At 45.2% G+C, this 576,716-nt stretch overlaps 1 protein-coding gene across 1 annotated transcript; it reads right to left on the bottom strand.

The window, feature by feature from the left end:
- Window positions 1-262,720: 262,720 nt before the first annotated feature.
- LOC144828383 (E3 ubiquitin-protein ligase TRIM39-like) lies at window positions 262,721-561,557 on the bottom strand. The gene is made up of 6 exons (XM_078686497.1): window positions 561,141-561,557; window positions 466,430-466,525; window positions 348,098-348,328; window positions 346,947-346,969; window positions 326,580-326,686; window positions 262,721-263,688 (listed from the first exon to the last, which is right to left on the bottom strand). Exons 1-6 carry the CDS (start codon window positions 561,555-561,557, stop codon window positions 263,168-263,170), a joined length of 1,395 nt encoding a protein of 464 aa, XP_078542623.1. The 3' UTR covers window positions 262,721-263,167.
- Window positions 561,558-576,716: the final 15,159 nt, after the last annotated feature.

The following is a 576,716-nucleotide window of genomic DNA, read 5'->3' as shown; positions in this document are numbered from 1 at the left end:
CAGTGGACTTGGAACCTTCTATCCGCAAGGAACGAACACAGCCACTGATAACTATCAGAAGCAACTTTTCCCTCCTGAGGCGGAAGCCGGGAGGTCTCTCTCTTTACTTTGGCACATTTGAATTATTCCTTGTAAATTTTACTCGTGTGTTGATCGCGCTTGATTAAGTAGCGTTTTAATTATTTTCTATGCAATTTTACTTGTGTGTTTGACTGCGCTTGATTAAGAAGCGCTAGAGATTAGAGTCTCCCTTAGCGCTCCTAAGCGCTTTGTGCTCCTTACCCCCTCCCCTACCTCTGGACCGCCCTCGGCCGAGCATTGACGCCGAGGGCTGGGATCTCGACCTTGGCAGCCATATTGGGTGTGGGTCAGGCGGATCGCGCGCTCTAGCAGCGCTATAAAAGGGAAAGAGGGAACTTTCCAGGGATAACTATCAGAAGCAACTTTTCCCTCCTGAGGCGGAAGCCGGGAGGTCTCTCTCTTTACTTTGGCACATTTGAATTATTCCTTGTAAATTTTACTTGTGTGTTGATCGCGCTTGATTAAGAAGCGTTTTAATTATTTTCTATGCAATTTTACTTGTGTGTTTGACTGCGCTTGATTAAGAAGCGCTAGAGATTAGAGTCTCCCTTAGCGCTCCTAAGTGCTTTCTGCTCCTTCCCCCCTCCCCTACCTCTGGACCGCCCTCGGCCGAGCATTGACGCCGAGGGCTGGGATCTCGACCTTGGCGGCCATATTGGGTGTGGGTCAGGCGGATCGCGCGCTCTAGCAGCGCTATAAAAAGAAGTCTGCGCCCGACCGCGACAGGACGGGGCAAGGGGCCAGGCATCCTGGCCGACGACAGGTCTTTACATCTAAGGACTTGCATGACATGGATACGGGCAGGCATCTTTTGGATCCCATTATTGTGACTAGACTACATGAGCTAAATATTCTCCTACCGGACAAGAGTCCATCTGAATCAGTTCCACCCCCTCGGAAATTAACCTGTCTAAATACTAGGTCCCTTCAGATACACCACCTGGAGGTTTTTACCCTTCTCCAAGATGATGTCATTGACATTTTAACACTCACGGAGACTTGGCTGGGGGAAAACTCCCTGCCAGATATCATAGCTGCTCTTCCTAGTAACTATGACGCGGTGTGGCACAATCGCACCGAAAATGCTCGAGGCGGGGGAGTAGCAATTTTGTTTAAGAAAAACTTAAAAGCTGTCAAAATAATTGCTGAAACTATAGAACTAGCTGATATATTGGGAGTAAAGATCATGCTGAATAATGCATGTTTAGTGATCTTAACCGTGTATCGTCCCCCAAGTTCTACGCTAGTCTTTAATGATTTGTTTGCCCCAATTATGCCTGATTTAGGCACTAGATATCAAAAAATTGTGGTGACAGGGGATTTTAACCTGCACTGGGATAAAGTGGATAAAGACCCACTATCCAGACATCTAGAAACCACCACGTCCTCTCTGGGGATCAGACAGTTGGTGGATGCCCCTACTCATATTAAGGGGCATACGCTAGACCTCATCTGGACATCAGACCCAAGGGTAAGCCTTGTGGACATTACTCCCTGTATTTGGTCAGACCATTATCTTGTGAACTGTGAGATTCCAGTTGAAAGTTACGGTTCTCAAAAACCCCCAAAATCAAAAAAAGTCAGACAGTGGTCAAAAGTTGACTTACAAGCTTTGACCGGTAGGCTTCCAGACTGCATCCACACACTAGCTTTAAAAGGAGACCTGGAGCAGGACTATAAAGATCTTATGCAGAATCTGAATCAAGTGATTGACCAGATAGCTCCGGAGAAACTACAAAAGGTAAAAGGTTTAGGAAAAGGTGCCCCATGGTTTACCCCGCTCTTGAGGGACCATAAAAAGAAACTCCGGTGCTCAGAAAGAACATGGAGGAGAACTAAGGATGGGATTGATAGGGAGCACTATAGAATTGCACTTAAGCTATATAAGAAATTGATCATCACAGCTAAAGCAGATTTCTACGAAAACCGTATAAGTCAAGCAGACAATGTACAGAAGGAAACTTTTAAAATCCTAACTGAGTTAAGTAAAAAATCAGACGCATCGGAAACAACAATATCGGCCGATAGCTTTCAAAGTTTCTTTCTTGAGAAGGTGGATACCATCCTTTCTGAAATCAAGAGCAGTACTCTGAAGGGCCTTTGCCCTTCACAGGAGGCTCAATCCTCCCCTGAAGTATATATTTTTAAATTTCCTGTACTGGATCCGCTAAGTCTTGAACAGATTATGAATAACATTAAATCAGGTTCTCCAGCAGATCCATGCCCCCCCAAGGTATTTCGTTTAGCACGCCCTATGCTGGAAAAACACATTATCTCCATTCTTAACAACTCAATGGAGACTGGCCAACTACCATCAAGCCTCAAGGAGGCACGGGTGAGGCCCCTGTTAAAGAAACCTGGAGCTGATCCGGCCAATTTAAAGAACTATAGGCCGATTTCCCAACTGCCCTTTCTGTCCAAAATATTAGAGCAACATGTGCTGAAAACCCTTTCCTCTTTCCTGGAGTCCCACCATCTTCTCCAGGAGCGGCAGGCGGGTTTTCGGGCACATCACAGCACCGAGTTGGTGATGCTCTCGGTGCTGGATGAACTAAGAGGAATGGCTGACAGGAAGAAACTGAGCGCCCTGATACTTCTAGATCTGTCAGCGGCGTCCGATACTGTCAGCCACTCCCTGCTATTGGACAGATTGGCTGCATTTGGGATAGGGGGTCAAGCCCATCAATGGCTCCAATCCTTCTTGACGGGTAGGACCCAGAGAATGCAATTGGGGGAGGCTACATCCAGAGGGGGCTTTTTGGAGTGCGGAGTCCCGCATGGCTCTGCACTATCCCCACTCCTTTTTAACTTGTACCTTCAGCCATTGATTGACTCGTTGGTTAAAATGGGTTGCCGTGTATTTAACTATGCAGACAATACCCAGCTATTACTGAGTATTGATAATACAAGCGTTGCACAAACTAGCGCCCAGAACATACTCAGACATACGGTTGGCTGGATGACGGCCAATCTGCTAAAAATAATCCCAGAAAAAACTGAGGTACTAGTGATCTCTACTTTAGTTTCGCCGTGGAGCGACCTCTATTGGCCCCAGGAACTAGGCCCCTTACCGATACCAAGTAACAATGTAAAAAGTCTTGGAATCAAGATTGACAACGAATTGTCTATGATCAGTCAGATTTTATCAGTGGTAGGGACGTGTACTGGCTTGATCCGACAGCTGCAGAAGCTGGCCCCTCTGCTTTCCTTTTCTGCACTCCGTATGGTAGTCTCGGCCACTATTGTGTCGAGACTAGACTACGGGAATGCTTTGTACCTTGGCCTACCTAAATTTCTGATTAATCGATTACAGGTGGTCCTGAATGACGCGGCCCGTTTGATCTTCAAGCTACCTAGAAGATCTCATGCCTCTGCCCTACTACTCAAATTACATTGGCTTCCCATTGAGCAGAGAGTGGAGTTCAAGAGCTTGTGTACTGCCCATAAGGCCATCTATGGGCAAGCTCCGGCGTACATCAAAGAACGCTTGGAGTTATACACTCCCAAACGAGCTCTATGGTCCGCAGAATCCCAACTTTTGGTATGCCCCCGCTATAAGTTAAAAACTAAAGGCGGCAGATCCTTTTCGGTTCTGGTTCCACAGATTTGGAACAATCTCCCAGAGTCACTTCGGAAAGAAGCAAATCTTTTGAGGTTCAGGAAGCAGCTAAAAACTCTGTTATTTAGGAAAGCACTAGATCTAGTTGAATACATTTCAGTATTATAATTTTGTGGATCATCTTAGTGTCACGTATTTGTTGCTCTGTTTGTTTAAAGCGCCTAGAGACCTGGTGGTGAGTTGGCGCTATAAAAGACTAAGTTAACAATAACAATAACAATGAGCCGGCCCTACAATCCCCGCCTTCCTAAGGCGGGCAAGTAGTAGAGGGTGCGAGAATGGTATCAAATGCCGCACTAAGATCTAGCAGCAGCAGAGCGGCCGTCCGCCCTTCATCTACTTTCCTCCGAAGCAGTTCTGTGGAAAAAAGTAGAGCCGATTCCGTGGAGTGGTTGGCTCTAAAGCCAGACTGTGAGGGGTGGAGAAGTTGGCATTCCTCCATGAATTTACCTATCTGGGCATTAACAATTTTCTCCACCACTTTAGCACAGAAAGGTAAGAGCGGAATGGGGCGAAAAATGTCCAGATGGGACAGGTTGAGATTGGCCTTTTTTTTAAACGGGATTACCTGAGCTGTTTTCCAATCAGGGGGCACATAGTTTGCCTGAAACGATAGCTCTGCCAAACGTCCTATATGAGTTATAAGGAGCTCCAACTGGTCCCTAACGATCTTAGGTTGAGCCGCATCCGTTGGGGAGCCTGACTAGATACTCAGAGCTAACTTCATCAGTTCCGGTTGGTCGGGGACTACAAACTGGTTACGGCCCTTATCTCCCCTTAGCCTCGTTTCTCCAGTTCGTACAGTATGTATCTCATCAGCTCCCGTTGGGAAGGACCGATATATGGTCTCGACCTTCTGCACAAAGTAGTCCGCGAGCGCCTCGCAGACCTCCTTGGAATACGTATCCGGAGCAAGAGGTCTCTTAAGTGAGGTAAGCTCCTTGTATATGGAGAAGAGTACCTTGGAGGAATTCTCTGCTAGCTAAATTTTTTTATTTAGGAATTCTCCTTTAGTTCTCCTTATCCGGCCGTGGTACTCTTTCAGGCTTTTCTTATATTCCAGCTTGGCCGTCCCATCATAGTTTTTGCACCAACCGCGTTCTAAACCTTTGCATATGGACATTGCTGCTCTTAAATCAGCATTAAACCACAGCATCGTCTTAGTACGTCTCACCGGGGCACTGTTCGTCCACGGCGCGACCCTATCTAGGGCCCTGGTCAACCAGTCCTCATATTCCTTCCAAAGCTTCATCTAGGTTCTCTCTCAGTGGGGGACAATTTTGCCTCTAGGCAAGCTCCAAGGCTGCCTGATTGAGTTTCCGCCAATGCCAACGTTTGTGCACCACTGATCTAACTTGCGCTGGACTTTTAGGCAAGCCTGGTATGGAGAGCTGAATCAGGTAGTGATCTGACCATGGTACCCTAATCAGGGGCTAAACCTTCACATCATCCCAATTAGCAAAAATAGGATCGAGAAGGTGGCCCGCCTGGTGGGTAGGCCTTAAGCTAGTGAAAAACGCATTTTAGAATTTTTTCTCTACCAGGACATGTAAAATGTAAAAAAAATCTAATGCAACCTCCCCTATGGGCCTATAGGGCTCATTTTAGAGGTGACAAATGTATTAAAAAAAGGTTTAGGCCTCACAAAAGAATTATTTTGCTTGGCCAACAATGCAGTTTAAAACTGCATTTCAGGCTGCAGTTGCAGAACTGAGGCATGTTTTAATGGGCTACTTTAGTGGTTGGCACATTAAGTACTACAGGCTTACTAGTAGCATTTAATTCTCAGGCCTCAGCTACATATAGTACCATTCTACTAGAGACGTACAATTAAATTAAACCCATCAATCAGGATAAAAAGGTACCATGTTTGAGGGAAAGAGCACAAGCACTTTGCAGTGGTGAAGTGCACTGAGTCTTAAAAGGCAACAAAACAGATTCAGCAAAGGAAGGGTGGGAAGGCAAACATTTTGGGCGACCCTGCAGAGAGGGCCAGTGCCAACAGGGGACAACTAGGATATGAATGAAAAGGCCAGAATCAACCTTCAGGAGAAGAAAGCTTTATTTAAGCTCCCAGCAACGTGCGGGCAGATGGGTTTTGCAGATGCACGCAATAATACGCGACACATTTTCTTGAAGAGGAATAAATTAATAATTTACTCTAATTTAACATAGTTTACATTTCTAAATAGGAACAAAATACTAATTTTGAGTAAACTTATGTGCATTTATTCATATTGTATTTTAGTAATATCATTAGAAAGTAAAGCAGCAATGCATCTTTCAAGACATACCAGCACACTTAGCTTTTCCTACAAGCCTCCGTTTAGCATTTGCAGACCCACTCATGACTTTTCAGAAGGGAACAAGCAACACAAAAAACGAATAAACTCTTCAGTTAACAACCCACACATCTCTAAAGCTACACATGCACACACACAGTATTATACCTACATAATCCTAAGCGAAAGCTAAGCATATCAAAATGCGCACACACACAAACATTATAGAATCAATATACAGCAGCACACAAATGGTTTCACAGAGCCACCCTATCTCCGCAATGAAATGGGACCAGCCCCATTATGATATACTGAGAAAACACTGCCTAACTACACGCTACAATATAACATAGAGTCTTATGTAATAAAGATAATAGCTTGTTCTAACATCCCAGACACATGCCTAAGGGTCCTAGTTTGACAGATTTGGCTTCCTGAGGCCATGTTCCTGAAAGGTGTGTGCGGCTCCATTTAGTCCTACCACTAATACCTGGAATGGTGCTCTATTGCAGTGGACCTCGAAGATATGGGATACGTTCTCATTCATTTAAATGATATCACATGCAACAGCACAGAAGTCCTCTAGCTTGAGGTTTCTATGTTTAATTAGCTCTGCAGTTGCCTGCAAGTCTTTTTGATTTTTGTGGGGGAACTCTTTAATAGCTTACTGAGAATGTTGATGTTAAAAAAAGTCAAGTCGCCTGGTTTTTCCACACAGTCAACAGCAATGCAGCAGTTCCGATGTGGTGGTTCTTGAGGCGAAGTGCAGGTTCCAAGTTGATGCGCTGGGCTTGTTTCCACAATAATAGCAATGTATTGATTCTGCTTCCCACAGCAGAGGATACTTCGGTTCCACTGGAGCACGCACCTGCAGCCCCTTTCATTTGACCAGACATGGGAGCAGGAGGTGAGACTTTGATCCCCCTGATTCTCAGTACAGGAGGCAAGCCAGCTTGCTGATGGAGATCACTCTGGGATCAAGCAAGAGTCCAGTTCTTTCTCAGCAGGGGCAGAGGGTAGAAAACAGCATGGCAGCACAGCAGAAAAGTAGTTCTTCCAGAGTGACTGTCCTTATAGCAGCATAGCATGCTTTTTTCTGGCAGAGTTTATTGACAAGCCCAGAAGTGTCTGATTTGGTGGGGTCAGAGATGCAGTACTTGTATCTTGTTTTGCCTTTGAAGTGGAGGTGACTTCAAAGAGCGGCTTTGAAGTGCACAGAGGTCCTTCCTTCACAGCTCTGTCAGATCTAAAACTGCACAAAAAGAGAGAATTTACAAATACGAGCCCTGAAAGTAGGAGCAGAGGGCCTAGATGTTTGGAGATGTTTGACATGGGCATGTACTCCTCTTTGATGGTTACAAGGAGGCTAGACTGGACAGGCTGCACAAGGGGGGTACCGAACACTTAGTGCATGATCAGAGATTAAAATATATCCTGGCAAAATTCTATTACTACTCAGAGAAAAAGTATTAAAAACTGTCAGGTGAGCAAGTGTGTTGTACCACTACTGCTCAGCCTGAGTGTCTGGGAGAGAGAATGTGACTGAATGGAATGTTCGTGTGTGTGTCAGTTGGAGATAGGCTAAGCAGCAGCGAGGCTGCTCCCGGTGGGACTCTTCCCTATGTCGCTCCTTACCTTAGTAAACCCACATGGAAAACTACCCGGATTGGACTTGCTTCATTTTACTACAAAGTGGGATCTCCTTGCATGAATACTTGGATTCGCTCTTACAGGAAATTTCCACAGCAACACTTCATAGGAGACGCTTGATAAAACCCATTACAGACATGTGTAGAACGAATGAGGTCAAATATAGATTGAGAATTTCCACAGGGAACACTTTGGAGAAGGATGATCAAACCAGGTTCTTCTTAGATCTAGTAGCTGTTGTGCAGTACCTGAACATCCTGAACACCCAACTGTTGGTTCATGGTGAACTGAAGGGAAATTACAAGATGGAAACATGTCACATACCATTCTCAAATGGACTAGAGCAAGCAGATGGGAGGAACCTAGACCACATAGGAGAAGAGTAGCGGGGAAGGAATTGAGAGACTTGACACCCTCTCAGTTGGTTTATCTTGTAGATAATCAGGAGCATTCTGATAGCAATTTCTGCAATGCATAACTGACGTTGTTGGCAATATGACAGTTTACTTTTTCTTTTGATTAACTATTGTAGTACAGTGTTTCGATGAACTGTGTGTGGAGGGTTCTGCTCTCCTTCTTTTTACATAGCTTTACTCTGTTTACTATGGGAGCATGTGGGTGGCATGGTGCTCACATTAAAGTTGATTACCAAGTAAAGTTCAATATGCTATAGGAGGTTTTTATTTTCATAGGGCAGTTTTTAATCTGCTGCTTATGTTTTTTTTTGCTCTGGAGTAACACACATGCTTTGAGGCTCCCAGTCCTTATAGAGATGCTTTCCAAAGATGTTGGGGGTTTCTGTTTCACTGTGCTGTATAACTGAATGTGAAAGAGCCTAATATACCTGCAAAGTGGATATGGATATGGAAATATTTAATATGGAAATGCCCAAAGTGTATATTTTATTGACACCTTTTTCTAGGGAGATCAGATATGGATGATATATCAGCTATCGCATATGAGCTATTGCCCCACATGATGTGCAACCGATAATGTGATAGCAAGTTTCTTACATTGAGAGTTACACTTTCCAGTGCTTGACTTAAAAATAGATAAACACAAGAAGGCCCTTATGATTTGAGAAACTCTAAACCTTACCATTGACCAAGGTCGAATCCCCTATCTCAGGGTAGAACTCTTTTTTTGCTTGACTTTCTCTCAGAACGATCAGATTTGAGGAAATATACTTCGATGAGGGGACTTTCATTCGGTATGGTATGGAGCTGGAGATTAGGGTAATGCAGAAGGACAGCTAATGCATTTTCTAAGGAACTAGAAAAATAACTTGGGTTTAAGAGACATTTGGAGAGACATAGCCTGGGTGAAAGGGTGTATATCTACAAGTGATGCAAATACAATTCATTCTCATGAAAATGCTATATCCTGTGTAGTATTAACTTGTATCCTCTAGCTCACACAGCTGATAATATTTCAGATAATTTTCCTCTAGACCCTGATACACATCACAGAAAAATAGTGAAGTGGAACCTTCATCCACCACAGAGAAAGGGAATACAAACCCATATTGCTGAGTAATTGAACCTCAACAATAACTAAGAGACCTCAATCCTGAGGATATTTGATGCCTTTAAGGGTGTTGTGGGAGGAAAGCTGATTTACTCCATAGCGATATTACTTGTCAATAGAAGATGAGAAACTTACAGATTTTAGAAGGAACTTAAAGATGCAGAACAGAGTTATAGTGAGTTCCCTCACTCATACAACCCTTACAAACAATAGGTCTTAGAGGCCAGATGGAAGTGATGTTTACAAATATAGTGAAAATGACACTGCTCCTTTGTAAAAGATTTGTCTAGGAGACCAACATTAAGCTGAGGACATGGTTTGCAAGCAAGCTATGTGACAAAGGCAAACAATCAATACATTAATGAACTCCTATCAGATGGGTGTACCCTTGTAGTAGTGGAGATAGAGAAGTTGGAGAATGTAGGTACTTTAGGAGACCTTGTATGCAGCTTTATTCTATCTGGAGATGGTATGGAGAAAATATAGTGCTTTAGCTGGACTGCAAAGGATACCTAAGCCCACTTTGAAGTACTAGAATCTCCAGTAACAGACAGGGAGGTCGATAGATTAAGAAATCCAAGGTGCGTGCTCCAAATGGTTACTTGGGCAGCTTTTACAAATTGGTTTTGCTCCCAACCAGTCATCAAACAGATTAAGAATTTTAACTTTTTACTCAGCACTGGGAAATTTGTCCATTTCATAAATGAAGTGGATACCTCAGTTACTCTCAAACTGAGAAGAACCCTAAAATATGCTTCTCATATGGGGCAATAGCTGCTCTCAATATTGAAATTATAATGCAAATGTTCTGGCTTCCAGAGCAGAACTGCTCTTGTCAGTGTTTGTCCACCCAGACCAGTCTGTATTAACTCATGGCAGGCAAGCACACAAGAAGATATGGTTTGTGAGCCATCTATTGATAAATGTGTGTAATAAATCATATATAAGTCCCTGCTGTGGTAGTCTCCCTCTGCTTCTTGTTTAGGCTGGGTCTGGAGTGGGTAGAGTCTGGCCTGTAATATAACACAATGATTATGTTCAAATAGGAGACTGCAGGGAATGCATTGTCCATTCTGACCCCTATTTTGACCCCTTTGTAGTCTAAACCTTTCAGAGGAGAACCCGAACCAGACCCGGTTTCCTCTATTGTTTGCCTCAGCATACTCCTGGCATGCATTTAAGACAATAGGGAGATAATATATAATTTGAATCAAAGAAACCTAAAAGTATGTCTTTATTCATAATGCCTTTCTCATTTTACGCACATGGACAGCTTGTGTCCTGGCACCGGTACATCATTTGTGAGAAACTGGAGGGTGATTAAATAAGTATGAGCTTGACCTTGCATCTAGAAGAGGAAATGTAATTGAAATCCCAGTTGCAGTTCAGATAGGCAATGGCATATATTAAATATTTGACATAAAGAAATACACTGCAATTTGACCTCTTTAAAGCCAATCACCCTCCCTCATTTGCTGATAAGAGCAGTCATTTAATACTTAGAAAGTATACTACTAATAGTCTTGTATATCTTTGGGGCCCTTCTGATTACTGTTGACACAGGCATCTTTAAGGCTCTGAAGCATTACAATAGCTATGTGGTGTGTATATAATATAGTCTCCCAGTACAGTTTGATTGGTCTTTGATGGAAACTTACACATGTTGGGTCCACATGGTGACAGGAAGGTCTGCTCGTGATATAGCATGGCATAGGCAACCAGCTAACCTGTACCTCTGTACCCTGCAACCTACATGTTTGAAATGATGTGCTTCACAGGGTGATTAACTACCTTCACATATCCATATACGAATATCGAGGCTGAAAATATCGACAGACAAAATATCGACGTTGGAATATCGAAGGCAAGTATATCGACACCCTATCTACAAAATGGTAAGTACAAAAATATCGAAACAAAAATATCGATGTTAAAAATATCATAATTAAAAATATCGTTTTTTAAAACAAAGGTAAAATTAAGTAAATAGTACTTATATATATTTTAAACTTATGTTAAAATGTGTTATAATGTTTAAAATGAATAAATAATACATATTTACTATTAAACATTTAATTAAAATTAATAATTAAATATATAATATATACTTAAATAATTATAATATATACATTATTTTTTAAATAATTATAAAATATTAACAAATACTACAATTTAAAAATACATCAACACTCATAAAATAATAACGTAAATAATAATAAATAATTATATTTAATAAATAACAACAATTAAATATACTTTCAATATTTTTAAAATTAATTAAATACAACATTATGTAACATCTTAAATACATAAATAAATATAAATAATATTGAATAGCATAACGGTAAAAATTACTATTCAAACTCCAGAGGGTGCAACAGTAGATAAAGCGTTGGATAGCGTAAGTGTAAAAATTACTATTCCAACTCCAGTGAGTTCAACAGTAGGGAAAGCATTGGATCGCGGGTATGTAAAAATGACTATTCCCACTCCAATGAGTACAACATTAGTGAGAGCGTTGGATAGCGTAAGAGTAAAAATTACTATTCCCACTCTAGAGAGTGCAACAGTAGGGAAAGCATTGGATAGCGGGTGGGTAAAAATTACTATTCCAACTCCAGTGAGTGGAACAGTAGAGAAAGCATTGGATAGCGGGTATGTAAAAATGACTAATCCCACTCCAATGAGTGCAACATTAGGGAAAGCGTTGGATAGCGTAAGAGTAAAAATTACTATTCCCACTCCAGAGAGTGCAACAGTAGGGAAAACGTTGGATAGCGGGTGGGTAAAAATTACTATTCCAACTCCAGTGAGTGGAACAGTAGGGAAAGCGTTGGATAGCGGGTATGTACAAATGACTATTCCCACTCCAAGGAGTGCAACATTAGGGAAAACTTTGGATAGCGTAAGAGTAAAAATTACTATGCCAAATCCAAAGGGTGCAACAGTATGGAAAGCGTTGGATAGCGTAGATTGGCTAATTACTATTCCAACTCCAGAGGGTGCAACAGTAGGGAAAACGTTGGATAGCGTAGGGGGAAAATGACTATCCCCACTCCAATGAGTGCAACATTAGGGAAAGTGTTGGATAGCGTAAGGGTAAAAATTACTATTCCAACTCCAGTGAGTGGAAAAGTAGGGAAAGCATTGGATAGCATATGGGTAAAAAATAATATTCCAACTCCAAAGGGTGCAACAGTATTGAAAGCGTTTGATAGCGTAGGTGGGAAAATTACTATTCCAACTCCAGAGGGTGCAACAGTAGGGAAAACATTAGATAGCGTAGGGGGAAAAATTACTATTCCCACTCCAGAGAGTGCAACATTAGGGAAAGCATTGGATAGCGTAAAAGTAAAAATTACTATTCCCACTCCAGAGAGTGCAACAGTAGAGAAAACATTGGATAGCGGGTGGGTAAAAATTACTATTCCAACCTCAGTGAGTGGAACAGTAGGGAAAGCGTTGGATAGCGTATGGGTAAAAATTACTATTCCAACTCCAGAGGGTGCACCAGTAGGGAAAGCGTTGGATAGCGTAGGGAGAAAAATTACTATTCCAACTCCAAAGGGTTCAACAGTAGGGAATGCCAATTAATAAATATTTACAAAATATATTACACATAAAAAATTGTAATTATTTACAATTAATTTACTTCACACCCTATTCCCCGATAAACCCACAACCCACTCTGGTACTAAAACATAACATTTAATAATAATTAACATTAATTACCAATTAAATAAATAATGTATCAATTAAAATAATTAATTGCCAATTAATAATTAAATAAAAAATTAATTATTTACAATTAAATTACTTCCCACCCTATTCCCCTATAAACCCACAACCCGCTCTGGTACTAAAACATAACATTTAATAAAAATTAACATTAATTACCAATTAAATAATTAATTTATCAATTACAATAATTAAATACCAATTAATGATTACAATTAAATTACTTCCCACCCTATTCCCCTATAAACCCACAACCCGCTCCGGTACTAAAAGATATAATTCACTTAAAAATAAATGTATTAATATATAAAAATAATACACATGTAATATAAATTAATTTAAATACTTTACAAAAACATATAACACATACATAATACAAATCTAAAAAATAATACAAATATCAATATTAATAACATCGAAATTAGTTACATCGATATATATGCTATCGATATTACTAACTTCGATATTACTTACATCGATATAAATGAATTCGATATTACTTACCTCAGGGTCGATATTCTGTCCTACGATATTCTTGACATCGATATTCTGTACCTTCAAAATTTTAAACACGATATTTTGGTAGGTCGAAATTTTCAACTCGATATTTTGACTGTATACCCCATATACACCAATCCATTTTAATCCAGATTTAACACTTGGAGGAAAGGTCGGACTTTATGAGAAAATGCATGAAGTGGGATGTAGGACCAGAGTGAACATGTTCCATGGGGACTCTCTGCAAATGGGAATTTAATTTGGAGGTGGAGAAAAGATTAGTTTATACATCAGGGACACTTCTTTTGAGCTTCAGTCAAGAAGAGGAAATTCAGTTGTTTCCTAACTTTACTACTCCTAAATGCACTTTGTGAGTACCAAAAGTCGTAAAGTTAGGATTATGTCCAGATTACTTTTGTGAATCGGGCCTGTATATCTTCAGAAACCTTTGGTAGATGTTGGTCATTGAGGTGTCTATTTAAAAATAAAATCCAACCTATCTTTAGGTCTGCTGTTAGCCAAGACTTTTTGATTTTTCGGCAATTATATGTATGATATACTTTCTTAAAGGGGATTTCAGCCACCTCCTTTTCATTGATTGGCCTGCTGTTGTGTCTTTCATATTTTGTGTTCAAGGTGTACAACATAAAGCATGGGGCAATGGGTTAGCCTAGTTCAGCCACTGGCTAACTTTACTTTGAGTAACGGCATTTATCTTTTACACAAGTAGAACATCCACACATAAGGTGGTTCCCTTCAGTATCAGTGTATTTGTTTTTACATTCATATTACTTTAGTCGTGCCTTTGTTTGCAGCATTGAATATGATAGCAGGATCTTTCCACGAGATAACAGCACAGGGTCCATCAACACTTCATCAGGTCCAGTCTCATATCAATGCTATTTTAAATTCCTTTTGAAGTCTCTTGTTTCATAGCATAACAGATTGCATCCTTTTGAACCTGTTCTGCATTAAGGTATTCTATTTTGATTGTGTAGGCACTACGTCAACCAAAAGCTACAAGATAATACTTGAAAATTTGAGAGCAGACAATTATTTGTAACATGTTTGTTCTGAACTAATTTCATCAATAGTTCCTTAATACATTTTGGCCAGGAAGAAAAGCACCATTTATCATATTTAATTTGACGCACTTGTAACCCTTTTTTGAATTCCCTTCTTATTTTTTTGTTTTTTTGTTTCCCTCTCACCATCTTTGTGTCTTTATTTCTTTCTTTTCATTATGTCGCCTTTCTTTCTCCATTTCTTTTTTCTTTTATCTTTTTTTCCTACTTTCCTGGTTTCTTTACTCTGTTCTTTCCATCCTTTTTGTTTTCTTTCCTTCTTGCCTTCTTCCTTCTTTTCTTTTTCCTTCTTTGTTTTCCTACTTCCTTTCTTTCTTTCCTTCTTTCTTTGTACTTTCCTACTCTGTTCTTTCCCTCTTTTTTCTCAATATTTTTCTTTTCTTTTCTTTCTTTTTTCTTTTCTTTTTTTCTTTCCTTGCCTATTTCTTTCCAGCTGTCCTCCCTTCTCTCCATTTTCCCTTTTCTTCTTTCCTTCCTGCATTCTTGCTTACCTATGGATGCCCCCGTCCTCCACAACTTCTAATGATCTACTTATTAGCAGTGTATCCCCAACCTCCACACTATCCCCTGACCCTGCGCTCTCATCTCATCTCACCCAAGAGCCATTACCCCCATCCAACCCTCTTCATCTTCACCTTTCCTATCTGACCCTACCCAACCCACAATGCCCACATCCCCCTTAATTTCTCTCTCCTCTCCTTCGCTCCCTACTGTTTCAACACCTCCTATTAGCACTCCATCCCAAACCATATCACTATCCCTGAACACGGTCTCCGCACACCTTCTACCGCGTGATTCATCACCCACCTTACCAACCACGCCCCTCTTCCCTCTTCTCCTCGACACTCCTCAACTCCTTCCACCCCTATCTACCCCCACCGCTCCCCTCTTCTCATCTCATCTTCCCAATTCGGTATGCTCTATTACTCAACCATCTCCTTCCAACCTCCCCCCTATCATCCCCCCTCCCTACAACATCTCTGACATCCAAACAACAGTACTCCCCACATCACACCCATCCTCTACCCTCACCTCTCCCCCATCACCTTTTCCTCTGTCACCCTGCTCCGCTACACACACCTCTTCCTTCAACCTCACCACCAACATCTCCCCTCCTCTTAACACTTCCTACATCCAAACAACTCAACCCCCCTACCCCACATCCCCCTCGTCTCCTACCCTCACATCTCCCCCCCCAAACACGGTCCCCCCACACTCATCAACTCACACTCTAGCCTCCCCATACATTTAACCTGCCCTTGGGTCCCTCATCGTAGAACTCTCCTCCCTTAGAAGCGACATCACACTCCTCTCAAAAACTATCTCCTCACTCTATAATATCCTCCTCAACACACCTACACAATGCCAGCCTAACTCTATCATCGGCAATAACACCGCTCACTCCTACAACGATTTAACCTACACACTACCCTCTCAACCCTCTCAAATCGTGTCTCCACTCAAATCCTCTCATCCACAACCTAGTACTCTACCTAACAACTCAGAAGCTAAAACTTCCTCTAATCTAACTATTTCTCATCCCCCATCCACTAATGCTCACACTCCCTCGGTTTTACCTATCTCCCCTACGCCACCGTCGTACTTTTTACCCCTCAGTCATAAATCCTCTATCCCGGTTCTCATAGGAAACAGAAGTCTCCCCCCTCCTCCTTCCTCACCCAGACCTCCTCAACAACTTAAAGCTATCCCCCTTGCCCCCCCTCCCAAGCATCTGAGCCCACTACCCAATGTTACTTGATGAGGAACTGCCGATCCACGTCCTACCCGACACATATATCGTCTATTCCAATTCTCTTAGGAACAAGCAATCCCCCCCTTCTCCCTCCTCCCCCAGACCTCCCCAACTACTGATACAGATCCCCATCTGTCCCCCCTCTCCTCCACCAATCACCACCCCCATTTGCTGCATGTTGATAAATTGTAGATCTGCCTCCTGTCACGCCACGGAGATTGCTGAAACTATCCTCTGTGAAGACATTGACATTGCTATCCTAACTGAAACATGGCTCACACCCCACTCCAACGCCATTCTTGACTTGCTTATCCCCCCTGGCTATGACATCATCAGAAAAGACCGAATCGAACAAACAGGCGGTGGACTCGCTTTAATTTTCAAAGCCGATCTTAACATCTCACTAGGCAATCCTCAAGACCCCTCATCCTTTGAATACCTCTGCGCTGATCTCATCATACCTGACTCCCCCACTACCCGGTTACACGTCATCTACCACCCCCCAGGTAACAACATCCCCTTTACGGAAGAATTGAATGATCTTATCATTCAATCGTCACTCTCCCATTCTAATAACCTCTTCCTTGGTGATTATAACATCCATTGGAACAACAATGCTGATCCTGCTGTCATCCAACTTAATAATACAATGGACATCACCAATATGTCCCATCTCTGCCTCTCTCCCACTCATAGCAAAGGTGCCACCCTTGATGCCATTATAACGACCAATGATCTAGCCTCCCTCACAAATATTCTTCCGGTTGACTGGTCTGACCACTACCTCATCCTTTTCACCTTGATAAAAAATACCTCTCGACCAGCACCCACCAACATACTATCCAAAAAATTCTCAGGCAACCTTCGACGTATTCCTCCCGGTGAACTCAAAATAACAATTAAGGCTCACTTAGACCTACCACCTCTCTCTGACAGCACAAATGACCTAACCAACCATTATAATAACGCTATTCGTGAAGCCTTAGACAAAATTGCTCCTATCAAACTTAAACAACAAAAGAATATACCCCCTAAGACCTGGTTCAATTCTGAACTTAATAATGAAAGGCGGTCACTCAGACATTGTGAACGGGTCTGGAGATGTCACCCTACTGTGGAGAATCTCTCTATTCTTAGGACTGCTCTTGCCCAATACAAAAAACACATATTTAAAGATAAAGCCTCCTTTCTACGATCTCAGCTTGATCGAGCCAGAAACCGCCCTAGAGAACTGTTCAATATTGTAAAAAAACAAACATCCACTGGCCCTCCTAAAATTTTAGCCTCCACAGACAAATGCGAAGAAATAGCTAGCTTCTTCACAAACAAAATCAACATGATTGAACTATCCTTCTCTTCCCTCCCTCTCGCACCCCAACCTACCACTACCCTACACACTCCTCCATACACTCATAAGTCGACGTCGATCTCTTCTTTCACTTCGCCTGATACCTCGGATTCCCTACCTGATCTACTCCTGCATAATACCCTTCATACAACAAACCCTCCCGCTAAAAACAACGCCTCCTGGAATGATTTTAGCCCAGTACCTGAATCTTTGATCACTAAAATCATGGTCAAACTTAAACCTTCTGCACACTCCAAAGATCCTCTCCCCGCCACATTAGCCCAAAAATTCAAATCCACCATTGCCCCTATTTGGTCTAAAATTATCAACTCCTCTCTCTCCACAGGCTGTGTCCCTGCATCCCTCCAACTTGGCCAAATTACGCCCATTCCCAAAAACTCCACTGCGGACCCCAATGATCCAAACAACCTTCGTCCCATCTCTAACCTTCCTTTCCTCTCCAAAGCCCTCGAAAAATGTGTCTTAATGCAACTAGAGAAACACATTATCTCATTCAACCTCCTTGATGTCTTCCAGTCCGGCTTCAGAAAGGGTTGCAGCACTGAAACTGCTATGCTAAATGTCATGGATGATATTCACCGTTCCCTTGACAAAGGTGAATCCTCTATACTTATCCTTCTTGACCTCTCAGCTGCATTTGATACCGTTCACCACCCTACCCTTCTCAACACCCTCAAAGATTGATTCGGCTTTGAAGGCACGGTACTCAAATGGTTCTCCTCATTCCTCCAAAACAGATCCCAACAAATCAAACTTAGCCATTTCCTCTCCAAACCTCAACCTGTTACACTTGGAGTACCCCAAGGTTCCATCCTCTCCCCTACCCTATTCAATCTGTTCATGGAACCACTCACCCTCATCCTCAAACACGCTAATATCAGTTACCATCTCTATGCTGATGACCCGCAACTATACTACAAGATCAAATCTCACAAAGACATCCTTCACCTAAATGAGACACTGACTAAAATTCAAACCTGGTTCCATCTGAACCATCTCAAATTAAACCCCAAAAAACTGAAATCATTATCTTCTCCCCCAAAAACAATCCTCTTCCCATCCAACTCTGGGTAAAGGACATCAATGCTCTAAACTGCACTCTCTCCACCTCTAATACTGTTAAGTCCCTTGGCATCAGTATTGACCAAAATCTCAAACTCATCCCCCACATCAAAAATGCCTCCAAAAGCGCTCTTCTAACTCTTCTCCACCTCAAAAAACTCAAACCTTTCATTCCAGCAGAAGACTTCAAACTTGTCACTGGTCCTCTCCAGGATCGACTATGGCAACGCCACTTTGGCCGGCACTCCTAAAATCCATCTTGCCCCAATTAAATCTGTCCTCCACCTTGCAGCTAGACTCATCTCCGACTGCAGAAAATTTGATCACATCTCCCCCATCCTCAAAAATCTCAAGTGGCTTCCAATAGAAGGAAGATCCACATACAAAATTGCCTGCATCACTCACAAAGCTCTTCACCAAAACTCCCCTTCCTACCTTGCAATTAAACTTCAGAAAGCAGGTTGTTCCAGATCCCTGAGAAGCACTAACTCACTTATCCTGATCCCACCCAGACTTAAACTTCAGAAGACCCAATCTTGTGCGTTCTCTGGTAACGCTCCCACAATCTGGAACTCCCTCCCAAAGGATATCCGATGCAACCCTTCCTACCATCTCTTCAAAAAAGAACTTAAAATACTGCTTCTCAACAAATACTGGGGTATCTAATGTCACGGACACTTTGCATGCCCAATGTATCGTAATACTTGTAGTATGACACCATCCCTGTTAACTCCTCTCTCTCATACCATGCTCTCCCCTCCCTCCTCCGCTTTACCCTTGCCCTCTCTATCTCTCCCTCGCTTAACTTCCATCTCTCTCCTCCCTTCTTTATTTTTTATACTTTTCAATTTTGTATGTCCATACTCCTCTGACACACTTGACTTGTTTGATCTCACTGTTCAATGTTTGCTTTTACCTTCCTTGTAAAGCGCTCTGATACTCTCGGGTCCAGCAGCGCTATATAAAACCTTTGAAATAAATAAAGAAATAAATAAATAAATAAATACTTTTGCTTACTTGCATCGTTCTTCCTTTTTTATTCTATCTTTGCTTTTCTTCTTGCCTATATCTTTACTTCTTGCTTTCTTTCGTTACTTATTGCTTTCTTACTTGCAGTCTTTTTTGCTTTTTTGCTTTATTCCCTTCTTGTAATTTATTCTTTCTTGCATTCTTTCCTGCTTTTTTTCTTCCTGTCTTTCTTGCTTTCTCAAAGGTGGGAGGCTGGCTGCCATTGGCCGCACAATTGGCTTTTTTGTTAGCCAAGTCCATTTGATTTTAATAAAATTATGCGCCTGATATAGTTACTTATCAGGGTTTTCAGCAACACTTAATCCAATTGTCTGTGGTCATTCCAAACATCATGAAAAAACATGAATTGGCAAAAGGCTGGTGTATAATGCCAGACCTATTGACTTTGCCAATGCTTGCTACAAATTGGTTTTATAGTGTTGTGTTTTCTACTTTTTCAACTGTTTTGGTATTTCTAAATGGTTTCCACAAGTCTGACAGCTCTGAGCCACAACTACCCAGGACTGAGCTCAGGTTTTACAATCGCACCTGACTGGACCTGATATCGTATTGCGACATTACACGGGGAGGTCGCCCAACCACACCATATAATGATCCACTCACCTCACACATTTCTATAGACTAGAGGAATTTTCTGACTGCTTTGTTCTGCAAACTTCAAACCAAACAGGTTTGTTTTTGGTAGTATTTTGTAGATTAGTTTGCAGTAGTATCAATGCATCTTCACTAAGGCACCCATCAGTTTAGCCAAAAGGTCAGTTTGAAGGAGCAGTTCCCTTCCTGACATTGGTTGCTCTAGATGACTCGCTCAGCCTCAGAGTTATCTTGCAAACCTAAGATTTGCAGGAAATGTTACTCTCATGTTTTTAGGCTTCTGGGTGGGATGTGGGCTGTAGATTTCCCCCAAATTTATTGACATGCTAAATGGAGTTACTTGGAAGCTGCAGCCCAGTCTTCACACTGTTTTGGTCCTTGCTGTTTCCGCGGCCTGAACTTAATATTCATCAAATGCATCAAGAGAAGGTCACTGGCATTGTTTTTTATTAACTCTGGGAGCAGAATAGGGGTTCAAAACATTATTGCCTATTCAAAGTATTACAATTCATAGAAAAATAGCAATGACTTACATTGGGTTGTCACCATCTGGAGAGTCTCCAACACGAACATGAGCCAACAACAGGCGTTCTTTGCAACAGTCACTTCTGGTAAATACCCTGATTGCGGCTATCTTGTAGGATTTTTTCAGATCCAGCCTCCACCAGGGAGCTTTCTGTTTTTCGGTGTGACTACAAGAAGCGCTGCGGAAATTCATAGATGTAATTCCATCAATGGCAAGAGAAGCAGTAGACCATGATATTGCTTCATATTGGGAACTCTGATTGGCAATTCCTTGCCGTGCTATGTTAATTTCTGAAAGAATGAAGAACAATAAGAGATGTGACTCAACAAGAATAGAGGAGGCTGCATAATCCTAAAACCCCTGTGCAAGTTACATCTAAAAGTACTTGCCACATTTTATTAAATATACCAACACAGATAGACTGAAGGCTAAACAAAAGCAACCACGAGAGAGAGGGGAGGTCTGGGAGCAGTCTTGGGTATACATATTTTTTAATTAGTCCTTTGCTCATGTACCACAACAGGCTTCCAAATTTCTCAGACATCTGAAGTTGGAGCCTAAAAAGGAACTATGGGCTAGATGTACGAAAGTTAGGAATATTGATTTTCTAATTGAAATATTTTTTGTAAATTGAAATTAGGAACTCGCTATTCCTAATGTATGAAACTCTTTTGAGTTTCAATAGCAATTCATAGTGGTTCACAAATAGACCTAACTCATGAATATTAATGAGGTATGTCTCAATCTGTGACCCACTACGATTTGCTGCCATCACAGTGATGGTGTCCTGCTGGTGTCAACAGACCCCCTATGTATGTGATTACTTTTAAGTAAAACAATCTTCTTTTATATACAACACATTTTACGTTCAGGAAAATGGGATGCATTTAAAAAGAAAACACTTAGGGCCAGGTGTAGGTAATTCTATTTTACCCACTCATAAATACCGAATTTTACCGATTCGATATTTATGAATCGGTAAAATAGAAGGTGGGAGATGTAGGTAAAATCGGTATTTGAAATACCGATTCTGTAAAAATCGGTATTTACCGATTCTGTAATTACAGAATCGGTATTTCCCATTGATTCCTATGGGCTGTGAAGCCCATAGGAATCAATGGGAAATACCGATTCTGTAATTACAGAATCGGTAAATACCGAATCCTGCAAGGGTGCAGGGGGTGTCACTTTGAAACCCTCTAGCACCCCAAATACAGGCATGTGTGCCATGTGGCACACAGACATGCCCTAAGGGCATGTCTGTCTGTCACATGGCATAGGTGTGCATGCACACATGTGCATGCACACCTGAATTCGGTATTTTACCACACAATAGGATTGTGTGGTAAAATACAGATTTCTGAAAGCCTGTAGCACTGTACACAGTGCTACCTACATCTTGGTTTTACCGAATCGGTAACATTACCGATTCGGTATTTTACAGATTCGGTAAATTTACCGATTCGGTAAATTTACCGAATCTGTAAAATAATGCCCCTACATCCCAAATACCCATTTAACGGTCGGAAACGGCCAAAATCGTCCGTTACCGGTCGGTAAATGGCCTCCTACATCTGGCCCATTATCATTTAAGTTTTATTTTTTAAGAATAGGCAATGGTCCGTTGGACCGCTGCCTACTCTTAAATTTATTTTTCGAGTATTCCCTAAGGGGTAGGGATCTCTACCCCTTCCCATTTGCAAATGGGGTACCACCAACTTTGAGTTGGCGGTAAATTGCAAACATTTGTGCTTACCAATGCAAATCGGTATTTGGAAGGGACGCCCTTAGGATGCTCCTTCCAAACACTGAATCTTAAACCCAAATTTCAATTTGGTAACAAGTTACAGAATTGCAATTTGTGCTGTGTACATTTGAACATGCTTTTCTCATTGAAAAATGGCCCAATTCTGTGAATTAGGCCATCTGCCACCTCAAAAGGACTGAAAGACTTCGTACATCTAGGTAGGCAGACAAAATATTGATTTTTAAATATCGACATACAATAATGTCGATGTTTAAATATCGAAGGGACAGAATATAGAAGGTAAGTAATATCGATATTTTTAATATCGATGGGACAGAATTTCAAAGGTAAGGAATATTGATTTTGTTAATATCTATGTTAGTAATATCGATGTTACTAATATCAATGTTAGTAATATCGATGTTACTAATATCGATATTTATATGATTTTTATGTATATTATTATGTATTTAATATGTATTTTTCTTTTTTTAATGTAATTTCATAAAATTTTGTATTTTAGTACCGTAGCGGGTTGTGGGTTTATAGGGGAATATAGTGGGAAGTAATTTAATTATACTGAATTAATTATTATTTTTTATGGATTATACATTAATTTTAATTAATTGGTAATTAATTTTAGTTAATTGGTAATTAATTTACATTAATTGATTAATTGATAATTATGTTCTGTAGCGGCTTATGGGTTTATAGGGGAATAGGGTGGGAAGTAATTTAAATGTAATTAAGTAATCATTTATTTTAATAAATTGTTTTTGTTGATTATATTATTGTTAATTAATTATTAATTGGTAATTAATTTTTATTAATTGATTAATTGATAATTATGTTCTGTAGTGGGTTATGAGTTTATAGGGCAGTAGGGTGGGATGTAATTTAAATGTAATTAAGTAATAATTTATTTTAATTGATTGTTTCTGTTAATTATATTATTTGTGATTAATTATTAATTGGTAATTCATTATTATTAATTAGTATTTATTATTAATGTATTTATACTTATTTATTCATTGGTAGTTATGGTTTTAATAATATTGTATTGGTATTTGTAAATAGTGTAGATTTATTTAATAATAATTTTTTTTAATATGTTAAAATATTAATTTATATATAAGTATGTTATTTTTAACTTCCACGTTATCCAACACTGTCCCTACTGTTGCACTCACTGGAGTTGGAATAGTAATTTTTACCCCTATGCTATCCAACACTTTCCCTACTGTTGCACTCTCTCGAGTGGGAATAGTAATTTTTACCCTTACGCTATCCAACACTTTCTCTACTGTTCCACTCTCTGGAGTGGGAATAGTAATTTTAACCCCTGTGCTATCCAACACTTTCCCTAGTGTTGCACTCTCTGGAGTTGGAATAGTAATTTTTACCCCTATGCTATCCAACACTTTCCCTATTGTTGCACACTCTGGAGTTGGAATAGTAATTTTTACTCCTACGCTATCCAACACTTTCCCTACTGTTGCACTCTCTGGATTAGGATTAGTAATTTTTACCTCTACCCTATCCAACATTTTACTTACTGTTGTTTTTTTGGGAGTTATATTAGTATTTTATTCCCTCTGTTATTTTATATGTTTTGTATAGTTTTAGCTAACGTAGTACATAATTAATTTTAAAATTATTAAAAGTAAATGTAATGTTTTAAATTTGTTTTGCATAATTATTAAATTTGTATTTATGTTAATATTTTATGTGTATAGATGAATTTGTAATTTATAATGTTTTTAATTATTTATAATTTATTAAAATAATTATTAAAACTGATTATTAAGTAAGTATATATTATATGTATATATTTAATTACATTTTTTATTAAATTATGTATTATGTATTAATTTGAATTATTATAAAATATTTTAACTGTGTATTATATTTGTAAGTATTATTTATTTTATTTTACAACTTTCTTTATAATTTAAAAATCGATATTTTTTTAAAATTATATTTTTGACATCACTATTTTTTCTCAATATTTTTGTACTTAGCTTGTTGTAGATAGGATGTCGATATTGTTGACATCAATACTAATGCTCCGATATTTTTGTACCTCAATATTTTGTCTTTCTATATTTTGTCAGACATTCGTACATCTAGCCCTATTGCCCTACAGTATTTAATTACTTCACCCACTCTGTGTCTATGGTGAAATGTTTTGGTACACAAGGTCCTATTTGTGTTATGCAGAAAATATTTCTTAAGCAGAGGAACATAAATGTGAGTCATAGCTACTCATAAATTTACAAATAGAGTTGTTAACAGATGCCCATCTCATACTCAGCATCTTGTATGAAGAACCAAATACACCACACAGTTAAAGGCGACAACCTCACCTTTCGATCATTGGAATACCTTAGTTACTATATAGGATCTACATTCCTAAAATAATATGAAAACATTGGAATCTTCATGATACCGAGGTGGGTGACTTATAAGCACCACGTTGTGCATTCAATACGTGCAAGCTAGCTTGCTACAAAATTGACCAAAGCTGCATTCATTTCTCAGTTCAATTATGAGATATACCTCCCATCACTGGTCACTATTCCCGTGGGAACAGCAACATAGGTATTCTGGCCCAGCAGACAAACAAGACCTTTAGAAATACTTTCATTTGTAAACACACTGATGTGAATGTTAGAATTCGTTTTTTTGATTATCAGGGGTATGTACCTTGTCCAAGCAGGAACAACAATCCTACTCTGAGTAAATCAGCTTGGCACAGAGCAGTAAGGCTAAACTTAACTTAAAAGCAATTTGTAAAGTATATATACAACACTTCAAACAGTTAAACAGTGGAAACAGCACACAACGATGCCACACCTGGTTAGAACATTAGAGCTTAATTTCAATAACAACACAAGATCAAAATGGCAAAAATCCAATAAATATGACCAGAGTTAGGAATTTTTAAAGAATACAGTGAAATATTGCTTAAAAGCATAAAGTGCCAACCGGGACTATCTGCTTGCTCAAGACCCAGTTATATACAAAGGTTCAGGATGACAGCATTGGTGCGTGGGTTGGATACAGAGACAAGCCTTGGCCCGCTGTAAACTACTGTAGTTACATCATCAACAGAGAGAAGATGTGCAAAGCAAAGAAACTGTGTTGTTAATGACCCACAGGTGGAGGCGATGGGTCTTCTCTGAGCCATGCAAAGTCAAGGATGCATCAAGAATGGAGGCAAAGTGTTGCAATGTCCTTGATACTCACGGCAGCAGTGATGCCTCATTGTTGATGGAGATATGCTTGTTCTGATGTGCGCAACAGCGTTGATGCATAGATTTCTGCTGGAGCAGCACATTATACTCAATTCCAAGGACCCTGGACTGTGTGGGCACCACTTAGCAGGGCAAAACTCAGAAATGGCAGAGACCAGGTGCTGTAGCAGGTTGATGTTGAAGTCATTGATGTCCCCAAGACTTGAAAACAGAAGGCAAGTCTGCAAGACTTTTGAGTCACTCCGGGTTCAAGTGGTGCACCATCCAGTTCAACTCACCCAGGCATTACATCAGGCACGTCAGCACAACAGCAGAATGGGGAACAACCATCACAACGCAACTTTTACGACGCAGTACCATCATAACGCAACTTTTACAACGCAGGTGCCATTACAACACATGCCATTACAACGCATGACATTACAACGCAGGTGCTATTACAACGCATGCCATTACAACGTAAGTATAGGTATGTATTTAATTTTATTAATATTAATGTAATTTTAATGTCTTTTAATTAAAAAAATTATATATATATATATTTTAAATATTTTTAATTTTAATTACATTTTTTAAATTAATGTATTTAAAATACTTATAAAATTGTAATTACAAAATTATATTTTTTTTAATATATTTTAATTTATTTATTTATTTTTAATTTTTTTAATTACATTTATTTTAGAATAGTAATTGTTACCCTTTACCCCTACACTATCCAACACTTACCCTACTATTACCCCCCCCTGGAGTTAGAATAGTAAATGTAACCCCTACACTATCCAACACTTACCCTACTATTACACCCCTCTGGAGTTAGAATAGTAAATTTAACCCCTACACTATCCAACACTTACCCTACTATTACACCCCCCTGGAGTTAGACTACTATATTTATTTATTTTTAAAGAAATTACAAATTAATTAAAATAATTTAATAAACAATTTTAGTAATTTAATTAAAATTAAAATGTATTAATAAAATTAAATACTTACCTATACTTACGTTGTAATGGCATGCGTTGTAATAGCACCTGCGTTGTAATGCCATGCGTTGTAATGCCATGCGTTGTAATGGCATCTGCGTTGTAATAGTTGCGTTGTGATGGCATGCGTTGTGAATGCATGCGTTGTAACGATATACATCCCAGTAAAACAGTTGATCCAGAGCAGCAGTCCAGCAGAGTGGCAGTCCTTCAGTGGCATTGCAGTCCTTCATGGCAGATTATCCACAGATACAGAAGTGTACTGAGTTCATGATGTCATAGTTCAATACTTAAACCCAGTTGTGCTTTTGAAGTGGGAGAGACTTCAAAGTGGGTATTTGAAGTGCACATAGGTCTTCCTCTCCTGCCCTGGCTCTAGACTCATCACAGGGGTCTGAATTTGTGTGGGTAGAGGACACAGCTTATTCAGGAGTAAGTGTGGGATTGTGCTCAGCGCTTCCCTCCAATCCTGCCTAGGATGGTCATCAGGATGTGGGTGAGCCATCAGTAACGCCTGAGCTCTCTTTGTTTGCGGCTACATAGAGGGAATGCGCAAGACCCAGCTGTCACCCGCCCCAGACGTTTATTGGAGATAGGGATCTGGCACAATAAGCTAAGCAGATAAAAATGCCATCTTTCTAAAAGTAAAAAGAATAATTGATGGACTGAATGCAGAACAATGTACTACATTCACCTCAGTACAGAGATCTGAGCTTTAATCCATCATTTTTCTGCTCACAATGTCATTCAAGTTTAAATCCAGCTATATGCAAATTACCTTTCATCAGCCAAGATAGCTTGACACTAGTGGAATGGAGAGCACAGGACCTAAGTCTTGGCATAACACTCCCACTCGAGGTGACAAATAAATAAAGAACAATTGATGGACAGAATGCAGAACAATGTCATTCATTCACCCCAGTACAGAGATCTGGGCCTAAATCCATAGTTTTCTTTGCTCACCATGCCAATCTAGTTCGAACACAGCCATATGCAAATCAGTCCAGCCCGAACTACCAGGCTATGTCCTCCCTGGACTGGAAGTAAGAATCCTAGGACCGTTTCACCCCTCATCAGCCAGGATACTTTGACTCCAGTGGCCTAGGGAGCACGGGACCCATGTCTGGGCATACCTATCCCACTCGGGGTTACAAATACAAAAAGAACAATTAATGAACAGAATGCAGAACAATGTCAAACGTTCACGCCAGTACAGCGATCTGGGCCATTGTTTTTTTGATGGCCATTCTAGTTGGAACCAGCCATATGCAAATCAGTTTTTACCCGGTGCTTCATGGGAACAGTCCAGCCCGAACTGCCGAGCCAGGTCCTCCCTGGACTGGAAGCAAGGATCCTAGGACAGGTTTCGGAGTTTCACCCCTCATCAGCCAGGATAGTTTGACTCCAGTGGTATGGAGAGCACGGGACCCACGTCTGGGCATACCCCTCCCACTCGGGGTGACAAATGCAAAAAGAATAATTGATGGACAGGTTGCAGAACAATGTCTATACATTCACCCAGTACAGAGATCTGGAGCTAAATCCATAATTTGTTTGTTCACTATGCCATTCCAGTCTGAATTCAGCCATATAGGAAAGGATAGGATAGGATAGTATTATAGAGCGTTCTAAAACCAAAAGGTGTCAAGGCGCTAGGCAAGCAGAAAACAAAAAAAACTAGCAACAGTCAGCTAGGTGGCAACAAGCCAGGTCTTCAGAAGTTTCCTGTAGACCGTAAGCGAGTCAGCTGCGGTGATAGAAAGGGGCAGAGAGTTACAAAGTTTAGCGGCCGCCACAGAGAATGAGCGGCCACCCCATTTGGACCTGCAAAATCTGGGAGAGACAAGTTTTTTAAGAGTGGAAGATCTCAAGGCTCTCCCTGGAGTGTACCACTGAATCACGGTTTTAAGGTGTGGTGAGCCTTTGCTATGCTTAGCTTTGTACACCAAGTTCAGAACCTTGAAGGAGATGCGCTTCCTGAAGGAAAGCCAGGACAAGGCATGGATTCCTTCCCTGGCAGACTGGTGTTTTGGGAATCAGCCTTGCCACAGCGTTTTTCACCACCTGGAGCTTGTTCATTGAACCCGTGCTGATATTAAGGTACAGAGCATTGCAGTAGTCTAACAGGGAGTTGACTAGTGCAATGATGGTGGGCCGATATAGCTCCGAAGCGATATACGGCGAAACTTTCTTCAAAATTTTGAGGATGTAAAAGCAGATACTGACTGTTTGGTTCACCTGGACATCAAAAGACAGGCCCTCGTCAAGAGGACCCCCAGATTTTTAGCCAGTCTGACCAGAACAGGAAGGAAGGCAGCAGACCAAATTGGGGTCTGAGGGGTCTGAGGGCCAAAGATCAGAGGCTCGGTTATGTCTGTATTGATTTTTATTGAGTTGTCCTTCCTCCAGCACCTGAAAACCGACTGATCTTACCAATGTGGCCAGGGGGTCACATAAAGATTAAAGAGTGAGGCTGAGCAAGGAGCCCTGGGGGACCCCACACAGAAGTCCAAAGGCCTTTGCTTTGAAACTGCCACAGCTGATGACATTGGTTCTCCTGTTCATAAATGAGTGAAGGAGCTGCAGGACCCTCCCGGTGAACCCTGCTTCCTACAGTCGCTGAATCATGCGAGCTGGGGAGATGGTATTGAATGCGGCCAAGAGGTCGAGCAGAATCAACACTGCAGATCCACCATGGTCAACCTGCATGCGGATACAGTCAGAGGCTTCTACCAAGACAGATTCTGTGATATGACCTACCCGCAAACCATTCTGAGAGCTGTCAAAGACGTTGTGAGATTCAATATGTTTCATAAGCTGACATTAATTAATTTTTGCAGAATCTTGGCAGGGGCAGGGAGAAGGGAGATAGGCCAAACGTTCTTCAACTCTGAGGGATAGGCGTTGGGTTTCTTAAATAGCGGTGAGACAATTGCTTCCTTCCAGATGATCGGATATTTCCCAGACAAAAGTATGTTATGGAAGACCTTGCACAGGAAGTTAGCTATTGGGTCAGCAGCAAGTCTGAGCATGGCCAGAATGCAGGGATCAGTTGGAGCTCCAGACTTTACAGCCTAGTAAGAGTTCCTTGACATAAGGAACTGTGATAGGAGGAAAGGATGACAGAGCAAGCATCTCAAAAGCCTTAGGGAGGGCTGCTTTTTCCCCTTCAGCTGCCTCTCTGACGGGAACTGTGGAAAAGTAAATTTTGCCATGTTCTGTGTCCCTACGTGTTCCCCATCCTATGTTATGTGTGCATGATTAATATGCATATGTATTCCCCATGTTTGATTAAAGACGCAATTACAGTTGTGTCCATCTCTAGTATGCCAGTTTCCAGTTCTCGTGAATACTACGAATATCAGGCCTATGTAAAGTTACGTTGCCATGTTTCTCAGTGTGCACGTTATTTCATTGAAAAGTCCCCGTTTCTAGGCCTCAAAAGGGCCCGGACACCAGATTCAGCTCCTGTCTCCTGAGCCCTCGCTGAGGAGCGATACAGCCCCCACCTGTATCCTCGACCCTTCACTTACTTCCTGCCTCACAGTGCCCGGCCCAGCCTGGCTCTGCCTACGAGTCTGCCAAGAGTATGTTATGATTCTAGTTATCAGTCCAGCCCTCCTTCTCTGCATTCCTAAGCTACTGAATCGCATCAATAGTTTCCGTCATCATCTAGCCTTTACGTCTCCATGTAAGAGAAATACTGTATTTATGGTCATTTAATATTCTTCATCACGCACTACATGTAGAATAATGCATGCTCCAGTCTTAGAGTCTGTTAGCCTTTACCCCGATAACTTTTAGTTTATATCAACATGTTCTCTAAACATCAGATACTAGATAGTGTTAGGTACATGTCGCCCTGACTCTCCAGACTTCAGTCTCTGCTCCTAGTACAGAAGTCATAGCCCCCAGCTTCTCCTAGTAACACGTCATTGTCAGTTTGCGCGCACCATTTAGGTTAGAGGTCCCGGCTCCTTAGGTAGCCCCCTCCATGTTTCCGCCCCATTTATGACATATTCTGTTACATTTACATCACATGTCTATGTATACGCCTCCTGTTACACCCACTTTCACCCTTATCTTTCGCGACTGCTATTGACCACACCCACTGCTCCGCCTACTGTATTCACTGTAATGCAACTGTTTTAGTATATATGCTTGTGCATTGTTATTAAAAGTTATCCTTATCCTTTTCCTTGATCCTGCCCCCGGCAGCGCTGCCATCCTGTTCCCGTGCAGGTTGTCCTGTTCCTGTCCTTTATGCTGTATTAAACCTGCAAACTCCTACTACCTCGAATCTTGACTCTTATTTATTGAGCTATCTGTTATTGCTATGTCCAGTCAAACCTAGATCCGGTATTATTTATTTATATACCACATAATGGCGCCCGAACAGGGACTTGCCCTTTCCCCACGCGCCGGTGAAGCCACGCAAGCCCCCTGATCCTCTGCAGCCGTGACGGAACCATACCGTGCACGTGCAGATATTTCTGCTTCAAGTATCCCTCAGGCCCACGGAGGAGACGGAGGTTGCGGTCCAGCATCCAGACGAGGCGGTGGAGGAACGCGGCGAGTCCCGACCAGAGCCCAAGCCGAGAGTCCAAGGTCCGAGGTATCCGGAGGCCCACCCGTAACTGAAGTCCGAAGTTCGTCCGTCCGGCGTCGAAGCAGTCCAGTCCAGTCCGAGGCCTTCCGTTCTTGCTGCCCGGTGAGTACCGTTGCTGGGGTAGTATCTAGACAGAGTCAATCTCATTGTCTCTGGTCTGTGGGTTTTGGTGGTACACAGACCCAAAACGAAGTGTCCACTTCGGTGGATGCGGGTCCTGACGTGTCTCTTTATGAGACCGGTAAGTTTCGTACTGTTTCAGCAGTGCATCTAGTCTCTGTTCTAGTCAGTTCTGTTCTCGAGAAATTCATGTATTCTGTTTTCAGTATTCCAGGTAGTATTCTGTTCGAACTGTTATTTTAAATGTTCTTCATGTATTTTAATGTCGTGGTATGAGAGTGGTGTAATTATCGTGTTCATTGTGTATTGTAATTGTGTCCAGATTACAGTTCAGTCATGCCGTTATTTTCCAGACTACGTCAGTTAAGAACTAGAAAAGGTCTGTTAGAAGCAGCAGTTCCTGTCCCGCCTAGGGACAGTCCAGGTCATTTTATGTATCAGAAGCATGGCATAAGTGCCATATTATATCTAGATTTATGGGTAGAGTATACCAAACAGTTAGAAGAAAAGTATAGATGGCCCGTATCGGGTACATGGGATGCCGAGTGCATCATGCGAGTAGAAGAAGCATTATGGAAAAAGAAAGCCAGACAGTCACAGAAAGATGCCATCGAGTTATGGCGCAAAGAATCTCATAAAAGAACCGAAAAAGAAATCAGAAAGTCAGAATTAAGTAGAGAATCCTTAGAACGAGCCCAAGAAAGGGAACTAATCGAGATAGGTGAACGAGTTAAAACCGAACAGTCAGACAGACAGAGGAATGCCCTTATTAAGGGTATGTATCCTCTTCTTGCCGAGGGCTTGCCAAAAGCGACCCCGGAGGCATCCAGTAATTTTCCGCCACCATTAGTTCCGACCAAGCTACGTCACAAACCGACCGCAGCTGATATTTTCATCTCGTCCTACTTGGACGACACAGTCCCAGAATATGCAAATCCTGTTCCGCCAGCTCCTGTAAATAATGTAAATCCTGCTCCTCCAGACACCGGAGTACCTGCTACGGTACCCCCGGTCCAGCCTACATTACAACTTCCCGCCACTCTGCCAGCACGAAGAGTATCAGTCGACGATTCCAGTTTAGGGGCCGCAGGAGGAGGTCCTCCTGGTACCCCGCCACCACACCAACGAGTACCGTTAGTCGAGTTACATGAAAGTGCGTTACAGCGTACGCCCAAATATAAGTCTGTTGCAGATATCCGACGAGCCCTTACTGAATGCCGCTATGATCCAGTTGCGGGAGATGATAGTACAGTTATATATTCCATCCGTGTAAGACGGGTGACCGGGTATTTGGATACCCTACCGAATATGAAAGAAGATCTAGACAGAATATATCGTTTCATCCGTACAGGGGATGATCCAGAAAGTATTGGTGAAGCCATGTCTCAAAGGAAAGCTGAGATCCAGCTCATGTTATTAAAGTTTCTGATTAATTGTTTAATAAGGGAACAAGATTATCCGACCAAAGATCCGGCCGAAATGAGAATCCTGACAAGGTGGAGTGATAATATAGCCGAGGGTAAACACAGAACTATCAGTAGTATAGAGAGTATGTACAAGAGAATTCGTAAGGAAATAATAAAGTTACACGAACAACGTAAAGCAGCACAAGTAAGCGAGAAAGAAAATGACTCTTCTACTGAAGAGGTAGAGGACGAGAATCCCGCCAGAATAGCGTATGTAGGAAAATCTAGATTTCCAGACCGCCATTTACGCCTAGAACACAAGTCAGTTTTTCATCACCCAGCACCAGAACAAGGTTCTCTAGAACAAGTATTTCAAGCTACCGATCAAATTCTGAAATCACGAATCGGTTATAGTAAGTTGAGTACTATGCATGAACAAGAACTAGCCCGATCAGCAGTCCGATGGATTACTGATTCTACCACTTTTCCAGACGAAATAGTGGCACAAATGTTTCTGAAACTGCCCCCAGCCGAGCAACGACTGGTGGGTATGTATATGATCCAGCACCTCATCACATTGTATGAGGGTCAACATTCTGATCCAGGTCCGTTACACGATGTCCTGAATGAGTTACTCCAGTATAGATGGAAAGGTTTAGGTACCGATTTAATTAGTGTCATTCTAGAACAGCGCCATAAATATAGTATGTTTTTGAACCCGCATTTTGTTCATGTCTCACCCCCAGAAAGTAAACCGTTTTACATAGATAGACAGAACCCGCTACGAGAAGTACACCCAGTCAGGACAGCAGATGGTGAAATGCAACGAGTGTTTGTTTACACTCCGATTACAAAGATGGAACTCTTAGAGATGAAGAAACTAATTCCCTGTCATGACAAAGATCCAGCAGGGTTCCACCGAGAATTAAAAGACATGCTCCGTATGGGAGAATACACGTATCCAGATATAATTAAAATGTTAAAAGTCCTATTGCCCGCAGGGGTATACGAGAAACTCAAGGAAAAAGAATGGGAGGTGGGAGAGAAAAAGATCGATTGGGCAGTTCTAGAAGCCGAAGATAAGATACGAGTACCAGGTACCGGTCTTGGAGAGAAATGTAAAGAATTACCAGAACTATTAATACAAGTTTTGCCCAGATTATTAGCAACTAAAAAGGAAGACTGGGATGCAATCTCAGCCTGTAAACAGAAACAAGACGAAGACACTAGTGATTTTTATTCTAGATTTGAGAAATGTTTCATTATAAACAGTGGCCTCAAGACAAGTAGTGAGTCATACCCTCATCTTTTTGTTACTAAATTAGTCGAGAATTCAAGTCCACAAGTTAAGAATCGAGTTTTGAAAGTCGAAAGTACATGGCAAGCTAGTACCCCGTCCCAGATGTTACAGATGCTCCAGTACCACCAGAATAGAATCAGAGAAGAGCAAGATCATGAAAGAAAACGTATGAAAGACACGAAAATGAAAGTACTAGTTGCACAATCTGTTCCTCAAGACAGTCAGAAGAGGGGTACGAATCAAGCCAGTCATCCTACAGTTCCCGTTAAAGGGACCTGCAATTATTGTAAACAGCCAGGTCATTTCATAAACGAGTGTGCAGTTCTGAAACATAATATAGCCACTGGTAAGACTAAAGAAAGACCACGTCCGCCTAGACAAGAACAAGTTTCACAGACTTCTCAGCCACAGAATGCACAACAGACAGTTCCAGCACCGCAGCCTATTGCTGCAACACAGCATGTTACACAGCAGATGTACAAGTATGCACAGTCCGAGTATCCAGAGTATCAACAGTACTCATGAAACAGCCTAGAGAGGGAGGTAGGCTTGCCTCTCATCGAGATACCTGTAGATCAAGAGGGTCCCTATGTTCATAGTCAAGTACTAGGGAAAGACAGAAAGTTTTTGATTGATACAGGGGCAAGTAGGACCACCATCAGTCACGCCGAAGTTCCAGGGGCTCCGCTCTCAGGCTCTAGAAATGTTTCCCTTGGATTTTCAGGAAAGCCTATTGTAAACGAGATATCTAAGCCAGTTACTCTAGAAGTAGGTCCATTGTCCCGCACTACTGATCTGTTACTTACGAAGTCATGTCCAGAAAATCTGTTAGGCATTAAAACACTGAAAGAATTAGGTGCAGTTATTTGCTGTTCCCCAGAGGGAATACGCCTGTTTCTACGTGACTTCAAGGGTCACTATGTATTACGAGATTTTGATCCGAGATTGTCTAATGTTCCGCAGCATCTATGGGCGCAAGGTCCAACTGATGTAGGTTATATGCAAATCACACCCCATCGTGTGACTCTCAAGCCAGGTGTAGTGTTACCACGAATCAGACAGTACAGATTGCCACCTGAGGCTGTAGCAGCCTTATCCAAAATTATTGACGAGCTCATGGCTCAAGGAGTAGTTGTAGAAACTGACTCCAATGTATGTAATTCTCCGATCATTCCAGTCATGAAACGTACTGATCCAAATGCACCCCCAGTATATCGATTAGTGAATGACCTTCGAGAACTCAATAAATGTATTATTCCCCAGTACCCAGTTGTCCCAGATATCTCTTCCCTATTGACAGCCATTGATTCCGAAGCCTCATTTTTTACAGTCATAGACCTCAAGAACGCGTTTTTCAGTGTCCCCATTCATCCAGACAGCCAGTTTCTTTTCGGATTTTGTTTAAATGGAAGAAGCTATATGTTCACACGAGCTCCTCAAGGTTTCACAGAAAGTCCTAGTATTTACAGTCAAGCACTTAAGAGACAACTAGACAATATTCACATGCCAACTGACACTGCCCTGCTCCAGTATGTCGATGATCTACTGATCACAGCCCGTTCTGAACGTGCTTGCGAGCGAGCATCCCTTACAGTCCTGTACTTCCTAGCCGAGATGGGGCACAAGGTGTCCCCTTCGAAGCTTCAATTCTGTGTCCAGCAAGTGATCTACTTAGGCCACTTGCTGTCCAAGTGGGGTAGGCAGTTGACACCAGACCGTATCCAGTTAATAGCGAGTCTTCCTCAGCCCAAGACCCAGAAGGAGGTACGTGCTTTTATCGGCCTTACTTCTTATTGCAGACAATGGATTCCTCAGTATGCATTTCTAGCTAAACCACTGATACAGTTAACGACACAGGAGGCAGCCGTATCGACTGTCCTCCCTTGGACATCTGAACATACACTTAGTTTTAATGAGTTAAAGAAAGCTTTATGTCAGGCTCCTGTTCTAGCTACACCGAACTACAGTAAGCCTTTTACACTTTTCGTCACAGAACGCGAAGGTACAGCATTATCTGTTCTTACACAAGATCAAGCAGGACAATACAAGCCCTGTGCTTATTTTTCGAGCACACTAGATCCTGTAGCCCAGGCTCTGCCTGCGTGCCTCAAGTCAGTTGCAGCCACAGCACTAGCTATCAGACAAAGTGATTCCATAGTATTAGGACATTCCTTGACAGTACAAGTTCCACACTCCGTGGAAGTTCTTTTAAATCGTACACAGACTCAACACTTGACAATTGCACGTTTAACAGGTTATGAATTGACACTGTTCCAGCCACACATAGAAATCAGACGCTGCAACGTTCTAAATCCTGCTACACTGTTACCGTCAGTTAATTCGAATCCTGCCACACACGACTGTGTGGAAGTAGTTAACACTATGACTAAGCCAAGACAAGATCTGACAGATATCCCATTACCAGATCCCGACCTGACACTTTATGTGGATGGTTCATGTATGAGAACAAGTACAGGAGAACTAGTAGCCGCGTATGCAGTGACTACTGACACTGAAGTTATAGAAACACACCGTATTGACACCCTGTCTGCTCAAGCAGCAGAGCTAGTTGCTCTGACACAAGCCTGCATACACGCCAAGAACCTGAAAGTTAATATTTATACAGATTCACGCTACGCATTCGGAGTCGTACACGATTTTGGAGTACTCTGGCAGGAGAGAGGTTTCATGACCTCTCATGGAACCAAGATTCAGCATGGTCTCCTTATTCAAGCTCTGTTAGATGCCATACACTTACCGACATCTATTGCTATCATGAAATGCAAAGCACATACGAAAGTTACTGACATTATTTCTCAAGGTAATGATCTAGCAGATCGCACAGCCAAGCTTACAGCACAGACTCCAGACATTTCAGTTAATCCAACACAGACACATACTCCAGATCCGACTATATGCATGACAGTTAAGGACCCTACTCAAGATGTCATAGATATCCAGTTACATGCTACTCCCGATGAAATCAAGAAATGGTCCGAACAAGGAGGGGTCCAGACAGATCAGGGATGGGTAACGAAGGGTAGAGCCACATGGTTTCTCCCCGACTCTATGGTTCAAGTCATTATCAATACCGCACATAGTCCAGCACATTTAGGAGAAAAAGCTATGTTAGACAGTATCCAGAACATTTGGTTCAACAAGCATTTACGAGCTGCAGCCAAGCAGAAAGTCCGTACCTGTATGATATGTTGTCAGTTTAATCCAGGTAAAAGTGTCCCGGTGGAACAAGGTGGATTCCAACCTCCTGACCACCCTTTTGAAGTCCTCCAGATGGATTATATTCAGATGGAGCGATGTCGAGGTTTCAAGTATGTCCTTGTAGTTGTATGCGCTTTGTCCAGGTGGACAGAGGCATATCCAGTCCCAGATTACACAGCCGCGACCACTGCCAAGCAGTTGGTTCGTGAATTCTTCCCCCGTTATGGACTCCCTAGGGTCGTATATTCTGACAACGGCCAGCCATTCTCATCTGAACTCATGAAACATGTTTCCCTTTTGTTAGGGTACCAGTGGAAGTTCCATTGTGTACGCCATCCTGAAGCAGCCGGTCTCGTAGAGAGACATAATCAGACCCTGAAAATCCGCATTGCTAAAATATGTAAAGAGAAAGGTGTGGACTGGCTAGTAGCTCTGCCAGTCGCTTTGTTTTATATGCGCATGGTCGCACATTCCAGATCAGGTCTGTCCCCGTATGAGGTCGTATTCGGCCGCCCCCCTAATATGTGGGGTACACCTAGACCCCGAAGTATTACCGATGTTTCAAGTAATATGCTGACAGATTACCTAGCTTCCTTGATGTCTGCCCTACAATCTTGTCGTTCACAGGTTGCCGCCGCATTTCCAGACAATACCGAGGTGGCACCGCATGAAATCGTTCCCGGATGCATGGTTCTTGTCCGGAATTTTGATCGTTCAAGTCCGCTGGAGCCCCGCTGGAAGGAGCCCAAGCAGGTCCTCCTGGCCACCCGTACTGCCGTCAAGCTGGAAGGCAGGAAGGGCTGGGTCCACCTGTCACATGTGAAAAAGTTTTATGGATTAAAGACTGTTTTAAAGAACATTTCTCAGGATTTGAAAGACTGCCAAAGTACTATTCTTAAGGACTGTCCCGCAAAAGACAATGATACTAAACCCTCCCTGTTAGAGAAAACTCCGCAGCAGGAGTACAAGCTAAAATTAAGGTCTAGTAAAATAAGTCAGCCAGTTTGATTGTCTAAGTCCTCCCCTAGGTGAAACGGTTAGACCGGTTTCTGACATGTATAAAATAGACCCCCATAGTGAGAGAGTTAGTCAAAACTCAATCCGATGTATCGTTTTTCTAAGTTTCATATTGTTTTTCAGCCTTATGACTACCTGCACAAGTTATGCTTTTTATTTATGTTTTCCAGTTTCTCATGTAAATAAGTCTGCTAATGCTACGGTAGAGCACACGTTTAGTGATCTGCCTTCTCATGAACTATCTTATCGTCTTGCTATGCGTAATAATTCCTTTATCCGCATGTTACATTACTCACACCAGACCAGCAATGCCACTAATTGTTGGGTGTGTGGTCGACTCCCCCCTTTCCAGACACCGAAGGGAGTTCTGCCACTCATTCCTTATCCATTTTCACATAACGGTTCGTGTGGAGCATGGTCCACGTTAACGTCATCCTCAACAGATATGTCTTTTCTTAACAGTACATGTTTCCCAGACAAGCAAGGTCTTCCCCACAGAACAGGGTTAGATCTAGAAAATGAAGTTTATAATCTAGGTAAATATTCTTCGAATTTCATGGTCCTGAATGTTCAGTCTGATACTACTCCAGACTTACCTGCTATGTCAGTATTACCAGTCAAAGGTGAATTATGTGTCAGAAAGAATGGTTCCGTACATGTAGGCCATAGTCATTGTACTACTATTGTCAAGTATAGTGACAGTAGGAAATCTATTTTTAAAGCTTCACGTCATTCTTATTTTGTTTGTGGTCAGACCGCATATGTTCGTCTGCCCCTCGATTGGGAGGGAACCTGTTACATTGCCTTCCTACTGCCACCAGTTTTTCTAGCCCCACCTGACTATCATAGGAATTCCCACCTAGTACATATCAGACACAAGAGAGACCTCCCGATTGTCGATTATACTGAAACTGCTCTAGAACAATATATAGATATCAATAAAGGTGTCTTTCCCTATTTAGGTACTGTCGTGAATAGTAAACTGATACGTAGATTAACGAGAACCCTTGAAGCAGTAGTGATTGAGACTACCTCTGCTCTAGGTAACTTGACCTAAGAGCAATCCTTTATGAGAATTGTCGTGCTCCAGAATCGTCTCGTCCTTGACGTCATACTGGCCGATAGGGGCGGGGCTTGTAGAGTCATCGGATCTAGTTGCTGCATTTTCATTCCTAATAACGCGCCGTCTGTTTATTCAGCTATTACCAGACTCCATAATATTGCCCATATGTTACACCAAGATCCAGGCACCTGGACATGGTCCGGTTGGTTCTGGAATATAATTTCCGCCTGGGGATGGAAAGTATTGTCCTTTCTAGGTATTACAGTAGCAATCATATTCAGTTGCTGCCTCTGTATACAATGTGGCCCTGCGATTTGTGGCATTTGTGCTACCTCTTGTATTCCTAGTCCCAAGTCCCGTTCTAAATCCCGTTCCAAGAAAATTCGAGACGAACAAATGATACTGTATGAATTGATAGATGGTATCATGAATATTGATGTTTCCTGATGGAAACGTAGTGACAAGGAGGGAATGTGGAAAAGTAAATTTTGCCATGTTCTGTGTCCCTACGTGTTCCCCATCCTATGTTATGTGTGCATGATTAATATGCATATGTATTCCCCATGTTTGATTAAAGACGCAATTACAGTTGTGTCCATCTCTAGTATGCCAGTTTCCAGTTCTCGTGAATACTACGAATATCAGGCCTATGTAAAGTTACGTTGCCATGTTTCTCAGTGTGCACGTTATTTCATTGAAAAGTCCCCGTTTCTAGGCCTCAAAAGGGCCCGGACACCAGATTCAGCTCCTGTCTCCTGAGCCCTCGCTGAGGAGCGATACAGCCCCCACCTGTATCCTCGACCCTTCACTTACTTCCTGCCTCACAGTGCCCGGCCCAGCCTGGCTCTGCCTACGAGTCTGCCAAGAGTATGTTATGATTCTAGTTATCAGTCCAGCCCTCCTTCTCTGCATTCCTAAGCTACTGAATCGCATCAATAGTTTCCGTCATCATCTAGCCTTTACGTCTCCATGTAAGAGAAATACTGTATTTATGGTCATTTAATATTCTTCATCACGCACTACATGTAGAATAATGCATGCTCCAGTCTTAGAGTCTGTTAGCCTTTACCCCGATAACTTTTAGTTTATATCAACATGTTCTCTAAACATCAGATACTAGATAGTGTTAGGTACATGTCGCCCTGACTCTCCAGACTTCAGTCTCTGCTCCTAGTACAGAAGTCATAGCCCCCAGCTTCTCCTAGTAACACGTCATTGTCAGTTTGCGCGCACCATTTAGGTTAGAGGTCCCGGCTCCTTAGGTAGCCCCCTCCATGTTTCCGCCCCATTTATGACATATTCTGTTACGTTTACATCACATGTCTATGTATACGCCTCCTGTTACACCCACTTTCACCCTTATCTTTCGCGACTGCTATTGACCACACCCACTGCTCCGCCTACTGTATTCACTGTAATGCAACTGTTTTAGTATATATGCTTGTGCATTGTTATTAAAAGTTATCCTTATCCTTTTCCTTGATCCTGCCCCCGGCAGCGCTGCCATCCTGTTCCCGTGCAGGTTGTCCTGTTCCTGTCCTTTATGCTGTATTAAACCTGCAAACTCCTACTACCTCGAATCTTGACTCTTATTTATTGAGCTATCTGTTATTGCTATGTCCAGTCAAACCTAGATCCGGTATTATTTATTTATATACCACAGAACAACTTCCCCCATCGAGGAGAACTCCTGAAAGATTTTAAAGACTTTCTCCTGGAATTAGAGTGCTATTTCATCACAGAAGTCTTGGGAGGGGTCCAGGAGCTTTGATCCCGGGGACTCAGCAATCTCCTTGATGATTTTGAAGAACATGCTGGAGGAATTGTCAGCAGACACTATCTTATCAGTGAAATACTAAGATTTGGCCTGGCTATAAACTAGATGGCTAGTTTATAGTTCCGCAAGAGAGATTTCTGCTTGGCTCCTGAAAGCAAGGATTTGCACGCCATCTCCATTCTTGCCTGCAGCATAGGCGTCTGAGTGCCATGATCTCTTCTGAGAACCATGAAGCTTAGGGTTTGGCTCTTTTAATGGCACAACTTTTGACTGGAACTACTATGTCCAGGGCCTTGGTAATCCAGTTGCAGAAGCCCTCTGCCATGGGGGGTGAGTGGTGTGGTTACCAGCGGAGACTGAGACCAAGGCAGCCTTCCAGTTCATGACAGTGACCTTGTTCAGTCTTCAACATTGCATTTTTTTGAGGGGGAGACCTGTGTTCATTTTTATGGGGGGAGGGAGAGTGATATTAAACTCGCCCCGCCAGTGGTCAACCCAGCTGAGAGCTTGAACTGCCTCAATCTTAAGACTCTTATGGTTAGCAAAGATGCCGTTCAGGGTATGATCAGCCCTATGGGTGGAATATTGAACAAGTTGTTCAAGTCCCATGGAGGTCATAAGGTCAAGTAGGTGAACAGAGTCATAGTCCTGTTTGCATTCAAGATGGAAATTAAAATCCTCAAGGACTGTGTAGTGTGCCGTGGTGACAAAGTGTTTAAGAGTCTGGCCCCATGTCTCAAGAAATCTGGCCCTGGCAGACAGTATACCAAAAGGCCAGAGAACTTACGTTTTTCAGCTAACTTAATTCCAAATGTGGCTGCTTCCAGAAGAGGGCCGGGGGCACCTTTCAAAGGGGTAAGGGTGCAGTTGAGGGAGTCCCTAGCCACCAGGGTGAGGCTGCGTCCTATTCTACCAGGGAGGTCAAATCTAAGAATAGTATATTATGGGGGGACAGCGTCTATCAAGTCAGGACCAAGTGCTCCTTCGCCCAGGTCTTTGTAATAAAAAGGCAGTCCAAATTAAGAGTGTTGATGGTAAGTACGATTTCAGACTTGTGCTTGATCATAGAGCGGGCGTTAATTAATGCTCCCTTAAAGGGGGGGGGGGTGTTCGCAGACACCCAGGAATCTGTATTTGTACGTCTTTCCTTCTCCTGGCCCCTGGAGCCCTGCCATGGGACCCAAGATACTGAATACCCCCTGTACAGAAATCTGGTATGCAGCTCGAGAAGGTGCGACCTAGAGTAAGCTATGTTCTGGGGCTTGTTGTTGTCGGAGACAGAACGGGGAGCATACCTGACCCCTGGCGCTGCCCAGGCATGGACGGGTGCAGACTCTCTTGCTTTTGGTGTGCCAGCAGCACACCCACTGTGCACGCCTGCTGTGCATGCCCACTGTGCGCACAGGATGCATCTGCTTAATATGCCCGCATGTCAGAACCGGAAGTGCAAACCGAAAGAGTGAAAATGAGCTGGACAGCTAACCGCAGTAATGGTGGCCGGCTCATAGGACAGGAGAGAGTGGAAATAAAGAACTCTTTCCATTAAAATGGGGGAGCCCCGCGGCAGACCGAAGCGTCCAAGAGAAGAGATGAGGAGAAGCTGAGAGTGCTCACCGGAACACTCTCAGAAGGTAAAAAAAAATAAAACTGCTGAAAGGGTAGAATAAAAAGTTAAAACCAGGCTAGGTTTAAAGCAGGCGTTACGAATAAACAAGCTAACATATACAGGCTAACAAAACGTGAATGTGGGCGTCTTACTTCTTAGAGTGCCCCATTACAAATCAGTCTTGACCCTGTGCCTCATGGGAACAGTCCAGCCCGAACTACCAGAACCAAGCATCCTAGGACTCCTTTTGGGGTTTCACCCCTCATCAGCCAGGATAGCGTGACTCCAGTGGCATGGAGAGCACGGGACCCACGTCTGGGCATACCCGTTCCACGAGGAGTGACAAATGCAAAAACAACAATTGATGGACAGAATGCAGAACAATGTCAGAGATCTGGGCCTAAATCCATAGTTTTTTTGCTCACCATGCCATTACAGTTTGAACCCAGCCATATGCAAATTAGTCTTGACCCTGTGCCTCATTGTCCATCCATCAATTGCTTCCTTTGCATATGATTACCTAAGTGGGAAGGGTATGCCTAGACATGGGTCCCATGCTCACTACACCACTGGATTCAAGCTAGCCTGGATGATGAAGAGTGATGCCCTGAAACCGGTCCCAGGATGCTTGTTTCCAGTCCAGGGAGGACCCGGCTTGGCAGTTCGGGCTGGTCTGTTCCCACAAGGAACAGGTTCAATACTAATTTTCATATTGCTGGGTCCAAACTGGGGTGGTGTGGCGAGCAAAAGAATGATCCTTGTGACTGGAGGTGAAGGCTTGCTTTGTCCAGCATTTCGTCCATCAATTGTTCTTTTGCATCTTTCTTAAAGTGACATTTTTTAAATTGTAATGACAAATTCAACTTTACCAGTAAACAGGATTTTACACTGCAATTCCAGAGGTACTAAACATGAATGAATGAATGAACGAACATGTTTGTTTGCATAAGTTAATTAAAACCATTGCAATACAGATTGTCTTATAGAATAAAAGAGTTGATAAAATACTGTGCTTAAGTGCCAGCAATTGTCTCAGATCTTGTGTTCAAATTTTGATTTCACTGAAGCACTGTGGTCCCACCTAAGGGAGATTATCGCCACCCAGAATGTTCGGTGCTCCACGGCTGTTTTTAATGCCAAACCTCTCGCTTTTAAGTATTTCTCGTATATAGTCCTAATACATTGCTAATTCATGACCTCGTAAGAGCCAACTAGGGATGCAGCCCCATGGAGGCGTAGGTTCGATTGACCGAAAAGTGCTGCCAGTAAGGTGCGGCGGAGATTTAGACTCAATTGCTGCTTCCTGGGCGTGGTCAATTTTCTTTTGAGGACCTTTGTTTGAAGTAATCCGGGATCAAAATTTGGACTGTTCAGTTGTAGAGTGGGGGTATAAGGCTTGCCTAATTGTTTGTGCAAATCTTCCACACAGGGCCAGAATGTTGTGAGAAGCATATGGCAGAGGCCTTGAGGCAAGTCTTTTCTTTTCCACTTAGGCATAATTGTCTTAGGAGGATCCTCCTTTCGGTTGTTAGCGCCGGGCAGCAGCACAATAGGTGTACCCAAGACGCTCGCTTGTAGTTGCACAGATGGCATGCCACTCCTGTGCTTTGGTATGACCAAGCTTGGCTAAAGTCCATGATTGGCAATGCCAGCAGCCGCATGTACATGATCTCTCTTCTAACTTTGAGGTTCATCGCGGCTGCCAGGTAAGCCTGCGGTTTGTTTACTGTATATGAGTCATTCAAGGGGGTGAGGAAAGCTGAAGTCTTCAGTGTTGCCCGGACTTGCTGAAATTAGACTAGTTGGACTTGTTTGTTTATTCGTGTTTTCCATGAGGCCTATGAGATATGCGTCATTTATTTCTATGGAAGGCAGGGCTTTCCTGAGTTGAGTGTTCCATGGCGAGGCAGATTTTTCGAATGTATCTCTGAGGATGCTCTTTAAAGATCCCCCCTGCGTTTTTAAGATTCGAATATAGTATTTCAAATAATCAGCCTCAAGGGTAAGTGACAGTTTAACTATCCCAAGCTCCAACCTAAGTCTTGCCCTGGAGATGTGTTTTGGCAGTTGAAAGATTTTTTTGTTGGCCACACGTTGGATCCGCTCCAGGGATTCCAAGCAAGCACCCGGAAATGCTTGATGCCCATACGCAAGTGCTGGAAGAAGCACAGCTTGGTTAACTTACCTGATGGTCTCTGCTGAGGGACTTGTGAGCTTGTTGTCCAGTTTTATTAAGACGCACGTAATAGCCGCCAATTTTTTGGTCAGATCTCTTTTGTGGGCAGATGGACTTGCAGTTTCTGTGAACCAAACCCCCAAGTACTTGTATTTCTTTCACATTTAATTTTCTTAGATCCAATAGTGCATGTAATGTGTTTTTTATGCTTATGCCGACCTACTACTATGATCTTTGGTGTGGTTCATGATGACAATGTCATCCTCGTACTACCTAATGTCTAGAGGTCGGTTACTTAGTCGGGGACCAGTCAGGTTGCTGTTAGCTAGCGAGTTTCCCAGGTCCGCTGTGTACAGATGACAGAGGGGGTGGGCAAGCACACACCCTTGTTTCAAACCTCTGGGCAGCTCAAAATTCGCAGACAGAGAAGTTGGACCTGTTTTTATCCGTACCCAGGTTTCTGAATGGAGTGATATTATGGCTATTAGAAGTGAGGGTGGATTGCCCCAGTTTGCAAGTTTCTTCCAAAGTAAGGGTCTTTCAACCTTGTTGAAGGCTGCAGTTAGGTCAACAAAGCATCACCAAAGAGGAGGCTGTAGCGGCTTAGTGGCTTGATCACAGAGGGCGGATAGAGTGCTTTGTTATCCGTTGTGGTGGCTCGTCCAAGAAAGCCAGTTTGAAAGAAGCGGAGCAACTTGTTTTCTTTGCCTCAGGTTTCCAGCTTTTCAAGAAGGATTTGGGCTTATGCTTTAGCTTCCAAGTCTAATGATGCTATTAAGAGATAGCTGCTAGGGTTTAGACAATCTCCCTTTTTGTAAATCGGCATAATATTAAACCCCGCCATCGGTCCAGTGTAATTCCGAGGGTATAGGTGGTGTCGAATAGCAGGGTCAGAATCACTGCCCATGCACCTGGGGCAGATTGAAAGATCCTGGTAGGTAGACCGTTTTGTCCTGGCGCCCACTTGGGTTCATAAATGTTATTAATCTTGTATGTTCCCATGGTTGGAATGGTGTTTGTAAATATTCTGTGTCCAATGAAACTAAAGCCATGATCACTGTTTGTTGGTAGGCCGAAAACTGGCTTCGCACATAGTTCTCCCATGCTGCTGCTGGAACTGCATTAGATCTCGGAGGACCAAGGGATTTTAAGGAGTTCACATATTGCCAGAACCTTGCTAGGGATCCTTCTTTGAGGATGAAAAAGATATTGTTCCATTCCTTCTCTTGTTGGGCTTGTTTTAAGTCCCAAACGTTTTTTTGAGAGCATTTCTCGCTTCTTTTACTGCAAGAAGGTTTCCAGATGTTGCGTTTCGTTTGAGCTGGCTGTTTTCTTCCTCAGATTCCTTCACATGAGTGTAATGCACCATGGAGCAAGCGGTTTGTTTGGAAAATTTGTTAGGTGTAGAATCACCTTTATAGGGCCACTTTGATCCTGTTGTGGCAGTCCATCCTCTCTGGTCTATGGAGGGAGGCACCCAACTCTCTGGTCAGCTGGTCCTAGTTTGTTAAAAGGAAGTACCCGCGTTGTCCTGAAGATGGCTGAGGTCATCTTCAGGACTTGGCTGAGGCTTCTCAGGTCATATAGCCAATTGGCGACCTATGGCGAGTGAAACGGGTGCCATTTGATTCTTTTCACCAGGGACATGAGTTTGTCTCCCGTCAAATGGCCAGGGTCTTGGCGTGGATCTGATATCTAATGATTTAAATTCAAGTCTGCAATCAGAGGGTTGTGATCATTATCTGGTCAATTTATGATGTTGAAGCTCTGCATATTGTTAATTAAGCCACTTGACCTAAAAATATTATCAATGGTCGAGATAGATATTCTTAGATGTAGAGCGAGCGACCAATGGAGTCCGGTGTGCTGATTTTAGATCGTATATAGTAAGTAAGTTGTAGAAATGCATTTGTTTGTTATTCCTTTGTGCGGGTTGTGACGAAGGCCCAAGTGTTTGGTGTTGAAGTCCCCTACCAGCACAATTTCATGTGAGGGATAGGTTTCAATATTTGCCTTGATGTGAGCACAGGGCCTCTATAGCACAGGCTTTTGATATTTTGCGTGGAAATAAATAGCAGTTAATAAGAATCAAGGAGAAAGACTTCTGGCCATTTTTCAGGCCTTCGATGGATAGCGCTTGTACGTTCTTCTTAACCTGCGTGGGTAAAGAGATCGTTACTTTAACTATTTGTTTCAGAAAGATAGAGAGGCCCCTGAGGCCCGCCCAAATAGACTTGTTTGCATTGCCGGTTGGAAGACTTCCTAGAACCCATAGATTATCACGGGCGTCAGTGCCCATGTCTCCTTCAGGCAGACAATGATGTGCCTGTTTAGAAATTCATGCCCCTGAGTGGAGCGAAGTGTTGCAGCCAGCCCGGCCACGTTCCAGAAGAGGATGGAGAGACGATCTTTCGAAGCCAGATTCCCTGACTGGGTGGGTAAGGTGATTGGCCTGGCTGGGGTTTCCCGTGGACTACGGGTCCGTCCCGTGGACTACGGTGACCGTCCTGTCCTCGGCAGAAGCGGTCGCTCCCCTCACCTCCTCCTCATTTGGTATCGTGGCGTAGCGCTTCTGATTCTGCCAAATATCTTTCCAAGTGCTAGCCTCATTTGCGCACTGCTAGGCTCGATATTGCTTTACTGATTAGCGATTGCTGAGAGCATTTCTTGTTTTGCATTCCGTGTTCGCTTGCGCACTGCTGGGCTTTGTGTTACTTCACTGATTATTGACTGCTTAGTGCCTTTTACGTTTTGCATTTCGAGTTCTTTTGCGCAGTGCTGGGCTTTGTATTGCTTTGCTGGTTGCTAATTGTTGAGTGATTTTTGCCTCGCCTGCCTGTCTGTACAATTTCATTGCTGTGTGCATTTTACTTAAACTGCTGCCAAATTTCATAGCGCTTTTAACGCTACCATTGCGCTTTGAACCGCTAGCATTTGCTGCACTAATTCTCCCCATAGCGCTCCTTTTTGCCCAATCTCGCCCTGCCTCGCAGCATTTGTTGTTATTGTTGCTGCCATTTTGTTTTGTTGTGCCTTCCCACACGTCACTCCACCTCGCTCCCGCCTCCCAGCTGCCCCTCCCACCCACTGAACTCACACGCCATCCGAGTCCACACGGAGAGCTGTGACCATCCTGTCCTCGGCAGAAGCGGTCGCTCCCCTCACCTCCTCCTCATTTGGTATCGTGGCGTAGCGCTTCTGATTCTGCCAAATATCTTTCCAAGCGCTAGCCTCTGTCTATTCATTTGCGCACTGCTAGGCTCGATATTGCTTTACTGATTAGCGATTGCTGAGAGCATTTCTCGTTTTGCATTCCGAGTTCGCTTGCGCACTGCTGGGCTTTGTGTTACTTCACTGATTATTGACTGCTGAGTGCATTTTACGTTTTGCATTTCGAGTTCTTTTGCGCACTGCTGGGCTTTGTATTGCTTTGCTGGTTGCTAATTGTTGAGTGATTTTGCCTCCCCTGCCTGTCTGTACAATTTCATTGCTGTGTGCATTTTACTTAAACTGCTGCCAAATTTCATAGCGCTTTTAACGCTACCATTGCGATTTGAACCGCTAGCATTTGCTGCACTAATTCTCCCCCATAGCGCTCCTTTCTGCCCAATCTCGCCCTGCCTCGCAGCATTTGTTGTTATTGTTGCTGCCATTTTGTTTTGTTGTGCCTTCCCACACCGTCACTCCACCTCGCTCCCGCCTCCCAGCTGCCCCTCCCACGCTCCACCCCCCCTCCACTACCCATTATAGACAGATGGACCTACGCGCAACGTCCACGCGCTGCGGCCGCGCCGAAGGTGCGCCAAAGGTAAGCCCGTCTATGCCCGTCCGCGCCAGGACCGCGCCCAACGCCAGACCCCCTGGTTCCCGCACCCCCCCTCCTCCCGCATCACGTACGACGCCTCTACCCTCTCAGCCCTTAACCCCGGCCGACCACCAACCTGTTACCAAGCTGCACCCGGCCTCACCCATGGACCTTTCACCTGCAATTCCTGCAAGTTTGCCTGCATTAGGACCCTCACCAAACCCACCAACATCAAACAGAATGCCGACACCAACCATCTGAAATGCATCCTACTCAACACCCGCTCAGTTCACAGTCACGCCGTCCAACTTTGGGATCTACTCAACTCTACATCACCGGACGTCGCTTTCCTCACAGAAACCTGGATGAACTCCTCTTCAACACCCGACATCGCCATAGCCATCCCTGACGGCTACAAGATTATCCGTAAGGACCGAACCAACCAAATAGGAGGAGGCATTGCCATTGTTCATAAAAACACCCTTCGCATCTCGACCAGTTCCGATGACATCCTCACAACTGCCGAATACCTCCACTTCCAGATCCACATCAACCCCAAGACCACACTCAGAGGTACCCTCATCTGCAGATCACCCGGACCCCGCACACAATTCAGCGAAGACATCACTGACTTCATCAGCCCATACGCCCTCCCCTCCGAGGACTACATCCTACTAGGTGACCTCAACTTCCACCTAGATAAGAACAACGACAGAAACGCCATCATCCTATTAGATAACCTCGCTAATCTTGGACTCAAACAACTTGTTAACACCCCCACCCACTGTGCCGGACACACACTCGATCCAATCTTTACATCCAGCAAATAAGTCTCCTTCAACCACACCACAGCTCTCCATTGGACAGACCACAGCTGCGTGCACTTCAACTACAAAAAGACTACGTCCCAAAACCAGCTTCAACAAATTCCCCACAGGAACTGGAACAAAATCACCACTGAGCAACTTTTCACATCGCTCCACCAATACCCTCCTACCTATTCATCAGACCCAAACCAAACAGCTACCAACCTTGCACAATGGATCACCCCCAGCGCTGACGAGTTAGCACCTCTGAAAAACAACCCTACCAAGTTAAACCTCAAGAAAGCCCCCTGGTTCAATGATGAGCTTAAGAAATCCAAGAAGACATGCCGCATCCTCGAGAAAGCCTGGAAAAGAAACCCATCCACCGAAAACCTAGCCACTTTCAAGAACGCCACCCGTAAACACCATCAACTAATACGCTCCACTAAGAAATCAGCACTCAAAGATCGACTCGACAACAACGCCCACAGCAGTAAGGAACTGTTCAACATAGTAAAAGAATTCACCAACCCATCAGCCGGCACCAATGACATCACTCCCTCCCAGCACCTCTGCGACTCCCTAGCTTCATTCTTCCACAACAAAATCGCCGACATACACAACAGCTTCACAAAACAACCGGATGACCAATCCACCCGACTCACCTCAGAACCTAATCTCCCCCCTAACAACCTTTGTACCTGGAAACCAGTCACCACTGAAGACACCATCCGCCTGATGAACTCCATCCACTCAGGATCGCCAACCGACCCTTGTCCCAACCACATCTTCAACAAAGCAGACTCCATCATCGCTCCCCACCTTCGCGACATCATCAATAGTTCCTTCAACTCCGCCACTTTCCCGGAAAGCTGGAAACACGCCGAACTCAGCGCCCTCCTGAAGAAACCCACAGCAGACCCCAATGAACTTAAAAACTACCGCCCTATCTCGCTCCTCCCATTCCCAGCCAAAGTCATCGAGAAAGCTGTCAACAGTCAACTCGCCGCCTTCCTCGAATCCAACAAATCCCTCGACATATCACAATCCGGATTCCGAGCCAAACACAGCACCGAGACCGCCCTCTTCGCAGCAACAGACGACATCCGTAAACTATTGGACAATGGTGAAACAGCTGCCCTCATCCTACTTGACCTCTCCGCAGCCTTCGACACAGTCTGTCATAATACCCTCATACACCGCCTCAGAAACATCGGAATTCAAGGAAAAGCACTGGACTGGATCATCTCATTCCTCGCAGGAAGAACCCAGAGAGTCTGCCTCCCCCCTTTTAGATCAGAAGCCACCGAAGTCATCTGCGGCGTACCACAAGGATCTTCACTCAGTCCCACACTCTTCAACGTATACATGAGCCCCCTCGCATCCATCGTTCGTAAACACAACCTCAACATCATCTCCTACGCAGACGACACCCAGCTGATCCTCCCCCTCACCAAAGACTCAAACACCGCCAAAATCAATCTACACGAAGGGATGAAAGAAGTGGCCGAATGGATGGAGACCAGTCGCCTTAAACTGAACTCGGACAAAACGGAAGTCCTCATATTAGGATCATCCCCCTCCGCTTGGGATGACTCATGGTGGCCACCGGCTCTGGGAAACGCCCCCAAACCTACGGACCACGCACGTAATCTGGGCTTCATCCTAGACTCATCCCTATCGATGACCAGACAAGTCAACGCAGTCTCCTCCTCATGCTTCAACATCCTGCGCATGCTCAGAAAAATCTTCCGATGGATCCCCATCGAAACAAGAAAAACAGTAACCCACGCACTGGTCACTAGCAGACTAGACTACGGAAACACCCTTTATGCCGGAACCACAGCCAAACTACAGAAAAAACTCCAACGTATCCAAAATGCATCTGCCAGAATCATTCTAGACGTCCCCCGCAGAGCTCACATCTCCAGTCATCTGAAAGACCTCCACTGGCTCCCCATCAACAAAAGAATTACGTTCCGTCTCCTCACCCACACACACAAAGCACTATACGATCTAGGACCCGAATCCCTCAACACACGCCTTTCCTTCTACACCCCCACCCGCAAACTCCGTTCTTCCAACCAAGCACTAGCCGCTATACCACGCATCCACAGGTCCACCATGGGGGGGAAGATCTTTCTCCTACCTTGCGGCCAAAACCTGGAACTCCCTCCCCACCCATCTCTGCCTTACTCAAAACAACCTCTTCTTCAGAAAACAACTCAAAACCTGGATATTTGATACATAACCCCCCACCTCCCTCAAGCGCCTTGAGACCTCTGGGTGAGTAGTGCGCTATATAAATGCCAAACTTGAACTTGAACTTTAACGGGTCATACTGGGGCTTTTTTCCCCTAGAAATTAAATGCAGGAGTATCCCCCTTGTGGTTCACAGCTACTGCTTGCCATCTGATAATCCGATCCTTTTCACCACAGCGGACCGTTAAGGGGTTAGTAGTCAGCGCTGAGCTTAATAACCAGTCGTGGGTTGCACCCCAAGCTCCCTTCACTGTGCATCGTCTGGGGGGGATCTATGCCCCTCAATTAAGACGTGTGGATACTTCTGTGGGCGTGTGGCTGCTAGTTCTATGCCCCATTCATCAAAGGTTGAGGCCTCTTCCAGTATGGCATCCGTTGTTGCTGCTGAGTCCCATTGTGAAATAGTAGATTTGAGGGCCTTTGTACCAGGGATGGAGGCAAATGTTACCAAGTGTATTTCCCCTGTGTTTAGGTGAGACAGCGACTGGATGTGGTGAAGTAGTTTTAGTACCTCCCTCTGTTCAGAATGTCCGCGGGGCCCTGGAAGGTTAATGAGGAATAAATATTAGGCCACCCTTGTTGTTTCTGCCCTGCTTTTTTTTGCAAATTCCTGTTGGGACGGGGGTGAGAGAATTCTCTGGATTGCAGTTTTTGAAGTACACAGGTTTCAAGTTCTGGCGGGCCGGCTGGAATTTCGGGTGAGCTCCTGGGGTGGTTGTCGTAGTTGATGGAGTCGGCCATGGCAAGCATTTGAGTACCCCGGGGCAGTTCGATCTGCTATTTACCGACAAATGCGGGAGGCTGAGCAGGGATTGTGGCGGCCCCATTTGAACCGTCGGCTCTAGAGAGGTGGCCAGAGATTGTTATTAGGCCTGTGCTTTGCTCCCAACTTGAGAGGAAGCCTATGTGCTCATTTAATGAGAGATTTCCTGAGCCTGCCCGGGATAACGGCAAATATTCTACCATGCCTCCAACACGGCTGTTGCTTGGGTTGAAGACGAAGTTAATTCACGTGGCATGTGTGAGCTAGGTTGTTGTTGTTTGGTGATCTTTGCTAGCTCTGAGTGACTCCTGGAGTGGGAGGCGGTACATTGCTCTGGTTGCTAGCCATTGTTTCCTTTTCATCTGAGTTGATTAGATTAGATCTGATGCCCGGTTTGAATCTCTTGTTAAAGATTGGAAAGTGCCTCTGAATACCAATTTTGTTCTCACTGGACTTTCTATAGTGTATTTTGTTTTAGGACACTATATAGAAAGCAAGCATCAAACAATAAGTTAAATTAATATTCTTTCTAAACTAGTAATGAGTGATACTGTTTCTAACATATGTGATCTGAGTGGGTGTGTGACTATGTGTCAGTGTGGGAGTGGGTGCATGAGTGCTCTGTGTGTGAGTAGGTATGTGAGTGTATTTTTAGGTGAATAATGTGTGAGTAGCTGTATGGGTGTGTGAAGGACTTTGTGAGTGGTTGTATGGATGATCTAGTATGATTGACTGTATGGGTGAAAGAGTTTCAGCCTTAGTGGCTATATGGGTAGAGAAGAGTGTGAGTGGTTGTTTTGGTGACTGAGTGGCTGTGTGAGTGACTCTATGGATAATGTGAGGGGTGTGTTAGTGGTTGTATGGGTAGGTCAGTGACTGAATGGATGTATGAATAAGGTTACATGTGTAAATGGCTGTTTGCACTGTAAATATCTGTGAGTCTGGCTGTATAGTTGAGTGAGTGGGTGTGTGACTGCCTTTGTGGATGTGTGGATGGGTATGTAAGTGAATAACTGGATCAGCTGTATGGGTAAGTGAAAGTCAGGGCTAGTATGAGTGAGTGGCTCTGTGAGTGACTTTATGGTGTGAGAGAATGCTAGTTTTAGTGGTGATATGGGTGAGTGAGTGGGTGTATGAGTGGCTGTATGGGTGGGTTGTTTGGCTGTGTTGCTGTATGAGCAAATACATTGGTATGTGTAAGTCATTCAATGGGTTGGTGAATGGGTTTGTGAGTGGTTGTGTGGGTGTGTGAGTGGACATAGGAGAGGTTGAATGTGGTGTAAGTGGGACTGCAGAGGATGCCATCAGTGATGTCATTTGAGATGGCATCAGTGATGTCACTGACCATGTGATAAGTGATGTAATATGAGAGGTCATAAGCAGTGCATTGTAGAGACATAAGTTATAGTTAGCTCAGATAACTATAACTGCAGCATTTCATGGTTTTGTACAAGTGAAATCTGAGCCAAACTATAATGTCTGTGTAACCTTTGGTTTTTCCAGTGAATTTTTAAAAATGTTTCAATTCTGTTTCCTAACTATAATATCCCTGTTTCCTTTTTTTTCTATATGTTTTTAAACTTTCTAATCCTAACTGTAATCATGCACCTTTTAGAGTGGGTGTGTGAGCTGCTGTGTGGGTCTGTGAGTGAGTATGTAAGTGCCTGTGTGGGAAGACATGGCTTGGCAGTTCTGGCTGGACAGTTCCCATGAGGCACAGGGTCAGACTGATTTGCATATGGCCATGTCTGAACTGGGGTGGCAGAGTGGGCTAAAGAACGGTGATGGATTAAACCCAGATCTTTTGACTGGGTGTGAGTGTTTGATTGATTCAGATGCTCCGTCCATCAGCACCCCCTTTTGTACCGCTGTGTGGGTGTGTTAGCATCTGTGTGGGTCTGTGAGTAGGTGTGTGAGTGCCTGTATATGTATATGAGTGGTAGTGTCAGAGGTACTATGGATTTGGGCATTTGCATACTTAGGGTATGAATGAGGGACTCAGCTCCAACCAGGAGACAACATAAAAGAAACCACTCATCACAGTCAAGTCAAGTCAAGTCAATACAAGCTTTATTCGATTAATTAAAATCATAAAAGCAATTCCAGCATAAATATACACATGACAATTCATATGTTAAAAACAATTCATATTAACAATTTAGCTTAAACAGGAACATTTAAGAGAACAATTTCACATAATTACATGGGATAGTACAATTCATTGGAACAGCTAATGGTCAGTTAATATGAGTGCATATCATGGAACGTTTAACTTCAATTGTTTAGACTTAATACGCGTAGCTGCAACCAGAAAACTTGCGACCCCGAATATTACTTTAGTGCTACTTAGAAGCTGTAGGTAGCGGAGAGCGGGATGAACTTGTATAAACCCTGCTTCTCTCAGAATAGGTAGTAAAAACTGTTTCCTACATTCCTCGTAGTAGCCGCAAAACATAATAAAGTGCATCAGGGTTTGTTCAGAGAAATTATCGCAGCTACAGGGGATAGATGGATCTGACTTACCCCATACTGGGTAATTCCCCAGGGAATATTGAATGATATTAAGTCTGAATCTCACAAGGAGATTACGATGGAAGGGCCGAGATACAATAGTCAAGTAGGGTTCCAATTTCGGGGTAGTCTGCAGTATGTAATTAGCTCTTACTCCCGGTTTTTGGAGCTCTACTTCTTCCCGTTCCATCTCCCTACGTTCCAGAAAATTATTCTTAATCCATAGCACATCACCTCTCTTGATGGTATTTAGGGCGAAATATAGTTCAGGCCTACCCAATTTGTAAAACATATTTTTAATGCAGACCAACCATGGGATTTTGTTCACTTTATCCAGTGCCAAACAGTCTGTTAAAATAGAGTGATTTAAACTAATTTCTGGGTTCAGCCAGGTCTTGGCCCAACAGATCAGAGGTGCTAGCTGTAATTGATCACTGATGAAGCCAAGACCCAACTCAGTATGAACTGAAAGTACTGGAGTTGATTGGGGGACCACTAACAGGGATCTGAGAAACTTATTTTCTACCACCTGTAGTTTGTCTTCCGGTAGATAGCGATTGAAAGGCTTTTCGACTTGTAAACTGTCAGTAGTGCTTCTACTGGGTGTGAACCTAGCCGTTTCGCAAAGCCCAGTAGAGCGGAAGTGGATCTAGTGACAGCTAGGCCTTTAGCATTTAGTTGTGGCTTCCAGGTGCCCTTTTCGTCGAACAGGACCCCCAAATAGGTAAAGACCGGAACCATGGTGATTTCTTCACCGTATACTTTCAACAAAAGAGAGCCATATATTGTGAATTTCTATCAGACAAAATTGCCTAGGTGAACGAACAAACACAGTGGATAGACCGAAACTATGGTCGAAAAGACTAATGGTCAAAAAACTAATGGTCAAAAGAACTAAACAGAACGGAACAAAGGAAAGAAACTATCTTGTAAAAGAACCCTGACTCACCCTAGTGGTGATATGCTTCATCATAGGGTTCGTCACAGGAGGGGAAATATCCCTCCTGTGTGCTTCAACGCCTGCAATTGCAGCGGAGCTGGTGAGATGGTTGTGTGATAAGTGATCAGTGAGTAGTGAATTAAAAGATCCCAACTGTACCCCAAACAAACTTTATTAAGGGCCAGTTGTTCACGTTAAAAAGGTGAAAAAAAAATCACTTAATGGCTTAAATTTATAACCATGGTGACTTTTTGTGAGTGGTCAACATGTTTCTGCTGTATATGCTGTCTCAGCTCAGCTTTCTTCAGGACCAATTAAAGAATCAAAAAACCTTCCTCCGGGGGTCCACACACACTAAGGTGCGCCCACACCGTGAGGAAAAAAGTAAGGAAATCAAAATTCTTGATACTCTCCTTCAAAAAAACTCACGGTTTTACCCGCAGTCAATCCTCCAGCAAATTGCCCGGATACAATCTGTAAATAAACAATTGTGTAAATGTAACTCTGTCCATTATTTGACCATTATATGTCAGCAGTTACTATATTATGCTGTATATTACTTGTTAGAATTTCCTCTAATCATAACAAATGAGCAGAAGTTCTGCTGTTTAATCTGCCCTTCTAATCAAAGGCGAATATCTTCAAGAGTTAAATCTGTCATATCAAAACACCATTCGTCAGCTCTTGAAATTATTGTCCTCGGACCTCTTAACCAAGGGTCTTACGGACCAACCCCACAGACCAGTTTAGAGCTAAAGAAAGAGGGGAACTATGTTTATGACACTTACTTCATCTGAAAAAGCGACGTGCCACATGGACACTCAGTGTGGCAACTTCTTCACGTTGCGTTTTTGCTACAGAATACAAACACAAAAAGGGGCGAATTATCTGGCGTTAGCCTTCCATGCAGTTAGAGTTATTATTACTGCAAAGACGACTCTCGGAGTTCATCCTGATATAAAAAATGTGAAAGAAAAGAGCCCTTACTTTCAAACGGACGACTCGCCGCCTGGAACCTAGTGTAACTTTCACTGGTGTCCAGATCATACTTGCAATGGCGCCGTGATCGTATTGAAGACCGCCTTGCGTGTACGTGACTACGTCACAGATCACATGTCCGGAAACTGATTTTCCCTGTTGGAAAACGACATTCTTACGAGCGCGATTCCTGATGGTTACCCAAATAAATATTCTCATTGATTTTAACCATTTGGAACGAATAGCGCGAATATTTAAAATTCTTTTAGATGTCAATACGTAATGGTGAAAGACCGTGGGTAGTTCCTTCATTACGTTAACGATGTCAGTGATAAACCCCACTTCCGGTAAGAGCTACATGAGAAACTAGAACGCTGACCTTGTTTGTAGACAGATATTTTCTCAGCTCAAAAATGCGTATTGGAATTCATCTAATCCAAACTGTTTAGATTGATGTTCATCAAAAAAGCCACACTTCTTCAATAATATATGCATAACGAATGATATCACTCATATATTATCACCCTACAGGATATCTAATTGTTAGGCATACATGTTCTTTTAGAGCTTGTGTGGTTATGTGATGGGCATCATCTCATTACGCTGCCCCAAGGGATGTCATCGTTGAGTCCCTTTTGATGGGACGACAAACAGTATATCCATCTTTGCTCCTGCTCAAATAATTTTTGTTCATTGCCATTCTGCACATGTTCAATCGCTGTCCAGTGAATGTCACTAGGAGAATGCTGATGTTCTAAAAAATGCGTGGTCATCTTCGTGTTGCTTTTGCCACATCTAATACTGCTCCTATGCTCGCATATGCGCAGCTTGACCATCCTTTTGGTCAATCCCACATATTTTAGACCACAGGGGCAGGTTATCAGATAGACAACGTTGGTAGTGTTGCAGTTGGTGTGGCATCTCTGTTCCCAGATCTTATTGGGTTCTAGTTGTAAAGTTTTAGAACTAGTTGTAAAAGGACTTCTTCACCGTCACATAGAAACTTTTTTACCTTTTTTACCTTTACACTTTTCAAACGTTTCCCTGCAACCATTACATGTGATTTTTTATTGTTAATCTGTAGATCCAGGGAGGACATAAAAACCCCAAAATCATCCAAGAGTTTCTGTAGCCCCATCCCGGTACGGGCTAACAATACTGCGTCGTCCGCGTATAGGAGCACCGGAACTGTGTACTCCCCCACGCGGGGGACATCAGATGTGGACCCCTTCAGGGCAGATTCGAGGGAGTTTATGTATAAGGTAAATAGGAGGGGTGCCAAAATGCACCCCTGCCTTACTCCCCGTTTTGATCTAAAAAAAAACTAGTGGAACCTCCCTCTCTATTAGTTCTGATAGAGGCACGGAGATCTTGGTGCAGTGTCGCAAGGTAATTCACCAAAGGCGAGTCTATCCCTATATTAATTAAAATCGCCCAACGTTTGGATCGATTGACCAAGTCGAAAGCCGACGATAAATCCATGAATGCCATATATAATTGACCCTCATTAGCCAAGGTATATTTACTGATTAGCAGGTGGAGGTTTAGGCATTGATCTAAGGTGCCCCTTCCAGCCCTAAACCCATATTGTAGATCAGAAAGGACCCTCCTCTCTTCCAGATGGTCACCGAGTCTCTGCCCAAGATTTTAACAGCAGAGTCAATCAGAGAGATCGGCATGTAACAGGCAGGGTCATTTCTTGAGCCTTTTTTAAAGACGGGTATTATAGATGAAGTGGCCCAGGATAAGGGGAACCCCGAGATGACTGTGGAGTTGAATACGTTTGTGAGTGTTTTAGTCCAAAACTCCACAGGGGACCAATAAAGGTCTGCGGGCACACCATCTGGGCCCGGGGCCTTGTTTTTTGTCATCTCTGTGATTGCCCTAAGTACCTCCATTTCCTTGAAACATAAAGGAGGGGCTGCTCCAATTTCTATGGGATTAACTATTAAAGTATACTCCTAAGCACTATCGTATATTTTACTGAAGTGCGCAACCCATGTCTCATCAGAGATCACGGAATCCAACACCGTGTTATTTGTATCAGTAAAGTAAGGGTGGTTAATTACAGCCCAAAATTTTGAGCTGTCTCTAAGTACATCAATTGAGATGAGGTCTTCCCAAGTCTCCTTTTTAATGCATTTTTTGCGGTTATCCGTGGCTAATTTATAGTTTTTCCTAAGTGCAGCCACCAGCTCCCGGTATCTTGGAATTTGTTTTAGTGCATAAATAAGTTCTTTGTGGGCTTTTGAGCACATCTCATCAAACCACCTTGGTTGGTCGGGACCATCCCCCTTCTTCTTACATTTCAGTTGGAGCACAGATGTTGGAAAAAGAATTTAAGACCACATTACCATCCGCCTGATTATCTAGGCATATTGCCATATCTTCCTTTACTTTGTTCTCTAGTTCCATCATAAAAGAGTCTGGGACCACCTTGGCCCAATTCAATCTCCTCCCCTGGTCTTTAGGAATGAGTTTATCAAAATTACTTTCCTCAATGTCCCTTTGATTGTCTGTCTCCCACCCCTTATGTAGGGACATAATCAATGGATTATGGTCACTAAAAACTGAGGTTGCAACCTCAATAGAGGAACACACATAGACTATGCCAGGGGAAATGAAAATATAATCGATTACAGTCTCTACCTCTCTACCTACGAAGGTCGGAGCCCTTTCCTCCCCTCCGCTACCTTCCACTTCATATAAATTGGTATTTGCAAGGTGTTCTTCCAACAACTCGCCCTAGGGCGTGTGTTTGAAGTGAGTAGAGATTGAGCCAGGTGGACCTGTATTTAGTTTAGCCAAGCAATCCCAGGCACAGGGGTGTATGTTAAAATCTCCCATTAGGATTAGATCGAATAAAGCATTTTGTGTTGATTTATAATGTTCTAAAAAGGAGGCCAGTGCATTCAGGTGTGTATGTTGTGTGTCCTTCTCTGGCACATTATAAAAATTCAAAAGTAGAATCTTTGGGTGCTTGGGACGACTCCATTCTAGTCCTTGTAGGTTAGATGAGAGCGGTCCCAAATCGGTAAATGAACCTGGGAGTCTGAGTGAAGTTAAAATATATAGACCACCTTTAGGTCTCCCGCCCAGTCCAGGGGTAGCCTTGACTTGATAGCTACAGTAACCATCTAGATAAAAGAGATCACTCGTGACCCAGGTCTCTTGTAGGGCTATGATCTCATGTCGTTTCACGTATTGTAGCCAACTGTCATCCTTGACTTTCTTACCTAACCCAGCCACGTTTCAACTAATTATTTTGAGCAGGGAAGTGGATTTCGGTTGAGTGATCTGGGCATTACTGGACATGTTCACATTACCATTGGGTAGTTGTCAATCATTTGTATCTAAACTAGACAGAGCGAAAAATCTATTAGATAGTGTTATATCTGAATTGACTCCTGTGCCACTTATGTCGACCGTGCCTGTTTCTGCTACCCTTAAGGATGCCTGATGTGATTGATACGAATGGCTTTTGATTTTGTTGTCATTCAGTGTAGTACCACGTGTCGGGGGAGCTGTGTATCGACCTGCTGTGGGTTGTGGGAGGGGAGGTGGATGAAAATAACCCAAAGGGTGTGGCCTGATGCCTAGTCCATCAAGCTCAGAGCCATCCCACAGCAAAGTGTCCCCAATGTTTGGTCTACTGAAATTTACAACCACACAATCTCCTGGGATGGACTTTTTCCGTTTCCCCACCCACTCAACCCTTCTGGCCGCAATGATACTCGAGGAAATGTCAGCGCTCCCACTACTGAACTGAGAGCACCACCTTTTGGTTCTGTGTAAAAGATCTTTCTCGTTTTCCTCAGTACCATTTTTTAAGGGAGGGATACCAGACAAAACCACCACTAGAGGGGCAGCTTGTGGGGGAAGGTGTAATTTGGGTAATTTTACGGTGTGTCGATCTTTGGCTAGAGTCTTTACCTGCGTAACCTCATTCGGTAAGGGATGGCGTTGAACCCCCAGGGTAGAATCTGGCGTCTTTACTTGTTTGTTAAGACTTCCTATATTATTTTGCAAGTCCTCTCCCGAGGGAATATCATTATCTATATCCTGTCTGGGCACCCTAGCTTGTTCTACACATGAGGCATTACCATGATTGAGACCTATCAAGTTGGCCCTTAAGTCCTTCAGGAAATTGTCTATATTTTCACATTTCTTGACAATATTTGCGACACAAAGGTTCAGGGAGTCCACAATGTCCTTGCCAATGTTCACAAGCACAGGCTCTAAATGAGATTCAATCAATTCCTCCATCAACTCCAAAACATTATTTGGTAGCCCAAGGTCCAGGTTATTAGCCACTCCCCCTTTAGTCTGTTTTGGCGGTTTGTTCCTTTTGGTATATTTCTTAGTAGTTTTAATGCTTTCATCACATGGCCTTTTCAACCCCGAACTAGCTGTTTCGGAAGTGTCCACAGCGACCGGGTTATCTTGTGCACCCTGGAGCGTATTGACTACGATGATGTCTGGCTCTAGAGGAGTGGAGGGTGCGGTGCTTGGCGACAGTTCTGCATTCAGAGTGGGCACAGCATTTGTAAGTACATCTAGTCCCAGTTCCTTCTCAACATTTGCTATTTGGTCATTTAAAGCCCCTACTGCAGAAGTTAAGTAAGAAATGATCGACTCCGATTTTCGGGGCACCTTGGCCTTCTTACCTTCCTCTTGTCTGGTGTTTAGTTTTCGCTTGCCCATCCTGAAGCCAAGGGGGGGTGGCCCGACCCGACCACTGCTGACCCCTGACGGCCACAGACGGCCCGCCCTCTGCCCAGGCTCAGCCCGGCGTCGCCCACGCGCGTCCCGCAGCGCGGGAGGAGCGCCGCATCTAAATGAGCCTCCGGGCGCGGGAAAGTGGCGCTGCTGTGGGCGTCCGGTCGTCCCAGCAAGGGACGCTGGGAAATGTAGTCCTTTGCTCGCTCCCCCCTCTCGGTGGCCGCGATGACAACTGCGGCGGCGGGGGAGAGCGGTAGGGTGATGGCGCGGTGTCCGATACTCAGCAAAGCTGCCTGGTGGGGTGAGTTTTAGTCAATGCCCCCAGGTGAATGAGTCCCCCGCTCCTCTGCTGGAGCGCCGCGTCTAAATGCGCCTCCGGGCGCGGGAAAGTGGCGCTGCTGTGGGCGTCCCGTCGTCCCAGCAAGGTACGCTGGGAAATGTAGTCCTTTGCTCGCTCCCCCCTCTCGACGGCCGTGATGACAACTGCGGCTGCGGGGGAGAGCGGTAGGGTGATGGCGCGGTGTCCGATACTCAGCAAAGCTGCCTGGTGGGGTGAGTTTCAGTCAGTGCCACCAGGTGAATGAGTCCCCCGCTCCTCTGCTGGAGCGCCGCGTCTAAATGCGCCTCCGGGCGCGGGAAAGTGGCGCTGCTGTGGGCGTCCCGTAGTCCCAGCAAGGGACGCTGGGAAATGTAGTCCTTTGCTCGCTCCCCCCTCTCGGCGGCCGCGATGACAACTGCGGCGGCGGGGGAGAGCGGTAGGGTGATGGCGCGGTGTCCGATACTCAGCAAAGCTGCCTGGTGGGGTGAGTTTCAGTCAGTGCCCCCAGGTGAATGAGTCCCAGTCACTATACCTCCCATTGTGCTCCAATAGCCCAATGATGAAGTTCATCTCCATTAAGGAGTTCATATCGCTTTTCAACCTAGAATACAAGAGGAAAAACTCTTGCTTTGCCTTTGCTAAGACCAAGAAGTTAGGATTATGGGTGGGTGCTGAACTCCGCTCTGCCGGCGGAGTTTGCTGAGTTTTTGGTACTCCACTTTGAGCACAGACTTGTCAAAAAAACTTCACCAACCGCCGTGTGGTGGAGGTTACTGGTGCCCTTATTCAGCTTCCAAGCCATGTGTTGTGTCAATGAGGACACCACAGCTCTTGGAAGAGTTGCTAATACTGCAGCAACACTGCCATCTAGTGGAAGACATTTATGTTTAACTTAATCACATTCACCTACACTGCGGGAACTGGAAGGGAAGCTGAAGTAGTGAAGATAGGAAGGAGGAGAAAGAGGCATGAAACAGAATTCAGCCTTAGTATTTTAATTGCAACAGGCCGTGATTTAGTGGTTGACTCCCTAGAATTATAGGATTTGCATTTTAAGTTTTCCAAACTAAGCACTGTTCAAAGCTAAATCAAATGACTACTTTCGCTTGCAGACGCTGACGTCCTGAGCTGAGCTGCACACCTGAGCTGAAGGTTGCAGTATCCCAGCTCCCATTTCTTGCTGCTCACAGTCGCCAACTTGCCACTCATCCTTTGCGCAGTACATGCAGCAATTGCATGGGACCGTAGAGTACTTCTCACAGCAGGAGAAAGGGATTGAGAGGCACTGCGGTTGGAAGCCAGAGCATCTTAACGAGGCAGGGTAAAAAGAGAGAGAGAAACACAGGGATTCATTGTCATCCTCGCAGTGCTCCAGACATTCTTTAAAGAGCTCTATTGCTGAAGCTAACCAGAAATCTGCTGGATGGATCCCAAGCTTAAACATTACTTTTCTTCCTGGCCTATGATACGCGGCCCAGTCACTGCCATTGTACTTCTCTGTTGGGTCCTAGCCCAGATTAAAAAGAAAAGGATACAATTTGGTGGGTACTATGTACCAGGCTATATTCCGTGTTCCTACATGGGCTGCTGTGCCGCACTGCCCCCTCCATCCTCTCAGCCTGTATTTTTGGGGCCTGACAAAACATTGACCCCTTTGTTCAAAGAAGGAACTGGAATTCCTTTGGCTCAGGGTGGAGCGGGAAGGTGCTCTCATGTTTTTTGTTCCCTATTCTCACACATTAGCCCGAGAAATGGTTCAGCAGCGCCACCTACTGACGCTTTGAACAAAACTTTGTGTTTTTAATGTTAGCGACAATGTGAGCCCTGGGCCTAATCACTCGGTTTTTTAGGTCTCTCCTAGAGTTGTGGCGCGAATGCGCTGCCATCGCTTTGCGAGGCATGCAGTATACACTATATTGTGGAAGCTTCGTGGAAGCTCTTCCCACTCTCTGGCCCATCTTATTCATTGGCTTAGGTTATAAATGCTGACTTCTGATTGGTTTTAAACTTGTAAGTCCCTCCGCATGACAGCCATGTCAGTCATTTGTATCCTTCCATGGCTACTGGCCCCTTGACTGCACAGACTACTTTCTTCCCGTCCCGTCCCGTTCCTTCCTACCCCCTCCCGCAGTCTGTGACTTCTTGGGGACCCCCGGCCCCCTCCCAGTCATTCTCGTGCCTTCTCGCGTCCACGCGCACTCCCGTTTCCAATGCAATAGGTCTCGTGTAAATGGGGGTCCTATTGCATTGCAAATTCAAGGCCACATCTCTTTGAGAGACAATAGCGTTATGAATATCTCTGCTCCGCTCAGACTACCTTCCTCCTTTTCCCCCGCCACGTGATCTGGGAGTCATGGTTCGGTCACACCCCCGGTGTCTACAGCCGGAAAGTGAAACAGTGAGAGTTAAGACGGGGTCTCGTAGATGAGAAAGGGTTCAATCTTAAGTGTGAATCGGCAGCAGGTAAACAGTTTGCTTACTAATCTTGTTTACGTGGATGCACATGTGGAATGTATGCAGTTATGCACACTCCTCAAGCTAACGATACCCGAGACAGTAAAGCACTTCATGCTTGGGTTGGCCTGTCGCAGATGCCGGAACCTGTAATCTCGCGGATACTAATTTGCATACAGGAAGCAGGGCTTCTTTCCAGGAGTTGCTGTGAGCACGGTTCAGCTGCGAGGCTGCCAGTGTTTTTAATAGATTGCTTATTTGTTCTTTAGCTTGCCTGCTCAAGAATGTTACCTATGGTCAGTCAGACAGTGTGGAGAAATGTTGTGATTGTTGTGCAAGTACGCATCCACATGGAGCACTGTTTCTGCTTTCTACTCTCGCGCCGAGTGCATAGTAATGGATGCTATCTAGTATTGCCTGTGATTTAGTTCTTCTGTCCTCTTCTGCAAGTTTGATTTTGCTTATTCCTGTTTTGTTCTGCTCCAGTGTGCTCATATCAGAATCCTAATGTCACTTTTTCCTGTGCACCCTGCAAATTGTAGAGCTGCTATTAAGACTCTGCTTGCAGATAAGCCTGTGTGCTGAGCCGATCTGGTAGCAGCGGGGAGACCTAATTAATGTCATAGTTTGTCAAGCCCCAAGAGGTCCATGCTCAGAAAAATCTCGTTTTGAGATAATACCATCTGAAAATTGCTTCTCCCACATCCAGTAGAATTATAATAACAGTTTAAGGCGATTGTTTATTCATGTTGAGGTAAATTTACTAAATTGTCACACAGGCTTGACACCTAATTCGACTGTCCACTTCACTTCTATAACATCTAGCGACAAGGTGATGAGATTCCTGAGTGCGATCTGAAAAAGACACAGCTAGTAATCTCAATTTGCTTTTGAGTGATAGTGACCCAGAGGGAGAATTAAATTGTGCACCAAGAGCACACAGAGTGTCAAGCAGTGAGCTGTAACTTGACCTTTGTGCCAAACACATATTCATGTGAAATACATTATAGGGGTTGTTAGGCTCAGCAAGATGCATTCTGACTGGGCCAGCTAGATGCTGCAGCTACTGCAAAGTGTTTCTCGGGGATGTTTATAGGATGCAGTTAATGCAGGGCACAGAAGCATGTTTCTTGAGCAAATAACTCTTATCTGGAGTTAGTGAAAACATATGAATATGTTTTTGTGCAGCCCAAAAATAGGCTCATGAAGGGCATTTAAAGGGGACAAAGAGGACCGAAATCCCTTGTGGCTTATGAACCTCATCCTCCAGTGTTGGTTAGATGACCAGGTTGGAGCCCAACTAGTACCCGACAACTTGGGCTGGGTTGCAGCAAACCTTGCCCAAAAGTAAAATACCAGATTCACTTGAGCATTCTCTGAGTTCTAGTCAATAGACATTGTCTTCCACGAGCACCCGTAGACAATAATATTTTTATCAAATCTTGTATTTTTAGTGATATGACCACGAAGGCCCTGGTTTTATATTAAAAACAAAGCTTTGGACTTTACAATTTCCTGCTGAAAGGCAATATTTCTCTGCATGTGTTCCCATGCCTGGCGTGTCACGCAGTTTGGTGCTTTCTTTTCCTCCATATTAAAGAACAGTAGATGTTTCAGCACCCAGGTTAATGTGCTGCATAGATAAATACATATAAGGTCCCAAAGGCGAGACCGAATGCATTGTAAAAGCTTGTTATTGTGGGTTAGTACCAGTCAGCAGAGGAATAGGCAGAGCACAGGGAGCATCTGGGTATCCATTGAGGACTTGTAGGTAAGCAGCATCATAGCTCCCGAGTTGTGGGTCAGCACATCCAAAGTGATGATTGATCTCGGCGTTATCCGATGCTGCCATTTGGCATAGTTCCAAGAGGTAACAACAATATAGAAGGTCTGTAATGTTGTAAGCCTTAAATTGAACAATGGTCTAATTTAATCTGCTGTACAATTACACTAATTAATGCCAAATTATGGGCCATGAAGCTCATTCTGCAGAAAACTCAGCTCTTGCACAGGGTTTTGGCTTCAGGTGCTAAAGGGATACGAGCTCTGGCTGGTGAGACAAATTAGTACACTAGCACAGCGATTCGACACACCAGTGATTGGTGGAGAATGGATGCTGAGCTCTCAGAAGGTCGGTGCCATGAGAACCTGGATAGATTGCTGGCCCAGCATTCTTTACCTAAGTTAATTAATTGAAGGAAGGAGGGGGCACCCAAGGAACAGGCAACCATGATGGGTAACTCACGACAGAATGGACCCACAAGTGTCCAGGGGGCATTTCCTTCCCGAGCCGCGCCAGGCACCATATCTAAGTGGCATGTGCTCTTGCCTATGGTCTCCAAGCACATCTTCAAAAACAAAAGTGTCAATTCTGCGAGGGAAGGCAACACAGCAACTCAAGTCAAGTTTAGAGAGTATGACTGTCCTACTCTGCCTGCTCACAGAACTCTGTGGAATTTGACAAGTTTTTCAGTAACTCCATGGAATTCTATAGAGTGAAACTCTGTGAGCTCTGCCCAGGCCTGGTTAGGATCCATTGCGCACTCGAGAAAAGGAAGGAAGCACACACCTTCATCACGGATTACAGATAGAGATGGGTATACCTCCCAAACCAGCAGCCAAAGTCAAGAATTTGGGTGTATGGATTGACAATAAATTAACACTCTGTCAGCAGACCAATACCATTGTCTCTGCCTCATATTTTCTTATACTGAAAATAAGGAAGATACTTCCATACATCCCGGCGGATACCAGAAAAACTGCAGTAACATCTCTCATTCAGTCCATATTAGACTACTGCAATGAGCTATATCTGAATGTTCAGAAGCAGTGTTTAAAGAAGCTTCAGATGGTCCAAAACTCAGCTGCACATCTATTACTCAACGTTCCCAGGCATAAAGCGGTATCTAAAGAAATCTGCAATTTGCACTGGTTCCCTGTTCCACAGCATATTAAATTCAAGGCACTGTGTCTCATCTATAAAGCTTTGAATCACACAGGCCCCTCTTTTCTCCAGAATCTTTTTGTTTGGTATCAACTGACCAGACACCTACGTTCTGCAGGGGCCAGACTTCTCAGAGTCCCCAGAATCCGTACTGTGCACTGGGGTGGCACAAGTTTTCACTTCGGCACCTCTAAACTTTGGCACTCCCTTCCTATGGAACTCAGGTACGCTATCTCCCTACTGAGTTTTAGGAGAAAGTTATAAACCTGGCTGTTTCAGGACTAGACGCTAAGCATGCTTACTGTTGTCTCCAGCGCCAAGACACCTTGTGCACTTTTACAAATTCCATTAACATTAACTTTAACTTTAACATAATTTTTAACATAGGGAAATGCAGAGAAAACACACTTGGATGAATTGTACTTTCCCAGAAGTAAGTGCTTCTATGTTTGGTGGAGATGCAATCGTATTCCTAGGCATCAAGTCCCTATCTCCAAAATCGTCAGAAAACGTGCTCCGAGGGCCTAATTTTTTAAAAGGGGCCCTACCTTTGACCTGTTTGGAGTGAGAATAGAAAATGTATCCCCTCTGAAAGTCTATGCTTTCCCTACTGTTGAATAAACTGGGGTGGGAACAGCATATTAATTATTCCCTGACTCCAATACTTTTCCTAATATTGGTTAAATATATGTTTCAATATTATTTGCTTATTTTGTTTTAGAAATGTAGTTGTTTCAATATAAACACACACACACACGCACATATTGTAGCACATGATTTAGATTTGTTTTTTGTCAGCCCTAGATTCGACATGAATTCCGCAATAAGATCCAGTAATGTTTGGTGTCCTCTTCCTGTCTGAGCCATAAGTACACAATCATCTGTGTACATTAGGACCAGTAGCTTGCGAGTACCTATCCTAGGAAGATCAGTATCCACAGATAACAGATCCTTTTCCAACTCACTAATATAAAAACTAAAATGAAAAGGGACCAGCACACAAACTTGGCTGGCCCCTTTTTTGTTCTTAATAATAGGGATACATTCCCTGTGTTGACCTAACTTAATCCTAGCTTCCACGTCAGAATGGAGTTGAGAAAGGTGATACCCAATTTTTGGATTAGCCCCCTTGGTCTATAGCATGGACCACAGCTTCCTCCTCAAACTTTGTCGAATGCTGAGCTTAAGTCCCAACCACTTAAAAATGTTCATTATCATTAAACAATTTACTAGTTAATAATCAATGAAATTACATTTTTATTTATTTATTTCTTCATTAACTTTGCTCACTATCCCCTCAACACCTAGCAGCCCACACTTAACAAATAATCAAAATAAATATAACCCAATTTACATGATTGATAATCAATTACCTAACTAATTAACAATCAATGATTATGTGTTACCTAATGAATGCCACACCCTATACCCCCACAAAACTAGCAACTTATAACTAAACTATAACTAAAATAAATCAGTATTGCATAATGTACATAAATAATTATCAATTAAATATTTAATAATAAATACATTAAGAATTTTTCATTAATTATTACTTAACTTCCCACCCTCTATCCCTCCAAACCTAACCTAACCTATCCCTCCACACCTAAAATATACCTTAAATATAAAGCTACTACACAATTTAGATAATTATTAGTAAATTAAATATTTAGTAATAAATCAATATAATTTAGTTAACTTTCCACCCTATACCCCTAAAAAACCAACAGTCGGCAACTAAATTATCACAAAAATTTTAATTATTACATAATTTACATAATTGTAGACCAATTAATCCCTTGGGTGCCAGGCATTTAATGTGCTACTCCCTTCTTTGGCTATTTGGGGTAATTCGCGCTGAGGACCCCATACATTTTTGTCCACATAAGATATCTATGCCAAATATGTGTATACTTTTATTACAACATCCTGAGGATTCTAAAGGAATTCAGGGTTTGTGCATTCCCCTGGAGGGGACTAAGAATTTTGGAGTGAATTGGGAAAAAAGTGTTGCAGAAGAAAGTGTCTGTTTTATTCCCTGCAAATAGTATCAACAAAGGGTTTGTGGTTCTAAAATCACAATCCTCCCAGCTTTCAGGAATAGGCAGATGTGTGTCAGAAAACCAACATTTTCTACACAATTTCGGCATTTTACTGGGACTTAGCCAAATGTTCCTTTTTTTTATCTTTATCCGGCTTTCAGTTAGTGGTAGAAATGAGATGGAAATAAGGGAGCCTGGAAGGCTTTACATTTCTGAAAAGAAGACAAAATTCTGAATTCATCAAGGGGTCATTTGTGTACATCCTTCATGGTTTTCCTATAGAAAGTAACAGTTTAAATGATAACATATTGATATTGAATTGAAAAACACCCTGCTATTTCTGTCTACATTTTTACCTTTAACTTGTTCTAACTTTGGTAGATTATTTAAAGCAATATACCATTGAGTCCGCTGGACCCTTATAGTTGCGGGTATATTTAGGAATTTTAGGTTTACCAAAACCCTGATGTACCCAGGGCCAATAACTGAGCTGCACCTTGCAATGGTTTCTCATTTCTCGGGTATACAGCAATTCATTTGGTAAAATATAAATAGTAAAAAATAGGTATCAAGGAATCCTATGAATTTCCGAAATGGGAACAAAATATGGAGTTTAGAAGCAGTGGTTATTTGCACATCTCTGAATTTGTGGGTATCCATACTAGCATTTAAATTAGAGGGCAGTTTTCAAAATGTCTTCTTTTCTACATACTGTCTTACATTTGGAAGGCAGAAATGTGTAGAAGTACAAATGGTAATAACACTTGTTCTACTATTCTGTATTCCTCTAAGTCTCCCGAATGGTACTTCACTGGTGGGGGTAGGCCTAACTGTGGAACTTGGGCCCTATCTTAGCCCTCACCTAGGGAATCCTAGAAAAGCTGTATATTTTTTAAAAGTAGACACCCAGGGGAATCCAGGATGGAGTGACTTGTGTGGCTCTCAACAGGCTCTGTTACACAGAATCCCTTGCAAACCTCAAACTTTGTCAAAAGAAACACATTTTCCTCACATTTCTGTGATGGAAGGTTCCACCCAACTAGCATTCCCTTAAGTCTCCCAATAAAAATGGTACCTCACTTGTGTGGGTAGGCCTAGTGCCCACGATATGAAACTGGCCAAAATGCAACGTGGACACATCACAGTTTTCCATAGAAAACGGACCCTTTTTTTTGCAATTTGCTTAGCTGTGAATTTTGAGCTCTAGTTCAGCCAGCACCTAGGTAAAAGTAACAAATGTGTACATTTTAGGCCTTTAGGATTTTTCCAGTGAAATCCCTAGCAGTGAATGTTGGCCTTTAGCTCAACCAGCACATTGGAAAACCTAGCAAACCTGTAAATGTTTTTAAACTAGACACCCGGGGGAATCCAGGATGGGGTGACTTGTGTGGTTTTCACCGGGTTCTGTTACCCAGTATCTCTTGCAAACCTCAATCTTTGCAAAAACAAACACATTTTCCTCAGATTTCTGTGATGGAAAGGTCTGAAATCTGTGGGCAACCACAAACTTCCACCCACCAAGCATTCCCTCAAGTCTCCCGATAAAAATAGTACCTGACTGTGGGTAGACTTAGTGCCCGCAACAGAAAATGTATTGTGGAGATATCAAAATTATCAATCACACTTAGACCTAGTTTTGCAAGGGAGTCACCTGCGTTTTTGGTCCTGGGCTCCACGGACATCCAGGAAAACTGAACAAACCCAGAAATTTCTGAAAACTAGACACCTGGCGGAGTCTAGGGAGGTGTGAATCCTCCAACATTTTCCTAACACGCATCTCCTGCAAACCTCAAATTTAGCTAAAAAAAATCTAATTCTCCTCACATATCTTTGGGAGAAAGTTGTAGAATCACCGGGCTGACTCAAATTTTCTTCCACCCAGCCTTCCACCAGGTCTCCTGATAAAAATGATACTTCACTTGTGTGAGTGGGCCAAGTACCCCCAAAAGGGAGGGGCCCAATATGCATTGGGGAGACATCAAAATTATCTATCACAAAATGTCCTGGTTTTGAAAGGGTGGCACCTGTGTTTTTGTTTCTGGGCTAAGAAAGCTATCCAGGAAACCTACCAAACCCAGACATTTCTGAAAACAAGACATCCGGGAGAGTCCAAAGAGTGTGACTTGGGTGGATCCCCAACGTTTTTCTACCCAGAATCTCCTGCAAACCTCAAATTTAGCTAAAAAGAATAATATTTTTCTCACATTTCTGTTTGGGATCACCATGACAGCACAAATCTCCTACCACCCAGCAAATATTTTTGCCCTATCTTGCCCCTTGGTTGCAGAAAGACTATGGGGCATAATATTAACAGATTGCGATAATTATCGCAAAGCGCGCTTAGCGCGTTTTTTTATTTTTTCCGGCTATCGCTGGATTGGTAGTGCGGAATTACCAACGCTTTGCTCGAAGGCGATATGAAATCCAGAACATACTTTATGGTGAGAAAACAAGCGATAATTGTCCTGCGATACTGAAAACCTTGCTAATAGGTAGGTTTGGACTTAGCCTTGCAATTCACCTCCCGTATAAAAGATGGCTAAGCCATATTTTTAGCAGGAGCTAAAAAGCTGCGATAAAGGGGGCTTGGCGCAACTTTCATTCTCGCATCACGGGTCCGGTGCAGCCTTGTTAATATCCCGCAGCTATCTTAGCGAGTGTTTGTAATGGAGTTGTGTGAACGAACGGCCACTTTGCATGTCATTAGCGATAAATATCGCTGACATGCAAAGTGACAAAAAGTGGCTGCTAACTCAAGATAACAAGCGCTAATGCTTGTTAGCGAGTCCTTGTTAATAGAGCGATAGAAAAATTGCCGCTTTTTCGGCGATATGTGCCGAACAAGCGGCGATACTTGATAATATGCCTTTATGGCTATTTATTTGGGTGGAGAAGGGCTTTACCATGCAAACCAAAAAGTCTCTGGTGCCTAGTGGGCTTTATGCCATCCTGAGGGGTGCAGATTGGGAGTGTTAGCCCCCATATCCCCCACCAGGGGCAGAAAGTCTGTGTCCATTGTTTTTGAGTGGGTTGGGGACATTGGCATGCCCATTCTGGGCAGCCTCCAACCCTATTCTGACAAAAAGAAATGCTCCCTGATGCCTAATGGGCTTTCTGCACCTCTGGGGGGCAGAGGGCAGACCGGGGCAATTTCATCATCTGCCCAGCAAGGAGGCTAAAAGACTGTGGCTATTTTATGGGAGGGAGAGGGTCTTTGGAATGCCCATTCTCGGCAGTTCTCATCCCTAACATACAAACAAAAAAGTCCTTGGTGCTTACTGGGCTTTCTGCCCTCTTGAGGTGCAAATCTGGGGAATTGCCCCCATATGCTCCCTGGGGGGCAGAAAACTGTGCCCATTTTGTTTTGAGCAGGTTGGGGGCCCCCATTCTGGTCAGTCCCTACCCCTACTCTGGTGAAAAAAATACTCCCTGGTGCTTAGTGGGCTTTCTGCCCACCTGGGGAGGCAGTTTGGGGGGTGATTGCCCCTATCTGAAAGACAGTGGCTTCTTTTTTGAGGGTGGTGGTATTGGCTTACCCATTCAGGGCGGCCCCACCCCTCAGTTACTAAAAAACATAGTCCCTGGCTTCCTAGTGGCCATTTTTTTTAGTGTGAGTGGGGGCATTCCCATGCCCATTCTGGGTAGCCTCTACCCCGACTCTCTGTAAAATAAATACTCCCTGGTGGTTAGTGAGGCTTTTTGCCCTCCCCCACGGGGGAATCAGGGGCACTTGTCCCATCTGCCTCCCCCCAGAAGGCAGAAAGGCTGGCTATTTTTTGGGGATGGGGTAAGGGCATTGGCATGCTCATTCCGGGCAGCCCTCACCCTTGCTCTACTTAAAAACAAATAGTCACTAGCTTCTAGTGGGCTTTCTGCCCGCCCCCCTCCGGAGGGGACAGATAGGGGACGTTTGCCCCATCTGCCTCCCAGGGAGGAAGAAAGACTGATGTTTGCCAAAATTGTTGGGGGGGGGGGGCAAAAGCCCTTGCCCTAGGTGCCGCTCCCTCTCCTGGTGTACCGTGGTGGATCCCTGCTTGGGGAGCACCCTTCTGCAGCAAGAAGTGATCCACTACGGAAGGACTCCATTGGAAAGGTGGGATTCTCCCCAGTCCAAATATACCTCTCCTGTTTTTGTACGTGCTCGGTGGGCTGAGATAGCCCCAGGAGCCTGTAGGCAGTGAAAGTGGAATGAGCCAATCAGCTCATTTCTCTTACAGTGTAATGATATCAGCACTCCTTGCACACCGTTCATCCTTACACTGAAAAAAATGCCTCAGGCAGCTGGGGAAGCTTTTCTCCAGCTCTCAAGACAAAACAAGCATTGGCATAGCCTATAGGTCTCGGCTTTGTGACCTTATAATTATTTAGCCCTGCAGCACATTATCCTGGATGCTACAACATTTACGGATGCAGTATTTATTCATTCCAGTTTGATTTAGTCCCATTAATATCGGATCCTGCAGAGAATGCTAGAGGGTGTGTTTAGGTTGACCAGAATGTTAAAGCCAAAACCCGGGACATTTCAAGAAAATAGAAGAAGGACTCCTGTTTTATTTCAAGCGAGTGCACAGAATGATAGCGCTCCTCAGCTGAGAATTACAGTAGAGGCTGCTAAAATATACATAAAATGCTATTTTTAAACCCAGAAGGTTACCTGTTAATGAGATTGCTTTCTTGAAACAACTGCTAACTATCCCTGCTCTGTAAAACATGAAAAAGCACCTCCCACGCTTTTCAGTCGCCCCTCGCTAAAAACCGGGACAGAAGCTATATTTACTGAAGTTTGCCCGGTCAGCAGGTGAAAAACAGGGACCGTCCGAGCAAATCCGGGATGCCTGGTCACCCTATGTCTGCTCTTAGAAGGCAGGATACAAGTCCTAAAAAAAGCAATGGGGGGACGCTGTCACCGGAAGTGACGTCACAACAGGAAGTGACGTCATAGAAGGTGGCTTGCATCATCGCGCTCATTGCCTCCCCTCCGCAAAGATAATGGTGTCCTCAGAACGGGCGCCGAGATCCGGGGGAGACGGTGCGCAAAATTAGCATTCGCCCCTCGCAGTTAATCACAGAGAGGCCAAAGAGTGAAGTTCAGCTGTTTGGCAGGGGGAACGGGGTCCACCCGGTAAAGTAAGTGGGGGGACGCCGTCCACCCACGTGGTACCCCGACTCGAGCCCTGTTTGCACAAGGAGAGGACATGACATAGGCATGCCTTCACAAACCGGAACAAAGGAAATGAGTGATGCAGAAGCAAACCAATGAAAACGTGTGGACGGGCTGTAAGCCCTCTGTCTATAAACAAAATTCCTTGATGTGACCTAAAAAGGGTTCTGCCAGACTAAGCAGCACCGACAACTCTGTTGAGGTGCATGTTATGACGTGTTGTCATGTTCATTCCCTTCCATGTTCAGGATGTGAAGTTCTATAATGTTGACGTATCCCTGGGAGGCTGGAGTGGAGGTAAGTTTACAAATAGAAGGCCGAGCAGTGAGGTTATCTTTGTGCACTCAATGTTACATGCTCCCTTTTGGCCACCCCCGCATAGGGGAGGCACTGTACCTGCCACATTTCTATGCACGTTTGTCCATCATGGACTTTATAATAGACACATGTGGCTCTGTTGGAAGAAGCTTCTGGTCCAGCTCCAATGGGATCATTCCGGCTTGGACTGCCATGCTACATTCCGCAGCACCTCGAGATCCTCACGGGTAATTGGCAGCGCTTTATAAATATCTTTTTTTTTCTCGTTTTTTTTTGTTTTCCTCATATAGCATTGTGAAATTCTGGAAGGGAAACATGGGCAGCTCAAATGAGTTGGTCAACCTTGTCTGGCCCGGATGTTAAAGACCATACTCAGGAGAAGCAATGCCTGATCCCTCAAGCTGCCACTGCTTTCCCAATCCACTCCTGTTCGCGCCGTATCTGACACCCTGCGTTACTAAGAAGATAAGAGAACCAGCAGGGCCCAGGATAAATCATAGTAAGACCAAATTACCTTTTACCTTTCACCTATCCTGCCAGGCCACTAATGGCGCCCAGATTTTTTCCAAACTTGAGGGGTCACATGCCGGATTTGCTGGTAAAAATAACATGTTTGAGACAGTTTGAAAAGGTGGGGGGTATTGGGTCTTTCCATGGTCTACAGATTTCGCGCCTAGCAAGAAGCATGACGTAAAAAATAAACCTTGTGTGGGGGTCGTTGACATTGTAGGCAGGGCTCAACCCGAAAAGAATAGTGCTGATGGTAATTTCCAACGGTAGTTGGAGAACCTCTTCCAGAAAACCCTGGACCATACCCTAGTAGTTTCTTATCTCAGGGCAGTCAGCGAGCATGTGTACATCATCTGCAGCCAAATGTCTACACCTGGGGCAATGATATTCTAGGTTGAAAAATGTCATTAATTTTTTGGGAGTTATATATGCCCTATACATAGTGAAGAGATGATTCCGCTTCAGTGTTGCAGGCTTTACCACAGCCTGTAAGGTTGTAAAGGAATCGGTCCACATGCCCACAGAGATTTCACTCTCAAGATTTAATACGTTATCCAACAGTTTATGTAACTCCAGTTCTGCAATATTCTCAGCTTCTAACATAGCTGCGTACCAATAGGAAATTTGGTTTTTCCACCTGCCAGTCCTGAATATAAGATCGAATTTGGGATTAGGTTTATTGAGATTCCAAGGTCTGGATAACCACCATCTAGACAGCTGGAGATATTTAAATCTGGTGAGAGTTCCCCCAGTCAGACTTGATAAAACCTCCCAATTTAACAGCTGTGAGTCTTCCTGGAGATCACCCCAATTTTCGATCCCAATGTCCTGAGAGGCCGGGATAGTTGGTCTTCAAGGCAAGCCGGCGTACCAGGAGATTCCCAGATCGGGGACTGCACTGCGTAATAGGGAATATCCAGCCTATGCCTAACAAAAATCCAATTTCTTAGAGCTGTCCCCAGAATCTTAAGTCTCATTTTTTTTTAAAAACTTCGGGTCTCCATACTTAAACAAAAAGTGTGCCTGACCCTGTGGTACATCCTGCAGCAGCGCTTTAAATAATAAACCTAGGGACGATGTGTCAGTTTTATCCGCCAGTAACCTAAAGTTTTTAAAATGGAAAGCGTGGCAGTAGACCAGTAGGTCTGGGAAAGCCAGTCCTCCTGTTTTTAGGGATCTCCTAAGCTTTTTCCAAGATATTCTTGGTGATTTTGAATTCCAGATAAAGGAGCCAAGCTTCCCTTGTAACTTTTTAATAGATGGTGTGTGGAATGATAAGGGGTTAGAATTAAATAGAAATGTGAGCTTAGGGAGGATGATCATCTTAATCAAGTTTACTCTCCCAAAGATGTTTAAAGGGAGAGATGACCATCTTTGCAAAAGGGCACAAACATCCTGTGAGACCCTGTCTAGATTGATTTTAGTTATATCTTCAATTTTATGGGCCAGAAGAACCCCGAGGTACCTCATCTTAGACTTTGCTCCCGCAGTCCCAGGATCTTGGTTCCACTCTATGATTTCTGTTTTATTCTTATTAATGGAGTAGCCAGAGACCTCTCCAAACTCTTCGGCTAGATCTACTAATCTGGGCAGGGCGTCCCCAGGAATTGGAGAAAACATAAGCAGGTCGTCTGCATATAACGCAAATTTGAACTCAAAATCAAAAATCTTGAAGGGTTTAAAAACCAAATCAGATCTAAGCAAACAAACAAAAGGCTCTATATACAAATCAAACAACAAGGGTGACAATGGACAGCCCTGTCTAGTCCCGCGGGCAATAGGAACCCAGTTGGTTAGGGAACCATTGACTAAGATCTTTGCACGCGGTGAGCTGTATAGGGATCTTATAGCCATTATGAAGTTGTTTGGAAAACCAAAACCCGCCAGAGCCTTCCATAAATACAGCCAATCTACTTGATCGAACGCTTTGGCGGCGTCAACCGCCGCAAAGGTTAAGGGGAGCTTCTTATTGACTGCAACATCTATGGCTGCGATGGTTTGAAATGTCAATTAGTTGAGATGTCTATCCGGGATGAAGCCCCTCTGATCTTGATGGATAATTGTTTTAACTATTTTGGACAATCTAGCTGCTAGTACTCCAGCGAAAACTTTATAGTCTGTATTTAACAATCAAATCGGTCTATAGGATTCGATTTTGGAAGGCTCATTATTTGGCTTCAAGATCAGGGTCACAGTGGCCTCTGCCCATGAGTCTGGGCCCTCTCCCCCTCTTTAAAAATGTTATTGAACAGAGTTGTGAGAACAGGTATTATTTGATCCAGGACTATCCTATAAACTTCCACAGGAAGTCTGTCAGGCCCAGCTGCCTTCCCTTTAGTCATTTTCATAAGCTGGGTTCTTATCTCGCCTTCTCTAATGTCTGAGGAGAGATAGATGTTATCATCTTCGGACAGACAAGGAAGCTGTATTTTACTAAGCAAGCTTTCTACAGCCTGAGGTGAAAAATGTGCTTTAGCAGTATATAGCGTTTGTAAAAAGGATTCGGCCTCCTCCCTAATTTGCTCATCCTCATGTGAAATTATACCTGTGCTTCGCAGGAGTAGTCTATTAATCTGGTTTCTAGTTCTATCCATACGTGATTTCCATGCGAGGAGGCGGCCGCATTTCTCCCCATATGAGAAATTTTGGAGCTTGCTGGCATCCCATCTGCTTTTAAGAACCTTATCAAGACCTGCTTGATAATCTGCCCGCTAGACGTCTAGCTCTTTTTGCAACTTAGCTTTGATGTTTGTCTGGTTTGTCTGGTTAACTGAGGCTGCCTGAAGTGCCTGTTCTTTTGATTTAAGTTTAAGAAGATCCTCTTCCTTCTTCTTTTATGCAACTTATTCCTTCTGATCGACCCAGTAGTCAGCAAGCCTCTCAGGAAAGCTTTGAAGGTTTCCCAGATCACCTGCTGGGTAGTTGAGCCATTATTGTTTTTAAAGAAGTCCTCGGTCAGAGTTATCAGTTCTAGCCTCATCCCTTCTTCTAATAGTAAGGCTCTATCTAGAGTCCACCTCCTCTGCAATTCTTTTTGTTTAAAACTGATTACTAGCTCCACTGTCGAATGGTCTGACAGGATAGCAGGGATATAAGAGATAGTGTCAACAGAGGCAAATAACGACTGATCTAGGAAGAAGTCGTCAATCCTGGAGTGGTGACCATGCCTCCGACTGTAGAAGGAAAAATCCCTTTTTGTGCTGTTTTTGGCTCCCCAAACATTCATGAGGCAATAATCTTTAAATAGATTCTTAAACTCCATCCGAGATCTCAGTGGGGGTGCAAATGTAACTCTGGATGTGTGATCCAACTTTTCATCGAAGATCAAGTTGAAATCGCCCCCCAGGATTTTAAGCTTCAAGAGTGCCCCTGGCGCATCTTGGTTAGGGCCATAGTATAATGGAGTACTCTGGTATTGTAGGGACGCCACCAACCACCTCCCTGACTGATCTGTTTCAAACTTAACAACTCTGATCCCTGCATTGGCTCCGATCAGTATTGCCACACCTCTCATACTACCACTCTGGTCTAAACATAGAGTATCTTGGACCCACCCTCGCTTTCCCAGACCAGACTCACACTCCTGTCTTTCTAAAGGAGTCTCCTCTAGCAGACACACGTGCGCCCCAGACATGTATAAATATTCGTTAACCCTGGCCAGTTTCCTCCTGTCTCTCAGGCCATTGACATTCCAGCTAATAAACTTAATTTTATTAGTCAGGTTAACCATGCCAACAGGTTCTAGGATAAGTTGCCCTGCTCCCTTCCATACCCGCTATACTCGTTCACATGTACATGAGGAATATTATTTTTTCCCTTTTTTTCCCCCTACCATCCCCCTAGCCATCCCCCACCCATGAGGAACCCCTCCCATACCTACATTGGCGATCTTGTCGCCTATTGGGTGCTCCCCGGATCCGGTTGGGACCCCTCCCGCCATTTAAAAGAAAATCAGGCACCTACGTGTAGAGCTATGTGTAAAACCTAAGTCTCCCTTCTTTTCCAAGGAGCTATCTCCCATGACCCATCAAGTGATAAAAAGAAAGTTTTATTTTCAAATAAATGAAAGTGTGTGTTTTTTTGTTGTTGTTTTTTTTTCCTTTTTCCTCTCTTCTCCCCCGTCTCCTATCCTGGTGCTTATGACAGACTTGCTCTCATTGTCTCCCAGCTCTCCCGACTCCTTTTCCTCACTCATTATCTTTCATTTGATTACGTTAAGAGATTCTACTGAGGGTTCTCTTTCATTAGAGTAATGAATGAGTCAACTTCATGGGGTGATAGGAAATTATGGGGTTTGTTCCTCCAGACTACTTTCAGAAATGCCGGGAATTTCATTTAGACCTGAGCTCCAAGACTTCTCAGATCGGGCATTCTGTTCCCTAGCTCCCACTGTCTTTGCGCGGTGGCCTTCCCTACGTCGTACCGAATTAAATATTTGGTGGAATCTACCTGAAGAGTTGTATCAGAGAGCGCTCTACCCAGAATTAGCTCCTTTACTGTATAAGTAAGAAAGTTCACCAAGATCTTCCTGGGCGCTTTCCTTTCTTTGTGTAGCCTGAAGGGGTCCCTATGGGCTCTTTGAATTTCAGCCTCCAGATCTATGTCCGGTCTGTCCTTTAGAACCCCCTCTCTAAGAAGTTTACAGATGAACGATTTGACATCACCATTCTCAGCTCCCTCCCGAATCTTTAGGAATTTCAAATTATTCCTTCTGGAATGTATCTTGAGTCTCTCGATATCCATTTGGAGGTTTTTGTTTTGGGTTCTGAGGGCCTCTAAGTCTCGTTCGTGACGTAAGGAAGCCCCTGTGAGGAGGGACACCTCTTCTTCCAGAGCGACGGTCCGCTTTGATACATCGTCCAGTTTAGCCTCCAAGTTTGCGCATTGTTCATGTATGCTTTTCTGGTTAGCCTCAGAAATGTCAAACTTGGATAGTAACTTGGATAGTAAATCCTCCCTCATAGCATGTAAAAGGGACTCTAATTGGGAAAGCCCGGGCCCAGCAGAGCCGTCCAATATGGCATGCGGGGCCTCCTCGTCTGCATGGTGCACCTCTTCTGTTCCCAGATCGCGACCCAAGACAGTGTATGTATTTTTTAGGGGTATTGGCCGCAAGGCTGTAGCTGGAGCCGGGGTTTGCATGACAGGAGAGGGACCCTTCGATGATGGGGCCGGTGTTTTAGGGTCAGATATAGGGCCCTTGGATGATATAGGGGGGGGGGGGAGTGGGCGATTTACCTCCCTTGGAGTCCATAGCCTGCTCCAGGATTTTAAAGTAGGATTTCAGCGAGGGGGTCGGTTTACCCTGGAGGGGCAGATTCTTTTGCAATCTGCGCTTAGGCTCCCCAGTCCCAGTCTTCAGATTCCTCTTCTTCTCCCTCCTTCGCCCCTTGGTTGAAGACGCGACAACCCCGGGTTCCTCTAGGGTGCTAGCCGCCAGGAGGCCTGACTTATGCAGCTCCGAGTTGGACCTAAGCTGTTATCTATTTCTAGTGGTCCCTAGTGTGGGGGCTGCGGGGGCTGAGGGCGCAGTTGTTGCTATCTTGCTGCTTTTCACTGATGGAGGAGGAGGAGCACCCGACACTCTGGGGAGAACCGGAGGTAGTGTACTGGTGGATAGGAGACTGTCATAGCTCATTACCCTCTGTAGTTCTAGTTGCAGGGGAGTAGGGGCAATTACAGCGAGGGGGGCTCTGGTAGCAACTCCACCTAAGCAAAACCCCAAATCAAAATAACCTGGAGGAATAACATTGTCATATACACCGCCTCCTGGGGTCACAAGCACGCCACCTCCTCCCACCTTAACTGACCTTATCGCGTGATATCCTCCAGGGGCACGGTGACTAATCCTGGCAAGCACCAACCTTACTCTATGCCCGAGTTTTGCGCGATCATGCGACCAGTTTGCTTGTTCCCGCTCCTGATCTTGCGTTTGTGCCCTGATTGTAATGCCGCTGCAGCCGCTGTCGATGCTGTTGCAGCTGCCGCGTTCCGACGCTCTCACAGCCGGTTCCGCGGGTTCTCTGACGGCAGCTGCTAACATCAAGGTTCTCCTCCACTTGGTCCTAATGCCGGTCGCTCGGATCTGCTCTCGCAGGAAGGCAAGCCGGCGGGCGGGGCTCACCTCGCGTCGCAGCAGTGCAGAAGAAAAGTGAGGGGGGCAAAGGAGCAGCGATGGAAAATAGAGGAAAAAATTAAAAATATTTTCAAAAAGTAGGTCACACACTGCGGAGGGAGGTCTCAAGCATCAGCTCACCGTAAGAATGCCTTCAATAGCTGCATTGCGCGGAGTAGTCACTCTGCCGGATCGGAGCTCCCACGGACGGCGTCAGCCCTCCGCCATGTTCCTCCTCCATCGCTTTATAAATATCTGATTGATTGATCCCTTCAATCTGGGAACACAAGCAACCCCAGACCAGTTGTAGTCTAGTGGGGACTCGTCAGCGAGGTGCAGCTTGGACCTTGTGGCTGCATTACAGAAATGTAGCACTGGTGGAAAAGTAATACAAAACTACAGCAAATGGTGCACCATTTTTTCGCTTGTTCAATAGGTAATAAAACAGCCAGCCATAAGTAGCAACATCATGGTAAAAGACGTGCATGTTATGTAATCACTGTAATCACACAATCCTAAATTGAAAACACATCCTTTCTCCACCTTTAAAAATGTGAAAGATGGGACTATGTGTGAAACCAAATAATATTTCCCAGTACATAAAATGTGCAAGACCAGCTCTGTTACTTTTTTCCAGAGTGTAAACTGATGAAGATGTATTTGTTAAACTAGTGCTATATTGTAATTGTATATATATTGAGCCTACCACTCCTGACTAGGCATTGAAGCGCTTTATGGCTAGCAGCACGCTACTCCGGAACCCAAAGGATTAGTGGTGGATTAGTATGGGGGAATTTCAGTTGTTAATTTGAAGGTGGACCTGCAAGTCTGTTAGTTTGATTGAATAGGATAACGGAGAGATAGAGGAAGGAAGAGTCTAGAAAGTGTTATTTGGGAGATCATATCAGTCGGATGAGGTTTGGGAGGAGTCATATATAAACAAAATGGGTGCATTCACAACTCGCATCCTTCAGTTTTTTTCAGTTTGTAAATCTATGTCTAGTATGGACTGAAGTAAATATTGCTAACTCCGTTCCATATTACCAGTCTGTGCAGAGGCGTCTGAACTAATTCAGTGTGCGATACGAATAACCCGGTATTTGTAAAGTGCGAACTAATCACCTTTAAGGGTCCCAAGGCGCTAGGGGTCATTGGGGAGATTATGTGGGCTACTGACCAGAGTCACATGATGCGGATCTGCCGCCACTGCTGGGGATCGGACAGTTAGCCCCGCACGCCGGAGTCAGAAGCCCTGGCCGCTGCACCACACCTCTACCTTTTATGGTTGAGTCTGCGGCATGCTGTATTTGAGTATGGAATAGAAGCCCGCCCACTCTCCATACATATTTGTGGTTTGCTTGTGTCATTGTCCTTCGTAAAGTCTGGCTTCTGATTCGTTATCAGGCTTGTTAGTCCCTCCTTCGTACCGCCTTGGCTTCATTTATAACCTCCCATGAGGACTGGCGCTTTTACTTTTGTTGTTACACAGTACCTCTTTTTTAGTATGTAAGCACTATTTTATTTAATGAGCTTCTCCTACTGCAGCACAACATGGTTTCCTCCAATATTCAGCACGCCATGTGCGCTTTCACTTTCCAAGCAGCCGAGGACAATGGCGGCCGCTACTTTGAAATGAAATAGGTCTCGCATTTACAAGAGTTTGAGCTATTGGCATTGGAAATGACAATGCCTTTTATTTATGTGTTAATGAGCAAAACAGGTAAATAAAAGGCATTGCCATTTAGAGTGCCAATAGCTTAAACTCTCGCAAATGCAATATCTATTGCATTGCAAATGATTATTTTACTATATGGTGATGTCATGCATGTGACCAGCACACAATGACACTCAGGTATTTAGTAACATTAATAAGTGTCTATTGTAACCCAGCGCAAACCATTGTATCACATTTATAATAACGAAATGTTGAGTTCATTCCTACAGGTATCCAGACGTTTACCTTACAGGTATACAGGTGTAGGTGGTGCATAAGACAAGGTGCCATTTTATCATGATTGAGCCACACGCCCACCGCTACGCATGCAGCTACAAATAGAGAATTTGTAACAAATGTCTCAACAAACTCACAAGTGGAAATCTTGGGATTCATTTTATGGGCAATGCTCTGCAGTGAGGACATTCAACCACTAAGCTGCTTTACACTGATTGTGGAAAGTGACCTGAGTTTACACAGAGTGAGCTGCTGCCCGTGCACCGATATACTGGTGACCCGGTGACTTCCTGGATACACATAGATCACGACAGTAGGGGATTTTAAGGGATCTGAAAATGAATGCTGTTTACAAGGACAACGTCACTATACTTCATCTTATTTGGGAGTCGAGTGCCTCAAATCAACGCCTTTCTGTGGCAAACCCTGGGTCACACGCACACTTTTCACTCTTCTCCGAGGGGGGGGGGGGTTCCATAACTGGAGACTGGAGGGAGGGAGAGTCTGGCCCAGGCCTTGAGGCAAGGGGGAAAGCCCCAGCCAGGAGCCCCTGCAGAGCTCCTCTGTTGCAAGAAGCGCCTTGAAATTCTAGTGCCACTCATCACGCGCCACAGTGCTCCATAGCTGTGCATGTGATTGGTGTCTCTCTGCCTCATGCACCGCCTCTCTCCCTCCTTTATTTATTTATTTATTTATTTATGCATCTTTATATAGCGCGGACTTTACCCGAAGGCGTCAGAGCGCTTAGGAACAGAAATGATACATGAGGAGAACATTACACGTAAAACAGATTACAAAAGCAGACGTTAAGTTACATAAGGTAAAGTGACAATTGTGAGCAAACAAAATACATGAGGTAGCAAAAAGCGCACAGGAGGAAAAAGTGACAAGTGTGCAGGTTACAAGAGAAAACAAAGTACAATTAGAGGTATAATACTGCAATATATGCTAGACACTCAGGCACAAGAACAAACGTGAAGTAGGCAATGGTGGCACTTGTGCAAGTATCAAAGGCAAACAAAATGTGAGAGGTAGCAAACCATGAGTTACAAGGGACAAGTGGTCTGTGCATGTTACAAAAGCGTACCAAACACAAGTACAAGGATAATACTGCAATAAATGGCAAACACTCCAACCACAAGAACACACTGGGAAGGCACTTCCATAGTCATGGAGAGTAGAATTTTCAGTAATGGGAGAACTTTGAGGTCCCTTTTGAAGGCCTGGAAGGAGGCGGTGGTCCGGAACTGAGGCGGAAAGGAGTTCCAGATTCTCACCGCGTTGCCTGAAAAGGATTGGGCCATCGTTCTTTCCTTCTTGAAAGTGGGAGGTTCAAGCAGTAGATTTTCCACATTACGTGATGGCCTAGAGCCTCCAGAGAGTTTCAGTTTATTCGCCAGGTAGCGAGGAGAGGAGGAGTGCAAGGCTTTGTGGGTGATACAAGCAGTCTTGTAGATAGCTCTAGCCTCGATGGGAAGCGAGCGGAGGGTGGATAACATCGGTGTGATGTGGCCGCTTCTTTTGGCCCCAAAAATGAAATGAGCTGCTGAATGGAAAACAGATTTAAGGGGGGACAAGTGGGATTTGGGGAGGCCAGTAAGAAGAGAATTGCAGTAGTCTAGTCTGGAGAGGACCAGCGATTGCACCAGGGTTATAAGGTCCTGCTCCGGGAAGAAGCGACGGATTCCCCAAAGAAGGCGCAGTTGGTATCGAGCAGACTTTGCAATGGAATTGATGTGGGAGATTAGATTGAGTTTTTTGTCAAGTATGACACCAAGGGATTTTGCGCTGTCGACAATGATGGGTTTATTGTTAAGTATATTCATCTGATCCATCCATGATTGCACCAGGGGAGGAGAGAATGAGGAGGAGAAGAGGAGGAATTCAGTTTTGGAGGGATTCAGAATCAGTTGATGAGTTGACATCCAGTTTTGAATGGAGTCGAGAGTAGAGCTTAGGATAGAGAGATCGTGAGTGGAGGCAACCTTGAGGTAGATTTGAGTGTCGTCTGCATAGAGATGATGGTGGATCCCGGATTTACTTAGGAGATTTCCCAGTGGTTCTAAATAGAGATTGAACAATGTGAGTGCAAGTATAGAGCCTTGAGGAACACCTTGACCTACCGCCACAGGAGATGAAAGACTGTTCGCTATTTTGATCATTTGGGATCTATCAGAGAGGAAGGAAGCAAACCATTTAAGCACAGTGCCCTCCATGCCCATTCTCTGTTGAAGAATGTTGAGGAGGGTGTTGTGATTGACAGTGTCAAAGGCTGCAGAAAGGTCAAGGAGAATTAGAAGACAGGACCCCCCCGAGTCGAGTATCCTCAGCGCGTCATCAATCACTTGCAGCAGGGCTGTTTCAGTGCTGCAGTTTTGAATGAAGCCTGACTGGAAATTGTCAAAAGATCATTGTCCTTGATATGATGAGAGAGTTGTTTCGCTGCACATCTTTCTGTGATCTTCGCAAGAAAGGGTAAGTTAGTGATGGGGCGGAAGTTGTTAAGGTCAGTCGCATCAGCAGTTGGTTTTTTAAGCAGGTGGGTGACCTGCCAGTTTTGAAGGAGACAGGAAGGGATCCTTGATAGAGGGAGAGGTTAACCAGAGTGGTCCGACATCAATATTTTTTGCATCACGGAACCAGGAGATAGCCCTCTGGGGTTGGCCAAGAGTTATAGAGTGTGAAAGTTGAAGAGAGAATGGGATGAGGAGGTGGTCAGACCAATCTACATGAATAGGGGTAGTAATAGAAAGCATGCCTGCTTTAGAAATAACGAGGTCCAAGATTGAGCCCTTAGAGTGTGTTGATTCTGTGCAGTGTTGGATAAGATCGTTTGCAGAGAGGAAGGAGGCCAGTGAGTTTGCAGAAGAGTCTAGGGGTAGGCCCCAGTGGAGATTGAAGTCACCCACGAAAGTCTGATTGTCACTTTGCGAGTATTGGTCACTGATGAAGTCAGTGAGTTCCTCCAAGAACGAAGGGCTACTACGAGGCGGGCGGTAAATGACATGGAATCTGAGGGGTGAACGGTGGTGCAATTGTAGCTCAAGAGAAAGGCATTCAAAGGTGTGGGAGGAGCTGATAGGAGAAGCCTTAAGTTGAAGGGAGTTTCTAAAGATGACTGCAACACCTCCCCCCGTGCTGTCAGTTCCATCATTCCTAAATATAGAATAGCCTGTGGGTACTAGGAGATCAAACATAAAGTGAGAGGTATCTTTGAACCAGGTCTCTGTGAGGAAGAGCATGTCAATATTGTGATAGGTGATGGTATCGGCGATTTCAAGTTTGTGTTTTACTGCAGATCTGCAGTTGTGGAGCAGACAGCGCAGCCCTGTCAAGACTGTTTTGGTGACGGGGGCACTTGGGCTCTGAAGGGTGATCGGGATGTAGTACTTATGCAGGGGTGCTCGGGAGGGTTTAGGTGGATGCTTGGTTCTGACAGAGAGGATGGTCGGAATAGTGTAGATAGTAGGGTTGCTAGGGTATGAAGGTTGAAGAAGGGCAGCGTTCAAGGGCTTGTGTGAGTTAACGAAGTTTGCAGAAGACAGGTTGAGCTATGCTATATTGGGGTGAGGGGGCGAGGTGCATCTCGTGGGAAGTTGGGAAGGAGTAGAGGAGCAAGGAAAGGTGGAAATCATAGAGCTTAAAAGTGAAATGGCAGCTGAAAGCTGGGAGATGGAGGTGATAAGAGAACCTAGCTTATTTTCCAGAGAGAGTAAGGCAGAGCACGGAGGGTTGGGTGGCTCGATGGAAACAGGGGGGGGGCGGAATTGGTGGTGGAAGGCAGGGAGAGGTGGGGGACAGGAGGTGAGTTGGGGTGTAGGGTTCACAAGTGGGGAAAGGTGGAGGTTGAGAGCGGGAGTTAGTGAATCGGATGTTAAGGGAGAGTTGTCTTTGTTGGTGTTGCAAGAAGGAGAGTAATTAAGGACAAATTTAGGGGGATAAGGGTGCTCAACACGGCGGTAGGGTAGAAGGAGAGGGGAGGATTGTGTGGTGTCATGGGAATGTAGGAGGTTTGGGAGGAAAAGAGGTGAGGTGGTTGTGGAGGGCATGTCAGCTAGGAGAGGTGACTTTGAGGGAACAGGCATCTGGCAGAGTGGGGGGGGTTGAGAGAAAGGGAAGTTGGGGAAAGGAAGTGGTACTGCTAGACCCGAAGGAGGGAAATGGAAAGGGTTACCAAGGGGGGGAAGGGAGTGGCACAGCATTGCTGGAGGAGTGGGAGGGAGAAGAGAGAGGCAGTGGGATTGTGGAGAAATTCGGGTGAATAACGAGGGGAGGAGGGGGTGGAAAGGAGGGATGGAAGAGGGGATAAGGGGAGCGTAGGGAAAGTTCACTGGGGGAGAAGGTTGGAGGAGAGGTGGGCTAAAAAGGGGGGTGACTGGAAGGAAAATGGAGGAGGAGAAGAGATTGGAGTACCGGGATGGTGCAGATTCCCACTCCATTTCCTCCCTCTCTTCCTCATCCCCTCTAGATCTCAGTCTCTTTAAGGCCCCAGGCCCTTACTGGCTTGCGCTGCACATGGATAACTGACTACATCGTCAGTCACACTTTCCCTGCACAAGGTGCTGTACGTGGATCACACCTTCTGTACTGAGCCTGCAGTGTGCTCGGCTCTGCAGACGGCGCTTCTCTCCCCCCCCCCCTACACAGCAGTGTTGCCTGCGACCACCGGGGCCAGCAGCAGGAGGATGCAGAGGGGGTGCACAGGGTGCTTTGTGCGTGCTGGACCCTTGGTTCCTTGGTGCAGACGCAGTCCGGTGCTTGCGCGTTTTGTTCACAACTGTCTTGAACTATCAATGACCTGATGCAGCAGCTGGGCGTGTGTACAAAGAGCAGAGCGTGATGAGGGTGGAGTCTAAAGCAGCCAAGCGGGAGCGGCTTGGCAGCCAGCGCTCCCTCCCCCCGAACACACCCCTCATGCAGTGGCATCGCTGGGGGGGTTCCCCCTGACATCGGTGATTTCATTACGCCTGTGAGACCCCATCACCTAGGTGATCGGATCAAATCTCCTGGATTACGACTCCTTTTTCAACAAGTATTCGCAAAGCAATAGGACTCACATTTACGTGTTGAGAGAAGGCACGAACAACGGGAGTGGGGGGTGGAAGAGAAGGCGCGGACAGCGAGGGGCACGGAAAAAATTAGTACTCATGAAACACAAAGCAAAGGGGCCAGTAGCCATGGAAGGATACAAATACCGACATGGCCGTCATAAAGAGGGGCTAGCAGCCTATAAACCAATCGGAAGGCAGTATTTAGAAAGGACAAAGACACAAGCCAAGGGAAAACTGGTGGAGGAGTGGGCAGGGCTTCCCTCATGTAGTCAACTACCACAGATTAACCCCAGAGTAGGGCTTGCGTGCTGGCTCAGGTCTCAACCTAAAAATGAAAAAGATAATCCCTCTGCTGTTTACAGCAGGGGGATTTCTCAGTGGTGTGCAGAGGACATAACAGTTACGTCCTTGACACACCATCGCCCCAGCCGAGCACATAACTATGATGTCCTTGGCACCCAAAGTGTTAAATTATTAATCAAGTAATAATTAATTGTCAATTAATAATTATTTAGTAAACTCTCCACCCTATACCCCTATAAACCTAGGGGCAGATTTATGAAGGCCTTGCGCCGCCGGTGCGTCATTTTTAACATGGGAAAAAGTGACGCACCGGCGGCGCAAGGCCTTCATAAATCTGCCCCCTAGTAACCAACTATGGCACTATGAATTACTATTAGTAAATACATAACAAATGAATAATCACTAAATATTACACTCCATATTTAAAATTATTATTAACAATCATACAAACAATAATAAAACCTAAAATTAAGAAAATTTAAAAAACTATTTTTGGTTACAACTACATTATTGAAAACAATACTAACACCAATGCTATTCTTAACAACATACTACTCACCTGAAAAAAGATATTCTTAACAGCAATATTTTTGTATCACAATATTTCTTTCTAGTAGTTCTATCTTCTGATATTTACAACTCCGGGGCTTATTTGTGAAAGGCTTGCACTGCCATACCATCACTTTTTGTTGACGCTCCAGCATCGCAAGCCTCTCAATCATATCTATAAGGCCATGCTAAGCCACTTTGCATGGACTCGTAGCTATGGAGTAAGATTATGCAGAACATGTTACTGTGTTGCTTTACCCTTCCCCAGAAAGGCATTTCTTGGGTGTTGCGATGGGTTTTCCCGTACAAACTCCCTAGATTTTTATGTTGCCCCTGATTTACTTAATCACATAAACTGGGGTACCACAAAAACCTTACACCTCCACAGAGCAGGCATAATGAGGAGAAATATTTTTACATCTCCTTATTTTTTCCTCTGTCCATGTGTGTTGCATTCTGCAGCACACATAGAAAGAGGAAAAAGCATCTCTGAATTGTTTTTGTGCAGGAAGGTGCCTCTTCCTGCACAAAAACAATCCTACATGTAAGGCAGACATCTTTGCACCATGGTTCATGGGTGTCTGCATTAGTGGTAGGCAGCAAATAGATCTCCAGTGCAGGGGAAAGGACAGGAATGCACAATATTTCATAAATTTGATGCATTGCTGCCCTTTCACATTGATGTAGGGCAGCTACGGGAGTGATTCATACTGGAAATCTGTTAACATTGAACATTCATAAGTAACTTACCTTCAGTCAAAAATGACAGTTATTAAAGATACATATCTAAATATGTAGGCAGATAGATAGACATCAAAACAACTTTACGGTGTGGTGCACGTAGTGTTCCTGTATATGGACAACGTGCTATTATATCTTTGGGATGCGTATACTAATTTGGCCCCCATTTCGGCGTTGTTTCAAAATGTTGAGCAAGTAGAGGGGCTTTGGGTGAATTGAGGGAAATCATGTGTTGTTCCACTTAACCGCAAAGCCCCACCCAGGGTTATTCGACGGAAGGAGAGTCATTTACCTGGGCGATAGCAGCAATCCAGTATCTTGGGGTCTGCCCTAATTACTCTCAGTAGGATGTATCTGACACCAATCTACAGTGGAAGTTTACAGTCCTCAAGTCTCAAATACAGTCTTGGCAGTGGTTGCTGCTCGTCCTGGCATGTAGAGTCACTCTCTCCAAGGTGAATGTCCTTCCTGGCTACTATCCTACTTTATTAATGTCCCAGTATTTCCTAAGTGGCGTCTTTTCTTGACTTGGACCAGGGAAATTAAGTTACATGATGGGATCCAACCTCACACCATTTACTAGCAGACACTCAGAATATTCTGTAGCCCCCCCTTGTCAATTGCAACCCCGCCTCCTCATCTGCCGATCCATGTTATGCATTTGTGCATTCCACTTTGCTTCCCTCCTCCATTTTGGAGTTTCCTATCTCTACCAACCTACTCTTGTTCCATGATGGAGGCCCTGAATTTTCTGTTGTATCTAATCATATTTGGATCACACAACCTTGCTGATACAGTACCATAGCTGGAAAACTGTGAACCTGGCTCATAGGGGCAGATTTACAAGCCCCTGAATATACTTTTGTGCTGCCGTTGCATCACTTTTTGTGATGCAGCGTCTACGTAAACAATGTGCCATATTGTGCCCCATTTAGAACATGACACATCTAGGGGGATGTGTCAGTTTGTTAAGCCCAGCGTCACATTATACCTGTGTCAGGTATAATGTATGCAGGGTGGGTGTTCCTTCGCAGGAAAGCCTCATAGAAATGACGCAGTGAAATCTACAAGATTTCACTGCGCCATTTCTAGGACACCACTGCGTCAAAACCCTACACCTACTTGGAGCAGGTGTAAGCAGTGATGCAGTGTATTCGGAATAGGCTGCCCCATGCGTTGCTGGAGTTGCCTCTAGCTTGCGACACAACTCCAGCAATGCGTGACTTTTGCGCCGACAGATGTATCAGAATTTCTGACACATCTGTCAATCCTTGCGCCATGGTGGACCATATTGTAACTATGGCGCATCCATGGCAAGGAGGCGCAGGGAAACTGATGGATGTATACAGATGCGCCATTTTCTTGTAGATAAGCCTCATAGTTCTAGGTGACAAGAGGCTCTCTCCACCTTGGAAACAAAGCATAACGTGTAATTGTAAAGCGCATATTTACCAAAGGGTATGTTGTTGCTAAATAACAGATGTTCATTGTTACCAAACTCAATGGTTCTCATTTTATTGACTTCAGAAGGATGAGATCCCGAGTGGAACCAACAGAATTTTAACCTGTGACCATGTGGTTGAAAACAGGCCCCTAGAGAGGACATATTCATTCACTAAGCCACCAGACCTGCTTCAAGCACAAGCTCAAGAGATAACAAGAGAATGCAACTATGTTTATAAACCTCTTCACCTGTTGATGTCAATTGCCAATTATATACTAAGGCCCTTATTTATGAGGCCTTGCAACACTAATGCACCGCTGGTGCGTAATTGTTTTGTGATGCACCGGCGGCGTAAAAAATGCACCTTGTTGCACCCTGTTTACAAAGTGACACATCTAGGCATATGGTCACTTTGTAAATCCCTGCTTCCGGTATTATATATGTAGGGTGTGCGTTCCACCTCAAAAAGCCTTGCAGAAGTGTCACATTGAGATCTATGATATTCCAGTGAGCCACTTCTAGGTCGCCATTGCATCAATATCTTACGCCTGCCTCATAGCAGGCGTAAGACTGACGCAGTACTATAATCATAGCACTCCCGCTGCATTGCTGGAGTTGCATCATGCTTCAGACACAACTCCAGCAATGTGTCAGTTGTGCGCCGACAGATACGGTCATTCCTTGTGATATGATGCGTCATACAGTAAATAAGACTCATCAATCATGTCGCTAGATGGGCTCAGTGAAAACTGTTGCATCGCTTTTTTAAATGCAACAATTTTCATAAATGAGGCTCTAAATGCCTTGTAATGACACTGTAACAAATTGATCTCTCCTAACGTATAGAGTAAAATAATGATTACATACAGTTTTGCTTGTCAAAATGTATTACCGAGTTAAGTAGCATTGAACAACCTGAGATCAAAACAGTGTTACTTCATCTGTCTACACATGTTGTAGGAGGGATGTTGACCATAATACAACCCTGTTTGGGCATTTTGCCGCTAACCACACTTTTCTCCACAGAGAAGCTCCTCTCTAACCCTGGGCATAGTACTATGCTACGCTCACGTAGCAAAGTGCAAAAATGCATAGCAGGCATTAATTTCTTGCTCGCGGTCCTCAAAGTCAAGTTGGCGACCGCGATCGAGCAAAATCAACATCACGGTGAGAGTTTTTCCTCATTCGCGATCAACAACATAAATTTGCTGATCGCAATCGTGGGAAATAATCCTTCTGGCGAGACTCAATGCGGTGAGGTCAGGTTTCTCATTCTGAGTGGCTGCGTATGCTCTCGACTGCTCGCGATAAGAAACTACCAGTCCGGGTTGAGAAAGCTGCCTTTCAAATACAAATCTACTTGAGCGGCAGAAAACAACTGCTTGCACTGTGCAAGATGCCGTTTGCATTGATTGTACAGTGTGGACAAGCATCCGGCACTGTGCAATCAGTGCGAACAGCATTTTCCCTACCGCACTACGCAGTTAGCGTAGCTATGCGTAGCGTGCGTAGTGCGAAGTGCACTTCGCGTAGCTACGTGTAGTGCTACTATGCAAACTACGCCCAGCGTTACTCCTCTCCACCCCAGTATGTTCATTCAGAACACAGATACACAGCACCTCCATTTCTACATTTTTGGGGATAAAACTAAAATACCGTGCCGAAAGCATTTGTGTGCCATGTCAAACTCCAACAGAGGCAAGCACTTTACAAGCTATTTTACATTGCAATGATTTCTTTACAGAGATATGAAGCAGACTTTCTGCAGACAGATATCTGGTGTAATTGTAACCTCTCCTACCTGAAGCTGGTGGATTACAATTTTGGATTCTTTCACTTTTTACCCAGCCCAAAAGCAGGAGACACAGAATAATTTTCATCCTGTGGGATAAAGGAAATTATTAGACAAACTTTGGAAGTCTTTACAATGCATAGAAACTGATAAAACATAAGGAATTACATTAAGGAATTAGTTTAGACCCAGTCATATGCACATCAGTCTTAACCCTGTGCCCAGGGAAGACCTGGCTTGGCAGCTGAGGCTGGATAATTCCCATGAGGCACAGGGTCAAGGCTGATTTGCATATGGCTGTGTCTCAGCGCTCCATCCATCATCTCCTTGTGTTTGCTTTGTTCGCCCTAAGTTGGCAGGGTATGCCCAGATGTGGGTCCCTTGCTCACTTTGCCACTGGATTCAAGCTAGCCTGGGTGATGAGGGCTGTTACTCAAAAAGTGTGTTTTCTGCACTTTAGGAAACTTTTGAAAACACACTTGTTTCCGGTGTAGGACTGAGCGAGAGCCTTTCTTTTCTGTGTTCACAGCGCCGGGATGCCCCTGGGTAACTGTGCGCGTTATAAATTTTATATAATAATAATAATTATATAATAATAATAATAAAACCGGTCCCAGGATGCTTGTTTACAGTACAGGGAAGACCTGGCTTGGCAGTTCAGGTTGGACTGTTCCCATGAGGCACAGGGTCAAGACTGATTTGCATATGGCCATGTCTGAACTGGGGGGCGAAGTGAGCTTAAGAACAATGATGCATTCAACCAAGATCTGTGACTGTGGGTGAGTGTTTGAAAAGTTTCAGGGCTCCGCCCATCATCTCCTTGTGTTTGCTCCATAGCACAAAAAGTTTCCACAGCAGGTGACATTTTTGTCCCCAAAGGTCGCATAGCTTCCGGTGTGACTGCAGCAGAGCATGTTGTTTGACAGGGCCCTTTTTGGTTTCCAGGGTAACCTGCTCCTATGGTGAAAATGCAAAGCAATGATAGGACATTGGGCCGATTACGAGGTCTCCATTAATCCCAGTGGGGCTGGTAACGGAAGCTACAACATCCCTGGGATCCAGCTGACTCGCCCCATGGGTGTCATGCAGGTGATTAGCAGCAAAGGGCCGATGGCAGGACACACCTGGGTTACAACTGGGGCTCTCTGGCATACTCTTCCTGAACTCCCCGGGCACTCTCTTGTGCAGGGCTGGCTTTAGTGCTGGTGGCACCTGCTGCAACAGTCATCCTTGGCACATTCCTGCCTCCATTACCTCCTCTTCGGATTCCTTCACTGCTTCTGGGCAAACGTGTTCCTCATCTCTCCGTAGCCCTACTCTCACATACTTGTTTTAATGTGCTAGCAAAGGCTGGCTTCAATAATCCACTCTGCTAACGACATAGAACCCAGATCAGTTCTTTGCAGCAGGTGTATTAACCCTCTGCGCTACTTTATGGCGAGTCAAAACTGCCACTAGACAAAACTCGAATGTCTCTCTTCCAGCAGGAACATTCATCACAAGCGATTGCTTCACGTTTTTATTGCTGCCTCAAAGATGGAGCACAAGGAACTCTGCTGCAGGTGCCATTAAATCGTAAGTTATTGCTAAATGCAGCACCCCTGAAGGGCAGTGCCCCAAACCACCCCCCAAACCAGGGCAGCGCCGGTCGCACCGCCATAAAGCCGGCCCTGCTCCCGTGCCAGGCTACCAAAACAAAGACACACGAGGAGGTAATGCCGCCTTCATGGCCACAGGAGAGGTGGCAGAGGTTCAGAAACATTGGAACAGGTTTTTTAATTATTGTTATATAGTAAAGATGGAAGCTATACCCATTGGAGATTGGAGCTCCTATCGTACAGACCGTGACGAGGAAGATTGGATTTGGCGTAATAAAGGGTATCGGCGAGTAATCCCAACCGTAATCAAAGCTCGAACCACTCTATAAACAATGGAAGGGACCAGCTCAGGACAGGAGAGTAGTTGCCCTGCTTGAGAAATAAAACATCCAGGGGCACCACCAGTCTGTTCTCCATCTCAGAACATCTTTCCTGTTCCCGAGCTGTGGTCTATGCCGATACCACAGCGCCTAGAAGCTGGACCCCTTGCAGCTGTTATGCATTACAAATAAATAAGCAGCTGTCAGGATCTGGCACTGGCCTGCAGCTTCATGTAAATGGACACAGTGATACATGCAAATATACAATTTTAAATTACGTTTAAATTCTCTCAGGTACTAAGACTAGCTGAATCCATTTCAGTTAATAATGGACTCGTAGTGAAGGGCGCGGTTGGGAGGCATCAACACAGGAAATGCATTTTTAAAATGTGACACGGCGGCACTTGGTGTGTACAGAGAATGACTTGGTGAGTGAGGAGACCTGGGGCCCCAGGCCAACAATAAACTGATTAGTACTGATAACAGCCATCAGTGCAGACCCTGGGCCCCGGTGCCGCTGCACCTGTCGCACTATTGCCATCCACACCCTTTGTTACAGAATGGAACGTTGACTTTCCATGCAGGTTTACAGAAGCATTGGCCTCTGGTAAGCCTCAGCCTGGGGAAGAGGTCTGCTACAGAGGCAAAGTGACATGTTATGCAAAATCGATCATGAAATTTTGCACTGGTGGGAGCGTGGCAGGAGTTACGGCCGTCAGCCTCAAGGTGGGCTTCACACAGAGTGGCTGTTTGACCTGGTGCCATTGGCGTGGGTCTCCCTTCCATTTTCGCTGTTGCCACATATGTTTTTCTGGTGTTAGATTCTTTGGGCACTGTGCCACTGCTGTCCAGTGCCACAGTGCATGTGCCCCCTACTGTAAATTGATGTATTGATTAGTGGTTCCATGATTGGATATTTGGTTTACTTGTCAGACCCTAGTACAGTGCACTGATTGTGCCCAGGGCGTGTAAATCCAAATGCTGCTAGTGGGCTTGCAGCACGGGTTGTGCCACCCACAGAAAAATGTGTCTAAGGTCTGCCATTGCAGAGCCTGCGTGCAGTCTCGTACTATCATGTTGACTGGGCAAGTGCCACCACCAGCCAGTCCCTAAACCTTCCCTTTACTATTGCAAGGCTACCTGTTCTCCATAGGCTAGAATGGGCTAGTGGGTTGCTACATGTTTATGATCCCAGCAGACCTAGAGAACATAGTAGACATTTGAGTTTGGACTCAGAATAATAAAATACATCTTTTAGTAAAGTTTATTTTAATATTCTGTGTTTGCAAATACCACTTTTAGAAAGTAGGTATTTGCTTGCCTAACCATAGGTTGTGTATTCCTTGTCTGGGTTTGTGTGTGACAGGACTGGGGAATTACCGGAGACAGGCTGGGGCTGCCCAGTGGTGAATAGGGAGATCTGCATCTAAGATGGGAGGGAGGAGTTGCACCTGGGACCTGAATAGGGCTGGGCCTTCCCTATACAATGCTGGCTCCACCCCCTGTGGTGTGTCTGATGTCTCTGCCCTGCACACTGAACGAAGAGAAGGAAGACTGTCAACAAAGTACTCCTGGACTGTACTTGCCTTCCACAATGCTGACTCCACCTCCTGTGGGGTGTCTGATGTGCCTGCCCTGTGCTGTGAAAGGAAAGGAGAAGCCTGGTAAACAGAGTGCTTTAGAACTGTCTCGAACTGGGCACAGGCCCCAGTACCCTCAGAGAACAATGGATTTTGGGGTATAAGTATTGGGACCCTGACCCCTTGAAATTAGATCACTCCTGGAACTGACAAGACAAAACCTCTGCTGAGGAGAAGGAACCTGAAGAAACTGAGGAGAGACTATTCCCAAACTGAAGTGCTGCTTGGGGGATTGGCCTGCAGTGGTTGCCTGAACTGCCTAGAGAGGAGGAAAGACTTTGTGGACTTTACCTTTATTTTCAACTTGTGCAAAAGATCTCCAAGGGCTTGGCAGAGAGCTTGCTCCCTGACCGAAGTCCCAGGACCAGTGGACTTCACCCGCCTTTGTAAATTGCTGCTGGAAACAAGTGGCTACAGAGGTAGGGAGCTGTGACCGACTTTCACGACCAGCCCGATGTCCTGTTGGCACCGCACTGAGCAACGTCCACCTCGAACAACGCAAGCTCTGCGCTCACCGACGCAGTCAACGAGCCGTAGCCTGCACCGCGACTGGAAGGACACCGCAACATGCAATGCCTCGCTACACCGAATCGAACTGGTCTGACTGCCGCGGTCACTGCTGCTGACTTTGAGTCCTGTGACCACCTCGCAGGCTTTGGGGCGCACTGCCCGACTTGCACCGCTGTCCGAATTGATCGACACGAGCTCCCGAACGCTGGCTCGAACGCCGCACCGTAAAGCTGGAAGCACCGCAACGAGCAACATTCGTCCCGAACAACGCAAGCTCTGAGCTCACCGATGTCGTCAACGAGCCGTAGCCTGCACTGGGACGGAAGGGATACCGTGACCTGCAACGCTTTCTTTTTGTACACTGCGACGATCCACGGAACCGGCTCGCACATCCATGCCAGCTGCCCCAAGGAAAAGGTACTGTGTTTGAGGCTGTCAACATTTCAGTGGGCCCGGACCGCCGCTGTCCACTGGATTTGTTAGACTCTGTTCTTTCAGCACGCTGTAGCCAGACGAGGCTACCGACTCGCATAGAACTTTGATTTACACCTTTTTAACCAGAACTCTTGAAGTTTAATAGTACTGTGGATTCTTTTTGTTGTTTATTGGTCTTGTGGTAACTCTATATAAAGTATACGTATTTTTGATATAAAACCTTGTGTGGTGTCCATTTGTAGTGTTGTCACTGGGTTACTGTATGTGGTCACAACTGCTTAACTTACATCGCCTCTGAAATAAGCCTTGACTGTTCACGCCATGCAACCTAGAGGGTGAGCAGGGGTTATTTTGAGAGGGTAATTCCCTTGCCCTGACTAGAGGAGAGGGTCCCTGCTTGTCACAAGTACCTACCTGTGCCAACCAGAGACCCCCGATTCTAACAGTGACCCATGTTGCCTGCATGAGGTAGCGAAGACTATCCATACATCTGTGCTGAAGGCAGTGATGTAAGAGGGGTCAGGTTCACTTCACGGTCCAACCGGAACATTCCAGAACCAGACGTTGGCGAAAGAAGAACAAAAGTCCTGACAATAGCTTGAAGAAAACTAGTGCGGGAGAGACCTGGACGAGGATCCGGGCAGGTCCTAGAGTCCATGCTCAGGGAAGGCTTGGAGGTAAAGCGTGGTTCTCAGTTCCTTCCTGAAGTGTACCATTCATACCGAGTTGTATCCACTCATCACAATATACAGTGGTTCCCAAACTTTTTCAATCCGCGATCCCTTGGTCGTTGGCCACATCTCCTCATTACATAACTTTTTTGGGCGGTAGAAGCGTTGAATTTGCGCTAGATAAACCCGCATAAAAAGAGCTGTTGTATGGCTAAATGAGTCTCTGCTTTGTGGTCGCATTCTCGATCAAGAGGTGTCTCTGATGCGACAGTGCACTGGACGTGTCTCCTGGATGAGGAGAAACAGCATCGTTTAATTTGTCACCACCAGCAACATTTTAGGTCGTACTTTCACATATATATTGATTTATATATTTATATATATATTGTTTATGAGATCTCCCCCAATTGCAACAGCAAATCATCCGGCACTCCAAGGTAGGTTGAAAGAAGTCCTTTTTTATTTAATAAAAAATGATATTTCACAACGACGCGTTTCGGGAGTCACGCTCCCTTGTTCGCGATATATATATATATATATATATATATATATATATATATATATATATATATATATATATATATATATATATATATATATATATATGTATCATAGATCAGAGGCGGTACAAAAGCCACATTTTGGGCGGGGTGGGGGGTAATGAAAATCTCAGGGGTGGTGCTAATTCTTCCCAGCAATAGGCAGAGTCGCTGCAGGGGCTCTAAGAAGGGGTGAAAAAAAACAAAAAAGCCTCGTTAACAAGTAAATGATCTTTTAAAGACCTGTGAAGTACTAGGGTGCGGCTGAAATAAAATGGACTCCAGACTGGGAAGCTGTCTCAGGCTGACACACAGAACTGGGGCTGAAGCCTTTTGAGCCCTGTGAGCATTGTGCGCCTGATATAAATACTTTCAGGGGCTTTCTGTCAGCCCTGTTCATCCATTATTATTAGTCTAATGTGGTGTCATTCACATTTTGCTTCTGCTCACCACAACCCATGGAATGGGCCACACCTGAGGCCCATATCAACCACTAACTGTGAGTAACAGCACTGTAATGCTCATTCATCAGCCTTCTTGCAGGGATATAACGTTGGGTAATGAAGCATCAGTTCACAGTGAAGGGAAGAGAGAATACATTAAAATGCCAAATGCACTCCAGACAGCTTGTTGTTTATGTTAACCACCAGACACTGAGAGAGGACACATGTGAATCCCTACTGCATACATTCTGGAATCAAAATTATATCACACAATTTGTAACAAGGGTAAGCCTGAAAAATAATGGTAATTTAAAGGCCAGACTGACTGTTACGAACCCAGGACTGAATGTAGAAAAATGTGTTAACAACAGCATGTTTCACTACTTCAAAATAGAGTCCTGATGTAAAATAGCAGTATTCTGGCAAAACTGAGGGAGTCAGTGAAAACAAAACGGTGTCACCTTGAGTGTGTAGGGTGGGTGCACCATTCTTGTGAAAAACTGCACCTTTTGTCTGGACGAGGTGGCTTATAAAAGGGGAAACATGCATAAGTGAAACTTGTCCCTCAGCACTCACAATGATGTCACTAGAGACACAATCTGGTGTGCTCCTGCTGGCATCTAGTGAACATTATAGGAACTGCAGTTCAAATGATCTTCAAAGCTTCAATGCTGAACGATATGTGCAGCATTGACAGTGTGTTGTGACCCCGGCGCCTCTGGCTGAGTTTGGTGGCGCACCGGTGTGCAGCAGCGCACAGTTTGGGAACTACTGGCAGATGAAGCCCGGATCCTGCTTGGTAGCAGTGAGTGCTGTCACTGGCATTTTTGGAGTGCACTGGACTCGACAAGACCATGGAAGGGCATGTGCACGACCCATACCTCTTGACAACTGGTCGGACAGTGATCATGTGAAGATGTAAGAGGCTCTCTTCAAGATAACAAGACAAAGTGCAGAAATGTGAATCCTTGACCTCAGCTGAGCCCTTAACCTGAGCAGGGTTCGAGCCAGCAGCCGTCCCTGCGCCACAGGGTCTCTGTAGGGACTTCCAGTATTTTTCCAGTGTTCCACTTTGCTAATTTTTATTGTTATTTTCGTCCTTTTTATCCTTATTTTGACTCCCTAGTGGGGTTCTTCCTCGCTGTACTGCCCATAGTTGCTGTTTGCTTATCCCCTCTGCTCCTGCAGCTACTGCCCCTGTGGCCCCACCCTACTGACTCAGCCGCTCCCACTGCTCTGCCTCTGCTCCCACCTCCCTCTCCAACATATGGCGGCTGCTGCACGGTCGCACTGCTCGCGTGCCAAAGGCGCGCCTAAAGCAAGCCTATCTGTGCCCGTCCGTGCCTGCACTGCGCCCAGTGCCAGACCCCCTGGCCCCTGTGAGAGCCATCACACCCGATGCTGCTACGACACCAACTTCCTCCACGATCTCAACGCCAGTCATTCGTCCAACTGTTTCCAGGCTTCCCCGAAGCTCACCCAGGGATCCTTCTCCTGCCGAAGCTCCAGCTTTAACAGCCACCGAACACTGCACGTCCTGCCCCACCCACCCCACGCACCAGGGTAGGACGCAACCATCTCATATGCATACTACTCAACACCCGCTCTGTCCACAAGTTCGCCATCAAACTCTGGGACCTAGCAGACACAGCCTCTCCAAACAGAGACCTGGATGAACCCCTCCTCCGCACCCGACCTTGCCATAGCCATCCCGGACGGATACAAGATCACCCGAAGGGACCGCACAAACAGACCAGGAGGAGGAATCGCCATTGTCCACAGGAATACCCTCAGAAACTCGACCAGCACCGAAGACACCTCCAGCGCACCCATGCACCTGCACTTCCAGATCCACACCGACTCCAACAACACCCTCAGATGAACCCTCACCTATAAACCCCTGGCCTCTGACCACAGTTCTGCGACTCCATCTCTGACATCATCAGCATGCTCTTCCTTGCTTTCACAGACTACATCCTCCTCGGAGACCTGAACTTCCACCTCGAGAACGCCAACAACAGCAACTCCACCACCCTGCTCGAAAACCTCGCCAACCTAGGACTCAAGCAGCTCATCACGACTTCCACCCACTCCACCAGACACATGCTTGACCCCATCTTTTCCTCCAGCAACCACGTCACCTTCAGCCACACCACTGAACTCCACTGGACCAATCACCGTTGCATCCACTTCACCTTCAAGAAACCCACCACGTAACACCACCCGCAACGAATCCCACATCGCAGCCGGAACAAGGTCACTGAAGACCAACTAATCACCACCCTCACCGGAGACCCACCAACCGACACCACCTACACCGACACAGCTGCCCACAACCTCAGGCAATGGATCAAGAACTGTGCCAACACTCTCGCCCTGATCAAGAAACCCTCAAACAGACACACCGAGAGAAAGGCCTTCTGGTTCACTACCGACATCCAGGAATTCAAGTGGACATGCCGATGACTCAAGAAAAAGTGTCGCCACAAACAGACCATGCAGCCTACAAGAATGCCAGCCGCAAGCACCACCTTCAAGGAACGCATTGACCACAACGCGCACAACAGCAAAGAGCTCTTCAACATCCTGAAAGAACTCTCCACCCCCAGCTCCTGCTCCAAACACATCCCCCAGTCCTATGCAACTCCCTAGCCACCTTCTTTCACAACAAGATCGCAGACATCCACGACAGCTTCAACACCCAGACCCTCCTTGTAGGAGAGTAGGGTCTGCTATCCTATGGTCCCCCAAATTTTTGCTTTTTGCTTCACTGGTTTATGACTTAATGTGGCTGTGGGCCTGCTAATCAGACCCACAGCCTGCTGTTCTCTCTCTAAATTAATACCAATGCACACCAGGTGCATTACGAATTGGAAGTGGTTCACCTTATTGGCCCCTATAACAGTGTACCCAGGTACCCAGGGCAAAGTTGTTTCCAAGGCCTACCAGGGGCTGCAGCATGTATTATGCCACCCCTGGCCTGGCCTCCATATTTGACACAACTGGCTGATCACTCAGCTGGGGTAAGTCAGTGTAATCACCCCTTACTTAGGTATAGTATGTCTATATCTAACTTAAAATGGACACATATGTTCCTATCAGCCACTCCTATGGAAGGCCTCATCAATCCTGGAGGCAGAGTGCTTGGAAATATGTGAGATGGTGCTCTAGCATGAGCTGAGCCTGTCTGCAGCTTTCGGAACCACGTCCTTTAGCTGTTCCATGATACTGCCATACCATATACTCTTAAGTGCATTATGAACCTCGCGGTTAAATGCTATCTTTGGTTTGGCTTTATCAAAACATGTCGAGTAAGGTGTCATACAAAATGGAATACTACCCCCTTGCCAGTCCTGGCAACGGGGGTAGCATTCCACCCTTCTAGAGGGACATGACATGTACATAACCTGAAACCTGGGTAAAGTTAAACATGAGCCTCAGCATCACAAAATGGATGCTGCCACCACAGACACAAGTCTGACCTCCTGCTGCTGGGAGTCCTTCCAGCGAGGGAGGCTTGGATAAAGGGATTCCTGCCTTGGGAGGTGCTAGCACCACCCCAGACAGGATTTTGTGTATTGGGTAGGACAGGGCTGAATAGAATGAGACATGCCTGGGGCACACAAGGGGTCCCTGTGCATAAGCCAGTCGAAACCGGTGCTGGGGCTTCCCAGCCCCAGTCTTGGCGCGGAGATGGACAAAGGAAAGGGGGTGTAGCCACCCCCCTTCCTGGTCCCACCCAGAGGAGGGACCTAGCAGGTAATCCGGCCCCTAGATTTGGAATAAGAGTAGGAGCTGTGTCCCAAGACTTCAGATCCTCCTGAACTCGACTTGAAACTAAGAAGAAAACTGGACTTCGACATTCTGCTGCACAGAAGACTGAAGAGAATCTCCCTTGTGGCCAAGGAGTGACCACCCTGTAAATACAGGCACCAACCAGCAACTGGACGTCTGCTTTGCCTCCCGCCGGAGCCCGAGCCCAGAGCCCAACAAGACCTGGATTCCCAGACATCTCACAGCCCGATCCACAGTCCCTGAAAAGAAGAGACCCATGGAGGCATCGAGAGACGTGGGGCCGGCCGACTTGGAAGACCCCCAAGAAGCTGACTGCGCAGCCCCCGAGGCTCCCTCACGGCTGTGCTTTAGGGTTTGAAAAGCCCCACCACCGAGCAGCATCTGCATTAAAGATCAGCCCCCCAGCATCTTCACGATCTGCGTGGGGCCCTTTTGCACTTTGCCACTTGACGCATCATCCCGGTCACTTGCCATGTGGCTAGTGGCCATCTTGGCGACAAAATCTACAACCTAAACCACTGGTCTGGTTGCTCCAGACTGGCCCTCGCTCCTGTAAAAAGGAGCAGCCCCTCTGACCTTGCTGGTCCGAGAAATAAGCTTTCTTCATTTCCTGCGTGGCTTGCCTTAGCCAAGGCCTGTTTGCTCCAATCAAGTTGCCGACACCGCCATCAGCTAGAACCTTTGAGCACAGCTCGTGATTGACTCCTGGACATCCTTGACCTCTTCGTGTCCACGTGGCTGCGGAGACAAGCTGCACCTCATCGCCTGTTTGCATCCAACATCGCCTGGTTCCATCCTGGTTCCACGGTAGTCACTGGCTAGTGACTTTGAACATTGTCCCCTCTGCTTTCAGGTCTTCACATCTTCAGATCCATCCTTGGATCCACCGGAACTCTCCTCGACGACCCGCCTGCAGCATTTTCATCTCCAGGCACCATCGACCTGCGTGACGAAACCCGACACTACTTGGCACCTGTGCACCCGCTTCCTGTGGGTGAGGTAACTCAGCAATGCCGGTGTTCCTACACTGGTACACACCTCTAGTGCCTAGATCTAAAGTTGTGTCCTTCTAGGTCAGTCGGAAGGTTCCTAAAACAGTAACTTTATAACTTTTATGCACCATTGACATTGCATTGGTGCATGCGTATGCTTTAAGCGCTGCACCCGAGTCCCGCGGGCCTTTCCCGACTTCTTCACTGTTAGTCCCGAAAGGCCTATTTCCTTTCCAATTGGTGGTTCTTATACCACTATTTTGGTATATGGTTTAAGTGGCCCCTAGGGCTCATCCATATTGTGCAACTTTTGTATATTTAAACTGTGTTTTGTTTTAACGCATTTGCTTCTATGCTCATAAAGAGTATAGGGGATATTTGTAGTAAATAAATATATATATATTTTTAATATATATCTGTGTGGTGTCCTTTCATTTGGTATTCAAGGGGATTGTGTATGGTAAAACAGCTTGCTTCACATGCCTTTACAGAGTTTAGCCTTAGACTGCTTTGTCCACTCTACTAGGATAGCTGGTCTATAAGGTTGACTTACAACCAATCATCATAAGGGTTGCTTGGCATGGTACAAGGTGATCACTAGAACTAGTGAGCATCATATACCAGGCCAACTTCTCACATTGGTGAACAGCGGTTGGGATTTGAGCTTGCTGTTGTTTTACCATTACAATCTTTGAGAGTATCATTTGAAAGATCATACAGGTACCTGTTAGGTACATATAAAACAAGTCTAGTATACTTAAGTTCTACTGAACTTAGTTGTTGTAGAGGATAGGGAATAGCACACCCTGACTACAACTACTAGATAGGTTTAGTAAGTAAACACCAGTGTAGGTAGATTGCAACATATCCACCCACACTAGAGCAATGTCTGGAGCAGAGGGGTTCACTGGACCTGTCCCTGTTGAGAGTGACCCTCCTAAGGCACCATCCAAATTTGCTATGTTAAACTTTAAAGAAATGAGGCAGCTGTGTACCTTAAGAGGTCTCAAGACGGGTCCAGCCCCTACCACAGCACACCTCAGAGAGCTTTTAGCCCAGTCTGAAGCTCTAAAGACCTCTAAAGCAGACCCCACAGGTAATGTTGAAGGAGGCTCTCCCACTGAAGATGATAATACTGACACCCCTGTGCCTGTTGTCCAGATAGATGAGGAAAACCAGAACACTGGAGATACTCATCCTGAGGATGAGGAGGAGGAAGAGGAGGAAGAAGAAAGTGATTCTGATGATGAGAGACTTAGTCAGGTGCCAGTCAGGAGACTTAGCCAGGCTAATTTAAGCCAATTTGGGACTGAGTCAGGGTCCAACCCACTCAGACCCCCAAGTGGACTTAACCAGGAGTCTAGGAGGAGAAGGAATCACTCGGGTGAATCTGACACTTCCCATGCTTCTAGAGGTTCTCATGGTCACTCCAGAAGGGGGATGACTAGCCCTCAGAGAAGGGAACATGAGGCTAACATGAGAGAGGCTGAGCTTAGGATCCAGAAGAGAGAGCTGGAAGTAGCCCTGATCCAAGAGAAACTTGCTAAAGCAAGACAGCCTAGAGAGAGTGGATTAGGATCCACTGGTGGCAGCACTATCCCTAAGGATAAAGACAGGTCCTATGACAATAGAAACCTGAGTAAGATTGTGCCCCCCTACAAAGCTGGGGATGACATCCACAAATGGATGACTGCCCTTGAGAGAGCCTGCAGAGTACAGCAGATCCCTCAGGAGCAGTGGGCAGCAATCTTGTGGCTCTCCTTTGAAGGTAGATGCTGAGACAGACTCCTCACAGTTAGTGATGGGGATTCTAGAAACTACCTGGTCCTGAAGAGTGCTCTGATAGATGGGTTAGGCTTAACCACTGAACAGTACAGGTTAATGTTCAGAGAGACCCAGAAGACACAGACTCAGGACTGGTCTGAATTTGTTGAATGTGCCACTAAGGCTCTGGAGGGCTGGTTGCTGGGAAGTAAGGTTACAGACTAGGAAGGATTGTACAATTTACTTATGAGAGAACAAATTTTAAATAATTGTCAGAACCAGCAGTTGCATCAACATTTGGTTGACTCAGATCTGACCTCTCCCAAAGAATTGGGAAAGAGGGCAGACAAATGGGTTAGAACCAGAGTTAAGCAAAAGAACCAGAACCAGAACCAGGGTGGTGACCAAAAGAAAACAGACCAGAAGGGTGGGGAGCAGAAAGCTAAAGACCAGAAGTCGTCAACAGGGCCCCAAACTAATACTGAGAGTGGGTCCCAAACTTTCAAGAAGAAGAAGAAAGAAGGTCAAAGAAAACCCTGGTGTAGTAATTGTAAAAACACCTCTCACTGGACCGGTGAGTGTAAAAAGGGTGGAGCCCCCAACACTGCAGCCCCTAAGGCACCTGCACCCAATAGTACAGTCAGCAGTGTTGGTCCACAAACTAAGGGGGTAGTAGGTATCACCTTGGGAACTGAGGGAGAGTCTGGCCTAGTCAGAACCCCTACACAGGCAGGTCTGATTTGTGATGTGGACATAGATTTGTCCACTACTGTCAGTCCCAGTAATCTGGGCAAGTACAGGCAGACGCCTTTGATTAATGAAAAAGTGGCTCAAGCATACAGGGACACATGTGCCAGTGTCACCATGGTGACACCTAACTTTGTGGACCCTGTACAATACATACCAGGTCACAATTACCTGGTGAGCAATGCCAGCAATGTCACTACTACACATAGTGTGGCAATTGTGAATTTCTCCTGGGGAGGGGTAACAGGAAACATCCTTTACAACGAAACTTTTACAACGCACTACCATTACGACGCAACTTTTATAACACAAATCATTACAACGCATAGCGCTGGGGGGCGCTCTAGGATTGGGAATAGGTTTAATGTACTATCCAACACCTTCCCTACTATCCACGGGGACTGGAGTTGGAATAGTAAATTAAACAATTCACTATCCAGCGCCTAAAAGCACTATGCGTTGTAATGGTATGTGTTGTAAAAGTATGCGTTGTAACGTCATACCTCCGGGGTAACTGGCCTAAAAAGAGTTGTGGTTAGTGCAGATCTCCCAGTTGAATGTTTGTTGGGCAATGACCTGGAGAGCTCTCTATGGTCGGAAGTTGAGTACAGGACTCATGCAGAGATGTTAGGGATATCATCACATGTCCTTGGTGTGACCAGGTCACAGGCCAAAAAGTGCCTCTCTGAACCTCAGGACTTGGATCCTGGAACAATGGACCAAGCACCTTCCAAGAAGAAGAACAGGAGGGTAAAGGCTGTGCCTTCCCAACTGCCTACAAGTGAGGATCAGCCTTCACAGGAAGATGATCTGGAGACCCCTGAAGGAACTGTCCCTGTAGAGCTTGAACCTGATCAGGTTGAGTTTCTGGGGACAGGGGGACCTTCTAGGGCAGACTTGGGGCAGGCTCAGTTAACCTGTCCTTCGCTTGAACCCCTCAGACAGCAGGCTGCTGCTGAGGCTGCTGGGAATGCTCAAGGTACCCATAAAGTGTATTGGGATGATGGGCTCCTTTATTCAGAGGGTAGAGACCCCAAGCCTGGTAAAACCAGGAGGTTGGTTATATCTCTGCAATTTAGGGGCTTCCTTCTAACCTTGGCCCATGATATTCCTTTAGCAGGACACCTAGGCCAGAATAAGACTTGGGACAGGCATGTCCCTCACTTTCACTGGCCTCATATGTCTGAAGATACAAAGGAGTTTTGTCGCTCCTGTGTAACCTGCCAAGCCAGTGGCAAAGCAGGTGGAACAACAAAGGCCCCCCTGATACCACTTCCTGTGGTGGGGGTCCCCTTTCAACGAGTGGGGATTGATATTGTAGGTTCAATGGATCCCCCTACAGCATCTGGGCACAGATTCATACTGGTGGTGGTGGACCATGCCACCAGGTACCCAGAGGCAATTCCCCTTAGGACCACAACAGCTCCTGTTGTGGCCAGGGCCTTACTTGGAGTTTTCTCCAGTGTGGGGTTTCCCAAGGAGGCAGTATCTGATAGAGATGCCAACTTCATGTAAGGATACTTAACAGCTATGTGGAAGGAATGTGGTGTCAACTACAAGTTCACCACTCCTTATCATCCACAATGTAATGGGCTTGTTGAAAGGTTCAACAAGAGTCTAAAGGGTATGATCAAAAGATTACCTGAAAAGCTCAGGCGAAGATGGGATATCCTTCTACCCTGCCTTCTGTTTGCTTACAGAGAGGTCCCACAAAAGGGGGTTGGCTTCAGCCCCTTTGAATTGTTGTTCGGGCACCCTGTAAGAGGACCCCTGTGTTTAGTGAGGGAAGGATGGGAGTTACCTCTCAGAAAACCTAAGCAAGACATAGTGGACTATGTACTTGGTCTTCGCTCCAGGATGGCTGAGTATATGGAGAAGGCATCCAAAAACCTTGAGGCCAGCCAAGAATTACAGAAAGCTTGGCATGACCAAAAGGCTGTCTTGACTGAGTACCAGCCTGGACAGAAAGTATGGGTGCTGGAGCCAGTGGCCCCAGCAGCACTCCAAGACAAATGGTCTGGACCCCATACTATCATTGAAAGGAAGGGAGACGTTACCTACTTGGTGGACCTAGGAACTCCCAGGAGCCCCCACAGGGTGCTCCATGTTAACAGATTGAAGGCATATGTTGACAGGGCAGACATGGGCTTGCTCATGGCTACAGATGAGGGGCAGGAGGAAGAGAGTGACCCTCTCCCAGACCTACTGACTCAGAACCCTGAAGATGGCTCAGTTGATGGTGCGGCCTTAGATGGCAGCCTCACTGAACATCAGCAAAATGACTGTAGACAAGTTTTGCAGTCATATAGACATATGTTCTCATTGACACCCAGTCAGACTAACTGGTGTACCCATGTGGTGGACACTGGTGACAGTCTTCCTGTGGAAAACAAGATGTACAGGCAACCTGACCATGTCAGGGACTGTATAAAGACTGAGGTGCAAAAGATGCTGGAATTAGGTGTTATTGAGCCTTCAGAGAGCCCCTGGGCTAGCCCAGTGGTTCTGGTCCCCAAACCTCACACCAAAGATGGCAAGAGAGAGATGAGGTTCTGTGTGGATTACAGAGGACTCAATGCTGTCACCCGGACAGATGCACACCCTATTCCAAGGGCAGATGAGCTCATAGACAAATTGGCTTCTGCCAAGTATTTGAGCACATTTGACTTGAGAGCTGGCTATTGGCAAATCAGGTTAGCTGAGGAGTCTAAAGCCAAAACTGCATTTTCTACCCCAGGTGGGCATTACCAATTTGTGGTGATGCCCTTTGGTTTGAAAAAGGCACCTGCCACCTTCCAAAGGTTGGTGAATCAAGTCCTTACTGGGTTGGATGACTTTTGCGCAGCATATCTGGATGATATTGCTATCTTCAGCTCCACCTGGGAGGATCACCTGGTCCACCTGAAGGAAGTGCTAGAGGCTCTGCAAAAGGCAGGCCTCACTATCAAGGCCACAAAGTGCCAGATAGGACAGAGTAAAGTTGTATACTTGGGCCACCTTGTAGGTGGAGGCCAAGTTCAACCACTGGAGAGTAAGATCCAGACCATAAAGGACTGGTCCCCTCCAACTACCCAGACTCAGGTCAGAGCTTTCTTGGGCCTGACTGGGTACTACAGGAAGTTTGTTAAGAACTATGGGTCCATTGTGACTCCTCTTAATTATCTGAGATCAAAGAAGATGCCCAAAAAGGTTCAGTGGACAGTAAACTGTCAAAAGGCATTTGATGACCTGAAGAAGGCCATGTGCTCTGCACCTATCCTGAAGATTCCTGACTACTCAAGAGAGTTCATTGTCCAAACAGATGTTTCTGAGTTGGGAGTGGGAGCTGTGCTTTCACAACTTAATGTAGATGGTCAAGACCAGCCCATTGCTTATATTAGCAGAAGGCTGACCCCCAGAGAGAAACGTTGGTCAGCCATTGAGAGGGAGGCCTTTGCTGTGGTGTGGGCCCTGAAGAAGTTGAGACCATACTTGTTTGGCACTCACTTCAAGATTCAGACCGACCATAAGCCCCTCTTATGGCTTACTCAGATGAAGGGTGAAAACCCCAAACTGCTCAGGTGGTCCATTTCCCTACAGGGGATGGACTTTACAGTGGAGCACCGCCCAGGGACTGACCATGGTAATGCAGATGGTCTCTCCAGGTACTTCCACTGAGAACATGAAGACACAACTGGTCAAGGTTAGTCTAATGTCCCTGTGTTTGGGGGTGGGGGTTGTGTAGGAGAGTAGGGTCTGCTATCCTATGGTCACCCCAAACTTTTGCTTTTTGCTTCACTAGTTTATGACTTAATGTGACTGTGGGCCTGCTAATCAGACCCACAGCCTGCTGTTCTCTCTCTAAATCAGGGGTACTCATAGTACGGCCCGCGGGCCGGTGGCGGCCCGGCAAGCCTGCCCTGGCGGCCTGCGGACTTTGCAGACATCGTACCCGTGTTTTAAGAACATATTTTTATTAAAGAATGTCTGCAAACATTGCCGGGTGCAGCAGCGACACTCAGAGAGACTCTGCTGCTCTGTGGGGGCCGGCAGATTCATTCCAGTGATAGGCAGAGCAGCAGAGTCTCTCACACACACACAGCAACAACCGAGCACTTCACACGTCTTTAGAAAGACAATTTGCATGTTAGTGGAGCTTTGTGAATTTCACCTCTTCTTAGGCCCCTGCAGCTCCGCTCTGCCTATCACTGGAATTAATCACCCGGTGCCCACAGAGCGGAGCTGCAGGGGCCTAAGAAGAGGTGAAATCAACAAAGCTCCACTAACATGCAAATGGTCTTTCTAAAGACGTGTGAAGTGCTCGGGTGCAGCTGGAAGCGGGAAGCTGTCTAAGCCCTGGCAGACACAGTCATGTTAGCAGTCTACTCAAGGTGACATTTTACCACAGAGTTGCACTGCTCTAAATGTAATGCAGCTAATTCCTTCAGTATCGAGTCAAGGGCAATTTCCGATATGGTGGTGGGGGTCATGCGCTTCATCCTGCTTGGGAGTGCCCAAGAAGAGCATTTGTCTATGCTGCTTTTGGAGAGACATGCAATGATTTTAGCATCAGAATATAATACATCATAGTGTGGCAAGGGTCTCGGAACACCTCAGGGTTCACAAGGTTGGTGGCACTCTGTCTGGAGTGAGGGCACGTAAGAGATGCTACTTCCAGAAAGTGAAATGAATCAAGATTAGCCACTGCTGAGAATTTGTCCTATTGAATAGGAGTTCATGGGGCAAGAGCTTTCTGAAGTTAGTGAAACTCTTTACGTCAAGGGAGGGAGGGAGACAGAGACAGAGGGAGAGGGAGAGGGAGGGAGACCGAGAAACGGAGACAGAGAAAGGGAGACAGACTGAGGGCGGAGATCGACAGAGGGAGGGAGGCGGGGGAGGGAAGCAGAAGTGAGGGAGTGAGGAAAGGGGAGTGAGGGAGGCAAGCAGAAGTGAGGGAGTGAGGGAGTGGGGGAATGGGAGTGAGGGAATGAGGGAAGGGGAGTGAGTGAGTGAGGGAGTAAGGAAAGGGGAGTGAGGGAGGGAGTGAGGGAAGGGGAGTGGTGAAGGGGAGGGAGAGAGAGAAGGGGAGTGGGGGAGAGAGGGACAGGGAGTGGGGAGGGACAGAGGGAAGGGGAGCGGGGTAGGGGAGTGAGGGAAGGGGAGTGAGGGAAGGGGGAGCGGGGGAAGGGGAGGGAGGGAGGGAGTAAGGGAAGGGGAGTGAGGGAGGGAGAGAGGGAAGGGGAGTGACGGAGGGAATGAGGGAAGGGGAGTGAGGGAGGGAGAGAGGGAAGGGGAGAGAGGGAGAGTGGGAAGGGGAGAGAGGGAGAGATGGCAGGGGAGTGACGGAGGGAGTGAGGGAGGGAGTAAGGGAAGGGGAGTGACGGAGGGTGTGAGGGAAGGGGAGAGAGGGAGAGTGGGAAGGGGAGGAAGTGAGGGAAGAGGAGTGAGGGAGGGAGAGAGGGAAGGGGAGAGAGGGATAGAGGGAAGGGGAGAGAGGGAGAGAGGGAAGGGGAGTGACTGAGGGAGTGAGAGAAGGGGAGTGAGGGAGGGAGAGAGGGAAGGGGAGAGGGAGAGAGGGAGAGTGGGAAGGGGAGTGCGGGAAAAAGAGAGGGAAGGGGAGTGAGGGGGGAGGGAAGGGGAGAGAGGGAGAGTGGGAAGGGGAGTGACGGAGGGAGTGAGAGAAGGGGAGTGAGGGAGGGAGAGAGGGAAGGGGAGAGAGGGAGAGTGGGAAAGGGAGTGAGGGAGGGGGAGGAGGAAGGGTAGTGAGGGAGAGGGGAGGAGAGAGGGAAGGAGAGAGAGGGAGACAGAGAGAGAGGGAGTGAGACAGTCAGAGTGAGGGAGAGAGAGTCAGAGTGGGTGAGACAGAGGGAGAAAGGGAGAAAGGGAGAGAGAGGGATGGAGGGAGGGATACAGAGAGAGAGAAAGAGAGAAAGAGAGATAAAGGGAGTGTGACAGAGATAGAGAGAGGGATGGAGGGAGGAAGACACAGAGAGAGAGAGAGAGAAAGAGATAGAGAAAGAGAGATGTGTGTATGCCGGGTATGGTGGCTCAGTGGACGAAGGCGTCCTCTGCAGGGATCTGTGTTCAACCTCATGGCCACAGTTTTTTTGTTGTTGCTCTAGCCCCGCCCCCTCCCCCACTGACCCCGGCCCCACCGGTGCGGCCCTCGGACCCAAACCACAATGTAAATTTGGCCCCCGAGAGAAAGTTTGTGAGTACCCATGCTCTAAATTAATACCAATGCACACCACCCCCAGCTCCTGCTCCAAACACATCCCCCAGTCCTATGCAACTCCCTAGCCACCTTCTTTCACAACAAGATCGCAGACATCCACGACAGCTTCAACACCCAGACCCTCCTTGTAGGAGAGTAGGGTCTGCTATCCTATGGTCCCCCAAATTTTTGCTTTTTGCTTCACTGGTTTATGACTTAATGTGGCTGTGGGCCTGCTAATCAGACCCACAGCCTGCGGTTCTCTCTCTAAATTAATACCAATGCACACCAGGTGCATTACGAATTGGAAGTGGTTCACCTTATTGGCCCCTGTAACAGTGTACCCAGGTACCCAGGGCATAGGTGTTTCCAAGGTCTACCAGGGGGTGCAGCATGTATTATGCCACCCCTGGCCTGGCCTCCATATTTGACACAACTGGCTGATCACTCAGCTGGGGTAAGTCGGTGTAACCACCCCTTACTTAGGTATAGTATGTCTATATCTAACTTAAAATGGACACATATGTTCCTATCAGCCACTCCTTTGGAAGGCCTCATCAATCCTGGAGGCAGAGTGCTTGGAAATATGTGAGATGGTGCTCTAGCATGAGCTGAGCCTGTCTGCAGCTTTCGGAAACACGTCCTTTAGCTGTTCCATGATACTGCCATACCATATACTCTTAAGTGCATTATGAACCTCGCGGTTAAATGCTATCATTGGTTTGGCTTTATCAAAACATGTCGAGTAAGGTGTCATACGAAATGGAATACTACCCCCTCGCCAGTCCTGGCAACGGGGGTAGCATTCCACCCTTCTAAAGGGACACGACATGTACATAACCTGAAACCCGGGTAAAGTTAAACATGAGCCTCAGCATCACAAAATGGATGCTGCCACCACAGACACAAGTCTGACCTCCTGCTGCTGGGAGTCCTTCCAGCGAGGGAGGCTTGGACAAAGGGATTCTTGCCTTGGGAGGTGCTAGCACCACCCCAGACAGGATTTTGTGTATTGGGTAGGACAGGGCTGAATAGAATGAGACATGCCTGGGGCACACAAGGGGTCCCTGTGCATAAGCCAGTCCAAACCGGTGCTGGGGCTTCCCAGCCCCAGTCTTGGCGTGGAGATGGACAAAGGAAGGGGGTGTAGCCACCCCCCTTCCTGGTCCCACCCAGAGGAGGGACCTAGCAGGTAATCCGGCCCCTAGATTTGGAATAAGAGTAGGAGCTGTGTCCCAAGACTTCAGATCATCCTGAACTCGACTTGAAACTAAGAAGAAAACTGGACTTCGACATTCTGCTGCACAGAAGACTGAAGAGAATCTCCCTTGTGGCCAAGGAGTGACCACCCTGTGAATACAGGCACCAACCAGCAACTCGACATCTGCTTTGCTGCCGCCTCCCGCCGGTGCCCGAGCCCAGAGCCCATCAAGACCTGGATTCCCAGACATGTCACAGCCTGATCCACAGTCTCTGAAAAGAAGAGACCCGTGGAGGCATCGAGAGACGTGGGACCGGCCATCTTGGAAGACCCCCGAGAAGCTGACTGCGCAGCCCCCGAGGCTCCCTCACTGCTGTGCTTTGGGATTTACGAAGCCCCACCACTGAGCAGCATCTGCTCCAAAGATCAGCCCCCCAGCATCTCCACGATCTGCGTGGGGCCCTTTTGCACTTTGCCACTCGACGCGTCATCCCGGTCACTTGCCACGTGGCTATTGGCCATCTTGGCGATGAAATCTACAATCTAAACCACTGGTCTAGTTGCTCCGGACTGGGCCTCGCTCCTGTAAAAAGGAGCAGTCCCTCTGACCTTGCTGGTCCGAGAAATAAGCTTTCTTCACTTCCTGCGTGGCTTGCCTTAGCCAAGGCCTGTTTGCTCCAAACAAGTTGCCGATACCGCCATCAGCTAGAGTCTTTGTGGGACAGCTCGTGATCGACTCCTGGACGTCCTCGACCTCTTCGTGTCCACGTGGCTGCGGAGACAAGCTGCACCTCATTGCCTGTTTGCACCCAACATCGCCTGGTTCCATCCTGGTTCCATGGTAGTCACTGGCTAGTGACTTTGAACATTGTCCCCTCTGCTTTCAGGTCTTCACATCTTCAGATCCATCCTTGGATCCACCGGAACTCTCCTCGACGACCCGCCTGCAGCATCTTCATCTCCAGGCACCATCGACCTGCGTGACGAAACCCGACACTACTTGGCACCTGTGCACCCGCTTCCTGTGGGTGAGGTAACTCAGCAACGCCGGTGTTCCTACACTGGTACACACCTCTAGTGCCTAGATCTAAAGTTTTGTCCTTCTAGGTCAGTCGGAAGGTTCCTAAAACAGTAACTTTATAACTTTTACGCACCATTGACATTGCATTGGTGCATGCGTATGCTTTAAGCGCTGCACCCGAGTCCCGCGGGCCTTTCCTGACTTCTTCACTGTTAGTCCCGAACAGCTCCAGCGATTCCCCAGGCCCTAGGCCTATTTCCTTTCCAATTGGTGGTTCTTATACCACCATTTTAGTATATGGTTTAAGTGGCCCCTATGGCTCATCCATATTGTGCAACTTTTATATATTTAAACTGTGTTTTGTTTTAACGCATTTGCTTCTGTGCTCATAAAGAGTCTAGGGGATATTTGTAGTAAATAAATATATATATATATTTTCAATATATATCTGTGTGGTGTCCTTTCATTTGGTATTCAAGGGGATTGTGTATGGTAAAACAGCTTGCTTCACATGCCTTTACAGAGTTTAGCCTAAGACTGCTTTGTCCACGCTACTAGGATAGCTGGTCTATAAGGTAGACTTACAACCAATCATCATAAGGGTTGCTTGGCATGGTACAAGGTAATCACTAGAACTAGTGAGCATCATATACCAGGCCAACTTCTCACACTCCTGACAACCACCGACATGCAGACTCACCGCCCCCTAGCCATACCAACCTCCTGCTCTCCTGGAACCATGTAAACGACGACGGCGACACCGTCAAAATCATGAACCCAATTCACTCCGGCTCATCATCTGACCCCTTTCCTCATCACATCTTCATCAAAGTGAGCTCCATAATCACACTGAACTCCTGAAGACCATCAACAGCTCCTTTAAGACTGCCACCTTCCCAGAAAGCTGGAAGCATGCCGAGATCAATGCACTACTCAAGAAACCCAGGTGGACCCAAAGGATCTCAAGAACTTCCGGCCCATCTCCCTGCTCCCTTTCCCGGGGAAAGTCATCTAGAAGATTGTCAACAGGCAACTGACCTACTTCCTCGAGGAGAACAACACCCTGGACCTGTCCCAATGCGGTTTCCGCAACAACCACAGCACCAAAACCGCCCTCATCGCTGCCACCGACGACATCAGAACCCTGCTGGATAATGCCGCAACTATGGCCCTCATCCTCCTGGACCTCTCAGCCGCCTTCGACACCGTCTGCCACCACACCCTACGCACACGCCTCCATGACGCAGGGATCAGCGACAAAGCCCTAGACTGGATCACCACCTTCCTCACTGACAAAACGGGCATCTCAATATACATCAAGCACATTTTTCAGTCATAAAGAATTCATCAGACATGTTTTTGGCTGGCCACTTGAAAGGTTTGATGACAACAGATGGCCCTACATCAATACTCTTAATTAATGTCTATTTTAATCGCCACAGGCCGGGCTCAAACGACAAACTCAATCAGCTGATAAACGAGATTGAAACTCTTCTATTACAGTATGAAGGTATGGATTCCATTATTCTCGGTGATTTTAACATGCACAACATAGGGCAAAAGACACTTGAAAATCACCGCAATGGGAGCACCGGAAGATTCAATGCCCTAATGCAGGCATATAAATTAGTAACAACACACTTCTTAACCAAAAAAGGCAACCCAACAGCACTGATAGTACCCACCTACAACAACCAGACAACAATAGACTACATCTTACTAAGTGAGAGCCTTCAAAAACACGTGTTAAATTACGCAGTCCAACCCCGGATCAAAAGTGACCATGCCGCCCTTACCTTAGTGTCCATCACTGCGAAAAAACATTATACTCTTTGATGTATTGGAGCCACAAAGGGGGAAGCGTCATATAGACTCCTTAGAAGAATCAAATGGGGCCCGCTCCCAAGCCATAAGTTCGCCTCTTGAAAACTAACATGGGAAGGCGGGCAGATTGGTCATAAAGACAAGGGACGAATAGGGAAATGGGGCTCACTCGCTTATGACTTAGCACATCAGCTTCGGGGGAGCGACACTTAAAGAGCCCATGTTGATTCTGCTTACAAATTGTGATATCAACCAGCAATTAAGAAACGCTCCAGACAAATGGATTCCAAACGCAGGGCCTATCGAGTAACTAGATCAGGGTCTGCAAAAAAGAAATAAAACTAATGGCCAAGAGCAATTCAATATTAGTCTGGCAAGTAAAACGTGAACTTACAGAGGAAAAATTGCTGAAGATTTTTGAGCTGCATGCACCTAGTAAATCCCAAGAATTCTGGCATTACGTAAATAAGGTAATCCATGGGACCTCTAACAGAGAATACGCTTGACTCTAGCACCTGGACAGCCCATGTCAAAGCCCTCCACACCGACGGCCTGAAGACAAAACCAACAGAAATAAAAACCCTCAGGGAAGATCCAAGTAAAAAAACAATTGAAACTATGGATCTAGTGGCCGTCCCCACCCTCTCAGAAGAACGAACAATACGAACTATTCTGAAAAAATACACCATGATGGAGCTCCTGGACCTAATGGTCTGCCTGGCTCCCTCTTTAGAGAGGACATCAATTTCTGGGCTGAGAATTTGGGACAGTTGTATGCTGAGTGCAGTTTTTTGGACGATTTCCCAGATTCCTGAAGGGGATCTTTACTACACCCAATTTACAAAAAAAGGCAGAGCACGGACCCCAGGAACTATTGTATGATCACCTTATTGGATATCGAGGGCAAGGCTTATGCCAGCACTCTCCTGACGGAACTAGCAGACTGGGTCAGCAAGGAAATCTGCTACCTTTCTATCAGACCGGGTTCCATTCAGGAGGCTCCACCTTAGACAATATCATTGCCCTATCATACTTAGTACACCAAACAACGGCTCAGGGAAATCAACCCCTCTTTGCTTGCTTTATTGATTACACAGCAGCATTCGATGGGGTAGATCATAACATCCTATTGAAGAAATTAGCCTGTTGGAACATCTGCCCAAAACTGTTACAAGCTATTAGATTGTTATATATGGAAACCTGGGTACGAGTTAAACACTAGTGCGAATATGCTACAGCAAAAATCCTCACAGATCACGGGTTAAAGCAGGGCTGTGTCCTTGCCCCATTGCTCTTTAATCTTTACAAAGCAAACCTGGGTAGTGCACTGCACGGAGCAACTTTAGCGACTCCCAGGATTGGGGGAATTAGGATCTAGTTGATACAATACGCTGACAACCTGGTCCTCTTGGATCACACCAAAGTCGGCTTTCAAAAATCTTTAACAGCACTCTCAGAGTATAACACTAAAAATAAGCTGGTTCAAACCCAACGAAATCCAGGATAGTGATCTTTGGATGCCATCCGGAAAAGAAGCTTATGAAATGGAGTTGAACAGTACACAATCGTACAATTATATCAGAGTCTGGTTCAGTGAAACTGGCCGGTCACAGGCCCACCGCCTCAAGCTCCAGCAGAAAGGAAAAATGGTTACCTACGCCATCTGCAAACGTAATGCCACTCTGGAAAGTTCAACAACTACCGCCATCCAACGAGTCTTGAAGGCAAAATTATTACCTTCCCTTAATTATGCAATACAGGCATACCCAGGCAAATTTGCACATGACCTTGAAAAGATCCACTGCTCTGCATACAAAAAGTTATTTTGTCTTCCAGCATGCACTAGGAACACTTTAATTCGATTGGAATTTAACCTTAATCGACAATCTTTGGAAGAATTGGCAAGTCTGGCAAAATATTTTTATTTAACCACTGTCACACTAGAGAATTCAATGAAGACTGTTATAAACAAAATATTTTGAAAATCTGGGTAATCCATGGTCAACTGGTCTTGCCTGAGCCAAAGACCTCCGGAATCTAGCCATAGAGAACTGGGATCCTAATATAATTAAGTCTACCACTATTAAAACATCTATAAAAAAGCAAGTAAGAACATGCTCTTGTAAACTGGACATCGAAGCTCTGACAGTTATAGGCTTCCATGAGAACCAAAGTTCTCTTCACACATCAAATGGCCTTAAATTACATCTCACACAGCCGGTTGGGAGGCAAGCCCTACAAAGGATTTTCGCAGCCAGACTACACCCGCTTCCTTTAAAGTATCCGTACCCTACTGTGAAAGTAAGACCAGCGATCACGGAGTGTCGTCTCTGCCACTATAAGCGTGAATCACTGGCTTACATCTTACTATGCTGTCCCGCCCTGTTGCCAGTCCGCCGAATCCATCTAAGGCCCATTCTCCTCCAACTGGGCACGTGGACTGCAAAGGATGCCGTCCTTCAGTTATATGTACTGGACACAGTGAAGCACATGGCCAATTTTGCTTAGTTCATCTACCACGCTCGTCAAGCCCTAATGGCAGGTCAACCTTGATACCACATGGAATCCATCTGGATGAAGGTTCCATGCAGTCTGGCTCCCATTGAAAGTTCGCCCGGTGGCTTTAAAGGATTAATATTAATTGCATTTTAGAAAAAAAAACACCAAACTGTGGTTTTAGGAACAAGATGTGTACATATATTATTATATTATTCAATTTTAACTATCTTTTTTATACTGATCGTTCTTTTGTATTGGTTTTTATTAATCACACAAATAAAGAATCATTGTCATTGTCACTGACAAAACCCAGAGGGTCCGACTCCCTCCATTCTGTTCTGAAGTCACCAAGGTCACCTGCGGCGTACCCCAAGGATCAACCCTCTTCAACGTCTACATGGCACCACTCACCAACATCGTCCGATCGCACAACCTCAACATCATCTTTTATGCCAACGACACCCAGCTGATCCTCTCTCTTACCAAGGACCCCGCCACTGCCAAAACCAACCTCCATGAAGGAATGGAGAACGTCTCCAAATGGATGAAGAACAGTTGCCTGAAAATTTAACTTGGACAAGACAGAGGTCCTCATCCTTGGCTTCATCTCCTCTACCTGGGATGACTCCTGGTGGCTAACCGCACTGGGAGCCGCAACGACACCCACCACCTGGGTTTCATCTTGGACTCATCACTCTCAATGCCCCAGCAAGTCAATGCTGTCTCCTCCTCTTTCTTCAACACCCTCCGCATGCTTCGCAAGATCTACAGATGGATCCCCACTGGAACCTGAAGGATGGTCACCCAGGCCCTCTTCAGCAGCAGACTGGACTACGGCAATTCCCTCTACGCGGGTAACACAGCCAAGCTCCAGAAAAGACTACAACGCATAGAGGACGCCTCTGCAATGCCTCATCCCCGACATCCCCCGCCGCACCCACATCACAGCTCACCTGAAAGACCTGCACTGGCTCCCAGTCAACAAGAGGATCACCGTCAAACTCCTCACCCACACTCACTAAGCTCTCCACAATGCCGGTCTAGCATACCTCAACAAACAACTCACATTCTATACCCCGAACCGCCAGCTTTGCTGCGCTGACCTCGCCCTCGCCAACATTCCACGCATCCACAGGACAACCACCAGATCATTCTCCTACCTCACTGCCAAGACATGGAACACCCTCCCCACCCACCTGCGACTGACTCAGGACCTGCTGACCTTCAGAAGACGTCTCAAGACCTAGCTGCACTCCCTTTCTCATCTCAGCGCCTTGAGACCCTCTCGGGTGACTAGTGCACTCTACAAATACCTTATTGATTGATTGATTGATTGATTGATTGATTGATTGAAACGCAAACCCCAATCAAAGTTTCTAGACGAAGACCCACCTGCTGTACAGATCCAGACGTTTCTGAGAGACAGAACACCAGAGCCTGCTTTTCGTAGCACTATTCTCTTCGTACTGCACAGATTGACCCACTGCTGCAAACACAACGGCATACAAACATTTGACTAACGTACTGAGTGTGCTTACTGCTTAGATACTCTGCCAATAATTTCTCCTGGCTATGGCAGTGTTGTCCATCCATGAACACAAATAAAGACTGTTTTGTGTGGAAAAACAAACATCTCTAGTCCAGGAAGTTCTAGGAAGGGCAGGTTTTCACACAACCTCTCTGAGTAAGACTTTGTCTGACTTGCAACAACACAGAAGTTCTCTGGCTTGAAGTTTCTATGTTTAATTAGCTCTGCAGTTGCCTGCAAGTCTTTTTGCAGGGTTTTGGGGGGCACTCTTTAACTGTTTACTCAGAATGTTGATGTTATAAAAAAGTCAAGTCGCCTGGTTTCTCCACACAGTCTGCGGCAATGCAGAGGTTCGGTTGTGGCGGTTATTGAGGCGAAGCGCTGGTTCCGAGTGCGATGCCCTGGGCTTGTTCCCGCAACAACAGCAATGTACAAACAATAAGTCAATGTCTAATCAAATACTTGCTGTTATATGAAAAAGAAGTATTTTATTTATAACTCCACACATGCAGAGGAATAACAATACTCATAGGCAGTAACACGCTTCCCTTGATGTCGGGGCTCTACTATTTGACAGGCAAATCCCTTTCCCAGCTTCTACCTTGATATATGTTTATGTTTATTCCCAATTCACTGGTGGCCGCATTCAGGGAATGCATAGTAGTAGGCCATACTCAAGAGTTCCCTATGACTCTTTAGTTATTAGCCAAAAGCGCCTATTTTGCTGCAGCACTGTTAGCAGTGAGTCCCCTGGGGTCTGTCAGGTCCAATTCGGATCTTACCTACTCCTTGCAGTGAGAAAGTGTTCAGCGGTGCAGCGAGTGCCCTCACGGTGGGCTCTCTTGAGTTCAGATGTTTTTCATTGAAGATGCGCGATGCACAGTTCACACGGCAACAGGCTTTCTCCTCTGAGAACCACTGCTGGCTTGCCCAGCAATTGGAGCTGTTTCCGCTCAGCGAACACAGGATGAGTCACTCTTTCTCTAAAATAGAAGGGATTCTAAACTCCCACCTGGAGCTCCACAGAGGGTGCAATGTCTTTGACAATCCTTTGGGAAGCGGTCAGGTGCATTTGCAGGCCTGTCCCATTGGTCACAGCAGTGATCTCCTTGTCTGGGTCACGGTCCAAGCACTTGGCCACAGGAGTCCTGCCAGTCCCTTCTTGCATATGGGGATGCCGAGTTACTGAAAATTGGACACAGACCCTTCCTGTGTGATTGCCCTCACTACCCTGGTCCCCTCTGGCATACGGAGTTGCTGAACTTGTTGGACACAAGTCTTAAACTCCTGGCCCAAAAAAGTTCAACTTAGGCCCCCATCGGCATACAGGGTCATGCAGTATTATAGTGTGGGCCTCATGCTTCCTGCATGGTACTCTGCATATTCCTGAGATGACGGTAGCCCTCTCTTGGCATACAGGAGTCATTGAACTGTTCATACACAGGGTGACAACTCAATCGGTGACAGCCGTTCTCCTCACACCCGCCCAGGGAGTCCTCTCTGTAGGGCTCCCCACTAGACCTAGATCCCTCCACCACTCCTCTCTTCATCAAAGGGCCCACTGGTCTGACAAAGCAGGCAGGCACATATGCTCAAGGCTCCAGGGCAAGTGACCTTAGTTTTTCCTTGGGGATGTCCCCTCACCCACCAGGAAAACTATGTAGCCTTGGCCCATAGTTCATGTCACAGGCAGAAGTCTTGCACAGCTTCCAGTTCTTACACAGCCTTTGTGGCCACTTGGCTATTTATAACATTTGAGGTCTCATCCTTTACATCTTATAGTTCATTTACTAACTCCAAAATGTAATTTAGAGTCCGAGTCTTTGAAGTTTTATGTTACCCATGGTCCTCCATGTATTGTACCATCACTACTAATACTCCATCAAGAACCCCCTCTGCACCCCTCCTCAACCAACTCCACTGGCTCACCATAAAGAAAAGGGTAAAATTCAAAATAGGCTGTATTATTTGCAAAGCCCGTAATGGCAAGGACCCCTTGTATCTCGCTAACAGGCTCTCCTCCTATACCCCTGCACGAATTCTCAGGTCCAGCACTGAGCATTTGCTCACCATTCCCAGAATCAAAAAGACACGTAGCGGTGGCAAGGCATTCTCCTATCTTGCTCCCCTATTTTGGAATAACTTGCCTTCACAGTTACGCTCGGGACTCAATCTGGCCCAATTTAGAAAGATGCTAAAAACCCACCTCTTCTAATGCACCCCATGGCTCTGATGTTCCTCACTGTCCTCAGCGCCGAGATACCTTCATGGGTGATTCAGCGCTATACAAATCAATAAATATCAAATATCGCAGGCGCACTTACTCAGTGTACATTCACTGTACACGCACTTTCCAGCAAAGTTACCTCCACGCATTGTACTAATTCAAGTACTTATGCACTCAGCACACATATTCAATGTGCAGGTACTGTTCAGCACTGATGCTTTTCTATACTCTACCAGGGTGTGCTATTTGCGAACACACACTGCCAGCAGACACACTTACTGTGACCCAGCGGAAAGCCAGGGATTAACACTTCGCAATAAACAAGAAATTCAAATGGGCCCATATACACATTCACGTTTCGCTGGCTGTTTCGCTGGGGGTCAAGTATTATGTTCCCTTTGATCTTGATTAGTCAATGTCCAACTAATCTTCACAGATCAATACTCTTCCTTTGGTCAATGGACCAGTATTTGATGGTGATATAAACGATTAACTAACTAACTTATCAAATAACCACAGTCTTTAGGTAAGATTCAATGAATTTTATCTAAATCTCAGTCATGAATGAACGCTCATTAGTAAAAATTCACAGTGCATACTCCATCAATTTTCATAGGAGAGAAAAAATGTATTTAACAATACATTCAATTCACAGACCCATTCAACAATTCAATGCATTAGGAGTGGATGGATGAAGAGACAAAAGGCATAATAAATCATACATTTCCAAAAACTATGCAAATTCAAGGACAGAATAATAATTGCCCAGTGATGAAGCAGGAAAACCAACCCCCTGGCCAAAGGACTGGTGGAGGTCTCCTGATTAAGAATTTCAGGAGAGAAAGACCAAAGGATAGGATCAGGACAGGGTAATACTTACTAAACCTCTCTATAGACACGACTCACAGGGACGCATCCCTTTCTTCCACTCTCTCCCCCCTCGATATTCTTCCGGAATCTTCAATCTAATCAGGCTGTCTTTCAGGAATGAATCTTCCCAGTCTGTTCTCTTTTTTCAGAAGCAGCTCTTGCCTACAACACACTCAGCATCAGTATCCAACATCAGCTTACAATATCCTCATTATTCTTTTTAGTCACCTTAGTTATATTCTTCATTTCTGCATGTACCTCCCTCACAAGTTGCAAATATCATTGGATCAGGGACTGTGATTGGGCAGGGGAGTTGTCATCACCTCATGCTGGCATATTTGTTTCTTTAAGAAACCTTATTGCCTAACAAGCTTTTCCCCTTTAGCTCATTCATTAGTTTATTTTAGTTCAATTTCACATCCATTAGATGTTTAAATTCATAATGCTTTGAATACAGTTCTGTAGTCAAGAGGATGGTTCACACGGCTTCTTGTCCTTGGCTCATGGCAGCCTGTCAGCAATACGGTCAGCGGGTCACATCCTTATCACACTGTGCATGTTCTAACTCGCGTCCATCTTCGCCGCCATCTTTTTCATTGGCCTATCATATTAGGCCCAAACGTACACTATTACTAAAGGAATCATAAACAAATGTTACTTTCTTAAATATGTAATTGTCATTATTCACCACCCAGTTCTACTTTATCCCATGTTAAATTCTCTTTCTTTAAGCAAAAGCATTAGCAGCAACAGCTCAGGCCAGCATATGCCAGGCATACGGTGCCTCAAGGCCTAAGGTTAGTAACTCTTGCGCATGCGTGAGAGTTTTCCCTCTCAAACATTAGTCACATGGTTATCTACGTAGTTCTGGTTTGCACATGCGCAAAAGTGTTTTTCCATTTCAAGTGGGGTTTAGTCGTGTTGAAAATTATTCTATGTTATTTAGGCATGCATAAAGCTCTTTTCCAGATATGTGAATGTCGTGTGCATGTTATTTTTCTTTTCTTTACTATTTCTAGTGATTAGTACTTATTAACGAGAGATTGATACGAGCATGTTTCGTTTTCTTGAATCCTTGCTCCATCAATACCCACTCTGATGGCATTTTAGAGCCGTCATAAAATACTCATCATTACCAAGTGCCAACTTTATTATTTAATCTTTGTATCTACGTTGTTCTCTATATATTCTTTATTTTTCTCTGTTAGATTATTTTCTTTCATTTTACCACAGATTGCCTCTCATTTCTTCGAGCTCAATTCCCTCCCTTTTTCCTCTTTCTTCCCATCCTTTTATTCTGCATTTCAATCATTGATCCAGTTCTCATTTTTCCCTTGCAACATTTATAGGTCATTATTATCATCAATATTATTAATGCTATAGAAATTACAGGAATCAATATTTTTCCTAATAAACTACTTCCAAAAGTGAAAAAACAGCTACCTATAGTGGAAAGACGTTTACTGAGTCTTTCCCAAACACCGTCAACTTCCAGTTGGGGCAAATCTTTATGAATCTTCGTAAAAGTTTTAATATATCCCTGAATACATTGACGTTTGTCTTGGATATATGCACAGCAATGAACTTTCAACATGCCACAGACTCCACCCTCTTTTGCCAATAAAATATAAAGATAACAACAGGGGTTCGGACTCAAAATCAGTAAGGCTGAGCCTCAGCTAACTAATAAACAACAAATTGCCAATACTGATGAACAATTTTCCTCTTAGAAGTACCACATTAAAATCAAACAATGTGAACACCAAGAACTTTTGTCTCTGTATGAATTAATCAAAATGTATTTATCCACATAGTCATTTCTATGGATTATTGAAAATCATTAAAATCAGTCTTCACACCAAGCTCTCACCACTATCAATACCCATATTCTCTCCACTCACTGCTGAAATATTTTCGCAGTCATACAATCTTCCAACACTCATTCCAGCAGCCTAACACCCACATTCACTACAACACACAAGCACTCTACAATTAACACAAATAGTTATTAACAGCAGACCAAAGGTGAATTAGTTTAAAAAACACAACACAAAATTAAACACAATTTACACAAGGTATAAAGACTCAATTGGTCACAAATAGGTCGACGCATTTCGAACCCCTAAAAAATTACGGGGTTCTCCTCAGGACCGATAAGCTAGTAATAAAAAAAAAACAAATCTTGTTGTAATTCTATAATCACAATGGCCCCTCTCTCCTATCCTTCCCCAAAGAAAGACCACAAGCTTACCTTAATTTCATAACTAGATCAGCCGATCTATGTTTCTGCTGGCAACATGTTTTATATCTGTAACATAAACGTGGCAACCCATAAGTGACAACATAATATCTGATCAGATTGTTGTTTTAATGGAGAGGACCCTGAAGATTTTTTACTTTCATGGCGGTCATGGACCGCTATTGTGTGTATCCTGTTGAGGTCGTCTCTATCTGGAGCGTCCTCCCTGTGGCAAAAAAAAGGGGACGGGACTAAGTATATGAGTGCTGATGTGTGGAATTGAAAAATTATCGGTACTGAACTTACCTTTTTATTTATTCAAGACTGTACACAACTTAAAACGGTGCAGGGAGAGAAGCTTAATTCTCAGGTGAACAACCATTACAACGCAACTATTACAACGACATACCATTACCACGCAACTATTACAACGCAAGTCATTACAACGACTTGCGCTGGGGGGCGCTCTAGGATAGGGAATAGTTTAATTTACTATCCAACACCTTCCCTACTATCCACGGGGACTGGAGTTGGAATAGTAAATTAAACTACTTACTATCCAGCACCCCCCAACGCAAGTCATTGTAACGACTTGCGTTGTAAAACTTGAGTGGTAAAGGCATGCGTTGTGAAAGCATGCGTTGTAATGACATACATCCAATTCTCAAAGCGCATTATTAACAGGCTGCTTGCCGCATAGCTGCCGGCACGAGATCCCACCAAACATACCTTTTAGCCACGAGTCTCGAATAGCTTCATCTTCCGAGGTGTTTGTCACTTCGTGACACCGCGGGCATTTGTTTTTTAAACCGCCCAGAAACAGAAGTGTTTTTAAGATGTTGGAGAAGCACTGATGACTGTGTGTACTGGGTTCTGGGTAATGAAGTCCATGTAATTTCTTGTGGGCTTACTATTTCCGTGAGCAACTTAATGGGTACCTAATTCTCAGGCTTCATTTGTTAAAATTTGGATTTGTGCCTCCTTCGATGATATGAAGGTTGATGCCAAATTACGATAGCTAAAAAATGGAAGACTCCAAGCAATCGCATTTTGTCCCGAAGATTTTAATACTACCATGGGTGGTAGCAACATATCCAGCTCTTAACCATCACCTTTGGTGTTATACATGACCTAGGGATCAATGGTTGGTTGCTGTATTTTTGTGCACTTAGTAGGGATGCACACCAATAGCGCTCCCTAGCGGTGGCATGTGTTCCCATATGAATAGGTCTGAACTAATTCAAAAGTTATCCCAATTTGTAGATCGCTGATAATTAATTCAATCTATCAACTGCTGAGTTGAATTTTACAATCAGCATCTCATCTCTTCGAGTCAGTTTTAATTTTAGGTCACCGCCTCTAACATCTTGTTCTACTTTCGAAATCAATGTCTATTGTAGGTCCTTCTCCAAATGTTCATTTAATCTCCAGTGGTTTACTAAAGGTGCTGTCTGCACATTTTTACGAATCCTTGATTTGTATTGCGAGATTTCATATCTCACTTCTTGATTACTTTTGCCTATGTATAATTTCCAGAAAAGGGGGTGGTGATGAACAGAGTGTCTGAATTAAGCAGACCACTCTTACCCAGTCCAAAGATCAGGGCTTGATCCATCACCGTTATTTAGCTCACTGCCCCATCCCAGCTCAGAACCTAGCTATATGCAAATTAGTCTGTCCCTGGCCCAGTGCATCATGGGAATAGGGCAGACCAAACTACCAAGCCAATTCTTCACCAGAAAGGAGACAAGCTTCCGGGGGGTTTCTGCCATTTCAGGCGTCGTCGGCCCGGCTTGCTTGAATCCTGATGGAGCAGTGAGCAAGGGACTCATGTCTGAGTATACCCTTCCACGCTTATGGTGGACAAAATGATTCAGAAAAGGGGGTGGTGATGAACAGAGTGTCTGAATTAAGCAGACCACTCTTACCCAGTCCAAAGATCAGGGCTTGATCCATCACCGTTATTTAGCTCACTGCCCCATCCCAGCTCAGAACCTGGCTATATGCAAATTAGTCTGTCCCTGGCCCAGTGCATCATGGGAACAGGGCAGACCAAACTACCAAGCCAATTCTTCACCAGAAAGGAGACAAGCTTCCGGGTCCGGTTTCTGCCATTTCAGGCGTCGTCGGCCCGGCTTGCTTGAATCCTGATGGAGCAGTGAGCAAGGGACTCATGTCTGAGTATACCCTTCCACGCTTATGGTGGACAAAATGATTCAGAAAAGGGGGTGGTGATGAACAGAGTGTCTGAATTAAGCAGACCACTCTTACCCAGTCCAAAGATCAGGGCTTGATCCATCACCGTTATTTAGCTCACTGCCCCATCCCAGCTCAGAACTTGGCTATATGCAAATTAGTCTGTCCCTGGCCCAGTGCATCATGGGAACAGGGCAGACCAAACTACCAAGCCAATTCTTCACCAGAAAGGAGACAAGCTTCCGGGTCCGGTTTCTGCCATTTCAGGCGTCGTCGGCCCGGCTTGCTTGAATCCTGATGGAGCAGTGAGCAAGGGACTCATGTCTGAGTATACCCTTCCACGCTTATGGTGGACAAAATGATTCAGAAAAGGGGGTGGTGATGAACAGAGTGTCTGAATTAAGCAGACCACTCTTACCCAGTCCAAAGATCAGGGCTTGATCCATCACCGTTATTTAGCTCACTGCCCCATCCCAGCTCAGAACCTGGCTATATGCAAATTAGTCTGTCCCTGGCCCAGTGCATCATGGGAACAGGGCAGACCAAACTACCAAGCCAATTCTTCACCAGAAAGGAGACAAGCTTATAATTTCCTGCATGGACACATTACAGCATATACCACGTTTTTTTCATTTACAGTTGGGGAACGATTCATCTTTTCAATTAATAGAATTATGGGTGAACAAAGAGTCTTCCTGTGTGGATTCACAACACACACAGGTCCCACATTTGTGATGTCCAGTAACAGGAGGGAGACCTATAAAGTCTCGTAGTGTATTTTTCTTCATTTGTGGTACTGCAGCTCTTACCACTTGGTTTGAAATACTCCTATCATTCTTGAATGCAAAAAGTGGAATTGAGGCCAAAGACTTATCTAGATTTTTAATCAGATGCCAGTTCTAGTGAATATCTTTTTTCAAAAGGTTTGAATTAGAACAAAAAGTTGAAATGCATACAATTCGTTCCACCGCCACTTTTTCCTTTCTCTCCAATAGCACTTCGCGCGGAGTCCATGCACTTTTCATCGCCCTTTTCAGTAATATCTCAGGATACCATTAAGTTCACCACTAGATTCAAAGCGTGTAAAGTGTATTCATCTTTATATGTACGATTTCGTCTTACTCTTAAGAATTGTCCAAAGGTCAGATTTTCTTTTAAGGTTTTTGGATGATTGCTTGAAAAGTGCTAAGCTTCGTTCCTAACTAGAGGTTTTTTAAATAAAGTTGTCACCAATCTTCCTTCTGCTGCATAGACCTCAACATCTAGGAATGACATTTTAATGTTAGAATGATTTATACTGAATTCAATGTTGGCTGTCCTGCTGTTCAGCCAATCATGAAACTTTAACAAATCTTCAGCATTGCCTGTCCACACCATGAAAATGTTGTTGATGAATCTTACCCAACTCCCAATAAATTGAGTGAAGGGGTTGTTGTTATAAATACATATTCCTTCATATTTCGCCATGAAGAGAACAGCTAGCTCTGGGGCGAAAGGACACCCCATAGGTACTCCCTTCACTTGAAAATAGAAGTCACCGTTAAAGTTGAAATAATTCTTCTTGAGCACGAAGCTTGCCAGTTCAACTATAAAATCTGTAGGTACTTGTACTGGTTTTGCCCTATTGTCCAAAAGGAATTGATTACTGCTAGTCCTTCATCCTGAGGTATTTGAGAATATAAGGACACCATGTTCAATGTGACCAAAAGATGATCTTTTTAGTAAAATAGCATAGAGTCCAGTTTGTTAATGAAATCGGAAGTGTCTTGAAGAAGGGAAGGGACTTTTATCTTCAATGGTTTTAAAATATGGTCAACAAATTTTGAAATCGGCTCCTTCTGGGATTCGCACCCTGAGACGATAGGTCGTCCTGGAGGCGAAGTCTCAGTTTTATGTACTTTAGGTACTACCGAAAATAACGGTAGTCTGGGGTATTTATTTTGTAGATATTCATATTCCTTTTTCCCCAAGAACCCCTCTTCGAAGCCACTTTTTAGCATGTTGAAGAGCTGCCCTTGGAGCTCACAGGTAGGGTCTTTTGGAATTTTTCTGTAACATTCACCATCTTCTAGTAGTCTCATCACTTCAGTGGTGTACTCAGGTGTACCCCAAACAACAATAGAGCCCCCTTTGTCTGCTTGTTTTATCGTTATGGAGCGGTCATTCTTGAAGTCCAGGAGGGCTTCTTTTTGTGATTTAGATGTATTATGCTTGAAAAAATTATTTTTTCTTTCCTCTCTGCTATTGCTGAAAGTACTGTCCTTTCGAAAGAGACCACTTCCTTTGGGACCTTCATACCTAGTGGGTAAAAAGACTATTTTTTCTTTAATCCTATTGCTTCCATGCTTTCTGAGAACGGATTTTCAGCAAAAAAGGTTTTTAGTCGAATTTTTCGGCAGAATTCAATAACCTTTGTTTTCATTCTGACAAAGTTTGTACTCTTTCTGGGAACAAAAGATAGTCATTTTTCTAGAATGCTTTTTTCATCTTTGGTTAAAGTTCTTGGTGACAGATTTTAAATAGGGGAGACTACTAATTTTTTTAATTCTGTCATCTTGTTGACATCTCCCATGGTTGGTCGTTGAATCTGGTTTTGCCACGTGATTTTTGTTGGCCTCTTCCTAAAAAAGGAGTTTGTTGTTTTGAAAGTTACCCCTTCTGTTTATGTACCTAGGTTCTTCGTTATTTTCCGCCTCACTTCCACTTGAAGAAGAAGGTGTTTCAGAGAACGTCAGAAAATTCTTTTTTGATCTTCCATGGAATTCCTGGAGATACCTGCGGGACACAACTCTTGCACAGAAATCTGTCTAAAGGTACAGATAAATCTTTTCCATTGAGAAATTCTTCTTGTCCTTTTCAAATTTGTTACCTTTCTGGTTGATAGTATGGTCTTTAAATTCCAGAATCTCTTTTTCAACTTTCTCCAACAAAGCTTTAGAGTCTACAATAGTTTCCCTTTAATTTCCAATTCCAAAATCTCAATCTCCGCCAGTTGTTGTTTAGAGATTCTTTAGACTGTTTCCACTGTTGAGACCATCAAGTCTCTGCTGCATTTTGTTTCTATGTAGCTATAGCCCTTTTTATATAAGGGGTCCTCTGTAAAAATGACAGGAACGTTTTGTATTTGCAAACCACCGGGTAGGGTACCTGCTTTTGGATGTTGTAGTAAAAAATGGCCATGCAAATCAGTTCTAATTTGTTTTTTCTTTGGTCTGAGGAGCTTATCTGACTCCTTTTGGTTTTGTGCTGAGGCACTCAAAGAGGCCAAAGCAAAAAGAGGGGGGCATCAATTAGTTTTTGAATGTGCTCCTCACTATAAGCAAAGGTGTCACGCTCTGACATAATCACACTAAAAACACAACACGTAGCCCAACACTAATTCCAGGGGTTTACACAATCAAAGACGAACCAACAGATTATTTATTCACATTGACCGAACTAGACAACAGGCACCACAACCTTTTACCCCTTTTTCACACAATTGCCACTGCAAAACACAACCTCACATACAGCCACTAGATAATCAGAATAACAACAGAGGTTCAGACTCAAAATTAGTAAGGCTGAGACCTAACTAACCAATCATTAAAAAACCTCCAGGAGTATCTGTTGAGAAACGATTAACGGATTTATGACGGTACCACGCGTACTTTTACAACGCGTACCGTTACAACGCTACTTTTACCACGCAAGTCGTTACAACGACTTGCGTGGAGGGGCGCTGGATAGTAAATTTTTTAATTTACTATTCCAACTCCAGTCCCCGTGGACTCTAGGGAAAGGAGTTGGATAGTAAATGAATCTATTTACTATCCTGGAGCGCCCCCCAGCGCAAGTCGTTGTATCGACTTGCGTGGTAAAAGTAGCGTGGTAACGGTACCGCGTTGTAAAAAATGCGTGGTTACCGTTGTATACCACGATTAACTACTGTGGACAATTGACGTATCTTAAGCGAATTCAATACGACACCAACTGACGGTATCAGTGCACCAAATATATCACCTATTATTTCTGAAAAACATGCTCTTTTATTTCTTTATTTCTTGTTAGTCCCTTACTTATTACATTCATTTTATTGTTCTTAGTGATGTAGTATACCTTCAGAAATACAATTGCAATATAACAACTGCAATACCATTGTGCAGGCAACCAAAAATAGGCATTTTTACTGCACACATAATAAATTCCTGAGAAAGCAGGATCAGTTCCCCCTTTTATTCCCCATCCCCCAAAATTAGGGGGTATGTTCACATTCGCTAGTAAAAATGAAGATACTATTATATTCAGTTTTTAATCTATGTAGACAGAATTTTCCAAATTTCGACAAGTCTAGGGACATTGCAGCATGAGTCTCTCCTTTCTTATAGTCCCCCTCATGTGACTTCTGCTCAACAGCTTTCTTTTGGAAATCCTGCCTTCTTTCCTCTACTAAATTTCGAAAATCTTTTTCTTCATCATGCAAAAGAAACATAAGGTTATTTTTATGAGTGTGTGTTATGGGATTCGTTGTTAGGAAAAATTCACCCATGTACTCGGCATCTTTACTAATAAGTACAGGACTTAAATTTCTACGAATAGGAATTTCTGAAAAGACTAAATCCATGTTACTATAGTAGTACTGCCCGGTAACATAAAACAAACTAGAAACAACACTACAAGTCACTCCATAAGTTAATGGTTACACCTTCTCAGACAGAAGTAGGTAGTTTCATGCAGACATAACAATCACTCACATCCATTGTATCTACAAATTGATAAAGAAGTTTAGTAAATACAATTAATGTTGCATCACTATTTGATTTGTCGTGATAATACATGCTTTTATCCATTTGTTTTAAATCTGTAGTAATAGTTCTCTTAGTAACCACATTCATTCTTTCACTAGTATTTGTGTTATTTTGATTATTGGTCACCATTAATACAGGTATCACAGCTGTTAGTAATAACCAGATCAACATTAGTATTATAAAATGACATACAAAACATTTAACACATCTCAGTTATAAGCTAAATTGTGGATGTTCAGTCACTTTTACTTCTGCCATTTTAGTATCTAAAATGTATTTCTAAAATGCATTCACTCTCTAATAATTTTTTTTGTAAAAAGGTAAAATCTTTGTGTGATCCCACACTTCAAAGGCTTTTAGCTTTTAATCAGTTCCTCCTCCTTTTTGATCTTTTTCTTCTTTTTGCTTGATAATTTCTCAATAAATCCACCCTTTGTACAAAAGTCTTTTCTTTAATGCCATCTCAATTCCCTTTCATCATATCCTTCAACAATGTCCCTTTCTGATTCTCCATTCAGATCAAGATTTTCAAAATCTTCAAGGATGATGTACGTCCACTACAGAGCTTTATATTTTCTACTCGGTATCCTTCCTCTCTTTGACAACCTTCTTCTTGATTGTTCTTGTTCTACCTGACTTGACACTTCATTTACCTGTTCTAATTCATTCCTTTTTACTTCTTAGAATGTGTCTCAGTCTTTTCACTTCACTGGGCCAGTGATCACCCTTTCTGACCCTCTTTGACTGTACTGCTTTTTCACCTTCTTCACCTATTTCAAGTGTCCTTTTATTTTCTCTTTCTCTTGGTAGGTCTTGCTCTGAATTCCCTACTTTTTTTTCTTTTGTCATTTGTTTTTGTTCTTGACTCTCTGGTCCTCTCTTTTCTTCTTCTGCTTGGGTTTGATCTAAGTTTTCTGCAATTGATGCTTTCCCTCTTTCTAAATGAGCTGGAACTGAATTGTCTGTAATGGCTTCTTTTTCCTCTTCTTCTTCTAACTGAATTTGAACTATGTTTTCTGCAATGAGTTCCTTTTCTTTTTCTGACTGAGCTGAATTTGGGTTTTCTGCAAGGTATTCTTCTAGGTTTTCCATACTTTGCTCTGGTCTTTCAAGTTCAAGCTCTCCTTTGGTCTTTACAGCAGCCTCTTCAGTCTCAGTAACTGGTTTCTACTCTACTTGAGTTGTACTTAGTTGTTCATCGTCAATGCTCTCTTCGGATTCTGTTTCTGTGATTTCTTTGACTTCAGAACTTTCAGTTTCTGGCTCTTTTCTTTGTTCTACCAGTTGCTGCTTTTGTCATTCAGGTGGACTTGGGACTCTTTGGGTATGACTGGCATGGATCCAGTTTGGCAAGCCAGCACACTTTACTGCTGTTGTCGTAAGCAATATGATTTGATGTGATCCTTTCCACCTGGGTTCCAACACGATTTCTTTGTGTGCTTCTTCACCACGACCCAATCTCTATTACAAAAATACTGAGCTTGGTTTGGCTGTGCTGTTGTTACATCTTCAACTCACCAAAAGTACTCTCCCTAACAACTCAACCACTACTAAGTGTTCAAGTAACTCAGGATAATACCTGAACTAATAAAGGTGGAACCCCTATGTGAAGTTGCTCGTGGAACACCACTATAGCATGGGGAAGGAGGCACGTCCTTTTGTTTGGTGTTAAAACACAGGAGGGTGCACTCCCCTCAAGATTTCCTCTCGGCCCCTAAAGAAAAGCGGTGGATCTCCCCTATTTGATTGTGTTTGAAGTTGTTGCATCTTCTCCAACCTGGTGAGACACAGAATGTACTAGATCAGCTAGTCCTTTACAATAGTCAACCATTAGATCATCAGTTATATTCATCAATTTGTTTCCAGGTACAAATGCTTGTCTCATTGCTCTTATCATGAGGATCTCATGTGGACTTAATCCAGTTTTTCGATCAGGAATACTTCTAAGGCTCATTAATACAAGGGGCAAAGCATCAGGCCATTTCAGTGAAGTGGATGCACACATTTTCCCTAACCTGGATTTTATTGTGCTATTTAGTTGCTCAACAACTCCAGAAGCTTCTGGTCGATAAGCACAATGTAATTTCTGCTCAATTTTAAAAGCTGTAAAAATCAATGTGATTGTTTCATTATTAAAATGAGGTCCTCTAACTGATTCCAAAGTGACTGGAAATCCAAATCGTGGAATGAGCTCTCTTAACAGTAGTTTGGCAACTGTGAGACTATTATTCCTTCTTGTAGGATATGCTTCTACCCATCGAGAAAATAGACACACAATGACAAGGACATACTTCAATCCGTTGCACGGTTCAACTCAATGAAGTCTAGTTGGAATCTTGAGAATGGTCCTTCTGCTTTTCTAATTTTTCCCCAACTGACCACTGTATTTCTCTCTGGGTTTTGCAGTTAGCAGGTCAAACATCTTTGGCAGAGACTCTCTGCAACTACCCTAAACTTCGGATTATACCATGTTTGCCTGACATTTCTAATCATAGCATCCCTACCAATGTATGTGGTTCCATGATATACCGTAGCCATTTGTGATACCAAATTATCTTGCATTATTGGTCAACCATCTGGACACACCCATACTTCATTGTCTGCTCTTCTTGTGCAACCTGTTTTGATCCAGTGCTCCTTCTCTTTTGTGTCTGCCTCATCCTGTAACTGTCTAACTTTGTCCTATGTTTCAAAAGCAGAAAAAAACATTAGTTAGCTATTGGTAACTTCTTTTTCCATCCCTCTGTTCAAAGACATTGTATTCTGAGCACAAAATTGTACCACTTGGTCAGCGTACCAGTTACCCAGTATCACATAATCTTTTCCTGACTTATGTGCAGCACATTTGACCAATGCAATTTCATTTGGCAATTGTAATGCTTCCAATAGTTCTTTAACATCTTTGACATTGTGGATGTGCGATCCTGAAGAAGTCAGAAATCCCCTCTGTAGCCACAATTGGCCAAAATCATGCACAACCCCAAAACCATATTGACTGTCCGTAAATATGGTTACTTTCAATTTCCTCCTAATTTTGTAAACTTTAGTTAAAGCGAACAATTTGGCTATTTGTGTAGACTTGGCTCCTAGTAGACAGGAAGCTTCTATGATACCTGATACAGTACATACAGCATAATAAGACATCAATTCTTTATTCTATTCTCTTAAACATGACCCTAAAAAAACAGTACAAAGCCTGACTCTGGCAGAGGAACTTCAAGGAAGTCTGGTCTGGGCTCTGTACACATTTCTGTCACATCCAAACAATCATGATAAACTTCCTCTTTCATTTCTTATCAATAGGAGTCAGGCAATAAGGTTGCTGGATTCATCTTGGTGCATCTTTTCACACTTACATTTTCTGCACCCAAAATTACTCTTTCATACTTAGGGCCCGATGTAGGTACATTAGATTTACCGAATTTTACCGATTCGGTATTCATGAATCGGTAAATCTAATGTAGGTAATTTTTCGGTAAAAAATACCGAATCGGTAGGATTTGGTATTTACCGATTCTGTAATTACAGAATCAGTATTTGTCATTGATTCCTATGGGCCTTGAAGCCCATAGGATTCAATGGCAAATACCGATTCGGTAATTACAGAATCGGTAAAATTACCGAATTGCCAAGGGGGACAGGGTGTCACTTTGACACCCTGTTGCACCTCTGTTTGTGGCTTGTGTGCCATGTGACACACATACATGCCCTACACATACATGCCCTAAGGGCATGTATGTGTGTCACATGGCACCGGTGTACATGCACAGATGTGCATGTACATAGGTATTCGTTATTTACCATGCAATAGTATTACATGGTAAATAACGAATCGGTAAGTGCCACCTACATATGGATTTACCGATTCGGTAAATTTACAGAATCGGTATTTTATCGAATCGGTAACTTTACCGATTTGGTAAATATACCGATTCTGTAAATTTTAAGGCCCCTACATCTCCATTTGCAAATACTGGTCGGTAACAGCCGAAATCGGCCGTTACCGACCGGTATTTGCCGACCTACATCTGGCACTAAGTCAGCCGACTAGGAGTCAAATGTTGAGTACAAGTCCTCGATAAAAGGATCTCAATTGAATGTGCTACAAACACTTTGATAGAATGTCCCATCACAATCGATTCACTCTGTTCCAGACTCACACAAGTAGCAGCTACTGCTTCATGCAGCCAGGTAATGCCACGGACACTGGATCCAGAGAAGCAGAGAAATATGCTAATGGAAGTCGGGACAATCCATGTCTCTGTGTTAACACTGAAAATTCACAACCTTCCCTTTCATAACAGAACAAAGAAAACTCTTTCGTATAATCTGGCATTTCCAATGCTGGTGCTTGGCACAAGCAACTTCTCAATTTTACGAATGCTTCTTCACTTTCATCATACCACTCAATTGGATCCATCACATCTTTTGATGTCCTTATTAGTGAAAATCCACTGATCCATTGACGAGAGTATACAACCACTCCCAAAAACATTTGCACTTCTTTCTTTGTTTTAGGCAAACTCATTTGGCGAATCACTTTTTTTCTTTCCGGTGTCACCTTTCTTACTCCTCTCTCTATCTTATGTCCCAGATATTGAACTTCTTGTTTGCAAAACTGTAATTTTTCTGGGGACACCTGGTGTCCTCCTTCTACCAAATGGTTCTGTAAAGCTATTGGGTCAGTGACACAAGCTTCTCGTGTCTTTGATGCAACCAATAGGTCATTAATGTCCGAATTTCCTGGCATAACAGGAGTTTCTAAATATTTTTTCAGGATCTGTTTAATTTCCTGGCATAACCAGAGTTTCTAAATATTTTTTCAGGATCTGTTTAAAAATCGAAGGACTCTCTGTGTACCCTTGAGGAACTCAGCACCATGCCAAAACATGGTCTCCGAACCAGAAAGCAAAAATATATTGACTAAACAGGTGTAATGGAATTGAAAAGAATGCATGACACAAATCAATCACGGTACACCAATGGGCATCCCACGGTATTTGAGAAAGAATCAATGCAGGCTTGGTACTACTGGACAACAGGGTACTACTATTTTATTAATTTTCCTCAAATCTTGCACTATTCTATATTTTCCACTAGGCTTTTTAAGTCTCATGATTGGTGAATTACAAAGACTGATCAATATTTCTTTCAGAATACCTTGTTCAATCATTTGATCAATTACTGGGGCAACTCCTGCTTTTACTTCAGGACTCATTCTATATTGTGGTGGGTTTGGATATATCTCACATTCTTTTAGCACAGTTTTAACTGGGTCTATCTTTGCCATTAGACCAATTTCTTCAAAGTTCAAGTTCAAAAGACCTTTATTCGAATTTCATAAAATTCATAAAAGTACCACAATAAAAACAATACAATTACACAATTTCTTTTCCTATGAAATCCCACACATTTGGCCTCACTGTGGTTCTTAATTCATCAGGCAAATCACTCTGTTAGAAGTGAAAACATCTCATCCACTTCTGTTCCCTGTTTCACTAAGATCATCTTGTAAGCAACGTCTTCATCAGGTGTTTTGAAGGCCTCACCATCAAACGTACAAAAGATGGCGCAGTTCATCTTGCACAATAAGTCCCTACCTAATAGATTTACTGGACTCAAGTCGCATACCACAAACCGATGCATGTCTCTGAAATTCCCTATATTCACTTCTATCGGTTTTGTAACTGGGGTCCTGATGTGCTTATTTGAGACTCCTACAACTTGGATAGTTTCTCCCGACAGGCGTAGGTTTGGAATTTCTGCTGTTCTCACAGTAGAATGGGTAGCGCCAGTATCCACTAGAAAATTGGTGTCATTTCCTTCAACCTTTCCATCAACAAAAGGACCTGATTGATCTACCGCTAAGGAATGCGCCAATCACGCACTCATCCTCCCTCCTCAGGCATCGTCATTGGGACATCTCCGAATCACTCGCATTACTTTGCATCCAATATTGTTGAACAGTCTCTGTATTCTTACCACCTTCTCCATGAAATCCGGTGTTCACACTGTATCTCTGTACCTGAGGGCTTACAATGTTGGGCAAAGGGGCTTGTGGCAATTGTAACTGAGGCGTAACGACCTGTTCTGTTGTTGCTAGTTCAAACCTCATTCTGCATTTTGGGATTTAAAATGTGATTTACCCCATTATTCTGTTGAATATTTATACACTCATTCTTCCAATGTCCAAGCTTCCCACATCCAAGCTAAGGATATTTCTTTTTCGCTTCATCTCTACTCATTCGTCCTCTTCCCTTACTACTATTCGATACCTGGCTATTATGATTCTGCACATTCATCTGGTTATCATTTTGAGAACCAGACGCTGCCTCTTAGTGTTCTGCCAACTTCACTTGTGCCCACATCATTTTCTCTTTCAACTTTTTATGCTTTGCATCAATGTCATCACAACAGTACTTTGCATATTTTAGAATGTCATTGATTGGCTTGCTTTGTCAGCAAAGCATATGTTGTTGAATCATCTGACTAATTTCCGATCTTAGCCCATACACAAACCTTAATACAAAATGTCCCATACCTTTTGCACCAATGTTCTCAAATCTCCTATACTGCATAAACACCTGTAGCGACCTTTCAAAGTATGCATGCACTGACTCTTTAGGTTCTTGAGTTGTTCTGTCAATTTTAACTCAATCTGTTTCTTTTGGGGGAATTTTGCCTCTCAGAAAGGTAATTACTTGACCTTATTTCTTCATTACTTCCTCTGAAGGTGCACCTGTCTTTGCATCTCTAGGATATTCTTCAGTTGATCAATCAACTGTAATTTTACATTCTGTCCACAAATCCGTGGGTACTACTATATGAAACAAGGCCATCCAAACCCTTCAACAAAGCCTTTGAAACCTTAACACACCTCTTTACATGCTTGTATCATTCAATTGGTTTCTCTCTCAATCTAGGTAAGTCATTTGTAAAGGACAAAATACCCTGTCTACTCAACGGAACTTGAATATTTCCACCACCAGGAACTTCTCTCATCGGACACATCCTTTCAACCTTTTCTACCTCCCTCAACAGAAATGTAGAGACCTCCTTTGTAGCTGTTTCATCTCTTTTCTTTGTCAATCTACTTCTCCTCTATATATGTCTCCCCATTTCTTCAAAATGTCCATTAATTCCTTTATCTGTAATCTCCTACCTGATTCATTCAAACTTTCTAAGACCTTTTCAGTAAATTATGATCTATATGGTTTTGGTAGTATTTTTGACTTTTCTATATCTATTCCAAATTCTAAAGCTGCTTCCGCTCATTTCTCATGAAGATTCTTTGTCCTCCATGTTATACTTTTACACAGAAACAACAACTCTTCATCCCCATATGAACTTAATCTGTAAGGACTTATCATACCATTAATCATTTCTTCTAAGTCCACCCTCAATCTGCTTACATCTATAGTTTTTGGTTGTGGTTTCTGCTGTTCTAATCCTTTTGCCCATTCCTCTAGGTCTTCTGGTGAAAATCCAGTAGAACTTCCTGTTACTGGAGTGACGATTGGTACTTTCCTTCTTGCATCTATTGGTGAAATACTTTTTGGAGTTTCAGTCACGGTCTCAATATTGGGGAGGTCTAATAATGAAACATTCGAATCACTCTTACTAGTTTGATCTTCTAGGATCCGTATCTCCTTTCTAGCGCTATTCTGTGTTACTACCACATTTTGTGATTTCAGAATACCTTGTTTATCAGCATACAATAGAATAACAGGACCAATAGTTACTGGTATTGTCAATGCTTCAACATTTAAACCTAACTGATGTATTTTCTGTATTATATTATCTTTCATTTTGTTCAATATATCCCTTTCCTTTTCTTGTGATGCTCAAATTCGATCATATAGAACTTGTGGAACCAATGGTGTTCCCATCATAGGGGCACTTGGAGTTGTATCTTGTGGTTCTGAAAATTCTGGACTCGTGTATAAACTTTGCCACAGTATGACGATTTTGGTATCAAAAGACCGAGAATGGCTAGTACACTATGTACAAGCATTTTCGTCATATTCCAGTAACGATTTCACCTCGAAATCGTCATTTTCGTCCTGAACCCTTGGCTTCCATTTTGTGTACGGCAGCCATTTTAGAGTTGCCCTCACATAGGCTTATAATACAGCCAAATTCGATTCCAAAGGACACATACACCTTAATTGACTTCTCTGTGACCTGGGCAAGCTGAAACCATTGCCCCAGGCCGAACCTGCCCGACCAGTTTCTTTCCCAGTGGCCGAGCGAGATAGCATCAAGGCACAACATGCCATAAACCTTTTCATCGCACACACACCCTGCCTAACCTTGCTCACACCTGTCCCTGATTCTTTACATATGTCTTGTTTTATGAGGAGGAGGTGCCCGTTTTTATTGGGGGTCCACCGATATCTGATGAAAATGTTGGGCCTTGCCGGGTAATTTGTTGTGGGCTGGACGAACTGAAATATGGGATTGTCATCATGACTCTGCTTTTTCTTTGTAGTGAAAATATGTGAATGGTCTACTGTAAATTTAAGAATGTTTACCTGAAGCATAATATTTTGTATAAAAAGAGGAGCCTGGCTTTGTAAGATTGAGCAGTCTCCTGAGAATATACACACCATGCTGTTGTACTTCTAGGACGCCTGTTACTTAGTTGCAGCCAATAAATTCGATCTTTGACTTCACCTAGAAGACTCTGAGTTTCTGTGTCTGAATCAGGAAAGTACTCGAGGTCTTAGGGTGTACTCTGACACCGCTGGGTTACCGGTTCGGTACCGGTTCTGAAAAACCCAGTACCTCAGCTGGCGCCCAACGTGGGGCGATACCCGCGGTACCGGTCCAAGCCAGAGGTTTGTGAGGAGCTTCGTGTGAAAATTCTGGAGGAAGGCCGCCACTTCATCGACCCCTGCATGTCGACGTGGTCCGAAAGTCTTTGCTGCGAGGTTCCCCACTTCCCGACGGCTACGAAGGACTGCTGCCCTGGCTATCGCCCTGATTTGGACCCTTGATGTTTGGTAGAGCGAAACGTTAGACGAGTCTTCTGGTGACGTCATCGATATCTCGCCGATGGCGCGCCGGAGGCGCGCCAGAGGCAAGCCCGTCTGGGCCCGTCCGGGCCAGGCCGGGCACAGGGCCATCCACTATGCCCGTTTCTCATAGTCACCGGATTAAACATTCACGCGACTATCTGTTACAATTCAGCACGCCAGCCTCATCCCCGATACCCAACCACTCATCTACGCCCTTAGATGAGTCCTTCGGGTCAACCATCCACCATTCATCTACTGGTATTAGCTTGGCTTTGTTGAACTGTAGATCAGCCCCCAAGCATGCACTTGAAATTAAAATTCTGATTCAAGACCAAAATATTGATATTTTCTTCCTAACGGAAACATGGCTAACGTCTCATTCTGAAGCCGACATTGTCAACATGCTTCCCCAAGACTACCTCATTCAATATCAGAATAGAATGAAGGGAAAAGGAGGTGGACTTGCGATTATCTATAGAAACCTCTTCACTTGCAGGATACAAGCAGGAGGAATTCAGGACTGCGAAAGCATCCACTTCTCAATTCAATTAAATCCCAACAATTCTCTTTCAGGTATCCTTATATACCGACCTCCTAGTAGCCTAGGAAACTTTGTGAGCTCATTATTAGAGACCTCTATCTCAGCCTGCACTTCGGCCCCAAATTCCATCCTGGTCGGAGATTTAAACTTGCACTTTGAGGACAGCAAAGATAAAATTGCCGCTAACTTAATTTCCGAACTAAAAGCACTGGATTTCCACTTAATCAATTCAGAGGCAACCCATAGTAAGGGACATCTTTTAGACCCTCTTTTCACTAATCTGCCAAAAATTGAGGTTCAGTCCGCACTTCCACTTCCCTGGTCAGATCATTTTCTCATCCCATTCACCTGGCAAATTCCCTTAAAAACCTCTCACATACCTGTCCCCAAAGAACACGACAGAATATGGTCCAGACTCTCATTTGAGCACTGGACCCAGGAGCTTACACGCTCCGCTCCTCTGGCAGACCCAGACCCTGCAACAGCAGACAACAACTTCACTAGCTGGCTTACCTCTTCCTTGGACACAATCGCTCCTAAGAGAGACGTAAAAACAAAAAGTAAGAAATTCAAATCTCCATGGTATTCACAAGAACTAAGGAACCTAAGGAAAAATTGCAAAATCCATGAGAGGAAATGGAGGAAAAACTGGGATCCTCTCATCAAGACAGAATATAAAACAGCAATGAGGTCCTATAAAGTAGCACGCAAAGCAGCTCAATCCTCTTTTTTTGAAAAGAAAATTAAGGAAGCATCTAATTCAACTCGTGAGACTTATGCAATAGTTAAAGAGCTCCTTAAAATACCTAATCCCCCCCCCAATTATCAACCCACGGTCGCTAGATGCAACCAAATAGCAGGTTATTTTCAAAATAAAATCACCAACATCCTGCAATCACTCCCCCCCAAAACAGATCACAGTCCCCTGGTGGCCCCTACATCTTCCACCACCAGTCTAACACTGGATAGCTTTAATTTGATGTCCAATGAGGACTTTTTAAAAGCCCTCTCAGATCTAAAAAGTGGCTCCCCCAATGATCCCGCCCCCATCCGCATTCTTAAACAAATCGGACCCACTATCGCCTACCTGGCTACTAACCTTATTAACGCCTCCCTTAGCCAAGGTGTAGTCCCCCCCAATTGGAAACATGCAATTGTTAAGGCACTACAGAAGAAACCAGGCCACGACCCCTCAGATCTGTCTAACCTTCGCCCTATTTCTCTTTTACCAGGCCTGAGCAAGATTGCAGAGAGGGCAGTCAATCAGCAAGTATCTACCTTCCTCGAATCTAACAACCTCCTCCGCCCCTCGCAGACAGGCTTCCGTCCAGGGCAGGGGACCGAGACAGCTCTTCTCAAAGTGGTCGAGGAGACCAGATGCATCTTGGATTCAGGGGGATCGGTTTTACTGATCCTCCTGGATCTAAGCGCTGCATTCGACACGGTTGACCACGAGATTTTAATCCAGCGATTATCCGGGCTGGGGGTGAGGGGCACGGCACTTCGTTGGCTTTCATCTTTCTTAGAAAACCGCACCTTTCAGGTTTGCGAAGGGAACATACGATCTGACACCCTTTCCCTCCAGTGTGGGGTTCCCCAGGGCTCTTCATTGAGCCCTACACTTTTTAACACCTACATGGCCCCCCTGGAGGATGTGGTCACCCCTTTTGGGATAAAAGCCGTCACATACGCTGACGACACCCAAATGGTTGTTTCATTTTCGCTTGAAGAAGACAAACTGAAAAACCTCCATGACTGCCTAGAAGGCATTCATGGTTGGATGTCCAACTCAAGGTTGAAGCTAAATGGCTCAAAGACTGAGCTTATGCTGCTGGGACATCAAGTACCATCCCTTCCCCCTACCATGTGGCCACCATGCCTGGGACCTATCCCAGAACTCAAATGTGAGATTAAAAGTCTGGGCTTTTGGATGGACCAGAACCTCTCCATGATAACACAGGCAAAAAAAACAGCCGGTACATGTGTGGGTCTATTACGGTCAACCAGAAAAATTCTCCCTCTACTCCCAGCACCATCCCAGAAAACGCTCATTCAAGGTCTAATACTGTCAAGATTAGACTATTGCAACGCTCTTTTCCTGGCAGCCCCGGAAGCTACGGTTAATGTTCTGCAGAGAACACAAAATGCCGCAGCAAGGATTCTCACGGGGACCTCTCGCAGAGAATCAGCCAAACCTGCCCTTAAAGCATTACATTGGCTGCCGATCCGCGAGAGGATCAAATTTAAAGCTCTGTGTTCCACTCACAAGGCCCTGCACAATCTAGGACCCCCAATACTAAAAGACATGCTTTCCTTATACAAACCCAATAGACCCCTACGATCAGCCCAAGGCAACTTGGCCATGGTATATCGAACAAAAAAAGCCCGGACTGGAGGACGTCGATTCTCGGTTATGGCCGCCACCATCTGGAATACCCTGCCAATCCAACTGCGTTCCGAGCCGAATCACATGAAATTCCGGAAACTTCTCAAGACTCACCTGTTCCCTCAATAGCCTTCCGCCTTATTCCCCCCACTTTCACCTTCAGATGTTTCTTGCAATCTCAGCGCTGGGACGCTTCCGGGCAGCCATGCGCTATATAAAAACCCAAATTCATTCATTCATTCATTCAAGTATAAGTGGAGCGTCTCCCAGTCCTTAGTTGGTTCTTAGTTTAGGTATCCTTTCGGGATCTTTGATTTGGAACTTGCAAGTACCAAAGCCGAAGGACTCGTGTATTCACGAGAATATCGTGTTTGATAATCCTTTGAAGTTTGAAGCTAAACTAGTGAGCGAAGATGCCTGGTCTTAGCAGACTTGGAAACTTGTTTTGTTGTGGTAATAATAGGGATTCCGGATTGGAGGACTCGTGTCCGGTTCCTCCGAATGGAACTCCAACTTATGAATTGTATTTGAAACATGGAGTAGGCCCCATCACATATAATGAAGTGTGGATCCGCTACACCAGAAAAGATGGTGTTCTAAAATGGCCCCAATATGGTAGCTTTGACACGGAAATCTTAGATAACCTCGAAGTTAAACTTTTCAAGAAGAAAGCCCGGCCGGCGATGTTTGACTCTTTCCGCCTATGGCGTAAGGAAGCCAAACAGAAGGAAATTACATTAGAGAAGAAACATAAGAGAGAAAGGGGTATTTCGATAATGCAAGCTGCTATGCAGTATAAAGATAACGAAGAAGAACAGATGAGTGAGCAGTTGCACAGGCAACGTAAAATGGTAACCGATAAATGTTATCCGGTTTTGCCGCCTCTTCAGCAAGATGCAGCAAAAGACCTTGAAAAAGACCCCCTAAAGTCGCATTTGTTGAGTTCGCCACCCCCCTATGCGCAGAATGCTACGGCACCTCCGCAGCCTTTAGCTGCGCAACCTTTGGTTGTAATGCCTCCTGCTCCTCCACAACCACCAGCTGTTCTTCAGTTGGCTCCTATTCCTCCGGTGCAGCCTCCTCAAAGGCCACCGGCTTTGACATCCGCTCTGCCTTTACTTCCTACAACTTTAACCACTATATCGACTACCACTCCTGGTATTCCTTCTGACACTGCCTCTGCGTCTGCCTTGCCTCACCCTGCTTTTCCGCTTGTCTTTTCATCGACTTCTCCCTCTGTTCGCCAGAGAATGACTAGCACTGTTGCTAGCCTTCTATATCCTCTCTTTGGAGCAACAAGTGCTACCCCTGTCACAGAGCGTAAGCAGTTGCGTAGCCAACTGCCTGATTCTAGGGAGAAGGAAACGTTGAATTATTTGGCACATAAATGGGTTACCGATCCGGTAACAAATGAGCTAGAATCTGTTATGGATCTCTTCCATCAGTGGGAAGAACCGAAGCAGAGGTACGTTTTTGACAAAATGTGTACTTTCCTTTGTGGGGATAGAGAGGAAAATTATTTGGAGCCCAATCCGACTGAGTTGTGTCGTGTACGGTTCGAATTTGGAAAAGGCGCAATAGTGGGTTCAGATGTTAAGAAAGCAGTTGCGACATTGTTGTCATTAAGGACCGAAGGTGTTTCTCGGCGAAGCTACGCGAAGTGCACTTCGCACTACGCAAACTTCACGTAGCACTACGCGAGCTGCGTAGTAGCATGTTCGCACTGTGCAAGATGCGTTTTCAATGATTACACAGTGCGGACAAGCATCCGGCACTGTGCAAGCATTGAAAACGGCATCTTGCACAGTGCGAGCTGTAGTTTTCTGCTGCTCGAGGAGATTATTACTCGAGCGGCAGCTTTCTCAACGCGAACAGGTAGTTTCTCATTGAGAGCGGTCGCGAGCATGCGCAACCACTCACAATGAGAAACCTGACCTCCTCTCGTTGAGAATCTCGCCGGGATGTCTTTTTGCGTGCTCGCGGTCGCGAACATGACGTTCAGGACCGCGAACAAGCAAAAAATGAGCACTGCACTACGCTACGCTGCACTACGCATGTTCGCACTGTGCTACGTGCCTTTCGCGTAGTGCGAAGTTGCAAAAACTTCGCAAACTCCGCGAGCAGAGCGTAGTGCTTCGCCCAGGGTTATTCTTGAGTCACTTACTTTGCCGTTGCAAGTTGCGATTGTGAAATGTAGCGCACACAAGAAGGTGACGGATGATGTTGGTCGTGGAAATGCATTTGCTGACGAAATCGCGAAAGAAACAGCGAGGAATGTGATGAGCCGAATGTATGTTGCAGGCCCTGCAAGATGTATTGGTGACGTTGGAATGTGTGCAGACACAATAGAGAGTGGGAAATCTATTCAAGCTGAAACTACAGAGAAAGAGTTGAGTGTGTGGAAAGAAAGTACGGGTAAAATGGATACAAATGGCTGTTGGATTGAATTGTCAGAGCATCAGAGATGGTTGTTACCCAATGCGTATGTGCTTGCAGTGGTTACAATGGCTCATGGAATGGCTCACATCAGTGTGAAAGGGATTTGCAAGTTGTTGGCTCCAGTATGGCAAAATGCTGGAATTCCCAAGTGTGCAGAAAACGTGGTCAAGAATTGCATGGTGTGTCTAAAATACAATACAAAAGGTTTACATCCTTCCTGGAGGGTCGCCGCCAGACGGTCTGGGTTTCCCAGAGCTCCGCCGAGATGCCGCCATTGGGTGTTGGGGTTCCACAGGGCTCGGTGTTGAGCCCGACATTATTTAACATCTTTATGTCCCCTCTGGCGGCTGCGGTTGAGGCTTATGGAGCCCAGATCGTGTCTTACGCCGATGACACACAACTCCTCTTCACGTGTCAAAAAGATCAGACATTTGACAGGGAGAGAATCCGGGACTGCCTGGATAGGGTCTTCAGCTGGTTTCAGCAAAACTGTCTGAAGGCCAACTCCAGCAAGTCGGAGGTTCTTTTCTTCGGCTGTGCCTTCGATCCCGAGTGGCGACAGTGGTGGCCGGCCGCCATGTGCCCTCCGGCTCAATCGTCCGTGGTCGCCAAGAACTTGGGTGTTAAGCTCGATAATAAACTTTCTCTGAAAGCGCATATCCTTAGCCTGTCCGGCACCTGTTTCGGCATCCTCAGAATGCTCCGCAAGTTTCTACCCTTATTGTCTGCGGAGCACAGACGGATCACGGTGCAGGCGCTTATCGGATCCAGGCTAGATTACGCTAACGCCCTTTTCCTAGGCCTCCCGGACTATTTGGTTCAGCGCCTGCAGGTGGCGCAGAACTCGGCAGCCCGGGCAATTTTTGGTCTGCATAGACGAGCGCGGGCCTCGGAGTTGTTGCAGACGCTTCATTGGCTTCCAATCCGGAAGCGGATTGTTTTTAAATCTCTGACGCTGGTGCACAAGGCTTTGTTTGGCTCTGGCGCAGGATACCTGAAGAAAAGATTGGCCTTCTATCGCCCAGCTCGCTCGCTGCGCTCTGAATCCCTGTTCACTGCGGTGGTCCCACGCGTGCGGAAAGCCCGGATTGGGGGGCGCTCTTTCAGCCTTAAGGCTCCCCAGCTGTGGAATGCGCTTCCGTTGGCACTCCGCAGCACTCCCAACCTGCTTCAATTCAGGAAGAATTTGAAGACTTGGCTTTTTAACCATTCTGTTTAGGTGGCTTTTTCTCGTTTCGGGTTTTTGTTTTATCTGTTATGTTGATTGATACTGTAGGTTGCCTGTGGAAAGCGCCGGGACACTCTTTTAGAGTAGCCGTGCGCTATAAAAATGCACTTTAACATAACATAACATAACATAACAATCCTGGTAGGGGAACCCCAACTCCAGCTGGTCATTTTGCACCTCCTACATATCCGTTCGAGGTTTTGCAGCTAGATTTCATCCACATGGAAAGGTGCAACAATTTAAAATACGTACTCGTTGTTGTTTGTACCTTTTCAAGATGGGTGGAAGCCTACCCCCTAAAGGACAACACTGACTTATCCACAGCTAAAGCCCTCGTGAAAGAGTTCTTCCCCAGATTCGGAATGCCTAGAATGGTCTGGAGTGACAATGGGAGTGAATTTGTGGGTCGAGTGATGAAGAAAGTATGCGAAGGGCTAGGCATTCATCAGAAATTTCACGCTGCAAATCACCCCCAATCAGCTGGACTAGTAGAATGCTACAATGGCACGTTGAAACTTAAATTGGCCAAAATTCAAGCGAGCTCTGGTCTTAAATGGCCTGACGCTCTACCCCTAGCACTCCTATCCACCAGAATGACTGTGCATTCGCGAGTGGGACTTAGTCCTTACGAGATAGTTTTTGGCCGCCCGGCCAACATATGGGGAGTGCCAAGGCCCACAAAATTTAGTGAAATCGAACACCCTGTTTTGCTTGACTACTTGTACAAATTGACGGCTAAATTGCATGTTTTACACAAACAGGTCCACAACACTCTGCCTCAAACCTCTGAAGCGCCAGGTCACCAAATCGATCCTGGATCCTGGGTGCTGGTAAAGAACTTTTGGATTGTACCCCATCAGGGTCACCTCTGTCTGCAAGGTACTGGCAAGAATCCCAGAGCTCAGCTAGGGAAAAGCATCTGTACTGAAACATATGTTTTTGCATCTCAGACTTCCCCTTCGTTTTTAGCAGCTAAGGGTACCTATTTCATCTGCCATGATAGAGCCTATAGAGGGTTGCCCCCTGACTTTTCGGGCACATGTTTTGTTTCGTTCCTGCTGCCTCCCACCTGCACAGCTGCGGCAGATTACCATAAGACAATGATAGTTAGAGGTGTCTTCAGTAAAGAAGACACTGCAGGACAAGAATTTGGGGACTTCGTAAAGGGTTTTCTGCCGTTCTGGGGACCCATGGTTAACAGCAGGAACATAAGGCAATTGACAAGGGTGGTTGAATCCACCGTGGTTGAAACTGCCGGTGCCCTTAGTAACTTGACTGCTGAGCTCCAGTCGGATCGCCTCATGACCCTTCAGAACAGGGTCGCATTAGATGTCATACTTGCAGACCGAGGTGGGGTATGTAAATTGATCCAATCGAGTTGCTGTGTTTTCATTCCAGATAACGCTCTAACAGTGTACCAGGCCATCTCCAAACTACATAAGATTTCCGAATCTATTCACGTGGATAAAGGAGATTGGTCGTTAATGGGATGGTTCTGGGAACTGATATCCGCCTGGGGATGGAAAATTCTGATGGTCATTGGGATGGTCTTAGCCATTCTTTTCCTGTTCTGTCTGTGCGTGCAGTGTGCTCCTGCAATATGTGGCCTCTATGTTACATCATATGTAAGGAAACCTGTATCAAGAGACGAGCTAAGTACTAGGATGATGCTACAGCAACATCTCAATGACTTTAGGAATATAGACCTGGACTCAGATTAGCATGACGATAGGTTAATTGCCTATGTAAGGGCAAAAGGAGGGTTTGTGGTTCTGAAAATTCTGGACTCGTGTAATAAACTTTGCCACAGTATGACGATTTTGGTATCAAAAGACCGAGAATGGCTAGTACACTATGTACAAGCATTTTCGTCATATTCCAGTAACGATTTCACCTCGAAATCGTCATTTTCGTCCTGAACCCTTGGCTTCCATTTTGTGTAAGGCAGCCATTTTAGAGTTGCCCTCACATAGGCTTATAATACAGACAAATTCGATTCCAAAGGACACATACACCTTAATTGACTTCTCTGTGACCTGGGCAAGCTGAAACCATTGCCCCAGGCCGAACCTGCCCGACCAGTTTCTTTCCCAGTGGCCGAGCGAGATAGCATCAAGGCACAACATGCCATAAACCTTTTCATCGCACACACACCCTGCCTAACCTTGCTCACACCTGTCCCTGATTCTTTACATATGTCTTGTTTTATGAGGAGGAGGTGCCCGTTTTTATTGGGGGTCCACCGATATCTGATGAAAATGTTGGGCCTTGCCGGGTAATTTGTTGTGGGCTGGACGAACTGAAATATGGGATTGTCATCATGACTCTGCTTTTTCTTTGTAGTGAAAATATGTGAATGGTCTACTGTAAATTTAAGAATGTTTGCCTGAAGCATAATATTTTGTATAAAAAGAGGAGCCTGCTTTGTAAGATTGAGCAGTCTCCTGAGAATATACACACCGTGCTGTTGTACTTCTAGGACGCCTGTTACTTGGTTGCAGCCAATACATTCGATCTTTGACTTCACCTAGAAGACTCTGGGTTTCTGTGTCTGAATCAGGAAAGTACTCGAGGTCTTAGGGTTTACCCTGACACCGCTGGGTTACCGGTTCAGTACCGGTTCTGAAAAACCCAGTACCTCAATCTCTAGCACTTTCTTGATAAGGCAGAGGTCTTTTTACCAGAATATCTTAAATTCATCATCAGATTCATCACATCCTGTTCCTCAAACCCATGTTTTTCGTTATTTCCTTACTTTTGCTCCCTTCTTGATCTTCAGCCATTAACACTGGTTATAAACCCTCCACTACTACAGCGCTTCTCCTACTTTTAATCTGATTTACTCAAGTGTCAAATGGGTATCTGGGTATAAATTCGCTATTGATTCTTCTGCCCCCTCTGTACTTCTCCCTTTCATATGCCTCAACTTCCCATTCCTCCAAAGCCTCATACTGTGTTAACCTAGGTTTTGGTTCTAATGAATTCATCCTGTTTCTCAAATTCTGAATAATCCTCCAATAAATGTACCCTGTTCCCGGAAAGCTAGAACACCATCACCTTTTGTATACTCCACCCAATTCTCCAACCATACACACATACGATATCCACTTTCCATCATCATAAAGGAAGCAGGCGTGTTAGGAGGTGGCATAAGAAAGCCCTCCCTAGTTATTATATGTTTGTCCTTTTTAAAGAAATTGTTGATCTTATTAATCAGCTTCATTCTCCCGATTGTAGTAACTTAATTAATTTAGTCAGTAAAATCCCAAAAACTCTTATGTATTTTTCACGGACTCTGTTTGTTCGTTAATACTCGTCCTATACCAGCCCAACTCACACCAACAGTCCAATCAGGGCTCACTACATACTCTTCTCTTCATCCAATACCATCACGATATTTGCTTACTGACTAATCAGAGCTTACAACACACCCACTCGTCTGACCAATGCCAGCGCGGCTATTGTGAAGTCAGGATTGCTCCTGCTACTGACCCTCCCTTTACAATATGCAGTTTTCTCACACCCGTTGCTTCAACGAATACCAGCGTGGCTCTCTGTGACGTCAGTATGGCTGCTGCTACTGACCCTCCCTTTACAAGGTAATACGACAACGTCTTTTCTAACTTTTTAAAATAAATTTCTTGTTAGTAACAATGTAAAAACAGCGCTACTCTGTCTGTTCCGCTAAACCAAGGATAGTTTCTTTGCTCACTTCAAAGAGAAGTACTTCCTGTCACTATGAGAAAAAAACCCTGTTTTACCCTTAACTTAAGCTCCGGAGGACCTGTTGCTCCTCTAGGGATACTCCAGCTTTGAGTAAGACCAAAGTTTCACAGTATATAGATCATAATATAAAACCAACAGCCCGGCATAGCTTTTAGGTATTATGACAATAGACAAGTAAACTTCTGCAGTGCGATTTCCTTACCACACTCTTCTAAATTCCATTTCCGGTATTCCCAGGTATCTCTGTACCTGTGCTTCCAGAAAACATAAAACGTGACACTAACTCTTAGTGTTAATCATATAGTCAATATCACAAAAATTATTAATCAATAATCCATAATCACCAAACTAATCAATAATAACCATTGCTCTGCAACCAGAAAAACTGATCCAGCGGAAGACCAGGGATTAAAACTTTGCAATCAACAAGAAATTCAAATGGGCCCATATACACATTCAAGTTTTCCTGGCTGTTTCGCTGGTGGTCAAGTTTTATGTTCCCTTTGATCTTGATTAGTCAATGCTAACTAATCTTCGCAGATCAATACTCTTCCTTTGGTCAATGTACCATTAGTTGAGTAGTTGATGGTGATATTAACAATTAACTAACTAACTTACAGTTCTGATGAAATAACCACAGACTCTGGGTAAGATTAAATTAATTTTATCTAAATCTCAGTCATGAATGAACGCTCATTAGTACAAATTCACAGTGTAAACTTCATCAATTTTCATGGGAGAGAAAATAATTAATTTATCAAATACATTCAATTCACAGAGCCATTCAACAATTCAGCATTAGGAGTGGATAGATGAAGAGACAAAGGAAATAATAAATCATACATTTGCAAAAGATATTCAAATTCAAAGACAAAATAATTATTACCCAATGATGAAACAGGAAAACCAACCCCCTGGCCAAAGGACTGGTAGAGGTCTCCTGATTAAGAATTTCAGAAGACAAAGACTATAGGACAGGATCAGGTCAGGGCAATACTTACTAAAGTTCTCTGTAGACCCGACCCACCGGGACGCATCCCTCCCTTCCACTCTCTCTCCTCGATATTCTTCCGGAATCTTCAATCTAATCAGGCTGTCTTTCAAGAATGAATCTTCCCAGTCTGTTCTCTACTTTCAGCAGCAGCTCTTGCCTACACCTCAATCAGCATCAACGTCCAACATCAGCTTACAATAGCCTCATTAATCTTTAGTCCCTAGTTATAGTCTTCATTTCTGCATGTCCCACCCTCACAAGCTGCAAATATCATTGGATCAGGGACTGTGATTAGGCAATGAGTTGTCATCACCTCATGATGACATATCTGTTTCTTTAATAAACCTTATTGTCTAACAAGCCCTTCCCCTTTAGCTCATACATTAGTTTATTTTAGTTCAATTTCACGTCCATTAGACGTTTCAATTCATAATGCTTTGAATATAGTTCTATAGTCAAGAGGATGGTTCACACGGCTTCTTGTCCTTGGCTCTTCTGCAGCCTGTCAGCAATACGGTCAGCGGGTCACATCCTTATCACACTGTGCATGTCCTAACACACATCCATCTTCGCCTCCATCTTTTTCATTGGCTGATCATATTAGGCCCAAACACTATTAATAAAGGAATCATAAACAAATGTTACTTTCTCAAATTTGTAATTGTCATTGTTCACCACCAACTTGTACTCTATCCCATGTTAAATTCTCTTTCTTTAAGCGAAGGCATTAGCAGCAACAGCTCTTTTTTAGCTTCGGGTTAAAATATGCCAGGCATGCAGTGCCTCAAAACCTAAGGTTATTAACTCGCGCATGCATGAGAGTTTTCCCTCTCAAACCTTAGTCGCATGGTTATCTACTTAGTTCTGGTTTGCACATGCGCAAAAGCGTTTTTTGGTTTCAAGTGGGGTTTAGTGGCATTGCAAATTATTCTTTGTTATTTAAGTGTGCATACAGCTCTTTTCCCCATATATGAATGTTCTGTGCATGTGATTTTTCTGTTATTTACTATTTCTAGTGATTAGTACTTATTAACGAGAGATTGATCTGAGCAAGTTTTGTTTATTGAATCATTGCCCCATCAACTGTGTGCCCTCTGCACAACAGTTCATCATATATTGTACTTCATGCAAGCACACATGTAATCCTTGCAGGCATACATATACTTAGCACATGCACTAATCCCACTGGTACTACACAGTATTGTTGTATCCCTGTCCTGTATCCTTCGCAGGCACACATACATCCAGTATAGATTCAGAACTCCTGCACTGTACAAAACTCCACTTCTAACTCATGAAGGCCAAAGAAGAGTTAAGCACACAGCAGAGGAACCTTTAAAAAGCAAAAAGTGGGTAAAAAGGGCTAAGACAGGGCAAAAAGGTTGTGTTCACTAATACTAATTACTACTCAGTATTCTACCACCACCAGGCTCATGTTGCTTAACTCTTTGTGAAGGCAGTAGCCTTCCCAGCAATGAGGGTAAACCTTTGGGCAACACTCCTGATCCAACACGTTTGCAATCGGTGAGCAGGTCTATGTCATGGTGCACGGATATGATCTGTGTTTACCTATGGCAAAATATCAGCATTAGGGATCCAGACAATCATAAAGTTAGGCACTCAGGAGAGGGGTACAGTTTTCCAGCCATGCAAAAGACTTTTCCATCCCAACAAGGATTTACATTTTGAACCCTACGGCAACCACAACAGAAAGTGACTTTTCACTGTTTAACATTGATAGCCCTCTGCACTGGTCTTTATTTCAGCATACATTAGAGAGTCCTGCTTTTCATTGTGTACATTTAAAATGTCTTTAGCGTTCAGGTAATTGATTAAAGTACTTTTCTGCTTTAAAAGTAAAAGCACCCAATGAATATTGATTTTATTAAGTGTTTTTCAAAATCAGACTGTTGAACCCTTGCAAAATGATGCATGTTGATTGATTCCTAGCTGGTCAATATCTGTTTAGGAGATTCATAGCTAGTAATCCAGACAAGCTTTGTTACAGTATCAACAGATGCTTCCCTATGCCTTCTTCTTCTAACTGCTGACAGTGAAGACCATAGAGCTCCAATTAAGATCTTGAGTGTTCGCCTACCTCACACAGGGCAGATTTACAATAACTGGCACATCCCCAGGGATGCGCCAGATATTGTGCGCCGCAGCTCTGCCACCCATGGTGCGCCGCATTTACAATGCGGCGCACCATGGGGCAAAACGGCACCGATGCGTGACGCATCTGTGCCGTAAAGGCGGCGCATTGCTGTAGTTGCGTCGCAAGCGCGACGCAGCTCCAGCAATTCTCTTGGGGGCCCTATCTGTACAATGCTGTGTCAAGCCTTACGCCTGCTTCAAGCAGGCGCAGGGTTTTGACGCAGCATTGGCCCAAAAGTGCCTGCATGAAATCTTGTAGATTTCACGCAGGCACTTTTGCGAGGCGCACCTGCCCCGGAACGCCCACCCTGCGCCGGAACGCCCACATGTGGCGCAGGGTTTTACAACGTGATGCATCTGCCTAGATGCGTCGCGTTGTAAATGGGTCGCAGGGATGTGCCACGTTTACGCCGCCGTTGCGTGACGCAACGGCGGCGTAAACGTGGCGCAAGTCTGACATAAATCTGCCCCACAATGTGCAAGCACTGGTAGAGATGCTGTGATAGAAGACAGACTTACAATCATTCACTTTTCTACAGTAAAGGCTAAACATTTGCTTTAAAGTGTTCCCATCTCTACTGCAACATGGTCCAGAAATACATATGACACCAACATTTTTTTTCTATGTGTTTCAATTTATTTTTTATAGTGTTCCTGGTCTGTCAAATTGAGTAGTCAGTTGACACAGCAGGTGCTGATGTGTCAGGCATTTTGTTCCCAACCATTTTCAGTATCGGTAGAGAAATGGAGACAGATAATTTGATAGGTTCAACATTTCAAACACTCTTAATAGAGTCAGAAACATTAATTATAGCCTTCTTCTGAACATGTCACCAGGACCTTAAAGTTCAGAACAAGTACCAGACTGTTCTTAGAAAGACAAATACTGGCCATTCCCTTTGAAGGCCTCTTCAGCTCACATGAACTCACTGAGCATCCTGGTCCAGGAGAAGCTCTGCCCCTCAGGAGAACAAGCTGCACGGCCAAATCCGCTCTGACTTATTTGCCTTCATCTAGCATTACATTCAAGCCAGGTTTCAGTATTGTAGATCTATTTTCTGAATATACCTCAAGAGTTAGGTCAGACATTACTCTTGGGGATCACTTTTCCAGTTCTTTTTCAGAATTCTTAATGCTACTAGTAGACTCCAGATAATCCTACCTAGGTTGTTGTTATACTATCATGCATTAAAATTTAGTGGTTAACCCATTCTACGTATCTCTTGTTCAAACTGGCGTGCATCTAAATATAATTTTCTAAAAATAAAGCTTTGGAAAACTCAGCCTCACAGAATTACTGTGCTCTTCAAAGCAGTGAAAGTTGTTTCCTCCCATTCCATTTGACTCTTGTATGTTGCGAGGTCAAAAGACAAGCATCAAAAGTACAAAAACGAGTAAATTGCTCAGATTTGTATTTCTCTAAGCACATGTATCTATTAGGATCTTTTTATTGTTTATCTAGCCAAATTGCACGGCAGCACAGCAGCTGCGTCATCATGTATTGAGAACTTCAATGGTACTCTGGGGTGTCATCCAGCACTGAAAGCTTGTGTCATTCACGGTTTGAATGGTCTGTACTATGAAATCTGGACATGACAAGTGATTTTAAAGTCCAATTTAGGTCTAAAGACTTTAACACGTTTACCGCGGCCGTTATTTCGGCGCAGTACGGGCATTCTAAGGAGTGGGCGGGGCCGCGTCGGCCGTTGGCCATTCGCAGCACCAGCCAGGTAGTGCTCGCGATGGCCAATGGCCGACGGGAGCACGGATGGTGTTAATTCCTCTGGGACGTTTAAGTGGGCACTAGGTCGCTATGGCATTCAAGTGTACTTGTGGGTTTAGAGTTTTATCTAACATTAACACCAAAGAATGTGATGGGAGGTTAGTAGTCTAGTACATTGAGTGAGTCAAGACAAGAGTCTAGGGATGGGCGGTTTCATTTTGGCAGCGGAATTTGTGGAATTTCGCAATTCCGATTTCGCTTGGTGAAGTTTTTCCCACGAGACTCCAGAAATGCAAGCTGGGACGTGCACAACCAAGACTTGCCATCCCCTAGCGCCACAATCTAAAGCAGGCAGTTGTGGTAAGAGGGCTGATTCTCGAGTAAATTTGCTGCAGCTTGAGTGGATTTTCCACTTGAACTGCAGCAAAATCAACTTGCATGGATGGGCACTCTTGAGCACCACATGGTGCTGTTTGTGCTGATTTTTCCACACTGCTCATTTTATCGCTGAAAAATTGCAGGGTGAGGTAGATATCTTCCACCAATTGTTGGAACGCTACAGAATCTTTTTATGTAACTCCGCGTAAATCCACGGAGTGAAACTCTGCGTGTTCTGCCCACCCCTGGCTTAGACTGGACCAAGACTTAGCTCTGGGGAGGATAAGTAGATGTTGATCTTGAAACGTTTTAACTAGGGAGTCTGCCGTTGTTGAGTTTGTCTTCTGGGCAGGAGACTCTTTGGGATAACCGTGTGTGATCTGATACAAGATTTTAGATTGTTTGTGAAGTGTTTCAAAGGTTTGAAGTACAGATTAAAGGGAATTGGTTATAGTGTTGAGGTCAGAGGCCCTTTCTAGCCGAAAGGAGACAATTTGGCAAGGTCTTTGCTCAATTTCATTTAATGGAATCAGTTTTTTTTTTAATTATAACCAGTAGTGAGCATTTATATATTAGAGCGTGCTAAGTGCAGCGTTATGGTTCACCCTAGCACTTAAATGCATACATTTCTCTATTAAGCATAGTTGGGTCAGTGAAGTGAGAGGATAGTTTAGAGTTTATTATGGTCCTAATCAGTTCACTTTCTGTGAAAACTCTAAAATTGTTTGAGATCATATTGTTTTGGGACCTGGAATATAGAGATCTTTGTCAACTGATATTGTGTCTTGAGAGTCCCAACCTTCAAATATTTTCATGTAGGAAATCAGATATTTGTCTTTATCCTTTTCCTTTGTATTTTTTACCCGTAGTCCAGAATTTTGTATTATGAAGTATAATGTAAAATGTTATTTGGACATCCTTACTTGGCTCAAACAATATCTGATGACAGAGGACTTTGCTCCAAAAATGTTGTCTTCATACTTCTTTTTTTCAATTTGTCAAGTGACCAGGTTCATGGTTGATAGATCTTGTTTTTTTGTCTAGAGTAACCTTAATGATTTCATGGTTAGTTGATGTTCTTGGAATACTATCACTTCCTCATTAAGGGTTTTGAAGTGTTGACAATAAGCTTGATGCTAGAGTAGATCTATTCAGATTGTTAGTTTCCATGTGCTACTTATTGGGTCTTTTTTTCTCTGCGGTTGAAATTAATTCAGTGATGCTCTAAGCACTCTACTCGGACCAGGCATTCTATCTTCAGATCACCTTCAATTGCACTGTCGTGCTAGATAGACCTTGTCATGTGCTTAGATGTCATAAAGATATCTGGCAGGTCATTTGTTGATTAGAATTGTGCCCATGTAAGAGTGGATTGAAGTCCCTCATAAAAAAAGTAATCTGAGGATGTTACTGCTTTTTCAGTGGTTGGTCCCACACATCATTAGCTTTCAGTTTCCACTCTCAAGAACTGGAGAAACACCACACATAAATTGGTGTAGGGAGGAACAGCCATTGGCAATGATTTCTAAAGATGTTGCACAGCAGGGCAAGCTCCTGTGCATAGGAACTAAAACTAAATACAAATAAAACGATATGGTGCAGCCAGTGCGTGCCGGTAGTTACGCCACATCGGGGAAGGAACCGTTTAGATTCAATGGCCACAAAGGTGAAAACTAGAATGACACCACGAACCAATTAAGTGTGCCTTTCTATACTAAATTTAAGACTATAATGTATTCTGATCATTTATACACAAGCAAATCCATTTATAAATTAACACATGGTAGGTGAAGGGCTCCGTAGTCCTGTGCCAAACTGCTGAGACCTGCAGTGCAGAGAGGAACCCTCATCATTTACATTATCTGTAAAATAGCATATTGGAGAGTGGCATTAATGCCTTACCAGCAGTTCACCTAAAAAGGATGCATTTGTCAACCCATATGCCATTTTCCTTGTTTTCAGTGGCCAAGGGTAATCAGATGGCTGTAGGCTGCACAGCATCTTCAAGGGTGATAGAAAAATTACATGTAGAAAAACTGTGATTTGAAATATCGCTGAGCTTGTCGTAGCAGAACAATACACCATTAGGATAAATACTTCTTTATTTTGGAAGTTATCTGAGCAAAAGGTTGCAAGTGGTGTCATACAAAATACAAAGATTTCTTAAAAAGTCAGGTTTAAATGGTTTGAAGGCATGTGTGCACACCTGCACACATATATATTGTTGGTAAATGAATATTAGGACATCATTTGTTACGTTTTACGAACTTTAGGCGAAAAGGACTGTGGTCTGAAAAATTTGATCTGCACTTTTAAAAAAAATCTTAAAACCTTTACTAATGAATCAAACAGCCCTAGGAGTACCTCTAATGGATACCCCTCTCCTCCTTCTTGTCTGCAAGAGAAAGGTTGCAAATAGATGCAAAATGTAGATGGCACAACTGCCCATACACGTTAACAGAAATTTGTTCAGAAATTGACTTGCAAACCTAATGATTATGAAGGGTTGTACAACTTGTTACTAAAGCAACCTTACTGATGCTAGGAAGCTTGCTGAGGAGGCGGACTTCTGGGTTAGCATCAGTGTATCCAGAAAGGTATCTGGCGGAGGGAGGGATTTCCAAAAAGTTGTCAGGCTTCCAACCAGAAGATGGGGGAGAGAAAAAGAAGGTTTTCTCTTCAGGCCCCAAAAACAACTCACAAGGGAAAGGGTCTAGTTCACATTCCCAACCCGGCCACCAGAAGAAAGCTTACCCTGACAAAGGTGAGCCTCCCACGCCTATCAAGTGCTATGAGTGCTAGTATGGTGCTGGAGCACTGTGCCTCTCGAGGCCGGGTCACCCCCCTCACTCGCCTGCTGCCCTGCTAGCCAGCCTCCTTGCCCTGCCTGCCTGCCTGCCGCCTGCCTGCCGCCACCGCCGCCCCCCCAGCACCCCCGAGCGGCCCAGCCACAGCGGAGCCGGCCGCTCGCCACTTTTCCCGCCGCTGGCCCCTGCGGCCCTGCCCACCACCGGCCCATTGGCCCGGACGCTCGCCCAGCCCAGCAGACCCGCCCTCCCGTCCCCCTTCTTATGATGCCCCCTGAGCGACCGCGCAGCGGACGCGCGCAGCGGGAGCACTGATTGAGCGCCGAAGGTGCGCCAAAGGTAAGCCCGTCTGCGCCCGTCCACGCCTGGACCGCGCCCAGCGCCAGGACACCTGGCCCTCGCAGACCCCAGCCCACCCGCCGGACGTAAGATGCCGCCACCCTCAACGCACTCAACGCCGGCCGAACCCCTGGATGCTACCGAGCCACCCCGAGACGCACCCACGGACCCTTCATCTGCCAGGCCTGCAAGTTCTCCTGCATCCGGACCTGCACTGCACCAGCGTCCACCAAGCAGAACACCAGGAGCAACCACCTGAAGTGCATCCTGCTCAACACCTGCTCCGTCCACAGACACGCCGTCGAGCTCTGGAACCTGCTCGACACCACAGACCCAGACGTCGCCTTCCTCACGGAAACCTGGATGAACGCCTCCTCAGCGCCCGACATCGCCATCGCCATCCCGGACGGCTACAAGATCATCCGGAGGGACCGCGTCAACCAGACAGGAGGAGGCATCGCCATCATCCACAGGAACACCATCCACATCACAACCAACACCCATGACACCATCGCACCCGCCGAACACCTGCACTTCCAGATCCACGTCAACCCCAAGACCACCCTCAGAGGCACCCTCATCTACAGACCCCTGGGACCACGCACACAATTCAGCGAGGACATCGCCGACTTCATCAGCCCGCTCGCCCTCCCCTCAGCCGACTACATCCTCCTCGGGGACCTCAACTTCCACCTGGAGAACAACAACGACCGCAACACCACCACCCTGCTGGACAACCTCGCAAACCTGGGACTCAAGCAGCTGGTGACCACCCCCACCCACTACGCCGGACACACACTCGACCCGATCTTCTCTTCCAGCAAGGACATCGCCTTCAGCCACGCCACGGGACTCCCATGGACGGACCACAGCTGCGTCCACTTCAGCTTCAGAAGGACCACGCTCCACCGTCACCAGCAACAGGCTCCCCGCAGAAGCTGGAACAAGATCACTGCAGACCAGCTCACTACGTCCTTGAGCAAGAACCCTCCCACCAGCACAACGAACCCCAGTCAAGCAGCCACCAACCTCACGAAATGGATCAGCGACTGCGCAGACGAACTCACCCCGCTGAAGACCCCGCCGAGCAGACCCGGCAGCAAGAAAGCCCCATGGTTCAACGACGAACTCAAGAGCTCCAAGAAGAACTGCAGAGCACTCGAGAAAACCTGGCGCACAGACCCAACACCGGACAACATGACTGCCCTCAAGCTCGCCACCCGAAAACACCACCAGCTGATCCGCGCCACCAAGAAAACTGCATTCAAGGAACGACTGGACAACAACGCACACAACAGCAAGGAACTCTTCAACATCGTCAAAGAGCTCTCCAACCCCAACGCCGGAAACAACGACATCACCCCTTCGCAAGACCTCTGCAACTCCCTCGCCTCCTACTTCCACAACAAGATCGCGGACATACACAACAGCTTCAGCACTCAACCAACGCACGCACGACCGAATCACCGCCCCCCACCACCACCCTCCGTGCCTAGACCCCGATCAGCACCGAAGACACCATCCGCACGATGAACTCCATCCACTCCGGATCTCCGACAGACCCCTGCCCTGACCACGTCTTCAACAAGGCCGACGCTGTCATCGCACCCCACCTGCGGGACATCATCAACACCTCCTTCGACATCGCCACCTTCCCGGAGAGCTGGAAGCACGCCGAACTCAGCGCTCTACTCAAGAAACCATCAGCAGACCCTACCGACCTCAAGAATTACCGCCCCATCTCGCTGCTCCCGTTTCCGGCCAAAGTCATCGAGAAGACCGTCAACAAGCAACTGGCCGCCTTCCTCGAGACGAACGGCTCCCTCGACCTCTCGCAGTCTGGCTTCCGGGCCAACCACAGCACCGAGACCGCCCTGATCGCAGCCACAGATGACATCCGAGCCCTGCTCGACAACAGAGAAACAGCGGCCCTCATCCTCCTGGACCTCTCCGCGGCCTTCGACACTGTCTGCCACCGCACCCTAGTACAGCGCCTCAGCAACGTCGGAATCCAGGAGAAGGCACTGGAGTGGATCACCTCCTTCCTCACCGGAAGGACACAGAGAGTCCGCCTCCCCCCGTTCAGATCGGAGGCCACCGAAGTCATCTGCGGCGTTCCTCAAGGCTCCTCGCTCAGCCCAACTCTCTTCAACGTCTACATGAGCCCCCTCGCAGCCATCGCACGCCAGCACAACCTGAACATCATCTCCTACGCAGACGACACCCAGCTGATCCTCTCCCTCACTATCGACCCCGCCACCGCCAGAGCCAACCTGCACGAAGGGATGACAGAAGTAGCCAAATGGATGTCGAACAGCCGCCTGAAACTGAACTCAGACAAGACGGAAGTCCTCATCCTGGGATCCTCACCCTCCGCCTGGGACGACTCCTGGTGGCCCCCCGCCCTGGGCAGCGCACCCAAACCAACTGACCACGCACGCAACCTGGGCTTCATCCTGGACTCCTCCCTCTCCATGACCAGACAAGTCAACGCCGTCTCCTCGTCGTGCTTCCACATCCTGCGAATGCTACGCAAGATCTTCCGATGGATCCCCACCGAGACCAGGAAGACGGTCACCCAGGCCCTCGTCACCAGCCGTCTGGACTACGGCAACTCCCTCTACGCCGGAACCACCGCCAAACTCCAGTAGAGACTCCAGCGGATCCAGAACACCTCAGCACGACTCATCCTGGACATCCCCCGCCGCAGCCACATCTCCGGACACCTGAGAGACCTGCACTGGCTCCCGGTCAACAAGAGAATCACCTTCCGGCTCCTCACCCACGCACACAAAGCCTTACACAACCAAGGACCAGGATACCTCAACAGCCGCCTCAACTTCTACGCTCCCACGCGCCAGCTTCGATCGACCAGCCACGCCCTCGCCGCCGTCCCCCGCATCCGAAGAGCCACCACAGGAGGAAGGTCCTTCTTCTACCTGGCCGCCAAGACTTGGAACTCCCTTCCGACCCACCTCCGCCTGACCCAGGACCACCTCGCCTTCAGGAAGCAGCTCAAGACCTGGCTATTCGAGCAGTAGCGAACCTCCCCTCCCCCAGCGCCTTGAGACCCTCCGGGTGAGTAGTGCGCTATACAAATGCTCTGATTGATTGATTGATTGATTGAGCATGAGTTTATCCCAGTTAACGGGGTAGTTTACAGGGGTTACACTAGTGTCCCTGGGTGACAGTGAGATGCTTCCTAAGATCCACAAGCCCTCAAATACCACAAAGTATAGGCAATGGTCCACCATCAATTGACAAGGTGCTGAGGCTCTGATGGATACAGGAGCCATATGGCTATGATAAGAAGTGAACTGGTTTCCCCAGAGCAGGTAATTCTTAATGAATTCCAACATGTTGTGGTGGATGAACACAAAGAGGGTCACTATGCTGCATTGCTGGTTTCTTTTCAGTGGGGTGGGGGCTCAGGTCTTCTGAAAGTTTCAGTGAGCCCTGCCATGCCTGTGGACTGTTTGTTAGAATATGACCTGAAGCACTCTACCTGGAAGGAAGTGAAGCTCAAGGGTCATGTGGAGATGTTGGGGCTACCTTGGTGGATCTGTCCACAGGAAGGTTCATGGCTGCCTGGGAAGGGATTCAAGAAGGGCTGAATTCTGGAACAATGGCCCAGACAGCTGCTAAGAAGTGGAAAGGCAAAGGGTGTGGTAAACCAGCCCCCTGAATGCACCTCTAGTGGCCGCCCCTGATTCAACTGCGGAGGACATTGCTTCCCTTGGTGACCTGCCTGAGCTTTTTATTGTACTTTTTCCTTAAATTGAGATAAGTTCGATATTTAACACTCTTAATTTTAACATTTTCTTAGGAAAAGTTACCAGCTAGAGACCATAATCACTTGTTCTGTTTTTCCGTAATTGTTTCCGTCACACTCTCTTCTTCAACAATTCTTTGTTACCATACATGAACACAAGTACCATAGTGATACAAACACAAATTCCCTCTAATTTTATTATTAATAGCCTTGACTAGTTGCTGTGAATGCGCACGCTGGCACGAACACAAGTACCCATGCTTCCAGGTCAGCGGTCTAGTAGCTGACCCGTTTCTCCATTTCTTGGTTGAAGCAGCCCCCCTCCCGCCACAGAAGCACTCAGTTTCCAAACACTGAGGGAGAGTCCGCCCGTCCCAATGTCTACTCTCCATTCTTTGGAGCCTTTCCTTGACCATTAATGGCTATGTGGTCCTCCAAATATACCTACTAGTAAGTGTTTATACCCCACTTTATTTGTGGCACCTGCACCCGCGCTACGGATATCAATTAATTTCACCCATTGTTTTTAATAGGAAACTCTTCTTCTGGGCACTCATAGCCCACAACACCGTGTACAACGACTGTCTCACCAATCCTTAGATGTGAACAGTAAGTACACCTCAAGTTACAGGCATCACTTTGGAGGTGCCTCAGCATGACTCACTCACGTCATCTCATTTTACCAGTGATTCACTGTGTAATCGCAAATTGAGAATCATTTCAAGGGTGCAGGGGTGTCTTAAGGACACCCTGCTGCACCCCTGAAATTTACATTTGTGCGCATATGGCGGACATACATGCCCTAAGGGCATGTATGAGCGCCACATCGCACCTTTACAAATGCCAAAAAGTGCATTTGTAAAAGAATTCGTAAATTACCACCAACTACAAGTTGGTGGTAATTTGTGATTTCTTAGAGTAAATTCGCAAACATTGATTGCTTCTTACATAGCATTTAGGGAATCGTAATTTGCGATTCCTTTATGCTTACGCAATATTAAGGAATGGCAAAATTTGTGATTCATTAATATTGCAATGCGTTTTTGATGATACATAGCATTTTCCGATTTTTTTGTCGCAAACGCTGCTTTTTACCGATTCGCACCGTTTGCGACAAAAAAATCGTTTGATACATCCGCCCTTAAATTCTTAAAAATTCTCTGTTCTAATAATACTTCCTTACCTGTTGATTCATTGATCAAGAAATTTGGAATCTTTCAGTTCTTCCTTTATGTCTTGGTTTCTATAGCTTGCCTCCAATTTGTCTATGCCATAATTGTATTAATTATTATGTTACACCGCTAAATGGGAATGTTTCTCTGGACCCTTTTTTAATCATGCCTTATCTTTATTATTTACTTGTCAGATATCAGGTGCTCATACACCAGTCCTGATGATGACCTTGAATAATTGAGATCGGAACGCCGAAGAGTTTTTCTTATGTTGTTAATCCGATATATGTATTTACAATACTTTCTTTCATTCACCACAGAACGCTTCCTCATTATTTAGCTGTGAGCACTGGATCTATATATTTTTCAATATTGTTAAATAAATTATTGACTTACAATGTTTATATGTTTCCCTTCCTATACCTGCTGCAAAACAATTTCCAGATAACATAGGATACAGGATTGATGTTGATTTGGATTTAATTTAATATCTCTTGGATCGATTGACAAATTATGAACCATTGTTTCTCTTAATCACATACTACCCCAGGGTCTAGTATTGGGGTCCCCTTGTTATGTAATACATACCGAGCTTGCTGGATGGCATGTGGAAGGCAGAACCACCATGGAGGAGTTATGTAGGGCACAAAGGGAGTGTTTAACCCTTATGGGTAGGAGCCAAAGCAACAGGTGATATTTCTGGTAGTCACCACATTTACAAGAAGGGCAACCTACTGTCTAGTTAACCTAAGGCTCCGGGCATGGGACCTCAAAGTTTCTAGTGGTCCCCCAATGCTACAGGGCCTTCCTACTGGAGCTGGCTCATGAGATTCCCCTGGTAGCACACCTAGGCCAAGACAAGATATTTGCACGGTGTATCCACCACTTCTATTGGCCTCGGATCAGGAATTACTCAGTTGCATTCTATAGGACTTGTGTGACTTTCCAGGCCAGTGAAAAGGCAGGGCATAGGCTTAAAGTCACCCTTCATCCCCTGAGAGGGTGGGCATCGACATTGTAGGGCCTATGGATCTTGAGACTGTATCAGGGAACAGGTTCTTCATGATTCTGGTGGATCATGCTACTAGTTACCCAGAGGCAATCCCTCTGAGTACTGCTACTGCACCCGCAGTTGCAAGGGAACTGATGACGATTTTTATTCGAGTGGGTTTCCTCAAGGAAGTTGCGGCAGACAGATGCACAAATGTCATGTCTGCTTATATGCTGTCATTGTAGAAGAAGTGTGGGGTGACAAATAGATTCTCCAATCCTTACCATCATAAAGCATTGGGCTTGTTGAGAGGTTCAACAAGACCCTGAAAGGCATGATCAGAGGCCCTATGGAAAAAGTGGAATATTCTCTTGCCATGCCTGTTGTTTCCGTAAGAGAAGGGTGCCACAGAAAGGAGTGGTTTTTAGCCCCTTTGAAATGTTGTAGGAGCACTCAGTCAGAGGACATCTGAGTCTGGTGAAAAAAGGGAGGAAGCAAACTCCCAGGAAGGTACGCCTGGTTGCAGTGAGCTAGATGCTGGCCTTCAGAGCCAGATGGATTATTAATTGAAGCAGGCTTCCCGTAACCTTGAAGCAAGCAGAAAGTCATGAAGAAGTGGTTTGATAAACATTCTGCCACTATAGAATTTCAACCTGGTCAATAAGTGTGGGTGATGGAGCTGGGAGGACCTAAGGCTCTCCAGGACCACTGGAATGGGCCATATGAGGTGACGTACCTGGTGGACCACAAGACCAACAGACAACCTCACAGGGTGCTGAATGTTAATCACCACAAACCACATTTTCAGAGGTCTGAGCTCACCATACTGTAGGTGACTGAGACGAGGAAGAGGAAAGTGAACCTCTCCCTGACCTCTTTGACTCCAAGGAGAAGGATAGGTCTGTAGAAGGAGTAATCTTTTTCCCCACACTAAATACTAAACAACAGAGAGGATGCCACCAAGTGCCAGGGCAATACTTTTCTCTGTTCCCCCTTCGCTTGGAACTACACTCATGTGTATCCATGATGTGGGCTCAGGGGACAACCAACCTGTTAAAAATAAATACTACAGGCTGTCAGATAAGGTGAGGTCCAGCATCAAGGCTGAAGTGTCCAAAAAGCTGTCGTTGGGGCTGATATAACCCTCCAGTAACCCCTGGTGGAGTCCTGTAGTTCTGCTACCAAATGTTTCCCCAGCGGGCACTACACACAAACTGAGGTTCTGTGTGGATTACGGAGTGTGAAATTCTGTAACCAAGACTGATGTTCACTCGATCCTCCTGGATGATGAGCTGATTGATCAGTTGAGGGCTGCCCAGTATCTCAGTATCTTTGATCTTACATTAGGGAACTGCCATATTGCCCTAACGGAGGGAGAAAAGGAGAAGTCATCCTTTTCCACTCCAGAGGTCCACTGCCAGTTTAGGGTAATGCCTTTGGAATATGGAATGCCCCTGCCACCTTCCAGAAGCTGGTGATCCAGGACCTTGCTAGTAAGGAGCCCTTCCCTGCTGCTTATCTTGATGACCTAGCTGTCTAAAGAAGCAGCTGGAAGGACCTTCTCCTTCATCTCCAGGAAGTGCTTCACATTCTGCAACAGGCAGGCCTGACTATCAAGTCAAGTAAGTGCCAAAAAGGGCAGCAGTTTGTGGTGTACATGGGATGCCTGGTGAGCAGGGGGAAGGTGTAACCCCTGCAGGCCAAGATAGTAGCCATCAATGCCAGATAATTTGTGGTCCTCACTGAGAACAATAGGAGGTTTGTCACAGGATATGGCATCATTGTTGCCCCCTTGGCTGAGTTTACTTGCTAGAAGCAGCCCAGAAATGTGATTTGAGTCACTGAAGCAAGCCATGTGCACAGCTCCTTTTTCTCATGGCCCCTGACTTCTCCTAGGACTTTATCATTCAGACAGATGCCTCAGAGCATGTCAAGGGAAGTACTATCCCAACCTAATGAGGAGGTCCTAGACCAACCTGTAGCCTTCATCTGCAGAAGATTACGCCCCTGAAAACAGATGACGAGCGCTTTTGCTGTGACCTGGCACTGATGAAGTTGAAGTCATTCCTGACAGATCACAGGTCCCTCAAAAGGCTAAAGAAAGTGAGAGATGAGAATCCAGAATTGTCGTGGTGGTCCATCTACCTACAGGGTATGGACTTCAGTGTGGACATAGACTAGGAGTAGACCACACTATTGCTAATGGTCTATCCAGGTTTTTCTACCTTAGTGATAAGAACTCCCTAGAAGTTGTGTAGATCTCCTCATTTTTAGCTGGGGGTGGGGGAGACAGGTGTTAGACCTGCCATGCTTTTAGTGTGGTCTTCCCCCAACTAAATTCTTTTTGCCTCTCATTTTTGCTGACTCTTTTGCTGTCCCTAGGACTCTGAGCACTTTACCAATGCCAACCAGTGTTAAAGTGCATGTGCTCTCTCCTAAACATGTTGGCACTGGCCTATACCTGGATGGCATATTTGCTGTACTGGTAAGTCACTTGTAAAGTGGCATACCATGTAACCAGGGCCTGTACTTCAAATGCTAGAAGTGAACTGCAGGACTGATTGTGCCACCCACAGGAGTAGCCTTTCAAACCTGTCCCAGGCCTGCCACTGCAGTGTTTGTGTTTGCAGTTTACTTTCCAAGCCTTAAACTCCCATTGTATTACTTATAAGTCACCCCAAGGTAGGCAATAAGTAACCCTTAGTACAGGATAATATGTATGTAAAAGGTAGGACATTTACCTTTATTTTTTGCATGCCCTGGAAGTGAGAAACAGCCTATTGCATGTTTCACTACTGTGAGGCCTACTCCTTTCATAGGCCAGCATTGGGAATTCCTTAATACACATGTTTGATCTGTAATTCTTGATCAGCGAGGAGTAGTTGTCATTTTAAGACTGCCTTATATGCCCTAGGGCCAATGGGTTGGTGGAGAGGATCAGCTGCATGGTTAGGGCATGCATCCAGTTAGACAGTGCCACCCACTTGGACATAGAAAATGCTGTGCAGGAAATGTTGTGGGGTTACCATATGACTCCCAGCTCTCTAACAGGAGTCTCACCCTTCTCTGCCCTTAAAGGAAGAAAACCATGTGCAAAAATGTTCCCGGGTCAATTGGGTGGAGGAGATAGAGTTTCTCAAACCCTGACCTGGCCAGAGACAAAATTGCACTCCACCAAGCCAAGTATGAAAACCAATACAATGTCAGACATGGCACCGAAAGTCAACTATAGAATGTTGGGGACTGGGTGTATGTAAAGAGGCCTACTGGCCGGGAAGGGTCAATGTCCAAATTCTCCCACCCAATGCGCATTGCTGCAACTAAACTAAATGTCCCCATAATGGATAATGGACAATGTTGGACCATGGACAGACTGGTTCGACATGACCCTCGTTAATGGTCCTCCAGTGAGAGGTCTGCAAGGGGGGGTGAGTCAAGCCCCCGTAGCAGTGAGATCACTACTCACGGAGAATCCAAAATGCCGGTCTGGCATAAAGACTATGTCATGAACACCTACATTTTTTTAAGTTGGATATGTCAACCTTCTCTTTGGCTATCTTCCTTTCTTCTCCTTCTCTCTCCGAACTGTCACTTTCTTCCTCTTCCTTTATTTCCCTATCGGCGGAAGATGTGTTGTAATTTCATTCTTCCCACTTGGTAACTTCCTCCCCCCCCCCTCTCCATTATTAAATAGAATGTTCCTACTGTGCGGTTCTGAAGGCTACCTTAGAATGTTGAGCTTGTGAGGCACCTTGAGGCTGTGACAGGAGTGGAGCAGTAGAGACGTTGAATAAACTTACCTGAAGCCATCTGGATTCTGAGAATTGGGAAAAGGGCTTCATACACCTGGCCCTACATCTTGAAGCAAAATCAGCCTCTACTACTATCATTAGTAGCACTAATGGGATTTAAAACCAATATTAACGTGGTAATTCTATAAGAAAAAGCTGTTTTTTATTTCAACTGTATGGTACAGTAACAAATTCAAGTTTAATCATGTAGGGCCCGAATCACAGAGGTAAAGTGAGACAAAAGTCTAACTTTATGACTTTCGGTTTTCCCAAAGAGCATTTACTACTCTTAAATGCCCTTTGTGAATACCGAAAGTCATAAAGTTCAACTTTTGATATTCAGAAAGAGCATTTATAAGTAGCAAATACCCTTTGTGAATACCAAAAGTGGTAAAGCTCGATCTGCCAGGCCAGGTCCTCCCTGAACTGGAAACAAGCATCCCGGGACCATGCTCAGGGCATCATCCCCCATCAGCCTGGCTAGCTTGATTCCAGTGGCATGGAGAGCACAGGACCCACGTCTGGGCATACTGGTTCCACTCGGGGTGACAAATGCAAGAACAACAATTAATGGACTGAATGCTGCAAAATGTCCAACATTCACCCCAGTACAGAGATCTGGATATTAAGCCATTGTTTTTTGCTCCCCGTGCCTTTCCAGTTCGATAGATTTAACCCTGATCTAATGACTTGGGGTACATGTTTGATTTGCTCTGCATTTCGTCTATCATCTGTGTGTTTTCTGCATTCACACCTCTGGCACATACACATCCACCACTCAGCCTTTAAGAAACTGACATGAAAATCAATAAAATAGCTCTCACTTGTAGAGGATAAAGCTACCTTTTCAGCTAGAGCTTACGCCTGATTGATCTTAAATAACCATAGGTTTTTTTGCACCTCAAAAATATTTTAACCAGGGCTATTCTAAAACTATTAAAATAAAATTCTTGAGGTACCTCCTGGGCATACTCCAGTGTGCCTTGAACTTTCGACCTTGGCAGAGGGACCTGACTCGAACCACTTGCAGCCTGTGCGACAACAGAACAGAAGAAGTTTTGCCCCTACTCTGCACCTGTAAGGAGCTGCTGAAGGAAAGGAGGCAGCTGTTAAAGCCCCCCTTTAACCAACGGGGAATTCGCTCGTGGAGGCAAGCAGGGTTGGCCTGCTTTGGATCGGGGACTCACAGTTGAAATGCGACTCATAAACTTCCTAACATTAGCAGTTGTCAAAATGCCACTGGCCTCCACCCGTAACAGCTACCCAGCCGCAAGATGACCGCGCACTCGGACGAATGTAGAGGGGACACTGACAAAAAACGATATCACTCAAAGTACTGGCCCCAGAGCATTCCCAGCTGCACAAACAAGCGTGATTGCACAGCACTTATCCTTTAGAAAGTATTAAGATAAACTAATTGTCATTTCATTTATGTATAGTCAAAATGTTATGTACCTTCAGGGTTTTAAATGTGCCTGATTTCATGCACAGTTTTTTTTGATTATCTATACAATAAACTTAACTTAACCCTAACTTACTTCCTGCATTTAGCACTATTGTCTTAGCAAGAAATGTACCTCTGTATCCAAAATGGATTCAAGGATGCATTTTATGCTAATAAATAGTGTTAAATGCAGTCAAACATGAATACCAAACACAAACGCAATTTACCAATCATGCTTACCAAATTTGCTCTTGCTGTAGGATTTTATCCCGCCAAATTACTCATAATTATGCCAGCAGGAGTAATCACGTTATTACTGGTAATGGAAAGAGTAACACAGAATTAGCAAAATTACTCTGATTACTCCGGCATAGTTGAAATTCCATCGGGGCCTAGTTGTGTGTAAAGTTGAGCTAATACTATATGTTAGATAAGCACTACTCAGTCCGCGCTGTGTGATATTAGGTCTATGCTGTGTGACACAATGACTGTGTTGTTGTAAACTCTTACAATTCAGTAAAATCTTAGCCCACCACTGTGTATTAAGATGGCCAGCATTGCATATTGAAAGAAGTGCTTTTAATGCATCAACATGATGTACTGGGAATTGGCCATACAGTCTCATAAAATGTATACAAACCCTGGGAGAAGTGTCAATTTGACAGCACATGCAACATTGGTCTATATGAAGAGAGTTTTAGTGGTTTTATTGTTAACTCCTAATTAAAGGCTCATTAACAATATTATCGATGCACATTTGCAATCCAAGAGTTTTCTCAAAGCTCTCCTGGAAATTTGCTCCATACTTAATGGGTCGGTAAAAAACTCTGGGCGACCAATTTCAAAACAGAACCTTTTAACAAAAGACATCCATTTTATATGTTTGGCCCCCTCCAATTTTTGATAATCCGCAATTACTTCTCGGTTAAAAGCCGTCTCTTTAGTAGTCCAAATCTTATGCCATAAAAGGATGGGCTCAGTTTTTATTGTGTCAGAAATAAAAGGTAGCCCCAACTCAATGTGAATCAAATAAGTGGACGTTGACTTTGGCATCCCTAGGAGGTACCTTAGGAACTGATTTTCATCCTTCTGGATGGGTATTGTATTGTCGATCCCCCAGAGGCCAGCCCCATAGATTGCAGTTGACACACACTTTGCTTTATAGATGGTAATAAGCTGCTTGACTGGTCTGCCCCCTATTTTGCTAGCAAAGTCACGAAGTGCACCAATCGTCCTAATAAAAGCAAGCTTTCTGGCTTTTACAGCAGACTGCCAGGTCACCTTTCTGTGGAAGGAGATACCCAAATATGGAAATTGTTCCACAGTGTCTATTTTTTTGCCTTCAATAAATATCGGACATGGGGTTTTCTTGGTTCCCTTGTTGCAGGCCAAGGAAAAGGTCTTACCAATATTTACTTTCAGGCCCTTTTCTTGCATGAAGAGAGTGAATTTAGTGACAGCCCTTTGCAGCCCCAACCTTGTTTGAGACAGTATGGCCGCATCATCTGCATACAACAAGATTGGGACAGCATGTCCCTCCACCTTAGGATAGTCACATTCAAAGCCCCGCACGTAGTCTCCAACAGCATTTATATATAGTGAAAAAAGGAGGGGAGCCAGGAGGCACCCCTGCCTCACACCTCTAGCAATGGTGAATCTTGGGGAACATTCCCCTCTCTGACCAAAACGCACCCTAGCCCCCGCATCTCTATACAAAGCAATAATAAAATTAAGAATGGATAAATTTAGTCCCTTATGTTCAAGGACACCCCATAGCTGGTTGTGGTCGACACAGTCGAACGCTGAACTCAAATCTATAAATCTGACAAATAAATTGCCGTTTTTAGCCTCTACGTATTTTGAAATTAAAAAATATAGATTCAAGCTCTGTTCGACTGTGCCCCTGCCAGTTCGAAAACCATATTGGAGTCTTGATAGAACATCTGCCTCCTCTGTCCAATTATGTATGCGTTTTAGAATAATCCATCCCGCAACCTTCATTAAGGCATCAAGCAGGGAGATGGGACGGTAACTTGAGGGTAAATGCCTGTCTCCTTTTTTATATATAGGGACCACAATTGCCTCTGACCAGGTTGGAATTTGACCATATACATTGGCACAATTCATGACAGATGTTAGTAGCGGGGCCCAGAAATCAATTTCGGCCTTGAAGACATCCACTGGGATGGCATCTGGCCCGGGGGCCTTACCACTTGGACTCTCCCTAATGGCGAGAATAACCTAATCGCAGGAAAAAACAATATTAGGGGTACTCACTCTCTTGCACATTGTGGAAATATGAGGAAAGGGAGTAAGATCTGATAAAGATGTGCCCGGCGAACTTGATTTGCAATAGTTAAAAGTATGCAGCCCAAGTGTCTCCATCAATTGCCAGATCTAACCTCCTCTCAGGCATTTTGATCCATGGAAGTGGAGCATTAACAAACTTCCAAAAATCAGAGGAATCGCGGCTTTCACAAGTTAACAATAGTTTCTGCCAAGCCTCCGCTTTCAATGATTTTATCCTGATTTTTATAGCTTGTCGATAACGGGATCTAGCCTGGCGTATATCAGATGTTGACTTCGGGATGGTATGTAGGGCCTTCTTCAAGATCTTTAAAGCTTTTGTGCAGGGTTTGTCAAACCATCCTTTAGGTATAAGAGGACCTGGCTTGAACCGGTGGGTAATTAATTTTTTAAGGTTTCTTGTATATTTAAAAAAGATTTTAAGATTTTTTGAGGGTGCTCAGTCGATGATAGACAAGTATACACCTCTTCCCGCCTCGTCTCTAATAGCTTCTTTAGGAGGCTGGGAGGGTCAATTTTTTCCCATTTAAGGGTATAGCCATTTGTCGCCCCTATAGTAATTGGTTGATAGTATGTTATAGGATGGGAATGATGAGAGTTAGTAGAAGATGGAATTAGAATAGTTATGGCTATAGGATAGTGATCACCATATATCTGGTCTAATGTATCTCATGAGGATATCATAGGAGCATGCATCTTAGAAAAAATTGCGAAATCAATAATGGAATTTGAACCTCTTCCATGGAAAGACGGTTTAAAAGATCTCGGTGGTGAACATAACTCATTTGCAAAGGCTAAATTAAAATGTGCTATGAAGTTATTTAATGCCTCCCCTGTTTTTGAGTGCATAAAATGATTTGAGATGTCATCAATTTCATTTTCTGGGGTAGAAATAAACTCACATAGTCCCCTTAGAGCAAATTTGCAAATTTGACAATTAAAATCACCCATAAGGGCAATGGCACATTCACCCCCAAGCAACTCTTTGACGGACACCACAGCATGGGACAATTCATTTAGTACATTTTCTAATTTATGTGATGACATATTATTGTAAAGATTAATTAATAACAGATTTAGAGATTTACCCATTTGAATAGAGATAATTTGATAAGACTCCCTAAGAAAATGTTTACGAACACTCAAACCTCCAACCACATTTGCATAGATACACAGCCCCCCACTATTTCTCCCTTGTTTAATCTGTTGCGCCGGTGAATGGAAGGTCTGAAAACCCAAAAGGTGTACCGGGGTTTCCACCCACGTCTCCTGAAAACATAATACTGAGTAAGCATTAACCACATCAAGCCAGGATGGTAAACCAATTTTTGTGGAAATACCAGCCACATTCCAGCTCAGAATCTGAATTTGGGGAGATGTCACTCGGTTCTCAGGATGGTCATCGGATACCTCTGTGTTAATTGCCTGGGTAGCCCTAGATGGTATTGTTAGGGGGTCCGATAAATCTACCTGGCTAAGTGTCCCATTGATATCTGAGTTGGTACACGGGGACGTACTATTTAAAGGTGCTACATCAGAAGTGGTACCAGTGGCATTCCCTGTCTCATGGTTTTCCAGTCTGGATAGGGCCCTAGTATTACCTGGAGGTTTAGAAACGAGCTGAGAACCAACTTTGGAAAGGTGCAGATGTTTTTGCGGGTCCAAAAACTCGAGGATAGTCCCTTTGTACCGAGTACTGTTTTTACAAGAAGAGGACCATGCACCTTCATCACCATTTAAACTCCCCCAAGATGTTTTTCCAGTTGCGTATCTTATGGGCTTAATAATCGGCTGTTGACTTTTGAAACGATATTCACAACAGTTTGTCGAGTCTGGATCTAAAATGGAAAGTCATTCGATGTCATCCAAGCCGGAGAGAGGCGCATATTGATTGTAACAAGGAATATTCCACTGCGGAGTTACAGGTGGCAGATATTGACCATAACCGGCAGAGCCATGTGGAAAAGAACCAAGAAATCTATTTTTCCTGACACTTGGCCTTGGGCAGTGGGGGCTATATATTTGCCTATGGCGCTGGGGGAAAGAGTAGTTATGATAAAGATGTGTAGTGCGAAAGTTTTTACAAGGCATCAGGGATTCGGGATAAAAATAGCTCAGAATTTTTGGAGTGATCGAGCCCCTGTTTAAGTCTGAGAACCAGTCCCTAATATGCGGGATGACTCTACTATCTTTAAAGGTGACAATTACTACATCACCCTCAATGTCTTTTGGGCGCACTCCAGCCCAATTTGCACAGTAATTATCATACCATTTATATGAGGTGGAAGTGGCCTGTTGTTACATAGCCAATAGATGACTTTATTTTTTAGACTAGTATGATTTTCAAGGGATCCTGATCATAAGGGCGAAACCCCTGTTAGGATGATGACATTATTAGAAGCATCAGGGGATAAATCCACGTTTCTCTCACGTCGAGTGTGGGTTGGTTTAATTTTTTCCTTGTGCAGCTGGGAATGGGGCTTTTCGTTGCCTAATCTTGCTGATTCCGCGAGTGCGTTTATTTGAGAGGACTGTGTCTGTAATTTATGGGTCATCTTCTCAGTAACAGTGGGGGCCTTAGTAGTCGCTGGTTTAGTTGTGACAGTAGGTAAATGTGCAGTAGGTGTATTTACTGCGAGTGTTGTTTTACCCTTAGTTATTACTTTATCAATTTGTTTTAAATTTATTGATTTTACTACATCATTTCTTATTGGAGATTTTGGTTTGGATCCTTCAACAAGTGTATCCAGGTGGGCACCTAGTCTCTTAACTCTCTCTGTTATTGGTAGTAACAAAGCTTTTAAAAGGAGTTCCATCGCGCCGATAAAGTCTTTCAAAGATGGTGGAACATGAAAAGAATTTACGTTTAAGGAACTATTCGAGACCCCTTGTGCAGTTTCGAGTGCTTCTTTTCTCAGAGAGACTATCGGAGGCACTAATTTACAAGCAGGACTCGCCAGTTTACTCGTGTTTCTTTTCCTTCGTTTATTAGGAGGCGGGCGAATAATTCCATGCTTGTTTTTAGGAGGGTTATTAGCAAATAATGTTTTAGGGGCCCTAGGAGGGGAACTTCGTATTTGTGATTGCTGGTCAGCCCCCGAGGCTATTTGTGCCCCAAAAAGACTTGGGCTAGTATGTTTAGGGTCCTTTAATGCTGTGGGAGTATTAAGATCAATAAGGTCAATAATTGGATTAGTAGGAGGCGGTGGATCTGACTGGGTAGAAGCGGATATCGACATGTTGATATTTTTTGGAGACGAGCTTACTTGAAAAATTAAGGGGATACTCTCAGTGTTAAATAAATCAGCATCTGCGTTTTCCAAGGAGGCATTATCTAGATGTGAAATATTTGTATCCTTAGAGATGGAGGCAATAGCATTGTTTTTTATTAGTTCGATGGAAAGGCGGCGTGCCGCACGTCGCTCGGCCAATGCAATATCTCTATCGACATCAGCAATAGCTCTAGAAAAGTATTTATCCAGGGGGCCTAGGATAGATACTCCAACCCTGGATGCAAGATCCTCACCAGCAGATATAGACATTTCTAATAGAATGAGCTAATGCATATCACCGGGATCAAAGTGTGGAAGTTAGAGAATATGCCAAGCCAAGCCTTGTATGGCCTTGGAGGGCCGTAGAGGGCCCGCCATTTGCCCGGGCTTTGCCCCGGGCTACGACCCGCGCGCGTCCCGCGATGCGCGTTTGCAAGGCTGATAATAATTAATAAAGGGGCGTGGCACTGGGAGGGGGTGCGGCTCGGCCGGGAAGAGGAACCAGCTGTCGATGTTTCCAGGAATGCTGGTCCTCGCGGTCCCGGTCGCCGCGCCTCTCACCTCCTCTGCGGCCACGTAGGTCTTTTGTTTCCTCAAGGGGGGTCCCAGGAGGGGCAGGGACCTTCACACAGTCTTCGCGTTACAGGGCAACAGGCAAGCGGTGAGATCCAATCTCGAGCAGCTCCCGCGAAGCGGGGGCCGCGAGAAGTAATAGGCAGCAGGCAGGAGGCGCGGCACTGGGAGGGGGCGCGGCTCGGCCGGGAAGAGGAACCAGCTGTCGATGTTTCCAGGAATGCTGGTCCTCGCAGTCCCGGTCGCCGCGCCTCTCACCTCCTCTGCGGCCACGTAGGTCTTTTGTTTCCTCAAGGGGGGTCCCGGAGGGGCAGGGACCTTCACGTAGTCTTCGCGTTACAAGGCAACAGGCAAGCGGTGAGATCCAATCTCGAGCGGCTCCCGCGAAGCGGGGGCCGCGAGAAGTAATAGGCAGCAGGCAGGAGGCGCGGCACTGGGAGGGGGCGCGGCTCGGCCGGGAAGAGGAACCAGCTGTCGATGTTTCCAGGAATGCTGGTCCTCGCAGTCCCGGTCGCCGCGCCTCTCACCTCCTCTGCGGCCACGTAGGTCTTTTGTTTCCTCAAAGGGGGTCCCGGAGGGGCAGGGACCTTCACGCAGTCTTCGCGTTACAAGGCAACAGGCAAGCGGTGATATCCAAGATTGAAGATTGAACCAGTAATGAGAATATATAACTGGTCCGTTGATGGTTTTTAATGGCAAGTAGCATTCCACAAAGGTTAGATTGGAGTACCACATTGGCTTTTAGATTGAGTTTTTGTGCATGGATCCGTATTTAGTTAAAGGTGGCGTGGCTTCCCAGCGTTGCTCTGGGTCAGATACTCAGCTGTATACAATCATGCAGCAGCTGGGGGTGGACCCGAGCTGCTGCACTATGGCGCCACCACTCTAAAACGTCCATTGTGGTGGTCGGGGGCCATTTTAGTGAATTTATTAATGGCTGTTGCATTGTAGTCTGCTATTGACTCTGCATTGGTTATCACAGAAGGCAACGATGTAGCGGGGTCTCTGGATAAAGCTGTGCCTCTGATACCATCACAACTCTCCACTCTGGAACACCATTGAAGTTTCTATACAGTTACGCAACCAGAGAACTATGAAACAGATGGCTGCTGGTCTTATGGGCCAAACTGTGAGTACAAAGGGGGGTTTCTATGCAGTTGATTTAACACTGGGAGCTGGGGCTGTGACGGGTGATGCTGTGTGGGATGGTAGCTAGCTAGCTGTCTCTTTATGAAAGTTGTCCCCATCTCAGCTGGATGGGGGCCCTAGCTTCTCAACTTCCATTTCTGAAGCTATAGTCTCAACCCTCACTCAAGTGTGCAGCTCAAACACACTAATACTGTTAATACAGCTAGGTTGCATGGTTAGTTAAGCGTTAATGTTTAATTACTTAAAATCGTTACAATATACTATTATTACAATAATCTAAAAGAGAAGAAGAGTTAAAATCCCGCACAACTTGCTACAAACTATAGGAGAGTTTAAAACATTAAAAACAGATTATCCAGTTAATACAGCTAGGAATCTGGACACAACTCTGAGCACAATAGAGGAGTCTGCGTTAAAGAGTGTGGTGGAGACCATGGCGGAGACCGGCACGGCCACTTCAGTAAAACAACCTAATCAGATGATCAAGAGCATTCAAGGTAATGGTAAGAAGCTTAAGGATGCCTCTAAAAGTGTGAAGTTTGGCAAATTAACCCCTTCAATGGAGGAAGACATGGACCATGAGCAGCGGTGCCAAAGGTAGTGCATTACTGGACCAGGTCATGTCAAAAGAAGAGGTGAAAACCTTAATTTCATGCTGGTCCCCTTTCCGGTGGACTCTCAGAACTCAACAAAGGGAGAAAAGCAAGGACCTGCAGAGCCTCCCCCCATTACCTCCTCAAGCCTTGGCAACTCAGCTCCCTTCGAGACCAGCTGCTATTCATCAGGTGGGGCTCCCCCAGGCTGTTATTCACCAGCAGTCTTATCGGATCCCCGGTGGTAGACGACGAGCAGGAACCATCGCTGCTCACTATCCTGCAGTTGTTGCAGGCCCAGAGGGCAAGAGCACAACAACACTATGATCAAATCTGAGCAAATAATGCAACTATCCATCGATCTTTGGATGAGGTTACTAGTAGTGTCAGCCCTATCTACAGAAATGGTGGAACTCCAGCAATGTGTTGCTGATGTAGAGGACATGGGATCAGCAGCACAAACGTCTATCTAGGTCCCGCGATCTCCACATGGACTCAATTCAAGCTAATATTCCTGACTTGGAAAACTGAACAACATCTGTGTCTTTGGCTTACTGGAAGGGAAAGAAGGTGACGATCACTGTCAATTTATTGGTCAGCTGTTGGGAAAGCATTCCCTGAGCTTTCAGACTGGATCATGGATTCACAAATCCAGAGGGTGCATCGAATTCCTATAAATCAGAATAACAAAACAATCGCCTCCAGTGCCAGGGCAGGGAACTCTCATCCCAATATTATCTAGTTTGGTAACTTTATTTTAAGACAGGTAATATCGAGTAAAGCCTGTCCCTCCTCGCCAGTGTTGGTTGACTCTATGTCAATCTCAGTCCACTCACACTTTTGCAAATCCACAATGGACAGGTGCTGGAAGCTTCACCAACTTATCAATCAACTTAAGGCTTTTGGATCTCAGGTCTTCCTGCAAGAACCTGCTAGGTTTAAGAGTATTAAAGATGGACAGACACAATTAGGCTTTAGAGAACATGATGCCACACCGATCTTCTGCAATCTGAAGGGGGGGTTCGGTAGATTATGCCCTTTGCCAACTTCTTTCGATATGCATGCAGTAATCTACACAGGAGGAGGTGCCTCATTGTCCTCTTTCTGTTTTCATTTATTAGACTGCTGAACTTTTTCCCTCTCCCTGTCTTTTCCTTTACTTGGTACTTAAGTTGGGTGGCTGGGTATGTGAAGGGTAGTGATGGAGAGCACTGGGGGATACGCTCTTTGGGATCTGTTCCACTGACAGCCTTGGGATAGGGATGATTCCCTTTACCAGATTCAGGGAGGTCTCTGTCTATGGGTGTGGGGGGGAGGGGTAGTATAGGATTTGGTGGGGGATAAAGTCAGTCAGAGTGGTCAAGTGTTATTGCACAATTTGATCATTGTTTACTTTGCACTGTGAAGCTGGGGGCCTCCCCTGTCTGTGGGATATGTTCTCACAAACTGACAAGACTTGGAAATGGGTAGATTAAAACGTATGTGCTAGAATGATACTGGCTTAAATGTATCTAGTAAACGACAACTAGTCCATGAAAGATCAAAATGTATAAACCTCCCTTAGTATCTTTAACTGCGACACAATTAGCCAATAAGTATCAATCACTATTGAAGCATCTTGGATACAATTGTATTGCCTGCACATCTCAGTCCACTTCTATTCAGAGGGTAGCTATTCTGGCTGATAGGATTCTTGAGTATAAGCTGTTTAAAAACAGCTGTGGATTCCAGAGATAGATGGGTTATTGCCTATTTATTATTGCATGGTATGAAATATGTGTTCTGTACAGTATATGGGCCAAACTTGGATAAGCCAGGCATTTTGGACTGTCTATCCTTAGAGCTATTGGATTGGTCTGGTGAGCTCCTGGCCATGGGTGATTTTAACTGTGTCCTTGATTATATTACTGATTCCACCAACCATAGTGCTTCGCCTCGGATGACGAAAACCAGGGCTTCTAATCTCAAACTTGCTCTCCTATATAATGTGAGTAATGTATAGAGTGTATTACACCCTTTTGAGCCAGGAGATACTTATTAGTCAGGATATACTTATTATCAACACTACCGCAGGATCAACATGTTTTTCATTAGTGGTGAGTTACTACAAGCACTAGTAGGGAAGTATGCCCCAAGGTTACCTCTGATCATAACCCTACACTCCTACTTTGTCACTTGCAGGCTGCAAGGTCTCAGTATCCTCAGTTTTCTTTTCCTCATCATTTACTTTCATTTTGCTCCCAGCGTGTCCGGTTTCGTGCTCTCCACCCTGCTCCCGGCCTGCTGCTTTCGGTGTGCCCGGTTCTCTGCTTTTTCACCCTGCTTTTTGGTACAACTTTAGATGTGAAGGCTGAGGACTGCATTGACTACATCGGGGCGGGCGTTTGCTTCCCAGACACTAGCCTCGCTGTTCAGTTGACCTGCAACGGCCCCCGGCCCCCCCATCACAGCAGAGTGGTGGCCGTTTTCACCGTGTTTCACCATTTTTGCAGCAGTTGGACCCACTAGACCCATTGGCCTTGGTGCAAGCCTCAGAGCAAGCCAGGTGAACCCCTGTTGCGGGGCGCAAGGGGTTCCCAGGCTGGGGTCAGGGCTCACTATGTACTGTGCTCCTACGCTCCTACGCTCCTACGCTGACCTGACCTGGAGCAGCCTCGAGTTTGGGGGTTGGAGCAGTCAGAGTCGGGGGAAAGCAGCTGAGCAAGTGAGCAAGATTCAATCTAGATTCTAACGGTGATGCTGCCAGATACTGCCTGAGGCTGCTTCCGGGTGAGAGCAAGTGCATGGAATCGCCCAAAATGAACAGACCAACACATTATCAGTGTAGCAAAAAGGCCACTTTATTTAGATCAGGTAAACTCTCTAAACTAGAAATACTCTTTATTTCATTATGTATGCACAATTTGGTAAAATGGGCCAAAACCTTACACTTCTTACTTAAATGTTGAACTTTCTGACCAAAACCATCAATATATATAGATTTGTACCTTTTTCCAAAAACCTTGTTTTATTACCTTCCCTTCAGCTTGTATCCAAAAGGATGGGTAAGCCCGCTACAGACTTACCCAACCCCCTAAAATTCGCCCTTCAGGCCCGTCTCCCAGAGTCACCCGTCTAATAATGGCATGAAAGACGTGGTTTTTTTGGGGTTGTGGGCGGGTGGGATATCGCCACCTAAAACCCTCTCCCGCCCTTCAGCCTGCCTCCTCAACAAGAAACGTGCGCCTAATGCGCAGCTACCAAAAAAATGTTCCCCTCGCGCACTGTCCCCGCACCTCCCGCCAATCAGGCTGCGGCCCGTTCCATTTGGGCGAAAAACCCCAGGGGGAGACTGCTCTCGCTACGCTCCCTCTAGGGCCCCCCGTGGGAGATGCTCTGCCCCTCGCTGCTGTTTGCTGTTCCCCTGTTTGTTCTATCCTACTCTGCCGCGTCCAGTCCCGGAGGCATTGGGATGTGCTGAGACGTTGCGTACCTGTTTTTTTTGGCGGCTAATTCTGATCAGCACTTCCCTGAGTGCCCCCCGGCTGAAGGCACCTCTCCACCGATGCTTCCCCTAAGCGGGCCGGTAAATTACAATAATTTTATACCGGGCGCAGCTAGTGACTGCAAGAGCGGCCATGGTAATGTGAGGCTGAACCTCTTAAGAGAGCCTGTGGAGCCTGTGAAGAAAGTAGAGCTGTTGTGGAGGAGCGGAGACCCAGACCCCCTGTCTATCACGTTGTGTGCATGCCTGACTGCCTGCTGCTCGCCTGCCAGCTTGCCTAGAGTTAGTGTCTGCACAAGTGATCCAAAAAAAGATATAACCTTGCGGGAATGGTTAATATTATAATAGAATTGAATATTTTGTAATGCCATCCAGGTGCCTGAGCTCAAACACAAACGCTTCAATAGAATCAGCTACAGGACTGTCAGGGCCATCTGCGAGCTCAGAAAGATGCCACACGGACCATCGCAGTCCCCTTAAACTCCAAAAAAACATCAAGTGAAAGAGAAACAAGGAGAACCTTTCACATCTGACAGCTTATCCATCAGTGATGTGAATGCTCACAAAGTGTGTAAGGTGCTCCAACGTGATAAGGGGGCAAAGGGAGAGGAAAAGGAGGCCCAGGAAGTCCAGGAGATGGACACCCATGAAAAATAAGAGAATGAGGAGGGCATACAGTCTGCTTTCTCAGAGTTTATAGTGGCCCCTTATCCCACAGTAATTACTTAACATCAACATCAGAGTTTAGGACGGTAATATGGGAACGTATCTACATGAGGGCAAAGCAGAAGTTTTTTTCGAATGAGAACTTGGATAGAAAGGAATCATCTCCATTATCACCACTGGCAGGGATGGTATCCTTGCTTGAGGAGTCAAATAGTACAAAATCACCATCAAATAGAAAGAATCCAGCGCCATTGGGGTAATCTATATTGAATGTTAGTGAAAATGCAGGGGTAGATAACGGCAATCAGCCGACCAGCTCGAACTCGGTGCTGATTAAGCAGCGGAACCAAGAGGGACAGGAAGAAAGAGGAACCCCTAAAGTCAACATGGGTGACATTGAGAATCAGAGTTTTTCCCGCAACATCATTTTAACTAATTATGAAACAAGTAGAGACCCTATACCAGGAAGTATAGTGACAGATTCATACACCTCTGTATTAGAACTGGGACTGGTTAGCGGAGGTGCCCCTCTTCCTCCTGGTGGACGGGATACTTTCCCACTATGGTTATATCCCGGCCGGTGGAAGGTTGGGGAGGGAGAGTTAACCACAGTTCGTAGCAGTAAGAGGGTTAGGTAAGAGAGAGGATTGATCTTAAGGCAGATTGGTAAAAAGCCCAGGTGGCATATAGGGCCGGGAAATGGGCAGGTGAACAGAACTTTGCTCTTTGTTTCCCTGTTCGACACCGACTCAATGTTACTTAGTAGAAGCACCCTTTTACAGTTGCTTTCAGAAATTGAGGACTTGCGACTGGTAAACTTGTAAACTTGTAAACTTGGGGATTTGTAGAGCGCAATTGATGCCCGGGGGCGTCCAAGCGCTAGGGGAATCGTGAACCTACAGAGCACAGGGGAGGAAGGAGAAGTTACCGGATTAGCATGCAGATGTAAAAAGATGAGTCTTCAATTGTTTGCGGAACGTAGTAAGGTTCTGGGTGGCTCTAAGATGGAGAGGTAGAGCATTCCAGGCCTTGGCTGCGTTATACGTGAACGTCCTTCCGCCGGTTCTGGATCTCTTTATTCTTGGGACTACTGCCAAGAGGGTCTGGCTGGAGCGGAGACTGGTAACAAGCAAATACCTTGATTAGGTCTATTTAGACCTGAGGAGTGCCCCTTAAAGTACTAGTGTCAAATTCACATCAGGGGTAGTCTCAATGTTAGTATTAGCTAATGTAGATTCCTTTAGGAAGAGAGGAACAGACGTGCTCTCTCGCAAGAGCCTTTGTCCTGTATTGCCTGAAAGTTCAGGAAAATCCACCAGGTGCCAGGTAGTGGGCTCTCCACTCCCATGGGCTTTATAACCTCTATAAATGCTAAAAACATTGAAGTAACAGAAGGGAGAACCTTAGGAAATAGAGAAATTAATATTATAGGATCACAAGTTCAAAGGCCCATAGTCCCATTACGGAGGATGAGATGGCCCAGTGGAGCTGGGTGGCCTGTACTTTGAATAGTTCAAAAGAAACTACAAAAATGCCCTTATTGCGGGGGGTAGCCAATTGGGGAGAATTCTATCCTGGAATTTTGCTGGGGTAGGAAAAACTAATTGTAAGCTTAAATCGTTATTAGATTATAACCCTAATATATTTTGCCTCCAGGAAACTTGGAAGGGTGGGGACTCTCAGTTTAGAACTTTTAAGTATACTGTTGAGCAGCAAAATCTTCTGTAAAAGGGCGTGCTAGTGGCGGGTTAGCTATTCTACTTAGCAGTACCATGAGATGGGATCCTGTGATTTACATTCATCCCTTAAAGTGTTGTATGGGTGCGAAGTTGAGGATTGGAGAAGATAAATCAGGGCAAGATGTCTTTCTTCTTCTGGTAAACGTGTATATTCCCCCAGGGAGAGCATCCAAGTCACTAGTTGATTCGAGCTTTACTTATGTAGAAAGGATAAGTAGCACTGATGAATACTCGCAGATTATGATAGTGGGTGATTTTAATGCCAAATAATCTAATGGTACAGTCATGTCATTTTCAAATCTTGAGCTGGTGGAAGTATGGTCCATCCCAGATTCTTCACTGCCCGATCATTTAAGATCAGATAAACAAGGTCAGTTACTTCTGCATAATCTGAGAATGTTCGACCTATTAATGTTGAATGGCAGATTTCCAGAGGATTCCTCAGCCTCTTATACTTATCGGGCCCTAATGGCTACTCATTAATTGATTATATGATGCTATCTTACCAACTTTTTAGTGTATGTACACAATTTTGGGTATTTCCTAGAAGCATGATTGATCATGGAATTTTGGCTGTTAATGTTCATTTAGAAATTGAGAAGCCTGATCTCTGGAATCATAGGGATGAAAAACTTTTATATAATTGTAGTAATGGGCGAACGTGTTGGTTAAATAATCTGCCCCCAAGTTTTAAGAGAGTTCTTGAAAATATTCCTTTTATGTACAGGAATTTATATAGCGCAAATCACCAAGCGGTTTCTAAGCGCTTGCTTAGGGAACCCGTCCTGGTATTCCCCTGTGAGATAACCCCGGCAGGGTATCCGCAAGGTGAAAGCCAGGCATCCCGCCACCAGGGGCCGTTGTGGAGATTGCCCAGAGTCGCAGAGTGTGAACCCGTGAATCGAGTAGGCACCGGAGCGAGAATTGTCGAGTCCATGGACATTTTAGGACTCAAGACCCCACCGAGCTAGGAATTGAACCCTGGTCCCGGGCTGACCTCTGCTTCCAGGTCTGCCTCCTCTAACCAGTGAGCCACACTTCTCCACACTTTATTAGTACCCAAGAAACCCCTATTGACAGGTTTGAGAGAATCTTGATTAAAGTTAGATCTTTTGGAAGAAAAAAGCAAACTCACAGTTCTGCACCATCATTGACTACACCATGAGAAATCGAAAAGTTGAATCGGGAAATTAATGCTTTAATTAGAGAACAATTTAGGCTGTCCACAACACCAAGGCAAAGGGAAATTAACAGAATGAAACAGGTACGGAAAAGGAAAATTGTATCAGAACGTAGAAGGGTCAAAGATTCAAAGTGGGCTAAATTTCGAGAGGTTGCTCAATCCAGTGACACCAGGAAATATTGGGCACTGATAGCAAAATTTTGCGATGGAAGAGAGAAGTCTAAACCCATTTCGATTCCAGAAGCAGAATGCTCTAAATATATATCTCCCAGCTGTATGCTTCAAATTCTGCAGTTGGCTGGAATCAAGATGTTGGCTCTGCCCCGTCGATGGGGAGTGAATATGGAGCACCAACATGCCTTGAAATAGAGGGGTATATTAAAGGGGCAAGACACTCTGGTGCTATGGGCCCAGATGATGTTCCAATAACCATAATAAAACAGGATGGCAAAGCGTGGGCTATATTTTTACATCCACTATTTGTCCATTGTTATATCCATGGTGACATCCCTCAATCCTGCAAAGGAAGTATAATAGTTCCACTTTATAGAAAGGATCCAAGAAATTCCCAGCCAGTTTAAGACGGATCTCTCTCCTGAATGCGACTGGCAAATTATTTGCGAAGAGCATCCTCACCGCAAGATTACGCATTTGGAAATGATCTAATTCCATAGAACAAACAGGATTTTGTGAAAACAGTGCTACCCTGGACAACATCACTGCCTTGCAAACTTTAACTGAAAATATCCAGTGAGTCGGGGCATGCCATTACATGCAGCTTTTATAGATTTCTGTACGGCATTTGACCGGGTAGATTGGGGGACGTTGTGGAGAAAACTGGTCGTAATGGGGATATCAGAGAATCTATTACGATTAGTTATTGCACTTCACTCCTCTACTTGGACACAGGTTTCACTAGGGGGAACACACGCCTTTCGAGAAAAATAGAAACTAATAATGGGTTGAAGCAAGGGTGCCTTTTGGCCCTTCTTCTTTTTTCTATTTATATTAATGATTTGCCAAAAAGAGTGGGGCTCAGCAAAGGGGATCCCCCCCAAATTGGAAATTTAAAGTTGAGTTGTCTTCTATATGCAGATGATGCCATAATTAAGGATTTAACCCCAATCGGACTTCAAATACGCCTTGCTGAGTTGATTAGGTATACAGAAGAATATAATTTAAAAATAAATATTTTAAAGAGTAAAGTTATGATTTTTAGTCATCGGGGATGTAAAGTCAGAAAAAAATTGTATTGGTACTTGGGAAATGAGAAGCTGGAAGTAGTAACGTTTTATTCATATTTAGGAAAAATCTTTTCAAACAGGTGTTCAGGCAGCAATCACATGGATCATTGCAAAGGCAAGCCGATTTCTCAAGCCTTTGCAATCAATCAATTGTATACGCTTTGCGGGAAAAGACACTTCACACACACCTTAGCTATATATATATAAACGAAAGTATGTCTGTCTGTCTGTTTGTCCTTTATGCATTACTACACCATTCATCCGATCACCATGAAACTTTGGGAAGTTGTTGAGTACACTCCCGCGAAGGTTTCTGGCATAAATTTTTTTTAAATATCGCCCCCCCAGGGCCCTCATAATATTTCGAATACTGATGTACGCACCAGACGGAAAAACGACAAATCATGTATCCACAAGCACTCGAATAAATAAATAGAATTGAAACCCCATTCATCCGATCAGCAAGAAACTATGGAAAGTTGTTGAGTACACTCCCGCGAAGGTTTCTGCCATACATTTTTTTTAAATATCGGCCCCCCCAGGGCCCTCATAATCTTTCGAATACTGATGTACGCACAAGACGGAAAAACAAAAAATTGTATATCCACAAGCACTCGAATAATAAATAGAATTAAAACACCATTCATCCGTTCGCCAGGAAACTTTGGGAAGTTGTTGAGTACACTCCCGCGAAGGTTTCTGGCATTACATTTTTTTAAATATCGGCCTCGCAGGGCCCTTATAATCTTTTGAATACTGATGTACGCACCAGAAGGAAAAACAACAAATCGTGGATCCACAAGCACTCGAATAAATAAATAGAATTAAAACACCATTCATCCGATCGCCATGAAACTTTGGGAAGTTGTTGAGTACACTACCGAAAAGGTTTCTGCCATAAACATTTTTTAAATATCGGCCCCCCCAGGCCCCACATAATCTTTCGAATACTGATGTACACACAAGATGGAAAAACAACAAATCATGTATCCACAAGCACTCGAATAAATAAATAGAATTAAAACACCATTCATCCGATCGCCAGGAAACTTAGGGAAGTTGTTGAGTACACTCCCACGATGGTTTCTGGCATAAAGTTTTTTGAAATATCGGCCCCCGGAGGTCTTCATAATCTTTCGAATACTGATGTACGCACCAGACGGAAAAAACAAAAAAACCTGTATCCACAAGAACTCGAATAATTTAAATAGAATTAAAACGACACTTTGTAATGTTTTCCATATAAAATGAATAAGTTTCAATAAAAATGATACAATGTAAATTGAATGTTATCATGACAAGTTTCCTTGAATTTCCTTTCTTCGGAGATCGCAGCAACGCTCGATGGGTATGCTAGTCAGTCTATAAAATATAGATACCACCAACATTGAGCTATGCTTGTGAAACAATAGATGCAAAAGAGTGGGATAGATTTGAGAAAGTAGAGGGACGGATCTGGCACCAAATATGTAACTTGAACTGCACTGCTTCTATCGCAGCGATTAGGCTTGAATTTGCGCTACTTTCCACTTATGTGCTAACTATGGCTGCATGCCTAAGATGGGGCAACGCTCTAGTAAACAGCTCCGGTAATAGGTTACGGGTAGCGTTATGCGAGGAAATCTTTGTTAGCATGAAAGAAAAGAGTGATCTTTTTAGGAATCATTTAAAACCCTTAACAATGTTCGGCTTAGATAGGGATTGTGCGGCGATACTCTGTAAACATGCCTTGAAAATCAGAATTAAATAAACAATCTATGGAAGTTTACGCGAAAGAGATATTAAAATGTGTGCAGAGAATAGAAATAATGATTGTATGGTGGGGAGTAGTATTTACAAAAAACCCTAACAATATGTTTTATGCAATCTAAAACACGGAGTATGTAGTTATTCTGTTGCTTAGACTGAATTTTCTCCCTCTAAGAATTGTAACAGGAGCTTGGGAGGGCATTCCTAGACAGGAAAGGCTTTGTCACTTATGTAACTCTTTTATACAAGACTTAAATCATGTCTTATTTGTCTGCCCGACTCTGCAATCAATGCGTCGCAGATACCTTAAGAATTTTTTTTTAAAATACAATATTGCCACAGCAGAAGAGGCCCAAAACTGTCTGTTAGCACCCCCATCTGAACTTGTTTGTTTTAAAATGTTTCTTTTTTAAACCATTTTTAAACATATATTAGAAGCATATTGATTGATTTACTATGTATGTTTCTGAGCACTTCCACTTTTTCAAACTTTCTTGTTGCTAGCCAAACGAGTACTGTAAGCTGGAAAATGTTTGCAGTACTGTATGCTGATCTCATATGTATGTATCTGAGCACTTGCACTTTTCCAACCTTTTTTGTTGCTAGCTATCGAGTACCGTAAGCTGTAAAATGTTTGCATGTACCTGAGCATTTGCACATTTCCAACCTTTTTTGCTGCTAGCTATCAAGTACAGTAAGCTGAAAAACATTCTGTGAAGTTTTAAATATTTTTTCACCGCTATTATGCTGCTAGTTATCTTGTACTGTATTGTGAATTGACAAATTCCCGCTCTCCACTACATGGTTACGTTGTTGGTTACCTTGTATGTACCGCGAATTGACAAATCCCTCACTTTTTATTCCATGGTTTTAATTTCGAAAATTTTTATGATAGTTTTAGATTATAATCTTCGTAAAAGTCCCTTAAGTACCCATCGATGGTAATCAGAATTATTATGGACCAAACCTCTTGGCACCGGAGAGTTTATTGAATGGCTCTCATAGTCACGTTTTTCCTCGTTCTTGTATGATATAATTTGATGAATTTAGTACTTTACTTTTTCTCTTCTTATGGAGTGCAATGTTGATTTTTATATGTATCTTTTTCTTTTATGTGGAACTCTTCGGAGTCCCAAATCAACTGAAACTGAAACTGAGTATCTTCAAGTTATGACAAAAGACCTGTCTGAATTTGTACAAGTCAGTATCAGCACGACACCTCTGCCGGTAGTCTGGGATGCAATGAAGGCTTTTATCAGGGGCACCACACAGCAGTTAGTTTTTGTTAAAAACGAAGGTCACCAAAATAATGACAATTGCTTTGTCAATCAATCACTTAATGGTAACTTGCACATGCTTGTGAAATCACAATTTGGGGCCTGATCAACAGACACTATATCTCTCTCTGATTGAAAAATTGTCAACTTTGGGGCGGGCATTATTAAGCGAAGGCTGCGGCTAGTTTCAGTAGGAATCGGACTCTTCAGTATGAGTATGGAGAGCAGGTACGGAGTGTATTGCACATCAAATCTTGGATAGGAATTCCAATAGCCTTATCCATATCTATTAAAGGCAACAATGGTCTTGTATCCATCCATCCACAGGCAACTGTGAAGCAATCCTCTTCCTTTTATCAGGATCTCTATAGCCAGCCTGAAACTTTTAATGTGACAGAGACTGGGTGAGACCTGAACGCTGCAGATTTCCTGTTCTTGGGGAGATACATGCCTCTGATCTCTCAGAAGGCATTACCCTGACAAAATTACGGTAGTTCTATCTGTGCTACACTCTGGTAAGGAGGCAGGAGATGATGATATCCCGTTAAAGTTTTACAAAGCTTTCAAGGATATTATTGTCCCTCCTTTTTTTAATGTCACCCATTATCTTGGGGCCAGCGGAGACAAGCGTAGTTCTTGGAACATGGCGAATAGCATCATCTTTTTAAAGAAACCACTGGATGAGTGAGGCTCATATCGTCCCTTATCCCTTATCAACGCTGACCCCTAAGCATTCACCAAGATCTGTCTCACTCCTTTTATGTCTGATCTTGTCTCACAGCAGCAGCATTGTTTTACGTTTTATACCAGGGTGGGATACCACCTGTCATGCCAGCATTGCTGTTGCTACATTTGATGTAGCAGAGAAATCTGGCTTGAGTATGGGTATGATACCGTTTAACGCTGAGAAAGCATTTGTTTGCATGGTATGGAATTGTCCTCGGACAACGATGGCTGCCTTAGATATTATAAATCACTTCTGTAAATGAGTACAGTCGCCATTCAGCAGTTCTAGCGCTCAATTAGCCTATGTAGGATATACTCTACACCTTTCCAGAACTATCATGGCACCCGGCAGGGGTATCCACTATCTCCTTTTTTATCTGCTCTATATATGGAACCATATGTGCGCTCCATGCATCTGTATGATCACATCAAGCCTATTATCTCTGGCGGTGATCTACTCTTCAAACCCAACAGCCACCCATTCCATTATGAGGAAGCTCATACATTTTGAACATTTTCTGGCTACAAACTCAACATAGCTAAAATTCCAATACTTCTCAACTTCAAACCAGAAGCTCTGATACTTGGGTTTAGTCCGTCAGCCTCATATTTAGGCATTCAGCTTACTTCTCAGGTGGGATACATTTTTAAGCTGAAATACGAGCCCCTTTTACTATCTATCGTAAAATAATTAAGACTCCCGAACAAGCTCCCTATTAGCATCATCGGCCGATTCAATATTATCACAATTATTATTTTGCTCAAAGTCTTTAACTTATTCCGGGCAAACCCCTATGCATCCCAAATTCTTTTTTATAACAGCTTGAAGGTGCCATCGCAGTTTCATTTAAGCCTATAGGCAGGCTAGATATGTGATACAACTTATTAAATTCCCCTATGGTCAGTGAGGGCTTTAGCTTCCTGATTTCAAGCTCTATTTCTGTGCAGCACTTGCAGGATGTCTCCATAATCTTTTGACAGTTGACAACACAGACCTTGCGATCTTCTGCTATCGCTTTGCACTAGGATCCGACTGTAGACTGTTTTTGTATAGGCTCAGGGATACTAATTGTTTCCAGTGGGTCAGATTTACGTTTGTTAAGGACATAGTACATTTATGGTGTGAGATTTCCACTACATATACTCTTCTGCCTATGCATCCGGGCACACCTCTATGGGACAAAAAAAAGTTTGCGGCTATATACCAAGATCAAGTGAGTAAAGTCTGTCATGGAGTTGAGAGTTCAGGGCTTATTTAGGATCTTAATGGGTACCGCTCATTCGCTTGGCTCCAGGCATCTTCCAATGGCCCCCTTCATTTTTTACAGATAGGGCGCATATCTACTCACTTGCCTTTATAAGGCACCCAAGAAGTCATTAATTAGTAATGTCTACCAAGGCTTTTGCCAACACAAGGCCAACGATAGTCCTAGGATGCTGCTAAGTGGAGCAACAAAACAGAACAATTGCCAGTACTGAGCAACAATCGTGGGAAATAATTTTCTCCAGGCTATATGAATGAAACATATACGTCCATCTCGAAATTAATCCATCATTTGTTTTATTTTATTCACAGATTCATTTAAAGCACATTTTATCAAAAGTATTTCAAAGACATGTGTAGCAAACCTTGTATCCAAACCAAAAAAGAAAAACTATATACAAATAACTACCCACAGACACTCCAGATTCTCATTCAACCACACCTTCCCACACTCATTTCACAAACACAACTCACTATCACATATATCATCCATACTACACACCAATGATAGTAAAAAGCCGGTGAACCAATTCATAAATCCCTACGCCAAACGACAAAATCACAATCATTGATGATAAAGATGTAGGGATGTTTTCAAATTACCACCCTTCCATACAACAAACAGAAATTAATTTGTTCTGTTGTAAGTTTAATCAAAATACACAATTTGTTTGGCAAGGACAAACAGATAGGGTCGACGCGGTTCAAGCCCAACCCTTTGTCGGGTTATCATCAGGACCAAGAAGTTCTTATTTCCTATGCAGAAACTGTAAAGAATAACTTATGGAGGTGTGCACACATCAGTGTTTTCTCGGTTGCAGTGAACTCAATATTCTTCACAGCCTTGTGGTCAGCTGTTTTCTGTACCCGGACCGCTTCGTGGCATGGACTGGAAAACTGCAGATTCAAATCTTGGCTAAAATGCTTTTCGTTTCAAGCTTGCTCACATCGCCTACCAATCTGGCGTGTAGCATGTCATTCCCGTAATCTGTGAATAAAATAAAACAAATGATGGATTAATTTCTAGATGGACGTATATGTTTCATTCATATAGCCTGGAGAAAATTATTTCCCACGATTGTTGCTCAGTACTGGCAATTGTTCTGTTTTGATGTTATATGGACTCAGCCTTACTGAAGTGAGTCAAGGCCCTTTGGTGTTTTTGGCTAAGTGGAGTAAGGCTCTGTCGATGAAGTATTTCCCTCAGAAATTCTTGCTACCTCATAGAATATCGAGTGTTCTACTCTCCATCAAGGTAAAATTGCTGCAATGCAAAACTATACATATGTTAAGCTATATGTCTGATGGGTTGGCAGTGTCTCCATATAACTCCAGTGCCCCACTGACGGAGACGGTAACTGTATGACAGACCACTGAACTCTATTCCTTTCCATTTATCTCTGCCAAATATATTGAGGCTACCGACCGCCGTGTGTGGAGGTCTTGAGAGTATTGCCTATCTATGGACTGCATTTTTCTCCACGCCCGATTGCAACAGTCTTCGAAGTATCTGATACTGTAGTCTGTTTATGATTTGAAGTCTTGCTTTTGCAAATTATATAAAGATTTGTGTTATTTTCGTTCAACATTGGTCTCAAAATTATTCTTGAGTGTGTATCTCGCTTCTTGTCTCTGTGTGTGACAACACATGCTTAGCACAACCCCAGATAAGCCTAACTGCTCGCCCACACCACCACAAATAGAGCGTTAGTTCTACCTATTTTACCTAGTTCTACCTATTCTACCTTATTTTACCATTAATCCATTTTATGGGGATTCTTGGACACTCTACAAAGCGTACTTCGTTTTAGTGCGCTGTGCCCAGAGCCAGCTTCCTACACCCTCTAATCAAACATGTCATCCAATACAGAATCCCCATGTGCCCACGGCCTCTCTTGAACATGTGCATTGTTCACATGCATTGTAATTTGGCCACCTATAACTTTGTTTTTGCAAGGTACCATGGGGCATATTATCAAGACAGGCGATACGATTATCGCCGCTTTAGCGGCAAAAAACTGCCGCTAAAACGGCGATAATGGGCTTGCTAATATGCTCTATGGTATTCCAATTGAAGCCCATGTTAAATGTGATGGACATCTAACATGGGCTTCAATTGTAATTCCATAGAGTATATTATCAAGCCCATTATCGCCGTTTTAGTGGCAGTTTTCTGCCGCTAAAACTGCGATAATTGTATCGCCTGTCTTGATGATATGCCTCCATATTTGCAATTGATCGCTAATCATTGTAAGGCTGACACACTTACAGTGCATAATAATTGTCAAGATCAGGCAAAGCATTTACAGACACATCTCCCTCCTCCGGATGTGTTTGTTTTTTCTCAATTCTAGTGCATACCTTTAACCCTTGCGACCCAAACAAATGTAGTAGGATTTTTTTCTTCTCCTGACTTAATTCTTCATCCTCAATAGGATCCGTGTAATTCAAGAAATACTTTTTTGATTCCCGCCATTTTAAAGGAGAATCTCCGGGTATTTCCAGGAATGATTGTGAGGACGTCAGAGAGCAGGTCTTTGAAGCACACACTGTACCGGTCTAGTTAGGTAGTTATCTCATCTTATTGCGCCTTTATAGTGTGTTAGAAACTAGCCAGTGTCCTCACCAAATGATTCTCATAACCGTAGATAATTATGCAATAAGAGTTAAAAACAATGTCCTCATCATGGTATTCGATACATGCGGCGGCTACACCCAGGCGCTTTGCCTTGATGTGCTGATGCATGATTACCAGAAGCGCAGCTGTAATCCTTGTACTACACAGGTATCAATCAACAAATATGGCTGTCAGGAAAGGGGTAACAGTTATATTGCAAAAGGCCCTTAAGTTAAAGCGTGAGAGCCGGTCCACTAATGGGGGACGGGATCTGTGACCATTGCCGGCGCTAGGCATGGGCAGCGTGGGCAGCTGCCCCGGGCCTCGCACTCAGCTCACCAGCATGGGGCCACGCACTGGTGATGTGTCCTGTGGGTTCCCATGGCGATCCATTTCAAAGAAAGGTGTCACCTTTCTTTGAAATGGAGGCCCCCCCTCCCCGGGCCTCTCAGGGATGGTATCTGGATACATAAGGGAGGGAGACGCTCCCTTCAATTGAAAGGAGACCCATTCACAGACAATGTGGGAGGCCCATTGTCCATCATTTTGGCGCCCCCATAGTTTTCTCTTTTAGCCCACAAGCAATTCTCACACCTATCGGACTGAAGGTGTGAGAAATGCTTGTGGGCTCAAAGTTAAAACTGTGGGGGGCGACAAAATGCTGGACAATAGGCCTCCCACAGTGTCTCTCGATGGTCTCCTTGCAAGGGGCCACTTATCTAAATTAGAGGGGCCTCGCACATTCCCTTTTAGCCCAGGGCCACGCAAATCCTAGAACCGGCCCTGTCTGTGACATCACAAAAGGCTTTACCATAAAGGAAAGGTGGTGAGGTCTGTGCCCTCCAAAGAAGGGGGGAGCTGTGACATCACAAAGTGCATTCATTTAAAGTGTGACAGCCTGCTTGCTCTCTTTTGAAATAATGTATGGTCATCTTATTGGCCACCTGCTATCCAAGGAGAAAGAGGGAGCTAAAACATCATAAAGGTTTTTAGAATAAAGTATGCCCCGTGCTCTTCAAAGGGAAAGGGGGAGCTGTGGCATCACAAAGGGCTTTTAGACAATGACAATGTGCTGCAGTCTGCCCTCCAGTGAGGGAGGGGATAGAAGGAAACTACAAACTCATATGAGTTACAGTGGCAGACTGCTCTCCAGCGGAGGAGAGGGAGCTATGACATCACAAAGGCCCTTATGCTGAAGTGGGAGCTATGACATCACAAAGGCCCTTAAGTTAAAGTGTGGCAGTCTGGTGTCCAGGTAGGTGGGAGGTGATGTGGCATTGAAAAGTCCCTCAAGTTGGGACCTATAGCATCACAAAGGCATGTGCATCTAGGCCATCATTAGACGAGGTGACAACAGCAAGAGCCAAGAGTAGATGCACAAAAAAAACAAGTTAGAGTCTAATCTGCAAGAGCAAGAAACAGGGTGAAGCAGGCGCAAGCCTTAAATCTACCATCACAGTCTGTTTGCATCTGGGGGAACATGTGGCGGACCAGCGGGAGAGGCGTCCTTAACATACATCTATGTCAAGTTTAACCCTTCCAGCTCTGAAGAAAAAACCTTAATAATCTGTGGCAGCAGCGCAATTTCATCTTCCAGTTTTAATACTTCTGAGCAAAAATAGTTTATATACCAAGGACTCAGCTCTAAGACATACGTCCTAGCTATTAATATTCAATCCATTTCCATAACAATATTATAACACTTTCTATGTATACAACCCGGAAGCTGCAGTTCTGCAGTAGTAGGCGCTATGTCATTTCTGATCCTGTGATAGAATGGATGTCATGCTTTCATGATCAGCCAAGGGGAGATCAGAGTGCTATCCCACGTCCCCCAAATTCACAGAAGCCGTAAGTGACACCAGTGCCGGGGATGCTACTAATGTGCATGTGAGGAGGTGCTGACGGTATGTCTCTTGAGATGCCGGACTGTGCTGATGTATGTCTCTACAGATGCTGACTGTGCTGATGGTATGTCTCTTCTGATGATGAGCTGTGTTTACGGTATGACTCTTCAGATGCTGGTGGTGCTGATCATATGTCTCAATGACATGCGGATGCTGCTTTTCCAATTCGGGGCTTTTCTTTTACATATCACTGTAATCACTTGTGTTACTGAGGCTACATGATCTGGAATGCACTGAGTTCTAAATTTAGATCCCAGAACTGCAAAAGGCGTATCCCTGATAAGTCACTTGATCGCCACACAAACAGCAATTGTGATCCGCACAGTCTGGTTTTCGGAAAACATCACGGGCACAACATACAATTCATGTTCAAAGTGATGGGTCTTTCATAGCCTGACAGTGGGAACTTTGTTGAGAGCCCCTAAATAATCAGGTGTTACTGGGACCCAATAAGGAGAGCCTTTTACCACTGTTCTTTTAGGCCTTACCTCATTGTTGAACCCAAATCTTTAACACCTGATGCTTTGGGTACCGAGGTGGAGCACCCCAAGTCTTACCCAGGGATATGGTGTACGATAGAGACTCACTTGCCAATTAGGCAAATAAGAGTTAAAAACGAATTGTCCAGCGAGTACATTCACTTGTAAACTCAAAGTGCTTTACTAAATCCCTTTTGTGAATATCGAAAGTCGTAAAGATAGGATTTTTCTCAGTTTAGTAGTAGTAAAGTTAGAAATCGTAACTTTATTACTACTAAATGACTTTTGTGAATATCAAAAGTCGTAAAGTTAGGATTTTGTCTTAGATTACTTTTGTGAATCGGGCCCACTCATTGTCCAGCGAGTGCATTCAGTTGTAAACTCAAAGTGCTTTAATAATGACACACAAGTAAACACTACACACAGAAGACTGCAGAGGGCACAAATAATGCACTCAATTTTTACCACAGTTTTGACTTTAGACTACTCCAAGACTCTTGCAATTAAGGATACAGTAATGAAACAATTAGTGTAAAGTCCAATAAAATGCCCCGGTGGACTGGTAAGTTACAATATCCGGACATTCCTTCATGGCTGATGCCAACATCAGTCTGGATATGGCACGGCTGTTTCAAGATCACAAATGCAACTATCCAGCGTCTCTTACTAACAGGCGTCCTCTCTCCTGTACGAGTTTTTAAAGTGACTCACTCAGTCTTTAGTCTTTGTTTCAACTGACCACAAATAGCTTTGATGTTTTTACCCACTTTTTAGTTTACAGCGACAATCCCTCCACTTGTCCCCATGCACTGAATTTTAGGTAACTGAATCTTGGATACAAATTTAGGGCCTGATTACGAGGGTCGCAAGATTGCCAGACTTATGGTTGCGGACCACCGTATTATGACTGTCAAAGTTGAAACATCGGAGGACCACCGGTTGCGCCAGGGAACAGCCGTTCCCTTGCTCTAGCGCACGTGCGCCACAGCGCAATATGCAGAGCGGGGACAGGTGCAGTCCAGTCCAGCACTTCATTAGGAGGCTGACCCCCCACCCCCTGAACCCCTCTAATTATAGTCCTATATCTCTTCTTCCCTTTTTGGCTAAGATCATGGAGGTCCATGTGGCCAGGTGCCTCTCTAATTTCATTGAACAATCGGAACACTTAGAGGCAAACCAAGCTGGCTTTCGGCCTCCTCACTCTACGGAGTCATTAATCCTGCGCGGCATTGGATACGTTAAGAGCAAATACTGACAAGGGGGTCCCCCAGGCTCTAGTGCTCCAGGATTTGTTGGCTGCGTTCAACACGATCGATCATAACATCTTGCTGAACCATGTCGAACAAGCAGGCATACAAGGACCTGCATACAATTGGATCAAATCTTTTTTTACAGGCAAAACTCAAGCAGTACGCCTCGATGCCTTTACTGCCCCCAAATTGGCCACTTCGTCCCTCTCCCCACTGTTGTTCAACCTCTACCTCAGGCCCCTGATTCACTCAATAAAAAACAGTAAGATAACCATCTTCAATTAAGCCGACGACCTTCAGCTCGTCTTTCCTCTGGATTCTCTAACTCTGCTGCGGTATTTCAAACTATTATGCTCCACATCCAGCGCTGGATGGACCTCAATCATTTGAAGCTTAACCCGGGCAAGACGGAACTAGTGCTGCCAGGGAGGAGCGATGTCTTCTGGGGCACACAGTGTTGGCTGATTGAATTAGGCCCCTCCCCCACCCATTCCCCCTCCCTGAAAAGTCTAGGAGTCACTATAAATGCAGATCTCTCACTCAGAGGACAAGTGGGAGCAGTGGTCTACACCAGTCTCTTCCAACTGCGTAAAATTAGGAAGATTGCTCATTTGCTGACCCAATCAGCCCTCGCACAGGTTGTGATAGCGCTGGCTCTCTCACGCCTTGACTTCTCAAACTCTCTCTACATTGGTCTGCCACTGTTTCTACTCAAACGCTTACAAATAGTTCAAAACCAGGCGGCAAGATTCATTTACAAACAGCCGAGATGGCAATCGGCCAGGCATTAGCTGTTAAAACTTCACTGGCTAGCCGTGGTCCAACGGGCAGCGTTTAAGACTGGCTGCCTAGCCTTCAAGGCTCTGCATTGCAAAAGCCCAAAATTTATCAGCGATATGATTATAAAGCACATCCCTCAGCGCAACTTACGATCAGCCCATCTCCACCTACTAACCACCCCGGCTATCAACCTCAAACGGCAGGGAGGCTGCAGGTTCTCCTACCTTGACCCCAAATTTTGGAATTCTCGCCCACTGACAATTAGGAGTTGTGACAACCTGTTGGGATTCAGAAGGGCTCTCAAGACTTGGTGGTTTGAGCAAGCCTATCAATAGTCCTTATGCAACAACACTACTCATGATTAGCGCCATGAAACCTCTTGGTGACCGTGCGCTTTATAAGCTTTTGTTAACATAAGATAACATAACATAACAGGAGTCCCGCCATGACAAGGCTGGCTGTGGATAAACAAAGTTTAAAGCTAACAAAGGTCCTAAGCTATGGGAAGATATAACAAGTGAGAATAAGCATAGACTTAAAATGAAGACTATGTATCTTTTACTCCAATGTCCAGCCGGACAGGGAGGTATTTATTTTAAGGATTTGGTGCATATATACAAGATTTAGGAAGTGGAGCAAGCCACAATTTACTGGGCACTAGCCTGTACCAAGTCAGGGAGAAGGAAAGGACAATACATGGGGGAAGGATAGAAAAACAGGCAAACAAGTTGGAGAAAAACGGTGGCTTAAAGTACAATGAAGTTTTTACATAAGCTCAGAACCGACAGTAACTGCAACACATGTAACAAGATTGAGAAGGGAAGCAGTACTACACAAACTGTCGACGTTACGTTTCGATCCCTGTCTCCAAAAATTAAATTGGGATCATCTTCAGGACTACAATAAACATTTTGCCCGAATGTATTTTTAACAAGCCGGAGTACTTAGTAGGGGTGCGATCACGGCGTGGGGGGGAACCCGGTGGAGGGAGGCATCAGTCCATCTGGGGCGCCTGACACTTATGTTTGGGCGGCCTCCCGATGCATCTTGACTGTTAGAGATCTGACCCAGGCACTGGGGGTAAGAGGGGTAACTCCTGGCGTGCTGTTGAACTTAGAGTTGGAGGAATTCGAAGTCGCCGCACACAATGGGGCGAGCCGGTGCTTAGAGTTCCGTAATGAGAACGGCGTCGGGCGGCGGAACTGCTGGCTTGCTTCTGCCTGGCGTTGGAAGAGTGGTCGCGCACAGTGGGCGAGCCGGTTCTTGGCGTTTCGTGATGGAACCGCCGTGGGTCGGCGAATGGGACCCGTCTGGTATGCCGGATGGCGGATGTGTGATAAACAAAGAGCACCCTACAGGGACCCAATGGCCCCCCACCAAGGGGATACATTCAGGTTGGGCACAACATGTGCCCCGGGTCTGTATTCCCACAAAGTTCCAGCTCGGTATGGACGTCCACATCCATGTCATGTTGGAACTTTTTTGCCATTCCCATTGCAATGCCTGTTTTGCAGGCACCACCATGGGAAAAGCAAAGGACCGTCGGCTGTAGTACGAGTTGAACTCGTGCAACACTGGTTCAACTCGTAATACGGCGGGCAGTCCTTGCACAGGTTTGGCTAAGAAGTACCTCTAGTCAGACCTATATTTCTTTCACAGTGATAATCTTCACACTATCTTTCAAAAAGGATGCTGTATGCAAGAAAAAGACATTTAATTTATTCAAACATTATTTTTATTATTTTTCTCATTTTGACCATTCGATTTGTATTTTTTATCATAAATACATAATACTTTGTTTACATACAAAAGATTTAAGTGCCACGTGCTGTAAATCAGGGTAAGCCAACTATGATAATACATGAAACAATGAACCCCAAACAAATCATCTTATCCTAATATCATTCATTCCATCAGACATACTGCTACACTCATTACCTAGTCTAAAAGAACAGATTGGACATGATTTACAAAACAAACTAAACAGACACAAAGCTGTTCTAGAAAGACCCCTATAAATTACTATGAGAGAGAAGTCCAGAAACTAATCACTTATTGATTTGAGCATTGTTACAATTGGTTGTTTCTTTCTCTGTACAGGTGACAAAGATGATTTTCAAAATAGGGGTCTTAGATGCGTACGGCCTACGTACGTTTCGGTGACTGCTGCTATTTGAATCACCTTCTTCAGGGCAAAAAACAAACTAAACAACAAATAACTACATACACCGACAATTAAAATCAGGGGGTTCTTGAATTTCTGAAAATAAAGAACATTTCTTAGCACACATTAATTACATTTCTTTTAATGCATCAGGTTTGGCACAGCTGTACTGGCCATGAGCTAGCGCAACTACACCAAACTCGTAATCAGGCCCAAAGTCTTCTGACTGATGGAAAGTCGAAATGTAGAGACAAAGTAGTCCTGTTAATTATTCAGGCTCGTATTTTAACAAGCATTAGCAAAGCCAACAGCTCTGTATTGCTTTTTTTATTTGTAAGCCAGACCTACTATCTTTGCCAATAATAAAAATGCAATTTTAATTAAGGTGACTTCTGTTGTAGACCCCCAACCATTATCTCTTTCACAGTCCATATTTCCTCAGCACACTTTAAAGCCTGCCTTCCTCTTCCCCCTGAATATATGTTATAGTTCCCGCTCCATCCCTATGCGTAGACAGTGGGGACAATGTCATTATGCAGCCTCAAATGTGCAGCGCTCCCTTCAATATGCACTTCTTGTCATTTCTCAAATACCTATGAGGGACAATTGATGGCCCCTCTTTGCAGGACACTAAAGTATTTGAGACACTTAGGGCCACACTTGTGATCACAACCACAGGCCAACGTGCAGCAGAGAGTCCTGAAGAAAACTCTAAAATGAATCTTACTGTTCTCGGTTAGGAATGTGCGCACCCATTGGAGAGGAGAGTACGACATAACATATAACATAACAGAAAATAACTATTTTTATTTGTATAACATATATGTTGGGGTCCTGGCCATGTCTAGGCACTACTAACTTTGATTTACCCAGGATCACATATCGAGATTAAATGGAAATGCTGTGACTGGTATGTAGATGTAGCAGATCCGGATGGAAAGAGCTGCCACAGACAACATTTGCTCACTCCCAGTGTGGTAGTTCAGGGGCATCTTGGACAATGTTGATGTTTCGTGAAGCTTCTGTTCACCCACACACACAGGAATCATGGTCACTGGGATACAATAGGGAGTATTTCCAGTCACCACCGCGCCCAATCAGTGCTTTTACTATTGCTTCTCTGATATGAGCTAATGTTACAGTTTGACCCAACTATGGCCAATAATAGGTTTCCTTTCAAATGTTCTAACTTAACACTGACCTGGAGAACCCTGAGCCAGATCAATGGTGCTCGGTTCATCGAGCGTAGAAGCTGATGTGACCCTTGCACACAGGACTCTTCAGCGGACCCAGGGTTCAGAGTTCCCTCGGAGGGGGCAGTGATAACGCTCTGGAGTCCAATGGAGATTTCTGCAGCCTTTCTTGAGGCAGCTCCGGACGCGCTTCCCGAGGCGGCTGGTTTTTAACCGACCCCAGGACCCAGAGGAGTTCACGCCATAACCATCTATCCGCTGGCATTCCTGGTCCTTTTAAAGCTACAACACAGAGCATTATAGCCTCCATTCACCTCTGGCGCTACTGTTGGTTCAGAAAGTATTACAGGGGATGAAACTGATCTGTCACATCTTCAAGAAGACTAAGGAATGGATTCACAGGCTGCTCTATAGACCCGTCCCTGAAGGGAGCACTATTCAGACACGAAATGTGGATAAAAGTGCCTAAAATTAGCAATTATCTCTTTATATTTATGAAACTCTACATTACTAACTTTAAAAAGTCAGCTTGCTCTCTTAGTGACAGCGGTGAGTGGGCAGCTGTGTTTTTTTGTGAAAGTATGCCAGTGCCGTGCTGTGTGCTGGGCACTGTGTGTTGCTACAGGCCACAAAGGACCCTGGGGCGTATTATCATAGGGAATTTTTGCCACTTTAGCGGCCGTTTTCGGACGTTAAGGGGTGATAATTCTATCGCCCTATTAGCAAGCTGTCGCTAACAGCAGTTAGCGACAGCTTTTAGGTGATAGCGAGCGGTTTGGGGCCCGCTTTGCATGTTATTTATCGCTAATGACATACAAAGTGGGCGTACCAAAACTATTAGCGACTGAAAACAGTCGCTAACATCGCTATCGCCTATTAGCAAGGCAGGCGTAGCGATGGAAATATTCGCGCTAAGCGCGAATATATCCAAATACTAACACCTGCCCAGAAGAGTTCTTAGCCATGTTATCCAATGGGATGTGGATAACATGGCTAAGAGCATTTCATCGCTAATGCGTGAATATCGCTGTATTCTCAGCGATATTCACGAATTTCGCCGCTATCGCCGGAAAATGTATCGCTTTGGAGCTAAACGTTGCTAATAGCACGTTATCTCAGCGATAAATTCCGGCGATGCTCAGCGATAAAAAAATCGTCGCTAAGCCTATTTAGCGATAAATATTGCTCCTTGTTGGTAATATGCCCCCCTGTTCTTTGTGTAATAGAAGCTTCCATCAGTTGTTGTGCCGCTGGATTGAGGCAGAGTTGTGTCAGCTCTGGGGCTTGGCACTGGAACTGGTTCATCGTCGAGGGGGCGTCTGATCACTTGGGGCTGCGCAGAGGTGTTTGGAGCTGCACCTGGGTATGAAAGGCTGTGCCAGGCACGGGGGGCGGTGCCTGCGCCGGTGATGCCACATCTGGGTATGAAAGGCTGTGCCAGGCATGGAGGGCTGTGCCTAAACGGGTGATGCCACATCTGGGTATGAAAGGCTGCGCCAGGCACGGGGGGGCTGTGCCTGCACCGGTGCTGTCAATTCTGGGCATTCAATGCTTTGATATGGCATATGATGTCTGTCTGGTATATGATGACTGCATCTGCACCTGTGAGATATCACAGCTACACCTATGACATCACTCAAGGCATATCATGTCCGCACCGCAGTTAATGTATGGCCACTAATTACACTAGAACTATACCTGCCTTTGTCAACGTTTATTCATTTTTTACTAATTGTTCAGTTGTGCTTATATTTAGCTTTTTAACTTGAATTGTGTCACTTATTATGTTATACATCGAACAGCACGTGATGCCTCTTTTTGTGATGTCAAAAGAGTCAGAGTTTATGTGATGTCACTTCCTGAGATGCCATTGAGGTATTGAAGAGAGCGTGATGCCACTTCTGCAACCCCTGGCACATCAATAAATCTACGTTCATGCCTGGATATTTTTTTAAACACCTGAAGAAAATCATAAAGGAGTAAGAGAAGAAAGAATTGCGTCGTCACATTAAATCTACCCAAATATATAGACATGGAACTGTTTAAAAAAATGACAGATGTTTCGATTTACTGGAATGACAACTAATCACTGAAACTGTGTTTTCTAGTGCATGAGTTCGATACTTGACATGACTAGGAATAACACTTCACCATTAATTTATTTAAATTAAATAATAATTGATTTACATTAGGGCATTGACGGGATCAAAACTCACAAAATACAACGCATTCTTTTATAAGGACCCTTCGACGTCTCCAAACCAATGTGCCAGTGGACTGCAACATTTTGTGTGCACTTATCTTTTTATTCACAAAAAGGCACACAATTCTCGCATGGACAGATCACATGTTCAACAGTGAAGATGTCAGAGATACCCTGGAGGACAGGACAACTGTCAAACTGAGGCAATGAGCAAAACATGCCTCGTACACAAAGCGTTAATCGTGCAAATGATCCACTGAGTAAGCGCTTTCTTTCATAGGTGGTCACTATCGGCAAAGCAACACATCTTGATGAAAGAGACAGTTTTCTACAAACAAGGCACACACGCTCTCCGTTCCAGAGGCAACATGAGCACTGCATGAGCAGATAAAGTTTAAAACATCTGCAAGTAGGCAGAACATGCAGAACTGAGGCAGAAACAGCCCCTCCAGCAGGAGGAGCTGTGACATCATAAAGGTTTATAATTAAATAGATGTGAATCATGCCTTTCAGTGGAGGGGTGCAAAAACAACAGTTGAGGACAGAATGCAGATCAATGTCATACATTCACCCCAGTGCAGAGATCTCGGCCTAAATCCTTTGTTTTTTTGCTCACCATGCGATTCCAGTCTGAACCCAACCATATGCAAATTAGTCTTGACCCTGTGTCTCATGGAAACAGACCAGCCCGAACTGCCAAGCCAAGTCCTCCCTGGACTCGAAACAAGCATCCTAGGACCAGTTTCGGGGTTTCACACATCTTCAGCCAGGATAGCTTGATTCCAGTGACATGGAGAGCACGGGACCCTCGTCTGTGCATATCCGTCCCACTCGGGGTGACAAGTGCAAAAACAACAGTTGATGGACAGAATACAGAATAATGTCATACATTCACCCCAGTACAGAGATCTGGGCCTAAATTTATTGTTGTTTTGCTCACCATGCCATTCCAGTTTGAACCCAGCCATATGCAAATCAGTCTTGACCCTGTTCCTCATGGGAACAGTCCAGGCCGTACTGCCAAGCCAGGTCCTTCCTGGACTGGAAACAAGCATCCTAGGACTGGTTTCAGGGTATCACCCCTCTTCAGCCAGGCTAGCTTGATTTCAGTGGCATGGAGAGGAAACAAGCATCCTAGAACTGGTTTTGGGGTTTCAAAAGTGGGATGGGTATGGCCAGACGTGCGTCCCTTGCTGACAGTGCCACTGGATTCAAGCTAGCCTGGCTAAAGAAGGGTGATATACCATTCAACCTGTCCCAGGATGTCTGTTTCCGGTCCAGGGAGGGACTGGCCTGGCAGTTTGGTCTGGACTGTTCCCATGGTGCACAGGGTCAAGACAGATTTGCATATGGCAGGGTCCAAACTGGGGTGGCGTATTGGGCGTAGGAACGTTGGATTTAACCCAGATCTTTTGACTGAGGGAGAATGTTTGCATGGTCAGCATTCCATCCATCATTTGTGTGCTGTAACAATTTTCGCCCTAAGTGGGATGTGTACGCCCAGACGTGGGTCCCTTCAATCAATCAATCAATCAATCAGAACATTTGTAAAGCGCACTACTTCTGCGTGATGGTCTCAAGGCCCTGCCGGGGGGTGTGTGGGGGAGATGCTGCTACTGCTTGAATAGCTAGGTCTTGAAGAGTTTTCTGAAGGTAAGCAGATCCTGGGTCTACTGTAGGAGCATGGGGAGGGTGTTCCAGGTCTTGGCGGCGAGGTGGGAGAGAGAACGACCTGCCACCGGAGGTCGCTCTTCGGATGCCGGGGACTGTGGCAAGGGCAAGGTCAGCGGAGCGGAGCGGGCGGTTGGGGGTGTAGAAGTGGAGTCGGCTGTTGAGATATGCTAGTCCGGTGTTCTGGAGTACCTTGTGTGCATGGGTGAGGAGCTTGAAGGTGAACCTCTTTTTGACGGGGAGCCAGTGTAGGTCTCTCAGGTGGGGTATGATGTGGCTGCGGCGAGGGATGTCGAGGGTCAATCGTGCAGAGGCATTTTGGATGCGTTGGAGTCGTTTCAGGAGATTGGCCTTGGTCACTGTGCCACTGGATTCAAGCTAGCCTGGCTGAAAAAGGGTGATATACCCTGAAACCAGTCCCAGGGGTGTACCACGGTTACAACAAATTTTTTACAACGCACTACCATTACATCGCAACTTTTACCACGCAAACCATTACAACGCAATGCGCTGGGGGGCGCTCTAGGATAGGGAATATATTTAATATACTATCCAACACCTTCCCTGCTATCCACGGGGACTGGAGTTGGAATAGTAAATTAAATAATTCACTATCCAGCGCCTAAAACCATTATGCGTTGTAATGGACTGCGTGGTAAAAACCGCGTTGTAAAGGCATGCGTGGTAAAAGCATGCGTTGTAGTGACACCAATCCGTCCCAGGATGCTTGTTTCCGGTCCATGGAGAGCATGGCCTGGCAGTTCGGTCTAGACTGTTCCCATGGGGCACAGGGTCAAGACTGATTTGCATAAAGCTGGGTCCAGACTGAGATGGCGTAGTGGGCAAAAGAATGATGGATTTAACCTAGATCTTTTGCTGGGAGGAGAATGTTTGCATTGTCAGCATTCTGTCCATCATTTGTTTGCTGTAACACTTTTCACCCTAAGTGGGATGGGTATGCCCAGACGTGGGTCCCTTGCTCACTGTGCCACTGGATTCAAGCAAACTTGGCTGAAGAGGGGGATATTCCCCGAAACCGGTCCCAGGATGATCGTTTCCGGTCCAGGGAGAGCCGGGCCTTGCCGGGCAGTTCGGCCTGGACTGTTCCCATGGGGCACAGGGTCAAGACTGATTTGCATATGACTGGGTCCAAACTGGAGTGGCGTAGTGGGCAAAAGAACGATGGATTTAACCCAGCCCTCTGTGGCAGGATGTTCTAATAGTCTTATAGCCCTGAGTAGCTGGGCTATACCGGCTAATAAAGTCCTGTACCCTTGTTAAAGGCCTGAGAGGAATAACGCTGGAGCGGGCCTTTAATAGTCGGTATAGCCCGGGCTACAAGGCTATATTAAAGACCAAAGATAAGGTGTGACAGTCTGACCTGCAGCGGGGAAGTGGAGCTGCAACATCAGAGAGACCCTTAAGTTAAGGGAAAAGAGAGATGTGACATATTAAAGGACCAAAATTTAATGTGTAGACTTAGTGGGAGGGGAGCTTCGAGATCACAAATGTATTTAAGGAAAAGTGTGTCTGCCACTTCCCCTCCGGCAGGGAGAACTGTGACACCAAATCACAGGCATTCTATACACCATGACTTTAGCGCTATATATTTAACATAGGTTGATATTGAACCTCCTCAGCCATGTTCGGAGCTGGGATTGGCTGCCAAAAATGCCATTTTGTTGTCAGTCTAGTCTTCAGCCCAGGCTTCCCTATTTAACGTGCCTAGGAATGCAGGTTCCACAGCGGACATGCTCACGGGGCGCGCCACAGGTGCAACAAAAGTAAATCTTCCTGCTACCGTCTGAGCCAAGACCGCTTCATGCGCCAGAACCCCAAGTCAATTCTAACCCCTGGAGAGAGCTGCTGTTGCAGCATAAAATGGGGAAGTCTTGTCATGCAAAACATTTAATCCCTGTTTCGACCAAGATAATTTACATTGTTCTCACTGTTTGTGGGTCTGCCAAGCTGAACACACCCTTTCAGTAGATAAGACTGTGGGTTTTTCTTACCTCAAACTTGGGTTCAGAGGGTTTTAGAGTGAAATGCACACTGATAAATACATTTTTTTAATCACTTAGAATTGCATTCACCTGATATTGCATTTTTAACTGAAATATGGGTGGATGAAAGTTCAGATTATGGTGCTCTTCCAGTTGGATTTTCTTTTCTTAGGTGGGACCATGTAGGTAAAAGGGGGTGGGGGCCTGGCGGTGATTTATTGGGACCATCTGGAAGTCACATGTGAACCAGCCTCAGTACTTGATTGTGAAGCAATGCTATGCAGGTGTAAGATAACTAACCAATCCTTTTTAATTGATTATTGATCTACAGGCCTCCCGGTCTGAAAGCTGGTTTTTAGATAGTCTGGAAGACATTTTAGAATCATGTATGCATTATGCGAACTTTACTATTTTCAGTGATTTTAATTTCCATCTGGAAGATGGTAATACCAAAGAGTCCGAGCATCTTCTGGATATCTTACGTGGTGTTGGCTTCTCTCAGACGGTGTCCGCTGAAAAGCATATAGCAGGCCATACCCTTTCAAATAATCCAAACCTGAAGGTGGATGATATCTTACATATTGTTTTGTCTGATCATAAGTCCGTCAATTTTATTATATAACCTGTCTCGCCCACTAGTGGACCAAGAAAAGGAAGGACAACTCAAAAAAGTTCAAGCATGGAATAAAATTTGTAAAACTGATCTAGTAGCTGTTTCAGACAACTCCTACCCCTAATTTATGAAAGACTCAAATCCGACAGCAGAGTCATATTTCGAATGGTGAGGGCAGCGGTTACTAAACTTGTGCAAGTCAAAACTATTAAAAACTACAGAAAAAAATCCCTCTGCTCCCTGGTACTCATTCCAGCTTAAAGAACTAAAGCAAAATGTAGGAAACAGGACAGAGCACGGAGGAAACATTATCGCTAGAAGGAAAAGGTTAAGTACAATGAAGTCATTCAAGAGTATAAAAAACAGATCATCTTGGAGACTCATATAAAAGCTTTCAAGCTAATAATTATACAAGAGAGCTTTTGAAATCTGTACAGATTCTCTCCGGCTCATCTCCTAACAGTACCTTGGTCCCTGTCAGTAGTTTTGTGATCAACTTACAGACTTCTTCAAAAGTAAGGTGGAGGAAATCTATGACAAGCTAAATAATAAAGGCAGGTCCCCAGTTCCAGTCCTGGGATTAGTTCAGTGCTCGGTAAAAACATTTTGGGTAAGTTCTCCCCGCTTACAGAGGCAATAGATGCTGAACTTATAGGTGTAGGAAAACCGGGGGATCCCTCTGATCCATGTCCCCAAGATTGTTGGGGTGATTACTCCTCCCCTTACTGTTTTCTTGAATGACATTTTAGAATCTGGTCCATTTCCGTTGGGGTGGAAATTGCCTCCATTGAAGACACCGTCTCTAGATCCAACAAAGGTGGAGAACTATCACCCTTTTTACTGGTTATTTTTTGAGCTAATATTCTCCAAAAACATATGAGTATTGCCATGTCTAAATTGCTGGGGGAAACAAATCCTAGAATCAGTACAATTTGGCGTTTGGTCAAATACCAACACAGAGTCTGCTTTTGTTGTTGATGCAGATGAGTTGAGAAATATCTTAGATAACGGACTAAAGGCAGCAATGATGCTATTGGATTATCGCAGCCTTCAACACTGTTACCCATGCGTTCCATTTGGATCGTCGTGTAGAGATTAGAATAGGAGGCTCAGCACTAGATGTGTTCTGCTCTTTTCGTTCACACAGAGAGCAGTTGGTTACCCTGGGGCAATTGGTTTCTAAGACTTTGACTGTGCCATGTTGAGTCCCTCAGAGCTCGTCACGGAGCCCTACATTGTTTAACATTTATGTGGCCCCCTTAACAAGATGAATTTGAGCTTTTGGGATTTGCTCAGGGTCGCATTTGCAGATGACACACAGATTGTGGTGTCTATCTCGGAGGATGTAGATAAAGCGGATAGTTGCTTCCGTGGCTGAACAATGGATGAGCAATATCAGTCTTATTCTTAACTTGACTAAGACCAAGGTTCTTCTGTTCGGCAAAGTTCCTATATCCTGGGCTAATCTTGATGACCCCTGAACCTGGAATCTCCTCCCGCTCCCTTATCATCGGTAAGGAATTTGGGTATATTCTTTGATTCTTCTCTGTCTTTTAACGCACAGATTAAAAAACTTACTTCTTGTTTTTTCTGTTGCATGAAATTAGAAAAATTCTCCCTTTCATCCCGTATGAACTCCAAGAAGTCGATGGTTACATCTTTGGTGGTATCAAGGCTGGACTACTGTAATGCATTATATCTAGGTGTACTTCAACGCCCTCGGAAAAAACTTCCATGTTTACAAAATGCGGTAGCTCTACTTTTAAAGAAAATTCCCAAATTAATGCCGGTGTCTGATACATTATGAGAGTTGCGTCGGCTGCCAGTGGAGACAAGAGTCAGGTTTAAGGCTCTGTGTTTTGCACATAAAAGTCTCTCTAGAGATGGTCCACCATTCCTGAAGGAAACTCTAAATAGTCCTGCTTGAACTTTACGCTCAACCAACTCGAAGACTGTTAAGGTTGGTAAATTGAAACAGAAGACTTGGAGAGGTGGTAGGTTAAAGTATTGCACTGGACATCTCTGGGGCAACCTACCTGAACATCTAAGAGGTGAATCTAATCTACGCAGGTTTAGGAAACAGTTGAAAACCAGGGTATTCTCCAGGCGAAGTAGTTAGATGTAACTGCAAGTCTTGTTGGTTTGTTCCCTACTCAATTATTTAGTTATTAGCACCAAAAGGCCTCTGGCAATCGCACGCTTTACAAGCAAATCAGTTTCAACAATATGTCTACAAACAGCTGGCAGACTGTACATACTATACGTAGAGCCATCGTGTCTGGCCAGCATCACACTCTTAAGCACAACAGAAACTGTAGACCATGTTTCACATCTTCAAAAAAAAGATTTCAGTGCTTTTTTGCTGCTGCTGGGATGGCAATTTTATTTCATCTTCCAAGTTCCATTCAGTTTTCATACATCCTAACAAAAAATGTTTTGTTACCAAGGTTTGAGCTCTAAGACCTATGTCCTAGCTGTTAATATTCAAGCTCCATTCATTACGACATTGAAACACATTCTATGTACACAACCTAGAAGCTGCAGAATGCAGTAGTAGGCACAATAACAGTTTTAGATCCTGCGGTGGAAGGGATGTCACGTTTTCATGATCAACCAATGTGAGATGAGAGTGGTATCCGCCGGACCCACGCTTCACCCCATCTTCTCTGCAAGCTCCCATGTCTCCTTCAACCACACCACCGAACTCCACTGGACCGACCATCGCTGCATCCACTTCACCTTCCGGAAACCCACCACCGCACCCAACCGATCCCTTGCCGCTGCTGGATCAAAGTCACCGAAGACCAGCTCACCACCACCCTCACCCGGACCCCAGCCGCTGACCCCACTGACCCCGACACAGCTGCCCGCAACCTCAGACAGTGGATCAACGACTGCACCAACACCATTGCCCCAATCAAGAAACCCTCCAACAGCCAATCCAGCAATAAAGCCAGCTGGCTCACTGAAGACCTGCAGGCCTCCAAGCAAATCTGCCGAAGTCTAGAGAAGAAATGGCACTATGAACGAACACTGGACTACTACACAGCCCACAAGAATGCCACCCGCAGACACAGACCTGCAGGCCTCCAAGCAAATCTGCCGAAGTCTAGAGAAGAAATGGCACTATGAACGAACACTGGACTACTACACAGCCCACAAGAATGCCACCCGCAGACACCACCACCTCATCAGATCCACCAAAATGGCCTCCTTCAAAGACCGCCTAGACAATAACGCACACAACAGCAAAGAGCTCTTCAACATTGAGATGGAACTCTCCAACACCAACGACATCTCACCTTCGCAGGACCTGTGCGACTCCCTTGCCACCTTCTTCCCTCGCAAGATCGCCGACATCCACAACAGCTTCAATGCCACAACCGTCCCGACTACCACTGAGACCTCTGCCCCCACGACCATCATACGCACCGAACGCCTGCTCTCCTGGACCAACATAGACGACGACAACACCATCAAAATCATGAACACCATCCACTCCGGATCCCCGTCAGACCCATTCCCACACCACATCTTCAACAAAGCCAGCACCACCATCGCACCCCATCTCCGGAAAGCCATCAGCATCTCCTTTGAGACAGCGACCTTCCCGGAGAGCTGGAAGCATGCCAAGATTAACTCCCTACTCAAAAAACCGAAGGCTGACCCCAAGGACCTCAAGAACGTCCGGCCCATCTCCCTGCTCCCATTCCCAGCGAAGGTCATCCAGAAGACCATCAACAGACAACTAACCCACTACCTCGTGGAGGACAACATCCTGAACCCGTCCCAGTCCGGGTTATGCAGCAACCACAGCACCGAAACTGCCCTCATCGCTGCCACCGATGACATCCCTGCTGGACAAAGGAGAAACCGCGACCCTCATGCTCCTGGACCTGTCAGCCGCCTTTGACACGGATTGCCACCGCACACTAAGTACACGCCTCCACGATGCCAGGATCCAAGAGCAGGCCCTGGACTGGACCACCTCCTTCCTCTCTTGCAGAACACAGAGCGTCCGCCTTCTCCCTTTCCACTCAGAAGCCACCAAGATCATCTGCAGCGTACCCCAGGGCTCATCCCTTAGCCCAATGCTGTTTAACATCTACATGGCAGCGCTCGCCCACGTCACATTACGGCACAACCTCAACATTATCTCCTACGCTGATGACACCCAGCTGATCATCTCCCTCACCAAGGACCCCCACACCGCCAAAACCAACCTCTATGAAGGAATGAAAGCCGTCGCCGAATGGATGAAAAATAGCCGACTGAAGCTTAACTCAAAGAAGATGGAAGTCCTCATCTTCGGCTCCACCCCCTCCACCTGTGACGACTCGTAAGTAAGTAAGTAAGTAAACTTTATTGTTTAGTTAATTAAAACCATAACAAATATCCTTTACAAAAAGTATCCAATATTAAAAGAGAAAGTAAAATTCATCAAAATACAGTTTAAAACCGAGGTTTGAAATAAAATGATGGTCTTATTAAATCTAGAGGTGACCAGTTGCTTTCAAGCATTGTTCTAAGGCCATCAAAAACTTTATCAGCTAGCAGTATAAAAGAGAAAAGTTAATAATAATAAGAGGCCTCATTATATCTAAACATGACCAGTTGCTTTCAAGCGTTTATCAAAGGCTATCAAGAACTTTATCAGTTTGCAATTAATTATAAGAGCTGTTGAGTCCAAACCACCAATAACAGCAGTCCTGCAGGTGTGTAGTCTCTTGTCCCGAAAAATTTTCTTTAAAAAGAGCGTGCGCTCCCGGCTCAGATTCTTGCAATGACATATGATATGAATTATATCTTCTTTTGTGGTGCCACAGAGGCGACAGACAACTGTATCGTAATATTTCCAGGCAGGTTCGTCAGCCAAGGTTGGGTATTTACCGAATCTCAGAGCCATCAGCTTTTTTTTTATAGTGACAGAATAGGTTGTGTCTAAGTAGGCAGCCGGGTAAGTTTTTTGTAACCGTTGATCACAGTCCAGGAATGGGAGCGGTCCGAAAAAATGGCTTTGTCAGTAATCAACGAATGAAATTTGGCCGCCTTATTTAATGCCTGTTTAAAGGAGATGAATGGCAAGTTTTTGTCCCACAGGTTAGCAGTGCATGTTTGCTCCAGAGCGCAAGTCAAGTATTTGTTAGCTTCTGAGTTTTTTTGTAATTCCAGTTCCTGCCATAAAAATCTATTAAGATTATTATCAGTAGCGTTCTTCTTAATTCGGTACCATACCCTGATGCTTGTGTAGAGTCTTCCTAGTGTTTCATTCATGAGGCCAAATTCTAGGCGCAACTGAGCTGGTGAGGCTGAGCTAGGAAGTCGGAAAGCCTTTTTATAAATTTTTGTAATCAGGTTGTTTAGAATGATAGTGTCCTTACCCAGCAAAGCTACACTAGCATATGCTAAGGTTGGAAGTACTTTGCTGGCAATCACTGTCAGTAGTGATTTAAACGAGGGGCCCTCCAGTTTTTTTGACAGGGTGCTAAGTGCAAATATTAAAGCTCCAGCTCTTTGCTTCATATAGTTTTTCTGAGCTTTTAGGGTACATCTGTCGTCGATATAGAATCCTAGATATTTATAACTTGATACCCTTTCCAGGTGATTTCCTTCCAGCATAATATTAAGATGTGCTGATCGTCGATTGGTGATTAACATTGTTTTTGTTTTGGACAGGTTGAGAGCAAGGTTATTCGCGGACAGGAATGCTGATAGTTCTGTTAGTAATCTGGACAAACCAACTTTAGTTAGGCTCATAAGCACAATGTCGTCGGCGTATGCCAGATGTGTAAGTTGTAAGTTGCCAAGTTTCGGCGAGTGAGAATTGCAGTTGTTTAGTTTACCTAAGAGATCTGAAATAAATAAATTGAATAAATGTGGAGCCAGGACGCATCCCTGTTTTAAGCCGGTTGTTGTATAGACTTTTCTTGATAATAGTGAACCGTCCCCTAGTTTGATTTGTGGAATGACTCCTGGTGGCCGACCGCAACCTAGGGTTCATCCTCGACTCCACTCTATCCACGACAAAGCAGGTCAACGCTGTCTCGTCCTACAGCTTCAACACTCTCCGTATGCTCCGCAAGATCTACAAGTGGATCCCCACCGAAACGAGAAGAACGGTCACCCAGGACATCGTCAGCAGCAGGTTGGACTACGGAAACGTTCTCTACGTAGGAGCCTCGGACAAACTCCTGAAAGGATTTCAATGCATTCAGAACCCCTCTGCGCGTCTGATCCCCAAAATCCCATGCCACAGCCACATCACACCCCACCTGAGAGACCTGCACTGGCGCCCCGTCAACAAGAGAATAACCTTATTTATTTATTTATTTATTTATTTAAAATAGTTATAGAGCGCGACTGTCACCTGGCAGGTATCCTGGCGCTGGTAGCTACTCCTGGGGTTTATTGACAGGGGGGGGGGGTGGACTATGGCTGACATGTTTAAAGGGGTGGAGGAAAGAGCCATGTTTTGATTCGTTTCCTGAAGGGGAGGAGATGAGGGATTTGACGAATGTCGACAGGCAGACTGTTCCACAGCTTGGCTGCAGCTACTCTGAACGATCTTCCCCCCATCCTGGCCTTCTTACATCTGGGCACTCTCGCCAGGCAGGCAGTTGTGGACCTGAGTGTTCTGGTGGGGGTATACCAAGAGAACAGACGTTGAAGAGGTCTGGGTCCTGCACCATGTAGTGCCTTAAAGACCAGGCAGAGGGCCTTGAAGGCAATGCGTTGCTTCAAGGGCAACCAGTGCAGCTCGGCCAGTGCAGCAGTGGCCGAGGATCTCCTGGTCCAGCCAAGAGCCAGTTTGGCTGCTGCTGACTGAACTCGTTGGAGTCTGTCCAGTAGTGTCGCAGGAGATTCAAGCAGCAGGCCATTACAGTAGTCGAGGCGACTAAGAATAGTGCACCTGACTACTAATGCTCTGGCGGAGGAAGGTAGCAAAGGCAAGACCTTGCGCAGTGAGCGCATAAGGCCAGAGCAGGTAGCGACTGTTCTTGAGACCTGCGTTTCCATGCTCAGTTGGTGATTTAGCATGACGCCCAGGTTGCGAACACTGGTTACAGGTGGCGGGTTGTTGGAGTTTTCCGGGGGCCAGAACTCAGCGGGCAGAGGGCGGGGTATACGACTCGCAGGACAGAACAGTACCTCGGTTTTCGAGGCGTTGAACTGGAGGGAGTTCTGGTGCAACCAGCTCGCAGTGTCTCTTAGACAATCATGGAAGGCTTGCAAGGAGATGGAGTCTTCGCCTTCCCAAGAGAAGAGGAGCTGGGTATCGTCTGCATAGTTTACTGTGGTCATGTTATGTGATTTAATTAACATGACCAGTGGTCTCAAGTAGACATTAAAAAGAATCGGGCTGATTCAAGCTCCTCACCCACACACACAAAGCACTCCACAACACCGGACCAGAGTACCTCAACAGACGACTCAGCTTCCACACCCCCAGCCGCCAGCTTCGCTCTGCCGACCTCGCCCTCGCCATAGTCCCCCGCATCCGAAGAGTGACATCCGGTGGCAGATCGTTTTCTCACCTTGCTGCCAAGACTTAAAACACCCTCCCCATCCTCCTACGACAGACCCAAGACCTGCTGACCTTCAGAAGACTCCTCAAGACCTGGCTCTTCAAGCAGTAGCAGCATACACCCCCCCCCCCCCCCCCCCAGTGCCTTGAGACCCTAACAGGTAGGTAGCGCGCTTTACAAATGTACTGATTGATTGATTGATTGATCCCACCACCAGAGGACAAGGCTCACCCCCAGGTTCACAGCGACATCGGACCCTATAGTCCACATTGTGCACTGCTGAATGTTGGAAATGTTTGTATGCAATGTTAATTCAACATTCACCAAAGCTGACTTCAAATGTAACTAATATATCAAAGATGGCTGCAAATGTAACTGAGATACCAAAAGTGACATCAACCATTACTGCGGTACCAAAGATGATTCCACTTGTAACTGAGATATCAAAACTAACTTCAAATGTAACTGAGATACCAAAGCTGACTTCAAATGTAACTGAGACATCAAATGTAGCTGAGATACCACAAGTGACTTCAAACGTAACTGAGATACCACAAGTTACTTCAAATGAAAATGAGATACCAAAGCTGACTTCAAAAGTAACTGAGATGTGATTATAATTTTTTTTCAAACACTCTATCATCGCGTTTGGAATCTCAGTTGCCTGACTTATTAGGAGCAAAACAGTCCGCTTCGTTAAGGGACGACTCATTACAGATAATACTCGCTTATTTTTTGAAGTCCTTTCCAAAGCTTCACATATTCCTCACTCCTTAGCAGCAATAGCACTGGATGCAGAGAAAGCATTCGACAGGGTCGAATGGCCTTGCCTTTTTCATACACTTAAGTGGTTTTGCTTTGGCCCAAAAATTATTGCTTTGATATCTATTTTGAATTCTAACCCGAGAGCAGCCGTATGCGCAAATGGTGATATATCCTACTATTTTCAACATGGACGAGGTGTTCAACAGGGATATCCACTTTCTCCATTTCTTTTTAATCTTGCCCTAGAACCTTTTTTGTTAAGAATTCGTCAAAATAATAATATTCATGGTTTTACTTTTAAGGAGACTGACATCAAAATGGCAGCTTATTGTGATGATGTTCTTCTGTTTCTTTCGCAACCTCAATTCTCTCTTTCCGCCCTTTTTAGATGAGGTTGATTCCTTTGCATCTGTCTCTGGATATAAACTAAACAAAGATAAATGCAAAATTCTGCCTCTAACTATATATACTTTTAAGGCTGACTTTGATGCTTCAGGCTTTGCATGGAGTCCCCAGTTCATTAAGTATTTAGGTTTACATTGCACTCCTTCCATTTCAGGAACAATATCACGGTGTATGGAAAATTGCGTACAAGGATTGTCCTCTTTAACAACGAAAGTGCATCCTCTATACTTGTCTTGGTGGGGTCGCCTCGAGACCATAAAGATGATGCTTTCTCCTGTAATTTTATATACCATTTCCAATATTCCACTTGCTATCCCCTTAAAATATTTTAAGAAATGTAACTCCAACTTATCCTCCTTTCTATGGAGTAATAAGAAATCACATATGTCTATATCAAAATGTATCTGCCCAAAAATGGAGGGTTGGGTGAATTTCCCTGATTTTCCTATTTACCATAAATCCTTTTTATTACATCAGGCTTCCAGATGGCTCTCTGAATCTCCTATAAACTGTCCTCTTTGGGCCACTCTTGAACAGTCCTTTATCTCCCCTTTCTCATTTCAAGAATATTTGTCTTTTACACGCAAACGAAAGTCTGTGTCCACTCCTATAATTAAACATACCTCTAAGATTGTACCATTGTTCTCCTCCTCGAACTCCAATGATTGGATCTCATTTCTCAAACTCCACTATATGGCATAACGTTTATATTTTACTAAATAATAGACCTTTATTTTGGAAATCTTGGAGACAACAAGGTCTGATTTGGGTACGTCAATTATATGTCCAGGATGAGATTATGTCCTTTGCACATGCGAGCAGCTCTTTTGGCTTGCCTGCATCTTTCCACTCTAAATATTCCCTCTTAACACTAAGCATGGGCGTAAAATCCGTTCCGCTCGTGGAATTTGCGAATTTTTGACAAATTCACGTTCTGCGAATCCCGCGAATTTGTCAAAAAATTTGCAATTCGCGTTTTTATTTGCTTGGTCGCGAGACTTTTTGTCCGCGAGCACGCAAAAAAGGACGTGAACACGCAATTGCACAACGCAAGCATGCAACTAGCCCATGTACAACCGCATGGGTAACCTCGCGGTAGCCGCGCTGAAAAAATCCCGCGAACAGGCAAAAAGCCCCGCGAACACGTAAAAAGCCCCGCAAAAAGCCCCGCGAACACGCAAAAAACGCTTTTGTGCGAATTTGCGTACCGCGAATTTGCAAATTTCACCCATACTTACTTAACACAAGCCATTCAAATTGCCCGCATACAATACACAACCTCTCATCCTTCCACTCCTCCTGAACCAGTCCCTGCGGATAAACTACGGACTCTTCTACGTAATAACTCTAGGGCTTCTGCTATATATACATTTTTACATAGCTCAATTGTTCCAAGAGAAAAAACCAAAGTAGAGCTATCTTGGGAAAAGGATTTAGAAGCCTCTTGGTCTGTGGAGTTTTAGTTTAGAATTTGGCTTAAACTCAGGAAGTCCTCTAGAGCTGCGAACGCCACACAGACACTCTTTTTTTATCTATAATAGGCTCCTACTTTCTCCACTCACTCTCAATGCAAGACACACTGAACTCTCAGATGTATGCTGGACTTGTTCCTCACCACATGCTGATTTACATAATCTGCTCTTTACATGCAAATCTGTTCATGGTTTTTGGGAAAAGGTATGGTTTCAAATTAATTTGATTGTTGGCTCCTGTCATCCTCTCTCTGTTTCACATATCTTTTTAGGACGTTTATCCCCTATTTGGGAGAATTGTGATCCCAATGTAAAGATAATTGATCTATTGTTAGCAGTTGCCTTTCAGCAAATAACCAAGAACTGGAAAGACTTTACTAAATTATCATATCAAGCATGGTGGTATGCTGTCTGTATACCTTATGCATATGGCACCAAAATGTTTTGATCTATGGGAGCCTGTTACATTATTTATTGAGGCTAGTGCCTGACGCTCTCTGTCTCTCATTCCCCTCCAACAAGAAGTGACTAAACCTCCATGACTTCCTCCATGTTGATGTTATATAGTTTAATTACGTTTCACTTTGTAGTATGTATATTAACATATACTGTAGTTCTCTCCTCTTCATTGATTCTTCATATGACATTGGTATTTCTCTTGCATATGAAATGTTGAACTGACTTACATTTATATCATCTATGTTTATCAAAACTGAATTGCTTTATTGTATGTAAGTTTTTATTTATATTGTTATTTTACTTTATGCACTAATATATTCCTTTACCTCAATAAACTTACTTTGAACTTAAAAAATGTAACTGAGATACCAAAAGTAACTTCCAATGTAACTGAGATACCAAAGCTGACTTTATTTGTAACTGACATACCAAAAGTGACTTCAAATGTAACTAAAATACCAAAAGTGACTTCAAATGTAACTGAGATACCAACGATGATTTCAAATTCTCAAGGTGTATTAATAGGGGGTCTGACATGGCTTCTTCGCCTCCCACTCCCTCATCCCTTCGTGGCTGACAACGCAGCAGAACATGTTTGCTTCGGGGGATACTTGAGCGAATCAATAATTCATTGTTGGGAAAAAGAAGACAAAAAAAGAAACAAAGGTCACCTTGCATCTGTGCATGTGTGTGAGTGGATGTCAAGAGACACCATGTATCCCACTGTGTCCCTAAGGAGTTTGCAGTGTAATAAGGAAACAGAGTTTGAATTTCTGATGATGTGTCTCCTTCAGCGATCAATTCTGAAGAAGAACTAATCAGATCACGAGACACTTATTTCACATTTTAGGGTAACACCATAACAACAAAATATGTCCCTAATGGTATGTAACGTTTACAACGACATTTTTACAACGCACTACCATTACAACGCAGGCATTACCACGCATACCATTACAACGCATTGCGCTGGGGGGCGCTCTAGGATAGGTAATACGTTTAATTTTCTATCCAACACCTTCCCTAGTGTCCACGGGGACTGGAGTTTGAATAGAAAATTATACTTACCACTATCCAGCACCTCTAAGCGCTATGCGTTGTAATGGTAAGCGTGGTTAAAACCGCGTTGTAAAGGTATGCGTGGTAAAAGTATGCGTTGTAACGTCATACATCCGTTTCTAATGTGCAATAGCTTTTGTTGAGATCTGATCAAGACCAGGTAAGGGTGACAGTTTGACATTAGGGTGCTCCCTCTCACCTAAAACCAACATCAGTTTTTGACTTTTGCTAGAATGGTTCCTTCTTGTGGTTGGTGCCTACTTTTGTTTATAATTTGCTAGAAGTGGATGCTAGAAATGAGAACAAATGGTTAAATATTGAAATAAAATATCAATATTTACATGTATCGTATGACATGAGATCTCAGGTTACCTCAAATTACTCCAAACATTAGTTTTATGAATTATATAATTTCATGATTTCAATATATAGTTTGTTATTTATGTTGATTGAGGTTCTTTGCTCTGTGTGTAAGGGATGAGGTTGATGGACTGTCTTGGACTGCGAGTGTCTGCACTTCGCATGTCTGAAGGATCGGTGACTGATAAAACATGATGCTGACTGCACTGTTGTGTGAACCAGGTGATGGCTTATGTTTATTTACAGTCGATGGAGGGCAGTGCCCAGGTAGGATGATGTGTTTGTGATACTGCACCTAGAAGTCCATCTGCTGAATAAAGGCGCTAGTTTCTACACTACATTGCCTCATGGATCAGTCCTGTAAAGACTTCAATCGCTACTTTCAACAGTTCTTATAAACATTGACGCTTACTTGTTCATGAACATTCCTGGTGCACTGACTCCCGGTGTTCAGTCTCGGCCTTCAGTCTTCTGAAGCTACTTTATTTCACATCTCTCTCTTCCCCTGGAACAGACGGGCGGTTTGTATCTGTGCTTCTAAAGTGTTTGTTTATGTTGGTCTCTGAATATCCCCTACTTACATCGTATGTTGGGTGCATTAATACTGGTCTTTGTTGTTATGTGTGAGTTGTGCGTGTCACTCTTTCACAACATTGCATAGTTCTGAGGAAGGCACATACTGTGTTTTCTAATATGTAAAATATCACTTCAGTATGAGTGTGTGAACACACACACAAAACATTGCCTGATTCTAAACAACATGATCTTATATTCAAAACCCGTTTACAGTCATCCTGAGATACGAAGAGTCGAGGGACTTCATCTGAGTCTGTTGGAGCCGAGCGCAGCTCTTTACTCCCACAGTTACCTCAAGTCACTTAGAGGAGGGAGATTGCTAGATTTCCAACGGCGATGACGTTGTTTATTTCCTGTAATGCCTAAATTATTGGTTGTACGATGTGAAGATGCAGAGCTGTTCAGGATATTTAAAATAGTGCACTTTATGTGACGCAGTCTGTCTAGTTAATACTTAAGAGTGCTTCGCAAAATGTGATTGGAGGATATCTTATGGTAGGTGCCGCAGATATTTGTTGCTGTGCTCCTGTGAATACTTGTTATTGTGTTCAGTGCTCCTGTGTTTAACGGAGCTTGGAAAATTTACAGTACAAGTCTCTGCACGTGCTCGAGAGGGTTTACACCAATGTGCAGGATCCTAGCTGCCTGAAGCATCACACCTGGGTGTTGAATCCTTGTGCAGCCTTAGTGGACTCGGAGAGAGAGCACGAGGTATAAGGGAACTTTTTCAGGCACAGTATATACAAGTGAATGACTTTGCAGGAGTGCGGCCATGTACACATTCTGTAGACACTGCGGACACTCTCGGGAAAGACTGAGTGTCCTAGATGTAAGGTTTAGGTAAGTGCATTCAGGCCTCCATGGTGTATACTGGTAGATGACAGGGTGTGAATCGCCATGGCGCTAGGTGTGCCCAAACTTATTGAGGGAGTGTGTATACTAGTAAATGACAGGGTGTGAGTCTTCTTGGCACTAGGTGTACTCAAACCTATTGAGGGAGTGTGTATACTAGTAAATGACAGGGTGTGAGTCTTCTTGGCACTAGGTGTGCCCAAACTTATTGAGGGAGTGTGTATACTAGTGAATAACAGGGCATGAACCTGCATGTTGGTTGGTGTACAGGGACCTATTGAATGTGCCTGTAAACTAGTGAATGACAGGGTACAGCTACAAAGTCACTTAGGGTAGCATTGATTACATCAGTCAATTACTAGGTGTGAGACGTCAGAATGTCAGGTATATGTGAGCACATTATGTCAGGCAATGATTATAACAGTGGGTAATATGGTACAAGAATCAATATAGGATTCACATGAGCTGAGGTGAATGTGAGTATGTACGGGTGCCCACAGACTCTGGTTTGTATTAGGATACAATAGCTCTGTGATCCCTAGAAGCTAAGTCAGGCATTATTTGGACAATGCTTTAAGTTACACCAGGAATACACTTTTAATTTCACTTTGATCCGACGATAGGAGTTTCAATATGAGTCTCAAACCAGTAATGTATGAGCTCAGAAATTTAGGAACTATTTTGGGGATCAACATAAACATGGGTAAGTCACAGATATTTCCTCTCACAGCTGGCACCAGTAAGTTAGTCTCAGAGTTCCCCCTGCAATGGCGTGAGGATTCAAGCAAATATCCAGAGATATGGGTCAAGCGAGACATCAACTCATTTATCCACAGAAATAATGGTGTTGCTTTCCCCAAGTTAGAAGATCAGGTTACTCAAATATTTACTCTCCTTTGCTCCTATCATTTCTGCACCAAACACTCCAGTCACTGATAGTCGAAATGCAGTGGGCTTAGATGACAGTGCCAGTGCCATTCCATCAGTGTGGATTCAAAGTCCCTGATCTGGAGCTGTACTACTTACGTGCGCAGGATCACTGTGCGTACTACTGGTTCCATCTGGCACTTTACATGCCACACGCAATTATTGAATTAGATAATGATGTCCCCATACCTTTGAGGCACAGGTGGGTCTATGATCCTTCTGATTCCTGGCAACCAATGACACCATTTCCAGCACAGACTGAGCGAGAGATTATAGTAAAACTGGGCTGGACACAATCTACGCTCCCACAGTCCCAAGACTGTGTATGACACCTGGGAAGAAGGTAGTCACTCAGCTATAGCTGTAGTGGGGGATCCACGACAGCTTCCACGCCACGACCGCCCCGCCAACCACTGAGACCCCCACCTCCAGAACCGCCTGCTGCCTGATCGCATAGTCCAATGTCAATGTCGATGACACCATCAAAATCATGAACTCCGTCCACTCTGGATCTCCGTCTGACCCATGCCCACACCACGTCTTCAACAAAGCCAGCATAATCATCACACCCCATCTCTGGAAAGTCATCAACACCTCATTCAAGACAGCTACCTTCCCAGAGAGCTGGAAGCATGCCGAGATCAACGCCTTACTCAAGAAACCCAAGGTGGACCCCAAGAACCTTAAGAACTTCCGTCCCATCTTCCTGCTCCTGTTCCCGGCGAAGGTCACCGAGAAAATCGTCAACAAGCAACTGACCCGCTACCTTGAGGACAACAACCACAGCACCAAAACCACCCTCATCGCTGCCACCGACGACATCAGGACCCTGCTTGACAAAGGAGAAACAGCAGCCCTCATACTCCTGAACCTGTCAGCCGCCTTCGACACAGTCTGCCACCAGACACTACAAATACGCCTACACGACGCCAGGATCCAAGAGAAGGCCCTAGACTGAACCACATCCTTCCTCTCCGGCAGAACACAGAGCATCTGCCTCCCCCCCTTCAGCTCCACCACCACCGAGATCATCTGCGGCATACCGCAGGGCTCCTCCCTAAGCCCAACGCTGTTCAAAATATACATGGCTCCCCTCACCTATGTCACCTGTCAGCACGATCTCAACATCATCTCCTACGCAGACGCTACCCAGCTGATCATCTCCCTCACCAAAGACCCTCACACCGCCAAAATCAACCTCCACGATGGAATGAAGACCGTCGCCGAATGGATGAGGAACAGCCGACTGAAACTGAACTCAGACAAGACGGAGCTCCTCATCCTCGGATCCACCCCTTCAGCCTGGGACGACTCCTAGTGGCTGACATCACTGGGAACAGCCCCGACGCCCACTGACCACGCACGCAACCTGGGGGTCATCCTCAACTCCACCCTCTCCATGACCAAACAGGTCAACGCCATCTCCTCATCCTACTTCAACACCCTATGAATGCTCCGCAGGATCTTCAAGTGGATCCCCACCGAAACAAGAAGAACAGTAACCCAGGCCCTCGTCTGCAGTAGGCTGGACTACGGAAATGACCTCTATGCAGGAACACCAAACAAGCTCCTGAGATGGCTGCAACGCATCCAGAACTCCTCTGCACAACTAATCCTCGACATCCCCCGCCGTAGCCACATCACACCCAACCTGAGAGACCTACACTGGCTCCCCGTCAACAAGAGGATAACCTTCAAGCTCCTCATCCATGCACACAAGCCCTCCACAACGCCAGTCCAGCGTACCTCAACAAACGACTCAGCTTCTACGCCCCTACCCGCAAGATCTTCTCCACCGGCCTTGCACTAGCCACAGTACAGCGCATCCGTAGAACAACTGCCGGCAGCAGATCGTTCTCCCACCTTGCTGCCAAAACCTGGAACACCCTTTCTACCACCCTACGGCAGACCCAAGACCTCCTGGCCTTCAGACGACTTCTCAAGACCTGGCTCTTCAATCAGTAGCAGCACCCCGCCAGCGCCTTGAGACCCTCACGGGTATGTAGCACGCTTAACAAATGTCCTGATTGATTGATTGATTGAGAGAGCAGTGAATGTGAATAAGTAACTAATTCCTGTGTTTGAGTCAGCTGTACTTGGAAGCAAGACTTGCTGTTACAGGAGGGAGTATTTCAAGGGTTGTGAATCAGCAGTGTTTGTGTTTTGAATCAGCAGTGCCTGTGCTTAGAATTTGCAGTCTGTGGCTAAAATCAGAATTGTGTGTACTTGAATCAGAGGTGCTTGGACTGAGGGATGGCTTGCTTGAAGTTAGCAGTGATTGTGCTCAGATTGAGGACGGCTTCTCATTGGGGTATGTGTCATCTGTAATTGAGTGAGCAGTGTTTGTTAGAGGAGTATGAGGAAACATGCTTAGTGCTCAGTAGAGCATACACTTGGAGTCAGCGTTAGCTGCAATGGAGTCTACAGTGCATGTGCATTGAATTAGCAATATTTGTGTGTTTTTCATTAAGCAGTGCCTGTGACTGGAATCACCAGTGCCTGCATTCAATCAGCAGTAATTGTTTGGAGCCAGGGTTATCTGTGAGGAAGCAGTGCCTGTTGATGGAGCAATCAGTTAGTGTTTTACATCAGTAGTGCCTGTCCTTGGAGTCAGAAGACCCTAGGCTTGGAGTCAGCATTATCTATAATGAGTCAGTAGTTATTATGTTTGTAGTCAGCAGTGCCTGCATTTTGAATTAGACGTGCCTTAGCTTGTTTGGAGTCAGGATTACCTGTAATTCAGTAAGCAGAGCCTGTACTTGAAGTGAGCATTACGTGTATCAGAGTCAGAAGTGTCTGTGCTTGGAGTAAGGTATATTTACAATTGATAACAGTGCATGTGCTTGGAGCCAGCACTGCCTCTTCTGAATGAGCAGTGCCCATGATTTGAGGCAGCCATTTCTGTGTTTAGAGTCAGGAGTACCTGCAATAGGAGTCTGTAGTACTTGTGCCTGGATCCAAGGTCAGCTGTAACTGAGTGAGAAGTGCCTGTTCATGGATTAAACTGGGACTATGTTTTCATCAAAAGTGATCGTGCCCCTGGGCTTGGAGCCAACATTATCTGTAATGAGTCTGGAGTGATTGTGTCTGGAGTCAGCAGTGCCTGTGCCTGGAGTGAGCATTACATTTACCGGAGTCAACAGTGACTGTATATGGAGTAAGGAATACTTACTTATCATTGGAGTCCACAGTGCATGTTTGGAGCCAGCAGTGCCTGTATTTGAAGTTAGGAATGACTGTAATGCTCATGCTGGGAGACTAGAGTGCCTGGGACTGGAGTTACCAGTTCCTGCCTTTGGAAAGAGATTATCTGTAATTGAGTGAGCAGTGCCTGTTTGTTGATTAGGCAGTGACAGTATTTCACATCAGTAGTGTCCATGTTTAGCAGCGCTTGTATTTGCAGTCAGCATTATTTGTCATGAGTCTTGAGTGACTGTTCCTGGAGTGAGCAGTGCCTGTGATTTGAAAGTTAAGTGGCTGGGCTTGGAGTCAAGTGCCATTGTGTGGAGTCAGTAGTGCCTGTCTTTCAGGTTAGCAGTACCTGTATTTGGAGTCAGGGGTATCTGCAGTGCCTGTGCTTGGGAGTCAGTAATAGATAAACTGGAGACAGTGGTGTTCTGTGCTTGGAGGAAGAATTAGTGAGAAGTGCATGTTCTTGGAATCAGGACGGACTATGACTTGAGGATTATCTGAAATTGAGTCACTAGTGCCTGGGTTTGGATTCAGCAGTACTTGTAATTTGATTCAGCAGTGCCTGTGGTTGAGGCCAGTAGTTCTTGTATCAGCAGTGCCTGTGGTTGAGGCCAGTGGTGCTTGTATAAGCAGTGCCTGTGGTTGAGGCCAGTAGTATCTAAATCAGCAGTGCCCGTGTTTGAGGGCAGTCATGCCTGTATCAGCAGTGCCTTTTTTAAAAGAGCAGTGCCTGTGTCTGGAGACAGTAGTTCCTGTGTTGAAAATCGGCGCGTGGTTGGAGTCAGCATTAGCAGTATTGTAGTCAGCAGTGCCTGTGGAGTATCTGTGATTGGAGTCATCAGTGCCTTTGCTTAGTGTCTGGGTTACCTGTAATTAAGTGAGCAGTGTCTGTTTGCGAGGTAAGCTGTGACAGGATTTTAAATCAGTAGAGCACATGCTTGGATTCAGCAGCGTTTAGTCACCGAATAGGTAGTGCATCTGACAGTAGTGCCTGTATTTGCAAACAGGAGTGCATGTGATTGGAGTTAGAGTTATGTATGAGCAGTGTTTATTCAGGAGTCACAGCGCCTCCCCCACACAGGAGACACTGCCCCTTCCCCACACTGGAGTCACAGCCCCTCCCCAACAGGACTCCAGCAAGGGGTGAGCCTCCCCCAGGGACCTCTATGTCGATTTCGGGGTATTTGTAAAGCGCAACTGTTACTCCAAGGAATGTTCTAGTGCTAAAATGCCAAAAAGTAGCGATGGAAGTAAGAGGGGGTTATGGGAAGGAGAAAAGCCATGTTTTCAGCTTCTTCCGAAACACAGGTGTTGACTTAATACTTCTATGTGCCAGGGCAGTTTGTTCAAATAGGACAGACCTAGGAAGGAAAGGAACTTTCTTTTTGACCTAGCCTTTTTTGATACGTGGAGTACTGGCCAGGAAAAGATTAGAGGAATGGATATTTCTCAGTGGGGCATGGAACGAGATCCTGTATTTAAGGTAGCCGGGTTTATTCCGTATAAGGCTTTCTGAGTCACAAGTGGTATCTTAAAGATAATTATTTTCCTTATTGGAAGCCAATGAAGACTCCTCAACAGACTTTACACATGAGCATCCTGGGGGAGCTTGAACATAGTTTGGGTCGCAGCGTTCTGGACAACCTGAAGGCTGTCCATCAGATACCTAGGCATGCCTAAGTAAAGGCCGTACCCATAATCAAGGTGAGATATGATCAGGGTTTGGATCACTTGTTGTCTGGCACCCACAGGTAAAAGATACAGAAACTTCTGAAGAAGGCGCAAGAGGGCAAAGCAAGTACCCACTACCAAATTTACTTGGGTATGAAATAGGAGCTGAATATCAAATTTAAAGCCCAGGTTTTTCACCATCTGATTTTTGATAAGTGGAGTGGGAGCATCAGCTGGCCAGAAGGACTACAAGGGTGTTTCTGCATCAGAAATAAAGAAAAGCAAATCTGTCTTTCCTGCACTACATTTCTGCTGGTTCACGGCCAGCCACCCAAATACCGCTGAGAGTCAAGAATTAATTAGCTTGCCTGGGCAGGGCTCGCAGTTCATCCACATGAACAACAGCTGGGCGTAATATGCATACAATGCAATTTTTGCCCCTAAGGATTCAACCAAAGTAGACAAAGGCGAAGGGTAGATATTAAACAAGATTGGGCTCAGGGCAGAGCCTTGAGGGACACCAACCTTCAGCTTGTTGGACATGGACGAGTAGGGATGGCACCATACCACCTGACCCCTCCCCTCAAAGAAAGATGCCAACCATTTCCAGGCCAGCCCCCCCAATACCAATCGAGAGGAGACATGAAATTGAGGTATTCAGCAACTGATTCACCAGCGGGTGAATAGCATCTGCCCCCAAGGCAAGAATGAAGGATGGGGCTGGCTCCCTCGGGGAACCTGATTTGAGGCATCTAAAGAGATTGAAGAAAAGGAGTTCAGGGAGCAAACTTCCACAATAATGGATGACTCATGGCCCAGCTCTTTCTATTTTCCTACCACCTCTAGAGTGACAGCCACCATGCAATGAGCATGTATGTCAATCCCCACACTGGGAGGTGGGAGGCTATCTTGAATGGTATCTATTTTTTCACGAAAGAACAAGGCGAGTGTCTCACACCAATCCTCTGATGGAGGTTTCTGATTAGAGCCTGCTTCCGGAGCAGAAAAGGATTCAACACTTTCAAATATTTCTCTGGAGTGGTTTCCCGCCTTTAGAATTTTAATTTCATTTCTTTATACTTCCCTAATTCAACTTTATAGTCAGCTTTGACTTCTTGACAGTAATTTACCCTCCATAGCCTCTCTTTAAGTTTTCAGGCTAATTTTGTTTTTTACAAAGGAGGGGTGAACCAAGGACTAGGCACTTTCGAGCGATGTTGTTGGGTGCTCTTTACCAGTGCCAGAGTTTGGCAGGCAAACTCAATCCAGCTATAAATCTGGTCTATTTCCTCATTGATTTTCCCATGACATAGGGCTTAGTAGCATTGAGCCTGTTACTAAATAGTTCCGATTTAATTTTGTAAAAGGCTCTTACCGCATGGGGTAGGTATCGTTCTTTAGGAAGGACATTACTAAGTTTAGGCCATCTAAACCTGAGCATATAGTGGTCAGTCCACACCAGAGGAATAGAGGAATCTGCATTGAGTGGTACTGAAATGAAAATTTGGTGAGAGCGTGTGACCGGCCAGGTGAGTAGGGGCAAAATCCCTATAGGGGTGGCGGAGCAGAGTATGAATGCAATGGTTGGGGTAAGGGTGGGTGCTGCAGCTCCTACACCAGCCTCAGCTCTGCTTATGATGGTGGGGCGGCTGCAGCTCCTACATTAGCCTCAGAGTTGCTGCTCCCAAAGACAGAAGATCAGGGAGAGCCTGTGAGTGAAGGTGGCCCGAGGGAAAGTGGAGAGAAGCTTCATGGAGTCCGCATTGTACAGGGACAACCGCACCCATTTTATAGTCCAGATACACCTCCAGCTTGAGGGGCCTCTCATAAGGGGACAGAGTGGCTAGAGGGGAGCTGCAGTACTGACCACTGCACCCTTGCACATCCCAGACTCCTCCTTTAGGTGACCATGCAAACCCCACCTTCTTGTTCACCTACTTTTAGGAATGCCATAGTTTGACGTAAAGTTGGGCATAAGAACATCACAATGAACCCATTGGGAATAGTTGTTCATTGTAAAACTAACTGATTTCTTGGAGAAATCAATATTCAAGCAAGGGGAAGCTCCCTAACTGCTTAAGCCGGTTTTCCAAGAAATCGTTGTGACGTTTGGTACGGGTGTAAGTAGCCATGCCTGTGTTTGGTTCGTATGGGCTATGCCTAAATATGGGTTTGATTTCTATTACTATATTAGGGCATTGTGAATTATACCTATATAAGGGCATGAATCAGGAAAATTCACTCGGAGCCTAAAACGCCACACAACACCCACTCCACTTTATTATGTATGACATTACTAAATTTTAAACACATAAAAACATATCTAAACATGATGTGTTAAAAACCTACCCAAAATACATAAAAATGCATTAGTACTGGTTGTACACGAAAAGAGCATTTGTGCTGTACACATTTATAGGCGACCGTGCGAACGTGCAGCGGTCACGTGCAGCGGGCGCGCCGATTGTGCGCCGAAGGCGCGCCATAGGTAAGCCTGTCTGTGCCCGTCCGCGCCTGGACCGCGCCCAGTGCCAGACCCCCTGGCCCCCACCGACGGATGACGACCCGACTGTCCTACAACGCCACCGAACTCATCGCACTCAACACCGGCGGGATCCCTGGATGCTACCGAGCCACCCCGAAGCACACCCATGGACCCTTCAGCTGCAACGCCTGCAAGTTCACCTGCATCCGGACCTGCCCCACACCAGCACCCGCCAAGCCGATCACCAGCAGCAACCACCTCAAGTGCATCCTGATCAACACCCGCTCCGTCCACAGGCATGCCATCGAACTCTGGAACCTCCTCGACACCACAGCTCCTGACGTCGCCTTCTTCACGGAAACCTGGATGAACGACTCCTCAGCGCCCGACATCGCCATCGCCATCCCAGAGGGCTACAAGATCACCCGAAGGGACCGCACCGCCAACCAGATGGGAGGAGGCATCGCCATCATCCACAGGGACACCATCCACATCACGACCAACACCAACGACACCCTGAAAACTGCCGAACACCTACACTTCCAGATCCGCACCGACCCGAGGACCACCCTCAGAGGCACCCTGATCTACCGACCCCCGGGACCACGCACACAATTCAGCGAGGACATCGCCGACTTCATCACCCCACATGCCCTCCCCTCCGCCGACTACATCCTCCTGGGTGACCTCAACTTCCACCTGGAGAACAACAACGACCGCAACACCATCACCCTGCTCGACAACCTCGACAACCTCGGACTCAAGCAGCTGGTATCCACCCCCACCCACCTCGCCGGACACACACTCGACGCCATCTTCTCATCCAGCAAACACATCGCCTTCAGCCACGCCACTGGACTCCACTGGACGGACCACAGCTGCGTCCACTTCACCTTCAGAAGAATGACGATCCACCACCACCAGCAACCGGTTGCTCGAAGAAGCTGGAACAAGATCACAGCCGACCAGTTCGCCGCGTCCCTGAGCCAGCACCCCCCGCCAGCTCAGCGAACCCCAGCCAGGCCGCCGACAACCTCAGGAAGTGGATCATCAACTGCGCGGACGAACTCGCCCCACTGAGGACCCCGCCTAGCAGACCTGGCAGCAAGAAGGCCCCTTGGTTCACCGACGAACTCAAGAGCTCCAAGAAGAACTGCCGAGCCCTCGAGAAAGCCTGGAGAAGGGAATCAACACCTGACAACATGACCGCCCTCAAGCTTGCCACCCGGAAGCACCACCAACTCATCCGAGCCACTAAGAAAACTGCATTCAAGGACCGGCTGGACAACAACGCACACAACAGCAAGGAACTCTTCAACATCGTGAAAGAGCTCTCCAACCCCAACGCCGGAAACAACGACATCACCCCATCGCAAGACCTCTGCAACTCCCTCGCCTCCTTCTTCCACAACAAGATCGCGGACATACACAACAGCTTCAGCACTCAACCGACGCACGCCACAACCGAACCACCGCCCCCCACCACCACCCTCCGCACCTGGACTCCGATCAGCACCGAAGACACCATCCACATGATGAACTCCATCCACTCCGGATCTCCGACCGACCCCTGCCCTCACCACGTCTTCAACAAGGCCGACGCGGTCATCGCACCCCCACCTGCGGGACATCATCAACACCTCCTTCGACACCGCCACCTTCCCAGAGAGCTGGAAGCACGCCGAACTCAGCGCCCTACTAAAGAAACCTACAGCGGACCCCACCGAACTCAAGAATTACCGCCCCATTTTGCTCCTCCCGTTCCCAGCCAAAGTCATCGAGAAGACCGTTAACAAGCAGCTGGCCGCCTTCCTCGAGACGAATGGATCCCTGGACCCCTCACAGTCTGGCTTCTGAGACAACCACAGCACCGAGACCGCCCTCATCGCTGCCACCGATGACATCCGAGCCCTGATGGACAACGGAGAAACAGCGGCCCTCATCCTCCTAGACCTCTCCGCGGCTTTCAACACTGTCTGCCACCGCACCCTAGTGCGACGCCTCAGCAACGTCGGAATCCAGGAGAAAGCACTGGAATGGATCATCTCCTTCCTCGACAGAAGAACAGAGAGTCCGCCTACCACCGTACAAGTCAGAGGCCACCGAAGTCATCTGCGGCGTCCCTCAAGGATCCTCGCTGAGCCCCACCCTCTTCAACGTCTACATGAGCCCCCTCGCGGCCATCGCACGCCAACACAACCTCAACATCATCTCCTACACTGACGACACCCAGCTGATCCTCTCCCTGACCAACGACCCCGCCGCCGCCAGAGCCAACCTTCACGAAGGGATGAAAGACGTAGCCGAGTGGATGACGACCAGCCGCCTGAAACTGAACTTAGACAAGACGGAAGTCCTCATCCTGGGTTCCTCGCCCTCTGCCTGGGACGACTCCTGGTGGCCCCCCGCCCTGGGCAGTGCACCCAAACCGACAGACCACGCATGCAACCTGGGCTTCATCCTGGACTCCTCCCTCACCATGACCAGACAAGTCAACGCCGTCTCCTCGTCATGCTTCAACATCCTGCGCATGCTACGGAAGATCTTCCGGTGGATCCCCACCGAGACAAGGAAGACGGTCACCCAGGCCCTCGTCACCAGCCGACTGGACTACGGCAACGCCCTCTACGCCAGAACCACCGCCAAGCTCCAGAAGAGACTCCAGCGAATCCAGAATGCCTCAGCCAGACTCATCCTCGACATCCCACGACACAGCCACATCTCCGGACATCTGAGAGACCTGCACTGGCTCCCCGTCAACAAAAGAATCACCTTCCGCCTCCTCACCCACGCACACAAAGCCCTACACGATCAAGGCCCCAGCAACCTCAACAACCGCATCAACTTCCACGTTCCCAAACGACGTCTCCGATCAGCCAGCCACGCCCTCGCCGCCGTCCCCCGCATCCGGAGAACGACAGCAGGAGGAAGGTCCTTCTCCTACCTGGCCACCAAGACTTGGAACTCCCTTCCGACCAACCTGCGCCTGACCCAAGACCACCTCTGCTTCAGGAAGAAGCTCAAGACCTGGCTGTTCGAGCAGTAGCAGCACTCCCCCCCCCCCTAGCGCCTTGAGACCCTCCGGGTAAGTAGTGCGCTATATAAATGTCTGTGATTGATTGATTGATTGATTTAAAGCAATGTGTCATTTAAAACATATAGATGACATTTGAAATGCTATCCGAATGAATCACGAAAATACATTCATTAAATGGCTCTGAAATACAGAAGAAAAAAGTTGAGACCATTTCATGGCAGAATATAGAAACTGTTTGAATGTAGACACGGTCAAATATTGTCTCTTAGAAGTTTTCAAGTAATTCTAGTTCTACTTTTAGCAGATTACATTGTGCCAAACAAGGAAAAAATACAAATTTGGAAAACAAAAATTTATCATAGGAAAAAGAGTTCCAAAGTTAGGACTTTGTTTTGAAAAAATGAAGGTCAAATTCAGAGTCTTTCAGAACACTGCGTGGCAACATCAAAATTCAGTGTTATTCATTGGAGAAAACATCAAATCTTCTAAGTCTGAAAAGAATTTGCCTACCATTGTAGGTGAACGTTGGATTACCTCGTTACGAAGATCAATCGCACATAGATGTGAAGCATCGCCGTCAACGTTGGTCACATAAGCAATGTTCGAAGTAGATGATACCAGTGTGCCTTTCGCTTCTCGTACCTCACCGTCAGCATTTTGCGTCTGTGGGATCTCAACGAATGTCGTCAGCAAAATTGGTAGCCGTTGGGGACAACACAGTGAATGAGCAGTCACTGGTCCAAGCAAAGTATCAACATCCATTGGCATGACTGATGGGAGTGTCGGACAGATGTCCAGCACGCATTCTTCTCTGCCTAGCAAGCAGCGCAGAACTGGTAAGATGCAATCTTATCAAATTGGTCTGAATGATAGAAACCATGTGGTATTCAATTCTCTTAAACAAGTTAATCCCAAAATTTGGAGTATGCGCTCACAAAACTTCATCGCCAGTAGAGTGTTCTCCACGGTGAACTGGGTATCGCTGGTGATTTGGCTTTCCATATCGGTGCAGTAGGAGCAAAAATAGTATACCTGTTGCACGTCCCAAAATGAGAGGCAGTCGCCAAACACAGAGTGCACGAAGTTTGGAAATATTCCTAGGACTGCTTCAAAGGGTGGCAACAGTCCTGAAAAAATTGTCCTAAATACATGTACAATACCACTCATATCAGATATGTTTAAGATATGACCTAACATTTCTGAGAAATGTATAGGGCAATTTGTGGATAAAAGGGCATGTATCTATGCTGAAGTCCTTGCGACTTGCAGATCATACGTCTCTTTGGTCGAGGTCAATGGCAGAGTTTTTTGTGGAAGAATGGCTTTCATGCTGCATAAAGTAATAATTTGTATAGAAGAGATGTTCAGTGAAGGCCATAATGGTGACTCCCGGTCTGTCTTGGTTTTCGGAAACAATACTTGCATACAGCAAGTGACCCTGAATGACACAGTTAAGAGATAGGGTATTCCTGGCAACATGCCACAGCAGCTGTGATCATTCAACATAATGTAAGTTCCATTAGAAAGTTGTCCAAAAATGAGATAAATCACCGCAGCTGTTGAACCTTGCAGGTGGCAGGATAAGTTGTTCGAGGAACGATCGCAGGCCCCATGTAAATTAATACCCTGACAAAGGAGAGAACCGGTTAGTGTGTTTTCATAAGTTTTTACCACTAAGAAACACTTTTTTCCCCCCACTCCAACATCTGTGTGTGTATGGTAATTCCCAGGATGTCTTGATGTATTCTTTACCCAACCTTTCATTAATGCCTGCTGGTATATGTTTTAAGCAATACTGAAAATGGAAAATTGCAACAGGCAGAGTGATTGCACCGTGCATGATCCATTCTTTTGCTGCTTTCTCAGAAACAGTTAATGGCAATCTTTCCAGTCTTTCAACGCTCAGCACTGTATAGTCTTCTCCTCTCTGTGCCAGTTTGATCTGTTTATCTGTGAGATTAAACTCAGAAAACAGCGACGTGGTGTTGATTAGACGCACATAGCTTGAATGTAAGTCTTGTAACGTCCAGCCCAATAGCAATATAGAACACAATTGCGACTGACCATGTTGCAACATGACCATGTCCTGTTCCATTATGTCTATGGCAGAGGATACTATGCTGTACAAAGAATATATCCTGGATGACAGAGTCATTAACCCATTTTCAACTACAGAGTGAGATTTCTCTAAATTAATATGATTAATTTCTCGTATTCGTTCTGCAGTATCTGCTTGCATAATCTTCCACGCTTCATTATATATAGCATAGATACCGGCGTATATAAAACGTTTATGTAGCGGTTTAGTAGGTCCTTGTAAGAAGTCCCTCAGATCAACGCCATCTTTAAGTAAAGATAAGTGTTGTTTTACTTCCTTTAGTGTAGATTTTTATAGCCACTCAAGGCATGGTTTCCCTACACTGTATTATGTTACTATTCCTGGATGCTGTCTTTGAACATATCTTGGATTTGCCCTAGTGAATGTGAACCCCCTTGTTTTATTCAGGAATATATCTTGACAAGTGTTTGTGTCTGTAGGCCAGATTAACCATTTTTTCCAATCTGGATTTGTTTTGTTGTGATGCAAAATAGTATGTATGTCGACCACCCCCTCTGAAGTGTTGTTACTATTAGGTGTACGTGTAGGTATGGACGGATTGTTTAAATCTTTTATCTTGGCTAAGCCAAGACAAGATGTCTGTTGGACAGCGTCATTCAAAAACATTATTTGCTCTGGGATGATACAGGCTCGAAATAAAGCTTCTATCCCCTGTACCTGCCAGTCTTTTGTGCCCCCGAATGTTTTTGTCTCAATGTTGTCTTTCCAAAAGTCAAAACCTAATGTAGACAGCTGAGCATAAAAGTTTGCAGCATAAATTTGCTATGGTATTTGTCTACATACTTTTCATTCCTGTCTTATTAACATTTTTAAAGTAAAATGATTCTGGATTTGAAACATTAAAACTTGAAAAGTATGGAAATTTGTCATCAAATGTTTTTGAGCTACCCATTGGTGGCGTAGGACAATGTTCCCATTGGTTATAAGTTAATACAGTTCTAGGGTTTGCAAATTTGTGCATGAAATGATGACCATAGTGATTATAACAGTACATTTGTTCACAATCTGATGAACCTTCTAAGTATTCATGATTTGTACATTTTGCAGACATTTCTAAGTCTGATATCATATTATTAACAGTCCCAATCATCAGAAAAGGTACTAGATGAAAAAAAAGTCACTCAAGGAAATCTTGAATTGGTGAGGAATCTTCAACAGCTCTGCAGGAACAAAGATGCCATAATCAGTTCTGTCCTAAGCTATACCACCAGGTATAGAAACGGCTGTGATGTTCACTGATGACAAGTCTCTTTGTTCACAATGAGATGATTTGTGTGGCTTGAGCAGTAAGTTGATGTTCTTACTTGCTGTGTCCTTTTTAACATATCTTTCATTTATCAGCATTCCCAAGGTAAATACAAGAGTCAACCAAAGTAGAAGGAAAAGTACACCCAACACAATCGAAAGTTCAATCCATGGTGAAACTAGATAAGTCTTTTCCTGGTGATGAAAACGTTCTGTTGCTTGTTCTTTGAAAGTTCTTTTAGCTGGCGTTTTTTCAGGTTCGCTGGGATCCTCTGAAAAAGTATCAAAGTTAATGAAATAGCCAGAGGCAGTTCTGTCAATTGTAGGGATTACATCCGGATTCGTTGAAATCGGTGGAACCACTTGATCCCTTGTTACGTTTGTATAGTCAGTTGCTATTTCATTGTAGACAGGCATTTCTTGGCAAACTGTTATTTGGGTCTCAAGAGGTACAAGTTCCATAGCTTTGTTGCTTAGTCCTTCTTTTCGCACTGGAGATTCTTCAAAGGTGATGATTCTTTCAGTTTGAACCTCTTGGATAGTAGCTAGATTAGGGCATCTGCTACATCTTTGGAGTCCACTTGGCCTACTACTTATGATCGGCCACATGATGTGGTTTGACCAGTTAGATGGACACAAACTTTTTTTTCCTTTTTACCAGCAAGGGACGGAAGTATCACTGTTCTTGATCCGTGGATGGCTTGGCTCAGTTGTCTGTAAGAAGGCCCAAATTCCTTTTTGTCCGCAATTTTTTTCTCTAACTAGATCCCCAATCTTTGGAATCCTGACAGGCCATGCTGGGACGGATGTTTTTTCTTCAGTGGTTGTTGGCTTCAGAAACATGTTACTTGGCTTTTTCTTATTTCATTTATGTCCTGCAAAACAGCCAAACGATCTTTGATATCAAAGGGTTTTAGTTCTACCACTGAAGTGTGACAATCGAGGTCTGACACAATCATTCTGGTACCAAAAAGGATTTCATATGGAGTGATTATCCCTAGAGATTTTCTAGGCAGAATATTAAGACTACATTGGACACTTATTAGTTGTTTGACCCACCCGTCCCCCAAGCCTAATACCCTAGCTGTTATAGATTGCCTTACGTCCCTTTTTTTTTCTCCACTACTGAATTTCCCTCAGGATGGAATGGACTAGAATACCGCAATGCAACACCCAATTTGGCCATGACCTCCTTTTAAGCTTTTGAGCTAAACACAGGACCCTGGTCAGAATGTAGTGTACCGACTGCGTATGTAACGATAAAGACTCACAAATCTTTTAAAACAGTTCAAGCATCAGCCGAGCACTGAGGCCACTGCCAAGTGAATCTTGAAGATGAATCCACTGTGACCATGATATATTTATAGTTGCCATCCCTCTGTAAGGGACCGTAGTGGTCCAGGTTACCGGAGGCTAATGGTTTATCAGAAATAGCAGGGGTGTCTGCGCAGGACGTTTCACTGTAGAGACTTTCATCTTTTGGCAGATTTCACTTTCCAAAACATAGTTTCTGGTCTGTTTCCTCATGCGCGGCCACCAGTGTCTTTGTTTTAATAATGACACTGTGGCGGAAACACCTGCTTTTGCAGAGGCAAGATCTTCATGTGCTGCTAAGATTAGTCCTAATCTATGTTCCATGTTTGCAATTACTCTATACCCCACTCCAGGGATTCGAGCAAACTGAACATTACTCGCATCAGTTATGTATGAGTATTTCAGTGGAAGGCCTTTTGGTAATGTTTTACCACTGTCTTTGCTTGAAGCATTGACAGCTTGCATTATTTTGCAGTCTATATTAGTTTTTAAACGAGTGATTGCAGCTACGGAAGCCGTTTGTACAGCTGCCTTCGCGGCTTCATCAGCCAATGAATTCCCTGCAACGTGAACGCCATCACGTTGATGACTCAGTGTATGTATCACATGAACCTTTTGTAGTTCTTGTCGTAACAGAACTACCTGTTCCCAAAGCAAAGTATGCTTGATTGTGCCACCTTTTGCATCTATGAAACCGTTTTGAATCCAGTTCTTTAAGTATTTATTGTTAGATTGAACACATTAATAGGAATCGCACACAATAAGTGTGGGGAATTCGCGATCAATATTTTCAAGCCCCATCTTAAATGCTTGTAGTTCAGCTTGCTGAGCTTCACAATCTCCTAGAGATTGAGTTTTAGTGACCGTAGGTCGGAATTTGCCATCTCGCCAGCGACATTTAACAATCGCGCACGCAGCACTATAAGCTTGTTTACCCCCAGTAGCAGGCTGTGCTGATCCGTCAGTATAAATTATACATTCATACTTTTCTAGAGGCAGAATTTCAGTAGGCAGAGGACATTCTTGTTCGTATTGTAGAAATTCTTGTGTTTTCAAATAAGGGTCAAAAACGTATTCAACGTCTGTTGCAGCAAGATAATTAACCCATTGTATCCACCTCAGATGTAAAGCCTTAGCATTCGGAATGCTCACTTTTGTAACTGCCCCTAAGGCAGGTACAGGAGTAACAACCATTATGTGCTTACCCTGTGCGAGTGCTCTCTCTTTTGCTACGGCAGTTTGAAACATTGTCAGAATTTCTTCTGTTGAAGTGAATTTCATTTCTGCTTGTGTGTACAAGTGTGATTTGTAAGCTATTGGTACTTTTTCTCCTTCGTTAAAGGTTAAGAATGTGAATCCACATTGTCCTGGAATGATTCGGATCACTAAATTGCGTACTTTTACGCGTGCTTGTAAATGTTTTGTTACAAACATGTCTGTTTACAATGAATGCTAAATTTCTGTACGTTTTTGAGTCCAATTAACTGTTTTGAAATCAGGTTTGATTAATTTGTAGAGAGGCTTAACCCTTTCTGCGTAATTTAGAATGTAAGTTCTTCCAAAATTTAGGAAACCTAGAATTGATTTCAGCGTTTTTGGAGGTTGGAGCAGCACACACTTTTCTAAAAAGTTGTCTGCCAGGCTTTTGCTTTCACCTGATAACTTGTATCCTAGAGAAAAACGTTGGGGTGGGCAGTTCTTGATTTTTTTAAAGTTGAATTTATACCTTTCAGAGGCGAATCCAAGTATAATGGTATTCACTCCGTTCAAGTGCCGGTCCAAGTCATCGTCTGTTAGATAGATGTCATCCACATATGATAATGCCTCATCATCATAGGTTTGTAGTAACTCTTGTTACCCTTGTTGAAAGTAACCCAGGACTAATCTTGAATCCCTGAGGGAGACGACAGAAGTGACGCTGTGTCCCCATAATTCAAGGCGCTGACGCCGGTAGACGCGGAATTGACGCCGCCATCTTGGGAAGGCATCAAAAACAACAATGGTCCTAGACCTATTAATTATACAGATTGACTTAAATCAATAGTCTCAAAAATGTTTAGGTAGAGCAACCACAGTCCATCTGCTCTATTGTACTAGAAAAAACTTTTTGTACCACACAAAAACCTAAACCACCAACAAGAGATTACTTTTGATTTATTAACTTATTCATCATATTTCAAGATATTTTTTATGTTTTTACAGTTCATATCATACACAGATATTTCATTTCATTTCCAAATTGATAAAAACACAGAGGTTGCCCGAGAAAAGATTTGTGCGAAAGAGGTGATCAGAAGTGTGAAAGCAAGTGAACGGAAAGGAAACAAAATTAAAGAGTGTAGAAACAACTATTCACATTATTTACAAAGCAATAACAGACTTTCTGCTCAGTCATATTTGGACCCTGGCCAACTGTTTTGGAGTTTTTTAGAGCATTCTTTAATTAGACATATGTCTGGAAATTATTTTGCACTATATACAGTTCTTAAGTTGGTCCAAGGGTAATTAGGGATACTGTCGACGTTTCGACTCGTCTTATGCCCAACCGGTGATTTGAACCTTGGGATTGCGAGTCTTCATCCGGACTGGAGAATGAACGTGGGCAACCAAGGGATAATAATAACCCTAAGGGAGATAAAATTGGCAATTACTAACTTAGGTGGATAGGTTTTTTAAGCTTATCATGGCCGTAGCCAGAGTGAGGTATATTCTTACCCTTCAATAGAATGAAAAACAAGAGGAAGTGGTCCTGAATTCCAACTTTCCTATCGGTACTCCTTATTGTGTGGATTCCATTGTCACCACATCTTGATGAGGATTCAAAGTTTCATACAGGCACCATGGTAAAAATTACCTGCAATTAATTATACCTGTATCAGTATACAGTACACTAGATTAAATTAAGATTCACCAGTGGAAAGAACAAGGATTTAATCCAAACCGATTTACCTTAGAGAATTGGGATAATTCGCAGATTCTAGATAGCTCCAGTAGTTGAGTCAGGTAGATTTAAATAGAGACAAAGAATAGTCTCACCAAACATATCCAGCATTGGAACAAAGAAAGATAAAATGGCAAAAAATCGGGTGTCAACCCCGTTTACCTTGTCAGCGCATTGGCGTGCTCAGAGTGGGGTTGCCTATTCCTCGGTTCGAGATTCTATACACTGGAGGAAGGGAGAGACACAGAGTTAGATGTCTCCCTAAACGTTACGAGCAGCCTGGGGATTCAGGGGCTGGAAAGACGTAGTCAAACCAGAAACGTCTTACCTGTCTGCCGGTGATTGCAGCCGGTCAAACCTCGCCTGTTCCGTGGACGCCGTTACTGACCCAGCGCATGCGCATGTACTTAAGCCTCGCGCCTCTGCCAGTGCTGGACATAGAGAGCGGACTACATGTTTAAAACCGTGTAGCGGAATACACCTGTTCTTATGCTTGGCGTGCTGTCAGCGGCCAGTGAATGTGAATAAAAATTAATTGTGCGCATAGTGCAGGTCATTGTGAAAATTATCAAGTCAATTAAACGATGACAAAATTTTTTTTAAACAACGACATTTTTGGAATTATTAACGCATCATATACAAGCATTTGTCAGGCTCCAATTGAGTGAATTGCTGGTATTATCGAATAATGTCCTAGGACGCCATACTGTAAAGGTCAGCTTCCAGCAAAGAGACAAACAAAGGACAACTCGCACATCATAGCCATTCCAGTAAACAGTTTTCAGTTTACAGTGCCGGTAACCAGATTAACAGGGCCTAAATCGATTGGATAGGCAAAATCGTCTGATGACACACAGTATGGTTAAGTTTTCCATAATTATGCATACAATGAAACACACTTTTTTGTACTTATAAATGATTAACAACATGACTAGATACACATACAGTCCTGCATGTTTCTCAAGGGATGAATGCATACGTGCATATAGTGTTATTCAATCTGAATGTACCTTGGGGAAGTAATGTATACATAGACATGTTCCTGAACACATTGGTACTCATATTTCAAGCAGGGCTACTTGTCTATTCATTTCCTCAAGTTCGTTGAGTCCCTTGTTGACAGTGTTAAGCGAGTATATCCACTTACATTCCCTTCTGTTACCTCCCACCTGGATTATGCCAACAGTTTATATGCGGGGGCCCCTCTATACCAAATTGAACGTCTCCAGGTGGTGCAGAACGCTGCCGCAAGATTGATTGGCAATATCCCTTACAGACATCCTATCTCAGCGTTTCGTAAAGAGCTTCATTGGCTGCCTATAGCCAACCGTATTAAGTTCAAAACGCTCATCCTCGCCTTTCGAGCTTTGAATGGAACTTGCCCAGATTATTTAAGAAAGAGACTGAGATTGTCCCACTCGGTTAGGGATCTCCGTTCCAACAATCTGCGCCTCATGTTTGTGCCAAGATTCCGTCGCACAAGAATGGGTGGTAGAGCTTTTGCTGTCCTTGCAGCCAAATATTGGAACAGTTTACCGGTTGGGCATAAGACGAGTCGAAACGTCGACAGTATCCCTAATTACCCTTGGACCAACTTAAGAACTGTATATAGTGCAAAATAATTTCCAGACATATGTCTAATTAAAGAATGCTCTAAAAAACTCCAAAACAGTTGGCCAGGGTCCAAATATGACTGAGCAGAAAGTCTGTTATTGCTTTGTAAATAATGTGAATAGTTGTTTCTACACTCTTTAATTTTGTTTCCTTTCCGTTCACTTGCTTTCACACTTCTGATCACCTCTTTCGCACAAATCTTTTCTCGGGCAACCTCTGTGTTTTCATCAATTTGGAAATGAAATGAAATATCTGTTTATGATATAAACTGTAAAAACATAAAAAATATCTTGAAATATGATGAATAAGTTAATAAATCAAAAGTAATCTCTTGTTGGTGGTTTAGGTTTTTGTGTGGTACAAAAAGTTTTTTCTAGTACAATAGAGCAGATGGACTGTGGTTGCTCTACCTAAACATTTTTGAGACTATTGATTTAAGTCAATCTGTATAATTAATAGGTCTAGGACCATTGTTGTTTTTGATACCATTAAATGCCCAGGTCCATACCTTATGGGTTACCCCATTTTCTTAATGGTTATCTTGGGAAGGCAGGCACGGAGGGTAGCGGTACAGCTTCTCGACCACTCCCACCCTCCTGTCATGTGTAAAAGCAATTACGCATCTCGTCCGCGCAGCGGGCGCGCCGATGGCGCGCCGAAGGCGCGCCTAAGGCAAGCCCGTCTGCGCCCGTCCGCGCCTGGCACGGGCCTAGGGCCAGTCCCCCTGCCCTGGTCGTGAAAGAGACCCGCGTCTGTTGGACTAGAGAACAGCTGCTACAATTAGGAGCGGGCTCCTGTTCTATATCTGAGCGCTGCTCCCCTAATGATTTAGATGGCCATTCCTTTAAATGTTCCCATTGCTTCCTATCTCTCCCCCCATGGCGCGAACGCGTCCGTCCTCTACCCGCCGCTTTGTCATCTTGTCTTTTAAAACTTGCATTGATTAATTGCCGATCCCTCCCCCGTCATGCCAATGAAATTTGGTTGACCCTTACTAATCATAGTTGGTATATACTATTCCTTATGGAATCATGGACTAAAGATACCTCAAACCCGGATATCTTCTTAGCCACCCCCCCAGACTATCGCTTTTTGGGCGTTAACCGGGAGGGAAAGACAGGAGGTGGTTTGGCCATCTTGTTTAAAACCCACCTGAATATTACTATTAAGAAAATCACCAATATTGGTCTGATTGAAGCCATTTATTTTTCTGTTGCTGATTCTGCCGCAGTCTACCTTACCGGCATCCTAGTTTACAACCCCCCAAAAGCCTCTCCCTCTGCCCTATCACAACTGGTGCACGTCATCACGGACCTATCCCTTAAGCACCCACACTTTATAGTTTTGGGTGATTTTAACCTCCACGTTGACGACCCCACCGGTACCCAAGCCACACGTTTTCTTGACTCTCTCCAGAGCCTGAGTCTGACGCAACTCATCCATGGTCCGACGCACGTAGCGGGCCACACATTAGACCTGATTTTTTCCAACCTCCCTGGGACCATTACTCATCCTTCCCTCCCCCTCACATGGTCCGATCACTTTTTGCTTGCGTTCGACATTCCTATCCCTCAGGCACCTATCCCGGTGGAACTGGGTTCAGACTATAGAAGAAAATGGCATAAGGTCACCTGTATTACCCTAGAGCCAATATTCAGCTGCCCTTGGAGTCTTGCTTAGGAAATATTGATGCCTGTGTTACTAAGTTTAACATGACCTTATCGGCTGCGATCGATGAAATTGCTCCTTGTACATCTATGTCATCTGCAAGATCCCGCCCATCTGCTCCTTGGTTTTCAGATGCTCTACGTAAAGAAAAAAGCCATTGTAAAAAACTCGAACGTAAATGGAGACTTACGTATGACTCTGAGGCAAAAACTATCTACAGAACGGCCCTTAGGAAATTTACTAAATCAAAAAAACTGGCCATGAAAGAGTTTTTTGCCTCACAAATTAAAGACGCAGACAATTCGGTAAAAACACTGTTTAAAATTGTCAAGGATTTTGTAAAACCCCCTGCTATGACACCTAATAATCTTGCCAGTCAGTCTCTTTGTAATGGACTATCAGACTTCTTTCAAGAAAAAATTGACAAAATCGCATCCTCCTTCCCTCCAGCTGGAGCTCCTGACCTTTCCCTTTCCCCGGTTGCAACTAATCAGGACACTGCTCCTACATTAGTGGCCTTTAAGGATCTCACTCCTAATCTTGCACGTAAACTATTATTACAGTGCAAATCTGGTTCCCCTTTGGACCCGGTTCCCTCAAAAATTATGAGTGAGTTGTCTACCTTACTGTTAGAGCCACTCACTTCCATTTGGAACGCCTCTCTACAACTAGGCCAATTCCCCTTAGCCTGGAAGGAAGCTTTGCTTGTGCCCATCTTAAAGAAATCTGATGCCGACCCCACGCAATTCAGTAATTATCGGCCTATTTCTCTCCTTCCGAAACCTGCGAAGGTTTTGGAAAAGGCAGTCCAACTACAACTAGCAGAATACCTAGAGACCAATTCTCTTCTGCATGACTCCCAGTCCGGCTTCCGTACTGGATTCAGTACTGAGACCGCACTGCTAGAAGTATCGGAGACTGTGCGAGAGTGTGTGGACAAGGGCGAGGAGGCCATGTTGGTCCTCCTCGACCTATCCGCCGCTTTCGATACGGTGTCCCATAAAATCCTTCTTGACCGAATGGAGCAGATTGGATTGAGCGGCGTTGCCCTATCGTGGTTGGGTTCCTTCCTCCAAGGACGATCACAGAGGGTTCTTCTCAGACCTTTTGAATCAGAACGTAAACCTCTGGTACGCGGAGTCCCACAGGGCTCAGCGTTAAGTCCTTTGTTCTTCAACGTTTACCTAGCCCCGTTGGCCAAGGTAGTAGAGGCATGCAGAGTCAGAGTGATCTCTTATGCTGATGATACTCAGCTCATATTTTCTTTTAGCGATCACTCTGACTCCAGCCTCTCCAGTTTCCGCCACTGTCTTGGCGAAATCTGTTCCTGGATGTCCACGAACCACCTGCGACTTAACACCGATAAGACGGAGGTTTTTGTTTTTCAATCAAAAAATGGCCATCCCACCTTCACTATGGTGGCCAACGATACTCAACCCCCCCCCTACCCCGGTTCACTCTGCCCGCAACCTGGGGTTTATATTTGATGATACGCTATCCTGTAGCTCTCAAATCAATAAGGTCACTTCGGTTTGCTTTGGTAAATTAAAAATGATGAGGAAGATCTTTCCATTTTTGCCAATTGAGGCACGCAGAACTGTCACCCAGGCCTTAATTACCTCCCACCTGGATTATGCCAACAGTTTATATGCGGGGGCCCCTCTATACCAAATTGAACGTCTCCAGGTGGTGCAGAACGCTGCCGCAAGATTGATTGGCAATATCCCTTACAGACATCCTATCTCAGCGTTTCGTAAAGAGCTTCATTGGCTGCCTATAGCCAACCGTATTAAGTTCAAAACGCTCATCCTCGCCTTTCGAGCTTTGAATGGAACTTGCCCAGATTATTTAAGAAAGAGACTGAGATTGTCCCACTCGGTTAGGGATCTCCGTTCCAACAATCTGCGCCTCATGTTTGTGCCAAGATTCCGTCGCACAAGAATGGGTGGTAGAGCTTTTGCTGTCCTTGCAGCCAAATATTGGAACAGTTTACCGATTGATCTTAGATTTGTTCCATCTGAAGCGCTATTCCGCAGACGCCTGAAGACTTGGTTATTTTCATCTATTTAGATTACTTCCTCTTCTCCTGCTGACAGTTTTAGCGCCGGGACACCCCCGTTGGGGGTAGCCGTGCGCTTTACAAAATCCGTAAATAAAATAAATAAAGCGGTTGAATACCAACTTTCTGGTGCAATGTTTTGACAGAAGAAACCGTTAGAAATATCTAATGTGGTTTTATATTTTTTATTTTCAATGTTATTCATTAGTGCTGCACTGTGTGCATTTTGTACTGCAAAAGTTTTGCAACAAGAGTTTAAATGTCTGTACTCCAAAACTAGACAATATTTATTGTCTGGTTTGGAGACAGGAAACATAGGATTTTTCATGGACGCTGTGCATGTTTCAATCACCCCTTGGTACTCAAGTTGATCTAAAATCTCCCTGACCTGTTTTTTAGCTTCTTTCTTAACTGAGTACTGCCTTTGTGCAGTTGGTTAAGTTTTCAATTGGATTTTATGGTGAGAGAATCCTCATCCCATCCAACATGATTTTTGTATAATGCAGGAGCCTGGGCAAAATGAATTGGAATGTGTTTAGAGAAGGCTGACATAATGATGTCTTCGCCATGTGGGCACTTCCTGACAAATTCAGTTGGCCAGTCTTGTTCAGCTAGAAGAATGTCATAACCCTGAGAGAGTCGCTCCCAAAAGGGTGCTCTTATTTTTCCAGTTATGCCCCCCTCCATCCGGAGTGTTAATTCATATAACTTATGTGGGACACTGACCCTGGTATCTGCAGTTTCAACTTGGATGTACTCATTCAAGTCCACTGTCTCCAGATGATCCTTCAAGTTCTTGCGAGCTATGGTGACTTTGGGTGCGCTGTCCAACATATTTTGAGCCCATTCCCCGTTCCTGAATTGTGTCCTCAAGATCCTCGGCATATCTGATTTTTAGACCTGCTACCTTCTATTTGGTGAATTGAGTTTTCCTATTTTTATGGAACGTGTTGATCGTCTTTGGACTTCACATGTTCTTCCTTGTGTTCTGACCGCCCTCTTCTTTTCGATTTCAGTGACAAAGTCTGGAAGGTACGAGAGGAACATGTATCAGTATCTTGATATCTATCAGGTTTTCTCAAATTATCCCTGTTCCTGAGGTTATACCTCCTTTTCCGATGGCTCCTTTTGAGGGGTCCTAACTCTGGATTGAGAAAGCTTCTCTTTAGAAGTTTGTTTAGTGTTCTCCCACTTCTTTTTAGGACTAGTAGAAGTGTTTTTAATAAAGACCTTTTCAGGTCTTTCAGTCAGTTGGGGTTTCACTGGTTTACCACCCAAACTGTCTCTGCCTAATTCTTCATAGAATTTTCAATTATTCTGGCCAGTTCCTGAGGAAGCTCAGTTACATCGAATTCCCTTAACTTTTGGCGGATCGCCATTGAAGCTGCTTCACCTTAAATATTAGCTAATATTATTGTTGGGACTTGTTTGAAATCTTTCAGTAATTTCAAACCTAAATTTAAAGCAGACTCTGCCCCGAATTCATTTTGAATCTGTTTCAGGACGTCTGTCGCAGTCCTCCAGGTGTGGTGCGATCCCCATTGGTAAACAGATTGTTAGAATTATGTGTTTCTCATGAGTGGTGGAATCAGGAAATACTGCTTTGATTTGAGTAATTTGTTGAGCTATCCAGAATGGAATTTGTTCCCATTTTGGGGTTAATTTACCAACAACTGAATGCCGAGTCTGTGGTGTAATTTTATTTGTGTTCCCCTGGTAAGGGGTGTGTTGTGGAATCCTTATAGGAGGTTGGACTGTTAGAGTCTGCATGACATATTGAACCAATTGTCTATGGATTTTGATTAGTTGTTTTAGTTGAACTAATAATTCCTCATCTGACATTTCTTCAATGGCAGGATGTGGTGTATGGCTGGCTAATACCGGCCATGTTGCTCATGGTCTACCTAGTGCACCGAGCCTGGTAATGTTATTTAAATGTTTTAGGGTGCCTATAAACCAGAGCGCATGCTCATGGTATGTTAGTGGAATTTCAATATCCTCAAAAGAAATGTATTCCTCTGGTAGTTCATCTTCCTTGTAGAAGTGAAACACTTTAGTTACTGGATTTGCTTCAGGGAAGATAATCCATGAATAGAATACCTCTGTCTGATGATATTCATGTGCCTCTATCACAAAAATTACCCTATCACCTCATGATGATAGGCCATTTCGTATTAGTTTTATAGTGAGGGCTTTCCTTAAATTTTCTGGAATGCTTATAGCATCCTCGTCGGCTTCATTAAGGCCTGTAAAGTTTAAAGCTGCTATGGCTGCATCTGCCGCATCTCCACTGGTTGCGGTGTTGTCACCATTAATCGACATTGTTTAATGAAAGTTGCAAAGCAAGTTCCAAGGAAACAAAGAGAAGGTGCACAATATTTTGGAACACTGTATCCTTCAACGTTGAAAAACCAAAAACTAATTCATAGGATTTTTTGTCCTACTCAGCTATGGTGGATATTATCCCTTTACCAAATCCAGATGTCTATTGGAGTATTTTACTGTTCAATAAAAGGTTTATTGAACAGTCTTCTTTCTCCTGCAAGAGAAGTGAACTGCTCACTCATTATGCGGACTGCAAAGTATAATGCGTACAGCGTACAGCGTAAACAGTAATATGAAATATAACTGTAAGAGCATTGTATGGTTTCTAAGCCATATAAAAATACTTACATAAATACACAGACTAAAATACTCAACTGGTGCTTCTAAATACGCCTACCTCGATGTACCTAACCTAAGTCTAGTATGCTGGAAGAAGTAAGTATTGTGTAGCATAGGTTTTAGTTTTCTTTGCCAATAATCTACCAAAGGTTTTTCTAGGTTATAATCAGCTCCATACCTTAGTTAGAATGAAGGAGGTCTGGTATATCTGTCTCAGGACTCGATTTCTCAACACCCCGCAAGGGGAGCCGGAAACACTGGAGTTGGATTCTCGGCAGGAGAAGAGCAGTTTTCTGATCAGTGCGTCAGCTGGAGAGTCGACTTCCTTCGCCACTTGCTGGAGTGAGCTGCGTCAGGCAAGTAGATAGTCAAACTGCTCCGAACCACCTTAGTTTGCTATAGCAAGTGAAGGTATATTTATACCTTGAAGGTGTTTAAGAATGCCATAGTTTGACGTAAAGACGGGCATAAGAACGTCACAATAAACCCCATGGGAATAGTTGTTCATTGTAAAACTGAGTTCTTGGAAAAATCAATATTCAAGCAAGGGGAAGTTCCCTAACTGCTTAAGCCGGTTTTCCAAAAAATCGTTGTGACGTTTGGTACGGGTGGAAGTAACCATGCCTGTATTTGGTTTGCATGGGCTATGCCTAAATAAGGGTTTGATTTCTATGCCTATATTAGGGCAATGTGAATTGTACCTATATAAGGGCATGAATCGGGAAAATAAAATGCCACACAGCAAGGGACTGTGCTGTGTCTAGATTCAGAGTCACCGTCACTGCAGAGAAAAGATTCAGAACTAGAGATTTAAGCTGCAGCGCAGAGGACCAATCACAATGAACCACACTGCACTTTACACTGCACTAGACATCACCCATAGGGAATGAGCACGATGTACTGTACAATATACTGCCCTAGACAGTACCTAACTGGAAGGAGCACACTGTACTGTACAATATACTGCAATATACAGCTGCTACATGGGCCTCGTGGTCTCTCTGCAGAGTGAAACAAACAGCACACTTAGCTGCTGGACAGACTGCACACATGTGTTTCTAGGAGGTGCCTTTAGTTTTGTTTTCCGGTGCTGCTGACACCACCACAAGTGACTGGACCCACTGAGGTATCAAGCTGCAGCCTTGTTTTTTGTTTTTTACTTGCGCACCAGAAGCCAATCAATGAGCCGCCCTTGAGCAGAGAACTGAAAGACATCTCCCTTGTTTGTGAAGACAGTACGTTGTGCAGGCTGCACGGCATTGTGTCTCGAATCCTGCAAGTAGGCCATGTACCCCTCCCCCTCTTCAGACCCCCAGAAGCCTTGCCAGAGACACTGCTCTGTGGAGTTGTCTTCTTCTTCCCTAATACTTCTAATGCCACCGGCAGCAAATACAAGCGTTGATCTACTTCCGGAGCATGGATCTTAGTTTTTGCAACAATAAAGTAACATCGATCACTTGGTCTTACTATGAATATATCCTAGTGTAATAGGACAGTTTATGTTTCGCTCAATTTCAAAGCTCCAAGAGGTGGGATTTTCTGAACAAAGTTGGAACGAAATGTGATTTGTGTGACCTACAGACATTTTCAGTCGGCGAGTACCGAATGCAAGGCACAGAGTGTGAGTCGATGAACAAGTCACGAAATATATAACTCTCTTCATCTAGCTATTGATTGTACTAAAAGCAAATGAATGTGGTGTCCTGTTATGTGAGCTTTAAATAATGTTTCTGTAGTAGCTTATATCGCACAATAACTCACAATCCACAACTTCTTTAGTTAGCAAAAAAGGCCACTTTATTAAGACAGTTGCAAAGTATACTTTCTCAAAACACATTTTGCCATTATATGATAAAGCAAATCCCCAAGCTTATCTTAACCTATCTCCAAAAACATAACCCCCAATGTTCACCCCTAAGCAAACCCAAAGAACTGACTCCTGTTGAGAGATCCCCCTCATTCTCATTTCTTTTCCACGTGACTGTGTACCCCACCTCCCCCCTACCAGTTTTAAATGGCTAAGAGAAAAACCTGTCTTATCGTGGCACAAAAAGCATGACACCTCTGGCAGTAGCCAAGGCTAAGTACGCTTGCCCCATCTGGGACAAATGTACCCCATCCTCACGAAAAATATGCCCCTCAGTGCTATTTATGTTAGAGTAAAATAGAACCTTTATTCCAATGCCCTCACAGTAAAGTCTCATGGTTCTATTAAGCTTTTGTCTTGCCTTCTCCAGAGCTGCATGGATTCTTGCTCCTCTCCAGTGCAGCCTCGTTATGAATTCAGTCCAGATCACTGTGGTGCCTTCCCAGTTGGACTTGATAACACCCAGATCCAGTTTCATTAATTTAATGAGAGTCAGGCCAGATAGGTTGACAAGATCATTCTCACCAAGGTGAATGACAAGCCAATTCGGAGTGCCTCCCCCTAAAACACATCTGAGACAACATGGGAAACAAACACCCCCCCAACGCATTCCCCCTTTACCCTTCCATACCACCTCATGACTAACACTTGTAAGTCCAAGCGATCTCCCACAAATCCGTTTCTCAGCGTAAACAGCAGCTGACTTTAAGAAGGAGTGTCCTACTAGCCATGCTGTAAATTTCAAACTTACAGGCCCAGGAAACCGACCTAGGTAGAAAAACAAACATTACCACGGGGACAAGCGATGCACAAAAATCATTTATGAACATATTTTTCGCAACATTTGGATTTCCATCTCCCAATCCTACGTATGTCTGACAAGACCACCCTAATATTGAAGCCTCCATGGCTGCCCTAATACAGAAGGTGCGTGTGCCAAATTGTAGCGGATTCTACCCTAAACTAATAGGCACCTTCCTAATCACCGCCAACAGCTGAGCAATGGAAATCTATCGCCCATGCTCATTGCAAAATATGCTTCCTGATGTGGAAAAACTAGAAGCTTTGAAAACCTCCCATTCCCCCACAGGACAGCACGCCCCCACTCGCTCCTGTTCAAGAAAACCCATTTTCCCCCAATTGATCCGTCTTGGAAGCCCTCAACCAGATTCTCAACCTGTGCTCTTCTATAAAGACTTTGTCACTGCTTATGCCCACCCTATGGCGCAAACCTAGTAACTCAGATGCTCTGAATGCCCCAAAAAACAACCATACAAAACATAACCTAAACTTGCGACACTCAAACTCATTGTAACAGCAAGAAGCAACTTTAACAACATCCTTTGCAACAAATCAAATGTCACCAGCTGACATAACGGCTTGCTACCAGCATGTTCCCTACTTAAACCTTCAATAACCATTTCACTAACACCCCTCCCACCGGGTCCCTCCCCCACCTTAACTGCCCATAAAACAAAATCCCAGCCAATTTGCCAGAAATAGTTGTGTGGGAAAAACCTTTATCTATCAGGTGCAACACAAAACCTAACAAAAACTGTTCATCATCCATCATCCTCCCATGCGCAACAAACGTGTTACCATATCTTAAGAACTCGTTCCAGAATTGTTGATAGCTTCTTCTCGTGGAGGCTGCTACTGATTTCTCTACCAATTCAACAATTCTCATTCCCCCCACTCCCAGACACACTGTGGGATCTGAGTCTTGTTGGGTTCTGCTCCCGGAGCCAGCTTGCGAAATTTCGCCCACTGAAAACGAGACAGAGCATCCGTTGTACAAATATTGACTCCTGGAATATGTCTCGCTTTAAAAACAACGTTAAGCTGCATACATTTGATCATAAAGGCACGTAACAACCTCAGAACTCTCTAATTCTTGGCCTTTTGTTTATTGATCAATTCAACCACAGCTGGATTGTCAACATTAAACAGTTCTGGTCTATTCTGGAATTCCTCTCCGCATACATACAATGCCATGAGTAACGGAAAGAACTCTAAGAAGGCGATGCTGCAACCCTGTTGTAGCCAATGCACTGGGCAACCTTCAGCGTACCAACTCCCCTCCCAGAATACGCCAAAACCTTTCGCACCAGACGCATCCAAGTAAATCTGAATTTGCTAAATCATGTCTTCATCTGCTAAAAACAAAGACACACCATTAAAGTCTGCCAGAAAAGATCGGCCCTAGTGGCTGCTGAAATACCCACTCTGTGGTGAGGGAGATAGGCCCATGACATGGACATTCCCAGCCTCCTACAGAAGGTTCACCCAGCCCTGACCACCCTACATGCAAAGTTTAGGTAGCCCAACAATTTTTGCACCTTCCTGAGCTCCAATTTACGCTCCTCAATCACAGATGACATAAATGCTGAAATATCCTGTACTTTTTCCGCTGGTAATCTTGCTACCATCTCCATAGTGTCAATTTCAATTCCCAAGAAAGTCAGTTTTGTACTAGGACCTTCAGTTTTGTCCAGTGCCAACGGCACACCAAGCTCCTGAGCCATAATCTGGAAAGAGAGCAAAGCCTTTTGACATTGTCCTGTGTTCTGAGCACCAATGAACAAGAAGTCATCTAAATAATGACAAATGGGGTTGTGCCCACTAATGTAAGTAAAACGCCACTGCAAAACAGTGCTGAAGGTTGCAAACAGTGCACATGATACAGAAGACCCCATGGGAAGAACTTTATCAACATAGAATGCCCCTGAAAGTGCATGCCTAACAGCTCAAAGTCAGAAGGATGAATGGGTAATAGTCGAAAAGCAGATTGTATATCACTTTTAGCCAATTGTGCAGCTCTCCCCACTGACCTAACCAACCTCAAAGCATCGTCCACGGAGGCGTAAGACACACTAGCATCTGTTTGTGATATGAAGTCATTAACAGAGGAGCCCTTAGACCATGACAGGTGGTGTATCAAACGGAACTCCCCAGCTTTCTTTTTAGGCACTACCCCCAGAGGAGAGACAATCAAATGGTGCATTGGACAATGAACAAAATGACCAGCAACTCTGTCTGCTTCTACCTCCGACCATAACTTCTGTTGAACAACCTGCAGAAACTCCTTAGCTAACTTCAGATTGTCAGACCACCTGCTCTGACGGGGACCCTGGTAGCCTATCTTAAACCTGACCTTGAAACCCCTAAATAATCTGGTGGCAGCCTCAGTGTCTGGATAGTCTTCCAGCCAGTTTGCCAATATCTCCCACCTAATTGGGGTATGAGCTCTTTGGTACAAATTGGAAAGCCTGACCTCTTCCCCTCATCCCTACGCCCCCTTCCATGATCACCCCATCTCTGACCAGCGAAACATTGTGTGAAGGGTTGTTTGCTACCACATTGGGAGTACTCATGCTTCTACCTGCAGAATTGCCTACTGCAAAAACCTCTGTTGAAGTTCCAACAGGCCCCGAAAACAGTTGTCTGACCCCTGCCACTAAACCCCGCCCCAAGCTGGGCGGGACGATACTGAACGGGCTGATAAGATACCTGCAAGCCACTTGCAGTATGAGTGGTAGCAGGAGGCTGAGAAGACGCCATCCATTGTAATCACAACTCTGAGTTCACATCACCCCTGGGTCTGTCATTAAAAACGCTCATGCGAGCTCAAAACTCCTCATCATATGACAACCCAGCATAACCCACAAAATAACTCTGAGCTTTCCTTATGATATCCATGTACTTAAACATTGCTACCTCTCTATCCTAAAGTTTTTCACAATAAATGCTAGCGTAAATAAGAAATGCAGATGTCTAGTTCTCAATAGTTTTTACAGACCCTAAGTCTTCTGGCCAATTCCCATTCTTCCTCCTTTGAGCCTTCTTTGGCCTATGTATACCGATGTAACAACTTAAAAACATCCACAAATTCATGACGCCAAATTCCGCTTTTGGTCTTCTCTGATAAATGAGAGCCTTATGGCATACCAATCCCCATGTAAGGTAATTTCTTGTGGATTTTTTTATCTTCCTCTGCTGTCCCTTTGTCCTCTTTTCCCACTTCCTTGGCCTCCTGACCACCTTTATCAGAGTTGCTCCCCACCCTTACCTCCTGAAAATTACTTTGATGAACAGCCCCAGAGTGAACCCTGTCCAAAATCTTCTCCCCCGACCCCAATGGACCTGGTTGATTTCTGGGGTTGATCCCCTTGTTGCCAAACTGATCACCATCCTGCCTTGCCTTTTAGCAACTGAGCCGCTATCTTGTGGAAGTCATGAGGGGCATCCTGTTGGTGACAGGTAGCTGTAGATTCCTGTACCATTGCTTGGTCTGTACTTGACTTCTGCAAGAGACTAAGAACACTGTTTTTCCCAATGCACCTCTCTTATCCCTCACTGAAATCAAAAACTCCTCCCCCTTGTCCCCACAATCCCCTTCTCTCATTCACCTTCTTCCAGGTCATCACTGTCTGCATCCAATATCAATGGTTTGCCATATCCACCATAATTTGCCCCACTTCCCCCCAGCAATTCCCCATCACCAACCCCTCCATCATAAAACTGCCAGTGAATATATTTTGTAGCGGTTGTTTTGGCTGTATGCAAAGGGAAATCCACTCCAGATCTCCCTCCTTCCATGCACCCCCCTCACAGAGCCGCAGCGTGCTCTGTCCGCAACTTCCTTTTGCCAGTCGCTTTCTTCTTTGCGGAAACTGGCACCTTGCTTCTCAAGCCGCTCAGACCTGCCAGTTCTGTGTCACCTGATGTACCCCCTATGCCCACACAAACGTCACCATGTAATGTAATGTAATGTAAAAATTACTTATAAAGCGCGCCATTCACCGGACGGTTTCTTGGCGCTATTCACTTTATTCAACAAGAGGCAGGGAGCGGGGGGAGAGGAAATTATGAATAAGTGCCATGGAAGAGGTGGGTTTTTAGGAGAGATCTGAAATGAAGGTGAGAGGAGGAGAGTCTCAGTTCCAGTGGTAGTGAGTTCCAGAATGAGGGTGCCAGAAAGGAGAATCTGAGACCTCCGTGTTTTTTGCGCTTGAAGCGGGGAGTTTGAAGGAGCGCAAGATGAGAGGAACGGAGGTTCCTGGAGGGGGTATAAGGGTGCAGGAGGGAAGAAATAAAGGAGGGACCGGTGCCGGCTAGAGATTTATGAGTCAGGCAGCCAACCAGGCAGCCAACCATGAACCTCTCTGGACGTACCACCATTACCCACCCAGACCCACTGACCCCCCCTTGGGCTCCTGCACAACCTTCTGGAATGGCCCTCCCAAGCGCAAAACCTGATGACCATCTACTATTGCTGGGCTGGCAAACTGCCGAGCCTCTTGACCTATGCCAGCCTCGTGTGAAACCAGGGACCCTGCTTCATGAAAATGTTGTGTCCAAATGGGCAGCTGCAATGCCTCCGCACCGCCCTGCACACTTGCCTGCATAAATACTTCACCACTGTTAGAAGCCTGGCCTGCCAGAAAGCACTTAGGGCCAAGATGACACTCCCTTGTGGCACTATTCCTGTCTGCCCCCACTGGAGGGGCCTCCATGGGCAAAGCTGGGGGATATCAACATTGTAACGTTATTTTTTGCCAGAAACCTTCGCGGGAGTGTACTCAACAACTTCCCAAAGTTTCATGGCGATCGGATGAATGGTGTAGTAATGCATAATTCTGCCCATGCACTTTTAGCAGCTGAGCACTAGCAGGCAACACCAAACCCGCTTGCGCAGCTACAGGAGAATTGACCTGTTCCTGCAGCTGACAGGGTGAAACAGCTGCTGCCTCGGGATTCTTTGCCCGCCTTCCCCTCGTGCTACTCATGTCCCGGCACGCAGTCCGGCCCAGGGCGCCTCCCCTCAGCCTACTGGCCTGGCCTGCCCCCTCCTCCCACCCACTTTAGCGCGCCGCCCGCCTACAGAGAGACGAGCTGCCTCACATACCTGCTCAATCTCAGGGGCCGCCTCGGGGGGGGGAGGGGGGGGGGAGGCAACAAGCTCCTCCAGCCCCACATTCTCACCTTTTGCCGGCACCACGGGCATGGCAGCCGAGCACTCCTCTTCTTTAAGAGTCCACAGGCTGACTTTCGTTGTGAGCACGCAAGCCCCACCCATCCCTCGCCCGGTACTCCGGGCTTCAGCAGGACATCTCTGCCAGCCGCGCAAATCACCCGGCCTCCCACGCTTCCTCATTTGCAGACATCTCGACACCCCAAACAATAAGGTGAGTGACGCAGTAAAAGGGGCAGCCGGATGCAACAAAATTGAAGTCCCCTCCTCCAGCCTCCCTTGGGTACAATGACTTTCCCACCCTGCCAGCCTTCTATTTATAACCTTCTCCTTGCGTGCCTCCTGCCGCCATAAATTGCCCCTGTCGACACCGCTCCATTGTGTGAAACTACCCAGGGGGAGACCCGCTCGCACCCAGCTCCCCCTGAGTCCCTCCTTTTAGAGATTCAGAAATGCAATCAGTCTCTTTCTGTGTTGTATAGGAACTGAGAGACTGAGTTCAGTATGTCAGTAACGGGAGGGCGGGTGCGTGATCAGAAACATGGCTAAAAAATAACATTCACAATCAATATTTTGTTATACTGACCTGCCACATTTAAATAGCACTTATAACACCTGAATAGGGCCTTGAAGCACTTGCCTCCATAGCAGAATAATACACCATTTAGGGTATGTGCTTGGAAAGCTGACACGGCTAAATCGCTGACCCAGCAACCGAACCGACCCCCTGTCACAAAACCGGCCCCCACCCCCTCCATCCTACGAGGGGATTGCCCGGTGCCCGGACTTACCAGTCCGGCCCTGTTGTGCTTAAGAACCACCAACGTGCAGTTACAGCGTGATGGTGGATGAAGAAATGTGAGAGGGAGAGAGAGTTGCACATTTAATGGTTTTCAGCAAAGTCGTGCACAAGCTGTCTCCATCTCAGCCTATCATCAGCACCACCCGGTGGCACTCCTGACCTCTCCGCACCAAGACGCCCTAGCTCAGCCTGGCAGTCAATGGGCAGCACCTGAATCTTGGCACAGATGAGCTAATTCAACAGAGGGAAAATTAGAGCTTAACTGATGGCTCAAAGGTTGAAATCAGCTCAGGGGTACATGCTAGTGTGGTTAAATCAATAGTGCAAGTAGTAGTCAGTGGTGGTGTTGCAAGCTCCATTGCTTGGTTTTACTCACGTTAAAGTGTCACTTAAAGTATTGCATATTTAGCAATGAGATGTCACTCATGCGTTCACCGAAACCAATAAAATGTCACACATAAGTGATGTGAAAACTTGGCAGCTATGCGGGTCCCACAGTGCCCTTCCATTTCCGGTGATTTGCAGCACTTTTAGGATCTTCTTACAGTTTCTTGTTGCACAAATGGGTGTAATTTCTGATATGTATATGTTATCTTTGCCTTCATTGCTTGATTTTGCTTGCAAGAAAGTGTCACTCATAGTCATTGAAAGTCACTAGTAATTATGCAAACATTATAAAAACATCACGCATAAGCAATCTGAAACTCTGGCAGCTATGCTGTCATGTGTGTGACACTTGGTCTGTGTGTTTCGTAGAAGGGTACGGATTGGATGAACATGTAGTCAAAACAGCTAAATGAGAGTCACTTTACTAAACGGTGACTGCCTTCTGCCTCTACACGCAGAGCAATCAATTGTGCACCAACATGCACATCCATCCATAATCTTTACTTGCCCAGATATCTACAGGCAACTCTGTCCACAGCATGCACTATACAATAGTCAGATGTTCCACCCCCTCCCCGCATAAAAAACTACAAAAACACATTATCTGGAAAAATATATATTCTTCTTACGGAATGCAAGATCATGTAAAATGTGAAACGTAAACAGGGACTGCATCATGGGAATGGATTACCGAAAGAAAGGCCAATGATTGGATGTACATGTGGTCTGAACGCCTTCATGAAGAACAAACAGGCACTCTGGGAGGATCTCACTGCCTTAGACCTCACGCTAGATCTCTCAGTTGTGCTCCATAATGCACACCACAGATAAAGTGAACTCATTATCCTGACACTTAGAGGAGACTCCGTACACCTTGTGGCTATCTGAGCTTTCTCTATTCCAGTCGCTATCTGAGCTTTCTCCATAAGCACTAAGAGACCTGCAGGTGATTATGCGCTACATAAGCGATAGTTATCAACACATAACATATACGAAAGTCACATGTTGAATTGAAATAAACTCCAGAGACAACTCTGGTAAACATTCATATTTATATGGAGCTAGCTTACCCGTTGCGCGTTGCTGCGATCTCAGAAGAAAGGAAATTTAAGGAAACTTGTTATGATAACATTCAATTTACATTGTGTCATTTTTATTGAAACTTATTCATTTTAATATGGAAAATATTTTAAAGTGTCGTTTTAATCCTGTTTATTTATTCGAGCGCTTGTGGATACACAGTATTTTTTGTTTTTCGGTCTGGTGCGTACACGAATAAATCAGAAGGTTTTCCGATGCGTGAGCTGGCCACATACAGTTGTCCATGTGAGAAGCATCCTTACCTGGGCGCTCCCGAAGCGACCCTTACCAAACTGCAGACAATTCAGAACACAGCCGCCCGGATTATCACTAACACCCCGGCCAGATCATCTGCTAAACCCGCCCTCAAACTCCTCCATTGGCTCCCCATAAGGGAGAGAGTCAAATTTAAGGCCCTATGTCTCGTCCACAAAACGCTGCATAACCAAGGGCCTCCGGTCCTCAATAATTTTGTCACCCCCTACAGAAACTCTAGATCCCTCCGTTCCAATGCAGAAAACCTTATCAACACCCCTAGATTCAGGAAAACCCGAACAGGAGGAAGACGTTTCTCGGTACAAGCCTCCCGCCTTTGGAATTCACTTCCTCGTAATCTACGACTTGAACCTCAATACCTGCGCTTCAGGAAGCTGTTAAAAACCCATCTCTTTCCCTAAACCTGTGCACCCCCCCTGACTCTGTTCCTCCACCCTCCCTTTCTTCTATCTCAGCTTCTTGCTCCGCTGATTTGGTGAATTCAGGGTTCCTCAGCGCTGGGATACCTCCGGGTGACTATCGCGCTTTATAAAAATAAATAATAATAATAATAATAATAATAATAATAAAGCACTGATTCTCCAAATGTAGTCCAAATGCTTGCAGCGATTGTCCTTGTGCTTTGTTGATGGTCATTGCAAAAGCGAGTCACACCGTAAACTGTAAACGTTCAGTATTGTAAAGATTATGAGGGCCCTGGGGAGCCGATATTTTTTTTTGCCAGAAACCTTCGCGGGAGTGTACTCAACAACTTCCCAAAGTTTCATGGCGATCGGATGAATGGTATAGTAATGCATAAAGGACAAACAGACATACTTTTGTTTTTATATATATAGATTCAAGAGTAAGTAAACAGGACCCACATTGATTACCTGGTTTAAGCTCTGAAAGATCTACCTGGGGTCGCTGTGCTGAGGCTAAACATCCAAGCTGCACCGCCTGGCTGCTTCTGTGCGAGTGATCTGACAGTCTCAGTCTGGACTAGTAAAGTAGACCCATGGGACAAAATGCCAGTGAGAACCGTTATATGTGTATAAGCTGAATAAGCTGAATGGGTGTTTTGTAAAGTGAGGGAGACTACACACCTTTAAGCTTTCAGCAGGCAAAGTTGTCATAAAAGGGACATCAACAGTATAAAAAGCACCCGAAACATTCTGTAAAACAGGTCAACAAAGAGCCAAAAACTGGCCAACACCAACTTTGGCAAACCGGCCCTTCTGGCCCTGAGAGATTACCCTAAAAGCCAGTCTGTCTCAGGATTTGATGACAGGGCCGAGCATAGAAGCTCGCTCTCAAGAGCAGTATGCCGTGAAGATTATGTCTGTGGGTCTCTGCAGACACTTTGATTGTTGTTTCGGACGTGCACCGGAAACAATTTATATAAAACTTAACAAACTGGACAGTGAGGAGGTTTCCATGGTAACCACAGTCACCTGTTGTCTGTGTTTGGATCACACTGCCTAGAGATTTAAAAACACAAGTGCTGGTGGTACTTAAGCCAGCTGAAAGCAAAATATATGCATGAAAGCTACATTTGAATGCAGTAATTTGCACTAAATTGGTATGCAATAACCCCGGACGCAGTTCAGAGTCTGTCTGTGGGTATTTGCAGACACTTTGATTGATGTTTGCAGACGTGTGTCAAAAACAATCTATATTAACTGAAATGCATTGCTATAACTTCTAATGTGTGGTACTTGGAAGCTCTGCCCATGGGGCTGGGTGGTGGAGGGAACTGCAACTACACCATCCTCAGCCCTAGTCCTGGGCAGAAGAGACAGAAGAGCGGGAAGAGTCTCTCTTTGAAGGCGGTCTCAGGGAAAGTGTAGAGAAGCTCCATGGAGTCCGCATTGTGCAGGAACAGGCTCCCCTCCTCGTAGTCCAGATACATGCCCAGCTTCAGGGGCTTCGCGCAAGGGGACAGAGGGGTCTCAGGGGAGGTGAGAGCCCAGTACTGACCATCGCCCTCCTCCCTCTCAACAGCCCAGACTCCTCCCTTAGGTGACCATGTGATCTGTCCCTTCCTCTCCACAGACTCTGCTGCGACCCCCACAGTCCATCCTTCTTCCTGAAGCAGTTGCACCTCCCAGTAGTGTCTGCCTGAGGTGAACCCCTCACTCCCCAGCACACAGGGTTCATAGGAGGTCAATCTCTTGGGGGTGTCCGGCAGGGGCTGTCGTGTGTCTGTCCATGTTACTCGTCTCCCCCCCTCAGACAGGAGGAGCTCAGGATGTGCTGTGTCTGGATCCAGAGTCACCGTCACTGCAGAGAATAGATCCAGAATGAGAGATTTAAGCTACAGTTCAGCGGACCAATCACAAAGAACCACAAAGTAGTTTAAACTGCACTACACAGCACCTACGAGGAAGAAGCTCAATGCACTGTACTGTGGAAATTGAAAATAATTGCATTTAGTATGAGCTGAAACTGTCGCAGGGTTTCTGCTCCTACACAGAACTGTGCACAGAGACCCCGGACCTCAGTGAATTGTGGTGTACCAAAAAGCTCACCTTCGTGCCTAGAAACCCTAACCAGCTAGCATCAGTGTCACATTAGCTCTTCGTCCTATAGCAAAGCAACCAATGATTAGACAACCCAAAACATGCGACTTAGGTTATACTCAGGAATGGTGGGAAGCAAGAACACTCTTTCATTATACTCTCATACCAGTCCACAACAGGAGTAAAAATAAAACACGGGAAGGGTTAAAATTTTTCTTTTAACAACATGCTCTAAGATGCAGTATCTTTGCTAACATAAGCAGACATATGATTAGAAATAATATGATCAGCATTGTTACAATTCCATAAAACACAAAAGGAGAAATCATATTATAATGATGGTGAAAATAGGTACTATAGCGCCTAGTAAATCACCCTCCCTAGCTAGGAACAATGTTTTATAAACTAAAGAAGGCCTCTTAGGCTTGTTTGGGGGACCCCATACCTCTAAGATCAGCAGGGATGAATCACATCAGGATCTGCAAAAGCTCTTTCTCTCTGAAAACAGAAATCTTCCAAGTGCCTGAAATCATGCCTACAGTGTGATATTAAAGGCGCCAGAATCATATAGGCTTGCAGCTGCATATATGTTATGGCTAGAATGTGAGCCGATAAGCCCGGACAACAGCTACCTTGTTATGATAACCTTGGAGGCTTTAGCACTCAGTGTGCAGACTAGAGTCACAATGTAAGTCTAGAGATGCTGAAAACAAACCAGTCTCATGTGAAGCATTTCACACACCCTAACTCACAACAATATATATGCAGTGTTGTGTGCAAAAGCAGCAAAAAGGAAAGATGGCGTTTAAACTTCTAATAAGCCTATGCTAACTGAACAGTGTGAATAACAAGGCCCAGCCCACACTACAAAACCATCTTGGTTGTGGCATACATTTTTTTATCCTTGTGATTCTCCCATCTTCACTGTTGCTTGCCTTTCTATTCTGCTTGAGTCATCATCTGTAGTTAACTCCTTCTGTACTGAGCTGGAGCAATGTATGAGCTTGGAAAGGCCTCTAGCTGCTAGACTGCACCTGTTTGAGAATGCCACTGTCCAACATGTCTTACTGACGTAAGCAGTTTTGTCTCCCCTCCCACTTTGCTGACTAAGTGATATCCATCTTACATCCATGTTAGTCGATAGCTATTCCTGTGTATGCTTGTACCTTCTATTTTGAAACTACATGCTTACTCTGCAACAATGTGTATAAAAGGCCCATGGTTTCTGTATTCCATGTACTGCCTCCCACAGCGCCTGAGCGTGTTGCATTGATGTAGTCCCACTCATGAGTGATTAATAAACTTGTTAATGATATTCTAGCTTCCGTGCTAATCTCTATTTTGTTGGTCTAAGGACCCTTGGACAGATAAGGGTGACCCCTGCACTGGTGTGCCCCTAAAAAGGTACATGTCCACAGTTGGTGCCCGACTCTTGAGGCTCATCGGAGTCACTGCCATCCGAAGGAGTGGTCTTGATGGAGAAATGGAATCTTACTGAGGAGACGTCCTGCATGAGGAGACCCTTTATCTGTGCAGATTGAAGTGCTTTTCCAGTTTTCCGGAGTTGTCCCTCGGTGGCCGGTCCCAACTTAGATCTCCTTTGGCGCAGGTTTTGCAGTGACCATTTGCTCAACCAAGAGATTGGCAGTTGGAGGTTGGAGACTTTTGTTTGGTAAGGCCATTGTAGCAACTCTCTTGATATTGGATTTGCTTGGCCGAGATTTTGGTTTGGTTTGTTTGTTTATTGCAATAAATATAGGCTGGTAATGTGGAGATTTCTCTCTACTTTGGGATAAGTAATATTTTACTACACTTTGCTAGCATGCCTGCTCTTAGCACACTTCGTAGGTTGTTTTGCTGTCTTGGTGGTAGCAAAATGGACTTAGAAACTATTTAGCCGGCTCCCTTAGAGGGGACACCTAATCGATACATGTATATTAAATATGATATTTCTTTCATAATGTACAGTACACTGTGGAACAAATATACGAAAAAGGATCCTGATCTACGATGGCCAGTAAATAGGTTATTTGATTTAAAAAAGATTCTGTATGTTGAGCAGTGTTTGTTTAAGCGAAAGAGTTGACAATATATGTTTGATCGTGTACGAAAGTGGGAGAAAGGAGTGCATGAGAGAGTGAGGAGAGAAGAAGCTATAGCAGAAAAAGAAAAGCACAAAACGATAAATCAAAAAGCATTGGAATTGAAAAATAAGGAAATGAAGGAATTAAAAGATAAAGAAGATAGGAAGAATAATTCAGAGGTAATTGGCCAGTACCCTATTAGACGCCCCATTTATCCCATATTTAATAGACCTCAAGATGATTCTATTTTGTTAGATCAACCTCCACCCCGTATAAATTCCCTAGTGCCCCTGAGAATGAAGGTTCGGATGAAGAGCTTTTGTCTTCAGAAAAAAAAGATGAAGATAAGCAAGTTGGGCGGAAGACTCTCTCTACTTTAACTACTGAATGCACGGCCACTCTTCGATCCGCTGCTCTTAAAGCAGCTCGTGGGAGTGCCTCCACCCCAGAACTCATAGCAATGGTTCAGCAATGGACAGATTTTGAGCAGTTATAATTTGCAGAGACGTTTACTTGGGAGTAATACTCAGTTTTAGAAAACATGCAGGTGCTCTAGAGCCCTCTGATATAAATTCTGGATATAAACAGTTAAGTGATGGTGCCTTTCTTTCTTCACAGGTGTCCGATCTAATTAGGTGAGTGGTTAAATTGCGAACTGACGCATTCCGTTTGTGAGAGGAGAAAAGGGCAGCTGGTACAGCTACAGTTGAACAAACAGTTCAGATTCCAGCTTGGCAAGAGGGAGATACAGGGACAGATAAAGACACTAGTGATACTGTGATTACTGTAAAACCGATACATGAAGCTGCGCCTTTGTATGTTCCTCCAAAGGGAGAGGGAACAAGTGACGATAAAACTTCAGATAATGCGAAGGGATATTTTATTTACAATTGGTTCTTTACCCCTTGGAGTAGAGCAGACGTTATGGCTCTTAAAGCTGCTTTGCCTGATCCACGACAAAATCTGGCCGCTTTTTATAAAGAAGTAGAAGGCGCTATTAGCTCCTGCACTATGACATTGCCTGATATCGACATGTTTTTTAGGACTTATTTTACCCCCAGATCAGTGGAGCTCAATTCGGAAGGTAGATGATAATGTAGCCTATGGTGATACTTGGGTGCAATTAGAGGGAATCAATGCTGCTAGAGAGCCTGCGCAGAAACCACAACAGCTGATATTAGATTTTCCTAAATCTATTGTAACTAAGTTGAAAACTCTTATACCCCTAAGAAAATAGATTGGACTATGTTAGCGTCTTGTAAGCAGTAGCAGATTAGTCAGTTTCTGATTTCTTTACGTGATTCAAAGAGACATTCCATGACTTTAATCAGCAGTCATTCACAGATGACACGAGCAATCATCTGTTCATTGACAGACTTGTCAGTAACATGTTGCCAGAAATAGAAAGTCGCCTAAAGGCCAGCGAGAGTTCATGGACTACGTCTTCTCCCGTCTCCCTTTTGACTATGGCCCAGTATTATGAGCTACAGGGAATTGGAAGCAAAAAGCAGGGAGGATAAAAAGGTTAAGGATCTAAAAACAAAAGTTATGGTGGCTCATGTCTATGGTCCCTCACTTAGAAGTGGTGGTAGAGGTGGACGTGCAATGTTTCGCCCTGGTGTACCCCCTTTTTCTCGAGCAACTTGTCTTCTGATCAGTGTGCTTATTGTAAAGAAATTGGACATTGGCATTCTGAGTGCCTCCATTTGCGAGGTCAGCAGTATCAGTGGGGTGGAGGAAGTATGAGAAGCCACCCAAGGAACACAGGAAATAGGGGAGACATGGATAATTGTACCAGGATTGAAGCAGTTGAACACAATCCAAATTCTTTTAATACCTTTTATAGACGGAACCAATACCAAATGTCTGATTATTCGGCTGATGGTCCTAAAGATTCTGATTATGCCTAGGATGGGGTAAGGAACTGGTTGAGGTCCCTGTAGATCAGAGGGGTCCCTATGTTGATGCAAACGTCTTAGGTTCAACTGATCAATTTCTGGTTGATACAGGAGCTACCTGTAATGCTCTGTCTAAACAATTGGTTCCTAGTGCTCCCCTGTCTGGCACATTGATAACATCGATAGGATTCGATGGGACACCTTCCCTTTGCCCCATGTCACAGCCACTTGCATTTGGTCTTGATAAATGCACTGCAACATGTCCATTTCTGCTTTCCCCTAACACGCCGGATAACATTGTGGGTATCGATATGCTTAAACATTTTCGTGCTACAATTCTTTGTTTTCCCGAGGGGACCCATGTTATTTTAAATGATAACTATCCCGTGGGTGGGAGATCAAGTCTTATTAAAGAGGATATTGCATTTGCATTGCTACCTAGTACTTTGCGGGCCACATCAGATACTGATGTGGGAAAAATGGTGAACCCACCAGTACATATTCAATTGACAGAAGGTGCTTCGTTGCCTCGATAGCCCCAATATAAAATATCACTGGAAGGCAAGGAAGCACTGATACACATTGTCTAGGATTTGATTAAGGTGGGGGTTGTGGGAGAAGTCCCTTACAATACCTGTAATAGCCCTATTGTTCCTATTTTGAAAAAAGACACTGATTCTAAAATGTATAGATTCATCATTGACTTTCGAGAAGTCAACAAGATTGTAATTCCCCAATATCCAGTAGACTCTGACATCAAAACACATCTTACTATGGTTCCTCCTACATTCAGTGTGCTTGATTTCAAAAATGCATTTTTCTCAAAACCTATTCATCCAGACAGCCGTTATTTGTTTGGCTTCACTTCGATTATTCAGATTTTGTAGAGCTCCACATGGGTATACAGAGAGTCCTAGTATTTATAGCCAGACATTGAAAAGACAGCTTGATTCTTTCCATGTACCGAAAGGTTTGGCTCTTATTCAATAAGTCGATGAAATCTTGTTAGCTGCTGATACCCCTGAGCAGTGTGAGGAAGGACTTGCCTCTCATCAGCACAAAGTCCCTCGGAATAAATTGCAATATTCTAGACAGCAGATTACCAACCTACGTCACCTTCTGTCTAAGGAGGGACGTACACTCACACCAGACTGCATTCAAGCTATTTTAGACACACATTTACCACATAATCAGAAGGATGTTTGTGCACTGATTGGCCTTACTTCTTTCTGTAGGCAGTGGATCCCTAGCTTTTCTCATATTGTTAAACCCTTGTTGGCCCTTTTGACTAAAGACACTCCAATGCCTCTCCCATGGACTACTGAATGCCTGCATGCTTTCCAATAGTTACGTCAAGCTCTTTGTTCTGCACCTGTATGAGGAACTCCAGACTACACTAAGGCCTTCACACTCTATGTACACGAGATTGGCGGTTGCGCTCTCTCAGTTTTAACACAGACACACAGTGATAAGCAGCGCCCTTGTGCATATTTCGCAGCTGTACTTGATTGAGTCGCCAGTGCGTTGCCTAGATGATTTCGAGCGGTGTCCGCGACAGCTGTGTCCATTCGTCAAAGTGAGGGAATAGTATTGTCACATAGATAGCTTGTGCTAGTACCCCATTCAGTTGCTCTTTTAAATCAAAAGAAAACACAACATTTGACTAGTGCCCGCTTGACAGGATATGAATTGACACTTTTGGCCTCTCATATCACACTGAAAAAATGTTTGACTCTGAACCCTGCTATGTAATTGCCATTTTCAGCCATTCAGTCTCAGTCACAAGAGTTACATGATTGTATGAATCACTGACAAATTATCGAAACTACAAAAATCGATATACAAAATTATTGTGTCCTAAATATCGATAAGAAGTAAATCGACACTCTATATATAACTATGAAACAACTTAAACATCGAATAAATAATATCTTTGAACAAAAAGATCGACCCCATAAAAATCATACACACACATATCGAATTTAAAAATATCAACAGTTAAAAATAAATATAGCACATAACAAAAATATTGAAAACAAAAATATAGACATAAATATTATCGACACAACCAAAATATCGTCATCTCTAAAATAAAAATAAATAATTATTAAACACACTAGAACTTTAAACTATTAAAAATACACTCATATAACTAATAATAAACATACCAAACACACTTAAAAAATATCTTTCCCTAAAAATATTATTTAAAAATATTAAATAAAGGAAAACATTTTACACAAACACTTTTAAAATATACACATTTTTAAATTAATAAAATACATTTTTAAATGCAATACAACTTCTAAAATCACTTCATAAAATAAGGAAAAGACAGAAAATCTCGACATAACAATTTCACATACAACTAACATAATTAGGTTACTCAAAAAAATTCAAACTAACCAATAGAAACACATTCAAATGTATCTGACCAATGACAAACAAAGATTAATTAAAGACACACTATATAAAGAATTAAACTCAATACTCTAACACAGCAGAAAAAATTCAGCAAGAAGAAACTCTGCAAAATTCTGGACAACCTTTAAGACTAATCTGATAACCGACACACTACAGATAACAAAAAGTAAGTAATCATATCTTTCTAAATAAAATGTAAAAGCACATGTAACTTCCATTTCATACTCAAAACTTAAAAACTAAATTATATTTCTATCTTTTTATATTTCCACAACAGATTCAACTTTAAGAAAAATAAGAACATTTTCTACCAACTAAAATAACAAACTGAAAAAGTAAGTATACTAAATTAACTTTTTTTACACTAAGGAAAAGCAAAATAAAATGCTGAAATGTTATAACCATCAAAGAAACTCCTAGTTTACTTCCAACATTGTCAGAAAATGTTTAAAAGAAAGAAAATCTAAAAAGATTGTTTAAAAATATCCAACTTCACATATAAATACAAATCATAATATAAAATATACTTTTATTTCTTTCCACAGACCACTTAAAAAAGAAAAGACGCAATATATCAAGAAACCATCAACATTATATACCAAATAAAGAACACTTGGTAAGTAAATGCATGTACTATTATTTCTCTAAAAAATATAAGAATGTTAAAATTAAACTTGACTAAATAACTATCATATTTTTTAAGAAGTTTATAAAATTTCTATAAAATAAATATAACTTATTAATAATAGAATAGAATATCCTACAAAATGTTAAACCAAAATACACATGTAAACATTCACTAAAATATACTTTATTTCCACAGACTACTAAAATACAGAAAAGCATCAACCAAAATAGAGAATTCTACATTGCAAGTCAACTAAATTATAATTGGTAAGTACATAACATCAGTACATATATTGTAAATTATTCCTATAATATAAATACATTTTCTCACAATATTTAATACATGATTTCCAGATTTAAGAAATCCACAATGACTGAAAATGCAAAATTTATTACATCTCAGAAAGGGAAACTTTTGTTATGTATATGGGGTATATTTATACTCAGGAAAAACAAAAAGACCTTAAAGTAAACTGGAAATGAACTTTGGGCCCCATTAGGATGACAGGCGGACATCGTCCGCCCATCACCCTATCGGAGAACGGGACCTCCCGCCATAAGGGCGGGGGTCCCGTGGGGGGAATTAGGATGTGCCCGCCTCTGTAGCGGGCACAACCTGTAGTTTAAGTATTGTGGCGGGCGGTGCACTCTGCACCGCCGCCACAATGCTAAAAATGCTTTTGCACATTTGCATATGCAAAGCGGCAGGCACCGCACGGGTCCTGCCGCCTTGCATATGCAAATGTGGGGGGGTATGGTACCCCCCATGTCCCCCTCCACCTCTTTCATCACATGGGGGCCCCGCAGGGTAACCCCGCAGCAATTGCCGCCTGCCTTTCCGTGGCGGCATTGCCGCCGCGGAAAGGCTTCTGCATATAGCCATTGTAATATGGCTGGCGGTGTCCATTGGATACCGCCACCATATTGATCTATTACCACCGCGGTCGCAAGGCGACTGCGGCGGTAAAGCGGTGGACGGTCTTTCCGTCCGCTGCTGTCCCCTCTGCCCTCCTAATCTGGCGGGGGGAATCAGGACATGGATGTCGGGCGGATTGCCTCCGCCAGTCCCTAAGTATTACTCAAACAAATGTTATAGGCGTGCAACAACCAGAGAAACAAGTGCACAACTGAACACAACCATCCACCTAATATCTCAGAAATAGAGGTTAGATCTACTATAGAATATATTAAAGAATTAAGCAGCACCTTAGAACTACCACCAACAAGTGTAATACTTAAAGAAATACTACCTACAGTACCTAGAGAAGCAATAGGTCAATTGCCAACAATAGCATCTATAAAAAGAACTATAGCTAGAACAAAAAAATCCACAAGATCAATAATACCAACACCTAAAACTTTTGAAGAGGTAATAATTCCACCTGACCTTACCATAACTCATAATGTTGAACCTTTCATCTTCTACGATAACAACAATAAAGATAAAAGGATAATAATGTTTGCTACAGTAAACAACATTAAACAATTAAAAGAGAGTCAAAAATGGATGATGGATGGCACATTTACCATATGCCCTAAACCATTCTATCAATGATATACCAAACATGGACAATACCATAACACTTGCATACCATTTATCTATTGTTTGTTACCAAACAAACAAACTTCAACATACACAGAAATATAAACAAAATAAAAGAAGAAACAACAGACTTCTTTCCCCTAAAAATAATAATAGACTTTGAACAAGCCATGATAAATTCCATCCTTTAAATATACCCTCACACATCCATACAAGGATGTTATTTCCACTTCAACCAATGTCTATGGAGACATTTACAAAAATCAATACTTAGGGGCCCATTAGCAGGGGCAATCCGCCCGCCATCCGCACCTAAATACCCCCCCCCATATTAGGATGACTGCAGGACCGCGGCTTAATATGGTGGCGGTGTCTGTTAGACGCTGCCAGTCATATTATGATGGGCTGCTTTAGATGCCTTTCCGCAGAGGCGATGATGCCACGGAAAGGCATTCGGTCTTCACTCTGCAGGCCCACTCTGGGCCCCCAGAGTGAAGGAGAGGTCAGGGGTGCACACGGGGGGTACCTGTGGTACCCCCCTGTATTTGCATAGACAAAGCTGCAGGCACGGCGCGGTGCCTGCCGCTTTGTCTATGCAAATGCATGAATGCATTTTTAACATTGTGGGGGGCAGTGCTGAGAGCACCACCCGTCACAATACTAAAAATGCAGAATGTGCCCGCCACAGTGGCGGGCACATCCTAATACCCCCCTCGGGACCCCACCCTTATGGCGGGCAGTCCCAATCCCCGCTTGGATGATGGGCGGACAAAGTCCGCCCGTTATCCTTATAGGCCCCTTATTGTTGAATATGCCACCAACATCACTTTGGCATACCAAATAAAACACCTAATAGCCCTAGCATACGTGCCAATCACCAACATGGCTGAGCACTATAACCTTTTAGTAGAAAGTCCATTCTAAACAAAAAATGAACAAAAACTAGCTTCCCTTCTCGATTATTTCAAGGACACCTGGGTGGGGAGACTACGCAGGTCAGGCCACAGACGCCAAACAAAGTTCCAAATACTTTGTTGGAATGTATATCGACCAACCCCTAAAGCAAGAAGCCAAAACAAACAACGCAGGGGAGGGTTGGCATAATGTCTTCCTGTCTTCAACTGGCCGAATAACTCCTACACTACACAAACTCCTAATGGCAGTACAAAAAGAACAAAGTTTTCAAGAATTAAGAATGGAGCAATCTGTCTTACAATTAAAACCTAAACTATCACAACAAACTGCCCAAATGTACCAATATTTACAACAACAAGTACAACCTTATCCTACAACAAAAGGACTAGAATACTTAAAAATTATTGCCAAAACACTAATCTAACAATACAAACCATATAAACTAAAAATAAGCCTAAATGTCCCTAAAATATAAACACACACATTTCCTTTACAAAAATTACACATTTATTTTGTCTAATACATTTAAATATCTTACAATATGTAGGCAAAATAAATATGTAACTAAACAACAACTGTATAAAAATAGGACATTTCCCAACCCACAATAAAATTATTATAAAATCACCTACCTTTCACAGCAACGTAAATAGCAAATCCAACTGGTCCAAAATAATCCAGGTAATAATAAATCCACATGAAAAAAAACCCCAACAAAATGCAAAAATACAACTGTGCCAAATCCATCGAACATCCCAAAAAATCGATAATCCAGAATCCATCAAAAACCCGAAAAGGTTAAAAAAGAATAAAAAACGCTCCAGGAAACCTGAATAATAAAGGAAGTGTAAAATAAATATTAGTTGAAACAGACTAAAATACACTTCCTTTAAATAAAAAAACGTTCCCGGAAACGAAAAGGCTGTATTCAAAAACCGAGAATAAAAAAAATAAACATTCCCACCGACAGAAAACGTAAAACTATACATTATTAATCAACACTACATACATATTGAAAACAAAAAGTAACTAAATACACACAAACACAATAACTCCAACTAGGCAGTAAATCGAGAAAACACAGAGAAAAATTAAAACGTAAATGACCAACTACAAACATCCTAACTCTTAATACACAAGTCCACACACCCTAAATAAGAAACTACTACCATCGAAACATACTTAAAATAGTTCAAATAAAGAATAAAACTCTTACCTTCTCTGACGCGAAGTAGCTTCCAACCGCGAGCTTTAATCTTCCCAAATGACAAAAAAAGACTAAGGGGGTCATTAGGATAACGGGCGGACTTTGCCCGCCTGCTATCCTCGTGGTAATCGGGACCGCCTGCCATAAGGGCGGGGGTCCCGTGGGGAGTATTAGGATGTGCCCGCCACAGTGGCAGGCACATCCTGTATTTTTAGCATTATGGTAGGCGGTGCTCTCTGCACTGCCCGCCACAATGCTAAAAAAGCATTTCAGCATTTGCATAATCAAAGCAGCAGGCACCGCGCGGTGCCTGCCGCTTTGATTATGCAAATGCAGGGAGTACCACAGGTACCCCCCGTGTGCACCCCCGTCCTCTCTACTTCACTCTGGGGGCCCCCTGCGGGCCCCCAGAGTGAAGACCGCATGCCTTTCCGTGGCGGCGAGACATCTACCAAAGCCCATTGTAACATGGCTGGCAGTGTCTAATAGACACCGCCACCATATTAAACATTTTCCGCCCCGGCCAACCAAAGTTAGCATTAACCGCGAGGATTATCATGCATTTAAGATTATATGGTACGGCTATATCATAGAACAGCTATAAGGACATGGTTCTGAAAGCTGCAGAGGGGCTCAGCTCATGCTAGGGCACCCTCTCACATAAAACCAAGCACTCTGCCTCCAGGATTGTTAAGGCCTGCCATAGATTATTATGTGTCTATATATAAGGTAGATATAGATATACTATATCTAAGTAAGGGGTGATTACACCACCTTACCTAAGCTGAGTGATAAGCCTGCGGTGTCAGTTTAGATGGCCAGCCAGGGGTGGCATAATACCTGCTGCAGCCCCTGATAGGCATTGGATGCACCTATGCCCTGGGTACCTATGGTACACTATACTGGGGCTCACAAAGGTGACCCAATATCCAATCAGGTATGTACCTAAAGTACATGGTATCAATTTAGAGAGAGAACAGCTGTGATGTCGGTCTGATTAGCAGGCCCACAGCCACACTAAAGTCGAAAAACCAGAGAATCGCAGCAAAAAGTGGGGGTGACCATAGGAAGCAGACCCTACTCTCCTAAACAACCCGCCCCCCCAAATGTAGGGACATTAAACTAACCTTGACCAGTTGAGTCTTCATGTTCTAAGTGGAAATATCTGGAGAGTCCATCTGCATTGGCATGGTCAGTCCCAGGTCTATGTTCCACTGTAAAGTCCATCCCCTTTAGGGAAATGGAACACCTATGCAGTTTGGGAGTTTCACCCTTCATCTGATTTAGCCACAAGAGGGGCTTATGGTTTGTCTGAATCTTGAAGTGAGTACCAAACAAGTATTGCCTCAGCTTCTTCAGGGCCCAAACCACAGCAAAGGCCTCCCTCTCAATAGCTGACCAACGTTTCTCTCTAGTGGTCAGCCTTCTGCTAATAAAAGCTATTGGCTGGTCTTGACCATCCTTATTCAATTGTAAAAGAACTGCACCCACACCCAATTCAGAAGCATCTGTTTGAACAATGAATTCTTGGAGTAGTCTGGACTTTGCAGAATAGGTGCAGTGCACATGGCCTGCTTCAGGTCATCAAATGCCTTTTGACAGCTTACTGTCCACTGAACTTTCTTTGGCATTTTCTTGTAAGTTAAGTCATTAAGGGGAGTTACAATGGATCCATAGTTCTTTTTTTTTTTTTTTTTTTTTTAATTTTTGAAAACCTTTATTGTGCATCAAGAAAAGAACAAATACGGGCCCACAACCACCAGGCCGGCCACAGATACTCATGAAGCACCAGTGCATGCAATACGGCGACACAGTAATACATCATTACCATCAGCAGGTATTTAAGAGTTACACTGTAAAAAGCTGTGATACCATGTCCCAGGATCAATGAAGGTTAATTTTAAATTTTCCTTGCAGCTATTAAATTCAATTTGTACTTTTTCTTAATCATAAAAGAGAAATAGTAGGCGAGGAAGGCAGAGTCCGTGCAGGTGGAACATGACATTCGCTACAATTCACCACGCAGTATAACAACCCAACAGTCAAGTCCCCACCCAGGCAGCATGGCAGCTAGAAGTATATGCAACAAGGGTATCAGTCCTAACATCCCACCCAGTGTTCGCCGCCACCCATCCCCTAGTAGGCCTAGACACGGACCCAGACAGAAGAAAGAGGAAAAACAAAAGTGAAGAGAAAAAATGAGGCACCATAGAAACTAAAACTAGAAACTAAACTTCTAACTCCCCACCCTACACGCATGCAGAGGCTACGGCCTGCCCCCACCCCAGCAGTGTGTCTGTCGCCCAATAAACCCAAAATATAGCGAGAAGAAGGAAGAAAGGAAAGTAAAGAAAGAAAAGAAAAAAGAATGCTATAACATCCAAAATATAGAGAGTGAGAAAAGAGCTTCCTAATCATCAACTCTCAAAAAACACAAATGAGTCGGGAGGAGGATCAATTCTAGATGTTCCCGGTCCCCCCAGCCACAAATACATCCTCCACCCTGAATGTAAAGTACAGTAGCAAACATCAATGCAGATACAGGAGTGGAAAGCCAAATCGCAGTGTGCGTCTAAAATAGATGCAAAACAGTCCCAACCCCGTCTCAACCAGCCAAGAAGCCGATAGTAAAGAAAAGCAGCCTAGCCCTGGCCCGATCTTGGATGCATCCCCAAATACACTCCCCGAGGAAATCCCGCCCCCTCTGAAACAAAGAGACAATATGGCCACATAGAGAATGAGAGTGACTCAGGAGCACAAAATGGCCGTCGAGAATCACCATAAAATCCATTGTCCGTCATAGAAAGTTCCTCCGGGACATACGGAGAGTATGGGCTCCTCAATAATAAAAGTGAAGGCCACGAAGAAGGAGCCATCGAGGGGGACAATAGTTGCATATACAGGTCCCGAGTCACTCGCGATGTTGAAAGCAACAATGAGGCAAACCCCGGAGGAAGGGGAAACAAAGTATCCCAGGCGGGCCTGTCGGACGGCCGGTCGCGGGCGCCAGTAGAGTCTAAAGCAGGCACATCTTCCCTGTAGGCAGGAGGAAGCACTGTATCCCCACGAGGCTCCGGCAGAGGCAAATCAAAGCTTTGTTGGGTCCAGACATTGCGCCCCTGTCCCAGATCAGACGCCATGTCGTCCAATTTCTCACCCAATACGTGGTAGCCATTGTACATTTCTGTTCGGAAGTCGCGCAGGGCGATCAGGATAATTTCACAAGAAAGTGGTGGCTGCAGCCCCTTCTTCTCGATCCCCCGGGAGGGTGCTTGTGAGCCGGACCCTAGCGCAGGCGGGGTAACACAATCCGCGGGCAGGGATGGGCGCTCTCCCCCGTGCCACGAGGCACCAAACAAAGCCATGGTCCCGAGAGTCCAGAGTAGTCGCTGGGACGGGTGCGGCACGGACGGGCGCCCAGCCAGAGCTCAATATCACCAAAGTTAATGCCAATCGAGCACCCGCCACCTAGAACTGCCTCGCATCAGGCTGACACATCGAGACAAGGAAGCAGGCAGCCGATGCCGAGCAGACATGGCCGAGCGACCCATGCCGCACACCTCCAGCCCCAAACAAAAGATTCGTACCTTAAAAGCGTCTCATCCCAGCAAGCACTTTCAAGACACAGCTTGCGATGGACCTCAACAGGCAGCGCGGTCAGGATTATGACCCGTGAGAACGACACCACTATTCAAGTCCTCGGCGCCTAGCGGGTAGTCCGGCCGCCACTAAGCCTCCGAGGCACGGCGGCGAGCGGCAATGCAGGCGGGTCCAGGGCTGCAACCAGCTTCACAAATATCTCCGGCCGCCGGGCAAGCCGAGATTCCGGGGAAACACGAATGAAGTCAGCACTGCATCACAAACGTTCCGCCGCCAAGAACCACCAGGATAGAAGTCAGGATATCGGTGCGGAGGAAAAAGGCTGGTGGAGCCGGGAGCCTACAGGTCTGCTCCGGTCGCCATCTTGGCTCCTCCCTCAAGATCCATAGTTCTTAACAAACTTCCTGTAGTACCCGGACAGGCCCACGTAAGCTCTGACCTGTGTCTGGGTGGTGGGAGGAGTCTAGTCCTTTATGGTCTGGATCTTGCTCTCCAATGGTGGAACCTGACCTCCACCTACCAGGTGGTTCAGGTATACAACCTTGCTCTGCCCTATCTGGCCCTTAGTAGCCTTGATAGTTAGGCCTGTCTTCTGCAGGGCCTCCAAAACATTCTTCAGGTGGATCAGGTGATCTTCCCAAGTGGAGCTAAAGACAGCAATGTCATCAAGATACGCTGCACAGTAGCCATCCAGACCTGAGAGGACTTGGTTCACCAACATTTGGAATGTGGCAGGTGCATTCTTCAGACCAAAGGGCATTACCACAAATTGCTAATGACCTCCTGGGGTTGAGAATGCAGTTTTGGCTTTTGCATCGTCAGCTAGTCGGATCTGCCAGTAGCCAGCTGTCAAGTCAAATGTACTCAAAAACTTGGCAGAAGCCAATCTGTCAATGACCTCATCTGCTCTTGGTATTGGGTGGGCATCCGTCCTAGTGACAGCATTGAGGCCACTGTAGTCCACGCAAAACCTCATCTCTCTCTTGCCATCTTGGGTGTGAGGTTTAGGCACAAGGACTACAGGACTGACTCAAGGGCTCTCTGAGGGCTCAATTACTCCCAACTCCAACATCTTTTGGACCTCTGTCCTGATACAGTCCCTGACATGGTCAGGTTGCCTGTAGATTTTACTCTTCACAGGCAGACTGTAAACAGTGTCCACCTCATGGGTGCACCAGCTAGTCTGATTTGGAGTCAGTGAAAATATATGTCTGTAGGACTAGAGAACTTGTCTGCAGTCCCTCTGTTGCTGATCAGTGAGGCTGCCTGCCAAGGCTACACCATCAACTGATCCATCATCAGGGTTCTGAGAAAGCAGGTCTGGGAGAGGGTCACTCTCCTCCTCCTGTCCCTCATCTGTAGCCATGAGCAAGCCCATGTCTGCCCTGTCAACATATGGTTTCAATCTGTTGACATGAAGCCCCCTTTGGGGGCTCCTGGGAGTTCCAAGATCAACCAAATATGTTACCTCTCCCTTCTGTTCAACAACAGTGTGGGGTCCAGACCATTTACCTTGGAGTGCTGCTGGGGTCACTGGATCCAACACCCACACTTTCTGCCCTGGCTGGTAAACAGTCATTACAGCCTTTTGGTCATGCCAGGCTTTTTGGAGTTCCTGGCTAGCCTCAAGGTTTTTGGATGCCTTTTTCATTTACTCAGCCATCCTGGAGGGGAGACCCAGTACATAATCCACAATGTCTTGTTTAGGCTTTTTGAGAGGTAACTCCCATCCTTCCTTCACAAGACAAAGGGGTCCTCTCACAGGGTGCCGAAACAGAAGTTCAAAAGGGCTATAGCCAACCTCCTTCTGTGGGACCTCTCGGTAAGCAAACAAAAGGCAGGGCAGAAGGATGTCCTATCTTCGCCTAAGCTTTTCAGTTAAACCCTTGATCATGCCCCTTAAGGTTATTTCAACTAGACCATTGCACTTTGGATGGTAGGGTGTGGTGAACTTGTAGTTCACTCCATACTCTTTCCACATAGCAGTCAAATATCCAGTCATAAAGTTAGTACCTCTGTCTGAGACAACCTCCTTTGGAAACCCCACTCTTGAGAAAACTCCCAGGAGGGCTCCTGCCAAAACAGGTGCTGTTGTGGTCCTTAGGGGAATAGCTTCTGGGTATCTGGTGGCATGATCCACTACCACCAGAATAAACCTGTGCCCGGATGCTGTTTGGGGATCCATTGGTCCAAGTATGTCTATCCCAACTCTTTCAAAGGGAACGCCCACCACAGGTAGTGGGATTATGGGGGCCTTTGTGGTGCCACGTGATTTGCCACTGGCTTGGCAGGTGACACAGGAGCGACAAAACTCCTTGGTGTTTTATGACATGTGGGGCCAATGAAAGTGAGGGACAAGTCTGTCCCAAGTCTTGTTCTGTCCAAGTTGTCCTGCTAAGGGAATATCATGGGCTAATGTAAGAAGGAAGCCCCTGAATGCCAAAGGTATGACCAACCTCCTGGAAGCACCAGGCATGGGGTCTCTAGCCTCTGAATACAGGAGCCCTTCATCCCAATACACTCTGTGAGTTCCATTAGCATTCCCAGCAGCAGCCTGCTGTCTGAGAGGTTCAAGAGAAGGGCAGTCCAACTGCGCCTGCCTCAGATCTGCCCTTGAAGGTCCCCCTGTCCCAAGAAACTCAACCTGATCAGGTTCAAGCTCTTCTAGGACAGTTCCTTCATGGGTCCCACACTCAGCTTCCTTGGAAGGCGGATCCTCATCCTGAGGCTACTGCTCTTTCTCTTGGTAGGCAACTGATCCATTAACACAGGATCCGGGCCTGTTCAGTTTTGCACTTTTTGGCCTGTGACATGGTCACAGCAAGGACATGTGCGGATATAACTAGAATTTCTACATGAGTCCTATACTCCACTTCAGACCAGACTGAAGATTCCAAGTCATTGCCAAGCAAACATTCTACAGGGAGGGCTGAACTAAGTGCAACTCTTTTGAGGCCAGTTACCCCTCCCCAGGAGAAATTAACAATTGCCATACTATGAGTGGTAGTGACATTGCTTGCATTGGTCACTAGGTAATTGTCACCTAGTATGATCTGTCCAGGGTCCACAAAGTTAGGTGTCACCATAGTGGCACATGTGTCCCTGTTGGCCTGAGCCACTTTGTTATTAATTAAAGGAGTCTGTCTGTACTTGCCCAAATTACTCAGGCTCACAGTAGAGGACATAGCCATATCCACATCACAGACAAGAACAGCTTGAGTTGGTATTCTGACTAGGCCAGAATCCATCTCAGTTCCCAGGGTCAACCCTACTACACCCTTCTGTTGAGAACCACCACTATTAGCTGTACTAGGGGTAACAGTTGCCTTAGGGGCAATGGTGGTTGGATCTGCCTCCTTCTTGGTGCAATCACTGGTCCAGTGAGTATTTACCTTACATACTTTGCAGCATGGTTTTTTAGGACCTTCTTTCTATTTTGCAGGTTGGGAACCCCCACCATTAGAATCTTTTTGGGGACCTTGAGAAGACTTCTGGCCTTTTGCTTTCTCCCTACCCTTTTGGTCTTGCTTCTTCTGATCACCACCTTGGTTCTGTACCTTCTGCTTCACCCTGGTTCTGACCCACTTGTCTGCCTTATTTCCCAATTCTTGGGGAGAGGTCAGATCAGAGTCAATTCGGTGTTGATGCAATAACTGGTTCTGGCAGTTGTTAAGTATTTGTTCTCTCATGATCAAATTATACAATCCAGTATAGTCATTAACCTTACTGCCCAGTAACCAGCCTTCCAGAGCCTTAGCAGCACAATCTACAAAGTCAGTCCAGTCCTACGTCTGTGTCTTATGGGTGTTTCTGAACAGCAACCTGTACTGCTCAGTGGTAGGCCACACCCATCTATCAGAGCACTCTTCAGGACATAGTAGTTGTCAGCATCCTGTTCACTTACTGTCAGGAGCTTATCACTACCTTTGTCTGCAAAGGAGAGCCATAGGATTGCTGCCCACTGATATTGGGGGACCTGCTGTACTTTGCAAGCCCTCACCAAAGCAGTTATCCATTGTAAATGTCATCCCCAACCTGATAGGGAGGGACAATCATATTCAGGTGTCTATGGTCATGAGACCTTTCCTTATCTCTAGGTATATTGCTGCCACCAGTGGGTTCTAACCCACTTAACTTTTTCTCTCTTGCAAGAGCCAGGGTCTCTTGCAAGGGCAATTTCTTGCTTCTAAGATTTACTTCCTTCGTCCTAGCCTTTTGCTCTCTCCTCTGAGGGTAAGTCATTCTCCTTAGAGCAAAGGCATCAGACCCTACTGAGTCATCAGAATGCTCAGAGCCACTGGACAGTGACCTGTGCCTTCTGTGTCTCCTGGTAGGCCTACTTGGAAAGGTAGGAGGGGGCCTACCAAGGCCCTCTCTACCCCCAGATAGTCCTGTGTTGCCCAGGATAGGTTCATCAACCTCATCCTGTTCAGCATCCACCTCCTCATCAAATAGTGCAGGATCTTCCCCAACATACTCCTCGGTGGATGGATGGCCCCCCCTTTACTAACTTGGTTATCTATTTCTGATTTATTATTTATTTATTTATATGCTTATATAGCGCAGGATTCGACCCCCGGAAGGGTATCTCCGCGCTTGGTTTTCCGTAAGTTCATAAAAAGGGCTTTAGGGAGGCACAAGGGTTTATGTCATCAGAAACAAGTGTGTTTTTAGTGTTTTCCTAATCACAGAATAGTTAGCAGTTTGTCTCAGACTGAAGGGAAGTTTGTTCCAGAGGGTAGGGCCCATATACGAAAGTGCAAGGCCACCCTGCCTTGCCTTTCTGATTAAGGGAACCTGTAGCAATAATTGGTTGCTGGATCGAAGGGACCGTCCAGGTTTATATGTGCTGAATTCTTCGACCAGATATTGAGGGCCTATGCCAGAGAGGCTTTTATGTATGACACAACACATTTTCAATTTAACCCGCTGGCAGATGGGCAGCCAGTGGAGTTTTTCCAGAAGAGGGCGATAGGGAATTCTAGGCGGGACATTAAGGACCAGCCTTGCCGCAGTATTTTGGGCAACTTGCAGTCTGCTAAGCACATCCTCATTAGCAGATAAAAAAAGACCATTAGAATAGTCTAACCGACTGATTACAAGGGCCTGGACAAGGGTCTTTCTGTAAATGTCCGACAGGAATGGAAATACGCGTTTCAGGAGTCCAATTACCCGAAAACAGGATCCTGTCACCTGATTTGCGTGTTCTTTTAGCAATAGTCCCTGGTCCAGTCGCACGCCTAGATTCTTCACTGCCTGTTTAGGACAGGGGACGGGTCCCAAGTCCAAAGGCCACCAGTCCGGTGACCATAGGAGGGGGGCCTCCCCAAAAAGCATGACATCGGTCTTGCCCTCATTACATTGTAGGCATTTGGAGGCCATCCATTCAGACTCCGCTCTCATTCCTTCAGCAAAAGCGTGTTTGGTAGCAGGAGTAAGGGTCTAGAATGGAAACAGGAGCTGGGTGTCGTCAGCATACGACACTGGAATGAATCCATATGCTCTCACAATGTCAGCCAAGGGGGCCACATACACATTAAATAATGTGGGGCTTAGGCATGAGCCTGTGGAACCCCCTTGGTGAGTTCCCTAGAGATGGAACGATGGTAGCCCAAACTGACACTTTGTGAGCGGCCTGAGAGAAAACTCTCAAACTAGGACAGAGCCCGACCTCCTATCCCCACCTCCTGCAGACGACCAAGAAGAATATCATGTGATACCGTGTCGAAGGCTGCCGACAGGTCCAACAGCACCAGAATCATTGAGCCTCCTCTATCCTGTGCCATCCTCATGGTATCTGTCACAGAGAGGACAGCTGATTCTGTGCTGTAGTTGGGTCTGAAACCTGATTGCGTGTGGTCCAGCCCTCCCTACGCCTCGATGAAATTAGACAAATGGGTATTCACATGCTTCTCGGTTATCTTGCTCAAATACGGCAGAATGGAAATGGGGCGGAGGTTGGATAGGTCTGTCCAGGGTAAGGCCGAGTTCTTACGGATAAGATTCACTACAGCTTTTTTCCATTCTTGGGGTACTTGTCCTTCATTAAGTGAGAGATTAATCACCGTCTGGATCATGGGGAAAAGTAAGTTGCCTAGAGAGGCCACCATCTTGGCGGGCAGGAAATCTAAAGGGGACCCTGTTTTGATGTGACTTATCAAAGAATAGATATCACCTTGACTGACCTCCAGAAAGACAGTGAGTGTGCCTCCATTATATGTACGTGACAAGGGAGGGGTACTCTTGGCGCAACCTTTGAGGTTTGTAACTTTTGTTATTTTATCATAGATCAACTCTATGTTGTTTTTAAAGAATGAGGAGATATCATCGCACAGGGATTGAGAGGAGTCGTCCGGGCTCTCACAGGCTATAGGTTTCACAAAAGTCTGTAAAATCCTTTAGAGTTCTTTGGAGGAGTTGCCCGCTTCTGCTAATTGCGAAGTAAGGCAGGTTTTCCTAGCTAACCTTATGTTTTTATGATATGAGGATAAGGCAGCAAAGTATTCCTTCCTACCTTCCTCAGAGTAGTTTTTTCTCCAAGCTTTTTCAAGTTTCCTACATCCCTGTTTCTCCAATCTAAGTTGATCAGTGTACCAAATCTCCTGCTTGGATGAAAGTCACTGTTTATGCAAATTCATTGGAGCCAACAAATTGACTGCCTCAATAAGGGTAGTGTTGAACTTAACTAGGGCGGACTCCACATTGTCTTCAGCTAAGATGGTGGGTTCTACATATACTTTCTGTAAATTGTCCAGTGTCACCTTATGCCACTGTCTACGCCACTGGGGCGGAGGAACAGGCTGTTTATTAGGTTTGTGCAGGCCAAGGAGGGAAAATTCAACCATGAAGTGATGTGACCAGTTTACTCGGGTCGAAGGTCGACACAATATTTTGGGACAATTAGAGAAAATTAGGTCCAGAGTGTGGCCTCCTTTGTGTGTAGGGCCACTGTTCTGTATTTGGAGTCCTAAGAGAGCAAGCCAAGGTCAGAAAGCAAAGACAGCGTCTCAGGGAGGTTAGGAAAATCTAAATGGATATTAAAATCCCCAAAAGAAGGAAATCTTCATTAGCTTTAAAATACGGGGCCAAGAGTTCGGTCAGAGATAGAGTAAAGCCCGTGCTCAGCCCTGGAGGGCGATAGACTAGTGTTCCCTTCCAATGAGCTTTGGAAGCTGAGCTAACCTTGAAGATCAACACTCCCATCAAGGAGCAACTTCTTTGTTCGATTATAGAAACCTTCAGTCCTTCTTCGTATACTATGGCAATGCCGCTCCCAGTTTTAGTCGGACGGTCAAGCCTAGAGATTTTATATCCAGCAGGGATCCCCAAGGTGATGGCAGGGACCGTATGCGGTTTTAACCAGGTTTCAGTTAGGAAGCAGACCTGAGGTTTTACCACAGTGATGATGTCCCAGAGCTCACAATGATGCTTGGGCAGGGAACGAATGTTAAGTAAAAAACATTTCAAACCATTTTGAACTATAGTCCCCCCTATGTTACAACCAGATAGGGTAGCAACATGAGATGTCTGAAACCAGCAGTGAATACACGAAAAAGGGCCTTCTGGGCATGGCCAGGAATCACGAACACAACCCATTAAGGGAAAAGGTTGCAGGATTCTAAGGGCTTGGGCTGTGTACCTGATTCGGCGGTCCACCATGGAGTCAGTGCTAACTTGAGCAGCGTCCATAGCCCCTAGCCACGTCCAGTCACGGACGGGCACAGACAGGCTACTCTTTGACTACTCTTTGGCGTGTCTTCGTCTCTCCTGCGAGCGAACGCTGCACGCTCGAGAATAGGCGAGGGCTAAATAGCCCTGGAAATGCACAGCTAGAGCTCTAACCGCTCCAGTGAGAAACAGGAAGTGCCTGGCTATCCCTGACCCGCCCTCCGCGCAACGGTACTGGCTACCGCGTCGGACCGGGGCGGACCGGAGTGGTGATCGAGCCCAGGCTTCCTCAGCTGCCCTGAAGGTACTGTCCCCCCCTCTCAGTTCAGGTTAGGGAGAAGGTAATTTGCAGCAGCGCAACTCGATATAGCGCAGTACAAGCTAGCACACATAAACTTTTAAATCAGTTTCCAAATTAAATTGTAAAATAAGCAACAGAATAAAACGTTTTTAAAATTACTCAGGCACAGCATAAAACATGATTTAGGCACCTCTGGTGAACAAGCGGGTCGGGGAAACTCTGCCACAGTCACCCTACCGATGCATTTTCTGTATCATGAGCCACTAAGATATCTACCAAGTGATTGAAGGTTGGACTCTGTCCTTGTCTCAATTTTCTGAATGCGCACAGGCTTCTACGCTCATTAAAAGTGAATGAGTCATACTTAGAGGGCACCCTCTGGGTGTCTTCTTGAAGAGGTCCACTAGGGCCTGCTTCCAAGGACATTTTCTAGTGAGGTGTGGTGTGTGCACCTACCTACACTGAATGGTTTCGTACTAGAACCTCTCTAGGAGTTGTAGTCAAGGTGTGCTATGCCCTTTCCTCTACAACTGCTAAGCTCAGTAGAACTTAAAGTATTAGAAGAACTTGATTTATATGTACCTACTGGTACCTTAATGTGATCGTTCAAATTATATCTTAAGATTATATGGTAAAAGAACAGCAAGCTCTTATCCCACCGCTGCCACCAATGTGAGAAGTTAGCCTGGCATATGATGTCCACTATTCTAGTGGGCACTTTGCACCAGTCTAAACGACCCTTATTGATGGTGGTTATAAAGTCAACCTTATAGACAAGCTATCCTAGTGGTAGCATGGACCAGCAGTGTTAGGCTAAAACTTCAGAGAGCATGTAAAGCAAGCTGTTTTACCAATTATAATCCCTTGAGTATCAAATGAAAGGACACCACACAAGGTATATATCAAATATATATGTATTTATTTCTAACACAACCCCTCTGAACTCTTTATTAGGTCAGAGATCGAAATACATCACAAGTTACTCATAAAGCATACTACAATTTGCACAAATACTGTTCTGCCCTAGGGGCCTTAAAGAAAGAAGTTACAAGGTTACGGATTTAGGGCATTTCCAGATGGACTATGACAAAACCCCTTTAAACTAGGACACTTGGATAGTCAATACCCACGGGAGCACCAGAGTACTTGAGTTGCCTCACCCAGGGAAGCCGGGGGCATAGGTGTCTTTTAATGTCGGGTTTTGTCAATGCTTTCAATGGAGATCTGCAAAAGAAGTGCTGCAGGCGGCCAAAGGAAGTGTGTCCGGGTAGATCCAAGGGTGGATCGAAGAACTGAAAAACATAAAAGCAGAGGGGACAGAGTCTGGGTCACTAGCCAGTAACCAGGAAGGAACCAGGAAGGAACTAGGCGATGTTGTGATGCAATTGGGTAAAGAGGTGAAGCTTGTCTCTGCAGTCACGAGGACCAGGAGCTGTTGACGACAACCAGGATCTGGATCCAGACTGTCCCACAAAGTATTTAGTTGACTGCGGTGTCGGTATCCAGACTGGACCCAACATACCTTGGCAAACGCAATCCACGCAGGAAGTTAAGATTGGCTTCAGGTCAGACCAGCAAGGTCTGGGGAGCTTCTCCTTTGTAGGGAAGCTGGAGCAAGCCTGGAGCAACCAAGAAAGCAGCTTAGATTCAAAGGTTCGTCTTCAGAGGGCTCACAAGCCAACGGGCTAGCAACTAGGAAGACGAGTTGAGCTGAAATGCAAGAGCGGCCCCCATGCAGTATTTGTGGAGTGTGGAGGGCTGAACTTCGGTGCAAATGGCGCTTGGGTCTGGGGCTTCTCATACCCCAATGCACAACTGCAAGGGTTGCTCGGTAGTTGCACTGTTAGCAAAATACAGAATGTCCAGGGTGTCCAGTTCCACATCTCTCGTGTCCGCCATGGGTCTCAGCTTTGCTGTGGATGTGGGTGGAAGTCAGAGAAGTTTGAGAGTCCAGTTCTTGAGTCGCTGAGTCTTCGGGATGGACCTAAGAAGGGAGTGGTTACACCCCTTTCGCTTTGTCCAGTTTCGTACCAGAGCGGGGGCTAGAGTGCCCCAGCAACTGGTTTGCACAGGGCTATGCATGGAACACATTGCGTGCCCCAGGCAGTGTCTGGAAAAACCTCTTTCCATTCAACACACCCTGCCCCAATACACTACAGGCTGTCTGGGGAGGTGCTAGCATCTCCCTCGACAGGAAACCTATTGTCCAGGCCTCCCTTGCTGGAGTTTCCCACAGCTGCAGGAGATCAGACTCGTGTCTGTGGCAGCAGCATCTATTTTGAGTTCCTGAGTCGCTGAGTCTTCGGGATCCATCAGGAGCATCGACAAAGCAGACCGGCAAGTTACTGGTGGTGTCTGTTTGCACAGGGTGGTCACTCCTTGACCACAAGGGAGATGTCTTCAGTCTTCTAGTCGGTATTGAATGTTGAAGGTCCAAGAGTTTTGTTTCAGAGTTTCGTTCCAGGATAATCTAATGTCTCTAGACACAGTTCCTATCTTTATACTGATTTTAGGGGCTGGATTACTTGCTAAGTCCCTCTTATGGGTGGGCCTGAGAAGGGGGTGTTTACACCTCTTTCCATTTGTCCAGTTTCGTGCCATAGCGGGACTGGAGTGCCCCAGCAAATGGTTTGAACCGGGATATGCATGGAGCACCTTGTGTGCCCCAGGCAGTGTCTGGAAAAGCATCTTTCCATTCAACCCACCTTGCCCCAATATACTACACGACAGGAAACCTATTGTCCAGGCCTCCCTTGCTTGAGTTTCCCCCAGCTGCAGGAGGTCAGACTCGTGTCTGTAACAGCAGCATCCATTTTGTGATGCTGAGGCTCTGTTTAACTTTAACCAGGTAAAGCAGTAACATACATGTCTTTTCCCTCTAGAAGGATGGAATGCTACCCCCGCCACCACAATTGGCGGCGCGGTAGTATTCCAAAGTGTTTGACACGTTACACGATATGTTTTGATAAAGCCAAACCGAAGTTAGTATTATCAGCGAGGTTTATAATGCACTTAAGAGTAAATGGTATGGCTATATCATAGAACAGCTATAAGGATATGGTTCCAAAAGGTGCAGAGGGGCTCAGCTCATGCTCGGGCACCCTCTCACATAAAACCAAGCACTCTGCCTCCAGGATTGTAAAGGCCTGCCATAGGAGTTTATAACAAGAGGGAGAGGTCTTTTTGATAAGGGCGATATCCACTCCTAATGAGTGATAGGACCAACCACAGCAAGTGCCCTAAAGTATGAGTGAGAACAAAGAAGGCCGGGCTGTTCCTCAAGCTACAGGAATGTATGTGTCACTGAAGTGTGTAGGATGTTGTAGGGTCTCGTGGAGTCCTACAATTGGGCATCCATTTTGTTGAATGTAATGCCTTCACACACCCTTTCAGGTGTCATGCTTCATCATTGGGGCTGCTCCTCTTTGGGTCGGCGGTGCAATACCCAACGGGTGACACCTCAAAGAGGGGCTCTTTGGTGGAGATCTTCTATCCAACTGCCGTCAGGTGAAATGCGGGTGTGGGGCCAGTATAGCGTAGACTTGTAGGTGTGGGTTAAAATAAATCTAGGAGTACCAGGATCAAGTTCATTCTGGGGGTCCCCTGCTCTAATTAAAAATGTAATACTAACTGGTACTCGCTGGGAAATTATGCTCCCAATTACGAGTCTCGGTTCAGTTAGTGCTTATGATTCCAGCACTAACTGAACCGAGACTCGTAATTGGGAGCATAATTTCCACGCGATTACCGGTTAGGATTGCATTTTTAATGGTTTAGTGTATCTGCGCACTTTCTCACTGCTGTTCAGTGTTAAAGTGAAAGTGAATCTGTTGGTAATTGTAATCGTGGATTGGTGTTTCCATGATTGACATATTTGATTTGCTAGTCAGTCCTTGGTACCGTGCACTGTGTGTGCCCAGCGCCTGTAAATCAAATGCTGCTAGTGGACCTACAACACTGATTGTGCCCCCCACATAACCAGCCTGTAAAGGTACCTCAGATCTGCCACTGCAATATCTGTGTGCAGCCTAGTAATGCGATGCCGACTTGGCAAATGCACTGATTTGCTAGGCCCTACCATTTTCTTTTCTTACATATTAGTCACCCCTAAGGTAGGCCCAAGGTACCCCTGTGGGCAGGGTGCAGTGTATATGTAAGGGATGACATGCCCTGGTGTATGTGGCATGTCTGGATAGTGAAATACTGTCAATTTCATTTTTTCACTATTGCAAGGATACCTGTTCCCATAGGATAGAATGGGGAGTTTATTTATAACATCTTATAAACATAACTACCCCCTTGGAACAATGTAGAAAAATACAGTTTAGTATGCCTGAATTCAGAATATTAAAATGCATCTTTTAGTGAGGATGATTTTTACATTCTGTGTTTGAAAATACCACTTTTAGAAATTAGGTGTTTTCTTGCCTAGCCATCCAGTGTGCCTCTGCTGGCTTTGGGGTGACTGGGGCTGGGGAGAAGCAGTGGCTCCAGAGAGTTTGGATGGGTCTGGGCTGGGCTGACTAGACCAGTGCTGCATTTAGAGTAGGGGAAGGGGATTTCCTTTCCCCTGAATATGCCTGGTCTGCCTCTGAAGGACTGGGTTTTCTAAGACCCAGCGGTGCCAGGGATAACACCTAAAACCTTCATGGGTAACCTGTTCGGCGTACCAATAACAGAGACACGGGACACTTCCTTCGGCGTCAAAGATTCGAGGTTTATTACTGCAGGGAACAGAAGTCACAAGATGTACAACAAGTGTAGGTTCGTGGAGCCTGATTCGATTTGCAACTGTGGATCGCTCCTTTTATACAGTTTTCTCTCATAGGTTAGCATGATACACAAAGGTTTACAACTTGGTTCCCATCGTAAAGACCATAGGGGATCGCTTTCATGTATTCAGGGCCCGGAACATAAGTACAGTGGCATTTGGTAGTTCCCAACTGTAAAAGCACCTCTTCTCACCATAAGTACATTCCAACCAGCAGTAAACAAATCGAGGAAGAGGCAGAAACAGGTGCAGAGGAAGACAAATACAATGAGCAGAACGAAAAGGGTGTAAAAGGGGTGGTATCGGGAAACACGAGCTGCAGGCATCAAAGGGGACGTGCCTAATGAGATGCACAACTAAGACAGTAGACCGGCACGGCAAGATGAGCCTCGAGCGGGGCCATCTGCCTTACAGTGCCATCCCCCTCATCATAAAGACACTTTCAAAGGAAACGTGTCTTCCGCAAGAGTCTTGGGAATCCCAGGGTCGCGAAGCGAACAGCGTCCGTTCGCTGGCTACTTGAGGGCAAGAGACAAAATGGATGCCGTACCTAAGATGGAACCCGTGGGTTCAGATGGAGAAACCCACGAAACAGACGAACGGTTTAGGCTAGCACAGCGAAAACGCGTACACCCACTAAACTCGTCATTTGCGGTTTGTAGATACTAGACTCGACCATATTCGTGCGAGTCGAAAACATCACTTACAATTGTCACGGAACCTCACCTCTGACAGTGCTCTCTCTACCTACTGCCAGGAAACCGCTCCAGAGAGGGCAGAACTGGTTCTCGCTGGGCAATGAAACTCTCTGCCTCCAGAGAATTAAGGATTTTGAGTTATAAAAAATGGGGCAGAAACTCCTAAACTTTAGAACTCTTTTGGTCCCTGAAGAAGAACTGGAGAAGCTGTGAGGAGGAACTACCACTTTGCTGTGTTGGCTTGCAGTGGCTGCTTCTGTCTTGGGCAGTGAAAGGACTGGACTGAACTTTCTGCAACTTCTTTAATGAGTATCGCCAAGGGCATGAAGTAGAGCTGGCCTCCTGTTTGAAGTCTCTGGGACATCAAAGACTTCACCAACCTCTGGGTACCACTCCTGGAACCAATGTTTCAGTTGCCACAGAGAAGGATGGCACCACAGACCGCACCATCTACATCTCACAACACAACCCTGGTCTCACTGGCGACAGGCACGGCCACCACCAAGCTGCTGCTTGCACTGTGACCTGATTACCACACTCCACACTGCCACGCTTCACTTCGCCATCCTGGTCTCACCAACACTGTTGCTGCTGTTGGCTTCGACACCCATGACCGCATCGTGGCTGGGGGCACCACTCATAAGTTTCATGACGCACGCCTTGTTCCACATAGCTATCTAGGCCAACCGACACCAGCTCACACTAACTGGCTCTGTTGCCTGCACTGCAACCTGACAGCACTGCATCGAGCACCGTTGCCCTGCACTGTAAGCCTTGGTCTCACCAACACCGTCTGGATGATTGTCACTGAGCTGCTGCTGCATGACCCGCTTAGAGAGGACACCGCACCCTGCATTGCTTCCAAAATCACTGCACCACATGGAACAATGTACTGGAGGGACCACTGTACAGAGAGAGTAAAGTGCACAAGATACTACTAGCAAGAACACAGTACTGTTTGCAACACTGCTCTAAGAGCGCACTGCCCATGACAGTACAATGCAGAAGACAGCGCGAGCAGGAACACTGTACTAGAGAGCACACTGTACAAGACAGTGCAGTGCACAATTATATCCTAACGGCTAGGGCGGTGGATCTCAAATCTGGGGAACCGGGTTCAAGTCTTGGCAATGAAGCTCAAAATCCTGTGATTCTGGCTAAATCACTTATTCGACCCTGTGCCTAACAAAAATAAATGTGTCCTTGTGTGGGCAACTGGTGCTCATGTAAAGAGCTCTGATACCCGATACCTTTGGGTGTCGTTTGCTCTATATAATACTCCAAAGAAGACAGCATTAACAAGAACACGGAACTAATTGAAACAATACCCTAGAGCGCGCTCTTTAAATGACAGCACACTGCATACAACAGCACGAGCAGGAGCAATGTACTTATGGAATGCAGCACTAGAGAGCACACTGCACAAGACACTGAAACTAGCAAGAACACTGTATTCTATGGAACACTGGACAAGACAGTACAGTGCACAAGACAGCACGATCAAGAACACTGCACTGTATGGAATATTGCCCTAGAGGGCACACTGTACAAGACAAGACAGTGCATAAGATAGCAGTAGCAAGAACACTGCACTGTATGGAGCAATGCACTAGAGAGCACACTGTACAAGACAGCACAGTGCATAGCAGAGCACAAGGAGGAACACTGTACTTATGAAGCACTGCACTAGAGAGCACATTTTACAAGAAAGATAATTCAGATCAGTGACTGGCCTAAGAGGAATGGCTTTGGGATGTCTAGTGGCATGGCCCACTACTACTAGGATGAACCTATTTCCTGAAACTGTGGGATGGTCCATGGGGCCAACAATGCCAATCTCTACCCTCTCAGGTGTCCCCACCACTGGCAGTGGTATCAGGCTTTGCCTCCTGCCTTGACACTGGCTTGGCAGGTCACACAGGAGCGACATAACTCCATCACCTTCTCAGACATCTTGGGCTAGTAGAAATGGTTGACCAGGCTCTCCCAGGCCTTGGTCATTCCCAGATGCTCAGCCAAGGGAATATTATTATGATGTCAGTGTATTTGCATATCTTCCATCTTAATTGTTCTGTAGTAGATTGTAAGACGAAGAGAATTCCATAGTGCCCGTTGAGCGTGGCATCTTGGAGAGGACTAATGCCGGGTTGTTTCTCCAATAAAGCTTTGCCAATGAAGTACATCTATTGGAGTATTGGTGTATCTTTCCATCAAAACATTTGGGTGATGACTTGAACTCATGCCTAGGGGAGGAGGTCACAACCTGGGTGGTCTTGCTTTTCGACCACTTCAATTATGAGGATTTATGGGAATGCGGAGGTGATAACTATTTATAAGTCTATGCTATCTATACAGAGTCTATTTGTTTGCTGGAGTCTATGTGTTTGCTACGGATTGCCATGGAGTAGGCAAGTATTTGTGTATTTGTTTTAAAGCACCTCTGCTCACCATTGGGACCCCTGCTTGAGGGCTTTCCATTGGCAAAAGCAGTAGAACATCATGCCGTTTCAGATTGTCGGTTTCATCAGCAGCATAGCTTTGTGGGTAGGAGGAATGGTGTGCAATCAGGGAGGAGAATCACTGGAATGCAGTGTCATGTCGCCCAGGAAGATTGCAGTGCATTCAGGGTTGAGGAGCACCAAAACACACATAATGCCATTTTGTGTGGGCTGGAAAAGCGGTTTTGCTGTCTTGATACCCAGCTTTGGCAGAAGTTGCATCCGGGGAGTGGTGCCGATGGTGATTGGCACAGCTTTTTGATGTTGGCCGAAGTTCTCTGTGGGGATTGCTGCGCTATCGGAGATCGGCACACCCTTCATAATGTTGAAAGAGGTTTCACCTGAACGGACTGTTTCAAGGCGCTGCAGGCACTACTTTCGGTGATATGCACACCTTACAGAGAACGCATTTATCGTGTTCTTCTACTTCATTTCAGAAGACTTGAGCAGTATTTTCTTTTACGGTGATCTGCACACCTAAGTTACTTTATCAGTCCACATTTTCATTTTAGCCTCATAATGTTGTAAATTTAGCCGTAGGCATGTGGAAACGTGTGCAGGTGTATTTACGGTGATGTGCACACCAATGTTCTTTTGTTCAATAATTCTGTACCATAGCAGTGTTTATCTTGGTCCCTGTTTAACCTGTATCCTAGCTCTTAGGTATAATTCAAAGTATGGCTGCACATAGTAATCACTGCTTCATTTTTAGGTCTCGCCTATGCAGCATGCATGCGCAGCTCTAGGAGGGCCTTTCAGCCATCGGTCTTCACTTTTCAAGCACTGCACTTGTGCTTGTGGCGGCATCCACCTTGCGGGAGTGAGCAGTAGTGCGCCACAAGCACGAGCGCAGTGCTTGAACAGTGAAGACTGATTGTTAGGTCTCGCCTATGCAGCGCGCATGCACTGCATAGGAAAGAGACCTATTGCCATGGATTGCCTTTTTCAGGCTAAAACGTGCACGCGTTCCATTGCCTTCAATGGCAACGTGTGCACGTGTGGCGATTGCCTTGCCATATGGCGCCTGCCAGCTCCCGCAAGTTAAACACCATACATGGACTTCCGGCCGCGTGCCAGTGACACCCCTTTGAGTGGTGCCCACAGCATCGCTTTAACTTTAGCTGCCACGGGCCGTGCTTTTCTTTTTTGCGCTTGTTGTCTATGCCGGCGGCCAGCTTGTGGCGTTATTTCCTGCTTCCCTTACGCTCACCGTGCTTTCGGGCTCGTTTGTCTTCCGGTCTTTCCCAGTCTTAACAGCTGCAGTCGCTGCTTACCCTTGGCAAGGTCTGAAGGTGATGGTACAGCCCATTGTATCCTGAAACTGTTGTCATGCATTAGGTGAAGGAGAGAGACTCTGTTGTATGGTTGTCCCAAAATATTAGTGTCTCCCAAAACGATCTATGGTGAAGGCGGGGGATGGGGAGTTGTTGAATGGCGAGTGAACCACGTAACCTATTTGAAAATGTTGCTTGTTTATCATTGCTGACATTTTCTCATGTTTGATCATTTATTCTAATTGGGAGTGCTGATGTTGACCAGTTTAGTTTATCCGAAATGGGATATGCTGCTGGGGGTCTAATATTTATTTTGTAAAGTAACGAGAAAAAAAATGCAAAACTTTGAGTCACACTGTGTAGAAGCCTGTACCTTTAGAAACAAGTTTAGACAACCCACATACCGTAGTGAGCACCCAATGGGACCAGATTTAAAACTGTACATTGTGGATCCAAGAGATGCGTTCTAATCCCGGTTTCCACTCTCCGCCAGATCTTGAAATCCTGAGCAACGTTTCGATCCTGTGCCTGCCCCCTTTACTTTCCGAACTGTGAGCAGATAATATGTCTCAAATGAAGAGCTCCGCAAATGTATGCATACAGACACAGATAACGCTGTCCTAATTTTAAAATAAAACTACCTTTACTTCGTTTTTGTAAAATGAATATTTTTATAGTCACTCGTTAAAAGCCTAATAGTTAAAACCTTTGTAACTCTCAACTGCCTCTAAAGCTAAAAGGGCACTTTAATTCAACAATTGGCGTTTTACAAACTAAAATCCAACAGTTCCTGTCGATAATGTGTCTTTGTTTGCTTCGATGTTTTATTTACACAAGCTGTGCACACACTATCAATAAAAGGAATACCAAAATATTAGAGTGAAGATTTACGAGAGCTTGATAATGCCTTCTTAAATGATTTCATTTTACAAAATCTAGTTTCAAAAAAATAAAAAGGTCGTGAATGTATGAGGTCGGTTTTCCACCGAACCTTCGAAGAATTGTTACGTATAGAGGCAAATATTGAATGTACTATTGGACGCACATCCAGCTATGACACCCGGTAGATATAAATGGTTCATTTTGTTTCTGCCTTTGGATAGCTGTCTCTCGTCGTCATATGAGAACTGAGCAGTGCGAGGTGATTAACAAAGCTAGCGTAACTCGGTAGGTTAGTGCATCTGCTTTTGAGATCTGCGCGTATAACGAGGAGGCCGTCTTAGAAATTCATCCTCACTAGCGTAAAAAAAAGCAAGTAAAATAACTGCTGATATTTATAACTTTAGGAAACCGCAAATTACTGTAGAAGAGGTATAAATGAATTTATGTTTTGGCGCAGTTCAGTGACTCTAGGTTACAGGGGGTTTCAAAGCCGGCTCTAGGCTCATGGTGGCCCTGTGCAGGGAGCGTAGGTAGGGGCCCCCGGAAGAGGGGGTCCGGACGGGGCGGGACTAACCACATACTACTTTCTCTTACCCTATATTATCAGATTATCATTTAAATGAATTATGAGTCAGGCTCACTTTGCTCTCAGTGAGGTCACTACCGAACATAACAACTTTATAAAGCACCAAGGGGAGAAAGATGACCGCAGCCCATTTCAAATGTTTCTGATTCGGTCTCCAAATAGAAAGTCAAAAATACATGCTACAAATATAGACGTGTTAGCCAATCTCCCTCTTGAAGAATGTTCCTGAGTAAGTGAGTCCCTTCCATTTAGAAGTGATGATACACCACCTATTCATTCAATACCCCAAAATTCAGGATTGGATGCAGTTCTTTCTCTTTCTTTTTTACAAGGAAAATGTTGCTAACAAACCCCGCTGAACTCCAATCCGCTCTTATACAATTGTATTTTTTATGCACAGCAGTCTGCTCCACCATCTGCGTCTTCTCTGAAACTAACCATATTTTTTTTATTCTCTCTCCTGCAATGGCTCTGCCACATACTCTATTCTGAATGCCCTTACTGCTTCCAAAACCTGTGGGTCCAGGCTTACTTTCTCCCATTTCCTGTAAAAGTGGGCATGTCTTTCACCCTGCATTAAGGGGGATATATGAAAGGTATGTTTGCTGCTCTTCTCATTAACTCTCCTTCTTGAAATTGTGGATTTTGGGAGAAGGTGAAAAAGTGGCTGTTGATATTCCTTGCCTTTAGTCAGGGAACTAACCATTGCTCTCCAGGCCACTTCAAAAACATAAACACTTCTAATGTCCCATAGATACTTCTGCAAAGAGACAAAAATGTCCCTACCAAAAACGTAGATATTTATTTGAGTAATGTTTCCCAAAACGTATACCCTGTGCTGCTAAACCCCCTTCAGGTGAAGCCAGCAGTGTACACCCGCTGATCTCACCTGGAAGCCTTTCCAGACTCAGCCACGACGTGATCCCAATTAAGAAAACAACAACTGACAACACAATCGGAAACAAACTGTTTAGGGTTGGCTTACAGAACCAACCATTGTGGTGACACATGACAGGAACAGTCTTACTCTCTCTTCTCAAAAGCAGGCAGGCACTGATGGAGCAAGGATTCGCACGTAAAGCGACTTGCTCCCACTCATGAACCTCGTCTAATGTATAATCATATTAATCCAACTGTTCGTCATTTATTTTGCATTTTTCCCCACACGCGGGTGTCCCCACGCCACGAGGCTTGCCTGTGTGTCTTTTCCATACTAACAAAGCTTGCACTAGAAGAAATGGCTGCTTCGCTGAAATTCAGTCTGCCCATGCGTCGGTCATACCCATGTGATGTGACGCACTCGCATTCTGGAGGGAATCTGTGCTCATGCGCACTGTTGCAAACATGGCCGCTTGTCTCTCATCACGCTCTACGCTTGCTACTGCTGCTTTAGCCTATCTGTCTTTTCGCACTAAACTTTAATACTATAGAAGTTATAAAATAAGGGGTGTGTTTAATTTTAGCCTGGTATACAGTGTGATCATTTTTATACATGATTCTAATTTGTTCTCGCTTACTTTTCATGTATCGCGTCTCTGGGGCTGGGAAAATCGGGAGTGGAGCCATACTTGAGGCTCTGCTGGGCACCGTCATGTGACCAGGGAGAAACCCTACTGCGCAGAAGCTGAAACAAGCCAGCTGGCTCCTGAAGCCCAATGCGCCTGAGAAAGCTCCTCCGAGAGACAGAATCTCACCTTGAAAGAATCAACACTGTTGCTACCTACTATGAACTGCATTGTAGTACTGTATTTTCTCTGATGGGAATGTGAACCCAAGGGGCGGATAATGAAAATTAAATATGTATTATGTGAACTCTGAATTCTAGGAGGTGACAATGTCCAGGCCACCTCTTCTGACCAATCGTAATGTGGGAAGCTGTCACTTGCAACATTGGTGGGTGCTCTAAGGGTCCCCAAACAGTATAACTGCCCTAGTTTAGCTTAGGAAAATTGTCCGACTTGTCCGAGTAGCAGACCTGTCACTGACCCTACGAACTCTATAGGTGATCCAATCTTGAGTGCTGCGGAGCACTCTGTCCATACTTTCCACAAACTCCTAGGGGTGGAAATTGTCTTAAGTGCTGGCGAAGCACTTTGATGGGAAATTCGAAAATCCAAACGGGGTTACTGGCGGATTACTTGCAGAAAAGGGTAACGCAGGCGTTGCTCCTGAAGCTGTGGGTGTTGGTCGTACCTTGGTGAGCCCAGTCCTGATCCCAAATCCAGAGGGGTATCCTGTCCTGACTGTCCGTGAGCTGTACCTGCTCGCCTTCTGGCATTCCTTTTTCTGAGGGTCCTTGTCCCCGTCCTTCCAAACTGACCCGTGGCCAGGGTTGGTCTTCATTCTGAATTAGGTAATTATTAGTCTGTGGGTTTACGTCTCTCTCTCTCTCTCTCTCTTTCTTTTCTTAATAAAGCACTCTTGCACATGATATTGCTCTATTATCTTGAAAGCAAGTTATATGCTATTGTCTATTAGAATTGTTCCACTTTTCTCCCCACCAGTAGGAAATTACCAAACTGTCATATTTTTAGTATGTTCCCGTTTTACCCTTCCCCTTAGTATGGTTGCTGTGAACTTAGTAAGATAGCATAATAGCCTAGATAAATGCTATAGGTCCCGTTCATATTCCATGTCCTAATATAAACTTGCAGTGATTAGTTGGTTCCTAATACTCTTACCCATAGGGTTCACGTATACTCAAATGGTCCTTGCTTTAATTCATGGTTATATTTTGGTTGTGATCCTAATGCTTGACGTATTACTTTGTATTTTGCTAATTTTGACATATTCACTTTGAAATTCTTATATAAACTATTAAACTTATCAGGTGTCTGTGGTCATTTTGCGCATAGTGTGGACATATGTATTTTGGGTTATAAAGTGTATTTTTCTTCTAGGACCCCTGTTACCTTTTCCCTGCTAGCTCCTGATCCGTCTGGAGTAATGTGCCTGTGGTAAGTCAGGTACATGATCAGCAGTGGTGTGAAGTCACCCCCCCGGATTACTGATAGTAGCGTGTAGAAACTCACCCGGTTCACGCCAAACGCGAGTCATTGGTTTAAATGCGCACGCCAGGGCCCAGTGCGTGTGAGAATCGGGAAACCCAGTGACCCGGGTGAACTGCGCGCTCTATCAGTAATTTTCTGGTAGCAGAGGATGGTTAGGACTAGTTAAACTAGGTAGACAGGATAGGTAATAAACGAACCGTGAGGATAAAAATGTGCTGCTAGATTTTATTGTATTGGTTTAAATTTTTGAAATGTTTTAAGGATTTATATGACTATATGTATGAATTTTGCATTGCTGCTATAAATGTTACATGTTGCATTAACCAAGAACTGTTTGTAAGTGTTCAGTGTAGTCCGAATCCCCGGGGAAGTATATAGCTGACGGTGAGTAGAATCCGATCAGCTGGAAAAGTCACTGGTTTGAAGTCATTAGTGTAGGGTGAATAAATACCTGGAAGCACTAATTAGGATCTTTTGTATCTGTATAATTGATAGCCACGCAGTCCTTTGTATAAAACTTCCCTTGTGATATCACCTAGAAAGGGTCACATGTGGGAGGAGTAATAGGGTCTCCGAGGCTTGTCTGGTAAGTAAGATAGTTCGCTGGTGAAATCCTGGCTCAATACATATCCCCGACTAAGGTGGATGAGTCAGAAGAATAACGGGTTCTATATTACTAGTGTGAAGGGTCAGACAAAGAAGTCTATCCAGAGTGAATGAAAAGTAGACAGAAGTGGTTTACTTGTAGTGAAAGAAAGTTTTTCTACTTATTTAGAACACTCAAACATAGTGGCAGACGTTGTGTGTTAGTTACTAAGTTTTGCGCTCGAACTTTGGGAAGAGTTAAAAGTTTCCGTTACCTTGTGAAGGAGGGAGTCGGGCGGGAAGCTGCTCTGACGTCACTCCGTGCCGCGCTGGTATTGGTCAGAACAGCGGGTGTGTAGTGAAGCCGAATTTGCAAGGGAGGGGTGAGTGCCGGAGCGTGAGACTTGGTCTCGCGAAAGGCCGCGCACCCATTGGACAAGGATTTTTGTATTCACAGTGTTGATTGGTGTCTACAAAATAAAAGTCGCGCTAGCATTGGAAGTGCCCGAGTAAACAAAATTAATCAGGCCGAGTTAGAAGCGAGCCTGGAAAGGCACATGTGGTATCCTGAGTTCTTACCTAATCCACAGAACTCAGGCTTCTATAAGGAACAGCTTATACGAGGTAGACCGCACATGATGTACGGAATAAAGAGAAAGATGTCATTCGCTGACAAGATAAAGAATTTCTTTAAAACAGACAAACCCATTAGAACGAGAGAGGGTGTGATCATTCCTCCACCAAATACTCCTGCTTCTTACACGATGTTTGAAAAAGGGTATCATACCTGTGTATGGCTAGAGAATTGGGCAAAGTATACTGCAGATGACGGAGTTCTAGCATTTCCTATTGATGGTACCTTTAATGGTAGGATCCTGTTTAACTTAAGGACCCGCATGAATGAATTGCATCCCAGACCCAGATTGACCCAGTACGAAGCCTTAGAAGAGTGGGAAATTGAGGCTTTGGAGAGAGATAGACCCCGGATGGACAAGGGAGTGAGTAAATGGTATCCGAGGGTCCATAGAGAAACCAAAGAGCAGAAAATGAAACAGTGGAGACAAAGTATGATGACGGAGGGATTGTTTCCAATGATGGGAGTATTAGAACAAAGAAAAGGAAAAAGCACAGAAAAGACCCATCACTTAATGCCCGTAGGGGACTCAGAAGATGAGCACCTAGAAGATTTATTGATGAAAAACCCCCCTCCCTATGCAGCCGAGTCTGAACCTTTAAGTTCACCGAACCCGTTTGCCAAGTATCCCAGATGTCGGAGGGATAGCGAGACAGATGGAACGGGTACAGACAGTAAAACCAGTGAAGGGGATGGGTTTTGCAGACCTAAATCCACGGTCCCGAATTATCAGCCGTTTGGAGAAGGACCACCACGATTGGTTACTCCAACTGCCCCAAGTATTTACCCTCCCTTGGTACCTCAAGTATTGCATGATAATTCCGCAGAAAAGGTTTTACGAGAACAAGAAAAGGAAGCCCTGGCCAGGCAGCGAGATGATTTAGTCCGAACCATAGCCCAGATACATCCCCACCCAGACTCCCTGACTATCCCAGTAACCATTGGACCCGCTATTCCTCTTTATAGGGATAACCTGGTTAGTCCTCATCCTCCTGTTATCTCTCCAATAATGCCTACTCCTAGCATTCCACCCCCGAGAAAGGAGGTATTCATAGATGACGATCAAGAAAGTGAATGTGAGTCAGTGGTTCTGATGGATATGCCCATTAGGGAACCTAGGACTAGCATGTCGGGGGTAAGAAGTCAGACTAGGCCAAAAGAAGTGCTGATTGAAGGTGCATCTGGGGTTAGGAGTGCCACAGTAGTGTCCCCAGAAGAATTAGACAGATGGACCAAAGAGTTGGAGAAAGAGACCACTCCCCAATCCAGACCGTTAGAGATCTATAAGCTAAGGATAGAAATAGAAGAAATGATGGCTGGAAACGTAGGATTAGAACGCCTAAATTCGTACAGTGAAGAAGAGCTACTGTTTATCAGTAAGAATCTTACCCGAAAAGCTAGATTGCTCCATGAAAGGATAATGGACACAGCCACAGAAATGGGAATCGATGTCAGTCGCTCCAAAATCCTTCAGAAACCCTACAGAGTAGACTTTTCGGACAAAGACTTAGAAAGCTTGAACACGGGGGGAAAGCAGATCCAGATAAGAGAATTATTAAAACTACTGCAGAAATGGGGAGAGGTAGGGAAATGGAGAACCCGGTGGGCAAAGAAAAAGGAAGACAGCAGGGCTAAGTCCCAGGCTTCAGAATTCGTGTTAAAGGAGGTAACCCCGACAGAAAAATTATGTCCCATGAGAGACGTCCCGGGAGGAAAATATGTCCATGTCCCTTGGTCCAGACAGGATATTGTGTCATTTACAAATGACTTCCCGAAACTACGGGAAAAACCCGTTGACTGGTATCGACAGGTTGAACGCTTTATAAAAGTTCAGAAATGTCTTCTGAAAGACCTAGATGGGTTTTTCGACATTGTGGTGCCTGTAGATCTGTGGACCGAGTGTAAAATAGAAATTGATTGGCCCAATGAAGAATATCCCAGAGATGAGAAAACAGGAGCTCCCTCACCTGATGTAATGAGGAAGTATGATCAGGTCATACAGTACCTCAAGAAAAAGGTGCCCGCAAAGGAGACAGATTGGACCAGAATAGATAGAACCACCCAAGAACGTGATGAAACTGTACATTCCTTTTATGAAAGGTTACTGCAAGTATTCAAAACTTACAGTGGTATTGATAATGTGGACATGAAAGATATGACCCATTTCAGTTACAGATTCGTGTTAGGATTAAGGCCTGAAATATCTCAATGGATTCGAGACAATAAAATAAGTTGGCAGGGAAAACCCATAGATGATGTCCTGAAATACGCGAAATACTGTGAAGATGAAATCGAAAATAAAAAGAAAGCCCTCAAGGAGAAAGTAATGTGGGCACAAGTAAAATTGGCCGAACAGCAAGAAAAACAGTTAAGTAAATTGAATTCCAATAATAATGTCCAAAATGCCACTGCTGGGGGAGGAGGGAAGCCCCGGGCAAAATTAAGTCGGGAAGAGGCTATGAAAAAGTTCCCCTGCCACGGGTGTGGCCAGTTAGGGCATTGGAGAGACGAGTGTCCACACCTGCAGGCCGGTAACGCCCCTATAAATGGTTTAAATCCACAGGTGCAGAAAGAGGGGACGAAAAGGAACCAACAACCGGTAAAGCTACCTCCAGTACCTCGCGCTCCTAGGCAGAATTACAAGAACCAGGGCCAGCAGAATGAAAGGGCAGAAATATGGGAGGGAGAGAATGGAAGCAATGCAGCAATTCCACAGTACCTGTTGAGTGATTCTTTCCTCTGTGATGAACAAGATTGACGGGGCCTGAGGGGGGAGGACAAGGAGTGCGTGCTTGGCACCTCCTTACCGGTAGACCAGACTGGACCATACATTGAAGGGAAGGTTGAGGGAAAAGACATCACCTTTCTGTTGGACACTGGTGCTACCCGGTCCACTGTGAGAACAGTGGATGTTCCTAACCTACCCCTCTCGGGAGAAGCTATCCAAGTAGTGGGTGTCTCAAATCAGATAATAAGTACTCCAGTGACTGAGCCTATGGAAATCTCCATAGGAAACTTTAAAGAAATGCACAGATTTGTGGTCTGTGATTCCAGTCCCGTGAACCTGTTAGGTCGCGATTTGTTGTGCAAAATGAACTGCACCATCTTTTGTTCACCAAAGGGTGTTGAAGTTCAGACCCCCGATGAAGATGGTTTGTACAAACTAATGTTAGTACGACCTGATGCTGATATTAAAACGATGTCCATTGAAGACTTACCTGAAGAGCTTCAGTTAAGAGTAGTTCCAGAAGTGTGGGATTTCTCAGGAAAGGATGTAGGCTTAATGGCAAATGTGGACCCAGTTAAAATAGCAATTAAGACAAATGCAATATACCCCAAAACGAGGCAGTACAAAATGAGTGCAGAAGTAAAAGCAGGAGTTGCAACTGAAATTACCCGATTGCTCGAAGCAGAGATCATAGAAGAAGCAATGAGCAGTCCCTGTAATTCACCTATCATTGGGATTAAAAAGCCTAGTGGGAAATACCGAGTAGTGCAGGACCTGCGCAAGGTAAACCAAATTGTTGTACCTTGCTGTCCCATTGTACCCAACCCTGCAGTGATCCTGTATCAGATTCCGTGGAACGCAGAATGGTTCACTGTCATTGACCTGTGCCATGCATTATTTTCCATCCCATTGCATCCAGAAAGCAAGTTCCTTTTCAGTTTTGAATTTGACAGCCATATCTATGTCTGGAATCGTGTCCCCCAGGGGTACACTGAAAGTCCTTCGATTTTCAACCAGATATTAAAGAAATGTCTTGAGACCCTAATATTGCCCGGAGAGTCCGTTTTGGTACAGTACATAGATGACCTTTTAGTGGCATCCAAAACTCAAAATGACTGTGTCACCGACACCATCGCCTTGCTGAATCACCTAGGAAAGGGAGGACATAAAGTATCCCCTGACAAATTGCAGTTCTGTAAAAACTCAGTGAAATATCTGGGGCACCAGATAGAAAAGGGGATCCGGAAAGTCACCACAGAGAGGATCAAGATAATTAAAGCAATGGACCTACCCCGAACTCAAAAAGAGGTGAGGATGTTTCTAGGAGTTGTTGGGTACTGCAGTCAATGGATTGTGGGCTTTGCAAACCTAGCCAAACCTTTGATAAAAATGACCAGGAAAGGAGTGGAAGACCCGGTCGGTTGGGACAGCAAAAGCATGTCCGCATGGGTAACGTTGCGAAATTGTCTATGCACCGCACCTGCATTAGGTATGCCAGACTATTCCAAGCGGTTCGAGCTATTCTGTGACACCAGAGAAAATTGTGCACTCTCGGCCCTGACCCAGGAACATGGGCTGGTCAGGCGTCCTGTAGCATATTTCTCAGCTACTTTAGATCCAGTGGCTGCTGGATTGCCCGGATGTCTGAAAGCAGTAGCTGCTACTTGTGTCAGCCTGGAACAGAGTGAAAATATTGTAATGGGACATCCTGTCACTGTGTATGTTCCACACTCTGTTGTGATCCTACTGACAAGAACCAAAACCCAGTATCTCACACCTAGTCGGCTGACTAAGTATGAGAGAATTTTGATTGGTGCTGAGAATGTAACTATTTCTCGGTGCAATGCCCTAAACCCTGCAACTCTGTTACCTGTTCCCCTGGATGTAGATGACGAAGGTGAAATGGAACATAATTGCATTGATCTAACAGAATTCAGCACTAAGCCCCGTCCTGACATCAGAGAAGTAGCATTACTTGATGGGGATCATACAATGTTCGTGGACGGCTCATGTTTGAGACATGAGAGTGGGGGTCTGTGTGCTGCCTATGCTGTTGTCACGTTGACAGACACCATAGAAGCATCTTACCTATGCGAAGTGAAATCGGCCCAAGTAGCTGAGCTCATCGCCCTGACCAGAGCCTGTAAGAGGGGAAAGAACAAAAGAATAACTGTTTACACCGACAGTCAGTACTGTTACGGGGTTGTTCATGACTTCGGCCAACTGTGGTTACAAAGAGAATTCATGACTTCCTCAGGTACCCCTATCAGAAACGGAAAGGTGGTACAAGAATTATTGGAAGCTATTCAATTGCCCAAAGAATTGGCTGTGGTCAAGTGTGCGGCTCACAGATCGGGAGATGATGATGTGACAGCCGGCAATAGATACGCTGACCAAATTGCCCAATTTTGCGCCCGGCACAAAATGTCCCTCCAAATTGGGTTGTGGGGTGGACACAGCTGCCAACTGATGTTGTTTGATAATGTGCCAACATGGGATGAATTGAAAGACTTACAACAGTCAACAGGCAGGGAAGAAAAGGCTAGATGGAGTGAAAATGACTGCAGAATGAGGAATGACGGTGTGGTGGTAGATAAAAGTGGAATGCCCGTGCTACCCGACAGTCTGATAGATCCCATGGTCCGAATGATACATGAACCAACACATATGGGAAGGAATGCCATGTGTCGTGTGTTTGACAAGGTGTTCTATAATTCAAGGTTCAGGAACCAGGCGGAAAGGCTTTGCCAGAGGTGCCTAGTCTGTCAGCAATTCAATGCAGGAAAGAGGACTGTAGTAGAGCAGAGTACCATCGGTAAGGCAGTAGGTCCCTTTGTTAGAATGCAGGCAGACTTCATAACCATGCCCAACTGCAAGGGATATAGATATATCATAGTCATAGTTTGTCTGTTCTCCAGGTGGGTGGAGGCTTACCCAGCGAAGAAAAATGATGCCCTAACTACAGCCAAGCTGTTGCTCAGGGAGTTGATACCTAGGCTTGGGATCCCAGAAACAATTGAAACGGACCAAGGTGGGCATTTTGCCAACGACGTCCTAGAAGAGCTCTGTAAGGCCTTTAAAATGAAGCAAAGATTGCACTGTGCCTACCATCCCGAGGCATCTGGGGTGGTTGAACAGATAAATGGCACGCTAAAGTCCAGACTGGCGAAGATGTGTGATTCCACCAAAATGAACTGGACAGACGCTTTGCCCCGTGTGCTGATGAGTCTGAGAAGTATTCCAAAACTAAAAACTGGCCTGAGCCCCCGTGAGGTACTAATGGGGAGAGTGATGCGACAAGCATGGGTACCTGGAAACAAACTGCTAAGCATTACTGATGATTTGGTGCTAGAATACTGCAAGCAGCTGGGTGACCAAGTGCGTTCTATCTCCCACCAGATTGGAGAGACAGAAGACGACTGGCCCAAGACTCCAGCACATAAGCTACGACCAGGCGATTGGGTGGTGTTAAAGAAACACACCACGAAGAGTTGCCTTGGACCAAAGTGGGGAAAGCCGAGACAAGTGATTCTTGTCACCACTACTGCTGTGAAGTGTGCTGGTGTACCGAAGTGGATCCATGCCAGCCACACAAAGCGGGTAACCGAAGAAAACGCGACTGAAGCTGAAGGCAGCACCGCTGAGGAGACTCCCGAGGAGAGTCCGGATCTTGCTGACATCGAACTGCCAAGCACAAGTCGAGACGTTGAATGGTATCCCGCCGACGACCAAGTTCATGATCCAATACGAACCAGGAAATATTCCTACCTAGACAGTGAGTGGGATAGTCCAGGTGAGACAGAACTAGAAGGAGAAGGTCAGGTCAACAAGACACACATCACACCTGATCAGGAAATAGGCCAAGTAGGGACAGATCAAGACGTCGACGCTCCACCTGAAACTCAGGAGCCTGGAAAGGGACAGGTAGTGGTAAGGGCTGAGGTTCATGCGGAAGACAGTGAAGAGAACGAAGTGCATGAATCAGAGCAGATAGAAATAGATGAACGTGTTCAGGAATCAGACTCCAGTTCACCTAACAGCAAAGAAAACCTACAAAGCGAACCTGAACAGGACCAGCTAGAGGACCAGGCAGAAGAAATAGATGAAAGACCTGGAACTAGTCAGACAGGGAGGGAAATAGACTCTGTCAAGCACCAGAAGAAAAATAAAAGAGTGCACGAGGAAGGTCAAGTGTCCTCAACTACTAAGAGTCACAGAAACAAAAGTACACCCAGGTACGTCAAAAGGCTAAGACTCCGACTAAAAACTGTCGAAGAGAAACTGAAAGACCGTGAAAGGGCTGAAAGTGAACGAAAACCAGCCCGAGGCAAGTTTCTGAGAAAAAGCGACAGATTGAAGAAACAGAACAAACTGTATCGGAGCCCCGAATGGACATACCTGGTGCTGGAAGAAATTGATGAGCCCCATCACAGTGGGAAAAGTGACGAGGAGTCCGTCACTGATCAGAGTTCGGACGAAGACCCTCCTTGAGACAAACCAGAGCGAAGCCTTGCATAAAGAGAAGAAGAGGGGTTGCAAAAGCCACCTGTAAGCTAAAATGTCTGATTCAAGCGTGACTGGGAGATCCAGATGTGGGTGTCTTAAAACTTGCTGTAAGATATGCTTGTGTAGTATAGCAATGTTAATAGTAATGTGGATAGGATTAACCGTCTTTTTACCTTTTATGATAAGTAAAAATCCAAACCTGTCCCCTACCGAACCTGAAATATTAGACACAGACGTTGCACGGACTGCAGAAACTCCACGGAGCTTAGGACGACATGACACTCTAGATAGGCAAAGACACGCACGACAGAATTTAGAAGCATCAGATGAGGGTGAACTGCACTTTCACAAGATGAGAAACCGGACGCATTTAAATGTTTTTGCTAACTTGCTAGTGCATTATGTAGAAGCTATGGAAATAGAAGACTGTTATGTCTGCATGAAGCTACCTACCTCTGTAGCTGAAGGTGTGACATATCACCACTTACCCCTAACCTATGGAATTTCCTGTAGTATATTAGCTAGCTTGTTTTATAGAAGCACTTTACAGTACTACTATTCAAATGCTGACGTAGTGTTTTCTGAACTCCCTATTAGAGGACATCTGAACCTTGTACATATTAAAAGTGACGTAACCCGTTATATGGGAGAATACTTCCTGACTATAGGTGACATAGACTTAGATGAAGCACGACAAGAAAATCTGACCTGTTCTTTACAAGAGCAGGAAAAGATGTTCATAAAAATGGCAGATAGAAGAAGAGAAAAGTTTCAGAAGAAAGCAAATGATGAAAAGGATAGAGTCCCTAGGTGGGCTGAGCACATGGATAACACCTCTCAAGGCGAAGCTAATCCTGCTTTGTTGCTGGATTTTGAACGGAAAGGAAAACTTTGTCTCCATAGAGAAAGGACAGAATATTAAAACAATGTATTCATTGGTTCCAGCGAGTGTGAACATAATTATAAGGTAATTGGAGGTTGGGGTTTCAAAAATGGGTCAGAACCTGTGTTTCCCGGAATATATTATATATGTGGGAACAAGGCTTATTTCAAATTGCCGGATCACTGGTATGGAAGCTGCTACTTTGGCATTGTCTTCCCGAAAATATACCATGTGAATAATGCTGCTGGAAGCAATGATGAAGACACTAATGGCTTAGTGCGTAGAAAACGTGAAAGCGTAGGTGAAATTATAGGTGATATCTTTAGTGCACTGATACCTGGAATGGGGGTAGTTCTTAACACTCATAGAATCTGCAAGTTATCTACAGTAGTGGATCGGTTATCTACTGACACTGCTGCTGGATTCCTGCTGGTCAATACTGAAATGGTTGCGATCAGATCAATGGTTTTGCAAAATCGCCTTGCTCTTGATACCTTATTGGCAAAAGAGGGCGGAGTCTGTAGAATGCTGAAGGCGCAACATTGTTGCACCTACATTCCTGACAAAAGTATCGAATTAAAACAATATGTGAAGAACATTACTAATTTGGAAAAAGAGCTCAAACCATTAGAGGTTGACAGTGCCTGGACGAGACTGACTGGAGGTCTCTCCTCTATAGGTAATTGGTTTTCTAACCTAGGTAGAAACATCCTGTGGAAAATACTGATGCCAATATTTGGAATAGGTGTGATTGTGTTAATAATTTTCATCTGCTGCAAATGTCAAAAATGCAAAGGAAAAACTGTAAACAAAAGAGGGGTGAAGAGAAACATTGATGAATTAGAATTAGAAGAATTAGGGAATGAAATCTACAAAAAGGTAAAGAATCACCACTCCCATAGAGAAGCTGAAAGAAAAATCAATAATAAGTTCGTTGAAATAGAAATGAATGATATGGAAGAATGAAAGTTGGCATCTGTTTCCTTTGTAGTGATGATAGTAAATATCATCAAAGATGGGATTGATGGAGCAAGGATTCGCACGTAAAGCGACTTGCTCCCACTCATGAACCTCGTCTAATGTATAATCATATTAATCCAACAGTTCGTCATTTATTTTGCATTTTTCCCCACATGCGGGTGTCCCCACGAGGCTTGCCTGTGTGTCTTTTCCATACTAACAAAGCTTGCACTAGAAGAAATGGCTGCTTCGCTGAAATTCAGTCTGCGCATGCGTCGGTCATACCCATGTGATGTGACGCACTCGCATTCTGGAGGGAATCTGTGCTCATGCGCACTGTTGCAAACATGGCCGCTTGTCTCTCATCACGCTCTACGCTTGCTACTGCTGCTTTAGCCTATCTGTCTTTTCGCACTAAACTTTAATACTATAGAAGTTATAAAATAAGGGGTGTGTTTAATTTTAGCCTGGTATACATTGTGATCATTTTTATACATGATTCTAATTTGTTCTCGCTTACTTTTCATGTATCGCGTCTCTGGGGCTGGGAAAATCGGGAGTGGAGCCATACTTGAGGCTCTGCTGGGCACCGTCATGTGACCAGGGAGAAACCCTACTGCGCAGAAGCTGAAACAAGCCAGCTGGCTCCTGAAGCCCAATACGCCTGAGAAAGCTCCTCCGAGAGACAGAATCTCACCTTGAAAGAATCAACACTGTTGCTACCTACTATGAACTGCATTGTAGTACTGTATTTTCTATGATGGGAACGTGAACCCAAGGGGCGGATAATGAAAATTAAATATGTATTATGTGAACTCTGAATTCTAGGAGGTGACAATGTCCAGGCCACCTCTTCTGACCAATCATAATGTGGGAAGCTGTCACTTGCAACATTGGTGGGTGGTCTAAGGGTCCCCAAACAGTATAACTGCCCTAGTTTAGCTTAGGAAAATTGTCCGACTTGTCCGAGTAGCAGACCTGTCACTGACCCTACGAACTCTATAGGTGATCCAATCTTGAGTGCTGCGGAGCACTCTGTCCATACTTTCCACAAACTCCTAGGGGTGGAAATTGTCTTAAGTGCTGGCGAAGCACTTTGATGGGAAATTCGAAAATCCAAACGGGGTTACTGGCGGATTACTTGCAGAAAAGGGTAACGCAGGCGTTGCTCCTGAAGCTGTGGGTGTTGGTCGTACCTTGGTGAGCCCAGTCCTGATCCCAAATCCAGAGGGGTATCCTGTCCTGACTGTCCGTGAGCTGTACCTGCTCGCATTCTGGCATTCCTTTTTCTGAGGGTCCTTGTCCCCGTCCTTCCAAACTGACCCGTGGCCAGGGTTGGTCTTCATTCTGAATTAGGTAATTATTAGTCTGTGGGTTTACGTCTCTCTCTCTCTCTCTTTCTTTTCTTAATAAAGCACTCTTGCACATGATATTGCTCTATTATCTTGAAAGCAAGTTATATGCTATTGTCTATTAGAATTGTTCCACTTTTCTCCCCACCTGTAGGAAATTACCAAACTGTCATATTTTTAGTATGTTCCCGTTTTACCCTTCCCCTTAGTATGGTTGCTGTGAACTTAGTAAGATAGCATAATAGCCTAGATAAATGCTATAGGTCCCGTTCATATTCCATGTCCTAATATAAACTTGCAGTGATTAGTTGGTTCCTAATACTCTTACCCATAGGGTTCACGTATACTCAAATGGTCCTTGCTTTAATTCATGGTTATATTTTGGTTGTGATCCTAATGCTTGACGTATTACTTTGTATTTTGCTAATTTTGACATATTCACTTTGAAATTCTTATATAAACTCTTAAACTTATCAGGTGTCTGTGGTCATTTTGCGCATAGTGTGGACATATGTATTTTGGGTTATAAAGTGTATTTTTCTTCTAGGACCCCTGTTACCTTTTCCCTGCTAGCTCCTGATCCGTCTGGAGTAATGTGCCTGTGGTAAGTCAGGTACATGATCAGCAGTGGTGTGAAGTCACCCCCCCGGATTACTGATAGTAGCGTGTAGAAACTCACCCGGTTCACGCCAAACGCGAGTCATTGGTTTAAATGCGCACGCCAGGGCCCAGTGCGTGTGAGAATCGGGAGACCCAGTGACCCGGGTGAACTGCGCGCTCTATCAGCACCACCTCACATAGTTACACATGCGTGTCGTGTCTCGTGTCGTGAACATAATATGGCGCAGACTGAGACAAAAACCAATACCATTCAGTACTATTGATGACTACGCTGCGCTGCAATGTTATTAACAGTACACACTCATCATGATAAATCATATTCATTACTATACTAGTAGGCAGCTCAACTGGGAAGACAGGCAGGAGTCCAGGCGATTATTACAAGTCATTAATATAAATATATTTTGTGAGCACAGTCTCAGTCTCACCGGCGTTAGTCGGACTCTCGGGGAAGAGACTGTTCTAGTGTCTCTATCGACGATGATCAGGCGACAGGAGGAGGAGTCGTTAATTTATTTCTTTATCTGATATGATTTTTAATTCTTCTACACGATGTGACGGTGATGAGCTCAGTCGGAGTCGACGCACCGCTCACAGTGACGCACTCTCCCAGTGAGGCGCCGCGGGGCGGAACATGACGTCGTGGCTAAATTGCGCACTCCGCACAGCGCGCGGGGGCTGTCCCAGGGCCGTCACGTCGTCATAGGGTAAGATTGACGGCCCTGGGACCCAACTGCTGGCTGCTGCCTGGGCAACTTAAGTGAAACCAAACCCAACAACTAAACAACAACAGCGCTCACGCGCGCCGTCGCTGCCATTGCCTGGTCGGAGGCCGCCAAATCCTGTCAGGGGGCCGCCACTGATAGTTCCGTATCGGCCGATCTGAATCCGATCCTCGGCTCGGTCGGGCGTCGTGGCGGCCCCTCGGGTTTGGCGGCCCTGTGCAAGTGCACAGTTTTATGGAACTGCTAGCTGTATACGAGGATCCAGTTGCTTGGTCCGAGAGTATACCCATATACATTTTTTAATAACAAACCACATCCCTTTATTAAAGTAGTTGTTTGGATTGTGAGTTTGTCTTTTAATAAATAACCCTTCTTTTTGGTGATACCCACACAATTCTCTGGACACTGCTATGCTACTCCAGAGGTTACCTCAGGCTTGAGGATGGCATGCAGCACACTAGATCACCCAATGATAAATGCCATAACGTCTATGTGGGGCAGAGAACAAATATAAACCGCACAGCACAAAACATAGCGTTTATGAGGGTTATCTAGAGAACCTTTTTGTAACATAGTTACAAGTGTCCTAGTCCTTTGTGATAAGCATAAATGTTTGACCCTCCACTGGAGAAAACAACAATTTTCTTCTGAAACCCTCACCCACTAGGATTACCCCTTGGTGGCATGCTTCATCATCGGGTCCATCCGTTCCGCTGCGGAAAGCGGTATGATGCGACCTACAAACTACGTGGGAGCACTAAATGTATAATGATAAAGACAATGTTTAGAAATAGAAGTGTGGGGGGTTTAAATGTAGGGTGAAGTTTAAAAATACCTGGCTAGTGGGTATGACTAATTTAATCTGACCCCTAGACGGTATGTTTAAAAAGGGTGGGAGGAAGGAAAGGAGAAATTATGAGTCTACTTTCCTACAAGGTCTACTTGTTTCTAGCCATGCCCCTATTGGCTTATTATCATTACCTAGGGAATCTAATTCCCTGGGTCCATTCCTGCTCTTTATACTTTATGCAAACAAACTTGCAACTAACTCCCTGGGCACACTCCTGCGCTTTATACTTTATACACACAGACTTGCATTGTTAGTAACATATATTTAATTACCACCTTGTTGGTGATTCACCTGATCAACAGTTATTCAGTTGATATATTAGACGTTTGGGCACTGCCTCGTGGTTCCTCCGGGGTAGAGGGGAATTAGTCAGGTTGGCATGCAGAGGTAGAACTTTGGAGGTAGTGCGACTACAAGTTCCCCTCTCCCTGGACCCATGAGGCAGTGCCCAGATGTCTTATGCATTAGCTGAATAAATGTTAATCAGGTGAATCACCAACAAGGTAGTAATTATTTATATTTTACTAAGCATGCAAGTCTGTGTGTATAAAGTATAAAGCACAGAAGTGTGCCCAGGGAGTTAGTTTAGGCCAATAGGGGCACGACTAGAAGCATTTTGACCTTTTAGGAAAGCATAATTTCTCCTTTCCTACCTCCCCCCTTTTTTAAACATACCATCTAGGGGTCAGATTAAATTAGTCATACCCACTCTCCCCTCAGGGTGTTTTTTGTTTGTGCAGTGGTGGCTTGTGCACAGACTGAAGTTGGCTCTGCTGATTACATTACTCACAGGTGAAAGGAGCTCTTTATGTAAGGTTTAATCTGACCACACATTAGTATAAAAAGAAATTAGTATAAAATGAAACATTTCAGCATTTCTACGCAGAGTACCCAGACATTATGGGAGATTATGGGAGGCCTGATTGGACCATGAGTGAACCGACATTTCTAAAGGGGTTGAGCAAGCATAACCTGATTTCTGCAGAGAACATCCTATGTATTTATTTTGTTGTTACATTTATTTGTAGCTGATGGAAATCTTCTTGACGCTTGTGAGTGTGCAAAGACATCTGGCAGGCTGGTCGGCTTGAGGGTGCAGAGGAACACACCTCAATTAGAGCATACTTCCACACTGATTCACCATGGCTGCTAAGGTTTCAGATTTCTAACTGTGGCATTTTCATGATTTCACTTTAATTATGAGTGACATTCACGCAAACTGACTCTGCTTAGTTTTCAGTAGTCTTCTGTGAGCGCACTTTAGTTCAGAGACTTTCTTAGAGTTTCTTGTTGCTCAATGGGTGTAATTTCTGATATTTATCTTTCGTTTGTCTTCATTGCTTGATTTTGTTCGCTAAAAAGTGCCACTCATAGTTGTTGAAATGTCACTCATAATTACCCTTACATTATGAAAATGCCACATATAGTAATCTGACACCTTGGTAGCTATGCCCCTTCTGTTCTCCATATTGCTTGGTTCCTGGCCCACAAGCAGCCAAAGATTTGAGTGTGTCTGGCTCCATCAATTCAATATACTGGCTCGTTAAGCCGTCTGACATCCCGGGTATGATACGGGACATAGTATGCTGCCACTCGCACTTTTATTTTCACAAACCGTAGGCGAGGTTCGGCTCCTAGGCCGGATTAGGCTGATGGTGCCTGGGCCAGCGACGAGTACCTCTCTGTGCCAAATAATTCCGCCCTTCTGCTCTTGCATACGGCTATGATTATTCGTATGGTCGCGTACGGGTAGAGTGTGATATGGTGAAGGCCTATGGTGTTTGAAACTGGGGAAAGAAATGCCGAGGGTGCCTGCATAGAAACTGATTCTAGGCATCATGGGATTTGTAATCTGACCTCAAGTACCCTTTTAAGCTGCGGGCAGTTTGTAAAAAAAACTGACATTTTCTCCTTGTGTATTTACTACGTCCTAATTGGTTACTCAATACTTTTAGATTATTATAATCATGGGAAAGACGTTTCCTATTGAGGTCAGATCATCCTCGTTGCAGCTCCAATTTAAGTGACATTCCTCAGTAACTTCTCCACAGAGATTTTCTTTGTGTGGTTTTTATGGCTATGCCCAGAAACAACCATAGTGCGCCTCTTCAATCCTCTGAGGCGGGGATGGAAGATTTTAATCCTTTCAATGTCCTTCAGGAAACCGTAGAAGACCATATTAAAGAGCCCACTGTCTCCAAAGGGTCTGTTTATCGCCCAGGGGCAAAACATAACGCTAAAGTTCCTTCTGCATCAGCATCCTCTTCTGGCAAACGGGTGAAAGTAAATCCGCCATCTCCCACTAATCCATCCCCATCAATCTCTATGGAGCTTCTCCTTGAGGAAATTCGTGCTCTTAAACCCCATATGGAAGAAACTAATGCCCGATTACAAAACTTGGAGTCTACCTGGACGAGCACTGAGCAGAGAGTCGGTGAATTGGAGAGTTGTGTCGATTTGGTACAAGAACTCACAAATCAGCTCCCTAGTATGTCCAACGAGATAGCTCATCTCAAGCAGCAGATTGAACAGTTAGAAAATCGCAATAGGCATAACAATTTGCGCATTCATGGCTTGGCCGAAGGTCTTGAAGGTCCAACTCCGATATAATTTTTTAAGACTTTCTTACCAACCCTTTTGGGGCTCCCTGACAGTCCAGTTTTGAAAATTCAGCGTGCGCATCGTCTTGAACCACCTTCTCGTTCTGCATCATCTTTTTCAAAACCTAGAGGTGTTATCTTGTATTTTTTAGAATACACCGATTTGCCTAAAGTTCTCCAAGCTGCTAAACAATGTGGAGAGATAACTTGGCATGGATCTAGTCTATTTTTTGCTCAAGATTATGCCAAGATAACTGCTGATCGTAGGAAAAGATTCTTGGAATTGAGGCCAGACCTACGTAGTTTAAATGCTAGATATGGCTTGTTCCATCCGTGCCTCTTCAAAGTGACATATAATAACAAGACAACAACATACGAAGATCCTGATTTACTTCAACAATTCTTGAACAGTTGTAGAGTAGAGTCCATGGAAATTCCTCGGCCATAATGGACTTCTTATTCACTGTTTGATAATGTTTGTTTCTGTATTGTCCTATTACCCCCCTTCCGTTTTGTATCATTATTCTTTTATCTCTTTCCATTTGTATCAAGTGATTCCTTAGTGATATCATTATGTTTTTGCCCTCTGTGAACTTTTGTTGTTTCAGTAGACCTTTGGTGTATTTTGTTGCATAACCTTTCCCTCTCCCTCATTTCCTAGGTAACTGGTCTGTGGTCCCTCATCATCTTTCATTACCTTTGTCTCTCCTGGGAGCTGCTCTCCTCCTCGCGGTCTCGTTTTGGAGTCTTCTGTTCGGCGTTCCATTTCCCTTATGTGGTACCACCACCCCTATTCTTATCATTTTCCCATGGTATATCTTTTGTTGCAATATCTTCTCATTGTTTCTTTTTTCTATTTTGTGTTTTCATGTTTTGTTCTATCTCTACCCTATTTCTATTGTTTCATTTTATCTTTCTCCTGCTTTCCTTTCTTCTTCTCCTTTCCTTCTTTTCTGTTCTTCTTTCTGATCTCACTTTCATCTTTCTACCTTACTGTATTTTGGTCTCTCCTTTTTCGTTGTTTTATTTCCTTATTTTTCCTCTTCCTCATTGCATTTTCTCTTCCTCAATACATTTTCTCTTCCTCATTCCATTTTCTCTTCCTCAAAACAGTTTCTCTTCCTCATTGCATTTTCTTCTGCAGTTACTTCTGGTTTGTCTCTTTCCTATTAGTATATAACTCTCCTCCTCTTACCATGTTTATGTGCAATTTTGAAATGTAGATGTCTTTACAAATAATATCCTGGAATGTTAAGGGTTTGGGTTCTCCTATTAAGCGACAACGTGGGTTGTCTCATTTAGCTAAATTGAAAGGTGACATAGTGTTATTACAAGAAATACATATTAAGGATGTTGAAATTGCTAAACTCCTCGTAACTGGGTTGGTCATGTTTTTGCTTCTCCTGGTTTAGGGAAACGAAATGGTGTTGCTATTCTTTGTCTTAAACGTTTGGATGTCCAACTCCTGGGTCAAGATAACGACTCTGAAGGCAGATGGGTCGTAGTATCCTTGTTGGTTAATAAAATTCCTCTAACTATTTTCAATCTTTATGCCCCCACTATACAGGATAAATTGTTTTGGCCTCAGATTCTCTCCTCATTAATGCAGTATACTGATGATTACTTTATTTTAGGTGGCAATTGCAATCTGATTATGGACCCATTTTTAGATAGGAAATCCAATTCACATTTCTCTCCCTCACCTGTTTATACTCAATTTGCCTCTACCATATCTCAAAGGTCTCTTGTTGACTCTTGGAGACTTTGCCATCTTTCTTTACAAGAATACACATATTTTTCTCCTGCCTATTCTTCTCAATCCCGGATAGATTATATTTTTATCTCCAAGGCCTTCACTCAACACATTGTACATTCCGATATTGGTTCGATCTTAATCTCTGACCACGCCACTATTTCGTTAACCCTGGATTTACTCCCTCCCACAAGAGGTGCCAGGAGATGGAGGTTTAATAACGCTCTTCTCCTAGACTCTAAATTTACATCAGATTTCCTTGCTTTTGCTTCCTTGTTTTTTGCCGAAAAAGAGTCTCCCCAGATATCCCCTCAATTGTTGTGGGACACTTTTAAAGCTGCCTCTAGAGATTTCATTATTTCATTTGGTGTCAATAAAAGATGTTTAGCTACTCAATCTATTCAATTACTTTCCACTCAAATTAAGCAATTAGAACATTCTTACTACCTCTGTAACAATCAAGCTGATTTAAATAAACTAATTCAAGCTAAACTCAATTTTAATAAACTTTCTACTGATTCTGCTAATCTATATCTCCTTAAATCTAGCGCTAAATATTATAGTGCACAAAATAAAGCTGGTAATCTACTGGCCAAATATCTCAAAATTAAAAAGGAACGAATGAAAAAAGATTTTATTGTAACCTCTTCCAACATTACCATACATAAAGACGAAGACATTTTAACTGAATTTAATAACTTTTATCTGCATCTTTATACCCCGGAATTCTCCTCTTTATCTATTGATATTGATCATTATCTAAATTTGCTTCCCTCTCCTTTGTTACCAGAGGTAGACTTTGCCTCCTTGGAAAACGAAATTCTACCTAAGGGTATTTTACAATCCATTAATGTACTTAAGAAGGGAAAGGCCCCAGGACAATATGGTTTCACCATAGAATTTTACTTACATTTTTCTACTCTACTAGTGCCTAAGCTTCATCAATTATTTTCCTTTTTTATTGAATCTAAGAAATCTGAAGGTTCCTTCCAAGAGGCTCTGATTTGTCTCATCCCCAAAGAGAATAAAGATCATACTTTATGCAAGAATTATAGGCCGATCTGCTTAATTACCTTACATTATAAAATATTTGCGAAAATTCTTGCTCCTTATCTCGATAAAATCTTACCGCTATTAATTGGTAAAGAACAATGTGGTTTTATTAAGGGTCTCCATCTTTCGGATAATACACGCCTCTTTTTCAATGTTCTCAGCAAAACCCATTCTAAACATTCATTAGCGGCTGTTGCCTTAGATGCTGAGAAGGCATTTGATAGGGTTAATTGGCAGCTTATGTTCTCAACTCTCACTTGGTTTGGTTTTGACTTGAAATTCCTTTCTTATATTTCATTATTATATTCTTTCCCTAGATCTTTTAATTTAGCTAATGGTCTTGTTTCCTCTTCATTTTCTCTGTTTAGAGGTGTCTGCCAGGGTTGTCCTCTTTCTCCCCTTCGTTTTATTTTGGTATTGGAGCCTTTTATGACAAAAATTAGAATGAATAATGAAATTTCGGCTTTCGCCTATGGAGATAAACAATTGAAACTTTCTGCTTATGCAGATGATATTCTCCTTTTTATCTCTAACCCCCAAACATACTTCTTATATTTCTCTCGGAAGTCTCTCACTGTGCTTTAGTCTCTGGCTATAAACTTGCGGGCCCCAATAATGAAGGAGAGTAGGGGGGTGCACACGGGGGATACCTGTGGTACCCCCCTGCATTTGCACAATCAAAAAGGCAGGCACCGCGCGGTGCCTGCCGCTTTGATTATGCAAATGCAAAAGTACTTTTTAAGCATTGTGGCGGGCGGTGCTGAGAGCACCGCCCGCCACAATGCTTAACATGCAGGATGTGCCCGCCACTCTGGAGGGCACATCTTAATAACCCCCATGGGACCCCCACCCTTATGGCGGACGGTCCCTATTACCACGAGGATGGCGGGCGGGCAAAGTCCGCCCGCCATCCTAATGACCCCCTTAATGTTGATAAATGTGAGATTTTGCCTCTCAACGCATTCTGTTTTCATTCTGATTTTTTTTACTTCCTCTTTTCATTGGAGCCCCACTAAAATTAAATATTTAGGTTTATGGTTTACCCCAGTGATTAAGGATACTGTAACGTTAAACCTCAAAAATCTTCATACACCTTTGACAGATTCCACATCAAGATAGCACCCCCTGTTTTAGTGTTTTTATCTTGGTGGGGTAGACTGGATTCTATAAAAATGATGTTAGTTACAATTATCTTATTTTTCTCTCCAATCTTCCGGTCAATGTTCCCAAGTCCTTTTATAAAACCATCTATTCCATTCTCTCATGATTTTTGTGGCAAAACAGGAAAGCTAGGATGTCCTTCTCCAAACTCAAATGCCCTAAACATATGGGTGGTGTCAATTTCCCGGACTTCTCCTCATTTCATACTTCATTTTTTCTTATTCACTCTGCTTCTCTTTTTTCAAAGTGTTTGCTTGACAGCATTTCTCAGCCATTATGGGTCGAGATTGAATCTTCCTTCTTCCATCCTTTCTCTTTTGAGCAATTCATTTCATTATCACATATCCCAAACAGAATGAATCTCCCTATTCTTAAAAACTCTAGGAAAACCTTCTCCCCTCTTTTTCTAGGTGGACTAGATGATCGTTCTAGTTTCTTGCAATCCCCTGTCTGGTATAATCCTCTTATTAAAACCAAAAATAAGACTCTTTTTTGGCAAGACTGGCAGGATCTTGGACTGTCTTGGACTCATCAACTTTTTCCAGACGTTAATTGTATTCTCTTCTCCTTACTTCAATCTCAATTTTCCCTTCCACCTTCTTTCCACCACAAATATAACTTATTATGTTCAGCTGCTCAAGATAGCTATGATGTTCTCTCGTCTTCCACTCCTCGTACCAAATCCTCTCCTATTACTCTCTCTTTTCTACACTCCTCTGCTTCCGCATCTCAAATCTACAAAGCATTGCGAGAGATTTCTATCACTCGTGATGAATCTAAGATAGAAATTGCCTGGGAATCAGATTTAAAGGACTCTTTTTCCGTCTTAACTTGGCATAAAATTTGGTCTAAAATAAGGAAATCCTCTAGGGCGGCTAATACAACTCAGACCTTATTTTTTATTTACAATAGACTTTTGATTACTCCTGCTAAACTACATACCATTGACTCCTCTATTCCCTCTACATGTTGGTCATGCTCTGCTGCCGTTGCAGACCTTAAACATATGTTATTCACATATCCGTTAGTCCATACATTTTGGTCCAAAGTCTGGCATCAAATCAAAAAGATTTTCTTCACACATTTTCCCTTCAGCTTGTCACGGATATTTCTCGGTAGCCTTGCTGAAATATGGTCTCAAACTACTACTAACACCACCATTGTTGACTTACTTATAGCTGTTGCATTTCAGCAAATTACTAAACAAATTACTAAATCCTGGAAGGATACCTCGAATGTCTCCTTTCAAGCTTTGTGGTTTGGAATTTGTTACAACCACAAGTTAAGTAGAGCCTACGTTTACCCTATTACTCTCGCCATTAAAAGAGATTTGTTATAGTTCCCTGTTACAAATGTTTTGGATTTATCTGCTCAATCCCTCCCTTTGGTTTCCCCATGCAATGAAGAAGTTCCCAAACCGTCTTGATATGCATAATTCTTTGTTTGATTTTCTGTTTTATTTTAATTTCTGTATACATTTTGCAAATGTCTATTAGAGAATTGTTTATGTAACTGTTATTACACTTGATTTCTGGTTTCATTACTGTTTTTGTTCCTACTTCCCCCTTTTTCCTCTTTCCCCTTTCTCTTTTTTATATTCTCCTTTCTCATGTGAATAGTATATATTTATCAACACATTTTTCCACTGTTATTGTATTTAACTACTTCTATTTTGTACTTTAACATATAATACATTTTCTTTAAAACCAATATATATTTGCCTGCAACCTTGGTTCCCAATGGACAGCCCATTGCTGATGTATATAAAGAAAAAAATAAGGGGCAGATGTATCAAGCATTTTGCGAATCGCAAAGGCCGAAATTCGCAGAATTTTGGCCTTTGCGACTCGCAAAAGCCATTTTAGCATTTTTTGATATGTAACAAAAAATCGCAAAATAAGGAATCGCAAAAAATTATTTTGCTTAAGCATTTAAGGAATCGCAAATTTTGTGATTCCTTAAATGAGATGTATGTAACTTTTTGAGATTACGAATTTGGGTTAAGAAATCGCAAATTACCACCAACGTGTAGTTTTTTTAAAAATGCCCTATTTGGCATTTGTGAGGGTGGCATGTGACGCACATACATGCCCTTAGGGCATGTATGTGCGCCACATGCGCACACATTTAAATTTCAGGGGTGCAGCAGGGTGTCTTTGAGACACCCCTGCACCCTTGAAAAAATTCTCAAATTGCGATTAGCAAATTGCGAATTCGCAATTTGAAAATTATTTCACAATCTTTCCTATGGGCCTCCTGGCCCATAGGAATGCATGGGAATTATTCCTTAATAGCAATTTTGTACTTACATTCCATTTTGCGATTTCTAAATAGCGATTCCTTAAAAATCGCTATTTAGAAATCGCAAAAACGTATCTTGATACATCTGCCCCTTAACGTCTGGAAACTAGGGGTCATATTTACAAGGTAAGTGGCGAAGCCTGTCGTTAAGCCAAGAAGGCTAACGACACGCTCTGTCACTTTAGAAGCGCAGGGCAGCACCATTTTTATAAGAATATGGTGCAGCCCTCGTTTCCCCACTGTGCTGGCCCTAAATCAGGCTGTCTAGTGCTAACGTAGGCACCCTTGCATCATAGTGCAAGGGTGTCTGCATTGCAGGGGAGACCTTCCTGCACATAAACAATCTTTAAATGCTGTTTTGTAACTTTTATGTGTGCTGCTCAATGCAGCACACACAGCAGTTGCAAAACGTAATTTTTTTTTAATGACTGCTTATGTGCTGGAAGAGGGACCTTCCTGCACGCTTCAGTTCACTCACATGCCGTTCGACTTAGCGTCGGCTTCGAGTGTTTTTCAACAAATTATGGTGAAATTTCTATAGGGAGAGGAAAATGTTGTCTATTTTTAAGACAACATCTTGGTAATGGAAGAAACTGTGGAAAAACATAGCATCACTTTAATGAATGTCTTGAAGAAGTTAGGGGAGTTTTTGACTGAACAGATAGAATACTTAGGGTACACCATATCCAATGGCATGGTGAAACCCATGCGATCCCTGTTGGATGCACCTACTGAGAAAGATCAGCTGCTGTCGTTTTTAGGACTCATAGAATACTATGCAAAGTGTAAAGATAATTTTGCTCACAAGATGGAGGATTTGAGAAGATTACTGAGTAAATGTGAGAGGTTTACGTGGGAAAAGAATAAACATTTGTGTTTTGACTACATCAGAACTGCAATTTGCAATGCCGAGAGTTTTGCTTTGTTTAACAACAAATTGAAATGTATACTCACTGTGGATGCCAGTTCTACAGGATTGGGGATAGTACTGTCTCAGTTGAATGGGAGACAGGAAACGACTAGCATTTGCCTCACGCACCCTCACTCAGACTGAAAGGAACTACTCAGTTATAGAAGGAGAGTGTATCTGTGAGGATTGTCTTCCATTATGCGTACTGATCACAAACCTCTCATTAAGATCTGGTCTTCTGATGGAGCAGGTAAGAGATTAGATGGGTTGCCAAGTCTTGCAGCTCACCATCAGGAGTATTTTTACACAGTGTAATTTGTGCAGGGTTGGAGGTATGTGCAGGCAGATTGCCTATCTAGGTTGCCCCTGGCATGGGAAATTTTGGATGGTGTGGCGGTGAAGAATTTTCAGTCAGAACGGGCAATTGCCTCTATGAAAGATGCAGTAATCTGTGGCTTAGGTGCATTCACTATGACTTAATGGGAAGATGAAATGGAGTTAGATCAAGTTCTCATAGAGATCTGTATTTTGATTCAACGTGGATCAGTCAGTGAGGCCGTACTGCATGAGTTGTCAGTGTTTGGTCTCAACGTCATTATGAGGGGGATCATGTTATCCATCCAGTAGGTTTGCGATGCAAGCTATTTTATTTAGCACATGAGGGTCACTTGGGACAAGGTTTGACTAGTAAGAGACATAAAAGTAAGTTTCTGTTGACCAGGTCTTGACAGTCAAGTCAAAAGGGTGTTGAACGGTGTGGTATTTGTAGGTAGAGTTAGAAGAAGAGGTTACGAGTAGGGTGCAAAAGAGAAGGAGGGCATATTGAAGATCCTAGTAAGCCCTGACATACCATTTGTTTGGAATGTATTGGCCCCATGGTGGAACTAGCTGCATAGTTGAGGTTTTCTGTTGTAGTGGTTGATGTATATTCACTAAAAGCACTATTTTAGAGTTGGAGGAAATTTTCGTGAAGATGGTGTTCTTTTGGAGTTGGTAACAGATAATTGTACCCAGTTGACTTTGCACAAAATTACAATGTTTTTTAAACAGTATGGGATCAGACATTCACGCACCTCATTATATAATCCACAGGGAAACGGTTTGATGGAAAGGGTCAACAGATTATTTAAGGGTACCATACAATTGGCCTTCACTAATCAGTGTGGCATTTTGTGCAACACGTCACAGTGTTACCCAAAGGGTTCCCTTGCAAGAAATGCGTGTATGTTTACCTGCCACCAAACTGGTTCCAAGCTGGTTCCAGTGCGTAGCTATAGCTTTGCCGCCCACCACTGTGGAAATTATCCTTTTTAGGTGCCAACCGGTGCAGGGGTTCACCCTTATCTGTCCACGGGTCCATAGACCAAGACAAGAGATTGGCACGGAAGCTGGAATTCAAAATAACAAGTTTATTCACTCACGTCCATACAAAACCCTCACGTGTTCCAGGAGGTAGTACTTGAATACACAGACCATGGGCCTTTTATACTAAGTTTTCTGCACTGGTAAGCATGTAGTTACAAATAGGAGGTACAGACCTACACAAGAATAACTACCGAAAAACATGGGCAAATGGCAAATCACTTAGTCAGCAAAGTGGGAGGGGGAGCAGGAGTGCTTAGGGCAGCACTAAGATATTGACAGTTGAGTCTGAGACCAGGTGTTCTGGCAGCTACAAACTCTTTAGTTTGCATATTGCTTTTAGCTGAGTCAGGAGTTTAACTAAAGTAGACAGCACAGGCAGGGAAAAAGACGAGCAGCAGAGGATGGAAGAATTACATAGCTGACAAAATGGATGCCACAAACAAGATGGTTTCAGCTTATGCTAACAGATTTTATTGGCAATTTCCACACCACGATCCCTGTGATTGCCTCACAGTGATGGTGATAGTCCACGATGAGAGGGGAGCAGGAGTGCTGGCTACAGATGACGAGTGGGGGTTTGGAGGGACTTCACAGACGACGACGAGAATTACAAAAAAAATAAAGGAAAGCTAACCTTGCGCTCGCTGGTGCCCCCAAAATCAGTGCGCCTGGGGCATACCACCCTCCATCTTCCCCTAGCTGTGCTACTGGCTGGTTGAGAGAATGGATAAAAAATGGAGGTCAAGGTATAATACAACCCATGGGAGAGGAGCAAATCAAACTTGTGGTAGGTGATTGGGTCAAAGTAAAGTCAGGAAGCATAGCAAGATGTCTCCCTAAACTGAAAGTGCCTTTTCAAATTGCTAAAATGGGAAGTTTTTTGTGATTTTGGAAAAAGACGAGAGGTGGAATTTTAGAAATGTTGCATTGTACCAGAAAGGGGGACAATGTGTGAAGAGAGTGGAAGAGGGATACTCTGGCACTGTGTTCATGAGGGATGAGGAAGTGGAAAGTAGTGGTTGTGGAACAGGTGTTGACCATGTTGGGAGAGGGATGGTTGGTTAAGGTCTGACAGTAAAACTAGATTCCGGAGACCTCCCACATATCTTGAGGACTATATTGTATCTTAGTCTCAGGTTTCTTCCTCTCATTTATTTTATCAAGCTTTTTGTTCTTTGTTTCTTTTGATTATGTATTTACATTATTCGTTTCTTCATATATATATATTATTTTCCTTTATCTTTGAGGGAAGGGAAGGGGATGTGTTATGATGTAAGTGTATTTGCATATGTTACTCACTGATTGTTCTGTAGCAGATTGTAAGGGAAAGAAAATTTCAAGAGTGTCAGTTGATCCGCGCATCTTGGAGAGGACTGATGCCAGGTTGTGTCTCCTATGAAGCTTTGCATATGAAATACATCCATTGCAGTATTGGTGTATCTTTCCATCACAACAGATATCAATGGATGATGTTAAGGAGAACTTCCTGTACTCCTGAGGGACCACCAGCACCGTTCAGGAGTTGGCACAGCTAAGGGGTCAGTGTGCGACCCTGCACTCACCAAATGGGTGACCAGGTCTTTCCACAGAAACAGCTGAAGTTGTAGCTGGTGGAGTTCCACTGAACCTCTCCGTGTGGACAACAAAATATAATTACATTCTTCACAACTCTATGTACCTTTATATTTCTTAATTTCCTCTTCAGGTTTCCAAATATTCACAATTTCTCTTTCCTTTCTTTTCTTAATCTCTGACTCTGGACTCTCAAACGTCACCTTCTTACACCTGGAAGGACACACAGATCATTTTAGTGTTACAGAACGCTAAGAGGCTACAGGATCTGAAAAGACACAGCACAAACACCCTGTTATTTGAAATAAAATACTGCAAGTACAAGAACACCTGTAGAACAGCACTTGGTGTGTTTCTATGCACACACACAAACACCAGCAGCTCTGGGGGCATCCGAAAGTGTCATACATCATCCCTTCCACTTTGAACGTGTTTGGTACTCTTTTGTAAAATGCACACGTCATTTTTCTCTTGTAACACAGTTTGCTACCTCTTACATTTTGTTTGCTTTAGATACTTGCACAAGTACCACCATTGCCTACGTAATGTTTGTTCTTGTGTTTAAGTGCCTGCCATTTATTGCAATATTATACCTCTACTGGTACTTTGTACGCATTTGTAACTTGCACAAATGTCACTTTTTTCCTCCTGTAATGCACCGTTTGCTACCTCTTGTATTATGTTTGCTCACAATTGTCACTTTTGCCTCATGTAATTTACGCTTGCTTTTGTAATTTGTTTACTTGTAATTTTCTCCTCATGTATCATTACTATTCCTATTTTGAAGCGCTCTGACACCTTCGGGTAAAGTCTGCGCTATATAAAAACGCATAAATAAATACAAAAAAATAAAAAAAACCTTGCAGGGACTGGCACCCTATAATACAAGCTTCAAGATCTCGGAGGAAACTGTAAAAAACTCAGCTACTAATCTTTCTCTCCTCCTCTCGCCATTTCCCTTTCTGTCTATTTGTCTGATTTACTGTATAACTCTTTCTTCTTCTTGGACATCGCTTTGTGTTCCTCGCTCTCTCTGTCCCTCTCTGTCAGAAAGCTCCAGAGATCTCAAAGGTAACTGTGGACATTGTCTGTTACTACAAACACTCAGACACACTAACTTTTTCAGCCACTCTAACAGCAAAATCGTAATTGTGCACAACTACAGTTATTACCCTCACACTCTATCTATCTCTGGCTCACCATGTGTATCTCTCCCAGTCCCACTTTGCTTCACTGTAACTGAATAATACTTGTCACTACACACATGCATACTTTCTCTCTGTCCCTCTTGCTAACACTCTTGGTTTGTTTGTCTCTTTCTCTGATAGATCTCAAAGGCTGATCTGAATAATCACATACACTCCATCTCTTTCACTCCCCCTCTCTCTCTCTCTTTGTATAAGTATATGTATGTATATATATATATATATATCCCAATCTTCTACTCACTTCTGCAATATCCTCCATATGTTAGTCTCACTCTCTCTCTTTCTCTCTCTCTCTCTTTTGCTTTTTTCCCTCTCCCGGTTAGACCTCATGTAAAACCTCAGTAGTGATGTGGATTTGTGTCTGGTTTTGTGGCAATTCCTTCCATTTTGCTAAATGCTCAATGTATCGGGGTAAAAGATGTATCAATTTTCCGTACCGATTTTTTGTTAAAGGGTTTAGGGTTAAAAAAAACTCGTACTTTTGCACAATGCACCTTACTGTATCTCCCCCATAAGGGGTGGGGAACGATACTATGTCTATCATTTGGGGTGCAGTTCTTGTGCACTTTCCCCTTCCCTTCCATGTTCAGGATAGGATGGCTATACATAGCAAGGAAATTTAAAAGTTGATCTTTATTATATTTTAAGTTAGTCCAGAACTCTTACACATTCTCGATGTCTTAGATACTAGGTTTACCTTATTGTTAGCTTTATTTATCTCGGACATCCTTATTTTGCTTTTTTTGTAGTGGAGCAGATGCATCAGGCACAAGTGATACCAGGAGCTTGCACTAGATATACTGTGCTTGTTGATAGAAGTGTGTGGTAATGTGGAAACAGATGGCACTAGGCCCTTCCCAAGGCTACATTATTTACTGCACAAGCACAGTTCTTTTTGTTTTTTCTTTGGAGTATTTTATATTATTAATACCTGTGGATTAATGATTTAAATGGTTCTATTCATAGGGGTGAAGGGGGTAGGACGTGCCCCTGGGTGCCAAGTCAAAGCACCTGTTATTGAAGGGAGGCTCCGTATGTGGGGAAAGGGCTACCTCACTCAACAGACAATCCGGAGTGGGCCGGGGAAGAGTGGAAGGGGGTGTAGCATTAAAGAAAAGGAGCGTATAGATAGCGGACAAACTTAGGATAATGGGCTATGTGGCACCAAGTTATATCCAGAGGCCAATGTGATTTTTGGCAGGCTCTATACTCTCAAGGGCTTATATGTAACTTTTCAACATAGTTTGTGCAATTGGAAAATAGAAATATGAGAGAACATAGCAGACTTTTTTTTAAGTGGTATAATCCGACTGACGAATGTCACAACTGCTGAAGGTAATTTCATGTAATGTTAATGGTTTTTTAAATGTACAAAAAAGAGGAGCCGTGCTAAAATGTCTAGAATCCTTCTTCCCGCAAGTGATTTTTTTGCAGGAGACTCTAACTCTCCCAACTTGACATTCCCCAAGAAATATGCCCAAGCATACCTTGCTTCGGCCTATGCTGCAGTGCGTGGAACGGGTATTCTTTTTTCTACAGAGCCCGATTGGGTGGTGGGCAAGGTGATTCGGGATGAGGGAGCCTGGTGGATTTGGATAGAAGGCGAAGTTAATGAGATAGCTGTCACCTGCTTAACTGCTATGGGCCAATCGGAAATGACTGTGTGGGCCTGAAACAGGTATATGACTTGCTGTTGAATGCGCATGGGTATATAATTATGGGAGGAGATTTTAACTTCATACAAGATCTGTGCCTGGATACCTCTAGCAAGGAAAAAAGCAATTAAAACCGAAAACAGACAGGCTTTTAAAAATTATAAAAGAGGATTTTGCCTTACTAGATCCATGGAAGGTAGATCATCCAGGCAGCTCTGAGTTCAGGTCCTACTAAGGGAGATTTAAAACAGCATCCCGTTTGGATTTTCTTTTTATAAGTATTCATCTTACAAGGGCAGACTCTCTGATTCTCTCTAACCCATTCTCAGATCACTCTCTAGTTTCCTTGGTAATACACACGCCCACCCCCAAGAGAAAAAATAACAGGTGGCATTTTGATAAAACATTACTGTCTGACCAAAAATGGATTGATGAAACTCGCAATTTCAATACGTGTTTTTTTTAAGAAAATGTAAAAACGGCACCAGGTTTTATGGTGTGGGAAGCTTTCAGGGCCACATTTAGGGGTCGGGTGGTGCCCTACAGGGCCAAACTTCACAAAAGGAGGAAACTTAAGATTGATGGATTCCAGGAAGGAGTGGAGCGGGCTAGGAGAGAACTTTTGGGTAGGCCAACCGGGGAACTAGAAGTAGAGGCACTCCAGCAGGAATTACTATGGGCAAAGGAGGAGTTCAAAAGGAAATTGCTGGGAGTAAAGCTTCTGGACAGAAGGCCCACAAGGAGAGCCAGCACATCAGCAAATTCCTAGCCTGGTCCACAAAAATGCACCAGAGCAAGCAGTCTATTCCACAAATTAGAGATCCCAGTACTAGATGCCTGGTGAATGATAAAAATGAAATTGCTGAAGTTTTTGTGTCTCATTTCAGTAAGATCTATGCGGACGTCCAGATAGTTAGCCATCAGGCTCTTGTGGACTACTTTAGGTCAGTCCAGTTTCCTACGACCAGCGAGGAGGACTGTATGCACTTGAGTGAACCAATCACAACAGCAGAATTCAGTGAAATCATTAAGAAATGGGAAATGCGAAGGCAAGTGGTAATGATGGGATCCCTATTGAAGTTTACAAGTTATTTTTAGAAGAACTCGCTCCGTTTCTGGTATTGCTATACAACCAAACAATGGCCGGAGTGGGGGTCTCAGATACATTTAAGTAGTCAGTTGTGATCTCTATTTAAAAAAATTATAAGGACCTGAAAGACCCAAGTTCTTACCGCCCAATAAGTCTACCAAATGTAGACTACAAGCTTTTTATGAAAATGTGGGCGAACAGGATTGTGAGATGTGCGCAATATCTGGTACACGCAGATTAAACAAAGTTTTTGCCTGGAAGATCTATGGCTGCAAATACTTTTTATCTGACCCAGGCCATCGATTAATTTTTTGCTAGTTAGGACGGTGCAGCCCTTTTAATGATGGACGCAAAAAAGGCATTTGATTTAGTGGACTGGCAGACCCTTTTCTTTATTTGGGGGAGTTTGGCTTTCCATGCCGTCTGATTGAGATGCTCAGGAGAATTTATAGGGGAGCTATCGCAAAAATCATCATACATTCTGTTCTGAGGAGGTGGGAGAAGTGGCAATAAGGTGGGGTACGTGCCCTCTTTCCCCCCTTTTATTTTCACTCTTTATTGAGCCACTAACTATATAAATTTGTTCTTATGTATCAATCCAAGCTCCCCTGGTAAGAATGGCTAAAATCAAGTTGATTGCCACCAATTTGATCCTGTATCTAAGCCCAGAGAAAAAAAATATCCAGAGAGCGCTGGAAGAAATCCAGGCGTTTATAGAACTAGGGGGTATGAGGTTAAGCAGTCTGAAACTGAGCTTCTCCTATTTAATGTATCAGGAATAGAGTTTTCCAGAAGAGTTACAATTTCTGCCTCTAAAACATATTAGATACCTAGGCTTGTATGTATTCTTCAACTCTTTCCTCTGAATTATGGTACAACATTTGATAAAATAAAAAATCTACTAGGAAGATGGGCACTTTTACCTCTTATCAATAATAGGCAGAGTCTCTTTGATAAAGATGTCGATCCTTCCCCTGCTGATATTGTTATTCTTAAATCTTCCTTTAAAGATACCAATCTCATATTTTAATGAATTGGATAAGGTGATTCATGAGTTTTTCTGGGCTAAGAAAAAACCTTGGATTAAGTTATCTATTTTACAATTGGATGTAGAACAGGAGCGTTTTGCCTTACCGCATTTAGCTACTTATTACCAAGCTGCATTACTTAGCTTAACAACTCAGCTATCGGCCCCTGATTTGAATTTTGATAATTTTCTAATGGATCTTATGTTAACAGAGAGTGCAATTAAGCTACCAGCATTCCTGCATACTGCAAAGCTACCCAAAAAGACAAGATATAAGATTGTGAATACACTCTTAAGCCGCATATAGCGGTTTAATAAAAAGTATAATATTCCATCATGCCATGCATATTCCTCTATTTATGACTGTGAGTTATGGGGCCTTAAGCTCTGGTAAAAGGATATTCAGCACTAAAATATGCTAGGTTTTCATAAGCTATGGGACTTTTACAATGGTGCTAATTTGTTGTCGTGTCATAAATCAATCTGAACCTCAGAGCTGCGATCTTTGGTTTAGCTTCAAGCAGATTACATGCTTTCTCTCGACCAATTATACAGGAATTAGGGTAATTTAAAAGCAGCCTTTGAGGTAAATGTAATTGGCATGGGTAGTTGGTACAGGTTACTACACCAGGAGTTGAATAAGAGCCTGGTGGAAACAATGCTCCCAAAAATTGCGCAGGAAACCAACTGCTGGTTCAATAGCCAGGAATGGCTACGAGTCTGTGAGCTTGGCCAGAGGACTTTAAGGGCTGCCAATTTTAAAAGAATGGATTTCCTTTCTAAATGGTTGGCCTATTATACTCCCTCCGGACTCCATCAATGGTTTCCTACAACACCGAGTGACTGATTTACATGTAATTTGCCTGAAGAAGGAGATTGGACACATACATTTTTTACTTGCCCGAGATTACAATACTTTTGGGAGGAGGTGTGATATGATATGATATGATAAAGGGGATTTGTAGAGCGCACGTTCACCAGCGGTTTCTTGGCGCTTAAGTGGAGGGGCTGAGGGGCACAGCAGTGTGACGGAATTAGTTGTAGGCTAGGGAGAAAAGCCAGGTCTTAAGTGACTTCCTGAAGTGGGCATAGGAGGGGAGAAGGCGGAGTTCTGGGGGAGGGAGTTCCAGAAGAATGGGGCTTGGGAGGAAAATCTCAGGCCACCATGCTTCTTGCGTCTAAAGAAGCAGAGGGACAGGAGATTGGAGCCGGAGGAGCGTAGGGCACCGGAAGGGACCTAATGGTGCAATCAGGAGGAAATGAAAGAGGGTCCCTGGGAGGAGAGGGCTTTGTGGATCAGGCAGCCCAATTTAAAAAGGCTGCGCTGGGCCACTGGGAGCCAATGGAGGCTCCTAAGGAGGGATTTAGTTTGGCTGTACTTGGGCTGGCCATGAATAAGCCTGGCTGCTTGGTTCTGGACGAGTTCGAGTCGGTGAGATTGGTACGTAGGTATACCAGCATATAAAGAGTTTGCATAGTCAATGCGGGACATGACTAGTCCCAGGGAAACCTGGACGAGAGCTTCACGTGACAGCAGTCTGCTAATTTTCCTAATTCGGCGCAGGTGGAAGAAGCAGACGGAGACCACTCAATTAATTTGAGACCTCATGGAGAGGTCGTTGCTGATGGTAATGCCTAGGCTCTTGACCGAATTGACAGGGGATGGAGGGGGACCAAGGGAAAGGGGCCAGAAAGTGGAGTTCCAGGGGTTACCTAGGGGCCCCGTGAGGACCAACTCAGCCTTGTCGGGGTTAAGTTTGAGCTGGTTAGCATTCATCCAAGTGCTGATGAAGGTCATGGTGGATTGGACGTTCTCAAAAAGAGGAGGGGGAGGGGTCAATGGTAAAAATGAGCTGCAGGTCATCAGCGTAGTTAAAAATGACCACTGATCCTTTCTGGAGTTCGGAGATCAGGGGAAGGATATACAAGTTGAACAAAAGGGGGGAGAGGGAGGAGCCCTGAGGGACTCCACAGGTGAGTCGTTATCCTTCTGAGGTGAAGGGGGGGAGGCAAACGGCTTGGAAGCTGTCTTGGAGAAAAGAGGTGATCCATCTCAGCAGAGGACCCCGGATGCTGGCGCTCTCGACCCGATCGAGGAGAACAGCGTGGTCGACGGTGTGGAACGCCGCAGACAAATCCAGGAGCACCAGTGCTTGTGAGGTGTTCTGATCGGCTCCCTTTCTGAGCTCATCATGGACGGCCAGCGCAATGGATTCAGTGGAGTGTTGAGGCCTAAAGCCGGCTTGGTGGGGGTCCAAGTAGTGGGCGGATTCCACAAAGGTACTTAGGAAATTTGCCACAAAGGCCTCCAGGATTTTTGCCAGGTAGGGGAGAAGTGAAATTGGGCGAAAGTTTAGGTTTGGCTTTATTTGTTGGTTTTTCCTCTGTAGCTGGTCAGGTTTCCATATATAGACAATGTGTTTTTTCCTAGCCATAGGGATAGCCAGATCTTTAATATCACAGAATTCGAGATCTCAGAAAATCCCTACATTGGCTCAGTGGCTACCTAAGCTGGAAAGGACCTATAGATTCAAAGAGGCCTACATGAAGAGGATTGGAGCTCTGCTGAGATTTGGATTGACCAGGGAGGGATATGTGGCAACCACGCAAACAAACAACACTAGGTAATTTAAATGATACGTTATATACATTTTACATCAACAGTTAGTAACCTCTACATGCTTCCAGAATAGTTAAAAGGCGGGTAGTCCCCAGGCGATAGCATGGGGTACAGAATCAAACTAATTATGAAGTTCCCCTTCTCAACAAATTAAATGAAATTACATAGGTCATTAAGGTAGGGGTTACCCTTTACTGCCGAGCTGCTATGTAGAATGCTGGTTTTGCACATCATGTAAAATGGTATAGGAATTTGCGCTTTTTTTTTTACACGTCCTAAATATGAGACTTGATATTTTATAGATTTTATCTTTTTCTGTATATCCTGTTTATCATATTTGTCGTGTACAAATGGATGATGACATTTTATCTATTTGTTGTCCGGTTTTAAAATGAGATTGGGGATTTTGGAATTTTGTCAGTTTCTTGTATCTTGGTTAATATGCCTGCTGTGTTTTTACGCTCAAAACAAAAAAGAGTGGAATCTTTGGATCGGTGCACCTTAGAATCTCTGAATACCCTGCACTTTCAAATACCAAAGATCTTGTATCTTGAAATCTTTGAAGTCACACACTATGGAACATCCAGAGTCATGTTCCGTGGAATCTCTGCATTTTTGCACCTTGTAATTTCTGGATCCTTATACGTAGGACAGACCCTTGAAATCTTTAAACAGATAAACATTTCACTCATTTACGCCCTGTATCCTAGAGTCTCTGGGATTCTGCACGTTAATTCTCAGGGTCCCTGTACCTCTGAATCACTGGGACCGGACAGTGGACTCACTAAAGTTCTGTACCTTGGAATTTATCAAACCCTGCACCTTGCAGGCTCTGATGTACTGCACCCTCAGGACTCAGAGGTCCTGCACACGAGGACTTGCACCTTAGGGACTCTGAGGTCCTGCACCTTGGAGTCTTTGAGGTGCTTTACCGTGGAATGTCAGAGGTCCTGCACCCTGGAATGTCGAAGGTCGGGCACCTTGGAGACTCTGAAGTCCTGCAACTTGGAGATTTGGAGGTCCTGCAACTTGGAATGTCGTAGGTCCTGCTCCCTGCACTATGGACCCTGGTGCAAATTCTGTTTATGGGCATCTCATTTTAAGGCTAAGACGTTTGGATTGACTACTTTTAAATGGCTGCTTCTAACACCTCCCAAAGATGGAGCCTCATCTTTTCATCATTTTAGAGTTACTGGGACCCTGCACACTGGACTCACTGAAGTTCTGCACCTTGGAGGCTATAAGCTCCTGCACCTTGGAGTCTATGAGCTCCCACCCCTTAGAGGCTCTGAGGTCCTGAACATTGGAGACTTTGAGGTCCTGCGCCTTGGGGACTCGGAATTCCTGCACCCTGAGGACTCTGAGGACCTGCACACTGTGGACTCTGAGATTCTGCAACTTGGAGACTCAAGGGTCCTGCACCTTGGATCCCTGGGGTACTGCACCTTGGAGTCTCTGAAATCCTACAATTTGAACCCTGCTGCAAATTTGGTTTGTGAACATCTAATTTTGAGGTAGGGCCTTTAGTTTCACTACTTCTTGCTGGCTGCTTCTAACACCTCCTTACGAAGGATCCTCAACTTTCTTCTATTTCTTGTTGCTGCTCCCAGGTGGTGTTCTCTGAAGTATCAGAGGATTAGGCCCTCTCTTAGGACCCAAATTGCTTTCAGATTACCATAAACTACATGCACCGGATATTCACTCCAGGACTTCTCCAATAGTGAAATGGTTCCTGGCTGGGTCTATTTTGGTCACCTCCTCGCCAGCTTCCTCTGCATCGCTCCCTTCACCTCATTCCATTCCTGTTCATCTGCCTTTGTCTCTTCTTCTACCTCTCTTTTCACCTCCTCTATCCTTCTGAATATGTCAGTCCCTATCTCTCCCCCACGCTTCTCTGATGCCAGAAGTGAGGGTTCTAGACACTTTAAGAGGTTTGAAGATTTATTTGATGCTGACTACTGCGGATGGTGTGGACTGAAGAGAAGTAATTGTGGGTCAAAGAAAGGTTTCTTACCACCAGAAGCAAATCTGAAGAACAGAGTTGGGTTCATGAGGAGTGGAGGAGCCCTTTGAGAACTGGAGAGATATTACAAAAGAATGATTACTAATAGAAGTAGGCACAAATTGAAAAAGTATTTAGAGGAATTAAAATCTACATTGAAGGAACAAAGGGCCTGATTTAGAACTCAGGAAATGGGTTAATCCAGCGCAATGGTGTTAGATATGCCATCTGCAAAAATCTAAATCCTATTCGATTCTATGGGATTTTGATTTCGGCAGATAGGCTAGTTTTCACCGCTGTGACGGAGTAACCCAGAGTTTTCCGCTGAGTTCCAGCCCTAAATCTGAGAATCTGCGGAACAGCGCAGAAGCTAAAAAGTTTTCGTTTTTTAGAATGGCCATTGGACCTATTTGTACCTGTATTTCGGACAATTTGTGAATCAGAGACAGGTAGGAGCCCCTTTCTGTGCACAGTGTTCTAGTACATGTAGTACATTTTAGTTCAACTGCGAATTTCAGAAGTTCAGAGTAGAATCTATTCCTTCATGCACATCTTTTTGACACTGAAAGTACAATTTATATTGTTGCCTTTTCTAACAAGCGCTCCACTCCACACATTTATCATTATTGAAACTTTTTTATGCTCTCACTGTGGCTGAAACTAACAGACACACTTGCAGTGTTGGGCAAGCATAAGACTATAAAAGTAGAGGTTTGCTTTCAATTTTAATAACTGCTCTAAAGTCTTCCCCTTGTGGAAGCCCTAGTGTTAATCACAAGCGGTTGAAAAGTGTTTCGGCACAGCCTTCTGAACATAAAGCATCTGTATACCTTTGTCTCAGCTTGAACAATTGAAGTACTAGTCTTTCTACTATACCCAGTAATCCAGAATTCCACTGTTTGTCTTCATGTATCTCCCATTTTAATTTCGAACATGCTACCCTTAGTGGGTGGAATGTTCTAATAGTCTTATACCCCTCCTGCCTTAGGATTTAACAGTTGTTACAGGCTGCTCCCTCATTATAGGCCCTCACCAATAGCTCGGACCTAAATCAATCAATCAATCAATCAATCAATCAGGTATTTTTGAAGAACACTACTCACCCGTGAGGGTCTCAAGGCACAGGGGGGGAGGCTTCGAGCAGCTCCGTGGTCATCAGATGAGCTAGGTCTTGAGATTCCTTCTGAATAGGTGCAGTGTTGGGCTTCATCTGATGTGAAGGGGGAGTTTGTTCCAGGTCTTGGCCATGATGCAGGATAAGGATCTGCCAACCGCTCTGACCCTTTGCATGCTAGGGACTGTGGCAGGGCAGAGGTTTCTCTGTAGGCGTGTGTGAGCAGCTTGAAGGTTATTCTTTTTTCTACGGGGACCCAGTGGAGGTGGCGGAGGTGTTGGGTGATGTGGTCATGTCATAGTCCGGTCTGCTGGTGATCAGTGTGTCGGTGACGATCTTCCTGGAGTCAAGGGGGGGGAATCCATTTGAAGGTCTTGCAGAGTATGCGGAGGGTGTTTCATCATGTGAAGGATACAGAGTTGATCTGGCGGTTCATGGTGACGTCGGGTTCCTTGGTGAGGGAGAGGATGAGCTGGGTGTCATCATAGAATGAGACTATGATGGGGTACTCAGCATCTGATATCTGTAGATTCGGAGAGGAAGGGTGGGAGTATTAATATTTGTATTCCACCTGAGGGGAAAAATCTAATCCAGTCTAAGGCGGTTTCCTGGATGCCGGCATTGTGGAGTCTGGAGGCTAGTGTGTAGTGGGAGATGGTGTTGAAGTTTGCTAAGAGGTCTAGGAAGATGAGGGCTGCTGTGTGACCTTGGTTTAGGATGGAGCGGATGTTGTCAGTGGCGGCTATGAGGGCAGTTTCGGTGCTGTTGTTGCTGCGGAATCTGGATTGAGAGGTGTCGAGGATGGTGTAGGTTTCAATGAAGTTCGCTAGCTAGGTGTTGACGACTTTCTCGATGACTTTGGTGGTGAAGTGGAGAAGAGAAATGGGCCTGAAGTTCTTGAGGTCTGTTGCGTTTGCGGAGGGCTTCTTGAGGAGGGGTTTGACAACAGCGCATTTCCAGTCATCGGGGAATGTGGCGGTCTCGAGGAAGCAGTTGACCGCTTGTCGTACTTCAGGTGCGATGATGGTGGCTGCCCCATGGAAGATGTGGGGCGAGTAGGGGTCAGTGGGTGCTCCAGAGTGGATGCCTTTCATGTTCTTTGTGGTGTCTTCTGTGGTGAAAGGGGTCCAGGTGAGAAGGGTTGGCTGGATGGTGTCGCTGGTGAGGTTGGGTGTTGGGTAGGTACTGTGGATTTGGTTGTCGAAGTTGTCATAGAGGGGGCGTGGCTAGCCGAGCAGCGAGATGGCCGCTCTCTGAGTGAGCTCCGCCGGCTACTTTTACTAATCCTTACCTGATCCTGTTCCTGGTGACTTCGGACCCCCATTCCTTCGGGGTTCTGCTCCTAAGACCAGGCTGCTCCACCAGCCCGAGTTTCGAGCGCGGGGGCGGCTGCCCTCGGAAGCAGGACCGAACTCCGTTCTCACCGACCGGCGGACTGATCCTGTCCCCAGCCGGAAGTTCCTGCTACTGGGCGTCGCTGGGCGCTGTGGGCCGCGGCTGCATAGGCCCTGACCGTTCGAGGACATCCTGCCGGGGAAGAATATCGCGCCACTACAGGGGCGCTGCCGGAGGCGGATTGCGGCTGTTCCCCCGCTGCGGCCGCCGACGGTTGCATCTGGTGCGTGGCCACGGGGAGGAAGCGGAGACCGGAGCGGCTGATCGGGTGCTGTTGCGCCGCGGTGGGAGCGATCCCGCGGCTGCCGGAGATCGCGCGAGCGCCGGCGGCGCCCGGTGGGGGACAGAGTAACCGCGCCTGCACCATCCTCGCCATTGCAGTGCGGGAGCGGAGGTGAGCGGGTGCTGCTGCAGAGCTGGGAGTTTCAAACGGTGGAGTACACTGGTGAATGGACGCGCCTGGCCCCCCCGCTGCTCTAAGACACGGCAAACCTCAGCACCACACGCTTGAGCGCCGACTTGCAGCCCTGATCCCCTGAAACTCTTGAACTGCACTTTCTTAGGTGGGTACCCGACCATACTGCCAGCGCCCGCCATTTTGGACCGCGTGTAAGCCCTGGCTACGCGCGGACGACTTTACAGCGATTTCCAATTAATGCTGAGTGGAAGTAGTCTGGAGCGCACTGGCAACACCTGAGCAGCTGAGGTCACACAGAGCGCTTGATAGCTGAGACGCATTGAGGCGCTGCCCCACTACGGAACTGGGGGATTACTCTGTTAGCGGCGATGGGGAAAAATGACGCCAAGCAGTCAAAGCTGAGCTTTGATAATAGAAAACCGCCAAAGACGACGACGGTGGAGACTGATGGCGGCGCAACGTCGTCGCAAGGGGGTGCCCAGGACATAGATTTTGGAGCCCTCATCATGGAGGTGAGAACCAGCTTGAAGAGCATTGACGCCAAGCTAGACAATATGGCGGCACAACTCGAAACCGTGAAGACGAAAGTGGACACTCACGAGAAAAGGCTGGACTGTCTCGAGAATAGACAAACTGAGTGTTGTGAATTTCAGCAACAGGCCAAGAAGCACATCACGGCACTGGAGCGGGAAATGGACAGCCTGCGCGCCAAGTCGGACGATTTGGAAGCGCGTTCCAGAAGATCCAACGTTCGCATTACAGGCATTCCTGAAACTACAAACACCGGGAAGATGGAATCGTATGTGTCAGACCTACTCCATGAACTGTTTGATCCGGATCTGTCCCCGGTCTTCACGGTGGAGAGGGCGCACAGGTCCCTTGGGAAAAAGCCCCCGGTGGGCGCCCCACCGCGCCCAATTCTGGCTAAATTGCTCAACTACCAAGATAGAGACGTCATTCTACGCCTGGCGAGAGAGAAGGGTACAATCACACATCAAGGGAATCACATTTCCTTCTACCCGGATTTCACCCCACTGGTACAAGCGGCACGTAAGGAATTCCTACCGGCGAAGAAGGTCCTACTGCAAGCTGGAGTGCCCTACTCACTCTTATATCCGGCGAAATTGAAAGTCCATTACGATAACACCTCTCATTTCTTCACTGACGCCAAATCAGCCCTCAAATTTGCCAAACACATATGTGCTGGGGCCAGGAGAAAATCGCCACGACTGGAGGGCGCCTCGGAGCAACTCAGCGACAACGACTGAAACCTCTACAACGCTCATACTGCACGGACTCTGAACTACTTGTCCCGCTGGGGCTGGGGGACCTGATACGGTCTTCCGTGAAGGTATGCTCCTGCTGGACTGGCTCCTGTTGGGTAAGTCATTGAGCCGCCTTTGTGCTACCTTTTGCTGCAAACTCCATACCTCCGCTGGGACATTGGTTGACTCTGTCACTGGTGGATTACTGGAGGGGGGACGCTGTCGGGTCCCAGGGACATAACACTTTGACTGTAGCCACCCTGTGTATGCGGGGGCGTTAGCCGAGCACGCCACGCCTCATGGGGTGCCTCCCTTTCTTGTTGCTGTTGGGGTACTTCCACGCATTGCGTGCAGACTTTTGGGTTCTATCACGACCTGTTTGGGGGGTTGCTGAGGGTGGGGGGTGGAAGGGAGTTAATCCAAAGTTGCGAGTTCCTGTTTGTATTTGGTGCAATGTACTACTACGATTACTTATGTGTTCGCGTGCTCAGTCTGCAATTATGGCGTCTGGATGCCTGGGGGACCTCATGGGGCGGGGATGTGGGGTTGGGGCTTGTTCCGATTGGGTACTTTAATGGGGGGTATCAAACTCTGGACTTGGAACATTAGGGGCTTGGGGGACTACAAGAAAGCTCGCTTACTGCATGGAATGTTGTCCAGACACAATGTAGATGTATGCTTCCTTCAAGAAACGCATTTGAATGTCGCCCCATCAGCTCGACTGAAAAATTCCAGATGGGCACATGTTTATTCTTCCATCTATTCCAATTATGCGAGGGGGGTCGCCATACTCATTCGTAGGGGGCTGGATTGGCGGGAGTACTCCCAGGTGCGGGATGAGGAGGGTAGGTATGTCCTGCTGCATGGGTCATTACAGGGGCGACAAATTGTCCTAGCTGCAGTCTATGGCCCCAATGTGGACGATCCGGATTTTTTCAGGAATGTTTGGGCGAAAATTGTGTTACTGGACTGTCAGTCGGTGGTGTTGGGAGGGGACTTCAACACTGTGTTGAATGATGACATGGATCGCAGAGGCGTCAGCAGGCCGCAACACACTAGAACGCGCCAGGCGATATCTGATATAATGAGTGAGGGACTGCTGTCTGATGTATGGCGTGCCAGGAACCCGGGAGCGAAAGTGGGGACCTGTTACACCTGCCATAAGGATGCATGGTCGCGGCTAGACTTCTGGTTGGTGTCTCCCGAAGTCGCGACATGGGTTTCAAAGGTTGATATCATGGCTAGATCTTTGTCCGACCATGCTCCATGTATGTTGGAACTGCACCCCCCAGGAGCTACACATAAGGCATTCCAGTGGCGCCTCCCTCCACACGTGCTCACAGACCCCGTATTCGTAGAAGAGATAAGAGACGACATAACCAATTACTTTGCTGAGAATGCGGGTTCTGCCTCATCTGAGGCCATTGTGTGGGATGCCTTTAAGGCTGTCATCAGGGGTCAATGTATAGCGCGCAAGGCAGGGGTGCTGCGTACCATCAGGGATGAGCTGGCTAAAATAGAGGGGGAGTTGAAAGCCCTGGATGTTGAGTTCAGTTCTAACCCGACGTTGGACACTGCAGGTGCTCTAAAAGCCAAACTGCTGGCCTTTAACGAGGAGGCGGAGCGGGAGGTAAAGTTTCTAGGGAAACAAGCAGAAGCGCGCAGGTATGGGGAGGGTGATAGGCCAAGCAGGACCCTTGCTAGACTGATAGCTCCCCGCGCACAATCACATTTTATACACGCTATCTATGATGCCACTGGGCGCCTTGTGGTGGGCCAGGAGGCGGTGTTGAGCGCCTTTGCAGACTTCTATGCTACCCTGTACACCTCACGACAACCCACTACACCGACATCGCTGCGAGACTTTCTTGATTCCATAGCACTAGTATGGTTCAACAACAACCATAGACAATACATGGATCTCACTGTCACAGTACAAGACATCGCCCAGGTGATTAAGAGTATGCCGGCCAATAAGGCTCCTGGTCCGGATGGACTGACCACCTCCTTCTATAAAACATACGTAACTGAACTGGCGCCGAGACTACATTCTGTATTTGTCGAGGCTCTAGAATTGAATTCCCTCCCAGACTCTATGCGCGAGGCTCTGATTATCACGCTCCTCAAGCCGGATAAGGATGAACAGCAGCTAGACTCCTATAGGCCCTTGTCCCTTATAAACGTTGATGCTAAAATATACGCAAAGGTCATCGCAGATAGGTTACAGCCGATGTTGCCTATGATTGCGCTCCCAGATCAATCTGGCTTCATCCCTGGACGCGCGACCTCGCATAATCTCAGGACGATCTTTTCGGTCCTTCACTATTTACACCCGTCAGTACAGGCAGCAGTGGTGTTTCTAGACGCCACCAAAGCCTTCGATTCATTGGAATGGCCCTACCTCTTCAGTGTGTTAAGACGGATGGGTTTCAGTCGGAACTTCGAGACCCTGATAAAACTTCTTTACATGGCACCAAGGGCCCGGGTGAGCGTCAATGGTCTTGTCTCTGAGCCATTCAGTATAACACGAGGCACTAGGCAAGGCTGTCCCCTATCGCCGCTCCTTTTTGCGATTGCGATGGAGCCGCTTGCGGCCAGAGTCAGACAACACCACACTGACAGGGGCATCGGATTTAGTGCTAGAAGCTTACTGATCTCGCTATACGCGGACGATGTAACTCTGTACGTCCTGAATCCCAAAGATAACCTGAGCCCGCTACTCCGGGAATTTGTCCGATTTGAGGGCTTAGCGGGGATATCAATTAACTGGAAGAAGTCAGTGGCCTTCCCCCTGACGGAGAGCACTGAACGCCCCGCTCCTGACTACCCCCTCAGTTGGGAAACGGAAGCTGTCAAATATTTGGGCATCTGGATTAGCCGAGATGTGCAGGAGTTGTGGTTGATGAATTTCGGTAGGGCGGTGGACTGGTTGGAGGGGAAGGTTGAGTTCTGGAATAGACTACCGCTGTCTCTAGTAGCGAGAATTGCATTGGCTAAAATGGTAGTCCTCCCCAAATTCTTGTATTTGTTCGTAAATGTGCCACTGCCTATGACAGCTTGCTTCCACGCCCGGGTCCGCTCACTGCTGCTTAAACTGGTGTGGGCTGGAGGTCAGGCCAGAATCTCCTGGGACCTACTCACGCTTCCGCTCAAGCAGGGGGGACTTGGTGCCCCAGATTTGAAACTTTATGCCCTTTGTGCACAAGCCCAGTTCCTGCATTTCTGGGCATTCCCTACCCCTTTCCAGCCACATGTGGCGGTGGAACTGGCCGTGGTCGCCCCCTTGCCATTACGAGTGGCACTGTACGGTAAAGTTACGTGCCCGTCGCGCGAGGTAGACACTGTGGAGATGGTCCGCTGGTCCTGGCGCGAACTTCAAAAGAGAGCCGGTCTCTCCCTGCTTTATGCACCAGCTATCCCCCTGAGGGGCAACCCGATGCTGCCGTGTCTGACAGCCAGAGGCGACGTCCTCACTATCCTTGGTAAGCGGCTTTTTACCTTTGCGGACTTATATCCGGATGGTACTTTTTTCGAGATGCCTGCCGAGGGAGCCGATCAGACCTGCTCATTTAGTGACAAATTGCTATTTCATTCCCTTAGGGAGTCTTGCAAACAGATAGGGCCGTGCTTCCCGGAGGAACCCTGCACACTTGCCGCCCTCCAAAACTTGCTTTCACGGCCTTCCCCCAAGAAACTGGTGTCCAGGTTATATAATTGTATGCAGGAACAGGCGCCGGCGACGGTGGCCGCGGCCAAAACTGCTTGGGCTGAGGACCTGGGGGACGAGCTGCCAGACGATGCATGGGAGTACTGCTGTGCACAACTTACAGCCCTGTCCCCAAATTATCGTCTGCGGCTTATCCACTTCAAATTCCTACATAGATACTACCGCACTCCGACTCTACTACTCCGAATGGGTGTCCGCGAGGATGCCAACTGCTGGAGATGTGGAAGTGCAGAGGCGTCCTTTCTTCATATGGCCTGGGACTGCCCCAAGCTGACTACATACTGGTCAGAGGTCTTCGCGGCCATGAATCAAATCACCCAAAGGGAGGACTCACCTTCCCCGCTGCTGGGTCTACTGGGGTATGTTAAAAACACTGAGCCCTGCGATAGAAAGCTGCATGCCTTACTCCTTTTGTATGCCAAGCGACAGATCGCATTGCACTGGGGCAGACCGGCCCCCCCCTCGCTTGAGAGCTGGATTAGAGACGTGACTTACGGCCACACGCAATTAACGCACTATTGGGAGACCATGCCCACTGCTTCCAGACCCTCTGACATATGGGGCCCATTCATACAGTGGACCGCAGCACGCCAGAGCTCTGACTCCCCAGGTACCTCACGTGATACGGTTGTTTCAGACGACATGGGCTGAGGGTGCGCACTGCGTAGGTTGAGTATGGTGATCCCGAAGTCCCGCGCTTACACTGACGAGCCCTGACCGGACACACAATGTGCGACTACTGCCCACGCTGACTCGGGTCGAGCCCCTGGCCACCCCGCGCCCCACTGGAAGTCTTGTGTTCTAGCCTCTATCCCTAACCCCCTCCCCCCCACGTCGCCCATACTCCCCTAGTCTGTACTTATCCGGACCAGGTATCCTTACATTCTCGCCCTGTCTGTGCTGGCCTTCTACCTACATGTCCTGAGGCTGGCCCATATGACCTTGTTGTGGACTGTAGTGTTGTGTGGATGTTTTGTCCATGTACTTGCACCTCTGTTTGTTGTGTTTGGTTCAGCTTGCTGGGGGGGTTTGTTGGGAGAAAAAATGGTGCTGACAGACACATCCTTTTCTTGTGCAGTTGTGACGGGGGATTAACCGCTACTTACTTAGGAGCGGCCTCGTTGGCCTTCAATATCTTTCAAATGTCGACAGCACTATGAGAAAAGTAAGACCGTTTACTTGCTGAAGTGGTACCGCGTATGCTCACAATTCTGTTGTGTTTAATGCTTACATCTGTATGTTTTGCCCGGCTGGGTGCAGACCACCGGTCTGTCTCTCAATGATCTCTGTATGAACTTCCTGATAGCGGCCTGCCTCCGGGTTGTTGGCGTGACGCAGTGTACATCTTCCCTATCATTTGTTCAAAATAAATGTCTTACACCAAAAAAAAAAAAAAAAAAAGAAGTTGTCATAGAGCGTTTTGATCTTGTGGTGGAAGAAGGAGTTGAGTTTGTTGCAGAGGTCTTGGGAGGGAGGGAAGTCAGTATTTTTACTGTTGGGCCTGGTAAATTGTTGTATGATGGCGAAGAGTTCCTTTGAGCTGTGGGAGTTGGAAAGGATTCTGTCTTGAATGAGGTTTCTCTTAGTTGATTTGGTAAGTTAGTGGTGTGCCTGGTTCAAGCCATGTAGGCAGATCTTGCTTCTGTTTTTTTTTATTTTTCCTTGTTTTCTCCAGTCATCTGCAAGATCGCTTGGATTCTAGGAGGCTGTGGTGAACCAGGCAGCTTTCCCGTTGTGTCATCTGGCGGAGGAGGGGTAAGAGTGTTGGCGCAGTTGGAGATCTATTGGTGGAGGTTATTTGCTGCTCTGTTGGCATCTGTCATGTTAGGGGGAGGAGAGCAGCTGAGGGCAGAGGTGAGGTGTTCTTCTGTGATATTGTCCCAGTTTCTGCAAGGGAGTTGTGGGTGCGCTTGTGTGCAGTGGGTTTCAAAAAGGAGAAATGGACGCAGTAGAGGTCCGTCCAGAGCGGTTCCATGGTGTGACTAAAGTGAATGTTGTTTCCTCCAGTGAAGGTGGGGGTCACAATTCTGTCCTGTCGTGTGGGTGGGGTTGGAGATGAGTTGCTCCAGTCCAATGTTGGTGAGGCTCTCTGGGAGGGCAGTTGTGTTGGGATCACTGGGGTTGTCTAGGAGGAATTTCAAGTCTCCAAGCAGTATGTAGTTTGTGGAGGCAAGGGTGAAGGGAGCGATGCAGGCTGCAATGGCATTGGTGAACAGGGAGCAGCGTTGGTCCAGGTCTCTATAAGATAGGCGACGATAGGCGAGTCGGTGTTGAGGAGGTCCCAGAGTTCTACGGTGTGTCTGAGCAGGGTGAGACAATGAGGAGGATGCAGCTCAGGGGCTTGTTTACTGTGGCATCTCGTGGGTTGGGGGTGGCTGTCTGGGTCCGAAGGCGGGTGATGGTGCAGCAGCAGTGTCGTCAGGAGAACAGGCCTTGAGAGGTGCTCAGTGGCGAGAGCTGGCAGTTGTTGTTGTGTCCAGGGTTCAGTGTGTGGAGAGTGCTGGAGTCGTAGCAGCGGGGGACCAAAGTCCCTGGCGCTGGTCGCTGTCAGGTCGTGGACGGGCGCAGACAGGCTTTGAGTTTTGAGTACTCTGGGACTGTGGTAACCTTGATGTATTTTCTGTAGACAAAGGTGCTTTTCGTGGACACCGTCGTGTTTCCCTACTCTCAGGGGGTATTTTCATGAGAATGGGAATTTGAAGAGCCTCAAGGTTGATTTTTGAAAACTCAAGTAATGTTCTTGAAAAAAAACAGTTTGCAAAGACTGTGGGTGTTTTGAGAACAAGCTGTGGGGCCTCAACAGTGAATGATGGGACAGTAGTTACAAGGTGGTCTTCATATAATAATTGTATGAGGTGGTATTGCTCTGGCAGCAGAGTGGATTTGTGTGAGCCACATTGCAGCCAGACCTGCTCCGTACACGCTGAGAGGAGAACAATAAACCAGCCTTACCTGTCCAGGGTGCTTCTGATATCCTGCAAAACAGATGAACAAGAAGGAGAACATCAGTTTCAATGACAGATTTTAACTCTCTGGCAGCAGTGTAGATATAAGTTGTACAGTTCAGGGTAATATAACCACACATGCAAGTATCTCACCCAAGGAGACACTAGGGTGACGATCCGGCAACACAACCCACACAGTTTGTGATATTCTGAATAGGGTCACATGACACAGCACAGTTTGTGATAACCCAAATGCGCCCACAAGATAACAGAGTTTTTAAATTCAAATTGAGAGCAGACGACAGTACAGTCTGATATATTCTGAAAGCTTCATGTATTATAGTCAAGAGTTCCTGAGATCAGATGGCATACCTGCTAAAACTCTTGCATCACTAGAAATAATTGGTGATATACCAGAGAAACAACTAGTAACCATACTCAAAGTATACCACGCCAAAATACTTCTAAAGCTCTTATACAGAATTAAATGTACACCTGTAAATAAAGAAGAATTTTGGATAAAGCACAGGATAAGACCCTGAAGCCTCTTGTTTCTGTTAGAAAACGTCTATCCATGCAAGCTGCAACACTAGAACTGTGTATAACCCGTACTCAGGAAAAAGCTCTATGGTCTCCTATACCAGGGGGTTTTCACTCAAAATAGGAGGCTATTAATACTCTCTGAGAAGTGGTCACGCTTAAACTGGAAAAGCTTCAGTCATTAAATTATGTTCTATGTAAAAATGTGGACTTTGCTCTGAACTGTTCTAATTTGAAGAGCAAATTATGAAATGAATGAGCTGACATAAATCAAGTTAGGAAATCTTTAAGACCATAAGGTCTGGATAAACAGCACTGATTACTAGAAAGCATGACACCTATTGTTGATACAGCTGTACCAAAGTATGCAGCCATATTTCACAATGTTACTGTTCTACAGAAAACCTTCTTTCTTTATCTGTGCACACATGGTTTGCCGTTAATTAAAATAAGGGAAGGTGGGACGTGCTAGTGGGACTGACCAAAACTGCAGAAACGGCAGTCTAAACAAGTTAATGCTCACTCTATTTATTTAAGTTTCATTAATAACCAAATGAAGTAGAAATGTATCACATGTGTTAATTTAATGATATTTCAGCTTAGGAATAAAATTCTCACCTTCAGGATATCCCATGCTGGCCCCTCGCATTTCTTCTCTAGATCTGTTATCAGGGCATTAAGAGAAGTGATTTGATTGGACAGTTTGGAGATATTTGTATTTTCTTCCATGGTATTTGTCTTCTCCATCTCCTCCAGTCTCTTGTGCAGTGTCTGCTCTTTATCTCTCAGGAGCTGGTGCAGCTCTTCAATATCAGGCGTAATTTTCTGCTTCTCAGCTCGCATCTTGTTCTGTCAGCATCAAAGAAATGATGGTTAGGCTCTGTGAAGCTTTCAATGAGCACTATCATATGTAGTGTACAGGGTGAGGAGGCACAAGGCATTCTTACAGAAGCCCACAACACTAGGGCTGGTGCCATATTTATGGACGCAGGTGGTGCTAAGCTAAAGCTATGCTTGAAAAGGGTGTTTTTTTGCAGCTGCACAATCTTGCTGCCTTCCCTTCTATTTGTGGCTCCCACCTTCCACCAATTGTTGAGGCGTGGCCCGTGCAGGTAAGAACGTTGGCAGGCTGGAATTCAACATACGACGACGAGGGATACCTTAATATAAAAAAACGTATTTTTCTTTTTTATTACTCGCTGAGCCAACGCGCATGCAACGTCTGCGAGACTTTAGTAAGGCGCTTTTAAAAATGCCCCCAAAGGCTTTTCCAGGCGGATTGCCTACAGTGCATGTGTGTGGGGGCGTGCCCATCGCACACCATTTGGCAACCTGTGAACCTCTATCCGCACTCATGCTGGTTTTCTTGCAGCCGGCATCAGACTTCAAACACTTCAAAGGAATCCGCTCCCTTGCCCCCGCCATTTCTGGCTTTTCATCTCTTCCTCCGCATCGCTGGCTCGCTCTGCACATTTTACACTTTTTTGCTTGTGTTCTGTGAAGTGGGTGCACACAGAGAAAATAAGATTAATTTGCTCTATGCCAACTTTGCAACCAGAATCATGTTTGGTTTTCAAAATCACTACCTAATTTTGGAATAAAAGTTAAATATTTCATTCAAAGTGCGTTGGCAACAGTTAAAAAAAAATTGCTTTCTGGCATTAGTATTTCATTAGATTTGTGGATTCCTTGGTGGCCGCACGGATCTGGCAATAGCTTACCAGCCACGAGCTGAAATCCTAATAGCGTTAGGGGTGCCATTAGGCTGGGTACAGAAATGTGTAATGTATGCCTTCTTTCTCCTACTGAAGAAACCAAAGGTCTTTCAGAAATTCAAGAACAGCCTGCAGTGACAATTTCCCCATGTGCGTTTCAGCACCAGCTGTACACTACTTCTCTTTTCTCAAACAGTCGATTTTATTCGGTACCTGTTTCTGGGTCGTTTTTTACTCAAAATACTTGGTAGAAGGAGGTGCGGGCGTTTCCAGTCCTATTGCCCATCCCTCAGCATTATTTTAAACTTTCTGGAAAACTACTTCTTTTTTCCTTAGATTAATAGAACCGCAAACGTTTAGCCTCCTGCAACTGTTCGAAAAACCTCCAAGCTACCTTAAAACTAGAGGAAATGACTCAGGTACTGTTACTACGCCCTGACCAGGTGTGTTTGCTCCTTGTAATGTCAGGAGCTAGAGACAACCTACCCTATTAGGGCTACATAAATCCTTCATTCATTCGCTCATCCAGTCATTCCTTCATTCACTCACTCCATCATTTGTTTATTTATGACCAGTTCATGTCCTTCGTCAGGAGTCTCAAGAGGGTAGGATTTAAAGTGGGCAGGAGCCAAACCCACCCGGATGCTGAAGTCCTGTGAAGGCATGCCAGGTGATGTCTTGGCTGTCAGGTAAGAGGAGGAAGTGACTCCCGCTGATGACTTTCATAATATGTTTCGACTGAAATGGACCCCTCATTGCAGTTGGGTCTTAATCAGGTGCATTCTTGTTTGATACATCATAATTCCATGCCTTTGGACTCTCTTCTTTCTTAAGAGAAGGGCTTCCCGGTAGATGTAATCTCTGATGAAAGAGTCCCTGGACTCTAGACCCTGCTCTTCCAAGGCGATGCTCTTTTGAATGGGAACATGGTGTCCTGCAGTGTCTCTCCTGCACCATACTTAATGTCATGTCAGATTTCTATCCCAATGAAGAAACCACTGAACCCATACCGTTTAATACTGTCCTACCTCCTCGACTACGGAACTCCTGCATACTCCAGACATACCACGTCCTTTGGGATTCTACCAAAACCGTGCAGACCCTTCAAAGTTAAGAAGCTAATTAGGATCCTGCCTGTAGGCCAGTAGTCTCATTAGTTTATAAAAGGAGAGAAAGTTGAGGTCAGCGGTCAACGCTACCTTTCTCAGAAACACCACAACACTGAAGTATGGAAAACGTGCATTAAACAAATGCAAGCCAACGAGGCCACATATCAACATACATACAAACAAGTAAGGAACTTAGTCGCACGCGCCTGGCCTACGAGTGCCCCATAGCGCCTTTTGTGACTTTGCACATCAAGTTAGTTTACATATCGGTGTGAATATTCCCCAGACGTTTAACCTATTGAATTCTGCCTGATCAGCAGATTGGTAGGGCCGGCTTGCCTTGTCATGTTGTAAGAGACCCGCACAAGGAGCCCTCATGCTGGCCTCCCATTAGTCGCCTCCCATTCCATTCATCAGTTGCACCAGGGGTCTCCTGTGAATCTATTTGTAGAAAAAGCAAGTGGAAATCTATGTTTTTAAATAGACCAATGTTGCTTGCACCTGCTGCTGTTGTACTCCACACTTGTTCTCTACTCTGTAGCCACGCTTTGCACTCGCTTAGGACTTTTTATCATAACTTTTTTAAAATTCTCTAATGTTTTTACGGTTTTAAAATTCTGTCTATGTTTGGAACGTCTGCAGAAGTTGCATTATTTATTAAACACTCGGGGATGGGCCATGGGTGGGGAAGGTGTTATTTGCTTGCCTGATAGCCAATGGCAACCTTTCTACGTCACAGGTGGGCAAGCCATCTCTGTAGTGTAGTGAATCAGCCCAGTAACATATTGCGAGTTGTGCAGAAATAGTTTGGGCGGTGAAACAGCGAGGACTTTGTGCCGTTCGCTCATGATGTCCCATATCAGCTGCAAGTAGCTCTCCCAACCATGATGGTTGCTGTGCATTCTGGTACAAACATGCACTTTTGCGTGTTCCGTTGTGTGCCCAGAAATACAAGTACCAGCATGCAATGGGAAGCACACGGCTGTATGAGCTTTTTATAGCTGACACGAAACAACCTAAAATGTGCACTGTGTGTCTGAAATTTGAAGTTAGAGGGCCACACTTTCAAAGGGAGTGTCTGGTCTTTGAAGTGCGATTTTTAAAATAAGACGCGCTGCCGGTTCCTCGTGTTTCAAAGGCAGACACCTGTGTGGAGGGTACGCTGTACTTTGTAACCCCCAAAGGGGCACAGGGCACTGGCGTATGCTTTAAAGCATGACTCACTACTTGAGTAGACCTGGCAGGGCAGTGTATCACTTCGTTTTACAAAATATTAAAGAGATGAAATGTTTCTTTCTGTGCCTGTCATTGAAGTTTTGTCGGGGCTTTCCTTTGATGACCCCTCCCTCGCCGAGCCATGCGCCTTCTGTATCCAACACCCCCGACCACTCTGCCCCTTTGAAGGTCTGAACATCTGGTTTTTATAGCTTTAATGACTAGAGGACGTCCGAGGCCCCCACTGGAAGCGGCGCATTTTTTATTAGGTTTCGCCTGTTTTTTAAAACTTGTTTTGCTGCGATCTGCGCCAGGGAAGGCTCAGTGACTCAGCCTCCTGCTGTCAAGTTTCTGTTTTACTTTCTTATGGAGTTGTATGCAGGGTTTTATCTTCAGGCTGTTGGTTCTGTAACAGTAACTAGGAGGCTTCCTTCTAAACCGGTCTGAGGTGGAAGCAAATGTGTTTCCTGGCACATCGCTTTATGTCTCTGTGCTCCAGTTTTAATATGTCGACTGGCTTTGGAGATTACAGAAAAAAGCTAACCGTCTCGCAGTAATCAGAGCTATATAAAAATTAAAAAACTTCTGTTGTGTCTATGCCTTTGAGAATGTTGCATTGTGTGCACTTTTTGTTTGCCCTTTCTTGTTGTTTTGAGACATGGAGAGATTACACTGTTTGCCCAGAGTTACAAGATGTTGAGCGGAGCCGACAGTCAAACATGCTGTCCCAGTTACAAAGTCGGCAGCTCTGCTCATTAGAGCATACTCCCTCGTCCAGTTACTCCTCCTTTTATCTGTCTGGAAATACTTACAAACCTGACAGAAATGTCAGACTTCAGACTACAAGCAGAAAAAGTGCCTTGAATGCATGGGCATGAGATAAAATAGGTCTTCCAAGGGCCACAAATAATATATTCTTAAGCAGGGATACGAAGGGCACTGCGATGCCTGGAGTGAGCGCATGCTGTTTGTACGGAAATCATACTTAGCCAGTAGCATAACAGAGGTCATTCACTGTACTAAGGCAGTTTATCAGCTTTGCCAGGTACTTCACCCCAAGCACCATGTCACCTCTGAACTAACGTCTCTTATTTTCAAACCAGCCTTTCAAAATTCCCATGTGTGGGCATTTTCTTTTGTTACTTGCAGGGCAATATATACAGAAACGCGCAATAAACTGGTATGAATATAAAGGCCTGGCGTCATCTAATCTGGCGTTCAAACTTGTACATCGCCTTGGTATAACACTATGTGCTGCCCTGTGTTCTCACTGCAGCACAAACCTTGGTTTGTAAACAGGCGGTCACAGGAAGAAAAAAATACCACTGTCTAGGTGCTCCTAGCTCCTTTTAATGGTAGGGAATCTCCCCCAACCCTGGTGTCCGGTGTACCTTCTAAAATATTTTCTCTTTAACTGCCTGGCAGGTTCAGGTGTATGAAGCAGAACTCTGGCATACATGTTATGAAAAATGCATCGTAATATTCTGTTCTTTCAAGTAGGAGGGCGGAGTCTCCATTTTAACTTGACTCCAAAGCAACCCCAGCACGGAATTAACACAACCACACACACAAACACACACAACCACACGCACAACCACACACAACCACACACACAACCACACAACACAACCACAACCACACACACACACAACCATACACACACTCAACCAACCCCACACACAACCACACACACAAAAACACACAACCACACACAACAACATACACAACCACACTATCAGTGCACACTTTCACCAGGCTCAGAAACCATCAGTCGTCAGTGCACAATTTCACTGGGCACAAACACCACCAGCCGTCAGTGCACGCTTCCGCCAGGCACACACCACCAGCCGTCAGTGCACACTTTCACCAGGCACACACACACCACCAGCCGTCAGTGAACGCTTTCACCAGGCACACACACACATCACCAGCCGTCAGTGCACGCTTTCACCAGGCACACAACACCTGCAAACCAGATCAGTTCATTTAACGGCACGAAATATGATGATTCTTGACTTACTTGAGTTCTGCCTTTTTAACAACTATTTTCTCTTCAATGACAGCTTTTACTTACAACTCCAGGGCACCGCAATGGGTGAAAAATTTGCACCCCCGTATGCCTGTCTCCTTATGGGAGCAGTGGAGCAACACTGGCTATGGCAAGAGAGACCGGAAGATATCGCCGACAACATAATCATGTTGGGGCGATATATAGATATATCCTTCTGATATGACAAGGAACAGAAAACAAACTCAGAACCTTCATCAAATCTCTAACACCTAATCAGTGGGGCATTGACATTACATACAATATCTCAAGAAGAGAAATACAATATCTGGATTAATCGATCTATGTCGAAGATATGAAGCTGCACACTAAAATTCATAGAAAACCAACGTCATCCAATTCTATTCTTCATGCCTCAAGTAGCCATCCCACACACACAATCAGGAATATTCCGGGAGGCTGATATAGACGGGCCCGAATGAACTGCAGCTCAAATGAGGAATACAAAATTCACTCGGACAATATAACACAACGCCTCACACAAAGGGGCTATAAGGAGCCCAAATAAAATTCTTGGAAACTGAAAGATCAACACTGTTACATAAAAACCAACCCAAAGAAAATAAACAGGTTATCCGCTTTAATAACCAATACAACAATGGTCAGTATCACATTCGCAAATCGCTAAACAAACATTGGCACCTCTTGAAGTACAATCCTACAATAACCTCTGCAATTCATGAGAAACCACAACTAGGTTTTTCTAGGAGCAAAAACCTGAGAGACATTCTCTGCCCCTCCTTTCTGAATATCAAGCCAAAACCTAAAACCTTTTTACAACAACCTAGGGGTTTCTTTACTTGCACCAATTTCTCAATATGCAAACTTGGTAAATCTAGGACAAAAGAAGTCCTCATCAATGATCATTAATATAAAATTGAGGATTTCATCAACTGCGAAAGCACCAACGTGGTATACTTGATAACATGCCCGTGTGGACAGAATTATATTGGAAGCTCAAGCAGACCTTTGAAAGTACGCATTCAAGAACATTATCGGAACATCCATAAAATAGACACACGACAACCTCTGGTTGACCACTTCTTAAAAACCACGCTCATCAACTGAGTTTCTCCTTTGTAGGTCTCAAAAAACTGAAATCACATAAACGTGGTGGAAATCAAGAACTGCACCTACGGAGAGAAGAAAGCTCTCTGATCATCAGAATGGACACAGTGGAGAAAGGACTGAACCAAGAACATGAGTGGCACCACTGGATTTAAAACCAAAGACTGTTTTGAGAATTGTATCACCATTCCTAGCATCCCAAGTTCAGACAAATCAGTGTTACTTTAAAAAACATACTACCATCTAGATCTCTCTAAATAAACCTTTCTAATGGTTAAAAACCATGATCATATATGCCGAACCAAAATAATTACTTTAGAAACCCTTGAAAATATTTGAGTGTGCATAGATAATAATACAATCTTGGAATGAGCAAATCCCACTAAAGATATACTATCTTTTAAATCGAGTGGCCCCAAAAATGACATTGCTTCACTAATCCTCAATATAAATACAAAATTAGGGAGGTGCTAATAAACATAAATATAAGATCTATGTCTTTCCTATACTATGTTAAAGGACAAAATGTTTTTTTTTAGCTTCTGTTGTAATATCTAATCATCCTTAGTGATTATACTAGACTAACAACCCTAAAACCTTACCCCTCTGTTTAAACTCAAAATCGAAACATAAAACCCTTCCAAAATGGCCGATCGGCAAGCAACATTGTAAATGTACTACTGAATGTCTGCCTTCTAAGTTTCCTACTTCGAAATATGAGCCGTTCTAAAATTCGAATTGATCCTCAGTTTTGAAAGGGAACATAAATGTAATATGTTAACGTTCCCTGATAATTACACTATTTTGAGGCAAAACACACTAAACCTTGGAAAATCTGTTGAACAACCATGTTAACTTCTTCATGGACGAACTTCCGGGTCATCTGACCCAAATAAGCGTGCATACACGTAGGATTCTCCACTATGGGACCGCTCCATTGCGTTCGGCGCCTTACAGGGACGCTCTGATTCTTCGGGAGATTTAACTCCAAGTAAGTCCTCCCAAAACTTAGAACTCTTTTGCACTTTAAAATCGAGTGCGCTCACAATTCAGTCCCGTTTCTTAGTCCCTTTTTGTTTTGTTATAGTAACACGTACATAGAGTAGCCACAAATTTGACTCGCGCTATGCGATTACAACGTTTGGCTAAAGCAAGCAAAAATAAATAAGGACGTTTAAAAAGCTAACTGCTTTACTCCGCCTTGACAATAGGAACAGGGATATTGCAAAGTGTTCGAGAATAGCTACTTTGGCGCATGAGCATTGTATTGTTCTAAACAAAAACTCTCAGTTTTTCTGGAAGTTTTAACTCCTAGTAAGTGCTTTTATTATTTATTTATTTAAAGGTTTTGTAGAGCGCGTAGTAACCCTAGAGCATCCCAGCGCTAAACCTGAATCTCAGAGGGTTTCAGCAATTGAGGGAGTTATGGGTGAGGAAAAAGGAGGGTCTTTAGTGATTTCCTAAACTGAAGGAGATTGGGTTCTAATCTCAGTCTTCTTGGGAGGTTGTTCCAGTGTTTGGCCGTGTGGACCGAGAAGCCGCGACCACCTGCCCTGGCTTTTTTAACTCTGGGGACTGTTATGAGGTTTTCTCCGCTGGACCGGAGGGCCCTTTCTGCTTTATAGGGGATGATGAATTCCTTGAGGAGGGGAGGGCCGTTGTTGTTAAGGGTTTTGTGGGCCAGACAGAGAGCCTTGAAGGCCACTCTTTCTCTGACTGGGAGCCAGTGGAGAGACTTGAGGGCTGGTTTAGCAGATGATCTTGCTGGTGTACCGGTCAGCAGGCGCGCGGCGGCGTTTTGAACTTTCTGCAAGGTGTTGGGCGTGGCTTCAGGAGCTCCCAGATATATTGCGTTGCAGTAGTCCAGTCTCGCCAGAATGAGGCCCTGAAATAGAAGTTTCTTGGCGTTCGCTGGGAGCAAGGGGAAGACCTTTCTGCAGGCTCTGAGGAGTCTGAAGCATATTCCTGCAGTCTTTTTTGCCTGTGTTCTAAAGCTTAGGTCGTTTTCCATCCAAACGCCTAGGCTTTTGACCTCTTCCTTAGGGGTGGGGGGGTCACCCAAGCAGTCGGGCCAGAGGTGAGGCGGCAGGGAGGGCCCTTTGTGGCCGAGCATCAGTATCTCGGTCTTTGAGCCGTTTAGCTTTATTGAGGAGAGGTTCATCCAGCGGTGGACTTCGGTGAGACAACTGTGGAGGTCAGAGGGGGAGTGACGGGGGTGTGAGAGGGTTACCACCAGCTGGGTATCGTCTGCGTAGTTGATGATTGATACGCCGAACGGACTGACCAGTTTCTCCAGTGGGGCCATGTATACGTTAAATAACGTAGGGCTCAAGGATGAGCCCTGCGGTACTCCACAACGGAGGGGGATAACGGGTGAGTGGCTGTCGTTCTCCCAAACTTGGAAGGAACGGCCTGTTAGGAATGATTTTAGCCACTTCAGGGCCGTACCCCTTACTCCGATTTCTCCCAGTCGTTGGATTAGGGTAAGATGGTCCACAGTGTCGAAGGCCGCACTGAGGTCCAGGAGGATCACTGCCACTGATCCTCCCGTGTCCAGAATGCTTCTGGCCTTCTCCACTGCTGCCAGGAGGGTGATGTCAGTGCCCTGTCCTGGCCGAAACCCTGTCTGGGAGACCCCTAGTAGGTTGTTGCTCTCCAGGAATAGTGACAGTTGTTTGTTCACTAACTTCTCCGTGATCTTACTATTTCCTGGGAGAAGGGAGATAGGTCTATAATAGGAGAGGTCCTGTGGGTCTAAAGAAGGTTTTTTTAGTAGGCCTTTGACCGCTGCCGCTTTCCAGCTGGGGGGTACTATGCCCTGCGAGAGGGAGGAGTTGATCAATGCCGTGAGGGGGAGTGTGATGGTGCTAGTCACTTTTTTCAGGAAGCGGAGGGGTGCGGGGTCGAGGGGGGACCCACTTTTGACTGAGGCCAGTGTTGCCTCAACCTCTACCGTGGTGACTGGACCAAAGGTGTCCAGGGAGTGTGAGGGGCTATCAAGCGGATGGGTGGGATGGGTGGTAGAATTAGTACGATCCCAATCCGTATGCCCCGGTTAGGGGGGGGAATGGCTAAGAGAATTTTTTTTATTTTCTCGTCAAAGAAGGTAGCGAGATTAGTACATTCTAAAACCTAGAACTTTTTTGCGCTCTTAAATCGAGTGCGTTTACAATTCAGTCCCGTTTTACGGTTTCTTTAGTCCTTTTCGTTCTGCTATAGTAACATGTGCATAGAGTAGCCACTAATTTTGATTGTTCTATGCGACTACAACGTCTGGCAAAACCAAATCAAAACAATAGCGACGTTTTAAAATTAGCCGTTTATCGTAATGACTGCGCCTGGGCAATAGGAATGCAATATTGCAAAAGTGATCGTGAATGGCTTTTTGGCGCATGAGCACTGCATTGTCTTGCACAAACCTTAAATTAATAACGGTGTATACTATCTTCTTTCATTGAAAACATGTTATTTTCGAGCTTCATACAAAACTGGAGCCCAAATGGGCCGTATCTCCCTCACTCAGTTTAGACTCAGATGGTCTGTTTTTGGCATTGATGTCTCTTGTTCTAAATGTATTTTCTATTGAGAGCTGAAGAACTCTTAAACCTGTGTGCTTTCTTGCCTCCCTGTGTTGTTCCCCGTTCTTTCTCTCGCCATGCCATATGAGTACCTGCTTATTCAAATGCCTCCTCATAGCAGTAACATCGAATATGTGAATAAAAAATGAACAAAGAATGTATGGACTGCATGTAAATAACTAACACATGTACTACGAAAACGCCCAAGCCCAAACTTCGAACCATTAGAAATACTTAAAATCAGCACATATATCAAACAAAAAAATGGAACATAGTGAACACTTTTTCCTTTAATAGAAGAGTGTAATTCTCTATTAGCTCAGACAAATAGTGATACCTGATGGCTATCACCACCATTACTGAGAGCAAAACTAGTGAGACTAATGGCATGTTACTAAATCAATATGGAAAGGAATGTTATAAAAAGCTATGCTTTTTTTTTAGCAAGTAATGAATCGCTTAAAAGCAATGTCGTAATATTGTCATTTATGATGTTTTGAAAAATATTTTTGAAACATTACAAAATTCCCTTTTCACAGAATATTGAACTGTAATATGATATATATTTTTTTACATATTGAAATATTTAAGGAATTCTATTGTGACATATATTTATTTTGATGCATACTAGAGAATCTAACAGAATGACACTAAGTAATTGAACTTAGGTATTATTTCATTCTCTTGAAGAATATTTTTGTACACTTATTATCCTTCTGGTGCTGGGTGTTTCGTCTTTATCATTCCTCTATTCTTCCATCTTTCCATTCCTTTGGGAATTTTTCTTGAAATCTAGAAAATTAATCATACACACCATTCCCTTTTAATAATGTGTGACTTGCTTAAAACTTTTGTTTTTTTACACCCAACTTCCTAAGTTAAAAATCTGCACTTTGCTCTTGAGCTCTATAGTATAATCTACACCACTATTAAAAGAGAACACTCCCAACTCAGTTGACTTTATTTCTCATTTCACCTGTTCCTGCACTTTTTCGGGTGTTTTTTCCACCCTTCACTTCTCCTGGTTTGGGGTCATTATTTCTGTCACTACTCTTATTTATCTTTACAGCCTTGAGAAAGCCCTGGCGCAATACGCCACAGAGGGCGAAACACGTGTCGGCTGTCAATGTTCAAACTTGCATCAATAAAATTCTATCTTTCTTAAAAATTGGATTGAGCCCTTTTTGAGTGAAAATTTGCACCAATGACCACTGGATTCAACCTTAAATAGTACTTTATTTTGGAAAACATACTCTCTCTATCTAAAACCTTTTAACTTTCAAAACTCTAAAAGGTCCAGAGTTTTTGAGTATGTTGCCACCATTTACATAAAACTTTTTGTGAAAACAGATATAGTCCTGGAATCCCTGGATCTTTCATGCTCAGCTGTTACATACAACACCAGCCATCAGTGCACACTTTCACCAGGCACACACACCACCAGCCGTCAGTGCACACTTCCACCAGGCACACACACCACCAGCCGGTAGTGCACACTACCACCAGGCACACACACCACAAGCCATCAGTGCACAATTTCTACAGGCACACACACCACCAGCCATCAGTGCACACATCAATTGTTAACGCATCCACAATTAACTATTGTAGCAATCGCCGTATGGCGCACTTTACTTTTAAACATATTAATCTAAAGCGCAGCATGCCACCATTGCTACAAAAATAAATAGAAATCTTTTTGGCCTACAATTTATAGACTTTTGTTGCAATTGGTTTTGCGATATTTAGCAATGCCAATAGCTCATACTTAATTATTGCGAGACGTATTACTTTGCAAATGCTTGTTGTATTTAAATGTCCCCCATCATCGTATGTCAAATCCTCTCCACCTCACCCACCGCTCTTACGTATACAGGGCGTGCCTGCAATTCAAAGGAAAGATGGATGCTGAAAAGCAGCGAATCAGCGTTCTCTGTCTGTTCGGGAAGCGGACAAGCTAATTGACTGTTAAACTCTACTGACATAAGTGTTAGACTGAGGCGTGTATGCAGATGTGGTAGATAAAAAACTGTTGCATGTTCAGTATTGGTAAAACAATCCAAACAGCAAAATACCTTAAGAATAGCATTGCAAATATTGAAGCCAAAATAACTTCAGGGACACCCTCTAACCCTACATAAGCATGCATGTCCATGTCTAGCTCTCCCAGGCCTTATGGTAATTCTGTACAGCTATTCAGGTTCCTCCGTCTGCTGTGCGACAACTGCCAAAACTTCCTATCATGTTTATTCCTTCCTAAATGTGCTTAAAAAGGAACCAGTCAGCATGGCAGACGTAAATACGATTATTAGTAGAAACCTCACAAGTGACGGGAGATTAGACGCGCCAAAAGCAATTCACCAGCCTGACTTCGTAAGCCTCTATCACAGTTCTGCGCACCTCCCATCAACACAGCTCATTACTGGGCTGTGCATTTCCCGCCCGGCCACCACCACTGACCTGTGCACTATCCACTCACACAGACCACCATGGATCTGAGCACTGGCCACCCACACAACCCTCCTCGGAGCTGGGCACTGCCCACACACACAAACAGCCCTCCACTGAGCTGTGTACTACACACCCACATAGCCCCTGACTAAGTTGCATTTTCACAACTACACAACCCCCACTGATATGTGCACTGCCCTCCAACATCCCCTAGTGAGCTGTACACTGCTCTCCCATAAAGCGCTACACACATTACCCACAGTGAGCTGTGCACTGCCCGCCCAACCAGAACTCAACTGAGGTGTGCACTGGCGACTCACACAGACCTCCACTAAGTTGTGCACTGACCACCTCCATCCCCTACTGAGCTGTACTGTGCCCACCCGCACAGACCCTCATTTGGTTGTGCACTGCCCATCCACACAGCCCTCCACTGAGCTGTGTACTGCCCACGCATGCAGCCTATGACTGAGCTGCATATGTTCCACCCATACTGCCCCAAATGAACTATGTTCTGCCCAATTACATTCTCAATGAGCAGAACACACCCCATCCACAAATACCCTCACTAGGCTGTGTATTGCCCCTCCACACAGACCCCAACCAGCATCTAGTGCATTGAGTTGTGCAGGACCCACACACAGCTCCCCACTGTGCTCTCTACTTTCCACTGACTTGATTGAGGAGGTATCCAGGCTCCCATTTTACCTGGACCTGTCCTCCGACCAGTCTAGACCCTTTCAGACCCAGCTGCATGCTGTGTATGTGATAAACATGCCTCCTATTTCCACTGCCAATCACCCCGCTTGTTGTTACAACTCGGTTGTTACAACAACTGCGTTGTAACAACAAATACCATTACCCTGCAAGTTGTAACAACAACTTGAGGAGAGGGTGCTGGATGTTGGAATAGTATAATTTACTTTTCAAACTCCAGGCTGTACGGACAGTAGGGAAGGTGTTGGATTCACCCTCTCTATTGTGCTAGTTTGCATTTTTCGCCCTCTCTCTTGTGCCTTTAGCCTTTAGCATTTCGCACTCTCGTTTCTTTGCCAATTGCTTTTGCTTTTCTGGCATACCTCTGTTGCCTGCCTTCCAAAGGCAAGCCCAGTTTGCAGCCTTACAAGCCTGGACCGCATGCAGCACCAGGAACCCTGGCTCTATGCCCCCACTCCCCAGAGCTACACCGCTCCAGGAGAAAAATATCCAAGACCAAAGGGACTGACGTCCTAAATGGTTCCAATACTGACACAGCCACATCCCTCGACCAGAGTGTCAGGAACTTTAACACATGGATCAAAAATTGCGCAGATCTCCCCCATCAAAGACAGCAAACATAGAAGATCCACAAAACAGGTCCGCTGGTACACTGAAGAACTCAGAGCAGCAAAACACATCTGCAAACCACAGGAAAGAATATGCAGCACTAGCGAGGACACCACAGACAGAACCTCCTTCAAGACCGCCCTGAACCTCAACCACCAGCTATTGAGGGAGAAAAAGAGAACAACCCTAGCTGCTCACATCGACTCCAGCTCCAACTCCAACCTTGCCGATGTCTTCTACAACAAGATCTCCACCAACTATAAAAACTTCAAACCCCAGCCCAAGCCTATAGACTTCCTCAACCTAGGCACCCACGCCGTAACCAGCACAGAATACTATTTGACCACATGGAACCTGCTCAACTCCTAGGAAACCGCCATCATAATGAACTCCATCCACTCATGGGCCCTTGAGGACACCTGCCCACACCACATCTTCAACCGGAGAAGTGGCAAAATCAGCAATAAACTCACCTCACTGCTCAGCACCTGGATAAGCAAGGCCATATTCCCAGAAGACTGGAAACACGCCAAGGTAAAATCTGCATTTCTTTTTTAGATCTGCTATCAGGGCATTGAGAGTTGTGATTTGATTGGGCAGTTTGGAGATACTTACATTTTGTAGCATGGTAATTTTCTTCCCCACCTTCTTTAGTCTTTGGTACCGTGTCTGCTCTTTATCTCTCTGGAGCTGGTGCAACTCTTCAATCTCAGACTCAATTTTCTGCTTCTCAGCTATCATCTTGTTCTGTCAGATTGAAAGAAATGATGGTTAGATTATGGGAAGATTTCAATGAGCCCCGCTGTATGTAGTGTGCAGGCTGGGGAGGGAGGGGGGGCACAAGGAGAGTGGACAGAAACCAACAAAACTAGGTCCTGTGCCATATTTAGGGGCACAGGCCATGCTAAACTGAAGCTAAGAATAATTAACGTGTTTTTTGCCGCTGCACGCTCTTGCTACTTTACCTTCTACTGTCTTAGTTCTCTGCTCCCACCAGTCCATCCATTGGTAGTAAAGATGGATGCTGGACAGCAGATAATTAGCACCCTCTGGGGCATGATTACAAGCCCCTATCGCTACCACAAAGTCACTCTTCAGACGTTGTGGTGGCGATAGGGGTATCGCCTCATTTACAAGGCAGCATTAAGCCACTTAACCTTGAAAAGAAGGCACCCTTTCACACAATACTTAGTGTGAAAGGGGAGCGCAATGGGTGTTGTGGTGTCCTTTCCACCGCGACACCCACTGATTTTGACGCTGCAACCATATTTACAAGGGTGGAGCAAATATGGGGCAGGCCCAAAGTTAAGACCAGGGAAAACGTTGTCTTACCCTGGCGCAACGAGTAGAAATGTTTCATTTCTCCTCATTTTTGCTGTTTCCATGAGTGCTGCATTGTGCAGCACAGATGGAAACAGCACAATTCCATTGATTGTTTATGTGCAGGGAGGGAACACTTCCTGCCCATAAAGAATAATAAAAAAAATAACATTTTGCAACTTCTATGTGTGCTGCATTAATCAGCACACATAGAAGTTGCAAAATGTCATTTAAAGATTGTTTATTTGAGCAGGAAGGGAGACCTTCATGCATGTAAACAATCTTCCCCTGCAACGCAGACACCACTAAGCAGCTAAATTTAGCGCCAGCACAGGGAAAACGCAGGGCTGCACCACAATTTTGTAAATATGGTGCAGCCATGTGTTTCAGAAGTGGCGGAGTGAGGCGTTAAGCCAAGGAGGCTAACCCCGCGATCCACCACTTCTATTGTAAATATGCCTCTCTGTCTGTTCTGGGAGCGGGACGAGACAAGTGACTGTGAGACTTTACTTACATGAGCGTTAGACTTAGGAGTGTATACAGATGTGGTAGATAAGAAACTGTTGCATGTTCAGTATTGGTAAAACAATCCAAACAGCCAACTACCTTAAGAATAGCGATACAAATATTGAAGCCAAAATAAGTTCATGGGCACCCTCTAACCCTACATAAGCATGCAGGTCCCTGTCTAGCTCTCCCAGGCCTTATGGTCATCCTGTACAGCTATTCAGGTCCTCCATCTGCTGTGTGACAACTGTCAAACATCCTATCATGTTTATTCCTTCCTAAATGTGCTTGAAAAGGAACCAGTCAGCATGGGAGATGGAAATACGATTACTAGTACAAACCTCACAAGTGACTGGAGATTAGGCGCGCCAAAGGCAATCACCAGCCGGACTTCATAAGCCTCCATCATAGTTCTGCGCACCTAACACCAACACAGCTCCATACTGAGCTGTGCACTGTCTATCCACCCAGTCCCCACTGCCCTCCAAAGAGCTGTGCACTGTCCCCCACACAGCCTGCCCAACCAGCTGTGCACTGAGATGTGCACAACCCACCTTCACAGCCCCCTCTAAACTGTGCACTGCTTCCCCACCTAACCCTGAGCTGTGCACTGCCCAATCACATCTACCCCAAGAGCTGTGTACTGCATACAGCCCATCACTGGGCTGTGCGCTACTTACCCACCACCCACCACTGACCTGTGCAGTATCCACTCACACAGACCACCATGGATCTTTGCACTGGCCACCCACACAGCCCTCCTGAGCTGGGCACTGCCCACACACACTCACATCCCTCCACTGAACTACATACTACCCACCTATATAGCCCTCCACTGAGCTGTGTACTAGACACACACATCCCCCACTGAGCTGTACAGTGCACCCTAACAAAGCTCTGCACATATCCCCCACAGTGAGCTGTGCACTCTCCGCCCAACTAGAGCCCGATTGAGCTGTGCACTGCCCACTCACACAGCCCTCCACTGAGCTGTGTACTACCCACCCACATAGCCATCCACTGAGCTTGGCACTGCCTATCCATGCGTCCCTCAACTGAACTGAGCACTGCCCAATTACATTCCCAGTGACAGTATACTGCCCACCCTTACATACCCTCACTAGGCTGTGTTTTGCCCAACCATGCAGACTCCAAACAGCACCTACTGCATTGAGATGTGTATGGCCCACACACGGCTCCCCACTGAGCTCTTTACTTTCCACCCACCTGATCCAGCTGCCTTCTTGTTATCTTACTGCGCTGTTATCTCACTCCGATCTCTCTCTTCTTCTGTCTTTGCTCTAGTGCATGTATCTCGCTCTCTTTCTGTGTCTTTTGCCTCTTTCACTTCTCACCCTCTCTAATATGCTATTTTGCATTTCTCACACTCTCTTTTGTTCCTTTTTACATTTTTCACTCTAGCTTTCTGCCTTTAGCATTTCTCACTCTTTCTTTGTGCCTTTAGCATTTCTCACTCTGGTTCTGTGCCTTCAGCATTTCTCTTTCTCGTTTTATAGATATATTCTCTAACTAGTTTTTACATTCAAGACAATATTAACAATGGCTACATTTTATATGACAGTTTCCTAAATCACAACACTCGACCCATCAGTGAGTATTGCATCCATTGTAAAGCATTATACATGTAAGAAGACATGCAGTTCTCTGTCTGTATTGAGGCCTCTGTCAACAGTTCTTAATTTTATCAACTTTCTTGACTCAAGTTTCCTGAGAGCTAATGTCCTCTTGCCATCCTTACTCACCCGGGGACTATCCTCAGCAATTGCAATGCCATGACATTTGAGACAAATGAGTTCAGAAGCAGCATGTGTAGAATTGTGATGCACAGCCAACGGATAGTTTGGATTTCCGTTGCGTAAGGCTCTTATGTGCTCTTGAATCCACTCTTTTAATGGGCTGATCGTACTACCTACGTAGATCAGACCGCAATGATAAATAATACAATATACCACAAATTTGGTATTGCAATTAATGAAATGTCGTATATAGTGGACCTGTGCAGTATTTTAGCAGAAACTGAGTCTTTTGTCTGCCGCATATTGGCATACATTGCAAAGAGTACATCTAAAAAAAACTTGGGATTTTTAGGAAGCCAACACCCACCCTGGCGCAAAGTTGTACCTCTATTGTAGGTGATTCTAGTTTTTTTGTGATGTATTTTGATACGCTCTGATCTAGAGTCAAAAGATGCCAATGTTTTTGCAGTATCCTGAAAAGATTCTTGCTATGTGCGTTGAATTCTGTTATGAGAGCCAAATTATGCGATTGTTGCTTCTTCCTTGCCTTTGTTTTTAGAAGTGATTGGCGTGATTGCTAATGAATTTTGAACTCAGCCTGGTCCAGGACTTTTTTTATCATATCCCCTAGTTGTAAATCAGGCTTTCATTCCTTCCATTTCTTTCCTGAACACTGTATCATTACTGTAATTTCATCTGAAGCGTGTCATTTTTCCAAGGTGGATGGCATCTACTATATGCAGACAGCGTGGGCCTGTATAGGTCCTGTGTAGGCCTGCAAAGACTGATCTATACACTCCACTTGCATGCTACACAAAATGATTTCGTCATCAATTGAAACAAGACCAAGGTGATGCTGGTTACAGTACCTGGCATCTTGGAGCGCATGGCCTAGAAACACTAGAGGAATACAATTACCTAGAGGTGTTGCTAGTTGACAAGTGTTAGAACTGGCACCTTGGCGTGAGTCTCCCTTCCACTTTTTGCTGATGTGCCTCAGATGTTTTGCTGGTATTCAACGCTCAGGGCACTGCGCCACGGCCAATCCGTGCCGCAGTGCAAGTGCTCCCAATGTAAAGTGTATACGTGTAATTGATTTCAATGATTGGCTTTTTGGAGTTACTGTTAGTCCCCAGTAAAGTGCACCAGGAGTGCCAGGACGTGTAAATACCGATACTGCTCGTGGCCCTGCTGCGCGGGTTGCGCCACCCACAGAAGCCGCCTTGTAAAGCGTGTCTAATGTCTGCCACTGCAGAACCTGCGTGCAGTCTTGTACTGTCATGCCGGCTGGGTAAGTGCATACACTTACCAGCCTCTGACCCTTCCCTTTACTTCATATCAGTCACCCCTTTGGTAGGCCCACGGGCAGGGTGCATTGTAAGCACAAGGTAGGACAAGCCCCGATGTGCATGGCATGTCCTAATAGTGAATTGCAGCCATTCTCGTTCTTCACTATTGCAAGGCTACCTGTTCTTGTAGGCCAGAATGGGCTGCTGGATTATTACACCCTATAATCCCAGTAGACTCAGGGAACAAGGTAAGAAGTCAAATTTAGTATGCCTGAACTCAGAATAATAAAATACTTCTTTTAGTAAAATTTATTTTAATATCCTGTGTTTGCAAATGCTACTTTTAGAAAGTTAGCATTTGCTTGCCTAACCATCTCGGCCCGCCTCTGCTAGTATGTGTATGTGCTGTCTGGTTTGTGTGAGTGACAGGGCTGGGAGAAGACAGGTGGTGAATAGGAAGATTACACCAGGATGGGTGTGGGGAGTGCCCCTTGACTCTGAATGTTCCTGTGCTCTGCCACCTTAATGCTGGCTCCGCCCCCCTGGGGACCGGCTGACGCCTCTGCCCTACACCTTGTAAGAAGAGAGGGGAAGATCGTCAACAGAGTACTCCTGGGCTGTACTTGTCTTCACAATGCTGGCTCAACCTCCTGCGGAGCGTCAGCGGGGCATGCCCTGCTCACTGAAAGGAAAACCCAGACTTCGCAAAATAAAGTACTCAAGAGCTGAGATGGATTATGCAAAGGCCCCCCTGGCCGGGAAAGACAAAAGAAACAGTGTATAAAAAGAGGAGCTCAGCTCCTACCAAATCAGAACCAGTTTTGACCATGACGAACCTCTGCCTGACTAGAAGGACCAAGAGAAGCTGAGGAAAGGAAAGCAGTGGTGCCTTGCTGAGAACGGAGAGGAAAAGACCAGAGAGGACTTTGAAGACTTGTGCCTGAAACGATCTCCAAGGGCTTGATCTCGAGCTTGCCCCCTGACCTGAACCCCAGGACCATTGGGTTCAATTCTGCCTGTGCCCGTCTGCTGTTGGGCCCTTAAGTTCTTATTCCCTCGCCGGAGTTGTGACTCAGTGCTTTCGCCCTCCCAAGGTCGTGACAGCCTTGGATCCTGGCCGCCCCACCGCAGAGAGCCCCGCTCAAGCCTGAATCGCTCTCCTCTTCAGTGCTGGGCCGCCTGCTCTCCTGACACCTCGCCTGCTACAGAGCTCATTGTGCGCCTCTCAACTTCTCCTGCCGGAATCTGCATGGAGCGCATCTGATAGCCTCGGACGGTCCGGACTGTCTCGCTTTGCCCTTCTGCATACCAATGCCCGTGCCGCACCTCAAGAAGGCCTTCCGTACAGTGGTACCGGAGGCCCGGTGCTGCACCTGTCTGCCCGAGAACAGGTACGACCTGGTGTACTAAGAAGAAGTACGTCCCGCAGGCCTGAACGGCTCCAGACCCCGGATCGCCGCAACCCTCCACCGTCCCGTTCACCCGCCTCGGACCTCAAGGGGACTTCGAGCCGGATGAATCCTCGGAGAACCGCCGGCCTCGTGCCGAGTCTACCCTCACCTGAGGCTGTGCCTGAAACACCTCGGACACCCGCAACAAGGTACACTTGAACTCGATCCCGAGTTCACATCAGATCCAGGGTCCGCAACGTTTTTTTCCCTGTCGTCCATCATTCATCAATGGGTTGCTTCACCAGCGCAGAGCGCGCATCGACCCACAGCGTACTTTGCTGACAAAGAACACTTAAGAACGTTTTGCCTATTTAAATCTGGTGGCCCCAATTGCTAAATGTGTATGGTCTTGTGATAAATCTACAACTGAGTATTTTTATATAAAGTCTACGTATTTTTGCTACAACCTTACGACTGGTGTCTGTTTGTGGTGGGTCATTATATTTACTGTGTGTGATCATAAATGCTTAACTGACTATCGTCCTGAAGATTAGCCTTGTCTGCTCGCGCCACACTACCTAGAGGGTGAGCAAGGGTTAAATCTAAAGGAGTAGTTCTCTTACCCTGACTAGAGGAGAGGGTCCCTGTTTGTCACAAGTGCATACCTGTGCCAACCAGAGACCCCCCGAGTCTAACAATTTGCCCGAACAAAAGCTCTGATGCACCACAAACAAGCAATGCCTTGACCGCCACTTTCAGCATCCTGCGCAAGAATCAGAAAAGCCCAACACTCCATGCTCTCCTAAAAAGTCTTGGCTGCAACACAACTCTAACCTACGGCAGTCTGGCCTCATTCGGTCATGACTTGGCCCAATTGGACAAACTCCAAACAAAATCTTCAGACTCCGTGTTAAACCTAGAGCCGAGTTCCTCTCCAAGTCCAATTTGGCTGTAATTCGGACTAATGAGGTAATCAATAAGGAAACAGGGGGATACTGTCAAATGCTGCTTTCAATTAAAAAAAGCAGAGCCCAACACACTAAATAACAGTCTGTGGTCTCCAATTGACAACATGAGTCACAGTAAGCACAGCAACAGCATTAGAGAACACCCGGACCAATCCTCAGTCAATCTGCACCTCGGGAACCTCTGGGCCTTACCACTGTCGCACACAGCCTTACAGAACACCCAGACCAATCCTCAGTCAATCTGCACCTCGGGAACCTCTGGGCCTTACCACTGTCGCACAAGGCTTTTAACAAACCAGTTAATTCGACAATGGCCAAAATGTCTCTTCTTCAAGATAAAGAAGAGTTTGTGAGAAGAGGTCATTCTTGGATGGTCATTAATGGTTACTCGAAGCTAGAGCAGGCGTCTTACTTAATCTGCACATACCCGCTTCACCGGCAGCTAAAACTGCTGCGGTGTGGCCTGGGCTGCCCACCCACACTAGAGGAAAGTCCAGCATGGCTGTCAGTCGGAGATAGAAACTGCTGCCTATGCAGCTCAAGCAAGGAGAACCTCCTGCACCTAACCTGCATCTGTGCTAAAATGGCAGAGGAGGGGAGGTGCCTCCTCAAACCTTCATTATAAAGCAAAGGGGCTGCGCATGCAGGTAGGACATTCTATCCTGTTTAGAGCCCAATGACCAGATTCTGGCTTGTCACTTTGTGACATTTCTAAACAAATGTGATCAAAAACTACTCCCATAAGTAATTGAGTGCATCAAGGCATAGTCAGACTTCAGTTTTTAACATACTCAAAAACCTTGGCCAGGCTGCTAACCGGAGAGAAAACACCAACATTTTAAAAATGGGCTATCTTGGCACCCTGGTGTTCTCTAAAAGCTTCCAGACGGGACATGAGCACTTGAAAGATGTTCATTTGCACATTAGGGGCCAGATGTAGGTAATTCCGATTTGCCGACTATTAAATACCGACTCATACCGAATCAGTATTTAAGAGTCGGTAAATTGGAAGGAGGCAGATGTAGGTAAAAAATTTCCGATTCTGTAAGAGTCAGTATTTACCGATTTTGTAAATACCAAATCTGTATTTCCCATTGATTCTATGGGCCTTGAAGCCCATATGAATCAATGTGAAATACAGATTTGGTATTTCCAGAATCTGTAAATACCGAATCCTGGCAGGGGGAACAGGGTGTCACTTTGACACCCTGTAGCACACCAAATTCAGGCTTGTGTGCCATGTGGCACACATACATGCCCTAAGGGCATGTCTGTGTGTCACATGGCATAGGTGTACATGCACAGATGTGCATGTACACTGGAATTCGGTATTTTACCACCCAATAGGATTGGGTGGTAAAATAAGAAATCCTAAGGGCCTGTGGCACTGCAAACTGTGCCACCCACATATGGATTTTCAGAATCGGTATATTAACCGATTCGGTAAAATACCGAAGTGGTGAATTTACATAATCGGTAAATATACCGATTCTGTAAATTCTGACCCACCTACATCTCAAAAGCAAAATACCGGTCGGTAACGGCCGAAATCGGCCGTTACCGACCGGTATTTGGCTACCTACATCTGGCCCTTACTGCTTAAAAAGCATCTTCAGCCCCACGCTCCTGAATATGGCTGTGATATGAGAGTCAGGTTGCCAGCCGGGGAACAGACATTAGCATTCAATCCATGCGCATCCATGGGGCCCAGGATCTTTTTCTACAAAGAACGAATGCTCGAATCTAAAGATAGCTGAGTGACTTCTTTTATACTCTCAAAGCAGCCCAACAGCTTCTCTTAATCTGCACACTTGCACTTTTAACTCAGGGTACTGGGTGTACCCTGGACAAGTACAGTTATCCAATTAACAGATGGAGCGATCAAAGGAACCAAAACTGATTTAATGAGCCATTTGCAGTTTCACTGTACCGGCCGTGTGTACTTACATGTGCATGGCTTAATCTTTGAGACAAGGATATGCTACTGCATGATCAAACAGGTAGCCGCACCTGCTGACGGAGTGGGGCCACGTGTCCATCTCCCCGACCGGCAACCTTCACGCAACCCTCCCTCTTGGGAGCCAGCCAGGGGAAGAAGCCCACCCGCCTGCTGCTGTGGAAATGTGCTGGGCTGAGGGGGGTGACGACGTGACGCGCGGGGCCTTCAGACCTGCTGGGGACACGAGCTGCCGGGGCCGCTCGGCCTTCACTCTGCTGGGTAGGGTGAAGCGCCTTCCGCCAGGTGTCAGGCCCTCGAGGTGGACGGTCTATGCGGGGTGGAAGCGCTTTGCTTGAAACAACAGCTTAGACTGGCCAAGCAGTCCATCCCTAAACGGACCGAGAGTGCCCAATCGATCAGAGTACGGCTGGGGCATCAACTGGCAGGCCACCCTGCGCAGAGGGTATGCTGGCTTAGCGTCCCTGCCTGCTCCCGGGGCCAGCAGACTCACAGAAAAATTACCATCGGGAAGGGGATGAGAGGCAGGTGTGTACCCGGGCCCCTGGGGGCTCCAGCGGGCGGGCCTGGGTGCGGCCTTCCCCCGCCTCATCATCGTCGGACCTCACGGAGGTCTGACTGAGCAATCTCAGAGAAAAAGGGCAATCGGGAAGGGGCTGAAAGGCAGGTGAATACCCAGTCTCCTGGGGGCGTGACAGGCAGGCCCGGTTCTGCCTTCCCCTGTTTCAGAATCAGCTGACCTCAGGAGGTCTGACTGACCCTCTCCCTAAAAATCCGGAGAAGATTACCCCCCTTTCTTATAATCTATGCACACGAGGTTACAGTGGAGACCCAAGGCGCAAAATTACCTGACCTCCTGGAGCCCTCGTTGGGATCAGGAAGGTAAATGAACCCTCATCGGGACTTCCAGGGAAGTCTGGCCATCTGGTCACCCCATAGGAAAGCATTGCCACTGCGCCTTTCAGTAGGCCGGGTCACCCCCCCTTGCTCCTGCCGCTACCTGCTCCTGCCGATCCTGCTGGGACTCCCGCCCGCCTGCTCCTGCCGCCGCTGCCCTCCCTGCACCGGAGCGACCCAGCCACAGCTGAGCCGCCCGGCCGCCAGTTTTTCCCACCGCTGACCCCCTGCGGCTCCGCCCACCACCAGCCCATTCGCCGCCCCGCTCCCGCTAACCCAGCTGACCCGCCCTCCCGTCCCCCTACTTAAGGGGTCACCGGGTGTGCTCGGGAGTGACCACTGCGCCTTTCAGTAGGCCGGGTCACCCCCCTTGCTCCTGCCGCTACCTGCTCCTGCCGATCCTGCTGGGACTCCCACCCGCCTGCTCCTGCCACCGCTGCCCTCCATGCACCCGAGCGACCCAGCCACAGCTGAGCCGCCAGCCCGTCCCCCTGCTTCTGATGCCCCCAGAGCGACCGCGCAGCGGACGCCCCGACTGAGCGCCGAAGGTGCACCAAAGGTAAGCCCGTCTGCGCCCATCTGCGCCTGGACCGCGCCCAGTGCCAGGACCCCTGGCTCCCGCAGACACCTGCCCACCCGCCGGACCTACGACGCCACTGAACTCTACGCACTCAACGCCGGTCGAATCCCGGGCTGTAATCGAGCCACCCCGAGACGCACCCACGGACTCTTCTGCTGCCACTCCTGCAAGTTCACCTGCATCCGGACCTGCACTACACCAGCACCGACCAAGCCGAGCACCAGCAGCAACCACCTCAAGTGCATCCTGCTCAACACCCGCTCCATCCACAGACACGCAGTCGAGCTCTGGAACCTGCTCGACACCACAGCCCCAGACGTCGCCTTCCTCACGGAAACCTGGATGAACGCCTCCTCCGCGCCCGACATCGCCATCCCGGACGGCTACAAGATCATCCGGAGGGACCGCGTCAACCAGACAGGAGGAGGCATCGCCATCATCCACAGGAACACCATCCGCATCACGACCAACACCGACGACACCCTCGCACCCGCCGAACACCTGCACTTCCAGATCCACATCAATCCCAAGACCACCCTCAGAGGCACCCTCATCTACAGACCCCCGGGACCACGCACACAATTCAGCGAAGACATCGCCGACTTCATCAGCCCGCACGCCCTCCTCTCTGCTGGACAACCTCGTCAACCTCGGTCTCAAGCAGCTGGTGTCCATCCCCACCCACTACGCCGGACACACACTCGACCCCGTGCTCTCATCCAGCAAGGACATCACCTTCAGCCACGCCACCGGACTCCACTGGACGGTGCACAGCTGCGTCCACTTCAGCTTCAGAAGGACCACGATCCACCACCACCAGCAACAGGTTGCACGCCGAAGCTGGAACAAGATCACAGCCGACCAGCTCGCGACTTCCCTGAGCATGAACCTTCCCACCAGCGCAACAAACCCAAACCAGGCGACCACCAACCTCGCGAAGTGGATCAGCAACTGCGCAGACGACATCGCCCCTCTGAAGACCCCGCCTAGCAGACCCGGCAGCAAGAAAGCCCCATGGTTCACCGACGAACTCAAGAGCTCCAAGAAGAACTGCTGAGCACTCGAGAAAGCCTGGCGCAGAGACCCAACACCGAACAACATGACTGCCCTCAAGCTCGCCACCCGAAAACACCACCAACTGATCCACGCCACCAAGAAAACTGCATTCAAGGAACGACTGGACAACAACGCACACAACAGCAAGGAACTTTTCAACATCGTTAAAGAGCTCTCCAACCCCAACGCCGGAAACAACGACATCACCCCTTCGCAAGACCTCTGCAACTCCCTCGCCTCCTACTTCCACAACAAGATCACAGACATACACAACAGCTTCAGCACTCAACCGACGCATGCCACGACTGAACCACCGCCCCCCACCACCACCCTCCACGCCTGGACCCCGATCAGCACCGAAGACACCATCCGCACGATGAACTCCATCCACTCCGGATCTCCGACCGACCCCTGCTCTCACCACGTCTTCAACAAGGCCGACGCTATCATTGCTCCCCACCTGCGGGACATCATCAACACCTCCTTCGACACCGCTACCTTCCCAGAGAGCTGGAAGCACGCCGAACTCAGCGCTCTACTAAAGAAGCCATCAGCCGACCCCACCGACCTCAAGAACCACCGCCCCATCTCGCTGCTCCCGTTTCCTGCAAAAGTCATTGAGAAGACCGTCAACAAGCAGCTGGCCGCCTTCCTCGAGACGAACGGATCCCTTGACCTCTCTCAGTCTGGCTTCCGGGCCAACCACAGCACCGAGACCGCCCGGATCGCAGCCACCGATGACATCCGAGCCCTGCTCGACAACGGAGAAACAGCGGCCCTCATCCTCCTAGACCTCTCCGCGGCCTTCGACACTGTCTGCCACCGTACCCTAGTGCGGTGCCTCAGCAACGTAGGAATCCAGGAGAAGGCACTGGAATGGATCATCTTGTTCCTCACCGGAAGGAAACAGAGAGTCCGCCTCCCCCCGTTCAGATCAGAAGCCACCGAAGTCATCTGCGGCGTTCCTCAAGGCTCCTCGCTCAGCCCAACCCTCTTCAACGTCTACATGAGCCCCCTCGCAGCCATCGCACGCCAACACAACCTCAACATCATCTCCTACGCCGACGACACCCAGCTGATCCTCTCCCTCACCAACGACCCCGCCACTGCCAGAGCCAACCTACACGAAGGGATGGCAGACGTAGCCAAGTGGATGATGAACAGCCGCCTGAAACTGAACTCGGGCAAGACGGATGTCCTCATCCTGGGATCTTCACCCTCCGCCTGGGATGACTCCTGGTGGCCCCCCGCCCTGGGCAGCGCACCTAACCCAACAGACCACGCACGCAACCTGGGCTTCATCCTGGACTCCTCGCTCTCCATGACCAGACAAGTCAACGCCGTCTCCTCGCCGTGCTTCAACATCCTGCGCATGCTACGTAAGATCTTCTGGTGGATCCCCACCGAGACCAGGAAGACGGTCACTCAGGCCCTCGTCACCAGCCGTCTGGACTACGGCAACTCCCTCTACGCCGGAACCACCGCCAAATTCCAGAAGAGACTCCAGCGGATTCAGAACGCCTCAGCACGACTCATCCTGGACATCCCCCGTCGCAGCCACATCTCCGGACACCTGAGAGATCTGCACTGGCTCCCGGTCAACAAGAGAATCACCTTCCGTCTCCTCACCCACGCACACAAAGCCCTACACAACCAAGGCCCAGGATACCTCAACAGCTGCCTCAACTTCTACGCTCCCACACGCCAGCTTCGATCGACCGGCCACGCCCTCGCCGCCATCCCCCGCATCCGAAGAGCCACCACAGAAGGAAGGTCCTTCTCCTACCTGGCCGCCAAGACTTGGAACTCCCTCCGGACCCACCTCTGCCTGACCCAGGACCACCTTGCCTTCAGGAAGCAGCTCAAGACCTGGCTGTTCGAGCAGTAGCGGACCCCCCCTCCCCTAGCGCCTTGATACCCTCCGGGTGAGTAGTGCAATATATAAATGCTTTGATTGATTGATTGATTGCGTACGACTAGATGGCAGAAGGGAAAGGCTCTGTGCCTCAATGAAAGAGTGGTACAGGGTATGCAGGGTATGCTCAGACGTGAGTTCCTTGCTCACTTTGCCACTGGATTCAAGCAAGCCGGGCTGAAGACGGCTGTTATGCCAGAAACCGGTCCTCGGAAGCTTGCTTCCGGTCCAGGGAAGACATGGCTTGGCAGTTCGGGCTGGACTGTTCCCATGAGGCACAGGGTCAGACTGATTTGCATATAGCCATGTTTGAACTGGGGTGGCAGAGTAGGCTAAATAATGGTGATGGATTAAACCCAGATCTTTTGACTGGGTGTGAGTGTTTGATTCAGATGCTCCGTCCATCACCACCCCCTTTTGTACCGCTTTTGGCCGCCATAGTTGTGGCAGGATATGCTCAGACGTGAGTCCCTTGCTCACTTTGCCACTGGATTCAAGCAAGCCGGGCTGAAGACGGCTGGAATGCCAGAAACCGGTCCTCGGAAGCTTGTTTTCGGTCCAGGGAAGACATGGCTTGACAGTTCGGGCTGGACTGTTCCCATGAGGCACAGGGTCTGGCTGATTTGCATATAGCCATGTCTGAACTGGGTTGGCAGAGTGGGCTAAAGAACAGTGATGGATTAAACCCAGATCTTTTGACTGGGTGTGAGTGTTTGATTGATTCAGATGCTCCGTCCATCACCACCCCCTTTTGTACCGCTTTTGGCCGCCATAAGTGTGGCAGGGTATGCTCAGACGTGAGTCCCTTGCTCATTTTGCCACTGGATTCAAGCAAGCCGGGCTGAAGACGGCTGGAATGCCAGAAACCGGTCCTCGGAAGCTTGTCACCGGTCCAGGGAACACATGGCTTGGCAGTTCGGGCTGGACTGTTCCCATGAGGCACAGGGTCAGACTGATTTGCATATAGCCATGTCTGAACTGGGGTGGCAGAGTGGGCTAAAGAACGGTGATGGATTAAACCCAGATCTTTTGACTGGGTGTGAGTGTTTGATTGATTCAGATGCTCCGTCCATCACCACCCCCTTTTGTACCGCTTTTGGCTGCCATAAGTGTGGCAGGGTATGCTCAGAAGTGAGTCCCTTGCTCACTTTGCCACTGGATTCAAGCAAGCCGGGCTGAAGACGGCTGGATTGCCAGAAACCGGTCCTCGGAAGCTTGTTTCCGGTCCAGGGAAGACATGGCTTGTCAGTTCGGGCTGGACTGTTCCCATGAGGCACAGTGGCAGACTGATTTGCATATAGCCATGTCTGAACAGGGGTGGCAGAGTGGGCTAATGAACGTTGATGGATTAAACCCAGATCTTTTGACTGGGTGTGAGTGTTTGATTGATTCAGATGCTCTGTCCATCACCACCCCCCTTTTGTACCGTCAATGAAAGAGTGAGCAGGCACCAGGTCATGGGGGACTAGAGTTCAGGGCCCCAGCTAGGCCCCAGCCATGGAGGCTGCGGGGGGCCCAACGGTCCCTCCAACCCAGATCCCGTGGACACCTTGACAAGCAGGGGAGTCCTGCATGGAAGCAACGGACCCATGTCCTGGGTCCTTGGTAGAGCAGCAGGCCAGGGAATGGGGGAAAGGGCCCAGGGCCGGAGCACCCAAACCTGGGACCGACGGGGCCCTGGACCCAGCCGGGCCTCCCAGGACCAGAGGCGCAGGGGACGCCTCGCCAGGCATTCCGGATCCTGTCCCTGGCACCCTGCCACGTGTTAGGAGTGGGGTGGGAGGCCGCCCTCCTCGGGGCCCTCGGGGACCCCGGCAGGAGCTCCTGAACCCAGCCAAGCAAGAGGAGGCTCCCCAGGCACAACGGAACCCCCTGCTGGGCCTTTGGCAGTGCAGCAGTGAGGTTCTTTAATTTCGACTCCATCTTGTATTCACCGCCATTTTGTGTTGCCCCCACAGAGGCAGCTCGGCGAATGAAGTGTCTCTGCCCTTTGAACTGCAACATGTTGAAAAAACCCCTCAGTCCTCATTGCGCAACCAATTTCAGAAACCAGCCGGCCTAACACATCCTTGTCTGGACTAACTAATCCCTGTATCAACTATTTGTTCGCCTTTAGTATTCTTCTCTCGCCATATCTTATCCATTGGCCTTCGCTATTCTCTCCTTGTATTATCCTATTTCACAACCTTTCCTTTCAGGCACACAAACATGTCCTGCCATTTCAAAACTGAACTATGGGTACTATTATCAATTAACTTGTGGGGTTGGGCAACTTACAAGATGCAAGAGAAGGGCATTCTGGTTACACAATACCTTGTTTTCAAACTCTTCCTATTGGTTGAAACTTTGTGCAGTGGGAGTGTGTTTGTATAGGTGTATTTTTGCTATAAAAGACTGTGAGCCACGGAGTAAAGTGGCAGTCTCCTGAGAACCTACTTGGTGTACTTCTAGGACAACTGTGCTTAGCTGCAGCTAATAAAACTTGGTTTTCTACGCCCAACAGAGTATTCTGTGTCTCTGTGGAACAAGGCAGGTGAACTCGGAGATTTCAGGCGTTCAGGCTGGAGGATGGGTCCAGGGCTGGAGCATCCGACCCATGGCCCGGCGAGGCCCCTGGACCCAGCCGGGGCTCCCAGGCCCAGAAGCGCAGGGGAAGCCTCCCTGGGCCCGCCGGACACCATCCCGGGCACCCTGCCATGCAGCAGGAACTAGGACAGAGCCTGGGATGGGGAGGCCGCCTTCCCCGTGGCCCTCAGGTGCCCAGGACGGATCTCCTGAACCCAGCCAAGAAAGGGGAGTATCCCCAGGTACAAAGGAACCCCGTCCCAGGCCTTTGGCAGAGAGGCAGGCCGGGGAAAGGGGCCCAGGGCTGGATAACCCAATCCGGGTCTCAGCGGGCCCTTGGACCCAGCCAGGGCACCCAGGCCCTGAGGCACAGGGGAAGCCTCACCAGGCCCGACAGACCCCATCACGGGCACCCTGCCACACGGCAGGACCAAGGACGGAGCCCGGGGAGTGGAAGCCACCCTATCCGGGGCCCCTGGGAGCCGCTGAACCCAGCTGAGCAGCGGGAGGCTCCCTGGGCATGACAGAACCCCTTCCCAGGCCTTTGGTGGGCCGGCAGACAGGGTCCAAAGCCAGAGCACCCGACCTGGAGCTTGCGGGCCCCTGGACCCAGCGGGGGCTAACGGGCCCAGAGGCAAAGGGGAAGACTCCACAGGCCTGCGGGACCTCGTCCGGGCACCCTGCTGCACAACAGGACCGAGGACAGAGCCTGGGGTGGGAAGTTCACCCTCCCTGGGTCCCCTGGACCCAGCCCAGCAGGGGGAGGCTCCCCGGGCCCACCTGACCCCATCCAGGGCTGGGGCAGCATCCTGGCCTGTCCAGCTCCCTGCTGAGGACCGCTAGGCTGGGAGGGGTCCCAAAGTACCATGTCCCTAGTAATCTGGAGGAAGGCTAGTCCCCCTTTCTGGTAATCTGTGTACACCGCAAGACTGAGGGGACCCTAGGCGCAGACAAGCCCAACCTTCCAGAGCCCTGGCTTAGATCAGGGAGGCAAATGAGCTCTCATCAGGATTCCAGGGCGGCCCAGCCATCTGGTCAGCCCATTGGAAAGCATTGCATGTGACCAGATGGCCGAGGGGAAAGATGCGACCAGATGGGCAGGACCGAAATGACTCCCATCTGCCCGCCTGAGCCTTCATGGTAGGGCTACCGCCTGCCCATGCAGGGCTCGGAGACTCCACTTCCCGGGGACTCAGAGACCCCATCTGTGCCTCAGGCATGGGGAGGACCACCGGAGCTCTCGCCCCCAGATGCCTGGGGAAGGACGGCCCGGGACATGAGTCCGCCCCAGGCACTTTACCACGCAGTGGGACGGAGGAGGGAGCTCCCGGATGGAGGGGAGGTGTTGTCCGGGCATAGCCCATCTGGTCCTCGGCAGAGAATTGCCAGCCGGGAGGGGTGTGCAGGCGTACCCTTGCCCCTAGTAATCCAGAGGAAGGCTACCCCTCTTTCTGGGAACCCGCGCGCACCGAGAGACTCAGGGGACCCTAGGCGCAGACATGCCTGACCTCCTGGAGCCCTGGTTGGGATCGGGGAGGCGAATGAGCCCCCATCGGGACTTCCAGGGCCGCCCGGCCATCTGGTCGCCCCATTGGAAAGCATTGCATGCGCCCAGATAGCCGAGGGGAAAGGTGCGACCCAATGGCCAGGACTGAAATGACTCCCATCTGCCCACACAAGCCTTCGTGGTTGGGCTCCCGCCTGCCCTTGCAGGGCTCAGGGGCTCTGCTCCCCGGGGGCTCAGTGACCCCAGCTGGGCCTCAGGCACAGGGAGGACCGCCGGAGCTCTCGGGCCCGGACGCCCAGGGGAGGACTGCCCGGGATCCATTGAGCCCATCCCAGGCACTTGGCCACGCAGTGGGCTGGAGGAGGGAGCCCACGGACAGAGGGGAGGTGTTGTCTGGGCATAGCCCATCCGGTCCCTGGCAAAGAACCACCAGCCCGGGAGGGGAGTTCCGGCATACCAGGCTCCTAGTAATGTGGAGGAAGGCTACCCCTCTTTCTGGGAACCCGCGTATACCGAGAGACTCAGGGAACCCTAGGCAAGGATATGCCCGACCTCCTGGAGCCCTGGCTGGAACCAGGAGCCAAATGAGCCCTCATGGTGACTTCCAGGGCAGCCCGGCCATCTGGTCGCCCCATTGGAAAGCATTGCGTGCGACCAGATGGCCGAGGGGAAAGGTGCGACCAGATGGCCGGGACCGAAAGGACTCCCATCTGCATACCCAGAGCCTTCGCTGTATGTCTCCTGCCTGCCCACACAGGGCTCGGGGGCTCTGCTTCCCGGGGGCTGGGGGCCCCGGCCAGGCCTCAGGCACGGGGAGGCCCACAATAAGCTCCCGGGCCCGGGCACCCGGGGTAGGACTGCCCGGGCCCCATGGAGCCCGTCCTGGGCACTTTTTCACACTGTGGGCCGGAGGAGGTAGCCCCTCGGACGGAGGGGAGGTGTTGCTCAGGCCCAGCCCATCTGGTCCCCGGCTAGGAACCACCAGCCCTGGAGGTGTGACCCAGCATACCCTGCACCAAATACATCGGAGGAAAGCTACCCTTCTTTTTGGGAACCCGTGCGCAACAAGTGATGTATGGGACCCAGGGCGTGGACCAGCCCGACCTCCTTGAGCCCTGTCTGGGATCAGGAAGGAGAATGAGCCCCCATTGGGACTTCCAGGCCGGCCTGGCCATCTAGTCGCCCCATTGGAAAGTTTTGCGTGCGACCAGATGGCAGAGGGGAAAGGTGCGACCAGATGTCCGAGACTAAAAGCAGGCCAATCTGCCCGCTCAGAGCCTTTCGCCGGAGAGCTACAGCCTGCACGTGCCCGTGCAGGGCTCGGGGCTGTGGGTCCTGGGGGCTTAGAGACCACAGCTGTGTCCCAGGCAAGGGGCTGTCCACCTCCCTGGGCCAACATTGTGGCTACTGGGCCCGGACGTGCAGGAGAAGTGAGCGGGCAAGTGGATTTATTTAGTCCTGCCTATCGTAACCCTACTAATCAACAAATGTCACAGAACACTAGGCCAGAACTGCAGAACACCCCTAGGAAGGTAGAATACTCTCCAGAAGGAGAAACTCCATGAAGGATTAACATAGCTCAGCTAAAGACTGAATTAAAAAAGAGATAATTGAGTGAAATGTGTGATTCTACTTTTAGGACACTACACCAGAGACGTGCTGATGTATTTAAGCCGGGAAGCTGTCAGGATAACACAAGAGACATATGCTAAGTTGGAGAGGCTGGCAAATAAATGTGGTGGATATGATCTGATCTAAAGGAAGAACCTGAGGAGAAATTCCAGGAGGCTAATGGCTAACAAGGAGATTAAGGTTCTGAAAGCAAGAGGGTTGAGGACACATGTGAAGGAGTTGATTGGGAGCATCAGAGAATGGGAGATCTGGAGAGGTTTGGGGGACAGTGGTCTAAGGAAGATTAAGTTAATGGATGAACCTCAGAGGTTAGAAGAAGAGAAGGTCACAGAAACAGAGGTAAAAGGGTACCCTTACGAGAGGTGAAGGGAGGAGCTTTTATGCATGTCCCCTGGTCCCCTGGTCTCAAGAGACAGCAGTCACGTATATTGCGGCACCTACTTTTAAGGCAAAGAACAAAGTGGTCAATAATCATCTGAAGATATAGATTCCCCAGAAAGAGATAGATTCAGCCAAGATTTTTAAAACATGACATGAAGCCAAGGAATCAGTATGTGCCTATTGTGAGCATCCGAAGCAGGCTTACAGAGAGCACAAGAGAATGAATGACCCAGTGATAGATAACTTAGTAGGGTTTGTGGCAACGTCTGTTTATACTAAGTTTGCTCAGAACATGGGAGTGAGAGTCATAAAAACATTAAATATGAATGATGAGCTAGATGCTCCTAATAGAATGAACATGATGGGCACTTCAATGTCGTATGGAGGAAGGTTACCAGGTAAGGGAAGAGTAAATGTTACCATTGTTATGATAGTTATTGAAAAAAATACTCCCATGTCACATTTATAACAGGGTTAGAAATTGGAAAAGAGAGTGAAGCTAGAATCCTGACCTTCTTCAGGTTGAGCCCCAGATGACCGAGATGTGAGGGATTCCACAGTGGCCTCAAGTCCCAGCAAACCCCAAGTTTGCAAAGGGAGGAATGTCCCAGGTGTCCATGGCCCCAGATCAGGCGCAAGCACGACGTCCCCAGTTCCAGGAAAATCCCAGATCACAGACAACAGCCTTCCAGCTGCACACACTGCAGGCTCCCCTTATATTTGTATGAACCTGCCCAAAGATGGTGCCTGAGGGGAGAGTGATATTGTGTGCTTAGCGCAATCCTTCATGTAGATCAGAGTGGCCCATATGTTGAAGAAGAGGTCAGTGGTCATCCTGTGTCCTTTTTGATAGATACTGGAGATACTCATATGACCGTAAGGACCGTTGAGGTCCCTAACCTACCCCTTTCGGGAAAAAAGATCCAAGTTGTTGGCATTTCAAATAAGTTGCATATCAGCAAGGTTTCAGTCCAAGTGAGGATTGGCCTGTTAACAGATACACATCAATTTGTTCTTTGTGATACCAGTCCAGTGAAGTTGCTAGGACATGATTTAGTGTGCAAACTAAACTGTATAATTTTTTGTGCCCAAGATGGAGTTGACGTCATTAGGAATGACCTGCAAGATAGTCAATGGAGGACAACTCACTGAATCCTTCCCAGTGAGGACTGGAGTTCTTTGCTCTTATCTTTTCTCTTCCTGCTGGCCACAGACTGGATCATGAAGACATCCAGAGCAGGGAGAAGAAATGGGATCCAGTGGAAACCTAAGATGCAGCTCAATGAAATGCACTTTGCAGAAGACCTGGCCCTACTCTCCCATACCCATCTGCAGATTGACATTGTGGCAGCCACACCCGCACAACTTGGCCTCAACATCCACAGGGGAAAAATCAAGATCCTGAAGGCTAACACTGCCAACACAATCAATCAATCAAGATTTGTAGAGCATGCCTGCTCACCTATGAAGGTATCCGGGCACAGAGTTCTTGCAGGGCTTAGTCAAAAAGTCAGGTCATGAGTCCCTTTTTGAATTCAGAGGGAGAAGGTGACATTCAGAGGTGAAGGGGAAGGCGTTTCCAGGACGGGCAGTGAGGTAGGAGATGGAATGTCCTTCACTGTAGCAACGGCAGATACAGGGTGCGTGCGTGAGGGAGACAGAGCGCAGGTGTCTTGAAGTTCAGGCAGATGGTTGAGGTATGCTGGTCCCTGATCGTGGAGGGCCTTGTAGGCGAGTGTCAGTATGTGTGGGGTGATGCAGGTCCGTAGCGGTAATTTGAGGATGAGTCTGGCAGCTGAGCTCTGCATTGTCTGGAGACTCTTCAGGAATTGGGTGGTAAATCCAGTGTAGAGTGCTTTGCCGTAATCCAGCTGGCTAGTGACTAGGGTTTGAGTGACTATCTTTATGGTGTTGACTAAGAGCCACCTGAAGATCTTGTGGCGCATGCAGAAGGTGTGGAAGCAGGAAGCGGAGACTGCTTGGATCTGGCATTTCATGGTGAGCTTGCTTTCCAGGATGATGCTGATGTTCTTGCTGTGTTCAGTCAGTGGGGGCTTGGATCCGAGTTCAGCGAACGACCAGGTGTCATTCCACGGGAAGGTGTTGTTCCCCTTGTACATGGTGAGCTTCAAGCAGTTGGTCTTCATCCAGTCAGCATCCAGTCAGCATCACTAGACATACAGTTGTTGAATTTGGTTATGGTGGTGGTGGAGTCTTCCATGAGCGAGAGGATGAGCTGGGAGCATAGGATATGTTAAGGCCATGTATTATGACGATGTCGGCCAGGAGCGTCATGTAGATCTTGAACATGGTGGGGCTTAGGGATGAGGTTTGAAGGACACTGCACATGATGCGCTTGGGTTCTGAGATGTAGGGTGGTAGGGGGCATCTCTAGGTGCATCCTGTGAGGAAGAATGCAATCCATTTGAAGGGACTACTGCATTCACTCCTATAGGTGATGCACTTGATGAGGTTGAGGCAGTGTTATAGACAAGCAAGGAGGCAGAGATGCCGACGCCAAGGTAAGAATCAACAAAGCAAGGCTGCCTTCATTCAGCTAAAGAAGATCTGGAGCTCCAAGAACCTAACGCTGCAAACCAAGATCAGCGTAGTATTGGTCTTTCTGTGTGGAGTTGAAACTTGGAGACCAACAGTGAACAGCACCAACAAAGTCCATTCCTTCACCAACACCTGTCTGAGGATAATCCTCCAAATTCGCTGGCCAAACACCATAAAAAACAACAACCTATGGCAGAGGACTTTTCAAATCCCTGCCCATGTAGAAATCATGAAAAGACACTGTGTGGGATAGGTCACATCCTCCGCAAGCCTGCATCAAACAACACAAGGTAAGCCCTGATCTGGAACCCTTAAAGGAAAAGAAGAAGGGCAAGAAACATCCAGCTCTGAGGCCTTGAGGTGGACTACAAGGAATTAGGCTACACCTGGCATCAGATTGAAAGAAAAGACCAGGACAGAGATGGCTGGAGAGTCTTGGTTGATGGCCTATACCCAGGGAGGGATAGTAGGCATATGTAAGTAAGATGGAGTTGCGCTGGAGCCCAATGTGGCAGATGCTAAATTTAAAAAATGTCCTGAGTCTGTAGTTCGACTATTTCAGTCCTTAGCACCAAAGACCTTCCCCTTGATTTGAAGGAGACAGTAAGAGAAGAAGTATGGGAATTCACAGGCAAGGAAATCGAGAGTATAAAGGATTCAGCCCCATTGCGAGACAGATTTAGGTTAGACGCAGTGTATCTAAAGACTCATCCATATACACTGCTCCCCAGATGCAATTGCCAGAATAGGCTCAGTTATTGAGAGAATTATAACATAGGGAATACTGCAAGAAGTCATCGGGAGCTCATGCAACTCTCCAATCTTGGCCAATCTGGCTATACAAAAAGTGAAAGAAAAAATGGAGGATAGTACAGAGCCTGAGAACAATTAACCAAATTGTAGTTCCATGCTAACCTGTGCTAACAAACCCTGCAGTGTCCTATTTTTAATTCCCCCAGAATGGAGTGGTTCACGGTCACTGATTTCTGTTATGCCTTTTTTTCTATTCCCTTGCATGAGAAAAGTCGATATCTTTGCACTTTCCGATTTCAAGAAGACTCTTGTGTGCTGTCAAGCTCCTCAAGGGTATAAGGAGATTCTTCCCTACTTTAATCTGGTCCTCAATGAATCAATCAGGTTTCTTATAAAGCACAACCTCTCACCCGTAAGGGTCTCAAGGGGCTGAGTGCGGGGCGGGGAAGTGGATCTGAAGTTCAGTCGAAGAGCCAGGATTAGAGAGCCTTCCTGAAATGCGGCAGCAATGGTGATTGTCTGAGGTTCAGAGGATGGGAGGTCCAGGACTTCGCAGTGAGGTAGGAGAAGGATCTTCCTCCAGGTGTGGTCTTGCAGATCCATAGAAGGAGAGGTGGTGGTTCAGGTATGCAGGTCTAGCATTGTGGAGGCATGTGTGAGGAGCTTGAAATTAATATGTTTGTTGGTAGGTAGCCAATGAAGGTCTATCTGTTGGCCATTGATGTGGCTGCAGCAGGAGTTGTTTAGGATGAGTCTGGTGGAGGCGTTCTGGATATTCTACCGATTCTTTAGGAGTTTCTGGTTGTTTCAGCGTAGAGTGTGTTAACATAGTCGAGTCTGCTGCTGACGAGCGCATTGGTGACTCGGTGGGGATCCACTTGAAGATCTTATGAAGCAGGAGGATGAAACAGCGTTGATTTGGTGGTTCATTGAGAACGAGGAGTCCAGGATGATTTCCGAGGTTTTGTGCGTGGTCTGTGGGTATTCCGAGCACTATGGGCCACCAGCCGCCATCCGAGGCGGAGGGTGTGAAGCCCAGGATAAGGACTTCAGTCTTGTCTGAGTTAAGCGCGAGGCAGCTATCCTTCATCCTAAAAAAAAATCTTGAGGAGCTGCAGTTAGCATGTAGTTCTACCTTAGTACATTATATCAATGACGTACCCATTCCATCAATGACAGAAGAGGCTCGCAGACAGGACACTATTGCCTTGCTCAACTACCTTTCTCAGAACAGCCATAAGGTTTCCCCAGACAAGTTACAATACTGTCAGAGAGAAGTCAAACATCGGGGACACCAGATAGAGAAAGGAGTTAAGAGAGTTTCTCATTAGTGAATAGAAGTTGTCCTCAAAATTAAATTTCCCACTACACATGTAGGAGTGTAGGATCTGCTTCTTATAATTACACCCACCGTTTTTGACTTAGATTGACTGGGATCCTGCTATCCAGAACCCCAGTCTAGCTGCTTTCTCCTCTAAATTGATTGCCTGTACTTTAGGTACACTCCAGATTGGATTCTGGGGTACCCTTATCAGTCCCTAGCATATGGTATACTATGTACCCAGGGCATAGGTACCTCAGAGGCCTCTCAGGGGCTGCAGCATGTATTATGCTACCCCTGGGAGACCATTCAAACTGACACCACAGGTCTGCTACAGCAACCTGTGTAAGGTGGTGCAGGCACCCCTTACTTAGACATAGGTTCACTATATCTATCCTATATAACTACACATATAAACCTATAAGTCACCTCTATGGCAGGCCTTAATAATCCTGAAGGCAGGGTGCCGGGTTTTATGTGAGAGTGTGCTCATACATGAGCAGAGCCCCTCTGCAGCCTTCTGAACCTATTCTCTGAGGTTGTCTGTGATGCAGCCAACCATATATGTTTAAGTGCATTATAACCTCGCAGTAAAAGCTAACTTTAAAACGGCTGCATGGAAACATGTTGTGTTTGGTGTCAAACACCTTGGAATCCTACCTCCACACCAGTAAATGATGTGGGAGGTGTGATTCCACCCTACTAGAGGAAGAAATATGACAACCCTGGTATTGCTGGTACCAGCTTTACAGAACCTGGCATCACAAAATGGATGCTGCCAGTCACAGACACGAGTCTGCCCTCCTGCTGCTGAATGAAACTCGAGCAGGGGATGGCTTGAAAATAGGTTTCTTGCCACAGGGAGGTGTGACCACCTCCCAGACAGGCTTTAGTGTATTGGGGCTGGATGGGTGCACTACTAGAGTGCTTTGATGTCTGCACTAGGGGCACATTTTGTGTCCCTGTGCATAGTTCAGCTCAAACCGGTTGCAGGAGGCATTTGCTCTTGCTCTGGCAGGAAACTGGACAAAGGACATGGGTATAGCCACCCCTCTGTCCTGACCCTCCCATAGGTGGGTCCCCAGAGTTTGTCCCACCCCTTCTTTGGGTATAAAGTAGGAATCCCTCACTACAGGAATTTAGATTTACCTGGATGAAACTCTACTACAGAAACCATGTACTTCGACGATCTGCACTACACTGGATGACTGAAGAATCTATCTTGGATTAAAGGAGTTACTCCCCTTTAAGGCAGGCACCTTAATCACATCTGACGGGTTTGCATCTCCCGAGCTCCTGAGGACTCTGAAGCTTTCTGGAATACAGGAGGTGGGTTCCCAAGTGTCCCTGAGGTAGAGTCCTCTCTATAATCCTGGGATCAGCATTCCTCGTGTGGGCCATGCAACCCGTACCCCTGTGCACCGTGTCCCTTTGTAGCAGGAAATGCTTTTTTGGCGATACTTGTAGTCCTGAGCCTGAGCAGTAATCCTACAAAAGATTTCCAGCTTACACTCCACGAGTGGTCCGTGGGATGGTATTTTGTGATTCAGCTCGAGGTCCCCTCGCGAACTCTGGTCCGTTGGTCTGTGGGTCCCTGTGAAGGCAACTTTAACTTTCAGTGGGCTTTCCTGGTTGCTCCAGATGTGCCCTGACTCTCCATCGCTTGGATAGTCCCAAGGACCTTGCTGGTCCTCACCGAAGCATCTTTCCTCTACCAGCGTGGGTTGCAGTTGCCAAGGTTTGTTGGTGTTCGATCCGGACACTGATCCCCCCAGCACTCAACATTTTTGTTGGGACAGCTCACCTTTGGACTTTGGTCAATGTCGACATCTCCTTGTACCCGTAGCTGCAGAGTCAAGCTTCACCTCTTCTCACCTGAAACACCCCACATTGGTGGGCATTCGTCCATCATGCCCTTGGTCACTGTGAAGTGACCCAGACTCTATCCCCTCTGCTTTAAGGTTGTTCTCAGCTCTGATCTCGGCTTGGATCACACCGGACACTTCTCAGCTTCCTGGCAGCAGCACTTCTTCGCATCACGCCATTGAAATTAACTAGCGTTTCCGACACTACTTGAACCTTATGCACCGGCTCCTCTGGGATAGGTAAACAGGTACCTTGGTACTCTCAAGAATGCTGACCTTAGAACCTTCTGTGATCGAAAGGGTTTGCTTGAAGTCCTCTCCTAAGTGTCCTTAATCTTTAAAATTCCAACCGCGACTTTCCCATAGAGTTGTACGGAACTCGTGGCTGTGTTCTCACACTGTGCATGTCCTCCATGGTTCCTCTGTGTCACCACCTTGGGTGGTTCCTTTGGGTCCCAGTGATTCTACGTGCTCTAGACACTGTGTCTAGTCAAGTCGGGGTTGTTATACCACTTTCTTTGTATATGGTTCGGTTTCTCCCTGGAGCCTGCTGTGTATTGTGCTATTTACTGTCAATCTAGAGCTTTAATATTGTGTACCTTGTGCTCTAATCTCATAAAGAGATTAGTAGAGAGTGTTTAGTAAAAAATACATATTTTTATAACAACACGTGTGCGGTTCTCCTTTTATTTGGTCATTCAGGAGGTTATGGTTTGGTAAAACAAGCAAGTTCTCGAAAGCCACGAATTCAGTCTTGAGCTTGCCGCGCCCAAAGCAAAGAAAATAGGTGCCACTAGAGCTATTTTACATTTTTTTAGATTACAGTGCCTTCCGGTAGCCACATATGGAGCTGAGGTTTGGGGGTTGGGAAGAAGCCCAGGTATCCAGCGGGAAGAATGTCGATTTTGCAGGAAAATACTGGACGCCCCAATCTCATCTTCTGAATTTATCTGTCATAATGAATTAAACCTCCCCTATGTATGTGATTTTATCAGATCTAGACCAGCTCTATTCTGGGTCAGTATTTGGAGGAATGATTCAGCCACTCTAACACAAAATATTATAAAGGACTGTTTAAAATGCGACCATGGCATGGCGATTCCCTGGCTTTCTGGAGTGTTAAAAACATTGAGTGCCGTGGACAGAGGCAGCCTCTTCTCTGACCCTACTAGGATCGAGCCAAAGGACAAAATTGAGGTTAAACAAGCACTGTACGCACTTTATAAATCTGAACGAATGGGAAGAGAATCATCAAAATCAACTGTTGTAAAATACATGGGGAACGAATTATGTAGGCAACCACTCCCGCACTATCTTACCCTACCTATGACCAACTGGGAGAGATCACTTCTGTTTCGCTTAAGAGCGGGTTCTGTGAAATATCTGTTGGCCTTCCCTCTGGGCTATCAACATAGCACAGAATATAACCCCTGTCCGTGTGATGGTGTTAGCACACAAGATGATCTGCACTTCCTATTCTTCTGTAAATGTTTTTTAAAATATATGAACTGGAAACATAGACCCCTCTCGTTGGGGGAGTGTTACCTATTGTTGGTCTCCCTGGACTCAGATGAACTAACCTTTCGCACTAGCACGTTCTTGAGACTGATAACACGAGTTCGTAAAATGATGGAAAACCCCTGAAATTAGTTTTATCAAAATTGCATTATATTTTTAATCATGTATTTTCTGATGTGTTATGTAAATGAATTGTTTTTATGTGGTACTTTTATGAATTTTATGAAATTCGAATAAAGGTCTTTTGAACTTTTTTGAAAACAAGTTGTTTTACATTCCTTTGAGACTTAGCCTGAAAGCTGCTCTCCATAGCTGCCACTAGGATAGCTTTCAATAAAGGTTGTCTTTAACCTAATCATCAATAAGGGTGGTTTGTACTGGTGCAAGGTGCCCACTTTAATTAGTGTAAGCGTGTAAGGGTATACTCAGACGTGAGTCCCTTGCTCATTGCACCATCAGGATTCAAGCAAGCCGGGCCGACGACGTCTGAAATGCCAGAAACCGGTCCCCGGAAGCTTGTTTCCTTCCCAGTGTAAGAATTGGCTTGGTAGTTTGGTTTGCCCTGTTCCCATCATGCACTGGGACAGGAACAGACTAGTTTGCATATAGCCAGGTTCTGAGCTGGGATGGTGCAGTAAGCTAAAAAACGGTGTTGGATCTAGCCCTGATCTCTTGACTGGGTGAGAGTATTCTGCTTAATTCAGAAACTCTGTCCATCACCACCCCTTGTTGTTAAACACTTTAATTAGTGAACAGCATATACCAGGCCAACTTCTCACATTGGTGTGCAGCGGTTGGGATTCAAGTTTGCCATTGTTTAACCAGATAATCTAATTGAGTGACTAACTAAAAACCACCAAAGGTATTAGGTACATATAAATCAAGACTAGAATAAAGTAAGTTCTACTGAACTTAGAGGTGGGTAAGTCAATGGTCTAGCACACCCTTCCTCCAACTCAAGAGAGTTTAGTAGCTCCCACTAGGTTAGGTAGGTGCCTACACCACATAACACTAGTATGTCTTCTAGGCCAGAAGCCAGTGGGCCTCTGCTAACTAAGTATGACCATATCTCAATTCAAGAATTGAGAACCATGTGTACAGCTAGAAAACTGAAGAAAGGAAAAAACCCAGGCACTCAACGGCTCATAGAGGCTTTGCTTTTAGATGACCTCAGAAAGACCCCAGGGTCTGATGAGGCAGGCAGGTTGGGTGGGACAGCAGAAGAGGAAAGGCCAGGAAGTGAAAACTTCTATGACCTGGACACTGACGCTGGCCAGGAGGATCAAAATGATTCTAACCTGGACAATAAAATTCTTACTGAAGGTGAGGGAGAGCGCCTCAGTGGCCCTCTCTTTATCCCACCTGGAAGGGTTAACAGTTTACCAAGAAGATCAAGATCTCCTTCTCAGGAATCTAATCATTCTGGTTCTTCTGTCAACACCGGAAACCTAACTTGTCTAAACACGAACGACAAGCCTTGGCACAGTTGGCATCAAATGATGAGATTACTATATGCAAGGCCGATAAGGGTGACACCCTCATCATCCTCGATACCAGCTTCTACTTAGGCAGTATAACCACTCATTTACATGATGATACTCTGTAGTGTAGTTCCTATTTTCCCTATAGGCCCTGCGCATTGGAATAACATAAATAGCAGTGTAGACGTAGGACTGAGGTCTTCTAGGTCTCTACTGACTATGTTAGACTTAATTTAGGTTTGCGCCAGATAGCTCAGAGGTCACTGGAAACTTTCTTGACTGAATAGGAAGTGATCAGCTTCCCTGGCTCAGACAAGAAGGAATTCAGCTTCCGACAACCGCATAAACATGACAACTTTGCTCCTCAGAATAAGAGTCAATCTCTAGAGTCGTGTGAAACAATAGACAGCTATTCCACTCAGTCAGTTGTGCAGATTTAATTTCACTAGGGAGAAGAATGAATTGCCACAATTGCAAGACTTGTTATAATGAAAAGTACGTACAGTAATAGGAGTATTACGAAATAATACTGTAAAATCATTGATATGGTTTCTTAGCCATAAGATAGTTAAAATGAATAAAATATATACATTCATATATACATTGGCTAACGACCTCAACTGATGCTTCTAACTACGCCTACCCCGGTGTACCTGACCTAAGCCTAATACGTGGGAGGGAGTAAGTAAGTAGCAGTTTAAGTTAAGTTGGTTTTGCCAGGAGTTTGATTCAAGAATTCTGTCTAAGGGTTTAGTCAGCACCGTACCTCTGGAATAGAATGTAGGAGGTCTGGTATCTCCCTCTCAGGATCCGATATCCCAGTCACCCGCAAGGGTAGGCTGGAAACGCCGGAGCTGGATTTTCTCGGCAGGAGAAAAGACAGCGTCTTTCTCAGCGCGTCAAAGAGGAGGGGCAGCGTCCGTGGGCTTCTCGCATCTGCTGGGCTTTCTGCAAGGGGACAGCTGTTCTGCTCCAGTATTCACCACCACTGTGTGTTTGCTTAAGGCAACGTTGGTATATTTATACCTGAAAGGTGCCGAGTTTGACGTAAGTTTTTGGACATAAGACGTCAATAAAGATGTCACTAAGAACTGGTCGTTCTTACAGTGCTCGCAGGAGTTCTATTACTAATCAAAACAAAGCAAGCGGGGCTTTCCCAGGTTGCTGGGGCTTTGGTATGTCGAAAGAACTTGGTGTGCTCTCTAGGAATCTAAGGAAGTGGCTTCTGCTGTGTCATGGGCTGCAGAGGAGAGTTACTGAAGTATGGCTCTGATTATTATGCCATTATAGGGATATTAATTGATTATAGCCGTATAGGGGCATAAGGTCACAATATTGATCGGGCTCCTAGATAAAACACATCACCCACTCCACGAATTTATGTCCATCAATTACTAAAAACTTAAGCAATAAAGATGCACGTGTATTCCTACCCAACCCAAAATACATTTTGCATATGAAATGGTGTATACGAAATACATGAAAAATGATAATAGGTACTGTACGTTTTAAGCAGAGTAATCATTCAAAAAAGTTTGTATATATTCAGTTGAACGATTTTGCGAAAAATTACATATGAAATGTCTCTCAATACAGAAAAGAAGGGCAAGACTATTTCATCATATATAAATACAGTTGCTGTAAAATGTGCTAGAGGCTGAGGTAATATATTGTCTCTAGATCTACTAAAAATAGAAGCTCTGTTCTTTATGAATAGTTCTACTGTAAGCAGAGTACCAATGCCAGAAATGTACGGGGCAATTTGTTGATAAAAGTGTATGTATCTCTGCCATTGTCCTTGCAACTTGGAGATCATACGTCTCTTTTGATGACGTGATGGGCACTGTTGTCTGTAAAAGCACAGACTTCATTCTGCTTAAAGTATCAATTTGTATAGAAGAGATATTCAACGGGAGTCAAATCGGAGCCTCTGAGTCTCCAGGGCCGTTTGGATACAATGCTTGCATACAGCAAGTGACCATGGAACTGACGCTTAAGAGATATGATTTCCGTGGCACCAAGCCACAACAGCTGTGATCCGTTATTAGAACGTAACTCCCGTTAGAAAGTTGTCGAAAGAATGGCTCTATCTGTGTTGCAGGTGTGCCATGCTGGTGGCATGAAAGGTTATATAAAGTCCCCTCACAGGCCCCATGCAAATTAATACCTTGGCACAAAAGTATACCGCTTAGTGACTGTTTACACTCATTACCACTAAGAAATACATTTTTGTTGTTGTCACTATAACATGTGTGTGTATAAGGTAATTTCCATGATGACTTAATGTATCCTTTACCCAACTTTTCATACTGGCCTGCTGGTATATACTTTAGGCAATTTTTAAATTGGAAAGTTGTTATCGGAATAATCCTGTGTATTATCCATTCAATGACCGGTCTTTCTGACATTGTCAATGGTAATCTCTCAAGTTTTTCAATGCTCAGGATTGTATAGTCTGCTCCTTTTTGTGCCAAGCTGATTTGTTTATCAGTAAGGTTAAAGATAGAAAACAATGACGTTGTGTTAATTAAACGCCATGGCACATAGCCTGAACGCAGGTTTTGCAACGTCCAGCCTAGCTGTACAATAGAACGTAATTGGGACTGGCCATGTTGTAACATTAGCAAGTCCTGGTCTATTATATCAATAGCAGATGATACAATACTGTCCAGTGAATATATTCTGGAGGACAGAGTCATTAACCCATTGTCCACAACAGAAAGTGATTTTTCCAAATTAATACGATCAATTTTTCGTATTTTCTCTGCTGTCTCAATTTGAGTCACTTTCCATGCCTCGTGGTAAGCAGCGTATATACTGGCCGCTATGAAACATTTTTGACGCTGCTTGCGTAGTCCCATTATGAAATCGCGCAAGTCAGCACCATCTTTAAGTAAAGACAAGTGTTGCTTAATTTGTGCCAGTGTGGATGTTTTTAACCATTCAAGGCATATTTTCCCTACACTGTATGTTGTTACTATCCCTGGTTGTTGTCTCTGGGAGTATCTAGGGTCTGGTCTGGTCATTTTTAACCCCTGTATTTTGTTCAGGAATCTGTCTTGACAGTTATTTGTGTCTGTAGGCCAGATTAACCACTTTTTCCAATCAGGATGTGTTCTGTTTTCATGTAAAATGTTGGATACGTCTATTTCAACATCTGCAGTGGTGTTACTATCAGGTATTGGCTTTGGAATAGACGGTTTGTTCAGTTATTTTATCTTAGCTAGGCCAAGACAGGTCGTTTGCTGAATTGTGTCATTCAAGAACATTATTTGTTCTGGGATCATGCAGGCTCGAAATAATGCTTCTAGGCCTTGTACCTGCCAATCTTTTGTACCTCAGATGGTTTTTGTTTCAATGCTGTTCTTCCAGAAATCAAAACCAAATGTAATCATTTCTTCATAAAATTCTTCTGAATATATCAATTTAGTATTTGTCAGCATGGTTTTTGTCCCTGTTTTATCTAACAGTTTATAATAAAATGTTTCTGCATTACTTGTGTTAAACCCTGAGAAGTATTGGAATTTCTCATAGAATGTTTTTGAGCTGCTTTTAGGCGGAGTAGCACAATGTTCCCATTGGTTATATTTCAAAACATTTCTAGGTTGAGCAGATTTATGCAAATAGTGGTCTGCATAATGAGTAAAACAGTACATCTGTTCATATTTCAATGAACCTTGCAAATAATCATGTTCTGTAAATTTTGCTGACAAAACTAAATCCAACATCATATTATTTATACTTTCAAAGTCCCAATCATCAGAGAAAGTACTTGGTTTCACAAAGTCACTTAAAGAAACCTTAAATTGGTGAGGATATTTCAGGATTTCCACCGGGCCATAGATTTCGTAATCTGTTTTGTCCCAAACTACCCCGCCGGGTATTGGAATGGCTGTGACATTCACTGATGATAGTTCTCTTTTCTCGATGTGAGATGATTTGTGTGGCTTCAGAACTAAGTTGATGTTCTGACTTAGTGTGTCCATTGTACTGTATTTTCCTTCAATGAATTTTCCCAAACAAAGTACCATGATGAGCCAAAGCAGGAGGAAAAGTACACCTAGCACAATCCAAAATTCTAACCATGGAGAAATAAGATAGGTTTCTTTGAGTTGATGAAAGAGTTCTGTTGCTTTTTCTTTAAAAGTATTTGTTGCTGGCGTCACTTCAGGGTCGCTTTGATCTTCAGAGAAATTATCGAAATTGATGAAGTAGCCAGATGCAGTTCTGTCGATTGTTGGAATTGTTTTCTCCATTTGGCTTTCATTTGCACATTCTGATGCTACATCATTGTAGACTGGTGTTTCATGATGAACTGTTTCAATTTGGGTTTCAAGAGGTACAAGTTCCATGGCATTGTTGTATAGTCCTTTTTTATTTACTGCAGGTTTATCAAATGTGATTAGTCTTTCAGTTTGAACCTCTTGGATACTAGCAAATTTGGGTATTCTGCTATTTCTTGGGAGTCCACTGGGCCTACTACTTATGATTGGCCACATGATTGCGGTTTTACCAGGTCGATTGATACAACTCGGTTCTCCTTTTTACCAGCAAGGGGCGGTAGTATAACTGGTCTTGTTCCGTTGATTGCTAAGACAGGTACTGCTTTTCTGTAAGAAGGCCCAAATTCCTTCTTCACCGCTATTTTCTCTCTGACCAGATCCCCAATCTTTGGAATCTAGACAGGTCTTCCTGGGAAAGGAGGTGTGTCTTCAGTGGTTGTTAGCTGTTGTTTTAACTTTATGTTGCTCAGGGCTTTTCTTGTTTCATTTAAGTCTTGTAAAACAGCCAAATGATCTTTGATGTCAAAGTCTTTTTTCTTATCTTCTACCACTGAAGCATGACTATCTAAGTCCTGAACATACATTCTAGTTCCGAACAATAGTTCGTACGGGCTGAAACCTTTTAGAGAATTTCTTGGCAAGTTATTAAGACTACGTTGGACACTTGTTAAATGCTGGACCCACCCATAACCCGAACCTAATACCTTTGCCGTTATAGATTGCTTTATGTCTCAGTTTTTTCTTTCCACTACCCCGTTTCCCTCAGGATGGAAGGGACAAGAGAACCGCAACCCAATGCCCATGCTGGTCATGGCCTCCTTATAAGCTCGAGAGCTAAAAGCGGGACCCTGGTCAGAATGAAGCATGGCTATTGCGTATGTGCCGATAAAGACTCGCAAATCTTTTATAACAGTTCTGGCGTCAGCCGAGCGCTGGGGCCACATCCATATGAATCTCGTACAGGAGTTCACTGTGACCATGATATATTTATAGTTACCGTCCCTTTGTAAGGGACCACAGTGGTCCAGGTAAACACATGCTAATGGTTTATCTGAGATGAGAAGGGGTGTCTGTGCCGGTCGCTTCACTGTTGATACTTTAATTCTTTGGCATATTTCGCATTCTAGCACGTATTTCTTAGTTTATAATCTCATGCACGGCCACCAATATCTCTGTTTTAATAATGATATTGTGGCGGAAACACCAGCGTGTGCCGAAGCAAGCCCTTCGTGTGCCGCTGTAATTAGTCCTAACCTCTGTTCCATGTTTGGAATTACTCTATCCCCCACTCCAGGGATTCGATCAAAAGGAACATTATTTGTATCTGTTAAATATGAGTACTTTTCTGGAAAGCCTTTTGGGAGTGTTTCTTTATCATCTTTTACTGACGCACTGACAGCTTGTAATATATCGCTGTCAATTTTTGTTTTTGACCGGGTGATAGCAGCTACGGAAGCCGTTTGCACAGCTGCCTTCACGGCTTCATCAGCCAATGAATTCCCCGCAACGTGAACGCCATCACGTTGATGACTCAGAGTGTGTAACACGTGAGTCTTTTGTAGTTCCTTCTGTAAAAGAACTACTTGTTCCCAAAGCATTTTGTGCTTGATTGTGCCACCTTTTGCATCTTTGAACCCATTTTCAACCCAATTCTGCAAGTATTCATTATAAGATTGAACACAATAATATGAATAGCACACTATAAGTGTGGGGAATTCGCGATCGGTATTTTCAAGCGCCATCTTAAATGCTAGTAGTTCAGCTCGCTGAGCTGTACAATCTCCTAGAGATTGTGTTTTAGTGACCAGTGGTCTAAATTTTCCTTTGAGCTAGCGACCTTTAACAATCGCGCACGCAGCACTGTAAGCTTGTTTACCCCCAACCGCGGGTTGTGCTGATCCGTCTGTATATATGATACTTCCGTATTGTTCTAGAGGCAGGATTTCAATTGGCAGAGGACATTCATATTCATATTGTAAAAATTCCTGAGTCTTTAGGTTAGGATCAAATTCATAAACTACGTCTGTTGCAGCAAGAGAATTAACCCATTGGATCCATCTTGGATGCAGAGCTTTAGCATTTGGAATGCTCGCTTTAGTTACCGCTTCTAGAGCAGGTATAGGTGTAACGAATATTATCCGTTTACCTTGTGCTCGGGCTCTTTCTTTTGCTACGGCAGTCTGAACCGCAGTTAGAATTTTTTCTGTTGAACTGAATTTTATCTCAGCTTTTGTATACAAATGTGATTTGTAAGCTATTGGTACCGTTTCTCCCTCGTTAGAGGTCAGGTATGTGAATCCGCATCTTCCTGGGATGACCCTGATTACAAGGTTGCGTGTATTGTCACGTGTTTCTAATTTTGTTTTAGCTAACATGTCTGTTTGCAGTGCTCTCAAAATTTCTGTGTGTTTTTGAGTCCAGTTGATTGGTTTAAAATCAGGTTTTATCAGTTCGTAGAGAGGTTTAATCCTCTCTGCATAGTTTAGAATGTAACTTCTTCCGAAATTCAGAAAGCCTAGAATCGATTGTAAGTTCTTCAGCGTTTTTGGAGATTGGAGTACAGCGCACTTCTCTAAAAAGTTGTCTGCTAGGCTCTTGCCTTCACTTGATAATTCGTATCCTAAGAACAGGACCGTCAGATGGGCAATTCGAGACTTTTTAAAGTTGAATTTGTAACCCTCTGCTGCGAACCCAAGTATTATGGTTTTCACTCTTTTCAAGTGAGTATCCAAGTCGTCGTCTGTGAGATAGATGTCATCGACATAAGATAATGCCTCCTCCTCATACATTTGTAGTAACTCTGTTACTCTGGCTGAGAATATTCCTGGACTGTTCTTGAATCCATGTGGGAGCCTACAGAAATTTTTCTGTGACCCCATTATTGAGAAAGCGGTTAGGTACCTGCTTTCTGGTGCAATATTTTGACAAAAGAACCCATTAGAAATGTCTAATGTTTTGTATTTTTTGCGAACTATGTTATTCATTAGTGCCGCACTGTGCGATTTTTGTACAGCAAATGTTTTGCAACATGAGTTAAGGTGTCTGTAGTCCAAGACTAGACGATATGAATCGTCTGGTTTGGAGACAGGAAACAAAGGATTGTTCATTTGAGAGGTGCATGTTTCAATCACCCCTTGGTATTCAAGTTGATCTAAAATCTCCCTGACCTGTTTTTTAGCTTCTTGCTTAATCGGATACTGCCTTTGTGCAGTAGGTTGACATTTTAACTGGATTTTGTGAGGAGGAGAGTCCTCATCCCATCCTACATGATTCTTATATAGTGCAGGTGCTTGAGCTACTGCCCATTTTCTAGCATATATGTATTTAGTATGAATTGGAATATGATTTGAGAAGACAGGCATAATCATTTCTTCGCCATGAGGGCACTCCCTGACAAACTCTGGGGGCCAATCTTTCTCAGCTAACAGGATGTCATAGCCTTTTGAGAGGTTGTCCCAAAACAGACCCCTTATTTTCCTAGTCTTATCTCCCTCTATACGCAGTGTTATTTCGTATGTCTTATGAGGTTCGCTAACTCTGGTATCTGCAGTTTCCACTTGAATGTATTCATTCGTGTCCACTGTCTCCAGATGACTCATCAGGATCTTGCTAGCTATGCTGATTTCCGCTGCGCTGTCTAGCATTGTCTGTGCCCACTCTCCGTTTTTCAGTTGTGTCCTCAGTATTCTCGGCATGTTCGATTATTCTAATACTGGCTACCTTCTTTCTTGGAAATTGTAATTTTTTACTTTGAGCAGGTTTCTTGTCTTTGGACTTGATGTGCTCTTCCCTTGGTTCTGATCGTCCTCTTCTTTCCGATTTCTGCGAAAAAGATTGAGAGGGACGTGTATCAACACTTTGATATCTATCAGGCTTTTTCAAGTTATCCCTATTTCTAAGGTTATATCTTTTCTCAGAGGGCTCCCTCTGGGGAGACTGGTGTTCTCGGTTCGGAGTTCTTTCTCTTTGCAGAGGAGACCTTCTTCTGGACTGGAAAACTTTTTCTTTGGTAGTGGATTGTTTATTTCCATCCCAGCTCTTTTTAGGAATGTTCATATTATTTTTAATAAATATTTTTTCAGGATTTTCAAGTAGTTGGGGTTTTACCGGTTTACCACCCAAACTATCTCTACCCAATTCTTCATAGCATTTTTCTATGATTCTGGCAAGTTCAATTGGTTGATCTGTTATATCTGTTTCTTTCAATTTCTGGCGGATCGCCACAGATGCTGCTTCTCCTTTTATGTTGGCTAATAATATAGCCGAGACCTGCTTGAAGTCTTTCAGTAATTTCATACCAAGAGTTAAAGCAGGTTCTGGACTGTATTCATTCTGAATTTGTTTTAGCACATCTGGTATTACCGCCATTGACGGAACACCATGTGTTTTTGTGTAAATGGAAGCAAAGACTGTACCCCAAGTGTCACAGTCCTCCACATGTGTTGCGACCCCGAAGGCAGATAGTCAGAATTCTGTGTTTCTCAATAGGGTTAGTATTCGGGAATACTGCCTCTATTTGAGTTATTTTCTGTGCTATTCAGAAAGGAATTTTTTCCCATTTTGCGGGTGTTTTTCCAAGACATGATTGTATGTTCTGTGGTGTGATTTTATTTGTGTTCCCCTGATGAGGGGTTAGCTGGGGAATATTGACAGCTGTTTGGACTGTTGCAGTCCTCATTACATATTGGACTAACTGTCTGTGAATTTTAATCAGTAATTTTAGCTGTGCTAAAAGTTCTTTGTCTGACATTTTTTCGATGTCAGGATGTGGTGTGTAGCTGGCTAGAACCGGCCACGTTGCTCCTGGTCTACCTAGTGGACCGAGCCTGGTGATGTGATCATTATGTTTTAGGGCGCCTTTAAACCAGAGCAGGTGCTCTTGGTATTTTAATGGGATTTCAATCTCCTCGAAAGGAGTATATTCTCCCGGGGGTTCCTCTACCTTGTAATAGTGGAACTCGTGTGTTGTAGCGTTTGCCGCTGGAAAGTTTATCCATGAATAGAATACCTCTGTCTGCCGATATTCGTGTGCCTCTATCACGAAAATGACTGTACCGCCTTGTGCTGTCAGTCCGTTTTCTATAAGTTTTAGAGTTATAGTTTATCTTATATTGACCGGAATAAGGATAGCATCCCGGTCATTCTGTAGGACACTTCTGTCATCCTCTAGGAGTTGATTTGCTAATATAGCAGCATCCCTTTCATCATCACTGTCTGGCATTTTACTGTCAGAAAGGTTTTTGTTGCAGATCAGGTTTCAAGAAAGCAAAGATTTAGTGCACAATATTTTGGAACACTGTATCCTTCAACGTTGAATAAACCAGAAACTCTACATAGGAGAAGTGTGGCTCACTGGTTAGAGGAGGCAGACCTGGAAGCAGAGGTCAACCCGGGACCAGGGTTCAATTCCCGACTCGGCAGGGTCTTGAGTCCTAAAATGTCCACGGACTCGACAATTCTCGCTCCGGTGCCTACTCGATTCACGGGACACACTCTGCGACTCTGGGCAATAGCTTGCTTAATCTCCACAATGGCCCCTCGCGGTGGGATGCCTGGCTTTCACCTTGTGGATACCCTGCCGGGGTTATCTCACAGGGGAATACCAGGACGGGTTCCCTAAGCAAGCGCTTAGATACCGGGTCGGTGATTTGCGCTATATAAATACATGTACATTTACATTTACATAGGAATCTCTTCCTACTAAGTTCCGGCGGATTTTAACCTTTCACCCACTCCAGACGACTATTGGAGTATTTACGGGAGAAAGGGTCTGTGTGAAAAAGCACGACTGAGTTACTCTAACGTCTTGCGTTAGTTTTATCGCCTTACCAAACGTTGGGCGCCATGTAGTGTAGTTCCTATTTTCCCTATAGGCCCTGCGCATTGGAATAACATAAACAGCAGTGTAGACGTAGGACTGAGGTCTTCTAGGTCTCTACTGACTAGGTTAGACTTAATTTAGGTTTGCGCCAGCTAGCTCAGAGGTCACTGGAAACTTTCTTGACTGAATAGCAAGTGATCAGCTTCCCTGGCTTACTTGATAATACTGTAAAAGCATTGATATGGTTTCTTAGCCATAAGATAGTTAAAATGAATAAAATATATACATTCATATATACATTGGCTAACGACCTCAACTGGTGCTTCTAACTACGCCTACCCCGGTGTATCTGACCTAAGCCTAATACGTGGGAGGGAGTAAGTAAGTAGCAGTTCAAGTTAAGTTGGTTTTGCCAAGAGTTTGATTCAAGAATTCTCTCTAAGGGTTTAGTCAGCACCGTACCTCTGGAATAGAATGTAGGAGGTCTGGTATCTCCCTCTCAGGACCCGATATCCCAGTCACCCGCAAGGGTAGGCTGGAAACGCCTGAGCTGGATTTTCTCGGCAGGAGAAAAGACAGCGTCTTTCTCAGTGCGTCAAAGAGGAGGGGCAGCGTCCGTGGGCTTCTCGCATCTGCTGGGCTTTCTGCAAGGGAACAGCTGTGTTTGCACGAGTTTGACGTAAGTTTTTGGACATAAGACGTTAATAAAGATGTCACTAAGAACTGGTCGTTCTTACAGTGCTCGCAGGAGTTCTATTACTAATCAAAACAAAGCAAGCGGGGCTTTCCCAGGTTGCTGGGGGTTTGGTATGTCAAAAGAACTCGGTGTGCTCTCTAGGAATCTAAGGAAGTGGCTTCTGCTGTGTCATGGGCTGCAGAGGCGAGTTACTGAAATATGGCTCTGATTATCATGCCATTTTAGGGATATTTATTGATTATAGCCGTATAGGGGCATAAGGTCACAATATTGATCGGGTTCCTAGATAAAACACATCAACTATGTACATGGAAATCGATTCTGACCCTACTAAAGAATTCAAAGAAGTTCTTCAAACTCTCATTGACCGTGCTGTACTTTCGGGAATCATCTCAGAACGTGATAACACTTTTCTACTCAAAGATCATCCTCAAACACCTTATCTTTATATGGCCCCAAAAATTCACGAAGATGCCTTAAGACCTCCATTCAGACCAATCGGGAGCACTCGGAACTCCATTCACGAGCTGATTGGCACCTACATTGACAAACATCTTCAAGCCAGTGTCACAGCAAGCCAAGCTATATTCAAGACACCACAGACTTTCTCATGAAAATGAATAACATCATAGTGGATCCCCAACAATCAGTTCTTTTTCTGTGTACTATCGATGTTAACTCATTATACACATCCATTCCCCATAATCTCGGCCTACAAGCCATGAAACTTGCCCTGCTGAACCCACAAAAACCGGTGGAGCTGCCAGTTTTTCTCATGGAACTGATGCAATTCACTTTATATCATAGCTACTTCAAATGCTTGGAAAAATTCAACTTTCGGCAGTAGCCTTGGGGAATTGCGCCGCTCCGGCATACACCAATTTGTTTATGCACCAATATGAAACAGATTACATTCTGACGAACCCAGATTGGTAAGGAAATCAACAGGTCTACTATCTATATATCGATGACATCTTTCTCATGTGGATTGGTACAGAAAGTCAGTTCACTGAAGCTATTGGTCATCTCAACGCAGTTATTGAACGTATACAATTCACTTATACTATCAGTTCTTCAGAAATATCTTTTCTAGATGTCAATATCAGAATTGTAAACCACAAGCTGGAAACATCCATTTACACCAAGCCTACTGATTGCAATAACTACCTGCATTTCACAAGCTTCCATCAAATGAGCTTGAAGAAGCACTTGCCTTATTCCCAATTACTAAGAGCCAAACGCATCGCATCTACTGAGGAATTGTTCAAAAGGGACAGCTCTAAGATCATTACCAAATTCACCCAACAAGGTTACTCTAACAGCATTATTATAACAGAAGAGAACAGAGTACTATTCAAAGGTCGCACTCAGCTTCTCACCAAAAAAGTTACAACAGAAGTCGCAGAAACACGATGCATATTCATCTCTAAATACTCTATCTACAGTACCAAAATCAAAACAATCAAACACTGGCAACTGCTACAACTCGAACATGATCTATCAGAACCAGCCTAACTTGGCCTACTAACGATCTAAATACATCCAATAAATGCTGAAGTCAAGCAATACCACTGTTACAATGTTCAAGGGTACTATTCCATGCTATAATTGTGGCAATTGCAACAGCATCATACCTGGTAACACGATATTGCATCCCACACAAGGAACACCCATTCATCTTCAGGTGAATGCCACGTGCGATACTACCAATGTAGTATTCCTACTCAAATGCCCGTGCGGTTTACCGCACGTGGGTAAAACCAAGCTCAAAATCAAGGTCCGACTTACTGAACATCGCAGCAACATCCGGATGAAAAATCTAAAATCAATAGTGGCAGCACATTATGTCAAACTTGCCCACAATGTTATTCAAATCCGGTTCCTGATATTGAAGGTCGTCAAGAAAACAGAAGGCAGAGACAATTAAAAATTCCTTCTGCAGCGTGAACTGTATTGGATGCACAAGTTAAATTCTCTACACCCGGAGGGTCTCAATGAGACGAGAATTTAGCATTTGCCTTTGAAATTCACTGTATCTGTTTGCGTCTCCCTGTATCTGATTTCTCTCTTTTCTTATACTCATGTTTTATGTGTATTTTTCCAGTGATTTTCTCAGCTCCACTCTACTTTTTTACGCCCTGTTACCACCTGTTTTTGATCTACTCATTGTTCCTCCTGATCCAATCTCTGCGTTTTCTTGTCTGCCCTTTGATTCCTCATCACATATTGTAGCTCACTGCTCCATTTTAAACACATTTTTCTGCTCCTAGTGTGTCCCTACCATTTGGTTACTTGTTTTCCACTCGCTACTTTTCCCTCTCCATTCCTCATCTTTTTTCTGGTTTTTCTATTTCTTTTTCTAATTCTTTCTCTTCAAGTTTCGATTTTCTTGTTCAGCACTGTTCGTTTTTATAGTAACTCATTCATTTTTTGTCACCTGCTTCATACAGCACCCTTGCTTATCACACCTTGAAGACAATTGTAACTTTATTTGTGTCACTACAGACGTGAACACTGCTCCCTCAGTTCTCTTTCTGTTACTACTGTTTGTTGCATTTTAAACACCACGTGACACTTCTTTGGATTACTCACACAACATTGCCTCGCCCGGACGCTTAGCATCTTGCATGTTTCTTTACGTTTAATTTGCGATAAGCTGCAGATATTCCAATATCGCAAAGCAAGCGTTTTTCTGTTACACGTTTTATATGTGTATACTCAGCTGACCCCTCTCGCCACGTTGCACATTCACCCGCCTGGCTCCGCTTGTTTCTAAATCCCAGTTAACTTCATTTTAACACCTTTTTTTAACCCGTCATGAGTTTCCCCTTGATTTATAGCACTTTTCTATTCGTTTTTATCACCTTCCATTAATTAGGATGCCACCACATGAACATATGGGGGGCTCTTTTGGCCAGTTTATCGTTCCGGTAGACCTTCCTTTTCGGGCTTACTTCTCACTGATGATCGCATCTTCGGGCCTTTCACTCGTTTATTTACCACAGCACCACTTCTTTAATGATACATTTCTTTGCATGAACTGTCTTTTTATTCTTTTTTTCTTGTTTACTTTTCATCACTCTTCGCACAAACTCTATGGTCAGCTTCTTTCTTCTAGTTTAAGTACCCACCAATCACACCCGCGTTGGACCACTCACATGCTTAGTATTTACCTAGATGCGTTCTTTCAGGGCCTCTTTTTATACATTTTCTATTTTGTTTATTTTTCAGACATATTACCCCGTGAAGAAGAGCTACGGCTCGAAATGCATTGGGGTTGTTGGTAAATTTGCCAATGGATAACCCACCATGATTACATAATGTTGTATGTAATAAACCTGCAGCAACTTTTCCCAGTCTAACACTGGTGTCTGTGTGTTATTTGCGGGATTTTGGGGCGGGGTGTTCTGTAGACCTGATGGGACTATGCGGCTGCCCGAGGCCATCCTGTGGCCTTCAGGAGGGTGGGCCCTTAGTCCCAGAGGGCTTCCCCCCCCCCCACCTACTATGGTTCCTCTCCTCCCCAGGCAGGAGGCGCCCGGCTGGAGGGTGGGTGGGCTAGTGACGCGAGTCCGGGGCGGCAGGCAAGGCAGGCAAGGCGAGGGGTATATAATATCCCCTCGACATTTTACTAGCCTCTTTGCCACTCCGGACGTTGCTCATCTGGTCTCTGGACACTCTTTTACCCTCCCTACCTCTTACTCTGAGTGTCAGCGAAGGGGGGAGTACCTGGGGGAACTTTAATGTGTTGGACCACTCACATGCTTAGTATTTACCTAGATGCATTCTTTCAGGGCCTCTTGTTATACATTTTCTATTTTGTTTATTTTTCAGACATATTTCCCCGTGAAGAAGAGCTACGGCTCAAAATGCATTGGGGTTGTTGGTAAATTTGCCAATGGATTACAGACCACTATCGTGATCCTATTGTTTCTACTGTACAAAATTACCTAAGGAACTATGTATCATATGACGTAATAGGATTAAATACTTCAGGTGGAAATAAAAGTATACATTTTCATCTAATTGGATTAACGCTTTATCGACTTTATAAGAGACCAGCAGCCCGTCCCGACGTTGTCCGGGTATTAATTGCTGCCGGCCGATTGTCATGCCCATTGGTCACACCCCTTGCTGATTGCCTCGCACATTGGCCACGTCCCCAGAACAGAAAATATTGCCCAATAAAAATTACCATTACAAATGCCTTAATCCTAATATTGCAGCGCCCTCCATAATCTGCAGGAGAGTTGTTTCTATCTCTGGAGGTCGCCAGTCCAGAGTGCGTTGGAAGGACCCAGAAAACCACCTGTTTTGTAGCAGTAGTATATTGTTTTGTAGGATTTCGTTTTGAAAGCATTTCTTATCTTTAACAGGCCTGTGAAACGCTCCGACTCACATTGCACTGCTGATGCACTTAAGAGTGCGCGGTCAGCAGTGTGTGAACTCGAGTTTCCCTACTTTATTTTTCCTTGCAATATTATATAGCACGAACTCGACAACATGGCATGAGCACAATTTACATTGCACAAGAACACATTCATTTGTGGTAGGCATGGGGAGACAAAGCGATTTGCCTGGAATCACAGGCTGTTGAGCTGATGGAGCGATTTGAACCTAGCTCCCCAGCTCTAAAGTTTGCAATTCTAGAACTTCTGGCGAGAGGTGTGTCTAAAAGTGTATGTCGGTGCTGGCCATCAATGAGAGAGACCTGTGCATTTTTCAAATGGGTGGTGAAAAAATATGTGTATGTTTCTGGAGATGTGGGCCGCCGTGCCACCAATGTACTTACCGGGGTAGGGATAGTCCCTTTCTTGCTATTTTCGTGGAGGCGGGCCTTGTGTCCGGATGTGCATAGTGCGAGGCCTGTGCGCAACAGAAGTGGAAAATCTCCAGTGTGCGCTTCAGGCGTCACCGGAAGTTAAGGCGAGATTAGATTTCCTGCACAATGGACCCTGTTTGCGCTCCTTCCGGCCCTTGGGAATAGCGCCATGCCTGACCTACATACAGTAAAGCAGGTGCACGTCACTTGGAGTGCGGGGCAAGCACATCCGGAGCTGGAATGTACAGAACCTGGGAAGAAAAGACAATGAAATATTGGGCACAACGCCCACGCCCCCAGCACACGCCCACAGCACAACGCAGACACGCCCACAAGGGACTACTTTGCTGGCACAGTTCTTTTTCCTTTTAAATGTATATGGTGGGCGTCTGCATAGCCTATGTCCTTCTGCTGCAACTGCCCTTTCCAACGCTGTATTGGGTGTTGTGATTGGTGCAGCGGTTATTGAGATTACCCACCTCAAAAGTTTGGGCTCTCTCTGTTTATAATATTAGTATGGATATGGATTGCAATTCATTTTGCCTACAGACGTGCTCACGTTTATATCCTTACACTCGTAAGGCTTTTCATAGAGACTTCTGTAGGGACCTCTGCTTCTCATAAGAGGAAATCCTCTTATGATAAGAAGTGCCAACTGCTTGAGTTTGAGAGAGCTAAGCTCAGAATCAAGAGAGAGCTATTGGCCTTACGTTAGGGAATCCCTGGAGCTTCAGAAAGCTTCAAAAAGGTTGGGGCTAGAGCCCCATGGTGGCAGCAACAGTATCGCTAGAGGTAGAGAACCTACTCATGACAATAGGAACCTGAACAAGATTGTCCCTCCCTACCCAGTGTGGATGACTTCCACAAATGGATAACTGCGCTAGAGAGGGCCTATAAAGTACAGAAGGTCTCTCAGGAGCAGTGGGCAGCAATCTTGCAGTTCTCCTTTGCAGACAAAAGTAGAAAAGGTAGATACAAGCTCCTCACTGTTAGAGAAGAGGATGCTGAAGATTACAACGTCTTGAAGAGTGCACTGATTGGTGGGTTCGGCTTAACCACTGAACAATTCAGGATTAAGTTCAGAGATACTCAGAAGGCACAGACTCAAGACTGGGTTGACTTGGTAGATTGTGCTACTAAGGCTCTGGAGGGCTGGTTACGTGGCAGTAAAATATGTGATTTTACAGGTTTGTACAATTTAATTATGAGGGAGCAGATCCTTAATAATTGTCAAAATCAGTTGCATCAGTACCTGGTGGACTCTGATCTGACCTCTCCCTAAGAATTGGGCCAGAAGGCAGACAAATGGGTCAGAACGATAGTGACGCAGAAGGTTCAGAACCAAGGTGGTGACTCCAAGATGCAAGAATCTAGAAACTCTGATTAGGGTGGGAAGAAGGGTAAAGACCAGAAGTCTTCTCAAGGGCCCCAAACATCTGCATCTGGTGGGGAGTGACAATCCAACAAGGGAAAAGGCAAGAAGAACCCATAGTATCAAATCTGTAAACAGAAGATTCATTGGACGAGTGATTGTACCAAGTCAAAGAATTCAACTCCAGCCACCATTGCCCCTAAGGCAACTTTTCCCCCTATGTACAGCTCCAAGTGGTGGTACTCGGAATAAGGGTGTAGTAGGGTTAACCCTGGGATCTGAGGTGGACTCTAGCCTAGTCAGAGTTCCTACTCAGGTTGTGTTGATACCACAACCTGTCGTAGGGGTTCCCTTTGAGAGGGTTGGGATTGAAATTGTTGGTCCCATGGATCCTCAAACTTCATCTGGGCACAGATTTCTACTGGTGGTGGTGGACCATGCCACTAGATATCCGGAGGCAATCCCACTTGCTACCACAGCTCCTGTGGTAGCACGGGCCCTCCTGGGAATCTTTTCCAGGGTGGGTTTCCCTAAGGAGGGAGTATCAGACAGAGGTGCAAACTTTATGTCTAGTTACTTGAATGCTATGTGGGAGGAGTGTGGAGTAAATTACAAATGTATCACCCTGTGAGGAAGAGCTTTCCGGGACCTCAGCAATGGAACACTTTCTCCATTATCTTTCATCATCTCTTCTCCTGTATTTGCAGAACTTGCCCGAGGAGTGCTGGTTCTTTAAGGCGTCATGCTTCCCAGGTCCGTTGACTGGGTCACGTGGTGCAGAGGACTTCAAATTGGAAGTCGTCAGAGAGAGCTTGCGTTCACTGGGACCAGCGGACGGAGAACGCCAGGAGAAGACGCTTGCAAGGACCTATCTGGTGACCCAGTGGGACAAAGCAGGAAGCCTTCAAGGGGAGCAGAAGACTCACCAGTCGAGAAGAAGAACCGGAGCAGGACGGGCCCAGCCGAGGAAACAGACGGGCAGCGAGACCCTACCTGGCAACGCGAAGACTAAAGCCACGGCCCTGGAGGGACGTGGCTACACAAGGTACGGTGTGTTTCAAAACAACAAGGGACCCCAAGTAAATCAGCAAAGGACCTCAGGGAGCAATTTTTTTTTAAAACAACAGCAGTCCCAAGCAACACAGGATGAATCATACAAATTAATACAGACACAATGGATTTTGTATTTCAGTGACTTGTCCAGCCGGACAATGGTCATCAAGTATATTTACTTCATAGCACAAATTAGAAAGAATATCCTTCAACAGTCTCACGGTGTGGGGCACAAGCCTGTACCTCAATTACACATAGACACTTTAGTACACTCAAAGTGAACAGGAAAGGGCTTTTAGGCAAAAAGCTAAATTGTTCTTTAAATCATAGTGTGAACAGATATTCTAAGATGCGCAATTACATCAACATCGTACATGGTATACACACTGTATATGGCACATGAATTTGGTCGACGGCGTTTCGATCCCACATTTAAATCACAGGGATCATCATCAGGACATTTCATAAATGCCTAATAGTTACAAGCCTCTGAAACAGGGGTCTCCAAACCGGTCCTGGAGGGCCGGATCCATGCCAGATTTTTTGGATATCCCCATTGAGATACATGTAGTAATTTAAAAAATCTGGCATGGATCCGGCCCTCCAGGACCGGTTTGGAGACCCCTGCTCTAAAACCTAAAAAGGAGAAGTGGGGAAAGGAGATGTACAAGAGATTATGAACTGAACAAGAGTGATTTCAATCAGTTTCAACGTGGTGGTCAGTGCTTAAGGGGTGTGTATTTAAAAAGCAAGTTGATGCACAAACCATGAAGATTACCGCTGTGATCGTGGCTCCCTCACTGCGCCGTTACCGTTTCTCACCGCGACGCAATTTTAGAACGTTACCACCTCGCGCTTTGGCACGAAATTAAGTGTTGGCAATTATCCTACCAATTGACCACATTGACTAATGGTTAGGACTGCGGTAAATTCCCATTTCACTGCGGACACTACCCCTTGGAATTGCTACAATCACGATCACACCAGTTCCTCGAACACGTGGAATTGACAATTTTTCACCATAACTTCTTCACAGCAGTAGACTCCCACCCACGGGTTCTACTGTTAGTCACATTAAGACAATGTCGATGCTCTCATTGTTCCCCAAACACAGTCCCTCGGTCCCCACGATCACGGCGGTAATCTTCATGGTTTGTGCAAGGCACAGGAGTGGTACAAAAACATTTTATTCCATTTAAAAAAAAAGAAGACTTTCTACTTAGATATTTGCATTTGGAGCTATTGAGATTTCTACTGCTACTCGGAGATTTGCAACCGTGTTTTCCACAATTTTACATCTTTTTCTGACATTCATCTATGGATTTTCAATTGTTTATTTGAATCTATCTTTAGCATCTTTCAAGGACACTACCGTTGGAGTTCTTCTTCTGCTGACGTTCCTCGCTCTTCACTGGTTTTTCAGAGTGCCATTGGAACTAGCGTTGTCAAGCAACTCCCCGTGTCCTACATACGAACTTCCTCACGTTTTCGTCACCACGTCACAACGTCATGTACCACGTCACGCAAATCATCATCGTGTCATGTAACATAGTGTAACGCCATTTTGGACCAGGTTAAACGCTGCCATTTTATTTCAACGTGGTAGAAATATTGGATAAAGTCAAGTGTACGGAAATTTCATTTATGTTAAATTCAACGCCGATGCGCACGACTGCGCATTATATCGGATAGAGTCGGGTATATAGAAATTTCATTAATATTATATTCAATGTCGATGTGAACTACTGCACACTCCTCATTCATTAATTTCAGAACATTAACATCACTTACGCGCCGATGCACACGGTAAAAGAGAACTTTATTGTTACAAAAAAATTACTTTAACCATCATTTTGGCAATTGCATCTTCCTTTTAGTTCAACAACATTTACTTTTATGATTTTTACTCCGAGATATTGAAACTTTGATTCATATATTGTTATTGTGTATATTACATGCTTTTGAAAAAAAAACTTCAACAATCTCATTGTATTGTTTTCTCACTATTCACATAATATGTTTTGTGACATTTTTAGGGGGTAGTTTTTGTTTTTATAAAATTATTATTATCTACCATGCAATTTGAACCCCCAGCAACGATTTTACAGTGTAAAGGTGAGCCTTCCATTCCATGGAAAAGATGGAAGGAGAAGTTTATAATTGACATTAAAGCTATAGATGGTGAGAGAATAGGGGAATGAAAGGAAAAAAAAAATTCTACATTGTTTGGGTTCGGAGGGACAAGCTGTTTTTAGAGCTTTGCCTATAGTTCAAGGAGATTTAAGCCTTTATGATGAAGCACTTTTATGTATGGAAACAAGATTTAAATCTACAACCAGTTTGGCTCTCAATAGATACAAGTTTTTACATGTGCACAAAGCGAGTCAGAGTCATTTGACGACTTTTTAACTGCTCTCAGGTCTCTTGCTGTTTTGTGTGAATTTGGTGGTATGACTGACGAAATGATTAGGGACCAGATAATTGTGAATGTTAGAAATAAAAAGACACAAGAACAATTATGTTTTTTGGGTAAACCTAATTTACATGACAGTATTGCTAACGCAAAAGTCATTGAACAGTCTGAAAAGTGGATGAAAACCATTGAGGATGTAACTGTCAAAGGTGACAAGGGCAATAAGTGCATTGATGAGGTCTGTGCCATGAACAGTTCTACAAAAAATTATAGTACGAACAAAAGTTCTGATAAGTAGTGTGTTTTAGATGTGGTAGTGTCAACCATGTGGCTTCTTTTAAATTTTGTCCTGCAATAGGGAAAGAATGTACCAAGTGCGGGAGAATAGGACACTTCGCCAAAGCATGTAGAGATGATAAGAAAATGAAATAAGGGAAAAATCTGTAGTAAAATTGGAGAAGTCTCTTTTGTGCGTTGTACTCATGTTGCTGATACAGAACGCTCTGAGGAGAAAGGAATGGTAGTTTCTGTAATAGATCTTTGTGCTTTAGAAGGTGAAACACTTAATTCTCCTAAATGTGTGGTACAATTTTGGGGGAAAGATTTGGAACTTATGGCAGACTCTGGATCTTTGTGGACTATTATTATGGAGATTTACTTTAATGAAAGATTTTGTGGACATTTTCCATCAAAGATATATGTTCTCCAGACATTACTGCTCAAGGTTTTGATGGGTCTTCCATAGATTTTATTGGTTTTGTTGCTTCTGAAGTAAAATTCAAAGAAAGATCGTCTTATATAAAACTTTATGTTGAAAAAAAGGTGTGAACGTGTTGGGTTGAAGAGACCAATGGAAACTGAATATTATTTTAAACCCTTGTAACAAAGAACCTGTCATGGTTGTTGAGGATAAAGAAGTTTTTAATCCTATTGAGGATGAGTTTCCTGACGATTTTTCTGCACATTTAGGAAAACTCAAGGTTTTACTCATTTGATAATACTCAAACAAGGTGCGTCCCCTGTTAAACAGAAACTTAGAAATGTTTCCAATAATGTAAGAGAGGAATTAAGTAAAGCTTTACAAGAAATGTTAGATGGTGGAGTGATAGAAGAGGTGGAGTCATCGGAATGGGTTTCTCTGATTGTTTTCGCACGAAAAGCTGATCATTTCTTGAGAATATGTATTAATCTTAGAGCCCTCAATGCTAACATATTAGTGGATTGCCATCCATTACCTAATATAAACGAAGTAGTTAGCATGCTAGGTGGTGCCAAAATTTACTCTACTCTTGACCGTCGATCTACATATCATCAGATTTTGCTTGCCAAAGAGTCACATGACAGCTTTTATTACACCCCAAGGTCTGTACCAATTCATTCATAAATCTTTATTTTGGTAATATTATCACCATAAAAGATACACAAGATACATTTCATAAATATTAAAACAATAAAACATTTAAAACATCACAATTCATCCTAGTGCGTGGAAATTTTACAAAATACAAAGTTCCAGGTTTTGCAGTACAGTTAATGACCAGCCTTAAGGCTCTGTATCCTCAGCGGCCACATTGCACCTAAAAATTTGGCTACAGCAAAAACAATGTGGTCAGTCATGTCTGTTTTCAGTACTCTGAACGCGGCCCAGCACTCCGCAAACCCCAGGCTCCTACATATAGGGACAATCCATTTCTTGCGGGGAGCTTTATAGGCCGGGCAAAAAAAGATCATGTGGAGCTCTGTTTCAGTGGCCACTCTACAAGCCGGGCATAAACTAATAGTTGGGTCTCTCCACTTACTAGTTAGAGCTCTTAGTGGGAGGCTCCCATGCCTCCACTGCAGGTAGAGTTTTCTGAGTAATACAGGATAGATTTTTTCCAAGGCTGGTTCAAAACTGTAATGATCCTTGATACATAAAAATGAGTCTGTAAGTGACCCCAGTGTTGCCTGTCGGCAGAGTGCCGCTAGTTTACTATCATAATAGACCTTTGCCAGCCTTTTTCTGGAAATTCATGGACATGCCGTCGAGGGATCAGACCACAGTGTCGGTAGGGCTAGGCCCTCTAGTTCAGTTTTGATGAATTTTAGCCATTTAATTTTCCCAGCATTAGGCATGGCTAGGACCTCTTGTAGACCCTGCCTATAACTGATCAGTTCCGGGACTGCCCACAGCCTCCGCCAATAAACCAAGGGACGCAGTGCCAGTTCTTCACTTAGTGGTCGCAGCCCTAAATCTAGCCTTAGCGGGACAAGGGGTGTACTGGGCGGGAGTCGGGCCACCAGCCTAATGAACTTGTTCTCCTCTTTCACTAGGTCTGGGGAGACTACGTGACCCCATAGCTCACAGCCATACATGGCAGCACCCCTTGCCTGTGCCTTGTAAACCTGGAGTGATGGGCCCATGGGTTTGATAGATGACCTGTTATTTCCTATTAACCTCAAAACCCCTCCCGAGTACTGGGTCAATTTAAGTAGTGCTTTCTGTTGGTGTGTGCACCAAGTCATTTTTTCATTTATCATGACCCCAAGATACTCAAAGGTGTGTACCCTTTCAAGGCTGGTCTGGCCAATGGTAGGTGTAAATCGGAATTTAGGTGGGGAATTAAAGACCATACATTTTGTCTTTAGGGTGTTGATTTCTAAGCCATGTTCCCCACAAAAATCTACAAAACCATTTAGGACACGCTGTATCCCCATTGGGGACTTTGAAAGCAGCAGGGTGTCATTGGCGAACATAATCGCTGGCACCCTGCTGCCTGCCAGCTTGGGAGCGTCTAGGTGGGAATTCCGTTGAGGTGAGCGATTACCCCGTTGACGTAGAGGCAGAACAGGGTCGGTGCAAGCACGCAGCCCTGCCTTACCCCCCTGTCAACGGGGAATCGGTTAGACAATGCCCCATCCTTACCGCACCTCACCTGAGCAAAGTTGGCAGTATGGAGACGAATAATCATCTCCGACAAGCCCCTCGGGACCCCCAGTTTAGCCAGCACCTCCCATAGTTTTCTGCGGGGGACCAGGTCGAAGGCCACCCTCAGGTCCACGAATACAGTGTAGAGGCTGCCACCCTCCAGCTGTACAGTTTTCCAGAAAATGAGGGCAAGCCGGAAGACCTGGTCTGTGGTGGGGATCTTTCTTCTGAATCCCGCCTGAAGTGGACTCAGAATATCATGATCCAAGATCCAGTCCGACAGACGGTCCAAAAGTAGCCTGGTGAAGAGTTTCTGAGAAACATCTATCAGGCTTATTGGTCTATAGTTGGCTGGGAGCAGAGGCGAACCCTTCTTAAATATAGGCACTATCTCTGCCCCCAGCCAAGTTGGGGGGATCATCATGCCATTCAAGATTGCATTGAACAGCATCCTCAAGTACGGGGCCTTTTCAGCCGCGAGACCTAAAATTGCCATATTAAGTTCTCCCAGGGTAAACCCATCCATGTGGGGAAGGGTTTCAGAGGTCCGGTCCATTACAGGTACGGGTGAGTTACCATCTTGGCTCTGATCGTGCGCACTGTACAGGGATTTAAAGTGGTCCTCCCACACAATGGCAGAGATATTTGCATTTACTGCCGCTAGTGGTTCAGCCGAACCGTGCTTGACGATCTGCCAGAATTTGCGGGCATCATGGACTGCTAGGGCAACCATCATTTCCGACCAGTTATCCTGATCCCATTCTATTTTGGCTTTGCAAATGGTGGCCTTGTAGGCCATCCATTTATCCCTGATCTTGCTAGGAGTTTCCAGTGTTTTGAGAGACTCCAGGAGGGCAGCCTTTGCTCTTCTGCAGGCATCATTGAACCAAGAGGCTCTTTTCCCCTTGACCTTTTTCGTCCTGGCCTCCAGGTTCAATACTTTTGCTAGATTGGTACAGAGCTCGGAGTGAATGTCCCCAAGCGCACTGAACTTATCGGGGGTGGGTGACTGAGGAAGGAGATCCCTGACTTTTTCAAGGGCAGGGACCACTGCCTCATATAGCCTCTGAATGTTTTGTGGGTTCTGCACTAATTTTGGCCATCTAATTCTGCGTCTGTTGCTGGTTGCAACTAGACCCTCTGGGGATGTTGAGTTTTTATCTTTGTTTGCTATCTTGACACCATGTACAACCAGTCTCAGTGACAATGCATTATGGTCACTGTCGGACCTGCTCAGTATGTTAAAGTCCCTCACTTTGGCCCAATCCTTGATCGGCACCAGGATATAATCTATCCGCGATTCGTGCCCTGGTCTGTTGAAGGTATGCTGGGGTGGGATGTCTCCCTTAACACGCCCATTGCAAGCCCTCAACAAGTGGGATAGGGTAAAGGATAGTATTTGAGTGACTAAGGGTGACCATGCTTTTACAGGTGGACCCGGCATGGTGGGTATCTCCCAAAGATCATCCTCTTCATTAGTCACCTCTTCCTTGTAATCCGGGAGGGGCTCAAATTGGGTGTTAAAGTCCCCCCCAATTACGAGTGATGGACAGAGGGTGGTGCGATCAATAAATGCAGATAAGTCCTCGATAGTTCCCGAAGTGCCCGTAATGGCAACTGGTCTAGAGTATACGTTTATTAATGCTACTCTCGCACCAGATGCCCACTCTAGGACAACACACTGCAAGTCCGGTGAATTGGTTTCGAGGTTTCTTGCCCTGCATCCCAGATGCGAGCCCACCCAGATCGACAGACCGCCAGACGGTCGGCCCTTCCCACCCCATTTTGCTACTGTCTCAAAGGTTGCATACCCTATACGGGAGTGTTGTTCTCTAGCCCACTTTCCTGGAACAGGCAAATATCCTATTCCTCAATGAATTCCACCCACTCTGCGGAATCCAACTTATTGGCCAACCCAGCCACATTCCAAGAAAGTATCGAGAGTGTGCTCGGTACCCCCTTCTCCTCGGTGGGATTGAAAGGCTGTGTACGCCTATTTATCCTAGACTGTAGTTTGAAAAGGACCACACCTTTGGTGCCGGAAAACAAGTTACGTTGAGGACCTCAGGAGAGTCTTTATCCTTGTTGGTTTGACCAGCTAGGAATGTGCTGGTGGTACTATCTAGATCTTTCACATGCTCAGTGGGTGTGCCCCCCTCAGAGTGATCATCGGCCTGCTTGTCCATATTCAATTCAATTCAATTCAATTCAATTCAGAAATTTATATAGCGCGCTAGATACCCAGAGGGTCTCAAGGCGCTTAGGGAGGGGTGGGGAATTATTTGTAGAATATCCAGGTTTTAAGTTGTTTTCTGAAAGCTAGGTGGTTTTGAGTGAGGCGAAGGTGAATGGGAAGTGAGTTCCAGGTTTTAGCCGCCAGGTAGGAGAAGGATCTGCCTCCCATGGTGGTTTTGTTGATGCGAGGTACAGCAGCCAGGGCTTGGTTGGAGGAGCGTAGTTGGCGGGAGGGGGTGTAGAAGGAAAGTCGTGTGTTGAGGCATTCGGGTCCAAGTTCGTAGAGGGCTTTGTGTGCGTGGGTTAGGAGGCGGAATGTTATCCTCTTATTGACGGGGAGCCAGTGGAGGCTTTTCAGGTGACCAGAAATGTGGTCATTGCGCGGGATGTCTAGTATGAGTCTGGCTGAAGCGTTCTGGATGTGTTGGAGTTTTTTCTGAAGTTTTGCGATGGTACCGGCGTATAAGGTGTTTCCATAGTCCAGTCGGCTTGTAACCAGTGCGTGGGTGACCGTTTTTCTGGTTTCGGTGGGGATCCAGCGAAATTTTTTTTTGAGCATGCGAAGAATGTTGAAGCAAGAAGATGAAACGGCATTGACTTGTCTGGTCATCGAGAGTGAGGAGTCCAGAATGACGCCCAGGTTCCGTGAGTGGTCCGTCGGGATGGGTGCTTTTCCGAGAGACTCTGGCCACCAAGAGTTGTCCCAGGCAGAGGGGGAGGTGCCTAAGATAAGGACTTCAGTTTTGTCGGAATTCAGTTTCAGACGGCTGTGCTTCATGCACTCGGCTACTTCTTTCATTCCTTCATGCAGGTAGGTTTTGGCGGTGTTAGGGTCTTTGGTTAGAGAGAGGATCAGTTGAGTGTCGTCAGCGTAGGAGATGATGTTGAGGTTGTGTTGCCGTGCGATGGTCGCGAGGGGGCTCATGTATACGTTGAAGGGGGTGGGACTGAGTGATGATCCTTGTGGCACGCCGCAAATGACTTCCGTGGCCTCTGACTTGAATGGTGGGAGGCGGACTCTGGGTTCTTCCGGCAAGGAACGAGGTAATCCATTCCAGTGCTTTTCCTTGGATTCCGATGTTTCTGAGGCGGTGTAACAGGGTGTTATGACAGACTGTGTCGAAGGCTGCGGAGAGGTCGAGGAGGATGAGGGCGACTGTGTCTCCATTGTCCAGTAGAGTTCGAATGTCGTCAGTTGCTGCGATGAGTGCGGTCTCAGTGCTGTGTTTGGCTCGGAAGCCGGACTGTGATGAGTCGAGGGATTTGTTAGTTTCGAGGAAGGCGGCGAGCTGGTTGTTGACAGCTTTCTCAATGACTTTGGCCGGGAATGGAAGGAGCGAGATGGGGCGGTAGTTTTTGAGTTCGGTGGGGTCCGCTGTGGGTTTTTTCAGAAGGGCGCTGAGTTCGGCGTGTTTCCAGCTTTCCGGGAAGGTGGCGGAGTTGAGGGAGCAGTTGATGACATCTCGGAGGTGGGGTGCGATGCCGGAGTCAGCTTTGTTGAAGATGTGGTGAGGGCAAGGGTCTGTGGGGGATCCTGAGTGGATGGAGTTCATCAGGCGGATGGTGTCCTCAGTGGAGATTGGGTTCCAGTCATTAAGGATGTTCAAGGGGGGTGAAGGTACGGCAGAAGGTTGGGTGGGTTGGTCTCCGGGTTGGTAGTCGAAGCTGTTGTGGATATCTGCGATTTTGTCGTGGAAGAACAAAGCTAGGGAGTCGCAAAGGGCTTGAGAGGGAGTGATGTGGTTGGAGTTGGCAGTGGGGTTGGTAAACTCTTTGACGATGTTGAATAGTTCCTTGCTGTTGTGTGCGTTGTTGTCAAGTCGGTCTTTGAAGGCGGCTTTCTTGGCAGTCCGGATCAGTTGGTGGTGTATGCGGGTGGCATTTTTGAAGGAATCCTTAGCGCTGGTGTTTTGGTCTTTTTTCCAGGCCTTCTCAAGGGAGCGACAGAGTTTCTTGGATTTCTTAAGATCATCGTTGAACCAAGGGGCGTTTTTGTTGCCAAGTTTGCTTTGACGTTTTTTCAGGGGTGCTAGGAAGTCAGCGCTGTTGGTTAGCCATTGAGTGAGGTTAATGGCTGCTTGGTTGGCGTTCGAAGAGTGGGCAGGGGGGTTTTGAAGAAGCGATGAGGAGATCTGGTCGATGGTGATTTTGTTCCAGTTTCTTCGCAGAGTAGGTTGGGGGTGGTTGTGGGTAGTGGTCTTTTTGTAGACAAAGTAAACGCAGCTGTGGTCCGTCCAGTGGAGAGCAGTGGTGTGACTGAAGGAGATATGCTTGCTGGAGGTGAAGATGGGGTCGAGTGTGTGCCCTGCAATGTGGGTGGGGGTATTAACAAGTTGTTTGAGTCCGATGTTGGCGAGATTGTCCAGAAGGGTGGTGGTGTTGCAGTCGATGCTCTTTTCCAGGTGAAAATTGAGGTCTCCCAATAGAATGTAGTCCTCGGAGGGGAGGGCGTGTGGGGTGATAAAGTCAGTGATGTCTTCACAGAATTGTGCACGGGGTCCTGGTGGCCTGTAGAGGAGGGTACCTCTGAGTGTGGTCTTGGGGTCGGTGTGGATCTGGAAGTGAAGGTGTTCGGCGCTAGCAAGGTTGGCGTCAGAGCTGGTTGAGATGCGGATGGAATTCTTGTGGACGATAGCGATGCCTCCTCCTGTTTGCTTGGTGCGGTCTTTTCGGATGATTTTGTAGCCTTCCGGGATGGCGATGGTGATGTCTGGGGCTGAGGAGGCGTTCATCCATGTTTCTGTTAGGAAGGCGACGTCCGGAGAGATGGTGCCTAGTAGATTCCAGAGGTCGATGGCGTGTCTGTGGACCGAGCAGGTGTTGAGCAGGATGCATTTTAGGTGGTTGGTGTCAGGTCTCTGTTTGGTGTTAGTGGATGAGGAGTTGGTCTTGGTGCCGTCAAACTTGCAGGAGTTGCATGTGAAGGGTCCATGAGTGTGTCCAGGAGCGGCTTGGGCGCAGTTGGGGAATCGACCGGGGTTTAGGGCTAAGAGGGTGGAGGGGTCGTATGTAATGCGGGTGGGGTGGGTGGGACGGGGGCCAGGGGGTCATAACGCTGGGCGCGGTCTAGGCACGGACGGGCGTAGACGGGCTTACCTTTGGTGCACCTTCGGCGTGAATGGGGCGCGGTCGCTGCGCGTGAACGCTGCGCGTAGGTCCTACTGACATAAGTTGGGAAGTGGAGGGGGGCGGAGCGAGGGAGGGAGAGCTGGGAGGCGGTAGCGAAGGGGGAGGGACGGGCTGCAGGCACAACAAAATGGTGGGCTCAATAACAACAACAGGACGCTATGCGAGTGCAATGAGAAGTAACAATCAGCAGCGCTGTGCACACAGGTCGGGTGCAAATCCAAACAAACAAATGCGAGGTCTCAAACAGCAGCGCTATGAACACAGGTCAACAATTAATATTGTAAAGCCCTGAAAGCAATGGTAAACGAGAGTAAGCAGCGCAATGCACACAGGACCAAATACCAGCAATGAACTACGCAATGCGGAGCGCTACGCTGGAAACTGGGCGCTGAATCAAAAATGAAAATGGCAGTGGATAGGCAGCGCTACAATACCACAGTAGCGCTTGTAGGTCGGTAGGTGGGCAGGAGCAACCGCTTCACGTGGAGTTCAGCTGGTCACAGAGGCTCCTCAGCCGAGTTGTTCCTAGTAATTCGTGGGTGGGAGGGGGAGCTGGGAGGCGGTAGCGAAGGGGGAGGGACGGGCTGCAGGCACAACAAAATGGTGGGCTCAATAACAACAACAGGACGCTATGCGAGGGCAATGCAAAGTAACAATCAGAGGCGCTGTGCACACAGGTCGGGTGCAAATCCAAACAAACAAATGTGAGGTCTCAAACAGCAGCGCTATGAAGACAGGTCAACAATTAATATTGTAAAGCCCTGAAAGCAATGGTAAACGAGAGTAAGCAGCGCAATGCACACAGGACCAAATACCAGCAATGAACTACGCAATGCGGAGCGCTACGCTGGAAACTGGGCGCTGAATCAAAAATGAAAATGGCAGTGGATAGGCAGCGCTACGATACCACAGTAGCGCTTGTAGGTCGGGAGGTGGGCAGGAGCAACCGCTTCACGCCCGTGATTTGTTTGCAGTCTCCGGGTAAATACGGTGCTTGATGTGTAGCTAAGCATAACGGGGAGCAGTGTGAATGTGCCAGTGTGTCAATAAACCTATGTGGTGTTGGTGATGCGGGTACATGACAAAGTGAGGGGTCAAGCGGAGAGCTGTGTAGGTCTACCGGGAATGAAATGTCAGTTGCACTATGATGAAGTCAGTCCACATCCTCGAGGCATCCGAATCTATTGTGGGTGGGGGCCCCATTCCACCCTCCATATGTACCTTGCCAGTAGTTGGAAAACCCACCCTGCACACAGTTTCGTGCCGGCATCGTGTTCCAATTCCAATTTCCCCCAATATGGGATTGCGGGCGCGGGGGATAGAAATAAGTTAGTGATCTAGTTGCGATGGGTGAATTGGCTCCATAATTGCTCCATGAGTGGATAAAATGTGCAGTATTGGGATCTTCAAATGTGACTATAACACAATCACTCGAGATAGATTTGTGTGACGTGCCTATCCAAGGGACACGTCGCGCCATGAGAATTTTACTTCTCAGGTGATTGGGTAATGGTCTATTCACATTGAGCCAGTGGGTGACCTTATTTTTTAAAGACCCGAAATCCTCCTGCTGTTGGTACTGAATTTCTGGCACCCCCGTGAGGACTACTACGTATGGTCTTACATCTGGGGGAAGATCAGCATAACCCCTATGACGATTTTTGGAAGATTTTTGTCTCTGTGTATGAGTATTTGGCCCTCGGGCAGCCAGTACTTCCGGAGCTGATGCAGGTGGAGCCGGCATCTCGTTTGCACTACCCGCTACTCTATTGTCATTGGTGATTAGAGGAACCTTGTGCCGGGGCTTGGGAACAGGTTTAGTTATCGGGGGTACTGGTGAGGTGACAACCACTGCTGGGGGAATGTTGGTCACTGCTGGTTGGCTAGATGGTTTGTTACCGGGCATAGTCAGAGTGGCAAGATTTAGGATGCTTTTTTCGGCCTCGAAGAGCTGGGTTTCTATACGGGAAAGTCTGAGTTCTAGAGGGGTTAGCAATTTTTTTAACGTTTCCCACACAATCGTTAAGAATTCAACATCCTTCCCTTCAATCATACAAAGTGGTACCCCATCATTCTCACTTTCAATTACAAGGTTCTCGTATTCCCCCATCGACTTCACTGGACTGGAATCAGGAGCTGGGGGTAACCATTTACCACAGGAGCAAGTAGGTGGGATGGCTGGGCAAGTACCTGAGAGGGTAACTGGGCCTTTGCGACCGTAGCCTTTTTCCTGGAATAGGCGGTCGTGGTGTTACGCTTACTTTTTTGGTTGGAGCCCTTTGGGGGGTTAGTGGGGTTTCTCACACTCCTGACCTTGCATTTGGTAGTTGGTGGTATTTCCATGGGGGGCTCAACTACCCCTCCCACCCTGAGCAGTGATGTGGGGGCTTCATGTTGAGATCCGGCTTCCTCTACTAAGACTGAGGGAGGCAAATCTGGTTGATGATGGATAACTGCCTGTGTAAAGTTTGGTGCTGGACCCAGATTGCGGTCCGGTGTTTTAGCAAAAGCAAAGTGTCCCAGAGAGGATTTCTTGGCGTTGTCCATCTCTTGAGATAGCCTTCTAGCTGCATCAAGTTCAGTGGATACCCTATGCTGCATCTTATTGATCTCCTTGTCTATATCAATGTTGGTTCTGGTGATAAAATCATCAAGTGTTCCATTTTGCAGCTTCCCCTTAGCTGTCCTGCTTCTGTACTCACGTGTAGACATCGCACTTAGTCCTCTGCGTGCACCACTGGCAAATGTAGTGTTGTCAACAATGGGAGTGAGGCCAAGGGATATAGCCCAGTCCGGTCTCTCACGTTCTCGAACGGAATCAAAAGGCCCGCTCTTTGCCCGGTCTTCGCCCCGGTCTGCGTCTCGCATGCGTCTCACGGTCCGCGGGAAAGGCGGGGTTAAGTAGGGAGTGTTGGGGGCGGGAAGAGACACCAGCTGCGCTGTGATCTTCAATGCGCTGTGGATGCTGGGTCTCGCAGTCCCGTCCTGGTCCCCACAGGCGGAAAACCCTTGTCAATAGCTCCTGGAGCGGAGCTCCTCCGGTAGGCGGCAAACAGCAAACAGGCAAGTGGCAGGCAGGCAACGGCTGAGCAAGCAGCACCAGTAGAGCAGGGTCCGTGAGCCGCTTTATGCCTGCGGGAGTGCTGGGGGTGGGAAGAGACACCAGCTGCACGGTGATCTTCAATGCGCTGTGGATGCTGGGTCTCGCAGTCCCGTCCCGGTCCCCGCAGGCGGAAATCCCTTGTCAATAGCTCCTGGAGCGGAGCTCCTCCGGTAGGCGGCAAACAGCAGACAGGCAAGTGGCAGGCAGGCAATGGCTGAGCAAGCGGCACCCGTAGAGCAGGTCCGCGAGCGGCTTTATGCCTGCGGGAGTGCTGGGGGCGGGAAGAGACACCAGCTGTGCTGTGATCTTCAATGCGCTGTGGATGCTGGGTCTCGCAGTCCCGTCCCGGTCCCCGCAGGCGGAAATCCCTTGTCAATAGCTCCTGGAGCGGAGCTCCTCCGGTAGGCGGCAAACAGCAAACAGGCAAGTGGCAGGCTGAGCAAGCCTTTTGGATTGGCATCTGCAGCTTCTGTTTTCCAGAGATCCATGTGTCATCTTTTTAGAAATATGCAATTGTTTGTGAAATGCTTTCAAGATGACTAATATTGTAATCGGATAAAGAGACACACACAAAGCATCTTAGAAATGTTTGTAATGTTTTGAAAGAGCATGGTTTGACTTTAAAAAAAAAACAATTGCAAATTGTTTCAAGATTCAGTGGAGTATTTAAGGCATACATTGTCTAAAGATGATGATGTACCCAAAAATGGTCTTGTTGAGGAGATTTTAAAAGCTCCTGCACCGGATTGCAAACACAAGCTACTTTCCGTCTTGGGATTGTGCAAATATCACAGCATTATTGTGGACTTTGCTTTTTAAATGGAAGCTCTGAGGGAATTGACAAAGAAGAATAAAGAGTTTGTTTGGGGAGAAAGGCAACAGAGAGCTTTTGACAATATTAAGAAAGAAATGATTGCTGCTCCTACCTTACAACCTTCGTGTATGAACAAGACCTGTATTCTCACGGTTGATGCAAGTCTTTATGGTGTGTTTTGTCCAAACATGCTGGGAATAAAGAGTGGAATGTGGCATTTGTGTCCCGTACACTTAATATGACAGAAAGATGTTATGCAGTCTTTGAAAGAGAGTTACTAGCATGTGTGTGGAGTGTTGAGCATTTCCGTAATTATATATAGGGTGCACGTTTTGTTTTGAGAACAGACCATAAACCTTTCGTTTCAATCTTATCTCCTGGAGAAGGACACAATGCTACAGCTCGCATTGCCAGGCTGATGTCCCAGTTACAAGAATATTTCTTTTCAGTGGAATATGTATTGTGAAAAATTAACGTGACTGCTCATTGTCTCTCTAGGCTTCCTTGTGAAGTAAGAGAAGAATGCGAAATTGAAGAAATTGTTGCTAATGTCAGTGAAATACTTTGAGGAGTTTCAGGTTGATATCAGAAGAGATGTGGAAAAAGGTGATGCAAAATGATGTAATTTTGTCTAATGTTATAAATTATATTAAAGAGGGATGGCATGTTAAGTCTAAAATTTAAGTTGAACTATCTCCTTACTCGAAAGTTTCCGATGAGCTTGTTGTTAAAGGTGATTTATTTTTTTGTAAGGGTAAGTGTATTCCCCCAGTGTCCCTTTGTGATCATATTTTAAGTGTAAGTCACAAAACTCATTTCGGAATGTCTTCCATGAAAAGATTGATCAGAAATGTGTTTTGGTGGCCAGGTTTGGACAGGTTTGGGGACAGAGTTGTGAGAGAGTGTTATGAGTGTGTGAGTAGCGAAAACATTCTTAAATGTAATGCTGCTCCCCTCATACCAGTTCGTTGGCCAGAATTTTCCTTGGCAAAAGGTAGGTTTTGATATTGCTGGTCCATTACATTTTTTATCTCAGGATTGTAGATTTAACCTTGTTATGGTTGATTACCACTCCACATGGCTGGAAGTGAAGTTGGTTCCTCATGCTAATTCTGAGACAATCATTTCATTCTTTAAAGAAGTGTTTGCTCATGAAGGTTATCCTGAAGTTCTCATTACTGACAATGGAGTGCAGATGAAATCATGTGAAATGTCAGATTTTCTTAAATTCTTGAACATTCGTCACCTGACTACTACGTTGTATAAACCGCAAGGTAATGGCCAAGTGGAGAAATATAATAGAATAGTTGTGGTTGTACAGGATAACTCCTCAATCTACTACTGAAGTTTCACCTTTCTCTTTGCTTAAAGGTAGAGAGCAGGTTTCTAAATTGTGTCCTTGGTGGTTTAAAAAACCTGTGAAGAACCAAAGATCAGTAGTTGATAAAGAGGTAGTGGCAGGAAGAGTATAAAAGTAGCAACAAGTAAGCAAATTTGGGTATGATCTTTGCATGAAAGGGAAAGAGCCTAGTTTTGTAGTAGGTGAATGGGTCTGGATACGTAAACCTGGTATTCTACTCAAGGGAGAAGCTAAGTTTGTAAGACCAATGAAAATTATAAGATTTAATTGTAACAGCATTGTTACACAAGATGGTAAAGTGTGGAATGCCAAACGTATAGCAAAAAGTGTCAATGTGTAATATTCTGTTACCAATTGTAACGTTTCTATTGTGTGTGCCTCTTCTTAAGTGAAGAGATGAGTTATATTACTATTTATATTTTCAATATTTATTCTTATTTTCATTACATTGTTCCTTCCCCTTTAAGTATTTGTAACGGTGCGAGGCGGAGCGCTACCGAGGAATGGTGGTCTCCCATTACTGATCCTTTCGTACCTCCTTCCTTACAGACTGACCCCTGGGATACAGGACTGGACGACGTGGAAGAAGAGCACGGCGCCTTTAATTGGGCGTATTCTGAGGAGGAGGCGACCCCTCCTCCTGTATTTGTCGGCGAGGCCAGATTGGATAAAGAGCAGGAAGTACGGACAGAAGCGTGTGACATCACCCCGGAGGAGGAGCAGGCGAGGAGCGGCGTCGGAGAGCGGTTGGAGAGACGCGGAGAAGTCGGTAAAGAAGGACACCGAAGGAATTCCGAAGAGCAGGCCGAAAGAGACGACCCCCACGGAGAGCCAGGAGGCCAACGACCCTGTGAGCCGCCGTGCCACTCTCCCGGGGGAGGAGCGTGGCTATCCCAGGTACGGGACCGTATGGCGGTGTGGGTGGGAAGACGGCGTGCGTGTAAATAGTGTATAGAAAACCCCGTCTGTGTTTCCTCGTACCCCCCCCCTCCTCTTGTGTTCATTACCCCGCGCTTATACCTCACTGTCTGTACCCTCCTCACTTCACCGGAGACATAGTAAAAGAGTTTATCACTGGTGAACTTCCCCACTGCACACGGCCCCAAGGTGCAAGCCCCCAAAAGACTGTCGAACTAACGGCTCCCTCTCTGTTGGTCTTCCTTTGCATGGGCTCCGGAACAACGAGACCCCCCATTGACCAGACCTGGAGGACAAGACCAGAAGACCACAGACCCCGGAGAAGGAGAACGCCACGGTTCAAAGACGGATCCCAGTCAATTTGCTAGGGAGAGACTAACGTTTAGGACCAGGAGAACTTTGCAGCCAAACCCTAAACGTCCTATACCAATAAAACCCTCCTTACTCCCAAGACCTGTTGTCCATTCCGTTTCTGATTCGATACCGGGTTTGCCTGTCAGCCCTGTCCCAGAGCCTAATTTCGGTCCTACGGTTAACCCCTCACCCCTACACCCGGTCACAGTATTTTATATACTTATGATTGTGGCACATGCGTTCCAGTTTGACTTGATTCTTAATAGAAGGTCTATCCATTCATTCTGCAACTGGACCTGATGACAGCAGTACTGTGCCTTCTGGACTAAATCTTACACTACACTATCTTTGCTTTTTGGATCTTTTTCATTCTTGAATTTTACAGTTAGGCGCAGATGGGACATACTTTTGCCCTGCCTTCTCTTTGCCTACAGAGAGGTTCCTCAGATGGTTGTTGGTTAGAGCCCTTTTGAACTTCTGTTTGGACATCCAGTTATGGGTAGTCCATTATGTCTAGTGAAGGAGGGATGGGAGTTACCTATCAAACCCCCAAAGCAGGATATTGTGGACTATGTACTTGGTCTCTACTCCAGGATGGCTGAGTACACGAAGAAGGCAACCAAAAACATTGAGGCTAGCCAGGAATGCTGAAAAAACAAAATGTAACAATGGGTCAGAAGAAAATTAGTGTAGCTATCAAGGTAACTGTGTGTATATTGACAGGACACAATCCCTGAATCCAAGGTTTTCCTGGTGAAAAATATGTTCCCATCAGATACCCTTCCTGTGCCACCCCACATCATTTGGGATCCTTCGCCCGAAGTAAGTGGAATCGAATCCACTGTGGATTAGGTAGATTGTGTCCAAATCGAATGTGAAGGATTTTGTGATGTATAAATGAAAACTAAGTGGTGGTATCAGGGGGTACTAAAATTAGCAGTGCAGAAAGTGCTCTCTGTAGCGTGTAATAGAGTGAAATTAATATTGGGTTGTGGGAGTGGAAAAAGAGTTTTATTGGGATCCTACCCACACCCAAGACTAAAAAACAGTGCCAAGTAGTATTAACAAATAACTACTGAGGTATTTTTCTAGGTCGACATGTTTCTGCAGTTTGTGGTTCACAAGATACCCATCTGCTTCATCAGGACCTTTATGATTAAATGCTACTGCTGATAGACGTGAAACAAGTGTATAAAATCCTATCACCTGGAATAGCCGGTTGAAATGATCCATTTGGACACCAAGGGACAAACAGACATATACACAAATAAAAATACACACAGTTAATAGCGATAGCCACAAATGCACAGAGAATCTCTCATGTTGTTAATTATGCTGCCAAGTAATATTGGTCAGAGGTTGTTTGAGAAATCAACTACATGGCCAGGTGGAGACATCCTGGTAATGAAAAAGGTTGTAACCACTCACCCACGGTCTGGGGAATGAACTCTCCACCTCACCCGGCTACAGCTCAGGTACAGAATGGAGCACCGCTCTAATGAATGTGAAAAGAAAAGAAATTATGAAAGAGGAAGAGTTCGCTAGAACTACATCGGAAACACACATTTTTTCAGCCTGTTAACTCCACCGCTATTTTGAGATTCAGTCCGGTGCAGGGGAAAAGGTATGAACATCTCAATTTAGCTTGTTTGGTATTCTAAAAGCAACTGGGTTGCGTGTATACTTTGGAAGATAGTGCTGCATCGCTTCGTTGCAGAAAAGCGAATACCCGACTATGTCTATCTTGTATATGGGCAAAGTGAAAGATCGACTATCTTAAACATGCAACAAATGGTTCTCCCTCTGAGATTGGAATCCCTTAGTAAATAGAGGCGTTAGGCATAGCCCCTTCCTGCGTATTAGTCCTGTGGCCCCCGCCCGCTTACCTGTCCGTCGGTACTCCTCGCCTTCCTCTAGGCTGACAGTGGGAGGTACCGACCGGGCAGGAAGCGGAACCTTTAAACCAATCCTCATTGGTTAACGTGGACCCACGTGACGCGCGTCGTCGCGTGCGTCTGGGAACTACAAAAGAACCGGGAAATGTAGTTCGATTAGTCTAATTCTCGATCAGAAACCCACGTGGCGGGCATAAACTACAAACAAACTGGGAGTTGTAGTTCGCTTGTTATAAGCCGCGCCCTTGATTACAAAAAGCCGTTTTTATGACAAAGTATGGCGTAGTAAGTTATGACTAAAAAACGCCTGATCTATTAATTAGTTGTTTGTTTTTTTGAGCAGAGAGTGCTTATTATGAAAAGTAACACTTTGCGAACCGGGGTTACAAGTGAAGTTTTTTTGTCCCATATACCCACGGACTGCACCGCAGTTTGAAAGTGTGGTTTAATTGGTTGTGATTGATTGATCCACTTTATTCGCCATTGGGTTCTGTTAAAATGTTCAGGAGGGCCACTAGGCTTTTATCATTCAGGACCCAATGAATAGCTTACATCTGTTCTTATTCTTCATCTCCATGATCATAAAATAAACAGTTGGAGGATGGTAGAGCAGTAAGCATATTGGAATCTCTGCCCTATTCTCGCTCATAAGTACAGACCTTCAACCCTGGCTCCCACATGTTCCATGGACAATAGCCTATAGCGACATCCACGGGATGTTCTCATTCAGACCTGTTACATCAGTATGGAGTTTGTATACCCATCTTTGTTCTCTTCGATGTAAGAAAGTACTGATATCTGTTATGTGTTTAGGAATTATTGGCTGTTCCAGCACCGTCCATTGTAAATCTGTTGGAGCATGTTGAGCCGGGAAACATCCTTTACCACGCAACCGGTACAACGCGGTATGTAACAACGTGGTTTTAACAACGCAAGTCATTATGTCGACTTGCACTGGAGGGCGCTCTAGACTAAGGAATAGTGTGAATTACTATTCCAACACCTTCCCTACTGTACGTAGGCTGGAGTTGGAATAGTAATTTGCACTATTCCTAAATCCAGCACCCTCCAGTGCAAGTCGACATAATGACTTGCGTTGTTAAAACCACGTTGTAACATACCGCGTTGTAACGGTATGCGTGGTATCGACATACATCCGTTGAGCCTCTAAAAAATGTTTGGTCATTCGTGTTGTCTGTTTATTGCAGCGTATTGAGCTCTTATGCTCTGAGATCCTGGTCTTTATTTTTCTCGCGGTCATCCCCACATATTTTTTGTCGCAAGGACAGCTGATTAAATATATGAGGTTGGAACTATTACAGTTCGTGAACCTCCACTGTTCCCACGGATGTTCTGTCCCAATATCAAGTGTTGTGGATTTACGGGTCTGGGGGCATGCTGCACACTGTCCACAAGGGTGGTGTCCAATTACAGCAGGCATGTCCCACAGAGTGCCTCTTGCTTTCGGGGCATCAATCTTGGGTCTTGTATGGACCAATTTGTCCTTAAGGTTTTGTCCCCTTTTGAAGGCAAATAGGGGAACAGGTAGTTTATCCTTGCCTGTATTAAGAATGCCCCAGTGTTTCTTGACGATGCTGGTAATTTGGTTTGATAGTGTACCAAATGTCGTCACACAGGTCATTCGTTCTGTCTTTTGTTTAGGAGGCATAATTTCCAATAAGCTAGCTCTGTTATTGTTTTGTGCTCTTTTTTTAGAACGATTTACCAGTTGTTTCGGGTAATCTTTGTCCAAGAGGTCTTTTGTTAAATTTTTTGCATGTGTTGCAAACGATTCCCTATCTGAGCAGTTTCTCTGTATGCGCAGAAACTGCTCATAGGGCAAATTATCCCTAAGGGACTTAGGGTGGCAACTGTGATAATTTAACAAGGAGTTACGGGCCATAGGTTTTTGATAGAGCTCCGACTTTAAGCCATCCACTGTGCCAATGATCATAAGATCTAGAAAAGCCAATCTACATCTGTCGAATTCCATGGTGAATTTGAGGTAACGATTTTTTTGGTTCAGCCACTCTTGGAATTCTTTTAGTTGGGTTTCATTCCCACGCCACACCACAAGGATGTCATCAATGTAACGTTTCCACGCCCGCAGACACAAAAGATGGGGGTTAGTGTCTGCGAGCACGTGCTGTTGTTCAAATTGGTGCACGTATAGATTAGCGAGACTAGGGGCAAAAATGCTGCCCATACTAGTCCCGCTAATCTGTAGGTAAAGGGAGTCCTCAAAGGCAAAAAAATTCTCCGTCATGGCCAATGTGGCCAGGGTCATGATGAGTCTGACTGGAGTTATGGAGTTTAACTCCCGTGATAGTAACAAGTCTTCTATCACCTGTAGAGTCTCCGTCTGGGGTATAGACGTATACAGACTTTCGACATCAAATGACACCAATAAATCTGTATTGATGTCATATTCGATGTCGGGTAGCAGTCTTAAGACATCTTTGGTGTCTTTTAAGTAAGAGAGCATCTCTCGCACCATAGGTTGCAGGAACACATCGACGAAGGTCGACAGCGGTTCCAAAAGCGAACCTATCCCAGATATTATGGGTCGGCCCGGTGGTGGACGTTGGACCTTATGTATTTTTGGTAATTGGTAAAAATACGGGGTGACCGGATTGGATACTTGTAGGTATTGGCCCTCTTTTGGAGTCAGCCAGCCTTCTGCTAGAGCTTCCTCAACGATATGAACTATAGCATTGGTAAGTCTAGCTGTCGGGTCTTCCTTGAGCTTTCTATACGACCGACCGTCGTTAAGCTGGCGTAAACACTAATTCCGATATGTTTCTCAATAGAGAAGGTGTACCCATACACCAGCGATACTTTCTGTCCCACAACCCAAAAAACTGGATACAAAGGCGGGTCCAATTATGGGAGCACTAGCTCAGATGGAGTCTCTAGTGACTCCGATGGATCAAACACCAGTGAGGACATAAGGTCCAACGTCCACCACCGGGCCGACCCATAATATCTGGGATAGGTTTGCTTTTGGAACCGCTGTCGACCTTCGTCGATGTGTTCCTGCAACCTATGGTGCGAGAGATGCCCTCTTACTTAAAAGACACCAAAGATGTCTTAAGACTGATACCCGACATCGAATATGACATCAATACAGATCTATTGGTGTCATTTGATGTCGAAAGTCTGTATACGTCTATACCCCAGACGGAGACTCTACAGGTGATAGAAGACTTGTTACTATCACGGGAGTTAAACTCCATAACTCCAGTCAGACTCATCATGACCCTGGCCACATTGGCCATGACGGAGAATTTTTTTGCCTTTGAGGACTCCCTTTACCTACAGATTAGCGGGACTAGTATGGGCAGCGTTTTTGCCCCTAGTCTCGCTAATCTATACGTGCACCAATTTGAACAACAGCACGTGCTCGCAGACACTAACCCCCATCTTTTGTGTCTGCGGGCCTGGAAACGCTAAATTGATGACATCCTTGTGGTGTGGCGTGGGAATGAAACCCAACTGAAAGAATTCCATGAGTGGCTGAACCAAAAAAATCGTTACCTCAAATTCACCATGGAATTCGACAGATGTAGATTGGCTTTTCTAGATCTTATGATCATTGGCACAGTGGATGGCTAAAAGTCGGAGCTCTATCAAAAACCTATGGCCCGTAACTCCTTGTTAAATTATCACAGTTGCCACCCTAAGTCCCTTAGGGATAATTTGCCCTATGGCGCATACAGAGAAACTGCTCAGATAGGGAATCGTTTGCAACACATGCAAAAAATTTAACAAAAGACCTCTTGGACAAAGATTACCCGAAACAACTGGTAAATCGTTCTAAAAAAAGAGCACAAAACAATAACAGAGCTAGCTTATTGGAAATGATGCCTCCTAAACAAAAGACAGAACGAATGACCTGTGTGACGACATTTGGTAAACTATCAAACCAAATTACCAGCATCGTCAAGAAACACTGGGGCATTCTTAATACAGGCAAGGATAAACTACCTGTTCCCCTATTTGCCTTCAAAAGGGGACAAAACCTTAAGGACAAATTGGTCCATACAAGACCCAAGATTGATGCCCCGAAAGCAAGAGGCACTCTGTGGGACATGCCTGCTGTAATTGGACACCACCCTTGTGGACAGTGTGCAGCATGCCCCCAGACCCGTAAATCCACAACACTTGATATTGGGACAGAACATCCGTGGGAACAGCGGAGGTTCACGAACTGTAATAGTTCCAACCTCATATATTTAATCAGCTGTCCTTGCGACAAAAAATATGTGGGGATGACCACGAGAAAAATAAAGACCAGGATCTCAGAGCATAAGATCTCAATACGCTGCAATAAACAGACAACACGAATGACCAAACATTTTTTAGAGGCTCAACATGCTCCAACAGATTTACAATGGACGGTGCTGGAACAGCCAATAATTCCTAAACACATAACAGATATCAGTACTTTCTTACATCGAAGAGAACAAAGATGGGTATACAAACTCCATACTGATGTAACAGGTCTGAAAGAGGACATCCCGTGGATGTCGCTATAGGCTATTGTCCATGGAACATGTGGGAGCCAGGTTTGAATGTCTGTACTTATGAGCGAGAATAGTGCAGAGATTCCAATATGCTTACTGCTCTACCATCCTCCAACTGTTTATTTTATGATCATGGAGATGAAGAATAAGAACAGATGTAAGCTATTCATTGGGTCCTGAATGATAAAAGCCTAGTGGCCCTCCTGAACATTTTAACAGAACCCAATGGCGAATAAAGTGGATCAATCAATCACAACCAATTAAACCACACTTTCAAACTGCGGTGCAGTCCGTGGGTATATGGGACAAAAAAACTTCACTTGTAACCCCGGTTCGCAAAGTGTTACTTTTCATAATAAGCACTCTCTGCTCAAAAAAACAAACAACTAATTAATAGATCAGGCGTTTTTTAGTCATAACTTACTACGCCATACTTTGTCATAAAAACGGCTTTTTGTAATCAAGGGCGCGGCTTATAACAAGCGAACTACAACTCCCAGTTTGTTTGTAGTTTATTCCCGCCACGTGGGTTTCTGATCGAGAATTAGACTAATCGAACTACATTTCCCGGTTCTTTTGTAGTTCCTAGACGCACGCGACGACGCGCGTCACGTGGGTCCACGTTAACCAATGAGGATTGGTTGAAAGGTTCCGCTTCATGCACGGTCGGTACCTCCCACTGTCAGCCTAGAGGAAGGCGAGGAGTACCGACGGACAGGTAAGCGGGCGGGGGCCACAGGACTAATACGCAGGAAGGGGCTATGCCTAACGCCTCTATTTACTAAGGGATTCCAATCTCAGAGGGAGAACCATTTGTTGCATGTTTAAGATAGTCGATCTTTCACTTTGCCCATATACAAGATAGACATAGTCGGGTATTCGCTTTTCTGCAACGAAGCGATGCAGCACTATCTTCCAAAGTATACACGCAACCCAGTTGCTTTTAGAATACCAAACAAGCTAAATTGATATGTTCATACCTTTTCCCCTGCACCGGACTGAATCTCAAAATAGCGGTGGAGTTAACAGGCTGAAAAAATGTGTGTTTCCGATGTAGTTCTAGCAAACTCTTCCTCTTTCATAATTTCTTTTCTTTTCACATTCATTAGAGCGGTGCTCCATTCTGTACCTGAGCTGTAGCCGGGTGAGGTGGAGAGTTCATTCCCCAGACCGTGGGTGAGTGGTTACAACCTTTTTCATTACCAGGATGTCTCCACCTGGCCATGTAGTTGATTTCTCAAACAACCTCTGACCAATATTACTTGGCAGCATAATTAACAACATGAGAGATTCTCTGTGCATTTGTGGCTATCGATATTAACTGTGTGTATTTTTATTTGTGTATATGTCTGTTTGTCCCTTGGTGTCCAAATGGATCATTTCAACCGGCTATTCCAGGTGATATGATTTTATACACTTGTTTCACGTCTATCAGCAGTAGCATTTAATCATAAAGGTCCTGATGAAGCAGATGGGTATCTTGTGAACCACAAATTGCAGAAACATGTCGACCTAGAAAAAGACCTCAGTAGTTATTTGTTAATACTACTTGGCACTGTTTTTTAACCTTGGGTGTGGGTAGGATCCCAATAAAACTCTTTTTCCACTCCCACAACCCAATATTAATTTCACTCTATTACACGCTACAGAGAGCACTTTCTGCACTGCTAATTTTATTACCCCATGATACCACCACTTAGTTTTCATTTATACATCACAAAATCCTTCACATTCGATTAGGACACAATCTACCTAATCCACAGTGGATTCGATTCCACTTCCTTCGGGCGAAGGATCCCAAATGATGTAGGGTGGCACAGGATGGGTATCTGATGGGAACATATTTTTCACCAGGAAAACCTTGGATTCAGGGATTGTGTCCTGTCAATATACACACAGTTACCTTGATAGCTACACTAATTTTCTTCTGACCCATTGTTACATTTTGTTTTTTCAGTATTTCTAGGGACCATAACAATGCTAGGTCAATAAACATTTCCCTCACATGCCCCCTTATTGTATTAAAGCTAGCCAGGAATGGCAAAAGGCCTGGCATGACTAAAAGGCTGTGCTGACTGTTTACCAGCCAGGGCAAAAAGTATGGGTGTTGGAACCTGCGGCCCCAGCAGGCCTCTAAGACAAGTGGAGTGGCCCTCATACAATCATTGAGCAGAAGGGAGAGGTCACCTACCTGGTGGACCTTGGAACTCCCAGGAGCCCCCATAGGGTGCCCCATGTGAACAGACTTAAACCATTTGACAGGACAGACAGGGGTCTGCTCATGGCTACTAATGAGGGACAGGAGGAAGAGAGTGATCCACTCCCTGACCTGCTCTCACAGAACCCTGATGATTGTTCAGTAGATGTGTACTCACTGTCCAGCAGGAAACTGAGTGAAGGAAGGTCCTCAATCAGTTCAGCCATATGTTCTCACTGACTCCAAGTCAGACTACCTGGTACGCTCATGAAGAGGACACAGGTGCAAGTCTGCCTGTTAAAAACAAGCTTTACAGGCATCCTGACCATGTCAGGGACTACATCAGGACTGAAGTCCAGAAGATGTTGGATTTGGCAGTGATTGAGCCCTCCGACAGCCCTTGGGCTTGTCCAGTAGTCTTGGTACCCAAACCTCACACCCAGAATGGTAAGAGAGAGATGAGGTTTTGTGTTGACTCCAGGGGTCTCAATGCAGTCACTAGGACTGATGCCCACCCAATCCCTAGGGCAGATGGGCTTATAGATACTTTGGCCTTAGCCAAGTTTCTGAGCACATTTGACCCATCAGCTGGCTACTGGCAAATCAGATCAGCTGAGGATGCAAAGCCAAAAACAGCATTTTCTACCCCTAGTGGGCACTACCAATTTGTGGTGATACCCTTTTGTTTGAAGAATGCACCTGCCACTTTTCAGAGGTTGGTGAATAAACTCCTTACATGCCTGGAACCATCTAGTGCTGCTTATCTAGATGATATTGCTGTCTTTAGCTCCACTTGGGAGGATCACCTGGTCCACCTGAGAAATGTTTTGGAGGCTCTTCAGAAAGCAGACCTCACTATCAAGGCCATCAAGTGGCAGATAGGGCAGAGTCAGCTTGTATACCTGTGCCATCTTGTGGGTGGAGGCCAAGTTCAACCATTGCAGAGCAAAATCCAGACCATCATGGACTGGGTTGCTCCAACCACCTCAGGTCAGCCTGCTTGTGCCTGACTGGGTACCAAAGGAGATTTGTCAAAGGTTATGGATCCATAGTGACCCCTTTGAATGACTTAACTTCTAAGAAAATACCAAAGAAAGTTCAGTGGCCAAAAGACACTTGATGAACTGAAGCAGGCCATGTGCACTGCTCCCATTCTGCAAAGTCCTGACTATTCCAAACAATTAATTGTACAAACAGATGAATCTAAGTTGGGTGTAGGGGCTGTGTTATCACAATTGAATGATGAGGGTCAGGATCAGCCAGCCCAGTAGCTTTAATTAGCAGACGGCTGACCCCCAGAGAGAAATGTTGGTCAGTTATTGAGCGGGAGGCCTTTGCAGTGGTTTGGGCTATGAAGAAGTTGAGGCCATACTTGTTTGGCGCTCACTTCATTGTTCAGACAGTCCATAAGACCCTCTTATGGCTAAAACAGATGAAGGGTGAAAACCCCAAACTTTTGAGGTTGTCCATTTCCATACAGGGGATGGACTATACATTCGAACATAGACCTGGGAGTAACCATGCGAATGCAGCTGGACTCTCCAGATAATTCTACTTAGAACATGAAGACTGAGCTAGTCAAGGTTAGTTTAATGTCCTGACGTTGGGGGGAGGAAGGGCTGTGCAGGAGAGTAAGATCTGCTTCTTATAGTTACCCCCAACTTTGTGCTGATGTTTCACTGTTTTCGACTTACATTGACTGGGATCCTGCTATCCAGGACCCCAGTCTAGCTGCTTTCTTTTCTAAACTGATTGCATGTTCTTTAGGTACACTCCAGATTGGATTCTGGGTATGCTCATCAGTCCCTACTACATGGTATACTATGTACCCAGGGCATAGTTACCCCATAGGCCTCTCAGGGGCTGCAACATGTATTATGCCACCTTGGAAGACCATTCAAACTAACACCACAGGTCTTATACTGCAACCTGTGTAAGGTGGAGTATGCGCCGCTTACTTTGATGTGGGTTCACTATAACTTCTATTTCACTACACATATAAACCTATCAGTCACCCCTATGGCAGGCATTAACAATCCTGAAGGCAGGTTGCTGGGTTTTATGTGAGAGGGTGCTCATGCATGAGCAGAGCCCCTCTGCAGCCTTTTGAACCTATTCTACTGGGTTGCCTGTGATGCAGCCGACCATATATGTTTAAGTGCATTATAAACTCGCTGTAAATGCTAACTTTAAAACGGCTGCATGGAAGCATGTCGTGTTTGGTGTCAAACACCTTGGAATCATACCTCAACACCATTAACTGGTGTGGGAGGTATAATTCTACCCTACTAGAGGGAGAAATATAACAACACCGGTAATGCTGGTACCAGCTATACAGAACCTGGCATCACAAAATGGATGTTGCCTGCCACAGACACGAGTCTGCCCTCCTGCTGCTGGACGAAACTTGAACAGAGGACGGCTCGACAATAGGTTTCCTGTCACAGGTAGGTGTGACCACCTCCCAGACAAGTTTTAGTGTATTGGGGCTGGGTGTGTGTACGACTAGAGTACTTTGATGTCTGCACTGGGGGCACATTTGGTGTCCCTGTGCATAGTCCAGCTCAAACTGGTTGCAGGAAGCATTTGCTCCTGCTCTGGTGCAAAACTGGACAAAGGACATGGGTGTAGCCACCCCTCTGTCCTGACCCTCCCACTGTTGGCTCCCCACAGTTTAACCCACGTCTTCCTTGGGTATAAAGTAGGAACCCCTGGCTACCAGACTTTAGATTTACTTGAACGAAGATCTGCTATAGAAACTAAGTACTTTGTTGATCAGCACTACGCTGGATGTCCGAAGAATCTCCCTTGGAGTAAAGGAGTTACTCCCCTGCAAGGCAGGTACTGTGGAAATCGCAAATAATCTTTGTTCGCATAAACTAAAACCATCTTGTTTGTGGCATCCATTTTGTCAGCTATGTGAATCTTCCATCCCCTGCTGCTCGTCTTTTTCCCTACCTGTGCTGTCTATTTTAGTTAAACTCCTGACTCAAATAAAAGCAATATTCATGCTTAAGAGTTTGTAGCTGCTAGAACGCCTGGTCTCAGACTCAACTGTCAATCTCTTAGTGCTGCCATAAGCACTCCTGCTCACCCTCCCACTTTGCTGAGTAAGTTATTTGCCATTTGCCCATGTTTGTCGGTAGTTATTCTTGTGTAGACCTGTACTTTCTCTATTGCTAACTACATTCTTGCCAGTGCAGAAAACTCTATTTAAGTCACTACCTCCTGGAACACTTGACGGTGTTGTTCGGACATGATCTCATTCATGAGTGAATAAACTTGTTATTTAATATTACAGCTTCCATCCTAATCTCTATTTTGTTGGCCTAACGACCCGTGGACAGATAAGGGTGAACCCATGCACTGGTGGGCCCCTAAAAAGGCTCATTTCCATAGTTTGTCGCCCGACTCATGGGGCTCATCGGAGATGCTGTCGTCCGAAGTAGTGGTCTTGACGGAGGACAGGAATCTACTGAGGAGGTATCTTGCACAAGGAGACCTTTCGTCTTTGCCGATCAGCGTGTTTTTCTGGTTTTCCCTATCTGACCCTCCAGGTGGTGGCTCATCCCGACTGAGATCTCCTTTGGCGTAAGTTTTTGCAGTGACCATTAGGTCGACCCGGAGCTTGGAAGGTGGAGGTTTGAGAGTTTGATTTGGTAAGGTCGCTGAAGCGACACTCTTGGTTTGGATTTGCTTGGCCACGATTCTGGTTTTGTTTGTTTGTTGCAATAAACAAAGGCAGGTAATGAGGAGATTTTTTGTCTCTACTGTTAATATACTTGGGATAAATAATATTTGAATATAATATTATAGCTTAATATTTTTGGCATGCCTGCTCCTAGCACACTTTGTAGAATGTGTTGCTGTCTTGGAGGTACCAATATGGATCTAGAAAGTAGTCAGCCGGCTCCCCTAGAGGGGACACCTAATAGGTTTATGTATATTAAATATGGTATTTCTTCCATAATGTATAGTACACTGTGGAGAAAATATACGAAAAAGGGTCCTGATCTACGATGGCCAGTAAATGGGTCATTTGAATTTAAGAAGATTCAATATGTTAAGCAGTGTCTGTTTAAACGAAAGAGTCTACAAGATATGTTTGATTGTGTACGAGTGTGGGAAAAAGAGGTGAATCAGTGAGTGAGGAGAGAAGACACTATAGCAGAAAAAGAACAGCAAAAATGATATATCAAAAAGCATTGGAATTGAAAAATAAGGAGATGAAGGAAATAAAAGATACAGAAGATAGGGAGCCTCATTTAGAGGTAACTGGCCAGTATCCTGTAAGGCGCCCCGTTTATCCCTTACTTAATAGACCGCAATATGATTCTATTTTGTTAGATAGACCTCGGCCCCCGAATAAATTCCCCAGTGCCCCTAAGAATGAAGGTTCTGATGATGAGCATTTTTCTTCAGAAGAAAAAGATGAAGATAAGGAAGTTGAGCGAACAACTCGCTCTACTTTAACTAATTAGCGCAAGGCCACTCTTAGATCCGCAGCTCGTAAAGCAGCTTGTGGGAGTGCCTCAGAGCAGTTATATTTTGTTGAGACGTTTACTTGGGAAGTAATACTCAGCTTTAGAAAACATTCCGGTGCTCTAGAGCCCTCTGATATAAATTCTGATTATAAACAGTTAAGTGATGGCACTTTTCTTTCTTCACAGGTGTCCGATCTAATTAGGCGAGTGGTTAAATTGCGCGCTGACATATTCTATCTGTGAGAGGAGAAAAAGGCAGCTGGTAAAGCTATGGCTGAACAAACAGTTCAGATCCCAGTGCGGCTAGAAGAAGCTACAGGGACAGATAACGACACCAGTAATCCTGTAGTTACTGTAAACCGATGCGTGAAGCTGGGCCTTTATATGTTCCTCCAAAGGGAGCAGGAACAAGTGACGATAAAACTTTAGATAATGCGAAGGGATATTTTATTTATAATTGAGTGTGTACCACATGGAGTAGAGCAGACGTTATAGCTCTTAGAGCTGCTGTGCTTGATCCGCGCAAAAATCTGTTCAAAATCCAGTCGCTTTTTATGGAGAAGTAGAAGGAGCTATTATCTCCTTGTTCAAAACAGGTAGCGTGGTGCAGACCGGGCGGGCCAAACTTCGGAGGAAATATGTAAAGCATCCGAGCAGCATTCACAGGCGACACACCCGGCAGACTCCACGCCAGATTGAATGAAAAATAACTTGTGTATTATACCAAACACAGTAGGATGCAATCACAGTGGTGAACACGGAGCCAACTGGCACAAGGTTGTCATGTACAGGGGGATTATTTACAGGGCAGGGCCAATTGGGCCGCTGCCAGAACCATTACAAGGTACAATTAGGGTAAATGTAAAGTCCATTAATAATAAGCATATGCCCGCCAGTAACCTCAGGCAAGTTTATACACCTAGCATAAATCACATTTGCACTCAAGCATGAACAGAAGGCATGAATCATGTAGGCCTCAACATACAGCATAGGGAATAAACCTGTGAGCACCGAGGCATCATTATTAGGATAAACGCATTAAGCATAGATGCATTATATAGACATCATGGCATAAAAACAAGATGCGTCTCATTAGGCGTCACCACATTAGATCTTGTACAAACTCCTTATACCTTCAACCAGCAACGTAAGCATTAGGCACAGCATGAGCAACACCGTGGGCATAGCATTAGCATAAAACCTGCAATGAAAACATCATGGCATCACAATAGGCAAAATCACCTGCAGTAGGCATCGCCATGAGCCCGAACACCTCAGGCCTTATCAATAGGTAGGAAACACATTATACTTCATACCACCACAAGGACCTAGGGCATCTCATTAATGTGAACATTAGGCCAGAACATTAGCATAATGGTGCACCCCTGGTAACATCACATTAGTAGTTGGTGTGGAAACCTGTGGGCATAAACATTAGGCAGAAGACCACATTAGGCATAAAACGTATTCATCATGAGGCAGAAATCCTTAGGCAGCAACCTGAGCATAAGGGCAATATACAGATCGCATAGGCCCATTATGCATAACCATATTAACATCCGAGGGGCATAACATCATGAACATGGTGCATGGTCAGCAGGCAGAACATCAACCACCTGAAGGAAGTAGAACAAGGCTGCACACAGTACCAGTGCAATCAACATGGTGGGTTAGCCTCTTGGCGCCACCGTGCCCTGGGAGCCCTAGGTGTAGCACTCACGAGGCGCTAGGAGGCATGAAAGCAGGGACCCACACAATAAAGTAGCTCCTTGGCAGGACAGTGCTGCAGACGTTAGCTCCTCACTCCTGGGCAGTCAAAGGGCTCACAGGGCGCCATAAAGCAGGCAGAATAGGAGTGTAACACTCACAAGGTGCCGCTAGGCAGTCAGGTAAAGCGCTCTTCTTTTCCAGGAGCTAGCCAACAGGCAGGGCACAGTTGTGGCGCTCACGAGGCGCTAGGTAGGAGAGCAGCAGGCACTACTGGGCAGGATCAGCGGTCAGTGGGCACTCATTTGAACAGAGTTGCAGTTCCTAGGAACCGCCATCCTCTGTAACGTGGCACTCCTCCTGCTACAGCAGTCTTTACTCCAGCAGCGGGCTCTCACTGGCCCTGTGGACAGCAGAGGGGGGACAGATGGGCACAGTGGCCAGCACACAGGCTCTCCTGGCAGTATGTCCCCTCATAGTCAAGTCCACGCTCAGTCTGAGCACATGGCATCCCAGCTCCGCTATTTATACACCCCTCATCCCACCTACGAGACAGAGCTGGAAGCTTCTAGAAGGTTCCCTGGGGAAGGTGTAGAGCGCCCTGGGTGTGAGGCTTCCCTCAAAAAGCTGGGGGTGCTGGGAAACAAACAACTAGACTGGTAACCCACCTAAGACAGGCTTGCACCATCACACAGCAATGGCATCCATTTCAAAAGTGACATTTTACACAATGGGCAACATAAACCTGCGTACACCATTGCGCAGTATTTATTATTTCCCACCTTAAACATCAAACGTACATATTTATTGTGTTTTCTTTCAAACCACCAATTCCAAGTTAGCAAAAAAACTAGGGGGAAAGGCAAAAAATTTCGGGATGACCCTGCAAGCTGGGTCAAGCCCAACACTCCTGCACTATGACGTTGCCTGATATTGACATGCTTTTTGGCCTTATTTTACCCCCCGATATATGGAGATCAATTCGGAAGGTAGACGATAATGTAGCTGGGTGCATTTAGAGAAAATAGTTGCCGATAGAGAGCCTGCGCAGAAACCACAGCTGATATTAGATCTTCCCAAGGCTATTGTAACTAAGTTGAAAACTCTTATACCCCCTAAGAAAATAGATGGGACGAAATTAGTGTCTTGTAAGCAGAAAGCGGATGAGTCAGTTTCTGATTTCTTTACACGATTCAAAGAGAGATTCCATGACTTTAGTGGGCAGTCATTGACAGTTGAAACAGGTAAGCATCTGTTTGTCGACAAATTTGTCACTAACATGTTGCCTAAAGGCCAGCGAGAGTTCATTGACTACGTCTTCCCCTGTCTCTCTTTTGACTATGGCCCAGTATTATGAGTGTCAGGAAATGGAAGCAAAAGGCAAGGAGGATAAAAAGGTTAAGGATTTAAAAACAAAGGTTATGTTTGCTCAAGTCCATGGTCCGTCATTTAGAGGGGGTGGTAGAGATGGACGTGCGATGTATCACCCTTGTGTACCCCCTTTTCCTCGACCATCTTTGTCTTCTGATCAGTGTGCATTTTGTAAAGAGATTGAACATTGGCGTTCACAGTGCCATCATTTGCGAGCTCAGCAGTATCAGCGGGGTAGAGGAAGTACAAGAGGCCACCCGGGGAAACACAGGAAATAGGGGAGGCATGTATTATCGTACCAGAATTGAGGCAGTTGAATACAATGCAAATTTTTTTATTACCTTTGTTAGGCAAAATCAATACCAAATGTCTGATTATTCGGCTGATGGTACTAAGGATTATAATTATGCATAGGAATGCCTAGGATGGGGTAAGGAACCGGTCGAGGTCCCAGTAGATCAGAAGGGTCCTTATGTCGATGAAAACTTCTTGGTTTCTAGTGATCATCTGGTTGATACAAGAGCTATTTGTAGTGTTCTTTCTAAACAATTGGTTCCTAGGGCTCCCGGTCTGGCACAACGATAACTTCAATAGGATTCGATGGGAAACCTTCCCTTAGACCATTGTCACAACCACTTGCATTTAGTCTTGTTTATTTTACTGCAACATGTCCATTTCTGCTTACCCCTAACACTCTGGATAACATCATGGGTATCGATATGCTTAAACATTTTTGTGCTACAATACGTTGTTTCCCAGAAGGTGTGTGTGTCCTTTTAAATGACAACTATCCAATGGTTGAGAGGTCTTCTCTTATTACAGTGGATATTGCTTTGGCATCATTACCTAGTACATTGTGGGCTACATCAGACACCGAAGTGGGTCAAATGGTTATCCCACCAGTACATTTTCAAGTGCAGGGAGGTGCTTTGTTGCCTCGATTGCCCCAATATAACATTTCTTGAGAAGGCAAAGAAGCATTGATACACATTGTTCAGGATTTGATCAAAGTGGGGGTTGTGGAAGAAGTTCCTTACAAAACCTGTAATAGCCCTATTCTTCCCATTTAGAAAAAAGATTCTGATTCCAAAGTTTATAGATTTATCATTGACTTGAGAGAGGTCAACACGATAGTAGTACCCCAATATCTGGTAGTCTCTGACATCACAACACTTTTTACTATGGTTCCTCCTACTGCAACTACATTCAGTGTGATCGATTTGAAGAATGTTTCCTTCTCGAAACCTATTCATCCTGACAGACATTATTTGTTCTGCTTCATTTTATATAATCGCTCATTTAGATCTTTTAGAGCTATACACGGGTATTCAGAGATTCCTAGCATTTATAGCCAGGCATTGAAAAGGCAGCTTGATTCTTTCCCTGTCAATATGCCGATGAGATCCTGTTGGCTGCTGATACCCCTGAACAGTGTGATGAAGGAACACTGTTATTGCCATAATTTCTTGCATCTCATCATCACAAAGTTTCTTGGAAAAAATTGCAATATTGTAGACAGTAGGTTACCTACTTATGTCACCTCCTGTCTAAGGAGAGACGTGCACTCACACCAGACCGTATTCAAGCTATTTTAGACACACCTGTGTCACGTACTCAGAAGGATGTTCATACACTGATTGGTCTTACTTCTTTCTGTAGGCAGTGCATTCCAAGCTTTTCCTACATTGATAAACCTTTATTAGCTTTTGACTAAAGACACTCTGATGCTCCTTCCATGGACTCGTGCGTTGCCTGGGTGTTTTTTAGCGGTAGCGGAGACAGCTGTGTCTATACGTTACAGTATGGGAATAGTATTGTCACATGGATTGCTTGTGCTAGTACCCCATGTGCTAGTACCCCATGACGCCCTTTTAAATCTAACGAAAACTCAGCATTTGACTAGTGCTCGCTTGACAAGCTATGAATTGACACTTTTCACCCCTCATATTACACTGAAAAGATGTTTGACTCTGAATCCTGCTACGTTATTGCCATTTCCAGCCACTCAGTCTCAGTCACAAGAGTTACATGATTGTATATCCCTTATTGAAGAACAAACAAAGGGTTGTGTTGACCTACAAGATATGCCCCTTTCCAGTGTTGATGGGGAATTGTGGGTCGAAGGGTCCTGCTTGAAATTGCCTGATGGCAGGACATCAGCTGCTTACGCAATTACAACACTTCAGACAGTAGTCGAGACAGCTCGCATCCCACAGACGTCAGCTCAGGCAGCTGAGTTGATAGCGCTAACAAGAGCATGTGAGCTTAGTACTGATCAGTTTGGTAACATCTACACCGACAGCTGATATGCTTTGGAGTGGCTCATGATTTTGGGCAACTCTGGAAGGAAAGAGGCTTCCTTACATCACACAGGACACAAATAGTGGCTGGGGAATTAGTACATAATCTCCTTACTGCGTTGACATATCCTAAGAAAGTAACAATTTTTAAGAGTAGCGCACACAAGAAAGTGACTGATTTAATAGGACAGGGCAATGCCTTTGCGGATCACACAGCCCATGAGACTGCAATGCAGCGAAGTACTACATCTATGTATGTGGTCAAGTCACAGGCTGAATGTTGGCATGATGCCAGGCAAGAGGTGCTGGAAATGCAACGATCTGCCTCTGCTGATGAATTAGACCAATGGTCTAAGGAGGGAACATTGGATGAAGAGGGCTGTTGGAGGAATAAAGAAATGACCACATGGAAATTGCCTACAGCCTATTTATATCCTATGATTCACATGGCACATGGACCGGCACCTGTTGGAGCATCCTCAATAGCAAAACTACTTATGCAAGTTTGGGATCATCCAGATATTGCCGGCACAAAAGATAATTCAGGCTTGCCTGATTTGTCTCCAGTAAAATCCTGGAAAGGGAACACAAACTCCAACAGGAGGATTTGCAATACCAACTGCACCTTTTGAGGTTCTGCAAATGGATTATATCCAGCTTCAACGATATAATAACCTTAAGTATGTCCCAGTAGTGGTCTCTGCCTTCAGTAAGTGGATAGAGGCATACTCTTCGAAAAATAATACAGCTCTCTCTACAGCAAAAAGTCCTCTGAAAGGAGTTCTTTCCTGCTATGGAATTTGTAGGGTCCCTTGGAATGACAACGGACCCCATTTTATTGGGCTAGTTGTTGAGTATGTCTTGAAAGGATTGAGGATTAAGCAGAAATGTCATGCTGCTTCTCACCCACATTCGGCAGGGCTAGTGGAACGTTACAATTCTGCCCTAAAGTTAAAGTTGGCTAAAATCCAGGCTTTCACGTCTTTGAAATGGTCTGATGCCCTAACCCTAGCATTGCTATCTATTAGATCGATATCACATACACAATCTGGCCTCACACCGTATGAGGTGGTTTTTGGGAGGCCAATAAATATTTGGGGTATTCCTAAGCCATGCAATATACATGATGGTCCCCATGTGTTGATGAGTGACTATTTGTCACAGTTGACTGATAGTTTGCTTTCTATTCATCAACAGGTCCGAGAAGCTCTTCCTGACAGGTCTCAAGGTGACGGTCATGATCTGCGGCCCGGTAAAGGTGAAGATGTTCCAGAGATGGAGCTGCTTGTAATCTCGGTGGCGGGGACCTGAGCAAGTTCTTCTGGCGACCAGAACTGTAGTCCGAGTGACCAATCGGAAGAACTGGGTCCATTCTACCCACTGCAAAAGGGTGCCGTCCGCCTTGGTGGAACCTGCTTTGCTGAAAGATCACTGTGATATCCTGAACACCGAGAGAGGCCGTGCTGCGTCACCTAAGGTAGTCTTCCTGGACAGCACGATCCCTGGTACATCGCAATATTAGCTGGGACCCCGAAAGAGAGACACTTCATTGCTGAAAAAGACTGGTTGAGTCCCTGTCCTGGGTAGTGAAAGCCTGAGTAGCAATGGGGGGTTTTCTATTAGTGATTACTCATCTCAACCTCAGTGAAGAAACCAATGTCTGCCCAGGACCTTAGTGTGTTATCTGTTCTGTTGTCCAATGTCAAGATGAACATGCCTACGGAGGAGAAATCAACTACTACAAGACTTGTTATTGAAAGAGTATGTTCATTATTGGACTCTCTTCAATTATTGTTCTGATTGCTACAATCACATGGTTGTAGAGGGAGTAACTCCTGCTAGAAAAAGACTGACTGTCACTACTCCTGTCCCCATTGAGCACCACTATTTTTCTCTTTCCAATCATGAGCGGCAACATAGGAGATCTCACCTCAACAATACGTTCATTCAAATGTTGCATCACACCCACAATACTACGAATACTACGAACTGTTGGGTATGTGGAATGATACCAGCTCATCAAAAGACGGGAGGAACGCCTCTTATTCCTCTGCCCTTTTCCCATAATGGCTCCTGCAGAGCATGGTTTGCACTGCTTAGGGCTTTCCTAAATTGCTAATATTACTGACACCGGTGTAGGAGAACTCAATGCTCAGCTAAATAAGTCTGCTATCCTGATAAAGGAGACCCACAAGCCAAAGGAACTGTATGGGGCTGGAAAATAATGACAGCCCCATGTATATTTGTTGCAATCCTTTTTACCTGCTGTATCCAATGTGGCCCGGTGCTCTGTTCCCTATGTGCTTCTACTTGTACCTCATGAATACCAGTTAAATGAAATGTCACAAATATAAATGCTCGCTTGGCAATGGGCCAATAAATTACTGAATTAATGAAGATAGATGTGCAGAATGTTTTCCGTACTCCCTCAAAAGTATAGGAAGATGTCTTCGGCATATGCTTAAAGGGCCATCTGTGGAAATCGCAAATAATCTCTGTTAGCATAAGCTGAAACCATCTTTTTTGTGGCATCCATTTTGTCAGCTATGTAATTCTTCATTCCCCTGCTGCTCTTCTTTTTCCCTGCCTGTGCTGTCTATTTTAGTTAAACTGCTCACTCAGCTAAAAGCAATATGCATGCGCAAGAGTCTTTAGCTGCCAGGTCTCAGACTCAACTGTCAATCTCAGTGCTGCCATAAGCACTCCTGCTCCCCCTCCCACTTTGCTGACTTAGTGATTTCCCATTTGCCCATGTTTGTTGTAGTTATTCTTGTGTAGGCCTGTACCTTCTATTTGTAACTACATGCTTACCAGTGTAGAAAACTCAGTATAAAAGGACCATGGTCTGTGTATTCAAGCCACTACCTCCTGGAACACTTGAGGGTGTTGTATGGACGTGGTCTCACTCATGAGTGAATAAACTTGTTATTTGATATTCCAGTTTCTTTGCCAATCTCTATTTTGTAGGTCTAAGGACCCTTGGACAGATACGGGTGAACCCCTGCACCGGTAGACTCCTAAAAAGGTTCATATCCATAGCACCTTAAACGCATCTGACTGGTTTGCATCTCCCGAGCTCCTGAGGACTCCGAAGATTTCTGCCACACAGGAAGTGTATTCCCAAGTGTCACCGAGGTTGACTAGTGCTCTCTGCAATTCTGAGACCCGCATCCTTCGTGGTGGCCATGTAACCCGTACCCCTGTGCACTGTGTTCATTTGCAGAAGCATATGCTTTTTGGTGAACCCTGAGGCTGTGCTTTGTGCTACTTTTAGTCCTGACCCAAGCAGTAATCTCACCAAAGACCTCTGGCCTATACTCCACGAGTATTCTGTTGGCTGGTATTTTGTGAGTCAGCTCGAGGTCCCTCGCGATCCTTGGTCCGTTGGCCTGTGGGTTCCTGTGAAAGCAACTTTAACTTTCAGCGAGCTTTCCTGGTTTCTTCAGACGTGCCCTGACTCTCCATTGCTTCGAGAGTCTCAAGGGCCTTGCTGGTCCTCCCCGAAGCATCTTTCCTCTGCCTGCGTGGGTTGCAGTTGCCAAGGTTTTTGATTTTCAATCTGGACACTGACCCCCCCAGCACTCGACATCCTTAGCGGGACACCTCACCTTCGAACTTTGGTCCTTGTCGACGTCTCCTGGTGCCCGTGGCTGCATAGTCAAGCTTCACCTCTTCTCACCTGAAACACCCTACATCGGTGGGCCTTCATCTTTTCGTGCCCCTGGTCACTGTGAAGTGACCCAGACTCTGTCCCCTCTGCTTTCAGGTTCTTCTAAGCTCCGATCCAGGCTCGAGTCACACCAGACACTTCTCATCTTCCCGGCAGCAGCACTTCTCCGCATCACGCCATTGAAATCAACTAGCGTTTCCGACACAACTTGACCCCTATGCACCTGGTTCCTCTGGGACAGGTAACACGGGTACCTCAGTGATCTCAAGGGTGCTGGCCTTAGAACCTTCTTTTTTTTTTTTTTATTCACAGCACATAATGAAAACTTGAACAAAAGCAATACATATATACCATCATAATCTTTACATAGAGCTATACAGAAAGGCTTGACATATAAACTAAGAAAAAAAATAAAATATCAAATCAGAGAATATACAAAAATTCAAATAAAAAAAATATATATATATATAAGAATAACATAAAGTCCCTGCAAAGAGGGTTTTAAATAAAATTGTCCCAAATTTTATCAAATTTAAGCATAGATCTGGTATCCCTTATTCGAGTTAATCCAGCTTCCATGTTGTGGATTTCATTAACCAGGGACCATCACTGCATAATCTGTGGTGGCTGTGGCGAGATCCATGCCCGTGCTATAATGAGTTTGGCACAGGATAACAAAATAGTAATTAAAGCTTTTTGAGGTAAGGTAATACTATGTATATCTAAAAGTACAGCCGAAGCTGACAGTACTGGTGGTCTTGCTATTTTAAATTTCAGAACCTTATCTAGATTTACCCAAAAGTCCTTCAATTGCGGGTAAGAAAATAACATGTGCTCTATATTTGCACCCACAGTATCGCATTTGGGGCATTTGGTACGATCAGTATATAATGAATTTGAAGACCATTTAAGAATCACTTCTGGGGTATGATATAGCAAACAAGAGGTTTTGAACTGTTGCAATCGAAGGCTAGCTGAATGAACCAAACTGTTTATTTTAGATAGGGAGTATGAGATCTGATCCGGATAGATCGTAGTTCCAAGTTTAGAGCTCCATTTCTTGCTAGTTTGGAGCAGTCTTGTTTAACATAAGAAATTAAACAGTTATAGCCAGTGCTTATTATTGATTTATTTTTAGAGGAATAGAGGCAATCCCAGATATCAGATTCTGAGACGGTTAAAATTTTCATCCGCGTATCAGACAATCATGTATCTGGATATATTTAAACCTCATAGATTCTGTCAGATGATACTGATGTTTTAGTGTCTCAAAATCTAAAAAGCCGTAAGTACCATACATGTCCCCTATGGTTAAAATACAGCGGGTTGCCCAAACACTAGCCCTACTATCATTAAATATCCCCGGAAGTCCTGGGTTATCCATAGCCTCAATTTTTAGTGATAAAAAGAGGTTTTACAAAAAAGCATCGTACCAAACCAGATCTTAGCAATGTCTCGAGCTGTCTTAAATTTAACTCTTTTGTAAAAATTTGGATCGTTCAATCTAAGCAGAAACATTCTTGCATCTAAATTCAGCATTATAGTATAAAAAAAAATTATTAAGCTCAGGATTAATTAAGGAATGAAGGCGCCCTATAAAAGTTGCCCAAAAATAAAGTTTAAAGTCTGAAAAGCAAAGACCTCCCAAATCAGTAGATCCTTTTAATGAAGATAAACTTTTTCGAGCTTTCCTATAGCCCCAAATAAAGCTGCTAAATATTCCGTCTAGCTTTTTAAAAAAAATATTATTCAGTGCCAAAGGAATTGAGCGGAAAAGATAAAGACATTTCGGCAGGATCTTCAGCTTAATTAAGTTTATTCTGCTTATAATATTTAATGGTAGGTTGTGCCATTTTTTAAAAAGCTGCTTAGTTGATTTGACCATCACATCATAGTTAATGGGAATTATATCACTAATCTTAGATGAGATTTTAACCCCCAGATAATTAGCTGCCCTACAAGCCCCCATAGTTCCCCCAATAATTTATAGTTAACCACTATCTGAGTTTTATTCGTATTTAATTTGTAGCCAGAGACATTGCCAAATTTTTCTGCTTCAACCATGATACCCTCTAGTGCTAATGTGACATTTGATGAATATACCGCGATGTCGTCCGCGTATGCCGTAATTTTCAAGCAATGGGGTCCGGAACTAAATGGGATTATCTTGGGTTGAGCCAGGAGTGCTGATAGAAATGACTCCATAGAGATTGAAAAGAGCAAATGAGATAACGGGCACCCCTGGCGAATGCCACGTGCGATGGAGAAAGCAGAGGATAACAAACCTGAGTAACTGATTTTAGCCATAGGTTGATCATATAAGGCCCGGATCCAGCTGACTATGTTACCCCTGAGACCAATGAAAGACAGCACAGACCACAGATAATCCCACCCCACTCGGTCAAAAGCCTTTTCGGCGTCTAATAAAATCATGCCGAGTGGGGAGTCTTCAGTTTCTGCAATGTCAAAGGCTGTGATAGCTGTATTGATGTGAGTTGTTGTATCTCTGCCCAGTACAAAGCTGTGCTGTTGTTCACTAACAATCCCAGGGATAATCAGGGCCAATCTATTTGCCAACACTTTGGCGAAAACCTTCGTATCAGAATTGATCAGAGAAATTGGCCTGTACGACCTACATTCCTCCGCCGGCTTATCTTTTTTTTAAAAGAAAATTATTTTTGTTATATTCCAAGAGTTCGGGGCTTTCCCAGTTAACCCTATATGCTGTGTAACAAGGAGAAAAAGAGAAATTATTTCTTCTATACAAATTTTATATACTTCCAAAGGAATTGAGTCCTCCCCTGAAGCTTTCCCTGTTGGCAGAGATATAATGGCATGTCTCAATTCCAGCTCGGTAATATCATCCGAGAGATCTTCTGAGCCTGGTAAATTAGATTTTCCCTTAATATTACTTTCTAGGTATTTTAATATATCAGATGTAAGGGGTTGTTTCTCCAGAGTGTAGAGAGTATTATACTAATCTCTGAATTGAGTCAAAATCTGTGCCGGTTGATTATACATAGTTTGATTTGTACCTTTAATACATTTGATACGAGTCTGGGCTCTGTCATCTGCTACTTTATAGGCCAATAACTTACCGATCTTATCCTCTCCTTCATAGCACACAATTTTGGTCTTAAACATTTTGGCACCGTTTTTTCCATTAAAGTGGTTTTCAGATTAGATTTTAATGATCCCAGTTTTAGTTCTATTTCTAGAATATTGGTAGATCGTAAACAAAGCGCCTTAGCCAATAAAATTTCGTATTCTCTAATATCTGCTATTAATTTTGTATTATCTTTCCGACGTTCAGAATTCTGTTTAAGAATATATTGTTGCGCATGGCCTCTAATACTAGCCTTACATGTGTCCCAAACACAGGGAGGCAGTATGAAGATTTATCTTGATGAACTCAGACAAATGAAGTTTAAGTTGAGAGATATAAACTGTGTCTGTCAGTAGATAGCGGGGGAAAGAAAACAATCTGGTGTTATTTTGACCCTCATAATAGCTATAGGTTAGTAAAATGGGGTTGTGATCCGAGGACACCCGGGGGCAGATTTCCATAAAACTGTTCTGAATAATTAGATCTGTTGCCCAAGCCATATCTATCCGCGTACAGAGTTTATGGGAAGCTGAGTAAAACGTATGACCAGGAATATCAGGATAAAGAGAGAGCCATACATCCTTAACATTGTGTACCCTGCTTAAATCTAAAATGGCAGCCCTAACTTTATGCATGCGTTGAAAAGTCCCCGGTCTAGTAGTATCCTGTTTGTAATCAATAATGCAATTAAAATTCCCCATCATGATTAGTTAGCCCTCCAAACCCAATAATTCCACATTTAGTTCATCAAAAACAAAAGCTTCATCCCTGTTAGAGCCATAGATTCCACATAGTACATATTTACAATTACCAATACAAACTTGAGCGATCACCCATCGACCCAATTTATCGGTGCCAGATCTGATCGTTTCAATTCTAGATCTTGTATCCTTTAATATAGCAACCCCCCCTTAGAGAGACCATTTGAGAAGAGCAAACTATAACCTCGTAGCCCAGCTGATTAAGTAATTTTCTGTCTTTATACGATATGTGTGTCTCAGATAGAAAAATTAACTGAGAATTGTAAAGCCTTAGTTCTTCAGGTATGAGTCTTCTTTTATTCTTATTATTTAGGCCGGCTACGTTCCACGCTACACATTTTAATGTATGCATTTTTGTGGATAATCTAAATCACTTATGCCATACTGTATATTATAAAGCAATGAAAATAGACAAACAAAACAACAGTGCAACCCTTTCAAGTTTAAACTTTTATCATAATGTGCTGAATTTTTAGATATTTGAACCCTTCCCAAACCACCCGACCCTCGGAGAACCTGGGCCCACCCCCCACCTCCCTTCTCTCTCAGCCCAGAACTAAAGGGAGCCCCCTCCTTACCTGCCGCTGTTCAAAGGGTGAGAAAAGAGAACAAGGGAGACCCTACTCATGACGGAACCAGGGTAATGTGTTTATCCAAAGAACAGTGGTTCCTGTGGCATAATTACTTGTACAATTTTTATTTAGTACAACAGCTTAATAGCACTTTTATTTATCAGAGAGGGGTTGGCAAAGAGAAAAGCACACTCATGCCGTTCAAAGGGCAGCACAGAACACAGTAGCACGGGGCTGTCGGGCCACCCACTCTCCCTCGTTTTTTTTTGTCTCCATCTCCTAACCATCGTATGTTTGCTCAAAATCTGAGCGAACAAATATAGACATATTCTCATATTTTATAGGAGAGTTGGGGCGTGCTTTAAGAGCTACTGCCTCCCTCAAAAGAAAATATCCCAAAGTAAATTATAAAAGGCCTAGGGTATTTACTATCTCTCTTCTTCTGAAATGGGGGGAGACGGTGGGCTCTCTGAACCTGAGAGTCCCAATCCCAGTCAGCTAGATCAGGTAGAGTTTTCTTTAGTAATGCCTCCACATATCCCCTAGCATCTGACCCTTCCACACCCTCCGGTACACCAAAAAGTCTCAAATTTGATCGGCGTAGACGATTTTCCAAGTCCTCGACCTTCAACTGTAGTGCCAGAATCTGGCTCTCATGTTCCTTTAGTGAAGTCTCGGTGTGGGCTGAGCACTCTTCAATACCGACTACTCTCTGTTGAAGTTCTTCTATTTCCTGTGATATCCCGCCTAACTTGGAAGTCATTTCAGTCAGTGATTTCTGAAGTTTGGTATTGCCCCCCCGTAGTTGCAAAAAATGTTCTTGCCCCTCAGCACGATGGTTAGTTAAGGTACGTAGGATAACCTCAAAAGGGGACATCTCAGAGCAGTTTTCCTCAGAGCCATCTGGGATGATATTGCAGGAAGAGTCGGAAGGCATATAAGTAGATGTGTCGGGGCCATGGCAGGATGGTTCAAGGCTTACAGGGGGGATTACCAGTGTAGAACTAGTTGTTAGACAGGTCGGGTTCGAGAGCAGGACAGAATCTACATCGAGGGCTAATACTGGCACCGGCGCAGAATGAGCTTGGGGTGAAGGATAAGTGCCCAACTGTTTTTCTTGAGATTCATAAGCAGAAAGGGCAGAGCCTGAGAGTCGAAGAGTCATACTCTTCACTAGTCCCTTAGCCTGTATCCATTTTCTGAGGGGGCTATTATCCAAATTAAGATTTTTTTTTTGTAGTTGAAGCAAGATTAATTAAGGATAGACCTTCTGCTGGCGTTCTTTTCCCTTTCTTGTTCTTATTTTTGGACTTTTCTTTGTTTAGCTTTGCCCCTTTGATCTGCCATTAATTTGGCTATTTCTGCAGCAGTTCCGCCCCTTGTCTCATGCTCTTCTCCCTCTTCGTACTCGTACTCAGAATCCTCGGCAGAGCAGTCTTCTTCAACCTCGCCTTCAACCTCATCATCCCGAACCACAGCCCCCACTGAGGGTAACACAGTCACGATTGTTGAGCTGATAATGCTTTTCCCCATAGTAGTCCCCGGGGGATTGATTGAATCCAATTCCGACAAACAGCTACCTCCCTTACGTTAGAACCTTCTTTGTTCCAAAGGATTTGTCTGAAGTCCTCTCCTAAGTGTCCTTAATCTTTAAAATCCAACCGCGCCTTTCCCATAGAGTTGTACGGAACTCGCATCTGTGTTCTCACACTGCACGCGTCCTCCGTGGACCCCTGTGTCACTACCTTGGGTGGTTTTGTGTGGTCCCAGCGATTCTACCTGCTCTAGGCACTGTGTCTAGTCAAGTCGGGGTTGTTATACCACTTTCTTAATATATTGTGTGTTTTCCCCTTGGAGTCCACTGTGTATTGTTCTATTTACTGCCGTTCTAGTGCTTTAATATTGTGTAACTTGTGCTCAAATCTCATAAAGAGATTAGTATAGAGTGTTTAGTAATACATACATATTTTTATACTAACACTTGTGTGCCTTGCTATCTCAAAGCGGGTGCAGCGATTATGTTGAGTATCCAATAAACAGAGGGAATTGTCATGGGTCACCCATTGATAGTGATGGTACCACATTCAATTAAGATCCTACTGACCAAGAAGGGTATGCAGCAGCTAACGAACAGCCGCCTAACCCGCCATGAGAGATGCGTTTTGGCCACACAGGCCCTTAGGCATTGTAATGTTCTGAACCTTGCCAAATTGATGCCCAATACATATGAGGAGGATGAGACTGAATTTACTCACAACTGTGTTGAAATGACCAAGTTATGCACAAAACCAAGACCTGACATGCTGGTACATGTCTAAGAAGTGTTTAGATATCACGCGATCAGACTTGAGAGAGTTACTGTGATAGTGAGCAGATGCAACTGTTTCTTCTGTCTTAATCCCTATTGGATGAGTGTATGAGAGCACCGCACTAATTTAGTAAATTATGTTTTGAAATTAAAGGGAAGGCCGTCGCCGACTGGATGAAGAGCAGCCGTCTGAAGCTGAACTCGGACAAGGCGGAGGTCGTCATCCTTGGATCCACCCCCTCAGCCTGGGATGACTCCTGGTGGCCGACCACACTGGGAACAGCACCAACACACACCGACCACGCACACAATCTAGGATCGATCCTCGACTCCTCCCTCTTAATGGCCAAGCATGTCAACACCGTCTCCTCCTCCTGCTACAACACCCTCCGAATGCTCCGCAAAATCTTCAAGTGGATCTCGACCGAAACAAGACGAACGGTGACACAGGTCCTCGTCAGCAGCAGACTGGACTACGGAAACACACTCTATGCAGGAATCCCAGCCAAACACCTATGACGACTAAAACGCATCCAAAATGCCTCCGCCCGACTGATCGTCAACATCCCCCGCCGCAGCCACATCACCCCCCACCTGAGAAACCTACACTGGCTCCCCGTCAACAAGAGGATCACCTTCAAGCTCCTCATTCACGCACACAAAGCACTGTACTACACCAGACCAGCCTACCTGAATAGCAGACTCAGCTTCCACAACCCCACCCGCCAGCTCCGTTCCGCCAGCCTCGCTCTCGCCTCTGTCCCCCACATCCAGAGAATGACCTCCGGCAGCAGATCTTTCTCCTACCTCGCCGCCAAGACCTGGAACACCCTCCCCACCCACATACGGCAGGCCTAAGACCTACTCACCTTCAGAAGACTCCTCAAGACCTGGCTCTTCAAGCTGTAGCAGCACACTCCTCCCTTCAGCGCCTTGGGACCCTCACGGGTAAGTAGCGCGCTTTACAAGTACATTGATTGATTGATTGATTGATTTCTCCTGCTTAAGATGAGACCCTTTCCCCATTCTACGAAGGAGAATCTTGCCCAATTTTGTATTAAATCTTGCTGTCTACTACATACAGGCACCATGGCAGGGTATATGTTGCTGCACCAACTACCAATGTGTTTTCTACGTAAATCACAAAGAGTTCAATAATGCTCCAGGCATTTGCTAACAAACAATGCCCACCTCTCAAAACCAGCCCCCCACTATAGTTTCAAATATAGCACAAGAACATAAGAGATGAGAGAGGCAATATTGTAAATGCAAACATTCATAGGGTTCTAATCCCACAGAGGATAAAGGACAGCGATGACAGTAATAATCATCTTGCTGTACTTCATTTACTTGCTAGCTTGCTTATGACTAAGTGCAGTACTTGCACTCATTCTGAGGAAAGCTTTATAAAGTAGAACAGTTTCTGTTATCTAAAACTGGACTACTTTATTTAAGTTATTGCCTCCAATTGCCACCTCGGTTGCGAAACAGGTCCAGTGGGGAAGGGTCAACAAAGTCCTGGCAAGGGACTATACTGCTTCCGATCCAGAATAGTTTGTGCGCAGCCCCTGGAGGTGAGACAATTCAAAGGGCCCAGGCACAGGGTTGCACACTGACAGAGGGATGCCCAAAATATGCTCCTTACATATATAGATTTGGTATGTTGTTGCAAATTCGAACTGTGTTTCTGCAACTTGTTCCTGAATAGCAATTTGGGTTTTATACGTAGAAAAGTGCCTTTTGCATTCTTCTAATCAAACCTTTTGCTAAGGCAAAGGCCTTCGCACATCTGGCCTAAGACTCTTAAACAAGAGAACATCTTATGTAAGCTAGAGAAAATGGTTGTGAGAGACCAGGTTGCCAGACATGAGTTGCTTGAAGAGTGAGATAAGTTATTAGGAATCATAGACCCGTTAACAGGATGCGATTATCGTAGCTACATCACCAAGGAGCAGAAATAAAGAGATAAAGCTGGGGATTGCTCGCATATATAGCTAATCCTATAAGAAAGGCTCCTCAATGGTAATGATAGGAAATGGTGAGAAGCAACCAGTTACAGGGAGAAATACAAGCAACTTTCAGGGACTATTATACACAGCTATTTGCTGTGTCGGATGCTCCTGATTCTCAAGCATTGCATAACTATGTCTCGGTGGATAAGGCACCTAGACTGACCAGTGAGGATGCAGCCTTCTTGGGTGGTGACATATAGATTTAGGAAGTGCGGGTTCTATTACAACCTGAGCCAGAGTAAAGGCCCCTGGGTCCCATGACCTGCTAACTGAATCGTATGCAGCTTTTCTAGATGATTGGCTTCCATATTGACAGAGTTGTATAATGAATCTAAAATACTGGGCTAACTCCTGCCAAAAATGGGTGAGAGCTCACTCCGCCACCCCAGTTCAGACATGCCCATATGCAAATCAGTCTGACCCTGTGCCTCATGGGAACAGTCCAGCTCCAACTGCCAAGCCATGTATTCCCTGGACCGGAAACAAGCATCCTGGGATGGGTTTCAGATTCATAATCCTCATCAGCCAGGCTATCTTGAATCCAGTGGCAAAGTGAGCAAGGGACTCACGTCTGAGCATACCCTGCCAACTTAGGGCGAACAAAGCAATACAAAAGGGGATGATGCACGGAGCATTTGAGCAAATCAAATACTCACCCCCAGTCAACTGATCTGGGTTTAATCCATCACCATTCTTTAGCTCACTCTGCCACCCCAGTTCAGACATGGCCATATGCAAATCAGTCTGACCCTGTGCAAAGGGTCAAGGCTGATTTACATTTGGCCATGTCTGAACTGGGGTGGTGTGGAGTGCAAAAAACAATGGATTTAGGCCCAGATCTCTGTACTGGGGTGAATGTTGACATTGTTCTGCATTCTGTCCATCAATTGTTGTTTTTGCATTTGTCACCCCGAGTGGGATGGGTATGCTCAAACGTGAGTCCCATGCTCTCCACACCACTGGAGTCAAGCTATCCTGGCTGAAGACAACTGATAGCCAGAAACCGGTCCTAGGATGCTTGATTCCAGTCCAGGAAAGACATGGCTTGGCAGTTCGGGCTGGACTGTTCCCATGAGGCACAGGGTCAAGGCTGATTTGCATATGACCATGTCTGAACTGGGGTGGTGTGGAGTGCAAAAAACAATGGATTTAGGCCCAGATCTCTGTACTGGGGTGAATGTTGACATTGTTCTGCATTCTGTCCATCAATTGTTGTTTTTGCATTTGTCACCCCGAGTGGGATGAGTATGCTCAAACGTGAGTCCCATGCTCTCCACACCACTGGAGTCAAGCTATCCTGGCTGAAGACAACTGATAGCCAGAAACCGGTCCTAGGATGCTTGATTCCAGTCCAGGAAAGACATGGCTTGGCAGTTCGGGCTGGACTGTTCCCATGAGGCACAGGGTCAAGGCTGATTTGCATATGGCCATGTCTGAACTGGGGTGGTGTGGAGTGCAAAAAAACGATGGATTTAGGCCCAGATCTCTGTACTGGGGTGAATGTATGACATTGTTCTGCATTCTGTCCATCAATTGTTGTTTTTGCAAAGATTTCTAAGGCCTGACCTCTGAAGACTGCACCATCTGAAACTACAGCCCTGTGGATTATCTTGCTGAAAAAGAACTAAAGAGTGGACTCCCTGGAAACTATAGGTTAAAAGAGCTCATCTGGAACATCACCAACTAAATCTTCACCTCGGAGAACCACCAGTGGATTTGTAAGGGTGTTGTACTAGTGGATGGTACAAGTGGATGGTGCCTAATGTCAATTATCGGTGGGAATTTCTTCGTATTAATGAGGTCTCATTATTAGACAGGCATTCACATTCAAGTTTGAGTATGTTTGTTTTAGGATTGCCAACGTCTCTGTCTTTAATTAGTGTTTGTGGTCTAGATAGGATTCGGTTATTCCTCTAATTACTGTTTTAAGTGTTTCCCATGATGTGCACCAGCCCGCCTCATGAAACAATCACTGGCGATGGTTTTCCGCTGCTCCAACAGTTCTTCTAGACTCACCTAAATCTGGAAATATTCACCAAAGGTGGATCTGAACTGTTTGAGCATTACCTGAGACCTATTAAGAACAGGAAATGCCTCTGCTCTCTGATCTCAGCTGGACTTCCAGTTCCATAAGGCCCATCTAGGAGAGGAAACAATCACTGATGTTGGATCAGTTCTTCTAAACTCATCAAGAGCTGGAACTATTCACTAACAGTTTACTTCAACTTATCCATCAGCTCTACAAGCCCCATGGAGAACCAAAAATAATCACTGGTGGCGGATACAGCTGATCGAAGCATTACGTGTGACCAATCAAAACACAAAATAATAACTGTAAGTCGCAGCTGGTCTTCCAGGTCCACAAGACCCATCAGGGGGGAGGAAACAATCACAGACATTGGATCTCATTTCTTTTAACCTGATTAAGAAGTGGAAATAATCACTGATAGTGATTCTCAGCTGGTCCAAATGTTCCACAAGCCCCATCAGTAAATTTCATTATTCCCAGTTAGAACTGATTTGAGGCGTACATCTCTTACCCAAGGAAATAAATCCAACAGCCCTTAGAATCAGAAAACTGACCCTGCATCTTCACAAGCCTTAAGCTCAGAATCTCACCCCCATAAAAGTCACCAAGCTCAAATCTTAGCAATAAACGGTCAACAACACAATATTGACAACAATAACACATTGCCATCTCCAAGCATATTCTGTAGTTTATTACAAGCTGATATTGAGTACACGTCATCAATATTGCAGTCAAGATTCTAGAATCAAGATTTATTCATGTTGATATTTTGGAGCTCAGATTATGACTGCAGAACAAGTATAAATACACAAAGAAAAATGTATATACACATTCCCCACATGGCTGCATGCAAATATGCAGTCTCCAGGGGTACCATTAGGTCATTTTCTAAGAGGAGTGCTTTAAAGGTGTGACTACACGCCCCTCTACCCCTGCAGATCATGAGGCATATTTCTGCCTAAACAAAAATACAGCATGTCAGTGCATAACAGTATGTATTCAATATCTGGTGGACACACATTAGGTGTGCACCCCATTGTTTTCTATTCACTGGATTGTTTGTGAGTGGTACGCATGGGGCTGGCCCTCGTGTGGTCCTGAAGAAGAGCTTTAGGCAAAAGCTCAAAACTTGTCGACCCAGTACTTGGGACGCCATACTCATTACAGTTAGGTCTAGTATTACCTCTTGTTTGAAAACATACCGACTAGGAGCTGGAATAAAATATTAGCTCACTAGCTAGATATTTTTGGTTTAAATCTTTTATTTAAGTTTTAACACAATAGACATAGGACACATCAACAACACGGGCGTGCATGTGGTCGCCCTGCCAAGAACAGTTATCCCGCCTCTCCCCGCTGGCGGGGCCCACTGAAGCTGCGTAGAGTGTGTCTTTGAGAGCTGGGGAGGCCCCGCAATCGAAGTGAGGCGCTAATCCGGTCCCATGAACATCCAACCATCCCACCCCCTCCCCACTCCCTCCCTCCTCCCACTCCCATTCCCCCTTCCCCGGTGTGGTAAGTGCGCTGATACCAGTTCCCTCAGTGCCGGTAGGATAGGTGGCGTTCAGGTAGGTGATCGAGGTTCCCCTTGGAAGTCGCCTGGAAGCCTGAGCACCTTGAGGTACTTTGGGCAGGTGATTTCATTCAACTCCTCTGATAGGAGAGAGACGAGGGGTTGCCATGTATCGAGAAATGTGTCCCGTGTTTGGGTATGGGAGGCCTGTATCTTCTCCATGCTCATGATATACCACAGGCGATGGAGCCACCCCGTGTGGGTAGGTTTTCTAGGGGTGCCCCAGAGAGATAGGATATGTTGGGTGGCTGCCCTCATCGCTAGCCCCATCTGTTTACCCCTGATCGATTTGAGAGGGAACGTGATGGCGTTGGGAAGGCCAAGGAGCGTGTATGCCGGGAATCGGGGAATTTTGGTGTCAAAATGCGTGTGGAATCTCTTGAGCACTTCCTCCCAACACCCCTGAACCTCTGTGCCTTCCCATAGGATGTGAGTGAGTGTCCCTTGTTGCCCGCACCCCCTCCAGCACCCAGGGTCCCTGCGTGGGTTGCCTTGATGAAGCCGTGCCGGTGTGAGGTGCCAGTAGTACACTATTTTCACCGCTGCTTCCTTACTGGATACGTTGCGGGCGGTGTGATGAGCCCTGAAGTATATGTCCTGCCACTCCCTATCTGTGAAGGAGCGCCCCAGTTCGCGTTCCCATCTAATCTGTCCCGCCGAACGTACAGCAGGGGGAGGTGGGCCAAGCATCATGTATAGGTCAGTGATTGCGTGTCTGTCCGTTTTTTTCGTGTGGAGCCATTTTTCATAGTCTGTTAGGGGTCTGCTTACGTGAGGTTGCACATCCTTCTCTGTGAGCTAGTGTCTGATCTGGAAGTATTGGAAGCGTTGTATTTGTGGGAGTGTGTAGCAGTCTTGCAAAGTGCGAATTTGCATGCAGCCCTCGGGGTCGAAGAGATCGCCGGCTGCTTTGCATTCTGATTCCCGCCACTGCGAGAAAGACCCGGGGGCCAGTCCCGGAGGGAACGCTGGGTTCTCAAACAGGGGGGACATCAGGGACGGGAATGTTGTAAGGCCTTTCGGTACCGCTACTTTGTCCCATACCTGCATTACTGTCCTCGTAATGGGGGATTTCTTGAGGTATGAGGGCCTGTCCTTGCGTCTCAGGAATGGGATTTTCCATAGGGACATCTGACCCATGGCTCGATCTTGAAATAACCACAGTTTTTCCGATTCAGGCCTGCTCCATTCTAGGAGGTAGCGAAGTTGCGTTGCATGAAAGTAGCGAAGTAAGTCAGGTACGCCGAGACCACCGTCCGCTGTAGTCCGCGTGTTTAGGTCTCTGCGTAGACGTGGACGCTTACCTGCCCACACAAAGTGTGTGATGGAGTCCGGCAGTTGTTTGAGCACGCCAATCGGGGGTGTTACCGGAATGGTCTGGAATAAGTACAAGACTTTGGGGAGCAGGGTCATTTTTACCGCTGCCACTCGTCCTAGCCAGGAACGCGGTTGACGGCGCCACCTTGCGAGGTCCCCCTTGAGGGCAGCCAATAAAGCCGTATAGTTCCCCTCAACTGTTTGGGTTGTGCTCTGGGTCAGAGAGATGCCCAAGTAGGGTATGGACATCGGAACTCGAAGGTCCCCATATGTTTGGTGGCCGCGCCGCGATGCTTTTGCATTCTGACCCAGAGGAAAGATTAGGGATTTCTCCATGTTCATCTTGAACCCCGATACCTTCCCGAAACTCTCTATTTCTGACAGGAAAGCTGGTACACATGTCGAGGGGTTCTCTAGGGCCGCTAGGACGTCGTCTGCATACAGGCTTATGGTCTGCTGTTCCCCGCCAAAACGGACGCCCGTTATGGACTTGTTGTCTCGGATTCGTTGAGCTAAGGGCTCGATGTACAGAGCAAAAAGCAGGGGTGAAAGAGGACACCCCTGCCTGGTTCCCAGTTGGATGTCTAAGGGTCTCGAGCGCACCCCATTAACCGAGATCCTGGCCTGCGTGGCGGCATAACAGCTAGCAACCCACGTGCGGAACCGGTCTCCGAATCCGTAGCGCGCCAGGACGGCATCTAGATATCCCCAGTCCACCCTGTCGAACGCCTTCTCGGCATCCACCGACAGGAGGACCGCTTCGGAGTCATTGTAGTGGGTTTTATCAATGACATGAAGCAGTCGCTTGGTGTTGTCCGCACACTGTCTATTGGGGATGAATCCCGCTCGGTCCGGCTCAATGATTCCCGGTAGGCACGGGCCCAGTCTGGCAGCCAGCACGCTTGTGAATAGTTTTAGATCGAGGTTAAGGAGGGAGATGGGCCTATATGCTTTGCACTGGGATGGGTCTTTGCCCGGTTTAGGGATGACTACGATGTCAGCGTCCAGCATGTCCTGAGGGATAGAGCCCCTGCCCTGGAAGGAATTGAAGAGTCTGGTTAATAGCGGTGCGATTTGGGGGCAGAAAGCCTTATAGAAGCTGGCCGAAAAGCCATCCGGGCCCGGGGCCTTCAGAGGCTTGAGACGCGCGATCGCGGAGATGACCTCCTCGGTTCTGATGGGAGCTTCGAGGAAGGCCCTGGTGGGTTCATCCAGGGGTGTTATCTCCATGTCACGGAGATAAATGTCGGTGGGTGTCTGTTTGCCCAGCGGTTCCGCCATGCACAGCGAGGCATAAAACCCGTGGAAGGCTTCTGCTATTTGGACATCGTTCCGGGTGACTGTCCCATCTTGGGCATGGACGGAGGATATTTTCGCCCTCAGTGTCTTAGCCTTGATGCAACTCACTAGTAGGCGCCCTGTCTTGTCCCCCCCCACATAGTACGTATGGCGCAGTCGCAGGCCTGCGTATTCTGCTCTATCCAGATCTAAACTGGCGAGCTGTGAGGTTCCGTGACAATTGTAAGTGGTGTTTTCGACTCACCCGAATATGGTTGAGTCTGGTATCTATGAACCGCAAATGACGAGTTTAGTGGGTGTACGCATTTTCGCTGTGCTAGCCTAAACCGTTCGTTTGTTTCGTGGGTTTCTTCATCTGAACCCACGGGTTCCATTTTAGATATGGCATCCATTTTGTTTCTTGCCCTCAAGTAGCCAGCGAACGGACGCTGTCCGCTTCGTGACCCTGGGATTCCCAAACTCTTGCGTAAGACACGTGTTCCTTTGAGGGTGTCTTTATGATGAGGGGGATGACACTGTAAGGCAGATGGCCCCGCTCGAGGCTCATCTTGCCGTGCCGGTCTATTGTCTCAGTTGTGCATTCATTAGGCACGTCTCCTTTGATCCCTGCAATTGTGTTTCCTGATACCACCCCTTTTACGCTCTCTTCGATCTGTTCGCTATCCTCGTCTTCCTCTGCACCTGTTTCTGTCTCTTCCTTGATTCGTTTACAGCCGAACGGAATGCACTAATGGTGGGAAGATGTACTTTTACAGTTGGGAACTGCCAAATGCTACTGTAATTATGTTCCGGGCCCTGAATACATGAAAGCGACCCCCTATGATATTTACTGTGGGAACCGGGTTGTAACCTTTTGTCTGCCATGTTATCCTATGACGAAAAACTGTATAAAAAGAGCGATCCACAGATACAATTCGAATCCGACTCCGTGAACTTACATGCTATGTACTTCTCGTGACTTCTGTGTTCCCTGCAGTAAATAAACCTTGAATCTTTGACGCCGGAGGAAGTGTCCCGTGTCTCTGTCATTTGTACGCCGGAACAGGTTACCCACGAAGGTTTCAGGTGTTATCCCTGGCACCGCTGGGTCTTAGAAAACCCAGTCCTTCAGTTGGGCCCTGATCGCCTTAAGCTGTCTCCATATCCTGGGAGCCCCGGTCCGACTGTGAGCTTGCTCGAGTTCAAGCATTTGTGCGGACAAGGATTGCTTCTTTTCCTTCCGAGTCTTGGGTTCTGCCGCGGCCACCGAAATCAGCTCCACCCTCGCTACCGCCTTAAGTGCCCCCCATACCGCAGCTAGGGAAACCTCCTGAGTGTCATTGGTCTGTAGATATTCTGTGATGCGGTCATGAAGCCTCTGCGTCACCCCTTCGTGTTGCAGGAGGGCGTCATTGAGGCGCCATCTACCTTTCCGTTGAGTGACTATAGGGGTTTGCATGCGCAGCAAAAGCGCATGGTGGTCCGACAACGCCGCCGGGAGCACCTCCACATCACCTATCAAGGAAGACACGTCCGTACTGCCGAAGAAATGATCAATGCGTGCGTATGTGCGGTGTACGTGGGAGTAGAAAGTGTATCCCGGGGTGACGGGATGGTTTTTGCGCCATAAGTCCACGAACCCCTCCTCCGACATCCAGTGGCTCCCCTCCTGTGTGATCGCCCCGGCAAACCCCTGTCGGTGGCCGGACCTGTCAATGTTGGGATCCATCACCAGGTTTGTGTCTCCACCCACCAGTATCGCCTTAACATTAGGTTGCAGTGCGTCTGCTAGTGCCCCCTTGAGGAATGGTTCTTGCCTGGTGTTTGGAGCGTAAAGAGAGCCTACAACCATGTCCAGCCCCCCTATGTGAAGTGTGTGGGCTATGAATCTCCCCCTAATTTCAGGCACTTTGTCCCCTACTGTCCCCTTAAAGTGACGTGCCACCAGTAAGGCCACCCCTGCTTTCTTCTCTAGGAATGAGGAGTAATGTTGGATTGGGAATGCCCTTGAGCGCATCCTGTGCCAGTCCTTGGAGAGTAGGTGAGTTTCTTGGAGCAGACAAATTTCCGCACCTGAGTTTTCTAAAAAGGACAGGACAGCCCTGCGCTTAATAGGGTTGTTAAGCCCTTTCACATTTAAGCTGAGAACCTTCAGTGGAGGACTAGCCATTCAAGTTCAGTAGAATCCCTGTTCATTCGATGGTTAGGTTTCTAATTCTGGTATTCTGGAAATTGTGGAACTTTATGTATGCATGTACAAACTCACTCAAGATGATTCCAGACCCTTTTAACACACACCCACTGGTGCACAAGCTCACCCAAATGCACATGTGCACTCATAAATCCTTCCACACTCGAACAAGCACAAAACTATAGAGAGACCGGTACAAAGAGACACACATGAAAGTGCACACTCACAAAGAAATGACTCGACTCACACAAAAACACACACACACATATACATGCAAAAATCTTTGTTACTATGCACATACAAACATACCAACAGACACATGCACGCACGTAACAGACACACACCTACATGCACACTTCCAGCCAGATGCCTATGGTCCATGCATACTCACTCTGACACAGACCATGTAGGTATATGATTACTACATAATGGTTGGGAGGTAAATGCTTGTTTTTGATTCTTTGACTCCCCGCCCAGTACATTTACCTGGTAGAGGCACGACCTAGGCTTGAGGTTGAATCATTGGCCTCTCTGCATCTCTAACCTACAAAGGCACAAGCACCAGCCTGAACATACACAATGACAGATCTATAACTCCACAGGACTCACAGCCACCACTCACCCTCAGGGTGTGATCTTTCTCCTCCTCCTGGAGTTTAGACTCCAAAATGTATTTTCTTTCTCCCCTCAGAAGGCACAGCCAGTCCAGGAGTTCCATCTGTGAAGAGCAAAGCACACAAGTGACAACTGTAGATCTGTAAAGTGTAGTTGTTCATACAATAATAATCACCCCATGATCATCTAGACGTGCAGATTAAAAGTACCAGCTACACATTCACTGCTTAATCAGCAGACACACTTATAAGGTTTAGCCACAGGTTCCCAAATCAGAAGCAACAGCCGCACCAATCCAAGCCACAGATATACTGATGTTAAGTCCAGATTGTAGGTACCGGCCAGGTGTTTCCAGACCATAGGTACCAGGCACACACATCCAGACAGAGGTTTACAAGGCGCTCATATCCATATTAAATGTCAAGGACAGTCTAAGTCTAGGTGTAAGGGCAAAAACAGATATCTAGATTGGCCCTGAAGATGTCACAAGTCATGTCCTCAATCCTTGATGCCCCTCTCTCTACTTGCAGGAGTTTTGTGTGTAAGACGGCCTCAGAGCCTGTCTTTTTATATCAATTTCCTTTCAAGGAACCCATTACTATTACTACACATTACAATGGGGCAAAGGCAGTGAGAGAAGAGGAGGCATTAGTCTGTGACCGGCAGGCTACAGCCATTGAAGGGTCTGTGAGAGAGAACCGGCAGCAGCCCCAGAAAGTGCAGGCACCAGCCTCATGCAGAGCCTGTGCCATGGAAGAGGCAGTCATAACCAGAGAGAGCAGAGGCCAGTCCCATACAGGCACAAAACATAACATAGCATGTATTTGTAAAGAGCATGATTACCTGTAGGTCTCTTGGCGCTGAATAACAGATGTTTATTGCTACCCAACTCAATTGTACTCATTTTATCAACCTCAGATGGATGAAAGACTGAGTGGAGCCACCAGGATTTGAACCTGTGACCATGAGGTCGAACACACGCCCCTGCATTGGCTGCTTTAGTCCACTGAACCACCAGACCCGGCTACAAGAGAGAAGACACAGGTCCACAGCAACCAGGCATCAGGAAAACAGGCAACACTATGTTAAAGTGTCTGCCACAGGAACAGGCTCCACCCCTCAGACAGCTTCTATAACAGGGCGGCAGAAGGAACGAGGGCATAGCCACTTTCTCCTTACAGGAGCCTTCAATAAGGGCCACACTGTGGAACAGGCAATCTCCATCAGTGTCTGCACCAAGGAACAGGCAGACTAAATGGGAGATTAAACACTATCCTAGTACAGGGCTAGCAACTTGGACCTGGCAGATAGAGAGAGGGGGGGGGCAGCAGCCTAAAAAATCAGGAAGTAAGAGGCAGCCACAGCAATGATGCAGAGTGTTTGACAATGAAATAGGAAACAGCGCGAGAGAGCAAGCACTGGCCCTAAGCACAGTCTGTTGCAACAAACAGTCACCAGCCTCATGCAGGGTCTTCTACAAAGAACAAGCTGCAAGAGTAATAAAGCAGACACCAGCCTTATAAAGTGTTTACAAAAGGGAACAGACACCGGCCTCACAGAGTGCACCCATTCTTTGGAATCAGCACAATTGTAAAAAGCGAGACGTGCACCCTCCGCATGCTGGGTCTGTGACAAGGAAAATGCAAAGCAAAACCAAAGGGGATGATGGACGGAGTGTTGAACAATGCAAACACTCACCCCCAGTCAACTGATCTGGGTTTAATCCATCATCATTCTTTAGCTCACTCTGACACCCCGGTTCAGACATGGTCATATGCAAATCAAAGCAGTCCAGCCCGAATTGCCAAGCCATGTCTTCCCTGGACCGGAAACAAGCATCCTGGGAACAGTTTTGGTTTCATCACCCTCATCAGCCAGGCTATCTTGAATCCAGTGGCAAAGTGAGCAAGGGACCCACGTCTGGGCATGCCCTGCCAACTTAGGGCAAACAAAGCAAAACCAAAGGGGGTGATGGACAGAGTGTTGAACAATGCAAACACTCACCCCCAGTCAACTGATCTGGGTTTAATCCATCATCATTCTTTAGCTCACTCCGCCACCCCAGTTCAGACATGGAAATTGCAGACACTCACAGACAAATAGTGTAGTCTTTGACCTCCTCCTGAATAGAACCTAGAACAACTCTAAGAGGTCTCCAAATACTCACGGAAACTTCCAGATAATGTCATCAAATGTCCTGAAAACACCAGTGCCACAGTTTATAGAAATATGGCACCAAGAGGCAGAGCACAGTGTAGAATCTTGACAAGAGGAAAGGTTGATGGGTAGAAAGAGGAGAATTGGAGGGTGATGAGAAGAGGGTGTGAGGGCAGAAAAAACAAGAGTAAGAGAAACAAAACAAAGAAAAAGACAAAGGAAAGTGGTGGATAAAATATGACTAAAGGAGAGAAGGTGATGAAGATGGTGTGACAGGTGGATGAAGGAGGATGATGATGATGATGAAACAAGTAAAACAGGAGGAAAGTGGGTGATGGGAGTAGGGGGATGAGCAGTAATAGCACGGAAATCATGCTGTAATCTCTGTTTGGAAAATTTAGTAAATGTGACACAATTACCTTTAATTACAATTACCCTTTTTCCTCCCAAATTGTATTCTCAAGGTGAGGAATCTTTGCCACTTTATTTTGACTGAAAGAGCTCCCTCATACACACAGGCAAATAAATATTTTAGTACATAATGAGTTTTGAGTAGTTTTAAAGGGTTTTATTCTCTAATTAAAGATTAAAATTCTCTGATTCTTCATTCATTAGTGAAATATGAATCAGGTTGCAGAATTGATAATAGAAAAACTAAGTTAGTGCAGCGCATAGTACTATGTGCACACAACGCGTTCCAGAAAGGGTAGGATTCCTATTTGAAAAAATAGGCAGAGTGGGCGTGGCCAAGATTGCGATCTAGTAGGTCGCACGTCTCCGGGGCGCCTCACTCCTGGCCTTCCCGCCGGGCCATTTTTTAGCTTTTAACACCAGCACGATAGCCAACAGCAACGGCAAGGTTAGTGCCAGTGAAGAGGCGACCTGGTACATGGGAATATCGGGTGCTCCGGTCCTGTTTTGCGCCTTTGGACGGACTGGAGAAACAGGCCACAAAGTGAGAAAATGGCACCTGGATGGCACAGAGAATAACCTGCCTGCTGAGATGGCACCCTGAGACCCCTAGTGGGCCGAGTGGGGGTGCCGGCGACAGAATCACATTTCAGTAACCGGATACCTGAAAATAGCACTCACAGCGTGCATTTGGCCGGACGGCGGTGGGGAGCGAAGCTAGCGATCCACCTACAGAGACTGAACAGCCGGTGGGGAGTCTTCAAGAGGTGTGCTGCGGGGGCCTGGCGTGAGCGGCCTCCGGCGTGGAGAGGAGCGGGTGGTAGCCTCCCAATGCCAGCAGTTGCAGGAGGGGACAGAGCAAGGAGGGCTTCCTCGGCTCACCACCCGGAGAGCGCAGAGACAGAGGGTGCCTGGACACGTGGGGAGCACTGAGGCCTCTGGGGTTCTCTGCGGGACTCCTCTGAAAGCAGAGCTGGGTTCCAGCGGCGAACACGCCCCAAGCAGTCTCCCCATCACAACTGACGCCGGGTGAGTATCAAGGGGCTGCTTAGTGGGCCTCCGGTTGTGGTTTTGATGTTGGGACTGCTGGTGGTTGACAAAGTGGTGGGCCCTGCGCCCGGGCCTTCGCCAGCGACTCGGACTGAGGAGCAATAGCAGAACTACGAGGTGAGGAGGGCTGAGGTGGAACCAGAGCAGTGGTGGAGCAAAAGGGAAGCACTTACCCGGCCAGGGCAGTCGCCTGGTGCTGGGACGAGACGCTGGGAGGAGAGAGAGGGGGGCCTTGGGGGAAGACGCATAGGGGAGCCGGCGGTGAGGCTCCCCCAGCGCTGCCATAAAGAGCCATGGTCCTGCTGTCTACGGGGCCTAACGTCAATGGAGAAGTGTGTCCTACCAGCGGGCCCCCCTGACCCAAGTTACCTTGAAGCTGGTCGCAAAGGCCGACCAGAGCGGGAGGCATGGAAGGCCCAACGCAACTGAGTCCCTGCAAAGTGGATTTGGTGCCAAGAGAGCAGCGGCTACTGGAAAGATGAAAGCTGTGTAGTGCCGGAACACAGAGCAGACTTGGTATGGCCCCCTGAGAGAGACAAGAGGCTAAGAATCGAACTGCTGCCAACATCTTCCACAGTGAGCAGACACAGAGTACTGAGGTCGGCTTGAGCAAAACTGAGGAGGCGTCATGTGGGGCCGTTGACATCCCTTAGGGAAGAAGAGACTGCAACGAAGATATATTTCGGAACTGGGCCTACAGCGATGTACAAGGGCTCTCTGGGCCGAGAGAAGTGCGGGGGAACTGTCACCCAACCAAAGCACTTGACTAGTGGCAGAACGTAGAATCGGCCACAAGGACACCGAACACCCATCCGACCAGAACACTCTGGAGGTAGAGAAGCAACGGGGTGGCCACACACACACAAGATTGGCCACTGGGCGAGAGTGGGTGGCTGTCAGAGAGGGGTAGACTCTGCCGCAAGGGGGCAGACACTCGGGCAGAGCCTTCGGCTGCCGGAGACAGTCAGCATTGACTACACCCGCCTACCAGGGGGGGCCACACCTGCGACAAGAGGGTCCTGCGCTGGGAGTGAACTAGGAGACGACCACCCGAGACCCCAGAACACTACCAGCGTAAGAGGGTCTTCCTCAACAGACGGGGTGCAACGAGGGGGCTGTTGCATTGAGGGTTGAACACGGAGGTGGGGAGGCAATGTAGCCAAACGATGGTGATCAGCTACCGGATAATACGGAATTTAACTCGTCTTCCACTAAAGGAGGAGTGATATACAGCCAACTCCATCGTGGGGTTCTTGGGGTTGCCCCCCCCCCCCTTGACAAACGACCCGGTGATGGCCTCGATGAGGAAGAAAGGAGAAAGATCTTTGAAAGACATGCTCGCTAAAGGTCCCCTTCCCGGGGACAAAGAAAGTAGAATGTCCACTAGTCCGAAAACACCTGCGGGTCTGGACGACGGAGAGGTCTCTATTACACGCTCCTTCCCAGAGTCGCTCTTCAACGTTCTCAGAAAGGACTTCAAAACACTTAAAGACGAGGTGAAGAGCGAAGTACAGGAGATCCGCAGCAATTGAGGACCAAGAGGTAACCAAGGGAGAAGAAATCGAACAACTCCAACAAGAGGTGATCCGTCAGCGTGATCAACAACTAGATCTGCAAGCACACATGGAGGACCTCGAGAACCGCTTACGACAAAATAACTCAGACGTGAGTCCCTTGCTCACTTTGCCACTGGATTCAAGCAAGCCGGGCTGAAGACGGCTGGAATGCCAGAAACCGGTCCTCGGAAGCTTGTTTCCGGTCCAGGGAAGGCATGGCTTGGCAGTTCAGGCTGGACTGTTCCCATGAGGCACAGAGTCAGACTGATTTGCATATAGCCATGTCTGAACTGGGGTGGCAGAGTAGGCTAAAGAACGGTGATGGATTAAACCCAGATCTTTTGACTGGGTGTGAGTGTTTGATTGGTTCAGATGCTCCGTCCATTATCACCCCCTTTTGTACCACTTTTGGCTGCCATAAGTGTGGCAGGGTATGCTCAGACGTGAGTCCCTTGCTCACTTTGCCACTGGATTCAAGCAAGCCAGGCTGAAGACGGCTGGAATGCCAGAAACCGGTCCTCGGAAGCTTGTTTCCGGTACAGGGAAGGCATGGCTTGGCAGTTCGGGCTGGACTGTTCCCATGAGGCACAGGGTCAGACTGATTTGCATATAGCCATGTCTGAACTGGGGTGGCAGAGTGGGCTAAAGAACGGTGATGGATTAAACCCAGATCTTTTGACTGGGTGTGAGTGTTTGATTGGTTCAGATGCTCCATCCATTACCACCCGCTTTTGTACCACGACGAAATAACATTTGCGTCCAAGGAGTCCCCTCGAAAACGGAGGGGCCGAATGTAGCCCACTATTTACAGGGATTGTTTAGCAACATTTTGGGGAGCCACAGAATTAGGCTGGCCAGATGGGCCCCAGCTCCTCTCCGGACATCCTTGCCTTCCTACCAGACTTTCCTCTCAAAGAAAGAAAATTGTGGGAAGCCCAGTCGAGACAACCCATAACTTATCAAGGGCACTCTGTGGACCTGTACCAGGACCTGGCCTCCATCACCCTGCAAAAGAGGAAGGCTTTCCGAGAAGTGACTGCTCACCTGAGGGAAAAAGGAGTGGTGTACTCCTGGGGCCACCCCTTCCATCTGATCTTTAAACTGAACGGCAAGCTTCATCATCTCCGATCTCTTCAAGATACTTGTTCACTGCTTGGATTGGAACATCGAGCCCCGTAAGAACAGTCAAACGCAGACCTGGTCGAGCAACGACTGGCAGAAAGTGGGCCGTAGATGCTCACCCCTCCCAGAAAGACGCCCAAACTCGAACACTATAGCACAATAAAGATTGGCAGCTCTTGAAACAGTCCAGAAAGAAACCACTGCGACGGACTACTCATGATTCCTATGACAGGGTTTGATAAGCATTGATATCGCCAAGGATGGGGGGGGCAGGGGGCCTGGGATGATTGGACCACACACTAACCTTGATTTTCTACTCACCACATGCCCACTTATTGGTACCATGGGCAATGGACCGTAATGGAACTTTGGGGTCTCCAAGTTGGGTTAGGGAGGGAATGGGCTGGGGGGCCAGTGTGCTAAACAAGATGGGGTCCCTTTGGGGGCACACACTCTCAAACGACGAATGTTGAGAACTTATGGGGGGTCAGGTGGATAAGGGGGCCTACCCATCCAACTTAGCCAGATGTTTTTGCCAATAATATTACGGTAAAGTCCACATTGCAGATACTCACCCTTAATGTGAAGGGACTGTACAACCATATTAAAAGGAGAGCCAATCTGTCCTACTTGGAGTACTCACGGGTGTCCATATGTCTGCTACAGGAGACTCATCTCCTCCCCAAAGATTGGCATTGTATGAGATCTTGTGCCTTTCCCCACCAGTTTTACTCCTCCACCCCAAATAAGAAAGCAGGTGTGGCCATCCTCATAGCTAAATCGTTCCAAGGTAAGGTGGGGTGCAAAACAGTGGAAATAAAAGGCCGGCTACTGGCCCACATAATTTGGGTGGGGTCATCTCCTTATTGGTGGTCTCTATCTACGCTACACACTCGGGACAAGAACAATTTCTGAAGATGGCAATGTCAGAGGTCCTGGGGTCACACGAACGAAGAGTAGTGGTTGGGGGAGATCTAAATTTGGTCATGGACGTGGAGTTAGACCGTTCAGGTCAGCGCTATGGCCAAACAGGGGCCCTCTCCAAGACAGGAAGGGAATGGTTGGGAGACAGGGGCCTGCTAGACTTGTGGAGGGTAGCCCACCCTCAGCTCATCCAATTTTCCTTTTATTCTCAGGTACATCACACTTATGCCAGACTAGATCTCTTTCTAGGGTCCAGAGAAGTCGGTACTTTGGTGGACACAGTGAACATTATCCCGGCAGCCCTATCAGATCATGACGCAATGACGCTGACTCTTTCTATACCAAAGATTCATAGACCCCCCCGGAGGTGGGGACTTAGAGAAACCTTGCTCTCTAGACCAGGGGTTATCCAACAATTGCATAAATGTATCCCAAACTAGCACGCAACAAATGACTCACCAGACATGCCTCTGTCGGCACTTTGGGGGGCACTAAAGGCCGTGGTAAGAGGAGAACTTATTGCCAATTCCGCGGCTGAAGCCCAAGACCGTAAAGAAAAAAGGGAACTCCTTACCGCCCGGGTGCTGGAATTGGAAAGAATACACCAGCGAATTTGCGTACCTCGGCTGTGGAGTCAACTAAAAGCAGCCAGAGCACAGTTGTCGGCAGTCGAACTGGACAGGGCTGAATACGCAGCCCTCCGGCTGAAGCACACTTACTATTTAGGAGGCGATAAAACGGGTCGTCTCCTGGCCAACACACTCAGAGCCGCCCACGCTCAGCGAACCAAAATACAGGCCCTCCAGAATGTCACAGGGGAGAGGGTTGAGGGTGACGAAGAGATCGCTGAGGTCTTTCGGGACTTCTACGCCACACTATATGGTAAAGCCACGCAGCCAGGTGACGACGTGGAAACGTCCCTTAAAGGAGCCGCTACAACAGCAGTGAACACTAGGGGAGCTGAAACCCTAGACAAACCCATTAGAATTGAGGAAGGTATTGGAGCGGTCTCTCGTCTTAAGTTACTGAAGTAGCCAGGCCCTGATGGATTTCCGGCAGGCTTCTATAAGGCCTTCTGCCGACTATTAGCTCTGATTCTAACACAGCTCTTTAACACCGTTCAAGGCCCTGGAACCATTCCCCCGGACATGTTGCCTGCTGACATCATAGTCATACCTAAACTGGAAAAGATGTGACCCAATGAGGTGCATAACGCCCGATTTCCCTTCTTAACCTTGGCCTCAAATTGTTCACGGGAGTCCTGGCTGCAAGACTGGGCCTGCGACTTTCCGGGATTATTGAACCTGATCAATCCAGCTTTATTTCTAATCATCAAGGCTCCGACAACACTAAGCGCATATTACACCTGATAGACAAAGCCCACCACACTAACATGAATGCTCTACTCTTGTTGGTCGACGCCGAAAAGGCTTTTGACAGAGTCCGCTGGGGGTTTTTAGATAAAACCCTGATCCACTTTGGCGTAGGGGAAAGATTCAGAGCTTGGGTGGCGAGCTGTTACGACAGACCCACAGCAGTCATCAGGGTAAACAGGGTGCCTCTGGTCTCTTTGAGATACAAAGGGGCACGAGACAGGGGTGCCCTTTGTCACCACTTTTCTTTGCACTGTATGTGAAACCCCTAGCACAAAGAATCCGGGATAACCTCAACATTCTAGGTATCCCCTTCGGGGGGAACGTCATACCGTGAGGTTATATGCTGAGGATATCCTGGCTACTCTGGAGTCTCCTGAGCAATCGGTACCAGCTTTCTACAGGAGCTGACCGCCTTTGGTCGGGTCTCTGAGTTTAAAGTAAATATCGGGAAATCCATGGTCTTACATCTGGGTAGTGGAGCAGACTGACGTGAGTGTGAGAGGCCTCGATACGGGGAGCTTCAGTCCTGCGATACAAGTACCTATCTAGCGATAGACCTGACCTCTTCCGTTCTCAGGACGGTTTCACAGAACTATGCCAATCTCCTCTCCCAAATTCAGAGGGACCTCCGACAATGGCAAAAACAACCCTTGTCGCTTTTTGGCCGCATTGCAGCCATTAAAATGAAGACTCTACCCAAAGCCCTGTACATCTTTCAGACTATACAGGCTTGGCCCCCACCATGGATCCTTCAAAAGAAACAAAAGGTGGTGCACCAATTCATTTGGGCAGGGACACGCCCTTGTATGCGTAGAGACCTGTCCTTCAGACCCCAACGAGGGAGGGCTGGGTATCCCGAAATTCCTTGAATACTTTAGAGCATCACAGCTCCAACATTTGGTGGAGTGGAACAGACCTGAGTCTGATAAACAGTAGCTATTTCAGGACCGGTCGATCGCGGGTCTCTCCCTGTGCAAAGTGCCCTTCCTAAAGCAACCCGATAGACCCCCAAGCGTCGGGAGATCCCCAGTCACAAGGACGATGCTTAGGGTTTGGGATACGGTGGCAGTTTCACGTGGACTTACGTCCTTCCCCTCGTTCTTGACACCTCTGTTAGACAATCCTGACTGCCCACCTGGGCTCGATGAACGAGCGTTCCCACAATGGAGGGCGACAGACTGCAAATCAGTGGGGCGCCTCTTCGATTTAGACGAGTTCCTCACACTTGCAGAAGTGCAACAGTCCTACACCATCACTCCACCATGACGGTATCAATATTTCCAAATCCGTCACTGGCTCCTACACCCAGAGGTACGACTGTCGGTCCAAAGGAAACTCACCACGTATGAGAAATGGCTCATAACAAAAGCTTCAGATAAAAAGATGATTTCTGAGCTATATAGTATGCTGCGTCCACCAGCTTCTTCTTCACCCTCGGCGGGGCAGAGTCGCTGGGAGCGGGAACTCAAGAGAGAGCTAACCGAAAGAGAATGGAGAGAAATATATTTTCTTGCTAATCACACAGCTCGCAACACAGCTAGTAGGGAGGCAGCAGTGAAGGTGTCCACTTAGTGTATCTGACTATAGCTCGACTGAATAAAGGAAATCAGGATCGAAGCCTGACCTGTTGGTGGAGCTGTGATGAATAAGGTACACTGACTCATCTACTGCCCTGAACTCTGCCGCCACATCGTCACGCTGCAAGTGCAGCCACCACTGCCCGGCCCTGCATTTCGTCCTGCATTTGGCCACCATACAACCACAGCTGACCGCCACCGGACAGGACTGCAAGTCCCAGGGGGCAGTGCAGTCTCGCGGTTGGAGCCGCATCATCCTCGTGCCAAGCCAGGCGCATAAAGCAACGGAAGGGCTACCTTGGGCGCGGCAAGAGTGCGGGCACCCTTGGGTGAAGCCTGGGCCAATGGCTGGCCCGTCCTTGCCCGTCATTGCCCGGAAGAGGCTGGGCTGGGCCACGGCTCTTGGTTAATTGCTGCAATACTATTTCCCGAATAGGTACTGTACTGCACAAACTAATAAAGGGATTTCCCCCATCATATATCGGTGCTTAACGTATTGAAAACTGGGATCACTGACTGACTGGCTGCGCAGTTGTAATAACGAGGTATTCTGTGTAAATAGTGACAGATTATATTGTATGAAACGTAGGATCAGGCATGATTGAGTCCTGTATTAGTAATTGAGGAGACTTTCTATATTTATTAATATACTAAACGTGCGAGTGGGTCAACATTGGGAAGAGAAAAACATCAACTATACCAAAGAAAAAGCAGAGTAAATCTGGGGAATATCCCTGTTTATCTTTATTGAATTATCTAACAGGTGCGATGGTGGCAATAGGTAAGCAAATTTCAACAGTAGAGGAGGCTATGAACCCAGATAAAAATAATATAGTAGAGGGCCCCACCATAACTGTTAGTGTCAATGATAAGGTACTGATTGAAAATCAGATCGGAAGGAGTTTTGGCCGAGAACGTAGTAATGGATGTATTGTGAATATATTGGATCACGTCATAGGCAGTGACTCTGAAAGTAACCCGCAAATGCCCCCGAAACAACCCAGAAATCCAGATAATTTAGTTAAGCAGAATAGAAAGACCAGTTCAAAGGTCCCTGTAGTAACAAATTCAAAACAATCCTCTGCACTGAATAAAATGTGTGGTGGGAAAGGCGTTAGCTAGCTCAGATGCCCACACTCAGATTGAAGTCCAAGAAGTGAGTAGTAAATTGGAAGCTCTTGATATCTATCTGAGGGAAACTTTAAATAAAATAGTTGGAAGACTGGGGGCTATAGAAGAGGCTCTATTTAAGTGTCATAGTGGGTGTAAGTTACCATCTGAGACAAATGACATACAGTGTGCCCAAAGAGCACACACTCATTTAGAACTTAGTATTAACTCAAACTTACATATTCCATGTGTGCAGCCTCTTAAAGGAAGTGGAATTTGGACGTAGCAACCTCAAACCAAATTCTGTAAAGGAAGTATAGACTACCAGATAGAAGGGCCTAAGGTAACGGAAGATTGGAGAGCAAAGGATGTGTTGGAGTTCGAAAAACAAGTGGCATTTATAGATTTACCCCCGGCGGCAACTCCATATACCATAGTACTTGCTAATGTTCCTAGGCTACAAAAGGGGATGGTTGAGCCATGTGAAAGTTTGAGAAACTAAGCGCTATCCTGGCTTGGGTCTAGGACTGATCTAACGGATAGACTCTTTAATGAGTTTAAGATGGCAAGAAGGGTAGGCTGGATAGGAAGGGGGAGTAATAAATGATAATAAATTTCAAGATCCCACACTTAATTCAGTCAATATTGAGTAGGGTAGGAAGCAGACCAATCCTAACAGACCAGATTAATGTTGTCCCACTGGGATATTTTTATAAACCTAGCCACCTTGATGGTGGTACCAATGATAATTCACAGTATTGTATATGGTATACCTATTCATATTCGTTTCAACGCTCTACCCAACTTGGAAGAAATAGCTTGACAGAAGGGATTGGACAACTATGAAATTAAAACAATGTATTTGAATAATATATTTGAGAATTCTATGGTAGTCCCAGTCCCTAACATGAGTATTGTGGAAGAAGTACTAACGATTTGTGAGGTTGAGAAATTTATTGGGGGAGCTGACTCACTCGGACTACATGATACTGTTGCATGTGATGATACATTAGATATAGACTTGCTAGAAAGCTCCTGGAGGGGGAAATACTGCTATTATTAATGATGTAAGTCTAATTATGCCTGTACCAAAACTGTTGACCGTAATGGAGGACAACTTCTTGAGGTCAACTACAGAGGAAACTCTGGAGTTCAATGTTTGTGACAAAGGAAATGGGAAATGTAATTTTATGTTCTGGAATATTGCTGGCTTGAAATCAAAGGTGACAAATGGTCTGTGGGAGGAGTTTATTCAGAAATTCGATCTCATAAGTCTGCAGGAAACCTGGGTGGTCGATCCAATTCATATTGCCGGCTATAAAACCCTACATTCACCTGCGATAACCTCTCTACATGGCAGGGCTAAAGGGGGCTATGCACCGATATTTCTAATGCAGCAAATTTTTTTAAAAATGACATGCTGTTTGAGGATTGTTTTTATCAGATTATTAGATTAAGGGTAAATGAAAGCTACCCAGTAATATTAGTGAATTACTATAATGTCCCGCCTAACCTTCTTGAAGGGATTGTAAGCACTATATGCTCCCACTTGTAATATTTGCAGGAGGTAGGGAGTAAAGATTTGATTAAAGTTGGGGGGGCCACTTTAATACCTCTCTTTGTTGTTATGCTGACACTTGGGAACTGTGGAATTACATATGATAAGGAGACTACCTTTTCCCATTTACCCCACACAAGGTTTGGCGAAAGTTTAAATGAAATAATTTTTCAATTTGATTTGGGTTTTGCCAATACATTAAGTACTCCACCTGTTCCTTTTTGCCCTATTTTTAATGGTTGCAGACCTTTCCTATAATAGGTTTTATTCTGTTTTCAAACCAGTATAGCTAACCCCATAATGGAGAATATTTTATTATCTGGGCAAAACGGTTACTCCTTAAGCTGGGATAAAGTGGAACCCAAAGATTTTATGGCCGATGTAATGATCTGTTATGTCAATATTATGGCCTGCCTGGATGATGCTACTTCACCAAAGGGGATTGTCGATGGTTTTACTCATATCACAGACTATATTAAGAGGGCACTTACTGTCAATGTAAATACTAGGAAAAAGAATCAAAGGTAAAAAGGGTGGTTTGATTCAAACTGTACTAAGGCCTGTAGAAAGCTTAAGAATACCTTAAATAGGGAAGTAATGGATATGGACAAGATCAGAGAGGCCTGGAGAGAGTATACGTATGCTCTGAAAGGGAAAAGAGATATGCTAAGAGCAGATGCATGGGTAGCCTTGGGTAGCCTTGCGTGAAGCCTCCAGTTCAAGAGATCCCAGCACCTTCTGGAAGGCAGTTAATATACCATTTCTGAGGGACCAAGATATAGCAACAATTGAGGTGGCAATTCCAGAGCATCAGTGGATAGAGCACTTCTCCAAGTTGTACCATGAGTTATGCTCAGGGTCATATGAAAATACAATTACTACGTTGGAGCAAGGTATTTCTTTTAGGGATCAAGAAAATTTGCTCCACTTTGAGTTAAATGAGGTAAATTTAGCCATTGCTTCAAGTATGGGTGGGAAGGCAGCAGTGCCTGACGGTGTCCTTGTTGGCATCTTCAAAGCTAACACCACCTTATGGGGCCCATTGCTGACACAAGTATTTATTTCGTCCGATATCGTTGTTGGACTCAACTGTGAAAATTATTGGCCGGGTCATAGTGAATGGACTTCAGGATTGGGCGGAGGACACGACTGTGACAAGTAATTTGCTGTTTGGCTTCTGTAAGAAGCTAGGCACAATTGAGCCAGGCATTAATTTAGATATTATAATGAATAAATATACTAAAGCCAAAAAGGAGCCCTGTATTTGACATTTGTCAATTTATCATCGGCGTTTGATTGCGTAAGGCACAACCAATGATGGATGATTTTAGAGGAGCTCGGTGTGGAACAAGTTCTAATTTCCTTTTTAAGAGAGTTATATGTAGGGGCAAAGGCCGGGGTATGATTCGGGGTGGGTGAAGAATGCACGGGCTACCTTAATGTGAGACGTGGTGTGAGGCAAGGCTGCGTCCTCGCTCAGTTTCTTTTTACCTTATAGATAAACGATCTTGAAAAGGTTTTAGTCCAGGAATGTAAGAAACTGCCAGAGGCTGGTAAATGCCCTATCGCCGCATTGTTATACACTGACGATGCGGTCCTAATGGCCCGTACACCTCTAGGACTTCAAAGAGTTGTAACCAGCTTTGCGAACCTTATGACAAAACGGGGCCTTACTAATAATTCAACTAAAACTTTTACTATGATCTGTGAAACAGGATGCATTAAGACGGATCAATTTTTATCGAGGGAAAACGTAATAAGATATTTTCCTATTTAGGAATTTTATTTGACCATACGGGGTCATGGGTGCAGGCTGTAAAAACAAGGATCTTATTATACATAAAAACTTTATCTGCACTCTCGAATTTCAGCAGACTTCCCACAGTGGAATTATTAAATATTTATAAGGCGAAAAGTGTCACTGTAGCATCATATGGAGCGGGTATATGTGGGTATGCTGAAGTAAGCTCTCTTCAGGCAGCCGAAAATATGTTTCTGAGATTTTTGTTAATGGTCCCCAATGGTACCTCCTCCTTCATATGCCACGCAGAACTAGGTTTGCCATATTTGGAAGATACTATAAAAAATCAACCTGTTCTGTTGTGGCATAGGATATGGACAACAGTGGGATCCTAGAAGACTGCGTGGGCTTGGATGGAGTGGAAAACATTAGATGGCTGTCTTATGTTAAAATGTTTTTATACAATTTAGGCCGTCGCGAATTTTATGATGATCCGCCCACTATGGCAAGGTTCTCTAGGAAAGATCTCAAGAACGAATGTTTAAGCTATCTGAGCGAACAGAGACTTAGTGCTGAAATGAGTAAAGTTACGGTACGAGTACGACTATGATAGATTTTTATTGATGCGCTTTCGCATGGGGATTCTGTATAGATCATTAAGTTTTCCAACGATTAATGACTGGTCAAAACAGCTATGTAAATGCCCGTGCATCGACGTCTCTGATCAGTCCACCATACACATCCTATTTTTCTGTAGATCTTCCTCCGTTCAGAGAAAAGCGGGATCATGCCGGTTTTAAAAACACTTGCCATAAGGTTCTGTCGCACAGCTTTTTTGGCTCTCCAACAATTAGATATAGAATTCATCATAGCCTCTGTTACTGTTTATTTAAAAAATGTTTTTAAATACAGGAAAACGCTTGTGATGGGATAATTACAACAATGACATTTTGCTGTGTATGCAGAACCATGTTAATTGGTGTAAATATTGATATTTTCCCTGTATATTTTATTAATGTTTTTATTATGTGATTTTATGGTTATTTATATGTAACCGAATAGAGTAATATTGACTTGACTTGACTCATCTATTTTGGGAGTGTCAGGAACTAATGGACTATTGGGGTACTATTCTAGACGACATAGACAGGCAATTTGAGACAGAAATCCTCTGATTCCCTGCCTACACATTATTAGGGCTCCCTAATCCACTCACATATCACCTGAAATTGATTAAAGGAAAGCAGATGGGCCTAGCGATGGAGGCAACCGTTCAACATATCCTTTCACTATGGGGCACACAGACACAACCGACCCACTCAGGATGGTTACATAAATTATGGTATATCGTAGGCATGGAACGTATCCACGCTAATCTGACGAACTCCACAGAGTCTTTTAGGAAAATAAGGCTCCCCTTGCTGTTTCTACTGGCACTGAAAATGAATGAGGTGACGCCCCAAATATCTCCGCCTCCTTCGGCTCACTGATATGCAACCCGCAGAAGACGTCCCTAGATCCGCCTCTTAAACGACAACACCTACGTAAGATTTTCAGGAGGCTTACACTTATTACACTGGTTCAGGGAAGAGGAGAAAGGGGGTTAGGGGTTCATGGGAGTTTGGTATTCTACCAGTTTTTTAATTCCTCGACATGCTTACTTAGACCAAGCCCAAGGGACCCCTTCTGTGCATGTATCTCCCTACTTATCCACGGAGGAGCTCATGGGAATCGTCAATGAGCACAGAGGTTCGGATGGGATGGGGGGGGATGATAATCAAAAGATCATAATATGAGATTGTCTAAGATGTACATTGCTGATTTTATCAGTTTGCAAAATAATAACAAGCATTTGCAATGCAATAGGTCTCGCATTTATGAGAGTTTGAGCTATTGGTATTGTAAAAGGCAATGCCTTTTATTTATGTGTTGTTTTTAAAACAGATAAATAAAAGGCATTGTCATTTACAATGCCAACAGCTTCAACTCTCACAAATGTGAGACATATTGCATTGGAAACGAGTGCTATGAAAACTTTAAAACGCGTTAAGAGACAGTGACACAAGCCAATGAAAAATGTGAGTGGAGAGGGGGCGGAGATTCAAGTCCCTATGTCAACACAACATGCCTCGCACAGCTGCGCATGCACTGCTCAGACTTGACCTGAAAATGCATATGTGTTGCCCCCCACTGAACATCTGTAAATGCCTGGATACAGTGTATTACATTTAAGGCGTTAATATTACAGGCCTTCCCAAGCTCGAGCACATGGTTTCACTAGAACCCTCCATCCCACTAGATACAGTGCACTGGAGAAACACGTCTTTACAGAAGATCACAGGAGACATGGAGCTTCCTCTCATGCTAAACTGAAAGTTGCATGGATGAAGAAATGGATGAAGGGTAGACCTTTGATGAGCCTAAGGCACCAGAGGGCAGCCTACCTGTTGAGTTTAGGACATTAACAAGGTATGCAGGATGGGCTGGGCATCATCTACTTCTCTAAATATGAAGATGAAGTATTCAGGGTGGTACGAAAGGGGGTGGTGATGGACAGAGCATCTGAACTAATCAAACACTCACACCCAGTCAACAGACCCGGGTTTATTCCATCACCGGTCTTTAGCCCGCAGGCGTAGCTAGAGCTTGTGGTGCCCGGGGCTATTACAAATTTTATACTTTGTGTGTCTTAATAAAAATTGAGTGCTGCTCACCCCACGTTACTTTCACTCCCTCCCGCACTGCCACCGCGAAACCTCCAGCCAACTAGGAGCTGCTCAGGGATTCACGCGAGCGCCATTTTTTCGTCCTGTTTGGGGGTGACGGTATAGTTGTTTGTTAGATGCCCGCCCCCCTCTCCCTTCTATATATGGCCACCACCAAACGTCCACGCAGCGGGCAGGCGCAGCGGGCGCACCGGCGGCGCTCCGAAGGCGCGCCAAAGGCAAGCCCGTCTGCGCCCGTCATCGCCAGGTCATCGCCTCTGGCCAGTCCCCCTGGTCGATCGTCACAGGAGCATATTGTCTATGACTGAGAGGTACATTTGGCTATGAATTCTGGTAGGGAGGAATGTGGGACACTGCAAAACCAACTGGGTTTGTCAGGTTTGACCTGCTCCGTTTGTAATTTTGCTGTCCCATCATCGGACCGAGTGAGTGTCATTAGGAGTTTGGAGACATACACTCAAGTCACTGTACTTCAGCTAAACGTCAGATAACTTGCCAAGCACCATCTGGAGGTATATACACTTATTGAGGAAGAATCTCTTGATGTCTTCTTTATCTGCGAAACGTGGCTTTGAGATGAGGACATGGCAGGCATAGTGAACCTCACTCTCCCCGTGGGATATTTGATCGAGACACTCAATAGGAATACCAGAGGGGGTGGAATCGCAGTTATCTATAAAGCCCAATACCCCTGCTCTTTTGTCAAGGAGGATCTATGTGGTAGTGAATGTGCCCGCTTTAAGATTACTATTCGTGCACAATTCACACTCTCGGGTCTGTATATTTACCGACCTCCGGGGCCTGCCATGTAGTTTATTGAGGCTCTGTTGGAAACTGTTAACCCTCTTGTGTTGGGATCCACCAATTTCACTATTCTGAGAGATTTGAATCTCCATCTCGATCAAACCCAGGATCCTACTATTTGTAAATTACTGGCGGACCTGGCCGCCCTCCAGCTAGATTTATTGACTAACAAGGCTACGCATCTGGCTGCTCATAATCTGGACCCTGTGTTCTCGAACTTTTCATTTATGAAAGGGGAGGCGCCTAAGCCTATGGGCTGGTGGACCATTTTTTTGTCAAAATCAACATGGATATCCCAGAGAATTTATTGGTGAAGGGGGTGTACAGAGTCCAAAAAAGGCCTTGGCACAAACTCAAATTGGAGGACTTCCATGCTTCTTTAGGAGCATTTCCCCTTCAAGATCTAGCTGACCCGGAGGCGGCGTATACTGCCTTTTGCGACTGGATTATGAAAGGTTTGGATGCGCTCATTCCTGTCAAATGGACTAGGGGGCGCAGGTCCATCTCAAACCCATGGTATAATGATACCCTGAGAGCTCTAAGGAAGCAATGCAAGAGAGCCGAACGCTCTTGGAGAAGGGACTACAAAGAGGGTGATAAAGCAACCTATCTGGCAAAAATGAAGGTGTATCACAAGGCGATCTGCTCTGCGCGTGTGACCTCCCATGCAAAGGAAATAAAATCCAGCGTGAATCCCACCAAATGTATTTTCAAAATTGTGCAAGAATTAAAGAACTCTAGATCCAGGATATCTAAGATATCCTCTACACAGCAATGCGAACAACTAGCTGTCTTCTTTATCGAAAAGGTGATTAATATCTATAAGACCTTCCTGCTGCACCCTCCTGGCCTACATGATTTTGCAGACATCAGGGCGGGAGACACCACTTTAACATCTATCCCAGAGATTTCTGGAGAAGAGCTAGTCAAACTTTGCAGGAAAATGAAAGCGGGCTCGCCATCTGATCCTATGAGACCGGCGCAATTTATGGAGTCCCTGGTGCACCTTCAACAGCCGATTGGGGCAATACTCAACCTGTCCTTCTCAACTGCCATAGTTCCTAAAGCCTGGAAACAGGCACAAGTTACTCCCATCATTAAGAAACCTTCACTAGATCCCTCCAAACCCGAAAACTTTAGGCCAATCTCCCTTCTCCCGTGGATGGCCAAGATTGCCGAGGCCCATGTTAAAAATGTTCTTTCTGAGTACATGAGCCAAAATATTATTCTGGATCCGTCGCAAAATGGATTCAGGCCTGGCCATAGCACGGAGTCCGCCCTTCTTGCCTCTACTGAACATTTAAGGCTGATCCTTGATGCCGGTCAAAGTGCAGCGCTGATTCTGCTAGATCTCAGCGCTGCCTTTGATACGGTTTCCTATGAGATCCTTCTGCTCCGATTGGAGGTGGTTGGGATTACGGGAGCTGTCTTACAGTGGTTTCGATCCTTCCTAAAGGAGAGATCCTTTCGGGTTTCGGCACCACCTTATATTTCTCAGTCACACTCTATCGGCCAGGGAGTTCCGCAAGGTTCGGCACTTAGTCCATCATTGTTCAATTTATATGTGCAACCCCTGGCGGTCGTGGCTAAAGAGTGGGACCTTGAGCTGGTATCATATGCGGATGATACACAGCTGGTCATTACTGTAGCTGAAGGGCCATCGGTGTCTGCCACGAGGTTTAGAGATGGCATGGCAGCAGTGGCCCAGTGGATGTCTGAGAACTGCCTGCAGCTTAATGCCAGTAAAACTGAGGTTCTGCTGGCAGGGAAAAACACTGCCCTCTGGAATGAACGTTGGTGGCCGGCATCGCTGGGTACTATACCAACGCCCAAGCCCCTAGTGAAGAATCTGGGAGTATGGATGGATGCCTCGCTTAGCTCTCAGTCCCACACAAAGAGAGTGGCAGCTACTTGCGTGGGCTTGCTAAGAGGCCTAAAATCTATCCTGAAGTACTTTGAGCCAACAGCTCGCCAGCTCATAGTTCAAGCCACGATCATCTCTCGCCTGGGCTATGCTAGCGTGCTGTTCCTAGGGGCGAATAAAGCCGAGATTTTATGACTTTAACGAGTCCAGAATCTGGCAGCTAGATCTTTGATTGGGCTCCCTCGCAGGTGATCTGCTAGAGCAACGATTGGAATACTACACTGGCTCCCGATTGTGTCGTGGATTAAATTTAAAGCCCTTGTCATGGCTTTTAAAATCCTTAAAACCGGGACACCGGTTCTACTACGCCCATTGCTGACCTGGTACAGGCGAACCCGGAGCCTGCGCTCTTTGGGGCAATACTTGGTGGAGGTTCCACGTACTAAACTCTGTCCATAGGTGGCCGTTCCTTCTGGTTGTTAGCGGCCAAACTATGGAACACCTTGCCGGCCCACATCCATGGTATTGAGAATCTGCTGGCTTTTTGTAAAGCCATCAAGACCATCTTGTTCTCACTGCCATAGGCTCCGTATTTGCCTGACTGTCCTTGAGCATGTGTTCTTTCCGATCTAGCAGCGCCGGGACGCCTCTTTGCTGGGGCAGCTGTTGCGCTTTACCAAATCTCTAACATAACATAACATAACATGTTTACAGTTCATCTTCATTACATCTTTCATTACAGTAGAGTGTTTTCTATTTTTTGATTTATGAGCTATATCGTTCCAAGACAACAAATTAACTTCTATTCAAATAATAAGGCATCCTGTACCTTTCTTCTGACTAATAGCATTGAGTCTACACACATTTGTTTTAAAATAAGATTGAAGTAGAACATAAATAAATCCCACAGGACTATTGATGGAATATAATACAATTACCCTGCATCTCGTTTAATCAAGGCTTAGTTATGCTGCGCAACGCACTTTGGCTGCCAATGATGATTTACTATCGGTGTCGTGTTGATTCCGATACTACTGAGGCATAGCTGCCAAGGTTTCAGATTGCTAAGTGTGAAATTTTTAGAATTTCAGTGAATTGTGAGTGACATTTCAACAACTATGAGTGACATATCTCCATCACCACTGACCAGAGTCACCCCACCGTCACCAGCGAGTTAAGTGCGACTTTAACTATGCGGCATGGCTGAGGGCTCCTGAAAAGTACTGTGCACTAGTAATGTACAATAAAGTAAGTTCTGATAACATATGCATCTGTCTACTGATATAAACTCATCAGCTGAGCCTAAACCCTTCTGCCAGAGCTAAGGTGGGCCCCAATATCCACAGCTTTTATTTATAACCCAGCACAATTGAAAGGGGGCCTAGCCTTATCGAAAGATTACTTGAATACACTGACACATAGAAAGGGTGGGTGGGGTGGGGTGTGATCTCTGATACCCAAAGTTCAGTAAAATGTGGAGCAGTGGTCTAGGCAGTCAGGGTTTTGTTTCAGTGCAGTTTTTACTTGTGCACTAGATGTGCCATTCTTTTGTACCACAAACACACTATATTACCATAAGAATTTTCGGGGCTATTGCTCTCAACCAGTCAAAGTTGTGATAGTCCCCTGAAGATAAAATCACAGGCCAACTCAAAATTAAGACTAATATGTTACTGCCAGCGCAATTAGCTTTTAGGAACTTGAAATTGTTTTAGTGGAGCCAGCCAGGCCCTTAAATGAAGTGGTCGTGTGATTTAAGACCCACACAGACAAATGGGCACAGGTGCAGGGTATCGCCGTTCACTCAGGCGAAATACAGCTTCAATCAGTCCACAAAAGCACCTCCATTCCCACACAGCAGAGTTCTCTCTGGCGCCGTTAAACACACTGTGTCGTCCTCCTGCAGTAATTACGTTGGTGAAAGGGACACGCTCAGTGTGAACTAGTCCCGATGGTCTATGCAAAATAGATGCTGTAAACAGCATGTACCCGGCACTGGATTTGGGCAAGATATCTTGACAGGCAGCTGAGGTACACACAAGTCACAGCTGCCCGCCAACACTAGCATCAGTGACAAGGGCAAAAATACACTGAGCAGCAGGCTGCTGATCGCGCACTAACACTCATCTAAAAGTAAATTTGGTTAACAATAAAACACTGAGTCTGGCCCTCTCTTGAATACTTACAAACGTGTGCCAGCCGCCCGGCCGTCAGACTCTCTCTCACTCAGAGTCAGCAGCAGGGACAGCTCAGTTGCACAGAATTGTTCTTCATGCGCTCGCTGGGTCAGTGGATTTGGTCCCGAGGTCGCTGGGTCATTTATTACAAGTACCGGCCGAGCAGCGCCAGCACTGCTAACCTTTACCGGCCACCAGCCACAAGCTTAACTGCAGGCAGCGACAGCATGTCAGTAGGAGATGATGTGACGTCCTGTGGCGCGCAGCGCACTTATTGGCCACAGTACTGCCTCCTGACCTGACGTCAGTCACAATAAATGCAGCACAGGGAAATCTGAGTGAGTTAGCAGCTACTAACTCGGCTCGGTCACTGTCAGCCCCCAAGCCTGCCAGGAGCAGCCTCATGACACAGCGCGCTGCCACTCTTTTAGATTAATCGGCACTATCAGAGAGGATGCGTGACAATGCATTTTATACTTGACAGGGCTGCTGAGATGCCGCCCGGCCACCCCCAAAACAGTGCCGCCTGGGGAGGACCGCCCCCCTCGCCCCTCGCCCCCCCCCCCATAGCTACGCCAGTTTAGCCCACTCTGCCACCCCAGTTTAGACATGGCCATATGCAAATCAGTCTGACCCTGTGCCTCATGGAGACAGTCCAGCCCGAACTGCCAAGCCATGCCTTCCCTGGACCGGATTCAAGCTTCCTAGGACCAGTTTCTGGCAGTACTGTCGTCTTCAGCCTGGCTGAAGACGGCTGGAATGCCAGAAACCGGTCTTAGGAGGCTTGTTTTGAATATGGCCATGTCTGAACTGGGGTGGCAGAGTGGGCTAAAGAACAGTTTCAATAGGAAATATCGTCAATGACACCATGCCTCAGACACTGAAAAGAGTATCCGAGAAACCTAAAAATCCTTGGTTCAGTGAGTCACTAAATGAGGACAGGCGTAAATTGAGAATGGCCGAAAGGAAATGGAGGCAACATCCCTCCTCTCCCGAGCTCATAGCCCTCAGGAATACCAGAAGCCAGTATAACAAGAAGATAATTAAATCCAAAAAAGATTTTATAAAAGCTGAACTTGACAATGCCTCAAACAGACCCCGGAAACTCTTTGAGATCCTAAAACAACAATCGAACAAGCTAGCTAAAACAGTTCACGAGAATCCAAAAACTCCCTTAAGTTGTGAGGAATTCTCTACATTTTTCATGGAAAAAACGAAAATGCTTGAAGTGGAACTCACAACGGCCGCAATCAACATCTCGACCCCTACCTCACCTACAGAAGAGGCCAATGAGCCAGCAGAGAGTCCCCAAACAAAAAATAAGGCAAAATGGGACACATTCGAACTGTATGACCAAGATAAGATCACCAAAACGCTAATGGGAATCAGACCGAACAACCACTATCAGGACCCTCTACCGGCAAAGTGCGTTACAGTAATTAGCCATACCCTAGTCCCGATCTGGACTGACATAATAAATGCCTCACTTACCCAAGGGACCCTGCCCGACTGCCTAAAAACAGGCCAGGTTGTGCCCATCATCAAAAAACCGACAGCGGATGCAACTGACCCGAACAACTATCGACCAGTGACCAACATACCTTTATTGGCCAAAACTATTGAGAAATGCGTACAAGTCCAACTGAGTCAACACATTGCTAAGTTCTCACTACTAGACGATTGCCAATCTGGATTTAGAGCTGGGCATAGTACTGAAACTGCGATCCTGCACATTGTGGATGACGCCCTACAAGCCCTAGACAGAAATCAAGCATGCCTACTGATTCTCCTAGACCTGTCATCTGCATTTGACACGGTAAATCATGAAATGTTGATGACCAGGCTACAAGAAAGGATGGGCTTGTCGGGAAATGTACTGAATTGGTTTAGATCTTTCCTGCAAAATAGGACCCAACGTTTCCTGGTCAATCAAGCGACCTCTTCCCCTTGTCCTACTGCCGTCGGGGTCCCACAAGGTTCAACACTATCCCCAGATCTATTCAACCTATATGTTGAACCTCTTACGGAGATCCTTCGGGGATCACAGATACCCTATCACATGTATGCAGATGACACGCAAATATACATAAAGATCGCCTCCCGAGATGACATTGACCTAATGAACAAGACACTAAAGAGAGCTCTACAGTGGTTAACTACGAACCATTTGAAACTAAATGCCCATAAAACTGAATTCCTGTTAATCTCACTGACAAAGAACCGTCCCGAGGTACAGGAACTGACGAAACTGGTGACAGCACTGAACTGCACCCCGACCCTAGTTAAGTCGGCTAAATCACTTGGAATTACCTTGGATGAGAACCTTGACATGAAAGACCACATAAACTCAATGGCCAAGGGTGCCCGCTTCCATCTGAACTATCTAAGAAAATTGAAACCATACATCTCAAAGACGGACCTAAAACTAGCTGTACAATCCCTAGTTATCTCAAGGATTGAATACGGTTGCACTACGTTAGCGGGTCTACCGAAATCATCCATAGCACCGCTAAAAGCCTGTCTCAATGCAGCGGCAAGACTGATCACGGGATCGAGGAAATTCGACCACATATCCCCTCACCTGAAGACGCTAAACTGGCTACCCTATGAAGCCAGAATTCAAATGAAGATTGCTTGTATTACCCACAGAGCAGTTCACTACAACATGCCGAGATACCTCGCCAAGAAAATTAAGCTATCAGGAAGCAACAGACTAACGAGAAGCGCTAAAGAACTGCTACTGAGGCCAGCCTTCTTCCGTAAGAAAAAGACCTACAACCGAGCGTTCTCAGGAGCCGCCCCCAGAGTCTGGAATTCACTACCTCCCAACATCAGGAAGATTAAAAACTTGGTATCATTCAAACGCGAACTGAAGAACTACATGATGAGCAAATACCTCTCTTAGGGAAGAATAATGGTTACTGATGAGAATATCTTCACCAAAGAGAGACAGCCTCGACTGGAACTTCCTGAAGATCAACTATCTGCTATCAGATTGATTCCATGTTATACATTGGACACACACGTTACTACTAACTTAAATCACAGGGATCTGATATCCATAACTCTCAGACAATACGATGTACCCTCTACCTCACTTTGTTTTATTGCCTAGGATCCCGGATACATGGCAATACTTTTTACTCCTTAATGCTATTTACACATGATATTTGCACTGCTATGCTATACAACCCTACCTCACTCACCCCCTAATACTAATTGGATAGGCCGAATAACTCTTACTTATAATCCCCTTATAGCTGATCGCCTTAGACCTTATACCCATGTATATCTGTTGTTACTATTGCCTCCATAATTGTCTGTAACCTATCCTTACATGTGAAGCGCTCTGATACCCACGGGTCTTGTCCGCGCTATACAAAACTCTATAAATAAATAAAATAAATAAATAAAATAAACAGTTATGGATTAAACCCAGATCTGTTGACTGGGTGTGAGTGTTTGATTGGTTCAGATGCTCCGTCCATCACTACCCCCTTTTGTACCACGAAGTATGCAGGGTGGCATTTTCATTGCCGTTCTTTGGCGCCTTCAGATGCAGCGCATTTGTATCATGCTCCAAAGTGGATACTGCCAGGAAAGCGGTAGGAGTGCAGGACACTGAGGCCGGGGACAGTCAGTGTCAAAGTGAGGCAAGGTGGGGCACCGCTATCACTTTATGTGCCCTAGATAGGAACAATTACTGCCCAATCACAAGAGTGCAACAATACATGCTAATAAGCCCATGACCGACAGGCTTCTTGTTCATATACATTGACACTACACCACTCACCATATTCCAGCTTTGTTAAGAATTGCGGGGGCAACAACGGCATTCGAGGAGAGTGTACCAAGGACTGAATCAAATGCATTGGCGACTGGATGCCTGATAAGTTCAAGCTGTATCTGAGATACGAAGGCCAGAGTGGGAGTTCACAGTCACATCCCAACACCACAAACAAGGTGAAGCTAGGATGCAAGTGGGAGAAAGATAGCCTACACCAGAATGTCAAGGACTCTGGAGCAGGAGCGTTTTCATTTGTAAAAAGCAACAGAGCACATCGGCTAAAATGTGGCTATCAGGGTGTTATCAGCATAGCCCTGTGCCCAATTACGATCCGCACAGAGCAGCAGTGGCGGGATCTCAATCCCTGTCACCTGAAAGGGTTCTGCTTCCACCCTGATCCTTGATCCTCAATAGGGAAAGGGACTGAAGTTGTCCTTTCTTTTGTTTATCTTGCCCCTTCTCCTCTGTCTGGCTCCTCAATTGCAGTACAAGATTACTGCATTGCTGCTTTCATGGAAGGGTCACCAGCAGAGAAAGCAAGGTGTGCAAAAAGTATTTTACTACTGCTCTGTGCATGTGTGAGTCAGAATGCGAGTATGAGCAAGAATGGATGTGTGTGAATAAATGAGTACAAATGAGTGAGAGTAAGCATGAGTGAGAAGGAGTGTGTGAGTAGAGGAAGAGGACGTATGTTTGAGTTAAAGTGAGTCAAAGAGTGAGATGGACTGAATGAGTGAGTATGAGTGATAGCATGTGAGTGAGCAAGAGAAAGAATGGCTTATGGAGGAACTGATGTGAACAAGTTGAAGGCCCTGGCATGTGGGAGATAATTCTTGGCATACAGTGGCATCAATGGCAAATGTAAGCCCTGGCGAAATGGAGTGGATACTTGGAATAAGGCAGGATAACCCTGGCAAATGGGGTGCCTGGAAACTATAACAAAGCACTGATTATGAAAAACTGGAGGTAATTTTTGACATAACGGGTACACATGATATATATGCACACATCAATACCAAAATCCAGGCACTGGCATATTGAGGGTAATTTTTGGAGTAAGGTAACATGACAAAATGCTGGTCTTCAATACTGCAGGTAATTTCTGACATGTAGGACACCAACAGAAAATTAGGGGGAAAAAAATTTGTTGAACCTCCAGGGAATGTCAGGGGTCTTTGGCACACCACAACATTACTCAAATATTTTGTGATTGCGCTTTCACAGCACATGGCTTTTCAACAAATGTATATGAAAAGTGTGTTCTAAAAAGCACTTATTGACACAATTTAAAATAAAAACGATTTAAAAAAAACTATTTAAAAAACCTTTGCAAACAAGTAGTAATACTCACTTGCTTTGCTCTTTAAAATGTGGCACAAGTATTATGCTTCACCATTTTCAAACATAACCAGCCGCCATTTCCAGAGACTGCTGGCAAAGCTTAGTACCGTCATGCCAAAATGTACAGTAAGAGATATTACTGGCAATTAACTAGGGGCCGAATGGTTGGGTCTCAAGTAGTACAACATACTTCTTGCACCCTCCCAGTCCAATGAGTGGAAATACATCTCAAAGTGAAGTAGAGATCTGAACAGAGACACTGTGAGAAGGAATGGGGATATGTTATTGAGAGATGATACAAATACCATATCAGACAGTGCATCTTACGGAGTCAGCACTTATAATCGTGAAGTGGGGGGTGGCAACACCCGACAAGCTGTATAAAATAAACTTTGAAACAGAAGAAAAATGTTGGAGAGGTTGTGGAGGCATGTGTAAGGAGCTCCACATATAGTTGACATGTCTACTCCTGAGCACATACTGGAAAGAAGGTGCCACTCACCATTAAAGATATGATAGTTTCTCGACGGGAAAGAGCACAGCTACGATTATCCTGGGCCTCCTCCGGGCAGGATAGGAAGAGGTTTATGAATGTCCAGTCCTGGAAATTAGTACAATTTGATCCAAATAAACAACTACTCTCCACGTTTGATATCGAATAACTATACACAAATATACCACAGGATGATGTCCTGAGTGTGTGTGAGCTTGCCTTGGATTTGAGGCAGCGTCCCCATCAAGTGCCGACTGAATTCATTGTTCAACTGGCTAGGATCTGTCTGAAAAATAATTTCTTTAATTTTAAAGAAAAGTTATACCTTCAGATCTCAGGAGTGGCAATGGGGTGCAGCTTTTCACCAGAAATTGCAAATTCAGTCATGGACCAGTTTGAAAAGAGATGGATATATAGCGACACCAACCCATTTAAACATCTATGTGGGCTCTGGTGTCGCTATATAGATGATATCTTCATGATTTGGAATGGGGATTCAGACCAATTGACTGAAATCCATACTTGGTTGAACAACAGAACCCAAGAGTTCAAATTTACGGTGTCTAGCGATCCCTTGAAAATAAACTTTTTAGATGTCTACATTGAGCACGAAGAAGGGAAACTGATTGTCAGTTTATATACGAAACCGACAGATCGTAATACCTTACTTCATTTTAGTAGTGGACATCCTAGGTCACTGTAAGAAAACTTGCCGTATGGGCAGTTTCTTCGTATTCGAAGAAATTGTAGTAATAAAGATCAATACTTTCTACGTGCCAACCATCTTAAAGAGAAATTAATTTCTCGGGGATACCCCAAGAGATTAACCAAAGTGGCACTTAAAAGAGCATGATACACACCTCGTGAGACCTTGTTGATACCGAAAATTAAAGAGCAGAATGAAACCCCATTAACTTGTGTGCTGACCTATGATTCGAGAGCTAACAAGGTAAAAAAGATAATAAAAAAAAACTGGAAACTGTTAGGGGACATTGAAATACCTAAACCACTTTTTGCTTTTAAGAAGGGCTCAAATATGCGTAATCAATTGGTAAGAGCCAAAAGTAATCCCACAAAACCGGCATCTACTACTATTAGGGATTTACTCCAATTACCTCCAATAGTTGGCCATTTCAGATGCCATAATTGCGTGGCGTGTGAGATGGCGAATGATTCCAAAGAGGTTAAGATTAACGGACACTCACACATTCAGAAGCATTTTTCTAACTGTGATGCGAAAAACCTTATTTACTGCATCATGTGCCCATGTAATCGCTTTTATATTGGACAGACGACCCAAGTTGTGAAAGCGAGAGTTTTGCAGCACAAATCCAGAACTAAATGTTTGACCTTAGGGGCTCCTTTGGTCAACCATTACCAGACATTTAACCACTCATTCAATGACATATACTGGTCAGTACTAAGTGTGGTTAAAAACAAAAACAAAACAGATACTGAGACTAAACTGAACCAACTGGAGGCAAGACTCATTGAGAAATACCAATCCTCGAAAACTGGACTGAACGATAGAGATGAAATATGGTCCCTAATAGGCTGATAGTTCTTAAGGGAGAATTTACTTGCAATTGCATCTATGTAGGTGGAGTAGTACTTTGAGGTGTTATTGTGTACACTCCGGATGAGATAATAGATTTAATAACCACCATGCAGATTGATTGTACATATTGGATGTTATGTGTACTTTTAATGTAATGCCACGGTCTTTTTCTATTTTTCTAAAATTTGAGGCTAAAGATTGTAAGAGGGGCACGGTCTCACACAGGTGATGATGTATATAATTTCTGTTATAATTTGGTGTATCTTTATTTTATTTATTTACTAGTTTTTAGTAATTATAAATGGGTTACTTTTGGTTTCTTCCCTGCATGTCTCTGATTAATATTTCAGACTGACCTGAGCCTATTAGGTCCTGTGTAAATGAGTTCGTTTTTTATAATTCTCCATAATAATGACGAGAGCTTCCCTTTGAGTAGCGGCCATCTTTATTTGGGCTCGTTAGTTTGGTGGTCCCTCTTCGATTTCGTCCTTTTTGAAATAGGCGCGGATATCCGCGTTGGGCTCCCGTAGCGTTATGTTTATCCCTGGGAGACTGTGAGGAACTAGCGAAAGGATACCATCAGGCGTGATTTAGAGACGCTTTCCGGTGCGGACACTTTGGGGATTAAGTCTTCGTGTGGATTCGAACATTTGGAGAAGTCACGCATTTTGGATACAAGGTACAGTAGATAATTGGAGTTTAGCAAAACGGATATAGTCGAGTAAAACTAGCTTTCTTACTAGTCGATAGCATGTTCTCACACAACGCCAATTATTATGGCGAGGTTGATGTGTTGAGAACACGGAATGTTACAAGAGAATGAGATAGACATTTATTTTGATTGTAGAACTTAGAGATGTAGCGAGAGGGTGCCCAACTAACAGCAGCCATGCATAATGTGGCATATGAGTTGGATGTCGACTTTGCCAATTTAGAACGTGTCGGAGCTTAGAAAAGGGGAAACAAATATAGAACATAGATATGTCGCAATACATATACAAATGCCTCAGGGACCGGGGTTGGATTTATGAGATTTTATGATTACGATTAAGTGAGATTTAGCTTTATTTATCTTTTGCTCATTGATATTACAGGTTGTTTCACCAATATGGATAATTGCCATATCTTACGCTTGGTGTAAGATATAATTGTAAATACGATTTTGAAACTAGGCTGGGATTTCTACCGACTGTGAATGCGGTAGGTAATGTACACAGTTTCACGTAGGGTGATTTGGTGTGACTACTGGAACATTGGTTGGATGTTTGGCTAAATGGTGCCTTTTGGTTTTAAGGAAGAGCTTCAACTCTCACAAATGTGAGACATATTGCATTGGAAACGAGTGCTATGAAAACTTTAAAACGCGTTAAGAGACAGTGACACAAGCCAATGAAAAATGTGAGTGGAGAGTGGGCGGAGATTCAAGTCCCTATGTCAACACAACATGCCTCGCACAGCTGCGCATGCACTGCTCAGACTTGACCTGAAAATGCATATGTGTTGCCCCCCACTGAACATCTGTAAATGCCTGGATACAGTGTATTACATTTAAGGCGTTAATATTACAGGCCTTCCCAAGCTCGAGCACATGGTTTCATTAGAACCCTCCATCCCACTAGATACAGTGCACTGGAGAAACACGTCTTTACAGAAGATCACAGGAGACATGGAGCTTCCTCTCATGCTAAACTGAAAGTTGCATGGATGAAGAAATGGATGAAGGGTAGACCTTTGATGAGCCTAAGGCACCAGAGGGCAGCCTACCTGTTGAGTTTAGGACATTAACAAGGTATGCAGGATGGGCTGGGCATCATCTACTTCTCTAAATATGAAGATGAAGTATTCAGGGTGGTACGAAAGGGGGTGGTGATGGACAGAGCATCTGAACTAATCAAACACTCACACCCAGTCAACAGACCCGGGTTTATTCCATCACCGGTCTTTAGCCCGCAGGCGTAGCTAGAGCTTGTGGTGCCCGGGGCTATTACAAATTTTATACTTTGTGTGTCTTAATAAAAATTGAGTGCTGCTCACCCCACGTTACTTTCACTCCCTCCCGCACTGCCACCGCGAACCCTCCAGCCAACTAGGAGCTGCTCAGGGATTCACGCGAGCGCCATTTTTTCGTCCTGTTTGGGGGTGACGGTATAGTTGTTTGTTAGACGCCCGCCCCCCTCTCCCTTCTATATATGGCCACCACCAAACGTCCACGCAGCGGGCAGGCGCAGCGGGCGCACCGGCGGCGCTCCGAAGGCGCGCCAAAGTCAAGCCCGTCTGCGCCCGTCATCGCCAGGTCATCGCCTCTCGCCAGTCCCCCTGGTCGATCGTCACAGGAGCATATTGTCTATGACAGAAAGGTACATTTGGCTATGAATTCTGGTAGGGAGGAATGTGGGACACTGCAAAACCAACTGGGTTTGTCAGGTTTGACCTGCTCCGTTTGTAATTTTGCTGTCCCATCATCGGACCGAGTGAGTGCCATTAGGAGTTTGGAGACATACACTCAAGTCACTGTACTTCAGCTAAACGTCAGATAACTTGCCAAGCACCATCTGGAGGTATATACACTTATTGAGGAAGAATCTCTTGATGTCTTCTTTATCTGCGAAACGTGGCTTTGAGATGAGGATATGGCAGGCATAGTGAACCTCACTCTCCCCGTGGGATATTTGATCGAGACACTCAATAGGAATACCAGAGGGGGTGGAATCGCAGTTATCTACAAAGCCCAATACCCCTGCTCTTTTGTCAAGGAGGATCTATGTGGTAGTGAATGTGCCCGCTTTAAGATTACTATTCGTGCACAATTCACGCTCTCGGGTCTGTATATTTACCGACCTCCGGGGCCTGCCATGTAGTTTATTGAGGCTCTGTTGGAAACTGTTAACCCTCTTGTGTTGGGATCCACCAATTTCACTATTCTGAGAGATTTGAATCTCCATCTCGATCAAACCCAGGATCCTACTATTTGTAAATTACTGGCGGACCTGGCCGCCCTCCAGCTAGATTTATTGACTAACAAGGCTACGCATCTGGCTGCTCATAATCTGGACCCTGTGTTCTCGAACTTTTCATTTATGAAAGGGGAGGCGCCTAAGCCTATGGGCTGGTGGACCATTTTTTTGTCAAAATCAACATGGATATCCCAGAGAATTTATTGGTGAAGGGGGTGTACAGAGTCCAAAAAAGGCCTTGGCACAAACTCAAATTGGAGGACTTCCATGCTTCTTTAGGAGCATTTCCCCTTCAAGATCTAGCTGACCCGGAGGCGGCGTATACTGCCTTTTGCGACTGGATTATGAAAGGTTTGGATGCGCTCATTCCTGTCAAATGGACTAGGGGGTGCAGGTCCATCTCAAACCCATGGTATAATGATACCCTGAGAGCTCTAAGGAAGCAATGCAAGAGAGCTGAACGCTCTTGGAGAAGGGACTACAAAGAGGGTGATAAAGCAACCTATCTGGCAAAAATGAAGGTGTATCACAAGGCGATCTGCTCTGCGCGTGTGACCTCCCATGCAAAGGAAATAAAATCCAGCGTGAATCCCACCAAATGTATTTTCAAAATTGTGCAAGAATTAAAGAACTCTAGATCCAGGATATCTAAGATATCCTCTACACAGCAATGCGAACAACTAGCTGTCTTCTTTATCGAAAAGGTGATTAATATCTATAAGACCTTCCTGCTGCACCCTCCTGGCCTACATGATTTTGCAGACATCAGGGCGGGAGACACCACTTTAACATCTATCCCAGAGATTTCTGGAGAAGAGCTAGTCACACTTTGCAGGAAAATGAAAGCGGGCTCGCCATCTGATCCTATGAGACCGGCGCAATTTATGGAGTCCCTGGTGCACCTTCAACAGCCGATTGGTGCAATACTCAACCTGTCCTTCTCAACTGCCATAGTTCCTAAAGCCTGGAAACAGGCACAAGTTACTCCCATCATTAAGAAACCTTCACTAGATCCCTCCAAACCCGAAAACTTTAGGCCAATCTCCCTTCTCCCGTGGATGGCCAAGATTGCCGAGGCCCATGTTAAAAATGTTCTTTCTGAGTACATGAGCCAAAATATTATTCTGGATCCGTCGCAAAATGGATTCAGGCCTGGCCATAGCACGGAGTCCGCCCTTCTTGCCTCTACTGAACATTTAAGGCTGATCCTTGATGCCGGTCAAAGTGCAGCGCTGATTCTGCTAGATCTCAGCGCTGCCTTTGATACGGTTTCCTATGAGATCCTTCTGCTCCGATTGGAGGTGGTTGGGATTACGGGAGCTGTCTTACAGTGGTTTCGATCCTTCCTAAAGGAGAGATCCTTTCGGGTTTCGGCACCACCTTATATTTCTCAGTCACACTCTATCGGCCAGGGAGTTCCGCAAGGTTCGGCACTTAGTCCATCATTGTTCAATTTATATGTGCAACCCCTGGCGGTCGTGGCTAAAGAGTGGGACCTTGAGCTGGTATCATATGCGGATGATACACAGCTGGTCATTACTGTAGCTGAAGGGCCATCGGTGTCTGCCACGAGGTTTAGAGATGGCATGGCAGCAGTGGCCCAGTGGATGTCTGAGACCTGCCTGCAGCTTAATGCCAGTAAAACTGAGGTTCTGCTGGCAGGGAAAAACACCGCCCTCTGGAATGAACGTTGGTGGCCGGCATCGCTGGGTACTATACCAACGCCCAAGCCTCTAGTGAAGAATCTGGGAGTATGGATGGATGCCTCGCTTAGCTCTCAGTCCCACACAAAGAGAGTGGCAGCTACTTGCGTGGGCTTGCTAAGAGGCCTAAAATCTATCCTGAAGTACTTTGAGCCAACAGCTCGCCAGCTCATAGTTCAAGCCACGATCATCTCTCGCCTGGGCTATGCTAGCGTGCTGTTCCTAGGGGCGAACAAAGCCGAGATTTTACGACTTTAACGAGTCCAGAATCTGGCAGCTAGATCTTTGATTGGGCTCCCTCGCAGGTGATCTGCTAGAGCAACGATTGGAATACTACACTGGCTCCCGATTGTGTCGTGGATTAAATTTAAAGCCCTTGTCATGGCTTTTAAAATCCTTAAAACCGGGACACCGGTTCTACTACGCCCATTGCTGACCTGGTACAGGCGAACCCGGAGCCTGCGCTCTTTGGGGCAATACTTGGTGGAGGTTCCACGTACTAAACTCTGTCCATAGGTGGCCGTTCCTTCTGGTTGTTAGCGGCCAAACTATGGAACACCTTGCCGGCCCACATCCATGGTATTGAGAATCTGCTGGCTTTTTGTAAAGCCATCAAGACCATCTTGTTCTCACTGCCATAGGCTCCGTATTTGCCTGACTGTCCTTGAGCATGTGTTCTTTCCGATCTAGCAGCGCCGGGACGCCTCTTTGCTGGGGCAGCTGTTGCGCTTTACCAAATCTCTAACATAACATAACATAACATGTTTACAGTTCATCTTCATTACATCTTTCATTACAGTAGAGTGTTTTCTATTTTTTGATTTATGAGCTATATCGTTCCTAGACAACAAATTAACTTCTATTCAAATAATAAGGCATCCTGTACCTTTCTTCTGACTAATAGCATTGAGTCTACACACATTTGTTTTAAAATAAGATTGAAGTAGAACATAAATAAATCCCACAGGACTATTGATGGAATATAATACAATTACCCTGCATCTCGTTTAATCAAGGCTTAGTTATGCTGCGCAACGCACTTTGGCTGCCAATGATGATTTACTATCGGTGTCGTGTTGATTCCGATATTACTGAGGCATAGCTGCCAAGGTTTCAGATTGCTAAGTGTGAAATTTTTAGAATTTCAGTGAATTGTGAGTGACATTTCAACAACTATGAGTGACATATCTCCATCACCACTGACCAGAGTCACCCCACCGTCACCAGCGAGTTAAGTGCGACTTTAACTATGCGGCATGGCTGAGGGCTCCTGAAAAGTACTGTGCACTAGTAATGTACAATAAAGTAAGTTCTGATAACATATGCATCTGTCTACTGGTATAAACTCATCAGCTGAGCCTAAACCCTTCTGCCAGAGCTAAGGTGGGCCCCAATCTCCACAGCTTTTATTTATAACCCAGCACAATTGAAAGGGGGCCTAGCCTTATCGAAAGATTACTTGAATACACTGACACATAGAAAGGGTGGGTGGGGTGGGGTGTGATCTCTGATACCCAAAGTTCAGTAAAATGTGGAGCAGTGGTCTAGGCAGTCAGGGTTTTGTTTCAGTGCAGTTTTTACTTGTGCACTAGATGTGCCATTCTTTTGTACCACAAACACACTATATTACCATAAGAATTTTCGGGGCTATTGCTCTCAACCAGTCAAAGTTGTGATAGTCCCCTGAAGATAAAATCAGAGGCCAACTCAAAATTAAGACTAATATGTTACTGCCAGCGCAATTAGCTTTTAGGAACTTGAAATTGTTTTAGTGGAGCCAGCCAGGCCCTTAAATGAAGTGGTCGTGTGATTTAAGACCCACACAGACAAATGGGCACAGGTGCAGGGTATCGCCGTTCACTCAGGCGAAATACAGCTTCAATCAGTCCACAAAAGCACCTCCATTCCCACACAGCAGAGTTCTCTCTGGCGCCGTTAAACACACTGTGTCGTCCTCCTGCAGTAATTACGGTGGTGAAAGGGACACGCTCAGTGTGAACTAGTCCCGATGGTCTATGCAAAATAGATGCTGTAAACAGCATGTACCCGGCACTGGATTTGGGCAAGATATCTTGACAGGCAGCTGAGGTACACACAAGTCACAGCTGCCCGCCAACACTAGCATCAGTGACAAGGGCAAAAATACACTGAGCAGCAGGCTGCTGATCGCGCACTAACACTCATCTAAAAGTAAATTTCGTTAACAATAAAACACTGAGTCTGGCCCTCTCTTGAATACTTACAAACGTGTCAGACTCTCTCTCACTCAGAGTCAGCAGCAGGGACAGCTCAGTTGCACAGAATTGTTCTTCATGCGCTCGCTGGGTCAGTGGATTTGGTCCCGAGGTCGCTGGGTCATTTATTACAAGTACCGGCCGAGCAGCGCCAGCACTGCTAACCTTTACCGGCCACCAGCCACAAGCTTAACTGCAGCCAGCGACAGCATGTCAGTAGGAGATGATGTGACGTCCTGTGGCGCGCAGCGCACTTATTGGCCACAGTACTGCCTCCTGACCTGACGTCAGTCACAATAAATGCAGCACAGGGAAATCTGAGTGAGTTAGCAGCTACTAACTCGGCTCGGTCACTGTCAGCCCCCAAGCCTGCCAGGAGCAGCCTCATGACACAGCGCGCTGCCACTCTTTTAGATTAATCGGCACTATCAGAGAGGATGCGTGACAATGCATTTTATACTTGACAGGGCTGCTGAGATGCCGCCCGGCCACCCCCAAAACAGTGCCGCCTGGGGAGGACCGCCCCCCTCGCCCCCCCCATAGCTACGCCAGTTTAGCCCACTCTGCCACCCCAGTTTAGACATGGCCATATGCAAATCAGTCTGACCCTGTGCCTCATGGAGACAGTCCAGCCCGAACTGCCAAGCCATGCCTTCCCTGGACCAGATTCAAGCTTCCTAGGACCAGTTTCTGGCAGTACTGCCGTCTTCAGCCTGGCTGAAGACGGCTGGAATGCCAGAAACCGGTCCTAGGAGGCTTGTTTTGAATATGGCCATGTCTGAACTGGGGTGGCAGAGTGGGCTAAAGAACAGTTATGGATTAAACCCAGATCTGTTGACTGGGTGTGAGTGTTTGATTGGTTCAGATGCTCCGTCCATCACTACCCCCTTTTGTACCACGAAGTATGCAGGGTGGCATTTTCATTGCCGTTCTTTGGCGCCTTCAGATGCAGCGCATTTGTATCATGCTCCAAAGTGGATACTGCCAGGAAAGCGGTAGGAGTGCAGGACACTGAGGCCGGGGACAGTCAGTTTCAAAGTGAGGCAAGGTGGGGCACCGCTATCACTTTATGTGCCCTAGATGGGAACAATTACTGCCCAATCACAAGAGTGCAACAATACATGCTAATAAGCCCATGACCGACAGGCTTCTTGTTCATATACATTGACACTACACCACTCACCATATTCCAGCTTTGTTAAGAATTGCGGGGGCAACAACGGCATTCGAGGAGAGTGTACCAAGGACTGAATCAAATGCATTGGCGACTGGATGCCTGATAAGTTCAAGCTGTATCTGAGATACGAAGGCCAGAGTGGGAGTTCACAGTCACATCCCAACACCACAAACAAGGTGAAGCTAGGATGCAAGTGGGAGAAAGATAGCCTACACCAGAATGTCAAGGACTCTGGAGCAGGAGCGTTTTCATTTGTAAAAAGCAACAGAGCACATCGGCTAAAATGTGGCTATCAGGGTGTTATCAGCATAGCCCTGTGCCCAATTACGATCCGCACAGAGCAGCAGTGGCGGGATCTCAATCCCTGTCACCTGAAAGGGTTCTGCTTCCACCCTGATCCTTGATCCTCAATAGGGAAAGGGACTGAAGTTGTCCTTTCTTTTGTTTATCTTGCCCCTTCTCCTCTGTCTGGCTCCTCAATTGCAGTACAAGATTACTGCATTGCTGCTTTCATGGAAGGGTCACCAGCAGAGAAAGCAAGGTGTGCAAAAAGTATTTTACTACTGCTCTGTGCATGTGTGAGTGAGAATGCGAGTATGAGCAAGAATGGATGTGTGTGAATAAATGAGTACAAATGAGTGAGAGTAAGCATGAGTGAGAAGGAGTGTGTGAGTAGAGGAAGAGGACGTATGTTTGAGTTAAAGTGAGTCAAAGAGTGAGATGGACTGAATGAGTGAGTATGAGTGATAGCATGTGAGTGAGCAAGAGAAAGAATGGCTTATGGAGGAACTGATGTGAACAAGTTGAAGGCCCTGGCATGTGGGAGATAATTCTTGGCATACAGTGGCATCAATGGCAAATGTAAGCCCTGGCGAAATGGAGTGGATACTTGGAATAAGGCAGGATAACCCTGGCAAATGGGGTGCCTGGAAACTATAACAAAGCACTGATTATGAAAAACTGGAGGTAATTTTTGACATAACGGGTACACATGATATATATGCACACATCAATACCAAAATCCAGGCACTGGCATATTGAGGGTAATTTTTGGAGTAAGGTAACATGACAAAATGCTGGTCTTCAATACTGCAGGTAATTTCTGACATGTAGGACACCAACAGAAAATTAGGGGGAAAAAAATTTGTTGAACCTCCAGGGAATGTCAGGGGTCTTTGGCACACCACAACATTACTCAAATATTTTGTGATTGCGCTTTCACAGCACATGGCTTTTCAACAAATGTATATGAAAAGTGTGTTCTAAAAAGCACTTATTGACACAATTTAAAATAAAAACGATTTAAAAAAAACTATTTAAAAAACCTTTGCAAACAAGTAGTAATACTCACTTGCTTTGCTCTTTAAAATGTGGCACAAGTATTATGCTTCACCATTTTCAAACATAACCAGCCGCCATTTCCAGAGACTGCTGGCAAAGCTTAGTACCGTCATGCCAAAATGTACAGTAAGAGATATTACTGGCAATTAACTAGGGGCCGAATGGTTGGGTCTCAAGTAGTACAACATACTTCTTGCACCCTCCCAGTCCAATGAGTGGAAATACATCTCAAAGTGAAGTAGAGATCTGAACAGAGACACTGTGAGAAGGAATGGGGATACGTTATTGAGAGATGATACAAATAGCATATCAGACAGTGCATCTTACGGAGTCAGCACTTATAATCGTGAAGTGGGGGGTGGCAACACCCGACAAGCTGTATAAAATAAACTTTGAAACAGAAGAAAAATGTTGGAGAGGTTGTGGAGGCATGTGTAAGGAGCTCCACATATAGTTGACATGTCTACTCCTGAGCACATACTGGAAAGAAGGTGCCACTCACCATTAAAGATATGATAGTTTCTCGACGGGAAAGAGCGCAGCTACGATTATCCTGGGCCTCCTCCGGGCAGGATAGGAAGAGGTTTATGAATGTCCAGTCCTGGAAATTAGTACAATTTGATCCAAATAAACAACTACTCTCCACGTTTGATATCGAATCACTATACACAAATATACCACAGGATGATGTCCTGAGTGTGTGTGAGCTTGCCTTGGATTTGAGGCAGCGTCCCCATCAAGTGCCGACTGAATTCATTGTTCAACTGGCTAGGATCTGTCTGAAAAATAATTTCTTTAATTTTAAAGAAAAGTTATACCTTCAGATCTCAGGAGTGGCAATGGGGTGCAGCTTTTCACCAGAAATTGCAAATTTAGTCATGGACCAGTTTGAAAAGAGATGGATATATAGCGACACCAACCCATTTAAACATCTATGTGGGCTCTGGTGTCGCTATATAGATGATATCTTCATGATTTGGAATGGGGATTCAGACCAATTGACTGAAATCCATACTTGGTTGAACAACAGAACCCAAGAGTTCAAATTTACGGTGTCTAGCGATCCCTTGAAAATAAACTTTTTAGATGTCTACATTGAGCACGAAGAAGGGAAACTGATTGTCAGTTTATATACGAAACCGACAGATCGTAATACCTTACTTCATTTTAGTAGTGGACATCCTAGGTCACTGAAAGAAAACTTGCCGTATGGGCAGTTTCTTCGTATTCGAAGAAATTGTAGTAATAAAGATCAATACTTTCTACGTGCCAACCATCTTAAAGAGAAATTAATTTCTCGGGGATACCCCAAGTGATTAACCAAAGTGGCACTTAAAAGAGCATGGTACACGCCTCGTGAGACCTTGTTGATACCGAAAATTAAAGAGCAGAATGAAACCCCATTAACTTGTGTGCTGACCTATGATTCGAGAGCTAACAAGGTAAAAAAGATAATTCAAAAAAACTGGAAACTGTTAGGGGACATTGAAATACCTAAACCACTTTTTGCTTTTAAGAAGGGCTCAAATGTGCGTAATCAATTGGTAAGAGCCAAAAGTAATCCCACAAAACCGGCATCTACTACTATTAGGGATTTACTCCAATTACCTCCAATAGTTGGCCATTTCAGATGCCATAATTGCGTGGCGTGTGAGATGGCGAATGATTCCAAAGAGGTTAAGATTAACGGACACTCACACATTCAGAAGCATTTTTCTAACTGTGATGCGAAAAACCTTATTTACTGCATCATGTGCCCATGTAATCGCTTTTATATTGGACAGACGACCCAAGTTGTGAAAGCAAGAGTTTTGCAGCACAAATCCAGAACTAAATGTTTGACCTTAGGGGCTCCTTTGGTCAACCATTACCAGACATTTAACCACTCATTCAATGACATATACTGGTCAGTACTAAGTGTGGTTAAAAACAAAAACAAAACAGATACTGAGACTAAACTGAACCAACTGGAGGCAAGACTCATTGAGAAATACCAAGCCTCGAAAACTGGACTGAACGATAGAGATGAAATATGGTCCCTAATAGGCTGATAGTTCTTAAGGGAGAATTTACTTGCAATTGCATCTATGTAGGTGGAGTAGTACTTTGAGGTGTTATTGTGTACACTCCGGATGAGATAATAGATTTAATAACCACCATGCAGATTGATTGTACATATTGGATGTTATGTGTACTTTTAATGTAATGCCACGGTCTTTTTCTATTTTTCTAAAATTTGAGGCTAAAGATTGTAAGAGGGGCACGGTCTCACACAGGTGATGATGTATATAATTTCTGTTATAATTTGGTGTATCTTTATTTTATTTATTTACTAGTTTTTAGTAATTATAAATGGGTTACTTTTGGTTTCTTCCCTGCATGTCTCTGATTAATATTTCAGACTGACCTGAGCCTATTAGGTCCTGTGTAAATGAGTTCGTTTTTTATAATTCTCCATAATAATGACGAGAGCTTCCCTTTGAGTAGCGGCCATCTTTATTTGGGCTCGTTAGTTTGGTGGTCCCTCTTCGATTTCGTCCTTTTTGAAATAGGCGCGGATATCCGCGTTGGGCTCCCGTAGCGTTATGTTTATCCCTAGGAGACTGTGAGGAACTAGCGAAAGGATACCATCAGGCGTGATTTAGAGACGCTTTCCGGTGCGGACACTTTGGGGATTAAGTCTTCGTGTGGATTCGAACATTTGGAGAAGTCACGCATTTTGGATACAAGGTACAGTAGATAATTGGAGTTTAGCAAAACGGATATAGTCAAGTAAAACTAGCTTTCTTACTAGTCGATAGCATGTTCTCACACAACGCCAATTATTATGGCGAGGTTGATGTGTTGAGAACACGGAATGTTACAAGAGAATGAAATAGACATTTATTTTGATTGTAGAACTTAGAGATGTAGCGAGAGGGTGCCCAACTAACAGCAGCCATGCATAATGTGGCATATGAGTTGGATGTCGACTTTGCCAATTTAGAACGTGTCGGAGCTTAGAAAAGGGGAAACAAATATAGAACATAGATATGTCGCAATACATATACAAATGCCTCAGGGACCGGGGTTGGATTTATGAGATTTTATTATTACGATTAAGTGAGATTTAGCTTTATTCATCTTTTGCTCATTGATATTACAGGTTGTTTCACCAATATGGATAATTGCCATATCTTACGCTTGGTGTAAGATATAATTGTAAATACGATTTTGAAACTAGGCTGGGATTTCTACCGACTGTGAATGCGGTAGGTAATGTACACTGTTTCACGTAGGGTGATTTGGTGTGACTACTGGAACATTGGTTGGATGTTTGGCTAAATGGTGCCTTTTGGTTTTAAGGAAGAGTGAGACCTGAGATTTGATCTTTTGAATTTACGAACGCACGCACTTGGTGGTGGTTTTTTACTATATTCACATTTCATTTCGGTGTATGAGACCCTAACCTCAAGGAACTTCTTCCTCTATAATGGTAGTGGCACCCTAGGGTACCTGTGTCCGTGAATTTAACTGTCATGATATTGTAACTATTTTAGATGAATCTTTATTGTATCTTTTGATTTTTGTCTTAGGTAAAGTACTGCTTATTTTGTTTGCCCATTGTCCTGATTAGGCCTGAAACTGCTTGACAGGCCGAAACGCGTCGACAGTTTATCATTGATTTCGACACCTTTTGTTTGACCTGGAAACAATATGGGATATATTCCCTAGGAGTTGGATTGACTTGAGAAGCCATAAAACATTTAGTTGTGCTTCACTTACTCCTATAGATACTTTGGGTGTTCGAAAAAAGGAATTAAGGTTACAAGAGACTTTACCAATTTTCCTTATTTGCAAATGACTGGGCTTCAGACACAACCCATGGATTAAGGGTCAACGAGTGTACAACCTTTTTTTTGTTTTTTTGCTTGTATGTTGGGTTGAAAATTGCTCGACACAAGAATATATATTGTGTGATTCTTTGATGTGTATGACTAAAATACTGAAGATCTTAAAGAGATTCTTAAAAGATTACTAAAAAAGTATTATATAATATTTATGTGTTTTGTATTTCTTTTGAAAATAGCCACAAGATGAACATCTAAATAGGACAGTCGATTTAGTCAATATAAATGTGTATGGTGGAGATAGATAATTGATGGTATCTGTTTCTCCAAATAATTACGTTTAAATTTGAATACCATTGGCATCACTTGTATTTTGCTAGTCTGGAAATTAGTACATCAGATGTCATCAGTGGTAAAAATGGCCATGGCACAGCACTTGAAACAACGGACCAACCCATCTTGGCATACTTGCTGGAGGATCAGGGAAACTGTACCAGGTGAGAGGAAAGAGGAAACATTTTGGCAATAAGGCTGTCCGTCTTGAAATACATGGAGGAATAGAACTGAAAAGCAACATGTCCATGTATGACACAATTTGGCTTGTTGAAATGGGTGACGTTTCTAGTCATGACTACGGATGCTCTATGGGTACATTGAGACCTTTGTTGCTGGCACTTGGGTTAATCGCCCATCCGGCGGGGGGTACTGTTCATTTGGTTGAACATTTCAATTTATTTTTTCTTTTTGATGCACTATGGAATACAAACACCGCGAAAGTCATCGCGATCGAGAGGAATGTGTAAGGAGCTCCACATATAGTTGACAAGTCTACTCCTGAGCACATACTGAAAGAAGGTGCCACTCATCATTAAAGATATGATAGTTTCTCGATGGGAAAGAGCGCAGCTACGATTATCTTGGGCCTCCTCCGGGCAGGATAGGAAGAGGTTAATGAATGTCCAGTCCTGGAAATTAGCACATCAGCTGTCATTTGTGGCAAAAATGGCCACGGCATGGCACTTGAAACAACGGACCAACCCATCTCGGCATACGTGCTGGAGGATCTGGGAAACTGTACCAGGTGAGAGGAAAGAGGGAACATTTTGACAATAAGGCTGTCCATCTTGAAATAAATGGAGGAATAGAACCGAAAAGCAACATGTCCATGTACAACACAATTTGGCTTGTTGAAATGGGTGATGTTTCTAGTCATGACTACGGATCCTCTGTGGATACATTGGTACTTTGATTCTGGCCCTTCGGTTAATCACCCATCCGGCGGGGGTGCTGTTCATTTGGTTGAACGTTTCAATTTATATTCTCTTTTTGATGCACAATGGAATATCAACGCCATGAAAGTCATTGCGATCGCAAAAATGAAATTTAAAAAAAACCCAAGTGGTGCACACGTGCGTAACCACAAGTGCTATCTTGCCGGCCACCAGCTTGCTATTATGCACATGCACGCGCACAACGGGAAAAAGTGCTGTGCACGTCGCGCTCGCTTGTGCGCGTTCTAGCAAGCTGGTGGCTGGCAAAGTAGCGCTTTTTGAAGCAGCTACTAAATGTCTCTCCGAGCAGCGCATGAAATAGCCATGAGACATTTAATTGGCTATTCAGTAATACTGTTTTAAACATTGTTAGCATTATTAAAATGAATATATATATGCTATGTTACTGCTCATCCTGTCTGATGTTTTAATGAGAGGATGAGTAGTCTACATTGCTGTTCCCTTATTTGACCTTTATGGGGAGTTAGATGTGAGTAGTTCTGTTCTAAAATTTGCAAGTGATAACACCATTATTGTAGGTTATTCTCATGCTACATAGTTTGCAAGGGCATTGCTAGTTTTTATTAGCTAGTCTGTGTAAATAGGCTGACAGTGCTTATTAGAGCTGATGTTGCATAGTTTGGATTGTGAAAAGTAGAATACAGGAAAGACGCCCATGTGTTCCTTAGCAAACATTCTTGAAGAAAATATTGTTTTATAGGAGTTGGTCACAACATGTTCTGCTGGAGACAATGTACCCACTAGAATACCTGTTAAATTAGCAGTTTGGGATTTTCCTGCTGCTCCTATAGCATATGAGCATGGTCCTAAGCGTACAATGTAGGTGTTTTTATTAAGAGAAATAATTGTAGAAGGTTCTGGCTGTGTTTGATTGAACGGGAAACATATTCCTTTTCAGCAGATTTGTTTCTATTTTGGCCTACAGCAAATACCAAGTGTTAAGCAAATGCAAACTCCAGTGCAACTTGTTCTAAAAGAAAAAACATAGATATAATACCTGCTTGTAATGTTGAAGAGTAGTTTAAACAACTTAAATTCCTTTATAATAATTAAATATCCTAATTCTGCCATTGTAGGGTACAACACTTCAGGTAAATGTAAATGTTGCTCTGATGATGTCTAAATCTATAATGTGCTTAGGGAAATTAGGGTCAAAATTAATTCTCAATTTATGGTAATAATATTAGGGATATCGCCATTAGTAATTTAACTACATTTAATGAATGAAAGATTGTACATAGTTGTTTCAGTGAAATAAATTATGACCTTGATTAAGCCTTCCTGAATATATTAAATACATAAATATAATTTTGCAACAGTATATATATATATACTTTTTTTAAATAAATGTAATATACTCGCAAATACCTAAGAATAGGTTAGAACTGGGCAAGTACTGCTTACAGCTTCAGTAAGGATTCTCTGTTGTATACAACCTCTGTAGCGTACTTAGGGATGTGTTGAGAGAAGATGAATGATGCTGTTAGACTGCAGTGTGTTACATATGAATAGGAAATGGATGGATGTACAAATAACTAACAATAAGGTTATTGATCTAGGGAATGGAGAGGTTTGGAAAAATGCCCTCACTATAAAGTGATATTTAAAATAAATAAGATTTTAAAAAGGGAGAGGCTTGTGAAAACATGCTGTCCCCATAAAGTGATTACCTTATGAACTTGTGGTTCCCTTAGAGCCTGTTGTGCCTGACACCAGTAAGATATTATTAGTTATACCTGTAGAGGCAGAGTATTTTTCTCTCCCCAGTGGGTTTTAGCATTAAAGTCCATCCATTGGGTAAAAACCTCAGTGCCGTCATACTGGGATACCAAGTCCACTTAGTTTACTGTGAGTCTCAATGCCAATGCGCAGGCAGTAAAGAGAGACTTGGACCACCTATGCTGATAACCTCCTTGTGACATCTCCATCACTTGAGGCCTGTGAAAGCCTGGGACAAAAGACACTGTAGCTCTGCTGAACTACCTCCAGGAGAGAAGAGAAGCCTCATTGTCAAAATTCCAATGCTGCTAAAAAGAGGTGACTTGCCTGGGTTTTGTGATATTCCCAGGTACACGCTGCATATCACCTGACATAATTAAATTGTTTCAGGGCATTCAGCTCCTGCCCACCAAGAAAGGAATGATGTCCTTCCTGGGGATAATGAACTACCGCCACCAATGGATAATGAATGCAGATGCTATGACTGTTACAAAATGAACTTGCAAATTGTTTCAAGAAATTGAAAGAGACATTGTGTACTGCACCTTCATGGGGACTGCTGGACAACAAACTGCCTTTCCATCTCCGTTTCAGAGCAAAATAACATTGCAAATGAAGAGATGCTGCCAATGGTGTGCTGACACAGCTGTAAAAGAAAGGCCTGTTGGACACATCTATGTGACTTTGCTTTCTGCAGTGATTAGGGGTCCGCAGCTGTGATGATGGAGAGGACGGCTCTCATTGTGTTGGACTATACCTGTATTGTCAAGGTGCCATATTTGGTGCAGTTGTTGCTGTCTGGATCGACACAACATTTTTCTGCTAGCAGGCATACAGATTATAATAGCACCATGTAAGATGCCCACCTGTTAATTTGGCAAACGTATTACTTTCAATAGGTTATTCTGAGGAGAACCATTCTCTTAGAAAAAGATATGACCCCTAAGTAAGTTGGTGTTGAGATTGTAGAAAACTGCACCATGCCAGGATTAGACACTATTAGTAAAGACACACTATTAGTGGTACACTGATGGTTTCTCTAGCAGAATGATAGACACTGATTACAGAGCAGGGTAACTATAGCAATAGCTGAAGTGCAGCTCTGCCACTTGGAACATCTACCGAATAAGATGAGCTGTATGCTGTAACAAAGCATGAATACTAGTCCAGGGTAAAACTGTTAACATTTACACTGACTCACATTATGCGTTGCAGTTATTATTTGTGGCCAGCTGTGGAAGTCCCACGGATTCGTAACAGAAGCAGGGCGCCTTATTAAAAATGGTCCTTTAGTAAGGATCTTGTTAAAAGCAATACTATTATATGCCAGGATAGCGGTTATAAAACTGTGAAGCCTACACAGAAGCTAAATATAAAAGTTAGACAAAGGTGATGCCATTGCTGACACAGCATTAAATGAAAGCATTTTACAGCCAGTTCAGATGGGACTATTGAACAAAGCATTCCAAAATCACAGCTTATTCAGAGACAATTGCTGTAAGCTAATGTAAAGGAAACACAATGGTCTCCAACAACAGATAAACATAGAGGGAGGATTGATGATGGATATAAGCTGAATATTGAAGAGAGTATGGGTCTACCAGGATGAGATGCCTGTGTCCCCATGCAGTATGTTCCTTTCCCTTACAAGACTGGAGAAGGGACCCTCTGATATTGCACAAGGGAGGATGAATGTGCAGATGTGTGTTGCTTCCCAGTGAATGGATTTCAATAATTGCTGGTGAGGGTGGATATGTCTTCAAAATGAATGGAGGTGTATCCAACAGGAAAGAATGGTGCAGTAACTGAGGCACAATACTTCAGTAAAGCCATCTCTCCAAGGCTAGGGACCCACCAGGGCATAAATAGTGATAAAAAGAGATCACTTAGTGACTGCATTTATGCTGAAGAGGTTGTTTTGGGGAATAAAGTATAACATGAATACCCCATACCACCCTCCAACTTGATGCCAGGAGGAGTAAATGAGCGCCAAAATACAAATAAAAAATTGATTATTATTAAAAGCAACTGATGGAACAGGCCTGAAATGGCCTGGTGCTCTGAATTTAGTACTGCCTGCAATGTGGCAAAGACTTCTAAAGTGATTATGGATACATGGTCATTGCGAGAAAAATGAAAGCTTTTTCTTTTAGTTCTAGGTGGACTGGACCACAGACAGTGAACCAACGCCATGAATAGATTGAGGGCAGAAGATGCATGGCAGCGCCCAAACGCCTGGGAGGACGGTACTAAAAAGTGATGAGCATCTGTCACCAGAGGACCTGAGCAACACAGCAGTCAAGAAGAGGACAGACCAGACCATTTCCACGATCCATGAGGACCCATCATAAAGTATCAGAGGGACACAAGATCTACATCTACTGATGCTGTTGAGTGAAGTACACATGATGGTCTGCACCAGCAGAAAAATAGACTGAAGAGGACAATGCAGGGCAGGTCCGTGACACTGCCCCTGAACAAGACAACTGCGGACTAGGAGGAGAAGCAGATGACCTCTCACTGCGTGCCTTTAAATTACTGACACTTGCTGAACGTGCCCAGGAACTGAGGGACTGAAGTGACACTGTAGAACTATGCATTGCACAGAGAAAAATATTTGTTGGACACTTACTGCCGGTATCACAACAGCGTGCTGATATAATATTGATCTCATCACGATGTATCAATGTGACAATACATGCATTGTATGCAAACACTGTGTAATGCCATCCAAAGATATGGAACTAATGTTTCCCTCATATATATATAAATATATATATGTATATATATATATATATATATATATGCTCACGGGGAATGACCAAAGCTGGAGGAACTCGCACACCACAACAGCTTTACCCAACAGCCTTTATTAGGTACAGAACGCTGCTTTCACCGGTAAGTGGGCTGCTTCAACCGGATGCGTTTCGGGCGTCTCCCTTCCTCAGCGGCATAACGTCCTTGAGACACCATGAAGCTCCGCCTCCATATAGAGCCATATCGCAAGCCAGGGATTGGCTGATCTGCATGATCAGATTGCGTTGCTTTGTGGGAGGCGTAGTCAGTTATTGCATGATGCTCGATTGCACTGATTCAAAGCTCCATTGAGCCCCACCGCGTGGGCAGCGTGATAACGTCCTTGTGGCAGTGTCCCACATGTGAAGCCACTGAATGTAGCTTCGTGGCCTCCTTTTCTTGAGTGGTGCCTTCCCAGCGGCAGGACGGCCGCTAATTTATTCACGCTCACGGGGAATGACCAAAGCGGAAAGGAACTCGCACACCACAACAGCTTTCCCCAACAGCCTTTATTAGGTACAGAACACTGCTTTCACCGGTAAGTGGGCTGCTTCAACCGGACGCGTTTCGGGCATCTCCCTTCCTCGGCGGCATACAGTCCTTGAGACACCATGAAGCTCCGCCTGCATATATATATATATATCTACACCGGTTTCCACAACAATGTAACGGGCTAAATCCAGCCGCAGCACCGCCAAGAAACAGGAGACCCAGATTTCCGTGAGCAATTTACTTTATTTCTGCAACGGGCAGCATAACGTTTCGGCCTTCCAAAGGCCTTGGTCACATGGCGCCATAGAGGGCGGTGGCAGAAATTTAAAGTGCAAGTGCAAGTGAAATGAATGATTTCATTGGGTGTCATTTAAAAGCACAAGGAACATAGAAATACTACACATTTTTCCTTAATTTTCATTGTGCTTCTTAAACAAAAACAGTATTGGGATCAATCCCTATAAGCTTAATATTGCACATAAACCGACATAATGAATCAAATAGCATGACACTAGTAATCTGGCGCACGCTAACCTCATGGTTAAACACAGTATTTGGATAAATCCCTAACCAAAACATTTCATTTCAAACATCATGAATCAATAAGCATAATATTTTTGAAACCTAACATAGGACCAAAATTATTTATATTGGTAAATATTACATGCATTATTGAACAAAATATAGCAGAATAAATAGTTATTTAGCTATAAAAAAAAAATATATATATATATATATATATATAAAATACATAAAAATGCTTGGCATGTGATAAAAGTTGACCTAAAATCCAATTCTTTATATATACAAAAAGAATGAATAAAAATCAATACTGTGACATAAGTCAGTTAACCTATACATATACATTATGTCTATGTGCAATTTCGCAAATTTATATCCTGTATCATGACACCCACATGAATGAATGAGTGAAGAAAATTATAAAGTGCTTGATGATGTGTGCAATAGATGGTAGGATATGTAATCAATGAAAATCATCATTTTTAAAAAGAAACACACCCACCAATTACTAGTTGCATTTTTATGAGAAGAACTTGTTTTCTATTAAAAAGAAATTTTCACATCTATTTGTGTTATGTGGATGAGATGTTGTTCAGACTGGTCCAAGTCTGTCATCCTAACACACAAAGTGGCACATTTTACAAACAAAACGGATGGCTTAAACACCAGTACAAGTAAAATCTTACACCAACCAGTTGGTATTTCAGTGGGTTGCATTGACTTTACGTGTAAGATGACTTTACAGAATAATGTTGGTAACACAGGCTGACTAACATTCAGATAACCATATGGCATGTTTAGGAGATAGAGTTTCTTCAGAGACAGGTGTAAAAGTCTTCCAAAGCATTAAGCCCCTGTGGTACCTTACTGTCCAACATCAGAATATACCTGGTTTCTAATTTTCTGAGTGCAGCATCCCTATCGCCTCCTCTTCTAAGAGGTGCTACTGAGTCTATGGCATAGTACTTCAACAGAGTACTGTTACTGTTATGATACTCCTTGAAGTGTCTAGCCACTGGATAGGAAGAATCATTGGTATATATATATATTCACTGAAAAAACCATAGGTTATAGTCCATATATAGTTAGGAATTTGCATTTACAAAACCTTGAAAATTCAATGAAAAAACCATTGGTTTTAGGCCATATATAGTTAGGGATTTGCATTTACAAAACCTTATTTTACTCGCATAAAACCATTGAAATTCCATATATAGTTAGATGCGCTAACTATATATCGCGCACCCGCAATCCACTGCTGATGATGTCACATATTACATCATTCATGACATGGTCAGTGACATCACTGATGACATCACTGATGACAACTCAAATGACATCACTGATGACAACATCCAGTGACTGGAAGTTTCTGTAAAGTTAAAATATGTCTTACATATTGAAGAATGAGTGGATGTATAAATGTCTGGATGAAGGATTTAGTAGGTGCATGACTGACTGTATGAGGGAGTGATTAAATGTGTCTCACTGAGTGCATAGGTTAGTGATTAAACTGTATTAATTTGTGTATCATTATATCTGTTGTTCTGTAAACTGCTGCATGTGTTGATCAGTAGCTATATAAATAACTATATGGGTTATTGATTGGTTGCTCAAGTATTTGTATGGGAGACTGAGTATGTGTGTGGGTGGCTGGGAGGTGTGTGATTCTGTGCATAGATGTGTAAGCAGTTGATTCACTAGGTGTATGAGTTCAAGAGTGCATGTGGAAACAGCTATATGGGCGGTTGACTGTGTGCATGAGTGTATTGGTGAGTGAATGGATATCTCAGTGCTACATGTCAAAGTAAGTACATATGTAAAACACAGTACATGTGAGAGTTAACATATATAAATAACTGTGCATAACAGCCAGTGAATGTGTGAGTGGCTGTATGGATCATTGTTAACATGTATCAAGGATTGTATAAGAGAGTAAATATGTATTAGAATATGTTTCAATAAGTAAGGTGTGTATAACTGTATAGTTGAGGAATTGGAGGTGTGTTTGATTCTTTGCATGACTGTCTAGGTGTATGAGTAACTCCATGGATGAGTGACAGTCTGTGAGTGTCTGTTTTCACTGAGTGTATCTAAGGATATATCAGAGTCTGTAGAGGTTCATCGTATTAACACATGAATGATGTCATCTGTGATGTTGTCAGTGATGTCATTTGAGTTGTCATCAGTGATGTCATCAGTGATGTCATTTGAGATGTCATCAGTGATGTCATTTGAGTTGTCATCAGTGATGTCATCAGTGATGTCACTGACCATGTCATGAATGATGTAATATGTGACATCATCAGCAGTGGATTGCGGGTGCGCGATATATAGTTAGCGCATCTAACTATATATGGAATTTCAATGGTTTTATGCGAGTAAAATAAGGTTTTGTAAATGCAAATCCCTAACTATATATGGCCTAAAACCAATGGTTTTTTCATTGAATTTTCAAGGTTTTGTAAATGCAAATTCCTAACTATATATCGACTATAACCTATGGTTTTTTCAGTGAATTTCAATGGTTTTTTAATAGCAAATATGAAAAGCTTTAAAATGTCAAGTACGTGATAGATAAAAACATTTTCGTATTTATGCACGCTGATGTGCTTTGAACGCTGCACCCCCCCTCCCCTCTTTTCTCTTATTAGTACTCTCTCTTTGCAGATAGTGAACGGTAGTTAACGCAGACCTTTACCCCCGTTGTAATCCGTCGTACCTGCTTGTCTCTCCATTTGATTGATTGTTATCCAAGCATTTACTGTTTTCCAATTGATTCTCTTTAGTTCATTCTCTATTTACAAACAAGCACAAAGTCGCAATACTCTGTTTAGTCTTTGCAGATAGTGAAAAATCGTGAAAAATCGTGTAAAAAAATAAAAGTAATCGAGCAAAATCAGTAGGCCACTAATTGGATCTCTTTTTGACCTCGCTAAAATAGAAATATTAGGAACAACCCTTCATGAGAAATACGAAAATAGTGAGATGAACTGAGCTCCACACCATGAGGGCTGCAAGACAGCTCGGCTCCGTCACCCATCCCGCCCAAAATAACGACAAACCCTATGCAAATATTAAAAATATAGACAACACACCAGCAAAGAAACAGGGTAAAACATTTTATTAAATAACTATTTACATAACGTTGGTTTATAAGATGATGTCAGTAGTGGACCGATGTGTGAATAGGTCGGAAGTAGCACAAGGCGCCAAGATCCGGATGGAAAGTCCTGGATGTTGGGTGCCATAGTTCAGAGTTCTGAGTTTGAGCCTTTTTCAATGCCTGTGCTTTGTTGTTTCCCCTCCATCAAAAACAAAAAAAAATATAAAACTGTGCAAAAATACAAAAAAATCAAAAAATGTTTACAAAAGCAGTGCTTGTAAGACTGTCTGAAGCTTATTTCCACCTACTGCAGCTTCACTATTCTCAAAGTAAGTGAGGGTCGTTTGTGGACCTGACTGCATTTGAAAACAATGTTATATGGTACATCCCTAAACCGCTTGACGGAGGCCCCCGAGGGGCGGTGTGATGGCACGGACTCGGAGAAGACGCTTGGCTCCGACCCCCTCCCCAAGTCTTATAGCACTGGTGTAGCCTGAGATCGCCCCCGACATAGGCGGCCGGCTCCCAGGGTCCGGCGGAACTTTTTGCCTTTTGATGACTCTTCTATTCTGGACTTTGTCCCACAATCCGTTTGACCTGAAGACACGCTGTAGTGGGGCGCCCCTTTACCGTTTTAGTTGCCATTCCGCCCGCTTTTGCTACACTGTGCCTCTTCCGCCATTCAGCTGTTTACCGCCCGCTCTTGCGACTACAGCGTCTCGCTCACCATGTAGTTAAGTTGCTCCCGCTCTTGCGGTGCAGCGATAGGCGGCTGCCACAGGACTCTCAAAATGGCGGCCGGCTCTTCGGTTTTAGGCCTGGTCCACTAAAATGGCCCTGGGACACCTTGGAACTCGGACGCTTCCCTGATAGGGCTTGGGTCCCATTCTCGAAAGCGTCCCCTTAGCCTTGAAGATTCTACAAAAGTCTTGGGGGCCCCCGACTCCCGCAGGCTTCTGGTGGGGAGTGGCTGCCATGTCTGCTCGTGAAATGGCCACGACGGAGCTACAAGATGGTAGTGCTCTCATGCTGACGCCAGCTTTAGTCTGAAACATCCAGAAACACTGTAGTCTACCAATTCGATCAGTTCCGGTAGCGCCCCAACATGACCCGGAAGAGAAGAACTTGCCCTCCCCTCTTTGACTGATGGTTCTTGTTGCCTGTCCCCTCTGTTGTCATTTAACAGAACTTTTTGGACTGCTGAAAGGGGTTGTGTTCCGAACGCTGGTTGGTGGAGACATTTTGACTATATTCTTGACCTACGTTGTCGCGTAATGCGTTATATGACACGCCGCGTTAGCGCACCCGGAAGTGATCCGGGGCGCGGCGCGCAGCGCGTAACGTAAGCATAACAGGTCATGTGACTTGTTAATAAAACTTTTTATTGGTTCATTTTACTTTTGTTATTTTAATAATGAAAAGCTTGGTCATATGACCTAAAAAATACGCTTTTTATTGATTTCGAACTTTTTTTTTTAAACATATATGTTATAATATTCCAGGCTAATGTACTTTCCCGGAAAATTTACAACTGTCCTGCAAGTAAAATATATTCCTTTTTCGAGAAAAAGGGCGTTTCTTCGTTCCATGATGGAGCCGTTGAGTAAAAGAGACTCGGCCTGCTGTCTTAGTCGCCGATACGCCTGATTATCAGATTCTTATCGATCACTTTATGTTGCAGGAGTGGAAAACACAACTGCCCTTGACCATTTATCTTTACTGCGTTCCTACGTATTATACCTTTTATCCGTCATGTAATTGGACTGCTTTATTTCACTTGCCTTTTACTGATTCGAAAACAGTGACTAAAAGTAAAAACTTTACCAATCTAAATACTACTACCGTGTTTTGTTTTAAAAACCTTTATTGTGAAAATGTCAGTATACAAATACGGGCCTATAACCACGTGGGCCGGCCACGGAGCAAACTGAAATCGTATATGATGAGGAGACATTTACACTGTAGAGGAACGTAACGAGCGGGCCATTAGGTTACAAGAACTAAGGTGTCTAACAGTTGCGGAATCGGTGGACGTACATTTTGTAATTAAAATAACACAGGGCCACTTACAATAAAATTTTCTAGATATACATTTGCGGGCAAGGAGTTACGAGTCCCATTTATACCGGCGCCATTTTGGGCGAGGCCGGGCAGGTCCAAGATATAGTCAAAATGTCTCCACCAACAATCGGCCAGACCAGAACCCCTTTCGGCCCTTTATGCTACAAGATGGTGTCTTCCATTCAGAAAATATTGTTGGCAGCATTTTGAAAGGAAAGATAAACAGCCGTTCTCCTAGTGAGTCTCACATTGTTACATTTAGGAAGAATGTTGAAGAGTAATATGTGGAAAATCTGAAGCCATTTTTCTACAAACTCTCAATCAGCCTTGGATGGAAAAAAAAATCCTGAAGAATGTACAAACTGAAAACCAATTTTTGTCTGTATAGCATCAACAGCAACGCTTGAGTCAGCTTTGTGTCAAGTCGCCATTTTCATTCAATCAATAGCATCCCCCTGCACACATTCAGGAACCTGGTCGTGTCTTCAGGTGAAACGGATTGTGGGACAAGCAGAAAGGAAAAGGAAAAAAGTTCCGCCGGACCTCGGGAGCCGGCCGCCTATGTCATGGGCGATCTTTGGCCACACCAGGGCAATAGTGAAGCTGCAGCAGGTGCAAAAGAGCTTCAGACAGTCTTACAAGCACTGCTTTTCTAAACATTTTTTTGTATTTTTGCACAGTTTTATATTTTTTTTTTGTTTTTGATGGAGGGGAAACAACAAAAAACAGGCATTGAAAAAAGCTCAACAGTGCAGGGCGCCTTGTGCTGGTTCCGACCTATTCACACATCGGTCCACTACTGACATCACCTCATAAGCCAACGGGGCACCCCACACTGACTTTCGGCGCAGCATTGTAGGATGGCCACACCAGTGCGGCAACTTGCTGGACACGACCTCGGTGCCATCCGGATCTCGGCGCGTTCGAATCACTGTACCGCAAGAGTGACCGGAACTCAGCTGGTCACGCCGTCTTTCGGCGCAGCATTGTAGGATGGCCATACCAGTGCGGCAACTTGCTGGACACCACCTCGGTGCCATCCGGATCTCGGCGCGTTCGAGTCACTGTACCGCAAGAGTGACCGGAACTCAGCTGAACACGCCGTCTTTCGGCGCAGCATTCGGCGCAGGATGGCCACACCAGTGCAGCAATTTGCTGGACACCACCTTGGGCAATAGTGAAGCTGCAAAAGGTGCAAATAAGCTTCAGACAGTCTTCAACTTAGTCTGATTCTTATAATAAACTTCAGATAGTCTTACAAGCACTGCTCAGAACTCTCAACTATGGCACTCAACATCCAGAACTTGCCATTCGGATCTTGGCGCCTTGTGCTGGTTCCGACCTATTTACACATCGGTCCACTACTGACATCACCTCATAAGCCAACGGGGCACCCCACGCCGACTTTCGGCGCAGCATTGTAGGATGGCCACACCAGTGCGGCAATTTGCTGGACACCACCTCGGTGCCATCCGGATCTCGGCGCGTTCGAGTCACTGTACCGCAAGAGTGACCGCAACTCAGCTGGACACGCCGTCTTTCGGCGCAGCATTGTAGGATGGCCACACCAGTCCGGCAATTTGCTGGACACCACCTCGGTGCCATCCGGATCTCGGTGCGTTGTGCTGCCTTCGGCCTACTGTAGCCGCAAGTGCGGACGCAACTCAGTTGGACGGCGAGTGAAACGCTAAGGGGCGCCGCACTGCAGTCGAGGAGCCTCCATCTTGGGGGAGACGCACAGCCCCCACTGACTGACACGACCTCACAGGCCAACGGGGCGCCCCACGCCGACTTTCGGCGCAGCATTGTAGGATGGCCACACCAGTGCGGCAATTTGCTGGACACCACCTCGGTGCCATCCGGATCTCGACGCGTTGTGCTGCCTTCGGCCTATTCGCACATCGGTCCGCTACTGACGCCGCCTCACGTGCCAACGGATTTTCTACGCTTTTTGTAGCCCTATGCCGCATAACAGGTCATGTGACTTGTTTATAAAACTTTTCATTGGTTCATTTTACTTTTGGTTTCCTAAAGATGGAAGGCTTGGTCATATGACCTAAAAATAACACTTTTCATTGGTTTAGAACTTTTTTTTTCCCAAACGATGAAAGCCCCACCTTGTTTCTGGATCATTCAGACTGAAGCTGGCGTCAGCATGAGAGCACCACCATCTCGTGGCTCCGTCGTGGTCATTCCGCGAGCAATCATGGCAGCCGCTCCCCACCGGAAGCCTGTGGGAGTCGGGGGCCCCCAAGACTTTTGTAGAATCTTCACGGCTGAGGGGACGCTTTTCGAGAATGGAGCCCAAGCCCTAGCAGGCAAGCGTCCGAGTTCCAAGGTGTCCCAGGGCCATTTCAGTGGACCAGGCCCAAAACCGAAGAGCCGGCCGCCATTTTAAGAGTCATGTGGCAGACGCCTATCGCTGCACTGCAAGAGTGGGAGCAACTCAACAACATGGTGAGCGAGACGCTGTAGCCGCAAGAGCGGGCGCAACTCAGCTGGATGGCCGCCACCTGGGGAGGCCCGTTCACGCCGCCTCCCCCACGCCCCCCCCCCCCCGGGCCGCCCCACGCCAATTTTCGGAGCAGCATTGTAGGATACCAAAACCAGTGCGGCAGTTTACTGGACATCACCTGGGTGCCATCAACATCTCAGCGCGTTCTGCTGCCTAGGGACTATTCGCACAACAGACCGCTACTGACGAGGCCTCCCCCCGCACCACCCGGGACGCCCCACGCCAATTTTCGGAGCAGCATTGTAGGATCCCAAAACCAGTGCGGCACCCAGGCGACATCACCTGGGTGCCGTCCAGAACTCTGCACGTTGTGCTGCCTTGGGACTATTCGCACAAAAGACAGCTTCTGACCATTGTTGCTTTTTGGGTGAAAAATGTTTAAATGTTTTTACAGTTTTTGTTCCGTTCATTATATTTAAAAGTTAATAAAGTTTTATAATGTTACTTTGTTGGAGTGTTATACATTTTTTTAAAAACGGGTGAATGGGGCCTTGAATCGGGTTATTGTCATGTGTGGGCTTTGCAAGTGTACTGCTACAGGATCGGACATTTCAAACTCAAATGCACGTTCTTTTTCTTACCTTTCCGAAGCATGGAGCGCAATAGCAGGCAGAGAAAGGGTGATGCACGTGTTGAACACTACCTGACCTGGCAAGTTGCTGGCAGTGCCCCCCCGCCCGCTCCTGAAAGAGGGCACACACACACCGCCGCCCGAGTACTTCACAAATCTTTAAAAGACCATGCGCTTGTTCATGAGGCTTAAATGGTTTATCACCTCTTCTAGAACACCTGCATCGACCCTCTGACGTTTCCTGGAAAAATTACCACGTAACACAATACCAAGCCCTGTCAGCTGAAACCCCCGAGGAATCGTGGGGCATATTATCAAGGGGGTTTATCTCCGCTTTTTTGGCTTTAAAAGCCATGAAAGCGGAGATAAAATTATCTCCCTATTACCAAGCTGTCGCTAACACCAGTTAGTGACAGCTAAAAGGAGATAGCGACCATCTTGGGCCCCGCTTTGCATGTCAGTGATACTTATCACTAATGACATGCAAAGTGGGCGTGCCAAGATGTTAGCGACTGGAAACAGTCCCTAACATCGCTATCTCCTATTACCAACTTTTGGAGATATTCGCGCTAAACGCGAATATCTCCAAAAGCTAACACCTGCCCTGAGCAGTTCTTAGCCATGTTATCCAATGGGAGGTGGATAACATGGCTAAGGTGGAGAAGTGTGGCTCACGGTGTAGAGCAGGCAGACCCAGAAGCTGAGGTCAGACCCGGGACCAGGGTTCAATTCCCGACGCGGCAGGATCTTGAGCTCAAATGTCCACGGACTCGATAATTCTTGCTTCGGTGCCTGCTCTAATCATGGGTTCTCACTCTGCAACTCTGGGCATTAAGCTTGCTTAATCTCCACAACGGCCCCCCTGCGGCGGGATGCCTGGCTTTCACTTTGGGGATGCCCTGTAGGGGCTATCTCACAGGGAAAAGCCAGGACGGGTTCCCAAGGCAAGCGCCGGGAAACCTCCGGGTAGCTGTGCGCTCAATAAATGCAATAATAATAATAATAATAATAAGAGCATTTGCTCGATAATACATGAATATCGCTGACTTTTCTGCGATAATAGCAAGGTTTATCTGCGATAAAAATCGCCGATGTGCGGCGAAAATTTTTGTCTCTAAACAAGTTAGAGACAAAAATTATCGCTAGTTGTTCGTAATATGCCCCCGGGTTTTTGCTTGCAGAAATCGGGAGGCGGGAGACTAGCACTGAAATCAGTAGTCTCACGCCTGAATCGGGAGGGTTGGCATGTCTGGATTCTCTTTAGCTGGGGCCATAAACTACATCCGCAGGGGTAAGTGATAGCCTGGGACCAGCCTGGCATCTAAAATGGCTGCCGTGCACGACAAAATTGTGGCATTGGAAAAAAGGCAAGATGGCGCAGACAATGTTTATCAATAAGGATTCATTTATAACAAAATATTTTATCGCAGTGACAAATTGGCGGTCAACACTTCCTGATTTCCATCGAATCGAACGTTAACAGACGTCACGCAGCAAAAAAAATAAAAAGCTCACGCACAGCCGCTGGAAAAGATGTATCAACATATATGAGCCTCCTCAGCCACCCTCATGAAACATAGGGGATTAGGATACGTCTCCCGCACCCCCTTATACCTAGTAATTTAATTAAAACGAAGCACAAAATGGCGAATTCCCGTTTCGCTACCAGTTTGCGGCCCAGTTCGCGGCCCGTGAAGCGCTTCTACCGTGAAAAATCATTTTTTTTTTTATTTTCCCCACGGGACCCTTTAATAACCCCAACAACATTCCTAGGGGGTCAAGAGGGGTATACCTTGCCCCCTTTCATTAAATTCCCCCTTCGTTTTTCACCTCTTCTTCTCTCTCGATCCTACTGAGAGATAAGATGGCGGCCGCTCCGGACTGTCACGCAGCAAAAAAAAAAAAAGCTCACGCACAGCCGCTGGAAGAGATGTATCAACATATATGAGCCTCCTCAGCCACCCTCAGGAAACATAGGGGATTAGGATACGTCTCCCGCACCCCCTTATACCTAGTAATTTAATTAACGAAGCACAAAATGGCGAATTCCCGTTTCGCTACCAGTTTGCGGCCCAGTTCGCGGCCCGTGAAGCGCTTCTACCGTGAAAAATCATTTTTTTTTTATTTTCCCCACGGACCCTTTAATAACCCCAACAACATTCCTAGGACGTCAAGAGGGGTATACCTTGCCCCCTTTCATTAAATTCCCCCTTCGTTTTTCACCTCTTCTTCTCTCTCGATCCTACCGAGAGATAAGATGGCGGCCGCTCCGGACTGTTTAGAATGTTGACAGACACCGGAGAGCCAATCAGCTTTCTGCGCTCAAAGTTCCGTTTCGCGAAAAGTAAGCGAACCGGAGCGCAGCCTGGAGCGCTGTTACAGATATATATCTTGTTTTAAACGTTAATTTCTCAAAAACTACTGGAGCACATATATTGAGACCTAGCAAAGGCACATCGGGCTAACAGTCCCTACAATTTTGCCAAGTTTCGGGCAAATCCATTCAGCCGTTCGAGCTAAAAGTGAGTCCAACCGCCCTATGGAAATTAACATGGGAAAAACGTGTTTTGGGACCCCCCTTTTTTCTCAGCCCCCCCTCGACTAAACCCCCCCAAATTTTCAAGGGCTGCTCAGAAACAAAATGTGCCATTTTCCTGAAAATTTCAGCCAATTCCGTCCACAAACGCCAAAGTTATTAGACATAGAATTTTCAAAAATGCCATAGGGAAAAAATCCTAACTATATATACCTACTGGCGATAGCCAGTAGGTAATATATATATATATATATATATATATATATATATATATATATATATATATATATATATATATATAATATATATATATATATATATTCAATTAAAAAACCATAGGTTATAGACCATATATAGTTAGGGATTAGCATTTACAAAAACTTATTTTACTCACACAAAACCATTGAAATTCACTTAGATAGTTAGTTGCACTAACTATATATCGCGCACCCGCAATCCACCGCTGATGATGTCACATATTACATCATTTATGACATGGTCAGTGGTTTTTTAATTGAATTTTCAAGGTTTTGTAAATGCTAATTCCTAACTATATATGGTCTATGTTTTCTTTCAGTGAATTTCAATGGTTTTTTAATAGCAAATATCAAAAGCTGTAAAATGTATTCTTCTTTTAAAGGAAAAATATATTTTATATGTTTTTAATATAATTTTTTTATGCATCTGCCAAACCCTGACCTCTTAATAGTGCACTGTGGTGGAAATGATTTGGGCACTATGACTGGGGTTGGTCTGGAAATGCTTTTAAAGAACACCTTTCATCAATTGATGACACTTTTTCCCCAAACTGCCTTGGTATATTCCAATATATGTCAAAGACAGAAATGGAAGTGGTCCAACCAGTTTTTTTCACAATTTGAGAAAGCACGGAAACATGTGAATAAATCTGTTTCTGCTTACATGAGAGACTATGGAATGGGTTTAATATACAACAATAACTTGCGTTACAACATTCGAGACATCTACAGAAGAGATGGTGTGCACTTCTCCGATGAAGGGAATAGAATATTCGTCTTTTATTTAAAACTGTGCATTGGAACCTACTTGTAGGTACCTAAATTAGCCACAGAACCCAATAGCTCTTTTCAGAGCTACCCTACCTCTGATCATTCAAAACGTTTATCTTTTTCTAACTTTTTTTTTTTCACCAAAGTACGCTCCCCGGTTCGCTTACCGGTGTGCGTACCGGGCGCTCCCCCGCGAAATTTTCCATTTTTTTATTTTTTATTTTTGCATATATCAGCGTCCTAAACCCCCCTCAGAAAACCTAGAGGGTCACAAAGTGTCTACCGTGCCCCCTTCTACCCATTCCGTACATTGTTTGTCCTCCATCTTGTGTCTCAATTCTACTGATACACAAAATGGAGGACTCCCGTAACGCTGCCGGTTCGCGTACCGGGGAGCGCACCGGTAAGCGCTCGATAAAAAAAGGTGGGAAAGTCATTTACAGAAAAACCACTAGAGACACTTTCATCAAATATAGAATAGGCCCTCCTGCATAGCAGTCCCTACCATTTACCCGAATTTGATGGAATTCCATTGAGAAAATTATGCTGTAGGCCTGACTAAATATCCTGAGGTAAATTACCTAACAAAAACACTTATGAAGTGTTAGAATTGACAACCAATTAAAATGCTATTTTCAATATCTTCTATTATTTCATGACATTTGATTGGTTATGTACCTGAATATATATAAAGAAAGAGAGAGAAACACAGCCATTTTGACTACTACTTCCTGAAGTACATATCAAGTGCATTTCAACTGAGAACTTAAACTTCTTTTTGAAAGGTAAGATGTTATTTTAAAAACTGAAGTATGTTCTGCACTTTAAGTTAATTAGGAAAACATTTTCTGATAGTTATATACTATCCCTCTGTAATAGTTATAGAATAAGATAGACTTCTCTGTTTTAGTTATGGATGGAGTTAGGCTTGTCTTGTATAATTAAGAATTTACTTAGGCTTTATCACATACATTTTGTTATATTTCTACTTCCAGTCTGATACCATACACTGCCCAAAGATAAAATCACTGTTTAAAAAACCAAACTACCTGTCTGTACTTAAACCCAACAGTGCCCTATCTGTACTGATATATTTTTTTTAAATTCAATTTACAGCACAAAAATGGAAGGAGAGCAAAAAAATACCATGGAAATTGTTCTGGAAAGCAACAAAGATACAGAAATTGAACCCAATGACTCTGAATTCTTTGATGAATCACAGGACTTTGAACTTCTGCAATGTGTACAATCAGTAGATTACCTGATTGAAAATAAGAACATTTCTGACAATCAATTATTAGAAGTTATTTTAAATTTTGAAAACGAATCAGAGAAATAAATTTATATTTAATAATTCAAAAATAGTTTGAGACATTATTCATTTTTATATGTATTTTTTAAACTAGTACCAAATTGATTATAATGTAAAATCAGACTTTAAATATACTGTGCAACTTTTTTGTGTTACATAATAAGTTTGCTCATAGTTACTTCCTTTCTCCCACTATATGATCTCCAATGTGTATTTAACATCTCTTTATCATCTCCTGCCTCCATGGTGTTTCTGCTTTCCTGACAGACTACGCTATGAATTCCATATACCACAATAACTTCTGAAACAACATGCAAGATATCTACAAAGGAAACGGTGTATTTTTATTTTTAGACTCTGCATTGGTACCTACATGTAGGTACTTAAATAAAAAAAATAAAAATAAAAATACAACACAAAGAACAATCAATACATACATTATTTGAACATTCTTTCATTCTATTTTCCCTATATTACGCTCCCCGGACCGCTTCCCGGTGTGCGTACCAAGCGCTCCCCCCGCAAAGAAATGATAATAAAAATTATTTTTTTTTCCCCGCAGTGCCCTTTTAAAGCCCCCTCATCAAACCTAGGGGGTCAGGGAGGATGTAGTCTGCCCCCTTATGCTCATTTCCCCCTTTGTTTTTGCCACATCTTGTGTCTCGATCCTACCGAGACACAAGATGGCGGCCGCTCCGGAATGTTTAGACTGTTCACAGTCACCGGGGAGCCAATCCGCTTCTCCTAGCGAAGTTCCGTTACGCGTCAGGTACGCGAACCGGAGAGCTAACCGGGACACTGTCACAGATATATCTGTTTTTTAAAATGTTAATTTCTCAAAATCCACTGGAGCACATATTTTAAGACATAGCAAAGGCATGTCTGCCCACCTCTCTCGTAATAATATTCTTGACGAGAGTCAAAATGGGTTTCGCGCACAACACAGCACTGAAACAGCTTTGCTCTTTATGACCGAGCATTTGCGTTCAGTGCTGGATGCGGGGCAGACTGCGGCGCTCCTATTGTTAGACCTGAGCGCCGCGTTCGACACGGTGTCTCATGACATTTTGATGCGGCGCTTGGAGGAAGTGGGTATTGAGGGGAAGGCTCTTCAATGGTTCCGCTCTTTCCTTTCGGACCGGTCTTTCAAAGTAGCCATTCCACCTGGCCAGTCCTCTTTCCACTCTCTGGGACTGGGAGTCCCTCAGGGCTCTGCCTTGAGCCCCACATTGTTCAACCTGTATGTGAAACCGCTGGCTGCTGTCGTCAGGCAATGTGGCCTTACCATGACATCGTATGCCGACGACATGCAGCTGGCGGTGACACTCAGTGGGGACCCTGAGGTGACTGCGCCCAGATTCCGCGCAGGACTTATGGCTGTGGCAAATTGGATGCGCAGTAACTGCTTACAGCTAAATGCTAAGAAAACCAAGGTCCTGATTTTAGGGAAGCAGGCGGAACTTTGGGGAGATCAGTGGTGGCCTCCCGAATTGGGGGTGTCCCCCATCCCAGCGGCCGAAGTTAAAAATCTGGGGGTTTGGCTGGATCCTAACCTCTCTTTTACCAGCCACACAAAGAAGACAGCAGCTACCTGCTTTGGTATTCTGCGAGGACTGAGACCTGTCCTCAAATTCTTCGACCCTCCCACTCGGCAACTGGTGGTTCAGGCCTCTATCCTCTCCCGGCTGGACTACGGGAGTGCCCTGCTGCTTGGAGTTAATCAGGCTGAGGCTACTAGGCTTCAGAGGGTGCAGAACGCTGCTGCACGGGCCATTGTTGGCCTTCCGAGACGGTGTTCTGTCTCTACTGTCCTGACCTCCCTTCACTGGCTTCCGGTCAGACAGAGAATCAAATTTAAGGCTCTCTGTCTGACATTTAAGATTTTGAAGCTTTCCTCTCCTCCTGCCCTTGCGGGCCTCATCTCTCCCTATGTCCCCACGCGGTCTCTCAGGTCTGAATCTCACCATCTGGCAATTAAGCCTAGGTTCAGACTGAGTAGGATGGGAGGACGCTCTTTTCGTGTTCTGGTGGTTGGACTATGGAATTCCCTTCCTGTACATATTCGTGCCCTAAATAGCCTGACTCTTTTTAGACGCGCTATTAAAACCCACCTGTTTGCCTCTGCTAATTGATTCCCTTTCTTTTCAGCTCTGACCTGTTGTGTTGTGGTACTTTATCTGGCGCCAGGACGCCACTTCGCTGGGGCAGCTGTGCGCCGAATAAAAGTTATTAACATAACATAACATAACACGTCGGGCAAACCATATCTACAATTTTGCCAAGTTTCGTGTAAATCCATTCAGCCGTTCGAGCTAAAAGTGATTCCAACCGCCCTATGGAAAAATGAATGGGAAAAACGCGTTTTGGGACCCCTCTTTTTTCTCAGCCCCCACTTGACGAAACCCCCCCAAATTTTCAAGGGCTGCTCAGAAACAAAATGTGCAATTTTCCTGAAAATTTCAGCCAATTCCGTCCGCAAAGCCAAAGTTATTCGACATAGAATTTTCAAAAATCCCATAGGAAAAAAATCCTAACTATATATACCTACTGGCGACCGCCAGTAGGTAATATATATATGTTCGCTCAAACAACACCACGAGTACGAGTCACTCTAAAAGCGGGTGCCAACAACGCGATGGTGTCCGCGTCTACAAATCCAAGCTCCAATTCCCTCGAACATACCCAGCCGGGTTAGAAGTAAAGTCAGCACTCACAAAAACAGCAGCAGCAGTTTCAGCAGAAAAGTTTATTTATCGAACAAACGCGTTTCGGGAATGAGATCCCTTCGTCAGTGTTAACATCGGAATACATTGCGCGGCACCATTATCTATGTTTGCAACCCTTATTGAAACAAACAACGGACTAAGGTGATTGCACTCAGAATGCGCGCCATCTTGGATTGTGTTCAAATTGCACAGATAACCATAGAAACATTTCGCATTTCTTTTAGCTTCAACATGTATGACATTTCTAACCATTCATTATTTCTTCGACATAAAGCACATTAGGGCAATATTTGTCTTAAGAACGGTTGTTGAATAAACAATTATGCCGTGGATCCGCTACCCATTACTGCATCCTATGAGAAATTATATCCCACATAAATATTAGATACAATTGTTCATAAAACACCTCTCTGAGCAAATTGGCATTGCACAAGACAATGCTCATTGTATACTGGATGTATCAAATTTAAGTTAATAAACAAAATCTAGTTGTGGATCGGCAATTGCGGCCTCTCTGGCCGCTAGCATCTCAGAGTTATGTTAAGAAACAATGTCAAGCTTTACAAACAGTTTTTTGATCATCAAGCAATTTCATTATAGTACATCCTCGAGTTAAAAATCAGAGTTTCCATCACTTTTATGTTTAGAATATTAAACAAACACATACATGCTAAGCATATATTATTCAACCCAAGTGGGTTGACAATTCTTCCCCAATATTCAGTCCCTTCGGGGCCCTAGTTTCAAGATCAATATTGAAACGGGACTCCAATCTTCTCAATGTCTGTAATCTATTCCCCCCTCTGGGATTTTCTACAACTTGATCTAAACAGAAGTATCTGAGGAGATTCCTGTCACTATTGTGTTTGATAGCAAAATGCCTGGCTACCGGGTACGTGAAATCCTTGTTCGTTATAGCCCGCATATGCTCTAACACTCGAAGTTTAACAGGATTGATGGTACTCCCTACATATCTATACAAACAGGGACACATCAGGCAATATACTGCATGATCCGTATGGCAGGACATAAATTTGGTTTTTTTTTCTCCCACCTTTACAGCCTGTGACTTCATACGACAACGTTCTTTTGCTAGCAAAACAGGCTTTGCATTTTCCGCAAGGAAAAAAGCCCTTAACGTCCTTTAGTGTCCCTATCTGTTTTTCTTGTGGTTGTAAAAAAGTGTGAACCATCTCATCTCGTAGGGAACGTGCCTTCCTGAAGGTTATTAAAGGTTTCTCTGGAATATCAGACCCTACTATTGGGTCGGATTTGAGAATATGCCAGTGTTTTGATAAAATAGATCTTAATTTAAAGGAATCCGCAGAGAAAGGTGTGATCATGCGGAAGTTCGTTTCTTCAGGGGACTTAATTTTTTTATTCTCAAAAAGGGTCCTGCGAGGTATCGTTCTGACTTTCTTCAAGTATCTTGAAGCAGGTTCAAGTTATATCCTCTATTACAGAATCTCTCTATACTGTCAGCGGCTGCTGTTTCAAAATCCTCATCCCGTGTGCAGTTGCGTTTAAGTCGCATGAACTCCCCGTAAGGGATATTCTTAATTAGTTTACGGGGATGACGGCTAGAAGCGTGTAAAACGCTGTTGCCAGCGGTCGGCTTACGATAGAGTTGGGTGCAAATGTGCCCATTTCTCGCAGTCACTTGGAGATCAAGGTAATTTACCCTTTCTTTATGGATTTCTCCTGTGAATTTGAGATTGCACTCATTATCATTCAGCACTTCTATGTACCGTTTAGCCTCATCTATGGACCCATCCCACACTAGGAACAGGTCATCAATATACCTGCTCCATAATACCACCTTATTGTTCCAGGTTTATTCAACAACCGTTCTTAAGACAAATATTGCCCTAATGTGCTTTATGTCGAAGAAATAATGAATGGTTAGAAATGTCGTACATGTTGAAGCTAAAAGAAATGCAAAATGTTTCTATGGTTATCTGTGCAATTTGAACACAATCCAAGATGGCGCGCATTCTGAGTGCAATCACCTTAGTCCGTTGTTTGTTTCAATAAGGGTTGCAAACATAGATAATGGTGCCGCGCAATGCATTCCGATGTTAACACTGACGAAGGGATCTCATTCCCGAAACGCGTTTGTTCGATAAATAAACTTTTCTGCTGAAACTGCTGCTGCTGTTTTCGTGAGTGCTGACTTTCCTTCTAACCCGGCTGGGTATGTTCGAGGGAATTGGAGCTTAGATTTGTAGACGCGGACACCATCGCGTTGTTGGCACCCGCTTTTAGAGTGACTCGTACTCGTGGAGTTGTTTGAGCAAACATTAATTTGAAACGAGTGTACCACCGTTACCGGACAGCCTGAGGGACGAAGAACTACATTCCCCTGGAATTGAAAAGTGGCATCCGACGGAACCTACGAGCAGTACAAGAGCCGGCACAACCTCAGAAGCGGTAAGCCTGCTTGCTTAATGTATTGCCCTATGCGGTTCCAACACATGTTCTCAAAACGGTTAAGCGAGAAAACTAACAACAGCAGGCAGACAGACTGTGGGTATCGTCTCCCGGGATCGGGATACTGTACAATACATAGAAATTGAACATGTTTAACATGTCGGAACGCCGAGATGCGGCTGGAGACATCTTCAAAAATAAAAATCCGGACATCACTAAACCCACACCAACAACCAATGTGGCAGTCTCCAACACTCTAGCAACCCAATTTCAAAAACTGGAGAAATTATATGAACGCGAACTCCGCAAATGGTGGGAGAGCACATCGTTGCAGGGGTACATTGAGGTACAGAGGGTGCCTAGAGGTCTTCGGATCTTTACTGTACCCGCATACGAGAACCCTGACCCCCTACTGTTAGAAACATGGGCGGCGCATATAGCCAACTCCTGCAAAGGTATGCTGGAGATTTTGGTTCAGTTCGCGTGGAGCGACCGTGACAAGGTCGTGAAATAAATAGAGGAGTTGGAAGAACTGATCGCACAGGATACCAACAAGGAAGAACAAGAACAACTCAGGGCTAACATGAAAAAGAGACTACAAAAGTATGAAACTAAAATCAAGCAGCGAAAACAAGAAAAATTTGACCGTGATGAACGGGACTATGCAATGGGGAGGGTTTTGACTTTTTCCAAGAAATATGATCAGCCACGGAAAGAGGTCGCGAGAAAAAACCTCATACCGAAAGGCAATATGGAAACAAGAGTTGAGACCTCCGACTCAGAAGTCACCGCAAGTGAGTTATCGGAAGATGAGATGGCAAACATCACTGCAGCACCCTCGACTTCAACCACTAAGACCCCTTTTCAAGAGGAGTTTACAGTCATCCAAGAGAGCTGGCTCCGAGACGGCAAGAAGAAGCCCCCAGAAAAAGTAGACAAACCAGAAGGGGAGGCTGGAAAGGGAAGAGGCAGAGGACAAACAAAAGCAAATGCAAGGGTTACCAGAAGTCAAAGGAGAGGCAGATGGTAAATGCCTCGAACCAGCTAACCATTGTAAATCTATCACAGAGACAATTAACAACCACTGAGGAGTCCGTTCTAAAATTGGGCCTCACGTTTTGTACCCATAAAAACTTGGAACATACACAGACAAGAATTGATCTGTACAAGTTTGTTCAAAAAGTCAAATTACACAAATTCTTTAAAACAAAACCTACTGCCAAAGAAGCGAAACATCTCAGAAATAACAAAAAAGACACTGATCTAATATGTGTTAATGATCTGACTGCTTGTGAGGTTCTACAGAACCTAAGACGAGAAGCTGACATGGAACCATATACAACAAGCGACTCTCTGACACAAAGACTGGTTGGAGTGAATATTGCTCAAGAAGCACCTGAGACTGACTTCAAACCTGCTTCTAGATTTGTCCCCCAAACTGCCATGGATGCCATCGACATCTTTTCGGATGTAGTCATCAGGGATCTGATGATGATGAGGATTGGACCTAATTATCGGAACAAACATCATAACATCACGAAGGAACAACGAATGGCGATCAAGGGTTTGACAGAGGACAAAACGATCGTATGTAAACCCTCTGATAAGGGGGGCAACATTGTTATCATGTCCAGACCACAATACGTTGCAGAAGCCATGCGCCAGCTCCAAGACACGTCGTGCTCTGTTACCATCACTAAAAAGGAGTATTGTGCAAGCATTGAAGAACTACACAACTTGCTCAAGAAATGGCACGATAGACAGATGATTGACCTTGATGAATACCTTTTTCTAAAAACAATGAACCCTACTCTTCCCTGTTTCTATCATTTGCCCAAGGTGCATAAGAACATTGAAACACCTCCGGGCAGACCCATCATTTCCTCCATTGGAGGCCTCACTGAGAATCTGTCGAAATTCTTGGACCACTTTTTGTTCAACTTCGTGTTGTCCCTGAAATCTTATATCAGAGACACTACGGACTTTATAAAGAAAGTGGAACCTCTGGTCTGGCAATCCTCATACGTACTAATTACCTTAGACATAACAAGTCTTTATACCTGCATAGACCACGAACAAGGTCTTAAAGCTGTTGAATTTTTCCTGGATCGAAGAGAAATGAAATTTGCCACTCATAATAAGATGTTATTAGAACTCATAAGATTCTGTCTATATAATAACATCTTTCTTTTTCAGGATGTACTATATAAACAATGTTCTGGTACGGAGATGGGCTCCTGCTTCGCCCCCAGCTATGCAAATTTATTCGTAGGCTGGTGGGAGGAGCAGGTAGCCTGGGCCCCCAGGAATGCCACCTGGAACAATAAGGTGGTATTATGGAGCAGGTATATTGATGACCTGTTCCTAGTGTGGGATGGGTCCATAGATGAGGCTAAATGGTACATAGAAGTGCTGAATGATAATGAGTGCAATCTCAAATTCACAGGAGAAATCCATAAAGAAAGGGTAAATTACCTTGATCTCCAAGTGACTGCGAGAAATGGGCACATTTGCACCCAACTCTATCGTAAGCCGACCGCTGGCAACAGCGTTTTACACGCTTCTAGCCGTCATCCCCGTAAACTAATTAAGAATATCCCTTACAGGGAGTTCATGCGACTCAAACGCAACTGCACACAGGATGAGGATTTTGAAACAGCAGCTGCTGACAGTATAGAGAGATTCTGTAATAGAGGATATAACTTGAACCTGCTTCAAGGTACTTTGATACCTCGCAGGACCCTTTTTGAGAATAAAAAAATTAAGTCCCCTGAAGAAACGAACTTCCGCATGATCACACCTTTCTCTGCGGATTCCTTTAAATTAAGATCTATTTTATCAAAACACTGGCATATTCTCAAATCCGACCCAATAGTAGGGTCTGATATTCCAGAGAAACCTTTAATAACCTTCAGGAAGGCACGTTCCCTACGAGATGAGATGGTTCACAGTTTTTTACAACCACAAGAAAAACAGATAGGGACACTAAAGGACGTTAAGGGCTTTTTTCCTTGCGGAAAATGCAAAGCCTGTTTTGCTAGCAAAAGAACGTTGTCGTATGAAGTCACAGGCTGTAAAGGTGGGAGAAAAATCACCAAATTTATGTCCTGCCATACGGATCATGCAGTATATTGCCTGATGTGTCCGTGTTCGTATAGATATGTGGGGAGTACCATCAATCCTGTTAAACTTCGAGTGTTAGAGCATATGCGGGCTATAACGAACAAGGATTTCACGTACCCGGTAGCCAGGCATTTTGCTATCAAACACAATAGTGACAGGAATCTCCTCAGATACTTCTGTTTAGATCAAGTTGTAGAAAATCCCAGAGGGGGGAATAGATTACAGACATTGAGAAGATTGGAGTTCCGTTTCATTATTGATCTTGAAACTAGGGCCCCGAAGGGACTGAATATTGGGGAAGAATTGTCAACCCACTTGGGTTGAATAATATATGCTTAGCATGTATGTGTTTGTTTAATATTCTAAACATAAAAGTGATGGAAACTCTGATTTTTAACTCGAGGATGTACTATAATGAAATTGCTTGATGACCAAAAAACTGTTTGTAAAGCTTGACATTGTTTCTTAACATAACTCTGAGATGCTAGCGGCCAGAGAGGCTGCAATTGCCGATCCACGGCTAGATTTTGTTTAGTAACTTAAATTTGATACATCCAGTATACAATGAGCATTGTCTTGTGCAATGCCAATTTGCTCAGAGAGGTGTTTTACGAACAATTGTATCTACTATTTATGTGGGATTTAATTTCTCATAGGATGCAGTTATGGGTAGCCGATCCACGGCATAATTGTTTATTCAACAACCGTTCTTAAGACAAATATTGCCCTAATGTGCTTTATGTCGAAGAAATAATGAATGGTTAGAAATGTCATACATGTTGAAGCTAAAAGAAATGCGAAATGTTTCTATGGTTATCTGTGCAATTTGAACACAATCCAAGATGGCGCGCATTCTGAGTGCAATCACCTTAGTCCGTTGTTTGTTTCAATAAGGGTTGCAAACATAGATAATGGTGCAGCACAATGCATTCCGATGTTAACACTGACGAAGGGATCTCATTCCCGAAACGCGTTTGTTCGATAAATAAACTTTTCTGCTGAAACTGCTGCTGCTGTTTTCGTGAGTGCTGACTTTCCTTCTAACCCGGCTGGGTATGTTCGAGGGAATTGGAGCTTGGATATATATATATATATATATATATATATATATATATATATATATATATATATATATATATATATATATATATATATATATATATATTTTTTTTTATATATTTATTTATTTATTTTGGTTTTACACTAATGTTGGATAGGTCTATCCAAAGGGGGGCATTGATATACAATATATATGAATATCCATATAAATTCATGTGCATGCACTTCAAAAGGTTTCATACTTATATGAGATCACATTAAAATGAGGCCTGGAGCTCAAAAGGGCTTCCTATCTGACCTTGACTGGACAAGCTTCAACAAGCTAATCTGTACCCCCTTACAGGTCACCTTGCTTGTCTTGACTACATGATATGCAAGTGTTACACAGTGCAGAGCCTGCCTTTCTGGTCTTCCCATATGTGGCGGTTTTGTATGGTGCAGAAATTGCACATCCATGTCAGCCATATTTAACTTGGTGCCTTATTCTAGTTCCGCTGACATGGCATTACTTTAGGTATATAGCACCTAGAAATCTATCACTCTGTGAAGAAGCGGTCTGAGAGCCCCTAAGGTGGCAGATCTGACTTCTTCCTTGCTCATTACCAATGATGCATGCTTTTGGTACCAATACATACATTTCACTCTGTTTCTGAGCAAACATGCTATGTCTGGTGAGTTTCATTCAATTGCTCCTGGGAGGGTGCCAGTATTTCCCCATCAGAACCCCTTCAGTACTGGACACTTCGAGAGTCAAGACCCACGGGAGCACCGAAGTACTTGCATAGGTGTCTTTTTGTGTCGGGTTTCTTTTTGTCGTTCCCAATGGAGAGCTGCAAAGAAGTGCTGTAGGCGATCAGGCGAAAAGTGTCCGGATGGATCCAAGGGTGGATCGGAGATCTGAAGAACCTGAAAGCAGAGGGGACAGAGTCTGGGTCACTAGCCAGTGACCAGGAAGGCGACAAGAAGATGCCAGCCGATGTCAGGTGCTTTCAAGGGAAGTAGGGGAAGCTTGACTCTTCAGCCACGAGGTCCAGGAGGTGTTGACGACAACCAGAAGCTACATTTGAGCAGTCCCATGAAGGGTCTCGAGTGCTGCAGCGTCGGTATCCGAACTGGACCCAACAAGCCTTGACAACAGCAACTGATGCAAGATGACAAGATTGGCTTTGGTGCAGACCAGCAAGGTTTGAGGGACTCACACTTTGGAGGGGAGTCAGGGCACGTCTAGAGTAACCAGGAAAGCCCAAGAAACAAAGTAGATTCCTTCGTGGGGACCCACTAGCTAACCGACTAGGAATCACAAAGGCGCCTCGAGCGAAAATACTGAAAGCGAGCCTACGGAACACTCGTGGAGTGTAGCCCCATAATCTTCAAGGCAAAAGATGCTCATGGATTGGACTACACAGTAGCCCAATGCACAACTTTGGGAAAGCTCGGGAAGTTGATGCACTAGCAAATGTGCAGGATGTCCAGGAGTTCCGGCCCCATGCCTCTCGTGATAGCTACAGGTCTCCTCTTTGCAGGGGACTCCTGTCAGCCTCAAAGATGTCTAGAAGTCTGTGTCACAGATGCTGCGGGATCCGGCGGGAGCCTAAAAAATGCAGACCGGCAAGATGCTTCTTTGGTGCCTGTTTCTTGATCCCAAGAGAGATTTCTTCCATCTTCCACTCGATGTGGAATGTCGAAGGTCCAAGATTTCTGTTTCAGAGTTTCGTCCAGGGTAATCTAAAGTCCTAGGGACTGGGTTCCTATACTTATACTAAGTTTAGGGTTTGGACTAACTCTAGTGTCCCACCTATGGGAGGACCTGGGAAGGGGGTGGTTACACCCCTTCCCCTTTGTCCAGTTTTGTGCCAGAGGTGGGGCAGAGTACCCCAGCAACCAGTTTGAACTGGGAAATGCACCGGGACACCTTGTGTGCCAGAGACACTGTCTGAAAAGCATTCACTGAATGCAACCCGGCCTGCCTCAATACAGTACAGCCTGTCTGGGGAGATGCAGGCACCTCCCTGGACAGGAAACATATTGCCCATGCCTCCCCTGTCGGAGTTTCATCCAGCAGCAGGAGGTCAGACTTGTGTCTGTGGCAGCAGCATCCATTTTGTGATGCTGAGGCTGTTTTAAAGTATTACCGGGAAAGTAAGTGTGTACATGTCTTCTCCCTCTAGAAGGGTGGAATGCTACCCCCCACCACTAGAACTGGCAGGGGGTAGTATTCCAAAGTGTTTGGCACCAAACACGTGATGTTTTGATAAAGCCAAACCAAAGTTAGCATTAACCGCGAGGATTATAATGCACTTAAGAGTATATGGTATGGCCATATCACAGAACAGCTATAAGGAAGGGATTCCAAAAGCTGCAGAGGGGCTCAGCTCATGCTAGGAAACCCTCTCACACAAAACCAAGCACTCTGCCTTCAGGATTGTCAAGGCCTGCCACAGGAGTGACTTATAGGTTAATATGTGTCTGTTTTAAATGGTAGATATAGGTATACTATATCTAAGTAAGGGGTGCTTAACCACCTTACCCAGGCTGCAAGTGCAGACTTGTGTTACTATTTTGAAAGGCTTCCCAGGGGTGGCATAATACATGTTTCAGCCCCTGGTAGGCCTCTGGGGTACCTATGCCCTTGGTAGTTAAGTTGCCATATACTATGGACTCACAAGGGTAACCCAGTAACCAACCTGGAGTGTACTTAATGTACAGGGAATCCATTTTAAAGAGAAAGCAGATAGGCTGAGGCCCTGAATAGCAGGATCCCAGTCCAACTAAGTTGAAAACCAGCAAAACACAAGGAAAAAAGTGGGGGTAACCATATAGTCAGGTTCCACCTTCCTACATCTCTCACACTGTTTCTCTCTTTCTCTCTCTCTTCCTTGTATCTCACTCTTTCTCCCTTTCTCTTTCTCTTCCTCTCTCTCTCACTCTTTCTCTCTCTCTTTCACTATTTCTCTCTTTCTCTGTCTTCCTCTCTCTCTCTCTCTTCCTCTCTCTCTCACTCTTCCTCTCTTTCTCCCTCTCTCTCTCCTTTGATGGACGCATGACGCACAATCTCATTTTGCTTTTAGTCTTGAAGGCTGTGATTCACAAATGGTCCAGGGATGTCATGCCATGGCTGTACCTAGTTTTATTTGTTGTTGTTTTGTTTAAATTAAATGTTTTATATGTAAATCCATACATGACTGTGATTCTTATTTCTCCAACCTCACATACGTCTTCTTGATTATAATTGTGCGACATCAGCCAATTTGTTACATTCAAGATTTCCTAAGGTTGCTGTCACCTTTGTTTGTGGGGGGTAGGGGGGATGGTGGATAAGGGGCTGGTGGCAGGGGTTGTCGGAGCAGTGTTGGGCGTCCGAGCTGAATGATTGTTGACTCCATTGCATCTGTTGTCATTCAGGTGTGACTCTGGGCTTGGCTCCCTTTCATGTTGCAGATTGTAGTCAGACTATACAACACCTCAGAACAGGTGTAAAATTCCTGCTACTAATGCACCATATCACCTGTTTTGTACTCTCTTCAGCGATCTTACTGGTGGCTTTTTGCACAGGAACGCCTACTCTACATCTCATCCATGACAATGCTTTTTGAGGCTGCTATCGCTGGTAAACTGGTGATTTGGGCTGTTTGCTCCGGCGTGTGAATGGTGCGTTAAACTTTTCACCATTTTGGTTGCAATAAAGTGCCGCTAACTCGGCCTTGAGAATATACCCCTCGGTGTTTGAAAGACTTAAGAAGTATTCAAGTGCCAGCCTGAGAGCCACGCACCCATCACTTTCACACGAGGGACCACGCTGAGAGCCGCACTAGAGTAGCGACTAAAATAAAACGTCCACTTTCCCTAATTTACATTTGCCTCAGTGACCCCATCCCCCAAAGCAGGCCGACATGTTCATTATTTAAAAAAAAAAACAATTAAATATGTCATCAGTTATGTCAAGAGTGATGTCACTGACCACGTCATGAGTGATGTAATATGTGACGTCATCAGCAGTGCATTGCGGGCGCGCGAGGTATAGTTAGCGGAACTAACTATAACGGGGGAATTTCAATGGTTTTGTACGAGTGAAATGTCCAGCTAACTAAAACGCCCCTGAAACCTATGGTCTTTTCAGTGAATTTCTAAGGTTTTTTCAAAACTAATTCCTAACTATAACGTGCCTGAAACCTATGTTTTTTTCAGTGAATTTCAAAGGTTTTTTAAATGCTAATTTCTAGCTATGCCTACAAAGATAGGACATGTGAAGAAAGCAGAAAAAATGCACAGAAAGAAAAAAAAAGAAATGCAGAGAGCAGCAACAGAAGTCCTCAAAGACGAAGAAAAGTGCAGGAAGAAGCAAGACATGTGCCGAAAGAACCAACAGAGGAGCAGAAAAAATCCTTGTTGCAAAATCATCCTGTACCCTCAACTTTTTCAGATGGATACAGGTGGTAACTGAGTCTGACTAACCAGTCCTAGAGCCAATGCTATTGTAAAAGACACTTAGAATACAGTGAAAACACCTACATACACTAGGGAACACTATGCTTTGGGGTCCCCTGTAATTAGCATGACCTCCTCTATAAGCCCCTAGCATATAATATGGCGGGGGGAATTAAAACTACCTCTTAAAACATGCCACAGAGCTTGTTTGCACACATCACCTCAGGCCCGGTCCCCTACATTCACCACTGTGTAAACACACCCTGTGGCTGTTCTAAGTTGGGAGATGAAGTCCCCTTAAATCCTAATGATCCCTATGGTCAAACTAGCCCACTAGGTACCTCCAGTAAGCGCCATACAGTTGTGTTGCAGAGTGTTGTAAAAAGGGGCGGGGGCTCTGAACACCTGTCTGCAACGTAGCTCCCTGGCACATACTGGAGGATCCTGGTGGGTAGTTGGCCCCCAGGGACCCCCGGTATTGAAGGGAATTTAATTCCCCAATTTAAAACACGCCACATGTAGGTTTGCAGAGTGGTTCCTTGGGAGGGCAGGGCCTAGGCACAATCTCATATCTTTTTTATTTATTTATTTTTTTGGAAGGGGGGCTGTGTAGCCCCACTTCATTTTACTTTTTTTGGGCCTTGTGGACCCCATCCCACGGGGCCCTCCATTGCTTTGTATTTTTTTTTAATTAATATTGAGGAGGGGGGCTGCGTGCCCCCCTCCCTAGCCACTTCTGACCCCGGGTCCCCATCCCCCGGGGCCTGGCCAACTGGTTGGGGACCGTGGGGGGAGTCTCAATGCCCCCATGGTCCCAGTTGGCTCCCCTCCTCCTGTGGTAGCCGGCATTGCTTTTTCACATGGGGAGCTGCTAAGATGCAGCTCCCCGTGTGGAAAAGCAATCTGCTCTGCTATTTGGAAGAGAGAGCAGGTTTCCTAATGGTTTTTGTGAACATTAGTTTCAATATTAAATCCACAGATCCAGTCTTGCTTGACCTGAATGTCAATGACCTCTGTTAACCTTTCTTAGTCAGGGGTGCACAGTTTTTGTGGATTATCATTAGAGCCCCTTTCCCAGCAATGAAATTGTCAGTTGCTTGTAAGCTGTTGAAAGATAAAGTAAAGTTGCCACATTCCGCTTACCGAATCTGCTTCCCTCCCGTCTCAGTCTCGAGTTTCCTCCTCCTTGTGGCCAAACGTGCCATGGTTTCCGCTTCTCCTGTTTCTCTCGCACAATACTTTGAAATCTTTTCAAATTGCGGAGGTTGCCAGAGTTCAAAAGCTTTTAAACAAATGTGTGATTCTCCAAAGCCCTTCGAAAGGACTCCGGCGCTCTTGCTGTGGGGCGGTGCGTATTCTCTGCGGCAGGGTGGCTGGTCAATATTGCAGCAGGGTAACTCTGTCACCAGAAGGTATTACGAACAAGCATTGGCATAGCCAATAGATCTCGCTTTTGGGACCTTATAACTATTTAGTTATGCAGCACAATATCCTTGAAGCAACAACATCAACTGTTGCATAGTTAAGCACTTATAAGGTCCAGAAGGGGAGACCTATTGGCTGTGCCATTGCTTACTCACGCTTGGATCGTCGCCACAAAGTCACTTCAGCAGCGGTGTCAGAGCCCTGTTCCACAGACATACTGTCATAATCCTCAATTCTTTATTTTTCATGCCATTATTCCTTTATATTATGTAGTTTGACTAATGAGACGCCTAGACACAATTCATACTACAATATGTGACAGTGTATTCTAACTCTGATCTTGCTACAAGTTTTCCAGCTTTGCAAAAGCATGAAAGCAAAAATAATCTGTTTACAGGATTCTGATGACATCAATAAACCTCTCAGCCTCATAGCTGTTGCCAGAGCACTCAGAGGGGCTGTAGGGCGCCAGTCCAGGACTGCCACGTATTCCTAATTTATAAACAGACATATAGACAATATGGTAGTGACATAGGGCCACTATAGTTACAATTCTGTTAATTTTCCGTATGGAACTGAAAATGTACTTTTCTGGCAATAACTTTTGACAAAAGTTTATTAAAAAGCTCTTGAAATCCACACTTTCCAGCACATGTCAAGCTTTGTCAAAACTTAGTAGTATGTGTTCGCTAGTGTTTGAAGACCCTTTGGCCTGGTTAGCTGGGCATCTTTCAGTTGCTTATTTATATATTTAGCTGTTAAACTGTTACAAATGAGATGATTTTTTTTTCCCCAGACAGTATTACTGCATGTAAAAAATACAAAATAATAAAATAATACTATCAAATACTGTGCCGCAAAATTTCCTTTTTTTTGCCCATAATGTAATCTACCCCGCTGCATAATTTGTAGGCCTGGGAGGTAAATTCCGTTCTGTTCGCGGAATTTGGGTAATTTCGCATTCCGGGGAGAGCGAGAAATTGCCCAAAATTCTGCAGTCCGCGATTTTGTGAAATTTTTTGCTTGTTTGGTTCTCAAATGCATGTTCGCGAGATATTTCCCCCCCGAGCACGCAAACAGCGATTGCGAACAGTAAAAAAGCATTGCGAACAGGCAATTCCGTGTGTTTGCGGAATTTCTGCGTGTTCGCGTAGATTTTTTTACAGTTTTGCAGAGATTTGCGTAATGCGATTACGCAAATTCAGCTCACCCCTAATAATTTGGTGCTCCTCTACCACATAATTCCAATGGCCCTGGTTATGACTAAGAACACCTAAACTAGAACCTGAATCTTTAACTTTTAAACGCCTTCTTCTGCACCTCACAACTTTCATTTTCGTGAATTTGAATCCAAGCTACCATTTGGTTGATTATGATTGCAGTGATTCACAGAGGACTGCCGAGAATCCTAAAGCAAAGGCAGCTCTTCCTGCTAAAACAAAAATGTTCGCTGCATAAGACTTTGCTGCTTCCCGGAGCCTGTATGTGATGTAAGAAATACCCAGACAAATAAATGCGCGTGTTCAGTGAGCAAGACAAGTCCGCACTCCTGTGTCCAACTTGCACTTGGAGAAGCGGAGAGATGTGTAATCTCCCCCCTGATTAACGGTCAGAAAGATGTTGTCAGGCCTAGAGCGGGGTCCCCCACTTCTTCTCTGATAGAAAAATGCTTGTGGGCACAAAACAGCCCCAGTCACAAGTTTGCTACATTTCATTTATTGGGGCATATGCCGTGTTCGTACTAAAGTATTCGTTTCGGATAAGGAACAATATTGTGGGCTATTTAGAGATACAGATGAGTTCCATTAATCATCTCCTGCTTACGGGCTGGTACTTAGCACCCCTGCCTGCCCAAAACCAGCAGGGGCGGGCTTCCTGATGAGGATCTACGAGCCAGCTTAGAGCCCCCGCCATGCCCTGCTTCCACTAATATTTTTGTCAATAACCACCCCGCGGGGAAGGAGCGCTGCCACGAGGCCGAGAGCTTGGAAACCGGAAATGGGGAACCTACATACCAGAAGAGCCCCCCAGCCTAGTTGCAAGAACGGATGGAAGCTCACAGCAGGGAGCAGCCAATAAAACACAGCAGATGAACCTGACAGCTACAGTAGGGGCTCAGTTAACTGGATTATTCAGAAAGACAAGCATTAACCATGCAGCAGTAAAAGTAACGCAGCGCAGTCCTGAAAATGAAAGTCATCGCGATCACTCTGAAAGCAAAAGTGATCGTGATGACGCGCAAAAGCACGCTAGGGATGTGTGTGCAGCAGCGCACGTGCTTGTGCAGTTACTAAATTTTCTGGCCAGACCAGCGCATGCGCTGTATCAGGTGTTGAACTGCAATTAAAATGACCCACAAGACTCCATTTTGTGTTGCTATGCTCTCGGCAACCTGGTGAAGAATTGCTTTCCACGTCCCTGTTAAAAATTGCTCAACCCTCCCCACTCCTTATGGTCGAGCCGATTCCGAGAAGCTGCCTGTGTACCTCACCCCCCCAGTTGTGCCAGAGACTCAGCCACATCCTGCCCACCGTTGGTAACTCAGCCTGGCACAACCAACTCCTGTGCCCTGTGACCACACCATCTGATCAAGGAAGCACGAGGCCGTGCCCCGTGTCCACACCAATTGAGCAAGGAAGCACGAGGCTGTGTACATTGTGCAATCAGAGACAGATGTCCCCTGGCCACGATTACGTCCCATAAGACAGACGAAGAACTTGCCTGATGAGGAACTTGTCAAAATGAGGAACTTTGTTTTGTGCAAATGGGCATGGCTAGCGCTATAATTATGTGTGCGCTGCGGAGTAAAGCAGCAGTCTCCATAGAATTGTCTTGGTACCATTCTGGGACCCTGTCCTTAGCATGAGCTAATAAATAACTTACTTCCCTCCACGGCTGGTTGTCCTGGTCTCTTTGGTAATATATGATTTAGGCAAGAAGAACCCGTAGATTCTAGGTATCCCGTGCACCGCTGGCTTTGACTCTCCCAGTGGGGAGGGGTCTCCAAAAAGCCGGTTTTACAATTTGGCGCCCAACATGGGGCGTCTTCGGTGGTCGTCATCGAGCCTGGGGGTCGTGAGGAGTCCGTGATCGAATTCTAAGGGAGGCACACCACTACATTGGCTGAAAATTGTATTTGTGGGCCCGAGGTCTCCAAATGCATGATTCCTCCATCCAGTGGGCTACCTGACTGCGGCCCGGACTGACGCCCCAGTTCTAGTTCCTAGTTTTGGGAGATCGGGACCTTTGTGACACTTGTTATGTGATGGAAGATTAATGGTCAGGGAAGAGTAGGAGTGGCCCACTTCTTTGGTGAATTGTATTTTTGTTTTGAGTATTGTACGACTTTTGCAAAAGCCGAAGCCAAAAGGTAAGTACAGTTATATGCTGTAAACATTAGATTTTACCCTTTGATGTTTGGAACCAGGATACACGTCTAGAGATGCCTGGATTTAGTAAGTTTCGGAAATGGTGTTGTTGTTATTGTACACAGGACTCCGGATTGGAGGAATCTTGTCCGATTCCTCCTTGGGGGACCCCTAATCATGAAGTTTATGCTAAACATGGTGTTGGCCCAATTATGTTTTTCTCACTTTGGCATAAGTATACAAAGGGTAATGCTGAGTTACAATGGCCAATATGTGGTAGTTTTGAACCTCCTGTACTAGATAATTTAGAGGAGAAGTTGTTTCAAAGGAAAGCTAGGCCTGGGATGTTTGATTCCTTTCGGGTTTAGTGCAAGGAATCCAAACAGAAAGAAATCAAACTCAAAAAGAGCGATGCTAAAGTAATGCCCATGAGTGAGATTCAGAAAGCCCAGAATCATGATAATCAGAGAACAGAAGAGGGTGTAATAATACATGATAGATTACATCGAATGCAGGTAGATGGATGTTACGTTACAAAGAAGGTTCCCGAAAAGGCCCGGGACAGGGAGGATGACCCTCTAATGTCCTCCATGTTGACCACGCCTCTACCCTACCCTATACCCCCACCATGTATCCGGCCCTTGCTCCAATTGTTGCCCCTGCCCATGCCCTGGTTTGTACGATTCCTCAGACACTTGTTCCCAAACTCGACTGTTCAGGCCACTGTACCAATGGAAGTCCACCTTTCCCTTCCCCTTGTTGCACCTTCCACTGGTCCCATACCTGTCCAACCTAACATGCCTTCAACCCTCGTTGCAACCAACCCATTTCTTGTTGACAGTCATCCGACACCTTCCCCCAGTGCAGGCTTATTAGCGAGTGCTTGGTCAGCGGTCCGTGATTATATCCCTTATGTAACTCTGCATAGACCACCCACTCCCAGACGATGCACTTTGCGGAGACTGATAGGCAATACACAGGAACAACTCACTATGGGTCAACAAGCTCGTAGGTGGATGGAAAGTAACACTATGTACACCGCTCAGGATATATAGATGACAATGAATCAGGGGACACGCATCCAACAGATTGACATTTTTTGTGAAATGTGTGATATACTGATCCCAATGTGGGAGGATTTTGTACAATCAGGTTCACCCCCAGGTCTGTCTGACCTTCGCCATAAGGTTGAAAAGGGGGACATACAGGGCCCAGCATTATTATGCGATCTAATCACGCTAGTAACCTACAGAGAGTCCTTATCTGGTGTTACGTTAAATAAGGGTTTTCCAATGAGGAAGGTACAGCCTGTTTGGAGGGACCGTGCTGTTGGTATAGATGGCCACACTGACACCCCGGCAGGTTTTAGACAGATGTGGGTCCATGTCCCTTGGAAAAGATCTGACATCCTCCAACTGAAAAGCCAATTGCTGACCCGCGTAAAAATCCAGCAGGTTATCATAAGGAATTGACTCAGAAACTCCAATCTTGCGTAATGACTTTAGCAGATATAGATATGTTAATGGGACAGGTAGTACCGACTGAAGTATGGTCCAAAATACGCCATAATGATCAGACAGAATTTGGCCATACTTGGAAAGAATTTGAGGAAGCTGACAGGGCTCGAACTGGTGGTGAGAAACCTGATCGCATTATCTTAGCCCTTCCGGTCAGATATTTACTGCCATGAAAAAGTTGTTGACACCTCACCGTATTAATTGGGACAGATTAGCTGCTTGCAGGTAAAAGAAAGATGAAAGTGTCTCTGACTTTTTCACACGATTCGAAAGCAGATTCTCCGACTATAGTGGACAGGACATGACTTCAGAAGGGGGACAGCGACTGTTTGTGGATAAATTTGTGTCCAATCTGTTACCAGAGCTTGGGACTAAGCTTAAAATGTCAGAAAGTGCATGTCCCATCTCCACCCCGATTGGCATTTTGACAATGACCCAGTACTATGAGAATAGGGAGAATGAAAAGCGAGATAGAATGGATAAAAAGACTAAAGACTTGAAGACAAAGGTCCTACTCCAACAAGCATACCCAACCCCGACCCAAAACAGAGGTGCCCCTAAGTTTCAACGAATAGCTCAGAGACCTGCCCCTGTGACTCCTCGCCCGCCGCTGGGACCCAACCAGTGCACTTATGGTCAACAGGAGGGTCATTGGCGCGATGAGTGTCCCTTGTTGGCTCAGACCAACTCTGCCCCTGCTGACCGCTTCACAGGCCAACGTCCCCAGAAAGGATGAGGACGAGGCGGACCTAGAACGCAGTTACAGGACAGGCGCCCCCTTATGCAAGAGAATAGGTTTGATACCGCTAATTATGAAGACCGCAATTATTTTACTGAGGATTATGAGCCTAAAGAAGGGACGGGGTTCCTGTCCCACTAGGATTGCCAAGGACAAGAGAAGGGACCCGTGCCTATTCCTGTTGACCAGAAAGGACCGTATGTCCATGTTACGACACTGGGCTCTACGGAGAAATTTTTGGTCGACACTGGTGCAACCAAAAGTTCTATTGCTAGGTCTAAAGTCCCTGGGGATCCCTTGTCTGGCCTTAATAACATTTCTGTAGGGTTTTCTGGTACCCCAGTATTTAGCCCCATTTCACAACCACTGGAACTATCGATAGGACCCTGCACAGTTGATTCCCCTTTGGTTTTGACTTCCACATGTGGCGAAAATTTGTTGGGTTTAGATCTGTTAAAAAGATTACATGCCACCATATACTGTTCTCCTGATGGGGTTTACATCACTATGGGTCCCCCTACCACACATCCAGTATATTTAGCCTCCTCAGATCCAAATCTCCAGGAACATCAGAATGTCCCCCCTGCTCTTTGGGCCCAAGGTGCAACTGATGTTGGCCTTTTGTCCATATCCCCCTTTTCTGTTACCCTGAAGGAAAATTCTTAACCTCCCCGACTTCCCCAATACAAAATACCCAAAGAAGGGGAAAGGGCATTACTCCAGATCATTTCTGAACTTGTCGACAAGGGTGTGGTTGAAGAGACAAGAGGAAATATGTACAATAGCCCAATTTTGCCTGTCCTAAAACGCACAGATCCTTCCAAACCCCCTGTTTATCGTTTTGTCATTGATTTTTGCGAGATAAATAAAATAAAAGTTCCCCAGTTTCCTGTGGTCCCAGATATCACCACCCTACTTACTATGGTTCCTCCGTCTGCATGTTTTTCTCTGTCATCGACTTAAAAAATGCTTTTATTAGTATACCAGTCGATGAACAGAGTAGGGATCTTTTTGGATTCTCTTTGGCAGGATGAAGTTTCCGGTTCTGCAGAGCTCCACAAGGTTATACAGAGAGCCCCTCAATCTATAGTCAGGCCCTCAAGGGCCAACTTGATTCTCTGACCCTACCCAAAGGTAATGCATTACTCCAGTACGTTGATGATTTGCTTATAGTGGCAGACACCGAGGCATTATGTAAAGAAGCTACAATGAAATTGCTCCTGCATCTAGCACAGTTCAATCACAAAGTTTCGCTCTCCAAACTCCAATTTTGTCGACATGAGGTGACCTACTTAGGTCATCTCCTGTCGAAGGAGGGACGCCGTCTCACCCCTGAACGAATACAAACAATCAGTTAAATGCCCCCATCAAAAACGCAAAAAGAGGTCCGTGCTTTTATTGGTATCACCTCCTACTGCCACCAGTGGATACCCAATTTTTCTTTACTCATTAAACCTTTATTGAGCCTCACACTTAAAGATGTTCCACACCTACTCCCTTGGACAAATGAGTGGCAGCATGCCTTTGAAGAACTAAAAACAGCCTTGTGTGCGGCCCCGGTGCTAGGCACCCCTAGTTATCAGAAGCCCTTCACTCTTTTTGTTCACGAGCATAATGGTTGCGCATTGTCAGTGCTAACACAGTGTTTTGGTGACAGACAATGCCCCTGTGCATATTTTTCTGCAGTACTAGACCCCGTGGCCCGCGCACTACCCAGTTGCTTGAGAGCAGCAGCTGCAGCTGCCATATCCATACGCCAATCTGCTGGCCTGGTCCTAGATACTGCACTTACAGTTATGGTTCCTCATGCATTTGACACTTTACTAAATAGGACACAAACTCAACATCTTACTGTTGCACATTTGTCCGGATATGAATTGACTCTCTTAGCCAGTCATATCACCATCCGCCACTGCACTACGCTCAACCCAGCTACATTGTTACCCTTTGTTGATGGTGACACTAATTCTGATCCGCATGATTGTGTCCTCTGGACGGAGGAAGAGACTAAAGGCCGTGTGGATTTGACTGACACATCCCTCACTGACCCTGATGGTACCCTGTATGTGGATGGTTCTTGCTTCAAACTTCCTGATGGTAGCACAACTGCTGCCTATGCTATCACCACGTTACAGGCAGTAGTGGAGAGTGAGAGAATACCTTACCAATCAGCACAGGCCGCCGAGTTGGTTGCACTGATAAGAGCGTGTGAACTGAGTACAGGGATGGCCGTCAACATCTACACTGACAGCTAGTACACCTTTGGCGTGGCCCAAAATTTTGAGCGACTATGGGCTGAGCGGGGATTTTTACTTCTCACTGTACTAAGATACAGCATGGTCATCTGGTCAGCAGGCTGTTAGAAGCATTGACTCTTCCTTCAAAGATAGCTGTGGTCAAATGTAGCACCCACAAGAAAGTAACTGATGACATAGGAAGGGGTAATGCATTTGCTGACTAGACTGCAAAGGAAACAGCTAAAGATGTCTCTACCCATATGTATGTAGCTGGCCCCTCAAACTGGTACCGGAGAAGGGGATGCACGAGGATACTATTTTAGAATGTGAAGGAAATACAGGCAGAGGCAACTAGAGAGGAAAAGGCTCTCTGGGAAGAACAAACAGGCCTATTAAATGAGAATGAATGTTGGACGGACCTGTCTGCACAACAGAGATGGTTTGTTACCCAATGCCTATGTTTTGCCAGTGTCACTATGGCTCATGACCCAGCTCACATTAGTGCAAAGGGCATTTGCAAATTGCTAGCTCCGGTATGGCAAAACAAGCACATCCCAAAATATGCCGAGGGGTTAATCAGGAATTGCATGATTTGTTTGATGCATGACCCGGGAAAAGGCAGGCCAACTCCTGCTGGGAATTTTGCACCCCATCTTACCCCTTCGAAGTGCTCCAAATAGATTACATACAGATGGAAAGATGCAACAATCTCTGATACGTCCTGCTATTTGTGTGTGCCTTTAGTAAGTGGATTGAGGCCTAGCCCCTTAAGGACAACACTGCTGTAAGCACCGCCAAAATACTGTTAAAGGAATTCTTTCCCAGATTTGGGATGCCCAGAATTATATGGAGCGACAACGAAAGACACTTTACAGGAGAAATAATGAAGAAAGTGTGTGTAGGGATGGGGATCAGACAAAAATTCCATGGTGCCAATCACCCCCAGTCAGCGGGTTTTGGTTGAGCGCCACAATGGAACACTGAAATTAAAAAAGGCAAAAATCCAGGCTGACACAGGACTATCCTGGCCGGACGCCCTGCCCCTTGCCCTCCTATCAACTAGAGCCACAGCACATTCTTGTACTGGACTATCTCCGTACGAACTAGTGTTTGGTCGGCCAGCAAATGTTTGGGGAGTACCCCGCCCAAAGAAATATTCTGATATTGAATACCCGTTGTTGATTGATTATTTACATGAATTGACCACTTACCCACGTCTCCTTCATCGTCAGGTACAAGACATCCTGCCACCCAAACCCGATGGCACTGGTCACACCATCCAGCCAGGCGACTGGGTCTGCATCTGCAATTTCCAGAGAACAAAGAACTTGGAGCTGAGGTGGAAGCCTCCCCAGCAAGTGTTGCTAGCTACCAGGTCTGCAGTGAAGGTGGCAGGAAGAAAAAATTGGGTTCACGGAGTGCACTACAAGAGGGTGCCTCTACCACTACCATACAACCGATGGGTCAAGGAAGGCCTGGGAGATGATGAATTTGAGAAAGTCCCGCTCTTTGTACCCTTCAGTGATGCCAACATTGCCTGGGCTTCATCTGAACTAGAGGACGACGACATCCTGCAATCTGCCGTTCCTCCGCATCTGAGGTTGCGGGACACTCAACAGCCAGAGCCTTTGTTTCCTGATCAAACAACACCCAGGTCCACCCGGTACAAACTCTGACCCAGAAAAAACGACTGAAGAGACCAATTGTCTCTGCCCTCTGCTTGCCATGGTCCGACAAATCGCTGCAGGGCTGTGATACACCGGCGCATTTGACCGGAGCTGGTGCAGCGGACCGGAGTGTGCCAATAGGAATGCCTGGAATCACTGACTGGTGAAGCAACTATCAATCACAGGCAGCAACTAGGGAAGACCAAGTGAAGCAGACGGTGACCAAAATAAAGCCTGAAAGCTTGAAGAGCAAAGAAATTAAAAAACAAGAGTACATAAAGACAATACGTGGACGGTACTCAATCTGTCTAATCGTACTCATTACTATTTCACTGGTACTGGCCTGCCTCGGGTGGGTAATACACGCTGCCCTTGCAGCACCTGAGCCTCCTACCTCTACAGAATCACCTCATCAATATGTGTCATTACCCACCCATGAGATAAACAGAAGGACTGGTTTCTTCAACAACACTTTCATTCAAATGTTACACTAGCACCAGCTTATGGTGAACACAACAAACTGTTGGGTATGTGGGTTGCTGCCCCATACTGCAAGCACTGGGATGTCCCTGATTCCTGCTCCTTTTTCTCGAGCTGGTTCAGCCTACGGCTGGTACACTGTGTTCTTTGACCTATTCTATTCAGGTGACACATCCACACGATCCCTGGGGAAGATCAGTAGCAGACAAGCATTCCGCCACATCATGGCTACGGAGGCGGCCAAGCATGGATAAAGATTCAGCAAAAAAGAATGAATATGAGAGCAATCATGGGTCTTTTTATCCATCGAACATCTACAATGGTGGGGGAAAGACAAGACTACCACCTCTCTGGAACCTCCCTGTCTACCCACATCCCGGAAAATACTGCATGAAAAGCAATGGAACATTATGGGTGGGGCAAAGTGACTGCGCCTACACGCTCCAGCTCAATGGTTCGACACTCCCAGCTCTGGTGTCCTCACTAAATACGTACTTTGTGTGTGGGAGCAAGGCCTACACCTGGCTGCCCAAATCTTGAGTCGGCACCTGTTACATTGCGTGGTTGCACCCCCCCACCTACACAGCCGATGCAACACACCACATCCAGAAGAGAGGTGTGATTGACGCTGAAGGCACAGCTGGCTAAGAGTTTGGGGACTTTGCTAAAGGGTTCCTCCCCTTTTGGGACCCTATGGTCAATAGTCACAGTCTTCGACATCTCACAAGGGTGGTAGAGGCCACCATCAATGCAACTGCTGGTGCCCTCGGTAACATCACAGCGGAACTTCAAGCGGACCGCCTCATGACTTTAAAGAACATAATGGCGCTTGACATAATACTGGCAGACCGTGGGGGAGTCTGCACATTGATCAGAACGAGCTGCTGTATATACATACCTGATAATGCACCAACAGTCTATCAAGCAATACTGAGACGGCATAAAATTGCTTCCGACATCCATCAGGATGAGGGTTCATGGTCCCTAATTGGCTGGTTTTGAAGCATGGTATCTCAGTGGGGATGGAAGATAATGATTTTCATTGCAATCATTTCAGCCGCATTTTTCTCTTGCTGCCTTTGTGTTTAATGCATGCCCACGCTGTGTGGGCTCTGTTCCACCTCCTTGGCACCCAAACAAGTGAATTCACATCATCACAATCCCATGATGATGATCAAGAAAGAGGTCCAGGAGATGATGTACGGTGACCTAGACGACGACTGATTGTTGCCTCTGCATGGCAAAAGGAGGGACTGTTGAACTGTAATTAAAATGCCCCACAAGACTCCATTTTGTGTTGCCAAGCTCTCGGCAACATGGTGAAGGATTGCTTTCCAGGTCCCTGTTGAAACTTGCTCAACCCTCCCCGCTCCTTGTGGTCGAGCCGATTCCGGGAAGCTGCCTGTGTACCTCACCCCCCCCAGTTGTGCCAGAGACTCAGCCACATCCTGCCCACCGTTGGTAACTCAGCCTGTTACAACCAACTCCTGTGCCCCGTGACCACACCATCTGATCAAGGAAGCACGAGGCCGTGCCCCGTGTCCACACCAATTGGGAAAGGAAGCACGAGGCTGTGTACATTGTGCAATCAGAGACAGATGTCCCCTGCCCACGATTGCGCCACATAAGACTGACTAAGAACTTGCCTGATGAGGAACTTGTCAAAATGAGGAACTTTGTATTGTGCCAATGGGCGTGGCTAGCGCTATAATTATGTGTGCACTGGGGAGTAAAGTAGCAGTCTCCGTAGAATGATCTTGGTTCCATTCTGGGACCCTGTCCTTAGCTCGAGCTAATAATTAAATTACTTCCCTCCACTGCTGGTCTCTTTGGTAAAGTATGATTTAAGCAAGAAGAACCCGTAGATTCTAGGTGTCCCCTGCACCTCTGGCTTTGACTCTCCTAGTGGGGAGGGGTCTCCAAAAAGCCAGTTCTACACAGGCAAGACCTAAAAACGCACTCACTCGGGATCCAGTTCCTTAACTTTTTTTTATTTTGTGAAAGTGGCAATAGCCATGCTCAATGCGTTTCGGTTCGAGCCTCGAACCAGGATCACAGGATATGTTTTTCTCACTTTAGGACAAACAGGCATCATTTATTTCTATATCATGATGCATTTCCTGTTTTCTCTCTCACATAGCATCATGGTATCTGTAGTGCAGTACATTACATTTTATAAATTAGTTACACTTTTTTGTATATTTTGTGTTAAAAAAATTAACAATTAGTTTAAAGTGCTTCAGTGCTTATTAGTGCAAATATTTTAAAGAGGAAATATATGTGCAAAATAGTGCATAGATTTAAAATGACATCATAAACAATCGTTTCAATTTTTCTAAAGAGATTTTGAGGCAAAGGAAAAAGTTCCATATGTAATTGCTTTTTTACATTTTTGCCATTGCACTTAATTGTTCTTCAGTCTCTTCTCCCTAGTGAGTGTCCATACAGTGTTATAAAATACATCTCTTTCTTATATTTATATTTATACATAACCTTCAAATATAAATTTTATTTTTATTATAGAAAAGTTCTATTTTTTAGGTTCCAATATTCTTTTTGATTTATTCATCACACCGATGTTGTCATTATTTTTCCTTTTTATTTCTGCAGTTAGTCATTTCTCTCTGGTGAGTATTACATTTCTTGGAATCCAAATGGCATGTTTTGAGGGTTTCTGACCAATCCTTATTATAAGTATTTTTAAAATGTACATATAATTCCTCGTATTGATTCAATCCCAAAGGTGTTAAAGTGTGAAAATAAATATACGCACATGATTAATAAGGTCTGTTTGGAATGACAATACATCTCTTATATATAGATTTAAGCAAGTTTAGGGAATGTTGCTAGCATTTTGAAAAGTACATGAAGACAATATTAAACACATCAGAATGGATATGCAGCTCCCCTGTCCCGGGATCATTTGCATAAGCCAATGAACACTCATTTCACCACCGGGGGCGCTCGAGGGCACCAGTGGTGGTAGAGTAGGTAGCCTTTAATCCATTAAGTTAAATGTCCACAATGCTCCCTCCACAAACGCCTGCAATGCTGGTCGCTGCTGATCTACTGCTCCGTTGCTGCAGCCCTCTCGCCTTGCTCTACAAAGATACAGGCCCTGGCATGAGCGTCAATACACAACTGTTCAATCACCAAGATCACACAAAAAGGATTAGGACTCTTGTGGTGGCACCTTCCCTGCTGGACACCTCTCTGCCACAGACATCGATTTAAACAAAGCACTAAAAATTAATGTTGTTAGAAGGCCTTAAGGCGCACTGACATAACATTAGTGGATCTGCAGGGATGCACCCATCTGCTACATGGATGCAGACAAAATCAAAAATAACAGTCTGTACCGTCCACACAAAAAAAAAATCATGTCCCTCTTTTAAGATCATCACGTATGAAGCAACCAGTTAAAAGTCCCCTCACTGCTGGGTGAGTGGTCTGTTAGCATGTGAATTTATTATTTAATTTCTGAAATTTTATATAGCATGGACATGGGCTCAAAGGCATCGGAGCACTTTACAACGAGCATGATACAAGGGTTACAGGGGGTTACAGTAATAGTAATTCAACTCGGGTGTGTGCAGGAGTTATCACAAGAAACAGTTACAGCAAATGAGCAGGGGAAACACACAGTTAAAGCCTTGATTTAGATGGTGGGTGCATATAACAAGAGAAGGCAGTAGGGAGAGTACTGAAGTCCGGTTGAGGGTGAATTAACCAAGATGTCCGTCAAATAGGAGGAGCTTGAGGTCCTTTTTGAAGGTGACTAGGCAGGTGGTTAGGAGGAGGGAGGCAGAGAGCTCCAGATTCTAGTGGCACTACCAGATAAAGACTGGTCCATGTATCATTCTCGGCTGAAGGTGGGGTGTTCCAGGAGCATGGATTGGGCATTTCTGGAACCCCTATTTGCTCCAGAGATTTTCAGTTTCTCATTTAGATAGGAGGGAGAATAGGAGTGCAGCACTATGCGGGTAATGCAAGTGGTTTAGAATTGGGTCCAAGCTTCAATGGGAAGCCATTGGAGGGTCAGCAGGGCAGGAGAAATCTGGTCATATTTCTTGAGACCTGAAACAAAGCTTGCTGCAGCGTGCATTGTTGCTCCCAGTGGGCCTAGATGAACTTTGGGAATGCCTGAGAGTAGAAAAATGCAATAGTCTAGTCTGGAGAGAACGAGAAACTGCACCACTGTTTTGAGGTCTTGTTCTGGAATCAATTATCTGATGCCTCAAAGCTGCCCAAGTTGGTGTGCCCTGTTGGCTATGGCTGCCAGGTGTCTGTGAAGATTGATATGATTTACAAGGATTAAGCCAAGTGATCTGGCACACTGCACAATGGCGGGAAGTTTGGCCATCCATTCTTCTACTGGCATTTGTGCTTTCGGATGTGAGATCGAGAGAAATTCTGTTTTAGCTGGGTTGAGTTTTAAATGGTTATTCAATGGTTTGATCTTTTAGTGTTTTTGAAAGCAGAAAGAAGTCTTCTGGGGATGAGATTTTCAAGTATATTTGGGTGTTGTTGGTGTAGAGGTGGAAGATAATCCCAGAGTTTCTAAGAATCACGCAAAAAAAAATTCTAGGTAGAGGTTAAAGAGGGTTGAGGACGGAGTCGAGCCATGAAGGATTACTTGGTGAATACAGACGGGTCTCAAGAGCGAGTTGCTCAATTTCACAATTTAGGAACGGTTATATAGGTATAGAAGAACCAGTTGAGGACAGTGCCTCCACATCCTATGTGAAACTCAATTGTACAAAGGAGGTCCAGATGGTTGACAGCGTCTAATGCAGCGAATAAATTCAGGAAGCAGAAGTTGCCGGAGTCGAGGTCTCTGAGCGTGTCATTGACTATTTGAAGAATCACAGTTTCTGTACTGTGACCCCTGTGGAAACCTGATTGAGGAGAGTCTAGGAGGTTGTTTGTTCGAATGTGTGAAACTAGTTGGGATGCTACGCAACTTTCGGTGACTTTGCCTAAGATAGGGCTTGTGGAGGTTGGCAGTAGTTGTTCAGATTCTCAGGGTGTTTTGATCCATTTTTAGTCAATCTGGTAAGAGTCCCTGTTTGAAGAGGAGTTCACCATGGTGGATCATATGAGGAGAAGGTGTGCGGCAAGACATTTACTGGTAGAACTTTGAATGGAGTCCTGACGGTGGTTTCAGGGTGATACTTTGAATATTGTTAGTTATAGGTCCTGGTCAGAAAATGGAGAGAGGGATGGTCATGATTGGGGTGCCTTGTCTCAACCGAATCAAGGCATTAGTTTATAGGCAGCGAGCTATGGATGTCTCTAATTTTTATATTAAAAAAATCCATGAAGTCGTAGTAACAGGCCACGGATGACGTAGGAGCCCTAGTGGTTAGTAGTCTGTGTAGTGACCTCAAACCGGCGCTTCGGTCTATTCTTTGCAGAATTCGCAATGGCTCTCATATGGGAGGATTTGACTCTCAGGATTTGGTCTTTGTATTGTTTTCTTGCTTTGCGAAGAAAGTAGTTAACTGCCTCGGGACCACAGTTCACACACTCTTGAACTGAAAAAAATAGCCTGAATCTCACAAATACGAAAAGAGAGAGTATGTGTCTTCAATCTAAAGAAGGTGAAACCAAAATCCCCCCAATGCCGTCTGGAGCAAGACTCGCCAAATGAAACTAGCTGCAGCTGACCAATGAAAGCAAAAGAGATGAGAGTAGAGCTAGGGAGCGAATGGTAGGTAATGGTCTAGATTTTTTTTTAAAGAATAATAGACTTGTAAGCGGCAGCACATGCGCTGTCTCAGTTGAGACCTAATCATTGCACTTCAGAAATAGTGGCCCAGACCCCCAGCTTTGGTGCATTACAGCTTTGACGTACGCGGCCCATTTGATAAGGTTCACCATGTATTATGTTGTTTTTTTTCTACTGATTGTTTGCCCTCTCAGAATGCCTGCTCCCACTATACTCTTAAATCTATGCATTAAACACTGACTTCCTTTCTCTTTTCTCCTCTCCTTTCTGTCTTCAGAGTGACTCTCTTCTTACCTTCCAATCTCTGCGGCCTTCTATGTCTGAGAACAGCCTCCTCTCTGCCTCCTCGCAGCCTCCTCTCAGCCTCCTCGCAGCCTCCTCTCAGCCTCCTCTCTGCCTCCTCTCAGCCTCTTGCCTGCCGGCGTCAATGCTTCTTATTATTCTGACATTTTCTGATACCACATTTCATTGATCACAACCTCTTCTCTGTCCAACCCTTTTCCTTTTCCCTTGGGTTCCAGAGCAGCTTCAAGTGCTTCAATGCCTCATCAGTGGGAGGAAACAGTATACATTTGCAATTTTTAACCTGCAACTTTTACCTGTGAATCCCATGACAACGCAGCTGTCAGAGCCTGGTCCAGGGGCTCCTTTCCTATGAAAAGCCAGGTTTAAAGCTCCTGAGGAAATGACACCAGTCAGAGGCTGACCTGGCCTCAAGGCGCGCAGCACCCTCCCCCTCATCCGAGTGCATTGACACCAGGGAACCAAGGCCAATCACGAGTCAGAAGGTATCTAGGCCACGACCCCAAACCCGAAGCCAAAGCACAATGGGGCAGATTTACAAGCCCCTTGCACCTTATTTACGCCGCCGTTGCGTCACTTTTGTGACGCAGCGGCGGCGCAAATCCTGCACCATGGTGCGGGGTTATTTACAACGTGACGCATCTGACAGATGCGACACGTTGTAAAGCCCTGCGACACATGTAGGCGTTTCTGGGCAGATATGCCACTATCACATCTCACACCCACCAACAGCTAAAGGCAGGGGTGTCCAGCAAAACCTTCACTTCCACACGTGAGCCCCAACAAATACTCATCCTATGGCGGCTACAAGGCAATCCACAGAAAGTCTATGACATTAGCCCAGTGGATTCCATTTTTAGCATGCATTGTAAGAGTTGTGTTTATTTCTTGATGCTGTGAATCCAGCGATAAAGTGAAGCACTATCTAGAAGAAAACTGCACCAAAGAAAGATTCTGAGCCTCTTACCTTGTACTCCTGCTCGGCCTCGGTGACGGGGGTCACACGGTGCGCTCTGTGTGCCCGGGACTCTCTACAGACCACACACAGGAGTTCACCATCAGTTTCACAGAAGAGCTGCAGCCTCTCCCCGTGCTCCTCACACTGACTTCCTGTGTCAGGGTCTTGACGTGCGATTTGCATTCTTTTCACAATTTCTACCATGTTTGCTAATCTCATATTTGGCTTCAGTGATTTACCCAGGACAAACTTCTTCCTGCATTCTGGACAGTGTTTGTTTAAATCCTCGCTGGCCTTGTATGTGGCGAGGCAGGAGAGACAGAAGCTGTGTCCGCAGCCCAGGGTCACGGGGTCAGTGAACAGCTCCGTGCAGATGGAGCAGGTGGCTTCTTCCTGGAGCTCGGCCCCGGGGTCTGCGGCCGCCATGTCTGCTCTGCGCGTGCCTGCTCCTCGCGTCTGTCAGGAATATCCTTATCAGGACTGGTGTAAGATGTGTTCTACTCAGAGCAACCTTTGTTCTGGTCCCATCACGGGCTGGCACGGGTGATAAGCTGTTCATCAAGACAAAGGGTGCAGGTGACCCCGCCCTCGGGGCTGCAACGCAGGGCAACTTCAAGAGTAAACAAGCATGTTCAATGCAATAGGTCTCGCTTTTGTGAAAGCTAGTGCTTTTGGTGTTAAAAATGGCAATGTTTTTTACTTTTGTTTTTTGTATGTAGCGGAATGAGAATATTTGCAAAGTGCTATTGTTATTCGTATGACCTCATTGAGCTAAAGAACCTTAAAATGAGAAGTAGGTTATAAGGGAGGGGAGACAAGAGTAATGCTACATTACTTACCGGTAATCCTCATTACTCCTGGTCCCGTTGTCCTCGGCGCATTCATTACTAATGGAGATTACTATCTCCTGACAGAAAATAAAAAACAAGAGGAATGCTGGGATATACCTACTGCCCCTCCCCCCGGGAGTATAAAGGTAGTACCTACCCAGCAGACCTCCTGTACTAACAAGCCCAGACAGGAAGGCTGGCCGCCCGGGAGGGAGGGAGGGGCGTATGAATGGGCCGAGGACAACGGGACCAGGAGTAATGAGGATTACCGGTAAGTAATGTAGCATTACCCCCAGGTCCCTTATGTCCTCGGCCCATTCATTACTAATGGAGAAATACCAAAGCAGTAAAAAGCCGGCCTTCCCAACCCAACAGAAGCCAACCCAGGAAACCACACCAAGGCAGCAACCGCAGAAGGAAAAAGGAAGAACCGGGGAAACCCCAGGCAGAGCCCCCGACAAGAGGGACCCCTACCAGACCAGCAGACACCCAACAAGAGCAAGGGCGCACAGCCAGACGACCAGACCGGCCACCACAGAGGCCAACCAGCCCACCGCAGGAACACCCGACAGCCAACCAGCGACAGGGTGAACACAGACACCCAAGACACCACAGGCAAGGGGACAACAGCAGAAGAGAGGCCAAACGAAGAGAAAGGCCACGAACCACCAGGCCAAAAAGCCAGAAACGGGCAGGAGAAGACAACCCACACCAGAACCGGCAGGAGACAAGCGGACTAGAGGAACCAAAGGCCCAACCAAGAAGAACAGCGGAAGCCCACCAGACCCCGACCCGAAAGGCAAGACCGAGCCCAAGGCCAGGGAAAGAGAGAAACCCCAGACACCAGGGAACGAAGAGCAAACCCGAGGAAGCCAAGCCACCAGGTCCCGCAAGACGAGGACACAAGGCAAAGGGAACCCGCACCTCCAGGAAACCCGAGCAGGAACAACCAACAAGGGCAACCAACCGGGACAAGAGACCCGGAAAAAGAGGAAAGGGAACCGAAGGAACCCCAGGAACCCCAAAACAGAACTCCAGCCAAAGCGGAGGAAACGGGAGCAGGAAACAACAGCCCGAAGAAGGCAAACCTGAACACCAAAGCAGGAGAGCAACCGGACGGGCCAAGGACCCGGAGGACCCAAGACAACAGCAAGGGAACCACGAAGGGCACAACAACCACAGCCAAGCCAAGCCAAACCAAAAAAAAAAGGCCAGGCACAAAGACCCCAAACAGTCCAAGCAAAGGGCCGGCGCAGAAACCCAGAGGCCAGAGAGACAGAGGCAAAACCACCCCAGAGGACCTCACAGAAGCAACCGCAGCCAGGGAGGAAAGCCCAAGCAAACCACAACCCACAGCCCGGCAAGACCCAAGGCAGGGCCAGCACAGGGGACGAACCCCGCACGGCTAAAGCCGCAACCAGGGATACAGGCAGGAAGCTCAAGCCAAAGCCAAAGCAACCCGCAGAACCAACCCAAACAAGGGAAGGACAAAGAGGGCAAGACCCCAACAGAGCACAGGCCCGAGAGCCAATAGCCCCGCCGAAGCCCCAACGAACCCCAGAAGAGACAAGAAGGGCAAACAAGAAGGCAACAGAGTGACGGCCAGAAACAAGAACCAGACCGGAACACACCACAACCATAAGCAACCGAAACCCTGCAGGGACCAGACACCCCACAGGCAAACAGGGCACCTGCAAAGAAGCGCCAAGCCACCCATGAAACTCCCAGAAGACACTCCACCCGGCAGGCCAGGACCGCAGAAAGAGCACAACCAGGCAACCCAGAGCAGGACGCACAAACAGAAGGCAGACCAGCTCAGAACAGGAGCCAACAGGGAGGAAGCCCAAGGCAACAGGCAACCACAGAAAGCCACGGCCGAAAGCCAAGCAGAAGCAAACGCAGGCCACAGCAACCAGCGCAGCGCGCCACCCACACGGCCAAGCAACGGGGAGACGCGCAGAGCGACCCCGAAGAAACGGGGAGACGGTGCCCCCGCCCAAAAGGGCCGAGAACCCGGAACAACCGGCCAGGAGGAAGCCATGCCACCCAGCAAGCCCGGCAGGCCGGGAGGCAGACCCAGCAGACATCCAGTGAGATAAGAATCCACAGGCCCAGGAGAGGCAACAACAACCGCCACCCTGCACCACACCCAAAACCAGAAGAGGCAGGGAAGAAAACCAAGGAAGAGGCCAATCGCACCCCACAGCTCCAGGCGGCCAGGCAGAACCAACCAGGCCAGACCAAGTCACCGAGCAGAAAGCGGAGCGCGGGAACAACCACCAACCCCCAGAACAGGAGGCATGACAGGACCCGGCAGCCGCCAGGAGACATCAGGCAGACCACACAGCAGACATAGGAGGGGACGCCAGGAAACAGCAGAACCCAGCAAAGAGAAGGCCACAGCACCAGAAGGACCAAGCAGGCCCCCCACCACGTATCACGCCCGACAACAGGCGCAGGCCGGGATGAACAGAACAGCCGGCCCCAAGGCAGCAAAAGCCACCCAAGCAGAGGCAGAGGGGAGAGAGCACCCCAAAGAACCAACGGCACCTCAAGAAAGGAACCAGGCGCAGCCAAGGCAAAGGAGGGAAAGGACCAGGAACCCGGAAGGGAGAACCAGGATCCCCAAGCAGGGCAGAGGCCACAACAGCCAGCCCGCAGAGGAGGCAGACTGCAGGCCCACCCGAACGAGGGGAGCCCACAGGACCCACCGCGCAGAGGACCAAGAAGCAGGAACAACGACCCACCACCAGACGGGGTAGAGAGCCGGAAGTAGAAGGCACGCAAACCAGCAGGCAGGGAAACCCCAACCACACAGGGAACCCACGAGCAAGCAAAGGCAGGAGCAGCAAAAAGAACCGGCCACCACAGAGGCGACCGGAACCCAATCCAGAAACAGAAAGGGCAAACACCCCCAGAGGCGCCAAGAGCAGGGGAACCCCCGAAGAAGAGAACCAAGGGAACAGACCCACGGAACGGCAACCACCGGAGAACCGGGGCCAGCCGAAGGCAGCGCGGACCCCGAAACAGCAGCAGCAGGAAACCCCCAAAAGGGAAGAAACCGCAAACCCCGAAGGGAAGAGGTCCACAGAGCCACCAGACTCAGAACAAAACAGTGGCCAAGGAACAGCCAAACCAGCCACCACGGCAGGCAGCAGCGCACACACCCAACCAGACCTGGGACCAGGAAAGCACCCCAGAAACCGAGACCCAAAGGCCAGCGCCGCACACAGAAGAGAGTCGACAGGAGGCATGAACCAAGGGCGACAGCACCAAGATGGGAGGGGCAGCCGACAGAACACAACCACCCCCAACACCGAGGAACCCTGCCAAGGCGGAAGAAACCGCGAGAAGCGAGAGCCGCCCAGAAATACCGGAGGAAGAGCGCCCCCGCCGAGACAAGAACCAGGACCACCCACCGCCAAGGCGTCCGCTCAAGTCGAAAGGGCGCGACAGGCAGAGTCACAGGGACAGAGCAGCCCCACCACATAGGCAGGCAGCACACCCCCTCCCCCCCCCCAGACCCGGGCCCAAGAGAGAAAGGGGCAGAGCAGCGGCCTAGCCGAAAAGCAACCAGCAAACAGCAGAGGCCAAACAAACCCCCGTCGCACACCCCCAACCTAGACCCACCAAGAGGAGGCGATCAGAGTGGGCGTAGGGCAGCATGTAAAGTCCCACACACATACGCAGCCCCGGGAACAGGTCCAGCAGCCAAGAGGGGGCATGCAAAGGAATAGACCCCCTAGCAAGAGCAGAACCCCAAGTCCAAGCACAACAAAAACAGTGCAACGGACAACGAAAACCAACAGCAGAACCAGGCGAGGCACGAACACACAACCCCGGCCCGGCAAGGCCCAGCGTAAGAACTGCAACCGAACGTGCCACAGGAGCACACATGCAACACACAAACACAGGATGTGGAGCCTAATGCCGAGGACCGAACACGTGACACCAGCATCAAGTCGGCAGCATCAGAAGGAACGCCCCAAGCACTGGCACCACCTGGAACAGTACAGGAACAGAAAATCTGCACCCTAGCACCCTCCGGGGGAAGGCAGGGCACTGCAGCCGGAGAACGAGCACCACGCACCCAGGCAGGCCTCAGCGGCAGCCTCGCTCATTCACACCAAAAACTGCACACAGTATCCCGAGTGTTGGGTGTGGGGGAGTGAATTACGGAGCTGTGGCCAGAGCCGAGCCCACAGTAGAGGCTCTCGGTATCCGGGTTCAGGAGTCATCCATAGAAACAGCTCTGAACCCCACCAGCTCCCAGGACAGAAAGTCTGGCCCTGGAAGAAAAAGCGTAAAATGGGTTACACCTCCGATGGGACACAAACCCACAAACCCTGGCACAGGAGGTATTCAGTTCCGTGGGATATCGAGCTCAAGACCTGCCGAGGCGGGGAATCTAACCCTGGTCCCGGGACAGACCTCCGCACCAGGGTCCGCCGCTCCAACCATAGGGCTACACCACTCCACTAGACATCCGAGGCATGCAAAGGCAAACGCTCCAGGAATCCAACGCCCCGCAACAAACAGCGGACAGAGTCATAAATGTACAAAACACCGCAAAAGCGGGACTCACCCGGAGCGGGGGCCCGAGTAGCACCATCAAGGCCCCCACACACCCACAGCCGGATCCGGGAATCGAAAGTCAGCGCAGCGCGTCTCCCACCCGGCCAGGCTCGGGGAGACGCTCCCAGCGACCCGGAAGGAACCGGGAGGCGGCGCACCAGCCGCAAAGGGCCAGTAAACCGGAACAGCGGCCGTGGAGAAGTCAATCCCCCCCAGCAAGCCCGGCAGGCCGGGGGGGAGACACAACAGGAACCTCACCCCTGCCCGAGAAGCCAGGCAGCCGGACAGGAGGAGCCACAGGAGGACCGAACGCCACTCAAGCCCAGCAGGAGCAGGTGCAGTCCCCCCACACCAACAGCATCCATCAGCCATTTCTGTCGAAGACAGAAAAAAAGAACAGGAGGTCTGCTGGGTAGGTACTACCTTTATACTCCCGGGGGGAGGGGCAGTAGGTATATCCCAGCATTCCTCTTGTTTTTTATTTTCTGTCAGGAGATAGTAATCTCCATTAGTAATGAATGGGCTGAGGACATAAGGGACCTGGGGGTAATGGGGAAAAAGTAACACCAATAGAATTATATGTTCCTGAAGCCACATGTTTTTGAAGAGGACTATGTATTTCATAAACAAGACACATAATCTACAACCTACTGGATAACCTCAGAGGAGAACAACAAACACATCGTAGCTCAAATAAAGGCAAAGAAAAAAGCATGACACGTGGTGCTGGGCACTGGCATGTTCTCTCAAAAGTTTAATATGTCACTGCACATCTGCTGATTGTTGAATTCAAGTACTAAAGGTTTATGTTTTCAGCAGCCTGTGGTTATTGTTACAAATATTGTTTTTATTAAAGCACTGCCGCCCACCCCTGGGGCCTTTATGTGCATTAATAACAACTTTCAAAATAAACATAGATGCACAGATAGACACACACAAACATACAAGCACAAATACAAAAAAAACACGCATACACAGACACAATCGCACACATAAATATGCACACATTTGGAAACAGGAACCCTCAGCTGCATACACTGATAGGTGCAACCATATAGGAATCTATACACACACACATGCACACATACGCATGCAGGCACAAGCACATATAAACACAGACACACACATAGATATGCACATAAGGAAGCATGCACATATATACAGCATTACCAAGAGGAGCTACATTTACACACAGTGATAAAGAGGCCGAAAGACTTACCGCCGGGTCACAATGGAGCGGACATTCCTGTATCTGGAGTCAGCCTAATGCACCCTGGGACTTGGAGGCAAAAGCGGGTTTGCGCCAATTACCCTTTCCGTATGCTGTTTCCTCACAGCGAGAGCCGAGGACGGTACCGGAAGAGGGAGGAGTTGAACCAGGAAGAAGTTGTCAACAGCCAATGAAAGTCAGAGGAGACAGGAAGGAGTTGTCGTGGACCAGCAACGAGGAACGAGGCGTGACGACGGAGAACGGAGGATAACAGAACGACCTGGACGAAGACGACGCGGGAAGACAGAAGAACGCAAAGGCTGCAGGAGTCCAGGAGGAAGAAGGCGAACCTGACGAGCGGTGGTCCGAAGAGTGGTGGAACCCACCGGAAGAGGCTGGAGAGCGGCCGCAACTCTGGAGAGTTGCGGCAGAGTCTGTGAGTCCTACCGTCTCTGAAGACACGGGAGGGTAGAGAGGGTGGCAGGAGGAAGGTTTGGGATAAAGGGGTGAGTGTAAAGGGTTGTGTTTGTGCTTTGCTAAGGAGCTTTTGTCAGGAATGTCTTGAATCATTTCGGGGACACTTATTTGCTGTTTTGGTTAAACCAGGCACTTGTATCTCAACCTTTCACCACCCCTTTGGGTCCTACTCACCAACAGCATATATACCTGCTGCATATCAACGTTTCAGTCCGTGGTTCATTTCAGTCTTCTTTATCTACAAAGCCTTTGAATTCCTTCTTCCCCTCCCCCCTTTTTTTGGGTGTACAAGTGCACAAGCTCCTTTACCTTCACTCCCTCACTCCCAGGTGCGGTGACTGGTGGCGTAACAAACCCCTTTCCATAAAACAAATTTCTGAAGGCTCTATTTTATCTTCTCTCCTATGAGCCTCCGGGGAGATTCCATCAAAAAGCCCAAAGAGGAGCCTGAAACACCTGCCAGGGAAACTGCCACCAGCTCCCCACCAAGTACATCTGGAGCAGGGGTCTCCAACCTTTTCTGCGGTGAGAGCTACTTCTGATCCATGAAAATCATTGTGAGCTACTAAAGGTCCAGTAACTTGTACATTATTCCTAAAGTCCCTCCATACCCAGCTTCATTGATGAGGGATAAACAGACACCCATTTAGTGTCTGCAATGCACGATATGAAACCAGTGAGCCTGGTATTAGTCCTGGCTTTCCTCTTCAACCAACTGCATACTCCTGACCTCTGTCATAACCAGCTAAGAAACTACAATCATAAGAAATCATATGGCCGTGTAGTGCTGTTCAAAGCTGCAATCATACTAAAAGCCATAACCTGCACAACTGTCTCTCACTCCTTTTCATCCAACACACTACTACGTTTCATAACTCGGTAAAAGAACATCGATGGTCATCATGCACAACATGGAACACTTCCCACATAGGCTCAAAAAATAAAGACAACACCCTTCCCACCACAAACTCTACATGGATTGGCTTGCAGGCTAGTAAGCATTATAAACAAATGCTGAAATACAATTAGTTTATTACATCATACCTCCTTTTTCTACATCATCACATGACCAGACCTTGAAATGCCGGAGTTCAGGAAGAGCACTGTACAAATTCTTTCATGACAGACTTTAAATTTGTTTCATGTAATTATAACCTATTCCACATATATGGTGCACATGACTTGCCACTCAGTTCATTATTATAGAATTAATATCAGGGGTGGTGGGAGTCAATGATTGGTTCATGTTCAGTTATTACTTCTAAAAATGCCTCTCAATGTAAGTACTCTAATATGCTGTTCATCCGAAATGCTAATGTATGTAAAAGAAATAAACATTGTGATTTTCTAAAACATTCCAATATATTTTTATATGCCTTTTGTGCCTCTAATTGCATTATTTTCAATTCTTTGCTCACACAAGGAAGGGGCCACAGACCTTAGCCTGGCCTATGCTCAGCGCTCCTAGCTAATTTATTTGTCTCGTTCACAACAGAAACATATGGCCACTGCAAGGGTGAGGAACTTTTTAAAATGGGATACATTAAAAGTGAATTGTGAAGCCTCTATTCCTTGTGCTTCAAATCAACACTCCATTTAAAATTACTTGCATGATATCATGACACTACTAAAGGCACCGTTTTACACATATTTTGTGTTTTTAAAAAAAAGCACCTCTTGGAAGTTCTATCTGGGCACAAACCAGAGCCAGTAACTTAATTTTACATTACATTTCTTCCATTATTTAAATAAAATGTAAAGAAAAGTCATGTAAAATTATGTTTTCGGTTCCGTTTTGAGGCCAGGAACAATGTGGCGGCCCATTCAGGCTTCCCTGGACAAAAGAACACCACAAGCCAAAGCATCACTGGAAACACTTCTGAGAGTAAAAGAAGAACTATCCATTGACAACCGGGGATGCCTACTGAGAGGCCCACGGATAGTGATGCCAGCAAGCCTGACCCAGCAAGCCATGGAGCTAGCCCACCGAGGACACCAAGCTATGGTGAAGACCAAGAGCAGACTCCAAGCCAAAGTTTGGTTCCCAGAAATGGACACCATGGTGGAACAAGTAGTCAGAACGTGCAGATGGTGCCAAGCTGCGGGGAAACCCGAGCGACCACCCCCGGTCCTCACTGAAGACAATCCGCAGAGGCCATGGGAGTGTGTCAGCGCTGACTTCGGACACCTACCGGATGGGAGATACGTACTCGTCATCATAGACGACTTCACCAAGTACCCAGAAGTTGAAGTTGTAGAGACTCAAACAGCCAAAGATGTCATCGCCAAGTTCGATAAGACCATAGCCACCCACGGCATCTTTGAGAAGGTCAAAACCGACAATGGACCACCGTTTCAGGAGCAAGAATTTGCTGAATACCTCAAAAGCTGGGGAATCCATCACCGGAAGATAACCCCCCGCTGGCCTCAAGCCAACGGGGAGGTAGAGAGATTCATGCGGACACTAAACAAGGTCATAAGAATAGCCCATGCAGAGGAAGCCCCCCTGGAACGGGCGATCTATAGTTTCCTGAGGGAGTATCGGCTAACACCACATCGAACCACGGAAGCGGCACCAGGTCCCTCCGCCCTCGGACGAGTGGTCAGGGACACCCCCCCCAGTCATCCTGACTGGGCTCCAAACCGCGTGGACCCGCAAAAGACCCTCTCCAACAGGACCCGGTCCAACAACTATGCAAGCTTCCGTCGCAGGGCCAAAGAACAGGATATCCAGGAAAGAGACCGAGTGTACGTGAAGGACAGGTATCCAGGGAGCAAGTTCCGACTCACGTTCGAGCCACGACCATGGACTGTCCTGCGTCGCACTGGTACAATGGTAACAGCTCAACGAGGACCAGAAACAGTCACACAAAACGTGTCCTTTTTCAAGAAGGCCCACCCTGACACTGTTGACCCCCAGGACAAGAACATGGAGAGGAGACATCGAGTCAACCAGAAGAACCAAGCTGGCCTGAGGGCGATGAGTGCGATTGACCGGGCGAGGGCGCTGAAGCAAGTCCCTTGACACCTGGGACCCCCAGGCTGAGCTTCACCCAGTCTCCAGGCACTCCCCAGAGCGCCCGAGAATCCCCTCAGGTGACTCCGCGGAGAGCCCCCGCAAGAGGAGAAGCTGCAGGATATGGATTGCGGAGAAATCCAGCTCCGTCCTCCCAACTGGCAGACTTCGCCGTGGGCTGAGCTGGGACCACCTGCTCGCCAGACTGGTGAATGGCCGGATGGCCCTGTTTTTCGAATACTGTGACTTTTGTGCTTTCTGTTTGTTTTTCTTTGATTTAAATAAAGGTTAGAAGGAATGTAATGTTCGAGACCGCAAGTCAGCGGTCTAGTTAACCGCGCACCAGAAGGTGCGCACACTCGAGCGCGTGACGTAACGCGCTCGCCTATAAGATAAAGGGGGCGTGGCCGGGAAGTTAGTCCGGACCACGCGACAAAGTGAATAACGTGTCCCGAGTGTTTGTTCGTGTCGCAGCGCCGTATCCACATAGCGCCTGCGGCCTAGGGACATGACACAAGATACACTATTTATTTCAAAATAAAAGATGCCTGTGAAACTCTGCTTTAATTTAATGTTTACATTAAAGCAGAGTTTCAGATTGATGTATGTCTTGTTCGAACTACTGCTCATGTTTCAGATGCCTCGAGTAACGGCATGCACAGGCCACAAACCTGATAGCTGTCCGATTCTGCTTCAGGTGGCTGGCACTGCGTCTCCAGTATTTCAGCATAGAGACCCAATTATGCATTCTAGGCTGCGCTCCGGCCGCAAAATGCAGGGGATCAGAGCAGGAAGGCATGCATACAAAAGGCGCGCATTGTGGTTCTCTGTGGGCAGCCAACACTGCCCATGCGCTAGCAGACATCAACAACTTCTCCCCGCCCTAGATGAGCTCAAATTGCAGTTGGTTCCTACCGCGGCAGAGAACCTCCTGGAAAAATACCTAAAAATTAAACAAAACGACAACAACAGGCTACTAAAGTCGCGAGCTACTGCCAGGCCATCTTCGAGCTACCGGTAGCTCGCGATCGACTGGTTGGCGACCCCTGATCTGGAGGAATGCCACAGGAGATTCAGGCAGCCCCCAGTGATAGTTTACTTGATAATTAACTTGTTGGCAAAAAACAACATTTGTTTGGAAAATATATTCAGCCTCCTCGCCTGTTTATCAAACCCGCCCTCCCACACACACTGACCTATGCATGCGTTTGTACAAGCACACACACAGGCATTCCTAGATGCCTATTCATATGTTTTGTGCTCAAACATTTGAAATTGACATTTATTAACATGTAAATTAAGTAGTAAAGTTAAATTAGGGGCACTAATGCAAATGTTTACAGCCTTCGACTTTCTAGAGGTATGACTGCAGAAAGATATGTGCTTAGAAAAGCCTGCCAGAAATGCCAACCACTTGTAATTATAAGAAATGCCCTTCTATAGTTCAGTATTCAATACTCGTGTAAATTTGGCGACTGTGTCAGAAATATCAGTAAGAAATGTTCAGTGTTGGAGCTGTAACTCCAGCTTTAAGGAGATAGCCAGGTCAAGAATAATTGTACTCAGTATCAAAACCACAAAAGTTTGACAAGCCATTTATACAAATTAGAATTATTAAAAGAAATGTGTTCATTTAAAAAAGAGGAAAACAAATTCACATATAAGGTACATCATTGGCCATGAAATTTCATATTCGTTAAAAATTAGGCCATAACATCCTATCATCTTTTCTTCCAATTTATCAAGTTTCATAACATTTTCTAATAGCTATAGGGGTTTTGATATAATTTAACACCACACTACAGATAACAGGCCTGGACAGCAACTGCAGGTGCCTAAACACCTCAGTGTATGTACAGGGGCTAATATTCCTAAATACTGGTACCAAAAATATTTTCTTAGGTTCCCTGAAAGTGAGCAAAATAGAATAAAGTGTTGTGTGCTCTGAGTTGCCATACTATCACAAGAACAGGGGGAAAGGTTGTCGGATCATCCATATTTTCTGGGAAGTACCACCAAAAAGTGCAAAGTGCCTGGGCGTAATCTTGTTAGATGGAAGCGTGTCTGAGTCTGCGTAGTGAAGGATAAATAAAATTGCTGTTTTGGCATGAAAGGGTGACTGGGACATGACTCCTTTAATCAAGTATGACGCATGGTAGCCCAGGTATAATGTGCCTCTTTTACGGTGGATTTGGCATTCATGGGAATACTCAATGGGGTGTCAAAATACTCACCAAAGCCAACCTCAAAAAACCTATCCCTCACAAAACAGAGCCAGGGGATCATCAAAGAATTATCTAAATTAATACAGTCTTCGATGATCTCCCTGGAGAACAGTAACTCTTCAGACATCCACATTTTTATCCATAAAGGCAGGGGGTGATGCCAATGCGGTCTTCAACATATTCCATCCCCAGTTCTTGGTGGGAGAAAGAAGTGGCAGAGCTATTTCGAATCATCAATAATCTTTTTGTAAATTTATTTCCAACGACTTGTAACCTGCGGTTTTTATAGTATCCCCACACTCCTGCCCCATATTTCGCAACTTATAGGCATTTTGCTTTGTATAAGGTAAAGATATTGGGTACCGGCTTAGGGCCTAACTTGCAGGCGAACCTAAATAGCCCCTCCACAGCTCTGCTTGTCTGATGGGCTCTTGCAGTGACCAGTGGTTCCCACTACAAATCTTTGTTAAACGTATTCTCCAGATATGTAAATACTTCCACCTTTTCAATAACCTTACCTCTAACAGGAAAATTTTGATTTTAGTTTTCTTTCGGGCCACATACCATTGTGTAATGTTTTATGAAGTTGACCCTTAGGTCAACAGCCGACAATATCTGTGAAGACATCCAGCGAGGTTTGTAAACTATTGGTCGTCAAGGCCATAAGCACGATGTTGTCCACATATGCGAGAAGCAGGACTGGTTTATATCAATGTGGGGGAAACCAATTTTCTTTCCCAGTAAAAACCCTTCCAAACTATTTGTGTAAATCAAAAAAAGAAAAGGGGCTAAAATGCATTCCTACCGGACTCCTTCTGTGGAGGAGAGGGGCTTTGTCCTTTCTCCCTGCGTGCCAAATCCTATGCAAATGGTAGTGTCAGCGTGGAGTCTTCGGAGAAGCCGAATCAATGCTTCCTCTAAGCCCATTTCTGCCATCAATGCCCACAATGTCTCCCTGTTAAACAGTATTGAATGCACTTGACAAGTCCATGAAGGCAAGGTGGATGGACCCCCCCTTGCCCTCATGTACTTGCCCATGATCAATGACAGATTTATGCATTACTCTGTGATGCCCATCCCTAAGAAAGCCATATTGGGTTTTTGAGATAATCATTTGCTGGGAGATGGAACTTTATTCACCAATAAGGGATTGGTAACAATTGAGGCTAAAATGTCTAGTTTCACTAACTGGGGCATAACCGTTTCACATGCACATTTGTTGAGATGAAAAAGAGTTGGATTTGCATAAAACTATGAAATTAAAAGAAGATACACTACCGTTGTGTTGTGTGTTAAACAAATAAACAGCCTTCAGTGAATGAAAGCAAACAAGACCACAATCTAAGTAACTGCTACTCGTGCTTTGTGCAGATTTGATTTAGGGTACATATGTTTACATATTTTGGGACACTAGCCAGTTATAGTTGCTGAAATAGAGGACTAAATACAAAAATCAGGGACGAATAGCAACATCCCCTCCATAACTTCAACCCATCCTTCCCATTTATGACTACCCCTCACAAAGCCCCTCCCCTGAGAGCACAATGTGAAGAATGGAAGCACGGTTCTAAGAGTCATTTCTAGGTCGCAGCCCTGAAATGCATAAACAAACAAAAGCATCCAGCAGCCAGTCCTAAAGTGAAAGTGCACCATGCATATACAAACAAAAAAGCAGCCGGGAGCTATACTAAAGTGAAAGTGCACTATGCCACACACTAGTATAACATTAAGTAGTCCCCAAAGAACACATAACATTTACAAGTGTAAGGGAACTGTAATTGGCCGATGCTCCTCGCGTAAACACCAAAAGGATGTATCAGAGCACTAACAAATAACCAGCCAGGAAATACGAGCGTCGCAAAAATTAACCAATTGCAAGCAGTAGGCTGGATTACACTCTGTAGAGTGATTACAGCAGGTCTTGCAGACAACTCATGCACGCTGATGCTCAGTCTAAAAACATCAGAGATGAGAAGGATGTACGTGACACAGTCAGGTCACTGCAACACACAATGACCTTGGAGAAAAAGATCAGAGGTGAGAAAGGTTGTGCGTAACACCCTCAAGTCACTGCTGCACACAGTGACATCAAAGTAAAACATCAGCGGCAAGAAAAGTTGTATCTGACACCCTCATGTTCCTGGTGCACTCAGTGACCTAAGAGTCAAATATCACAGGAGAGAAAGGTTGTAAGTGACACCCTCAAGTAACTGCTGCACACAGCGACTTCTAAGTAAGTGACCTCCGTAGAAATGATTTTGAGGGGGAACATAAAGAGCCACTATTAGAACTGATGGGGACCAACTATACTGGTCAAACATGAAGACTGTCTACACGTGTGTGCGTGTGTAACATAACCCATTTCTTCCCAGTTGTTACTTCAACTGTTCTTTCTTCCATGCTTTTCTTTCCTTTTTCTTTTACTTTCATTATCTGATTTCTCTTTTCTGTCATCGCTTCCTTCATTTTTTTTCTCTCATTTTCTTTTGTAATGCAAACACAGCTGCATTTTCTTTACATATTTCTTTCAATCTTCCCCTTCCGTTTACTCTCTTATTATATTCATGTATTTGTTTGAGTATTAGGGCCAGGCCAAAATTATGAATCACAGAGAACTGAAAGCATCACAGTGACCAGTACAGATGCAGCAAAAATTTTAAAAGGAAAGAATCTGAAGACACATTCTGTCCTATGTCATAGACTCTCCAGGGCATTATTAAACATGCCTGTTGTAAACGTATCTAGGACCCTAATTAAATATTCCCGATTCATGCCCTTATGCGGTTATAACAAATCATATCCTTATAAAGGCATAAGAATCATATCCATATTTAGTCATAGCCAATGCAGTCCAAATACGGCAAGGCTACTCCCATAGACTCCTAGAAAGTACAACGCGTTCTTAAACAAACCAAGCCTCCAGCAGCCCGGGAATTCCCCCTGCTTTTGTTTTGATTTGTCCTAGAACTCCTGAGAGTCCTGAAAGAACTGAAAGTTCTTAGTGACGTCTTATGTCCAACCTTACATCAAACTCGGCACCTTCCAGGTATAAATATACCAGCATTTGCTTAAGCAAACACACGGTGATTTGGAGCAGAGCGGCTATCTACTTACCCAAAGCCCAGCTGATGCGAGTGCCGAAGGAAGCCGACCCTCCCATTTGACGCACTGAGAGAGACGCTGTCTTTTCTCCTGCCGAGAAATCCGGCTCCAGTGTTTCCAGTCACCCTTGCGGGTTGCTGGGAGATCGAA

Source organism: Lissotriton helveticus, chromosome 4_1, assembly GCF_964261635.1.
Source record: "Lissotriton helveticus chromosome 4_1, aLisHel1.1, whole genome shotgun sequence".
In the NCBI taxonomy this organism is placed as follows: Eukaryota; Metazoa; Chordata; class Amphibia; order Caudata; family Salamandridae; genus Lissotriton; species Lissotriton helveticus.
Note: the sequence above shows the minus strand (reverse complement) of the source record. Positions and strands in the feature narration are given on the sequence as shown.

Excerpts from the sequence above, each read along its gene's own strand:
- LOC144828383 (XM_078686497.1), bottom strand. The coding sequence starts at position 561,557 with ATGGCGGCCGCAGACCCCGGGGCCGAGCTCCAGGAAGAAGCCACCTGC. Across the intron at positions 466,526-561,140 it reads AGGCCGAGCAGGAGTACAAG|ATGGAACTCCTGGACTGGCT; the intron begins GTAAGAGGCTCA and ends TGCTCTTCACAG. Across the intron at positions 326,687-346,946 it reads ATCAGAAGCACCCTGGACAG|GTGTAAGAAGGTGACGTTTG; the intron begins GTAAGGCTGGTT and ends GTGTCCTTCCAG.